The 487,587-nt window shown below is 42.9% G+C and overlaps 3 protein-coding genes, 12 long non-coding RNA genes, 2 other non-coding genes and 7 pseudogenes across 53 annotated transcripts, besides 21 other annotated features; 9 read left to right on the top strand and 15 right to left on the bottom strand.

Moving 5' to 3' along the window:
* Positions 1-18,562: 18,562 nt before the first annotated feature.
* LOC105373554 (uncharacterized) lies at positions 18,563-33,137 on the bottom strand. 2 transcript variants are annotated; one of them, XR_007087178.1, is made up of 2 exons: positions 29,340-33,137; positions 18,563-18,830 (listed from the first exon to the last, which is right to left on the bottom strand). It is a non-coding gene; the product is annotated as an uncharacterized LOC105373554 (long non-coding RNA). The 2 variants fall into 2 exon arrangements; XR_923189.4 differs by having other exon boundaries at positions 32,752-33,137.
* Positions 21,323-21,617: a silencer, noted in NCBI's record as "tiled region #12654; HepG2 Repressive non-DNase unmatched - State 7:EnhWF". NCBI's record gives its function as "represses a minimal TATA promoter and a strong SV40 promoter by Sharpr-MPRA in HepG2 cells {active_cell/tissue: HepG2}" and the evidence as "EXISTENCE:reporter gene assay evidence [ECO:0000049][PMID:27701403]".
* Positions 21,924-22,895: an enhancer, noted in NCBI's record as "OCT4-NANOG-H3K27ac-H3K4me1 hESC enhancer chr2:111446031-111447002 (GRCh37/hg19 assembly coordinates)". NCBI's record gives its function as "activates a minimal SCP1, AML or CMV promoter by ChIP-STARR-seq in naive H9 embryonic stem cells {active_cell/tissue: H9 hESC(naive)}" and the evidence as "EXISTENCE:reporter gene assay evidence [ECO:0000049][PMID:30033119]".
* Positions 22,896-23,867: an enhancer, noted in NCBI's record as "OCT4-NANOG-H3K27ac-H3K4me1 hESC enhancer chr2:111445059-111446030 (GRCh37/hg19 assembly coordinates)". NCBI's record gives its function as "activates a minimal SCP1, AML or CMV promoter by ChIP-STARR-seq in naive and primed H9 embryonic stem cells {active_cell/tissue: H9 hESC(naive and primed)}" and the evidence as "EXISTENCE:reporter gene assay evidence [ECO:0000049][PMID:30033119]".
* Positions 32,189-33,109: an enhancer, noted in NCBI's record as "H3K27ac hESC enhancer chr2:111435817-111436737 (GRCh37/hg19 assembly coordinates)". NCBI's record gives its function as "activates a minimal SCP1, AML or CMV promoter by ChIP-STARR-seq in primed H9 embryonic stem cells {active_cell/tissue: H9 hESC(primed)}" and the evidence as "EXISTENCE:reporter gene assay evidence [ECO:0000049][PMID:30033119]".
* Positions 32,267-32,356: an enhancer, noted in NCBI's record as "active region_16373". NCBI's record gives its function as "activates an Ori minimal core promoter by ATAC-STARR-seq in GM12878 lymphoblastoid cells {active_cell/tissue: GM12878}" and the evidence as "EXISTENCE:reporter gene assay evidence [ECO:0000049][PMID:35858748]".
* Positions 32,617-32,676: an enhancer, noted in NCBI's record as "active region_16372". NCBI's record gives its function as "activates an Ori minimal core promoter by ATAC-STARR-seq in GM12878 lymphoblastoid cells {active_cell/tissue: GM12878}" and the evidence as "EXISTENCE:reporter gene assay evidence [ECO:0000049][PMID:35858748]".
* Positions 33,110-34,030: an enhancer, noted in NCBI's record as "H3K27ac hESC enhancer chr2:111434896-111435816 (GRCh37/hg19 assembly coordinates)". NCBI's record gives its function as "activates a minimal SCP1, AML or CMV promoter by ChIP-STARR-seq in primed H9 embryonic stem cells {active_cell/tissue: H9 hESC(primed)}" and the evidence as "EXISTENCE:reporter gene assay evidence [ECO:0000049][PMID:30033119]".
* Positions 33,187-33,586: a silencer, noted in NCBI's record as "silent region_11864". NCBI's record gives its function as "represses an Ori minimal core promoter by ATAC-STARR-seq in GM12878 lymphoblastoid cells {active_cell/tissue: GM12878}" and the evidence as "EXISTENCE:reporter gene assay evidence [ECO:0000049][PMID:35858748]".
* On the top strand, positions 33,286-73,821 carry BUB1 (BUB1 mitotic checkpoint serine/threonine kinase). Of its 4 annotated transcripts, NM_004336.5 has the most exons (25): positions 33,286-33,379; positions 36,984-37,043; positions 37,125-37,263; positions 38,492-38,688; positions 40,781-40,824; positions 41,796-41,896; positions 43,500-43,552; positions 43,644-43,828; positions 44,935-45,086; positions 49,508-49,767; positions 51,313-51,371; positions 52,607-52,735; positions 52,829-52,939; positions 53,704-53,803; positions 54,232-54,313; positions 55,433-55,610; positions 57,826-57,913; positions 60,565-60,803; positions 61,972-62,115; positions 69,115-69,230; positions 69,546-69,707; positions 69,885-70,042; positions 70,144-70,315; positions 71,501-71,607; positions 73,190-73,821. In NM_004336.5, the coding sequence occupies exons 1-25, from the start codon at positions 33,354-33,356 to the stop codon at positions 73,383-73,385; spliced, it is 3,258 nt and encodes a 1,085-aa protein (NP_004327.1). In that variant the 5' UTR covers positions 33,286-33,353; the 3' UTR covers positions 73,386-73,821. The 4 variants fall into 4 exon arrangements, with proteins under 4 accessions (NP_004327.1, NP_001265545.1, NP_001265546.1 ...); NM_001278616.2 differs by lacking the exon at positions 36,984-37,043; NM_001278617.2 differs by lacking the exon at positions 69,885-70,042 and having other exon boundaries at positions 70,157-70,315.
* Positions 36,102-36,321: an enhancer, noted in NCBI's record as "active region_16371". NCBI's record gives its function as "activates an Ori minimal core promoter by ATAC-STARR-seq in GM12878 lymphoblastoid cells {active_cell/tissue: GM12878}" and the evidence as "EXISTENCE:reporter gene assay evidence [ECO:0000049][PMID:35858748]".
* SNORD132 (small nucleolar RNA, C/D box 132) lies at positions 53,100-53,199 on the top strand. The gene has a single exon (NR_132975.1). It is a non-coding gene; the product is annotated as a small nucleolar RNA, C/D box 132 (small nucleolar RNA).
* RPL22P12 (ribosomal protein L22 pseudogene 12) lies at positions 76,734-77,423 on the bottom strand (annotated as a pseudogene).
* Positions 98,654-100,223, bottom strand: LOC105373553 (uncharacterized). Its single transcript, NR_135529.1, has 2 exons — positions 100,154-100,223; positions 98,654-99,411 (listed from the first exon to the last, which is right to left on the bottom strand). It is a non-coding gene; the product is annotated as an uncharacterized LOC105373553 (long non-coding RNA).
* Positions 100,224-100,292: 69 nt separating this feature from the next.
* Positions 100,293-197,547, top strand: RGPD6 (RANBP2 like and GRIP domain containing 6). Of its 19 annotated transcripts, none has more exons than NM_001384362.1 (23): positions 100,293-100,367; positions 100,506-100,634; positions 141,625-141,692; positions 143,274-143,385; positions 143,821-143,973; positions 148,016-148,246; positions 153,302-153,497; positions 159,538-159,625; positions 161,747-161,956; positions 164,064-164,245; positions 164,329-164,504; positions 164,672-164,795; positions 165,718-165,876; positions 166,143-166,280; positions 166,543-166,689; positions 167,634-167,813; positions 167,907-167,990; positions 171,159-171,294; positions 174,839-174,933; positions 175,661-177,884; positions 184,945-185,084; positions 187,652-187,853; positions 195,704-197,547. In NM_001384362.1, the coding sequence occupies exons 7-23, from the start codon at positions 153,375-153,377 to the stop codon at positions 195,736-195,738; spliced, it is 4,443 nt and encodes a 1,480-aa protein (NP_001371291.1). In that variant the 5' UTR covers positions 100,293-100,367; positions 100,506-100,634; positions 141,625-141,692; positions 143,274-143,385; positions 143,821-143,973; positions 148,016-148,246; positions 153,302-153,374; the 3' UTR covers positions 195,739-197,547. The 19 variants fall into 19 exon arrangements, with proteins under 19 accessions (NP_001371291.1, XP_047301687.1, XP_011510071.2 ...); NM_001384363.1 differs by lacking the exon at positions 100,293-100,367 and adding an exon at positions 148,592-148,737 and having other exon boundaries at positions 100,509-100,634; NM_001386145.1 differs by lacking the exons at positions 100,293-100,367; positions 100,506-100,634 and adding exons at positions 134,127-134,396; positions 148,592-148,737 and having other exon boundaries at positions 141,628-141,692.
* Positions 100,609-101,181: an enhancer, noted in NCBI's record as "H3K4me1 hESC enhancer chr2:111367745-111368317 (GRCh37/hg19 assembly coordinates)". NCBI's record gives its function as "activates a minimal SCP1, AML or CMV promoter by ChIP-STARR-seq in naive H9 embryonic stem cells {active_cell/tissue: H9 hESC(naive)}" and the evidence as "EXISTENCE:reporter gene assay evidence [ECO:0000049][PMID:30033119]".
* Positions 129,151-129,651: an enhancer, noted in NCBI's record as "H3K4me1 hESC enhancer chr2:111339275-111339775 (GRCh37/hg19 assembly coordinates)". NCBI's record gives its function as "activates a minimal SCP1, AML or CMV promoter by ChIP-STARR-seq in primed H9 embryonic stem cells {active_cell/tissue: H9 hESC(primed)}" and the evidence as "EXISTENCE:reporter gene assay evidence [ECO:0000049][PMID:30033119]".
* Positions 197,548-198,554: 1,007 nt separating the features above from the next.
* Positions 198,555-216,880, bottom strand: LOC102724875 (uncharacterized). The gene is made up of 3 exons (XR_427156.5): positions 216,714-216,880; positions 211,111-211,246; positions 198,555-200,048 (listed from the first exon to the last, which is right to left on the bottom strand). It is a non-coding gene; the product is annotated as an uncharacterized LOC102724875 (long non-coding RNA).
* Positions 216,881-238,273: 21,393 nt separating this feature from the next.
* On the top strand, positions 238,274-352,222 carry LIMS4 (LIM zinc finger domain containing 4). Of its 8 annotated transcripts, XR_007068194.1 has the most exons (12): positions 238,274-238,752; positions 243,095-243,254; positions 254,253-254,319; positions 255,794-255,914; positions 256,349-256,498; positions 259,335-259,485; positions 260,096-260,188; positions 261,482-261,530; positions 264,189-264,264; positions 320,505-320,589; positions 321,570-322,642; positions 323,952-324,016. XR_007068194.1 is itself a non-coding variant. In XM_017003103.3 (11 exons), exons 1-11 carry the CDS (start codon positions 238,571-238,573, stop codon positions 321,597-321,599), a joined length of 1,164 nt encoding a protein of 387 aa, XP_016858592.1. In that variant the 5' UTR covers positions 238,274-238,570; the 3' UTR covers positions 321,600-323,942. The 8 variants fall into 8 exon arrangements, 6 of the variants coding, with proteins under 6 accessions (XP_016858592.1, XP_016858593.1, XP_016858594.1 ...); XM_017003103.3 differs by lacking the exon at positions 323,952-324,016 and having other exon boundaries at positions 321,570-323,942; XM_017003104.3 differs by lacking the exon at positions 323,952-324,016 and having other exon boundaries at positions 322,460-323,937.
* Positions 258,702-262,548, bottom strand: LOC105373552 (uncharacterized). 4 transcript variants are annotated; one of them, XR_923186.2, is made up of 4 exons: positions 262,199-262,548; positions 260,817-260,994; positions 260,366-260,423; positions 258,702-258,739 (listed from the first exon to the last, which is right to left on the bottom strand). It is a non-coding gene; the product is annotated as an uncharacterized LOC105373552 (long non-coding RNA). The 4 variants fall into 4 exon arrangements; XR_001739119.2 differs by having other exon boundaries at positions 260,366-260,994; XR_923185.3 differs by lacking the exon at positions 258,702-258,739 and having other exon boundaries at positions 260,107-260,423.
* LOC124906063 (uncharacterized) lies at positions 276,382-287,213 on the bottom strand. Its single transcript, XR_007087174.1, has 2 exons — positions 286,883-287,213; positions 276,382-277,148 (listed from the first exon to the last, which is right to left on the bottom strand). It is a non-coding gene; the product is annotated as an uncharacterized LOC124906063 (long non-coding RNA).
* On the top strand, positions 287,533-308,432 carry LOC100288570 (glycosylphosphatidylinositol anchor attachment protein 1 homolog (yeast) pseudogene; annotated as a pseudogene). The gene is made up of 4 exons (NR_037627.1): positions 287,533-287,688; positions 303,330-303,411; positions 304,547-304,661; positions 307,928-308,432. The product of NR_037627.1 is annotated as a glycosylphosphatidylinositol anchor attachment protein 1 homolog (yeast) pseudogene (transcript).
* Positions 323,913-324,936, top strand: GPAA1P2 (glycosylphosphatidylinositol anchor attachment 1 pseudogene 2; annotated as a pseudogene).
* ZBTB45P2 (zinc finger and BTB domain containing 45 pseudogene 2) lies at positions 326,306-328,306 on the bottom strand (annotated as a pseudogene).
* Positions 326,813-336,240, top strand: LINC01106 (long intergenic non-protein coding RNA 1106). Its single transcript, NR_027244.1, has 2 exons — positions 326,813-327,034; positions 334,281-336,240. It is a non-coding gene; the product is annotated as a long intergenic non-protein coding RNA 1106 (long non-coding RNA).
* Positions 336,996-337,729: an enhancer, noted in NCBI's record as "H3K4me1 hESC enhancer chr2:111131197-111131930 (GRCh37/hg19 assembly coordinates)". NCBI's record gives its function as "activates a minimal SCP1, AML or CMV promoter by ChIP-STARR-seq in naive H9 embryonic stem cells {active_cell/tissue: H9 hESC(naive)}" and the evidence as "EXISTENCE:reporter gene assay evidence [ECO:0000049][PMID:30033119]".
* Positions 337,730-338,465: an enhancer, noted in NCBI's record as "H3K27ac-H3K4me1 hESC enhancer chr2:111130461-111131196 (GRCh37/hg19 assembly coordinates)". NCBI's record gives its function as "activates a minimal SCP1, AML or CMV promoter by ChIP-STARR-seq in primed H9 embryonic stem cells {active_cell/tissue: H9 hESC(primed)}" and the evidence as "EXISTENCE:reporter gene assay evidence [ECO:0000049][PMID:30033119]".
* Positions 338,466-339,199: an enhancer, noted in NCBI's record as "H3K27ac-H3K4me1 hESC enhancer chr2:111129727-111130460 (GRCh37/hg19 assembly coordinates)". NCBI's record gives its function as "activates a minimal SCP1, AML or CMV promoter by ChIP-STARR-seq in primed H9 embryonic stem cells {active_cell/tissue: H9 hESC(primed)}" and the evidence as "EXISTENCE:reporter gene assay evidence [ECO:0000049][PMID:30033119]".
* Positions 347,615-350,940, top strand: LOC442041 (zinc finger protein 532 pseudogene; annotated as a pseudogene).
* Positions 364,219-364,902: an enhancer, noted in NCBI's record as "H3K4me1 hESC enhancer chr2:111104024-111104707 (GRCh37/hg19 assembly coordinates)". NCBI's record gives its function as "activates a minimal SCP1, AML or CMV promoter by ChIP-STARR-seq in naive H9 embryonic stem cells {active_cell/tissue: H9 hESC(naive)}" and the evidence as "EXISTENCE:reporter gene assay evidence [ECO:0000049][PMID:30033119]".
* On the bottom strand, positions 364,607-365,447 carry LOC105375809 (uncharacterized). Its single transcript, XR_007087173.1, has 3 exons — positions 365,361-365,447; positions 365,029-365,253; positions 364,607-364,690 (listed from the first exon to the last, which is right to left on the bottom strand). It is a non-coding gene; the product is annotated as an uncharacterized LOC105375809 (long non-coding RNA).
* A 1,947-nt stretch (positions 365,448-367,394) lies between these two features.
* LOC124906061 (uncharacterized) lies at positions 367,395-368,700 on the bottom strand. The gene is made up of 3 exons (XR_007087172.1): positions 368,470-368,700; positions 367,673-367,822; positions 367,395-367,479 (listed from the first exon to the last, which is right to left on the bottom strand). It is a non-coding gene; the product is annotated as an uncharacterized LOC124906061 (long non-coding RNA).
* Positions 369,014-369,699: an enhancer, noted in NCBI's record as "H3K27ac-H3K4me1 hESC enhancer chr2:111099227-111099912 (GRCh37/hg19 assembly coordinates)". NCBI's record gives its function as "activates a minimal SCP1, AML or CMV promoter by ChIP-STARR-seq in primed H9 embryonic stem cells {active_cell/tissue: H9 hESC(primed)}" and the evidence as "EXISTENCE:reporter gene assay evidence [ECO:0000049][PMID:30033119]".
* On the bottom strand, positions 372,051-374,372 carry LOC107985776 (uncharacterized). Its single transcript, XR_001739122.2, has 3 exons — positions 373,765-374,372; positions 372,900-373,016; positions 372,051-372,813 (listed from the first exon to the last, which is right to left on the bottom strand). It is a non-coding gene; the product is annotated as an uncharacterized LOC107985776 (long non-coding RNA).
* Positions 374,373-375,672: 1,300 nt separating this feature from the next.
* Positions 375,673-384,711, bottom strand: LOC105373551 (uncharacterized). The gene is made up of 7 exons (XR_007087171.1): positions 383,754-384,711; positions 382,934-383,113; positions 381,969-382,771; positions 380,095-381,412; positions 379,492-379,632; positions 377,369-377,492; positions 375,673-375,824 (listed from the first exon to the last, which is right to left on the bottom strand). It is a non-coding gene; the product is annotated as an uncharacterized LOC105373551 (long non-coding RNA).
* On the bottom strand, positions 386,723-391,847 carry LOC124906060 (uncharacterized). The gene is made up of 6 exons (XR_007088648.1): positions 391,793-391,847; positions 390,866-390,936; positions 388,274-388,391; positions 387,818-387,917; positions 387,423-387,510; positions 386,723-386,993 (listed from the first exon to the last, which is right to left on the bottom strand). It is a non-coding gene; the product is annotated as an uncharacterized LOC124906060 (long non-coding RNA).
* Positions 386,760-387,336: an enhancer, noted in NCBI's record as "H3K27ac-H3K4me1 hESC enhancer chr2:111081590-111082166 (GRCh37/hg19 assembly coordinates)". NCBI's record gives its function as "activates a minimal SCP1, AML or CMV promoter by ChIP-STARR-seq in primed H9 embryonic stem cells {active_cell/tissue: H9 hESC(primed)}" and the evidence as "EXISTENCE:reporter gene assay evidence [ECO:0000049][PMID:30033119]".
* Positions 390,427-391,280: an enhancer, noted in NCBI's record as "H3K27ac-H3K4me1 hESC enhancer chr2:111077646-111078499 (GRCh37/hg19 assembly coordinates)". NCBI's record gives its function as "activates a minimal SCP1, AML or CMV promoter by ChIP-STARR-seq in naive H9 embryonic stem cells {active_cell/tissue: H9 hESC(naive)}" and the evidence as "EXISTENCE:reporter gene assay evidence [ECO:0000049][PMID:30033119]".
* Positions 396,080-396,683: an enhancer, noted in NCBI's record as "NANOG-H3K27ac hESC enhancer chr2:111072243-111072846 (GRCh37/hg19 assembly coordinates)". NCBI's record gives its function as "activates a minimal SCP1, AML or CMV promoter by ChIP-STARR-seq in naive H9 embryonic stem cells {active_cell/tissue: H9 hESC(naive)}" and the evidence as "EXISTENCE:reporter gene assay evidence [ECO:0000049][PMID:30033119]".
* Positions 396,684-397,287: an enhancer, noted in NCBI's record as "H3K27ac hESC enhancer chr2:111071639-111072242 (GRCh37/hg19 assembly coordinates)". NCBI's record gives its function as "activates a minimal SCP1, AML or CMV promoter by ChIP-STARR-seq in naive H9 embryonic stem cells {active_cell/tissue: H9 hESC(naive)}" and the evidence as "EXISTENCE:reporter gene assay evidence [ECO:0000049][PMID:30033119]".
* Positions 410,999-411,739: an enhancer, noted in NCBI's record as "H3K4me1 hESC enhancer chr2:111057187-111057927 (GRCh37/hg19 assembly coordinates)". NCBI's record gives its function as "activates a minimal SCP1, AML or CMV promoter by ChIP-STARR-seq in naive H9 embryonic stem cells {active_cell/tissue: H9 hESC(naive)}" and the evidence as "EXISTENCE:reporter gene assay evidence [ECO:0000049][PMID:30033119]".
* LOC128966597 (MAL-like protein) lies at positions 423,843-431,743 on the bottom strand (annotated as a pseudogene). 2 transcript variants are annotated; one of them, NR_189744.1, is made up of 3 exons: positions 431,576-431,743; positions 427,545-427,670; positions 423,843-425,730 (listed from the first exon to the last, which is right to left on the bottom strand). The product of NR_189744.1 is annotated as an MAL-like protein, transcript variant 4 (transcript). The 2 variants fall into 2 exon arrangements; NR_189745.1 differs by lacking the exon at positions 427,545-427,670.
* On the bottom strand, positions 426,406-426,496 carry MIR4436B2 (microRNA 4436b-2). The gene has a single exon (NR_049830.1). It is a non-coding gene; the product is annotated as a microRNA 4436b-2 (primary transcript).
* Positions 431,744-444,789: 13,046 nt separating the features above from the next.
* On the bottom strand, positions 444,790-465,711 carry LOC100507334 (two pore channel 3 pseudogene; annotated as a pseudogene). Its single transcript, NR_037626.1, has 4 exons — positions 465,556-465,711; positions 449,836-449,917; positions 448,584-448,698; positions 444,790-445,318 (listed from the first exon to the last, which is right to left on the bottom strand). The product of NR_037626.1 is annotated as a two pore channel 3 pseudogene (transcript).
* Positions 465,712-466,030: 319 nt separating this feature from the next.
* Positions 466,031-476,863, top strand: LOC124906059 (uncharacterized). The gene is made up of 2 exons (XR_007087175.1): positions 466,031-466,361; positions 476,097-476,863. It is a non-coding gene; the product is annotated as an uncharacterized LOC124906059 (long non-coding RNA).
* Positions 476,864-487,587: the final 10,724 nt, after the last annotated feature.

The raw sequence follows: 487,587 nt of genomic DNA, 5'->3' as shown, positions 1-487,587 counted from the left end.
ACACCATTTAAAGCAAACATGAACCTCTATGATGTACACCTGGTGCCTGGTTTGAGGCTCACAACACGAGTGCTTGCGTAGCAGGTATGCACCAGAACTGTGCCTGAGTTCTCTGCTCTTCAAAGCTGGAAAGAAAACATGTGTGTGTGTAAGCCATGCAGAAGGACAAAAGCCTGTTCCTGAGCATTTTAGCCTTCACCTGTACGTGTATTTTTTTTTTTCTGTTCTGGCACTGTATCTTTTGCAATAAACCTTAGCGGTGAGTAGAATCTGATGCTGAGTTATGCAGGTTCTTCTAGTGAATTACTGAACCAGTGAGTAGTCATAGGCCCCCAGAACCTGCCTAATTTTCAAAGTAAAATTTTTAATTACTTGGAATGAAGTTCAATCCTAGATACTACCTAGGAACAGCAACCTCAAATATCTCATTACAGCTTTGCTGCTTTTAGAGTAAATAATCACAGAAACTTTTACCTCCCAGAGCCTATTAATTCCCCTCTCCACTTCTATTCTTCTTAATAACAATCACATATATACTGATAGGAATCACTGGTTATTTTGAAGACATATAAGTGGTAAGGAACCCAGTTCCACCTCCTCCCACAGTAACAAAATAAAGGAGGAAGCAAAGATATATAGGAGCAAAAGTTTCGTGCACTATCAAGAATAAATTGAGGCTGGGTGCGGTGGCTCACACCTGCAATCCCAGCACTTTGGGAGGCTCAGGCAGGCAGACCACTTGATGTCAGGAGTTCAAGACCAGCCTGGCCAACATGGTGAAACTCTGTCCCTACCAAAAAATACAAAAATTAGCCAAGCATGGTGGCACGCACCTGTAGTACCAGCTACTCGCCCAGCTGAGGTGGGAGAATTGCTTGAACCCAGGAAGCGGAGGCTTCAGTGAGCCACGATCGCACCACTGCACTCCAGTCAAGACCCTGTCTCAAAAAATTTGTAAAAAAGGAAAAATTGATATTAATTTCATCCAGATTGTTATAAATTATGTTAGTCGTAACCCCCAGGGCAAACACTAAGAAAATGACTAAAAATATATAGTAAAAGAAATGAAAATGGAATCAAAATGGTACTGTAAAAAATATCTTTCTGTGTACACTGACAGACAACACCAAAAAAAGAAATAAAATATATTTTTAATACAAAAGAAGGGAATAACAGGAACTGAGGAACAAAAAATATGTAAGACATTTAGAAAACAAAAATAAAATGCAGAAGTAATGATCAGTAATCACGTTAAATAAAAATAGATTAAACTCTTCATTTAAAAACCAGATATTGGCAGAATGGGTGAACATTTCCCAATTATACCCCAGCTACAAGATACTCATTTTTGTTTCAAGTCACACATAGGTTGAAAATGAGAGGACACAAAAAGATATTCCATGAAAATAGTAACCCAAAGAGAGCTGGAGTGGCTACTAATGTCAGACAAAATAGACTTTAAGACAAAAATTGTTACAAGAGGCAAGGAGGGCATTTATATAATGATAAAAGGGTCAATTTATTAAGATATATAACAGGTATAAACATATGCACTCAATAACAGAGTCTCAAAATATATGAAGCAAAAACTAACAGAATTGAAGTGAGAAATAGACAGTTAAATAATAAAAGTTGAAAAATTCAACACCCTCCTTTCAATAATGAATAGAACAACTAACCATGGCCAGGTGCAGTGGCTCACACCTGTAATCCCAGCACTTTGGGAGGCCGAGGTGGGTGGATCACTTAAGGTCAGGAGTTTGAGACCAGCCTGGCCAACATGGTGAAACCCCGTCTCAACTAAAAATACAGAAATTAGTCGGGTGTGGGGGCGGGTGCCCATAATCCCAGCTACTCGGGAGGCTGAGGCAAGAGAATCGCTTGAACCCGAGAGGCAGAAGTTGCAGTGAGCCGAGATTGCATCACTGCACTTCAGCCTGGGTGACGTGACAAAGCAAGACTCCATCTAAAAAAAAAAAAAAAAAGAAGAACAGCTAAAGAAATGATAAACAAGGAAACAGAAGACTTGAACAACACTTTAAACCAACTGAATTGAACAGACATATATATAGCATTTCACTAAACAACAGCAAAACATACATTATTTTCAAGTGCTAATGGAACAACTTCCAGGATGACCATAGGTTAATCCACAAATGAAGCCTCAATAAGTGTAAAACAAGTGAAGGCATACAAAGTATCTTCTTTGACACAATGGAATAAACTTAGAAATCAATAGCAGAAGGAAATTTAGAAAATTCAGAAATTTGTGGAAATTAAATGGCACACTCTTAAATAACTGATGGATCAAAAAGAAATAACAAGAGAAAATTGAAAATACTTTCAGAAAAACAAAACATTCCCAAACCTATGAGATGCAGCAAAGGCAGCAGGCAGAGAGAAATGTATGGCTGTAAGTGCCCACATTGAAAAGAAAAAAGATTCAAATCAACTGAACTTCAACCTTAAGGAACTAGAAAAAGGAAAGCAATTAAACCCAAAGAGCAGAAGGGGAAAAAATAACAAAGACTGGAGCAGGGATAAATGAAATAGAAGACAGAAAAATGATGGAAAGAATCAACAAAACCAAACGTTTATTCTTGGAAAAGATTGATAAAATAGGCAAATTTGGCTGGCAAAATGTGGTGGCTCACAACTGCATTCCCAGAACTTTGGGTGGCTGAGGTAGGAGGATTGCTTGAGGCCAGGAGTTTGACACCAGACTGGGCAACATAGTGAGACCCCATCTCTACTTTAAAAAATGAAGACAAACTTTTAGCTAGACTGATTAAAAGAGAGAGAGAGTGAGAGACAGAGAGAGAGAGAGAGAAGAAAAAAATCAAGAATTAAAGTGGAGACTTTACTACCATCCTAACAGAAATCAAAAGAATTACAAGAGAGTGCTATGAACAATTGCATGCCAACAAAATAGATAACAGATGAAATTGACAAATTCCTAGAAACACACAAAACTAGTCAAACTGACAGAAGAAAAAAAAATAAGCAATCTGAATACAACAGATGAAGAGACTGAATTGGTAATTTAAAAAATCTTCCAACAAAGAAAAGCCCAAGGCCAGATTGCTTCATAGCAGATTTCTACCAAACATTTATAGAGGAATTGATGCCAATCCATCTCAAATTCTTCCAAAATTTGGAAGAAAAAAGACCACTTCTTCATTCTATGAGGCAAGTATTTCCCTGATACCAAAGCCAGACAAAGACATCACAAAGATGAAAACTGGCAACCAATATCCCTTATGAATACAGAGGCAAAAATCCTCAATAAAATACAAATAATCTGAATCCAGCAGCATATTAAAAAATTGTATATGAGATATATCCCTTGAGTGCAAGAGTGAGTCAACATATGAAAATCAGTCAATATAATACATCGTTTTAATAGAATGAAGAAAAAACTCCACATGATCATCCCAACTCAACAGATATAGGAAAAAAGCATTTGATGAAATCCATCCTGCTTTCATAATAAGAAACAAAACAAAATACTCAACAAACTAGGGAACTTTCTCAACCCAATAAAGGGAAGCCATGAAAAACCCACAGCTAACATCATTCTTAATAGTGAATACCTGAAAGCTTTCACCCTAATATCAGGAACATGACATGGATGTCTGCTCACATTACTGTTATTTAACATTTTATTGAACTGTCTAGCCAGGACAATTAGGCAAGAAAAAGAAATAAAAGTCACCCAACTTGTAAAGAGAGAAGTAAAACTATAACTATTTGCAGATGATACCATTTTTTTTTTCTTTTTGAGGCAGAGTCTCATTCTATTGCCCAAGCTGGAGTGCAGTTGCAGTGGTGTAGTCACAGATCACTATAACCTCAAACTCCTGGGCTCAAGTGATCCTCCTGCCTCAGCCTTCTGAGTAGCTAGGACTATAGGTACATATCACCTTCCCCAGCTAATTTTTAATTTTTTGTAGCAATGGGGTCTTGCTATGTTGCCCCAGCTTGATGTAATATTATATATAGGAAATATTAATCAGTCACAAAACTATTAGAGCTAATAAATAAATTCAGCAAAGCAGCAGGTTACAAAATCAATATACAAAATCTACTGTATTTTATATACCATTCCAAAAATGAAATTTAAGAAAACAATTCAATTTATAAAACCATCAAAAAGAATAAGATACTTTTATGAATAAATCTAACCAAAAAGCAAGACTTGTGCACTGAAAACTACAAAACATTGTTGAAAGAAATCAAATACCTAAATAAATGAAACAAATCCTGTGCTACTAATTTGGAAGGCTTAATATTGTTACGATGGCAATATTCCTCAAATTGATATACACATTTAATGCAATCACTACTAAAATTATGGCAGCATTTTTTTTTTTGCAGAAATGGACAAGCTGATCCAAAATTCATATGGAATTGCAAGGGAACAAGAATAGCTAAAATAATATTGAAAAAGAACAAAGTTAAAGGACTCACTTCCTGATTTCAAAACTTCCTATAAACAACTAATCAAAACAGTGTGGTATTGGCATAACGATAGACATATAGATCAATGGGATGCAATTGAGAGTCCAGAAATAAACCCACATATTTATAGTCAATTGATTGTTGACACAGAAAATTAAAGTGAGAAAAGTTCATCTTTTAACAAATAGTACTGGGATAATTGGATAACCACATACCAGAGAATGGAGTTGAACCCTTAATTCATGCCATATACAAAAATTAACTCAAAATAGATCAAAGACCTAAAAATTATAAAGCTCCTGGAAGAAAACATAGGCTAAATCTTCATTAACTTGGATGTGGCAATGGATTCTTAGAAATGACACCGAAAGTATGAGCAACAAAAGAAAAAAATAAATTGGACTTTATCAATATTAAAACTTTTTACAGCAAAAGACATTATCAAGAAAGTGAAACACAGCCCAAGGAATGGGAGAAAATATTTGTAAATCATATATATCTAAACATTCACAATATATAAAATACTCTTACGATTCAATAACAAAAGACAAACAACTTGATTGATTAATGGGCAAAGGACTTGAATAGACATTTCTCCAAAGTAGATAAATGGACACTAAGAACATGAAAGGAGCCTCAACATTATTAGCCATTAGGGAAATGCAAATCAAAGCCACAATCACTTCATGTCTACTAAAATGGCTACAATTTTTTAAAAAGAGTGAGGGGAGATAACAGGTATTAGTGAGGCTGTGGAGAAATTGAAATCCTAATACATTGCTTACAGGAATGTAAAATGGCACAGCCACTGTGGAGAAGAGTTTGCTAGTTCTTCAAAAAATTAAATATGGAATTACGTCATTACCTAGTAATTCCACTCCTTGGTGTAAAACCCAAAGGAATTGAAAACATGTGTTAAAATGTGAACTTGTACACAAATGTTCATAAGCAGTATTATTGATTATAGCCAAAAAGTAGAAATAACCCAAATAACTGTTAACTAATGAGTAAATATACAAAATGTGGTATACCTACACAATGGAATATTATTCAGTCATACAAAATGGAGTATTCTTCAATACGTCAGTCACAATGAAGTACTAACACATGCCACAATATGAATGAACTTTGAAAACACTGTGCTGCGTGGAGAAGCCTGACACAAAATGCCATGTATTATATGATCCCATTTATATTAAATGTGAGAATCTGGACAATCCCACATTGTCTCTCCTTCAGGTTTAGCTAAAGGAAGACCAAATGGGAGTACTGAGGATTAATTGTTTATTTTTCATATTCAAAACAGGGAAAGACTTTTCTTTGGCCAGAGTCCCAAGTTATAAATAAGAAATCACCGCTGATTAGTGGTAACTTAAAATTAGTACAGGTGCTCTGAAAATTAGCCAATCAGTGACAGCCTCCCTCCAGTAGCCAAGCTCGTGAACATTGGCAAATCAAGGACAGCTGAAGTATCTGATAGTCGGCCAATGCTAAATCCCCCAGACTTGAAAATTAGCCCGTCACTGACAGCCTCACGCTTCTAGAAAATGGCCAGTCAGCAAGCCACTTCACTCCAGTGACCATGCTTCTGAAAGTCAGTGGTTCAATAGCATCCTTATTCTCATGTCCAGGCTCAGATATCTGAAAGTCTGGCAATCCCTAAACACTCCCACTTCTGAAATTCCACCAGTCCCTAAATATCAGCCTGCCCAATACCTTATATAAAAACACCTGTCTCTGTTGGGGGAGAGTCTACCCTACAGTTCTCCTTTTCAGGCAAATGCAAAGTTTATCCTTTTTTGGTATGAGACAGAGTTTGATTTATTGTTAGTTTGGTACCCTACAACCCTTAAAGTTTAGGTTCAGACTTGTGAGAGATGCACTGATACAGTCTTGAGATCATCAAACTCAATATGTTCAAATCCAGTAGTGGTCCTGAGTGTCAACTTTTTTATTTGTATACAGATGCTCTTTGACTTATGATGGGGTTACGTCCCAATACACCCATCATAAGTTAAAAATATGCACTTAATACTCTTAGCGTACCAAACAGCATAGCTTAGCCTAGCCTACCTCAAACACACTCAAAATACTTACATATTAGCCTATAGTTGGGCAATCATCTAACACAAAGCCCATTTTATAATAAAGTGTTGAATATCTCATGTAATTTACTGAATGCTGTACTGAAGTCAAAGACAGAATGTTTGTATGGACATTTGAGGTATGATTTATAATGAAGGCATATTGTTTTTACACCATAATAAAGTCGAAAAATCATCCAGTCATCTTAAGTCAGGACTGTCTGTATATTTAAACCCCAAAATGCCAAAATGCATGTGTAAATTTTGAGATAAATTTTCTGAATAATGAACATGTATTCAGCGAGGAATAAGTTATTTTGAAGCTCCTTGTGCATATTTCAATTGGTCATTCAACATCAAGAATAGCAGAACATCAACGGGAACAACAGTGACTTTATTTTAAAAGCTAATCTGCTATGTAACTTCTAACGCTGAGTCCAGGAATGCCTCCAAAATGTCTAGTTTATGTATGACTCTTTATTAGGAACATCTATTCACTGTAAGTTTCCTCTAAAACAATCCTTGATGCTGTTGCAGAAATCATAGGCTGTGATGCCGGTAACCACCTACACATTCCTTCTAGAGCACATATGCTTTCCCCAAGGTAAAGCCCTGGCTCTGGGGGGTTGCAGTGCAGAGACCTACCTGCTTTGTGGCTGCCCAAGACCACACTTCTGGCTATAAGTTTCCCAAATAAATCACCCCAAATCTACAAACTGAATTTGTCTGCCTCCTACTTTAGTTTCTAGGCACCTTCAGCATTTGCATATATGGCCCTTTTACACAACAAAATCCTGTATAAACTAGCGAAGCAAAGCTAAAGGCTAAACAGAGATGTATGATTCCTAGGACAAATGAAAGTGATAAGCAACAAAAATTTTATTAAGAGAAATTTAGACAAAGAAGATAAAATAATTACAACAGAAGTTGGAATGGCTTCCCACACTGAATGTCATCAGTAGTCTTGCTGTTTAAATGATGGTGTGAACATACTACTGAAGTGTTTTCCAAAACTGTAAGCAAACTTACTAGTGCTAGGACAAACTCTACTGCAATAGTTAAAAAAAGTATTAGTTCGATTTGTAATTACAGAGACTATTATCAAAGATCTAAGTGCCTCGTCTCTTTACAGCATGGCCATAAACACAAAGTTTTCATAATATAGACAACATTTTCCCTTTTTCTCATGAAAAAGACTGCTTGTAAGTTTATTACCAGAAAAATCCTTGCAAATAAGAGTTTGGAAACAATAGCAAAAAAATTACTGCTTTTGGTGGAGATAATAAAATAAAAATTTGGTGGATCTTTGTGTAGGGGTGCAAACAATGTTTACTCAAAGTGGAAACAAAGCACGGATGAGGCAATGGAGGGTCTTGCGTGTCCTGCTCATGTTGTGTGTAATGCTGCTTACAAAGCTGCCAATGTCTTCCTATTGGTATTAAAGTTGTCATAAAATTGTTCTCTTCTGTATTTACACTATCCAAACTGAGTGATTAAAGATTTTTTGTGATTTTGTTGGCATTCAGTTTTCTTCAACTCTTTTGCATTCGAAAAGCTATTGGTTCTTTTTTAAAAATGTAGCTGAGAGAATTCTTTATTTGAAGCATTGAAGTCATACTTCAATTCTAAAGAAAAGGCCTCACAAATCCTTGATATTTTAAGTAATTCATCCAGTGAAACCTACTTCTTTCTTGTTGATAGTTTCAATATCTCTTTAGCAATAGGATTGTGCAAATTAAAGGATTATGCAAATTAAAAAGAAAACCGTGTTACTGAAGCACTTAGTTAAAGGAACTTCAGTACATTAAAGAAAGAAGTGTTGAAAGTGTTAACTCTTTAAGAGTCAAGTCTGTTCTTAAATGAAATATTACTTAGGAAAAGGAAAAGAAACTATGACTTAAAAGTGACACTTGCCATGACTATCTTTTGAAATGGATTTTATACCTTAAAGAATTTGTTTTACATCAATGTTACTAAGTACTCTTCCAGCATGGAAATCAGTGAACCAATCATGTGTAGTGTTGATGAAGGGAATAAAAAATTGAGATCAATGCTCATTTTAAAAAGCTGTTGATCAAGAGAGATGATGTAATCCAAAGGAATGGGAAAGCAAGTTAGCCATAAATGATTTTATGCATTTAAATCAGATTTAAGGAGTGATTCCCAGTGTTAACCTTCTGCCAGTACATGTTCTGTATATTGGCTCATAATGCTAATGGTGAGCATGTTTTCTCATTAATAATAATAATGTTCAATGAACAAAAAACACAAAATAAGTTGCATGTGATTCTTGCAGAAGCTAAGTGTAAATGGAACATAGATTAACTGTAAAGAATTTTGTAAGCAAATCCTGCAGAAGAAGGAATTGTTAAGGAGCCAAATCATCAGAGAAACAGAATTAAAGAGAGAGGTATGTAATTTAGGTATTTATTCTTTATTTCAGCATATTTTTATTTTATTTCAGGGTATTTTTTAGCATAACTATATCTCATGCAGTATTTTTCTTTTATCTGAATCACACATGCATAGGCAATTAGAAACAATTCAAATGTAACCGGGAATCCTGTATTTTTATTTGCTAAATCTGGCAACCCTGTGCCAGAGGGACTCTGCAATGGTCTGGTTTCCCCTGGCAGAGATGAAAGGCCACTTATTCCCACAGCCTGTCCAAGGCTGGAGGCCCCTTAACAACTCCTCTGCCAGGGAGTTTGTTAGGCTATGAGTAGACACTTCCCATCCCAAAGAACCTCCACAAGATAAAGGTCCAGAAAACAGCTTTTCTATTATAATTTTTCTTGCAGTTTCACTTTCTAGCTATGTCTTTTATATTCCACTCTCGGGAAACAACACAGAGCTCTTCATGAAAACAGCCACTCAATTTATTATATATACAAAATAGAATTATTGTTTTAAACTGGAATTATTTTAAAAAATAATTCCAATTTGTATATATAACTGGAATTGAGACTATAGAATATAGGCAACAAAATATACCAGCAAACCTTAGAAAACAATAGTAGTAAAATCCTGATTAATGTTTAGCAGTTCAACTATGAAAAATATTGGTTATTTTATCTGGATGCTATTTGGAAGGTATGTTACACTGTAATAAAAGCAAAATATTAATATTCAAGCTAAGAGTCAATACATAGATATTACTATTTCCAGGGCCTGTGGGTGTGTATTTAAGTGACATGTTTTGTGTGTGTGTGTGTTTTGTACTGATGAACAGAACTTGTTATTTACCCAATTCTATTATCTATCTCTATTATAATAGTAACTTAGCTACTATAATAGACAAAAGTATGACTCTCAGTTAAATAAAAGAGATTTTTTAAAAGTCTTGTTACAAAAGAAAAAAATCAAAAAGAGGATTAAGTACTTTTACTACTGGGCCAAAGATTAGAATCATTGATAATACTTTCACACATCACTTCATTTAATCTTCACAACTCCTGAGAAATGGACATTGTCTCCTACCATATAAATGAAGAAACCCTCAAATTGGTTAATACATTTTATGATAACCAGTCATAATTCATCTTCATGGATGTTTCCGGACTTTACTTTGGGGTGATTTCTATTAATATCTGCCCTCATAACAGTTTTCTAAGGGTGCTACCCAGCTGGTTTCATCTCCTAGGGGCCCTCCTGGTGCTCTGCAGTGCAGGGTCTGGGTGGTCCCAGGGACTTCTCAGTACCCTGCGTTCTAGCACTCAGCACCCACATCAAGATGGTTCATGCTCCCTCTCACTAGCCTGTGAGAGTCTGGAAAAATGGGACTCTCTTTTTTCTGTGATCTCTGGATCCCAGCACACCGCCTGGCAAATAGTGGTCATCGCAAAAGGGGATGTTGTTCCCCAAGCTCCTGCTCTAGGCCAGATCTGGCTTGGTGCCGACTATGGAGAACACAGATGACTCAGGCATGGGTCCTAGGGATCTTCTGTTCCACGTGCAGTGTTGGCACCAGGGGAAAAGAGTGCCCATGTTAGCCCCTAGGTGCCTTCCACCCGATGGAGAGGTAGGAGGCCCATTCTCAGTCTCTGTTCCATTGCAGACCAGACTTGCTGATATGACCACAAGGGAGTTCCTGGAACCCCTTGCAGCCAGCATAGGGCCATTTTCCCCAGCCTGCTGACCCAGAGTCAAGGATGGAGAGGAGTTTGCAGGCAGAGAGATGCTGGCCTTTCACCCTGCCATCCCATCCCAACCCCAGCCAACTAGGCTTCATATGTGTCTTATACTTGGAGTCACAGGGGCCAAAGGCCTGAGACCCCACCCTACCCCAAACTGGCTAAGACAGCTCTCAATTCCTGGCTCCCCAACTTGGTCTCTGACCTGAGGCGGGGCACTGGACTCTGGGCTGTTTCTCCATATGCAAAGTGGGCACATCTTTCTAATGAGTTAATTGTCAACGGTGTCCCCAAGGATAGTGATGGTTTACATGGAAACCCTCACTCCTGGAGACCCCAGACCATTCTCAAGTTTACAGCCACAGCAAGAAGGAGCCTGATACTCTGATTCTGTGACATAAGCCCCACCAATTGTTAATGCAAGTTTTTATTTGACTGTATACACAATTTAAGCTATCAAAATTTGTACAGTATTTGAAAATTAATCATCTGAAACGGAGTAAAAAAATTGGGGTGGAGGGGATGTTGATTGCTTCTGAGACCAAACTGCTCCTACTCATTTCCAAAGTGAACCCTCCACCAGGGCCCAGGAGCCCATTTGTCCTGCTCTGGGGATTGGGCATGCTTGGTTTCCACCTTTGCGCTGCTCTCCTGACCTATTAACCATGCTAAAAAGTTTTCCCTCACTTACTCCTCACTGCCCAATTCCCCTCACACACACGCCCACCCCATTTTCCACTTCCTGGCAATCCAGAAAAGATAGCTTATCTATTCAAGAGCTTCCCAAATTGGTGTTCTTGAGTTAGGAGAAGGAGAGGAATTCGTGATGGGGAGGACAACACTGCAAGGAGAAAGAGGAATGTATTCTCCGGAAAAAAGTCATTCCCTGAGCAAAACATTTGTATAACTTAAAGTTGCATAGTTGTTAACCAAGGAGCTCCTCAGGCCTTTAGTATGTTAACACGTTGGGGACTCTCCAAGATGGCAAATTAGTGGGCTCTGTTTCCTGGCTTAATTTCAATACATAGCCCCAGTAAAATCCCCAGGACACAACTAACTCTTCGTTCCCCCCATTGCTATCTGACTGGCTCCAGCCTGCTCAGAGCCCTCCATCTTCCAGTGGAAAAAGCACCACTGTCTTCATTGTCACCAGATCCAGCTGCTTTGTATTTGGAGGTAGTTTCCATCTTGCCTGACCATATTGTGTTTATACCCTTAGATAACTTCCCTCCTCCCCGAGTCAATTTAAATCTTTATCCCACCTCAAAAACAGCCCAGATTGACCCCTGGGAACATCCAGGAAAGCAATGAAGAGAGGGGTGAAATGCTCTAGGCCAAGAACTCCCAGCCTGCAGGCCTCAAAACCCTTGGAGGCTGCAGTTTTGGTCACATCCGTGAGTCTTTTTGAGAGTACGCTGCTCCTGATACTTGGACCGCTGCACTCCAAATGACCCCACAGCCAACCCCATGCTTTATGACAATGGCAGTGGAGGAGGAGAACAGACCACTTGATTCTCCTGATGGAGATTTTCTCTTTTCTCCCCATCAAGTCTGGATTTTCATCTCCAGGGTAACAAGGTACAGGAAGAGCAATCAATTGCTGCTGCAGCCAGTAATAACCAACCCAAGCCAGTTTATGGAAGCCCACAGGAAGCTTCTCTGAGCAGTATAGGTAAATCAATGTAGACCCACAACAGTGTTTTCCCCACTGGACCTGGTGATGCCACTTGGAGGGAAAACAGGTGGGCCCAGCCCGAACTCAAACACTGTCTGCCCTGAACCCTCAGCAATCCACACCTAAGTGGCTGAAGTCAGGGGACTTCATGCTGCTAATGTCAGGGGACTTCATGCTGCTCAGATCAGTGGCTCTCAAGTCGACCTCCACTCTGAACATGGCATTGGCAAGGGGTCTCTCTGCCAAATCGGCTCCTGCTGTATATTTGGGAGTCACACAGACACATCTACTACCTCTAGCGTCCCTCAAGAGTTTGCTGCTGCACAAATACAAAATCAAGTCGTCCTGGTTTCTCGGTGTCTTTCCTGATGCTGTTTTAGATGAGTAATGCCTGCTTGCTTTGCCTAGGCTCAGGGCACTGTGCTCCTAGGACTAGTGGCCACAACCTTGTCCTGCTGAAGGCCCGCAGGAAGCCCTTGGGACACGAGCACTTCCACTGTCTGGTGCTCTTGAACTGGTTATTTTAGGGAGATAGGGTGTGTCCAGCTATGGGCTGGTCTCTGTGGGGCTGTGACAATTCAAAGTGACAGTAAACGGACGCAGTGTTAAAAGGTTCTCTGTGCCAGGGGTGCCTGGTGGCAGAGGCTGAGATGGATGGGTCCCAACCCATCAGCCCTGCCTTACCTGTGCTCTCTAGCTACGCCCTCATCCATCTGAAGCATGTGGGTTGAAGGGGGAGGCAAGTAAGGCTATCCATGCACAAGGCTGCCCCACCCTGTGGTCTGTCAGTAGTGCATGTCTCTTTATTTTTATTTCTTTTTAAGCTCTGGGATACCTGTGCAGAATGTGCAGGTTTGTTACATAGGTATATATGTGCCATGGTGGTTTACTGCACCCATCAACCCGTCATCTAGGTTTTAAGCCCCGAATGCATAAGGTATTTCTCCTAATGCTATCCCTCCCCTTACCCCCACTCCCCGACAGGCCCCAGTGTGGATGTTCCCCTCCCTAGGTCCGTGTGTTCTCATTGTTCAACTCCCACTTATGAGCGAGAGCATGCAGTGATTGGTTTTCTGTTCCTGTGTTAGTTTGCTGAGAATGATGGTTTCCAGCTTCATCCATGTCCCTACAAAGGACATGAACTCATCCTTTTTTATGGCTGCATAGTATTCCATGGTGTATTTGTGCCACATTTTCTTAATCCAGTCTATCACTGATGGACATTTGGGTTGGTTCCAAGTCTTTGCTATTGTGAATAGTGCCACAGTAAACATACGTGTGCATGTGTCCTTATGGTAGCATGATTTATAATCCTTTGGGTATATACCCAGGAATGGGATTGCTGGGTCAAATGGTATTTCTAGTTCTAGATCCTTGAGGAATCGCCACACTGTCTTCCACAATGGTTGAACTAATTTACACTCCCATCAACGTGTAAAAGCATTCCTATTTCTCCACATCCTCTCCAGCATCTGTTTCCTGCTGTAGACACTCGAGGGAATCTCCTGGTGTGTGGGTTGCAAAAACTGTGAGAAAAGCGTAGTATCTGGGCTGGATAGTACCGTCCCTCATGGCACAGTCCCTCGTGGCTTCCCTTGGCTAGGGGAGGGAGTTCCCCAGCCCCTTGCGCTTCCCTGGTGAGGTAACGCCCCACCCTGCTTCTAATCACCCTCGGTGGGCTGCACCCACTGTCTAACCAGTCCCAGTGAGATGAACCAAGTACCTCAGTTGGAAATACAGAAATCACTCACCTTCTGCATTGGACTTGCTGGGAGCTGCAGACTGGAGCTGTTCCTATTCAGCCATCTTGCCAGATCCCCTTTATTTCTATTTCTATTTCTATTTCTTTTTTTCTTGCCCACTCTCTTGTCTCCTTTATCTGGCACTCCACTTGCCACAAAAGAACCATGCCTTCTCCACGCGATCCTAGTAGAAATATCTCTCAGTGTCTCACCTGCCCTAAACACATCGTCTTTTCAATATAAACATAGGAAAGAGAATCTCTCTTTCTCTTTCTGGGCTCCTGTACTCAAAGGCTCACGAATTCCACCATCTCCTTGAAACTAAGCAGAGCTGGGGCTAGGAGGAGACACAGTGCTGCAGTGCTAGTGGCATTGTTTAAAGCCCTGAGGTCCAGCTGAGTTGCAAGCCAGCTGATCCCTTGGGAAGTCTAGCTGTATGAATCAATAAATGTTCCATTTTTACTTCAAAGAAAAGAGTTGACAGAGGGAGAATGAAAGGAAACAGGCCCTTTATAACAGTACAACCATCACTATGTAGAGACTACAATCCTCTAAAGAAGTCCTGCCTTAGGGGGCCCAGTCTAGGGACCTTTTGCCACTCATCAATCCAGAGGGAGCTGACTGAGTGACAGCTCTCCAGTGGGAGCAGGGTTGGGGGTGCTGACTGGGACCACAGTGGGGGCCTGGCAGCATGATGAAGCAAGAAAGCAAAGCTGGGCTCTAGTACCAAATCCACGTCCTAGGAAGGAACTCCACTTCTGGGACTAATGGCAGAAGCTCAGACTAAGACGTAATACGTGTTTGTCCAGAGTTGACAGCAGACTCCAAACAAGTTATCAGAAATGTGGAAGTAGGAAAGTATAGTTGAAGATGATGAAGGATTAGGATGCTCCCCTACCCATAAATGCATCAAGACCCCGAAAGCAGAATCCAGGGAAGGGTACTTGGAAAGAATGGCAGCCACAAGCTCTGCTTCCAGGGACCACAGCTCTGGGTTAGGAATTAGAACAGGATTCTGGGTCCATAAAGGTAAGCATCTAAGAGCAAGAAAGGGTTCCATGCTTTGGAGAAAGACCTGGGAATGAGAAAGGATGCAATATAGAAACAGCAAGTGGAGACCAAAGCAGGAGTCCAGTTCTGAATCTGGCACCACTGGGAGAAGAGTGACTTGACTCTGCAAGTGGGGTCCAGTTCAGATAAAGAATGAGGGTGGTTCACTCCAAGAGCAGAGACACTTTGGAAATCGCATGCCAGGACCACTCAGGTCGGGTTTAAAATATGAGTTTGTCCGGGTCAGCCTTGCTCCTTTTAGCTGGCTTAACATACCCCCTCTCTGGCCAGCACACCACTGAGCTGCCAGCCCGACTCTGTCAATGACATCACTCAACAGAGCCTTCTTGACTTGCTCCCCAAATGCTCCTATGTCAGTTTAGTTCCCACCCCATTGCTGCTTCCTGGTTCCATCCCCTATCCTGAACAATTCAAGATTTGCTCTTTCCTCCATGAAGCCCTGGCCCCTTGGCTGCTTCCTTGACTTGGATCTTCTCTTCCATTTCTCTCTGCACCAAGTGTTTCCTGTGGTGACTAAACACACAGATGTGGGAGGTGTGATAATTAAAGAAAGAGGAAAGAAACACGAAGGGTGGCTTGATGGTTAACAAGGACAGGTTTATTTTAGAAAACAAACCTAGGAGGGGGTTTTGGCCAAGTTAGGTTAGAGCCCCACTTTCTTACAGGCTAAGAGTTTTTAAGGATTCAGGGTGGGAGAGTTTACTAGAGGCTTGGACTGTTTTTGTGTCTCTTTGTTGTGCTTGTTTGGGAGGGAGAGTTGTGTGTTTTCATAGACCTTTCTGCAACTGCAGGCAGACCCCCGAGTCTGCTTTTAGCTTCCCTATCTTAGTGGACTTGAAGGGAAAGGAATGTGCTTATTAAGGCCTACTGTTTTACTGGGGCCCATTGTATGACAGTGAAGTTTGGCAGTTACCCAAGAGAATTTCCCCCCACCTCCCTCTGTGCCCGAGCTGTTTTATCTGTGTTTTACCGTCTGCTCTTTCTGGCTGCTTGTAGTTAGAAGAGAAGTGATTCCCTTGAGATGCATGAGGCTAGAAAGGGAGCTAGAACTTAAAGCGGTGGTGTTTGTCCAAGATGACAGTGTTCCTGCTCTGTCAGGGGGATCAATGGGCCCAGACTTATCGGGGGGGGTGTTGGAAGGCAGAGAATGGGATGTAGCAGGGTCTGAAGAGTTCCTTCCACTATGCGGCCATTCTCCTGGCTTAGGGATTCCCGGGTACTGTTGGGAAGGGGAAACATTGAAGGAAGTAAGGTTTCTAAACTTGTCATCGGGATAGAACTAGGGAAATACTCTCTCCTGACTGATCTTTCTTGGTTATGTAGGCTGCCCTACAAATTTGTATACAGTTAAACACAAAGGATGCACAGGGAGTGGGTTCTGATAGCATATCTCTGATTTTTCCTAAGGAAGTGGTGCTCTTAGTAGTGAGTCTGAAGGAATAGTTTAGGTAGGATTATTTTCTGTGTTCCCTGCTGCCAAGGTGCTACCTGGAGGTTTTCTCTTTTGCTTGGAGACCTTTATTGCTGAGTTCTTCTCCACCCCACTCCCACTTTTCCTCTTCCTCTTGCTTCTAATTCTGCATTTGCTCAAAAAGTTTAATAACTATTAAAATGTTTACTCCGCCCTGTTTTTCATACTTCCTCCTTTACCCACCTCTGCCTTCTCCCAAGCAAACCAACCAGTGTTAAAATAATAATAATAATCTTTCTTATCTTCCTCCTAATCACATGGAAATGTGAATTTTTGACCTTTGTTTTTACAGTGTTGGGATTATTTTTTCACTTCCGCCTCTTGCTTTTCACATGTAATTGAACAGAGGAGAAGTGCTTCCAAGTCATTGCTGTAAACCAGACTCAATTTTTTAATGTGTAAAATATTTTGGGGTAAGAGTGTTTCAGAACTTCACTGCTGCCTGCTTGTTTGAGCGCACGCTTTGTTTCCCACATGGAGTCACTGCCCGGGGGTGGCAGAACACCCTTTGCACACCCCTCGCCTGCCATTGAGCTTCATTGCTTGGATTCTGTCCCTGGGAGAGGGCTGGCTGAGTTTGTTTTTGTTTGGTTTTGTAGATAGATACGGACATTACTTTCCAAAACAGCTGTAGCAATTGTCAATCCCAGCGGCAACATTTGGGAGTATAATTTTTTCCCAGATGGGACCATGAGCCTAGTTTTGCAGCACTTGGGTTGATGGGGCCTGATAAAAATGGGTTACACAAAAATGGCTCGTTCATTAGGATTTCACAGAAAACCCTAAAGGGCATCCAGAATGCCGTTTAAACCAACCCATACCAGCATTACCTTGGGAATAAGGCGTTAAGCACATTCTTGACCTATTCGTAGGTGGGAGGATCGCATTCATTCCACTCGCATAAGCAGCTAAATAAACTCACTATACAGTTAAACTTTACCCTTAAACAACTCTTATCATAACTTATAGCTATTTTTTTTTCTTTTTTTTTTTTTAGAGACAAGGTCTCACTCTGACACCCAGGCTGGAGTGCAGTGGTGTGTTCATAGCTCACTATAACCTCGACAGTGAGATCCTGAGCTCGAGTGATCGTCTCCCCTCAGCCTCCCAAAGTGATGGAATTATAGGCGTGAGCTACTGTACCCGGCCACTGTTGCTGTTTTGAAAGGGAGCCCTCCTCTCCCCTACCACATTCTATATTAAGAAATTCCAAATTAAATGAAGAGATAAAAAATTCAAGGTTAATAAGTTAGTAACTGTTCATGTAATGATAATGAAAATAAGAGTCAATGTTGTAAGAGGTGTATTAAACCGTATAAATTGTCCTGGCTGAAGTGTGGGGGGCGAGGGTACCCCATTGACTGATGTATATGTAAAATAAAGTCAAAACTCTTGTTAATGTCTCAAAGACAACTACGAACAGAGTTAGGGTTCATTGGCTCACTGCCTCAAGGGAGCCAGCATGCTATGGGAAGCACGTCTCCCTGAGAAAGCACTAGAAGGACTGGTTGTAGGATTCGGGTTTGTGTTAGGTCATTATATGGGCCAGGGTGTGGGGGTTCCGAGAAGCAGGCATTTGTTGTGGATTGGGTGCTGTCAGGAAGCAGGTATAAATTTGTGAGTGGCCTTGTTTCATGAGAACATTCTGTGAAGTTGTTTATGTTCAACAAGACACGACCGCAGCCTAGTGACAGGCCAACTCTTGACTGTGAGGAGTTGCATTTCTCTTTCTCCCATGGAAGAAATTGAGTTCATAGAGGACAGATGATTTGACCAGCAGACCTGCGTCCCCCTCAACAGCTGGGTAACTCCCATTAGGTGTCCTGCCCTGTCAGACCCTCTTCACCCACCTTGAATGGTTGGTGTCAAGAAAACAACTGGCACTTAGAAATTAGTCCCTAGAGGTAAGGGAAATATGGCCAAACTGAAGAGTTATTTGGGACCTGTATTCATTGGCTAGGGCCACCATAAGAAATTACCCCAAACTGAGGGGCTTAAACAACAAAAATTTCTTTTTTCACAGCTCTGGAGGCTGAAGTCTGAGCTCAAGGTGTTGACAGGGTGGCCTCCTTCTGAGGGCCATGAAGTAAGAGTGTGTTCCAGGCCTCTCTCCTTGGCTTGCAGGTGGCCATCTTCTCCTTGCCTCTCCACATTGTCTTCCCTCATACGTGCCTGTGTCCAGGTTTCCTTTTCCTGTAAGGACACGAGTCGTATTGAATTAGGGCCCACCCTAATCACCTCATTTTAACTTAATTACTTCTTTAAATACTCCATCTCCAAAATAAGGTTACATCCTGAGGTATTGGGGTTAGGACTTCAATATATATGAATTTGAGGGGAGGGACAAAATTTAGCCCATCAGAGGATCTACCTCTGTGAAGATGGAGGCTTCCCTCCCACCAGGAGCGAAACTGCAAGAAAAGCTCATAGAAATACAACAGGTCATTATTGTCAAGCGCGTCCGTGTGAAGAGACCACCAAAACAGGCTTTGTGTGACCAAGAAGGCTGTTGGGTACTAGTGGGCTGAATCTGAAAAGAGAGTCAGAGAAGGGAGATAGGAGAGGGGCAGCTTTACGGGACTGGGGTAGGCAGTGGAAAGTTACCAGTTAGAGGTGGTTATCTATTGTTCGCAGGGGAGAGGGTCACAAGGTGCATGGTGGAGAGATCGTAAGACTCATCGTCCAGAAGAACAATGTCATAAGGTCGACTGATCAGTTGGGGCAGGGCAGGAACAAGTCATAATGGTAGAATGTCATAAGGTGGGTTAATTAGTTAAGGCAGGTTTTTCGGCTGCTCCAGACTTCTTGGCTCCTGCAGGCCATCTGGACATATATGTGCAGGCCACAGGGGTTACAAATGGCTGAGCTTTGGCTCAGAGGCCTGACAATTATGCTTTCTGCAACTAATTCTTTTCTTTTTTGTTTTCGAATGCCATGAAAGTGCAGTGACCACACGAGAAACAAGATGGCACCCATGACTGGTGCATCTGGTAGTCATTCCAGCCTTGTCTCTGTTGGGCTTACAGGTAGGCCTGTTCTTTTTGTCATTCTTCTAAAAATGAGTCACAAGGAGGTTGTTCTTGGAAAGAACTAAAGAGGAATCACCAGTTAGTGACTGAAGCAGTTGAGGGTCAGTAGTCTGCAGTCTGCTAGAGTCACCCATTTATTTTCAGTGGTTTTTAAGTTTTCTTTTCAAAGTGACAGAGAACTATGCTAAGAACTTACTGCACGGTTACCTTGTTGGTTGCCTCCCCAGGACATACTCCCCATTTTACTTCCCAAAGCCCCTGATTTCCTTAGGTCATATGCCCATGTGATTCCGAGAAGCCTTTAGAGGAAGGCAAGAAACTTAACCAGTTTAGAGTGACACAGTGCATTTGAGACTGTGGAGAAAACAGATGAGACCAAGAACTGCTGTAACCGTTTTGCTACCATGAAGAAAATCGGCATAAGGGCAAAGTGAATAGAGATAGCAGAGTTGAGGGAACGGCAGACAAAGGGAGCTAGAGTCTCAATCAAACTGTACCTGAAACCCACCTACCTCTGGGCTTTTCAGTTAAATGAACCATTAAATTCACTTTATTGTTTAAACTAGCTTGACTTGAGTTTTTTGTTGACTGCAACTCAAAATATCTGGATAGATTTATTAGCCTCCCTGAAATGTTACCAGTGTTCTTCCAAGTATGTACCAATGACTATATCATGACATATTAATTAATGTCCAGGATGAGAGATACTGATGAAGATGTACCTTGAATTTTAGAAAAATGAAGGAGACTATCATGTGGGAATAAAGGAAGGAAAATAGATTTCTGTGGGATTTGAATTGATTTCAAATTTTCAATGTCATCAAAATCCTTACCAAGCCAACTGGGTCTAGGCAGGCATAGCATACGTTCAATAAACATAGTATATATTCGATGATATGGAAGCAACTAAAGAATGAGAAAATGCTGACAATGGCAGAAGCAGCTAGAATGCAAGTCTGCTTTGAAGCTTTTAAGTGACTACTATAGAAAATATTTAATGTGAATATAGAAAACAATCTCCACTGTTTCTTGGAGAGTTGATCTTCCTACCTCTTATTTCATTTGACCCCCAAATATGTGAACCAAATAACAAGTCCCTCCCACAATGCTGGTTGCAAAGTCCAAGTGGACACTGAGGTCCAAAGGTCAGAGATGATCAGAAAGATAAACTGGTCAAGGGAAGTTAATGGTTCAAATTGATTATCCATCAAGAAGTCAAAATGGGCAATAGGTCCAAAAACAGAAGCCCAAGAAGTCAGAAAACCAGAAGCCCAAAGGCCTATCCAAAAGAGAAGCAGAAATAGAGAAACATTGCCCAGTGAACCAAGTATCCCAGGGAAACAGCCCTGTGCAGACTAATGCAGCACATGAATTGCAAAGAGCAACAAATGCAAAGACAATCTCATATTCAAAAGCGTCATGTCATGCACTAATATGCAAAAGGAAGGGGACTGCAAAGATTAACCAATGAAAGATGAAAATTTCAGAATACTAGCAGCAGCAGTAATTGCAACAGCAGCAGCAGGCAAGGCAGAAAGTCCTGTCTAATAGAAAGGCAACTTACGTAAATGCTGACTGAGGCTGAGCAACCATTTTAAAGTAATGTACTTCATGTACGTCTGCTAACATTACTTCTGGATAAGACAACTCTCCGGCAGGGAAATTATAGACAGGAAGGCACAAAAGACTGGGATTGAAATGAACCAAGGCTATTACAACGTTGCCTCTAGTTACCTGTGGCTAGAAGCTTTTGTCATTCCCTGGAGGAAGAGAAATCAGCAGTTAAACATGAAGCACATCTGTGTAGTAGATATGATGATTAACCATATGAATGCCCAAACTAAGCATCTGATAAACTAGTCTACAGGTAACTTATAGTCTCACTTCAGTTTTCCTCGTTATGACTTTGCTTCCAAAAAGACAAGCTAAAGAATGTTATTTAGACTTTGATACACACACAAGAAGTATATTAGTGCCCAGCTGTATAAACATCTGTGAGGGGCCGGGTGTGGTGGCTCATGCCTATAATTCCAGCACTTTGAGAAGCCAAGGTGAGGGGATTGCTCAAGCCCAGGAGTTCAAGACCAGCCTGGCCAACACAGGGAGACCCCATCTCTACAAATAATTTAAAAATTAGTGGGGTATGGTGGTACCTGCTTGTGGTCCAAGCTACTTGGGAAGCTGAGGTAGGAGGATCACCTGAGCCTCAGAGGTCGAGGCTGCAATGAACCATGATCAAGCTACTGCACTCCAGCCTGGGCCACAGAGCAAGACTTCGTCTCAAAAAATAATAATAAAATAAACTTCCATCAGGACTATCCCTGAGATTGGATGTTTTTAAGTAAACAGGTCTGAGACTTGCTCACCTCTCTTTTTCCAGATTAGTAAGTGTCCAGCTCTTTGAAGGGCCAGAAGCCAATACAAGCTGAGCAAGAATGATGATTACTTTCCAACTTGGTAAGAGGACAAGGTTGCTGTCCTGAGAATATGATTTTATAAAAGTAGAGATGCTGTTAAAGCTCATGAAATTGTAAGCTTATGTTCAAACATGCAGATCACCTCTGTGGTATAATAAAAAAAAAAAAAAACTGCTGGTCATTTTCCTGGGTTCCTGGTTCAGAGCTTCAAAAACCCTTGGAATTTCCTGAGTCATAGGAGTGCCTTTGTTATGCTAATGAGGTGACCCCATCTGATGACTGGAGAAACACCATGATCCTTTGTCTCCCGCTGATTAGATAAACGACATGGATACAAGTGGGGTGGTTTTAAGGAGCGGGAAGTTTAATAGGCAAGAAAGAAGGAACACACTCCCCCATAGAGAGACAGAGGGAGAGGGGCTCCTAACAGAGAGAAAAACCCCTGTGTGGCAGAAAAGTCATCAGTTATATTGGGAGGCTGGAGGAGGTGGTGTCTTATTTGCCTAGGGCCCAGGGGATTGGTTTGACCAGGTGTATCATTTATGTAGCCCACAAAAAGCCTGGTCCTCCTACCCTAGCCTTTTAACATGCAAATGCAGGTCGCCATGATGTCCTGCACAGGTGGTGTTATCTGTAGGTGGCCATGACACTGTTGTACCCACTAGCGAGTTAAGAAAACGCCACACTTTGAGACGAATTAAGAGTCCTCTATTAAGCCGGCGGCCAAAGAGACAGCTAATGCTCAAAATTCTCTCGGCCACGAGGAAGGGGCTCGATTAACTTTTATACCTAGGTTTAGGAAGGGGAGGGGGACTCAAATGTAATAATTTTACAGAAGTAAAAACATGCAAGAATCAAAAGAAACAAAATGGTTACAGAGTGATAAACAACTTAAAAGACAAATGGTTACAAGAAGAGCAAGGGTACCAGGAGCAAGGTTCTAAATCTTTCATTATAATTAGATATAGGGTCTATGCCGGACACGAACTCAAGGTTTTATGTTGTCATCTCTCGGAGAAAAATCCTGGGAACTTCATACATTGTTGGTGTTAGTACCTTATCAGTTAATTGGGCTCCTTTGAAATGCTGAGGATCTGTTTACCCAGGCCAACTCCTTACGAAAGGGGGTTGGGTGAGGAGCCCTTAGTGTCTTGTAAATTAAGGGGTCAGTTGGAGTTTGTCCGGCCTTCCTAGCTAGAGAGAGTCTTATTTACATGAGAAGCAAGGCTAGGTGATTAAAGAGACAAGCAAGACAAAATTCAAAGTAACGAGTTAAAGTGAAAACAAGGTTAGGCATTTCAACACCTGGCACACATGGTGACAAAGAGAAGAGGGGAGGAATTGCCAATTGGATGGACCTAGTTTCTAATCGCTTCCATTTGCATATCAATACTTGCCGGCCTGGCTTTCCAAGCTGCTTTTCTATTAGGAAAGAAACGTTTTGGGAGTTGCTTTTATTAAAAGAAATTTCCACTGAGAACCCTCACCCTTTCTGCCTACCTAAAAATTATTTCTTAGTAAATCCTGTATTACCATGGTGGGGCCCCTAGACAGCTTCAGGATGGAAGCTGCTCAGCAGAAAGACCAAGCACCTGATAATAGTGTTGATTGAGGCTTTGAGCCCTGTGAGATCGGCTTGTTCTCCAGACCTCCAATATGCTGAAGACTGATTTCGATCAAGTAGCTAAGTATTTATTCAATCATGTTTATGTAATGAGACCTCAATAAAACCTCTGAACACCAAAGCTCAGTGGAGCTTTGTGGTTGGCGAACACATTGATGTGACAGCAGAGTGACATACCAAATTTCCCAGGGAGGGGGGCATGAAAGTTCCATGTCTAGGACCCTCCCAGACCTCATCTTAGATGTATTCTTTATAATAAAATTATAATAATAAGCTTAGGGCTTTCCTGAGCTCTGTGAGCCATTCTAGTGAATTAGTGAACCTGAGGGGGTCATGGAAACTCCCAATTTAGTGGCCAGTTGGTCAGAAGTGCAGGTGGCCTGAGAACCCCTGAACTTGCAGCTGGCATCTGAAGTAAGAGTAGTCTTACTGGGGACTATGCTCTTAAACCTGCAGAGTCTGATGCTAACTATGGGCAGTTAGTGTCAGAATTGAATTGCAGTACATCCAGGTGGAGTGGAAACAGAACACATTCTATCAGAATCAAGAAAGGGATTGGCCAGTCACCTCTCAAGAGCGATGTGGTCAGCTGTCACTGCCTACATGCCCAAACCACCAGCTTTAAGATAAATCTGGCCAGGGCCTAGTGGCAGGTGGCTCTCTTTCCTCAGAGCTCAACACTTCCCTGACATGTGATTTGATTTTTTTTTTTTTTTTTTTTTTGAGATGGAGTCTCAATCTGTCACCCAGGCTGGAGTGCAGTGGCGCGGTCTCAGCTAACTGCAACTTCCGCCTCCCGGATTGAAGCGATTCTCTTGCCTCAGCTTCCTGAGTAGCTGGGATTACAGGCGCCCAACACCACACCCAGCTAATTTTTGTATTTTTAGTAGAGACGGGGTTTCACTGTGTTGGCCAGGCTGATCTCAAACTCCTGACCTTGTGACCCGCCCGCCTTGGCCTCCCAAAGTGCTGGGATTACAAGCATGAGCCACCATGCCTGGCCACCTGACATATGATTTGAATGGTGATTCTTCCAGAGAAGCCAGAACTCCTCCCTTCTTTCCCAATAAAGGTGATTTGTTATGCTTAGAACTAAATGTGATTTAACTGTTGTAAGCATGTGTAAAATAAATTCCCAAATAAGAAAAAAATATATTTGTGGTCTCAGGGTGTTTTGGTTCTGAGGCCAGTTATGCAGTCTAACAGTTGTCCATCCTGACAGGCCATCTCTCTACTGAAAGTGAGCACAGAGCAATTCTTTCATGGAGGAAACAAATGATAAAGTAAGATTCATCATCAGTTAGCAGAAGAGATAGAAAAGACTTCGGAAAACATATAAAGGAAAAAGCACAAAATATAGATTAACCGACATCTCCTGAACTCTACAAAACATTTTAAATATATCCATTTTGGCAAACTTTCAAGATAAAAGCCTCTGTTTTTCAGGAATCCAAAGGAAAAATGGTGGGATCTGAAGAGACTATTCTCATCCATCCTATTTTGTGAGTAAGTCATAAGAGATCGAAAAGGTGACAGCAGCTGTGAAGAAGACAGGAAAACAACCTTTGTCTTCAATGCCTGAAGGCAGAGGAAGGCTTGGGAAAGCTGTTGGTCTCTGGCATTGCCCATAGAGATCATCCCACTAAACTAGGATTTAGGAGCCTAATTGGAGGGGATTGAGACTACAGATTTAGAATAATGCCCTTAAAGAAGAAAGTGACATGTTGCATGTGTGCTTTCAGTTCCAAGACTAAAGTTTGCTGCATCCAGTTTCCTAAGTATTAGGACAGTCTGCCCCAGAATCCAAGTCAGCACAACTTACACAGCAATGAAAAAATCCAAAGTTCAAGAACAGAAGCTAAGGAACCCTGTAGCTGACAAGAGGGAGGAAGTCTGAAGAAGTGCACAAAGTTAAGGTGGGCCAGTTTGGAGGAAATACAGGCAGCCATATATCAGTGCTCAGGATTCAAGGCTTAGCTTCTGAACAATCAAATTGCCTCCAATAGGAAAGGGAAAGAAATATGGCCTCTGGTCTCTATTACTGATACGGTTTGCATCTGTGTTCCCACCCAGATCTCATGTCAAATTGTAATCCCCAGTGTTGGAGGTGGGACCTGGTGGGAGGTGATTGGATCGTGGGGACGGATCCTTGGTGAATGGTTTAGCACCTCCCCTCGGTGCTGTTCTCATGATACAGTTCTTATGAGATCTGGCTGTTTGAAAGTGTGTAGCACCACCCCTCTCTCACTCTCTTCCTCCTGCTCCAGCCATGTAAGACATGCCTGCTGTCTCTTCAATTTCCACCGTGATTGTCAGTTTCCTGAGGGCCCCCCAGAAGCAGAAGCCACTCTGCTTCCTATACAGCCTGCAGAACCATGAGCCAATTAAACCTTTTCTTTATAAATTACCCAGTCTCACGTATTTCTTTATAGCAGTACAAGAATGGACTAATACGATTACCACACCTAGAATGGAATTAACATTTAGGGATCACTTGAGCCCTTCATATAAATACCAGGATGATGTGCTGAACTGCACAATCTATCAAAGATTACTGGGGAGGGTTCTTGAGGGAGTTGGGTTCCCATTCCCCTATCTCCCCTCCATCTTTCCTCCCAGTCTGCAGTGATACAGGGTAGACTCAGGGCTTTGGTTCCATAGATACCCTCCAAAATCACAACACACACACACACACACACACACACACACACACACACACACGAAAAATGTCTAAGATGGAGCTATACATCTCCTTTTCTGCATGTCGACTTTATTCTTAATATTCTATAGTCTCCTAAATCACTCCTTTGTTTTCTGAAACTATTCTAATTATAAATCTCCAACCTTATATAATGTTTCAGGGCACTATGTGCTAGCCACACATCTAGTACTACTACTTTGAATGTCTCTAAATTTCTCAGGGAAAAGAAGAGATACAAGTATCTGTGACTATTTGCTTAGATCAAATCTGCAGAACCTAGAGAAAATCATTTTCCTCTGTGAAACACAGCACTAACTTTGATATTATGTGGCAATCCAAGATATGTTAGGAATTAAGTGGAAAATCTTATGAGGTTACTGGATAGTGGAAGACAAAGGACCATTAAGAAGACAAAGGGACAGGTTTCTTCATTCATTTCACAGATCAGGAAGCTGATACCCAGATTGAGAGTTTAGATCCTTTGCCCCACTTACTGCTTCTTAGGAAAATCAAGGTTGGATCTTAGATACACTGATGTGGCCTGATTTTCCTTCTCCATTAAGTTTGGAATTATGATGTTGGAATCACAAGACCTTGAAAGCCCATATACAAATGCAGATATTTTATCTATTGGCCTTCATCATAGAGAAATTTATCAGAGTCATTTTTAGATAGATGGACATTTAGTATTAAAATTATAAGTGGAATTGGAGTTGGAAAGGAAGACAGACTTAACAGCTGCACATTTCTGCATCAGATGCAAGAAAGGCATATATTTAGACATAGCTGGATCTGCTGCTCTGAGCCAGACCAAAGCACACCTCTCCTCTCACACTCTGGGGTAGGTTTGAGGAGACAAGGCGACAGAAACACTAAAGCAAAAGTAAGAGGGAGGGACAAATTAATGAAGCAACAATTATCATTTAATAGACTTTCAGATATTCTATGCCAACTGCTGCACTCTCAGCTCAGGCCTGAGACAAAATGGCAGAGGAAGAAGATTAAAGAAGACAAGGGTGAGAACAGAGAAATCAGAGTGCTATCAGTGGCACGAGCTTCCAGTTGGTGAATTTTTTACAAATGAGCAACACATTTGCCCGCCCTTTGGTATTTTCTGCTTATATTGATACATATAAATTGCCAGTGTGTATTTCTTTGAGGTTTACAGATTTTCTTTATCAAAGTATCAAAATATTCAGAGGTTCTTCATTTATCCCTGGCATGTAGAGATAATGTGAAGCTCTTAGGAAACAAAAAAATCATTCTAGGCTTAGGAAGTGGAACCTGAAACTTCTTTCAATAAGCTTCTGAATCCTGTGAACCGTAGTTGTCTGTTCTTTCACGGGGCCTATTGTGTAGAAAAAAAAGGCCTGGTAACCCTCCCAACTCAACGTACTAAAACCAAAGTAGCAGCCTTCCCAGCACCAATGGCCTGTTTCTATTAATTCTCCTAGGCTCTCAAATTATCTTGGATTCTTTTCTTTTTCCTATATATTAAGGACATCATTGTGTTCTGAGAATTGGCCTTCCATGTGATCTGATTCTCTCCTTCATCTTCCATTCTCTCTGCCTGCAACACCAGTTCGAAGTTTGCAAATTACTTTTCTCTGCCTTTTCTGCCCATCTCTCTCCCTGTCTCCAGTAAATCCTGAACACTACCAGGTTCAGGATTGAGACTCTTTAGATTTTTATGTTAATTAGCCTAATAGGGATATTAAGATGAACACATTGTGTAGGCAGATCACTTTAATTCTTCCTCTAAGAATAATGGCAGAGGGGGACTGCCATAAGTGAGAATAAAGGAAAGCCATTGAGTAAGGCAGGACATTATTCCTAGGAAAATGTCAGTTTCTAATTACTGCTGACAATGCTAGTATTTTATTTCTATTACTCCTGGATATACCTGCGGTGATTGGCATTGGAGTTTGACAAGGGGTTAGTGTGCCTTTTTTAAGGGCAGTGTAGAAGAGTATCTCTAATACCTCACCCATAAACAAGTGTGGTGGGAGAGGAACCCCTAGTAACAGAAATGAAGGAGGGTAGACAGTCTCTATGGCTTTTAGAAAACAGGGTAGAGCTAAGTGTAACTATCATGAGGTCCTTATGATCACATGCTTATTTGCTTCAAAAAGACCATTAATTACTAAAGTGATGAAGTACAAACTTCTTAGTCGCATTCAAGATTTAACATCAAAACAGCAAACCAGTCTTTCGAAAAAGAACCTCTAATGCTCATGAATCCTCAAGAGTGATTTCCTTCTAAAATCTTGATTTACACGTGGAATGACCTCCCCAAGGCTCTGCCAGACCCATATCCATCCCCCCTCCCTTCAAGGCCCAATTCAAGCCCCACCTTCCCTATGAAGCTTTGTCTGACCAACAGGTCCGCATGACCTCTTCCTCCTCTGAATACCCCTAGCACAGGGGTCCCCAATCCCAGGCCATGGGCTAGTACCTGTTCATGGCCTGTTAGGAACTGGGCCGCACAGCAGAAGGTAATTGGCGGGTGACCGTCTGAGCTCAACTTTCTGTCGGATAAGCGGGGCATTAGATTCTCATAGGAGTGCAAACCCTATTGTGAACTGCCGCATGCGAGGGATCTAGGGTGCGAGCTCCTTATGAGAATCTAATGCCTGATGATCTGAGATGGAACATTTTCATCCTGAAACCATCCCACCCACTGCCCACCCCAACCCCTTGCCCCCACCCCCACCCCACCATGAAAAATTGTCTTCCATGAAACCTGTCCCTGGTGTCAAATAGGCTGGGGACTGCTGGCCTAGCAGATACAGTCTGAACTCATTTGGCTCTTAATATACATATATACCACCTTTAAACAATTCTTTATTTCTGTGTCCTCATTTCCCAGACTAAATCACTAACCCCTTCAGGACAGGCTCTGTTTGAGTTAGACAAGGTTATAATTTGCACCTAGCTCGTGATGGCTTCTCCATCAACATTTCCTGTTGATTACTGATTGAGCCACTATCAGAAGCAGATGAAAACTTGAGTTGATGGAACCAAAAGTGTCCTAGTTCCTGTGATGGTTAGCGGAATCCAGCGCTTATCTAAAGACCTCAGAGTTTATTACCCTTTGAGTAATAAACCCCACAAATTGGAGACTCAGGTAGATTCAAAGCCATCAACACACTGGAAGAAATTTCCGCACTCAGTGAGCGTCGGGATTTCCACAAGCTAAATTTTTGTTTAGGTTTTTGGTTTTTTGTTTTTCTTTTTTCTCTCTTTCTCTTTCTTTCTTTCTTCCTTTTCTTTCTTTCTTTCTTTCTTTCTTTCTTTCTTTCTTTCTTTCTCTCTCTCTCTCTCTCTCTCTCTCTTTCTGACAGAATCTCGCTCTGTCGCTCAGGCTGGAGTGAAGTGTTGCGATCGGCGCACTGCAACCTCTGCCTCCCGGGTTCAAGTGATTCTCCTGCCTCAGCCTCCTGAGTAGCTGGGATTATAGGCGCGTGCCACCACGCCCGGCTATTTTTTGTATTTTTAGTAGAGACGGGGTTTCACTATGTTGGTCAGGCTGGCCTCAAACTCCTGACCTCTTGACCCACCCGCCTCAGCCTCCCAAAGTGCTGGGATTACAGGCGTGAGCCACCGCGCATGTCTTTTTTCTTTTTTTGGGAGGGACTCCCTCTCTGTCGCTGGAGTGCAGTGGCACGATCTCAGCTCACTGTAACCTCTGCCTCCCTGGGTTCAAGCGATTCTCCTGCCTCAGCCTCCAGAATAGCTGGGATTACAGGCGCGCACCACCACACCCAGCTAATTTTTGTGTTTTTTAGTAGAGACAGGACCTGGCTAATTTTTGTATTTTTAGTAGAGACGGGGTTTCACTATGTTGGCCAGGCTGGCCTCCAACTCCTAGCCTCAGGTGATCTGTCCACCTCGGCCTCCCCAAGTGCTGGAATTACAGGCGTGAGCCACCGTGCCCAGCCTTATTTTTTTAGGTGTTTAACTCAAGAGGCCAAGGAAGCAGAAACATCCACCCAACCTCCTTCTAGCGTGAACAGCTCTTTATTCTGTATCGTCAAGTGGCTCTTGAAACACTTTTGAGATGTGGAGTAAAAAGTTATTAAAGACCAGGGGGCAGAGAAGACTAGGCTAACTCTTTCCCAGCTCACTCTTAAGAAACATCAGCGACAGAGGAGCCCCTGGAAGACAGCAACAAAGGCTCAGCTGAGGATGCTCCCCAGCATTCGAAGGCCACCTGGGCAGACCAGGAGAATGGAAGCTCTGAGGACAACAACTTTTCTGAAACCCAGAATGACAAAGACTCTGCAAGTGCCGGAGACGCTCCAGCTTCTGGAGCAGATATGGAAGAGCCCAAGTGTGCAGACGACCGTCAGCATATGCCAACAAGTCCTCTCCCGGCACCTGCGCAAAAAGCAATAGACACAAACCCTGAAGAGGCAGAAGAAATAAAACCTAGCGAGCTCAAGGAGGATTAGGATGCTGAAGAGCCTGACCTGATCTGTTGTGGCCTTTGTATTTCATGGTGGAAATCTCTAAGGGCAAGTGAAGGAGCCCTGAGAATATCCTCCAGGGAACAGACACCCTCTCCATAGCAGCCCCTGAGCCCACTGGGCTGAGCCCTCCATAGGCTGCTTTAATGAGGGAGGGGCTGAGGTGCCGGTCAGGCTACCACATGCAGGATTCCGAGGGCCATGCAGCGCGTTCTTGTCCGCAGTGCCACTTAAGCTCATTTGAGGGGATCCAGCCCTGCCCTCCATGTCCCCAGAAGACAACAGGGAGGGAGCTTCACCAGTTCAACATGAGCAGCCACCGGGGTTGATCATGAATCCCCGTTTCATGCCTCCTGGGAAAGGTGTGAGAAGGAGGGAGGCACCCCGAGGCTTCTTGCCACACAAGCAGCACCCGCAGCCCAGCATTGCACACCTGCGAGCACTCAGTAGGTCCTGGCATCAAGAAGGGGAAAGGCCAGGATCCAAGACCCGCTGGGATGTGCCCAGTCCCACGGACCCCCCAGCCTCCATGGAGCCCTCGGTGTCTGGGGTGGCCTCATGGCCCCGTTTCTCAAGATGAGGTTGGAGGCTTCTGTGTGTAGAGAGCACTGGCTTGGGCATCAGTGGTTCTGTGTCTGTGTCAGACACCAACAAGAAACCCTTGATATACATATTGTAGCAGGACGAGCCGCAGACAAAACTCCTGACACTGGATTAAAGAAGGAAGAAGTTTATTCGGCCGAGAGCGTTGGCAGACTCGCATCTTAAAAGCCGAGCTCCCCAAAAAAGAAATTCCTAGCCCTTTTAAGGGCTTACAACTTGAAGGGGGGGGTCCATGTGAAACGGTTGTGATAGATGGAGCAAGCGTGGGGAACGTGACTGGGGGCTACATGCATCGGCTAACAGAACAAAAAGTTTTACAGCGCTTTCTCATACAATGTCTGGAACTTACAGATAACACAAGTAGTTTTGGTCAGGGGTTAACATTATTATTATTATTTTAACCACCAAGGCCGGGTGGTGGCGCCAAGGTCGTCTAGCTATTTATCTTACTTCTGTTTCTTTCTAACTTTTTGCTGTCTCACTTTTCTCCTGTCTTATAAACTAGGGAAAAGGGGAGGTGGTGGAGAAGAAGCTGGGAGGGACAACAGGAGAAGTGGTGGTCTCATTCCATAGTATAAGCACATTTTTTCCAATAAGTCAACCTTAGCTTACTGTAACTTTTTCACTTTATAAACTTAGTATTTTAACTTTTCAAAAAACAAACAAACAAAAAACAAAAGAAACATCAGCCTATTACATATTTCCTCTTTAGACATCTGGACTCCTCTACAAAGAGGTGTCTATTTTTGATTTTATGGTGTCTAAGAACTTGGTCTCCCAGAGTGCCCTGTCCCCCAAAAGATGTTCAAAGCTGGCATTCTATAATCTACCCAAACTCTTCTGCTTTTGTGTTAATTACAGCTGGCTGCAGAGAGAGTCCAGTCCCGTGAGCCCCATCTTCCGCTTGAAGCTGTTTGACAGGTCCCCTGTGTGGCTCAGGGCCCAGCCTTTCAGATCAGTTCAATAAAACCCAGGGGTCTACTCCAAGGACACTAACCCATCACTTTCCAGTGCCTCGTATAATTACGCAGCCGACCCTAGAACGCCCTCCCCGCCTCCACGTCCCCTCTACATGAAGGCGCTAAGCCCAAAACTCCTCAGGTTTTTCCACAGGCCGTCGTCACTCCCTCTTTGCCACGGCGTTTGAGATTCTGGGCTAAGACTATTGGTTTCAGCATCTGGGATGTTTTCTCACAGCCGAGGACGCTGAATAGAAAACTGCCAGAAAGCGGGAGGGGTCCCCGGCAGCAGGTCCCGTTTTTTCTCCCCACCTGCCTCCCGGGTGCTGCGGCTTCCGCCACGACAGTCTCGACCCTGCACACGGATTTTTTTCCTCCGTTCCATGAACCAAACATAATGATTCTGGTTTACATATTTAAGCGAAGGGGAGAAGAAACGCGACTCTCAGGACCCAAGGGCTGAGGCAGGGTTTTTCTGTCTCAAAGACCTCCAGTTAAGACATTTTTCTCCTGCAAAGCCTTTCCTACAATGATGGCTTAATCGTGTAATTATGTAAACCAGTCACAACCTGGATAGCTAAAACAAAAAAACCAATTCCCTACGCCCGAGCCAAGCCTGCTCCCCCTCGCCGTGCCGCATCCCAAACACCCCGCGCTCGCTCAGCCAACGGCCAGGTTTCGGTTCAACCGAAAACCACGGGAAGTGGGAGGAGCTACTGGCTCAAGGGAGGGAGGTGGGACTTGACCTCCGAGCAACGGCCCCGGTGATTGGCCAACCTTCTGCCGCCGCCACCAATGGGCAGGCGCCCTGAAACGTTCGGCGAGCCGACTGCGGCTGCGCGGGGTATTCGAATCGGCGGCGGCTTCTAGTTTGCGGTTCAGGTTTGGCCGCTGCCGGCCAGCGTCCTCTGGCCATGGACACCCCGGAAAATGTCCTTCAGTAAGTGTCCGTCTGGTGGGGTGGGGAAGCCCAGGGGGCTGGGGCGCCTGGGGTTCGGGCCCGGCCCGCCCCAGACCTGCCTTCTTTTGCCCCCTTCGCCCCCTTCCTGGGTTTGGAATGTGTCCCACCCAGCAAGGCCGTGGGCTGCTTGAGAGCCGGGGAGGGCTCCGGCACCTTGGGTTCCGCTGAGGCCCGGCGCTTGTCCGCCCATCTGCGCCGCGGTGGCCGTTTGGAGCAATCTGGATAATTCGTTAGGCCCTCAGAGCTCTCGTTTATTCTTTGTAAGGAATCCCCTCCTGACAGTTCAACCTAACAAAAATCCTGAACCTTGTGTTTAGATTTTGTGATACGTTTTCAAAGTCACGTATTTAACAATTCGACTACAGTAGGGAACGAATTTAAAGTTGCTCTCCTATCCATAATCTCACTGCTATTTTTTAAAAGTCTTTGAATACAGGGTACTTTAAGAAAAAAAAATTGAAAAAAAATAGCTTTGCTCATTATTGAGTGATGTGTGCCAACCTGCTAACATCACTCACTTTTTACTTAAAGTTCCCACGCCTTTGTTTTATGACTTAGATGATTTACCCAGACTGTTACTTAAAGGCATTTAAAACAATTAAGTCATAGGTTCAGGAAGTAAAACTGGTCCGTTTTATCAGTTCTTTGCGATCAGAAGACCGAGATTGTTAAATGCAGTCAAAACAAAAATCCATTTGCTCTAAGACTTTTTCTGTAACCTTCAACCTAGCCAGCAAATTATTTTCTTTCAGAAGTCCCCCGCCCCTTTTTTAAAGGTAAAGCAGATATTCCTGGTCCTGTTTTGACTTACTAAAGATTAATGTGCTTTAATGAACTGGATGTTTTACTATTACAGTGCATTTAGGTCATTTTACTAGAGAAATGTGGTTGGTGTTAGAATATGAAATGTTTACCTTGGGCGAGCCTACTAGACATATTTTGGAAGAAAGGTTCTGAAATAGGGATTTGTCCCTCTGCTATAAGACATGAGAGACATTCAAACTTCAGAATTATTATTTTTTTTAGTTTTAAAAATAAGCAATGCGTTTATATGACTAAAAGAAGATTTAGAACAGTATTTACCGAGAACTCCTGTACCTGACTACTGTCCCACTCTGTCACATGTAACCGTTTTTCTAGTTTCTTTTTGGAAATATAAATATTTACATTATTATAATATATTAAATGTCTGCACGTTTGTATACATTTTTTGCCTTTACCACACATAAAATATAACAGTATATATATACGCTGCTCTTTTGCCTAACAATATCCCTGGAGATCTCTACCAATACATAAAGTTCTTTCTTATTCTTTTTTTACAGCTGTGTAATACTTCATGTACCCTAATTGATCTAAGCAGTCAACACAGGTTGTTGACAATCTGTTTCAAATAGTGGCACGGTGAAAAATCTTGTACATAACATTTTGCGGATACACATGTGTATGTGTCTTCTAGATCTGCAGAAGCGGTTTGTTGGATCAAAAGCAAATCAGTCCAGTTTTGGTAGATAATTCCCTTGGCAGGAATTGAGCACATGCCCACCTACAAGCAAGATGCGACAGAGAGCCTGTTTCTTATTGCTGCACCTACACAATCTTTTCACATGTTTTTTAGTTTTGCCAATCTGATGAGTGAAGAATTGTTTCTCAGCGAAGTGAATTTCTGTTATGAGAGACTGAACATTTTTCATGTTTGTGAGCCATGTATCTTTTTCTGTGAAATAATTTATTATGCCCTTTGCTCATTAAAAAAAAATAGGTTAATAGTTTTTTTCTCAGCTTCTAAAAGCTCATTGTTTTTCCAGTTTATCATTTCTCTTTTGACTATTTTGTGGTTTTTTTGTTTGTTTTGGTTATTTGCCATGGAGAAGTTTTTATTTATATATAGTTGTCTTTATTTAGCTTTTCTTTTGTGGCTTCTGGATTTTGAGTCATAAGAAACATTGATTTCATTCATATACCGAGGTGATAGCTAGAAGTAAATATTGCTTTTTAGGCAGGACATGGTGGCTCATGCCTGTAATTCTAACACTTTGGGAGACCAAGGTGAGAGAGTCACTTGAGGCCAGGAGTTCAAGACCAGCCTGCGAAATATAGTGATACCTCATCTCGGCAAAAAATAAAAAATTAGCCAGACATGGTGGCATGTGCCTGTAGCCTCAGCTACTCAGGAGGCTGAGGCAGGAGGATCTCTTGAACACAAGAGTTCGAGGTTACAGCGAGCCATGATTGCACTGTTGCACTCCAGCGTGGGCAACAGAGCAAGATTCCATCTCTAAAAAAATAAAAATAAAAATACATATTGCTTTTTACATCGTTTTTTCAAAAAAAAAAAAAATCTTATAGTGTCTCAGATAGAAAACCTCGGAGTCTTCCTGACTGGTTTCCCACTTCGATTCTCACCTCTACCTCCTTCACACAGAGGGACATTAAAATGCAAATTAGGTCTTGTCACCCCCACCTTTTCCTGCTCATCACACTTGAACCACACTGGCTTGCTTTCTGTTCTTGAAGTTCTCTCAGCCTTGACCATTTCCCCCTCAGATAGCTACGTGGCTGTCTGGCACTGATCACATGTCACCGCCTCTGAGAGGCAGGGCTTCCTTGACCAGCCTATCTAAAAATAGTAACTCATCACATTCTCACCCTTTCTCCTATTATATGTTATTTTGTTTGTTCTTCTGAGTACTTAATGTAACCTGACATTACTTTGCATGTTTCTTTTTGTTTAGCCCTTCTAGCTCTCCCCAAGGGGAATTTTGCTTTGCCTGGCTGCTTTTTTTCAGCTGTAGTTGAGTATATGGAAGTGGGGGATGCAGAGTTCTCTGGGAGCTCTGTGGCTGATTTCTGAGCACTGTTATCATCTGCTCTTCCTCAGGGACTTTGTTACTTTGAAGCAATGAAAACAAACTGTGTCTGGGAACTCTACTTTGTGGTACTCTGGGCTGCCTCACACCCGTTTACAATCCCTCTTTGACTCGTTCCAGCCGTGTCTCAGCCATGCTCCTGGGAAGCAAAGGCAGGTGTCTGAGTCAGTGCCATGCCTGGATCCCACTGGAAGGGCAGGTGTCTCAGTCAGTGCCATGCCTAGATCCCACTGGAAGGGCAGAGGTCTGAGTCAGTGCCATGCCTGGATCCCACTGGAAGGGCAGAGGTCTGAGTCAGTGCCATGCCTGGATCCTGCTGGAAGGGCAGGAGTCTGAGTCAGTGCCATGCTTGGATCCTCTTGTTAGGAGGAGGAGCAAACTTCTGGCAACTGCCCCTCATGGTGGTAGTGACATTGGGGTTCCGTGAGAGGAGAAGGAGACTCTTGGGGATAGAGCTGGGACTTATGGAAAAACACTGGCTGCTTCTGAGTTTTCTGACTATGTCTGAGCGAATGCTTCTTAAAATTTTAAATACTATTTGGATCGATATTTAAGATTTTCATTTTAATGCATATAAATGGTGTATATATAAAATGATTGATATTTAAGATTTTTGTTTTAATGCACATAAATGGTATATATAAAATGAAGTATATCTTTTGCTTGTAGAAATTATCCCTAATATCCCATGTGCATACCTTTCTCTCTTCTAGGATGCTTGAAGCCCACATGCAGAGCTACAAGGGCAATGACCCTCTTGGTGAATGGGAAAGGTCAGCATTTAGTTATTTTATTTCCCTTAAACAAACTATACACTGCCCCATGGAAAATTAACATTATCCATATTTTTCTAGATACATACAGTGGGTAGAAGAGAATTTTCCTGAGAATAAAGAATACTTGATAACTTTACTAGAACATTTAATGAAGGAATTTTTAGATAAGAAGAAATACCACAATGACCCAAGATTCATCAGTTATTGTTTAAAATTTGTAAGTATACTTAAGATGTATAATCAAATCTATAATCATGTTGTACTTTTGCTTTTTAAACTTAGATTGTAAGATCATTTTAGGCTTTTAATTCCTTGTTTCTAGTTCTGAAGATACAGAGAGGAAAATCTGTTCATTCTCTGATTCAACAGACTTCTGTGCCACTAGTGATTAAAAAGTATGTAGGGGCTGGGCGCAGTGGCTCACACCTGTAATCCCAGCACTTTGGGAGGCCAAGGCAGGTCGATCACTTTAGTTCAGGAGTTCGAGACCAGCCTGGCCAACGTGGTAAAATCCTGTCTCTACTAAAAATACAAAAATTAACTGGGCATGGTGGCAGGCACCTGTAATCCCAGCTACTCGGGGGGCTATGGCAGGAGAATTGCTCGAGCCTGGGAGGTGGAGGTTGCCATGAGCCGAGATCAGATCATGTCACTGCACTCCAGCCTGGGTGACAGAGTGAGACTCTGTCCCCACCCCCCGCTCCCCCACCAAAAAAAAAGTATGTGCGGACTTCTCTCTACCAGCAACCAGTCAATCAACTCTGTAGTTGTGTCTCCAATTCAATTCCAGCACTACCTGAAAATAACTTCAGATTCCACAGCTTAAGGGTTCTGTTCCACAAGACTGCCTCTCACTTACAATGCCAGTTGCAAGCCACAGGTTGTTTTACCTGTGCTTCTGCCTGACTGGCTACAAAGCAGAGTTCGCACAACCCTCTCCCTGGGTCTGAGTTCGATCAGTTTGCATGAGTGGCTCACAGAACTCAAGGAAACACCTACGGTTAATGTTTTATTATAAAGGATATTATTAAGAATACTGATGAACACCAGATGAAGAGATGTTTAGGGCAAGGTATTGGGGAAGGTGTGTGGAGCTTCCTTGCCCTTTCCAGGTGTGACACCCTCCAGGAACCTCCATGTATTTAGCTCTCCAGAAGCTTGTCTAAGCTCTATCGTTTTGGGTTTTTATGGAGGTGCCTTACACAGACATGATTGATTAAATCATTGGCCATTGGTGATTGGCTTAAACTTCAGTCCCTCTTCCCTCCCTGGAGGTTCAGCAGTGGGGCTGAAAAGTCCAACCCTCTAAACCTGCCTTGGTTTTGCTGATGACCAGCTCCCATCCGAAGCTACCTAGGGGCTCCCAGCTTAGCTGGCTAACTCCTCACCAGACATAGACTAGCAGTTCCATTATTCTTATGTCTTTTTGTTTTGGGTTCGTGTAGGCTGAGTACAACAGTGACCTCCATCAATTTTTTGAGTTTCTGTACAACCATGGGATTGGAACCCTGTCATCCCCTCTGTACATTGCCTGGGCGGGGCATCTGGAAGCCCAAGGAGAGCTGCAGCATGCCAGTGCTGTCCTTCAGAGAGGAATTCAAAACCAGGCTGAACCCAGAGAGTTCCTGCAACAACAATACAGGTAGTTACAAAGTCAAACTCTCTGTGATGATTCTGACTTTGAAAAGTAATGTTTGCTGTTAAAAATTGTATCATTAGCAATTTGTACAGGGAAATCCTTCTAGTTTTGGACAATGTGGATAATACAGGATAGTGTAAAGAAAAAAACTGCTCAGAAATATTACTGTTAACAATAACTGGCACATTTCCTTCTAGTATCTTTTCCTGTACCTGTGTGGGTATCTTTGTGTTTATATATTTTAACAGCAAATCATATTGTATGTCTAGTTATACATACAAAGAAATACTTAAGAAATTATGAGCTTTTAAACTACTTCTATAGTAGTTGTGAAATCTGTCACAGTGTTGTGTCATAATCCACTCTCCAATTGGACATTGAAGTTGTTTACATTTTGATTTTTATAAACAGCACCATGATAAATACTTTTTTTTTTTGAGATGGAGTCTCACTCTGTCGCCCAGGCTGGAGTGCGATGGTGTAATCTCAGCTCACTGCAACCTGCCACTTCTGGGCTCAAGAGATTCTCCTGCCTCAGCCTCTTGACTAGCTGGGACTATAGGGACGTGCCACCATGCCCAGCTAATTTTTGTATTTTTAGTAGAGACGAGGTTTCGCCATGTTGGCCAGACTGGTCTTGAACCCCTGACCTCAAGTGATCTTCCTGCCTCACTCGGCCTCCCAAAGTGCTGGGATTACAGGTGTGAGCCACTGCGCCTGGCCTGTGATGAATATATTTCTTAATAACATTGTTCACATTTTTAAAACTTTTTCTATGATTAAACATATCTCACTTAGGGAATTGTGAAAATACAGAAAACGAAAGAAAACCTTTTGGCATTTTCCTTGGCGCTTTTTTCTCTTCTTGTTACAGGATTGCATGCATGCTTTATGTACATATACAGCTTTGCGTCAAGGTCTTTTTCCTTCATCATAAAATTATTTTTTAGTATATTTCCTATTTTTACTTAGTTTCTTTTCATAGATTCTCAGAATTGAAACTATTGAGTCAAAGAGTATATGAAGAGTTTTTACACTTGTGGTGCATGTAACCAAACTACCTACTTGAAGGTTATACCAATTGTTTACTCTTCCCCTCTCATTAGTAGAATTTGAGACCTATTATCTACTGCACCCCTTGCCAGCCTTTAATATACTCATCTTTTCAGTTTTTCTGTAGTACTCATGCTTTTTTAAAACGTCATTGAGATTTTTCAAACACACATAAAAAAGAAAAAATTAGTATAATAAACTTCCATTTATCTATCACCAACTTTTAATAATTAACATTTTGTGTTTCTCAATGCTGACAAATTTTAAAGCCGATCCATAACAGCAAAATATTTTTCCCCAAACCCTATTGTAAACATCTCTAAAATCTTATTTCTTACAGAGCCTTATTCGATAATCATACCTAAGAAAACTAACAATAATTATTTAATATGTAATTTTCAGTCTTTCCTCATCACGTAAAATGGCTTCTTAACCATTGGTTTGTTTGACTTAAGAGCCAACAAGGGTTACCACTTGGTTGCTTTATAGTGTGCACTTTGGCTCGCATCGCTCAGAAATGTCAGGCATGGGAATTGCACATTACCCGACAGGTAGAGTTGAAAATGAAATATGCCATGAAATGACATATTTGAGAACTTCTCACAGAGTATGAACAATGATGTCTGCCTTTTGAAGCAGTAATCTAAGTACTTTTGTACTTTCACTTCTTTCTTCCAAATATATTCATTATGTTCCAAATGTATAAAGAACCTAAAGTAGGAGGTCAAACATCCTGTGTTAGAACATTTGCAGACTTGACACGTGGAGAAGAGGGTGCATTTTTATATGAATTTGAGAAATACTAACATAAACTAAGCAAAAGGAGGAATTTTTGTAATACAGATAATGTATTGGATATAAAAATATTTCCAGAATTTTATTTTTTAATTTCGAAGCAACTCTAAAATGCAACTGTACATTCTCTCTTGACGTCAGACTTTACTAGCTTATAATAAGTTGTCTATGGTATTTAGTTTTCACTCTAACAGCTATGTACTGTAAGTTTATAATCTACATTGATGCCTTTTCTGCTGTCATTTAGGTTATTTCAGACACGCCTCACTGAAACCCATTTGCCAGCTCAAGGTAAAATCAGGCTTTCTAAAATGCCTGTTGTTGTCCATTTAGTCTTGGATTTGTACTAGTATTTTCTTTTCTTTAAAAAACAAACCCGGCTGGGCATGGTGGCTCACACCTGTAATCCCAGCACTTTGGGAGGCCAAGATGGGTGCATCACCTGGGGTCAGGAGTTCGAGACCAGCCTGGCCAACATGGTGAAACCCCATCTCTACTAAAATACAAAAATTAGCCAGGTGTGGTGGTGGGCATCTGTAGTCCTGGCTACTCAGGAGGCTGAGGCAGGAGAATTGCTTGAGCCCGGGAGGCAGAGGTTGCAGTGAGCTGAAATCATGCCACTTCATTCCAGCCCGGGCGACAGAGTGAGACTCCGTCTCCACAAAAAAAAAAAAAAAAAAAAAAAAAAACCCATCCAATTTTTAATGAAAACCAAATTGCACTCTCAGGTAACAGAGAAAGCATTCTGATCATCATAATGCCCACTAAATAGCCCCAAAGAGCAGAGGCTTTGTCTTAGCATTTTAAAAGCTCAAACCTGCAAAAAAAAAATTGATAATTTCACTGTATTTGTAGGATTTTTTTTTAATTCAAAATTGACCAAAATACTTAATCTGGACTCCATCTATTTTGAATGGAATCAAATGTGTTTAATGCAACTTTTAAAGAAATACAGCCATTTCTTTTTCTTAGAACTAAGTATCACATTTCAGCAATAAGCATTGCCTATCCTATCTGGTTGTTTAAAATTATTAGTTAGGTTTTACATTTCTTTTGGGTACTTCCTGGCATGTTGAGTTGATCAGAAAATTGTATAATACTTATTTTAAAAACGTTTTAGTTGAAATTTCTGAGACAGTGTGAATGAGTTGATTTACTTCTTATGATTCCTACTGGAAGGATCAGGGGAATTTATTATGTGATAATTTTACTTACGGTTTTACCCTTAATTTCTCCGTATTTTATCCTCTTTTCCCTCATAGCTAGAACCTCAGAACCTCTGCATAATGTTCAGGTTTTAAATCAAATGATAACATCAAAATCAAATCCAGGAAATAACATGGCCTGCATTTCTAAGAATCAGGTAATAATGACATTTGTAGCTTGTGTGGAAACTGGGAATGGTATTGAATGGCCAGCCTGGCTGCCTTCTACATCCACTTTGACATCTCATTTCTTTGATCTTTCTCTTCATGGCTCTGAGCTCCATGTCAGCCACCTGCTCCTGTGGCAACTTCCTGGGCCTGTTATTCTCCCACACAGCTCACCTCAAATACAATTTGTTGTCTAACCCAGAGGCCCTCACCACACGGCCTCCTGTCTTTACTCTCCCCACCAGCTTTTCCCTTACCAATGTCCTTTCCTCTGTTCTGCTGGCCTCTGCATAGGCTCTGGAAATCCCTACTGGGAATGGATCCACCTGGGGGCTTCTGAGCCTGGCTTTCAAAACTCAGAGCCTCAAAGATTGCTGCCTGTTACCTCAAGTAACAGGGAGGTCTCATACTCCCAGGCAATGGGTCATACTCCCAGGCAATGGGACATGCTTCCAGTGTCTGATTCACTCTTTATGTTTTGTGTATCTCTTATGTTTCCAGGTTCACTCTAGCGCCAAACTATAGTGATTTTAGACTTCTTTTCAGTCTCTTCAAACTTGGGACCTCGCTACCTCTAGCCTCTCTCTCAGGAACTTCAAAAATACTATTTCAACAGATAGCAGATGCCATCAAGTGACATCTATCAGTTTTCTGCCACCAACCAATAAATGTAACTGCATCCTTCCCTGTGAGAAAAGGTGGCCTTCTATCTGTGCTTGTCCTTATCCTCATCAAGGTTTTTGCCCTGTGGAGATCTCTTCTGCCTCCATGGTGTATCAACATGGGAAAATGCTCAAGTCTCTCTTCTTCCCTCAGCCTCATGTTTCCCAACTATGTTTCCCATGTTACCCTCCACAGTACAACTTTCTTTCAAAGTTCATCAAGGACCTCCTTGAAGCAAAAGCCAATGGAAACGCCTGTGTGCTTAGGGTGTATGTACAGGTTTCATTAATGTAATACATTCTTAGAAGTAGAATATGCGCTCCTGACTTTGACAGGTAGTGCAGCTTGTCCCAATTTACATTTTACGTCCTACACATGCTTGCCACCCTCCTGACCACCTATTGTCCTGTCTAAGCTCCAGACAGTAGAGATGGGTCTTGATTGCAGTCACATTTCCCAGACCTAGCTCAGAGTGTGACATGGAGGTGTCTGGCAAATATTTGTTTAGTGAAGGAATTTGAGAACTCTTGAGGGCAGAGTAGTACCTGAGGAAAATTTTAATTAAAAAAAAAATTAGCAGCAGTTGGGAATGTCAATCCCATAATGTTCAGACACTATACTCTAGCTACTAGACTATGAATTGAAGGGAAATCAGCTATGGTTCTTCTCTACTGCTGAGTAGGACTTTATTAAAAACAAAACAACAACCAAAAAAACCTCTTTCTTTGATTAGATTAAGTTACAATAGTTATTGTAAGGTTGTTGATACAAACAATCTTTTGATATTAATCATAATTTAAAATTACATAAATCTACTTGGGATTAAGGTCCCTCTTCCCCTCAAGCATTTTCATATTGTTTTGTGAAGTAATTTGGGTGAAGCTTTCTTCTCAGATAAGTGAATGCTCATGTTTGTTTTCTGTTTTTTAGGGTTCAGAGCTTTCTGGAGTGATATCTTCAGCTTGTGATAAAGAGTCAAATATGCAAGTATAATCAGTGCATTAATCTATTATTAGTTTCCTTTAAGTGCTCTTAGGTACATTGTTGTAAATAATGTATTTTCCCCCATTGTAGGGAACGAAGAGTGATCACGATTTCTAAATCAGAATATTCTGTGCACTCATCTTTGGCATCCAAAGTTGATGTTGAGCAGGTTGTTATGTATTGCAAGGAGAAGCTTATTCGTGGGGAATCAGAATTTTCCTTTGAAGAATTGAGAGCCCAGAAATACAATCAACGGAGAAAGCATGAGCAATGGGGTACTTGCAATCTTGTATTTTTAGTTATTCTTATGTCACATAAAAAAATCCTCATCTCTGAGTAATTACTTTTTTAAAGAATAATTGACTATGTTGAAAGACTGCAAGAAAGTCTTCATCTCATCCTATCAGAAGCCCAGAAATCATTATTAACCCATTTTGCGTTTGCCCCGAGAAAACTGCGCTGGCAGCAAGCTGCACTTTTTTTTTCTGAATTGGAAATTGCTTAACCACTAGTGTAGCAGCCAAGTTAGTCCAAGGACTAAATTGATGTCTTGGCAGCAAACTCATAGTTGAAAGAGTACTAAATTAGATATCCATACCAGTGTCATCTTAGCTTTAGTGAAATAAATATTTAAAAATTTTTCAGTATTATCTGTATATAGTAATTCTAAACCTCTAGGTCAGTTATTTGAACCTTTATTCCACTCAGGACTTTTATACTATCTAAGTTATTTGGGCTATAGCCATTCTGGGCCTTTCTTTTCTGTTCATTACTTTTCATACTCGGTTGACAACAGAGAAGACAAGTCAGTTAACACAGAGGACTCATTTTGTGCTGGGCATAGATGTGTTTTTCTTTCACATGCTGTGACCAGAAGTTTTAAGCCAGACTCTTTGACTTGCCTGTGGCATGACTCTGTTAACCAGTTGTTGGAAATGGGACTGACCACAGCATGCTTGAAGCCCTGATCATTTAGTGCAGTTCACTTCTACTTAGAAAGTCTCTAGAAATTTTTATCTTATAAAAACAAATAAAAATTTATTTTAAAATGATTTGCACAATCATGATTGTTTACAAGAACAGTCATGTATATGATGGCTACAAAAATCTTTACTATTATACTGTGCTATTATTATTATTTTTGATCAGCATGTAGTTTTTTTTTTTTTTTAGTAATTTACATGTCCTAAACATGTAGTAGCCAAGCTGTGGGCAGGTAAAAATTAAAAGGTAATACAAGTTTCACTTCTAAAACCAAATATGAGAAAGACTAATAAAAAAATCGGCCCCCTAAAATATAACCCTTTCCTCATTTTGCATGTATTCCTATGATGACCTGGATTTAAATTTTGCATGCAAACCATTTCTATCTTTCCTAAAGTAAATGAAGACAGACATTATATGAAAAGGAAAGAAGCAAATGCTTTTGAAGAACAGCTATTAAAACAGAAAATGGATGAACTTCATAAGAAGTTGCATCAGGTGGTGGAGACATCCCATGAGGATCTGCCCGCTTCCCAGGAAAGGTCCGAGGTATGTTGTGCTCCTCATGACACATCCTGTGCCCAGCAGCAGGAATGGCAGTTTGATTTGTTCCTTTCTATGTGCTGTTTTAGAGTTAATTCTGATGTTAATTTAGCTAGTAACTTTCTGAAAGTCTAAAATAATTTGACATAGACGTTCACAATGTAGAGTGAGAGTGGAAAGTTACAAAACAGAATGGTAGTATGTTTTACATGTTTGTGTATGTGTACATGTCTATATATTCATGTATTTATATATAGACCTTTTTCTGGTTTTTGTACAGTGACTATTGTGTAATGAAAATTGGAGTATAGTACTCTCAATAATTTATCATTTAGATATATTTTTTGTTTGCCATTATTTCATCTTGGAAAAGCAGAGAAGTGATGAGTGTGTTAGAGCCACATATATTTTCTTAAAATTAGTAGTGAATGAAGGAGATTGGAAATAAACTCATTTAAACTGTATAATGGTTGCTTAATCTTTCATATTATATGTTTGTCTATGACATAGGATACGATGAAGATAAAATACTTTATTTTCTTACATATTTGGAAAGTATAAAAATATGTGACTAGATGGTTTTTTAAAATATCACATGAAAGGTGTGTATATATGTATATATGAAGGAGAGCATTCATTTGTATATATGTATGTATGTATGCATACACACACACACACACACACACACACACACACAAACATTCTTTTTCTTTTTTTTTTAATTTTTAGACGGGGTCTTGCTCTGTCACCCATGCTAGAGTGCAGTGGTATGATAACTGTTCATTGTATCCTCCTTAGTAGCTGCAACCACAGGCATGTGCCACCACACCCACCTAATTTTTTATTTTATTTTTATAGAGATGGGGTCTCGCCATGTTGCCCAGCCTGGTGTCAAACTCCTGGGCTCAAGCGATCCTCTTGCCTCAGCCTCCCAAAGTGTTGTGATTACAGGTGTGAGCCACCACGTCTGGTCTGAATGTTCTCCTTTATTGCTAACTGCTATAGTTTGTATTTTTCCAGACTTATTGTGTATGAAAACACATAAATATGAATACAATAGAACGTTCTACATAAATAAGACTTATTTTCTGCTTTTTCTACCTAACACCTCTGATAGATCTTTCACTGCTATTGCATAGATATCTAACTAATTCTACTTGCAGCATAGTCTTCTGTCATACCTTATAAAAGGGAGTGTATCATGTAGAAACTGTTAGAAATCATGCTACCTTTCAAGTGTATGTACCTAAAATGCTGTCAGTCTGCCCTCTATAAACTTCGGACTGTGCACTCACATTAACAGTGTGTAAAAGGACTTGTTTCTTGTACACATTTGGCTAACATTAACTATACTAAATCTTTTCAAGCACCTGATGTAGTTTCTTTAATTATAGGTAGATTTGGACATTTTTTGGATACATTTCGTGGCTGTTTAACTTCTTTCCTTTAAATTGACTGAATGGCTTTGTCCATTTTTCTATTGAGTCATTTCATTTTTTTTCTGATTTGTTTGGATTTCTTTTTGTATAATTTATATTTTCCCTGGATAGTTGCAAGAAATTGTTAATAAATTGTTCTCCCTGGCTCCTTTCCTGTGGTATATCCCTGGTTCCCATGTCGTTATCTCTCCTTACTGTCCTCATTTCGAAGGCACACTTTCTCCAGTAGCTTATTTAAAAAAAAAAAAAAAAAAGGCAACAGCAGCATGTTTGAGGGGTTAGTTTTTGAGGTCTCTTGCATGTCTAAAAGCATCTTTATTTTACCGTCACATTTGGTTGATAATTTGGTTGGGCACAATGTTCTAGGAGGGAACTTACATTCCCTCAGAGTTTTTAAAGACACTCCTTCATTGTTTTTTGGCTTGCGCTATTGGTGTGGAAAAACCCAGAGTCCTTCTGATTGTTGGTTCTTTGATGTGATGTTTGTTTTTCTCTAGAGGGGTGTAGAATCATTTTTCCCTGCTGTATTGTGACATAGTGATGTATCTGGTATTTATCTTTTCATCCATTATACTTAGTGCTTAAATGTTCTAGTTTTGCAATTCTGGGGAATTTTCTTGATATATATTTTCAGAGGTGGATATTTTTTCCTCATACTCTCTGTTAGGCTATCCTGGACTGGTCATTTAATTTTCTTAAATTTCACCATTTTCTATCTTTGTCCTTTTTTCCCCCTAATTTTCTTTGAGATTGCCTTAATTTTTATGGCCATCTTATTAAATTCTTTTTTTTTTTTTTTTTTTGAGATGGAGTCTCACTGTCTCCCAGGCTGGAGGGCAGTGGCATGGTCTCAACTCACTGCAAGCTCCGCCTCCCGGGTTCACGCCATTCTCCTGCCTCAGCCTCCTGAGTAGCTGGGACTACAGGCGCCTGCCACCATGCCTGGCTAATTTTTTTTGTATTTTTAGTAGAGACAGGGTTTCACCGTGTTACCAGGATGGTCTTGATCTCCTGACCTCGTGATCCGCCCACCTTGGCCCCCCAAAGTGTTGGGATTACAGGCTTGAGCCACAGTGCCCGGCCAGCATCTGCTTTTAAACAGAATTTTACAATGTTCCTATCTTCACCTCCACCTTCACTTCCATTCTGAGGTGTAGCTAGCATTGTAGATTTCTGAACTTGTCTAGCAATTAGGGACACACCGCTCCTAGCCTCCTTCAACAGCTATGTGAAGTGTTAGAATTCCTTCACTGTCATGTTGGTGAGATTTTTGGAGTATATCAAGCCACTGTCTTTAACTAGAAGCCTCCCTTTTTCAAACTTCTCTGTATGAATAGCATCAGGATATATTTTCCAAGTAGATTGCCTGTTGTCTGTAAATCATTTATTGATCTGCTCAGCCTTTCCCCATTGATTTAAAATATCTTTACCATGTACTAAATTTTCATATATACAAGATCCAATTCTAAAATATCTATACCTTTGCTTTAGTCAGTAGATCTCTTCTTGATCATTTCATAGGTGTATTTACTACAACTTTCTTTTTTTTTGAGACGGAATCTCCCACTATCGCCCAGGCTGGAGTGCAGTGGTGCAATCTCCGCTCACTGCAACCTCCGCTTCCTGGGTTCAAGTAATTCTCCTGCCTCAGCCTCCTGAGCAGCTGGGATTACAGGCGCCCGCCACCATGCCCAGCTAATTTTTTCTATTTTTAATAAAGATGAGGTTTCACTATGTTGGCCAGGCTGATCGTGAACTCCTGACCTTGTGATCCACCTACCTCGGCCTCCAACTTTCTTATGTGTTTTGGTGTCTGGTGGAGAAAATCTCTGGTATTGTTCAGAATATTTCTTCAGAATTGAATATTATGATGATTTTTAATCTTTACTAATTTGGTAGGTGAGAAAATGGTGTAGGTTATCATTTTTGCTGACGAATGAGGATGAGGTTTTTATATTTTTTTCCATTAGTCTGTAAAATAACTATTCTTGCCCTAGACATTTGGTAGTGTGTGTTTGTTTGTGTTTTGAGGCAGGGGCTCACTCTGTCATCTAGGCTGGAATGCAGTGGTGCAATCTCAGCTCACTGCAGCCTCCTCCTCCCAGGCTCAAGTGATCCTCCCACCTCAGCTTCCTGAGTAGCTGGGACTACAGACACATGCTTCCATGTCCAGCTAATTTCTTGTATTTTTTTGTAGAGACAGGGTTTTGCCATGTTGCCTAGCCTGGTCTCAAACTCTTGAGCTCAAGCAAACCACCAGCCTCGGTCTCCCAAAGTTCTGGGATTGATTACAGGCTTGAGCCACCCATGCCTGGCTGGTGTTTTTCTTAACAATTTATAAGCATACTTTTATATGGTGAGAAATTAACTCATCTAACTTTGTAACACTAAAGCATACAATTACAGTCTTACACTGATGTGAGTAGCAAAGCAAAGATTTTAAATTTAGAGCTTGTTATGCTTCCTGTTGTGAGACAGGCTTTTGTGGCAGTTATTATTGCAATTTATATTTGTGTTTCCTATTCTTCAAAGTGAAAACGGCTATGAAAAGTATTTTATTTATTTATTTTTTTCCCTTTTTCAAGCCCTATCTCATATACCAATCTAAGGGTATTTTAATGGGAGGAAAACCGTAATGAGCTTTTGATAACACTGATTTGTCGACCTTTTCCCAAAATTAAGTAAAGAGAAATAAGATAATACTTAAATGCTGATACAACTATAGAGACTTGTTATTTCAGTGGTTAGAAATTATAAGCTGCTGATGGTGTCTGTGGTTCAGAAGCTACAAAGCATCCATTTTGTAGAGTGGTCTTTTTGTTGTTGACTGTACATTTCAGAATGCTTGAAGAAGGAGTATGGGGAAACTTCAAGGAAAAAGGAATCCATTGAAGACAGATGCCATGCTTTGAGAAGATGTAATGCCTGATTAGTAGTATTCTGGACTTCATGGTTTTGTTTTTGTTGTTTGTTTGTTTAATATGAAAGGTTAATCCAGCACGTATGGGGCCAAGTGTAGGCTCCCAGCAGGAACTGAGAGCGCCATGTCTTCCAGTAACCTATCAGCAGACACCAGTGAACATGGAAAAGAACCCAAGAGAGGCACCTCCTGTTGTTCCTCCTTTGGCAAATGCTATTTCTGCAGCTTTGGTGTCCCCAGCCACCAGCCAGAGCATTGCTCCTCCTGTTCCTTTGAAAGCCCAGACAGTAACAGACTCCATGTTTGCAGTGGCCAGCAAAGATGCTGGGTAAGCTGAAGGTAGTCCTAGAGATCACAGTGATGTGAGTGGCACCTGTCACCTTCTTTACATGACCTGCATTATCAGGAACAGTATGTAAAAGATGAATGATGTCTGCCTTTTATTTTTAGATAGGTATGTTGTTGAAAAAGCAAGTGGCAAAACATTGCTCCCAATCCTTTAGGCTTACTTATTCCATGCTTCTTTTAGAATATTTATTTTATACTTTCGTGAATTAAAAATTTTCAGTACCTGAAAGTCAACAGTCACTTTGTAACTGAAGAATATACAGCTGTTAGGCTAAAATTCCCTTTGCTCACTGGCTTTGATTGAATACCTACAGGGATCATAACTGTCTAGACAATTACTTGACATGTGTTCTCATATTCCTTCTGTCTTCCCATAGAGAGCAGTTTGGGATTAATACACATGATTCTGTCTCTCAAAATGTACCTCTGCACTGGAAGTTTTTACCCCAATTTTGAGGGATTTTTCCAGATTTCAGAAATTATAGTTAATGTCATATCACTCGTTTAAGTTACATTTTTACCTCCAGTCATTTTGGCTCTCTTTTAGCTCGTTTTTATAGGGATTTGTAAAATTAAAAATGCTTTGCATGTTTTACTTTATACCTTAACAGGGTTTATTAAGGGAACTCCAGCAATGTTAAATAGACATGTTAGATCCACTACCCCAAGTGCACTTAAAGTGTGATATAAATGGCTTGTGTGTCATTTTTTTCTTTCTTGATAACCATTACTTTTAAATGCTAGAGGACATTGCACTGTGGCTGCTGGCTTATCACAGCAAAGGTATCCTGCACAGCTGAGGCGCACCAGTGCTTCTCCACGTCCTGACTCTGGTTAGCTGCCTGGAGCCGGGCTCAACTCTTTAACCTCTGTAATGAATGGGATCATTTGAATAGTCATAGGACTCTACCACATATAGAGATGGTTCTTATCCCTGTAATCCCTGTGTCACACAAATGTTTAGTACCTGGTCTTTTCTGTAAGAATTCTTTTCCTGAAATGGAACTGAAAGGAAAAAAAAAACAGTTTATTTACTAACACTGTAGACCCTAAGTAGTTCCATCTGTATTTTAACAGGCTTGTAATTATTGACTGATTCTTTTTTCTTTCTACTATTATTTCTTGAGAGTCAGTTAAAAATTCTAATAGATCAAGCATTTTTTTGTTTTGTTTTTTTTTTGTTTTGAGATGGAGTCTCGCTCTTGTTGCCCAGGCTGGAGTGCAATGGTGCGATCTTGGCTCACTGCAACCTCTGCCTCCTGGGTTCAAGTGATTCTCCTGCCTCAGCCTCCCAAGTAGCTGGGATTACAGGTGCCTGCCAGCACACCCCGCTAATGTTTTTTTGTATTTTTAGTAGAGAAGGGGTTTCACCATATTGGCCAGGCTGGTCTCGAACTTCTGACCTCAGGTGATCCTCCCGCCTCGGCCTCCCAAAGTGCTGGGATTACAGGCGTGAGCCACCACCGCACCCAGCCTAGATCAAGCATTTTATTCTCTAGTGTGTCTCAAGAGTTTTCTCTTCCAGATGTGTGAATAAGAGTACTCATGAATTCAAGCCACAGAGTGGAGCAGAGATCAAAGAAGGTAATGTTTAATTATAATAAATGTGTTTCTGTCCAGATTCCTCTGTATCACTCAGAGGTGTATTTTGTGGCTGTGGTTTATGAAGGCTTCAGGCCTTAATGAACCTGAGTGTTAGATTTCCTATTCTTAGAGTATAGGTTATTTATCCCTGAACCATTTCAAATAAATGTAGAAATCCACTTGTTAGTCTCATCTTCTTTAACATTCTTTGGAAATGTAATTTGTGAATACATTTCTAGTAAATTTCTCAGGAAATTAATCCAAAACAGAGTCATCTTTAGTATGTTAGGTAGGAAAGGTTATCAAAAGTTTAATTAGGAGTGTTACACTGTTATTCGGTACTACTTTGTTAGAGGCATTTGCATAGGAGATAAGTCTTATAAATAATAAGATGCACAGGTTGGGCTTTCACTTCTCCGCTGTGTGACTGGGACATTTTTTTTCTGGACAGTTTGGTGAGGAGGAGGGCTGTTTGAAATAGCTGGAGGTTCATTAACTGAACCAAGACTTACTGAGCCTGCTCTGTAGGTGCCAGGCACTGTTATACATAGTTAGGGATGAAGTCATGAACAAAAAATCTCCACCCACACAGAGGGGGAAAGAAATGTACTATTGGAGTTATGGGGTTGAAATTTCAGTCAAGGTGATATTTGGGTAAAGGGCTAAAGTTAGGGAGCTACCATGCCATTAGCTTGGGCAACTTTTCAGACAGAGGGAATATTAAGTGCTAAGCCCTCAAGCAGGAAAATCTCTGATATATTCTAAGCACAGCAAAGGGACCAATGTGGGGAGGTAAGCAGGGAGAGGAGGAAGGTGAGGCCTGACCAAACAGGACCCAGGCTGTGCAGGGCCTTGTATTCTATGCCTGACTGCAGTGGAATGAGATGGGAAGCCAATCTTAAGATTTACATTGTGACTATGAACTTGGGATACAGTGGCACTAAGGGTATAATTTATGACAAAGTTGCTAATCTGGTATAATCCAGACCAACCACTCAATCTCTCTCAGCCTTCATTTCCTTTTCTGTAAAAGGATAATTTTCACCTCATTTACTTCATAGGACTATTATAAAGATAAAAATGAAATATATGAAAGCACTATAATACTGGAAATTCTTAGTGATAATTTTTAACAATGACAAACTGTTTTAATTGTAACTTACTTAAATTGTGTGTCTTTTAAGTTATTCTGATTTCCCTACTGATACCACATTTTGTCTCCATTTCTTTGCTAGGGTGTGAAACACATAAGGTTGCCAACACAAGTTCTTTTCACACAACTCCAAACACATCACTGGGAATGGTTCAGGCAACGCCATCCAAAGTGCAGCCATCACCCACCGTGCACACAAAAGAAGCATTAGGTAAAGTATTTTATCTGAGTGTGTAGCACCTGATGACAAGTTAATGAAAGCTCTTTTGCAACCTGTTTACAATTATTCTTTTTGTTCTTTAAGGTTTCATCATGAATATGTTTCAGGCTCCTACACTTCCTGATATTTCTGATGACAAAGATGAATGGCAATCTCTAGATCAAAATGAAGATGCATTTGAAGCCCAGTTTCAAAGTAATAACTATTTAAAAGCTACTAAGTGCATAGCATTATAGGTGGTTATCACAGAAAATATCAAGAATTATTTAAGAGGTGACCCTGCCCTTGATTAGCTTGTCACATAAAGGCAGGGAATGCATGAAATAAAAATAAGACAGTTCTTGACAAGGTACTCAATGTGTGTGATAGATTTGCTTGATTAAAGGGAAAAAAAAAAAAAGAATAGTGCTAAAGAAGGACAAAACCCCCATGGATAAGAAGGGCTGAGTACTCAAGGTGTGACTTGAGCCTTCACTGGTAGAGGAATGGCTGGGGCAGAGTATTAGAGGAGGCTGGCAGCTAGCCCACATTTGTCTAGAGTCAGGGGATTCATGCTAGAAGCCAGAGATCATGATAAAGATAAGTAGAAGCCAATTAGACTCAGGAGGACTTGAAATGTAAAGCTAAGAGCTTAATTCTTTCTTGAAGGAAATGGAAAACGAAACCCTGAGAGCGTTTATTGAGTGAGTCAGGTGACAATAGTACTGATTTAGGAGAATGATTAACACCTTGCTGATATGTGGCAGGGACTCGTGACCTGGGACTTGAGTACAAAACCCTGTTACCATAGTTAAGTCACTTCATCTCACTATAGTGACTTACTGCCTAGTATTTGAAAAGCTGATATTAGTTCTTTTCTGTCAGCTGTTAGTCCTTTTTCTTATTTGTAGTTGAAGTTTAATATAAAGGATGTTTTTTCCTAGTACAATAATTAGATGCTATTTTTTATTCTGTTGCAGAAAATGTAAGGTCATCTGGGGCTTGGGGAGTCAATAAGATCATCTCTTCTTTGTCATCTGCTTTTCATGTGTTTGAAGATGGAAACAAAGAAAATTATGGGTAAAAAAATACCATCTAGTTAATGGGATGCTGCCGAGTTTTCTCTGGGACCAGAGGTGGTGGGGTGGTGAGGAGAGAATGTGAACTGCCAATCACATGGTCAAATGAGCCTTTTGACCACACAACCAGGGGGGTGTTGCCAAAGTTCTCCAGATTTACAGTACTGCAGGAATTCATTTTTGGCTTCTAAAAGTTATGTGACAGAAATTTCTGTACTTCCCACCCTCAAGTAATGATAGGTCTACTTTTATAAGTCATGTTAATTTGATTACACTCAGTTTTGCTAGAACTGCTATAAAAGCAAGGAATATCTATATAAAGATTAACTCATTAAATAGGATAAGTAGAGAACTTTTCTAATGGTCAAGTGATAGCATTTATTTCCTTAGCATATTTTACTATTTATAATTTAGCAAATCTTTCCTTAGATTACCACAGCCTAAAAATAAACCCACAGGAGCCAGGACCTTTGGAGAACGCTCTGTCAGCAGACTTCCTTCAAAACCAAAGGTAAACAAACCTGTTTTATCTATGAAATGGGTCCTACAACCCATCCGCTTTATTCTACCAAATGATTATGCCAGTCAGAGGATATTGTGTATGTGAAACTATGCTAAAAACTATGAAACATAGGAAGAATATGTTTCTTTTAGGACATTATTTAATAATTATTCAAGAAGAAACAGGGTATGTGCATATTTTCCAAGTGTCCTACCAAAATTATTTATTAATATTCATTACTGTGGTGGTTTCACATTTATCCACAAATTCTTTGAATTTTTTTCCTCCAGTTTAATTCATCTCCTTTTGAGTGTGGCTAGATTTGGTGACTTGCTTCAGACAAAAAGCAAAGGGAAAGGGAAAATTAGATTACAGTAGGGAAACATGGGAGATTCTGCCTAATCAAGTGATTGGGTTAACCAGGAATAAGTCATGTTGACAGCAGATATCCCCTAATATGATGTAATGAGAAGAACATTTCACCTCTGATATCCTTCCCAAAAATCTGTAACCCCAGTCTAATCATGAGAAAACATCAAATAAGCCCAAACTGTGTAGGGACATTCTACGGAGTTTCTGACTAGTGTTCAAAAGTGTCAGTACAAAAAAGACTCGGAAAGGCCAATAGACAATGACAGACTCAAGGAGGCTAAGAACACTTGAGAACTAAAGGTGACATGGGATCCTGGATTGGATCCCTGAACAGAGGAGGCACATTAGTGGGAAAAAAAAGGTGAAATCCAAACTACAGTTAATAGTACTATTTCATTTTTACAAATGTGCCACAGTTCTATAAGAAGTTGACATTAGAGGAAGCTTGGTGAGGAGGGTATGTGGAAATTCTGTGCTATCTTTGTAACTCTTCTGTAAATCACAACTTTTTCAAATTAAAAAATATATATATAATTTGAAAACAAAAATGTGGCTCTTGCTGTAATGTAACTCCACTGATTTTCCAGTTCTGGGGAAAAGAACTGAACCATGATATTGTGGGCTGTATTAGCCAGGGGTTGACATCTGTTTCTTCTTTAATCCTCATTTCTTTGGATCTTAAAGTGTTATTGAATAAGGTTTCATGGACTAAAGAGGGAGATTGCTGCTTTTTTTTCATTTCATCTTCTGTTATAGGAGGAAGTGCCTCATGCTGAAGAGTTTTTGGATGACTCAACTGTATGGGGTATTCGCTGCAACAAAACCCTGGCACCCAGTCCTAAGAGCCCAGGAGACTTCACATCTGCTGCACAACTTGCGTCTACACCATTCCACAAGCTTCCAGTGGAGTCAGTGCACATTTTAGAAGATAAAGGTGTGTGTTACACTGTTTTAGTGTCTGTCTTCTGCCAACTTTGATTCTTTCAGTTTTCTTCATGAAGTTTGATTCTTGTAGTTTTCTTCATGGAAATTCCACATGGGAACTTTGAAAATCATAAAGAAGAAACTTAAAATCTGTTCATTGTATTTTTGTTCATAGGTTTTTTTTTCCTTTGGCATATTGTCTTCCTAAAGTCTATGTATTTTTAAAATATAATAGCTTAGATTATAGGTAGAATGGGAGAAAATCTATAGAAGCATTTAAAGGAAATAAGGTCCAACCCATTTGTATAGATAGAGCATGTTTATTTTGTTTCATAGCAAACAAAACAGCCACTACAGACATTAAATTATTTGAATGCTAAAAATAATGAACATTTATATTTTCTAATTTAATAAGAGTAACAGCCAATTTTAGTCCTAGATGTGTGTCTACACACATATATGTCAACTTTATTAGACATAGCCAAGTACGATAGTCAGAAAGTCTTATTTTTCCTACTTTTAGTGATCTGACTTTAAGAAAGTAATGATAAAACTCACAAGTAGTCCTTATTTCTACCGTTTCAAATCTATCACCCTATATATTTAAAAATTCATCATATATCTGAATTGAATCCTAACATATGACATTGTCATTGAGCACAGATAATTGTTAACTATTAAGTACCAACCTACAAACTAGACAGTCCTCTTGGTATCCACAGAGGATTGGTTCCAGGAACCCCTGCAGATACCAAAATCCAGGTGGATGCTCAAGTTCCATAGTTGACCCTGCAGAACTTGTGGATATGGAACCTGTGAATACAGAGGGCTGACTGTATACTAACTATCATTGCTCACGCTTTTAAAATATAGCAATTGTTTACCAAAGCAATAATAGAAGAGCTGCCAAAGAATTTCACTTCATTGGATGAAAGCATATTTTAATGTGGGTTCTGAGCCTATAGACCTAAACATTTTTGACCAAGGATTTCTTAGAGTGCTAATCCAATATAATAAATTTCTTTTCTGAATCTTAAAGGAGAGGTCAGTTGAAACTTTGACAATTGCCAAGCACCATCACAAGCTTGCTTTTAATTAAAAAAAAAAAAAAAAAAGATTAAAGCCTTTTCCATCCAGGAAAAGTAGTTTAATGAGTCTAAAGAATCCTTCAAAAAGTCAATATTGGCTATTCTTAAGAGTATTTGGCACTTTGGCTCGATAAACAAAAACTAATGTTCTAGTGCTAAAAAGTAGTAACACCTGTTCAGTGAAGGAGTATCTGATAAAATGTAATCCAATATACTTGGCTGTGTGCAGTATTATAATCACTTGGTAGAAATTTATTCTGTATTTCTGTTCTTCCTAGTTTACCTATCTATAGATAGATTTTTTTTTTAATTATGGAGAGTAATAAATATTGCCAGGTTGCTTTCTGATTTAAACACAAAATCGTTTCAATAAATTAAATGCTAATTTAGTCAATCAACTAATTGACTACAACATGTTAAAGTGAAAAACCCAAAATCTCTGCCCTCCAGAAGCATTGTAGCCTTTTACTCTCCATGTTCTTGTCTTCAGGTTCTCCTGAAGCTGGGTGTAGCCCTGCCATCCGTACCAGTAACTTCCCATGGTCTGGTCATCCTGCCCACAATGGACTTGCCACTCTCTCGACCCCTTTTTTCTTGAAGGATTATAGGAATTAGATGTAGAGTTGAAATGCTCACATATATTAGTAGTAGATTTTATTTGTTTGTTTGTTTTTAAGAGATACGGTCTTGCTATGTTGCCCAGGCTGAGTGCAGTGCAGCCTCAAACTCCTGGGCTCAAGTGATCCTCCTACCTCAGCCTCTTGAGTAGCTAGGGCTACAGGCTCCTACCACCACATCTGGTTAATTTTAAAAAGTTATTTTAGGGATAGGGTCTCACTATGTTGCTCAGCCTTGCCTCAAACTACTGGCCTCAAGTGATCCTCCCACCTCAGCCTCCCAAAGCACTGGGATATAGGCATGAGCCACTGTGCCTGGCCAGTAGTGGATTTTTTTAAAGTGATTTTTTCCTCCCATTTTTTTAATCTTATTATACATTTTACAATGGAACACTATTTTGAAATCATAATGCAAGTCAGTGTCAAAAGAAATCCTAGACTTTGTAACCATATCAAATGGTGTGTGTTGTGCACACATGTGCATCTAACATATCTTGTCTCTAATTTTTGAATCTTTCAGAAAATGTGGTAGCAAAACAGTGTACCCAGGCGACTTTGGATTCTTGTGAGGAAAACATGGTGGTGCCTTCAAGGGATGGAAAATTCAGGTATTGTGAGGGTTTATTTGGTTCTGCCATTCTCTTCATTTTCATTCTAACATTGTTTACCATTTTCATTCTAGCTTTGCCTTTTAGGCTGTAATAGAATACCTAATTTTAGCCTTAAAGGCCAATAAAGATTTTATGGACTAGTAGCTTTAAGTCAGAAGGTACTCTCCGTGAATATACATACAACAGTGAACCTAAGCACTTGATACATCAGGCCGGTGCTTGATGAGAAAACATCAGAGAAACCCAAATTGAAGGACATTCTCCAGAATACCTGGCCAGTACTCCTCAAAACTGTCAAGGTCTTGGGAAACTAAGAAAGACTAAGAAACTGTCACAGATGAAAGAAGAGTAAAGAGACATAGCAACTAAATGCAACCTGGTACCCAGGACTAGATCCTGAAGCAGAAGTTCCTTAGTGAAAAGAGTGGTGAAATTGAATGATGTCTACAGTTTAGTTAATAGTAATGGAACAAATGTTGGTTTATTAGTTTTGACAAAGGTACCATTGTAATAGGAAAGGATAATCTTAGCAGAAATTGAGTGAGGAGTATACAGGAATTCTCTATTATCTTTGCAACATTTCTTTATACCTAAAATTATTACAAAGAAAGTATAGTTGAAAAAAGTTTACAACGGAAAAATGTGACAAGTGAAAATAGCAGTGTATGAAATTGCATGTATAAATTTATTTGTATAAAAATACATACTTCAGTATGTTTAGGTAGATATTGATTGGGGGTGTATGTGGAGATATATGTGCAGTCAGTTCTCATTATTCACTATAATTCTATAGAGTCACCACAAACACTGAATTAGTGAATACCGAATATTCTTAAGGGGAATACAGACAGCATCCTTCAAGCCTCTAATAACAACATTTTGTTAAAAAACACCTTATTTATTATATATTGTCAATTCATTAACATTGAATTTATGTCCAGCAACACTGACTTACATCTAAATAAAGCTTATCTAATACACATATTTTCACAGGTTTCTAGTGCTTAGGAACATTAGAGAGCACTTCAGCACTATACTTTGGGACCATTTTCAATACCAAAATCACCAAGAAAAAGCACAAAGACACAAAAATTGTGACACTAAGTACAGCTCGAAAAGGATACTTGTTTGCAGTATGAGAGCTGGAACCGGAAGGCTGAGTGTCACCTTGTTCAACCTTAGCTCAGAACATGTATGTTAGGTGGCTCAATTTTTCATCACTCTGCGTTCTGTAAATGACTGAAAAATCACTATGAGTATTGATTTGAAGCTTACAAATAAATTTTAGCATGCAGGTGAATTCACAAATATGAAATCCATTAATAATAAGGATCAACTGTATACTGTGTGTGTGTGTGTGTGTGTGTGTGTGTATGGATGTATATGTATACATATACTTCCATGTACAGTCATGCAGTTGCTTAACAACTGGGATACTTTCTGAGAAATGTGTCTTTAGGCAGTTTCATTGTTACATGAACATCAGAGTGTATTTACATGAACTTAGATGGTTTGATTAGTTTACTACACACCTAGGCTATATGGTATAACCTGTGGCTCATAGGCTAAAAACATGTACAGCATGTTATTGTATTGAATACTATAGGCAATGGCAACAGAGTGGTGTAAGAATTTGTGTATGTAAACATAGAGAAGATATAGTAAAAATACAGTGTAAAAGATAAAAAATGGTGTTCTGTATAGGGCACTTCCCATGAATGGAGCTTGCAGGACTGAAGTTGCTCTGGGTGGGTCAGTGAGTGAGTGAGTGGTGAGTGAACGTGAGGGCCTAGGACATTACTGTGCACTGCTGTAGACTTCAGAAACACTATAGTTAGGTTACACTAAACTTATAAGAAAAATTTTTCTTCAGTAATAAATTAGCCTTAGCTTACTGTGAGCTTTTTACTTTATAAACTTAAAAAGTTTTATCTTTTTGACTTTTGTAACAACACTTAGCTTAAAAAACAAACACATTGTACAACTATACAAAAATATTTTTTCTTTATATCATTCTATAAGCATTAAAAAAATTTTTTTTTTCACTTTTTAAACTTTTTTGTTAAAAACGACCACACAAACATACACATTAGCTGAGGCCTACACACCCAGGGTCAGGATCATCAGACATCACTAGGAGACTGGAGGTTTTCGGCTCCATTATGATCCTATGGGGCCACCATTGCATATGCTGTCCTCTGAATTGTTGTTATGCAGCACATGACTATATATATGGAAGTGTACTGGAGTGTTGTATTGTGATTGACATTTTCTGTTTGTTTCAATGTTATAAAAGCAGCCATTTTTGGAATAAAGTTAAATATTCAGTCTTGATGATAGTAGTGTCGCATAGATGCAGCTTGGAGAAATAAACCCACTCCTGACATTTCCTACTAAAGAATATCCCATGTATTACCTCACCTATTTATCTAATATAACCATATCTTGATTTTATTATTTCTGTTCATATTGTACTAGCTGTATATTTTCATAGATTTGTTTGTCTAAAAATGCTTTAATCAACTTTTAGTCTGTGAGGCTATTGTGAAATGTCATTTCTAGAATGAGAAGGGAATTTCATGTGACTGAATCCAACAGATTTCTAATCATGTGGTGTTTTGGTTTCTTTATTCCTTTCACACGTCCAGTCCAATTCAAGAGAAAAGCCCAAAACAGGCCTTGTCGTCTCACATGTATTCAGCATCCTTACTTCGTCTGAGCCAGCCTGCTGCAGGTGGGGTACTTACCTGTGAGGCAGAGTTGGGCGTTGAGGCTTGCAGACTCACAGACACTGACGCTGCCATTGCAGAAGATCCACCAGATGCTATTGCTGGGCTCCAAGCAGAATGGATGCAGATGAGTTCACTTGGGACTGTTGATGCTCCAAGTACGAACACTCACTCTTTGTTATGCCCTTGAATCAGGACAGGAGCATGGGGAAAGCTGTCCCATGAAAGAAACCCACAGTGGGACTTGAATGTCACTGAGTAGAACAGATGTCAGTGAGTTCAGATGAAACTTGCATAATGCATCACAATGGAGTAACAGTAGCATACTTGAAGGGCAAATCAATTTTAATTTTAGAAGGTATCAAAATAACTACTGTTGGAAGAGGGAATTAGAATTTGACAGCCTACTACGTGCCAGGCTTTTAATCTAATACTATTATATTTTACATTTTACAGAAGTAAACTGAGGCTGAAGGTTAAAGAGACACCCCCCCCCGCCCACCCCCTTGTTACACATAAACAGTCTGGCATAGTGGTTAAGAGCACAGAGTCTGGAGATGGACTGACTATGTTCTAATCCTAGCTCCCTCACCTAAGTAGTCACGTGATCTTGACCAAGATCATTTCAATTTTCCATATCCCTCTTTTCTGTAGAGTTGAGCTGATGCTAGTACCTACCTTAGAGGCTTATTGTAAGAACCAAGTAAATTAATAAAGCACTGAGAACAGTGTTCTGCATGTGCTTAGCGCTGAGTGAGTGTTAACCATGTTGGATTAGTATTTGATAACTGCCACTAATATAATTTTTTGTAACATTCCAGGTTGGAGAGAAAGCTTTTTCTTACTTTTAGAAATTATTTCTCTTTTGTGGACCCAAAGTATATCTCATATATGCAAATTGCACATAGGTAGTATAAGTTTTGTGGATATAAGTGGAAAAGAAATTAAATAATATGTGTCTATCTGCGCACATTAGAAGTAACTAATGTCCACATCTGCCCTTAAGACATGTATCCCTAATTGTGTTAAAGATAGAATCTAGCCGTTCCAGTTGAGTGGAGCAAATGCACCTAGAGTTGATTCCCTTTGTCACAACTAAATATTGATCCAAATTTGTAGATCTAAAATGGCAAATAATAAACTGTGCAGAGCTACCAATTTTGACTTTTAAAAATAGTTCTTTTTTATTTTGAATTAATACTCTTATAAGGCTTTGAAAGCTTACTTAGTAAATATCTCTACTCACTTTGTCTATAATTTATTTGGTAAAGTTCTTGAGTACTCAATTCATGTTCCCTTTTTTTTTTTTTTTCTCATTCCTTTAAGACTTCATTGTTGGGAACCCATGGGATGATAAGCTGATTTTCAAACTTTTATCTGGGCTTTCTAAACCAGTGAGTTCCTATCCAAATACTTTTGAATGGCAATGTAAACTTCCAGCCATCAAGCCCAAGACTGAATTTCAATTGGGTAAGAATTATTTGGATAATATAACTTTAAATTCTTGTTTCTCTATGAGAAGTTGATGGTAACGTGTGTGTGTGTGTGTGTGTGTGATTCTCCTATTTGCCCCCCAACCTCCAATAGGGAGTTGTATCTGTAATACTAAACTGATCATTTTGTTAAGCCATGATTGTAGGATTGTGCTTGCTGTTGGGACTATAACTCCTATAACTCATAGAGGGCAATTTGCCAATATCTATTAAAATTAAAAATGCATTTACTTTTAAAGCCAGCTATCCACTTTTAAGGATTTCCTATAGATATTATTATATACTTCTATAGTAAAATACTATAGTAACATTGGCAACAGAACAAGAAAGCTCACTCTGTACTGATAGGGAATGAGCTCCAAAACATACCATACTGTTAAAAGGGCAGAGCCGTATGTATTATATGCCACAATTAAAACAGTTAGCTGTAGGTGGGAGTGGGAAACAATGGTAGCAAGACTTCACAATATTCCCTTTTAAGTTTTTTAATGAATAGACTTTATTTTTAAGAGAAGTTTTAAGCTTACAGAAAAATTCAGCATAAAGTACATATTCCTACCTCCCCATATATACACACACAGATTTTCGTGTTACTAACATCTTGCATGAGTGTGGTACATTTGTTAAAATTAAGCCAATGTTGATGCATTATTAATTGAAGTGCTAGTTTACATTAGGGTTCACTCTTTGGGTTGTATATCCTGTGGGGTTTTTTACGAATGTAGTACAGTGACATGTATCCATCATTACAGTATCATACAGAATCATTTCCTCACCCTAAAAATCCCCTGTGCCTCACCTATTCATCCCTTCCTCCTTGTCCCCCAACGCCTGGCAACCACTGATTGTTTTGCTGTCTGTGTAGTTTTGCCTTTTCCATAATGTCATATAGTTGGAATCATATAGTATATAGCCTTTTCAACTGGCATCTTTTACTTAGCAATATGCATTTAAGGTTCCCTTGTGTCATTTCATGATTTGATAGCTTTTTTTTTTTTATCACTGAATAATGTTTAGTGCATGAATGTACCACACCGTTAAACCTTTCCACTCATCTAATGAAAGAGATCTTGGTTACTTCCAAGTTTTGGCAATTATGAATAAAGTTGCTGTAAACATCTGTGTGCAAGTTTTTGTGTGGACATAAGTTTTCAACTCATAATTTGGGTAAATACCAAGGAGTGTAATTGCAGGGTTATATGATGAGAGTATGTTTACTTTTGTAAGAAACTTCCAAAGTGACTGTACCATTTAGCATTCCCACCAACAGTGAATAAGAATTCCTGTTCCCCAGTCTTGCCCTCATTAGGTGGTTGTCAGCGTTTTGGGTTTTAGCCATTCTGATACGTGAACAGTGATATCTCAATCTTGTTTGAAGTTTCAATTACCTGAAGACATACTGTGTTGAATATTTTTTCATATGCTTATTTGCCATCAGTATATCTTCAGTGAGATGTCTATCCAGATCTTTTGTCCATTTTCTAATTGGTTGGTTGGTTTCTTATCATTGCCTTGTTCCTGATCTTAGGGGGAAAGCATCTACATAGTTTATTACCTATAAGTATGATTTTAGCTGTAGGTTTTTTGTAAATGTTCTTTGTCAAGTTAAGAAAGTATCTCTCTATTCCTAGTTTGCTGAGAGGGTTTTTTTTTTAATCATAAGTGGGTGTTGGATTTTATTTATCGTGCTCCTTTCAATATTTTCTGCATTTATTGATATGATTATATGATTCTTTGTTGATGTGATGGATTTCATTAATTGAAATTAATTAATTAAGTGTTGAACTAGCCTTGTATACCTGGGATAAATTGCACTTGGTTGTTATAGTGTATAATTCTTTTTCTACATTGTTGGATTGGATTTACTTATAATTCTTTTTACACATTGTTGGATTGGATTTACTAATATTTTGCTGAAGATGTTTGTATCCGTGTTCATGAGAGGTACTGGTCTATAGTTTTCCTTTCTTGTAATATCTTTATCTGGTCTTGGTGTCAGGGAAATGCTGGCCCCTTAGAGCCCCTTAGGATGAGATAGGAAGTATTCCCTCTGCTTCTTTCATCTGCGAGAGATTGTTGAGAATGGATATAATTTGTTCCTCAAATGTTTGACAGAATTCACTAGTGAACCCATCTGAGCCTAGTGCTTCCCGTTTTGGAAGGTTATCAATTACTGATTCCATTTCTTTAACAGATATAGGACTGTTCAGATTATCTATTTCTCTTTTGTGGGCTTTGGTAGATTGCGTCTTTCAAGGAATTTGTTCATTTCATCTCAATTCTCATTTGTGGATATGGCATTCCACTATTGATTTCTACTGTAATGTTTATTTCTTTTATTCTGCTTACTTTAGTTTTAATTTGCTCTTTTTTCTAGTTTCTTAAGGTAGAATCTCATTGATTTTTAGATCTTCTTTTCTAATATATGTATTTAGTGCTACAAATTTTCCTTTACTGCGTCCCACAAATTTTGGTAAATTGTATTTCCATTTTCATTTGGTTCAAAATATTTTTAAATTTCTCTTGAGACTTCTTTGACCAATGTGGTATTCAGAAGTATGTTTAATCTCCAAGTATTTGGGGGACTTTACCTTTCATACTGTGTATGATTTCTGTTCTTTTAAATTTGGTAAAATGTTTTATGGCCCAGAATGTTGTCTATTTTGGTGAATATTCCATGTGAGCTTGAGAAGAATGTATATTCTGCTGTTATTCGATGAAGTATTCCATAAATGTCAATTAGATCCAATTGATTGATGCTACCATTCAGTTCAACCATGTTTTTACTGCTGATTTCCTGCCTGCTTTATCTGCCCCTTCCCGTCCCTCCCTGTCCCGCCCCTCCCCTCCCCTCCCCTTCTTTTCTTTCTGTGTTGAAACAGGGTATCACTCTGTCATCCAGACTAGGGTGCAGTGGCACAATCTTGGCTCACTGCAACCTCAAAATCCTGGATTCAAGCAATCCTTTGGCCCCAGCTTCCTGAGTAGTTAGGACTACAGTCATGCACCACAACATGCAGCTTTTTTTTTTTTTTTTTTTTTTGGGTAGAGATAGGGTTCTCGCTATGTTGCCCAGGTCTCGAACTTCTGACCTCAATCCATCTTTCTGTCTTGGCCTCCCAAAGTGCTGGGATTACAGGTGTGAGCCACCACACCCAGTTGATCTGTCCATTTCTGATGGAAGGGTGTTGAAGTCTCCAACTATAATAGTGAATTCATCTTTTTCTCCTTGTAGTTGTATTAGTTTTCGGTAACTTTTGACTCACATATTTTGACACTCTCTTGTTAGGCTTATACACATTATGTCTTCTTGGAGAATTAATCCCTTTAACATTATATAATGCAGGCCAGGCACAGTTACTCACACCTGTAATCCAGCACTTTGGGAGCCAAGGCAATAGGATCAGCTGAGGCCAGGAGTTTGAGACAAGTCTGGACAATGCATTGAGGCCTTGTCTCTACAAATATTTTTTTAAAAAAATTAACCAGGCATGGCAACACGTGCCTGTAAGTCCCAGCTACTTGGGAGGCTGAGGCTGGAGGATCACTTATGCAGAGGAGTTCAGATTAGCCAGGGAACATAGCAAGACCTTGTCTTACACACACACACACACACACACACACATACACGTAACGCCATTTTCTATGCTGATAATTGTTTTGCTCTGAAGTCTGCTCTGTCAGAAATGAATATAGCTATTATTACATTTTCTTTTATTAGTGTTAGCATGGTATGTCTTTTTCTATCCCTTTACTTTTTTTTTTTTTTGAGAAGGAGTCTCGCTCTATCACCCAGGCTGGAGTGTAGTGCCGTAGTACTATGATCTTGGCTCATTGCCACCTCCGCCTCCCAGGTTCAAGTGATTTTCCTGTCTCAGCCTCCTGAGTAGCTGGGACTACAGGCGCACACCACCACGCCCAGCTAATTTTTGTATTTTTTTTGGAGACAGGGTTTCACCATATTGGTCAGGCTGGTCTCAAACTCCTGACCTCAGGTGATCCGCCTTCCTTGGCCTCCCAAAGTGCTGAGATTACAAGTGTGAGCCACCGCACCTGGGCTTATCCCTTTACTTTTCATCTGTCTTGGTATTTAAAGTATGTCTTTGTTTTGATTGGTATATTTAGACCACTGATATTTAAAGTGATTATTGATATAATTGGATTGTCACTATATTTGTTTTCTACTCCTTGCCCTTGTTCTTTCTTTGTCTGCTATTCTCTTTCTTCCTTCTCTGATTTTGAGTTCTTTCATAATTCCATTTTGTCTCCTCTCAGTGTATTAATTATACTTCTTTTAAAATTTTTTTAAGTGGTTAACCTAGTGTTTGCAATATACATCACAACTAATCTTTTTTGCTTGTGTAAGAAAATTTTTATTCTTCACATTTGAAGGATAATTTTACTGGATACAGAATTCTAGATTGGTGGATTCCAAATTTCTAAGTACTTTAGATATTTCACTCCACTCTCTTCTTGCTTGCATGGTTTCTGAGAAGTCCTGTGTAATTCTTATCTTTGCTCCTCTATAGGTAAGATGGTTTTGTCTTGCTTCTTTGAATATTTTCTCTGTGTCTTTTTCTGCAGTTTGAATATGATATGCCTAGATGTTGATTTTTCAGTATTTATCCTGCTTGGTGCTCTCTAAGCTTCCTGGATCTGTGGTTTGGTGTCTATCATTAATTTTGGAAAATTCTCTGCTATTATTACTTCAATTTTTTTTTTTTTTTTTTTTGAGACGGGGTTTTGCTCTTTTTTGCCCAGGCTACAGTGCAGTGGCACAATCTTGGTGCACTGCAACCTCCGCCTCCAGGGTTTAAGCAATTCTACTGCCTCAGCTTCCCGAGTAGCTGGGACTACAGATGCCCACCACCATACCCGGCTAATTTTTTGTATTTTTTGTAGAGATGGGGTTTCATCATGTTGGCCTTGAACTCCTGACCTCAAGTGATCCGCCCATCATGGCCTCCCAAAGTGCTGGGATTACAGGTGTGAGCCGCTGCACCCGGCCTCAGATATTTTTGTCTGTTCCTTTCTCCCTTCTTCCTTCTGGTATTCCCATTCTACATCTGTTATACATTTTGTAGTTGTCCCACATTCCTTAAATACTCTATTCTATCTATTTCTTTCTATTTTTTTTTTTTTTTTTTTTTTTGCATTTCAGTTTTGGAAGTTTTTATTGGCCTATCTTCAAGCTCACTGATTCTTTTCCCTGCCATGTATAGTCTATTGGTGAGTCAATCAAAGGCATTCTTTATTTCTGTTACAGTGGGTTTTTATTTCTAGCACCTTTTTTTGCTTCTCAGTTTCTCTCTGCCTGTATTACCCATTTCTTCTTGCACACTGTCTACCTTTTTCATTAGAACCCTTAGCATGTCAATTAGAATTAAAAAAAAAATTTCTAGTGTGGGCCTGGCATGGTAGCTCATTCCTATAATCCCACCACTTTGGGAGGCTGAGGTAGGATGATCACTTGAGCCCAGGAGTTTGAGGCTGTAGTGAGCTATGTTCATGCTACTGCACTCTAGCCTGGGTGACAGAGTGAGAACCTATCTCTAAAAACACAAACAACAAAATCCTAGTCTGATAATTCTAAAATCTCTGCCATATGTGTGTCTGTTTCTGATGCTTACTCTGGCTCTTCAGGCTGTGATTTTTGTCTTTTACTATGCCTTGTGAGTTTTTGTTAAGAGCCAGACCTAATATATGAGCTAAAAGGAAATGGGATTAAATAGACCTTTAGTGTGAGCTTTCATGCTTAATCTGCCTATGGGTTAGGCTGTGTTTACTGTTTGCTGTCACTACATAAGAGGCTATAATTGCCCTATGTGTCCTTATTTTTTTGTTTCCCCTGTTATCTTTGGGTTTCCCTACGGACTTTTTAAATAAGGTCTCAGATGTGCAGTTCTTTACATTATAACTCCCCCAGTACTGGTTCCAGCAGTGGTTTCTGTTCCTGGGCTTCTAGTTTGGCAAGCTGTGATTCTCTGCGTCCACTTGTCTGTCTCTAATTTTGGAGGAAGCAGATTGTCCTTTGACCTCAGTTCTCTAATGGATCTCAGAAGCGTCGTTGATTTTCAGCCATTTGGCTTACTGTGAGGGTGGAGTGATGACTCCAAGCTCCTCATATGCTGGACCAGGAACCAGAAATCTACTACTTTACATCTGATTTTGAACATGTGAATTCTTGTTTTTAATTTAATTTAAAAATCTACTAGTACAGTCTAGGTGTGTTAGCTCACTCCTGTAATCCCAACACTTTGGGAGGCCAAGGCAGGAGGATCACTTGAAGCCAGGAATTTGAGACAAGCCTGGGCAACATGGTAAGACCCCATCTCTACAAAAAATTTAAGAATTAGCTGGGCATGGTGGTGCACGCCTGTGGTCCTGGCTTCTCAGGAGCCTGAGGTGGGAGGATCACTTGGGCCCAGGAGGTCAAAGCTGGAGTGAGCTATTACCTTGCCACAGCAACCCAGACTGGGCAACAGCAAGACCCTGTCTCTAAAGAACAAACAAAAAACTACTACAACTTCACCTCTGTGGTCTTCCCCCCAAAATCCAATAACTCCAAAGTAACCACAAGAAATGTATCAAACAAACCCAATTTGAGGGCCATTCTACAACATACCTGACTAGTACTCTTTGGAACTGTCAAGGTCATCAAAAACAAGGAACATCTGAGAAACTGTCACAGTCCAGAAGTGGCTAAGTGGACATGATGACTAAACATAAAGTATCCTAGAACACAGGCAAAAACTAGTGAAAGTGAGTAAGATGTAGAGCTTAGTTAATAGGAGCATACTACTTTGGTTGATTGATTATTTGTGACAAATATACCATGGTTATGTAAGAGTTAACAACTGCAGACAGTGGATGCGAAGTATACAGAAAACTCTATGTCTTTGTAACTTCTTTGTAAATTGAAAACTATTTAAAATAAAAGGCGTACATAAATTAAAATTTTCAATTATCTTCTAAGGTTCTAAGCTGGTCTATGTCCATCACCTTCTTGGAGAAGGAGCCTTTGCCCAGGTGTACGAAGCTACCCAGGGAGATCTGAATGATGCTAAAAATAAACAGAAATTTGTTTTAAAGGTAAATGACCTGAGTTGTCTTTTGTATGATATAGAAATGAATTTTAGAACTTGAGTTTGCCAAGAAATTTTTTTTCTTTAAGATAGTGGTGTTTTTATTTATATCTACAGTTGGCAATTAAAAAACAAAAACTACAAAAGATTTAGAATTTTTTTCCCACTAAAATTGTCTTGGAGCAAGCCCCACATTGCAGCAACAGTTCATAGCTTGTCATCACTATCAACACCACATCTTTTATTGGGATAGAGGTTGCTTTATTGCTATCATTTTTCAGAATACGAGATTGGATATGAATTTCACATACCTGATTTGCAGGTCCAAAAGCCTGCCAACCCCTGGGAATTCTACATTGGGACCCAGTTGATGGAAAGACTAAAGCCATCTATGCAGCACATGTTTATGAAGTTCTATTCTGCCCACTTATTCCAGAATGGCAGTGTATTAGTAGGAGAGCTCTACAGCTATGGAACATTATTAGTAAGTATTCATTTTTATGATGAGCACATGAATTTAAAATGGATTTTTGGCTTGTACCTTGCACGTACTTTTGTGGTTGGGGCTTTTGTGGAGTGGTGGGCAGGGGCAAAGCTCTCAATTTGAAATTTTATTAATCTTGTGCAACTAACTCAGGATTCCACTTTCCATTGTTCCTAGAATGCCATTAACCTCTATAAAAATACCCCTGAAAAAGTGATGCCTCAAGGTCTTGTCATCTCTTTTGCTATGAGAATGCTTTACATGATTGAGCAAGTGCATGACTGTGAAATCATTCATGGAGACATTAAACCAGACAATTTCATACTTGGAAACGGGCAAGTGTTATGCTTTTAACAGGGTTCTTCTCTTCCTATTTCCATAGCAGCCTTTCATCATTTGTGCTCATGCAGCCTGGCTTTGTTTGTGTTTAATATAGATTTTTGGAACAGGATGATGAAGATGATTTATCTGCTGGCTTGGCACTGATTGACCTGGGTCAGAGTATAGATATGAAACTTTTTCCAAAAGGAACTATATTCACAGCAAAGTGTGAAACATCTGGTTTTCAGTGTGTTGAGATGCTCAGCAACAAACCATGGAACTACCAGGTATAAAACTAAAGTGAGGGACTTGGAAATATTTTTCTGTGTTGCGCTTATCAGATTTTCAAAATGAATTTGGGGATCTAGGTAGTTTGAGGTGGTCTTTTGAGGAGCAGTTGAAGGAGAGATGAGCCTAAGGCCAACATGGCAGGGATAGAATTCTATTCCTGAAGAATACTCTGCTTTCTTATTAGTCCATTATAGATCCTGTTATCAGGAAAGGGGGGCAGATATATTCTGTGAGTTTGATCATAGGGAAGAGTATTTAATGATTAGTGAACCCTTCAGAAAGGAAGTCATGCAGCAAAGAGACAGCTTGGTTTATTGAGATCAAGGTAGGCCAGCCCAATTTCCTAAATCAGGGATAACAGGGAGACCTGCATGCCCACTCCAGGCAGAGTTGAGCACATGTTGGATATACCTGGGATGCTCTCAGGCAGGATGGTGGGTTTGACTGTAATAGATGGTACAGCCAGATTCCTAACTGGCCAGATCAAGAAATGGATCATTATTATTCTAATGGAAGACTGCTGAATTTTCAACCAACTAGAATATTAGGTGACCAGGGAGGAGAATGCTAATTGGGATAAATGAAATATTTTGAACCTGGGTTTAACAAAACCAACTGCCAAGTTCCCTGGTGAGAGCTATGTCTTTCCAGGAGCCCATGGTAAAAGGGGCAAAGATTTGGTGGGGGTGGGGAGGGGTCTTGTTTCTGGTATGTTGTCACTGCTAGTGAGGCCTTAGGAGATGGTCATCTTCTATCCTGTGGATGTGGATGGGGCTGGAGTGTTCTTTTCAATTATGAACATATCACACAACAAGAGGCCATGGGGGCGAGTTAGAGAACTACGACCAGAGTCCCAGGGGAGTGAGCTGGGAGGACTTCCAAGCTGTCTATGTGGAAGAGGGCTTAGAGTGTTGTGTTTGTCCTCTGTGTGACAGAATGAAGGACTTGAGAGGGACATGGTAGCTCAGGAGGGCAGAGCTTTTCAAGAGACTGGAAGCCTGTGGCAAAGCCTAGATATTCAGTAAGACATGTTAGTGGGGCGATTGAACAAATGCCTTCCAAAATGTTTTAAAAGTAAAATCCTGTGAGTATTTAACTTGCTGCCTAAGTTAGACAGGCATCTTGATATAGTCATGTGTAAATTACTATTTAAGTCATATATACCTCTATCTTCTTCATAGATCGATTACTTTGGGGTTGCTGCAACAGTATATTGCATGCTCTTTGGCACTTACATGAAAGTGAAAAATGAAGGAGGAGAGTGTAAGCCTGAAGGTCTTTTTAGAAGGTGAGTATTAGCATTGGTGCTGTAGTGAAAAGAGAATAACTAAAGTAGAATGTTGGGTTCCATCTGGCAAAAAAAAAAAAAGGATCTCTGCCACCGCATGGAAATCCTATGCCTTGGGCAATATGGTGACAGGACAGTCCTGGGCACTGGGCACAGGGAGCAAGCTGCATAGCTTTACCACTTCTCTCTCCCCACTGGGGCAGCTGATGTCCTCACTGAAAGCTCCTGGCCAAATGGTTGACATCCTGTACACACGCAAATGTTTCCACCCCTAATCACCTAATGTCACTGGACCTCAGGTTCTCACTGGTTTTTTCTTTTTTCTTTTTTTTCTTTTTTTTTTTTTTGGTCTATGGAAATACTGATCCTATTTTTGTCAGATATTTGTAAGAAGCGAAGGAAATAGTGTATGTGAAAGTGCTTCATAAATTATAAAGTAATATGAATAGCTCTCTCTCACAGGACAGTCCTAGCCCTGTGTTTCTTGGGCTTCTCAAAGATTTTTTTTTATCTATAAATCACAGTGAAAATTCATGATTAGGCAAGAGCTCTTCCTGTCAACATGGATGGCTCTCCTAACACAATGTGTGAACAAACTGTTGGAATGTTTTGTTTAAGCTGAGTATTTGGTACCTGCATATTCATTATATCACTTATACTTTCTTTTTTGAGGCATAAAAACATGCAGAAAAGTACACTCATCTTAAGTGTACAGCCTAATGGACTTTTACATATGTTTATATCTTCTTGAGAAAACGTAAGAGTAGGAACCTCATCTGTGAACCTCATCTCCCCCAGCCCCCACAAAAAAAAAAGAAAAATGGCAATAATTTTATGAAATGTCATATACTGTACATAAGTAAGGTTAGGTTCAGGCCCTGGAGGAAAGCTTATAACAACTATTCTTTATTCTGCATAATGAGCCCTCATGTTTAGTAAATACTTTATTCCATCTTTGGCTCAAAATTGAAGGAACAGATAGTTTCATCTCTGACCACCAGTGTGAAGAAGAGCTGGAAGTTAACCCTCAGCAGGCCTGATGGCATTTCCTATGTGGAGCACAATTCCTTTGCATTCTACTTTCTCTCCAACACCTTATCTCCATGTTCTGGAGTTTCTGCAGTTAATTTTAACAATTATAGTAGTTGGAACTCTTAACTCTTGAGCTCTCTCCTGGGCAGTCCAACCTGTCTACTTGGTCCTGGTGCATATGCAGTTAGGCTTGACAGAAGCATTTGTCCAGATTATCCAATTCTAGCAGTATTGTATGTATGGCTAGCCAGAAGCAGATAGTTTGGGTTTTTATTTAAAGGGAGAGAGAGAAAATTTTTTGACTTGCAGTATTGCTAAAAGATTACTTATCTTATTTTTTGGAACAAGATGTATAAGACAGTTAATTGGGTCTTTAATCTCTCTCATGTATAATAGATATAGTGTTTCCATACTTGCTGCATTGTATTGTGTTTAGGTGAGAGTTGTTATACTAAACTGTCCAAGCCTGTGGAAGTCAGATGCAGGGGTGGGGTTATCCTGCATATTGAAGGCTACATTTTAGCCATTATTTATGCTTTGTCTTTTTCAGGCTTCCTCATTTGGATATGTGGAATGAATTTTTTCATGTTATGTTGAATATTCCAGATTGTCATCATCTTCCATCTTTGGATTTGTTAAGGCAAAAGCTGAAGAAAGTATTTCAACAACACTATACTAACAAGATTAGGGCCCTACGTAATAGGCTAATTGTACTGCTCTTAGAATGTAAGCGTTCACGAAAATAAAATTTGGATATAGACAGTCCTTAAAAATCACACTGTAAATATGAATCTGCTCACTTTAAACCTGTTTTTTTTTCATTTATTGTTTATGTAAATGTTTGTTAAAAATAAATCCCATGGAATATTTCCATGTAACTTAGTTGTTATAAATATTTCAACAAAATATACAACCCCATAAGGTCCCTATATAGCAGGCTGATTGGGCTGCTTCTGGGATGCAAGCATTTGTGAGAATAATTCAGACATGAGCATTCTCTAGAAATCACTTTTTAAACACTGACCTGTTTAAGCCAAAAAAGGGCCAAGACAGCTATTTTCCAAATTTGAAGTTTGGTGTCTGTGTAAACACACACACACACACACACACACACACACACACACTTCCCTAACATTTCCAAGGGACTTCAAGTTTTTATGAATAAAGCTTGCCTGTCCTTTATTGTACCTGTTCTTCATTGCTCTCTACGAAGTACAAATCCTAAGCCTGTTTATTTTTTAAAAGTACCAAAGGAAAATCTCTGATCTTAAAGTCTTTCTTATAAGCTATATAGATCATTAACTAACCATCTCTAAAATTATAGCAGACAACTTGGCATTTGTTGACTTTCAGAGCTGGAAGGGCCTTCTAGCCTGGACTGACCTTCCTTCCTCCATCCCTCCTTCCCTTGTTCCCTTAGCATTACAATGAAAACAAATCCCAGGTTATGCACAGTTCAGGACAGAGTGAATTGCTTCCTCCTACCATTATCAGCCATCGTGTTGCCCATTCCAGAGGCAATCACACCCCATTTTTTATGAATCTTTCCAAAAAGAATGTAATGCATATTTCTATATACTGTATTTTTGAAGCAACTAGCATAATTCTGCTTTTTTTACTTAATGTGTGGCAACAGAGAATATAACTACATATGGAATGACCTCATGCTTTTCAACAGTCGCGTATTAGTTGGTTATGTGATATATCTGTCATACAAATGCCTAGAAGTGAAATTGCTGGGTCAAAGGTGAGTGCGTTTAAAATTTTGTATTAATATCTGCAAATAGCCTCCCATGGGAGTTGTATCAGCCATCTATAAGTGTCTTTGTTCTCCACGCTCTCATTAGGACAGATCAGGCTCTCTTTGACTTTTGCCAATCTGATTGATGAAAAAATATGTCTTTTTTTAAAAAATTATACTTTAAGTTCTAGGGTACATGTGCACAACGTGCAGGTTTGTTACGTATGTATACATGTGCCACGTTGGTGTGCTGCACCTGTTAACTCGTCATTTACATTAGGTATATCTCCTAACGCTATTCCTCCCCCCTCCTCCCACCCCACGGCAGGCCCCAGTGTGTGGTATTTCCCACCCTGTGTCCAAGTGTTCTCATTGTTCAATTCCCACCTATGAGTGAGAACATGCGGTGTTTGGTTTTCTGTCCTTGCAATAGTTTGCTCAGAATGATGGTTTCCAGCTTCATCCATGTCCCTGCAAAGGACATGAACTCATCCCTTTTTATGGCTCCATAGTATTCCATGGTGTATATGTGCCACATTTTCTTAATCCAGTCTACCATTGATGGACATTTGGCTTGGTTCCAAGTCTTTGCTATTGTGAATAATGCCACAATAAACATACGTGTGCATGTGTCTTTATAGCAGCATGATTTATAATCCTTTGGGTATATACCCAGTAATGGGATGGCTGGGTCAAATGTTATTTCTAGTTCTAGATCCTTGAGGAATCGCCACACTGTCTTCTGCAATGGTTGAACTAGTTTACAGTCCCACCAACAGTGTAAAAGTGTTCCTATTTCTTCACATCTTCTCCAGCACCTGTTGGTTCCTGACTTTTTAATGATCACCATTCTAACTGGTGTGAGATGGTATCTCACTGTGGTTTTGATTTGCATTTCTCTGATGGCCAGTGATGATGAGCATTTTTTCATGTGTCTGTTGGCTGCATAAATGTCTTCTTTTGAGAAGCGTCTGTTCATATCCTTTGCCCACTTTTTGATGGGGTGGTTTGATTTTTTTCTAGTAAATTTGTTTAAGTTCTTTGTAGATTCTAGATATTATCCCTTTGTCAGATGAGTAGATTGCAAAATTTTTCTCCCATTCTGTAGGTTGCCTGTTTACTCTGATGGTAGTTTCCTTTGCTGTGCAGAAGCTCTTTAGTTTAATTAGATCCCATTTGTCAATTTTGGCTTTTGTTGCCATTGCTTTTGGCGTTTTAGACATGAAACCTTGCCCATGCCTGTGTCCTGAATGGTATTGCCTAGGTTTTCTAGGGTTTTTATGGTTTTAGGTCTAACATTTAAATCTGTAATCCATCTTGAATTAATTTTTGTATAAGGTGTAAGGAAGGGATCAAGTTTCAGCTTTCTACATATGGCTAGCCAGTTTTCCCAGCACCATTTATTAAATAGGGAATCCTTTCCCCATTGCTTGTTTTTGTCTTTATTGTCTTAATTTGCATTTCTGTCATGAATTAGGCCAAATATACTTTGTAAGAGCTATGTGTGTTTTCCTTGCCTGTGAACTCTACCCTTTGTCCATTTTTCATTTGGATTGTTCTTTTTCTTGCCCCCGACACAGACAGTGATGCCCCGGATAGCACCCCAACCCACTCCCCACCACGGGCAGTGCAGCCCCAGATAGTGCACCTACCCCACAGCCTTTCTACCACTCTGGCCGTGCTGCAGTCTCCGTCGTCGTCACCACCAACCGCAGCGAGGCGAGCCACGGTGCCACACCCAGCTAATTTTTGTATTTTTAGTGGAGACAGAGTTTCACTATGTTGGCCAGGCTGGTCTCAAACTCCTGACTTTGTGATCCACCCGCCTCAGCCTCCCAAAGTGCTGGGATTACAGGCATGAGCCACCACGCCCAGCCGAGAGATTTTTAAAAGAATCTTTGCTAAATATTCATAAAAGCTCTTTCTGGATGGTAACATTTAAGGTGAGTTTAAATTCATATTATTGTTTGAATTTCTATAATGTATGCATCATTTCTACAGAAATCTAGCGATGGCATTTTGCTACAAAGTGAAAAAACCTTGTTCAATGGGAAGGATGGGTGAAAATCAAAAGGTATTAGAAAAGGAATAAATGTAATTAGGGCTGCCCAGCAACAGAACACAGCAGTCTGCTTTACAAAGGTTGATCCACTGGCTTTGGAAGTATCCCGGCAGAAGAGGATGAAGGGCTGTCTCTGCAGAGATTTCACCCTGTGCCTCCAGCCTTGAGTCCATACATCTGAAGCCATGACTGTGCTGCAGTTGGCTACTGTCCAGCCACATTTGGGAGGTACTGGTCTCAAAATGTTTAAAAGGGAAAACAGAATGAAGGGCACTTCTCTCCCCACTGGGGCAGCCCACACCTCCACACCCTCAAGTGCCTGCCCAATGGCTGTCAGTTCCGTCAAGTCACCTTCTCCTACTCTAGTATTACCACAAGAATTGACATTTTCAAGCTGAAAAAAAAAAAAGAAGTCATGTTACAAATAAGTGAGTGGAGGCCCAAAGGAAGCCCTTTGACTATGATTTCCAATTTTCTCTTCAATCAATACTGCAGAGATACAAGGATAAACCACCATTTTGGTTCCCAAGTTTTATTCAAGAACGCATACAAAATATTCCAGACAAACGAAATTTAATCCTCGTCTTCCTCCTCTTCTTCGTCCTGGTTAATTTGGAAGGAACGTAATTTGTAACTCTCTTTGCTGTTAGCAACTATGCACAAACCAATCATGAAGATTATTCTTCTTCAAATATTTTTTGGTGAGATATTTCAAATACCTTTTGGAAAAATGCACCTTGGATGTCACGGTGATCTTGCTCTTGCTCCTTTTGACGGTCACCACCCCTTCGCCAAGGTTCCCAGCTTTTCCGTTCACTTTGATCCTTTCTTGCAAAAACTGCTCAAAATTGGCAGCATCCACGATTCCATCTTCTATGGGGTGGGTGCAACCAAGAGTGAACCTCAGAACCTGCTTTTTTTTTTGCCCACCTTCTCCACAAGCTTTCTCACGGGCACCATGGCAGCAGCGGAGGCAGAAAGCCAGATATCTCTTTAACGTACTGATTTTCTTTTCTTTGGATGTATATCCAGTGATGGGATTGCTGGATCATATGGTAGTTTAATTTTTAGTTTTTTGAGGAACCTCCATACTGTTTTCCACAGTCGCTGTACTAATTTACATATCCACCAACAGTGTAAAAGAATTCCCTTTAATCTGCAGCCTCTCCAGTATTTGTTATTTTTTTGTGTTTTTGGTAATAGCTATCTTAACTGGGGTGAAATGAAGTCTCATTGCAGTTTAGATTTGCATTTCCCTGATGGTTAGTGATATTAAGCATTTTTTCTTATACTTGTTGGCCATTTGTAGATCTTTTGAGAAATGTCTACTTCGATCATTTGCCCATTTGAAAACATTGGGTTATTTGTTGTTGTGTTTTATTTGTTGTTATTTGAGTTCTTTGTTTATTCTGGATATTAATCCCTTGTCAAATGAGTAGTTTGTAAACAGTTTCTCCCATTCTGCAAGTTGACTCTTTACTCTGTTGATTGTTTCCTTTGCTGTGCAGAGGTTTTTTAGTTTGATATAATCCCATTTGTCTATTTTTGTTTTGTTGCCTGTGTTTTTGTGGTCTCATCTGTAAAATCTTTGCCCAGCTCAATGACCTAAGCATTTTCCTTATGTTTTCTTCTAGTAGTTTTGTAGTTTTGCATTTAAGTTTGTAATCCATTTTGAGTTTATTTTTGTATATGGTGAGAGATAGGGGTCTAGTTTTATTCTTCTGCATATGGATATCCAGTTTTCTCAGTACCATTTATTTATTGTTTTTTTATTTATTTTGAGATGGAGTTTCGCTCTTGTTGCCCAGGCTGGAGTGCAATGGCGCGATCTCAGCTCACCGCAACCTCTGCCTCCCAGGTTCAAGTGATTCTCCTGCCTCAGCCTCCCGAGTAGCTGGGATTACAGGCATGTGCCACCATGCTAATTTTTGTATTTTTAGTAGAGACAGGGTTTCTCCCTGTTGGTCAGGCTGGTCTCGAACTCCCAACCTCAGGTGATCTGCCCACCTCAGCCTCTGAAAGTGCTGGGATTACAGGTGTGAGTCACTGCGCCCAGCCTATTCATTGTATTTCTGTGGTATCACTTGTAATGTTGTCTCCTTTTTCACTTCTGATTTTATTTATTTGGGTTTTCTGTCTCTTTTTGTTTGTTGATAGTTTCCTTTGCTGGGTAGAAGCTTTTTAACTTGATGTGATCACATTTGTCCATTTTTGCTCTGGTTGTCTGTGCTTATGGCATATTACTCAAGAAATTTTTGAGTAATGTCATGTCCAATGCCCTGGAGAGTTTGCCCAGTGTTTTCTTGTAGCAGTTTCATAGTTTAAGGTCTTAAATTTAAGTCTTTAATCTATTTTGGTTTAATTTTTGTTTAAAGTGAGAGATAGGAATCAAGTTTCATTCTTTTGCATATAGATATCCAACTTTTCCAGCACCATTTATTGAAGAAACTGTTTTCTCCCCAATGCCTGTTCTTGGCACTTCTGTCGAAAATGAGTTCACTGTAGGCATGTAGATTTGTTTCTGGGTTTTCTGTTCTGTTCCATTGGTCTATGTACATGGTTTTATCCAGTACTATGCTGTTTTGGTTACTATAGCTCTGTACAGGTAATGTAATTCCTCCAGTTTTGTTCTTTTTGCTTAGGATAGCTTTGGTAATTCTGGGTCTTTTGTGATTTCATATGAATTTTATGATTGTTTTTTCTATTTATGTGAAGAATGTCTTTGGTATTTTGATAGGGATTGCATTGAACCTGTAGATTGCTTTGGGTAGTATGGACATTTTAACAATATTAATTCTTCTAATCCATAAATGTGGAATATCTTTCCATTTTTTGTGTGTCCTCTTCAATTTCTTGCATGAGTTTTCATTGTAGAGATCACTTCTTTGGTTAATTCCTAGGCATTTAATTTTATGTGTGGCTATTGTGAATGGGATTACTTTTTAAATTTCTTTTTCAAATTATTTACTGCTGCCATATAGAAATGCTACTGATTTTTGTTTTTTGATCTCGTATCCTACAAATTTACTGGATTTGTTTGTCAGTTCTATTAGATTTTTGGTGGAGTCTTAAGGTTTTTCCAAATATGAGATCATATCACCTGCAAACAAGGATAATTTGACGTCTTCCTTTCCAATTTTGATGTCCTTTATCTTTTTGTCTTGATTGCTCTAGCTAAGACTTCCAATACTATGTTAAATAACAGTGGTAAAACTGGGCATCCTTGTCATCTTCCAGATTTAAGATAAAAGGCTTTTAGTTTTTCCTTATACAGTACAATACTAGCTGTGAGTCTGTCATATATGGCTTTTATTACCTTGAGGTATGTTTCTTCTATACCCAGTTTTTTTTTTGTTATAAAATGTAATTTTATTTTATGTTACTCTGTTACTCTGCTGTTATATGGGGCATAACATTTTCTTTTCTTTTCTTTTTTATTTTGAGATGGAGTCTCACTCTGTCGCCAGGCTGGAGTGCAGTGGCATGATCTCGGCTCACTGCAGTCTCCGCCTTCTGAGTTCAAGCCTCAGCCTCCCAAGTAGCTCCGGGACTACAGGCGCAGGCCACCATGCCCAGCTAATTTCTGTATTTTTAGTAGAGACAGGTTTTCACCATGTTGGCCAGGATGGTCTCAATCTCTTGACCTCATGATCCGCCTGCCTCGGCCTCCCAAAGTGCTGTGATTACAGGCGTGAGCCACTGCGCCCGGCCAAGAAGACACAACAGTCTTTAATGTGTATTTGAGTAACAACAAAGCATCAAAATATAACTGCAAGTGGAAGTAGATGAATCAATTATAACATGTGGAGGCTTCAACACCCCTCTCAGAAATGAACAGATTCAGCAGGCATAAAATCATAAGGATATAGTTAAACTTAACAGAACCATCAATTACATGAATCTAATTGACATCTAGAGACTACTTCATCCAAGAGCAGGTTACATATTCTCCAGCTCACATGAAATATTCCCCAAGGTAGACCACATTCTGGGCCATAAAACATACTTCCACAAGTATAAAAGAATAGAAAAAGTAGAAATCATACAAAGCATGTAGCATTTTCATTAAAGATATTAGTAAAATTGATAAACCTTTAGTCAGGCTAATCAAGAAAAAAGAATAAAGACACAAATTACTAATATTAGAATAAAAGAAGAGTGATCAATATTGACCCCAGGGATGTTTAAATGAAATTTAAAGAGTAATAAAGGAATATTTTAAACAACTCTATGCCTATAAATTGGATAACCTAGGTAAAATGGACTAATTTATTGAAAGAATCATGCAAGGATGATCTGAGAAGGTCTACATCTGTTTTAAAAATTGAATCCCTAATTAATAACCTTCCAGAACAGAAAGTACCAGGTGCAGTTGGTGTCACTGTTAAATTCTATCAAATATTTAAGAAAAAATTGTACCAATTCTCCATAGTCTCGTCCAGAAAATAGAAGCAGGAAACACTTCCTAACTCATTCTATGAGGCCAACATTACCGTAATACCAAAAACAGATAAAGGCATTACATGAAAAGATAACAACAAACTAATATCTTTCATGAATATAGAAGTAAAAATCCTCAACAAAATGGTAGTAACTCAAGCCTAACAAAGTTAAAAGAAGAAATATACACCATGACCAAGTGGGACTTATTCCAGATATGCAAGCCTGTGTTAACATTTGGAAATCAGTTAATCTAACCAATTATGTCAACAGAATAACAATAAAAGTCATGATTATATGAATAGTTGCAGAAAAGATACTTGACAAAATTCAGTACCCATTTATGATAGCTGTCGGCAAATCAGGATTGGGGGAGAACATGGTCAACTTGGTAAAAAGCATCTATAAAAACCCTAAAGATGGTCGGGCTCGGTGCCCCACGCCTGTAATCCCAGCATTTCAGGAGGCCGAGGCCGGCAGATCACTTGAGGTCAGGAGCTCAAGACCAGCCTGGCCAACGTGGCAAAACCCCATCTCTACTAAAACTACAAAAAATTAGCTAGGAGTAGTGGTGGGCACCTGTAATCCCAACTACTTGGGAGGCTGAGGCTGGAGAGTCACTTGAACCCAGGAGGCAGAGGTTGCAGTGAGCTGAGATCACGCCACTGCACTCCAGCCTGGGCGACAGAGAAAACTCTGTCTCAAAAAACTAAAAAATAAAAAACTCTAAAGCTATCATCATACTTGATGAGAGACTAGACGCTTTCACCCTAAGATTAGAACAAAGGAAATGTATCTCCTCTCCCCACTACTATTCAGCATTGTATTGGAAGTTTTAGCTAGAAGAATAAGATAAGAAGAGGAAGTAAAGGTGTATTGATTAACAAAAACAAAACACTTGTCTCTTTACAGATGACATGATTGTCTATGTAGAAAATCCCAGAGTCTTGACAAAAGTACTTCTGGAACTGTTAAGTGATTACAGTAAGGATGCAGATTACAAGGTTATATACAAAAGTCAATTGCTTTCTATATACCACCAATGAACAATTGGAATTTAAAATTTAAAACACAATTCCACAAAAAGGAAGTACTTAAAAATCTTAAAAAATATACAAGATATAGGCCAGGGGAGGTGGCTCACACCTGTAATCCCAGCACTTTGGGAGGCCGGGATGGGCGGATCACCTGAGGTCAGGAATTTGAGACCAGCCTGGCCAACATGGTGAAATCCCGTCTCTACGAAAAATAGAAAATTAGCCGGGCATGGTGGCAGGTGCCTGTAATCCCAGCTATTTGCGAGGCTGAGGCACAAGAATTGCTTGTACCTGGGAGGCGGAGGTTGCAGTGAGCCGAGACCGTGCCATTGCACTCCAGCCTGGGTGACAAGAGGGAAACTCCTTCTCAAAAAAACAAAAACAAAAACAAACAAACAAACTATATATGTATGAATGATATATATGGGGAAGACTACAAAACTCTGATAAAAAATAAAGATTTGAATAAACAGAGAAGTATTCCATGTTCATGAATAGGAAGATCCAATATTGTTAGGATGTCAGTTATTCCCAACTTAATCTGTAGATCCAATACAATCCTAATAAAAATCTCAGCAAGTTGTTTTGTGGAATTAACAAATTGATTCTAAAGTTTATATAAAGAGGCAAAAGACCCAGAATAGTCAACATGGTATTAAAGGAGAATGAAGTCAGAGTACTGACACCATCTGATTTCAAGACTTACTCACTTATCTCACTTATAAGTGAGAACATAACGCTAGAACAATCAGGACAATGTGGTATTAGCAGAACATTAGATGAATAGGTCAATGGAATAGAATTGAAAGCCCAAAAATAGATGCCAACAGGTATAGTCAACTGATATTTGCAAAGGAGCAAAGACAATTTAATACAGAAATAAATGATGCTGAAATGATTGGACATCTACATTAAAAAAAATCTAGCCAGGCATGGTGGCTCACACCTGTAATCCCAATGCTTTGGGAGGCGGAGATGGGAGAATCACTTGAGCTCAGGAGGTCAAGACCAGCCTGTGCAACATAGAGAGACCCCCTGTCTACAAAAAATTTAAAAATTAGCTGAGTGTGGTGGCTAGTGCCTGTAGTCTCAGCTACTCGGGAAGCTGAGGTGGGAGGATGGCTTGAACCTGGGAGGCTGACGCTGCAGTAAGCCATGATGGCATCACTGCACTACAGCCTGGGTGGCAGAGCAAGACCCCATCTCAAAAAATAATAAAAATCTAGACATAGACCTTACACGTTTCACAAAAATTAACTCAAAGTGTATCAATGACTTCAATGTAAAATGCAAAATGATAAAACTTTAAAAATATAACATTGAAGAAAATCTAGGTAATCATGGGTTTGGCTGACTTTTTAGGTATGAAACCAAAAGCAATATCCATAAAAGAAAAATCGACAATTGGACTTTGCTAAAAATAACAATTGCTGTTCTGTGAAAGACACTATTAAGAGAATGAGAAGACAAGCCACAGGTTGAAAGAAAATATTTGCAAAGATATATCTGATAAAGGACTGTTATCCAAAATATACAAAGAACTCTTTTTTTCTATTTTTCTTTTTGCAACTTTTAGTTTTGATTCAGCGGATATTTGTGCAGATTTGCTACCTGGGTATATTGTGTGATGCTGATGTTTGGGGTATGAATGATCCTGTCACTCAGGTGTCAAGCATAGTACCCAATAGTTTTTCAACCCTTGCCACCTCCCATCCCCCTCATTTACTAGTCCCCAGTGTCTATTGCCATCTTTACGTCCATGAGTACCCAATGTTTAGCTCCCACTTATAAGTGAGAATATGTGGCAGTAGATTTTCTGTTCCTGGGTTTATTCACTTAGGATGATGGACTGCAGTTGCATCCATGCTGTTGCAGAGCATAGGATTTTGTTCCTTTTTATGGCTGCATAGTATTCCATGGTATATATGTACCATGTATTCTTTATCAAATCCACCATTGATGGGCACCTAAGTTGATTCTATGTCTTTGCTTTTGTGAATAGTGCTATGATGAACATGTGAGTGCAAGTGTCTTTTTGGTAGAACAATTTTTCTTTTGGATATATATCCAATAATGGGATTTCTGGGTTGAATGGTAGTTCTAAGTTCTTTGAGAAATCTCCAAACTGCTTTCCACAGTGGCTGAGCTAATTTACATTCCCAACAATACTGTATAAGCATTCTCTTTTCTCTGCAGTCTTGTCAGCATCTGTTGTTTTTTGACTTTGTAATAATAGCCATTCTTACTAGCGTGAGATGTTTTCTCATTGTGGTTTTGATTTGCATTTCTTTGATGAATTAGTGATGTTGAGCATCTTTTCATATATTTCTTAGGCACTTATATGTTTTCTTTTGAGAAATTTTTTTTTTTTTTTGCTTGTTGATTTGTTTACATTCCTTATAGATTCTGGATGTAGACCTTTGTCAGACGTGTAGTTTGCGAATAGTTTCTCCCATTCTGTGGCTGTTTACTCCAAATTATACAAAGAATTCTTAATAGCCAATAATAATAAAATAAATGATCTAATTAACAAGTAAGTAAGAGATCTGAATAGATATCTCACCAAAGTAGATATACAAATGGCAAATAATTAATTGTATGAAAAGATGCTCAACATCATATGTCACCAGGGAACTGGAAATTAAAACAACAATTACATATCACTAAACACCGATTAGAATGGCTAAAATCCAGAACACTGATAACATCGAATGCTGGTGAGAATGTGGAGCAACAGGAATTCTCACTCATTGCTGGTGGAAAAGCAAAGCAGCACCATTACTTTGGAAGACTTTGGCTGTTTCTTACAAAACTAAACATACTCTTACTATACAATCTACTAATCAAGCTCTTTGATATTTATCCAAAGAAGTTGTAAATTTATGTCCCCACCAAAAATGCACATGAGTGCGTATAGCAGCTTTATTCACAATTGTCTCAAACTGGAAGCAGTAGGTGAATGGATAAACAATCTGTGGTATATCTATATCATGGAATATTATTCAGCAATAAAAGGATGTGAACTATATATATTTTTTCCGTTTTGTTTGTTTGTTTTTGTTTTTGTTTTTTGAGACAAGGTCTGGTTCTATTGCCCGGGCTGGAGTGTGGTGGTGTGATCTTGGCTCACTGCAATCTTTGCCTCCCAGGCTGAAGTTTTTCTCCCACCTCAGCCTCCCAAGTACCTGGTACTACAGGCATGTACTATTATGCCCAGTTAATTTTTTAAAATTTTTTATAGAGGTAGGATTTTGCCATGTTGCCCAGGCTGGTCTTAAACTTGTGAGCTCAAGTGATCTGCTCACCTCAGCCTCCCAAAGTGCTGAGGTTACAAGCATGAGCCACCACGCTGTCCAGGACATGAACTGTTAAGCCATGCAAAATCATGGAGAAACTTTAAATGTATGTTGCAAGGTGAAGGAAGCCTGTCAGAAAAGGCTACACACTGTAAGATTCCAACCATTTGGCATTCTGGAAAAGGCAAAACTATAGAGACAGTAAAATGATCAGTAGTTGGTGGGGGATGGGAGCCAGGAATAAATAGGTGGAGCACAGCAGATTTTTAGGGCAGTAAAACTATTTTTTATGATTCTGTGATGATGGACATATGCCATTGTGCATTTGTCAGAAGCCCTAGAAGTACAAAACATAAAGGCATAGCCCGGCGGGGGATGGTGGCTCACGCCTTTAATCCCAGCACTTTGGGAGGCTGAGGCGGGTGGATCACCTGAGGTCAGGAGTTCAAGACCAGCCTGGGCAACATGGTGAATCCCCATCTCTGCAAAAATACAAAAATTAGCCAGGCATGGTGGTGTGTGCCTGTAATCCCAGCTACTCGGGAAGCTGAGGCGGGAGAATCGCTTGAATCCGGGAGGCAAAGGTTGCAGTCAGCCTAGATTGCACCATTGCACTCAAGCATGGGCAATAGAGTAAGATTCCATCTAAAAAAAAAAAAAAGGTAGTCCTAATTAAAATTAAGGATTCAGTGAATAATAATGCATCATTATTGGTTAATCAGTTGTAGCAAATGTACTACAGTGAAGTTAATGATAGAGGAAACTGGAAGAGGGGAGATGAGGAGAAAGTGGGGGAGGAAGTAAAGGAGACACTGTATTTTCTGCTTGGTTTTTCTGTAAAACCAAGCTCTAAACATAGTGTATTAGTTTTTAAAAAGGTAATGAAATGCTTGAAAAAAAGGTAAAGATATTGAGAAAAAGTTCTGGCTTCAATAGTTGAGTAATGAGCACAGCACATTTGATTGACAATTCTGAAATCTACATTAAACATACCAGCTAATTAGTTTCTATTACATTCCAATAAATGTATAAAGAATTAGAACAAATGAACTAATTTTCCAAAACTCTCCTGTAAACATGTAGAAAGATCTAAAGAGATACTAAATCAAACCACTGTTATAGGTGGTGACACTGTATTTGGAAAATGTTTATAAATGTGCCAATCCAAAATTATAAAAAAGTCATTTCGACTTCTAGGAATGGCAAGGTATTTGTGAAATCTCGCATAGACTTAAGTGATGTTTCCACAAATATTCTTCATTTTTTTTTTTTGTTATACACAACAGATGATGCTATGGTTTAGATGTTGGCCCCTGAACCTCATGTTAAAATTTAATACCCAGTGTTGGAGGTGGGGCCTAATGGGAGGTGTTTGGATCATGGGGTTGGCTCCCTCATGAGTAGATTAATGCCCTCCCTGGCGGGGGATTTATGAGTGAATTCTTGCTCTGTTAGTTCCCATGAGAGCTGGTTGTTAAAGGAGCCTGGTACCTCCTCCTCTCTCTCTTGCTTCCTCTCTCGCCATGCGATTTCTGCATGCCAACTCCCCTTTGTCTTTCTCCATGAGTGGAGGCAGCCAGAGGCCCTCACCACATGCCCAATCTTTCAGCCAACAGAATTGTGAGCCAAATAAATCATTTTTCTTTATAAACTATCTAGTCTCAGGTATTCTTTTATGGCAACCCAGATGGGCTGAGACAGATGATATCCATTCTTAGTAACATAGCGCAAATAATATATCTATATGCCTTTCTTATCCTTGATTTCTTTATATATGAAACATGATTCATATAGCACCATGATCTTCCCAATATTACTGAACATTTATTAAGAAAATATTCATTATCTTATCAGCATATGAGGTAATAAAAAATACCAGCTTTAGTAGTTAAGTGAATCTAATAGGTACAAAAATGAATATTTTATTACACTGAGCAAGATCCCCAGATTTAGAAAACAGACATTTATGACTATAAAATAATTATGACTAGACATAATCTAAATTCGTTTTGAGGTATAAAATTAGTTTTCCTTTCAAAATGATTCAAATCAACGACTCTAAAAAGTGTTTTTTTAAATATGCCTGATGTTCAAGGACGACTTTGCCCTATAAGATCATTAACAGGCTTAACGCCTGTAATCCCAGCACTTTGCGGGGCCGAGGTGGGCAGATCTCCTGAGGTCAGGAGTTCGAGCCTGGCCAGCCTGGTGAAATCCCGTCTCTACTAAAAATATAAAATTAGCTGGGCGTGATGATGGGTGCCTGTAATTCCAGTTACTCCGGAGGCTGAGGCAGGAGAACTGGGGTGGCGGAGGTTGCAGTGAGCCAAGATTGCGCCATTGCACTTGATTGAGCCTGGGCAAAAAGAGCAAAACCCTGTCTCAAAAAAAAAAAAATCATTAATAATACCTACACACTAAACTTTTGGTTCAGTTTGGTAGTAATTTGAATGTACTGTCTAAGGTAAACTAACTTTTGTTCCTGTCATTCTCAACCCAGTTGTTTAACATCAAGGTTAGAATGCCATGGTCTTGCATTTCCATCAAACTACTTCTTACAGGGTCCTAAATTTCCATTAAACTTAAGTTGAAGGAGATTGTCGGAAAAAAATATTAAGCTAAAGGAATTTTAAATTTTTTAACATTTATACCTTTTTTTTTTTTTTTTTTTTTTTGAGGCGGAGTCTCGCTCTGTCGCCAGGCTGGAGTGCAATGGCGTGATCTTGGCTCACTGCAACCTCCACCTCTCGGGTTCAAGCAATTCTCCTGCCTCAGCCTCCTGAGTAGCTGGGACTACAGGCGCACATCATCACACCCAGCTAATTTTTCTATTTTTAACAGAGACGGGGTTTCACCACATTGGCCAGGTGATCCACCCACCTCAGCCTCCCGAAGCGTTGGGATTACAGGCGTGAGCCACCGCACCTGGCCTAACATTTATACCTCTTTAAGAGGATCTGTCTCACAAATTCTTATCCTCTAAGTCTAAGCCAAATAAACAACACTAACCAATATACTTTCAGTGGACTGATTACAAGTTACCTTTCCATGGAAAATAAAACATTTTGGTTTTTCATTTTCTAGGTGTAAAAATTGCTTAGCCCGCCTTACCTTTAAAAGAGTATTTATATTGTAACCCCCAGTACTATTGCATAACTCTTCAATTTTCTGTACAACAGAGAATGAGACACAATTAGAATTCTATATTCCCCATTTAAAAAACTGGCTTAGGCCGGGCGCAGTGGCTCACGCCTGTAATCCCAGCAGTTTGGGAGGCCGAGGCGGGCGGATTACCTGAGGTCAGGCGTTCAAAACCAGCCTGGCCAACATGGCAAAACCCCATCTCTACGAAAAACACAAAAATTAGCTGGGCATGGTGGCATATGCCTCTAATCCCAGCTACTTGGGAGACTGAGGCAGGAGAATCGCTTGAACCCAGGAGGCGGAGGTTGCAGTGAGCCAAGATTGTGCCACTGCATTCTGGCCTGGGTGACAGAGAGAGACTCCATCTCAATAAATAAATAAATAAATAAATAAATAAATAAATAAATAAAGACTAGCTTAAAATAAACATGTATAAAAAATGAATTTACCCTTAGTAATAGAAAGGAAACCATATACTGCCTGAAATATCCCTACAATTTAGCATTTGTGAAACCTTTAGCATTTTATTCATATGTCTATGAATTGCATTATGACTTCTCTTTACTACACAACTCAGATGATTTGTTCCAAAGAAGTATAGAAACCTAACTTTGGAATGAACACCCAGCTGAGTTTCTTTCAGTGGAGAGCAGAGAGAGGTATATTTGGTATGACCAGCGTTCAGAGCAACTGAATCGAACCTCCACGGTGGAAACACTGATACTCTTGCTAGCTGATGTGTGCGGCTTCATCGGAGGATGAGTGTGTCTTTAGTGTCAGCTGAAACAGGGAAGATCACTTTGTTAAAGTTATCAAGTATTTGCAAGAAATACTTTCCAGTGATGGTAAAAGCCATGTGTATTGTCCTGAAAAGTCTCTAAGATGCTTTAATATAAGGTAATAAACCCATAGACAAATAGAGGAGTAGAGGCATCCTTTAAGAACTGTTCTGAGGCGGGCGCAGTGGCTCACACCTGTAATCCCGGCACTTTGGGAGGCTGAGGTGGGTGGATCACCTGAGGTCAGGAGTTTGAGACCAGTCTGGCCTTGTCAGGCATGGTGAAACATGGCAAAACACTGTCTCTACTAAAAATACAAAAAATTAGTTGGGCATGGTGGCAGGCACCTATAATCCCAGCTACTTGAAAGGCTGAGGCAGGAGAATTGCTTGAAGCCAGAAGGCAGAGGTTACAGTGAGCTGAGATCATGCCACTGCACTCCAGCCTGGGTGACAGAGTGAGACTCCATCTAAAAAAAAAAAAAGAAAACAAAAAACACTTCTAATAGGTGCAAGATTAGAAAGTTTGAGAAATAATTACAATTATTATTTAATATGATACAATTGTTTTTAAGAAATTTAGCCTAATGAATGTTAGGGTTGGATGGAACTTGACTTGATTTTTAACTACTGACAAGGTCACATAATGTGGTATGTTTTATGGACAACACATATGCTTTGCTGAATATATATTTCTTCCCTTAACAATAAAACCTGTTTCATAGCATGTCACACCATTTGTTAGCTTATCTCCAGAAAAAACTGATGTCATACAAGAGTCCCTTTAAAACCTGTTTGGATAATAATGAGTATTACAGTCATTCAAAACTTAATTAAAATGACAAACTCAAATATATGAAAAGTTCTCAATGCCAGCTCACTTCTTTTCTGAGCCTCTAAAGCATTTTATAGATTTATGAATTTTGAATTTTCAGTATGATAGATGTTTGACTGTGTTTAAATCATATATAGCCAGAAATGTACAATTCTCTAAAGTACATCACAGGCTGGTGGTGTTGAAGATGTGCTAAGTTAACACTGTGACAACATGAAAGGCTGCTGTGAACTGAATTCTGGTCACAGCACAAGAGTAGTGCATACAAGCACAACCATAGGAGATTGTGTGGGTCAAGGATACTTTTGCTGAGTTCATAGAAAATAGAGGAAACATCTAGGTGTTCTGGGTTATGCTAATGGTTGAAAACAGCAGCAGGGAGCTTTGTAACCCCCAAGCTTAACATATCTGGGCCTGAGATTCCTCACAACTGAATGAGGTTGAACTAAATGGTTGATTCTCACCTAGCTACCCTGCCCTTCTCTCTTGTCCACATGAGGCTATTGTAAAAATTTGATAAGATCAAGGACTTCGCATGGTAGCTGGCATCTACTTAGTGCTGAACAGGTAAAAAGAATCACTACTATAATAATAATAATAATAATAATAATTTTTTTTTTTCGAGTCAGAGTCTTGTTCTGTCACCCAGGCTGGAGTGCACTGGCGTGATCTCGTCTCACTGCAACCTCCACCTCCCGAATTCAAGTGATTCTTCTGCCTCAGCCTACTGAGTAGCTGGGATTACAGGCGTGCACCACTATGCCCTACTAATTTTGGTACTTTTAGTAGAGACGGGGTTTCACCATGTTAGCCAGGCTTGTCTCGAACTCCTGACCTCGTGATCTGCCCTCCTCGGCCTCCCAAAGTGCTGGGATTATTGGAGTGAGCCACTGCACCCGGCCCCACTACTATAATTATTAACCCTATTTATAAAACCAAATTAATCTACCTTAGGTGTCAGTCAGGTCCCTACATTGGGATTGTTTAGGAACAGGCTGGATGATCCTTTGTTGACAAGGATTTAGTAACTGGTTAAAACTAGGACTAGGATCCAGGGAACAGGGCAGAGGAGTCTAGATACCTCTGTTAGTTCTATTTATGTGAAACAAATGACTGGAAACCTCAAATTACCAATTGATTTATGTTGAGTGTTAGGAATGTCTCTCAGACTTCCTTCATTTCTGACCCATAGACTCTCTTCAAAAGGACTCTTCTAATTAGACAAAATATACCTCTTGATTATATCACAGTCAGAATACTATAGACCTTAAATATATCTGCAACCACCCCCCACCCCTGCCACCTCCAGCATTGCCATGTAAGGTTATCTAATTAGGGAAATGACATCCCAATATATTCAGAAGTCCAGGCCCCCCTCAATGGGAGGAGATTGTACAGGAGTGGACTCCAGGGGACAGAATCTGGGGGACTGTCTTAGAATTGTGTCTACCAAAATAGCCTTTCAGTCCCCTTCCAACTTAGAAAGTTGGAGGTTCTAATTTACAAGGAGGAGCAGCTCAAGGTTTATCAGAAAGAACTGGGAGAGATGAGAGAGGGAAACAACAGGAACTGAGCTCCCGCTGTTCAGCAGAGAGAGTGCTCTGTATGCTTCAGCTGATCTGATTCTCACAAGAATTGGTAGCACCCTCATGAGGAGGCGTGAGCTTCCCAGGACAACACACCCACATCTTCATTGCATTTCCTCTCCTCTGTGGCTGTGATGCTCTCGATACTAAACCTCACCGCCTCATTTGCCCCATCAGTGCCTTGCCTGTGCAGCCCTCTTCCTTCTTTCTGCTCCTACTGCCCTTCATCCCCCGCCACCAGTCCATCCTTGCCCCAGTACGGCTGGGGACACTCACCCGCATACTGCATGCTCCTGCGGCGTCTCCTTCTGCCTGTTTCCTCCCTCCTAGCCTCCTCTCCCTGCCCTCTCCTGCTTGTCAAGGTGAGGAATAACCATGGCAGTGTAGGTGGGAAAGTATGAACAGGTTTGACATTTTAAAGGAGGAATTATATTAACATCAGACTTCATTCATAAATTATGCATTATTTATCCATGTTCATATAAATATTTGCCATGTGTATGAACACATAATACTAATATAATGGTTAAGATGCATAATTTTGTGTCTCTCAGTTCATTTTCAGTCATTTTCTGATGGATCCAAATTTCTACTAATAAAATTATGTTTAGAGCTGCATAAAAAGCTAGAAACTGACCAACATATGGTATTTTTCAGCAACTTTGGCTGCATATGTATTGAAAAGTATCAATCTATTGAAAAGTATTTAATCTGTAACCTCATCACTTATTACTTGTCACAAAATTTTGCATTCAATAACCCAAATAATATCACAATTCCTATTTTTATCTTACTTTTAAAAATTGAGTCACATGGCAAAATTCTGAGTTCTTAAATGAATTGTGGGCTAAAGGGTTCTTTTTAGAAATTTTTTAATTTTATTTTTGTGGGCATGTAGTAGGTACATATTCATGGAGTATGTGAGATGTTTTGATTCAGGCATGCCCTGCATAATAATCACATCAGGGTAAATGGGGTATCCATCCCCTCAAGCATTTATACTTTTTTTGCATTACAAACAACCCAATTATACTTTTTTAGTTATTCTAAAATGTACAATACATCACTGTTGACTATAGTCACTCTGTTATGCTATCAAATACTAGATATTATTCATTCTATCTAACTATATTTTTGTACCCATTAATCACCCCTATTTCCCCTCACCCTCCACTTCCCTTTCCAGCCTCTGGTCACCATCCTTCTGCTCTCTGTCTCCATGAATTCAGTTGTTTTGATTTTTAGCTCCCACAAATAAGTGAGAATATGGGAAATTTGTTTTTCTGTGCCTGGTTTATTTCACTTAACACTATGACCTCGAGTTCCATCCATGTTGTTGTAAATGACAGGATCCCATTCCTTTTTTACAGCTGAATAGTACTCCGTAGGGTATATGCACCACATTTTCTTGATGCATTTGTCTGTTGATGGATACTTGGGCTGCTTCCAAATCTTGGCTATTGTGAATACTGCTGCAATAAACATGGGAGTGCAGATATCCCTTCAATACACTGATTTTCTTTCTTTTAGGTATATACCTAGCAGTGGGGTTGCTGGATCATTTGGTAGTTCTATTTTTCATTTTCTGAGAAACCCCCCAAACTGTTCTCCATAGTGGTTGAACTAATTTACATTCCCACCAACAGTGAACATGGATTCTCTTTTCTCCATATTGTTGCCAGTATTTGTTATTGGTTGTCTTTTGCATAAAAGCCATTCCAACTAAGGTGGGATGATATCTCATTGTAGTTTTGATTTGCATTTCTCTGCTGACTGATGATGTTGAGCACCTTTTTATACGCCTGTTTGCCATTTATATGTCTTCTTTGGAGAAATGTCTACTCAGAATTTTTGTCCATTTTTTAATCACATTATTCGATTTTTTTCCTATAGAGTTGTTTGAGCTCCTTATGTATTCTAGTTATTAATCCATTGTCAGATGAGCAGTTTGCAAATATTTTCTCCCATTCTGTGGGTTGTCTCTTTACTTGTTGATTGTTTCCTTTGCTGTGTATAAGCTTTTAAACAAGTGACCCATTTGTCCATTTTTGCTTTGGTTGCCCATGCCTGTGGGGTATTACTCAAAAAATCTTTATCTAGGCCAATGTCCTGGAGGGTTTCCCCAATGTTTTTGTGGAGTAGTTTCATAGTTTGAGGACTTGGATTTAAGTCTTTAACCCATTTTGATTTGATTTTTGTATGTGGCAAGAGACAGGGGTCTAGTTTCATTCTTCTGCCTTTGCATACCCAGTTTTCCCAGCACCATTTATTGAAGAGCCCATCCTTTCCCCAATGTCTGTTCTCGGCACTTTGTTAAAACTGAGTTCACTGCAGGAGTATGGGTTTGTTTCTGGATCCTCTGTTCTGTTCCGTTGGTCTATGTGTCTGTTTTTATGCCAGTACAATGCTGTTTTGATTACTATAGCTCTGTAGTATAATTTGAAGTCAGGTAATGTGATTCTTCCAGTTTTGTTCTTTTTGTTTAGGATAGCTTTGGCTATTCTGGGTCTTGTGTGGTTCCATGAAAATTTTAGGATTTTTTTTCTATGTCTGTGAATGTCTTCGGTATTTTGTTAGGGATTGCATTGAACCTGTAGATTGCTTTGAGTAGTATGGACGTTTTAACAATATTGACTCTTCCAATCCATGAACATGGAATATCTTTCCATTTCTTTGTGTCCTCTTCAATTCTTTCAACAGTGTTTCACAGTTTTCATTGTAGAGATCATTCATTTCTTTGGTTAAGTTTATTTCTAGATATTTTATTTTATTTGTAGCTATTGTAGATGGGATTATTTCCTTGATTTCTTTTTCAGATTGTTTACTGTTGGCATATAGAAATGCTACTGATTTTTGTATGTTAATTTTGTATTCTGCAACTTTACTGAATTTATCAGTTCTAATAGTTTTTTGGTGGAGTCTTTAGGTTTTTCCAAATTTAAGATCATGTCATATATAAGAATAATTTGACTTCTTCCTTTCCAATTTGGATGCCATTTATTTCTTTCTTTTGTCTGATTGCTCTAGCTAGGACTTCCTAAAGGGTTCTTGATAGAGTTTTTTCCTGGTTTGAGTTTTCTGATGAATTCCAGCAGATAGTTTTTCCACTTTGACTTTAGGATTAGTATTGCCCCGCTGTGAGAACTGTAATACTGACTGAGGAATGAGTGATCACTGGGCCCTGTCCCTCATTAGTTACACTGAAATTGTTCTGTACTACGTGAATCCTTGTGTGTCCTACAAGAGTTGCTCTGTGAGTAAAGGGTTTCTTTCTTTTTTTTTTTTTTTTTTGTAAAGGGTTTCTTATGTTTATTTCACTTCCTTCTCCAGTATACATTATCTGATGTTCCCCTATTCCATTTTAACCACACCAGGGGTATATGGAAATCCAATTCTGACACTAACTATCAAGAGTTAGCATCAGACTTCACATATTTAAAGGCTCATTCCCACAAAGCTGTTCTTAAGATTTCAGATGCTAGGCACACCTTGGGGGGGGGGGCCCAAGCCACTTGTACTTCTACACAACTGGCTATAAAATCAGAGGTTTTCATTTCATTTCCCCTCAGATTCAATAATTCACTGAAATAACTCATAGAGCTCAAGAGTAAGCAATAATTATGATTACAGGTTTATTATAAAACATACAACTTGGTAACAACTACATGAAGGGATGTATAGGGTGAGGTCTAGAGGGAATGCAGAGCTGTGTGCCCTCTCCCCATGGAGTCACTGCTGGTTACCCTCCTGGTCAGCAAAGTGTTCACCAACCTAGAAGCTCCCCTGAACCTCAGTGTCTAGAGAGCTTTCTGAGGTTTCATTATGTAGGCTTGGTTGATTAAATCATTGACCACATAATCAAACTCAATCTCCTGCTCCTCCCACCCCCAGGTTGGGCTGGGTCAAAGTATCAACCCTGTAATTGCATAGTTGATCTTTCTGGTGACCTGTCCCCATCCTGAAGCTATCTAGGGGCTCATCACAGTCACCTCACTAGCATCTCTAAGACACTGCTGTCACTCAGAAAACTCCAAGGGTTTTTGAAGCTCACCTGGATTTGGGCTCTGGAGAAATCCTTCCTTCCCTCCACAGCATTGCTTCTTGCTTCAACTGGGAAATCATGAATGACTTGCAGAGCTGATGCTCTCTGGGCAAAGTTGCATGGATTTTGAATTCTGTGTGAGAACTGTGTGTGATCTTCAGATCTAAGGCAGGCTCCCAACAAGACAAGGCGAGCATGGAAGGGCACCCGGGGAAGAGCACCTTGAACACCAAGGACATTGAGGGCCCTTCCCTGGAGCAGGAAGGAAAACCCCTGACACCAAGCCCCTGAGTCTCAGCAGCAGTGAAGATTTAAATGTTTCCACAGTGGGTTGTGGAATTTATTCTCATAATTAATGCAATAAAATTAAGATCCATTGGAACAATCTAGGTTCTATTTGGAAAAGAAAATGGCTATATTTTTATTACTATGGTCTCAAACCCTAGCTTAGTGCTTAAAACAGTATTGTCACTTAGTAAAAAATTTAATCCATTTATTTATTCAAAAAAATAGTCATTGAGTTCCCAGCACTGTTCTCAATGTTGGAGATGGAGTAGTAATAAAGACACAAAACTGTGGTCAGGAAGACGTGTTCTAGTGGTTGATAAACTAGATTTAAGTAAATAAACAATGTTCAGGCAGTTGTAAGTGCTGTGAAAGAAAACAGATGAGGAAAGAGACAAAGTGGCGTATGTGGAAGCTGCCTGGCCTGACGGGCTGAGCACCTGATGAAACACCTACCTCCATACCCGACCTTCAGCACCTGCTGTCACACATCCCTGTTACCTGTGGTCACCACACACCTAAGACCCCTGCAACCACTGACATGGTTAATTGAGTGAGTCATTTCCCTAACACAGCATTGGATGGATGAGAAAAAGACAGCCCTTCACTTATGTTCCCTGAAAGGACATCCTCAACGGAGAATGAAAAAATTAATGTACATGTTGGGAAGGACATGATCTCATGATGAGTTCTTGATCTGCCATGAGCATTCCAGAGTTCTGGAGAAACAGAACTTGCATGAACACTTCCCGGACACCCTTACTAATAGAAGATCCAGGCCAAGAGGAGAAATGTGCTCGTCTGCTGGCAAAGGGTAATCAACTCAGGAGAAAGAGCAAGTCCCCACGCACCCGTGGGTTCCTTGTCAGGAACTCGGCTGCCACCTGTCTTCCTCCACATTCTCCTTCAGGATGGTCTGAAAACTAAGCAGACAAAGCTGAAGAAGGATAAAGAAACCATGAGACCCTGGTCTTATTCACCCCTTCATGGACCTCCAAGCCTTCATCTGGGAGTGAGTGACACCAGCTCCAACCCACATGTACCTGCAGGGTGATCTAAGACAAACAGGAGGAACCCTTTTTTCCCAGATCACAAGGAAGAAGGCTTTGGCTACAGCAACTCATAAGGAACATGTGAAAATCCTCATTTTATAGAAAAATAAGAGGACAATTATAGTGTTGTATGCTTTGCTTAGACCTGGTTTTCAGGGATATCATATAATTCCCTCCCTGATGGCAACTCCTAGGAGGACCTGACTCATGTCACATGGTGATTCTTCTTTGCACAACCAAGAACAAAACTTTGTGACTTAATACTTCTTGGTTAGGTGCATTAGCATTCTTTCCCTAACACTCACCCAGCCCTGCAGAACAACCACCTCCCTGCTGTGCCCTGCCCTCACCCTCCCTGTCCTGTCCCACCCTACCCCCTTCCTCTCCATCCTGCCCTGTCCCCCACCCCCACGCTCCCCCCACCCCCACCCTCCAATGCACTTGCCCTCAATCATCTTGACTCCCCAGCATGTGGGTTCAGGCAGCACCAGAGCCTCAATCCCAGCTCCATGCCCCAGGGCCTGAATGTGCAGCCAAGCACATTTGGAATCTGTTTAACAGTGGACATAACAATTCAAAGCCTCATCCCCTGTTGGAGGGTTCAGTGGTTCACTCTGCTAGTTTAGCAACAAAACCCCTTTTACCAAAAAGAAGCGGGAGTGAGCCCTTTCTAATGCCACTGCTGTGTCTCACAGTCATCCTACGGCAGTGGAGCTCATAGAATACAGAAGGAAAGAGCTTAGTTTTGGGGGATATTTGACTCCTTTGGAAATCTTAGTAAAATGGTAGCTGGAGTTCTGCCTTAGTAATTATCATTGGCAGGAACATCTCAGCATTTCATAATTTATGTTTTTGAAGCATTTGCCAACAGTAGACTACTTTCCAGAACAACGTTAATAATTGGATGTATTGCATGGACAGATAGTGATAATGAGTCATGAACAGGGTGGGAAGACAACTCCTTGAGTGAAGTCCCCAAAAGAGAAAAAAATCCCCATAGCATTAATTGAGGCTCTGTGAATCAGTTACTTGAGATTGCTTATGTAATCCACCTTGTTTACTCCTCTGGGTGAGGTGACTCACTTTTGGAGGCCAAAGATAGATCATGAGGTCAGGAGTTTGAGACCAGCCTGGCCAACACGGTGAAACCCTGTCTCTACTAAAAATACAAAAACTAGCTGGGCGTGGTGGTGCATGCCTGTAATCCCAGCTACTGGGAAGACTGAGGCAGGAGGATGGCTTGAACCCAGGAGGTGGAGGTTGCAGTGAGCCGAAATCATGCCACTGCACTCCAGCCTGGGTGACAGAGCAGGATTCCATCTCAAAAAAAAAAAAAAAAAAAAATCCTCACAATAAGTGTGCTATTTGTGGATCAGCTGTCCATATAACAAGTGACATGAAGTAAGTTCTAAAAGCTTTATGAATGTGACCAAGTCTCATGCTACAAAATGACAGAGCTAGAATTTAAACCAAGCTCTGCCTATCTCTATCTCAAATTTCTACATGTGTTTGTCTTGAGAGAGGTGGACACCAGAGTCAGGTTTTACTGGAATATGTCTCCTGTCTGACCAGCGAGAAGAGGCTTTTCCTTGTTATCAGAGCCTTTTCTTTTCAGTCTGAACACACAGTCACTACCCTACCCCAAGCCCAGGTTCTACTCTATGCTCCCACGTCTCCTTATTTTTACTCTAAACCAAAAAGTGCCTGAGACAGATCTTCGTTGATTAGAGGTTTATTTTGCCCAGGTTGAGAATGTACCCAGGAAAAAGAAATGCAAGTTATAATAGGATCTGTGACCTATGCTTTTTCCAAAGAGGGTTTTGGGAACTTCATTATTTAAAGGGAAAAGAGCAAGCAGGAGGGGAAGAAAAAAGAGGAGGGAGGGTAGGCAGCAAGGCAAGTGCTTTCATTCTTGTGGGGCTCTGATTAGCACTCAATGAATCCACATTTCACATAACGCAAGCATGTGAAATTACAGCCATCTATTTGGGAACAAAAGGAAGGCAGTTTTTGCCTGACTCAGTCTCCCACGCTTAACTTTCCCTTTGGCATAGTGAGTTTGGGGTCCCAAGATTCTACTTTTCCTTCACATTACTCATCCTTACTCATTGCAACACATATGTACCAAAGACCAACAGTTCTCATGTCCACCTGACATTTCGCATCTATTGATCAAGAGTCCAATCCCAGATGATTCCAAATGTCACCTTTTCCCTGGCAGTATTTGCCCTAACAGATAGGTGCTATGTCAAAGCCACCCTTTGACTGACTACAATCACCAAGGATCTTCCTGTTCATAAATCTTGGTAAGATCACAGTTATCGCCCTGTAATTAAATTCCATGGAGTGTTTCTCAGCATTTGGGTTGGAACTAAAGCAGAATTGGAACGTAACCTCTTTTTCTCAACAGATTCAGAGTCCTTGAAACTTGCATGAATGGCCAGGGCACATCTTGAAGACGCATGACAAAGAACCTGTGGGGATATTAAGATTTAAGTCAGGATGATTGGTTCTTGTTACCAGCATCAAAGGATCTTCTCATATCACAAAATAATGAGATTATCCCCCAACATTGGTCAGCATGGCATAAAATACATGATCTGTGATAGGAGATGCTTTTCTGATCCGCTTTTATGAAAAGTAAATGTCCTTCCTGCCTGCATTTTCAACTTTAGTATGTGTGCCTGCCTTTTTCTTTTTAAAATGTAGTAAGCTTCACCCACCAGCCTTTAGTACCGGCTGTATAAGGAGCAACTAACACCAAGACATACATGCTTATGCCCCATCCACTTTATTTTAAAGCACTCTTCAATTTGTCAATACTTTAATTCTCTAAGCAGTGTTATAGTGGCTGACCACTTTTGAAATTATCTTTGTTTTGTTTGGTACTTGAAGGGCATGAAAAACTTCCCTCCACTTCCTTCCCCTCTCCCGGGGCTCATTTTCCCCTCTCTTTTCTCTGCCCTGCTTGCCCTCTGACCCTGCCGAGCTCTGCTGTTTCCACAGACTTCTGAATCTAATTAATGTCATAGTGACTATATAAGTGAATTATGTAGGCAGGAGGATGCGGGAAACTTTGGGGAAGGTGCATTCCTTAGGGAAAAACCTGGTTTTGTTAAAAAAAAAAAAAAAAAGGAAAGAAATGCACATTCCCAGGAACACTCATTCCCAGGGGGTAGAATGTCAGTGAAGCATAAAACCTCAGCAACTACTTACATTCAATAAATATCTGTTGTCTGATGAGCAGACGGAACCCTAGGAGCGGCGGCGGCGGCGGCGCAGGGCCGGGGGCGGGGCCGGGGGCCAGGCGGGGCGGGGGCGGCGGCGGCGGCGGCGGCGGCGGCGGCGCAGGGCCGGGGGCGGTGGCGGCGGCGGCGCGGCGAGCTCGCTGCTCTCTCTTGAGTGTGCCTGCGCGCAAGCCGGGGAGCGGGTGAGTGCGCCGGCCGCTGCAGCCAGCCCGGCCGGCCCGGAGTCGGGGGCGGGGGGCGTCGGGAGCCCCGACCTGGGGGCGGGCGGCGGCCGCTCTGGCGCGGCTGGGATGCACCTTGAGCGGCGCCTTTCGTCGCAGCGCGCGGGCGGCCCGAGCTTCGGCGGCGGCGGCGGCAGCGGCGGCAGCGGCGGCGGCGACGCTGACACCTCCCACCATGGACAGCTTCGACTTAGCCCTGCTCCAGGAATGGGACCTCGAGTCACTGTGGTAAGTCCCCGTGCCGGCCGCTTCGGGCGGGCGGGAGCGGCGAGGGGCGGCCGCGGCGGCCCGCGCGTCCTCACCTGGGCCGGGGGCTCCGGGCGGCCGGCCGCCGTGGGGGTGGGGTGGGTCGGGGGCGCCTGCCTCGCCAGCCCTTTTCTGCCTCCCCGGGTGGGATGCGTGGCCGCCTGCCCGTCTGTTTCCCCCTCTCCTGTTCGCCTCCCTCGCGGCGGCCCGCCCCAGCCCAGGGACTGGTGATCTAGGTAGCCAGGGGCAGAGCGCAGCCGTGGGGAGGAAAAGAAGCGATTTGAAGACTGCGTCACTAATGCCTGGGGATCCACCCGTCGGCCCCCTGCTCCTCTCACTTCCTTTCCCTCCGACTGCGCCCCCTCCCTCCTCCGGCTGGCACCACCGACCCCCTGGAGTTGGTGCTGCTGCGAAGTGCCCTTAGAGGATGCTCCAGCCTCCCCGCCTGCGCCCGGTCTCGGCTGCATCCTTTCTGTCTCTCCCACCCACTTCCACCGAGATGGAAAAGTGAACATCCAGGGCGGGAAACGAGGGTTTCTCCGTGCCAGTATTCCAGAGGCCTTAGCCCAGGGAGACTCCTTTCCTCGGGGTTCACAGTTCCTCTGGGCCCTTTCTTCACACCTCGTCACAGTTGCACTCCTCCTCCCCACCCCACCCGGGCGCCCCGGGTATCCCTTTGTGCCACGCTCACAGCTCGCAGCCCGGGGGGCACTCCAGGTTCCGTTTCTCGGGGATCTCACACTGGGGAGCTGCTGTAGGTAAATCGCCGCTGGAAGCAGTTTAATTCCAGTTGCGGGTGTCTTAAAAATCCCATTGGCTGCTTTAGTATCTGTCTTATTCCCCCTTCTTTCTCTGCTCCCCCCAACCCCCCACTATCTCTTAAATGTTTCCAACCAGCACTATTCAGGTGGTAAAATTACTGCCTGCATATTCCTGGAGGAACTTGTGTTATGTTTAATATTTACGGGGATGAACATCTGCTGGAACAAGCATATTAACTGCACTCTGTTCTGCCTCTGGTAATCGCTTATTGTAGAGCTGAGCTTGTTTTTTTTTTCCTTTTGCTTTAATTCAGTAAAGAGTTCACATGTGTCTAAAACTGCATGTGATGTGCACATGAATATGCAATGTACAATTTTAAAGCTAAACTGCTTTATGATTTATAACTCATATAGATGATATGTGGATCTGTGTGTATTTTCTGTGATTTAGGTTTCCAGTGACTTTTATTTTCCTAAAGACAGGTGTAACAAAATAAACTGGACACAAAGCTAGCACATTATCGAACGGTTTCTTATAAAAGATCCTATGATGAGTAAGTACAGCTTGCTCTGCATAATGTTGGTGCCTGTAAAACACACAAGGACGGGCCCTAATGTAATAAAACTTTTACGTATTGCACTGGAAACTTCAAAGAGCCAGGGCAGAAAGAATATGAAACATGTTATGACTGTGTAAAAGTTGCTAATTACTGTGTTGCTGCTCCTGGGGTTATTTCAGCCTTTCATTTACAGATACCTATTATTTTATAGGTTTACATTTAGAAATGTTGGTTTCTGGCGCAAATTCAATAGCTTTCCAGATAGCAACTGTACTTTTAAAATGCTGTTTGCTTTTAAAAGGCAGTTTTTCAGTCAAAGGGAAGAACTTACTGTTTCGGTATATTTTTATGCTGCTTGTCTGCTTGCTGACTCAAAGCGAACCCCCTTATGACTTTCATAAGTAATATTTTGAGATTATCAGCGTAATTTGTGGGGTCTTCCTGCACAGAACCTGAGCTCTGTTTCCTTTTGCATCCTTAGTTCCCAGCTGAATTACCCTGGAGCAGTGTCACAGAATAAATATCTGTTGAATTGACTTGAAATTTACATTAGCAGTACATTTATTACTTTTAAAAAAACAAAAACTTACACGTTTTTTAAAAAGTTGATGTACGTGCAATCACATTTTAATGAGTGCATCGAGTTTTGGCTTATGAAGGCATGTAGACTTTCTTGATCACAATATACTAGGACAGTTTGGCTTGACCGGGAGGGTTTCTAGTTTTGCAGATGTAGAATTACATTTTACAAAAGCTTATATGTTTCTGATAAGTTAAAGAAAAACCAAGCTTGAGTATGCATTTCTAATATGTTTAGACATTTTCTCACAGATGAATTTTTGGATGCTATGTTCTCAGTTTTATGGTTTACGTAAATTTTTAAGTTTATGGTTACTTTTAAGCTTATAGATGGTTCAAAATAACTAATATTTGAGAACTTTCTGTGTGTCCAGTACTTTCATATCCATTGTTTTCTTATTTGAATCTCTTAATCCTGGAAAGGGTAAGTAAGTGGTAGTAGTTCCATTTTATAGATGAGGAAATAGAAGCTTTGAACTGTTAAATGACTTTACTGAGGTCATAAAACAGATGACAGCAGACTTTTTAAAACTAACATTTGCTGAACACGTATTATTTATCAGACACTGTTCTGGGTACATTACATGTTTTAGCTCATTTAATTATAAAGCAAGTACTGTTATTAGTTCCATTTTAAAGATAGGAAAATTGAAGATGGGAAGATAGGGTAACCTGCCCAGAGTCACACATCTAAAAATGGGGCAGCCATATTTCAACCAGAAATTAGCTTCAAAGCCCAGTGATCTGACTTCAAATCCAGTCAGACAATTGCCATTTTCTAGAGTACTTCAAATATCTCTCAGCTTATAAGGACAGCTCTGAAATTAATTACAAAACAAAACCTCGATGGACTGGAAGTTAAGGTCCTACTAAAATAACAAAGAGAGAGAGCCCTAAATGGTATTAAAATTAAAAATTTGAAAATAAACTACCATAGTTAGGAAAGTATACCTGTTAATTATGAATTATTGTATTAGAGCAATATACATTTTAAAGACCATTGAAAACTTCTTCCTTTGATTGATCATAGAAAAACTTTTTTGAAGGAGGAAGGAGGAGGTACAGATTAATGGCAAAAGAGAATCTTAATCCCTAAGAACTTTTTCTAATTGATGGACATCATTTTCCAATTGAACAAATTGGAATTTATTAGTGGTGACTGTGGCTTTGAATCTGAGCTAGTTTATTCTTGCAGTCACAGAGAGTGTCCTCAAATGACTGTATAGAAAATATAAAGGGAAAAGCTCAGTTCTGTTGAATATAATCAATATACACAATCAATTGATAATTCACAACTACCTCCTTTGCCTTCTTGCACGCTCTTCCTGCCACTCAGAAACATCCATACTTACTCTTCAGGATGGGTTTTTTGAGCCTGAATTATCCAGATGGCTGTTTCAACTTTTTCAGCCATACCTTAAAGTTGAAAAGGATGGCCCTAATTTCCACCTCTAATTCCACTTCCAATTTCTGGTTTGAAGCAAGACTGGAGAACTTGGAAAAAGGTGAAGGTGTTCATTCAGCACCCGACACTGTAGCTTTGTTCTGTAGAGTCTTGAAGAGTTGGGCATTCCGTGAGTTTACAGGGGCAGCAGATATGCAGAGGCGCAAGGCTGCCCCCTCCACTCCCTGGTCTTCCTTCTGTGGTCCACCAGCTTTTGATTAGGTGCTAGACATATAAGCCATTCCTCAGGGCCTTTAAAATAATGACCATCCCTTTTAACAGGCTAACTGTTGCTTTCATTTAATTCGTTTAACAAATATTTATTGATCATCTCTTAAGTAGAAGACCTTGTGCTGGTTTCTGTGGGAGATGCAAGGATGAGTAAGGTGTAGGTTGTACATATTAGTGTTATTGTCAAGTGAGGAAATTAAGACAAGAACACACATGAAAAAGGAAGTTTTCAACACTGGTGATTCAGAAAAGAGACCATATTTGGGACTTGGGTGGAGGATGGAAAGAGGAAAAATTGAGTTAAAAAACGAAAAAAGGCTTCCATGAAATAGGTGGCCTTTGAACTAAGTCTTGGAAGACAGATGGTGTGGGTGGGGGTATTGAGAGTACATGGAGACATCTTGGGCAAAGAAAACTTGAACAAGGGCTTTCATGGTGTCTCTAAAAGATCATTTTATGCATCATGGTGGAATTACCTATACTGTCTCTTTTAAAGATGCAGAACTTTGTAGTCATGAGGTAGTTTCAGTGAATGAGAAAAGTTTTCCAAAATGAACTTGTATTTCATCTTCCTTAAATGTTAACACATTTTAATCATTGGAGAGAAAGTCTATCAACATACAACAGTATAATAAATATTCTGATCTTCCCTACCACTCACCCCATTCCTCCACAGCTTCATATAAGCCAGAATCCACACACTTTTGTTCAGATAGGCATTATTCTTTATATTCCTTTAAGTTGGAGCCTTTGAAGTTATAATACATGGATCATTTCATACTCATCAACCTGTTCAATTCAATAAGCATTCACAGAATATTAGACAGAGGAGAGGTACCATCAGGGCAGTGACTTTCAAATGCTTCAGACCATGACCCCCAGTAACAAATACACGTTTAACACTGCCACCCACCACCCCTTGAACATGCATACACGTAAGTGAAACAAGAGCATCATGAAATAACGCTTATTACTATGTGTGATACACTTCGATATTTCCTATCCTCTTTCTTTCTCTTTTTTCTTTTTTTTAGAATTTCCCATTCATAGGCTGAAACCTGCAGTTTAGGAAACCCTGCTGTACAGGGGTCAAAGGACAGTGTGTTTTTTGGGAACTTAATAGAAGAATAAGCCATACCCATAAATACCTGCAATCCAAGGCTGACACTGCCTGCTTGAGGGGGCATGGGCACATCCTGTTGAAAGTAAGATATTCATGGTGGGGTGGCATTTGAAATGGGTCCTGGAGTAGAATTTCAGGAGGAAATGGAAAGGAGGAAAACCACGTGGTGGGAAGACTGTGAATAGAAACATGGAGGGAATAAAGTGTGGATCTTGTTTGGTGAAGGTAGGCTAACAGGCAGGGAGGGATGCAGAGGCACTAGCAGTTTAGTCTCCCTAAGGATGCTGCCCAGTAGTGCCCGCTGATGCTTTTGCTTGTCTTCAAATCAACTGCCAGGGGACATGCGCAGGCCAGTGGGCGGCTTCCTCCAGGCCTTTTTAGACTTTACTTCATAGTGCCAGAAAATGCTACAGATCCCTGATCTTGACCTTCAGGTGCCTCTACCCTTTCCTCCAGCTGCAGTAAAGCAAACATTTTAAGGCCTATTCCTATCCTTTTGGTCAGTCCTTATGGGTCAAAACAGAGTACAAAGAAAGGGCAGAAGGAGAGTGCACCTGTCTGAGCCCCAGGTGTCCTGGAGCTGATTGGTAGACAGCAGCTCTGCAGAGCTGCGTGTACTCACACTGGCCGAAGGTCACCGTGTAGTTGACTGCGTGGCTCTCATTGGCCCTCAGCATGGGCCTGGAGGGGCCTCGGCAGGTACGAGGAGGCAAAGCCTTCTCAGTAGAGTGGCTTCCAGGGCTAGGGCTGTGGGCAGCAGTGGGGAAGGGGCTGCTCATCAGCCTGGAGGAGGCAGGGGCCCTCGATGGGAAGCAGTGGAGTGTTGCATCCGCTGTGGAGGAGCTCAGCCCTCGTGTGGGGCGTGTTTTGGAGAAAGCTGGGTGGAGAGACTGGTTAGTTCAGGGCGCCGAGAACTTGGGGACTCCAGCTGGGCTGGGGCCCCAGAGGATACCAGGGAGGAGGAACCCAGGGAGTGTGCACCTTAATGTGTGGATAGGTTTTTAACCAAATGTATCTGGATGACGATGAAGATGAGTATTGTGTGTGGGGAAATGATTCCTTCCTGTGTTCCAGATTCTCTTTTGTGAAAATGTAGGAGGGTTTTAAAATGCTAAGAATCTATTTTGGGAGAATGTCCTTGTTAACTACAATGGGTCTAATCAATGACACTTGAGCAACTTGAACGAAGACCTTTGGCTTAATACAGATTAATAGGCAAATTAAGAAAAAAAAACCTCTCAATATGGAATGCAAGATTTTGTGTGTAAGTGGAATTTTTAACCTGGAATAGATTTGCCTGTTTGATTTTTTTTTTTATTTTAATTTTTGGGAATAAAGTCTTGGTGGCAAAATCGAGGCCCCATAAAAGACGATTTTAATATCATTTAATGGTAACATAATTTTTTTGTTGTTTTATTTCAAAGTGAAATCCATAAAACTTATTTTCAATGTTGGCTGTTCCCTTTTGTCTTGGAATTTAATTGAGGTTTCTGAATTCAGCTGGCCCCAACCTTGCTTTCTGTTTGGCCCTGGGCAGCTCATGATTTTTCTCATTTCCTATTCTCAGTCTTGGTTTAATCACTTATAAAATGACAGCACTTAGACTGGCCTACCTCATAAGGTTGTGACGTTAAGTAATAAAAGTGTCAATTGCTCTGAATGCCAAATGTAGCTCTTCTATACCCTTTGCTTTCTTAAAAATGTCTCTTTTTCATAAACAAGGAAGAATACAGAAAGGCCGCATAAGGTCAGATTCAGCAGTCCATGCGGTGCAGCGTTCTGTCCCTGGCAACAGGACCCTGGGACGGTTTTGAGTAGAGGTTGGTAGCTTTTCTTAGTCGTGCATCATAGTCCAGCAGACAAATATGCTCTTACTTACGGTGGTACTACTCACATATGTAGATCTATTAACCATTACATAATCTTTTATGTTTCACTGAGAATGTATTGCATTACCAACCATTACATCGAATGACTTCATTTGGCACTGTGGGTCTCATTAAATTATGTCAGGCTAATCATAATTTAGTTTCACTGGAAACAAAATACACAGTGTTTATGTCAGAGTAAGAGGACACCACCCAATCCAAGGAACTAAATGGGTTGAATCTAAGGAAACTACCACCCGGGATATGATAGGGGCCTTAAGTGTTTGAAGGCATTTAGCTGGGAAGTGGGAATAGAGTTGTTCTGGGTTGCTCAAGGGCACGAGTAAGATCAGTGGGTGTGAGAGCATTTAACAGTGATGTGATGTGGGCTGTCTCAAAGGGTAACAATTACCTGACTTTGTAGAAAGACATTCCTGGGTAGGCAGAGCGGCAGCAATAGGCTATCTCCGAGATTCCTTCCAGCTTCAAAATTCTATGATCATTCCCCTCACAGGGTAGCAGGAATCAAAGAGTGCAGAAGTCATTAATTGTATTCACTTGTGTATTTTTCCTCTGCAATTTCCCCACTCACCTGTGGAGAAAGGCATAGAGGGTACTTAAACTTCTTCACATAATTTCTTCCCAGGAGGCTCATTGTTAGCGGAGGTAAACAAAAATGACTGTAATTTGGAGACCACTTTAACATAGCAACTCCATTTAGAGAGTTATGTGCTTAACTTGATACTGGAAATAATTTTATTTTTCCTTTTATATGGGCAGGAAATTAGTTTCGAAAATCCCCTAGAGGACCATGATGTGAGTCTGTTGGTCTTAAATTTTTCTTCTCATATCTGTACTGTTTACCTGCGTTATGAAGTGACAGAACAGAATTTCAGCCAGTGTTCATTGACATGTTAATTAGTTACCTGGCAATTTAGATAGGAAGAGGCTTTACTGTAGTGGATCACCACCAGTTCTGGGAAATAATCTGTTTTTGTTTTAAAATTTCAAAATATATTTGTTTTCACGTAGAATGCTTGTAGAAGAAGAAAAGACCCAGGGTGTAGAAAATAGTTTTGAGAGCATAGGTCAGTATGCTTAGCTCTCACTCGGGGAATGCTTCTCAAACTTCCATGTGCATCCAAATAATCTAGAGGCCTTGTTAAAATACACATTCTAATCTAATAGAACCAGGAGTCCGCATTTCTAACTGGCTCCCAAGTATTAGTTTTGGTCCACAGACCAAACTTTGACTTGTAAGGACTAAATGGACAAAAATTTCCTTTGAAAAGAAGCCCTTTCAAAATTTGCATTTCCTTCTCCCTGTTTTGGGGACACCTTTGTGTAATAACAGTCCAGTTCCATAAAGCTTGACGGTTGCGTTTAGATGCAGTATTTATTTTATTTTTGTGAGTCTTTCTAATACAATTCTGATGAGTGAGGGGGTGGTTAATTGTATTCTGGTGGAGATATGGTGGGAAGTAAACATAAAAACCTAAGTAAACACAATTTGTAATAAATAGGCTAATCACTTTTTATAGCCTCTCAGTTCTCATCATTCCTTCAAAGCCCGGGACCTTCTGTTGTATCGGGCTCGAATGCTGAGAGTAACTGGATAGTCTTACAGACACTTTTGGATTTGTGGAGAATCTCTCAGTAACCCCTGTGGATGCCCAGGATTCAGACCAAATGTCCCCATTCTCTCCTAGCCATTCTGTCTTTGGGAGGGCTGGGGTTGGGGGGATAGGAGTGTTGGGGGTGGGGTCAGCTATTTGCAGAATTATTGCACTACCCCGTGGCCATAGCTGCAAATTGCAACTTTCCTAGTGTCCTACGAGAAATCACAACTGAAGACTCTACGTGGAACCCATAGTAGGTTTCAGATACTTCAGTTGGGGACCTTGCATCCCCGCTCGGCCAACCTTCTTCTCTCTGCGCCATTACCGGAGTACCCTGAGTCCATTAGGTGGCCAAACCTAGCTGCGGTTTCCATGTGTAATTTCCAGTTCTATTTCATTAGAATGTTTGCATATAGGATGGATAATGCAAGGAAATATTGCACAATTGACTTTGCATGTTCTGTGATACTGACAGGAAGTTTATTGACTTTATCTTTCTAAGGAGGGTGTGTGCGTGCACATAAGCACATGAGTGCACATACACACATTTTCATTCTCTGAAGTAGGCGTTGAAGACTGCTACTGACAAGAGAAACCCAGACTGGATTTAAACAATGGGGGGTATTCCAGATTTGGAAAAGAAAGGTGAATTTTCACGAATAGTAGGGCAAATTTAAATCTTGCAGTCTTGAGACACGTGAACTGGTGGATGAAGTTCTTGCAACAGTGTTTAGCATTATTTGGGGCCATAGTTGGTATCTATACTCCTGGTAGCCGTGATACTGCCTTAATACGTCATAGTCCATTATATGATCTGACTAATTGTGTTTAACCATTTCTTGTAATATGCAACATTACTTTCCACTGTTCTAACTCTTCCTTCAGATTGTGGGGGAGGAGAGAGGAAAACAGTTGCCCTCAAGCGTGAAGGTAGGTCAGGCCCATAGTAAGATAAGCAAGTATTTGATTATTGCTTCAGTACTAGTGTCATCAAATTAATACAGTTTCTTTTACATTTAAGAAAATACAGTTTACTATCAATAAATAGTACAAATAACAGGTGATTCAGACAACCCGCCCCCCACCACACACCAAAAAAAAAAGACTGTCAGACTCAGAGGTTTACTCTGTTGGGTCCCAAGAAGCGACATTCAGGAGTTCCTTAAGAATAGAAAAAGCTACTGATGATGGTCAGGTAGGTTCTGACCTTTAGATGCATTGTCTGGGCTTTTGCCCTGGGACCCTGCCTTGGTTGAGAAGATAGGTTGCCCACATGGCCCACTTGCTTCTTGTCCCACCAATCATATTCCATGGCAGGGAGGCTTCTGGTGTCCTTTCTCAGAACTGCTGAGGTAGAAACTACAGTTGGAGGCCGAGGACTTTATCTCAGGCTGTGAAGTAGGTATCTTCACTGGCCATAGACTCTGTAGTTTACTAAAATAGAAGCTCAGAGCATCCTGGGAAGAAGCAGGTAGACTTTCCTTGCCAGGCCTTCTCAGTGTGCTAAAGATTCAAATGTTTACTTCCTTCCACTTTCTGAAACATCCTGCCAGGCCCCTCTTCTGTTAAGGAGTGCAGGGGTCCCCAGCCCCCGGGCTGTGGATCAATATTGGTCCGGGGCCTGTTAGGACCTGGGCTGCAGAGTGGGAGGTGAGTGGAGGGCGAGCAAGAGAAGCTTCATCTGTATTTACAGCTGCTCCCCATTGCTAACATTACTGCCTGATCTCCGCCTCCCGTCAGATTAGCACCGGCATTATATTCTCACAGAAGCATGAACCCTATTGTGAACCGAGCATGTGTGGGATCTAGGTTTCTCCTTATGAGAATCTAATGCCTGATGATCTGTAACTGTCTCCCATCACCCCCAGATGGGACTCTCTAGTTGCAGGAAAACAAACTCAGGGCTCCCACTGATTCTACATTATGGTGAGTTGTATAATTATTTTATTATAGATTACAATGTAATAATAGAAATAAAGTCTACAATAAATGTAATGCACTTGAACCATCCTGAAACCATCTCTCCACCCCTGGTCCATGGAAAAAAAGTCGTCTACAAAACTGGTCCCTGGTGCCAAAGAGGTTGAGGACCACTTCTGTTGTGGGAGTAGAAATGAAGATTCACCTTAAAGGAGGATACAGCTCTAGCAACCCTTTGAGCAAAATATATGAGCTGTCTGTCATCTCGAGGAAATAGATGGCAACATCAGAAATGGGAAGACCACACTACTCCAACTCACATCTATGTCTATGTGCAGTAGGCCCTCTGTTTTGATGGATAATCAGATGGTCTCACGTTTTTACCATGGTGTGCCACCTGTGGCCCTAGCTGTGTGACTGTCTAGGATGAAGTCTGGACTCAGGTTACAGTGATGTGGATAAAGTCCGTTCTGCCTGAGCACCAGTGATCATCACGTGCGGCGGCATACTGTAGAGCCCAGGACAGAGTTTGACTTGGAGCCTGCTGAGTTTTTCGCAGAAGCATGTCTACGTGCAGGAGAGGACAGCTCAGCGGGTAACACCAGGACTCTCTTATTTGTGTTCCTTTCATTGAAGGTAGTTCCTTCCCCAGAACATGGCATAGCTGCTTTTGAGAACCAATCCTTGTAAGTGACTTCCTTTAATTTTTTTCAATAAGTAGAGTTTAATCTTTGAATATGAACGGAACACCTGAGAAAATTCTTTGGAGTCTGAAAGGAAGTAGGGTATGTTGGTTTCTAATAGTTAGGTAAATAATTAGTTACATAAATTGATTTCTTTTCCTTACTTTTATTCCTCAGCAGGACAAAAGTAATATTTTAGACAAGGCATGGTGGTACAGGCTGATCACACCTGTAATCCCAGCATTTTGGGAGGCCGAGGAAGGAGGATGACTTGAGCCTAGGAGTTTGAGACCAGCCTGGGCAACATAGGGAGACCCCATCTCTACAGAAATATTAGCTGGCCATCGTGGTGCATGCCTGTGGTTCCAGCTACTTGGGAGGCTGATGTGGGAGGATTGCTTGAGCCTGGAAGGTCAAGGCTGCAATGAGCCATGATTGCACCACTGCACTCCAGTCTGGATGGCAGAGAGAGACCTTGTCTCAGAAAGAAAAAAAAAGTAATGTTTTAGAGCCCTAAAATATATAATAATGTAACGCAATCCATCTACAGTATAGAGGGCTTGAAGCTGCTCTTTGTAACTTTCTTCCTCTGGATTTCTAGGTGTCTGGGTTGAGATGAGCATCCTTTTATTGAGCCAGACACAGAAGTGAAGAGACCACATTTCTAGCCCTTGATATGTTTATATTTTAGCCTGATAATAAGAACAGATTATTTCGTTAGTCTAAGTAGACTTTTTACCTGCCCCACATCCTGTGGAGTATGTACGGGGGTACCCTACTCAGCATGGTATTTTAGGGATGATTTCCTAGAGAAAGTGACATCTGATTGCAGTCTTAAAGGAAGGATAAGAGTTAGCCAGGCTGGGAGCGGGGTAGGGATATGGCAGGTACGATAATGTAAGGAAAGGCAAAGAGGTGAAAATTAGCAAGTTGTGAACAGTAGCAGTGACCAGTGCAGGTCAGTTTCAGGTCCCTGGCATTCATGTTGGGAATGGCAGGATGGGAGGTTGGGCAGTGGAGCTGGGAGCAGCTCTCAGAGGGCCTTGCATGGCTTTCTAAGGAGCTCAAACATTTTCCAGTAGGTGATGGCCTGCATGAGGGCTTTAAGCAGGGCAGCAAAATGGTCACGTTTGCATTTTTTTATTATTTCTAGAAGGCACTATAGATGGATGAGTCTGGTGGCTGTGAGAGGCCATGTCTGAAGGTCAGGAGGTCAGTGAGGAGTGAGGGCTGACTAGCCTGGGCCGGTGAGGATGGAGAGGAGGAGAGGGAGTAGAGAGCTGTTGGGGGCATGACACAGACAGTATTCACTCATTTTCTGGGTAGAAGGGGATGAGGGTGCTTTGAGGCTATCTAGCTTGTGTGATGAGATAGGGAAAGTAGGAGGAAGAGCAAGCTGAGTGGGGAAAGAGGAACCCTTTGGATTTAAATGTATTGCATGTAAATGCCCTTGGACCATGGAGATAAAATTGTCTCTAGGAAGTTTACTAAAGATCCTGACATTTAGGTAAAAGGTCAGGATGGAAATAAGTGGGCGTTATCAGCATACAGGTGCTGGTGAAAGCCTTGAGATTGGACAAGATTGTCTAGGACGGAGGAGGAGAGAATGAGAAGTAGGCTGCGGGCACCACGGTGTAGTGGGAGGGAAAGCAGCCAGTGAAGAGGGTTGAAAAGGAAAGATCAGCCAGGGCGAGGCCATGAGCCAGTGGGGTCTGTGACCAGCTGCTTTTTGGAGTTGGCAGTGAGGGTGAAAGAATGGATGGGAGGTGGGAGGGCGGCTATGCGTGTTCCCACTCTTGAGGGGAAAGATGGGCAAACTGATGGAGGAAGGCCTCAGAGGAGATGTGGGCAGGCCAGGCCCAGAATCAGAGGAAGAACGCGAGGGTGGAATCTGTGTAGATACTTTGGGATAAACCTTGTGGGTAGGGGTGATATTTAACAAAATACCTATGAGAAATGGAAGTTTCACAGAATGGAACTACAAAGAAGAGGGTAATATGAAACATCAGATTGTAAAGGGAAACTAGTAGGTTCTTCCTAGTTATTTTTGAATATATGACTTAAAAGTCCGCATAAGCCCCTTTGGCATACATCTATGTCATACTATCTGTAATTTAAAGTAATTTTGATTGAGAAGTAATTTGGTGAAGGTACATAGCCAGGAAAAATTAGTGAGCTTGTCTAATTGTGGGCTGTTTTAAATGGATTTTTAAAAACTATTTTCAAATAGAAAAGACAGGAGTCCCACGATGTTGTCCTAACATTTGATGGCAGATTTTCCTTGGAAAGGCATCTAGGCCAGCTGGCCTCAGGGTATTGTGTTTCTTACACATAAGAAGTGTCCTGAGCCTTTCACAGGTATGTATTATCTCTTTTAATCTTCATTACCTGTAGGGTGGATTCTACTATTCCCCATTTTATAGAGAAGGAAACAAAGGCACAAGGTAACTTGCCCAAGGTCCCATAGTTAGTAAGGCAGAGCTGGGAATTTAATGCAGGTAGCCTGGCTCCAGAGCCCCTACACATCACCACTATCCTGTAATATGTATCTCTTAATGACAGAATCAGAGGGCATGAGTACTGAGGTCCCATGTGACCTTAAAATATATGTGATATAGGCTGGGCGTGGTGGCTCACGCCTGTAATCCCAGCACTTTGGGAGGCCGAGGTGGGTGGATCACCTGAGGTCAGGAGTTCCAGACCAGCCTGGCCAATGTGGTGAAACCCTGCCTACTAAAAATACAAAATTTAAAAATACAAAAATTAGCTAGGCGTGGTGGTGGACACCTGTAATCCCAGCTCATCGGGATGCTGAGGCAGGAGAATCACTTGAACCTGGGAGGCAGAGGTTGCAGTGAGCCTAGATTGCGCCATTGCATTCCAGCCTGGGTGTCACCGCGAGACTCCTTCTCAAAAACAAACATATATATATATACATAATATATATTATATATATTATATATATAAAATATATATAATATATATATATATGTATGTAAATGGTCTCCAGCAGGTACAGTGAGGTATATATGGAAAAACATCTTGAGATTTATTCTGAACTTTCAAACTCAGAATGAATAGTATATTGTGTTCAAGCTATTACAGGTTTTAGACTAGTGGAATTCTAATTAAACAGGCTTCACTGTGCATGGATTGTCTGTAGTTCACTGTCATTAAGTCCTGCTCTTTTTGTTAGTATTTAAAATGTTAAAAATACACTGCCTATATATTTTCTTGCAATTAGTTGTATACTCCATAAAACCTCTAATTTGACAAATTTTATGGATGAAGACTATGGTAACAACTGTTTGCCACATCTGGTCAAATCTACCATAACACCTAAATGTAACTTCATTAATAACAATAATGATGGTACAGCAATACAATTTATAAAACCACTTCATGAAAGTCATCTGAAATTGTAAGGTGATTTTTTTTTTCATGTAGATCATTTTGCTGTTTCTTCTTAGAAATGGAACTACACATGGTGTACAAATGGTCTGTACAAAGTCAGACCATCTCTTCTAGTTGTATGACTCTAATTCTAGAAAGAAGCATTGCTTCAGTGACCTGGAAAGAGTAAACAGGCTTAATTTATATCACGAGATAGTTGGGTAAAGTAAAAATGATAGATTCTTAGCTTAAGGGATTGGGACATATTAAAACAGATGACAAAAATAACTTTAAATGTTTTTTTAAAAAATCTTAGAGAATAAGACGTTAAATAACGTTAGTTATTTTTGAATATTTTAAGTTAGGTTAAAAAAAATCCACTTGGCTGGCAAAATTCCAGAAAGGCACGAATTAATGTTGGGAAGGGCAAAGGGTTCAGAGCCATCCAGCAATGGGTTCAGATTCTGACATGCCATTTACTAGCTGTGCCATCTTTAGTAACTCAGCATCTCTGAGCTTCAGGTTCCTTATATATAAATGAGATAATACTGTCACTGATTTGTTATGGGGATTAAATTAGATAATGTTCTTTTGTACTATCAAAGATCTGTGCCTTACTGTGTGGTTTTCTTTTTACTGGAATTTATTATCTCGTGAATTTTTATGGCAAAAAAGGGGGACTGATGAAGAAAGTCAGTGAAATGTTTCCATCCAAAGGGCTAAAGTTTTCATGTGATAGGTTTAAAATATTAGGGAAATTGTCTTTGAAAGTGTTTGCCTTCACCATGTAGAGAGTAAGGTATACTTATATGTCTTGATTCTTTAATTAATAATTCGACTTTGCTTGCCACTTAAAAATTAGAATCAAATTCTGAATGGAGAGTAAAGCCCACATATATATTGGAAGGGAACCAGGCAATAAACTATCTGATTTACAGAAAACAAAGTGTTTCATGAATGCTTTCCTTAACCCAAGCTTTACTTGTAACTTGAGCCAGGTTTTAATTTTTGAAAAAATTTAAATGGCAAAAATATGTGAACCTACAAATAAATAGGGAGTGATAATCGACTGTTGAGGCCAGTGAGTGAACATGTATTTGATGTGGCCCTGAGATAGAGGCTGTGAAAGGAGTTTCCTGGAACTTATCAGGAGCCCCCAGAGCATAGGTTCACACTTTATACCTCGTGACTTTTAGAGCAGGCAGGGTCTGTATTCAGGCCTGCAGAAAAATAAGTGTAACACTTTTTTGAACTGTATAAAAACAATGCTTCTTTCTATTTGTGTTTGGTTTATATTACCTAAGAAGCATGTTCTGTATTATTAGGGTAGATACCACTTCTGTGTTTATTCTAATGAAAATGAAGAAGGAAACAGTCCCCACCAATATTGTGAAGTACTTAATGGTTTTTAAAATCTCTACGAGACTGGCCAAAGTAAAAATATAAATGAAATAAATGGAAATGTAGCCGTTACTTTCCAGTTTATGTGAGTATCACGATGCAATATTTGGAACTGATTGCAACTGCTGTAAAGTACTTTGAGGAAACCCATTAGAAGAGAATTAAAACTTGAACAGATTAGCTGATCTCTAATGGCCCTAGGAGAAGATCTTGTATTGCTTCAAAATCTTTTCTGATTCTCATCACTCAACCTTCTTGGCTATGTAAACAAAGGAAGCTTTCCTTTTGTTTTCCAGACGTTTGGAAAACAAAATTTTCCAGAGCTGTGCATCTGCCAGGAAATGTTTCTTTTAACCTGATATCATAGATAGTTTTAAAAGCTAAAGTAAACTCTGGATTTTAGATTTCTATATCCCAGGTTGAGAGTAATAAAACTAAAAGAGGAAGCTTTTTAGGTGCTAGTGATTATTTAGTGATGGTAACAGGGATCACTGATATTTTTACTTTCTTTTTTGTATGTTGATTTTGTATCCTGTGACCTCGCTGAGTGTATTCATGAGTTCTAATAGTTGTGTGTGTATTTCTTAGGATTTTATATATATACACATGATTATGTCATCTGTGAATAGAGATAGTTTTGCTTTTTCCTTTCCAATCTGGTTGCTTTTAATTTTTTTTTCTTGCCCGATTGGCCTGGCTAGGACCTCCAGGAGAATGTTAAATAGTAGTGGAGTGAGTAGACATCTTTGGTTTGTTTCTCATCTTGAAAGGAAAGCTTTGTCATTCACTGTTGAGTATGATATTATCTGTTGGTTTTTCATAGATGCCCTTTATCAGGTTAAGGAAGTTTCCTTCTGTTCCTAGTTTGTTGAGTGTTTTTAAGCACAAAAGGATGTGTGATTTTTGTCAAAGTCTTTTCTACATGTATTGAGATGGTCATATGGGTTTTAATCTATTAATACTTTAATATACTTTAATCTATTAATATACTTTTATATACTTTAATACATTGACTGATTTTTATATGTTGAACCAACCTTGCATTCCTGGACTATGTCACTTGGTTATGGTATATAATCCTTTTATATATCACTGGATTTGTTTTGCTAGTATTTTGTTGAATGACTTCCTTTTTCAGAAACAGTTGCCTATTTTCTTCTTTGATAATGAAAGTTCATGAACACTTGAGATAAAAATAAAGGAATATGACTTTCTCAGGACATGCCCATGGAAACATGAAAGCATTGTTTCTGCATATTCTCTGAATGATAGTCCTGTAAGTAAGAATAATCAAATCTCAAAAGAGATTTGAGTACTTGAGTACTCAAGTTCAGAAACTTTTATGTAATGATTTTCTGAAGAATTTTAACTTGACACCTGCTTAAGAAATTCTCACATAATGTAATTTCTTATGTGACACATTTAGATTTTAGGTCCTGATCTTGTGCAAGTCATTCAATTTTTTTAGCTTAGTCCTCTAATGAGTAAACAGGATTATAAGGAAGAAATAAAATATGCAGTGAATATGCTCATAAGATGTTACATGATGGGAAGATATAATTATTTATATAAGTATGTAAGTATAATTATTTAGCACAGGGGTCAAAAATTCAAATACCTTCAGGGCCAAGTAGACCAAATAAATGTCTGAAACAGTATCACAGTTGGATGTGATGGGGCTTGTGGTCCATTTGAAGCTCTACTACCTTGCTTCAATACATTCAGATGAAAAGCAAAACAAGCAAAATACAGTAAACAACACACACCCACACCTGTACTTTCTTGGCCAGACATCATACAGCTGCCTCTATAGAATCCCTCATTCAGGGGGTCACTGATGAAGTGTAAGGCCCTAGGGTTGAGCTTCAGCTCCACTGTGGGGTAGGTTTTTACCTTCTCCAAAGCTTCATTTTCTCATTTGTAAAATGCAGATGATGTGTGTCTTGCCTAACTCTAAGGGCTGTTGTAAGAGATTTAAATGGCATAACAGATAGAAATGATTCAAGCTATTAAGTCCTTTATAAATGTGTGGAATGTTGTTTCTCCGTATAAATCTTAGCTTTTCTATTATCTCAACAAAGGTGATTTTCTTGTTAAGAACGTTTAGTAGCCAGGCATTGGACAACTCCAGAAGACCAGCTAGAAACATCTTTTTTCAACAGTAGAATAACCTTGGTAATAGTTTCAAGCCCATTTAATATACTTCCTGGACTTGAATTGTTACCTGGATCACCCCACTGTCATTCCAGCAAAAAGATCCATGATACGTTCTTCTCACCATTAGGTTCTCTTAGATATGGGAATTCTTTTTTTCTTTTCTCTCTCTCTCTTTTTTGAGATGGAGTCTCACTCTGTCGCCAGGCTGGAGTTTAGTGGTGTGATCTTGGCTCACTGCAACCTCTGCCTCCCAGGTTCAAGTGATTCTCCTGCCTCAGCCTCCCAAGTAGCTGGGATTACAGGCTTGTGCCACCACACCCAGCTAATTTTTGTATATTTAGTAGAGACTGGGTTTCACCTTGTTGGCCAGGATGGTCTCAGTCTCCTGACCTTGTGATCTGCCCACCTCGGCCTCCCAAAGTGCTGGGATTACAGGCATGAGCCATGGCGCCCTGCCAGATATGGGAATTCTTATGACACTATGGCAGTATGCATCATAATTCTTACAAACCAGATACATTATCTCTGAGGGCTTTCTGTGGTTTCCTTAACATATAAACAGAAAGTCAGAACTTGTTGTATTTTGGTATACTAGAATTTGAAAGAGTTTGATTTCTACAGTTTTCTGACCACAGTAAATCCAGTGTTGACATCTTGATGCCTTTGTGGGAGGTTCCTTTGGAGCAAGATGTAACTCAGTGTCTGCACAAGATCTGCCAAGTAGCCCTGCCACAGCAGTGCCAGGCTCAGCTTACTAGTTACCCTCAGTCAGCGGGCACAGTCATAGAAACCCACGAGTCACAAGTTTATTGAGCTCCTTCTATGCATAACACACCATGCTGGCTTGGGGACAGTGAAAAAGTAATGTGGCCCCTGCTCTGAAGAAGCATGGAGTCTGTGTGGAGAGAAACCAGTATCTGTGAAATAGCTATAGAGTCTGGGCTCTTAGACTGTTAGATCTGTCTGGAAGGAACCTTAGAGATCATCTTTCCAGCCCACCTCCCTCAATGTACAGCAGAGAAAGTGATGCCTATAACTAAATGCTTATTTCTGTGGTGTAGTCCAGGGCTTATCAAATTTAGCTGCTTCCCAGAATCAGCTGGGGATCCAGAGTGCCTGGGGTAGGGACCCAGGTATTTATTTTGGAGTTCATAAGTCCTATAGTTTGCTTATTGGATTTGGGAATGGTAACAGGCTGAGAGTGGTTTTGGAATCTAGGATTTTGGGAGCTCAGTGAAAGACCAAGAAAGAGCCTCAGGGAGGAAATGATGTTGCATAAAGGGGAGGTAAGATTGAGGGAGACTGGAGCCTTTGGGGACAGGGGTGCAGTTAGGTGAGCATATGGAATTGGGAACTGGTGTGGCCGAGGTGATGAGGAAGATGTTTTACGTCATGTGACTCTCTTGGACAGCAAGGGGCTGTAGGAGATTTTGTACATTTGCTTTGAAAAAGAGCTGTGAGTATATTTCTGCTAAAGACATTTTGATAGTCAATTTGACTTTTTTTTTTTTAGTTTTAAGAAAGTATGTAATTGCATCACAATTAACTCTTCAATTCCAAATTGATTATATTCGACAAAGCGTGATATTTTTCTTTAGTTTATCATCAAATCATAGTTAGTCTGTTCACTGCCATCTCAAAATAGTTGAGACAGAAACTGATAATTTCATATACTCAGTTTCCGAATTTCTTGGTAATAAAGTAATTTATATGCAATATGCTAATATATTTGGATAAAGAGGTGTACTATGGACAACCAATGAAAACACTTAACATCTATAAGCTATTCTTTTTGAAAATAATTTTATTCTCAAAGTGAATTCTCTTTATGGAACTTTTGATATTATAAAGATACACGAAATTGGACAATCTATATAAATCCTTCATAATAAATTTTATTTCTCCAATGTGTATAATAAGACATCAAACAGAATTCCCCTTTTATGGAAAAACTATTTTATACCTATGCATATTTTATGGTTGTGTTCATTTTCTTTTTCTAAGAAATTTAACTCTATGATTTAACTTATTTTTAAACGATGCATAATACGTGCACATTTTTATAGGGTACGTATAATATAATATTTTGTTACATGCATACGACGTGTAATGATCAAGTCTGGTTGTGTTCATTTCACTGTCGAACTGTCAAACACAAGCAGTGCTTTTTGGTACTGTTACATTTCTCCTCGTTGTGTGGGTTGGTTGAAGGCAGGAACCGTAATGATTAAGAACACAGACTGTGAACCAGATAGTCTGAGTTCTGATCCCCTGCTCTGCCACCAGCTAGCTGTGGATAGCTCTATTTTGTCTATTGTGAATAGTGGAAAAGAAAGAATAATACCTACCTCAAAGGATTAATGTGAGGATTAAATGAGCTAATATGCGTAAAGTGTTTAGTACAGTTAAGTGCACAATGTGTTTAGCTATGATTACTTTTTAAGTTGTTATTAATTGTACCTGGCATATGACCTGACACATAGCATGTGGTCGCTGAGTGTTTATTGACTAAATGAGGGACTGTACCGATTACTGTAAAGTTTTGTTAAATAGAATACTTTTTTTTCTAAGCTATTTCCATCCTGTATATGCCCAAAGGCATCAACAATTTGTAGTAGAATAGTTTAATCAATGAGAGAGAATATTTGGTCAGAAAGATTGGTGTGGTCACGTGGAATAGCTAATGGCACTGTGGGCAAGGGAGCGTTTTTGATGAAGTCATAGAACTTTGTGGCTTTCACTGGGAATCTCGAGCCTGAGCCAGAACCCATACCGTCTGATTCCAGGCTGAGACAAGGGCAGCACTTTGTTCAGTGGCTGGTCCCTGGAGCTGGCTCACTCCGTACTCCCTTCTCTCCCTCTCTGCCTCTCCTTCCACCACCCCCTCCATTCTTCCTCCCTTAGCCTTGTAAAGCTGAGGATCCTTAACCTGGAGGTCAGGGAATCCCTCTCATCGTCTCTGCATTTCTGTTCCTTTCTTTCATTTTTGTCTTTCCTGAGAAGAGAGCCTACAGCTTTCTTCAGACTCCCAAAGGCAGCCGTGACCCCGCTTCCGTGAGGGTGGAAGTGGCTCTGGCAGCAGCCGTTTTCCATTATGAGCAGACGCTGAGGTGGAGCTCAGAGAACTGTAAGAACTCTATTCCTTTGTGAGTGTTTCTAGCAGCAGAGGAAACGGTGGGCACGAAGAGGGTAGCTTGGCAAAGCCGTTGTGCCAAGCAGAAGTGCGGTGATTGTGAAGACACTGTGGAGTCCCTTCTTGACTGCCTGGACCAGCAGGGGCTTGCGGTGACCTGGCCAGGTCATAAGCACAATGCAGGCCATGGTTTGGAAGGTACTCCAGGAAAACCTCAGTGCCTGTAGGGCGTTCTCTTGTCTGTCATTTCCTCATGGCACAGTGGAGTCAGGTAGCTTAGATTTGCCTGAACTGCAAACCGGCTGATTGACATAGACTTTCTCGTAGCAAGGCACAACTGCTAAATGAAAAATACCGTTGTTCTTAGCTTAAAATAAAATTAAGGGGGCAATGTTGTATATAAATACTTAGGAATTCAAATGCATTATTTTAAGAGCCGTTTTATTTCATTTTATTTTATTTTATCCTTTTTTTGAGACGGAGTTTTGCTCTTGTTGCCCAGGCTGGAGTGCAGTGGCACAATCTGGCACGATCTTGGCTCACCACAACCTCCGCCTCCCGGGTTCAAGTGATTCTCCTGCCTTAGCCTCCTGAGTAGCTGGAATTACAGGGATGCATCACCATGCCCAGCTAATTTTGTATTTTTAGTAGAGATGGGGTTTTTCCATGTTGGTCAGGCTGGTCTTGAACTCCCAACCACAGGTGATCTGCCTGCCTTGGCCTCCCAAAGTTCTAGGAATACAGGCATGAGCCACCAAGCCCAGCCAAGAGCCATTTTATAAGAATGCATATCACACTATGTCCCAAGGGCTTTTCAAGTATTAATTGGAATTTGAGTTGTCTAGGTCACTACTCCATGACAAAATCATGACTAAATAGCTTCACATATCCCTTTTATAGCTGTAGTGTAAGTCCTTGATTTTTTCCCCTCCATTATGCAATATTCAAATTTATCACACAACAGCTTTAACGTAACTGTTGGCAGTGCACTTTTTGTTGCTGAGGCAGGATGAAGGACTTTTTAATATAGTCTGGCTAGACACCAAGAGTACAGAAGTGATCCATTTTCCCCTGGCAGCTAGGTGGAAGACAGTCCATGTTGGGACATTTACTTAAGCATGGCCAGACAGGAGGGCTTTATCAGGATAACATTCTTTTGCCAAGTATGTGTGATAAAGCCAGAGTTAGACTTTGGGAATTTGGACCTTGTCTATATTTAGCATCCAGAAACCACTATGGGGCTGTCATTGGTTAGGTGTTTCCAGTCCCAGTTCTTGCTGCAGTTAGATAGTTTGTTCTGAAGTTTGTCCATTCATTCATTCGTTTGTTCGTATTTCAACATATCTCACTTTTTCCTGACATTGTTTACTTATAGGACGTTTTTAGAACTATCTGAATTATTTTTGATGAGAAAATCTCATAATGAGAATTAAAATTAAGAAAAACTAGAAATGCTTATGTAATTTGGCAGATCCTCTTAAAAAGCTTTTCAAGAAACCAGATATTAAAAAAAATCCCTAAATCAAGGGAAGAACTATCAATACAAATTTTTCTTTAAAGGAATTTAAAAAACACACAAGAGCTTTCTGTGAGATTACATCTCAGTTTTATCCCTAAGAGACATAATTCCTCTACAGAGGCTGCCTACTGAGAACTGTTGATCAACCAGAGGCCAAATGTGAGTTTACTTCTGACCATGCCACTCACTTGAATCTGATTTTTTTATTTTCATGTCTATAAAGTGAGGATGGGGACACTATCCTGTCTAACGCATGGGGTTGTGTGAGAATTAAGTGAATTTTCACAGCTAACCTATGACAGTACCTTATACTCAACCCTCAATAAATCAGAAGAGTTTTCCCCCAATGGTTCTGTGTGTCAGAAAGTGTGACAGGTGAATCAGAGTTAATTATAGAGGCCCTGTGATCCTAATCCACAGTCTCCCTATTCTTTTGTCTGTGAATATAGAACATGGGTGGGTCAGAGGCCAAATGGTTCCTAAGCCAGATGATGAGGGGGTGCAGGTCAGGGGACGTTCAGGAAGGCCAGATGCAGGGTGGAGGCTCAACAGAAGGTCTTCTGTTGGAGGAAGTGCCTGGGTGAGCAGGTGGTCACTGACATGGTGGCGATTTTCTCGCTTGCCCAGCTCTGCTTGGGTTGGCTGCCCAGAGGCATCCTCTTCTGTCTCCAGATCTGAGTGAAGGAGAGAGAGGTGCTTTTAGAAAGAATTGACTTGTAGTTTGGAAACTCCTTCCTGGTTAGAGAAAATGGGCCTCTGTATCAAGACTTTTTCTTTTTTAAAATATTTGTATAAATGTATGGAGTACAAGTGTAATTTTGTAACTTGCTTAGATTGCATAGTGGTGAAGTCAGGGATTTTAGGGTTTCCGTCACCTGAGTGACAGACATTGTACCCAGTGAGTAATTCCTAACCCTTGTCGTCCTACTTCCTGAGGACAGTGACCTGATTCCACTTGTGGACTGTGGGCTTGGCTTACCTTGTGGATGGCTCCAGCCCCCAGCAGAAAACTTAGAAGCATCAGATCTTAGTGTTGCTGTGGCTTTCTGCCTGTGGTTCAGGCTGCATTGCTGGTTTCCGAACCTTGCTTTTCCTTGACCTCTGTGTGTATCCCAGATCTCTACTGTGATCTGACTTTGTAGCCTCTTCCTTGATCCTGATTGCCAGCTACTGGGTACAACTTAGTCTGCTCCCAGCCCAATAAAGACCCCACCTCTGGTTCCAACCTTTTCCTGGCTGTCATCCTAGGTTTCCACCTTCTTGAGAGCCATCTTTTTTAGAGAAGTGCAGAGTTCACTATCCAGGTCCTTTGGCAGCATCCTGGCCGGGGGTGGGGGCAACATACAGATCATTTCCCTCAAGTAAAACATTGAGGCACACTGGTTAGTGCTTGGTTCATGCCTGTGTTTTTTCTTTTTCTGGAGTCTTGCCTTAATATATATATATATATTTTTTTTTTTTTTGCTAATACACAGACTGTCCTTCACGGCTGCGCCTATGCGTCACTGAAATTCAGTGTACAGATTATGCCACGCGGTAATTTTGGAAATTCAAACTGAAATGGAGCCGGCTATTCCGTATCTTGATCGGAATGGATGCATATAAGAATCAAAGTAACAGGGCAATAATACAAGTTAATTGATTTCCTACATGTCAGTAAACAACAATTGAAATCTGATTTGAAATGAAAGAAAAATCATTTACAATAGCACCCCCAAAATTGAGTCCTTGTATAAACCTAACAAAATATGTACAAATGTGCATTCAGAAAACTTTGAAACACAGTTGGAAAAAAAATTAGACAAAAGCTAAATAAATAATTCCTCCAAACTTGATCTATAGACCCAGTGCAATTCCAATCAAAATCCCAGCAAAGACACCAATAAAATGTTTCTAAACCTAAAATAGACAATATAAGACTGAGGAGGAACAAAGATGAAGAATTCACACATCCAGATTCCAAGACTTATAAATCTCTGAAGAGAGTGTAACATTGGGGAAGAAATGGTCACACAGACAAATGGAACAATACAGAGAGCCCCTAAATAGACCAACATAAATATAGCCAACTGATTCTGTCAAAGAGCAAAGCTGCTCAGTGGAGAAAAGAGTCTTTTCCATAAATGGTGATGAAACAGCCAGATTACCTTGTGGGATAAAACGAATGTACAAACAAACTTTACAACGTACACAAAAATACATACAAAATTATTCATAGACTTATAATTTAAAGTAGAAAACTGTAAAAATTCTAGGATAGAACATAGAAGAAAATCTACCTGACCTTGCATTTGGTGATGAGGTTTTATACACAGCACCAAAAGCCAATCCAGGAAAGGAAAACATGATAATGTAGACCTTATTAAAACTGAAAATGTCTACTCCATAAAAGACCCCATTAGGAGAATGAAAAGGCAAGGCACATACTGGGAGAAAATATTTGGAAAACATCTACTAAAAAAGGACTGTTATTCAAAGTATACCAAGAAAGTAAAACTCAACCAGAAGGAAACAAACCATCCAAGTAAAAATGGGTGATGATCTGAACAGACACCTCACCAAGAATATATAAAGATGGCAAATAAGCATTACCAAAAGCAGCTCAATAGCATATGTCATCAGGGGATTGCAAGTTACAACAACAGTGAGGTAGCTGTGTGGCTGTGAGGGTGTTTCTGGAAGAGATGAGCACTGAATGGGTAGACTGAGGATGGGCCATGCTCACCAGTGTGAGTGAGTGCCATCCGATGCACTGGGGGCCCAAATAGAACAATGCAGTCTCTCTCTCCTTGAGTTGCAGCTTTCGTCTTCTGTCCTTCCTGGTTCTCAAGCCTTTGGACTCTGAGACTGCACCAGTGGCTCCCCACTTGACTATCAGGTCTTCAGGCTTGTGTGTTATACCACTGGTGTTCCTGGTTCTCCAGCTTGCAGGCAGTATACTGTGGGACTTCTTGGCCTCTATAATCATGGGAGTCAATTCCCATAATAAATCTCTCTCTTTTTTTTTTTTTTTCTGAGACAGGGTCTGGCTCTGTTGCCCAGGCTGTTGTGCAGCAGCGCCATCTCGGCTCATTGTAGCCTTGACTTCCTGGGCTTAAGCAATCTTCCCACCTCACCTCCCCGAGGGGCTAGGACCACAAGTGTGCACCACCACGCTGGCTAATTTTTTGTAGAGACGCTGTTTCACCATGTTGTCCAGGCTGGTCTCGAACTCCTGAGCGATCCACCCATCTCTGCCTCTCAAAGCGTTGGGATTACAGGCGTGGGCCACTGCACTGGGCACAAATATCTCTCTCTATATAGAGATATGTGTGTATATATATGTAAATATATATAAGTATATAAATATAAAATTCCTATTGGTTCTCTTAGAACAACTCAAATATAAAAAAATGACAATAGCAATTGCTATGGAGGATTAGGAACAACAGGAGCTTATCACTGCGGGTGGAAGGCATAATGGTACAGCCACTGGCAGTGCCAATGGTAGTTTTGTCTCAAAGCTAAACATAGTTTCACCATATGGTCTAAGAAAGCAGCTGTGCTCCTGGGTCATCAACTGCTTTGAAAACTTATGTCCAAACAAAAAAACATGCAGTTATGTACAGCACCCTCTATTCAGATATTTAAGTTTCCAGACACTTTAAATCAGGATGTCCTTCAATAGGTGAATAAAAAACAAGCTGAAGCACATTCACACAATGGAATACTACTCATCGATGAAAAGGAATGAGCTGTCAAGTCGCTCAAAGGCAGGAGTGAGCCTTCAATGTATATGACCAAGTGAGAGTGGTGGAGAGAAGAGGCTGCACTATTCTATTTAGATGCCCTTCTGGAAAGGTGAAGGTAGAGACACAAGGAGATCTGGGCTTGCTAGTGGTTTGTGAGGAGGCTGTTGAATAGGGGAATGGGGAATGGCAGGAGGTCCCTGGGGCCAGGGGGCCATGGGCTTCCTCTGGCTGTCAGCCATGGGGAGCATTTGCGGAGAAGCTTAGCTGGCTTACCAGCGTGAGCGCGGCTACTTTTCCCTAGGAAGGGATCCCATCGCAAGTGGATCTCTTTGGGGGCATTCTGGGGAGGATATTTTACCCACACTTTGTGATTTCTCAGGACCACGTGGAGACCCATCCTTGGGCGCAGGCCCAGCTCTTCGTTTTAGCCAGGTGAAGACGCACAGATGGGAACAACTTCATTCTCTGGGACTCAGTTTTTCCTCTGCAGTGAAATCAAGCTCCAGTATTTCATTCTCTGTTTTAAATTCAATTCCTTTTATCTTGTCCTTCCATTCAATGGGTCTTAAGAAATGTTTTCTAGAACCTCAAGGGGTGGACGGGACACTTTCTTTAGGGAAAGGTTTTGTCACGTACATGGCATGTTCCTTGGTCCCTGCAGAGGCTCAGGCCTCAGGGCAGCTGCCTCGCTAGGCTTCAGGACCTCGCAGGTGTCCAGGGGGCCACAGGGGTCTGCATGCGAGGGCAGGGGCAGCAGGTGGGTGCATCACAATGGGGCGTTGGTGACAGTGATGTCCTGCGGGTCCCCCACCTGCCACCTCCGTTCAGGGAGGTTTCCTTGGGCCCACCCCAGCCGGAGAGACCTTGCCCGAAGTCACCCTCTTCCATGCTATGTGCCCTGTAGCTGCAGTTTACTGGTGAGCTTGGTAGGGCACAGAGAGGATGGCACTACCAGCTGGAGGGGGACAGGCCCCAACCATGAGCCCAGGATGCAGAGAGCGGCAGGGATCACCGGAGCCCCCCCGGCTCTGGTGTCTTGGCTCTTCCTGCACACGGTCTCCACATGACGCCCAGCAAGCCGGATCTCAATTTGTTCACCCATCCTTTATTTTCTGTATTTATGACTAGTATTTCTCCAGTTTGTCTTTTGTTGGCCTTAGTGACAGTGAGTTTTCCTGTTGAGTTTCTATTCTGTTGGATCTTTATTTTAGCAGCGGATAGGCAAATTTTGGGTGATGTTTATTAATGCAAAATGGAAGGTGATGATATGTCACACACATCCTTCTGCTTCCTGCAGCAGTTTCGCTGTGTGCTGTGTCAAAACAAAAACAACAACATCAAAAAGGAAACAAAAAACCAGTAAAGAGTGATGGGGAGGACACTTCTTGGAATAATTCCCTTGGATGCCCGTTGCGGGTTAAGTCAGAGATGAACTGACTTGGGAAAGGAGCTGAGGAAGAAATCCAAGAATTCAAGAAAGGAGGTGCTGGAACTCAGGCTGTATTTCCGCAGGTGCATGGAATCTCGCCTGTTTCACTCTGGTAAATTACTCATACTAGCTCCTACTACCATGAGGAAACACAGTCTTCAGAAGTTGACAATTAGCAAATTAGAGAATTGCAAAGCCTGTTTTACCCTGAGAACCTGAACCCTTTCTTATTCCTGAAGGGCTTTCCATCAAGGAGTCTGTGTGGTGGGCAAGAGACTGGATCAATTGAAAATAACAGAAATTGTCACAGTGTTCTTCTAGCAACTGTCACTCACCATAACTATCCCACCCGAGGCTTAACCAGAACCCTCCCTTCCAAGAGCTGAAGTCGCCCTGAGAAAGAATGAACCCGATACCTGTCCACCCCCACAGGGGCCATCAGGTTGCCATGGAGCTGGGCTGTCTGAGTCTTGGTCCAGCCTGTTCCTGGCCCTCATCTGGGGCCCTAATGTATGTCTTAAACGCTACCTCTCTCACCATCTAAATATGAAGAGGAAGAAAAGAGAAGCTGATTCCTGGGGCTAAGGCATTTTAGTGTGGAAGCCAAGTAAAGGCCTCAGAGTCACTCTTGTCTTCTGTCTTTGCTGTTTCACTCCAGTCTCAAAAGCAATCCTGGTCTTAGGTCTTAGAATCACAGACTGCCGAATGACAGCACCTGCCCTCAGTTCATTTTGCCGCACTTCTTACTTTGACGGTGCCATTTGTGGGATTCCTGTTTGCCCATCTTCCTTTCGTGCCGAGGAGGCAAGTGCATCCCTTCACCAGGCCACCACTGCAGGTGTGTGTGTCAGACTGAGGAACAGCAGGGAGAGGAGAACAGCATATGGTAGGCAGCCCAGGGGAAGCATGCTGGGCCCTTAACCCAGAAGGAGGGTCTCAGTGTGTCCAGTTGCTCATTTCCTTGAAAGAAAACCCAGATGTCCTCTGAGGTGAACCTAGTGATAGTTTTCCCTTGTAGTTTTAAATGTGCTCATTCAAATTAGAATGCTTAGCCATCCGTCCCATATTCCGGCATTTTTCCTTTAATCTATGTTTGCAGGGTTGTGAGTTGTGCTGAATAGTATGAAATGTGTTATTAGTGGACGCACCACTGTTGACCTCAGAGCATGTGACTAGACAGTGCAGGAGGAGATGTTGTCATGTTACTTTGGATATAAAACGTCCCTAGGTGACCTTGTGGGCCTGATCCACGGTGAAAGGTGGGGAGAGGGTACTGGAGCAGGGCAGAGGGACTGGATGAGCCTGCATGGGGAGGAAGGCGTGACTGAGGGAAGACAGCTCAGCCCCCCAGGGGAAACCTGAGTTCAGTGTTGGGGAATGTGAGGACACAATGGCGGGGCAGGATGGCCCTGGCACCAGCGGTGCTGGGGACCGTAGGGGGCCATGCTTTGTGAGAGGCAAACTTGGCTCCAAGGATGTGAGGCTGGGAGCATGGAGGTGAAAAGGCCGAGAGACAGAGGGGAGCTGAGGCAGGCAGGGCAGAGACGGGGGGCCCAGCAGGGCCTGGGGCAAGAAATTAAGGATGGGGCAGGGTACCTCCAGCAACTTAGTCACACTGAGGGGATGGGAGGGGTAGCAAGGGACTGGGTGGGGACAAAGTGACAAGATGGGGAGTAGGGAAGTGGGCACTAGTTTGTGTGTTAATAGGTCAGCAAGTCTTTTAGAGTCCTGGGAAGTAAAATAAAAATTAAAACAACAAAAACAAGCCGGACAGGGCAGCACATTCCTGTAGTCTCAGCCACTAGGTAGGCTGAGGTGGGAGGATCACTTGAGCCCAGGAGGTTGTGTCTGAGCCTCCCAGCTACTCGGGAGGCTGAGGCAGGAGAATCGCTTGAACTCAGGAGGCGGAGGTTGCAGTGAGTCAAGATTGTGCCATTGCACCCCAGCCTAGGCAATAAGGTGAGACTCCATCTCAAAAAAAGATAATAATAATAAGGGGAAAACTCAGAGATGGAATTACATGCACCAGGTGTAGTGTGAGCAAAGGATTAACTTCCTGATACATTCTTGTTTCCCATATATATAGCTATCAAGGTCATCTTTTAGTAATGAGTTAAGTTCTTTCTTTTCCAACTCAAAATTTGTCTGCATCTTTACCCAAATATCCAGATCTGATACTCTAGGCTTGGGCTAATATAGTGGGGTGGAGGAGGCTTGGGTTAAGGTTTAAAGTTCCAAGGGCTGAACCGGAATAAATGGTGTATTTATCAAGGGAAGAGCAAGGCAAAACCAGCAAGTCCAAACCATGGAGGCCTCAACCGAGGTGAGGGGAAAAGTTAGGGAGCCTTAGGAAAGCTCTGAGGAGGGACCCCAATTAGGGGGACCGTAGTTAGGGTATGAGGTTTGTGAGATCAGGACTGGAATTGCTGCAAGAGACCCTATGATTGGGTGGCAGCAGCATGTTGTGGAGATGAGCCTGCTTCCTCAGCCTCTTCCTCTTGTCAGAACCCTTTGCCTCTCCCTACACACGCACACACACATGCATGCACCATGCTACAGAAACCTTTCTCAGTCTTGCCATTCTCTCAAATTATGCGTTGGTCTTCCCTTCATCTTCAGATTCTTTAAAGAGTAATCAAAGTTCCCACTTCTAGCATGATGAAGTGAGGAGGTCAACAAATCTTTCCAAAATGTAACTGTATAGCTGGACAAACCATTTAGCATTCTGCAATTTTACCAAAGGCACGGCACAAATGGGGATGTGTTTAAGAATGAAAGCTGGCCAGGCGCGGTGGCTCACGCCTGTAACCCCAGCACTTTGGGAGGCTGAAGCAGAAGGACCACTTGAGCTCAGGAGTTCAAAAACAGCCTGGGCAACTTGGTGAGACCCCCGTCTGTACAAAAAAAAAATCAAAAAAGGCATGGTGGTGCACACTTGTGGTCCCAGCTACATGGGAGGCTAAGGCGGGAGAATCATTTGAGCCCAGGAGATTGAGGCTGCAGTGAGCTGTGATCACACCACTGCACTCCAACCTGGGCAACAGAGTGAGACAGACCCTGTCCCTAAAGAAAAAAAAGAAGAATTAAAGTGAGCCTTGGATAAGACCAGCCTGTGTCCGTGGCATCTTTGCCCAGGCTGCTACCCCCATTTACCCCAGCTGTTGATAACACACACAGCGGCCCCCAGCAGGGCAGCCTGTGGAGATAAGCTCCCCTGCCACCTCGCTGCAGGGGCTGGAGGCAAGAGTGAGGAAGGTTTTGATTTGCAGCATGGCTAGTTAAGGTGGTGATATCAGTGACCAGGAGGAAGAAAGGCCACTGACTCCTAGCCTGAGGCTCTGGGCCTTTGGAGACGAGCAAACGACCTGCAGATTAGTCATGGATGTAAGAGGGAGCTCCGGGAGGTCGGAGAGCCAGAGGGAGCTTAGTAAACTCTTCACACTACCCAAATGGACTGAAGGCTCATAGCTGGCAGAGATTAGAGCAAGCCCAAGCCATGTCCATATGCCCAGGGCACACAGCCTGTGTGTGTGCCGGTGCCAGTGTTAGGAAGTAAAAGCCGGAACACCCTTGCAAATGGCCCGGGGCGTGCCTCCTCCCCATTGCACATAGATCCAGCAGCAGATGGTGGAAACCATATTGGCTTTAACTGATGTTTGACTGACGAACTATGCAAACAAGAAGCGACCTCTAGGGAGTCAGTCTGAAAAATTAAAGCAAACAAATGCCAACAATAAAACTTAGCAATGACCTGAGTGAGTGCACACTGTGGAGGAGACAGGCTTCCTGCATGGAGTCCAGCCAGGAGACAGTACAGAATGCATGGAGCAGCTATTGGAAGACATTGAAAACTAAATAGTTGCAGGCAGCTTTCCCAAGAAGACCAGAACTTGAAGTACCACCAAACCGGTGGTGAGATAACCATGTTTCCCCTATGGCATCCCGTGACTAACCTGGCAGTGGGCACCAGGGTGCAGATAGAAAGAGCTCCAGAAGATGCCCTCTATTTCTGGCTCAAGTAACGGGAAAAGGGTCTCCTAACATTCCGAGGGAATCCAGAAGTTCGTTCCTCCCCATTTTTCTTTTCCCTGTTCTCTCATACCTCAGCCCACAAGCAGTCCCACAGTGGCACTGGCACCAGCCCCAAGAGGAGCCCAGGAGCCAAGACGCAGGAGGGAACCTTCTCCAACTGACAGAGCTGTGGTCCCAAGAGGGCAGAAACAATCCATGTTGCTTCTCTTCCAATTCAGTCCTCCCACTGCTTGGCTTCAGATGTAGAAATGCATGGTAGAGCCAGATACCGAAAGCCTGTTTTCTGCTTGGAAGACTAAAAAGAGAAGCCTCAGCAAATGAAAGCAACAGGGTAATTGCTGAGAGAGAGTTAATCAGTGAAGCAACCCCATTAACCTGTCTATAAACCCCAGGGCTCATTCTTGAGCTGCTCCTGCATAGATCTCGTCCTGTTCAACACACCAAAGATTGACAGCTGAACTGAGAGACCATCACCCACAGACACAACTGGCCACTGGGTGGTGCACAAGTCAGACAGAACTGAATAGTCCTGTGAAGACTCTGGACACTGAACTGACTTTGGAACCAGACTGCAGAATGGAGGGGTGGGAACTTGTGGCTTGAACCTAATCAGGTAGATTGCCTGGCCAAAATGAAAATACCTATCATCTCCATAGGATTTAATTTCATTCAATGATTTTTTTTTTTTTAGTAAATTTGCAATGTTTTACAGCCTTCCCCAAAATCTAATTCCAAAATATCTCTATCACCCCAACGAGAGACTCCATTCACGTTGGCAGTCACATGCACTCCCAGATTTCCCCTCCACCCAGCCCTTGGCAATCACTAGTCTACTTTCTGTGTCTTTGAGTTTGCCTACTCTGGATATTTCATATAAATGAAATGATATATGAGGTTTTGTGATTGGCACCTTTAATTTAGAATAATGTTTTCAAGGCTGATTCATGTTGTAGTATGCATTGGTACTTCATTATTTTTTATGCAAAAGTAATATTCTATTGTATGGCTATACCACATTTTTCTTTGAGACAGAGATCTCACTATGTCGCCCAGGCTGGAGTTTAGTGGCTCTTCACAGGCCTGATCACAGCTCCTGCATGGATCAAGGAGCATCACTGCAGCTGCAAACTGCAGCTTCAAACTCTCCGGCTCAAGCGACCCTCCTGCCTCAACCTCCCCAGTAGCTGGGCCTACAGGCACGTGTGTCTGTGCCCAATAATACCACATTTTAAAAATCCATCTTCAGTAGATGGAAATTTGGATTGTTTCCACCTTTTACTAATAAAAATAGTACTGCTATAAACATTCATGTATAGGTTTTCTTTTGTTTTTGTTTTTTCTTTTTTGTAGAGATGGGGGTCTCGCTGTGTTGCCCAGGCTGGTCTCAAATTCCTGGACTCAAGTGATCCTCCCATCAAAAACTCCCAAAGTGCTGGGATTACAGGCGTGAGCCACTATGCCTGGCCTGTATACAAGTTTTTGTGTAGACATGTTTACATCCAATTAATGAACACAGGATGTCTTTCCATTGATTTAGCTCCTCTTTAATTTCCTTCAACAGTGTTCTGTAGTTTCCAGTCTACAAGTCTTACACTTTTGGGTTAAATTTATTCATAATTATTTTATTATTTTTGATAATATTATAAATGGAATTGTTTACTTAATTTTACTTGAATTGTTCCTTGCTGGTGTATAAGTAGACATCTCATTTTTTTAGTTGACCTCGTATGGTACAATCTCTTTGAACTCATTTATTATCACTGATAGTTTAGGTCTTTTTTTTTCGAGGTTTCATTAAGGTTTTCTATAGATAAGATCATGTCAAGACACCCTCAGACCACAGGGCGGCGCCACGAGCCCGGCCGAGTGCAGCTGGAGCGCCGACGTCGCCGAGGATACACAGTGCTGAGGCAGAACGCAGGTTCGTCACAGTGGGCCTCCGTGGGCGGCGCCGCACGCTCGTCACAGTGGGCCTCCGCCGGCTACGCCGCTGCTTCAGTGGCTTGCAGGCACTTTCCTCTTGGAAGTGGCGACTGCTGCGGGGCTGAGCGGTGCTCGCACGCGTCTCGGGAGCCAGGTTGGCGGCGCGATGAGGCGCAGCAAGGCCGATGTGGAGCGGTACGTCGCCTCGGTGCTGGGTCTCACCCCGTCGCCTCGACAGGTGAGTGGGTCTCGAAGAGAGCGACGGCGGCCTCGACCCGGCCGGGGGGGGAGGGGGGGGGCGGCGGCGGCGGCCGCCTCGATGGCTCAGGCGTCATGTCTCCCGAGGGGCGCTGCTCCGTGGCGCGCTCTGTTGAGGCGCCGGCCGGCTGGCGCAGTCCTGTGGGCGGCGTGGCGCTTGCAAGCGCAGGAAGAGTCCTGGGGGGACCGCGGCGGGCGGGAGACCGTTGGCGCCGGCGCTTCCTCTTAATCCCGGCTTGTTCCCGACGCTTGTTCCCGACGGTGCTCGCTCCTGGGCCCGTCCTGGCCCGGGCTTTCTGGCCGATCGCGCACCCCGTAGTACCCGCGCGGCCTAGTTCTCGGGGGCTTGGGCACCCGGGTGCTGTATCGGCGGGTTTCTTCCCATCTCCTGGACATTTACTTTATATGCTGCGGCGGAGGTCGTACCTCCTTGGCCTGGAGGAACCCAGTGGGGACTGACGCAGCTCCGGGTGAGCTTTGGCGGCTGCGTCGAGTGACAAGGTAGGCATCTCAGCGCGGACATTTGCAATGGCCCGACGGCGCAAATGACACGGAAAGTCCCCTTGTTTTGAGTATGAGGTGTTTGTCGCTGTCCCTTTGTAAGGGTCCAGCTCCACTCCACTCCTCATACTCACCTCCCTCGCCCCCCTCCCCGCCCGGAACACTTTGGTAGCTGCCTTTGCTTAAAAAAAAAAAATTCTAAAGTTCTTACAAATCGTTAGTATGGCTTGCAATTTTTAACCTTTTCCACAGATGTTTTAAGGGTATTTTTCCTCTTTACATGTAAATAATGCTGAGATTACAGGTGTGAGCCACTCTGCTCAGCCTGATTTTTTTTTTTTTAAACAAGCTTAAAAAAAAAAAAAGCAAGTTTGGAGCCTTTCTGAGATTCTTAGTGGGGACCTTGGCTTCCAAAAGATTAAAAACCACTGGTCTAGACAGAAGTTAGAATGTTCTTTCAACTACATAACTTCTCCATTAAATAAAGTGGAGTGGTGGCAGAATTTTGACGATTGGTTATTATGACACCTCTCTTACATTTAGAGTCTTTTTTTTCCCCCAAATTTAAAGTCATTTACATTAGAACCTGGGGATTTCAGCGGAATATGGATTAACTAGTGAGTAACTGGAACATGTGAAGCTATTCTGTGAAGTTAGGTTTGAGTGAAATGACAAAACAGGGTGCTTTGGATAGAAGGTAAAGAATGGAGGGAGAAGAGGCAGTGGCTGTGAAGAATATGAAGAGGTTAGTATTCTCCCCCAGTTTGGCAGAGGCTGGCCATCTGTGAACTGCCCATGCTTTCTAGAATGTCGGAGTTTTGGAGTGTGATGATGCGTCTGTATATCATATCTTTCTAGTCTTCCATTGCGCTTTCATTTGTTAGTCTCCTCTTGTTTTGCCATTTTTCTACTCCCTCACATGTGCTTTTGCCCTTCTTAAAAATATTCTTCGTCTGTAATCCGAGCATTTTGGGAGGCCGAGAGACCAGCCTGACCAATATGGTGAAAATCCGTCTCTATTAAAAATACAAAAATGAGCCGGGCGTGGTGGCAGCGCCTGTAGTCCCACCTACTCGGTAGGCTGAGACAGGAGAATTGCTTGAACCCTGGAGGCAGAGGTTGTGGTGAGCAGAGATTGCGCCACTGCACTCCAGCCTGTGTGACAGAGCGAGACTCTGTCTCCAAAAAAGAAAAAAAGAAAAAAAATATAATTCTTTCTCTAGTTTTTCTTTTTCCAGATGGCTTCTGTTTAGTTTTTCTATGTTCTGTCAAGTCGGTTTCTTATTCTGCAGCTGATTCCTACTTCTCAAAGTCTACTTGACAGCTCTTATTTTTATTTGTATTTTTTTTAGAATAGGGTCTTGCTGTGTTGCCCATCAAATTTTTGGGCATAAATGATCCTCCTACCTCTGTCTGCTGAGTACTTAGGACTACAGGCAGGCACCTTTGACAGCTGTTAGTTGTTTTTTCTGCCCTTTACATCTATACTTCATACTTCTGAGTAACACACATATATACTTTTGTTATTTTTAATTCCCTTTCTCCCATTTTAGACATTTTCTTTTCTTTTCTTTTCTTTTTTTTTTTGAGACGGAGTCTCGCTCTATCGTCCAGGCTGGAGTGCAGTGTCGCGATCTCGGCTCACTGCAAACTCTGCCTCCGGGGTTCACGCCATTCTCCTGCCCCAGCCTGTAGCTGGGACTACAGGCACCCGCCACAACACTCGGCTAATTTTTTAGCATTTTTAGTAGAGACGGGGTTTCACCGTGTTAGCCAGGATAGTCTCGATCTCCTGACCTCATGATCCGCCCGCCTCAGCCTCCCAAAGTGCTGGGATTACAGGCGTGAGCCACCGCGCCCGGCCCCATTTTAGACATTCTGTACTGGCTATTATGCTCCTCCAAAACTGTCCTCAGACACTTTGGTTTGCCCCTCATTCTTTCAGTACTGTTACTGCAGTTTTTGTTTAAATGAATAGTTAACATTTATATAAATAGAAGGTAAATATTTTTGCATTTGAATTGCCCTTGTTGTGCAGTTTTTTGTTGTTTTTTTTTTATTATACTTTAAGTTTTAGGGTACATGTGCACATTGTGCAGGTTAGTTACATATGTATACATGTGCCATGCTGGTGTGCTGCACCCACGTTTTCCTGGACTGAATAATTGCTTTATTTTTTGGTTTGCTTGTATGTTGTGTTACTACTTGCTTACTTAAACTCAGCAATTTAAACCCTCAAATGTGGTCAAACTGGTCAGATAATCCCATCAATTTCAGCTTAAAACACTGATTGATTGATTGATTGTCTGTCTACCTGGAATACCCTTACTAACCAACTTCTCCAACCCGGATTGGTTTTTCTTCCTCTTTGCTACACAGCTGTGCTCTTGGGACTTCCCTTTATCACCAGTTTGAGAATTCCCTTCATCTTTTTTCTGAGTTAGACCCTTTGTTTCTTGTATCTCATGTCCTCTTCATTTACTTTCTTTGTTTTGGTGTAGCATAGTCTCACTTGCTTTGAGGAAAAGTGGATGAGAGGTTTTTTTGTTTGTTTTTGTTATGGGACAGAGTCTTGCTCTGTTGCCCAGGCTGGAGTGCAGTGGCATGGTCTCAGCTCACCGCAACCTCCGCCTCCCAGGTTCAAGTGATTCTCCTGCCTCAGCCTCCCGAGTAGCGGGATTACAGGTGTGCGCCAGCATGCCCGGCTAATTTTTTCTATTTTTAGTAGAGATGGGATTTCACCATACTGGTCAGGCTGGTCTAGAAACTAATGGTATGTCTTTAAAACATCTTTACTTAATTTAGTTGATCATTTGGTTATCGAATTCTGAGTTTCAAATAATTTTTTTCGCAATTTTGAAAGCATTGCTTCATTTTCTAGAAGTTCTGTTGTTAGGAGTCCCATGAGATTCTTGTTCTTGGTAACTTAAAGGTTTTCTGGAAGTGTCCTTTCAATTGGGAAACTCATTTCTTTCAGTTCTGTAGCATTTCTTGTATTATTTCTTTAACCATTTCTTACCCTTTTTTTTAATGATGTTTACCTGAAAGCTGGAGTTTCTCTAATTTTTCTCTTATTCTCCTCTTTTGTTTGTTCTGCCTTTTGAGAGATTTCCTTACCCTTATGTTCCAGGGGAAGAAGATTGGGGAACTCATGGTTCAGTATCTAGACTTTTCCTCATTGTCCTGTATAATCACGGCCTTCACCCTTGTTGGGACTCCACAGATTTGGAGCTGATCAGATGGGTTTGTTGAGAACAGCAGCTTTTTTGGAGGATTTTAGGGGGAGGGAGATTCATTTGATTGTGCAAGATGGGCGACAGGGTGAGACTCCGTTTGAATTAAAAAAAAAAGAGAGAGAAATTTAGAACTGCATAATGAAAAAGTAGGCCACAAATATTAAGTTTTGGACAATTACAATTACATCTCTATCTTACTGTGCAAGATAGCGATGATGTGGCATCTCTTAGGGTCTTACTGTTCCTGTTTTCAGCCCTGCATCAGTTCTTGATATTTGACAGCTTAAGTGAATTCAGGTATTTGCTTATAGTGACATCTGCTGTCATGTAAAGAAGTACTGCTTGCATCAGATATTGTCCTGTTTACATAACATGGGCTGTGCTCCTTTCTAGCTGTATATCTTTAAACAAGGCATTTGCCTGCTTGAGCTTCAGTTCCCTTGTAAAGTGAGCAGGTTAGAGGCAAAAGATCATATAGAAGAATAATTTGTAAAGTTGTTTAATTATCTTAAGATTGTCTACTTTAATAACATAGTTGGAAGCAAAGAAGGTAATGGAATTATTTTTCTATTATGTTTTAACATAGTTGGAAGCAAAGAAGGTAATGGAATTATTTTTCTATTATGTTTTGGCATTGTACCTTGAATCTATTTCTTCATTTTGAAAAGGGGGAACTGGCGGGCTCGGTGGCTGATGCCTGTAATCCCAGCACTTTGGGAGGCGGAAGAAGTCAGATCACAAGGTCGAGAGATCGACACCATCTTGGCCAACATGGTGAAACCCCATCTCTACTGAAAATACAAAAATTAGCTGGGCATGGTGGCATGCGCCTGTAGTCCCAGCTTGTACCCGGGACGCAGAGGTTGCAGTGAGCTGAGATCGAGCCACCGCACTCCAGCCTGGCGACAGAGCAAGACTCCATCTCAAAAAAAAAAAAAAAAAAAGGAAGGGGGGAACAGGCCTTGTTCCTTTATGTGCTGTCCTGACTGTTGTGTATTATTTTTGTTAAGATTGCTATAGTTCTTTTTTTTTTTTGAGACGGAGTCTTGCTCTGTCGCCAGTGCTGGGATTGCAGGTGTTAGCCTGGCATTGAGCAAGGTTTTGTAATTTAAGCATACAAGTCTCTCACCTCCTTGTTTACATTTATTCCCAGGCATTTTTTTCTTTTAGATGCGATTGTAAATGGAATTGCTTTCTTAATTTCATTTTCTGATTGTTCGTTGCTGGTACAGTAGTCCCTTCTTATCCACAGTATTGCCTTACGTGGTTTTACTTACCTGCGTCACCCGTGGTCCAAAAATATTGAATGGAAGATTATATAAATAAACATTTCATGAGTTTTAAATTGCAAACAGGTCTGAATAACATGATAAAAATCTCACGGCCTCCTGCTCCGTCCTACCCAGGACACGAATCATCCCTTTGTCCAACATATTCATGCTGTATGTGCTCCCCACCCGCTAGTTACATACTAGCCATCTCAGTTATCAGATCAGTTGTTGGAGTATTGCAGTGCTTGTGTTCAAGTAACCTTTATTTTATTTAAAATGGCACCAAAGAGCAAGAATAGTGATGCTGGCAGTTCACATATGCCAGAGAGAAGCCATATAGTGCTTCCTTTAAGTGAAGAGGTGAGTTTTTGACTTAGGAAAGAAAAAAGATCATATACTGGGGTTGCTGAGATCTATGGTAAGAACAAATCTTTTGTCCATGAAATTGTGAAGAAGGAAAAAGAAATTTGTGCTAGTTTTGTTGTGACACCCCAAACTGCAAAAGTTACAGCCACAGTGTGTGATAAGTGCTTAGTTGAGATGGACAAGACATTAAATTTGTGGGTGGAGGACACAAACAGGAAGCATGTTTCGATTGATGGCAACCTGGTTTGGTACTATTCATCGTTTTTGGACATTCACTGGGGTCTTGGAATTTCAAAAATAAGATGTTTGAGTAGCTGTATACTCTATCACATGGATGGAACATACTCTGGTTGTATCAGCATTTTTTTTTTTTTTTGAGATGGAATCATTCTGTTGCCCAGGTTGGAGTGCAGTGGTGCGATCTTGGCCCACTGCAGCCTCTGCCTCCCGGGTTCAAGCGATTCTTTGCCTCAGCCTCCCAAGCAGCGGGGATTACAGGCGTGTGCCACCATGCCCAGCTAATTTTTGTATTTTTAGTAGAAAGGAGGTTTCTGTATGTTGGCCAGGCTGGTCTCGAACTCTTGGCTTCAAGTGATCCACCCGCCTCAGTCTCCGAAAGTGCTGGGATTACAGATGTGAGCCACCGCACCCAGCCTGGTGTGCATCAGCATTTTGGACTTTGGAGTTTATGTAACCAAGGATCCAGGCTGTGGACCTCGTTTATTACTTGAAGAATTCAATATTTATTTCTGCCTTTTTGACTCCTTGACTGTAAAATACTGATCTGATCTGTAGAGAGAACAGTACATGGACCCGGGAATCCTCAGTGCCTTAATAGATCCTAAGTACTTACTTATTCTTTCCCATAGAGGCTTACACATGGTAGGAGAAGAGATTTCTGGAATACCTTTCCTCCCCAAAGAAAGCTGGTTTCTTTTGTTTGTTAAGTGAGAGAGTGGTACCACAGGGTTTCCAAGATTTCCAAGGCTGATGAAAATTCTTAACTTCTGTTGTCTGCTTGTCTTGCTTTCTTGAATTTATTTTTTGTATGTTATGTATTTATTATTTAGAGAGAGGATCTCCCTGTGTCACCCAGGCTGGAGTGCAGTGTTACAGTCATAACTCACGGCAGTGTCAACCTCCTGGGCTCAAGTGATTCTCCTTCCTTGGCCTCCTGAGTAGCTAGGAACACAGGCATGCTCCACTATGCCTGGCTATTTTTTTCCCCCTGGAGACAGGATCTTGTTGTGTTGCACAGGCTGGTTTCAAACTCTTGGCCTCAAAGCTAGCCTCCCACCTTGGTCTCTGAAAGTGCTAGAATTAAATAGAATTAAAGGTGTGACCAACTGCACCCAGCTTATTTATGATGATGATGATGATGATGATGATGATGATGATGATGATGTTTGGGAGATGGAGTCTCTGTCGCCCAGGCTGGAGTGCAATGGCACGATCTCAGCTGACTGCAACCTCTGGCTCACTGCAACCTCCACCTCCTGGGTTCAACTGATTTTTGTGCCTTAGCCTCCTGAGTAGCTGGGATTACAGGCACCCGCCATCATGCCTGGCTAATTTTTCTATTTTTGTAGAGACGGGGTTTCACCATGTTAGCCAGGCTGGTCTCAAACTCCTGACCTCAGGTGATCCGCCCACTTCGGCCTCCCAAAGTGCTGGGATTACAGGCATGAGCTGCTGCACCCAGCTCTATTTTTTGTTTTGTGGTAGGAAATTATAAAACATGGAATTATGCATTTGTCAGGCTTTAACTACTTTTGAAAAAATGTTGGAAAATATTTCTGTATGAAACGTAAAACAACTTTTAATTTTTTTTTAGAAGTCAATGAAAGGATTCTATTTTGCAAAGCTGTATTATGAAGCTAAAGAATATGATCTTGCTAAAAAGTAAGTACAAACCGTAACATGTATTCTTTTTTTTAAAATCAATGCCTTTTCTCATTTTCTTCTTTGAAATAGGTAAAAATATGTCCTTAGTAGTTCTTCCTAAGTGTATTCTGGAATAAGGGATTTATCACTCAGACTGATGCTAAGGACCAGCCTAGATTCCATTGAGATTGAAACTGTAATTAGTGTTTTCTGCATGCTGCTGCTTTATACCAAGGGCAAGAAATTGTTTGGCTTAAAACACTTTTTCTAAAAATTGTCTTCTGTTGGAGTAAAAGAGGACCATGCCTATATCTTAATTTGTTTTTGGTTAGATATCTGATACCTTAATCAGATGGAAAATAGCAATGAATAAAAAATTAAACTGTAATTGTAAGGCAGGAGAATAGCTTGTATAAAAGATCTTTAACTGACACAATATGTGATGCTCTAAGGCTCTATCCTAGGGATGAGAAGCTTGGTGATTCTGATTTCCTGGCTGGGAGTGGATTAAAGCAGGAAATTAAGAGGGAGGCAGGCTTTTTTTTTTTTTTTAGGCAGTATCTGTCTCTCTTGCTCCGGCTGGAGTGCAGCAGCTGGCTCCATCTTTGCTCACTGTAACCTCTGCCTTCTGGGCTCAAGCGATCTTCCCACCTCAGCGCCCCAAGTAGCTGGGGATACAGATGCGCACCACCACGTGGACCTGGCTAAGGTTTGCATTTTTTGGTAGAGACAGGTGTCACTATGTTGCCCAGGCTAGTCTTGAACTTCTGAGCACAGCAGTCTGCCTGCCTCGGCCTCCCATAGTGTTGGGACTACAGGTGTGTGTTACTGCTCCCAGCTGGGAGGCAGGCTTTTAAAGGCATCCAAAGGAAGATGGAAATGCTGGTAAGAAAGGAAAATGGTGGTACATAAATTATGTAACTAGCAGCACTGTGACTGTTAACTCTTGTACCTTTTTACTGTGAGACTTTAATCCCTTAGTTTAGGTCTGGCCTAATTTCTCTGATCGTAATACTGTCAAGGAACCTAGAGGATATTTACTTATTTTAGTTGTTACTTGATTTGAGAAATGGAAATTTCCTGTATTTGGTACTGTAATTAGTAATTTTTCTTCTGTTCGATTTTAGCTGGATATAGTACTGTTAGAAATTACTTTCTTGCTTAAAGGGTAAATGTATTTCCCTTTGTTGTTTGGGAAATTGTTGCTGTTTAGTATTTTGCATTATGATAACTTTAAAAATGTTTATTATAATCACTTCTAATTTATTGGCAAAACTGTTAGTGCTTTATTAAAATGTGATCAGGAAGAAAAAGCAATCTATATGTTCATTTCTTATGTGTGGTTAACACTGGAGAAAAATTTGGTAAATGTGACATTTAATGGTAAAATGAGTATGTGGTCAACTCTATGTACGTGTTTTTAAGTATTACCCATTTCTTTCTATGAATACTTTTGAGTTATCTGCATAAATAGTGGTAGTTTTGAGTAACAATATAAACGAGTTTAGTGGTTGCTTTGGTTTAAGATGTATTCTTCGGTTAGCATTTAAAAGTACAGTTCTAAGTTTAATTTACTTTTGTATTACTTTTAAAAAACAGATACATATGTACTTACATTAATGTGCAAGAGAGGGATCCCAAAGCTCACAGATTTCTGGGTCTTCTTTATGAATTGGAAGAAAACACAGAGAAAGCCGTTGAATGTTACAGGGTAAGTTATAAGATTCAAATATAGCCTTTGCGTAGCCAAACACATGATGCCCAGAGAAATTTATATAAGTAAGTCAAATATATTTTATGAATATCATAAAACAGGCATTGGTATCATAGTACAATTATGTGATACAGCTTGGAACAGATTTAGAATTGTTTAACACCTATAAATTGTAAGTCTAACACGGTCAGAAATGGTGTTCTTTTGTGTTTTTTGCATTCAAATGACACAAATATAATTTTTATTTGATTCATTTCTAGAAAATTCCAAGACACTTTTATTTTAACACCTTTAAAGTAACATGTTTTCTCTAGAAGTAGAATTTTTTAAGGGTTGGAGTGATAATTTTTAACCTTTATGTATAAGTATATATACTCCTACATACATACATACAATTTATTTACTAATCTTTAATTTCTTTTCTGATATTAGCGTTCAGTGGAATTAAACCCAACACAAAAAGATCTTGTGTTGAAGATTGCAGAATTGCTTTGTAAAAATGATGTTACTGATGGAAGAGCAAAATACTGGGTCGAAAGAGCAGCAAAACTTTTCCCAGGAAGTCCTGCAATTTATAAACTAAAGGTAAACAAACAAAACATAAAGGGAGAAAACTTAAGACATAACCATTTCTAATATTTGGAGTTTAAATTACTTTTCAATAGCAAACCTTAAGCTCAGGTGTTTGTGTTTCCTTTAACATTTTTCTTTTAAAAAGTGTATTAAAACCTTTCTGAGCATCTACTGTCTTATTAGGCATTGTTATACTTTATAAGTGACATCTCATTTACCCTTCTGGAATAATTAATATTTTAGGGATTTTACAGTTTAGTAGCTGTAAACTAAGTAGAGCTAAGATTTACATTAAGTTCTGTCTGATATACAATTTTTGCTTCATTAAGTGAAAATTACCTACAGGATGACAATTTAGGGATATTTTAAAGAAGAGTTTTCTGATAACTATTGTCTGAAAGTAGAAGGGATTGTATTTTGAGATAGTAAGGTTTTCAAGCAAAAGATAAAAGGTGGTTTCTGTAGTATATAAGACGTAATTACTAAAAATGGTAGGAAGTTCTTGCTAGTGTGTTGACTGGTCCTGATATTCTTTATAGAGTAAAATATAGTTTACTAAGTAACTGTTCTGGAGAAATCTACACAAATATGTTTGGCAAACATTTAAAATGTATATTGTAATGTTTTATATATTAATGTATACTTTATTGTGTGTGTACAATATAAAATTATAAATGTATATTTGCCTTTAGCTTCCTCCTACCCCCATCATATATGTTTCTGATAGAAATTTAAAAAATTTTAATTTTGAAATAATTATAGATTTTTTTGCACAGGAAGTTGCAAAGTTTGCACAGAAAGATCCTATATGCTACTTCATTTTTCCCCAATGCTTATACAGGTTGAGCATTTAAAATCCGAAATCCTAAATGCTCCAAAATCTGAAATTTTTTGAGCACTGACATGATGCTCAAAGAAATGCTCATTGGAAAATTTTGGATTTCAGATTTTCAGATTTGGGATGCTCTATCTGCTAAGTATCCTGCAAATATTCTAAAGTCTGAAAAAGTTCAAAATCTGAAATACTTCTGGTCTCAAGCATTTTGGATAAGGGATACTCAACCTGTTTAACCTGACCAAAGCACAGTATCAAAATCAGGAATTTTGACATTGGTACAATGTGTATGTATAGTTTTCTTTCATTTTATCACGTGTAGATTCATACCACCACTGCCGTCAAGATACAGAACTACTCTGTTACCACAGAGATCTTCCTCATGCTGCCCCTTTTGTAGTCATGCTATTTACTTCTCTTCACTATGCCTGACCTCTGGCAACCATTAATCTGTTCTCCATCTTTATACTTTGGTGATTTCAAAATGTTATGTAAATGTCATCATGAAATGTGTGACTTTTTTTTTCTTTTTTCATTGTTTTTGAGACGGAGTCTCGCTCTGTTGCCCAGGTTGGAGTTCACTGGCGCAATCTCGGCTCACTGCCACCTCCGCCTCCCAGGTTCAAGCGATTCTCCTGCCTCGGCCTTCCGGGTAGCTGGGACTACAGGCACATGTTACCATGTCCCGCTTATTTTTGTATTTTTAGTAGAAACTGGCTGGTCTCGAACTCCTGACCTCCTGTGATCTGCCCACCCCAGCCTCCCAAAGTGCTAGGATTACAGGCGTGAGCCACCGCGGCCAGCCAAGCATGTGACCTTTTGAGGTTGGCTTGTTCAGTCAGCATAATACCATTTGTGATCCATATTAAGTTTTGTATATCCATAGTTGGTTCCTTTACTTCTGAGTAGTATTTCATGGTCCACAATTTAACCATTCACTTTTTTTTTTTTTTTTTTTTTTTTGAGACAGAGTCTTGCTCTGTTGCCCATGCTGGAGTGCAGTGGTGCTACCTCGGCTCACTGCAACTTCTGCCTCCCGGGTTCTCAGGTGATCCACCCACTTTGGCCTCCCAAAGTGCTGGGATTACAGGTGTGAGCCACTGTGCCCAGCCTTAACCATTCACTTTTGAGGGGCATTTTGGTTATTTCTAGGTTTTGGCTATTGTTCAACTGCTATGAACAATCATGTACAGATTTTTGAAGCTGAAAAAGCATTGAAGATGCTTCCAAAGATAAATATTACTGATAAGTTTTTCTCCCCAGTAATAAGCAGCTGGATTTTAAATGTTAGTCTAAAGCGTGAGGTCTAATTGTGCAGATTTCTTTACTCTCTTAGGTGTTATGCCTCAAACATAACTCCCATATTGGGCGTGGCAATCCAGTTAATCTGGTGTCAGTAGTGTTAAAGAACATATGTAATGGCAGGAGATTCTTTTCTTGCAGTGTAACAAGTTAGATACTTTGAAGCACTCTTTAAAGATTTTCTTTAATAACTTGAAGGCACTGTTACACCTTTCCTGTATCAGATTTTTTTTTTTTTGGAATTGAAATCCATGAGATTTATAACTGTCATGCAAAGTAATTCCATTTCTCCTAAAATTTAAGGCTTGCTAAGGTAAACAGTTTCTGACATTTGTTTAATGAATGAGAGTATTACTGTTGAGAAGGCTTTTTCTCTCAAGTATGAGATAGAACTTTTTAAAAGCACTCATAGTGGTTTTTAAAAAAATGTTTAACATAGAGTCAAAGACTAGGGCTTTTGCAATAGGGAGAGGCCAGGGTTTCATCCATCTCATCCAGAAGAGGAGAAATTGATAAAGGAGAGAGGGGAATGAAATACAGAGTACTAATGGGCGGCTTGGTCTTGAGAGTTGGGGAAAGACGAGTTTAAGTAGGTAAGGTAAAATGGAATTTATATGTGATAGCATCAGGTTTCTCAGTGAAGGATGAATCTAGGTTATAAGTTGAAAGTGAGGGTCAAAGGAAGGTATGGGGAAGTTGAGGAAATAGGAGGAGGTGTGAAGTGTCAGGGAGTGGAGAAAGTGAGTCTGTTAGTACTAAAATGGTATTTTGTTTTAGGCAGCACCAGTTTGATGGTTGAGATAATGCAAATGAAATCAGTTAGCTTGGGGTTATGATTTCCCAAATCTAAGCACACAGAAACCAGTTGGGAGGGTTCTTCTGAGGAAAAGAGGGAATTAGTTGAAGGGATCTGTAAGCAAACAGTAATTATGGATATAAGGGATTATAGCATTTTTTGCCTGACAGAAGAAAGTGTGTGTATTTATATGTGTTTACAGGTGTTTAAAACTTGATGATGTTATTGTCTTGAAGGGAACTTGTCATATGGTGGAGAAGTATATTTCTGAAAGTAAGGGTATGTAGGCCCTCAGTGAGGTGGAAGAATAAGAAGGGTGGTATGGTGGTTTCGGTGGTATGACCAAAATGCAGATTTTGAAGACCTGTGTCAGTGGCAAGTGGATGGTTGAGGTTGGAGTAGAGGATAACATCACTGGAGATGAGGTGATTAAGGAACTGAGTAGTCAGCCTGGGCAACACGGCAAGACCCCATCTCTACAGAACGTTAAAAAAAAATTAGCCGGGCATGGTGGTGCATGCCTATGGTCCTAGCTTCTTGAGAGGCTGATGGAAGAGCATCGCAAATGAGAAGCGAGTGGCCACAAACCCTACTTCCTCTCCTCGTATGTAAGTTCAGAGAGAAAAAGCCATCATGGTAGTGGGGGTTATCCTGAGATGATACTGTCTTCATTTAAGGTCAGGAGGTGATGACAGTGCTTTGAGATGATGATAAAGGTAACAGAACAGTGGGAGGAGAGGGGATGCAGGATTGAATCAGATTTAAGGAGATACAGAGCAGTTTGAACATAAGGACCTTGTTGCTGAGGATTGACTGGGGAGGTCTAGGCTTCTGGTGGTGACTCAGATGGACAGGAATGTGTGGCATTAGTCCTGGTAGTCTCTGAAGAGAGTATGAGCTACTGCAGTAATCACAGATGCTTTTCTTCACATACAGTTCTTGAGGCTTAGTTTCTGGGTTGTAAGCAACTCTCAGAAGGGACGAATAAGGTATTTAGGATGGTGTTTTTGGTGGCATCATCATAAAACTAGACATAGTGGAATGGTGCTTTTTGGGAGCATGACTTGTTTAAAGTTGCACAAGTGTTACTCTAATAATTTTTCTTTTTCCTCTCTAAATAGGAACAGCTTCTAGATTGTGAAGGTGAAGATGGATGGAATAAACTTTTTGACTTGATTCAGTCAGAACTTTATGTAAGACCTGATGACGTCCATGTGAACATCCGGCTAGTGGAGTTGTATCGCTCAACTAAAAGATTGAAGGATGCTGTGGCCCACTGCCATGAGGCAGAGAGGAACATAGCTTTGCGTTCAAGTTTAGAGTGGAATTCGTGTGTTGTACAGACCCTTAAGGTAGATAAAAGCTATTGAGTCTTTACATTTCTATGTAGGCAATTAGCATACATCTTTTTGTACTAAAGCAGCAGTGCCCCGCAGGACTTAAATTTCTTTTATTTATGTAGAACAGTTATAAAATGAAATTTTTACCAGGATCAGTTAAATTTATAATGGGAAGATTGGGGAGATAACTATGATAAATGTATATATTTTTGGTGTTTTCATTTATAAGGTTGATGTAAAAATCAATGTAGTTTCACAAATGTGGTTGGAGTGAGAAAAGGAATTTGTAGGCATAAAATGGTTAATTACTTAACACTTGATTAAGTTTTGTAACTTACTATTCATTCCACAAAATAGGAATATCTGGAGTCTTTACAGTGTTTGGAGTCTGATAAAAGTGACTGGCAAGCAACCAATACAGACTTACTGCTGGCCTATGCTAATCTTATGCTTCTTACGCTTTCCACTAGAGATGTGCAGGAAAATAGAGAATTACTGGAAAGGTGCGTAGACTTTGAGGAGAATGCTTTAGTACAAATTGCAGTTTTTCTTTTTGCAGTAAGTTCATTGCTCTAAATTTCTTCACTGAATCATTATTTCTATAATGTACCTAGGAGTTATAGTTAATACAGTGAACCACTAGGAGGCAATCTTATTTTTCTTCTTTTACAGGGAAGTTCTAATTGGTTTTATATGACTTTCCTTTTTAGAGAACTCTTATAGTTCAAGCTTGATTAAAATTAGCCTTATGGTTACTCAGTTTTGTCATAGTCAAGCTTAAAATGAATGTTCTAACTGCTATTTCATATTTTATTTTTTTATAATAGTATAATCTTTAGTGAAAATTAAAGTTCATCTGTCATCAGATGGCTAGGTTCACATGTACTAGTATAAGCACTTAGCATCACTGGTATTTCAGAAAATACTGTTTTAGCTAAGAAACAAAATAACTCAACTATGTGATTTACCTTTTTTCCTAAATTTTGATTTTGAAAACCAGTGTCTCCATTTTGAAAATAAATTCCATTGAACAAAAACATCACTTGGATTTGTATAAAGATGTTAGTTTAGAGCAGGGGTTGATTAGAACTTGTGGGCCAAATATGGCCCCTGCCTAATTTTGTTAATATTTATTGGAATGCAGCTTGCCTCTGTTTATGTATTGTCTGTGGCTGCTTACATACTACAGGGTTGGAGTTGAGTGGTTGCAGCAGAGATTGTATGCCTGTAAAGCCAGATTAGTAATCTCCTCCTTTTGTAGAAAAAGTTTACTGATTGCTAATTTAGGCTGTCCATTTGTTTGGAAGTTAATTTATTTCCCCATCTGGTATAAGGAAAGAAGTTCATTTCACTGAGTGCAGGGAGTAGGTAATTTTCTTGAAAAAGTACATAGTGTCCTAAATTGGTAGGGTAAGAGCAGTACCTAAAAGAACTAACATAACTTTATTTTAGAAAACATGTAGGATGTTTTATTTTGTGTTCTTTGTATACTCAAATTTTTTGGTCACAAGTTCCTTTTACATTTTTCTTAAGGACATCAAAGATCTTTGTATGTGGGTTCCTTTTTTTCTTTCTTTCTTTTTTTTTTTTTTTTTTTTTTTGAGATGGAGTCTTGCTCTGTCACCAGGCTGGAGTGCAGTGGCACGACCTTGGCTCACTGTAACCTCCGCCTCCCGGGTTCAGGCGATTCTCCTGCCTCAGCCTCCCAAGTAGCTGGGACCACGGGCACACACCACTACGCCCAGCTAATTTTTGTATTTTTAGTAGAGACGGGGTTCAGGATGGTCTCAATCTCTCTTTTTTTTTTTTGAGACTGAGTCTTGCTCTCGCCAGGTTGGCATGCAGTGGTGCAGTCTCGGCTCACTGCAACCTCTGCCTCCTGGGTTCAAGTGATTCTCTTGTCTCTGCCTCCTGAATAGGTGGGACTACATGTGCCCGACACCACACCTGGCTAATTTTTTTTTTTTTTTTTTGAGACAGAGTCTTGCTCTGTCACCCAGCCTGGAGTACAGTGGCACAATCTCGGCTCACTGCAAGCTTCACAATTTCCTCTCAATGCTCTGAATAAGAGCTTATCCTCCTGCCTCAGGTTGTTCCCCACCAGGAAGCCCCAGGAGGGCCCTGAGGACAGCCCTTGGCCCTCAGAGGGGGAGGCTCAGGAGGGGAAATGACCATGGGGATGGAGTCACTCAGGGGAGAATCTGGACCATGATGGGGTGACTTGGGGGCCTGAGGGGAGGACCCTGAGGAAGATAAAAAGCTGGTGCCACCCTAGGCAGTTTCACAGTGTGGCTTAGGGCTGTGGGTGACAGATGGTTTGTCAGATCAGTTAATCAGGCCTCATGGGCCCTTTGTTACCCGCCTTGTGAACCTCCCAGGTTCACGCCATTCTTCTGCCTCAGCCTCCTGAGTAGCTGGGACTACCTACAGGCGCCCACCACCACGCTCGGCTAATTTTTTTTGTATTTTTAGTAGAGACGGAGTGTCACCGTGTTAGCCAGGATGGTCTCGATCTCCTGACCTCGTGATCTGCCCTCCTCGGCCTCCCGAAGTGTTGGGATTACAGGCGTGAGCCACCGCGCCCAGCCCACACCTGGCTAGTTTTTGTATTTTTAGTAGAAACAGGGTTTCATCATGTTGGCCAGGATGGTCTCGATCTTTTTTTTTTTTTGAGATGGAGTCTCGCTCTGTTGCCCAGGCTGGAGTGCAGTGGCGCCATCTCGGCTCACTGCAAGCTCTGTCTCCAGGGTTCATGCCATTCTCCTGCCTCAGCCTCCCGAGTAGCTGGGCCTACAGGTGCCCGCCACCACACCCAGCTAATTTTTTGTATTTTTAGTAGAGATGGGGTTTCACCGTGTTAGCCAGGATGGTCTTGATATCCTGACCTTGTGATCCGCCTGCCTCAGCCTCCCAAAGTGCTGGGATTACAGGCATGAGCCACCACGCCCGGCTGGTCTCGGTCTCTTGACCTCTTGATCCGTCTACCTTGGCCTCCCAAAGTACTGGAAGGTCTCAATCTCTTGACCTCGTGATCCGCCTGCCTTGGCCTTCCAAAGTGCTGGGATTGCAGGTCTGAGCCACTGCATCCGGCCGTATGTGGGTTATTTCTGTCAGTGTTTATTACATTAGAAATTAAAACAAAAAATGTAATCCATTAAAAATGTAATAAGCCCTATTGTGTGTTAATAATAATAGCTTTTTTTTTTTTTTTTTTGAGACGGAGTTTTGCTCTTGTTGCCCAGGCTAGAGTGCAACAGTGTGATCTCGGATCACTGCAACCTCTGCTTCCCAGGTTCAAGCGATTCTCCTGCCTCAGCCTCCCAAGTAGCTGGAATTACAGGTGCCCACCACCACGCCTGGCTAATTTTTTGTATTTTTAGTAGAGATGGGGTTTCACCATGTTGGCTAGGCTGGTCTTGAACTCCTGACCTCAGGTGATCCACCCGCCTCGGCCTCCCAAAGTGCTGGAATTACATGTGTGAGCCACCGCGCAGGGCCAATAATAGCATTTTTTATGAAAAATAACTATTTCCCAACAGCAAAAAAGTAGTCAGAAAAGTGTCATTGTTTTTGCATTTTTGTAAATCTTTTTAATGTCTCGCTTAATAGAACATAGCTAGATTCTCATTTACTTCCTCTTTCAGTCTGTAAAACTATTACATGTCATGAAGCCTCTAGAAAACTCAGCTCAGCGGGGCGCGGTGGCTCAGGCCTGTAATCCCAGCACTTTGGGAGGCCGAGGCGGGTGGATCACGAAGTCAGGAGATCGAGACCATCCCAGCTAACAATGGTGAAACCTTGTCTCTACTAAAAATACAAAAAATTAGCCGGGCATGTTGGTACACGCCTATAGTCCCAGCTGCTCGGGAGGCTGAGGCAGAAGAATCGCTTGAACCTGGGAGTCAGAGGTTGCAGTAAGCCAAGATTGTGCCACTGCACTCCAGCCTTGTGACAGAGTGAGATTCTGTCTCCAAAAACAAAAACAAAAAAAGTCAGCTCTACATACATGAGAAAATGAGTATGTAATATATAAATTTTTTTTGGTATTATTGTAAAAGTAATTTTAACTTCATGGATCCCCTGAAGGGGTTTTTGAGCACCCTCAGAGATCTTTAGACCTCACTTGCTCTGGTTGCTTTATTGTAAGCCACTTTAAAATCATGCTTCACGTTTAAGTGTTTGCTTTTTGCTTTTACTTTTCTTCCAAAGTGAGGATTTGGAGAAACATTAGGATTTAGAAGAACTAATTTAGAATATAGATTACAAATAGTAGGCCAGACATAGTGGCTCATGCCTGTAATCCCAGCACATTGGTAAACTGAGGCGGGCGGATCGTGAGGTCAGGAGTTCGAGACCAGCCTGGCCAACATAGTGAAACCCTGTCTCTACTAAAAATATAAAAAAAGTTTAGCGGGGCATGGTGGCAGGTGCCTGTAATCCCAGCTACTCAGGAGGCTGAGTCGGGAGAATCACTTGAACCTGGGAGGTGGAGGTTGCAGTGAGCTTAGATCGTGCCATTGCACTCCAGCCCAGGCGATAGTGAGAGACTCCGTCTCAAAAAAAAAAAAAAAAGACAATTTATTTAACGCTGTAATGATCTATATAGTAAAAAGAGCAATTGCTGTATTGATACTCAAATACCTGTCAGTTATTTACTTATAATTTGGAAATGGTATGTCTAATTTGAGAAATTACAACTGTTAATTAAATAATGAAATTATATGATCAGGAAGAAACTACAAAATAGTCTCCCAACTTTATCCTGGTTTATTTTGAAATGTGCACCTATAATCACTAATCTTATATTTATTCTGTGATTGGAGGGCTGGAAATAACTGGGAATAAGACATCATTTGAGAGGTTAAGCATGAAGTATAGGAAGTATGCAGGATAAAAATAAGCATTAGATGATTCATAATTTATAACATGGGGAATAAGAATTATTAGAAGTTGAATGTGGAAGATGAAGCTTGAAATAAAATTTTTATTTTGTTTTGAATTAAATCAACCATGATTATTCACAGTGCAGTAAGTGTGTATCATCTGTTTGATATTTTCATATTACAGTTTTGATAGTGCTCTTCAGTCTGCGAAATCTTCTTTGGGTGGAAATGATGAACTGTCAGCTACTTTCTTAGAAATGAAAGGACATTTCTATATGTATGCTGGTTCTCTGCTCTTGAAGATGGGTCAGCATGGTAATAATGTTCAATGGCGAGCTCTTTCTGAGCTGGCTGCATTGTGCTATCTCATAGCATTTCAGGTAAGTCTTCCACTTGTAGGAGCAATTGACATTTCACGGAGTCTTGATGTGTTTTAAATGAAGGTGTGCTCTGGTATGTAATGACAATATGTGAACAAACCTGTGGAATTAAAGTTAAAATGAAATAGTCAATTTGATACAGTGGAAAATAACTAAGCATACACAATACTGGTGAGGCTGGTGAAACAGGGATGTTGAATGCACTCTTGTCGAAAGCCTGCATTGCCATGATTTGTTTGTAGACAAATTTGAAGAGTTTGATCTTTTTACTCTGCCATTTTTGGGAACATGATAAAGATGTAATCTCGTATTATGGGTAAAGCTTGATTCAAAAAGATGTGTTACTTGGACAAAATCCTAATAAGTAGACGTAGGGCAATGGCTTTATAGCCTATGATAGAAGAATATGATTGCAATTTAACATGTTAATTGAAACACATGTATATAACATTTATGACTGTATTGTGTATATGTAACAGTATATCTATTAATCTTTGAAAACATAAAACCTTTTCTTATTTTTTATTTTTTTATTTTTTTTGAGACCAAGTCTCTCTCTGTCGCCAGGCTGGAGTGCAGTGGCGTGATCTCGGCTCACTGCAGCCTCCACCTCCTGGGTTCGAGTGATTCTCCTGCCTCAGCCTCCCGAGTAGCTGGGACTACAGGCCCATGCTACCAAGCCCAGCTAATTTTTTGTATTTTTAATAGAGATGGGGTTTCACCATGTTGGCCAGGATGGTCGCAATCTCTTGACCTCTTGATCTACCTGCCTTGGTCTCCCAAAGTGCTGGGATTACAGGCGCGAGGCACTGCGCCTGGCGCGCCTGGCTTTTTTTTTTTTTTTTTTTTTTTTTTGAGACGCAGTCTCGCTCTGTCGCCCAGGCTGGAGTGCAGTGGCACGATCTCGGCTCACTGCAAGCTCCACCTCCCGAGTTCACGCCATTTTCCTGCCTCAGCCTCCTGAGTAGCTGGGACTACAGGCACCCGCCACCATGCCTGGCTAATTTTTTTTTGTACTTTTAGTAGAGACGGGGTTTCACCGTGGTAGCCAGGATGGTCTCAATCTCCTGACCTAGTCATCCACCTGCCTCGGCCTCCCAAAGTGCTGGGATTTACAGACATGAGCCACCATGCCTGGCCTTTTTTTTTTTTTTTTTTTTTAATGAGCTTGCATAACTTTCGAAAGGAAAAGAAATAAGCAGTCTTCCAAAAAAACATTAAACCAGGCTTAGAAAGATGATTAATTTTAGAGAAGGATTTTTTGCTTGGGGAGGGAGAAAAAAGATTCATTACTTTTAGAGAAGGCCCCTCCTTCTAATATAAATCTTTTTTTCTTTTTGAGACGGAGTTTTGCTCTTGTTGCCCAGGCTGGAGTGCAATGGCGCCATCTGGCTCACTGCAACCTCCGCCTCCCGGGTTCAAGCGATTGTCCTGCTTCAGCCTCCCGAGTAGCTGGGATTACAGGCACATGCCACCACGCCCATCTAATTTTGTATTTTTAGTAGAGACGAAGTTTCTCTATGTTGGTCAGGCTGGTCTTGAGCTCCTGAACTCAGGTGATCTGCGCGTCTCGGCCTCTCAAAGTGCTGGGATTACAGGCAGTGAGCCAGCATGCCCTGCCTAATATAAATCTTTTTATTTTTATTTGAGACGGAGTCTCGCTCTGTCACAAGGCTGGAGTGCAGTGGCGCAATCTCAGCTCACTGCAACCTGTGTCTCCTGGGTTCAAGTGATTCTCTTGCTTCAGCCTGTCACGTATCTGGGATTACAGGCACACACCACCATGCCTGGCTAATTTTTTGTATTTTTTAATAGAGATGGGGTTTCACCATGTTAGCCAGGATGGTCTCGATCTTCTGACCTCGTGATCCACCCGACTCGGCCTCTCAAAGTGCTGGGATTACAGGCATGAGCCATTGAGCCCGGCCTGTAAATCTTTTAAAAACACCGTTGATAGACAGTTCACATGTTAAGTGCTAATATTTGCTCAGTAGAAACTTCTGTGTTCATAAGGAATGGATTAGTGAAAATTAATGGATTTAGTGAGGTTCACTAGGTAATACAAACATTAAAAGGTTCTTATAGAAATTCTCAAGTAACTGATAGTTCTTATTTTTATTTATTTTATTTTTTTTTGAGATGGAGTCTCACTCTGTCGCCCAGGCTGGAGCACAGTGGCACGACCTCGGCTCACTGCAAGCTCCGCCTCCTGGGTTCACGCCATTCTCCTGCCTCAGCCTCCCGAGTAGCTGGGACTACAGGCACCCACCACCACGCCTGGCTAATTTTTTTGTATTTTCAGTAGAGATGGGGTTTCACCGTGTTAGCCAGGATGGTCTCGATCTCCTGACCTCATGATCCGCCCACCTTGGCCTCCCAAAGTGCTGGCATTACAGGTGTGAGCCACCGCACCCTGCCAATAGTTCTTATTTTTAATGGAAACTTTAAAATTTATCTGTCTGTGTGTCTATTAGAGTCTTGCTGTGTCACCCAGGCTGGAGTGCAGTTGCGTAATCGTAGCTCACCGTAACATTGAACTGGGCTCGAGCTTCCCAGAGTGCTGGGATTATAGGTGTGAGCTACTGCGCACAGCCTACAATTTTTTGATATGTAGTTTTGGGAGGCAGAGTCTCACTCTTGCTCTGGCTGGAGTGCAGTGGCATGATCATAACTCACTGCATCCTCGAACTCCTGGGCTCAAGTGATCCTCTCCTGCTTCAGCCTCAGCTCAGTAGCTGGGACTACAGGTGCCTGCCACCATGCCTGGCTACATTGTTAAATTTTTTGTAAAGACAAGGTCTTGCTATGTTTGCCAGGCTGGTTGGTCTTGAACTCCTGGCTTCAAGTGATCCTTCTGCCTTGCCCTCCCAAAGTGCTGAGATTACAGGTATGAGCCACCACACCTGACTGTGAACTTTTAATCATAATAAGTTAGTTTCCCTCTTAATCCATTCACTCAGGTCTCCTTTCCTAGATGACAGCTACTGTTAGGAGTTTCTTGGGTGTTCAGAAATATTTTTTGCATATGCAAATGTGCAATACATTCTTTCTCTGCTTTTAAAAAATATTGTGCCTCAGTGTGGGTGTGCTTTACCTATTGCCAGATGCCTTGCTTTTCTAAATGTTTCTTCATTGTTCCACTTCAGCACAGAGATACCTACCTCAGTCTTTATTAACTACCACATATTTCTGTAGAATGAATATATAATAGAAACATCTTAGATGCTTGTATTTTATTTGATCAGTTTATTTTAAAGCTTAATGAACAAATGATTATAAGCATAAAATGTAGGTTATGTGCTGGCATTTGGGTATTTAAGAATTGGCTAACTTTTATGGCAAGATTTTCAGACTCTTAATCAGAGGAATACTGTGGTTCTAGTAAGTGCATCTGCATTGCAGCTAGGTAGTTAACAAAGTATCTTGAAACCTTTTAGTTAAGATGAGGAAATAGCCAGGCGTGGTGGCTCACACCTATAATCTTAGCACTTTGGGAGGCTGAGGCGGGCGGATCGCTTAAGGTCAGGAGTTTGAGACCATCCTGACCAACATGGTCAAACCCCATCTCTAGTAACAATACAAAAATTAGCCACGCATGGTGGCGGGTGCCTGTAGTCCCAGCTACTTGAGAGGCCGAGACAGGAGAATTGCTTGAAACCAGGAGGCGGAGGTTGCAGTGAGCCGAGATCGTGCCACTGCAGCACTCCAGCCTGGCGACAGAGCGAGACTCCATCTCAAAAAAAAAAAAAAAGGAAATAGTGAATTGAGATGATTTGATTGAGTGGATTCACAACTAATTAACTGGTCACAGATTCAACTGTTGAATAATTTTGTAAAAGAGGCCGGGTTTATGAATTGAGGTCAGTTTGAAAACAAAAAGAATGATGTCAACATTTTGTTTCTTACTTTGTGTGCTCTTTTCAACATATAGATGACAAACTTTGACATGATGTTTAGAAAACTTGTGAGTAAAAGGATAGGCGATACGAATATTTCTAAAATTCAAAATCAGAAGCTTTTAGGTTCATAAATCATATATTTTGAAAAATGAGCATGTTTGGAAAGAATTATATATACATGGTTTAAAATTCTGGCGGCTCTTAAGAATATGCTATGAAGACTCCTTTCTGTTCCCTAGTTATTTACTTTCTCCACCCCCAAAGAAACTAATGTTATTGCTTTCTTGTGTGTTCTTCAGGAAATGTTTTATGCATCTCCAAGTAAACACACATATATCCCCTGTCTTTAAAAGAAGGAGGAAAACATTTGAACATTGCATTTACTTTATTTCCATTAACTGTATCTTGGAGATGTTTCCATGTCAGTATATATAAAGGGCATTCTCATTAGTTTGGATGCTTGCATATTATTCCATTGTATGGATGTACTGTAGTTTTGGAGTTTTTAAAACCAGGGTCCTAAAACCAGGACATTAGCTTGCTTTTACTTTTGTTTTAAATGCTACTTCAAGTAATTTAGCAATGATTAACTTGTGCCATGAATTCCTGAAAGAATTGCAGTATCAAAGTATATCTGTGCATTTATAATTTTTAGAGCTGTTGCCAAATATCTAACCCTAAAGAGGTTGTATCAAATTACATTTCCACCACCAATTAAGAAAGTGGTGATAGAATTAAAAGCCGATGCTCTAGTCACCCATATAGTTACTTTTGGCATGTTTCTAGTAAGCGGGCATTGCCTATGACTGGACGTTTTCAGTGATGGACATTCATTACTTTTCAAGATAGCCCAGTGCATCTTTAGGTGGTTTGGCTCTTGGTACTTCCTTATATAGAATAAAAATATTCTTCAAGCCTTCTACCTGTTGGTCTTGTTTCTTCTTTTGATGATTTCTTTTATAAAATAATTTTAATATTTGAAGGCAGCTGTCACGTCTTCCCTTCGCCATTCTATTCATCATGCTTTTTTTTTCTTCCATAGGTTATTGCATGAGGATCTCTTTAATTTCCTGGTTGTCCCATTTATTCTAGTGCTATCCCCTATTATCCATACTCTGAAAATGTGTTATCTACAATGTGGCATTTCCAAGTGTCATTTCACCTGTGCTTTTTAAAGTAGGGTGTCATATCTACTCAAATAGGACAACATCTGCTGTTGTCCTATTTATGCAGGGTAGAAAAGTAATGTAATTAAATTTTCCATTTCTCTGAATGTAACATGAATGTGCTTTTAGTAGAAACTAATTTCTCAGAGCTGCTCTGTGTATGCTTTTTTTTTTTTTTTCTTTTTTTGGAGATAGGGTCTCACACTGTCGCCCAAGCTGGAGCACAGTGGCATGATCATGGCTCACTGCAGCCTTGACCTCCTGGATTTAAGTGATCCTCCTGCCTCAGCCTCCTGAGTAGCTGGGACCACAGGTGTGTGCCACCACGCCTGGCTAATTAAAAAAAAACTTTTTTTAGAGATAGGGTCTCACCGTGTTGTTCAGGCTGGTCTTGAACTCTGGGCTCAAGTGATCCCCCCACCTCGGCCTCCCAAAGTGCTGGGATTACAGGTGTGAACCAACATGTCTGGCCCCTCTTTTTTTTTTTTTTTTTTGCGATGGAGTCTCGCTCTTTCACCCAGGCTGGAGTGCAATGGCGCAGTCTCGGCGCACTACAACCTCTGCCTCCCAGGTTCAAGCTATCCTTGTGCCTCAGCCTCCCGTGTAGCTGGAATTAATAGGTGTGTGCCACCACGCCTGGCTCTTTGTTTTTTTTTTTATTATTTTTAGTAGAGACTGGGTTTCACCATGTTGGCCAGGCTGGTCTCGAACTCCTGACCTCAAGTGATCAGCCCACCTTGGCCTCCCAGAGTGTTGGGATTACAGGTGTGAGCCACCACGCCTGTACCTGGCCTATCTTTCATAGGTTATATAAATTCCTTGGTTCCCAGTTTTTGCAGTCTTTTCCAATTCAGTTTAATTAATGGTTAACTGTTTATTCATTATCAAAAAAAGTACAGTGTAATAGATAAGACCATGTTACTATTAGAAGTATGGGTATCATCAAATTAAGATTTTTGATTCTAAAATTATTAGGTTCCAAGACCAAAGATTAAATTAAGAGAAGGTAAAGCTGGACAAAATCTGCTGGAAATGATGGCCTGTGACCGACTGAGCCAATCAGGTAATAGTAATATTAAACTAATTTAATTTAAAAAGAAAAAGGAATTTCTGTTAAGGCATATCTTATGATAAAATCTTCATCTGTCCAGGAGATAATTTGTCAAAATTATTTCTTTTTGCCGTATCAGTTAAGAGCAATAGGTATGGAAGAGATGCGAAGAAATAGCACATTCTTTTAAAAAAATGAATATTTGATATTGTTTGTTCCTATGTGGAGAGGATTTCTTAACTCTTTCTTCATCTGGCTGCTAGAGCCTCTATCCTGAATATTTAGTCACTTCCTGAACTAAGTATAATTATTGATTTGCCAACCATTTAACACCAGCTGATTCTAAAAACACTGCTGTGGGGATATAAAGATGAAGAAGATACGGATCTGTCTTAAAGAGCTGAGAGCATAGTGAGGAAGATAGAAGATATATACTTACCTTATATTAGGCTCTTGGAATTTGTGGATTTTTTCCCCCATTTTTGGCTTGGGATGAATCCTAAAGGTCTGTTGCATATTACCTGTGATTTTGCTAAGATACAAACTTTAAGGTAGTTAGATGGCCATTGAATCAAGCAGTGAACTGAAGAAACATAATGCTTTCTATAAGGAGCAGTTTTGATATAAAATTGGATGAATTTTGTAAAGAGCAAGATGTAATATTAAATCAAAGTTATTATAAGCTTTGGTGTATAGTTAGGCTGTTGGCCAGAGCTCACATTGCTCTTTTATTCCATAGCCCACTTTTTTTGTGGGAGTTAGGCTTTCAGTCCTTAAAGTGACTTTCTACTTTTTCCCTTTTCTCTTTTCCTTCTACCCTTGCAGGGCTCTCATAAGTGCCTTTGCATGGTGTCACAGTTAGATAAAAATTGCCTGTATCTTTTTTTTATGTCTTTGATCTGGGCATTCCGAGGGTGCCTCTGTAAGTGTGCTGAGACACAACTGTGTAGTGGTAACCAAACCTAATTGCCCAGCAGAATTAACTCGAAGGAGGGTTTTTAAAAAAAGTTCAATTGAAATATAATTCGTATACCATACGCTTCACCCATTTAAAGTGTACAGTTCAGTGGCTTTTACTATGTTCATAGAGTATTACCACTGTCACCACAGTCAGTTTTAGAAGATTTTCATCACTCCGTGAGGAATTCCTTACCTATTAGCAGTTACTCCCCATTTTACCCAAACCTCTCAGCCTTGGCAACCGCTAATCTGTCTCTGTAGGTTTGCCTCTTCTGAACATTTCACATAAATGGAATCATAGTATGTGGTCTTTTGTGACTGGCTTCTTTGATTTAGCAAGGTTTTCAAGGTTCATCTGTGTTGTAGCATGTATCAGTACTTTATCCGAGGACTATGATTTTTTGATTGCTTACTGTAAACCTATGGCATAAAAATCTCTGGGAACAAGGCCTGGAAATAATTCTTTTTTTTTTTTTTTTTTCCTGAGACAGTCTTACTCTGTCGCCCAGGCTGGAGTGCAGTGGCGTGATCTCGGCTCACTGCAAGCTCCGCCTCCCGGGTTCACGCCATTCTCCTCCCTCAGCCTCCCCAGTAGCTGGGACTACAGGCACCCGCCACCAGGGCCGGCTAATTTTTTTTTTTTTTTTTGTATTTTTAGTAGAGATGGGGTTTCACTGTGTTAGCCAGGATGGTCTTGATCTCCTGACCTCATTATCCACCCAGCTTGGCCTCCCAAAGTGCTGGGATTACAGGCATGAGCCACCGTGCCCAGCTGGAAATAATTCTTAAAAGCTGTTTAAAGGAGGATTCTGATCAGCCAGGTTCAGAAATCAGTGTATCAGATCAGAGAATAAGAGCTTGTCCCTGTTCTCCTATGGCCACTTAAATCCAGACCTTTTCATCTAAAGTGCAAATATGTTTGGCATTTTTCATACACATTCCTGTCTTTTTTCCCCGTTCTGCTGTCTTATGTAGATACTGAGAATATTAAACCTGTACTCTTTTCATTTGCTACATAAGCACCCATTTTGTTGTCCAGCTGTATTTTTTGGGTTGGAGGGTTAGGTTTGCAATAATCATGTTATTTCCCCTTTGGGTATACAAATGAGACAACGTGAGCAAATACAATCTGTATTTTTAAAGTGATGGAAATAACTTAAATTTTTTTTTCAGGGCACATGTTGCTAAGCTTAAGTCGTGGCAAGCAAGATTTCTTAAAAGAGGTTGTTGAAACTTTTGCCAACAAAATTGGGCAGTCTGCGTTATATGATGCTCTGTTTTCTAGTCAGTCACCTAAGGATACATCTTTTCTTGGTAGCGATGATATTGGAAAAATTGATGTACAAGAACCAGAGCTTGAAGATTTGGCTAGATACGATGTTGGTAAGTTATATGTTTCAGAGGAAATGGTCTCCGTCTTAATTCTTATAAATTGCCCATAATCTTATTACCCAGAAATAACGACTTAATATTTTCCTGTATTCCTTTTGTGTGTGGGTTGGGCTGGGGGGAGTTTGAATGTGGTGCTGTGGGGGTGGCATGTATTTTTTGTTGTTGTTGTTGTTGTTTTTGAGACCAAGTTTTGCTCTTGGCGCCCATGCTGGAGTGCAGTGGTGCGATCTCGGCTCACTGTAACCTCTGCCTCCCTGGTTCAAGTGATTCTGCTGCCTCAGTCTCCCAAGTAGCGGGATTACAAATGCCCGCCACCACGCCCGGCTAATTTTTTGTATTTTTAGTAGAGACGGGGTTTCATCATGTTGGTCAGGCTGGTCTCAAACTCCTGACCTCAGGTGATCCACCTGCCTTGGCCTCCCAAAGTGCTGGGATTACAGGTGTGAGCCACTGCGACCAGCCTTGTTGTATTTTGAGACAGGGTCTCGCTGTGTCACCTGGGCTGCAGTGTAGTGGCATGATCGTAGGTCACTGGTGCCTTGAACTTCTGGGCTCAAGGGATTCTCTTGCCTCAGCCTCCTGAGTAGCTGGTACCATAGGCACATGCCACTCGGCCCAGATAATTTTTTTTTTAATTGGCAGAGACAGGGTCTCCCTTTGTTGCCCAGGCTAGTCTCCAACTCCTAGGCTCAAGTGATCCTCCTGCTTAAGCCCCCCAAAATGTTGGGATTAGGCCCGGCACAGTGGCTCATATCTGTAATCCCAGCACTTTGGGAGGCCGAGGCGGGCAGATCACCTGAGATCAGGAGTTCGAGACCATCCTGGCCAACATGGTGAAACCCCGTCTCTACTAAAAATACAAAAATTATCCGGGGGTGGTGGCATGTGCCTGTAGTCCCTACTCAGGAGGCTGAGGCAGGAGAGTCCTTCAACCCGGGAGGTGGAGGTTGCAGTGAGCCAAGATCACACTGCTGCACTACAGCCTGGGCGACAGAGCGAGACTTCGTCTCAAAAACAAAAAGTGTTGGAATTATAGGCATGAGCCACTGCATCTGGCCATATTTTTCATCTAAATGGTTGTTTATGTATGATTTATCTTGCTTCCTTCATGAATTCTCTCCCATAGTCTGTGTATTAAAACTATAAATATCACTTTTATTGGCAATATAATCTTTTTTATGAAGTAGTCATAATTTGCTTGCTACTTTCTGTTATTGGGCATCCAAGTTTTCTCAACTTTTCCACTGTTAATAATCATACTCTGATAAAAACTTCAACAAAAAGTGTCTTCATTGCAAGTTATTTCCATAGAGATACCTAAAAACAGAATTACTGAGACAAAGGACATGAACATCTTTAAGTCTTGCAAATTGCCAAAATGACAGAAAGATTATACCTCTTCATGCTTCCAGAAGCGCATAACCTTTTCTTTTCTTTTCTTTTCTTTTCTTGTTTTTGAGACAGAGTCTCGCTCTGTCACCCAGGCTGGAGCGCAGTGGCGCAATCTCGGCTGCCAGGTTCAAGCAATTGTCTTGCCTCGGCCTCCCAAGTAGCTGGGACTATAGGCATGTGACACCGTGCTCGGCTAATTTTTTGTATTTTTAGTAGAGACGGAGTTTCACCATGCTGGCCAGGCTGGTCTCGAACTCCTGACTGCGCATAACATTTTCAATATTGACTTTCTTGTAGAAAAACAGATTTCTTTACTGTACCGATGGATTAATATAGTGGTGTTCCATTGCTTTAATGACTTAAAGCAAAACCCATTGTTTTGGGGTTTCTTATTAGGTTAGGTGTTCTTTATTTGGCTTTTGTCAGTTGATTTTGGTTTATTGAGTTCTAGTCAGTGTCATTTTTTAAGATGGACTTAAACATTCTTCATCACTACTATTTTTATTAAAATTTCTAGAAATAATCAAGTGAGAATGCATTTAATAAGAACATGAGATTTTGCCTAACATAGAATTCCCTCCAGCTTTGATATAGAAAAGCAGTTATATAATTAAGATATATATAATGTGAATTGTTTATGTTGGCAAAACTAATGGCACAAAGAAAAATTTCAAACCCTTAAGCCAATTTTTAAATTTTATTTCAGGTGCTATTCGAGCACATAATGGTAGTCTTCAGCATCTTACTTGGCTTGGCTTACAGTGGAATTCATTGCCTGCTTTACCTGGAATCCGAAAATGGCTAAAACAGCTTTTCCATCGTTTGCCCCATGAAACCTCAAGGCTTGAAACAAATGCGCCTGAATCAATATGTATTTTAGATCTTGAAGTAAGCAAAGATTTTAACAAATTAAATATTCTGAATTTTGTTTAATTTTTTTTTCTAACTTAACTTTTCCTTAAATGAAACAGGTATTTCTCCTTGGAGTAGTATATACCAGCCACTTACAATTAAAGGAGAAATGTAATTCTCACCATAGCTCCTATCAGCCGTTATGCCTGCCCTTTCCTGTGTGTAAACAGCTTTGTACAGAAAGACAAAAATCTTGGTGGGATGCGGTTTGTACTCTGATTCACAGAAAAGCAGTGTAAGTAGTAAAACAAAAATATTGCTTTCACTTAGTGCGTAGGTTTTACCGGGGATTTAATCCTCGTGTGAAGATTTAATTTGTCATGTGACCCATTAACATATATGTATGTAAGCGCTGAACTGTGTATTTAGAAAGCAATTTTAGTAAATTGAACTATTTTTTAGACCTGGAAACTTGGCAAAATTGAGACTTCTAGTTCAGCATGAAATAAACACTCTAAGAGCCCAGGAAAAACATGGCCTTCAACCTGCTCTGCTTGTACATTGGGCAAAATACCTTCAGAAAACGGTGAGTTTTAAAGTATAAGCATTTTTAATGAACATTACCTTAATTTTTTAAAATCATGAACTTTTTATTGAAAGTTTTTTTGTTCTGAAAACAGCAGCTTGGTCATATTATGACAGATGTGTTTTTTATTGCTGCAAAATAGTTAATGTAGTTAAATATAAGCACTTAGAGGAGCAATGCCTGGCACACAGTGAATGTTACATATTAGCTGAGCTGTTACTGTTATTCCTTAATAATTAAGTTCTGATAATTATTCAGCCTGAAAATTAAAAAAAAAATTAGCACAAGGCTTTGTAGGTAAGACCATTATAGATCTTTCTAAATATTTAAGGTGTGTTTTGTGTCACCATTAGGTGTAGATGGTCAGCCTTTTGAACAAACTGACACTACAGAAGAGGCAGGTTTCAGCTATCTAAAAAGGACAACTGTTAAAAAGTAGTTTGGATTGCTACGTTAGAGTGGTATCATTAGAAGCATTTAAAAGTTGAGTGTAGAGGCCGGGTGCGGTGGCTCACACCTGTAATCCCAGCACGTTAGGAGGCCGAGGCGGGCAGATCACAAGGTCAGGAGGTCGAGATCATTCCTGGCTAACACGGTGAAACCCCGTCTCTGCTAAAAATACAAAAAAAAACTCTACTAAAACTACAAAATTAGCCAGACATGGTGGCAGGTGCCTGTAATCCCAGCTACTTGGGAAGCTGAGGCAGGAGAATTGCTTGAACCTGCACGGCAGAGGTTGCAGTGAGTTCACTGGTATTAAGGTGGTTTAGTTATTACAGTATTTGGAAGTTGAACAAATGACTATTGAGGTACCATTTGGTTTTGACTTGAAATTTTAGCCAGTTCTTACAACTTGTAAATGAACTTTAGATCTAATCATGCGTGTTCCTTAAAGTTGTGTGCTTTTAACTTTCTTTTTTAGGGCAGCGGTCTTAATTCTTTTTATGGTCAACTAGAATACATAGGGAGAAGTGTTCATTATTGGAAGAAAGTTTTGCCATTGTTGAAGATAATAAAGAAGAACAGTATTCCTGAACCTATTGATCCTCTGTTTAAACATTTTCATAGTGTAGACATTCAGGTAACAGAGTTCCTTTATGAATTTATTGGAGATGGGAATTTCCAGTTTATAAACAAAGACGTGGAGCTATAAACTGCTTAAATTAATTGCCTTGTTATTTAACGGTAATCTTGTTTTCTAAATTCACTAGCTCTCACAGATAAGATATGACAGAGAAGAGTAATGAGATGTTTGTCTCTTAAGATCATATAAAATCTTTGGAAAATCATTTGGGTTTTATATTCTGAGTATAAACAATTTGACTAAAAACTATTCTATGTGTTTAGGCATCAGAAATTGTTGAATATGAAGAAGACGCACACATAACTTTTGCTATGTTGGATGCAGTAAATGGAAATATAGAAGATGCTGTGACTGCTTTTGAATCTATAAAAAGTGTTGTTTCTTATTGGAATCTTGCACTGGTAAGTAGATGCAGTACTTGAGCTAAAAGTTGTATTTATTTATTTATTATTTTTTTTAAAAGACGGGGTTTCTCTGTTGGCCAGGCTAGAGTGCAGTGGCACAATCTTGGCTCACTGCAACCTCTGCTTCCCAGGCTCAAGCGATTCTTGTGCCTCAGCTCCCGAGTTGCTGGGATTACAGGCATGAGCCACCATGCGTGGCCAAGCTGAAAGTTTTTTGTTTTAAAAAGCTAATGATTTCATGAAAGCACTATTTGTATAGATTTTTCACAGGAAGGCAGAAGACATTGAAAATGATGCCCTTTCTCCTGAAGAACAAGAAGAATGCAGAAATTATCTGACAAAGACCAGGGACTACCTAATAAAGATTATAGATGACGGTGATTCAAATCTTTCAGTGGTCAAGAAAGTAAGTAGCAGGTTGTTGTATGTACGTTCTTACTGATAACCCACTGGTCAGTGTTTTTGCGTTGGTCTTATATTTTGGTAATTTCAAAAATACTCAGTAATATGTTGTTATTAATGCACAGAAGGGATGCGTGTGTCTAAATGCTTAGATTTGCTTGCTTTGTCTTAGGTTTGGTGTGTCTTTTTAAACTTGGGAATCTAGGTATATGCTCTTAAAAAGTACTTCTTGGGGAATTAGAAAAGATTTCTAAGATAAGACATTGATTTTGTTATCTTAGCAGTGTAATCAAAACAAATATTATAACCTCAGGACTAATTCTTAATGAACTTTGCTGAAATTGAAAGTTGTTGCTGACAACTTAAGAGCATTTCTTCTCATCGTCATCAGCCATTATGAACGCCCTTGTTTTCTTGCTGTCAGCTGTTTGAGATTGTCATGATGATGTTAAATTATGTTCAGTCTTCTGAGTGTTTTGTTGATTAATTTGTGTTACTACTCTTTTATTAGGATTTATGTTGTCTGGTGTATTGTAGCATCTGTATTTCTGTCACCATTGAAAATCAGTTAGAAAACATCAGTAACTTATTTTGTTCACTTGGAAAAGCTTTCCAAGTTAACATTCCTCTACAATTATCATGGTTAACAGAAGTAATAGAAAGAGCATGGACTTTAGAATCAGAAGATGTTAGACTGTACAACACTTTTCTGTGTTCCTGAAGAAAAAAATAGAATAAAGACAAAAAAATAAAAATAATAATACAAAACAACAGAAAAACAAAGAAAAAAGATAATTAAAAAACACTTTCACGTGTATTATTATTTAAAGTGTAAAGTGCTTATTAAAGTGACAAAAATGTAAATAAGATAAAATATATCATTTTAGAGTTTTTACTTTTGGAATTTTTTGCAAATGAAAGCCCTTAATTAATGTCTTTTATTTTTAGTTGCCTGTGCCCCTGGAGTCTGTAAAACAGATGCTTAATTCAGTCATGCAGGAACTCGAAGACTATAGTGAAGGAGGTCCTCTCTATAAAAATGGTTCTTTGCGAAATGCAGATTCAGAAATAAAACATTCTACACCGTCTCCTACCAAATATTCACTATCACCAAGTAAAAGTTACAAGGTAAACAGGAAAGAATGGAATCATTTCATTGTGAAATTGTTTCTGTTCTAAGTGTTTTAAATGCTGTTTTGTTATTTTTATTTTTTTTTTCAGTATTCTCCCGAAACACCACCTCGATGGACAGAAGATCGGAATTCTTTACTGAATATGATTTGCCAACAAGTAGAGGCCATTAAGGTAAGTCACTTAATTTCTCTAGCTGTACTTTTTATTCCAAGATTCCTTCCCTGGCTACTCTCTCACTTTTTTTCTGAAGCTGGTCAGAATGTCCCCTTGCCATCCAAATAGTATGGCAAGGGGACATTTTGGTCTTTTTTTTTTTTTTTTAAGACAAGGGTCTTGTTCTGTTGTGCAGGCTGGAGTACAGTGGTATGATCACAGCTTACTGCGGCTTCAACCTCCTAGCTCAAGAGAGCCTCTTGGCTCAGCCTGCCACGAAGCCAGGACTACAGACAGTCACATGCCACCAGGCCCAGCTAATTGTTGTATTTTTTGTAGAGATGGGATTTTGCCATGTTGCCCAGGGTGGCCTTGAACTCCTGGCTCAAACAATCCTCCTGCTTCAGCCTCCCAAAGTGCTGGGATTGCAGGTGTGAGCCACTGTGCCCAGCCTACATACCTCGGTCTTGACCCTTTACCATATTTTGTTTTGTTTTGTTTTGAGATGGAGTCTCACTCTGTTGCCCAGTCTGGAGTGCAATGGTGTGATCTTGGCTCACTGCAACCTCCACCTCCCAGGTTCAAGTGACTCTCCTGCCTCAGCCTCCCGAGTAGCTGGGATTACAGGCACCCGCCACCAGGCCCAGCTAATTTTTGTATTTTTAGTAGACACAGAGTTTCACCATGTTGGCCAGGCTGGTTTTGAACTTCTGACCTCAGGTGATCTGCCCACCTTGGCCTCCCAAAGTGCTGGGATTACAGGTGTAAACCACCGCACCCAGCCCTTTACCATATTTTTGAAAGTACTTTATGTGTCTCTCTCCTCATCTTCCACAAAATTTGAGACCTTCAAAGGTAGAAACTGTTTTATTTAAAATATAAGAGTTCCTGACACAGAGAAGGTTCCCGAGTGATTGAAGTGCTACAATGTACTAATCATACTCTGGTCTATGAGTTCATTCCCAGATTAGCTGTGGATTACATGTGTTTCAAATGTATAGCTAGGAATCGAAAAGTGGTCTGAGCTTCAAAAAGTCTTACTATATTTTAATACTTCCATATGAATTTGACTTAATTATGTAAGGAAATAGTTATGTATATATATCTTATTTTAACAATAGGGTTCAAAGGAGCTTGACTTTTTTGGAATTGGAAATAAAAGTAGGTTCTTTCATGTTTATCAAGCAAGAACTAAATTACTCATACTGCTAAAGTTACATCAAGGATATGCTGATGTGTGGCGATTATTACAGTGTGATCAGCAGCATTTGCAAATTAAGAGAATACTATTTGGTGGGGAAGACATTTTTGAATTTGCACAAAAATTTTGAATGTTAATTCTGTGTAGTCGTGGCCTATGACAATTACATACAATTTTGACTTAACATACAGGTTTCAGGCTCCCAACATTGTATTCTGTGGAAGTATAGTGGAGCACTAGTCCATGAGCTTGAAAAGCTTGGTACTAGTACTGACTCTGCCATTAATTAATGATCTTGGGCCAGTCACTTCCTTTGTGACTGTTTGGCTTCTTATCTTTAAAATGAGAGAATTATTGAAGCCAGTTCTCATCACACTGAATGTTAAAAATTACAGTTACAGCAGTGATTGCAAATTCAAAGCTCTGGTGCGGATACCAACAGTGACTATAAAGTTTTCTAGGTGATTCCACTAGTTTCTTATTTCTTGGATGTGTATGTGTAGCATCTGGACTAGGCACTGTAGATGGATGAATGGGGGAAATTTTATTTAGCTTGAAAATTGAGATAGTTTTGGACCTCATGGTTAGGTCTTTCTGGGAAATTTTTAATTGAAACACTTGTAGAAACAGAAAGCAGACATGCTAGATCTGTCCCTGACCTCACTTGTTAGAACTGATCGGATTCCTGGGCTGATACAGAGAAGTTTGAAACTTTTCAAAATTTACCTGTTTTCTGATACCACTACAATTTCTTTGGAAAAAGAATTTCCTGTTAAGTGTCTGTTTTGTAAGGGGACATTTTGTAGGTTCTAGGGTGTTGGGTATGGTGCTGTCATTTAGTTTTCTTCAGCAGAGATCAAGTAGCCACATAGCTACACTAGACGGCATTGGATCTATCTGCCATCTTGTCAAGGCAGCAGAGTTGTGTTAAGAAAACATTTTTGGAGTCAGATGTGTTTCAAATTCCAGCTGTTATTCCCTGCATCCGTTTCTCTCATTTTAAGATAGGAGCTAATATTGTTTACCTAACAGTGTAGATGGTGTAAAAATTAAGAGTTTAAGTGCATTGGACGTATTATTATATACATAATAAATTCTCTGCAGCTACTACTTTTTTCCCTTTCCTGGTGGAGCATTTGAACATCACCTTGAGAATTAGTTGTATTTTGTTTGAACACAGGGTTAAGTGAAAAGCTAATTTGGGGAGGTGATTTGGAATGTCAGGTAGTCCAGGTTGCAGTGTAGAAAGAACACACTGAAAGGATGGTCAGTGTAATGTTAGAGGACTGTGAAAGTTGGGGAAAGAAGTTTAGTTTGTAGGTACTTGTTTTTTTGAGCAGGGAATTGTCTTGGCTGGAGGTGAACGTCAGAAAGGTTAATGTAGGCAAGTGTAGAATGGAAATGAAGGTGTGATCATTTAGGAGGTTATTTGTTTAGGTGAGAGAGTTAATGAATTAGGTTTTGTATTAACGAATGAAAATGGGAGCAGATAAATTTTTAACAAATTAAGAATCATATTTTAAAATCAGCACCAGGTACCTAGAACTCTTTGGCAAATAGAAACTTTCAAAAGATATAATCAGGTCCGGGCGTGGTGGGTCACACCTATAATCCCAGCACTTTGGGAGGCTGAGGTGGTGGATCACTTGAGGTCAGGAGTTCAAGACTAGCCTGGCAAACATGGTGAAACCCCATCTCTACTATTATACCAAAAATTAGCCGGGCGTGCTGGCTGACGCCTGTAATCCCAGCTACTCGGGAGGCTGAGGTGGGAGAATTGCTTGAGCCCAGGAGGTGGAGGTTGCGGTGAGCCAAGATTGTGCCATTGCACTCCAGCCTGGACGACAGATCGAGACACCATCTCAAAAAAGAAAAAAAGAAAAAATCAGTTATTTAAATTTAAAAGAGTAAGTTTCCCCAGCACTGTTTCTGGCATGATATAATTAAATGATTAAAATTATTTGATTTTTTTTTTCTTCCAATAGAAAGAAATGCAGGAGTTGAAACTAAATAGCAGTAAGTCAGCATCCCGTCATCGTTGGCCCACAGAGAATTATGGACCAGACTCGGTGCCTGATGGATATCAGGGGTCACAGACATTTCATGGGGCTCCACTAACAGGTGAGCTGGCAAGTGGATAATCGCATATTTTAGTAAAACTACTTTACTTCCCTCTTTTAAGTAGATAACGTGTGAAATCACCTTGTTTATATATGTTTGTTAATATACATGTCAACGTCTGTTTATATGTGACTTCAAAAGCTGTATTAGGTGTTACGGAGATTTTTATAATCCCAAGCAGAAAAAACGAGCCGTATGTGATCACGTGTATATAAAGGCTTAAAGAACACTTAATCCACACCTCAGATGAGCTGAGATGAGATTATTCCTTAAATTGCAAAATGTTATTGAATAGAGTTATGCACTAAGAAATGCTTAATTAAGAACCTACACCTCTGGGGAATTATTTTGATGATAATGATGAGAGGCAGGACGTTATATAGGAAATCTTACTTAATTTGAAATATTATGGTTATATAAAGAAAGAAAAGGAGTTTGGACCTGAATCATACTGGGTTTTTAAGTTCTGCTCTATCACTTACTATAATAGCTGTGTAAGTTAACCTGTCTGAAATGTGGAGATAATACTTGCCTTACATAATTACTATGAGCATTTGTGTATGTGCAGGTGGGCGTGGGTGTGTATCAGACATTTATTAGAGTATACAGTAAACAGTTAATGAACTAAGGTTACTAATAGTGTTTACTGTGGGTTGGCTGTGTGCAAAAGTGCTGTGTGAATGTAATTTGATTTAATTACAGTAACTTAGAATGGCCGGTACCATTATTAATCCCTTTTTTATAAATAAGGAAATGGATAAAGAAAGGTTAGGTAACTTACTCATTATTATACAGCTAGTTATTGATAGAGCCGAGATTCACACTCCAGTGGTGTAACTCCAAAGCACTTGCCAGTATAATACATTGCTCCCAGGCAGCCAGAAATAACAAAATTGTTCCTTTTACGTACGACAGACTTCTGAAATGGTAGTAGTAGTGCCCTTTTTTTTTTTCTCTTTTTAGCCCAGGAAAGATTTAGAAAAAAATCTAGTTTAGATGAGCACATTTGTGTGATGGTTCCTATAGTTAAGGCAACCCCACTAGCCTTTTGTGATAGTATCTTCTCAACACAAGCAAAATAACAGAAAATCTTTGTGAAGTCAAGCTTATTAAATGTCGTAAGTCATAGATAAGTATATGAAATGTCTAACGTTCAAACCTTGTTTTCTTAAAACCTTACACATCATATAGGTCCTTGTAAGAGGATAAACAAACCGGCTAGCCTTTCCTGGGGCTTTTTTAGTGATGTGTGCAGTCAGTTATTTGGTGCCTTGTGGGTCATGATTTCCATTTCTTCTGTGTACAGGCATAAAAGGTCTTCTGTTCTTATACAAGCATGTAAATCCAACATTCTCATTGTCTCATTTTATTCTTGCAATGACCCTGTGAAATGTGTAGAAGCAGCACATCGTCATTTTACAATTGAGAAACATGGAGACTCCAAATGGATTATTTACAGGTTCACAAAACAGCTTTGTGGCACTGAAAGGGCGAGAGCCAAGATCTCCTGATTTCTGTTCCTGTGTTCATAGATTCTTTTTCCTTAATAAAAGTAAACATATATCAAGATGGTCCTTGTTTTTTTAAAATAAGATGATTAAAATTAAAGATTAATGAGCTCATAGGAGATACTCAGAAGTACTGAACAGGGTGAAGAAAACTAAAAGCTAACCACCTCATTAACATTTCTTATATTTGAGAGCATTTCCTTCTGGTTCTTTCTCTATACATATAGTATTTTTTATGAGATTGTTACCATGTTACTATGTTGTGTGTAGATGAGCTAGCCTGTTTTTAAAATGTTACTTTAGTTCTGAGCATTTTTAAACTTAAATGTTTTTTGAATATTAATGAGTTCATGGTATCCCATCACATGGAAGTACTGTAAATTCTGTTCCTTTATTTATGTTGTTTCTGGTTTATGCCATTACAAATTCTAGGACACTGTCCTAGTTTTGTAGGGTATTCAAAATATTCAGTTTATGCTCTTACCGCTAGTATCTGATAGTGCCATTTTCGCACTTTTGCTAATGCTGACTTACTAGTTTATAAAATCCTTTGCCAATTTGTAGGAACAAAAGTGATATCAATTTTTAAGTTTTTTTAATACTAGTCATGCTCAACAATTCATGCAAATGGCAGTTGGTAGTTTTGCCATCTTCAACGTACCTTCCAGTTGTTTGGTTTCTTGGTAAAACTCACACAAAACAGATGGAGAAGAGTTTTTGTATATCAACATGAATGTTAATGTGATTTTTTTAAAGCCAACGAACACATTTGTGTTCCTTGTGAGATCCTGTGCGTGAATTTGTCAGGTAATTTTTTTGACCTGAACATTCTCATAATAGCTTCAATTTGCACAATGCAACCTCGTCATTTTGCAGATTTTCAAGGCTCACTTCAAAAACATGTTCCTTGAGGCCTATTAACATTTCTTTCCTAAATTGTCTATTCATATGGTGCTTTAAAAAATTAGATTACTTTTAGTAGATTTATTAGAGCCGCACAGTTTAGAGTCAGTAGTCAATTAAAGTCCCTACTTAAACTTCAGACTAAGATTTTTTTTTATTTAATATTTTATTTTTTCTTTTTGCTTTCATGCAGACAGACATCTTGCAAGACTTTAAGATTCTTGGGCCATTTCTGTCAGGTTGTTCTGTGTTCTGTGCCTGCTTCCTCCCCATAGTAATTTCAAAATAGCTATCCTCACCTCTGTAAGGTTTCCGAAATCAAACTTGGGCTTCTGGCTAGCCTTTTCTAGGTCTTGATTTTTCAGTGCTTTCCAGAGGCAATTGTTTGGAACCTCTTGGCACAGTTTCTGTTTCTCCTTCCATGTACAGGCATAAAAGGTCTTTTGGTTGTTTTCTGGTAAAACTATCATAAAACAGTTCAAGCAAATGACTATTGGTAGTTTTGTCATTAACATGGGTGCCTTCTAGTCATTTTGTTTCCTGGTAAAACAGACCAAACAGAGGGAGCAGACAGTTTGTACATCTGTATGAGTGTTGATGTGCTTTTTATTTTAAGCCAGGGAACACATTTTATGTTATTTATGACATCCTTTCCATGAATTTGTCAGGTGATTTTTGAGCTGAACATTCTGAGTAATAGCTTTAGTTTACAAAATACAACCTAGTCTTTCTGCAGATTTTCTAGGCCCACTTCAAATGCATTGACTATCAGATGGCATCTTGGTTCCTTACGTCCTTTCTGTGACTGAATGTCCATAATTCCACATCATACTGATCTTTCTTAGAAAAGGCAACAGTTACTATCTTCTTTATTCCTTTTTTAATGCTTGCGAGGTAGTTCTTGTTGATCACAGCGATGCTATTCTCTCATTCTTCATGTCATATTTAGCAATTTTTTTCTAGTTTGTCATTTGATAATCTTGATTGGTGTATTTTGATGTACAGAAATTTAAAATTTATGTAGTTAAATCTTTCTTTAACTTCTATTGCTTTTGTATTTATAGCTCTTGCCTAGATAGTCTTAACTGTAGTATAGACTTTAACAGTGTTTTCTTTTCTTTTTTTTTTTTCAGTTGCAACTACTGGCCCTTCAGTATATTATAGTCAGTCACCAGCATATAATTCCCAGTATCTTCTCAGACCAGCAGCTAATGTTACTCCCACAAAGGTAACAAAGGAATAATTTATACATTTATAATTATTTTCTTTTTAAATTGTTTAGGGTTCCTTCAAATAAATTCAAGAGAGCAGTTCACTATTAAAACTTTTATGTCCCTTAAAATGTAGATATTTTAAATTTATCTCCAAATACAGAAATTATCCTTCTTAGTCACCTTATTTTTGTGTTAGTAAGTGTGAATATTTAGAATATTTTAAAAATGGGAGTGGTGGTGGTGGATCCTTCATCGTTCTGTTTTAACAGAAATAGAACTGTAATGCCCTTGCTGACCCACTATGTGGTAAGTACTTTCAGGCCTGATACAGCTATATATATAACAATTGATTGAAGACTCAATATTACAGTGGTAGTTGAATGTGACAGCTTTGAGGACAGAGTGTTGGGGTGCATTTAGACCCTTGCTCTTCTGCTTATTTTGACCACAGGCAAGTTTCTTAACCTCTCAATGCATCAGTTGCCTCATATGTAAAATGAGGATAATAATAATACCTTAATTCATAGGGTTTTTGAGGATATTAAAATGAGATAATAATGTAAAGTGCTTAGAACAGTGCCCAGCTGGCACATTAATGAATGCTCAATAAATGTTATCATCATCATCATCATCATTATTGTTAACATCATTTGATAAATTGTTTAGGAATGAAGAAGGTATTTATTTCATGACTATTTTGGGCATGTGGATCAAGAAAATTCACCTTCATTTATGTTTCAGGGTTCTTCTAATACAGAATTTAAGTCAACCAAAGAAGGATTTTCCATCCCTGTGTCTGCTGATGGATTTAAATTTGGCATTTCGGAACCAGGAAATCAAGAAAAGAAAAGGGAAAAGCCTCTTGAAAATGATACTGGCTTCCAGGCTCAGGATATTAGTGGCCGGAAGAAGGGCCGTGGTGTGATTTTTGGCCAAACAAGTAGCACTTTTACATTTGCAGATGTTGCAAAATCAACTTCAGGAGAAGGATTTCAGTTTGGCAAAAAAGACCTCAATTTCAAGGGATTTTCAGGTGCTGGAGAAAAATTATTCTCATCACGATACGGTAAAATGGCCAATAAAGCAAACACTTCCGGTGACTTTGAGAAAGATGATGATGCCTATAAGACTGAGGACAGCGATGACATCCATTTTGAACCAGTAGTTCAAATGCCTGAAAAAGTAGAACTTGTAACAGGAGAAGAAGGTGAAAAAGTTCTGTATTCACAGGGGGTAAAACTATTTAGATTTGATGCTGAGGTAAGGCAGTGGAAAGAAAGGGGCTTGGGGAACTTAAAAATTCTCAAAAACGAGGTCAATGGCAAACTAAGAATGCTGATGCGAAGAGAACAAGTACTAAAAGTGTGTGCTAATCATTGGATAACGACTACAATGAACCTGAAGCCCCTCTCTGGATCAGATAGAGCATGGATGTGGTCAGCCAGTGATTTCTCTGACGGTGATGCCAAACTAGAGCGGTTGGCAGCAAAATTTAAAACACCAGAGCTGGCTGAAGAATTCAAGCAGAAATTTGAGGAATGCCAGCGGCTTCTGTTAGACATACCACTTCAAACTCCCCATAAACTTGTAGATACTGGCAGAGCTGCCAAGTTAATACAGAGAGCTGAAGAAATGAAGAGTGGACTGAAAGATTTCAAAACATTTTTGACAAATGATCAAACAAAAGTCACTGAGGAAGAAAATAAGGGTTCAGGTACAGGTGCGGCCGGTGCCTCAGACACAACAATAAAACCCAATGCTGAAAACACTGGGCCCACATTAGAATGGGATAACTATGACTTAAGGGAAGATGCTTTGGATGATAGTGTCAGTAGTAGCTCAGTACATGCTTCTCCATTGGCAAGTAGCCCTGTGAGAAAAAATCTTTTCCGCTTTGATGAGTCAACAACAGGATCTAACTTCAGTTTTAAATCTGCTTTGAGTCTATCTAAGTCTCCTGCCAAGTTGAATCAGAGTGGGACTTCAGTTGGCACTGATGAAGAATCTGTTGTTACTCAAGAAGAAGAGAGAGATGGACAGTACTTTGAACCTGTTGTTCCTTTACCTGATCTAGTTGAAGTATCCAGTGGTGAGGAAAATGAACAAGTTGTTTTTAGTCACAGGGCAGAAATCTACAGATATGATAAAGATGTTGGTCAATGGAAAGAAAGGGGCATTGGTGATATAAAGATTTTACAGAATTATGATAATAAGCAAGTTCGTATAGTGATGAGAAGGGACCAAGTATTAAAACTTTGTGCCAATCACAGAATAACTCCAGACATGAGTTTGCAAAATATGAAAGGGACAGAAAGAGTATGGGTGTGGACTGCATGTGATTTTGCAGATGGAGAAAGAAAAGTAGAGCATTTAGCTGTTCGTTTTAAACTACAGGATGTTGCAGACTCGTTTAAGAAAATTTTTGATGAAGCAAAAACAGCCCAGGAAAAAGATTCTTTGATAACACCTCATGTTTCTCGGTCAAGCACTCCCAGAGAGTCACCATGTGGCAAAATTGCTGTAGCTATATTAGAAGAAACCACAAGAGAGAGGACAGATGTTATTCAGGGTGATGATGTAGCAGATGCAGCTTCAGAAGTTGAAGTGTCTAGCACATCTGAAACAACAACAAAAGCAGTGGTTTCTCCTCCAAAGTTTGTATTTGTTTCAGAGTCTGTTAAAAGAATTTTTAGTAGTGAAAAATCAAAACCATTTGTATTTGGCAACAGTTCTGCCACTGGGTCTTTGTTTGGATTTAGTTTTAATGCACCTTTGAAAAGTAACAATAGTGAAACTAGTTCAGTAGCCCAGAGTGGATCTGAAAGCAAAGTGGAACCTAAAAAATGTGAACTGTCAAAGAACTCTGATATCGAACAGTCTTCAGATAGCAAAGTCAAAAATCTCTCTGCTTCCTTTCCAACGGAAGAATCTTCAATCAACTACACATTTAAAACACCAGAAAAGGGTAGGTACTTTGTTGTTAAAGTTAAGCACAATTTTTCTTTCTTTTAATGTTTAGCTTGATGCAGACTCTTTGTGGGATACTAATGTTGGGATATAAACGATGCTTTGTGAACACCCCCAAAATATTTGAGCAATTTTTTTTCTCCCTTAATAAGTTCACGGTGAGGTTTCAAAGAGCAAGAGAACTTAGTTAAAGACATTTCAGTAACTGGAAGATACTTCTATCATGCTAGGGCAGAGCAAAAGAACTTGGTACAGTGTACGGACTCATGCTTGAATCATGCGCATTAACGTGAGTCTTTTTTTAAAGTGTTCATTTTCATTTGTTCTGTTTCTTTTGTCACTCAGAAAACATGATATTGAGGCTGGGCACGGTGGCTCACTCCTAGAATGCCAGCACTTTGGGAGGTTGAGGTGGGCAGATCACTTGAGCTCAGGAGTTCGAGACCAGCCTGGCCAACATGGTGAAACCCTGTTTCTACTGAAAATACAAAAATGAGCCGGGCATGGTGGTGCGTGCCTATAATTAGCAGCTACTCAGGAGGTTGAGGCAGGAGGATCGCTTGAGCACAGGAGATGGAGGTAGCAGTGAGCTGAAATCATGCCACTGCACTCCAGCCTGACTGAGTGACTGAGTGAGACTTTGTCTCCAAAAAAAACAAAAAACAAAAAACAAAAAAAAACATGATATTGAGATGTTCTCATTTTATGTGTTGTATGTCAGTCTTGCTCATGTATTAAATGAGCAAAGAATGAAACTACAGGGATAAATGAATATGTAAGACAGTCAGATTGGTGGTATAAATTGAGGGATTCTGGCTTTTTATGTTTTAAAAGCATATTCATTTTGTTTCCTAAAATGTTAAAAAATGAAATATTCTTTATTTTCTAGGATTTAATTTTAGCCTTTTTAAATCTAATCCCATGGCCTTTTGGACTAGCACCCCTTCCTCACAGCCTGAGAGCAAAGGTATAGAACTAGCATTCTCAGTATGAGATAACAGCAGTTTTTAGCAGCTGGGTAGCCCTTAGCAAAGTATTAATTACTGTGGCTGTATGAAATGAAGTACTTACCACTACAACATGCATGTTAAAGAATGCCAGTTTAAGCAAAGTACCTTTTGACTGGTGGCATGACACCCTTGTTGGTTTGTTTTTTAAAATGTAGTGGGATGCTGATTTGTAATGTACTTCATTGCTCTGCTATTTCAGGTCTGCTCAATGAAGACCTATGTTTTATCTAATGTTTATCTTTAGCCACTAACGTCTGCCAGTATTCACATGTAGTGGCAACGGCATGTATACAGTATGGAAGAGTGTCCCTGTAGGGCTGTTCTTTTGTGCATGGTTTAGAAAAATGTTGTATTTGAAAATGGACCCCATTTTTAACAGCCAGCATTCTACAGCTTGCATATTATATATGTTGCACAGATCATTTTTAGAAGTGTGGCTACTAGAGTGGAACAAGAAGTGGGATCTGTTGAAGGCCTTCAAGAACAGGTTAGGGAAGTGAAATCTCACCCTTAGTGACCAGTAACACATCTTAGCCATGCCAAACAAGTACAATGATAAAGTAACAATCTCTGATTTTTTTTTAAGTATACCAGTTTTATTACCAGCTAAGGTAGCTCTTAATCTTTTATTTTAAAGATACGGTCTTTGAGAAATGTGAAAAGTGTTAACTTAAAAGTGGATGTATACTTGCGTACAGTTTCTGTGAGCTCTAGGTTAAGAATCCCTGAGCTAAGAACGAATGTGCCTATACACTACTGTAGAACATAGAGCCTTATTCTGTTTTGAATCTGATAATGTCATTGTCCCAAGGGACCTTAGAAATGAAGACTTTAGACATGAGTAAACTGAGGCCAAGAGAGGCTATCTGATTTACCCAAGGGGTCTTTACTGAGTAATAGCAGAAGTGGAACAAGAATCTGTATCTTATGGTGTACTGTTATTTCTCCTAGCTAGGAAATGATACTAAGTTTTTGTTTATAATGAAGGAGAGGGACAGATTTAACATTGTAAAAGGAAGGGCACTGGTTCTGCAGAGCAGTGTCATCCAATAGAAATAAAATATAACCTGTGTATGTAATTTAAAATTGTCATTTGGTGCAATGGCTGGTGCCTATAATCCCAGTTACTTGGGAGGCTGAGGCAGAGGGATCACTTGAGCCCACAAGTTCCAGGCTTCAGTGAACTATGATCACATCACTGCACTCCAGCTCTGGGTGACAAAGGTGACAAAGGAAGACCGCATCTCAAATAAATACATAAATAAATAAATTTTCTAGTAGCCATATTAAAAAGAATAAAAAGAAACAGTTAAAAAGGGAAACAGATGAAAGTAACTTTATTGATAGATTTGATTTAACTCATTATGTCCAAAATATCATTTTAACTTCTAATTAATATAAAAATTAACGATATTTTACATTATTGTTTTTCACCAAGTCTTCAAAATCCAGTGTGTGTGTTTACACTTACTGTTAGCATGTCTTGATTTGGACTAGCCACCTTGTGAGGTTTTAATAGAATGTGGCTAGGCTACCATATTGGACACCATAGCTCTCAGAATGTTTCCCTGTCACCAGTTGGTATACATGGCATGCTTCATAACTGGCTTACTTTATTAAACTCCTTTAGCCAGAAGTTCTTCTTTACATTAATAGATCAGAACAGGTTGCATATAGAAGTTTTTTCTGTTTCTAATTTTTTGCCCTTTGCATTGATGGTGGCTGGGGATGGGTTGTTTTCAGCCATATGAATGGTCTTAGATTTTATAGTATTAGCTACCCATAGAGTCACAGTTTTTATTTAATTTTATCTAGTATCATGCTTGAACACAGGCAAACTAGATGCAACTCTAGTCACCTTCCATTCTTGGCAATTGTTAACTTTCCTTACAGGAACTAATCACAGTTGGCTTTGGATTAGTTTCATATGTATACTAATACTTGCTTATGTTTTAAGATTTTTTTCAATTGCTGCAAATGCGTGGATATTTTGGTAAACTATTGTATGCTAAGTATAGTTAGGCAACACTTTAAAATTTTTAACCTTTTTAAATTCTAGAAATTTTGTAGTAATTCTTTTCAATGACTATTAAGTAAACACAAGATTTTTTTTGTTTTCTTTGGTTTTAAATAGATTCTGTGTTCACTTAGGGTTTTTGGTAGAACACTAAATCAGGATGCTAATTCTAATTCATGATTATCGTACATCTCTGCATCAAAGTATATGTGTTTTTTATCAGTATGCTGTTTTAACCTATAGATAGGTTCCATGGTTTTTATTTTCAGGTAGAGTATTAACGTCAATACTTAATACCTTATCTTTGTCAACTTTTTTGACTGGTGTTACAGCAAAAGAGAAGAAAAAACCTGAAGATTCTCCCTCAGATAGTCTCGGTCTCCTGACCTCGTGATCCACCCGCCTCGGCCTCCCAAAGTGCTGGGATTACAGGCATGAGCCACTGCGCCTGGCTGACACATGTCTTAATTCTGGTATTCACCAGATTTGTTTCGTGTTCTCCGTTGTTAGTCATCAAATTTGTCTACTTTTTAAATAGAAACATTAGCTAGAGCAAGGAACTTAGAAACACTCAAGCGGCACTGAATGTGTAGAATTGCATAACCAATATAGCTTCTTTGCTTTCACATTTACAATTAGTTGGAGTTTTAGTTCAGCCGTACCCAGTATCTTCCATTCTGCTTCCAGGAAGAAATGGAAAAATGTCAGCCATGATGATGCAGTATTTTAGTAGCAAGTTGATGGTGTTTTGGTTTCCCATGGGAAATATTGTCACTGGAGCATTAGCAGCTATCGGTCACTTATTAGGGTAAAAAAGCAACTTCAGAAGAATTTAATATATGCCAAAGAATCAACAAAGGAAGTAATCAGCCAGGGCAAAGGTCGCACAAGAGATTGTAATCTAGCAATCAGCAGTGGAATAAGCAGTCAGCTTACCAGAAACCCAGGAAAATGCTTCAGAAAGGGCAGTCAGGACTAAGGCAATTTAATGAAATGCAAAATAAATGAAATCTGAAGTTTAAATAAAAATCTAGATTACAATTCTGGTTTCTAACTCAGTTATGAGACCTTGGGCAAAGTCATTAAATTTCTCTGAACTTCAGATTTTTGGGAGTCAATAAACCAATACATGTCAAAGGGCCTGGTAAACTTTACAGTTTAGACCAGGCGTGGTGTCTCACCCCTGCAATCTGAGCACTTTGGGAGCCAAAGCAGTTGGATCACATGAGGCCAGGAGTTTGAGACCAGTCTGAACAACATGGTGAAATCCCATCTCTATTAAAAGTACAAAAATTATCTGGGCGGGATGGCATGCACCTGGAAGTCCCAGCTACTTGTGGGGCTGAGGTGGGAGGATGGCCTGAGCCTGGGAGGCAGAGGTTGCTGTGAGCCAAGATCGTGCCACTGCACTCCAACCTGTGTGACAGAGTGAGACCCTGTCTCAGAAAAAATAACACTTTACAGTTTATCAGCAAACAGGAAAGTCTTGCTAGGCAATGTAATTGATTAGTTCCGTGCCCTGGATTCTGGGCTCTTAACTGTATGAGCACTGTAGGTGTGAGCAGCAACAATTAAGAAGCTGCAGAGGTAAAGGTATAAGGGCAGTGATTGAGGATGTCTACCAAGCAGATTTCAGCAAGTGTGTTTCAAGAAGTATGCAGCAATCTGAAATACCTAATCCTGAAAAATTTCTAGAATCTAGTCTTTTAATTTTGGCCAGTATTTAGCAGTAGTTTGGCCCTCTACTCTAAATTAATAAAAAATAAGTAGTACTATATTATGAGCTGTGTTATCTAACAGTTTATCTTAGCTAGTAGCAATTAATTTATAGCTGCTATTAAAATGACTAACGTAGTTAAAAGTTTGATGAGTAAGTTTTTTTTTGTTGTTTTTTTTTTTTGAGCTGGCGTCTCGCTCTGTCGCCAGGCTGGAGTGCGGTGGCGTGATCTTGGCTCACTGCAACCTCCGCCTCCTGGTTTCCAGCAATTCTCTGCCTCAGCCTCCCCAGCAGCTGGGATTACAGGCACCTGCCACTGTGCCTGGCTAATTTTTGTATTTTTAGTAGAGATAGGGTTTCACCATCTTGGCCAGGCTGGTCTTGAACTTGCTGACCTCGTGATCCACCCACCTTAGCCTCCCAAACTGCTAGGATTACAGATTTGAGCCACCACGCCCGGCCTTGATGACTAAATTTTAAGAAATGTTTTAGCAATTCTTCATACACCTTTCACTTATAGTTACTTAATTCCTCTACTCTTATCATTTGATATTTTCATTTTATTGTGTACCTCTGTAAGGCCGAATCAATAGATTTTGAACAATCTCACACTTAACCTTTAAAAAAAATCTAATAGGCCCAGTTTCCTCTCAACAATCTTTGAAGAACCTTCGAGAAAGGAGAAACACAGACCTCCCGCTTCTAGACATGCACACTGTAACCCAGGAAGAGGGAGAAGGCATGGAGACAACTGATACGGAGTCTGTGTCTTCCGCCAGCACATACACACAGTCTTTAGAGCAGCTGCTTAATTCTCCCGAAACTAAACTTGGTCTGTTACTCTGTCTAAATATGTTCTTCTTCTTTAATTTCACTGTCTTATTTAATTACTATTACTCTAAGGTACATATGCTTTTTTGGGCTGCTCCAATAAAATTTCTTTCAATATTCCACTACCTGTTTGTATTAGGGTTCTCTAGAGGGACAGAACTAATTGGATGGTTGGATGGATGGATGGGATGGATGGATGGATGCTTATTAAGTATTACCTTACACGATCACTAGGCCATCTGCAGACTGAGGAGCAATGAGAGCCAGTCCAAGTTCCAAAACTGAAGAACTAGGAGTCTGATGTTCAAGGGCAGGAAGCATCCAGCACAGGAGAAAGATGTAGCTTGGGAGGCTAGGCCAGTCTCGCCTTTTCAGGTTTTTCTGCCTGCTTTATATTCGCTGGCAGCTGATTAGATGGCACCTACCAGATTAAGGGTGGGTCTGCCTTCCCCAGCCCACTGACTCAAATGTTAATCCCTTTGGCAACACCCTCACAGACAACACTCGGATTAATACTTTGCATCCTTTAATCCAATCAGGTTGACACCCAGTATTAACCATCACACTGTCCAAATGGAAAAATTATTAAACAAATCTTTTTTAAAATAAAATGCTAGCTCTTGCCCTAGGCTTGAACCATAAATAAGTGGTGGGAAGTTTATAGTCACAAATAGGTGGTGGGTATTAGAAAGCAGGATAAACTATCCTCTCACCCTTCCAAGAAACTGACAGTTTCAGTTTATTCCTCTTGATGAAGTAATGCTAAATTTTTGTAGTGATGTTTTGGTATATTTTATTACTTGTAATTAATATTACTGTTCAAAATTTAGGGGGAATCTGTCATCTTCCTGAAACTTCAGAATCACCTGGAGTAAGGGTCATTTGTATTCATGGTCACTGACCACGTGGGGTAGAAACTGCAAGTCATGGTTCCTTCAGGCAAAGTTAATAGTGGTGACACGGAGGCATCATGATAGAGCAGCAGACTCCAGAAGCCAATTTGACTTTGTGATTTCTGAAAAAATTACCTGTCAACTGTGAGCCTGTTTCATCATCTGTAAAGTTTGAATAATGATACCTACCCCGCCTGATAGAAGATTCTTATGAGGGAACATGATACGTGACCAGTAAATGTTAATGCTTTCCTTATACGTGAAATGACATAAAATCTTGGAATATTAATAGATGGGAAGAAGATGTGTAATAAAACTGTCTATAAACACAATTCTGACAAATTTCAGAACTGGGATTCATAGGGCTTTATTCAGTTAGATTACATGCTTTACAACAGAGATACTGTTTTATTTGTGTCACCTACAACATATAATCTGTTGATTGAGGTATGCTGAATAGATGAATGGCAAAGAAAGCAGACCTATAAAATATCACATAGTAAGATATTTATATTTAGATTTTTCTTATTTAGAATCTTCATCTGTAATGTATGATTTTGAAAATTAATTCTTGGAACAACATCTTGCAGAGCCTCCATTATGGCATGCTGAATTTACCAAAGAAGAATTGGTTCAGAAGCTCCGTTCCACCACAAAAAGTGCAGATCACTTAAACGGCCTGCTTCGGGAAATAGAGGCAACCAATGCAGTCCTTATGGAGCAAATTAAGGTGAGATCAGAAAACCTGGCCACCGTGAAAACCGCCAGTTTGGTTTTCTGGACCCTCCACACACATGCACCCAAGTTTAAAAATTCACATTGCAGATGCATCTATAACGTCTTGATCTTTATATTAGATTCCTGATGGTGAGAAATATTGCCTTTTTTTTTTTTTTTTGAGACAGTCTTGCTCTGTCACCCAGGCTGGAGTGCAGTGGCACGATCTTAGCTCACTGCAAGCTCCACCTCCCAGGTTCACGCCATTCTCCTGCCTCAGCCTCCCGAGTAGCTGGGACTACAGGTGCCCGCCAACATGCCTGGCTAATTTCTTTGCATTTTTAGTAGAGACAGGGTTTACCATGTTAGCCAGGATGGTCTCGATCTCCTGACCTCGTGATCCACCTGCCTTGGCCTCCCAAAGTGCGGGTATTACAGGTGTGAGCCACCGCATCCAGCCAAAATACTTCTTTTACACCTATTACATAAAGATTATTTCTTAATTCCTACTTTTCCTAAGAAACCGTAATAGATTTAGAAACTAGAGAGATGTTCACAAATCATTGTTCACATATGCTTAAATAAAAAATGGGTGTGAGTCTTTGAATTCTAAAGATAACCAGTGAATTTAAATTATTCAACTGATATTTATAGTACTGAACTACTAAACAGTTTTCAGGTGGAGATGGCAAAGTGGCATGGGAAGTTTTTCCTGTTTAAAGTAGACACCAGAAACATCTAGGAATGTTGCAGAACAGTTGAGGATTACTCAAATGAGGTTTTTCCACCCTGGCTCACTGATAAATCACCCCTCAGAATATAGTCATACTGCTTGTTGAGGAGTTCTTATGACCCAGGCCCTGGGCTTTACATACGTTATTTAATCTCATCACTGGTTGAGAGAAAAATTGAAGCTGGTAAATGGTGGAACAAAATTCAAACTCATAGCTGTCTGAAAAGTACATGCTTTTCCCCTGTACTTTGCTGCTCCTAATAGATCTGTCCTGCCACTGTGCAAGGCCACTAGCTATCCTTGTCAGATTATTTTAAAGCCGAATTCAGTTATTTTCAGTAAATTGTATATATCATGACATTCCACCATTAAATACTTCAGTATGCATCTCTATAAAATAACATTTTCCCACTAATAAAAACATTATCATAGCTAACAAATCACTAACTAGCCCAGTAAACCTAAATGACTTATTTAAATGTTATATTTTCTTTTTTTTTTTTTTTTTGAGACAGTCTCGCTCTGTCACCAGGTTTGGAGTGCAGTGGTGCAATCTCAGCTCACTGCAATCTCCGCCTCCCAGGTTCAAGCGATTCCCCTGCCTCAGCCTCCCGAGTAGCTGGGACTGCAGGCATGCACCACCATGCCCGGCTAATTTTTTTTATTTTACTAGAGACACAGTTTCACCATGTTGGCCAGGACAGTCTGAATCTCCTGACCTCGTGATCTGCCTGCCTCAGCCTCCCAAAGTGTTGGGATTACAGGCATGAGCCACCACGCCTGGCCAAATGTTATATTTTCATAAATTTGTACTCTCTTCATGATTTCTTCGTCTTCTTTATTGTCACTTTTTTAAATGGTCCTAGGTTTGAGGACAAAGTTCGCTAACTTTCTTGCCTAACCTAAAATGAAAATATACTAAAAGCTATGGCTTGGTTTCAACCTGGAAATCTTCCTCAAAGACTTGAACATGATATTACCTTTTTTATAGTGTTCTTTGCCTCATTTCTCTGATAGTGTTTTACATTGTCTTATATTCCTGAATTTTCACTGTGTCTGAACTTTTGTTTTGATTAAGTGCCGTTCACTGTGGACGTCTTAACTGCCTGGGACTTTAGGAACAGGGTAGGGGCAGGGGGTTAGTGGAGGCTGCCGATGTTCCCCTCAGCCCATTTTCAGAGCCCCATGCCATACTGGCTTAGTTTCTATCGAAAGTAGAAGGCAGAGGGAACATCTTGGTACCAACCCATGGCTCCAGTTAGTTGCTCCTCATGGAGACGTTCCATCAGTTCCCCAGCTTTCAACTCCATTTCCATGATACCCTGTGCTTCTGAGACAAGAACCCCAGTATTTACACAGGATGCATCCTCTCCTCTTGTCAGTGATACTTGGTAAGCTGCTGGACTGACTCATTTCCACCTCTTCATCTGTTTCTCGTGAGAATTTCTTGATGTGTCTCATCTACTTTTTCTCCTCTTGTATTAGCTTGTTGCTTTTCTACTTCGCCCCTCTTCCTTCCAACCCCAAATAGCTTAGGACAATGGAGTCCTATAGCCCAACACTTGGTTCATATGCAGCAATCCACTTTCTAGGCAAATGCAGCTTTGAAACTATCTCATAGTTGGAGTTCCGGTTTTCATGTCAAATGGATTTTATACGGTGATGTCATAAACTCCTTTGAAATGCTTCACATGCAGCTGCTGTAGTTAACTGAATTCCTTCCTTTATTGCCATATGGAGGGAAGGGGGAAATTTGGGGGGAAGAGAAGAAAAATACATGAGTTCAGTCTGCCATATTTAATCAGAAGCTCCTAAAGCCCATTTTTAACTCATTTCTCTAACACCAGCTTCTCAAAAGTGAAATAAGAAGATTGGAAAGGAATCAAGAGCGAGAGAAGTCTGCAGCTAACCTGGAATACTTGAAGAACGTCTTGCTGCAGTTCATTTTCTTGAAGCCAGGTAGTGAAAGAGAGAGACTTCTTCCTGTTATAAATACGATGTTGCAGCTCAGCCCTGAAGAAAAGGGAAAACTTGCTGCGGTTGCTCAAGGTGGGTAAAAGGAGAGTCTCAGAACTTCTGACTTCTAACTTAAACTAAACAGCCTGGTGGTTGAGAAGTTGTCTGTATGTGTAACTTTTCAATTTTGCTCATTTGAATTGGGTCTGTCATATGAGTAGGCCGTGACTAGATTTGAAAAGCTGACTTTTTAACATCTTGAGGCAACTGTAGTACATTTATATAATTTTAACGTTCAGCAAAATACAATAAGTGCTTAGCTTGATCTTCTAGCTCTTTGAAAATTGGATTTTTATCCTGGGGTTGAGTTCTGGTGTTCAGCTGAACGTGGTTTTGTTTTAAATTCTACTTTTTAAAAAACATTTATTAGCTTGTTCCTTTTCTACTTCACGCCTCTTCCTTCCTCCAACCCCAAATAGCCTAAGACAATGGAGCCATAGAGCCCAACACTTGGTCTATATACAGCAGTCCACTTTCTAGGCAAATGCAGTTTTAAAACTGTGCCATAGGCCAGGCGCCGGTGGTTCACGCCTATAATCCCACCACTTTGGGAGGCCGAGGCAGGCGGATCACAAGATCAAGATACCGAGACCATCCTGGCCAACATGGTGAAATCTCGTCTCTACTAAAAATACAAAAATTAGCTGGACGTGGTGGCATGCGCCTGTAGTCCCAGCTACTCAGGAGGCTGAGGCAGCAGAGTCGCTTGAACTCACGAGGCGGAGGTTGCAGTGATGTGTCACGCCACTGTACTCCAGCCTGATGGCAGAGCGAGACTCCATCTCAAAAAAAAAAAACAAAAAACTATGATGTAGTTAGAGTTGGTTTCCATGTCAGATGGATTTAATACTGTGATGTCATTAACTTCTTTGAAATGCTTCATATACAACTGCTATAGTTAACTGAATTCAAGCTGCATCTTAAGAATTATGGTTTCGTTTTTGTTTTAGTTTTAAATTACTTTTATTTTTGACATTTACAAGCACAAGGAAGACGCTATAATCTCTCTTGAGTTGTCACCCATCTCTAACAGTTTTCAACTCATGGACAATCTTTTGGCGTAACTAGGGGAGAGTTAGAGACTTAAATCCCACACATCATTTCTTTCCCCAGTGAATAATTCAATGTTTATTGGATTTCTCTGTCACCTATACCTAGTTTATGTTCATTTTGCCTGTGTTATTGTGAATGTCTTTTTATAGTATCCTAAATAGGGCTCATATATTGCATTTGGTTGATATTCCTTAAGCTTTATTTTGTTGTTGTGTTTTTGTTTGTTTGAGACGTAGTGTTGCTCTGTCACCCTGGCTGGAGTGCAGTGGTCCGATCATGGCTCACTGCAACCTCCGCCTCCCGGATTCAAGTGATTCTCCTGCCTCAGCCTCCCAAGTAGCTGGGACTACAGACGCACGCCAGCTAATTTTTCTATTTTTAGTAGAGACGAGGTTTCACCATGTTGGCCAGGATGGTCTCAATCTCCTGACCTTGTGATCTGCCCGCCTTGGCCTCCCAAAGTGCTGGGATTACAGGTGTGAGCCACCACACCCAGCCATTTTGTTGTTTTTTTATCTATAACAATTATATATATAAGTATATTTTTAATGTGCCACTTATTAATTGAAGAAAGTGGTCATTTATGCTATAGCAGTTCTATATTTGGGTTTTAATCATTACAGGGTAACACTGAGCTTGTTCCAATTGCCTATAAATAGGAAGATCCAGGTGCAATTGGGTGGGATGGTGGACAAAAATACATCATAGATGGTATTGTGTGCTTTCTAAGACATGAGGAGGCCCAGAATGTCCAGACAACTTACTTTTGACTGATTGACCTTATCTAGTTGGTGTTCTTTAACATGTTCCCCATCCCCTGTAAACCCTAATAACTAAACTGATAAGAGTCATCCTCAAAATTGAGCAGGCATCTGAATCATCTGGTATACTTACTAAAATTCCAATTGCTGGTCCCCAATTTCTGACCCAAGATTCTGCATTTTTAGCAATTTGTTGCTGATGCTTCTGGTCTGGGGCCCATACCTTGAGAACCCCCGGTCTAGAGGCCTGATAAGATTCAGGCTTAATTTTTTTTACAGACATACTTCATAAGTAGTATTGATAGTTTCTTTGAATCTGGTTTTTAATAATCTTTCTAATGATGAAGGAGGAATGTTCTCAATACTGACAGTAATCTCAGTTCTTCAAACTATAGGATAGGTTTCTATAGCCACAATAGTATTTTTGTCACAAGGGCCCAAATAAGAATACATCATGTATATTTTTAATACTTATTCAAATTACAAATTCACTGTCTTTAATTTATTCTAACAAAAGTAAACCTAATTTTATAGTTATAAAAAAGAAGAAATCTACTTCTAGTCACCTAAGAGTAAAACTGCCCTTATAAAAAACAAGACAGAAATCTCAAAATTATAACTAATTTTATAGTTATAAAATTAACCAGGACTTTAAGAACGTTTGCATTTTAAAATTAAAGTTTTCAATAGTTTTCAATACAACAATGATACTATCTCAAAATACTCAGCATGTCTAACAGGCCTCTTTTAAAAGCTCAGCATGTTTAATGTAGGTGTTGCTAACGTCCAGGTGGCTCCTATAAGTTAAGGGTCCATTGATTTAGAAGTTCTAAAAGAGACTAACCTAAGGGATACCAATAACAGATATTTTTAAAGAATTTCATAGAGGAGATACACATTAGAAACCCAGAACTCTAAGATGTGCATTTGCTAAGTCCTGTAAACAGACAGGAAAACACATTTACATTAGTTTGCCCTTTAAAGATTATTTCCTACTTGTCTCTTATCAATGTGAGTACATAAAAGAGACCTTATTACAATTAAAAACAATGATGGTTTAGCAGCAGATTTAGATACCTTACATTCTCTCTTTAAGAGAGAGAATGTAAGGCCTGGTGCGGTGGCTCACACCTGTAATCCAGCACTTTGGCAGGCCGAGGAGGGTAGATCACCTGAGGTCAGGAGTTCGAGACCAGCCTGGCCAACATGGTGAAACCCCGTCTCTACTCAGAATACAAAAATTAGCCGGGCGTGGTGGCGCATGCCTGTAATCCCAGCAACTTGGGAGGCTGAGGTAGGAGAACTGCTTGAACCCAGGAGGCAGAGGTTGCAGTGAGCCGAGATGGTGCCATTGCACTCCAGCCCAAGCAACAAGAGCAAAACTCCTATCTCAAAAAAAAAAAAAAAAAAAAAAAAAAATAAAAAAAAAAAAAAAGAATGTAAACTACAAGATGGTTCAAAAGAAATTACACGGAATTCAGCATGGGAGAAACAAAAAACAAGAGTGGGAAAAGACATCAAACATGTTTTTACTAATCGAAGTTCTAAAAGGAGAGACGAGAATACAGCACAGATAATATATGAAGAGAATGGCTGGAAATCTTTCAGAACTGTTGAAGGATATCTATCCACAGATTCAAAAACCCAATAAAATCTCAAGCAGTATTAAAAAAAAAAAGAAGAAATCTACTTCTAGTCACATAAGAGTAAAACTGCCCCTAAAAAAGACAGAGAGAAATCTCAAAAGCAGCCAGAGAAAGAAGACACATTGCCTCACAATAGACTTCTCAACAGCATTGGTGTAATACTATCTCATGTACTAAAAGAAATAACTGCCAACCTTTTATATTTTCCAAGATCTCTTCTGGAAAACAAAAACTTTAAGAATCTGCCTTCACTGGAAATTCTTAATGATGTACTTCAAGCAAAAAGAAAATTTCCTAGGTAAAAGGTCTAAGATGCTAGAAAGAAAGACATGCAAAGGAAACTTACCACCATATTACAGATATGGACTGTCAGTCTGACTGGTCACACTAGGGGCATTTTGTTACCAAGGCCTTGAAAATAATAACCAACACTGCATACATGAGGGATGCCAGAAGAAAGGTCTGAGAGCCACTCTTCCTGGCACTGAAGGAAACAGGGCCCATCAGAGCAAACAAGTACCTTTTGCCTCTCTCATCTCCTTGGAGGCAAATGTTTATAATCTCTGGTTTTGTGTAAAGTTTATAACAGTATTTTTCATTCAGGTTGCTACCTATTAGTGGATGGTGAAATTAATTTGGTGGATCACATTCAGGATATTTTTTTTTTAAATCAAAAGAATACAAGCTGGGCTCAATGACTCACACCTGTAAGCCCAACAGTTTGGGAAGACCAGGCAGGAGGATTGCTTGAGAACAGGAGTTCAGAATCAGCCTGGGCAACATGGCGAGACCCTATGTCTACAAAAATTTTAAAATATGCCAGATCTGGTGGCATGTGCCCATAGTCCTAGCTACTCGGGAGGCTAAGGCAGCAGGATTGTTTGTTAGAAGGAGTTCGAGGCTGCAGTCAAACTTCTGGTCGAAATCCTGGTCACGCCACTGCATTTCAGCCTGGGCAACAGAGTAAAACCCCATCTTTAAAAAAATATTAAGAAATAAAAATAATATGTGAAACGTTAGAATATGTTGAATCTGGTAAGGATAAGCAATTATTTCTTGAAACTCTACATACATACATGAGTGTTGGTAAATACCTGACTGTATCATCAGCTCTAGATATAAAATGTTTATGATGTTGGCTGTGAGTTAATGAGGAATAGTTTTCCTTTCTGTGGGTTTGGGTGTATTTGGGAAACATTAGCTTAGGAGGGTAAAGTAGGTTACCCAACTCTGAAAAGCAGCATCAAAATCTTTATAATAAACACATATTAGGGGCCCAACTTAAATTTCAAGCAGATGTCATGAGCTGCTCAGAGTAGCATGTTACAACTCTGCGTTATAAGGTAAAATGACTTAGAGTGTAGCAGTAGTCCCCAATGTCAAATAGACAGTGGTAAGTATAGATTGCTCTTCTCCTTGCATCACAAATGTTAATTCACCCTGCCCCCACACGCATTAAAACTCAGCATATTTCACAAATTGAGTGTTTCATTTCTATTTGAGATAGACTTATGGTAAGTCAGCTTTGCTCCCCAAATAAGTTAGCCATATAGTACTTCTATATGCAAAATTTGAATCTCAATTTTACTACTCAAGCTGGAAGTAAAAGTCATTTTTGTATATCTTCTTTGCTCCCAGACTGGGTTACAGTTTACAGATCTGAATATTGTCACTTGTACACCATACATACACAGAGGTCTAAAACTCTCTACAAGTAAATAAAGAAAAAAAGCCCAGCAACCCAATAGGAAAATAGGCCAAGCCTGTTATAGGCTTTTTGATCATCTCCAGACTGGCAGGAAGAGAATGCATACTCACACTGTAAGTGCCTGATTTGATTTGCAGAGGATATAGAACCTTATCAGAAAACAGCCTTCCAAGGCAAGAGCAAATGCACCCTATCTAAGCACAGCTTTTCTCCAATTCTTATTTACCTAAGGAGATGAATAGCTGCCAGGAACATTGTTTGCACAAGGGCAGGAGCCTGCCAGATCTGAGAACACAGCAAAATTTTTATTTTGTCAAAAATCTTATATTCAGCTTACACCATTCATTTCAGGTGAACATACAACAGTCTGCATTTCAGTTTAGGGAAATGTTTACAGTCGTCTGGTTCTCTTTATTCTTGGGAACAAGGTTACCTCACTTGGAACACATAACCAGTGCCAAGTTGTCCATCCCTAAGCAATATCGCTTCCTCCTACTTTCTAGAAGTTCTTCAGGTTGTGGAAGACAGACTTTTCAGAATTGTTTGCCCTCATTCCCTCCTCCAGAAATGCATGCCTTTGTATAATCTCTTCCCCTTGAGAGCCAGTAGGCTAACCTAATGAGTTATGTTTAACCAGTAGAATACAGCAAGAATGATAGATTACAAGAGATTGTGGCTTCTATCTTGCTAGCGGCCTCTCTCTGTCTTCTCTGCTTGCACACTTTGTTGAAGCAAGCTACCATCCCAGAGGCAAGGAACACAGGCCATCAGTTTAGCAGCCTTGAGGAACTAAATTCTTCCAACTACCACATAAGTTTGGAAGTAGATTCTTCTCCAGTCCAGCCTTCAGATGAGACCCCAGCCATGCCAACATCTTGATTGCAGCCCTGTGAGAGACCTTGAAATAGAACCATTTCTGATCTCCTGACCCACAGAAACTGTGAAATAAATATGTGTTAAGGTACTAAGTTTGTAGTAATTTGTTACGCAGCAGATTGTAAATAACACGCAGATAAAACCAGACAGAACAGAAAAATAAAATGACTTTAACTCTAGAAAGTTTCCCCATGTAAAATTTTGAAAATGCTACTCTGCCTAAGGTCAAACTGTCATACATATATACGTATGAAAACACAGAAAGGTGTCTGGAAGGGTAATACCAAATTAAATCTTTATCCAAGAGGAATGAAAACCAGTATTCACACAAAAACCTATGCACAAACCTTGTGAATATATTAAAAACCAGTGAATTATGCACTTTAAAAAGGTGAATTATGTGGTATATGAATTATATCTCCAAAACATTTAATTAAAAACCTGTACACAATTATTCGTAGAAACTTTCTTTAAAATTGCTAAAAACGAGGAAGATCTCAGTTATCCTTCAACTGGCAAATGAATAAACAAACTGGTACAGCCGTGCAATTGAATACTGCTCAGCAATAAAAAAGAATGCACTGCCAGTTCAGCAACATGGGTAATTCTCAAATGCATTATGCCAGTTGACAGAGGTCAGACTCAAAATACTATGTACAGTGTGATTCTACTTATATGACACTGAAAAAAGCAGAACTATAAGGACAGAAAACAGGTTAGCGGTTGCCAAGGAGTGGGAGAAGCAGCCAGGGAGAACTTTGAGGAGATGAAAATGTGCCAGGCCTTGGTCGGTGGTGGTACGTAACTGTGCATTTGTCAAGACTCAGTGCTATATGCTGAAAAGGGCAGGTTTTACTATAAGTAAGTTGTACCTCAATAAACATGATTTTTAAATGATTAAAACTTTGGTTTTTGTTTGTTGTGGTTCAGTTTTAAGGTTTCCCATAAATCTATTGGTTTTAGATTCTAAGTTGTATATAAGCTTCTGTTTTAAAAGAATTTTTTTTTAAATCCCCTTATCGTCAACAATATTTAGTTGTGCTGGAAATTTTATTTTGGAATTGTTTAATAGAGAAAGACAATAAATAATGTTCAAGAACAGACATTGATTCATAACATCAAAGTATATTGTGAGAAGATGGTATTTCAGAATAGAGGAAGAATTTCTTATGTGCTGGTAAGATTGTAGATAATCATTTCTGCATAATTTTCATAGCTGGATTGCTTTAATAAAGCCATTTAAAGGTTAAGTTCTAGATTGCTTCATGTTGCTTATCAATGTTTTAAAGCTAAAATAGAAAATTAGCTGTTAAGTTGGCTCAACCGGAAATTCAGTATATCCTTTAAAAAGAGAAATTTAGTAAGCAGTGTGTCTAAAGAATGACATATGGTTGGGTACAGTGGCTCGTGACTGCAATCCCAACACTGTGAGGCTGAAGTGGGAGGATCACTTGAGCCCAGGAATTTGAGACCAGCCTGGAAAACAGTGAGACCTGCATCTCTACAAAAAAACAAAAAATTACCCAGGCATGGTGGTACACACCTTGTGGTCCCAGTTGCTTGGGAGGCTGAGGTGGGAGAATCACTTGAGCCTGGGAGATCAAGGCTGCATTGAAGTCTCATCACGCCACTGCACTCGAGCCTGGGTGACAGAGCAAGACCCTATCTCAAAAAAAAAAAAAAAAAAAGAACCCCCCCCCCCCACCAAAAAAGGCATGTGATCAGTAAAAAAGACATTATTTGCTTATATTGTAGAGTGGTTCTAAAATATAGATTTTACATTGAGAAATTTTAATACTCTCTTTTTTCTTTTTTTTTTCTTTGTTTTACTTTCTAAAGATGAGGAAGAAAATGCTTCCCGTTCTTCTGGATGAGCATCCTATCTTCGTAGTTGGTTTGGACTTCGATAGGTTGATGGAAGGAATACTTCTATTAACCAAATAGAATCTGTTTACAAAAATGGTTCGTGTGTGTTACCATTATTCTTTTGTCAAAAAGTGTGTATATATGTTTGCATTTACATATATTTGTACATCTGTATGACAGATGTATTTTAAAAGTTTCAACTTGAAGTAAAAGTACAACAGCTTGAAGTGTTGATACCAGGCCACAGCCCTCTAACTCATGTGATCTCCCATGCATGCTGCCAGAATAAAACCACCAGGAATGAATTCACTCCCCACTTCTCTGGAACCTCAGGACCCGCCCATTTCTCGGCAGTACTGTGAATTTTGAAGTTAAACTAAATTTTGGTACCATACCAACTGGAATTTAGGCTTTAAAAATAATGTTTCAAGGCCAGGTGTGGTGATTCATGCCTGAAATCCCACTACTTTGGGAGGCTGAGGCTGGAGAATCGCTTGAGGCTAGTGAGCTGTGATTGTACCACTGCACTCCAGCTCGGGGAACAGAGCGAGACCTTGTCTCTAAAAATAATAATAGTAATAAAAATAACGTTTTATGACTATTTATTGCAAGGTCAGATTTACAGATTGTTATAAATTGTTGAGAAATTTTTGTGATTAGAATATGAAGGAAAAAGCTTTGTTGGTAAAAGTGACATGTTAAGGGGCTATGAAGTAAATATGCTGCAGTTAATTGTGCTAAGTTAAAATACAGTTTAGTTATTTGCTTTAAAATAAACTCTTCTTTTTTTCTTTAAAGTATACTACCTCAAAACTCATTATGTTGTCAGAGCCCTAGAGCTGGCTAGTGTAACACTGACTATGAGTAGGTGGGCCCACCACTTGAGTTGAGGTGATTTCATGGTGTCTTTCCAGGCTCTTGATAGGGTGTCACTGCATGCAAGCCATGAATCTGTTTTGAGAATCCTCTCCATTTTCCCAAATAAAAACCTATCCCAACAGTGACTATATCACTCAGCATTGGATCTAAATATAAAAGTGGTGCTTTCAGTGTTTTTGGCAGATAGTGTTCCATAACCTTTCCATCAGAAGGGATTTTAGACACCTTAGAGGTCCGTGCTACATCTTCACAGTTCCTCCGAATAACCTTAGGTGGTAGTGTTACTTGCCTTTGACACCTGTGCATATGTTTTAATGACTAGATCCAAACTGTGTTGTTCTTAAATCAAAAATTGGATAATTTTTAATATTTATGTATTAATCACACAGTGTGCTCTCTGAAGTTCTCTTAAGCCTTCAGTTTATACTCTTAATTTTCTTTCTGAGCTGGGGAACTGACTTTGCACTTTGGTTACACAGAACATTGGTTTCCAATTTAGTTTAACTGAAATTTGCTGCTGATATGTTGAGTTTGTTCTTTAAAAAATATCTCATATATCTCGTCTTTCCTCCTTAGAAGAACAGACCTAACTAGCGAATGTATGAATGAAAATGCATCTATTTCAGAGCCGACATGAAGAGTTTAGTTTTTTTACTTTATAAACTGTGAATATGAGTATGCCAGCTGCATTAGATGTAACTAATCATATTTAAATATATTTCACTTTGACTTTAGACCTTTTGAAGTCTGTATAAACTTGTTTTGAAATACAGTCTCCACTTACGAATGTCATAACAAAATACTTTTTTGCATGATAAAAAATTACTTTGATTACAAAAGGCATATTCTTTCATGGTTTCTGCAATGAGAGGAAGTGTAATGATTATTTTAATATTTCTATTAAAACTGTATATTTTTATGGCTGCTCTTTTATGTTACCCACTGTCTCTTTGGGGTTGTTAATTGGTTTCTGAAAGGGAACTTCAAACTCCTTTACTACTGGCCTTCCATGGTTGGTCCCTATTAGGTTGTTGTGAGAACGTCGACCAACTCTTTGATACCCGCCAGGTAGACCGTAGTACCTGCCATGTCTGACACCCTGCATCCAGCTAAAACCAGAAACAGCGCTGGGCCTCCCTGTGGACAAGACATTGATTTGACCAGAAGCAGATGTCTGGCTAAGGCTGCCAACCAAAGGGTGGCCTTAGATGAAGGGCTTTGTTCAGTTAGGGGCAGAGGTCATTAATTTTTTTTTTTTTTTTTGAGACAGAGTCTTGCTCTGTCGCCCAGGCGTGAGTGCAATGGCGCGATCTCGGCTCACTGCAAGCTCTGCCTCCCAGGTTCACGCCATTCTCCTGCCTCAGCCTCCTAAGTAGCTGGGACTACAGGCGCCGGCCACCATGCCCGGCTAATTTTTTGTATTTTTACTAGAGACAGGGTTTCACCGTGTTAGCCTGGATGGTCTCGATCTCCTGGAGGTAATTTATTTCTTTGGATGTTTGGACTAGGAGATGGGGAGAGGCAGAGCAGAAAGAGAAACACAGATGCCACAAGGAGGAGGAACAGAGCTAACCCTGGATAGGACTGGACACAGCAGCCAGACCAAGAGAGGCATCTAGTGAGAAGCAGCTCTTCAGCCCTGGGCCTGGTGCACACATCACTCCTTGGTTTCTAAGAACCAAATTTGGCCCAGCACAGTGGCTCATGCCTGTAATCCCAGCACCTTGGGAGGCCAAAGCGGGTAGATCATGAGGTCAAGAGATCAAGACCATCCTGGCCAACATGGTGAATCCCCGTCTCTACTAAAAACACACAAAAAATCAGCTGGGCATGGTGGTGTGCACCTGTAGTCCTAGCTACTTGGGAAGCTGAGGCAGGAGAATCACTTGAACCCAGGTGGCAGAGTCCAGTGAGCTGAGATCACACTACTGCACTCCAGCCTGGCGACAGAGTGAGACTCTGTCAAAAAAATAAAGCCAAATTCATACAGTCCCTGAGGAGTGGGAACTGATGCACATCTCTTGCATACAATAAGCTATGCTTGTGCTCTGAACAGTGTAAGATTGAGAATTGTATTCCTTTAAAGAAAGTTCGGCAGAACTGTAACTGAATTACTAACAAGGCACTGAGAAGGCATACCGTACTTTGTATGGTATTTGGCGAATGGCATAACACATCAAAAAATTGGTTGTATCATATGATTAAATTGCAACGTGATGATTTCAACTTGGTGGAAGACTTCTGCTTCGTCTTGGTATGTGAAAATCCCCTTTGCTTCAAACTTAATACACACCAAGGAAAACAACCTGATACAAGTTTGCAAGTGTCTTTGAGCTAATGGCTTTTCGTGGGTATTAAAAAGCATTGGGTTATTTATGTATAATTACGTAGAAAGAAAATGTTTGTTCCATTCAAGATACGGTTACACAAAAAGTCATCTAGTTGTGACCTTCAAATTATTACTTATATACCTACAGAAAATTCCTATAAATAGGCTGGGCGCGATGGCTCACACCTGTCATCCCGGCACTTAGGGAGGCCAGGGTGGGCAGATCACCTGAGGTCAGGAGTCCAAGACCAGCCTGGCCAATATGGTGAAAACTTGTCTCTACGAAAAATACAAAAATTAGCCAGGCATGTTGGCCCATGCCTGTAGTCCCAGCTACTCAGCAGGCTGAGGTAGGAGAATCGCTTGAACTCGGGAGGGGAGGCTGCAGTGAGCCAAGATCACACACCACTGCACTCCAGCCTGGGCAACAAAGTGAGACCCCCATCTCAAATAAGGAAAGAAAATTCCTATGAAGAAACACTATACCTCTGAGTTTCAATAATAGAGATGATTAACCCAGTTTCCCTGCAAGGATGTGCTCACTGTGAACAGATGTAGTGGTTACCACTCCAGATGTCTGCCTAGCATTTGAGACAACAGTCTCTGTCACCCCTGCCTCTCTCTGGGAACTTCTGCCCCACCACCATACAGAGGGGCAGTAGGCCCAGCCATAATCAACTGAAACAGACACAGAGTTATGACCTGAGCCTAGGCAATTAGGTTTTCTCAGGAATATGGATCTGGGACTAAAGAACTCAGCATCTTCCTGTGACTGGAGTTGTAGCATGTAAGTACAGAAGCTTTGGAGTGCCCAGAAAGAGCAGAGAAAGCCAAGAGAGTGCCAGGTTTAAGTTGACATAAGAGGTCAACAAAATCGTGAAGTGAGTGTTCTGGGGACCTGAGAGTCAAGGGACTGGATTCTGTACAATGTCTCTGCATCATCATAGTAAACTTCCTACACATGCTTTGAAAGTAAATATCAGATAATTTGGAGCACAGTATAATGGTAAAGTATAAACTGTGAACTTACACAAGGACACCACAATTTCTGCCTCACTGACGAATAACTTGGGGCATGTTCTTGACTGCTCTGAGCCCCCATTTCTTTATCTGTAAAAAGGAAATAAATTACATAGTTGTGAGTTATTGGATGACATAATAAAACCCAGCACAGAGGGCTGGGCGCAGTGGCTCACGCCTGTAATCCCAGCACTTTGGGAGGCCACGGTGGGCGTATCACAAGGTCAGGAGATCGGGAGCATCCTGGCTAACACGGTGAAGCCCCGTCTCTACTAAAAATACAAAAAATCAGCCAGGCATGGTGGCAGGTGCCTGTAGTCCCAGCTACTTGGGAGGCTGAGGCAGAAGAATGGCGTGAACCCAGGAGGCGGAGCTTGCAGTGAGCCGAGATTGCGCCGCTGCACTCCAGCCTGGGCGACAGAGCAAGACCCCATCTCAACAAAAAAAACAAAAAAAAAAAAACCCAGCACAGAGTAGGCATGCCAGCATTCTCTCACTTCTCAGCCTGCAAAAAGATTTACCAATTTACCTCATTTTCTTCTGTTCCTTGTTCTGACCTCAGTGCATGACCCACAGCACCAAGTGTTACTGTCGTTTATGAGTGAACAATTGTGTTAATAAGGAAATAAATTGAATGTTTTCCAGCATTTTGACCTTATTTTTTAAAACTTTGTACCTCCCAGAGCTGGGAAGAGATTCCAGATTTCCAGACTTAGTCCAGAGTCATGACTAATGCTGGACTTCGTCTATAGCTCTTATTGAAATGTCAGAAAACATTTTTTGCCCCAAAAACTATTAACTGATAAATTTATAGCATCAAACTGCATTTTTTAAAGGAGGCTTTTTGTTTTTTCTTTTTTGAGAGAGAGAGAGAGTCTTGCTCTGTCACCCAGGCTGGAGTGCCTTGGCATAGTCTCAGTTCTCTGCAATCTCTGCCTCCTGGTCTCAGGTGATTCTCCTGCCTCAGCCTCCCAAGTAGCTGGGACTACAGGTGTGCACCACCACATCTGGCTAATTTTTGTTTGTTTTTGGTAGAGACGAGGTTTTGCCATGTTACCTAGGCTGATCTTGAACTCCTGGACTCAAGTGATCCACCCACCTCGGCCTCCCAAAGTGCTGAGATTTCAGGTGTGAACCACCACACCTGGCCAAAAGAGACTTTTTTTTTTTTTTTTTTTTTTTTTTTTTTTTTGAGATGAGTGTCGCTCTGTCGCCAGGCTGGAGTACAGTGGCATGGTCTCAGCTCACTGCAACCTCCACCTCCTGGGTTCAAGTGATTCTCCTGCCTCAGCCTCCCGAGTAGCTGGGACTATAGGCACGCGCCACCACGTCCAGCTAATTTTTTGTATTTTTAGTACAGATGGAGTTTCACTGTGTTAGCCAGGATGGTCTCGATCTCCTGACCTCGTGATCTGCCCACCTTTGTCCCCCAAAGTGCTGGGATTACAGGCGTGAACCATCGCGCCCAGCCCATGCCCGGCTAATTTTTTTTTTTTTTTTTTTTTTGGATTTTAGTAGAGACAAGGTTTCACCATGTTGCCCAGGCTGGTCTTGAACTCCTGAGTGCAGGCAATCTGCCCACCTCACCCTCCCAAAGTGCTAGGATTACAGGTATTTGGTTTTTTGTTTGGTTTTCAAGCAACCTTTCTAAATTTTGCTATGCTCACTCTTTCTTCACATGTTGGTACTGGCTAGATACAGATTTTGCTTTCCTATTGGAGACTCTTTTGAGAGCTGGCTATCCCCTCTTGCTCCTTTTCTTTTTTCTCTTCCCTACTTTCAAGTTTCTTGCTCTTTTTCTTACCCCATAAGTTACCAGAAATTCATACCCCCTTGAGAGGGCTTTTTGTTTGAACTTCAGTCTTTAGTTTCGTCAACTTTTCTAAGGCAATTGATCTGTTAATGAAAGTTGGCTTGCTTGACTTCAGAATATCTGTATTATTCAGTGATGTGTTTTTCTGGTTGCTTTGTTTGAGCACAGTGTAAATATCACCCATTGCATAGCTTTGGCAGTGACATAAATCTGGCAGCGTAAGATCGAGAAAAGCTAGAAGTCTCACCACAGATTGTATTTCAGTGAAAGGGATTCTTTTTAACTGCTTATAAAACTAAAGAAAACCTATAAACATGGAAAACAATTATTAAACCCACCATATGCTCATACTGATATTAAATGGTGTGACAGATTCTAGAAAGAGTTACCTTTTGGTAAGAGCACTGCTTGTTAACTATAGTTGATTGCTTTAGATGTCTAGTGTGTACACAAAAGCATGAATTTTATTCCTTATAACCAAAGTAGAAACCTACTCTGAGCAATTTGACAAAAGGTTTACATTATTTATTTTAGTGTAGTTTAAGATTACAGTAAGATACAATTCCCAAAGAGTGAAATATAAGGCTGGGCGTGGTGGATCACGCCTGTAATCCTAACACTTTGGGAGGCTGAGGCGGGTGGATCACCTGAGGTCAGGAGTTCGAGACCAGCCTGGCCAACATGACAAAACCCCGTATCTACTAAAAATACAACAATTAGCCAGACGTGGTGGTGCGCACCTGTAATCCCAACTACTAGGGAGGCTGAGGCAGGAGAATCACTTGAACCTGGTGGGGCGGAGGCTGGAGTGAGCTGAGATCATGCCATTGCACTCCAGCCTGGGCACACTCGCAAAAAAAAAAAGTGCAATATAGCTTTTCACAAAATATGGAACTGTGGTAGTGTAGAACAATGTCTCAATATACCTCCTACACTAAGTATAATAGTAAATATCTGTATTTGGTGGCATAATATGTTCTTAGTATAAACCAAAAACACATGCTGAGCATTGGACATTGTCCAATGTTTAATTCATATGATTCATTCTGAGTTTCTGACTGAGATCATTCTTTCAGACTATGTCTATTTGTCCTGGGACCCATAAAATATGCAGCCCTAACATGATTTCATTTTTGTTTCCTTTCCTGGAAAAGGAGAAATCATTCAGATCAGCTTTCATATTGCCTTATAGACGATGACTTCAAAATAGTTTGAAAGGGACTCCTTTGTTCTAGAACTGCTCTAACACAGTAGCCACTAGCCACATGTGGCTATTGAAAGATTGAAATGTGGTTATTCCAAATCAGGATGTACAGTAAATATAAAATACACACCAGATTTCAAAGGCTTACATGAAAAAAGTAATGTGAAATATCTCACTAGTAGTTTTTATAGTGATTACATGTTGAAATTTTAACATTGTGAACATATTAGTTTAAATAAAATGTATTGTGAAAATTAATTCCATGTTTCTATTTACTTTTGATAAAAGTACTACTAGAGGCTGGGTGTGGTGGCTCACTCCTGTAGTCCCAGCACTTTGGGAGGCTGAGGTGGGAGGATCACGAGGTCAGGAGACCGAGACCATCCTGGCTAACACGGTGAAACCCCGTCTCTACTAAAAACACAGAAAATTAGCCAGGAGTGGTGGCAGGCGCCTGTAGTCCCAGCTACTAGGGAGGCTGAGGCAGGAGAATGGCGCGAACCTGGGAGGCGGAGCTTGCAGTGAGCTGAGATCGTGCCACTGCACTCCAGCCTGGGCTTCAGAGCGAGACTCCGTCTCAGAAAAAGAAACACTACTAGCACATTTTTAAATTACTTGTAGTGATCTCATTTGTACCACATTACATTTCAATCGTATACTGCTTTTCTAAAGAGTCACTGCTAAGCCCTGAAATTAACTCCAAATACCTCCCTGGAATACAGTGCCAAGGCAGGGGCTTCCTTGAACTTCAACCTCCAAAAGTAAGCAAGAATTGAGAAATATCTTCTGCTTTGAAAAATATTCACTCCCCAACCCTAATACATCAATTACATATTATTTGGGGGCTAACTAAGCTCCTGTTTTAAAATGTAAATTGAAGAAATTAGGCCAGAGTCATTCCCATCTTAGTGCCAATCATATAATCAGATAATTAGATTGCTCTTTCCCTAAAGCCTGTTTAGTTTTCTTGTTTGCTGGTTTTGTTGTTGTTGGGTTTTTTAATTTGTTTTTGTTGTTGTTGTTGTTGTTTTGAGATGGATACTCACTGTGTCACCCAGGCTAGAGTGCAGCGGCATGATCTCTGCTCAGTGCAACCTCCAACTCCTGGGTTCAAGCGATTCTCCTGCCTCAGCCTCCTGAGTAGCTGGGACTATAGGTGCATGCCACCACGCCCGTCTAATTTTTTTGTTGTTTTGTTTTTTTTTTGTTGTTTTTTTTTGTTTGTTTTGAGACAGTCTCGCTGTTTCCCAGGCTGGAGTGCAGTGGCACGATCTCGGCTCACTGCAACCTCCACTTCCGAGGTTCAAGCAATTCTCCTGCCTCAGCCTCCCAAGTGGCTGGGACTACAGGTGCATGCCATTATGCCTGGCTAATTTTTTGTATTTTTAGCAGAGATGGGGTTTCGCCATGTTGGCCAAACTGGCCTCAAACTTCTGGCCTCAGGTGATCCAGCCGTCTCAGATCAAAGTGCTGGGATTCCAGGCATGAGCCACCACTCACAGCTCGCTAAGGCCTTTTGCCAAGACAAATTAGCTCTTAGAGAACCACAGGATTCCTCTTGTAATGTATTACAAACTAAAGTCTTACCTGCTCTTGAAGAGTAGAAAACATGAAAAAGTTCTGTTAGCCCTTAGAATAATTAAAAATTCATAAGCTCTGAAATAAATACAGGTAATAAAGGTAATAAAATTATTGCCTATGACAAAACAAAAGTTTAAATTGGCGTTTGTAAACTCTGCACGAAAGCCAGGTTTCTCACTACTAGAAAAAGAAAAAAAGTTATAAATAAGCCAAGAATTCCAGAATGAATCCTGTGGTGCCAAATATATGTTAACTACAAGGAATAACAGTGACCTTACACTGGAAACACCTTAACCATGGGCCAAGGTTAAAGATATAACAGCATTCTCACACCCCTTGCACAGCTACCCCCAATGTTAACATAACTGTTAATAAATTATCAAAACTAAGAAATTAGTCTTGGTATAGTATCACTAACTACACTCCAGACCTCAGTCAGGTTTTCCCAGTCTTTCCTTCAGTGTCCTTCCTCTGTTTCAGGATTCAATCCATGATCCTTGACACTTGGTACTTTGTCAGATGTCCTGCTATATGGGTTTGTTTGATGTTTTCCCATGATTAGGGATAGACACTGCAAGACTCAGAGCTACTTTACAAAGAAGCCTCTAGGGAGCTCCCCAGAGAAGACAGGGGAGACAACACAGGGACACTAGAGGAAATTTTAGCCTCTGACATCCATGACTATATAGCAAAGAGTAAACAAAGCCTAACTCCTAGCCAGAGAAATACAAAATCTCATACTAAAGCCTTATTTAACTCAGTTCCTTTCACCCAGTACATCATATACAGCCTCAAACAAAAAATTACAAAGCATACTAAAAGACAAGAAACCCCACACTTTGAAGAGACAGAGCAAGCATCAGAACCAGACTCAGATATGAAAGAAATATTGGAAGTGTCCAACCAGGAATTTAAAATAACTAAGATTAACATGCTAGGGGCTCTAATGTAAAAACAGCATAACATGCAAGAACAGATGGGTAATGTAAGCAAAGAGATAAAAACACTAAGAAGAAATAAAAATGAAATACTAGAAATAAAAAACACCATAACAGAAATGAAGAATGCCTTTGATGGGTTCATCAAAAGAATGGATATGGCCAATGAAAGAATCAGTGAGCTTGAAGAGATGTCAATAGATACTTCAAAAGCTGACACACAATGAGAAAAAAGAATGAAAAAGAAAAAACAGAACAAGAGTCAAGAACTGTGAGACAATTACAAAAGGTGGAACATGGAGACTTTTTGGAAATACCAGAAAGAGAAGAAAAAGAGAAAGAAAGCTGGGCGTGGTGGCTTATGCCTATAATCCCCACACTTTGGGAGGCTGAGGCGGGCAGATCACAAGGTCAGGAGATCGAGACCATCCTGGCTAACACGGTGAAACCCTGTCTCTACTAAAAATACAAAAAATTAGCAGGGCATGGTGGCAGGCGCCTGTAGTCCCAGCTACTAGGGAGGCTGAGGCAGGAGAATGGCGCGAACCTGGGAGGCGGAGCTTGCAGTGAGCTGAGATCGTGCCACTGCACTCCAGCCTGGGCAACAGAGCAAGACTCCGTCTCAAAAAAAAAAAAAAGAAAGAAAGAAAGAAACAGAAGAAACATTTGAAGCAACAGTGACTGAAAATTTCCCCAAATTAATGATATATAAAGATATGGTCTGAATGTTTGTGTCTCCTCAAAAGTTATATTGAAACTTAATCCTCAATATGATAGTACTGAGGTGGGGCTTTTGGGAGTCAATCAGGTTATGAGGGCTCTATCCTCAGGACAGAGATTAGTGCACTTATGAAAGAAGCCCCAGGGAATTAGCTAGCCCCTTACACCATGTGAGGACAAAGCCAGAATGTGCCATCTATGAGGAAGGAGGGCCTCACCAGACACTGCTAGTGCCTTGGTCTTGGACATCACAGCCCCTAGAACTGTGAGAAATAAATTTCTGTTGTTTATAAACTCTCCAGTTTATGAAATTTTTGTCACAGCAGCCCAAATGAACTAAGGTAGACATAAAGGAACAGATCCAGGAAGCTCAAAAAACACCATATAGGATAAATAACAAAAATGTTACATCGAGGTATATCTTTTTTTTTTTTCCTAAGATGGAGTTTCGCTCTTGTTGCCCAGGCTAGAGTGCAATGGTGCAATCTCAGCTCACTGCAGCCTCTGCCTCCTGGGTTCAAGCGATTATCCTGCCTCAGCCTCCCAAGTAGCTGGGATTACAGACCCCCGCCACTAAGCCCAGCTAATTTTTTGTATTTTTAGTAGAGATGGGGTTTCACTATGTTGGCCAGGCTGGTCTTGAACTCCTGGCCTCAGGTGATCTGCCTGTCTTGGCCTCCCAAAGTGCTGGGATTACAGGCATGAGCCACTAGGCCTGCCTAAGTATATCTTATCTAGACACAGATCTCAATCCTTTCACAAAAATTAACTCAAAAGGGATCATAGACCTAAATGTAACATGCAACACTACAGAATTCCTAGAAGATAACATAGGAGAAAACTCAGGTGACCTTGGATTTGGTGATGACTTTTTAGATATAACATCAAAAACATGACTCATAAAAGAAAAAATTGGTAAGTTGGACTTCACTAAAATTAAATTTTTCTGCTCACACAGGACACTGTTAAGAGAATGAAAAGGTAAGCCATTAAATGGGAAAAAATCTTTGCAAAAAAATAGTTCTTTATATATGATATATAATAATATATATCATATATAATATTATATATATATATATTCTGAAAAAGGCAAAACCATAGAAACAGTAAGAAGTTCAGTGGTTGCCAGGAGTTAGGTGTTGGGGGCGGGGAGGGTGGATAAATGGTGGAGAACAGCTGATTTTTAGGGTAGTGAAACTATTCTGTTTCTGTAATGATGAATACATGTCATTATACATTTGTCAAAACCCATAGACTATACAACACCAAGAATGAACTCTAATGTAATCCACAAAGCACTATTGTTAACAAAGCTTTAATAATGGCTCATCAATTATAACAAATGTACTATAACTAATGCAAGATGTTAATAATAAGGGAAACGGGGGTGGGAGGGTTTGGGGTAAGAGGGCATATGGGAATTCTCTTCTGTTTGCTCACTTTTCTGATAAGCTGTAATTGTTCAAACAATAAAATGTATTATTAATAGTTTTCAAAAATTCACTCAATGGGCTACATAGCAGAATGCAGATGACAATGATAGGAGTTTGTGAACTTGACGACAGATTAGAAATGGTAGACCTAAATCCTACCAAATCAATAATTACATTAAATGTAAATGGTCTAAATATACCAACTGTAATGCAGAGATTGTCAGACTACATTAAACAGACAAGACCTGAGTACATGCTATTTATAAGAAAATCACTTTCAATATAAAGACTTAATTGATTAAAAGAATGGGCTGGGCTTGGTGGCTCACACCTGTAATCCCAGCACTTTGGGAGGCCAAGGCAGGCAGATCAAGAGGTCAGGAGACCGAGATCATCCTGGCTAACACGGTGAAACCCCGTCTCTACTAAAAATACAAAAAATTAGCCAGACATAATGGCACGCACCTGTAGTCCCAGCTACTTGGGAGGCTGAGGCAGGAGAATCGCTTGAACCTCAGAGGTGGAGGTTGCACTGAGCTGAGATCATGCCACTGCACTCCAGCCTGGGTGACAGAGTGAGACTTCATATCAAAAATATATATATAGAAAAATAAAATTAAAAGTGGAAAAATGCAAATACTAATCAAAGGAAATTAGGCTGGGTGTGGTAGCTTACACCTGTAATTCTAGCACTTTGGGAGGCCAAGGCAGGAAGACTTCTTGAGGCTAGGAGTTCCAGACCAGCCTGGGCAACAGAATGAGATCCCTTCTCTACAAATGAAAAAAAAAAGTTTAAATAGCCCAGCATGGTGGCATGCATGGTATAATGTACCCTAGCTACTTGGGAGGCTGAGGTGGGAGGATCGCTTGAGCTCAGTAGTTTGAGGTTACAGCAAGCTATGATCACACCACTGCACTCCAGCCTGGGCAACAGAATGAGACCCTGTATCTAAAAAAATAAGCAAAAGAAAAAGGAAATGAGAGTGTCTATATTAATATCAAAGTAGACTTCAAACAAAGATGATTACCATGAATAAAGAAGGATATTACATAATTATTAAAGGGTCAATTCAACAAGAAGACATAACAATCATAAATGTGTAAATATAATTCCATAGTAAAAGGAATCAGGAGGCTTGAGAGATGCTTATTTCAGGTCTGGGGTAAGGAATGTACAAAGTGAACCAGGACTAATGAAGTTATATTAAAACTCCAAAAGACGAAAAGAGTCATTTAAAAGACTAATGGAGTCATATGAAAAGGTCCCAGGAGCCAACAGAAAGGACTCCCCTTGGCCAAATCTGGAACATTTTGACAGTTTGAGCATCAATAAGAGTAATGAACCATAATTGACTAGAAGACATTTAAAGCATAAAAATTCTTGAGTCCATAATCATACTCAATAAAGATGAAAACAAACCATCTTAATCATCACTGATGGGGGTGGCTGTTATTCAAGTTCTTATTCTAAAACTTGGTAATTAAAGGTAAGTAAAGAATAATGTATTCTTTCTCTGCAGTGGAACTAAGTTTTAGATACAAAATAACCCCAGTGGATGAGGGAAAGTTCTTTAGAGGTAAGAATGACAGTTAATAAATGTAGAAAAAAAAAGATAATTTAATCACCATTTTGCAACTTCTAATTAAGTAACTGATCTGAGAAAGAATCATTACTGCATGCTAAAACCATTAAGGGAAAGATGTCAAAGATCTCAGTGTTCCAACCCATAGAATACTTTCCAGTGGCAAGAAGATAAATCGATAGTTAACCCTATAATCTTAGAATCTCTAATAGTGGGTACACTAGATATTATGTGAAGAAAATGGCATCAGGCTGGGCGTGGTGGCTCATACCTGTAATCCCAGCACTTTGGGAGGCAGAGGTGGGTGGATCACCTAAAGTCAGGAGTTCGAGACCAGCCTGGCCAATATGGTGAAACCCCATCTCTACTAAAAATACAAAAACTTTCAGGGCATGGTGGCGAGCACCTGTAATCCCAGCTACGTGGGAGGCTGAGGCAGGAGAATCACTTGAACCCAGGAGGCGGAGGTTGCAGTGAGCCGAGATCGTGCCACTGCACTCCAGCCTGGGTGACGAGAGTGAAACTGCATAAGAAAGAAAAGAAAAGAAAAGAAAGAAAGAAAGAAAGAAAGAAAGAAAGAAAGAAAGAAAGAAAGAAAGAAAGAAAATGATATCAATGGTGAAGAATTGTTGTCCAACATGTTTAATGTAATTGTGTTCAAGCCTAAAATTCTGCTTTACTGGAAATAAAAGAGAATACAGTTAAAGGACACCATGAGGAAACAATCAGATAAATACAGAAAGTGAGAACATTGACCCAACTTCTGTAAGTCAACTGGCTAGGTCTCTCCAATAAGTTCAAAGTCAAGAAAAAAAAGGGGGGGCCAGGTACTACACTTGATTTTTAAAAAGCTTAGAGACAAACAATGAAATGCAACCTATGCTCCTTAATTAGAACCCTATTTAAACAAACCAGCTCTCAAAGACATTTTTTGGGGTCAAAAAGGGAAAGGTGAATATAGTCTGGTTATTAGAGAACATTTAGAAAGCACTGTTACTTGTATTAGGTGTGAAAATTGTGTGATTATATTGTGAAAGAATTCCTTCTTTAAAAAAGATGCATTCTAAAGTATTTAGGGGTGAAAAGTTTAAAGTAATTTACTTCAAACTACAGTGAAAAAAATTTAAACACTGCAAAATATTAACTGCTAAATCTAGATGGTGGCTTTATAATATTCATAGATGAACATATTTCCTTTAAATTTCTATGTGCTTAAAATTTTTCATGTTAAGTAATATATGTATTACACTGGGATACATATAACTATGATTGACAGAAAATAACACTAAAAGTGCAAGATCACTGATTCTGTCTAGGAAGTAGGATTATAGGGACTTCAATTTTCAAGTTAGCTTTTTTTTTTTGAGACGGAGTCTTGCTCTATCGCCCAGGCTAGAGTGCACTGGCGCAATCTCAGCTCCCTGCAAGCTTCGCCTCCCGGGTTCACACCATTCTCCTGCCTCAGCTGGGACTACAGGCACCACCACCATACCCGGCTAATTTTTTTTGTATTTTTAGTAGACACAGGGCTTCACCGTGTTAGCCAGGATGGTCTCGATCTCCTGACCTCAGGTGATCTGCCCACCCTGGCCTCCCAAAGTGCTGGGATTACAAGCGTGAGCCACTGTGCCCAGCCAGAAAAGAATATTTTTTAAAAAAGAAAATCCATAATCGTAGTAACATTTTCTAGATGGAAAAAACAAGAAAGAAAAATAGAAAATTAGGTACAGAAGGTAAGTTCCATTCAGCTGTGCTCAATTTTGGTAACATATTAAACATGGTCAAACGCTTCCTCATATTCCATGTCCCCCTTCCCACCACATACCATGGCAGTTTTTTCAGATGAATAAAAACAAAAGCTATGGACATGAATGCATTACCGAATGTCAAACTTGCGATGACCTGGCTCAAGCAGCAGAGGGTGCTCAAGATATTTCTGGATCACGTGCACTGGGCCCTGGTTGTCTATGAAATGGAGAAGCTCTGAAGCCTCTGAGGAGATGAGAATGCCTTCACCTAACAGGGAAAAAGCAAAAGAGAAACCAATCCAATTCAAACCAAGAGCTCTCTATAAAGCCAGAAAGGAAATACGAACAGCAAAAACCCCACAAGAGGCTTTCAATGTCCTGCTCACCTTTTTCCCTCCCTTCCTTACTCCAGTCCCCCACATGCTCCCTTCTCCCCTCAAGAGCACCCAGGATTATCCTACCAACTCTTTCTCCATACAGGTGTCAACGCTATCTTGGCTGGCTACAACCATGAAACGTCAGTTTTACAGAAATTCGTAGTGCCTAAGCACTCAAAATAAATACCATTCTAGTACTAGTCACTGGCTACCACAATAAAGACTATAACAACAATAAATCCCCTTCCTTCACTATATCTTATAGAACTACCAGGAAGATAAAGGCATAAAGATGAATGTTCAAGTACGTCCCTTGCAGCATTGCAATAGAAAAAACTGGATACATTGGAATTGTCCATTAACATTAAATAATTGATATATCCTTTTTAATAGCTTGAAGTATAATTCATATACCAAAAAATTTATCCTCTTAAAGTGCACAGTTCAATGGCTTTGAGTATATTCAAGAGTTTTAAACCATTACTACAGTTTTTGTTGTTATTTCTTTGTTTGTTTGTTTGTTTTTGAGATGGAGTCTCACTCTGTCGCCCAGGATGGAGTGCAGTGGCGCAATCTCAGCTCACTGTAACCTTCGCCTCCTGGATTCAAGCAATTCTCCCACCTCAGCCTCCCAAGTAGCTGGGATTACAGGTGTGCACCACCATGCCTGGCTAATTTTTGTATTTTTAGTACATATGGGGTTTCACCATGTTGGCCAGGATGGTCTTGGTCTTCTGACCTCGTGATCTGCCTGCCTTGGCCTCCCAAAGTGCTGGGATTACAGGTGTGAGCCACCATGCCCGGCCTACTACAGTTTAATTTTAGAACGGTTTCACCACTCCCCCCAAAAAAACTCTGTACCTATTAGCAGTCACTCACTACTCCCTCCTCACCCCAGCTTCTGACAACCACTAATCTACTTTCTGTATGTATGGATGTCTCATCTGGACATTTCATATAAATGGAATCACACAGTATGTGGCCTTTTGTGTCTAATTTCACTTAGCACAAAGTTTTCAAGGCTCATCCCCATTGTAGTGTGTATTAGCATCATGTTCACTCCTTTCTATGGCTGAAGAGTCATTTTTGTTCATTTAGTCATCAATTGATGGACGTTTGCATTGGTTCCATTCTTGTCTGCCTCTTATGAATAATGCTGCTATAAGATTTGCATACAAGTTTTTGTGAACATATATTTTCAATTCTCAGGAATACTAGGTATGCAGGTGTGTGCCACCACATTGGCTAATTTTTGTATTTTTTTGTAGAGCTGGGGTCTTACTGTTTGCTCTTTTTCTAATTGGATTGTGTGTCTGTTGTTGTTTACTGTTAAGTTTTGAAAGTTGTTTACATATTCTAGATCTGAGTCCCTTGTCATATGTATGACTTAAAAATCCTTTCACCCAGTTTGTAACTCATTTTTATACTCTAATGAGGTGTTTCATAGAGCAGAAGTTTTATTTTGATGAGGTTCAATTTATCAATTTTTACTTTTATGGATTATACTTTTGGAGTCAAGCTCAAGAACTCTTTGCCAAGCCCTATCTCCTCTTTTCTGAAAAATTATTAGGTCCACGATCCATTTTGAGTTAGTTTTTGTATGAGGTGTGAAGCTTATGTTGATGTTCATTTTTCTGCCTGTTGATATCCACCTTATCTAGTACAATTTGTTGAAAAGTTTATCCTTCCTCTATTGAATGGCTTTTGCACCTTTTTCAAATATCAGATGGGCATATATGTTTTGGTCTATTTCTGAGTTCTCTATTCTCTTCCACTGATTTATGTTTCTTCTGTTTTTGAGACAGAATCTTGCTCTGTCACATAGTGGTGTGATCTCGGCTCACTGCAACCTCTGCCCCCTGGTTCAAGCAATTCTCATGCCTCAGCCTCCCGAGTAGCTGAAAGTACAGGCATGCGCCACCACACCTGGCTAATTTTTTTTGTATTCTTAGTAGAGATGGGGTTTCACCATGTTGGCCAGGCTTGTCTTGAACTCCTGACCTCAGGTGATTCACCCGCCTTGGCCTCTGCTGGGATTTCAGCCGAGAGCCACCGTGCCTGGCCCCACTGATTTATGTTTCTATTTTTTCATGAATACTACAGTGTATTAAGTACTATAGCTCTAAAATACATCTTAATATCAGGTAGCATGTTCACTTATATTCTTCTTTTTCAAGATGTTTAAGCTATTCTAGGGCTTGTGCCTTTCCATATGAATTTTTATTATTTATTTATTGATTGAGATGGAGTCTTGGTCTTGTCGCCTAGGCTGGGCCCAAGCGATTCTTCTGCCTCAGCCTCCTAAATACCTGCAATTACAGGCGCCCTCCACCATGCCTGGCTAATTTTTGTATTTTTAGTAGGGACAGGGTTTCACCATGTTGGCCAGCCTGGTCTCGAACTCCTGACCTCCGGTGATCCACCTGCCTTGGCCTCCCAAAGTGCTGGGATTATAGGCGTGAGTCACTGCACCTGGCCTCCATGTAAATTTTTTTTTTTTTTTTGAGATGGAGTCTCGCTCTGTTGCCCAGGCTGGAGTGCAGTGACATGATCTTGGCTCACTGCAACCTCCGTCTCCCGGGTTTACGCCATTCTCCTGCCTCAGCATCCCGAGTAGCTGGGACCACAGGTGCCCACCACCACGCCCGGCTAATTTTTTGTATTTTGAGGAGAGACGGGGTTTCACCATGTTAGCCAAGATGGTCTCGATCTCCTGACCTCATGATCCACCTGCCTCGGCTTCCCAAAGTACTGGGATTACAAGTGTGAGCCACCGTGCCCGGCCCCTCCATGTAAATTTTAAAAGAAGCTCCATGTCTATACAAAAATCTTGCTAACATTTTGATAAGAATTACATAAACCTATAGACCAGTTTGGGGTGAACTGACATCTTTACTATACTGTCCTGCAATCCATGAACACAGTATGTCTGTCCATTTCTTTAGGTCCTCTTTGACTTCCTTCATAATCATTTTACTATTTTTAGCATACAGAGCCTATACATGTCTTGTTAAATTTATACCCAAGCATCACATTTTCTCTAGGGTGACTGTAAGTAGTACTGTGGTTTTTTGGGGTTTTTTTAGACGGAATTTTTGCTCTCTTGCCCAGGCTGGAGTGCAATGGTGCGATCTCAGCTCACTGCAACCTCTGCCTCCTGGGTTCAAGCGATTCTCCCACCTCAGCCTCTTGAGTAACAGGGATTACAGGTGACTGCCACCAAGCCCGGCTAATTTGTGTATTTTTATAGAGACAGGGTTTCAGCAAGTCGGCCAGACTGGTCTCGAACTCCTGACCTCAGGTGATCCGCCCGCCTTGGACTCTCAAAGTGCTGGGATTACAGGTGTGAGCCACTGCGCCCAGCTAAGTAGTTTTGTGTTTTTAACTTTGGTTTCCACATGTTCATTGTTGGCATATAAAAATGTGATTAAGTTTTGTGTGTTGCTCTCATATCCCATAATATGGCTGAACTCACTCTTTAGTGAGTTGTCACCACTTCTTATTTTAACCATTTTAATAAAAGTGTAGTGACAGCTCGCTGTGGTTTCAGTTTGCTAGAATCTTCTGATCTATGCTTTAGATTTATAGCTGATTTCTACCTGGATCTCATGCTTTCTTTATAAATGAATTCAATTCAGTTCATTAATTCAATGATCCACCTTTCCCAAACGTTAACGCCCTTTTCAACTATCTTCTTCCTGTCACTTGTTCGACCATCTGGTGAGCTTCTTGAACAAGAAACTGCAAATCAACCTGGAAAAGCTCCCTTCTTCTCTTTCCCTACACACATGACTCATGCTGTTTCATCTCCCTTAGGAATCAGACTCAGATTTTTTGATACAACAGTATCAAAAATTATAAAATAAATTTGAATTTTATGTATCGTTTTATACCTATAAAATAAGAAAACAAAAATGGTGATACTTTTAGTAGAAGTTCGTCATGAACTGCTCCCTGTTAGCTCACGGCCCTTTGAAAAAGCAAGAGGATAACACAGAGCAAGAGCCATAAAGGCTTCATATCATTTGACCAAGTAATCTCATGTTTCAAACTTACTCTAATGAAATTTTTAAGAAGAAACAAGAGTCAAGGCTGGGTGTGATGGCTCATGCCTGTAATCCCAGCACTTCGGGAGGCTTGAGGTGGGAAGATCACTTGAGCTCAGGAGTTCAAGAACAGCCTGGGTAACATAGTGAGACTTCATCTCTACTAAAAATCAAAAAATTAACAGGGTGTGGTGGTGCACGGCTGTCGTCCCAGCTACTCAAGAGCTTGAGATGGGAGCGGGCCCGGGCACGGTGGCTCACGCCTGTAATCCCAGCACTTTGGGAGGCTGAGGCGGGCGGATCACGAGGTCAGGAGATCGAGACCATCCTGGCTAATGTGGTGAAACCCTGTCTCAACTAAAAATACAAAAAATTAGCCAGGTTTGGTGGTGGGTACCTGTAGTCCCAGCTACTCGGGATACTGAGGCAGGAGAATGGCCTGAACCTGGGAGGCGGAGCTTGCAGTGAGCTGAGATTGCACCACAGCACTCCAGCCTGGGCGACAGAGTGAGACTCTGTGTCAAAAAAAAAGAGGTTGAGGTGGGAGGATCGCTTGAGCCCAGGAAGTCGAGGCTGTAGTGAACTGAGATCATGCCATCTCACTCCAGCCTGGGCAACAAAGTGAGACCTTGTCTCAAACACACACACACACACACACACACACACACACATACAGACACATATATATATAAAATAAAAAATTAAAATTAAAAAAGAAACAAGGGTGATCTACAGCAAAGACATTTACTACTGTTATCTGTAATAGCGGAACAATGGGGTTGTTTCTAAACAATAATTTTCTGTTATAGATGTAGTGTGTTCCCACGCTCCAGGTGAGAGGTGAAGGTGGCTAGATTAGAGATAGGCAGTGGACATGGTAAACAGTGGCTTCATAATGGGTAGAGTTTGAAGGTTGAGCCAACTATACAAAGCATGTAGTGGGTACCAAATAAATACTTGTTTAACAAGAATAAAAGCCATTCATTCATCCTATTGATTTCATTTTATGGTTTCCAAACATAATAAATATATATCAAATATATATCTCTTCAACTCCTAAAGCAAAAAGTCTTTAGCATTTTATTCTCTCTTGACTTCCCCCTGCTGCTTGGTGTCCCTCTGAGTCTTGTCTTGGTGAGGGTCCAGGGATCACCAGGTGTCCTCACAGTGGCCATTCTGACTCCAATCCCAAACCCACCGGAGAAGGGATGTCTATTTCCTCTTCCAAATCCGTCATTTACCATTGGAACCACACTAGGGGGCAGTAGTTGAGAAAAGGTCACAAGAGGGGAGAGAGAAGTAGGTGAGATACCTGACTTGTGGCAAGAGTCCAACTCTCCCCCTTTCAGGGATACCAGTTGAGGCCTTCCTGTCTCATGGCTGGTGGAAAAGAAGGTGAGGTCCCTTCGACCCAGAACAGAAATGAGTACCAATGGCCAGATGTCTCCCAAGGCAATACAAGAAGTGAGTTCAAAGTGGAATGGTTTTTTTTTTATTTTTTGAGAAGGAGTCTTGTTCTGTCGCCCAGGCTGGAGGTGCGATCTCAGCTCACTGCAAGCTCCACTTCCCGGGTTCACGCCATTCTCCTGCCTCAGCCTCCCGAGTAGCTGGGACTACAGGCTCCCACCACCACGCCTGGCTGATTTTTGTATTTTTAGTAGAGACGGGGTTTCACCATGTTGGCCAGGCTGGTCTTGAGCTCTTGACCTCAAGCGATCTGCCCTCCTCAGCCTCCCAAAGTGCTGGGATTACAGGTGTGAGCCACTGTGCCCGGACTTTTTTTTTTTTTTTTTTTTAAAGAAAAGGTAGCATCTGTTTTCTCAGCCTGCTTCCTGCTAGAATTTTGGAGGTCCAACAATTCCTTTTTATGTTGTACTGGGTCTGCCTTTTCCACTCCAAACTGACACACAGATTTCTCAGGAAATTTGTGGGTCTTTTTGTTTGCTTGCATAATGTGTTAACTACATTAGACGAAACCCTACAAATCTCTCTGGATAAACCCTTCACTATCTTGAGCTTCTGCTGAGAGGCTGAGGAAAAATACTCTTAAGCTCCCTAGAGGTTTAATTGTTTGAGACAATCTGAGAGCAACACCCTTAATCTCTTTAAAGGGACCTTTGTGTGACTGAATATGACTGTGATCCTTTGGTCTCTCTGAGATTTTAACATTAGATTGTATATACATAGAAATAGGTAACTAATGCAGGCAGCGTTTAGCATTCTCCACTATATAGTGGATATAAACGCAATTCCCTCTCATTATTCTTTGACTTAGTGTCTTGGTGATTCTGAAGCATTTATTTTTCCATGTAATTTTTGAAATCCTTTTAGCTAGCTCAAACACATTGTGTAAGAACTGCAGCAATATCCATACATTATTAATGTTGGGAGGATTTTTATTCCTATGATAGTGAGTCTCCCCATTCAGATACGGTGTCTCTCAATGTACTTAGTTTTAACGTCCACTACAAAATTTTATTCAAGTTAAACTCATGTCCTTGATGTTATTTTTATTTCACTTTGAATTTAGTTGCTATTCAATGACATGGTTTTCCATTTCCATTTCTGATTTCTGTTCATAGAGAAAACATGTGCAACTATTTAACCAAATTTACTTATTCGTTTAAGATTGTTTTTGTTCCTTTTTTTTTTTCAAGACAGAGTCTTGCTCTGTCACCCAGGCTGGAGTGCAGTGGTGCGATCTCTGCTCACTGCAAGCTCTGCCTCCCGGGTTCACGCCATTCTCCTGCCTCAGCCTCCCGAGTAGCTGGGACTACAGGCACCCGCCACCACACCCGGCTAATTTTTTGTATTTTTAATAGAGACGGGGTTTCACCATGTTGGCTAGGATGGTCTCGGTCTCCTGACTTCATGATCTGCCCACTTCAGCCTCCCAAAGTGCTGGGATTACAGGCGTGAGCCACCGCGCCCGGCCTGTTTTTGTTTCTTTTCTAAAATATCTTGGATGGTTTTGCCTACTTTCCAACATTTAAATTGATTATTTCAATTTTTTTTTTTTTTTCTTTGAGACGGAGTCTCCCTCTGTCACCCAGGCTGGAGTGCAGTCTCGCGATCTCGGCTCACTGCAACCTCTACCTCCCGGGTTCAAGTGATTCTCCTGTCTCAGCTTCCCGAGTAGCTGGGATTACAGGTGCGCACCACCATGCCTGGCTAATTTTCTTTTTGGATTTTTAGTAGAAACGGGGTTTCACCATGTTGACCAGGCTGGTCTCGAACTCCTGACCTCAAGTGATCTGCCCACCTCGGCCTCCCAAAGTGCTGGGATTCCAGGCATGAGCCACCATGCCCGGCCCCAATTATTTCAATTTTTGATCGAATTATATTGAGTAGAATTTTGAAAAAATATGTTTAATAATGGTGGCAGCTGATATTTCAGCTTGAAACTGATGGATAAAATTGGCTCTGTGTTTTACTGTTTAGTATAAAGCTTTCTCTTGATGACGAATCATATTTAATCATTTTACTTGGAAACTTTGAAAAAAGATCAGAAACAAGCTTTTTAGTATTTATTGATTTAATCGTATTATCCTAGTTTAAATTGTTGATTTAATATATTGTGATAGTTGAATTTTTTAAAAAAATAGTCTTAACTTTTTGGACAGTTTTGTACTTACAGAAAAATTAAGAAATTCGTACAAAGAGCACCTATATGCCCTGTACTCAATTGTCTCCTATAACCAACATCTTACACGAGTATGGTGTATTTGCAACAATTACTCAACTAATATTGATTTGTTATTATTAGCTAGTGTGAATATTTTATCCAGATCTCCTTAGTTTTTGCCTAATATTATTTTCTGTTCGAGGATGTCATCCAGGACATCACATTACATTTAGTTGTCATCTGTCCTTACGCTCCGCTTGGCTGTGACAGTTTCTAAGACTTTTCTTGTTTCTGATGACCTTGACAGTTTTGGGGATACTGGTGAGATTTATTCCTGTTGATGCTGACCTTGATCACCTGGCTGAGACGGTGTCCATTACGTTTCTCCACAGAAAAGTCCCTCTTTCTTTCCCTTTCCTTACTGTACTCTTTGGAAGGAAGTCCTTATGTCAGAGGTGTTTGAACTGGAGTGACTCCATTTTGAGTGAGGGCTAGGAAAATGTGTCTGAGGCTTCCTGGGCTGCATTCCCAGAAAGTGAGGAATTCCTAGCCCCTAGATGTTTATGGTTAAGGGAACAGATTAATAATGTTTACTAAACAGATGCAGACTCGGGAGTGTCCAGATATCCCGATATCTGGAGAATAAGGGCATTCCTAATTTTGCTTTAAACATATCGATTCTTGCAAAATACAGTAATTAGGAAAATTAATGCTTTATCACAAACCCCTGTAGCAGAGCACATCTCCCCAAGATTTTTTTATCATATATATACATATGTGTGTGTATATATATATACACATATGTATGTATTTATCTCATATATACACATATGTATGTATTTATCGTGTGTGTGTGTGTGTGTATACCAACATTGTATCTACGGTGGAAGCGTTCCTCCTTTTGCTTTCAGGAACGCCCTGCTCTGTCTATGGAGTAGCTGTGCTTTCACTACTTTACTTTCTTTAATAAACTTGCTTTTGCTTTGCACTGCAGATTCATCCTGAATTCTTTCTTGTGCAAGATTCAAGAATCCTCTCTTAGGGTGTGGATCGGGATCCCGATCCCTTTCCAGCCCACACTTAAGGATTGGAGAGTTATGCTCTCCACTGTTTGAGGGTGAAATATCGACATCAATCATTTAGAATTCTTCTGCATGAGAGGTTTGTCTCCCCTATTTATTTATTTTCTCAATCATTGTTCATAGATACTTATTTCATACTTTGGATTAGAATCCAGTGTTACTTTATGGTGTTGCTCCAATCATGCCTCCTTTGGCCACTGGAAGTTCTTTCACTTGCTCCTGTGTGCCTTTGACAAACCTCCCTCAAAGTGGGTTTGGTTTTGTTTGGGAGCACTTCTTTATTTCCTGTCATTTCAAGAGATTCTGTGCTTACCTTCTCTATTCCTGCTACAGTCCTTGAATCAGCCATTTGTCCAAGGAATCCTGGTCAGTTGAGTTTGTAATGTTGAAGCACCCTCTCATTCCTCAAACCCTGATTAGTTAAGGAGTACTATTCTTTTTCCGTATCATTGGATTTCATATTCTAATAATTTGATTATAATTTTTGTGTCTGTATCCCTTTATAAAAATGGTATATACTCTAATTTTTTGATATTTCTTACTAGTTTTAAAAATTAAAGCAATGTTAGCCTTATAAGATAAACAATGAAGCTTTGCACTTTTTCCAAGTACTGAAATTGTTTAGGCATTGTAAGAATTGTTCCTTCTTTAAAGGCCAGAAAGAATTCAGGGATTAAAATCTTCTGGATCTATGACCTTTTAAAATATAGGCCTTTATTATTTCAGTCTCTCTATAGCTAATAATTCATTCAGGCTTTGTGTTTCTTCTGGGTAACTTTTGTTTATATTTTGACAAGAAATGTTTTTATTTCCCCTTCATTCCTGAAGTATAGTTCACTGGGTATAGAATTAGGATGAACAGTTCTTTTATTTTAGCCCTTGAAAATGTTAGCTATTTTCTTATTGTCCCACAAGTTCCTGGATCTCTGTTCATTTCTTTTTCAGCTATTTTCTTTTTGTCGTTCAGTTTGAGAAACTTGTAATAATCTATGTTCAAATTAATTGACTTTCCTCTGTCATCTCCATTCTGCTATTGAGCCCATTCAATGAATTTATTTTAATTATATTTTCAGTTCTAAAATTTCAAATTTTTTCCTTCTATGTCTTTTTTTTCTTGAATTGTAATTTTTAAAATTTAAGTGTGTTCAATTACTTGTTGAAGTATGTTCATGACATCTGCTTCAAAATCCTTGTCAGGGCTTTGTTGGGTATACATCATCTGAATAACACACATTTTTACCTATTAAGTAATTTCTCACCATCAACTCCCCTCCCACCCCCTCACTCTTCCAAGTCAACACTGTCTATCACTCCACACTCTATGTCCATGTGTACACATTATTTAGCTCCCACCTGTAAGTGAGAACATGCAGAATTTGTCTATGTCTGACTTTTTTCACTTAAGATAATGGCTTCCAGTTTCATTCATGTTGCTGCCAAAGACATGACTTCATTCTCTTTTTATGACTGAATAGAATTCCATTGTGTATATGTACCACATTTTCTTTATCCAATCATCTGTTGATGGATACATAGGTTAATTCCCTATCTTTTTTTTTTTTTTTTGACAGAGTCTTGTTCTGTCGCCCAGGCTGGGGTGCAATGGCGTGATCTTGGCTCACTGTAACCTCCCCCTTCTGGGTTCAAGCTATTCTTGTGCCTCAGCCATCAGAGTAGCTGGGATTACAGACATGCACCACCACGCCTGGCTGATTTTTTTTTTTTGTATGTTTAGTAGAGATGGGTTTTCACCATGTTGGCCAGGCTGGTCTCAACTCCTGGCCTCAAGTGATCCACCTGCCTCAGCCTCTCAAAGTACTGGGATTACAGGTGTAAGCCACAGCACCTGGCTGATTCCATATCTTTGCTATTGTGAATAATGCTGTGATAAACATATGAGTGCAGTTATCTTTTTGATATAATGATTTCTTTTCCTTTGGGTAGATGCCCAGTTGTGGTATTGCTAGATTGAATGGTAGTTCTATTTTCAGTTCTCCGAGAAATCTCCATACTGATTTCCATAGAGGTTGTACTAATTTACATTCTCACCAAAAGTGTATGACCTTTTCTCTGTACTCTTGCCAACATTTGTTATTTTTGTCTTTTTAATAAGTCATTCTGACTGATGTAAAATGATATCTCATTGTGGTTTTAATTAGCATTTCTCTGGTGATTTGTGATGTTAAGCATTTTTTCATATGCCTCTTGGCCATTTGTATGTCTTCTTTCAAAAGTGTCTATTCATGTCCTTTGCCTATTGTTTAATGGGATTGTTTTCTATTTTGTTGTTGTTGTTGTTGTTGCATTGTTTGAGTTCCTTGTAAATTCTGGACATTAGTCCCCTGTCATACATAGTTTGTAAATATTTTCTCCCATTCTGCAGGTTGTCTGTTCACTCTGATGATTATTTCTTTTGCTGTGCAGAAGCCTTTTAGTTTAATTAAGTCCCATTTGCCTATTTTTGTTTTTGTTGTCTGTGCTTTTGAGGTCTTTGTCATCAATTTTTTGCCTAGATCAATGTCCGGAAGAGTTTTCCCCAGATTTTCTTCTAGTGTTTTTGTAGTTTCGGGTCTTACATTTAAATCTTTAATTCATCTTGAGTTGATTTTTTTATATGGTAAAAGATGGTGGTCCAGTTTCATTCGTCTGCAGATGCCAATCCAATTATCCCAGCATCATTTATTGAAAAGGGTGTCCTTTCTCCACTGTATGTTCTTGTTGATTTTGTCAAATATCAGTTGGCTGTAATATGTGGCTTTATTTCTGGATTCTCTTTTCTATTCTATTGATCTATGTGTCTATTTTTGTACCAGTATCATACTGTTTTGGTTACTACAGCCTTGTATTATAATTTGAAGTCTGGTAATGTGACAGCTTTAGCTTTGTTGTTGTTGTTTTATAATGCTTTGGCTATTCCGGCTCTTTTTTGGTTACATGTTAATTTTAGCATGTTTTTTCTAATTCTTTGAAAAATGACATTGGTATTTTGATAGAGATCCCATTGAATATGTAGATTGCATTGGGCAGTATGATCATTTTAATGATATTAAATCTGACCAATGAGCATGGGATATCTTTCTATTTGGTTGTGTCATCTACAATTTCTTTCATCAGAGTTATGTAGTTTTCCTTGTTTAGATCTTTCACCTCCTTGGTTAGTTGGTATTTTATTTTATTTTATTTTTGAAGCTATTATATATGAGATTGCCTTCTTGATTTTGTTCTCAGCTAGATCCTCATTGGTGTATAGAAACACTACTGATTTTTATACATTGATTTTGTATTCTTAAGTGTTACTGAATTCATTTATCAAGTCTAAGAGTTTTTGGGTGGAGTCTTTAGGTTTTGCTAGATATAGAATCATATCATCAGTGAACAGGAATATTTTGACTTCTTTTACAATTTGGATGCCTTTTATTTCTTTCTCTTGCCTGATTGCTCTGGCTAGGACTTCCAGTACTAATTAATATGTTGAATAGGAGTGGTGAAAGTAGGCAACCTTGTTTTGTTTCAGTACTTAGAATGCTTTCAGCTTTTCCCCATTCAGTATGATGTTGGCAGTGGGTTTGTTATATATGGTTTTTATTAATTCAGAGTATGTTCCTTCTATACCTAGTTTATTGAAGGTTTTTATCATGAAGAGATGCTGAATTTTACCAAATGCTTTTGCTGCATTTATTGAGATGATCATATGGTTTATCGTCTCTAATTCTGTTGATAAGATGTATCAAATTTATTTATTGATTTGCAAATGTTGAAGCATCCTTTGCAACCCTGGGATGAATCCCACTTGACCATGGGGTATTACTTTTTGATGTGCTGTTAGATTTGGTTTGCTAGTATTTTTTGAAAATTTTTGCATCTATGTTGATCAGGGATATTGGTGTGGACTTTTCTTTCCTTATGTGTCATGGTCTCTCTGATTTTGGTATAAGGTATTACTGGTCTCATAGTATGAGTTAGAGAGAACTCATTTCTCCTCAAATGTTTTTTTGGAACAGTTTCAGGAGGACTTGTATTAGTTCTTCTTTGTACATTTGATAAAATTCAACTATGAATCCATCTGGTCCTGGGCTTTTCTTTCTTGGGAGATCTTTTATTACTGATTTAATCTAGCTATTCATTATTCATCTGCTTAGGTTTACTGTTTCTTCCTGGTTCAATATTGGGAGGTTGCATGTTTCTAGGAATTTATTCATTTCCTCTAAGTTTTCTGGTTTGTAAGCATATAGTTGTTCATAATAGTCTCTGATGATCTCTTGTATTTCCATGTTATCAGTTGTAATGTCTCCTTTATCTTTTCTGATTTTGTTTATTCAGATTTTCTCTTTTCTTGGTTAGTCTAGCTAGTGGCTTATCAATCTGTTTTTCTTTTTGAAAAACAAACTTTTCATTTCATTGATCCTTTGAATTTTTTTATCTGTATTTCATTTAGCTCTGCTCTGATCTTTGTTACTTCTTTTCTTCTGCTAACTTTCCATTTGGTTTGTTCTTGCTTTTATAGCTTCTTGATGTGTGATGTTAGGTTGTTAACTTGTAATCTTTCTTTTTTTTGATGTAGGCGTTTAATACTATAAACTTTACTCAGCACTGCTTTTGCTGTATCCCACAGGTTTTGGTATGTTTTGTTTTCATTTTTATTTGATTCAAAAAATTTTTAAACTTCCAGCTGGGCATGGTGGCTCATGCCTGTACTCCCCGTGGTCTGGGAGGCCGAGGCGGGTGGATCACCTGAGGTCAGGAGTTCGAGACCAGCCTGACCAACATGAAGAAACCCTGTCTCTACTAAAAATACAGAATTAGCCATTGTGATGGCACATGACTGTAATCCCAGCTGCTTGGGAGGCTGAGGCAGCGGGATTGCTTGAACCTGGAAGGCAGCAGTTGTGGTGAGCCAAGACCGTGCCATTGCACTCCATCCTGGGCAACAAGAGCAAAAATCCATCTCAAAAAAATTAAAAAAAATTTTTTTTACATTTCTATCTTAATTTCTTGATGCAATGATCATTCAGGAGTATGTAGTTTAATTTCCATGTATTTGTATAGTTTCCAAAGTTCCTCTTGGTATTTATTTCTAAGTTTTTATTCCACTGTGGTCTGAGAAGAACTTGATATGATTTTAATTTTTAAAAATTTGTTTTGGCCGGGCACTGTGGCTCACGCCTGTAATCTCTGCACTTTGGGAGTCTGAGGCAGGTGGATCACCTGTAGTCAGGAGTTTGAGACCAGCCTGGCCAACACGGTGAAACCCTGTCTCTACTAAAAATACAAAAATTAGCCAGACGTGGTGGCAGGTGCCTGTAATCCCAGCTACTCAGGAGGCTGAGGCAGGAGAATCGCTTGAACCTGGGAGGTGGAGGTTGCAGTGAGCTGAGATCGCGCCATTGCACTCCAGCCTGGGAGGCAAGAGCGAGACTTTGTCTCAAAAAAAAAAAAAAAAGAAAAATTTGTTTTGTGGCTTGATAGAGGTTTGTGTTGGAGAATATTCCACGTGCTGATGAGAAGAATGTATATTCTGCAGTTGTTTGGTAGAGTGTTCTGTAAATGTCTGTAAAGTCCTATTTAAGTTCAATGTTTCTTTGTCAATTAACCATTTCTTAAACTGCCTCTATTTCATATAGTTTGTGAGTCCATTCGCCATTGTTTGCACCTCTGAATCTATCTCATTGTGCCTTTGTCCCATTTTTTAATGTTTCTGCTAAGCCACAACCTATCCCATACTTGTGAGGTCCTAAAAATATCTCTCCCAACTTATCCCTTTGATATTTTGCAGATTTCTTTCTCATCATAGAAGTAAAATTAGATGAACATCAAGTCAAAGAGAAGTAGGTTTACATGTCAGTCAGTGTGAGTTAAACTATGTTGTAACTTCTGTTCACAGACTAAGAGAGATGGAGTCTTTCCTCTTGGATGACATCAGCTCTGTGATACAGAACAAAGGCATTGAGAGAATCATCTCACCAATGATCGTTCAGCTTTGCCATCTGCTCATCTCAATGGAGAGGAAAGAAGTGGAGAATGAAGTATTTGCCTCGTTGGAGAAGATGGCTGAGGAATTGGCGAAAGCTTGTGAAGACTTCGTGCAAGTTGTCAAAAGGTAATTCTTTCAAAGAACACAATAAATTTTCACTCTGACAAATTTGCAGAAGAAGGAAAGTGTAACTAGAGACTTAAATCTTTTTAAGTGCTTTTGGAAAGAAGTCAGATGAGAAAAAAATTAATAAAGCACAAAGACACAAAGCAAATTTATTTAATAGGTTGTTATTTATGACTTGGGGTATAATTTAAGTATGCAAACATTTGAGAATTAGTTGACTGAGTTTTCCACTGAGAACAAGTTCTACATGCCATCAGAGGGTTTCTAGATTATTATTTCATTTCACAGATGAATTATTTTCTATTATAGGGATAAGAATTTTCAGAGTAGTCGAAACACAATTTTCATGTCTGTCTTTTAGTGCATTTGAGCCTGATTCTTTATTAGTAAACCTACATGCAAATTATTTTCATAATAAGTTTCAATTCCAGGGTTAATACAAAGTAGCCTAGTTATAACAACAAAACCGAACTCTATTAATAAAAACTGAATACCACTACAAAAATGTTACTTTTTTCTTTTTTGCCCCAAACTTCATGTAGGTGTTGGAGCAAACTGCCTATGTTTGAATCTTAGCAACACCATCAATTTAGTGCAATCCTATAAAAATTCCACAAGCTTTCTTTTTTAAATGGAGCTTGAAAAGTTGATACCAAAGTCCATATGAAAAAAATTAAACATAAGAACAACTAGAAGAACCCTGGAATAAAAAGCTGTGGAGAGAGAATAGCTTGTCAGGTATTAAAAACACTTCTAGATCCTCTTTTAGGAAAGTGTATGATACTGTCATATGAAGAGACAGATTGACCACTGGAACAGAATAAAAAGCCCAGAAACACACAACTACACATGGATCTGTACACCACAAAGAGTGGACTTTAGTGCACGCAAATTTGAAAAATGAACCAGGCTGGCCGGGCGGGTGGCTCATGCCTGTAAACTCAGCATTTTGGGAGGCGGAGGCAGGTGGATCGCCTGAGGTCGGGAGTTCAAGACCAGCCTGGCCAGCATGGTGAAACCCCATCTCTACTAAAAATACAAAAATTAGCTGGGCGTGGTGGCGGGCGCCTGTAGTCCCAGCTACTCTGGAGGCTGAGGCAGGAGAATCACTTGAACCCAGGAGGTGGAGGTTGCAAGTGAGCCAAGATAGTGCCATTGCACTCCAGCCTGGTGACAGAGCAAGACTCCATCTCAAAAAAAAAAAAAAAAAAGAAATAGGCTGTTAGGAAGTCCTGTGGAGAAAGCAGGCTATAACAAATGAATCTAACAATATTACAAACGCATGATACAGCCTCACTGAAAGAGTTGCATGGAGAAGTAGCTGACCTAAGCAATTTTGGAAGACAGCCTTTTGACTGGATACTGTAAAACTAAAGAAAATTGTATATTAACACAGTATTCTAGGTAGTAAATTTGTTTCTCAGTAATTTTGAAACTACAAGTATAATAAATAGATAGATATGTTGTAGATAATGAAAGTTGGGGTCTCACTCTCAGAGAAAAAAGTTACAAATAAGCAAGGGGGGAAGTTAGAATGAGCCTTGTGGAGTAGAGTGGGAGGTATCAGTATGAATGTGTGCGTGTCTATGTATACACATGTATAATACACTAATCTGTTTAGCTATATTTTTTCACTCTGTCTTCTGAGAAGCCCTAGAAGCAGTGACACCCCAGTATTTCTGGAGAAACGCCTGAGAAATTCTAGGTCTGGAGCCAGGAATACACAAAATAAGGCTGGAACATCTTGTAGCACCAGAAGGAAAAGAAAGGATGGAGGCGTGTAAGAAGGACATGTGGTGGGCTGAATAATGGCCCCCAAATATGTCCAGATCCTACTCCCCAAAACCTGTGAATATGTTACTTACATGGCAAAGGGACTTTGCAAATATGGTTAAGAACCTTTAGATGGGAGATGATCCTGGATGATCTGGGGGCCCGAGGGAGTCACAGTCGTCCTTATAAGAGGGATGCAGGAGGATCAGAAAGAGGAGAAAGGAATGTGAGGATGGAAACAGAGGTCAGAGTAATGTGCTTTGAAGATGGAAGAACAGGCCACAAGAAGTTGCACCTATAATAAAATGTCAAATAAGATCTAGAGGCTTCAGGAGAACCTGAGGTTATCTGTGGAGGGTGGAAGGCTTATGCTGAAGTGGTCCCCTGAGAGCAAAGATCAGGAGTAAGGGATGATCCCCTTGTACTCACTTGCAGAAGTGACTTAAAGCTGCTAAAAGGATGTGTGTCAGGGCTTTGGCATTCTGCCGCAGACATAGAAAGACCTGATACTGTTTTGACTTCCTGTGTCCCTGTAGGCATTCAGCGGCCAACATTTGTATAGTACTTTATCTTTCTCAGCTTATTTCTAATTAGCGATAATTAATACTCTTAGTATTAATACGAGTTAATTTGTAATTCTTACAAAAGAGTGTGAGATAAATGAGCATGTGCTGTCTTTAATTTCCAAAGGAGGAAATGAAAGGGTCCATGGAAGATGAGCTGTAGCTGTGGAAGGAGCAGAAAAGCCAGAGGGTGGCTCAGGAGTCTGGTGTTATATATGATGACAACATTTTAAAAATAAGAGGTGAGGAAAATGGGAGCACACTTTTTGGAAGATTAACATAAATGTAAAATGATTTACAGAACAGATCAATGGAATTCAGTTAGGTCTCAGATTTTACTTTCCCCATTAGGGATGTATGTAAAGAAAGGGCATGTTGGCCGGGCATGGCACATGCCTGTAATCCTAGCACTTTGGGAGGCCAAGATGGGCAGATCACCTAAGGTCAGGAGTTTGAGACCAGCCTGATCAACATGGAGAAACCTCATCTCAACTAAAAATACAAAATTAGCCAGGTGTGGTGGTGCATGCCTGTAATCCCAGCTACTCAGGAGGCTGAAGCAGGAGAATCGTTTGAACCTGGGAGGCAGAGGTTGCTGTGAACCGAGATCACGCCATTGCACAGCCTGGACAACAAGAGCAAAACTCCATCTCAAAAAAAAAAAAACTAAACTAAACTAAAAAGGAGGGGGACATGTTGAGGCAATAGGAACTTGAAGTACTTGGGATGGTTCATTAATTTCCCTACGAAACATCTTTGGTTCATTAATTTCCCTACGAAACATCTTTTTTTTTTTTTTTTTTTTTTTTTTTTAGACAGAGTCTTGCTCTGTTGCTGGGGTGCAGTGGCATGATCTTGGTTCACTGCAACTTCCGCCTCCTGGGTTCAAATGATTCTCCTGCCTCAGCCTCCCGAGAAGCTGGGATTACAGGTGCGCACCACCACACCCAGCTGATTTTTGTATTTTTAGTAGAAGTGGAGTTTCTCCTTGTTGGCCAGGCTGATCTCGAACTCCTGACCTCAGGTGATCTGCCTGCCTCAGCCTCCAAAAGTGCTGAGATTACAGATGTGAGCCACTGTGCTTGGTCAAAACATCTTAATTTGACCTTTTTTTTTTATTCACAGACCACTTTGAGACTCAACACTTACGACATTCATAGAAGAAAATGCACAAAGGCACATGCATAGAAAGTTTTTGTATAACTTCCAGGAATTCATGCCCCCAGTCCAGCCACAGCAACACGTGATTGTAATGATGATTGCATTTCTGAAGACTTTTTAAAAGCATTTTTTTGGATAGAAGAGTTAAAATGTTGTGAATTCTTGATAAATTGAATAAGCAACAAATACACTAGCAGTCACTAGAGGGTGATGTTTTCTAGCATACAACATCAAGTTCTTTCCGGCAGGTTGTCATTGTAAGTTCCTGTGTATGTGCTTGCTTGTGTGTGTGTCTGTGTGAAAGAGACAGAGGCACACACACAGACTGTCTCTACCTGCATAACTAAAAGAATTTCTTTGTGCATGTTTCTTTTTTCTCCGTTTCACTTATCTATAATACAAGCAAAAATGCTTTTTTTTTTTTTTTTTTTTTTTTTTTTTTTTTGCGACAGATTCTTGCATGTTGCCCAGGCTGGAGTGCAATGATGCAGTCTCAGCTCACTGCAACCTCTGCCTCCTAGGTTCAAGTGATTCTCCTGCCTCAGCCTCCCGAATGGCTGGGATTACAGGCGCCCGCTGCCACACCCGGCTATTTTTTGTATTTTTTAGTAGAGACGGGGTTTCACTATGTTGGCAAGGCTGGTCTTGAACTCTTGACCTGGTGATCTGCCCGCCTCGGCCTCCCACAGTGGTGGGATTACAGGTGTGAGCCACCACACCTGGCCAGAAATGCTATTTTTTTAAAGCCTTCTCCCACCTGTTCTACAGATGAATTCTGAATGTTTTCTAATATATCCTTGTTTCTCATCATCCTAGGAATAGCTACCAATTATGAGCACCCACTGTGGTTGGCTGTGCACTGGGTGGCTTATGAACTTTACCCCTCATCCCTACAACTGCAGCGTGGGCTATTTCATAGATTAGGACATGATGTGTAAGTAGCTGGCTCAAAGCCCTCCATCTAGTAAGTTTGCCAGTATATCATCAGTTCATAGTAAACTAAAAAAATGTCTACTTTATCCAAACTTTTTTGTTTATAAATGAATTTTTGTCACCTGGTATGTCTTAGATATGATTTGAGACTTTTTGTTGTTGTTGGCATAGCTTTAATAAAATTAACATAAACTTTGACTTTGTATAGGCTAGGAGGAAGGAGAGACTGAGGAGTACTATGTTTGGAAGGAAAGTTGAAGGTAGGGCAGCCGGATGGTTAGCTTTGCAGATACCAGGCCAGTGAGAAGAAAACAGCTAGTTCAATATTTTGCTTAGGATTGAGCCCTGATGGTTGGATACTAGCCATCTGGGGGGTGGTGGGTGGGGAATCCTTTTGGGAGAACGGACGGAGTGTGGGAATGAGGCCCTGGCCAGGCAGATGTGTGCCAATCTGACACTGTTCATTTCTTCTGTTGTTTATGCCAGTTCAGGCAACACGGAAGCTGTGTCTGTTTCTCCTGTCATTGTAAATGCAGCCCTGGTCTTTCAAAAAGCTGTGGTTGTGTGGGTCTTTAAGGTATTCCTTCAGTAATTGTGGTGGCCACTATTTCATTTAAGGAGTTAGCATCTTATAAAGAAAAATCTGTTTTCTCAAGGCTCTATAGTAATGATATTTTGTTTAAGTTTGTCCAATATGGTATTTAGTTCTTCCTATTAAGGAGGAGTCTCTAAACTTCAGTCTGTGGGCCAAATCTACCTCCTGTTTCTGTTTAATTATTTTATTGGGGGGGGGTGATATTTATCCCCTCAAGCATTTATTCTTTATGTTACAAACAATCCAATTATATTATTTTAGTTATTTTTAAATGTCCAATCTAATTATTATTGACTGTAGTCACCCTGTTGTGCTATCAAATACTAGGTCTTATTCATTCTTTCTAACTAATGTTTTTGTACCCATTAACCATTCCTTTCCCATTCCCCATCTCACCACTACACTTCGCAGCCTCTGGTAACCATCCTTCTACTCTCTGTGTCCATGAGTTAAATTGTTTTGATTTTTAGATCCCAAAAATAAATGAAAACAAGCGATGTTTGTCTTTCTGTGCCTGGCTTATTTCACTTGACATAATGATCTCCAGTTCCATCCATGTTGTTGCAAATGGCTGGACCTCATTCTTTTTTATGGCTGAATAATACTCCATTGTCTATAAGTACCACATTTTTTCTTTATCCATTCGTCTGTTGATGGACATTTAGGCTGCTTCCAAATCTTGGCTATTGTGATCAGTGCTGCAGATATCTCTTCGATATACTGATTTCCTTTCTTTAGTGTATATCCCCAGCAGTGGGAGTGCTGGATCCTATGGTAGCTCTATTTTTAGTTTTTTGAAGAGCCTCCATACTGTTCTTCACAGTGATTGTACTCATTTACATTTCCACCAGCAGGGTACAAGGGTTCCCTTTTCTCCACATCCTCATCAGTATTTGTTATTGCCTGTCTTTTTGTTATAAGCCATTTTAACTGGGGCGAGATGAGATCTCATTGTACTTTTGATTTGCATTTCTCTGATGATCAGTGGTATTGAGTACCTTTTCATAGGCCTGTTTGCCATTTGTACGTTTTCTTTTGAGAAATATCTTTTCATATATTTTGCCCATTTTCTGATCAGATTATTATATTTGATTTTTTTACTATAGAGTTGTTTAAGCCCCTTATATATTCTGGTTATTAACCCCTTGTCAGATGGTTAGTTTGCAGATATCTTCTCCCATTCTGTGGTTGTCTTTTCACTTTGTTGACTGTTTTCCTTTGCTGTACAGAAGCTGTATTTGTTGTTTTTGTTGTTGTTGTTGTTGTCGTTTGAGATGGAGTCTCACTCACTGTGTCGCCAAGGCTGGAGTGCTGTGACGCAATCTCTGCTCACTGCAACCTCCGCCTTTTGGGCTCAAGCGATTCTCCTGCCCCAGCCTACCGAGTAGCTGGGGCTACAGGCACCCGCCACCACGCCCGGCTGATTTTTTGTATTTTTAGTAGAGATGGGGTTTCACCATTTTGGCCAGGCTGGTCTTGAACTCCTTACCTCAGGTGATCTGCCCACCTCGGCCTCCCAAAGTGTTGGGATTACAGGCATGAGCCACCACGCCTGGCCTTGCAGAAGCTTTTTAACTTAATGTGATCCCATTTGTGCATTTTTGCTTTGGTTGCCTGTGCTTGTGGGGTATTATTCAATAAATTTTTGCCCAGACCAATGTCTTTGAGAGTTTGCCAGACATTTCCTTGTACTAGTTTCATAGTTTAAGATCTTAGATTTAAGTCTTTAATTCATTTTGATTTGATTTTTGTTTATGGTGAGAGGTAGGGGTCTAGTTTCATTCTTCTGCATTATGGATATTCAGTTTTCCCAGCACCATTTATTGAAGAGACTGTCTTTTCCTCAGTGTACGTTCTTGGCACCTTTGTGGAAAATGACTTCACTGTAGGTGTGTGGATTTTGTTTCTGGGTTCTCTATTCTGTTCCATTGGTCTATATGTGTGTTTTTATGCCAATACCATGCTGTTTTGGTTACTATAGCTCTCCAGTATAATTGGAAATCCGGTAATGTGATTCCCCCAGTTTTGTTCTTTTTGCTTAAGATAGCTTTGGCTATTCGGGTGTTTTGTGACTCCACATAAATTTTAGAATTTTTTGTTCTTCTCTTCTCTTCTCTTTTTTCTTCACTTTTCTTTCACAGAATCTTACTCTGTCACCCAGGCTGCTCTGATGCAGTCTCTGCTCACTGCAACCTCTGCCTCCCAGGTTCAAGCGATTCTCCTGCCTCAAGCCTCCTGAATAGCTGGGATTACAGGCACCCGCCACCATGCTGTTCTGTGCGGGAGATGCCTAAGGGGGGAAGAAAAACACACACACAATACCTTTAAGGGTAAACAAGCTTTATCCCACGTAAAAGGCAATGCAGATATAATAAACAAATGATACAATAAACAAATTGCAATGAAAAGGGGAGAAGGGAAAAGATATATATATATATTTTTTTACACTCACCAAACTATGGAGGATTCATCACCAGACCGGGAAGCAACAGCCTGTGCTCCAGAGTCAGCCACTGGTCCATGCACAGCGAGGGAAGGTCTCATGAAGTTTCGGTGCAGTCTGGGACTCTAGCTGTTTTTGTAACAAGTTGTTTGGCATGAGACCCAGTCACAAGTGCCTTCGTGACTGGGCTTAAGGAACACAAAAAGGTCACAACTTGTTTTTGCGATTGTCTATTGTTTTTCAATAACTGACATGTAAGAATAGATTGAAATAGAGATTTCTCTGAAACAGCGCTGGATGAATGCCTCAAGGGGCTCACTCAACCTGTTTCAGGACTTGGTGACCATTGTTTGTGTCCATGTTCAATTGAGTTCAAATTTAATATTTAACTTTTCCTCCACACACACGCCCGGCTAATGTTTTGTGTTTTTAGTAGAGACAGGGTTTCATCATGTTGGCCAGGCTCCTGGCCAAATCTCAAACTCCTGACCTCAGGTGATCCACCCGCCTCGGCCTCCCAAAGTGCAGGGATTACAGGCGTGAGCCACTGCACCTGACCACCACCTAAACTTTCCATGGCCACACTGTTACAGATCCTTATTCACGACATACAAACAACCTTCTTCACTCAGCACTGGGCACCAAACTATGTACTGTATAGTCATAGAAGCAGAGGCTATGACTTTTATTCATTCATTCATTCATTCATTCATTCAGCAGATTGTAGTATCTTCTACTGATGGTGGGCTGGATACTTCTTAGGCACCACATTGGGCCTATTGCATCATGGGCTCATAGTAAAAGTTCCATATGTCCAGGAATGATGTAAAGCCAACAATGGAATAATGCGAGCAACTATTTTTCTAGAAGAAGTAGACTTTACCAGAATGCCAAAATGGGCTGCTAAAGGAAGGGCAGCCCATCAGTGCTGTCACCAGCTCCTGAAACCCCGGGGCCTGTTTACTCCCACCATTGCAGTGGAGGACATGTCTGAGCTTCCTGCTTGGCTTTAACCCCCACATTAGTTCCTTTGTTGTTTCAGTGTAAGTAGCTTGGGTAATGTGCAGAGAATTTCTTTGCCTTGTATTATTATGAGAATCAACTGGTTGGGTCATCAGTTCCTAGGGAGAGGCTAATGGGAAGGTGATCTATAGAGTGTGATAGAAGACAATCTAGCTTTCTTGCTGCATCTTTTCTTCGTTCAGAACATCAGCTTCTCTTTTCCCTCCCAACTCCCAGCAGGATATTCCTGATTGAAAGAAAGGCCAAGAGGAGAGAATGAGATCTAGCAAAATTGTAAACAAAGGAACAGAGCCAGAAACCTGTTTTACATTCATATAAAATGTTACATTGATTGATTAAACAGTTTAAAAATATCTTCATAGTATATGGTACCTTTGATCATAAAACCAGGTCATGTTAAGGTGACCTCTATTGAAGAGTTCTATTTAGGGTTACTGTGTGCCAACCACCCTCATTAAAATAGTCACAGATGTAAGTAGAGGAAACCAGATAAAAGGAAAGATCTCTATCTGCTTCCCCGTAGTAATCCTTACATAGCATAACTTGAGTTAAGAACAGCCAGATGGAAGAGATAATGGGGCAAGGTGTGGGGAAACAGAGCAGAGCTTCTCTCCTCTGGGAGCGCCACCCTCCCAGCACCTCCATATGTTCAGCAACCCAGAAGTTCCCCTAAACTGTCCTATTGAGTTTTTATGGAGGCTTCTTTTCATAGGCATGATTGATTTGATCATTGACCACAACTCCTCTCCCTTCCAAGGGGTTGGGGCTGGAGCTGAAAGTTGCAGCCTTCTTATTGCATGGTTGATTCTCCAGCAGCCACCCCCACACCTGTCACATTAGCCTACAAAAGACACTTACCACTTCAGAGAGTCCAAGAGTTTTAGGAGTCCTGTGCCAGGAAATGGGGGCGGAGACCAAGAATAGATTTATTATTAAAAGTCACAATATGACAGGCAGTTTCTTTAAAACCTAAGCATTCACTTACCATACAACTCAGCAATTTTACTGTTGGGCATTTATCCCAGAGAAATAAAAATATATTCAATACAGAAATTTCTATAGTTTCATTCACAGTGCCACAAATTGGAAGGAAAGTACTTAAATGCTCTTCAGCGGGTGAACAGTGAAACAAACTATGCATCCATGTCATGGAATACTACGTGGCAGTAAACAAGAGCAAACTGTGGACATGTGGAGCAACTTGGATTGGTCTCAGGGCATTGTGCTGAATGAAGATGTCACATGAACGATTCCATTTGGTAACATTCTTTAAATAACAGAATCATATAAATGAAAAACACATGAGTGGTTGCCAGAGGTTAGGAGTGTTGGAGTGTGCAGAGGTATGTGATGGTCAGAGATAACATGAAAGAGAAGTCTGTGGTGATGGAATAGTCCTGTAACTTGATAGAGGCTGTTGTTACAGGAAGCTGCCCATGTGATGAAATGACAGAGACCCGCACACATGCATTGCTGCAATGTCAGATTCCTGGTTTTGCTCCTGTACTGTAGTCACGTAAGATGTGAGCACTGGGGAGACTGTGAGGGAGAATTCTGAGCAGAAGGCTCACGTGGCTTCCTGCCTCCTACCATGCCACCCCCACCGGATGCATTAAATTTCTGGTCTGAGTCAGCCTGCCTCTGTCCTCATCCATCTGTCTGTCTGTCTCTTTCTTTCCCTCCCTCCCTGCCTCCTCACTGTTTCACATGGTCATTGTAAAAAAGAAACCTAAAAAATTAGGAAATGTAGATAAATTGAAAGGAAAAATTTTAAACCATGAGGTTGTTCCTTTCTTATTTAAATATGGTGGTTCCCTTGTTTCATCAGCCATAGGCTTTGGGCCTGGGCAGGATCTGTAGCCCACAGCCTTTGAATTCTTGACCTATCCTCTGAGATTTTTAGGATTCAAAGTAGAAAGACTTGGTCCCCTGCTTCCAGTCCTATCTGGTACCCACTCCCTCATCTTTTCTGGCTAACCATTGTGCTTCCCAGTAATTATGTTTAACATTTTCTCACATAGGGATTAACAACATAGGCTCTGGACTCAGAGTGCCTAGGTTTAAATCTTGACTCCACCACCTCCTTAGTAGTTATTCAGTCTCTTTGTGCCTCAGTTTCTTCATTTGTAACTAACACCTATCTCAGAAGCCGTGGGAAGGATTAAGGGATGTGATAGGAAGCACTCACTGACTCTTGGATATCATTATTTATGGTTGTTACTTGGTGTCTCTGGCTGCATTTTGTTTGTCGCTGCTGGTTCCGTGACTGTCCATCAGTGTGCCTTGCGCCTGTTCTGTAGATTTTATTTCACAGTCTCTTGGTTTTGGTGGGTGGCACACTGCCCTGAGAGGACGGGGACGTGAGAAAGATTCTGAGCCCTTTAGTTGTCTCTAGTGCTACATCATGATTGTCATCATTGCTGTAAACCAAAAAGTATATGAGACAAGTCTTACTCAATTTAGAACATGTATTTTGCCAAAGTTAATGACGCACCCATGACACAGCCTCAGGAGGTCCTGACAACATGCGCCCCGGGGTGGTCGGGGTACAGCTTGCTTTTATACATTTCAGGGAGACATGAGACATCAATCAATATATGTAAGATGTACATTGGTTCAGTCCAGTAAGGTGGAACAATTCGAAGTAGGGGGTTTCCAGGCCAGAAGTAGATAAGAGACAAAAAGTTGCATTCTTTTGAGTCCTTGATCAGCCTTCCGATGAATACACAATTGTGTCTGGCTCAGTGAACCTACATTTTTACGTGAACAATAGGGCAGAGGAAGCAATCAGTTATGCATTTGTCTCAGGTGAGCCTCAAAGGGATGACTTTGAGTTGTGTCTGTCCTTTTTCCGTAAGGAGTTTTCTTGCGGGCAAATGGTGAGGGAGGGATGTAGGTTGTTATCTTTGTAGCTATCTTATTTAGCAATAAAACAGGAGGCAAGTTTGCCTGACGTAGTTTCCAGCTTGACTTTTTCCTTGGCTTAGTGATTTAGTTTCCTTTCGCATTGCTAACTCAATCACAGGAGACAGGAGTGTGGACTGAATATAGCAAGAATGCCAAAGTATGTAACAGTTTCCTTAGTCATGATAGAGACTGAGAAACATCGGCTCACCTAAGCTTTGAGGTTAGCTGGAGTCCAGTAGAAGAGTTATAACTAAACACTGGCCCTTGTCTGTTTCCACTTGTGCCCATTCATTGAAGCTGAGATTGGACTGAGTACATTTGTGACTATGTACCAGTAGCAAAGGTGATAGAAGTCAAACGTAGCTCTTAGTTTTAGGGGCTCATGGCCTCCTGGGGAAGGGACCCATCAGGCATAGCTGGCAGTCATGGCCAGGGTTGTGGAAGCCCAGGTCCAGGCAGGGTTCAAATGCTCCTCAGAGTGTGCCAGCAGCCTCAGCCTCAGGGAGAGCTTGTCAGGGGGATGTTTTACAAGGTCTCCAAAAGCCTCTTATGCCCTCCAGAGTGAAAAGCACGGCATTGTTGATGAAGTCTTGTGGCAAATATGCAAGGCACGTGTGGATATTTCTTTCTCTTGGAGGCTTACAAGGTAGCCCCGGTCTCCTGGTGCAGTGTTTATAGCATAGTCCACTGGGACTGCCGCTCTGACAAAGACTGTGTCACTACTTTGTGGAATGTTATTTTAGAACTTCCAGAATGCCTCAGTAAATCCTGACTGCCATGTAACTGTGTACTGTGCTGCTGAGCTCTTAACATGAAGCAGCAGCAGTGACCCTGGCGGGCCAGGCTGACGTGCGTGGGAACAGTGGGAGTGACCCTGGCTGGGAAGCAGGGAGGCCTGGATATTGTTTCTCCTGGCTCTGTGTCCTGCCATTCTCATCCCTGTGCTCAGAGCTCTCAAGCACCCACGATGGCCTTCTCAGGCCGAGCGCGCCCCTGCATTATCCCAGAGAACGAAGAAATCCCCCGAGCAGCCCTTAACACTGTCCACGAGGCCAATGGGACCGAGGACGAGAGGGCTGTTTCCAAACTGCAGCGCAGGCACAGTGACGTGAAAGTCTACAAGGAGTTCTGTGACTTTTATGCGAAATTGTGAGTGTCTCCTCTCCTGGAGTGCCCTCTTCCAGGTCCAGCGTTCTTGGCTGTCTGTTCAGGAGCCATCCTGAGCTGGCCCATACAATTTTATTGACTGGACTTTGGGTGGGAGTTTTCCAGGGTGGTAGGGCTCCGAGGGGCTCGCAGCGCAGCATGTTTAGGGAGACAGGAGACTGCCTTGTCGGTAAGACATGCAGCGACACGCAGATGGGAGGGAGGTGCTGCCCTCACTGTGAGAGCATGGCGGCCCCGTCTTCAGTAGGTTCCTGATCACTTGGTAACTAACTGCATTTTCATCATGTCGTCCGCAAGGGAGGCTTAGTGTTGTCATTGTCAGTAATTACGTTAGAAAAATTCTGCAGTCTAAAACGGCCCAAAGATAAGGGGCAGATGGGTTGGGACAGTGAAAAAAACAAATTACAGACTGTTGGTAAAGATAAATATTTTTGTTTTGTGTAATAATCAACAATTTGAAGTAAGCTAACTGGGTTTCTTAATTGAATGAATAAATATATATATCGTATAAGTAGCAGCTCAATACACATATAGAACATACTGTTAACTCTAAAAAGCTAGGCTAATTTATATTATTAAATAGGTTTTAGCAAACACATTTTTTTAAGAAAATGCAGAGTAGCCATCAGACCAGCTCAAGATTATTGACCTCATTCAAAGTTGTGAGCTTAGAATTACTGCGTATCCCAAATTTGTCAAGTAAGAGTTAATGAGAATTTAACTGACCCGGTTCTCTACTTCCATAATCCGTGCTCTGTGGTACAGATGTCACTTATCTTCACAACTCACAGAGAGCTCTGTTTGACAGTAACTGGGGAATTGTAATAATACAGTAACCAATATTTTGACTGCTTGGTGAACTCTCAAGAAGATTTTTGGATTTATACATTGCTGCATTTTAGGACCAAACAATTTGTTTTGCATACTTGAATAATGGAAAGCAAGATATCAGTTGTGCTGTGTGAGGTTGATTTGTGGAAGTGGATCAGCTTCATCAGTCATGCCTGGCCTGACTTTTACATATAAATATCTATCTATAGATAGATAGATAGATAGATAGATAGATAGATACTCCCCCACTTACATATTTCTTGTCATCAACACTTTTTAGTGAAAATCTTTTTCTAAAAAATTAGCTAATTAATTATAACTAATCTGATGGTAGCTATAACTGTCACTAATGACTTTTTTAAAGTAATTTCTGTCATCTGTAGTATTAAATATAAAATCAACATTTAAAAAAAAAACAACAACAGGCATTGTGCCAGAGGGTCAAAGGCAAAAGAGGAAAGGGAAGCCTGACTGGTTCAGGGGGCAGCAAGGTGATTGTTCTGTTTCCTTTTTCCCCCTGCTTGTGATGAAAAGGAATACTTCTTGCAAAATATATATTATATTACCTCTAAAACTAGCGGATTTTTCCTGTGTGTGGGAAGTAACTGTGTGCTTGTTTTTATGATGTATCTACCTATTTCCTAATTCTACTTGAGTATTTGAACTTAAGTAGAAACAATCTATATTATAATGAGTTTAAACTGGTCAGTGATAATCAAACGTTTTAATCTAAGGGCCTCTTAACACTCTTAAAAACTATTAAGGTTCCCAAAGGACTTTCATTTATCAGTATTTACCATATGAGAAATTGAAACTGGGAACAATTTAAAATACTTATTAATTCATTTAAAAACAACACTAAGCTTATTACGTGTTAATAATAGTAAATGTTAATATTAATGTTGTCATGAAAAATAACTGTTTTCCAAAATGGAAGAGGCTTAGAGGAAAGGATGGCATTGCGTTACATTTTTGCAAATCTTGTTAATAAAAGTTTCTCAGATTTGTTTCTGCATTCAACCTATTACAGTCTATTGTTTTAGATGAAATATATGAAGAAAACATGGCCTCCCACAGAGATGTAGTTGGAAAAGAGGACTTTTCTGCCTCCTGAAAGGGTCATGGTGACGCTGACATTTTGAAAACGACTGATTTAGGTGATAATGATCCAGGACATTCTAGAATATTCTTTTTGGGCTTTTTTAGAGTCCCATTAAGATTGTTGAGGTTTGGTGAATCTTTTGAGAGGGTTTAGAATTAACAACAGAGCCATATATTTGAGCAGCATCTTACGGTTTCCAAATAGCTTAAAATACTTTTTCCTCAGAACAATAATGAGAACAGCACTGAGAATGACCAGGCAGATGTGGAGCTTACCGTGCTCCTTCATCCAGGAATACCTGTGGACTTTGGTCAGAAAGAGGGAAGAAGCACAAACCCCTCCAGAGTTTTGTAAAACTGCCACAATCATCTGGCTTACGGCAAAGCTGGGCGATGATGAGAATTTTACAGATTTTTTCCCCAACCTACAGTAACTTTGAAATGACAAAATGGAAATTCATTTTAACATGAGGCTTGGGCCAGGTTTACTGAGCAGTGAAGGTGCTTCCCTTTCTCCCTTCCTTCCTTTTTTTTGTGACATTTTAATTCTGCATTCAAACCTGTTAAATAAAGTTGAGCTTTGACTGGTCTGAAGTGATGAACATGGTGTGTCTGCACGCAGTTATTTATGGCAAGGCTACAAAACAGGATGACTGTTTTGTGAAACATTTTGGGGAGAAAGGCAAAGGGAAAGTTGTCTTCCAGAGGTGTGGAGGGGAGTGAAGCAAGTAAGTGGAACCACTTTTGCTAAGGAAACAGCAAAACTTGGAAACCAATAGGGGCAAGGCAGTTAGTTACTCTGTTTATAGAATGGAGACTGTCTACCTGTCTGTCTCACTAGTTGGTTGTGAAAATTCAGGAGAACATTGGTAATAACTTCATGAAGTACATTGATTAAATATCTGGAAGGTCAGAAGCTGTACCAGGGAACTAGACACACAGGTGTAGAGCTCATGCTGTGGGTAGGCCTGTGAAAATAAACTTGCCAAAAATTGAAGGACCGCTTGGCATGGGGGACCTTCTCCATTTCTAGGACTTTTAAGAAATAAATAGGTCTTCACGTGAAATCCTCATCTAATTGTATGCCTGTCAAAGCCATGTTGCTTTTCTTTTCCTTTTTCTTTTTTGAAATGGAGTTTTGTTCTTGTTGTCCAGGCTGGAGTGCAGTGGCGAGATCTTGGCTCACTGCAACCTCCGCCTCCCAGGTTCAAGTGATTCTCCTGCCTCAGCCTCCCAAGTAGCTGGGACTACAGGCATGTGCCACCACACCCGGCTAATTTTGAATTTTTACTAGAGACGAGGTTTTACCATGTTGGTCAGGCTGGTCTCGAACTCCTGACCTCAAGTAATCCACTGTCCTCAGCCTCCCAAAGTCCTGGGATTACAGGCGTGAGCCACTGCAGCCATCTGCCATGTTGCTTTCCTTCTTCCAAACTGCACAGTGGTTAGAGCCTGAGATTATTTATTGAATGCCTTCTGTGTTTTAAGGTGTAGTGAGGCTACCGATGGGGGAATTTCCCACGTCACCAGCCGCAGCAGTGGTTACTTGACAACTTGGTGTCACTTTCCTAACCTATGAAACGTGGTGGTATCCCTGTCATGTCCTTTCAAGTGTTTGAAATTCGTGGTGTAATCTGTTTTGATTGACAGTGTGATTTTATGAGCAGGGGACCTGGATTTCTAGTCCTGCACCTTCCTTTAACTAATTAGCCTTGTGATGTTGGTCTGATCCTTCCATCTCTGTGAACCTGTTTTGCCATCTGTAAAATGATCTTTATTATGTAAAATTCTGTGATTTTAAGATACATTTTATAATATTGGTAATCAGGTTCGTCTTACCGATTAGGTAACAGGACTGGGGCATCTTGGCTGGTTTTAAGGCTACTTAAGCAGTTGTTTTCTACGGGATTTAATCAAAGGGATAACCCGTGTCTAGGTTATATGACATGGCATTTAGTTGACATGCATTTTAGATTCTGTTCTCAGAAGGGAAAGAAACTGGCCTTGAGATGTTGACTTTTGGATATTTTAATTAAGCTACTTATTAAGCTATAAACCCAATTCCTTGAGAGCAGCTTGTAACTTTCATCTCTGTCTCAGGTGCCTAACACATAGTAGGCACTCACTCATAGTATATTCAGCAAGAAGAATGCCAAAAATGTTAGAAACAGAATCAAAGTGGGACACCCTTACAGAGCCTCAGATGCTACGGTAAAGAGGCTGAAGTGTCCGAGTTCAGAGCATGTAAGGAACAAGCAAGAAATTGAGCTTTTTAGATAAAATAGGGTTTTTGTGATCAGATAGAATTTGCTGCTCGGTTCTTAGTGTTGTTTGATCTTCGATCTAAGAAGTGGCTGACGGTCTGCAACCTGCTGTTCTTTGCGTGTTACAGCAACATGGCCAACGCCCTGGCCAGCGCCACTTGCGAGCGCTGCAAGGGCGGCTTTGCGCCCGCTGAGACGATCGTGAACAGTAATGGGGAGCTGTACCATGAGCAGTGTTTCGTGTGCGCTCAGTGCTTCCAGCAGTTCCCAGAAGGACTCTTCTATGAGGTGAGTTGCACTGGACAAAAGCAGGGAGGTGCCATTCCCCACCCTCCCGCTTCCTGCCCTTCTTTCCTGAGGACTCCTCCTTCATGTTCAGTTTCATGATGAAAGACTGAAGTGCCACATGCATGCCAGGTATTTGATAGCTGTGAGGTCAGAGGTGGCATCTCTATGGCCCATATGGGCAGTGGCGTGATTGGGACACCCTCACAGACCCTGCATTTGTATTGCTCAGTTCATCGTCCTATTTCAGAACCCAGAGTCCCTTATGACAGAGCCTTTCAGACCTAAGCAGCTCAGCTCCACATAGAAAATTCTTTCCGAGTCTTCAGCCACACTCAGGCCCCCCACACACCTCACCCACTCCTGTCTCTGTGTCTTTCCCCCTTCTCAGAGGACCACTGGACCTGCTCTAAAGGAGAGCGTGCGGTGTACGTCACCCCCTCCACAACTTCCCAGCCTCGAGCCAGGAGCGTCCATGCATTTATTTTCTAAGGGAAAAAAAAATAAGTATTTTAGGGAACTATACTGTCTACATTTAGCTCTCCTGGGTGTCTATGTTCTTTTCTAAATATTTGTTTTTCTTGATCCTCGGGTGTTAGCATATGGTCTGCACTTCCTTTGTAGTGTATTTGGTATTCTCAACATTACCGAAACCACTTTCTTGTTGTTTTTTATTGTTTTGTTTTGTTTGAGACAAAGTCTCATTGTATAGCCCAGGCTAGAGTGTAGTGGCATGATTATAGCTCATTGCAGCCTTGAACTGCTAAGCTCAAGTGATCCTCCAGCCTCAGCCTCCTGAGTAGCTGGGGCTACAGGCACGTGCCACCATGCCCGACTAATTTTATTTTTCATAGAAACGGAGTCTCCCTATGTTGCCCAGGCTGGTCTCAAACTCCTGGGCTCAGGTGATCCTCGGCCTCCCAAAGTGCTAGGATTACACGCATGAACCTCCATGTCTGGCCCACTGAAACTCCTGTCTCACAGTAAACATGTATTTTGGGGGATAATCTAGAGATGCTGACCCCAGGCTATAAATGACGGTGAGAGTGAGGTGTATGTGTGTGTTAGATCAAATAGGTAATTTACTTTTACCACCTTACTTCTTACATATTTGTACGTAAATGCACATCTATATATGATAATATATGTATATAGAATTATTTTATAGCTGGAGATGGCTGCTCTTTGATTTCTTCTTTTGCCTAGCAGATTTTTATGTTTCCCTGTTATATAAACCATGCTTGAGCAAGGAAAGGTAGTTGACAAAGATCATTGGTAAGTCCATTGTATGCCACTCCGGCAGCATTTTCCCATAGAAACAAACATGAGAGTGGGGTTCCCAGGCCAGCCCACAGAAAAGCTGTTTACCCCATCATGGGTACATGAAATACAGGGCTAGCAAGTATGTAATAATGTCAACTTGGAAACAGCTTTAAGGGTTTGGGTTAAGGAATGCTATTTTATTCACTAGCACACATTTTTTTAAGCTCCTATTGTGTCCCCAAAACACACATTCCCAACAACAAAAACCTTAGCAGTGGAAAGAGGTTTTCGTTTTCTCTTTTCTTCTCGTTCTTTTTTTTTTTTTTTTAAGTTTATTTCTTTAGGCCTCCAAACATGCTCTATGTATCTTCTTACAGTTCTTCCTGTTCTTCCTGACTCCTTCCCTGGGCAGTGGGAATCTTTTGGACAAGGATGATGGATTTAGGGATGGGCAAATGACAGTTGTGAAGATGGACAGGAGCAGGAGAGGCCAATGTACCACAGCAGAAGAGGGCAGGAGAGGAGCTCCAGAGGTGTGAATGGAGGCATCAGGCATAGAGACCCCCTACCGAGGCTATAGGTAGACTGTGATTAGCTGGTGAGGAGAAGGAATAGGAAATCCCTAGGTGCTGCGGCAGCAAGAAGAGAGGGCATTTGCTGGTGGTAGTGGTGGTGAGCCATGACTCAATTCAGTTAAAGGGACCTGAGGACCTGCTTCTACCTCGGCACCGTGGAGGCCTGGTGGGACTATGGCAAGGAAGGAGGTGAGACTCCCAAGGCACATTGAAGGGAATTCTGGAAAGCTGGCTTGGAGAGAGCATGGTCTTCTCACTATATGAATTCCTTCTGTATCCCTCCCTTCTTTTTTTTTTCTCCTGTAGTCCAGAGAGGTTGAAATGTCTGATAACATAGCAGGTTTGCGACATGAAAGAGATGAGAACCTAGCTGGTCTCCTAGTATCCAATACAATATTCTTTCCCTTACATATTCTTTTTAAATATAAGATATTTTTATTGAAATGGGTGATTATGACAAAGGCCTTAGGAGAGCTCGGTCCAGGGGAGCAATAGAGAAGAACTCAGAGAAAAAGACAGGCTTTGTTTTCCCAAACATTTTCCTTATATCCCTGGCTTGCTCTTTCCCCTGTGAGCACCCTGGAGCTCCAGCCCTCCGTCACCTTCTTTCTCCCATTTTGCCTGTGACTTAGGAACGAACGTGATGGTTAAGCTACCTTCATTAAGCAGCATGACCGCTTCCTGAGCTCCTGCTGCCGCATTTAGGCCCTGTCAGCTGTGAGGCCACTGGTGCTGAGTCAGAGGGAAAAGCTCAGAACAGCCTTGAGCAGCGAAGAATAAAGCATGACTCATCTCGTCCTGCCCACCCCTCACACTGGACTATAAATACCCTCCCTGGGTCTGTGTGCTGTTATTCCAAAAGATGCGATGAATACCCAGAACTAGGCTATTCATGGGCTGTTGCCCAGTTCAAGCTCTATTGGGTCCTGAGGAAGATTACTATTTTGGCTACATTGTTTATCATTAAAACCAGCCCAGGGATGTGTAAACCTGCATCTGGAGAATAAGACATTTCTTTTTGGTTAAATGATATTAGAGAAAAAAAAAACTATCCAAGGCTGCTAACAAATAATCTTCACTTTCAATTATATCCAGCAATAAGTTGTTCTCCAGAAAAGAAAGCTTGGAAACTTACCCAGTTTGCCTTCCATTTGGGACATGACTGATGTGCTTCAGTCTTTGTATAATAAATGCATCTTCGCCACTCTATATCTTTGTTATTGCTTTTGTCTCGTTATCACAACAACTTCCTTCCCTGATTTCCACAGCCTCTATTTTTTCTTTTCTCTAGAAGACTAGTTAGGAAGACTTAGAGGTGGGGTCTGTGCACTCGCTTCCCCTTGAAAATGTGATTTACTTTTATGGTATAACTTTCTGGTACTTTGAATTAAATAGGACATTCTCTTCCCTTTGGCCACAGAGGCAAGTATAGAATGAGATCCTTGTTTCCTAACCACTTACCAGAACATATATCTGAAGAAATGAGCACCAGTATTTCTGTCTCAACTACAGTTTCTCTTTTTTTTTTCTTTCTTTTCTTTTTCTTAAAACAGGGTCTTACCGTGTTACCCAGGCTGGAGTGCAGTGGCACAATCATGGCTCACTGCAGCCTTGACTTCCTGGGCTCAAGCAATCCTCCCACCTCAGCCTCCCTAGTAGCTAGGACTACAGGCACACACCACCACAGCCAGATAATTAAAAAATTTTTTTTTGCAGAAACAGGGTCTTGCCCTGTTGCCCAGGCTGGTCTCGAACTCCTGAGCTCAAGTGATTAGATGCCATTTCCCCAGGGAAATACCCTTTCAACCCAGAGGCCCTAACGCTAACTATAGTGGTTCCTAAATCTTTGTGACATCCAGCATTATCTCCAGTAAAAGAAGTATTTTAATTTTTCCCATAAGAAAATACTTTTGGGAGTGGTGGAGCCAACAGTTACAAGAGTGATTTAAGTCCAGGAAGTACTGCAGAGTGGGATGGACTGAACCAAGGACTAGGGACCAGGTGTGCAGCTGATTAACCCTGACTTAGTACATGCTCAGGGCTGGGTTCTTTGTTGGTGCTTCACATTTCTCTCTCCTTAGTTTGGATTTCACAAATGTGTCCCTTTTTTCCCATCACAAAATGCATTAACAGGAAAGACCCATTTTTTTAATTTTTTATTTTTATTTTTATTTTTTTTGAGACAGAGTTTCACTCTTGTTGCCCAGGCTGGAGTGCAAATGCGTGATCTTGGCTCACTGCAACCTCTGCCTCACGGCCTCAAGTGCTTCTCCTGCCTCAGGCTCCCAAGTAGCTGGGATTACAGGCAGGCACCACCATGCCCAGCTAATTTTGTATTTTTAGTAGAGACGGGGTTTCTCCATGTTGGTCAGGCTGGTCTCAAACTCCCGACCTCAGGTGATCCGCTCACCTCGTCCTCCTAAAGTGCTGGGATTACAGGAGTGAGCCACTACGCCTGGCCAGGAAAGACCCGTTTATGATGAGTAGTCTTGTAGCAAGATGTTTTACAAAGAGGTTTCTTCACTCATTTACTCTGATTATTCAGGAAGGCAGAAACTGAAATGGAAGACCCTTCCAACCAGCACATCTGTTTATCTGTGGATCCACTCACTTCAAGGCAGTTTATGACAAACCAGTATAAAGTACCAAATGAAGATTTGCAACTTTGCACTTGACTGGAAATGAGACTTTCAGCTGGTTTCCCGTTCTGAGCTTACTTGAAAGCAGCTCAGAATAACTGTTTCTTCCCCTAAAGGGAATATTTACAGAACTCCAAAACTTAAAACAGTTAGAGCCATTCTTGGAGCTCATCTTCCCCCACACAAAGCAACCCATTTCCACAAGCGGTGGGACCCCAGGGTTCTTAAGGCATTTTGTTTATAAATACTACTAATTTGGACCATTAATATTTCTAACAGGCTTATCGTATTCATTGTTTAAATCAGTTTGGGGATGTAATGTGTAGTTACCTAGAAAGGCTATATTTATAGAAATTTAATTCTTCCCAATTTATGATTCTTGATTTTTAAAAAATTTTATATCGTAGTTTTACTTTGGATCAACTTCTGGCCTTTCTCTCAGGCTCAAAAGTTGAGCTATACTATGTTTGATCATTTCTACACACTGTAGAAAAGAGGCAGCTCATTATAGCAGAAGTTCTCCACCTGGAATTAACAATAGTTGTGACACTGGAGAAGCATAGCCCAGAGTGCAAGAGATTTGCAGGATGAATGGTGGCAAGGAAATCTATTTCTAAGTCCTCCTATTCTGGTTTTGAAGGACTCAATTTCTGGATCCTTTTCTCTTTGCCTGAAAACATATTTATATTCACAATAGTACTTCTCTCACATTGCAAAAGAAAGAAATCTCAAATCTTACTATCATTAATTGCTCCAGGATACCCATCAAAAAGGATTAGTTAGGGAGTGCTGAAACCCATAAGGCTTAGTCTTTCCCTGCCTTATGTATTTTCTCGTTAAGGAGAAGCTTGGCTTTAGGAACTGTGTTGGATATTCTGTATTCAGGTACAGATATGCACGCCCCTTAACCACAGGGAAATGTCTGAGAAAGGTGTCATTAGGCAAGATCATTGTTGTGCAAACATCAGAGAATGTATTTAACAAACCTAAATGTCATAGCCTACAACACATCTAGTCTATATGGTATGGCCTGTCCCTCCTAGGCTACAAACCTGTACAGCATGTTACTATACAGAATACTGCAGGCAGTTGTAACACAATGGTGAGTATTGTGTATCTAAAAGTATCCAAGCAGAAAAAGTACAGTAAATATACCATATACCATGGTAGTATATATGGTCCATTGTTGACAGAAATGTTATCTGGCAGATGACTGCATATGCTGAATTTAGAGACGTAGGCAGTAGTTACAACAGCTTTCCTTTTTAATTTATTTTTATTTTTTATTTATTTATTTTTTTTGAGACAGAGTTTCGCTCTGTCACCCAGGCTGGAGTGCAGTGGTGTGATCTTGGCTCACTGCAACCTCCGCCTCCTGGATTCAAGCGATTCTCCTGCCTCAGCCTCCTCAGTAGCTAGGAATCCAGGCGCATGCCACCACGTCTGGCTAATTTTTGTATTTTTAGTAGAGACAGGTTTCACCATGTTGGTCAGGCTGGTATCGAACTCCTGATCTCATTATCTGCCCACCTCGGCCTTCCAAAGTGCTGAGATTACAGGCATGAGCCACTGCACCCAGCCAACAGCTTTCCTTTTAGGACTTAGCCTTTTTCATCCCCTGACTAATTTCAGAAGAATTTATCCATTTTAAGGGAAAGCTCTGGGAGAGCAAAGCAAAGAGCGTTGGTAAGAAATTGTGAATGAGGTGGATAGAAAACACAAACCATTTTCCCTCTGCTTGCACACCACAACAATCAACACAAGTTCTTCTGTGACCAAACGTGTGGGAACTTTTCACCACACGCCAAGCAAGCAATCAGTTCTGCAGTGGACACCAGCTGGGCGTTCTCCAATTCAATTCCCACACTATCTACCTGGAGACCACAGATTGAGGGGCAGCGCCAGGACTGTCTTCTCCTTCTGATGCCAATTGAAAGCCCCAGATTGCTTCACCTGTCCTTCTGGCTGACATGCTCTGTAAATTGGGAATCCCACAGCCTCCTCTTCTGGTTCTATTAATTTGCTAGAGCAACTCACAGAGCTCAGGGAAACACTTTTACTGGTTTATTATTAGTATTATGTTTATTTGTTTGTTTTGAGACAAAGTCAAGCTCTGTCACCTAAACTGGAGTGCAGTGGAACAATCACAGTTCACTGCAGTCTCCATCTCGTGGACTCAGGCAGTCTTCCTGCCTCAGCCTCCCCAGTAGCTGGGACTATAGGCACATGCTACCATGCCTGGCTCTACCAGTTTATTCTAAACAATATTACCAGCCAGGCACGGTAGAGCACACCTGTAATCCTAGCACTTTGAGAGACTCAGGTGGGAGGATTGCTTGAAGCCAGGAGTTCAAGAGCAGCCTGGACAACATAGTGAGATCCTGTCTCTACAAAAAATAACAAAATTAGCCAGGCATGATGGCACACACAGTCCCAGCTACTTGGGAGGCTGAGGTGGGAAGATCATTTGAGCCTAGGAGTTGGAGGCTACAGTGAGCTATAATCATGCCACTGCACTCCAGCCTGAAAAAACAGGGCAAGACCGTTTCTGAAAAAAAAAAATAATAATAATAATAATAAAATAAATTTTTAAAAAGGATATTACAAAGGATACAGCTGAAGAGATACGTAGGGTGAGGTATACAGGGGAAGGTGTTCAGAGCTTCCACACCTTCTCTGGCTGCACCACCCTCTGGGAAACTACACTGTGTTCAGCTATCCAGAAGCTGTCTGCACCCTGTCCTTTTAAATTTTTACGGAGGCTTCATTATGTAGGCATGATGAATTAAACACTTGGCCACTGGTGATCAACTTAACCTTCAGCTCCTCTCTGCCTTTCCTGAAGGCTGGAGGGTGGGGCTGAAAACCCCAACCATCCGATTCTGCCTTGGTCTTTCTGGTAACCAGTCCCATCCTAAATCTACCTAGGGGCTGCCAGTCAGGAGGCACCTCATTAACATATACAGAGACATCACTTTTAAGATTCCAAGGATTTTAGGAGCTGTATGCCAAGAAACTGGGAGGAAGACCAAATATGTATTTCACAATGTCACAGTGAGGGTATGCCATGAGCTAGAACAAACAGACCAAAGCAGTATTGCTTTTTGACTCTTGGGAGGCCCTAGAGGTTAAGCAACTTGCCCAAGACCACACAATGAGTCTTTCAGCCAGATTTTGAACACAGGCAGTCTGGATCCATGGTCAGTGTTCTTGACTCCTACTTGTCTTGTTAAAAGATGTTTCCAAATTATAGTTAATCCTAATTTTATTTTATGTATACAGTGATTATATTTTCAACCTTCTAAAAAAAATTATATATATATATATACTACTGGGCTACTTTTTAGTGTTTTTATGCAATATACATCTTTCTCTTTCATTTAATACAGAATAAAAGTTGATCATTTCTATCTAAATTAATGGAGTTATTTATGAGTTTTTACACAGTCGTCTTATGGTATCCACAGAGGATTGGTTCCAGGACACCCCCTCCACCCCACTCCCACCTCACCCTCAGAGCTTACCAAAATCTTTGAATGCTCAAGTCCCTGATATAAAATGGTATACTTACTTGCATATAACCTATGCACATCCTCCTGTATATTTTTCATTATCTCTAGATTACTTACAATAGCTAATAAAATGTAAATGCTATGTACATAGTTGTTATACTGTGTTTTTAAATTTGTATTATTTTTATTTTTCTATTGGTTTTTTTTATTGTTTGGGGTTTTTTCTTCCACATTTTTTTTTATCCTTGGTTGATCAAATTCAAGGATGCAGACCCAGCAGATACAGAAGGCTGTTTTGTGGTCATTTTGTTTTTTTGTTTCTAATTGACATAATAATTACACACATGGGGCACAGTGTGATGTTTCAATACATGTATACATTGTGTAAAAATCAAATCAGGGTATTTAACGTATCCATCACCTTGTACATTTATAATTTCTTTGTCGTAAGAATATTCAAAATACCCCTTTTCTAGCTATTTTGAAATAGCTATTTTGAAATATTTTGAAATGCAATATATTATTAACCAAAGTCACTCTACTGTGCAATAGAACACTAGAACTTATTCGTCCTAACTGTAACTTGGTACCCATTGACCATCTTCTCCCCATCCCCTCCACTCCATTCTCCCCAGCCTCCAGCAACCTCTATTTTACTCTATTTCTATGAAATCAACCTCTTTAGATGCCACATATGAGTGAGATCATGTAGTATTTGTCCTTCTGTGCTTATTTCACTTAATGTAATGTCCTACAGGTTCATCCATGTCGCCACAGATGACAGGATCTCATTCTTTTTTACGGCCAAAGAGTACTCTGCTGGGTATATGTACCGTATTTTTTTAATCCATTCATCCGCTGATGGACAGTTAGATTGCTTCCAAATCTTGGCTATTGTGAATAGTGCTGCAGTAAACATGAGAGTGCAGATATCTCTTCCACATACTGATTCCATTTCCTTTGGATATATTCCCAGTAGTGAGATTGCTGGATCATATGGTAGTTCCATTAATTACTGCTAAAAGCTAAATATCAGATTTTTATACGTATAGGTGGCATACATTCATCAGAAATATATCACGCTTCATAAATACTTGTACTTTTGGCTGCACATTATAATGTAGTATGGCATAGTATTGAGTAATAGCATATCAATTTATTCTTTCTGTTTAAAAACCAAATACATTAATCTGGACAAGGTAGTGTGTGCCTGTAATCCCAGCTACTCAAGAGGCTGATGTAGAAGGACCACTTGAGCCCAAGTGTTCAAGACGAGCCTGAACAACATAGCAAGACCTAGTCTAAAAACAAAAAGATACATTAAATATACTACATCTTATTCATTTGAATTAAAAAGTGAAAGCTGGACATAGTAGCTCACACCTGTAATCCCAGCACTTTGGGAGGCCAAAGGTGGGAGGATCACTTGAGGTCAGGAGTTCGAGACCAGCCTGGCCAACATGGTGAAACCCCATCTCTACTGAAAATACAAAAATTAGCTGGACATGGTGGCGGGTGCTTGTAATCCCAGCTACTCAGGAGGCTGAGGCAGGAGAATTGCTTGAACCCAAGAGGCAGAGGTTACAGTGAGCCAAGATTGTACCACTGCACTCCAGACTGGGCAACAGAGCGGGACTGGGAAAAAAAAAAGTTATCTTTCTAGGAGAAAATCTGCTTTGGTTGGTTCAACAGTAAGAACTGACTTTGCCAGTTAAGCTGTGGTAGATATGTTCACTAAATTGGATGCACTAAATCTATAGCCATAATTTGAGGAAATTGAGTTGACAACTGATACATTAAAAATGGATATCATTAAAAATGGATTTTAATAATCAAACAGTGTATGACTTTTGGCATATAACTTGTAAGGAGCTCAAAGACTCAAGGGGAGACATTACTATAACATTTCTCACAAGTTAGTAATGTGAAAAGGGCTTCTTAGCATTTCTATATTAAAAAAAAAAGCAACACCCAAAATAGAAAATAGACCTAGAATTAATATTGAACCTGAGTCTTCTAGTGGAAAGCCATATTGATGCATGAGATACATGAAATAATTGTGGGAGGAAAGGGCAGCCCTACTCATTTCACTATCACTAAGATATGCTTTTCAAGTAAACAGATAGTATAAAAAAATTAATGTTTATGTCTTGCTTGTCCTATACTAATCATTCTAATGATAATACAGAAGAAAATAAATGTTAACCTTTACAGCCTTATGGATTCAGAAAGCACATTTTAAAATTTCATGTTATATATATTTTTTAATTGCAGAAAAGTATGATAGGGTGATCAGTTAAAGACAAGTACAAAAATATACTAGGATAAAATTGGAGCACATAAAATGAAAACATTCAAGAAATGAAAGATGTAAAAATCTTGGCTGTTAAGAGAATGTTTTTTAATGGATTTTGGTCATTTTAAAATGTGCTAAGGCTGAGCGTACTGGCTAACGCCTGTGGTCCCAGTGCTTTGAGAGACTGAGGTGGGAGGATTGCTTTGGGCCAGGAGTCCAAGAACTAGCCTAGGCAACATAGCAAGACTCCCATTTAAAAAAATAATAAAATACAATGTGCTAGAATATTTGCCCTTTGTAAATATTTGAGGTTACAGTGAGAATTACAGATATCGACCTGAAAAATGTGGGAGGAGAGTTGTATGTATGTGCATATTTTCTGGAGGGAGAGGTTATCCATAGCTTTCATCAGATTCATTAAAGGCAGGGTATTTGAGCCAGAAAACAATTCAGCACAGTCAGAGGCCAGGTCACCAGTCCCTGTAGGTGTACTGTTCACTCTAGCCTCTACTTATTCCGTATGTCTTTCCTGTACCAACATGTAGATGTATGGGTGGTGCAAAAGAGTATCTGCTTTTTAAAATCCCAGTAGAGTTATAAATTCTTAGAGTAGAACTCTTAGTTTAGAAACATCTTTCCTGTATATCTTCATCAAATAATTATATTTCTCCTGTGATTGTTTCGTGTCTGTAAGTTGGTGGTACCCTCTCTTTCAGTTTGAAGGAAGAAAGTACTGTGAACATGACTTTCAGATGCTCTTTGCCCCTTGCTGTCATCAGTGTGGTAAGTTTTACTGCTAAATGTCAAGTAAAAAGTAAGTTTCCGGCCAGGCGCGGTGGCTCACACCTGTAATCCTAGCACTTTGGGAGGCGGAGGGAGGAGGATCACCTGAGGTCAGGAATTCGAGACCAGCCTGGCCAACGTAGGGAAACCCGGTCTCTACTAAAAATACAAAAATTAACTGGGCATGGTGGCAGGTGCCAGTAATCCCAGTTATTCAAGAGGCTGAGGCAGGAGAATCGCTTGAACCCAGGGGGCAGAGGTTGCAGTGAGCTGAGATTGCACCACTTCACTCCAGCCTGGGCAACAGCCAAACTCCATCTTGCGGGGAAAAAAAGTAAGTTTCCACATTACTTCAGTCATTTCACACTGGTGAAGTATCGATGGTAAAAATGGTTTTTAGTGCTCATTATGAATAACTGTTGGATACTTCATCACTCCTCTTCCCTATTGTTAACATAGAACAAGCTGGAGGAGTATCAAAACCTAGAGATCATTGATTTTTAAGGACATTTAAGGTAGAGGTATTTTGGGATGAACTAGGACTCCTATCGGGTGGTGTTTGGGAGTGTTCTTTTCCTGTGTTAACACAACCTTTACCTACTTGCTTTTGGTTTTGCCCGGAAAGAGGCAGGGAAGAAATCAGTGAGGTGCTTCAGAAGCTTAGGGATGCTTAAACATTGCTTGCACGGCGCATAAGTGATGGACTTGCTTGCACGTTGGCCACTTCACTGGTTGCTAATACCTCTGCCAGGTTTCCAGAGATTGAAGAAACTGGGTAGAATGTTCTAAAGGTTTAATGAAAGAATAAATTAAGTATGGGTTATAAGAAACTGTGCTGTAGATTTCAGTTGTCTATGTTGACAATGACCAGAAATAACCAAAAGGCATTCAAGAGAGCCTAGTAGCTCATTTGGAAAGGAAAGCTAGATTCAGAGATGACACAAAACAGCCCAAAAATGTGGCTGCTGAATCAAAAACAAAAATTCGGATGAAATAAAAACTTTTTTGCTAATGTGCTTACTCTGGTAGACACATAAATAAAAAGTTCTTCTACTGGCCACGTGTGGTGGCTCACGCCTATAATCCTAGCACTTTGGGAGGCCAAGACGGGCGGATCACCTGAGGTCGGGAATTTGACCAACATGGAGAAACCCCATCTCTACTGAAAATACAAAATTAGCCGGGCGTGGTGGCAGGTGCCTGTAATCCCAGCTACTTGGGAGGCTGAGGCAGGAGAATCGCTTGAACCCGGGAGGCAGAGGTTGCAGTGAGTCGAGATGGTGCCATTGCACTCCAGCCTGGACAACAAGAGCGAAACTGTCTCCAAAAAAAAAAAAAGTTCCTCTATTGAGAAAGGCTTCAACGGTTTTTTTCCTCACTGTTTTTCCTTAATTGCTCTCTCAGTAAATAAAGTGCCATGCCTGTTACTTAGGATGTTACTTAGTAACATCCTTTGTGTGTTGCTTTCCCACAGGTGAATTCATCATTGGCCGAGTTATCAAAGCCATGAATAACAGCTGGCATCCGGAGTGCTTCCGCTGTGACCTCTGCCAGGAAGTTCTGGCAGATATCGGGTTTGTCAAGAATGCTGGGAGGTAGGTGGATTTTCATCCTTGTCAGATGTGGGTGGACAATGTGACTGTGACAAGATCATGTGTATTCTCCATGTGGGATGTAAGGCAGTTCTGTAGGACACTGAATTGAGGGCATGGGAACTCAGACACTGCAGTGTGTTGACTGAGTGCTGCTGCTGGGAGTGGACCCTTGTGTTGCTGTTCACAGGGCATAACTGCTCCATGCATGGCTGAACTACCAATGGGGGATGTACCTAGATGGAGTTTCTTAAAAATCAGTCATATTAGGGTTGGAACACATTTTTCATGTGGCTTGATTCTGCCCCGTGAAGCACAGGAGTGATTTTTTTAAGAAATGGTTTGTTTAATTTCTTTTCAGAGATAAGGGAAGCATATTTCTTTTTAACCATTAGAAAGAACCTAAAATTTTAAATTTAAGTTTTGACTCTGTTTAGACACCTGTGTCGCCCCTGTCATAATCGTGAGAAAGCCAGAGGCCTTGGGAAATACATCTGCCAGAAATGCCATGCTATCATCGATGAGCAGCCTCTGATATTCAAGAACGACCCCTACCATCCAGACCATTTCAACTGCGCCAACTGCGGGTACTGGAATTGTTTCTTTTTTATTACACAAGCAGTGGGAATGAAAGATTACATTTATCTATATTTCTGTTACTCTAGCAAACCAAATTGTTTTTCTCCCATTTTTAGTCTAGAAAATTTTAAACCTATAGAAGAGTCAGGAGAATGATATAATGAAACCTGTATACCCTTAATTTCATTTCACCAGTTGACATTTTGCCATGCTTGTGTGTATACAGTCCACATTCTCGTTTCACCCTCCTATGTATGTGTGCACATGTGCCTGTATACGCATACCTCTAAAATTTCTCATGACTCCCAGTATGCATCTCCTGAGAATAAGGGCATTTTCCTATGGAACCATGATACATTTTGTAAATTTTTTTTTTCCTTGAGACAGGGTCTCGCTCTATTGCCCAGGCTGAAGTGCAGTGGGCAATCATAGCTCACTGCAGCCTCACCCTCCTGGGCTCAAGCAGTCCCCCCACTTCAGCCTCCAGAGTAGCTGAGACCACAGGCACACACCACCCTTCCTAATTTTTTTAAATTTTTTGTAGAGATGGAGCCTTGCTGCGTTGCCCAGGCTGGTCTCAAACTCCTGGGCTCAAGCAATCTACTCATCTCGGCCTCCCAAAGTGCTGGGACTATAGGCATGAGCCACTGCACCTGGCCAGAACCACAATACTCTTATTATGCCTAAGAAAATTAGCAATAATCTTATAATATCAACTATCAGTCCATATTAAAAATATTCCCAGTAGCCCCAGAAATATTTGTCATCACTATGTTTTTCCAGTCGAAGATCTAAAAACAAAAAAAGGTCTTATCTCTGTACATGCATAACTTTTACAGTTGTAATAATTAGATATTATCTTAAAAGATGTTGTTATATTTATTTAATTTGGCTTGGTTTATATCTAAAAGAAATATATTTAATTTTTTGTCTTCAATAAGTTATGATAAATTGTTAGGCTATGAATTTTTCTCAGTTTGCCACCTAGTATAAAAATTTAGTGCATAAAGATTCTTGGCCGGGCGCAGTGGCTCATGCCTGTAATCCCAGCACTTTGGGAGGCTGAGGCGGGCAAATCACGAGGACAGGAGATCGAGACCATCCTGGCTAACACGGTGAAACCCCGTCTCTACTAAAAAATACAAAAAAAATTAGCCGGGCACGGTGGCGGGCGCCTGTAGTCCCAGCTACTTGGGAGGCTGAGGCAGGAGAATGGCAGGAACCCGGGAGGTGGAGCTTGCAGTGAGCCGAGATCGCGTCACTGCACTCCAGCCTGGGAGACAGAGCGAGACTCCGTCTCAAAAAAAAATTAAAAAAATATTCTTTACTATAGTTAATGTGAACTTACTTGGTAAATTATAGTAGGGATGGAGAAGAAACAGTAGGCCAAATGCTAAGAAAACAGTTTGGGCCAGGTGCAGTGGCACACGCCTGTAATCCCAGCACTTTGGGAGGCCGAGGCGGGTGGATCATGAGGTCAGGAGATCGAGACCATCCTGGCTAACATGGTGAAACCCCATCTCTACTAAAAATAAAAAAATTAGCCAGGCGTGGTGGTGGGTGGCTGTAGTCCCAGCTACTCGGGAGGCTGAGGCAGGAGAATGGCGTGAACCTGGGAGGTGGAGCTTGCAGTGAGTGTGGATCGCGCCACTGCACTCCAGCCTGGGCAGCAAAGCAAGACTCGTCTCAAAAAAAAAAAAAAAAAAAGAAAGAAAGAAAACAGTTTGGTTGTATAAGTTCAGCCATCTCATCTTTTGTGATTGAATTATCAGTTTGTGCCTTATCTCGTTTTCTTGCCTGTCCTTCCTCTTGGGGATTCACCTCTGTCCACTTTTCATTAGCATCTCTCCTAGAGAATTACATAAAAGGGATGAAATTCAAACAAGTCCATTTGACTAATTGGGACCATCTCTGACCAAATGTTTATTGATGCAGGAGACTGAAAATAATATTTAATTTGAGTATTTGGAGAAGGAAAATTCTGGGCATTTTGTTGTTTATGAAAATAAACCTATTAACCTATAACTCTTTTCAACAGCTTGTGACAATTTAAATAATTGTTAGTAAATGGAACTAGTCTCCCAACTTCTCAGTTTGCTTGGAAAGGTCGTGTGTTAGTCTATTTTATGCGCCTGTAACAGAATACCACAAACTGGGTAATTTGTAACCAACAGAAGTTTATTTGGCTCATGGTTCTGGAGGCTGGGAAGTCCAAGATCAAGGGGCTGGCATCTGGTGAGGACCTTCTTCTGCATCATTACATAGCAGAGGGCATCACATGGTGGGGGAAGAGGAGGGGGGAAGGAAGAGAAGGAAGGAGGCTGAACTCATCCTTTTATAAGGAACCCACCCCCTCAGTAACAGTGTTAATCCATCTGTGAGGGCAGAGCCTTCATGATGTAATCACCCCTTAGAGGTCCTACCTCTCAACACCTCTGCATTGGGGATCATGAACTTTGGGGACACAGTCACACCATAGCAGGTAGTATTACTGAGTCTACCCTCAGCACTGTGATTATTCCCTGTAGCTTTTAAAGGAAGACAAATGGACTAAAATGGAATGTGATAATACAAGAAGGAAATTATGAATATGACTGGTGTGGTGGTATGTATCTGACCTAGTCTTGCATCTTATCCTTTTAAGATACAGATGTTTTGGTAGGAGTCTGAAACCTGTTCGGGCCTATTAATTCAGGTTATTCTGATCACCTCTAAAGGGGAAAAAAGAAATTTGCAGGGATTGTCATAGTAATATCTTTAAAAACCTTCTAAAAAGTGTGCTAGCCCCATCGGTTGGCCATTTTTCTCTCTTAGTATTAAGCTGGGTGTCTTTCTCACAGACAGGAAGGATCTGACTGCCGATGCACAGGAGCTGAAAGGGGAGCTATACTGCCTGCCATGCCATGATAAAATGGGGGTCCCCATCTGTGGCGCTTGCCGACGGCCCATCGAAGGGCGTGTGGTGAACGCCATGGGCAAGCAGTGGCATGTGGAGGTGAGTTCTAAATGGTAAAGGGTAACCAATCCTTTCAAATCTCCATGATTAAGGAGTAACCAATACTTTCAAATCTCCATGATTAAGGGGTAACCAATCCTTTCAAATCTCCATGATTCAGGGATAACCAGTACTTTCAAATCTTCATGATTCAGGTGTCCTGGCAAGATTAGGAGACTCTAAAGATTAAACGTGGACATTTTAAAGACAATTGACTTTGCTGACAGCTAAGAATATAGAAGGTACACTGCTTTTGTGAATGTCTCAGTAATGATACAAGATGTGCACTTTTGCTCCTAAAGCCTTCTTGAAGCAGGAAGTGCCATGGTCTGTATCCAGCAGCAGCTCCTCCTTTATAGGTGCTACTGAGATGCTCACCTCTATTCTCTTTTTGGGCTATTATAATAGGCTGTGTCTTAAAGTAACCTTCAAAGACAGACACCTGAATTACAACTGCAGAAGTATTATGTTATGGGGCCACCTATGGCCAAATGAAATGACTGTCTCAAACTTTCCTTCATCTTCTCTGAAAATAGGTTAACTCTGGTGTTTACTTTATTAGATATAAAATATGGCAATTCAAAAATGACCTATAGCAATTTTTTTTCAGCATTTTGTTTGTGCCAAGTGTGAGAAACCCTTTCTTGGACATCGCCATTATGAGAGGAAAGGCCTGGCGTATTGTGAAACTCACTATAACCAGGTATTGACCTTAGTCACTGGATGCTAGATAGACTTTTATGAACCTAAGCTTATCAGTAGTTTAGCTACAAGGAAATCTCTTGGAAGATGTACATTGTTCAGTAGAGATTTGTTTTTAACTTTTTATTTGGGAAATAATTTCAGACTCAGAAGCTAACTATAAAAATACAAAGAATACCTGTATGTCTTTCATTCAAGTCCACAGTTTGCTTTATCATTTCCCACGCTCAGTCTTCCTGTGTAAAACACATACTTACATAAATATTATATACAAGTACGATGGCTGTTTCTAAAGCATTTGCCAATAAGTTCATCATACTCCTTTACCCCTAAATACTTCAGTGTATATTTCCCAAGAATATGGGACTCTCTAACATAATTGTAGTTATCAATATTGATACCGTACTTTAACCCATTTATTCCAGTTTTATCACTTGAGTCAGTAATATCCTCACAGCATTTTTTCCACTCCCAGACTGGACCCAGCCTAGGGCTGTGATGTTTCTTTAGCTTTCTTAAATCTGGAACGTTTCCAGAGTCTTTTAAAATTTTTGATGACATTGACATTTTGGAGGGATGCAGAGGGCCCCTAACCCCTTTTTAATAGACTACTTTCCACTTGGGTTCACCTGGTGCTTCTCTGTGCTTAGATGAGGTTATACACAGCAGGTTGTGGCCTCATACAGTGGCAGGGCATCTTCTCAGAACCTTGCCCCTGGAGCATTTTATACCTCTCCTGCACTGGTGATCTCCCAGGCATGGTGCTGGCTGATAACATCACTGTGAATTACAATTTCCTTCCCTCCTCTGTAAGAAAGAAGCAATCTGTGGGCAATCATTCTATGACCATGGAAATGTCCTGTTCCTCATCAACCCGCCCTAGATTCAGCACCCCTTGATGATTCTTGTCTCTGCGCCAGCTGCAAACAATACTTCTCCAGCCCCATGCCCTCCACCCATAGTCTGGTCCTCAGCGCTCTGCCTGAGCAAGAACCCACCTCCTCTCCCGTCTATAGGTTTATTCATTTATCTATTTCTTATCCATATGGACTCACAGATTTCTATATTTTGCATCACTTATTTGGGTGTTCAAACTGTCATCCGGGAAGTTTTTCTTTTAATTGATGAGAGTGAATTACTTTCATTGTAAGAAGTAAAAACTTGTCAAAGAACTTTTACTAATTTTCTCTAGTAGTGATAAATCCTCAATTTAGATAGCCAGCTATTTTTAAATGTTCAGTGTTCTAAAAATTCTAACACATCTTGAACTTTGACCACCTTTTTTTATTTTCAGCTATTTGGTGATGTTTGCTTCCACTGCAATCGTGTTATAGAAGGTGATGGTAAGTATCTGTGTGAGTTTTAGATTGGTGCCACTTTGACACAAAAACACTTGGGGAATGTGGAAATTCAGGTTGGTGATTGCTATGGTTTGAAATGTGATCGTTATCAGTTACTTTTTCTCTATCTTTGGCGTATTTTCCAAGTAATCTGTAGCAGTAAGATGATAATATCAAAGAGTTGGATTTGTTACTGATTTATGACACTACTTTTGGCCACTGCTGTAGTGTTGTATGCCAGCAATCATGGGAACTGTCCCTGGTGGACCCTAAGACCTGTTTCTGTGTCCAGTTTCAGGAAGCTCTAGAACAACGTTTATTAGGAAGAGTTTAATCTGCTATCGTAGTTAGCAAGAGGCACTTTAACCTGCACATGCTAAAAGCTGGCAGTTATCAGCAAGCATATCTAGGACTTACCACCCTTGTACTGTGGTAATTAGGCTGGGCTGATTGATTGGAACAGAAAGGAAGCAGCTGTGTTTGCTAAGACTCGCTAACACACTTCTGCCAGAGACTTCCTGGCAAAGTTTTGAACGATACTGTTTTCAGCATGATTCATGGCTGCCTGCAGACATCACCTAATTCAGGAAATACTTTTGAAACTGTTCATGTGCAGTTTGTGAAAACAATCCAGGAAAACAATCTTTAGTGCCATTGAAAATAAAACTTACCTCCCTCCTCTGTGAAATAGATGCCAGGTGAAAGAAGCTGCAGAGGAAACTGTCTTGTTATCATCAGCTCTGGAAAAAAGACTCCTACAGAGGCAAATAAGTTAATGTCTGGATTTTTGAAAATTATTTACCTAGTTCATATTTCCTAGTTGGGCCAACAGCAGTAGGGACAGAAACAGCAAGCTCACCTAAACAACATGATGCATGGACAGTTGCCACATGTGCCCAGGCCAAGGGGGCACAGTTGCTGGTGTAAGACATGGCACACATCATTTATAACTTCACAGGATACTTAAGGATGGGGGAAGATTAAAGTCAGCCCTCCGTATCCAGGGGCTGGATCCAAACATCCGTGGATTCAACCAACTATGGATCAAAAATATTTAGAGAAAAATAACAATATAACAATACAAATAGTACAGTATAATGACTATTTACATATCATTTACATTGTACTAGGCATTATAATTAACCTAGAGATGATCTAAAGTATACGAGACGGGACCAGGCGCAGTGGCTCACACCTGTAATCCCAACACTTTGGGAGGCCGAGGCAGGCAGATCAACTGAGGTCAAGAGTTCAAGACCAGTCTGGCCAACATGGTGAAACCCCATCTCTACTAAAAATACAAAAAATTAGCTGGGTGTGGTGGTGCATGCCTATAATCCCAGCTACTCGGGAGGCTGAGGCAGGAGAATCACTTGAACCCGGGAGGCAGAGGTTGCTGTGAGCCAACATCACACCATTGCACTCCAGCCTGGGCGACAAGAGCAAAACTTCGTCTCAAAAATAAATAAATAAATGTATACAAGACAATGTACATAGGTTATATGCATTTTATATCAGGAACTTGAGCGTCTGAGATTTTGGTATCCTCACAGCATCCTAGAAATAGTATCCTGCACATATTGAGCAACAACTGTATACATAAAGGTTGAGGGCCGGGTGTGGTGGCTTACACCTGTAATCCCAGCACTTAAGGAGGCCGAGACAGGAGAATTTCTTGAGGCCAGGAGTTGGATACCAGCCTGGGCAACGTAGCAAGACCTCCATCTCTACAAAATAAAAATTAAAAATTAGCCAGATGTGGTAGCACACACCTATGGTCCCAGCTACACAGGAGAATGAGATGAGAAGATTGCTTGAGCCCAGGAGTTCGAGCTGTGATCGCACCACTGCAATACAGCCTGGACAACAGAGCGAGACCCTGTCTGAAAAACAAAAGAAAAGAAGCTCTCAAGAAAGAGGTTCTTGGCTGGGCATGGTGGCTCATGCCTATAATCTCAGCATTTTGGGAGACCGAGGCAGGCAGATTGCTTGAGCCCAGGAGTTCAAGTCCGGCCTGGGAAACATGGCAAGACCGTGTCTCTATAAAAAATACAAAAATTAGCCAGGTATAGGCTGGGCGCAGTGGCTCACACTTGTAATCCCAGCACTTTGGGAGGCCAAGACGGGCGGATCACAAGGTCAAGAGATCAAGACCATCTTGGCCAACATGGTGAAATCTCGTCTCTACTAAATACAAAAATTAGCTGGGCATGGTGGCACGCGCCTGTAGTCCCAGCTACTTGGGAAAATGAGGCAGGAGAATCGCTTGAACCCAGGAGGCGGAGGTTGCAGTGAGCTGTGATTGCGCCACTGCACTCCAGCCTGGCAACAGAGCGAGACTCTGTCTCAAAAAAAAAAAAAAAAAAAATTAGCCAGGTATAGTGGCATGCACTGTAGTCCCAGCTACTCAGGAGGCTGAGGTGGGAGGATCACTTGAGCCTGGGAGGTTGGGGCTACAGTGAGCCAAGATTGTGCCACTGTACTCCAGCCTGGGCTATAGAGCAAGACCCTGTCTCATTTTTTAAAAAAAACGTTCTTGAGAACCTCCACCAAGTGCCACAGACACAGTCGTAGTTCTGTTTTAGAGTTGAAATTCTAAGCTGCCCTGCTCCCCATACTGATGTATTTCCATGTGACCAGATCTCTTTCCTCTTTCTCCAGTGGTCTCTGCTCTTAATAAGGCCTGGTGCGTGAACTGCTTTGCCTGTTCTACCTGCAACACTAAATTAACACTCAAGTAAGTGTACGGTTTTGTCCAGTGTGAATCCTAAGACTGAAAACTTTGGGGGGACACTGAAAAAAAATCCTAGAATTTAGAAAAAGAGAATTATTTGATTTCTTATTTCCTCTTTCTGTTCAGGCCTTCTGAAAGTAAAGGTTCTTCCTTTAACTGTTCCCTGTTCTTTCTTCTATTCCTTCTTTGTCCTACTCAAAGGGATAAGTTTGTTGAAATTGACCTAAAGCCAGTCTGCAAACACTGTTATGAGAAAATGCCAGAAGAATTTAAGAGGCGACTTGCCAAACGGGAGAGAGAAGCAAAGGATAAGGACAAGCAGAAAAAGAAAAAGCCAGTCTGTTTGTAAACTTTTCTATCCCTGTGTCATCATTTTCACTACTTTCTCCTTTGGTTAGTCCTTTGGAATATGTTTTTGTTCTGTTTCTGTCTTTTGCTTTCTTCCCCCCCTGCAACTTTTGGGCGTGTATTTGTAGTCATCAGAAATTTGGGCCAAGGGGAGCGGATCACGAGGTCAGGAGATCGAGACTATCCTGGCTAACACGGTGAAACCCCATCTCTACTAAAAATACAAAAAAAACATTAGCCAGGCGTGGTGGCGGTCGCCTGTAGTCCCAGCTCCTCAGGAGGCTGAGGCAGGAGAATGGCTTGAACCCAGGAGGCGGAGCTTGCAGTGAGCCGAGACCGCGCCGCTGCACTCCAGCCTGGGTGACAGAGCAAGACTCTGTCTCAAAAAAAAAAAAAAAAAAGTGTAAGTGGATTAAAAGAGAAACTTGGTCTAGTTCATAATATTTTTAATAGGGCTTTCCCTGGCTGCTGGAAAACTTAGGCCAGTAAGCATCTCTTTGTTTAAAGTCCTACAAGACAATTTGAAATAATTCATTGTTCATGCCAAAATTCTAAGTACTGTTTTTCTTAGCAAGTGTAACATAATCAGGAACAATGGGTACGAGTAAAACATTCTTTGGATGATATTCAGAGCCTTATTAGCACTGCATCTGAATAATAGGTCATTTTGCCTCACTCATTTGCCAAAGTAGCCATTTCTAAGTTAAGGAAGTTTTTAGATAGGCTCATAGCCTTGTATTTCGTTTTAGATTGTAAGCTCAATGGTAGGGATACTATATTGGTAATTATGTTTTCATATAGCAACCACCACAGTATATTCTTGGTGCTTAATAAATGTTTATAATTGTTAACAATAACCTGTTGTATATTGTTTAATTTGAATGGTATATATATGAAATACGTATGAAAATTGAAGTATTCATGAATATATAATAGAAACAAGTAAATGAATAAAATGACCTGGTTACTATAGATAAGCCAAATTTTGAACCATCTAGAACAATGGTGTAGTCTTCCCTCTACTCAATGTAAATGCTGGGTTTTTTAATTATTATTATTCTTAAGAAAGGAGATACAGGCCAGGCACAGTGGCTCACACCTGTAATCCCAGCACGTTGGGAGGCCGAGGCCAGTGGATCACTTGAGGTCAGGAGTTTGAGACCAGCCTGGCCAACACAGTGAAACCTCATCTCTATTAAAAATACAAAAATTAGTAGGGCGTGGTGGTGTGCACCTGTAGTCCCAGCTACTTGGGAGGCTGAGGCAGTAGAATCACTTGAATCCAGGAGGCAGAGGTTGCAGTGAGCTGAGATTGCACCATTGCACTCCAGCCTGGGTGACAGAGTAAGAAAGACTCCATCTCAAAAAAAAAAAAAAAAAAAAAGAAAGGAGATATACAGCTTAATAAAAAATTCAGCAAGCCCTGAGTCACTGTGTGCAGTGTGCTGGGAAGACACCCACTACCAGGGCATTCCTCTTCCAGTGCTTGGTCTGCCCAGCTCTGCATCCACCTTAAATGTAGAGAATCCTGGGGGCTCTGTCTGAGTCTTGCATTCCATTTCCTTCCCTGTAGAGGTGAGACAGGTCATTACATCTCCCTGTGGGAAGTGTTGGATGGGGTGAGCACAGAGCATGCTAGACCATAGTGGCAGGAGCCCAGGGAGGGGAGGAGAGGGGAGGCTTCCTAGAGGAGCTGGATCTTGAGAGATGAACAGAAGTTGGCCAGGCGGGGAAGGAGGATAGGGAGTGGGCATCCCAGGCCATGGCAGAAGGACTGCTTGAGCCCAGGAGTTCCAAGACAAGCCTGGGCAACATAGCAAGACCCCAGTTCTACAAAAAATTAAAAACTAGGCAGGTGTGGTGATGAGACCCCGTCTCTACAAAAAATCAAAAAGTTAGGCATGGTGGCACATGCCTATGGCGACCAGCTACTCTGGAGACTGAGGATGGCTTGAGCCCAGGTCAAGGCTGCAGTGAGCTATGATCGCACCGCTGCACTCCAGCCTGGGGGACAGTGAGACCCTGTCTGAAAAAAAAAATTAAATTAAAAAAAATCTACTTGGGAAATACTTATAATAGTAAAAGCACGATCTAAAATACTATACATGATCATAAATATGTGCAAAATGGCCTTTTGAAAAGATGGAGGGAATACATCAAAATGTTACGGAAATGGTTTTTAAATTTTTTGTTTGGAGTTTTTTTTTTTTTTTTTGTAGAGAAAGGGGACTCTTCAGATGGTGCTTTCAGCTTGCCAAAATTCTATAATAATAGGAAATGGTAACTTTATTTTTTGAACTTGCTCTGTTAAATCAATTAAATGCATATGCTACAATATTGTTTTCATAATTTTTTGGCAAAATTTTCCCCATAGATGGAGCCATGCTGAGCTTTAGCTGCTTTTAAGCAGCTCCTGTCTTAATTATCACAAATTCTAACTTAGTAGAGTTAAAAGTAAAGCCTTCACTCTGATGAACCAGTCACGCTGCCTGGTAAAATTTTAGATCTCAGAAGCCATTTACCCTTGCAATAAAAATTAGTGACATTCTGGCCAGGCGTGATGGCTCACACCTGTAATCCCAGCACTTTGGGAGGCCAAGGCAGGCAGATCACCTGAGGTCGGGAGTTCGAGAGTAGCCTGACCAACATGGAGAAACCCTGTTTCTACTAAAAATACAAAATTAGCCGGGCATGGTGGCACATGCCTGTAATCCCAGCTACTTGGGAGGTTGAGTCAGGAGAATCGCTTCAACCCAGGAGGTGGAGATTGCAGAGAGCCGAGATCGCACCATTGCACTCCAGCCTGGGCAACAAGAGTGAAACTCTGTCTCAAAAAAAAAAAAAAAGAACAACTAGAGCAGTGGTCCCTAAGTGAAGCTTCCTCTGTATTTACATCCTCTCCTTATCACTTGCATCACCATCTGCCTCCTGTCAGATCATCGGTCACATCAGATTCTTATAGGGGCACAAACCCTATTGTGAACTGTGCATGTGAGGGATCTAGGTTGGGTGCTCCTTATGAGAATCTGATGCCTGATGATCTGTCACTGTCTCCCATCACCCTCAGATGAGACCATCTAGTTGCGGGAAAACAAGCTCAGGACCCCCACAGATTCTACCTTATAGTGAGTTGTGTAATTATCTCATTATATATTACAATGTAGTAATAGAAGTAAAGTACACAATAAATGTAATATGCTTGAATCATCCTGAAACCATCTCCAAAGTACACAATAAATGTAATATGCTTGAATCATCCTGAAACCATCTCCACCACCACCGTCTGTGGAAAAATTGCTTTCCATGAAACTGGTCCATGGTGCCAAAAAGGTCAAGGACCACAAAAAAGGTTGAGGACCACAAAAAAAAGAAGTGCATCAGAGGCCAGGCACGGTGGCTCACGCCTGTAATCCCAGCCCTTTGGAAGGCCTAGGCAGGCAGATGGCTTGAGTCCAGGAGTTCAAAACCAGCATGAGCAACACAACGAAACCCCATCTCTACTAAAAATACAAAAAATTAGCCAGGTGTGGTAGCATGCACCTGTAGTCCCAGCTACTCGGGAGGCTGAGGTGGAAGAATCCCCTGAGCTCAGGACGTCGAGGCTGCAGTGAGCCATGATCATACCACTGTACTCCAGCCTGGGCGACAAAGTGAGACCTTTCTAAAAAAAAAAAAGAAAAAGAAAAAAAAAAGCATCAGCATATAATGTGATAAGAATCAATGTTAGAAATATGAATGGGAGGCCAGGCATGGTAGCTCATGCCTGTAATCCCAGCACTTTGAGAGGCCGAGGCAGGCGGATCACCTGAGATCAGGAGTTCAAGACCAGCCTAACCAACGTGGCGAAATCCTGTCTCTACTAAAAATACAAAAATTAGCTGGGTGTGGTGGTGGGCACCTGTAGTCCCAACTACTCAGGAGGCTGAGGCAGGAGAATTGCTTGAAACCAGGAGGCAGAGGTTGCAGTGAACTGCAATTGCACCAGTGCACTCCAGCCTGGGTGACAGAGCGAGACTCCATCTCAACAACAACAACAACGACAACAACAAATATATATACACATATATATATATATATGTGTGTATATATATGTATATATATGAATGGGATACAGAGATTGCTCAGAGAGACTGGGTGATTGTAGGGCATCTGCAAAGATTTCCCAAAGGTGGTGAAGGCTGCACTGGGGTTTGAAAGACATGGAAGGAGCTTTCCAGAGGGAGAAAGGGGAAAGGGCGGAGGGCGGGGTGGGGGGTGAGTGGGCTTTTTAGGCAAAGAGACCCGCCTGTAAGAAGAGCCTGGTGTGATAAGAGAATGTTGAGAAATCCCATTTAGTTGAGGTTAAGCTCTGGTGAGAGATAGGAAGTTGGACACGGGTAGCTAACGTGGACCTATGCCTAGCACAGCACCTGACGTGGCAGAGGCAGTCAATAAATATCTGCTGATTAATTGTCAGACATTGGTTGGCTTTTGGGATACTGACAACACAGTGTCTTGTCAGCTAAGAATCAGATCCTGGATGGTGGGGGTTTCATCAAAGCCATTCTACCATACACAGTCCTGCCAAGCCTCTCCAGGCAAGAGCCCTTTATCTCACCATACTATTGCAACCACAAAAAAGGGAATAGTACAAGAAAAGATAGGCCATAATAGATGACTGATGCCAGAGGAATGGGATAGTAATGTGATAGGAACTCAAAGGATAGAAAAAGCGAACACTGTAGTAGAGTGGTCAAGGAAGTTTTCACAAAGGGGTAGGACTTGAGCTTGGCTTTGAACAATAAGGGAAAAAAGTGAAGGGAAAACCCACAGAAGGGGAGAAATTAGCTGCAAACTATCTATCTGATAAGGGATTAATAACCAAAAGATAGGGTGGGCGCAGTGGCTTACGCCTATATTCCCAGCACTTTGGGAGGCTGAGGTGGGCAGATCACGAGGTCAGGAGTTCAAGACCAGCCTGGCCAACATGGTGGAAACCTGTCTCTACTAAAATACAAAGCAAAACCAAAATGAAAACCACACAAATTTCATGTTTTTGTTTGGGATTATTGCCTGACTCTCATTCCACCTCTGAGAGATCCCTCCACCACTCCAGAAACACCAGCACAGCCAGGTGGTCATTGCACCTCTGAGAAACCCTCCTCCACTCCAGAGACACCAGCACAGTCAGGTGGTCGTCCCACCTCTGAGAGATCCTCCACCACTCCAGAAACACCAGCACAGCCAGGTGGTCATTGCACCTCTGAGAAACCCTCCACTCCAGAGACACCAGCACAGTCAGGTGGTCGTCCCACCTCTGAGACACCCCTCCCTCAGCCAGGTGGTGGTTCCTTCTCAGAATTTCAGCCCCACTTTCTATTTCTTCAATCATTAAGGTTCTGAGAACCCCAAACTCTTACCTTGGTTCCTCCAGCCTTGGGGTTGGCACAGTTTTAGATCTGTGGCATCTTTTTGTCAAATTCCCTGTATTCAAGGGAGTGGTAAGAGAGGGCATTCTTGCCTTGTGGTGGTTTGTAAAGGGAATGCTTCCAGCTTTTGCCCATTTAGTATAATCTTGGCTATGGGTTTGTCATAAATAGCTCTTATTATTTTATGTTCCATCAATACCTAGTTTATTGAGAGTTTTTAACATGAAGTGATGTTCAATTTTATCAAAGGCTTTTTCTACATCTATTGAGATAATCATGTGGTTTTTGTCATTGATTCTGTTTATGTGATGGATTACATTTATTGATTTACATATGTTGAACCAACCTTGCATCCAAGGGATGAAGCCAACTTGATCATAGTGAATAAACTTTTTAATGTGCTACTGGATTCAGTTTGCCAGTATTTTATTGAGGATTTTCACATCAATGTTCATCAGGGATATTGGCTTGAAGTTTTCTTTTTTTGTTGTGTCTCTGCCAGGTTTGGGTATCAGGATGATGCTGGCCTCACAAGATGAGTTAGGGAGGAGTCCCTCCTTTTCAATTGTTTGGAATAGTTACAGGATAAATGGTACCAGCTCCTCTTTGTACCTCTGGTAGAATTTGGCTGTGAATCCGTCTGGTCCTAGGCTTTTTTTGATTGGTAGGCTATTAATTACTGCCTTAATTTCAGAACTTGTTATTAGTGTATTCAGGGATTCGATTTCTTCCTGATTTAGTCTTGGGAGGGTGTTTGTTTCCAGGAATTTATTCATTTCTTCTAGATTTTCTAGTTTATTTGCGTAGAGGTGTTTACAGTACTTTCTGAGAGTAGTTTGTATTTCTGTGGGATCAATGGTGATATTTCCTTCATCATTTTTTATTGTGTCAATTTGGTTATTCTGTCTTTTCTTCCTTATTTGTCTAGCTAGCAGACTATCTATTTTGTTAATTTTTTCAAAAAAACAGCTCCTGGATTCATTGATTTTTTGAAGGGATTTTCATGGTCACTACATGGTGACATTTTAGCAATTTTAGAATAAATCCATAGACTAAATCACAGCATGCATATATCATTTATATCTTAATGGCTCGTTTAATTATTTTATTTTATTTTACTTTTTTTAGAGACAGGGTCTTGCTCTGTTGCCCAGGTTGATAGGCAGTGGCAATTATAAGTCACTATAGCCTTGGACTCCTGGGCTCAAGTGATCCTTCTGTCTCAGCCTCTTGGGTAGTTGAGACTACAGGTGTACACCACCACACCCTGCTAAATTTTTAGTTTTTTGTAGAGACAGGGTCATACTGTGTTGCCCAGGCTAGTCTTAAACTCCTGGCCTCAAGTGATCCTCCCCCTTTGACCTCTCAAAGCACCGGGATTATAGGCTTGAGCCACCATGCCTAGCCTTAACTGCTCATTTAAACCTGAACAAATCTTCATTAAGCATACTAGTAATTTTTTTTCTTTTACTGAGCTCTTTCGCCCAGGCTGGAGTGCAGTGGCTCCATCTCAGCTCACTGCAACCTCTGCCTCCCAGGTTCAAGCAATTATCCTGCCTCAGTCTCCCAAAAAGCTGAGACTTAAAATGAATGGTTGGGAAAGAATAAGGCTAAGCAGTATGGATTGAGATGCAGGGTGGGGCCCATAGACATCTTTGAGGGTCTGCACTGTCCCCTAAGATATGCACTATCCCCATGCCAGAGGGAAGAGGGACTGTAACATTAAATAGCAAATAAATAGCAATGTGACAAGGAGAGAGGAAGAGAAAAGGATAAAAGAGAAAAAGGAGAGAGGAGAAGTGGGGAGACTTACCTGAGGAACAACAAAATAATTTATGCTTTAATGTCACGTTTTGCCTGCTTTTTGGACAGAAGGGCTCACATTTTCACTTTGCACTTGCCCCTCTGAGGGCAGTGTCTCTCCATACTCCCTTCTCCTCCAGGCAGGAGTTGCTCCTCCCCCTTCTCCCTTGGGCCTGAGGACAGGGCTGAGAGGGTGGTGCTAGCTCTGCCTCCCCAGCCCTAGAGATTGTTCTGGACCTGCTACATTTCACCCCCCACCCCCACCTTTGTAAGTAGTCCTTTGATTAAACTCTCCTCATATCCTCCTAATTTGAGTGTCACATGTTTTTACTGCTTGAATGCAGAGCAATACATCCTCCCACCTCCACCCCCAAAGACCTGATTGTTGTCCTGTATTTCATATGAAGTTGAGCTGCATAATTTAGAGCTCTGCGTCGGTTAATTTGGCACATAAAACAACGTTGTATATTGACTGATTGATGAAAATACTGTGACCAGAGACTTGCAGGAACCCAAACCTGTATGTCCTCTAGGAGCAATGGTTCAGTATTTGCTAATTCACTGTTTGTGGTCACTTTATAACCAGAATAATGAGAATCAAATGTACTTCAACTTTTGAGTTTCAGTACACTTCTAAAAATCTAATTCCCTGCTCACCAGGGCTTTATTTTTCTAGTCTTTTTTCCCATGCTGAGGTAATGGATTTTGAAAATACCAGGTTTGAAGACTACAGCCACTGTAAGCCCCCCAAAAACCCTGGTGAATTGTTTGTAATTAGCAGTGCAGATCAGTGGCTCCCCTACTCTACCAGGAATGGAAACCACCTGTGGACTTGTTTCAAAATACAGTGCAGGGGACCCAACACCAGACCTAAGTCAGCATTTTCAGAGACAGGATTTGGGCATCTAAATTTTAAACAAGTGCTGCAAATGATTCTACCTGGCAGCCAGGTTTGGGAAACGCTGATGTAACTCTTACTTATTATGTATCCATATGTTTATGTTGTTTGTTTCTTTTTGCTCGTCTCCTTTTCTGCCTCCTGACAGCCCCATTATGGTGTCATTGGCTTTATTGTATGTCTCCTATTATTTTACCCCTCTCTCTCCAGTTTCTAGAAAATTTCTCCACAAACTGAGAGCTCCAGAATTGATGACTCAGAGTGAACCGAGGAGATCACTACTGTGCACAAGTTTGCCTCCAAACAACTGGGTGATGCCTCCAAACAGGTCAGATGTTTTTCACCATATTTTAGAGACAGGAACATGTAGCTATTGGGTACCTGATGTGTGACCATGAAAATCCCAGGAATTTTAGGGGATATCTTAAAGTAACTCTCAATATTAATGCTGCTAAATTTAAGGAGTCAAATTGGAAAGAGTTGTACATTTTAAAAATATATTATGGATAATTTAAAATATATACAAAAGTAGAAAGAAAAATATAATAAACTCTCATGCCACTGTCATACAGCTTCACACTGATTAACTCATAGTCAACCATGTTCCATTTGTATGCCCCCTCACTCCTCATCATTTTATGCATAAACATCTCTAAAAAGATATGATCATCTCTAAAAAGTAAGACTTCTTTATAAAATGTAATAACAACATCATTATCACATCTAAAAATGTAATAATCCTTTAAAATTATCAAATATCCAGTTAGTTCAATTTTCTCTGTCACATAATTTTTTTAACAATTTTTTTGTTCAAACTAGGATCCAAATTGAAATTGGCCAATTGGCCAATATGTCTTTTAAGTCTCTTTTGAGGCTGGCTCATGCTTGTAATCCAAGCACTTTGGGAGGCTGAGGCAGGAGGATTACTTGAGGCTAGGAATTCAAGACGAGCCTGGGCAACAGAGTGAAACTCCGTCTCTACAAAAAAAATTTAAAAAACTAGCCGGGCATGGTGGCACATGCCTGTAGTCCCAGCTACTCTGGAGGCTGAGGTGCGAGGATGGCTTGAGCCTAGGAGTTCGAAGTTGCAGTGAGCTATGACTGGACCATTGCACTCCATTCTGGGTGACAGAGTGAGACCCTGTCTCAAAAAATTTTTTAAAAATTTCTTTTGATCTATAGATTTCTCTCCACTCCCCTTTGTTTGTTTGTTTGTTTGTTGAAAATGGATGGTTTGTCCTCTAGAGTTTTCTGCAATCTGGATTTTATTAATTACATCCCTCTGGTGTCATTTAGCACATTCCTTGGTTGCCTGTATTCCTCAAAACTCAGCATTAGAACTGGAGACCTGGACAGATTCAAGTTCTAATTTTTGGCAAAAGTGTGTCTTAGGTGTTAGTGTGTTCTCGCATTGGGAGAAAAAGACATTTTTCTTTTTTGTGTGATGTTAGTAGTCACTGATGGTCATTGCCCATATCCACTAACTCATCAGGGATTGCTTGTGGTTATATTTTAATTGTACATTTCTTTTTCATTTCTCAGCTGGAATACTTCAATAAAGAGAAGCTTTCCATTATCTACAGTTTGGTTACTCTGAATATAGTTTGACTCAGAAAAGCAGTATCCCACCTTTCAAGATGCTTGAATCTTCCCCTCTGCTTACCAGTTTTCTAAATAATGAAGTGATTTTCTAAGCATTCTCTAGTTATATATCTGTATCATTAGAAATGCACAGACTTTTAGCATACTTAATATGTTTCAATGTTTTGCCATTATTATCCTTATTGGTGGAGAAATGGCCTTATTCTGGCTAGCAGAAGCTCTTTAATTTTGTCCCTGAGCCCTTCGGACATGCTGCTAGCCATCTCAGACAGCCTCCTTGGTTCCTGGTATGACAAGATGTTTTAGGTTTATTTGTGTATTTCCTTCTCCAGACCTGGAATCATCCATTTCTCCAAGGATCTCTGCTTCTTCTTGTAAAATAGGCTATTTAAGGACTACAATCTGAGCATTAAGGGTGAGTCCTTTTCCTCATTCTTCCAAAGATAACTTTGAAAGAAGTTTTTAGTATGTCCTGCCTTTGGTATTTTAATATAAGCAAATATGTTTATATATTCATATTCTATCTTAGATGAATAGCAATATGCTATACACATTTATCTCTACCTTGCTTTTTCACTGAATATATCCTGGCCATCACTTCATAGTATCCAGAGACAGACTCCATTTCTTTTTATGGCTGAACAGTACTCCATTATGTGAAGGTTCCACTTTTTCCCACCAGTCCCCTCTTAATGGAAACCATTCCACACCACTTACAGAAAGTCTCATTCAACAAACAGTTTTTGAAAACCTTCTGTTTTCTGGACACTATTTTAGGTGCTTGGGAAATACCTGTGCACAAATTAAAGATCTCCACCCTTGTGGAGATTGTGTTCTATCAGGAGTACACAGATAGTTAAGAATAAATGGAAGATATAAAGAATCATATCGTGTGGCAGAAGGTGATAAGGGCAATGCAAGGAAGTAAAAGATCAAGGGGGAGGGGAGCAGGAGGGCAGCGGTGGGCTGAAGAGTTCAGTAGGGTGGGGATCAGGGTCTGCCTCCCTAAGAAGGTACGATCTGAGCAAACACTTGGGTGTCTGGGGAATGCATCATCCAGGCTAAGGGAATAGCTAGAGCAAAGGCCCTGGGGAATGTTTGAGGAGCATAAAGGAAGCCATTGAGGCTGGAGTGGAGTGGAGTGAGTGAGGGGAAGGGGAAGGAGATGGAGCCAAAGACAGCAGGGCTCCTGCGTGCCCTGCCTTGTGAAGGCATTGGAGAAGGTTTGGCCTCTATTTTCAACCACCACTGTTGACTTTGCCCCTACCTCTTGATTGTCACATTGCAGTGTTTTAAAAAGAATTCCACAAAATCCTGTGGAATCTAGGGGATAACTGGCAAATAGAATTGGGTGGAATTCTCAGGCTGAATATGGACTTTGTTCATTTTCCCAGCTGAAACTACCTAGTAGCTGCAGAGTAGAGTAGAGATGCCTCTGTGCTAGTAGGTCTGGGTTTGCAATCCCAGTGCTGCCATTTTCAAGCTGTGTGACCTGAGGCAGTCTGATGCTCCTCTCTGAACCTGCATTTCCTAAGCTCTAATGTGGATGTTGTAATCAGTACTTCTTATGGGCTGAATTGTATCTCCTCAAAATTCATGTGTTGAAGTCCTAACCCCCAGTATCACAGAATATGGTAGGGTCTTTAAAGAGGTAATCCAAGTAAAATGAGGTCCTTAGAGCAGGCCCTGATCCAATAGGACTGTCCTTATTAGAAGAGGAAACTTGGACACAGATACACACAGAGGGAGCACCGTGTGAAGACACAGAGAGGAGATGGCCAGCTACCAGCCAAGCAGAGAGCCCTTACTGTAAACCAACCCTGCCGCATCCTGATCTCAGAATTTTGGCTTCCAGAACTGTAAGGAAACACATTTCTACTGTTTAAGCCACTTGGCTGGGAGTACTTGGTTATGGCAGCCTGAGCAGACTAAACCAGCACCTCAAAGAGTTGTTATAGGGTATGCTTAGTGGTAACTGGTTCCTAAAGGCCTTGCTTTCTAAGGCTGACTCCTCACCCTGCAAGGATGCATTCTCCCCACTGGCAGATATGCAACCAGGAACAGGCATTAACACGCTTTATTCCCAGAGTTTTAATATTTTCCATTGCATAAAATATTTGTTCATGAAAATGACAAAATTGCTATTAGATTCTATCACCACATCTCTGTTGATTTTACTTTCTGCAAACACATACAAGTAATGTAGGCATACAGTTAAAAATGAAACCTTATCCTGTAGTTCCAGCTACTAGGGAGGCTGAAGCAAGAGAATGGCATGAACCTGGGAGGCGGAGCTTGTCGTGAGCCCAGATCAGGCCACTACACTCCAGCCGGGGCAACAGAGCGCAACTCCGTCTCAAAACAAACAAACAAAACAAAACAAAAAAAACTTATAGACAAGTACAAAATGAGAAGAAAAAGTCCCTTTCCCTTCATGCCTCTACTTCCTGCTGTATTCTCAAAGGTAAGCACTGATTACAGTTTACTTATGGATCTTTCCAGGAAAATATTTTATGCATTTATCAGAAAATGTAAGTATATGCATCCTTTAAAATTCTGCATAAATCAAACTCTGCAGGGTACTATCTTCCCATCCTCATTTGATATTTTGTAGATCTTTTCCTATTGGCTGTACAGATCACCTCATTCTGTCTCCTGGGTCATACAATATAGCTCACATAATTCTAAGTCTGAAGGTTGGTCCAAATGGTTCCAAGAATGCAGGTACCAAAAAGTAGTCTCTTGAAGAGGCCATCAGAGACCTGGCTGTTTGTATCTTCCTCCTCTGCCATCCACAGTGTCATCTTCACCCAAGGTGGCTGGAGAAGCTGTTAGGAATATGTGGTTTTTTAAAAATTACATTCATAGGAAAAGGGGAGGGAAGAGAAGAAGAAAACCTCTCCCCCTAAGCTCATGGCTCTTTTTAGTCAGGCTGAGCCAACTAAAGTCATGTACTTCCCTTAGATAGGTAACTGTTGCCAGGAAAATGCCCTGTGTGGATTGGCCTGGACTAAGCAGGATCCTCCTCTAAAGAGAGAGATGAGATGAATGCCTGACCCAAGTCTGGGATCTTGGGTGGGAAGCGTGTGGATAGTAGGTCAGAGGTCAGCAGTGTCTGTGGTGTAGGATGTAATCCCATCTCCACAGAGCTGCATACAAGTGTGTTTAAGTGTGTGCAAGTGATTAACTTTGATTAGTAGTTTCAACTCTTTACAATGAACATATTTATCTTTTTTAAAAAATAAAGCCATTTTAAAAGATCTTGCCATAAAACAATCATTCCTTAAGTCACCACTTAGGATAGACCTAGAATATTTGTCCTTTCTCAAGAGCACCAGAGAGTTTTCTGGTAATCCACGCAATAAACAGTTATAAAAGGTAATTGTTGAGATCAGGGGAAGATGGCAGATAGGAGGCAGTGCTAATGTGTAGCTCCCACATGGATGGACAAAACACCATGTGGAGACTCACACTGTGACCCTGTTGTGCTCCAAGAACTATCATAGGAACGTACTGGGAAAACCAAAAGAATTCACGGATCCTTTGAAAGAAGACGCACACCACTGTAAATTCTGTGGAACAGGAGAAAAACTGTGAGTTCCCAAAGTGTAAGAAGGGGGAAACCTACCTTTGAACACACATCCCCACTGGGGAATCTAAAAATCCAGATCATAGGAGAAGGATTTAACCTTAACCAGAGATGAAATGAGTTTAGGGAGATGTAAGAAAAATAAAAGTATGAGAGTAGTAGTGGGAAGTGCCTTGAATGGACTCCCAGTCTCCAGCTTGAGCCCTAGGAAGCCATCCCTGACTGTATCTCACACAGCCACTCAGGGAAGGCAGCCAGTGGAACTGGAGAGGAGTTGCAGGGCAAAGGAAGCTCTCAACTGAAATTGGTAGTGGTTTTGACCGGGCACAAACTTTCTCGAGCAGAGTCTGGAGGATGAGCGGGAACTGCTGTGGATACAAGCAAGCGAGTGCAGGAGTGCAGGAGCTGCTGCTGGCAGAGTGGGCAGACAGGGAGGGGTGAGGTCCTTAAGCCACGCTTGCTTTCTCAGCAGGGTAGCTCACGGCCTGAGCAGGAGCACTGTGGGAGTGAGACCGACCTCGCCAACTGCTTGGGAACTGGGCGAGAGCTCGTATTAAGGGCTATCCAATGCTTTCCTGGCAAACTATATAACACAGCAGAGGGCCAAGATCCACTCTAGAACAGTACTCCATTAGCCTAAGAACCACTCCTTCATTCCCCCACAGTGGCTACTGCAAGCCCTGTCCAAGGAGAGTCTGACCCCAGACCCACCTAACCCTGCCCCCACTTGATGGTATTTCCCTAGCCACCCTGGTAGCCCAGCACAAAACACAGAACCTCTTGGGAGCTTTATGGCCATGCCCATCACCTGAGAAACCAAAATGCTTACCCTGGCCACCTTAGGACAAGCTTAGAGCCCCCTACTACTATGGCAGCTGGTGCTCTCTTGAAAGTGCCACCTCGTCGCTGGAGGCCAACCAACTCAAGCCATTACAGCAACTCATGACAGAATAATGCTGATCTTAGGAAGGAGAAGACAACACCTAATTCTACTGCCTGCAACATCCTGGCTAAACAGAGGTCCTGAAGATGTCCACGTGACAATTTCACTGTTATGACAACCAGCATTCAAGAAAGCCAGCACACTAAACCTATCTATAACCAAGGACTCTCACAGAGTCTACTTCACTTCCCTGCCACCTCTACCAGAGCAGGTGCTGGTATCCATGGCTTGGAGACCTGAAGACAGATCACATCACAGGAATCTTTGCAGACATCCCCCAGGACCAGTCCAGAGCCTGGTATCCTCACTGGTAGCTAGACCCAGAAGACAAATAACAATCACTGCAGTCCAGCTCTCAGGAAGCCCCATTCCTAGAAGAAAGGGGAGAGCACTACATCAAGGGGTTACCCAGTGGGACAAGAGAATCTGAACAGCAGGCCTTGACTTTCAGATCTCCCCACTGTATTAGTCTACCCAATTGAGAAGGAAGAAAAGTAATTCTGGTAATATGACAAAACAGGGTTCTAGAACACCCTCAAAAGATCATACTGGCTCGCCAGCAATGGATCCAAACCAAGAAGAAATCTTTAAATTGTCAGATAAATAATTCAGAAGGTCAATTATTAAGCTATTCAAAGAGATACTAGAGAAAGGTGAAAACGAACGTAAAGAAATTGAAGGCCAGGTGTGGTGGCTCACGCCTGTAATCCCAACACTTTTGGAGGCCGAGGCAGGTGGATCACAAGATCAGGAGATCAAGACCATCCTGGCTAACACGGTGAAACCCCGTCTCTACTAAAAATACAAAAATTAGCCGGGTGTGGTGGTGGGCACCTGTAATCCCAGCTACTCGAGAGGCTGAGGCAGGAGAATTGCTTGAATCCGGGAGGTGGAGGTTGCAGTGAGCCGAGGTTGCACCACTGCACTCCAGCCTGGGTGACAGAGTGACCCAAAATAAATAAATAAATAAATAAAATAAAGAAATAAGAAAATACAGGATATGAGTGAAAATTTATCCAGGAAAATAGATATCATAAAGAAAAAACAATCACAATTTCTGGAAATGAAAGACACCTAGAGAAACACAAAATGCAATGGAACATTTTAACTACAGACTTGAACAAGTATAAAAAAGAACTTCAGGGCTCAAAGACAAAGCTTTCAAATTAACCCAATCAGACAAAGACAAAGGAAAAATAATTTTAAAAAATGAACAAAGCCTCCATGAAACTTGGGATTATGTTAAATGGCCAAACCTAAGAATGATTGGTGTTCCTGAGGAAGAAGAGAAATCTAAAATTTTGGAAAACTAATTTGAGGGAATAATTGAGGAAAACTTCCCTAGCATTGACAGAGATCTACACATCCAAATACAAGAAGCTCAAAGAACACCTGGGAAATTCATTGCAAAAAGACCATAACCTAGGCACATAGTCATCAGGTTATCTAAAGCCAAGACAGAGGAAACAATCTTAAGAGCTGTGAGACAATAGCACCAGATAACCTATAAAGGAAAACCTATCAGATTAACAGAAGACTTCTCAGCAGAAACCTTACAACCCAGAAGAGATTGGGGTCCCACCTTTAGCCTCCTGAAACAAAATAATTGTCAGTCAAGAATTTTGTATCCAGCAAAACTAAACATCGTAAATGAAAAAGAGAAAAGTATTTTTCAGCCAAACAAATGCTGAGAGAATTTGCCACTACTAAGCCAGCACTACCAGAAATGCTAAAAGGAGTTCCAAACCTTGAAACAAGACCTTGAAATACATCAAAATAGAACCTCTTTAAAGCATAAATCTCACAGGGCCTATATAACACGATGAAAAAAATTATTAAGGCAACAACTAGCATGATGAATAGAACAGTACCTCACATCTCAATACTAATGTTGAATGTAAATGGCCTAAATGCTCCACTTAAAAGACACAGAATGGCAGAATGAATAAAAATCCACCACTAAGTGTGTGCTGTCTTTGAGAGACTCACTTAAATGTATAAGGACTCACATAAATTTAAGGTAAAGAGGTGGGAAAAGATATTCCACGCAAATGGAAACCAAAAGTGAGCAGGAGTATCTATTCTTATATCAGACAAAACACACTTCAAAGCAACAACAGTAAAAAAAAGACAATAGGCACATTATACAATGATAAAAGAAATAGTTAAATGGGAAAATATTACAATCATAAATACATATGCACCGAACACTGAAGCTCCCAAATTTATAAAATAATTACTAGTAGACCTAAGAAATGAAATAGAAGGCAACATAGTAATAGTGGGGGACTTCAATACTCCATTGACAGTGCTAGACAGGTCATCAAGACAGAAAGTCAATAAAGAAACAATGGACTTAAACTAACTCTGGATCAAATGGACTTAACAAATATTTACAGAAGATTCTACCCAACAACTGCAAAATATACACTCTTTTCTTCAGCACATAGAAAATTTTCCAAAATAGACCATATGATAGGTCACAAAGCAAGTCAGTTAACTTAAGGAAATTGAAATTATATAAAGTATTCTCTCAGACCACAGTGGAATAAAACTGGAAACGACTCCAAAAGGACCCCCTAAAACTATACAAATACATGGAAATTAAATAATTTGCTCTTGAATGATGTTTGGGTCAACAATGAAATCAGGATGGAAATTTAAAAATTCTTTGAGTTGAACAATGACAGTGAAACAACTTATCAAAACCTCTGGGATACAGCAAAAGTGGTGCTAAGAGGAAAGTTTAAAGCATTAAATGCTTACATCAAAAAGTCTGAAAGAGCACAAGTAGGCAATTTAACATCATACTTCACGGAACTAGAGAAACAAAAACAAACCAAATCCAAACTCAGCAGAAAAAAAGTAAATAACAAAGATCAGAGCAGAACTAAATGAAATTAAAATTAAAAACACAAAACATAAATGAAACAAAAAGCAGTTTCTTTGAAAAGATAAAACACAATTGATAGACCATTACTGAGATTAACCAAGAAGATAGAAGATCCAAATAAGCTCAATTAGAAATGAAACTGGAGATATTACAACCAATACCCCAGAAATACAAAAGATCATTCAAGGCTACTATGAACACTTTTATGCACACAAATTAGAAAATCTGGAAGAGATGGATAAATTCCTCCCATATTAAATCACGAAAAAATAGAAACTCTGAACAGACCAATAATTAGCAAGATTGAAACAATAATAAAAAAAATTGCCAACAAAAAAATGTCCAGAACCAGATGGACTGACAGGTGAATTCTATTAGACATTCAAAGAAGAATTGATACCAATCTTACTGAAACTATTCCAAAAGATAGAAAAAGAGGGACTCCTCCATAAATCATTCTATGAAGCCAGTATCATCCTAATTCCAAAACTGGGAAAGGACATAACAATAAAAGAAAACTACAGACTAAGATCCCTGATGAACACAGATGCAAAAATACTCAACAAAATACTAGCTAACTGAATCCAACAGCATATCAAAAAGGTAATACAATAGGATCAAGTGGGTTTCATACCAGAAATGCAAGGATGGTTTAACATTCACAAGTCAACAAATGTGACACATCACATCAACAGCATTAAAAACAAAAATCATATGATCATCTCAATCAATGCAGAAAAAGCATTTGATAAAATCCAGCAAAACTGGTATACAAGAGACATACCTCAAGGTTATAAAAGCCATCTATGACAAACCCACAGCCAACATGATACTGAATGGGGAAAAGTTGAAAGCTTTCTTCCTGAGAACTGGAACAAGACAAAGATGCCCACTTTCACAACTTTTATCCAGCGTAGTGCTGGAAGTTCTAGCCAAAGCAATCAGACAACAGAAAGAAATAAAGGGCATCTAAATTAGTAAAGAGGACGTCAAACTGTTGCTGTTCACCGATGATATAATTGTATGCCTAGAAAAGCCTAAAGACTCACCCAAAAAGCTCATAGATCTGATAAATGAATTCAATAAAGTTTTAGGATACAAAATCAATGTACACAAATCAGTAGCACTGCTGTACACCAACAACAAGACTGAGAAACAAATCAAGAACTCAATCCCTTTTACAACAGCTGCAAAAAATAAAATAAAATACTTTGGAATATACTGAACCAAGGAGGCGAAATATCTCTACAAGAAAAACTGCAAGACAGAAAGAAATCACTGATAACACAAACAAATGGAAGCACATTCCATGCTCATGGATGGGTAGACTCGATACTGTGAAAATGATCATGGTGCCAAAAGCAGTCTATGGATTCGATGCAATTCCCATCAAAATACCATCAGCATTTTTCATGGAGCTTTAAAAAGCAATCCTAAAATTCAAATGGAACCAAAAAAGACCCTACATAGCCAAAGCAAGACTAAGCAAAAAGAACACATCTGGAGGCATCACATCACCTGACTTTATACTACAAGGCTGTAGTTACCAAAACAGTATGGTACTGGTATGAAAACAGGCAAGTAGACCAATGGAACAGAATAGAGAACCCAGAAATAAAGCCAAATACTTACAGTTAACTGATCTTTGACAAAGCAAACAAAAACATAAAGTGGGGAAAGGACACCCTATTCAACAAATGGTGCAGGGATAACTGGGAAGCCACATGTAGAAGGGTAAAACTGAATCCTCATCTCTCAACTTATACAAAAATCAACTCAAGATGGATCAAAGACTTAAATCTAGGCCGAGCATGGGGGATCACAACTGTAATCCCAGCACTTTGGGAGGCCAAGGTGGCCAGATCACATGAGGTCAGGAGTTCAAGACCAGCCTTGCCAACATGGTGAAATCCTGTCTCTACCACAAATACAAAAAATTAGTCAGGCGTGGTGATGGGTGCCTGTAATCCCAGCTACTAGGGAGGCTCAGGCATGAGAACCTGAGAGTTGGGAGTTGCAGTGAGCGGAGATTGCTCTACTGCACTCCAGCCTGGGTGACAGAGTGAGATTGTCTCAAAAAAAAAAAAAAAAAAGAAAAGAAAAGAAAAGAAAAAAGACTTAAAATCTAAGACCCAAAATCATAAACATTCCAGAAGATAACATCAGTAAAACTACCCTAGACATTGGTTTAGGCAAAGAGTTCGTTAACTACCAAGAACCCAAAAGCAAATGCAACAAAAACAAAAATAAATACATTGGACCTAATTAAGTTACAAGTTTCTGCATAGCAAAAGAAATAATCAGCAGAGTAAACAGACAACCCACAGAGAGGGAGAAAATATTCTCAAACTATGCATCTCACAAAGGACTAATATTTAGAATCTACAAGGAACTCAAACAAATCAGCAAGAAAAAAACAAATAATCCCATCAAAAAGTGGGCAAAGGAAATTAATAGACAATTCTCAAAAGAAGATGTGCAAATGGCCAACACACACATGAAAAAATGCTCAGCATCACTATCAGGGAAATGCAAATTACAACCACAATGAGATACTACCTACTCTTGCAAGAATGGCCATAATTTAAAAATCAAAAAACAATAGATGTTGATGTGGATGTGGTGGAAAGGGAACACTTTTACACTGCTGTTGGGAATGTAAACTAGTACAACCACTATAGAAAACACTGTGGAGATTTTTTAAAGAGCTAAAAGTACAACTACCATTTGATCCAGTAATCCCACCACTGGGTATCTATCCAGAGGAAAAGAAGTCATTACATGAAATAGATATTGCACACTCATGTTTATAGCAGCACAACTCACAATTGCAACAATTTGGAACCAGCCTAAATGCCCATCCACCAATGAGTGGAAAAAGAAAACGTGGTGTATATGTGTACATATATATACATATACACCATGGAATACTACTCAGTGATAAGAATGAATGAAATAATGGCATTCACAGCAACCTCATGGAGTTTGAAACCATTATTCTAAGTGTAGTAACTCAGGAATGGAAAACCAAATATTGTATATTCTCACTTATAACTGGAAGCTAAGCTACGAGGATTCAAAGGCATAAGAATTACAAATTGGACTTTGGGGACACCGGAGAAATGGGGGAAGGGTGGTTAAGGATAAAAAACTACGTATTGGGCACAACGTACACTGCTCGGATGATGTGTGCACCAAAATCTCAGATATCACCACTAAAGAACTTATCTATGTAACAAAAACCACCAGTTCCCCCAAAACTACTGAATTTCTTTTTTAAAAAAGGTAATTAAGATACCTTGTAGACAAGGACCTTTGATTACACACTGGTAGAAATTTCACTTTACCATTTCAGCCACCATATGCCTGCTGTCTGCCCGGGGCTTGGGATTCAAAGACAAATGTTTCCAGTTCCCTTCCTCCCACAGGTGCTTGTGGCCTGGTGGGAAGCAGGCAACATGTGCACATAGATCAAAGGAAGCACCAAGTAGCTGTTTTCACGAAGGGTGTGGTGAGCACAGAAAGGAAGCCACCTGTTGGCCTGGAGAAGTTGAGGAAGGGCTCTCAGGGGATGTTAGAACTGAGTGGTAACAGTCAGAGGAGAGGGGTGAAGTGCCATGCCTGGCATGCCTGCCGAGAAACTGTGGCCACATGCAGTTCTCATTGCAGGCCAGCCTCCAGCTAGGACACAATTCTGGTGTTGCAATGCAGGTCAGTGTCCTGTATTAGTTTTCTATGCTGCATAACACATTGCCACATGGATTCTCTGCTCGGTGTCTCACAAGGTGGGAATAAAGGTGTCAGCAAATTGTGTTCCTTTCTGCAAGGCCCTGGGGAAGAATTCACTTTCGAGCTCATTCAAATTGTCAGCAGAACTTTAGTTCCTTGCAGTTCTCTTCATCCTCGAGGCAACAGCGTCCCATCCAGGCACGCTGAGTCTTTCATAAGCTTCAAATGTCTCCTCTCCCCTGTCTTGCTCTTTAGGGGTTAAGGGTGATTCCACCAGGCCAACCCAGATAAATCCAGGATAACCTCCCTATTTTAAAGTCAACTGATTAGAAACCTGTCCACAAGGCTCTTTTGCCTTGTAAAGTAACAGATTCATAGTCCCAGAAATTAGGGTTTGAATTCTCTTAGAGGACTATAATGCTGCCTGCCAGTCTCCCACCTGGAACTTGCCAGAAATCAGCACCTAGCACTAAGTCTTTATTTAATTTTTTATGTTTAGAGAGCAGTATTGCTGTTGCCCAGGCTGGATTACAGTGGTGCAATCACCACTCACTGCAGCCTCAACCTCCTAAGCTCAAGCCATCCTTCATCTCTGCCTAGACTAGCCCACTATAGGTTTGCCACCATGCCCAGCTCTTTTTTTTTTAAAGAGATCTGGTCTGGATATGTTGCCTAGGCAGGTATCAAACTCTTGGGCTTGAACAATCCTCTTGTGTCTGGAGTTGGTTCCTTCCGGTGGGTTCCTGGTCTTCGAGAATGAAGCCATGGACCTTGCTGGTGAGTGTTACAGCTCTTAAAGATGGCAGGGACCCTGCAGTAGCAAGGTTTATTGTGAAAACAGAAAGAATAAAGCTTCCGCAAAGCTGACCGGGACCCAAGCAGTTGTCGCTGCCGGCTGGGGTGGTGGCCAGCTTTTATTCCCTTATTGGCCCCTCCCATGTTCCGTTTCTGTCCTATCAGAGTGCCCTTTTTTCAATCCTCCCCGCAATTGGCTACTTTTAGAATACCGCTGATTGGTGCATTTTACAGAGCACTGATTGGTGCGTTTTACAATTTTCTTGTAAGACAGAAAAGTTCCTGATTGGTGCATTTTACAATCCTCTTGTAAGAAAAGTTCCCCAAGTCCCCACTGCACTCAGGGAGTCCAGCTGGCTTCACTTGTCACTCCCGCCTTGGCCTCCCAGAATGCTGGGATTACAGGCATGAGCCACTGGCTTGGCCTAGCACCAAGTCTTGATGAACCACCCAGAGGGACATCACACCTCATGCCAGGTGACAGGGATTGTCACAGTCCCTCCAGGCCTCTCCCTCCTCTGGGAGGAGTCAGTGAAGTTGGTTGGTACAGGAGCCCAGGACCACCTGCTTTGCCCGCCAGGGCTTACCTGACAGTTGGCCGGCAAGTACTTACCATTATTATTGTTTTAACTTCATGATCAACGTTTTAAAAAATCAGGAGCGGTCTCATTAAAACTCAGATTTCCGCTTTCTCTTGAAAATTCAGCAGCTCTGGCAACCCTGAGTTCCAGGTCAGGCTGGAACTGGGGGCGCCCCATGGGAAGAGGGGAGGGCGCGCGCCCCCTCTCGGGAGGTATTTGCCTCGAGAGGCCCCACTAGGAGCCCACACTACGCTCTCCTGGGGGGTCCCCTAGGACGGGGAGGGAACTAATAATTACTGGGCCCTCCCCAGCGGCAGCCGTGGCTCCTACATTAGCTGGTTTAATTCTCCAAACAGGTCTTGGAGGAAGGCATCCTTCTATTCTACTGATCAGAAAGCTGGACAAAGTCCCACTGCCAGGCTACACAGTTGGTGCCATTTGCGGAGGTGACCTTTGACCTTTAACCCACGCGGCCACCCGCCCGAGCTCTTACCCCTGCTGCCCCTCGCGCGTCCCACTCCCCGTCCCTGCCGGATCCGCTTCCCTGCGCTGGGCCCAGCGCGCCGCCAGGGAAGGGGCCGGAGCCTGGGAGCCCGCCCCGCCGTCGCCCGTCCTCCGCCCGCAGGCCCACCCGCAGCGGTCACGTGAAGGACCGAGCGCCGCGCGCCCAGGCGGGGCCTCCGGCCTGCACGAGGAGGGCAGAGTCCGTTGCGGCTGCCGCCCCGACGCCCGCGCATCCCCGCTCGCCGCGCCCGCCGCCGCGATGTCCGGGGCCGGCCTAGCCGCGGTGGTGAGCTGCCTGCGCCCGCAGCCCGGCGAGGAGCCGCAGACCCATGAGGTAAGGAGGACTTCCTGGCTGTGCTCGGAGGGCGCCCGGACGGCAGCGCCTCCTGCCCCTTCGTTGCCCTCCTGGTGCCGGGCGCCTCCGGGACTCCCAGGGAGAAAGCGAACCCGCTGGAAGCCACGGCCGGCTGCAGAGAATGAGGGCCCTTGGGGGTCAGCGGGACTAGGAACCCCTCTGCTTTCGGTCTTTCTCGGTTCCCTGCTCATTGGGCTGCTCAGCTGGGAGGCGCACCGCCAGCTAGAGCGCAGCCCGCACGTTGTAGTCAAGCGACCCGACAAGCCTCCCACTCTCCGGGGCTGAGCAGGGATCGGTGCTGGGGCTCCAGATTAGGGGCCATTCTCACTCAGTGAGGCGCGCACCCTTGTTTGGTGACCAATGCGCGTCCCCACAGAACTCCAAGGCAGCAGGAAAACGCCCGGAAAGAAGGCTGCAGGATGTGGGCCCCGGGAGTGCTGATGCAGCCCCGGGTCTTCCGATGCCTGCGGGACACAGCAGAAGGGCTGCGCAGCCGCTCAGGGTCTGTTTCGCTGCGATAGCCTGAGCTTCTTCGAAAGAGTTTGAGCTTCCAAGCGACCCTTCTTGATCTATTTTCTTGCACTGGACAAGAACTAAGACAGTGGAGAGGGAGGCAGGACTTCAATGGCAGGAGCCCCTGCTCTGATTCAGGAAATCTGAGGCCTGAATTACAATATGATGGGCCGTCAGAAGTCATGAAGACCATGGGTGACAACGTCGGTCAGGCCCTGGCACAGTGCCTGGCACAGTGCCTGGCACAGTCATGACAGCCAATCTTTAGACCCCTCAGGGTCCATGCTGCATCTCCTTTGCGTTGTGCAAGTGTGTGGGAGGTGGAGAGCGTTTTTGTTCAGTCTCCCTCTTAGTCTTGAACTGGCCCCCTTCAGCTCTGGGCTGCTGCATTATCACCCCTGCCGCTTCCCACTGGGCTCTTGAAGCCTGCTGGAGAGGGTCCACAGGGCAGGCTTGTGTGTGGAGTTGAAAAGCTCTGCCAGTCAGGGTGAGGTGGCTCAAGGCTGTAATCCTAGCTGCTCCACAGACTGAGATGGGAAGATTGCTTGAGGCCAGGAGGTTGAGGTTGCAGTGAGCTATCACTGTGCCACTGCACTCCAGCCTGGGCAAAAGAGCAAGACCCCATCTAAAAAAAAAAAAAAAAAAAAAAGCTCTGGTGCATACGTCTCCCTCTCTGGCCTGCAGGTCAGAGAGGTTTTGATGGAAAAACCTCCACACCAAAGGGGCTTGACCACATCCAACAGATGCATTCTACCATATGTCCTATCCCTCGAGAGAGCAGGTAAAGGAAAGGAGGGGGAAGTTCCTTTGTCCCCAGCTTTGGCCTTGCTTCTGCCATCTGAGATAACATCATTGATTGAGTCATTAAATCAGAGAAGGCATCTAGATCTTCTTCCCTCCCCAGGTTCTGACCTCGGGCACTCAATGGCCAATATAACTGGGTTAACCTTATTTAAGAATTAGTTTGGATTCATGTAACTAGAACCTGCCTAGTCACCTGAAATGCATTAACCCCCTCTCCTTTCAAATACTTATTTTTAAGACTCTTTTGTGATTGGAGTTTCTTTTTTTTTTGGCTACTAAGATGGCAATCTACTTCTTTGGGGGAATTTACCAACACTTTGAACTTTGAAATAGAAAGAACCCAATGCTAGTGATTCTCAATTTTGCCATTGGTTAGCATTAGCTAAGGAGCTTTTAGGACTGTATCCAGTTCAGCCTCTACCCCTGAGATTCTGATGTAATTGATATGGATGCGTCCTGGGCAGTAGTAAGTTTCAGGCTACTGAGTGATTCAAAAGTGCCACCAGGGTTGAGAGCCTGTGTCTTATGCCATTCCTTTGTGACAGTTCTATGTTAACCTCTTGATACTTTTATGTGCTTCTTTTTGAATGTTCTTGTTCTTAAACCTGTTCATGCAGATCCTGCATTACCCTGCTTTGCGGTCTTAATCCACTGGTGCTCCCTTTTAGCAATTTGCAGAGCTGTTGTTTGCAGTAACCAGGAGGGCTTGAGAAAGTGTTCCACTCAGGTGGTCCAAGGAGCAACATAAAGCCAGTGGGCTAGGTAGCAATGATTCAGTGAGGGAGAGGAGTGGGGTTTGTGATGACCTGATGGCATGTCCCCTGCCCAAAGAAGACCACAGCTACCCACCTCCAGTTGACCACGGCTATCATAGATTGCAAAAATGGCCAGAAAGTCTTCCCATCCCTGAATACATACCCTTTTTGCAATGTGCCTTTGCAACTCCTTATATCAAGAGGTGGGATCTGTTTCTCCAGCGCTTGAATCTGGGTTTGGCCATGAGACTTGCTTTGGCTGATGGGACATTAGTAGATGGGATACAGGCAGAGGTGTGAAAGGCACTCAGACATTGGTGCTTGCTCTCCTGATGCGCTTGGGAAACTTTGACCACGACCCGTGGAAGAGCCCTGGCTAGCCTGCTGCAGGACGCACATGGCCAAGATATGTGAGCAAGGCTGTTCTAGACCATCCAGTCCCAGATGACCACAGAGATCAGCTAAGTTGGCCCAGACCAGGACTGCCCAGCTGACCCACAGAATTGGGGAAAATAATAAGTGTTTATTTAGGTGACCAAGAATCAGGGTGGGTAGCAAAAACTTATTGAAATACAGCGCAGCATGGCTGAATGTTATAATCTTTTAAAGCGAAGCCAGAAGTTCAAATTTTTGTGTAAGCTCCAGCTTTTAAAAAATTGGAATGAGTAACCAGCATCTAAAAACACTCTCTGGGCCAAACAAAACACAACTTTAGGCTGCACTTGGCCTGTCAGTTGTTGGTTTGCTACTTTCTTTATAGAGGAACATAAGGTCTTTACCCTAATACCTCATTGCCACCTACTCAGTCACCCTTCTCCCACAACTGCTGTGCCCTGTCCTATCCCCCGCAGCTGTTTCTTCGTATAAAATGTCCACAATGTGTGTCAAGACCCCAGCTTTTCCAGGCAGTCTTTTTGTGTGGAAATAGAAGCTGCTGGGATTGCCAATCTTCATGGAGAAAGTGAAATTTGAGACAGGTGTCCAGTGAAGGAAAGTGGAAAAAAATACTCCTGGTTTTAAGTGAGCGTGAGATCAGGCACGGAGGTGGGTTCATAGAGGGACAGTGGACAAGTCCACCAATTTTGGCCAGAGAAAAGTGTTCCTATAGGGGAAGTGAGGGAGATTAAATTGGAGACAGGAGTAGAGGAGAGATTGTGGAGCCCCCAAATGCTAAGCCAAGGGTTTTGCACTCGATTGGACAAAGAGAAATCGCTTTAGGCAGAGAGAAATCACCTGATGCTTTTGAATGGGGGGGTCTCATGAGGAAAGCAGTAATCTATTCTATCAGTATGCAGGAAGAGCTTGTGGGAGGACACGGTGTACTGAGGGAGACAGAAGGTACAGTAGCCTCTCTTATCCATGGTTTTTTTGGTTTTGTTTTCTGCGGTTCCAGTTACTCTAGGTCAACTGCAGTCCAAAAATATCCAATAAAAATTTACAGAAATAAACAATTCATAAGTTTTCAATTGTGCACTGTTCTGAGTAGCATGGTGAAATCTCCGGATGTCCTGCTCTGTCCACCTGGGACGTGAATCATCTCTTTGTCCCACGTATCTATGCAGTAGACACTACCTGCCCACTAGTCACTTAGTAGCTGTTGGGTTATCAGATTGAAAAGACATAGTATATACAGGGTTTGGTACTATGCTCAGTTTCAGGAACTAACTGGGGGTCTTGGAACCTATTCTTCTCAATTAAGGGGGGACTACTGTGTAGTGTTTTTAGTAAGGAAAGGAGCATTGGAATTGGAAAGAAAAATGGAGAAGTGGAAGAATTTAACTTAAAATTTATGGGAACTTCTCTTTACCTTAAGTTATAGTTAATTATGTTAATGTTCTTACCTGTATAACCAAGACATATTGGCTGTTTTCAAAACACTTCTTCTTTTTCTTTTTTTTTTTTTTTTTTTTTGTTGTTGTTGTTGTTTTGAGATGGAGTCTCGCTCTGTCGCCCAGGCTGGAGGGCAGTGGCGCGATCTCGGCTCACTGCAAGCTCCGCCTCCCGGGTTCACGCCATTCTCCTGCCTCAGCCTCCCGAGTAGCTGGGACTACAGGCGCCCGCCACCACGCCCGGCTAATTTTTTGTATTTTTAGTAGAGATGGGGTTTCACTGGGTTAGCCAGGATGGTCTCGATCTCCTGAGCTCGTGATCCGCCCACTTTGGCCTCCCAAAATGCTAGGATTATAGGCGTGAGCCACCACACCTGACCTCAAAACACTTCTATCAACAACTTTGCATTTTGCCTAGGTTATTTTTGACTGACTTAAAGGTATTTGGGGGCTTACAATGGTTTATTACTACCACAGTTAATACTGAAGGAGGCGTTTGCTGGGTTCATAGAGAAGGAACTTTCTTGCTCTCTCCACTGAGAGCCTCTGGAATCTTATCTTTCCCTCCTTCCTGCATTCCTTTCACCCTCTAAGGGATTCCAAGGGATTCATCTTCCCCAGAATGAAGGCTTACTGAGTTGAGGGGTGGGGATGGAAGAGAAAACACAAAATCCTTAACAACATTTTTAAGTCTTGGGAGGAGGAAAATAAATATCACAGCTCTGAGAAGAAGAGAAAGAGAAAATCAAGAGAAGGCAATTATTGTCATGGTGCAATTAAAATAGAAAACAGGAGGGGTGCAGTGGTTGTTACCTGTGATCCCAGCACTTGGGGAGGCCAAGCTGGATGGATTGCTTGAGCCCAGGAGATTTTGAACAGCCAGGACAACATGGCAAAACCTGTCTCTACAACAAAAATTAGCTGGGCATGGTGGCGTGCACCTGTAGCTCCAGCTACTCAGGAGGCTGAGGCAGGAGAATCGCTTGAGCTTGGAGGTGGAGGCTGCAGTAAGCCATGATCATGCCACTGCACTCTAGCCTGGGCAACAGAGTAAGACCCTGCCTCAGAAAAAAAAAAAAAAAAAAAAAGAAAGGAAAGGAAAATAGAAGAAATACTAGGAAAATGGCTATATTTACATCAGTGGTTTTCAGTCTTGACTGCATGTTCAAATCATTTGTGAACTTTAAAAGATTAATCGTGGGAGGGTCCATTCCAAGATGGCCAAATAGGAACAGCTCCAGTCTGCAGCTCCCAGTGTGATCGATGCAGAAGACGGGTGATTTCTGCATTTCCAACTGAGGTACATGGTTCATCTCATTGGGACTGGTTGGACAGTGGGTGCAGCCCATGGAGGGTGAGCTGAAGCAGGGCAGGGCATCGCCTCACCTGGGAAGTGCAAGGGGTCAGGGGATTTCCCTTTCCTAGCTGAGGGAAGCTGTGAAAACTGTACCTGGAAAAACAGGACATGCCCACCCAAATACTGTGCTTTTCCAATGGTCTTAGCAAATGGCATACCAGGAGATTATATCCCGCCCCTGGCTCAGTGGGTCCCACACCCACGGAGCCTTGCTCACTGCTAGCGCAGCAGTCCAAGATCGAACTGTGAGGCTGCAGCCTGTCTGGGGGACGGGCATTCACCATTGCTGAAGCTTGAGTAGGTAAACAAAGCATCCAGGAAGCTTGAACTGGGTGGAGCCCACCACAGCTCAACAAGGCCTGCCTGCCTCTGTAGACTCCACCTCTGGGGGAAGGGCATAGCTGAACAAAAGGCAGCAGAAACTTCTGCAGATTTAAAACATCACTGTCTGAAGAGAGCAGTGGTTCTCCGAGCACAATGTTTGAGCTCTGAGAATGGACAGACTGCCTCCTCAAGTGGGTCCCTGACCCCCGTGTTGCCTAACTTGGAGACACCTCCCAGTAGGGGCCGACTGACACCTCATACAGCCAGGTGCCCCTCTGAGAGAAAGCTTCCAGAGGAAGGATCAGGCAGCAACATCTGCTGTTTTGCAATATTTGCTGTTCTGCAGCCTCCGCTGGTGATACCCAGGCAAACAGGGTCTGGAGTGGACCTCCAGCAAACTCCAACAGACCTGCAGCTGAGGGACCTGACTGTTAGAAGGAAAACTAACAAACAGAAAGAAATAGCATCAACATCAACAAAAAGGTCATCCACACCAAAAACCCATCTGTAGGTCACCATCATCAAAGACCAAGGGTAGATAAAACCACAAAGATGGGGAGAAACCAGAGCAGAAAATCTGAAAATTGTAAAATCCAGAGCACCTCTTCTCCTCCAAAGGATTGCAGCTCCTCACCAGCAACGGAACAAAGCTGGACAGAGAATGACTTTGACGAGTTGACAGAAATAGGCTTCAGAAGGTCGGTAATAACAAACTTCTCTGAGCTAAAGGAGGATGTTTGAACCCATCGCAAGGAAGCTAAAAACCTTGAAAAAAGATTAGACGAATGGCTAACTAGAATAAACGGCGTAGAGAAGACCTTAAATGACCTGATGGAGCTGAAAACCGTGGCACAATAACTATGTGACGCATGAAGAAGCTTCAGTAGCCAATTCGATCAAGTGGAAGAAAGGGTATCAGTGATTGAAAATCAAATTAATGAAATGAAGTGAGAAGAGAAGTTTAGAGAAACAAGAGTAAAAAGAAATGAACAAAGCCTCCAAGAAATATGGGACTATGTGAAAAGACCAAATCTATGTTTGATTGGTGTACCTCAAAGTTATGGGGAGAATGGAACCAAGCTGGAAAACACTTGTCAGGATGTTATCCAGAAGAACTTCCCCAACCTAGCAAGGCAGGCCAACATTCAAATTCAGGAAATACAGAGAACACCACAAAGATACTCCTCGAGAAGAGCAACCGCAAGATACATAATTGTCAGATTCACCAAAGTTGAAATGAAGGAAAAAATGTTAAGGGCAGCCAGAGAGAAAGGCCGGGTTACCCACAAAGGGAAGCCCATCAGACTAACAGCGGATCTCTCGGCAGAAACTACAAGCCAGAAGAGAGTGGGGGCCAATATTCAACATTCTTAAAGAAAAGAATTTTCAACCCAGAATTTCATATCCAGCCAAACTAAGCTTCATAAATGAAGGATAAATAAAATCCTTAACAGACAAACAAATGCTGAGAGATTTTGTCACCACCAGGCCTGCCTTACAAGAGCTCCTGAAGGAAGCACTAAACATGGAAAGGAACAACCGGTACCAGCCACTGCAAAAACATGCCAAATTGTAAAGACCGTCGATGCTAGGAAGAAACTGCATCAACTAACAGGCAAAATAACCAGCTAACATCATAATTACAGGATCAAATTCACACATAACAATATTAACCTTAAAGGTAAATGGGCTAAATGCCCCAATTAAAAGACACAGACTGGCAAATTGGATAAAGAATCAAGACCCATCAGTGTGCTGTATTCAGGATACCCATCTCACATGCAGAGACACACATAGGCTCAAAATAAAGGGATGGAGGAAGATCTGCCAAGCAAATGGAAAGCAAAAAAAAAGCAGGGGTTGCAATCCTAGTCTCTGATAAAACAGACTTTAAACCAACAAAGATCAAAAGAGAAAGAAGGCCATTACATAATGGTAAAGGGATCAATTCAACAAGAAGAGCTAACTATCCTAAATATATATGCACCCAATACAGGAGCATCCAGATTCATAAAGCAAGTCCTTAGAGACCTAGAAAGAGACTTAGACTCCCACACAATAATAATGGGAGACTTTAACAACCCCCTGTCAATTTTAGACAGATCAACGAGACAGAAGGTTAACAAGGATATCCAGGACTTGAACTCAGCTCTGCACCAAGCAGACCTAATAGACATCTACAGAACTCTCCACCCCAAATCAACAGAATCTACATTCTTCTCAGCACCACATCGCACTTACTCCAAAATTGACCACTTAGTTGGAAGTAAAGCACTCCTCAGCAAATGTAAAAGAACAGAAATTACAACAAACTGTCTCACAGACCACAGCGCAATCAAATTAGAACTCATGACTAAGAAACTCACTGAAAACCGCACAACTACATGGAAACCGAACAACCTGCTCCTGAATGACTACTGGGTAAATAACGAAATTAAGGCTGAAACAAAGATGTTCTTTGAAACCAACGAGAACAAAGACACAATGTACCAGAATCTCTGGGACACTTTTAAAGCAGCATGTGAGGGAAATTTATAGCACTAAATGCCCGCAAGAGAAAGCAGGGAAGTTCTAAAATCGACACCCTAACATCACAATTAAAAGAACTAGAGAAGCAAGAACAAACACATTCAAAAGCTAGCAGAAGACAAGAAATAACTAAGATCAGAGCCGAACTGAAGAAGATAGAGACAGAAAAAAAACCTTGAAAAAATCATTGAATCCAGGAGCTGGTTTTTTGAAAAGATTAACAAAATTGATAGACCGCTAGCAAGACTAATAAAGAAGAAAGGAGAGAAGAATCAAATAGATGCAATAAAAAATGATAAAGAGGATATCACCACCGATCCCACAGAAATACAAACTGCCATCAGAGAATGCTATCAATACTTCTACACAAGTAAACTAGAAAATCTAGAAGAAATGGATAAATTCCTGGATGCATACACCCTCCTAAGACTAAACCAGGAAGAAGTCGAATCCCTGAATAGACCAATAACAGGCTCAGAAATTGAGGCAGTAATTAATAGCCTACCAACCGAAAAAAGTCCAGGACCAGACCGATTCACAGCTGAATTCCACCAGAGGTACAAAGAGGAGCTGGTACCATTCCTTCTGAAACTATTCCAATCAATAGAAAAAGAGGCAATCCTCCATAACTCATTTTATGAGGCCAGCATCATCCTGATACCAAAGCCTGGCAGAGACACAACAAAAAAAGAGAATTTTAGACCAATATCCCTGATGAACATCGGTGCGAAAATCCTCAATAAAATACTGGCAAACTGAATCCAGCAGCACATCAAAAAGCTTATCCACCAAGATCAAGTTGGCTTCACCCCTGGGATGCAAGGCTGGTTCAACATACACAAATTAATAAATGTAATCTATCACATAAACAGAACCAAAGACAAAAAACACACAATTATCTCAATAGATGCAGAAAAGGCCTTTGACAAAATTCAACATCCCTTCATGCTAAAATCTCTCAATAAACTAGGTATTGATGAAATGTATCTCAAAATACTAAGAGCTATTTATGACAAACCCACAGCCAATATCATACTGAATGGGCAAAAACTGGAAGCATTCCCTTTGAAAACTGGCACAAGACAGGGATGTCCTCTCTCGCCACTCCTATTCAACATAGTGTTGGAAGTTCTGACCAGGGCAATCAGGCAAGAGAAAGAAATAAGGGGTATTCAATTAGGAAAAGAGGAAGTCAAATTGTCCCTGTTTGCAGATGACATGATTGTATATTTAGAAAACCCCATCATCTCAGCCCAAAATCTCTTTAAGCTGATAAGCAACTTCAGCAAAGTCTCAGGAGACAAAATCAATGTGCAAAAATCACAAGCATTTCTATACACCAATAACAGACAGAGAGCCAAATCATGAGTGAACTCCCATTCACAATTGCTACAAAGAGAAAAAAATACCTAGGAATCCAACTTACAAGGGACGTGAAGGACCTCTTCAAGGAGAACAACAAACCACTGCTCAATGAAATAAAAGAGGACACAAACAAATGGAAGAACATTCCATGCTCATGGACAGGAAGAATCAATATTGTGAAAATGGCCATACTGCCCAAGGTAATTTATAGATTCAATGCCATCCCCATCAAGCTACCAATGACTTTCTTCACAGAATTAGAAAAAACTACTTTAAAGTTCATATGGAACCAAAAAAGAGCCCTCATTGCCAAGACAATCCCAAGCAAAAAGAACAAAGCTGGAGGCATCACGCTACCTGACTTCAAACTATACTACAAGGCTACAGTAACCAAAACAGCATGGTACTGGTACCAAAACAGAGATATAGACCAATGGAACAGAACAGAGGCCTCAGAAATAACACCACACATCTACAACCATCTGATCTTTGACAAACCTGAGAAAAACAAGCAATGGGGAAAGGATTCCCTATTTAATAAATGGTGCTGGGAAAACTGGCTAGCCGTATGTAGAAAGCTGAAACTGGATCCCTTCCTTATGCCTTATACAAAAATTAATTCAAGGTGGATTAAAGGCTTAAATGTTAGACCTAAAACCATAAAAACCCTAGAAGAAAACCTAGGCAATACCATTCAGGACATAGACATGGGCAAGGACTTCATGACTAAAACACCAAAAGCAATGGCAACAAAAGCCGAAAGAGACAAATGGGATCTAATTAAACTAAAGAGTTTCTGCACAACAAAAGAAAATGCCATCAGAGTGAAAAGGCAACCTACAGAATGGGAGAAAATTTTTGCAATCTAGCCATCTGACAAAGAGCTAATGTCCAGAATCTACAAATAACTTAAACAAATTTACAAGAAAAAATCAAACAACCCCATCAAAAGGTGGGCAAAGGATATGAACAGACACTTCTCAAAAGAAGACATTTATGCAACCAACAGACACATGAAAAAATGCTCATCATCACTGGTCGTCAGAAAAATGCAAATCCAAACCACAGTGAGATTCCATCTCACACCAGTTAGAATGGCAATCATTAAAAAGTCAGGAAACAACAGGTGCTGGAGAGGATGGGGAGAATAGGAATGCTTTTACACTGTTGGTGGGAGTGTAAATTAGTTCTACCATTGTGGAAGACAGTGTGGCGATTCCTCAAGGATCTAGAACTAGAAATACCATTTGACCCAGCAATCCCATTACTGGGTATATACCCAAAGGATTATAAATCATGCTACTATAAGGACACATGCACACATATGTTTATTGTGGCACTATTCACAATAGCAAAGACTTGGAACCAACCCAAATGTCCATCAGTGATAGACTGGATTAAGAAAATGTGGCACAAATGCACAATGGAATACTATGCAGCCATAAAAAAGGATGAGTTCATGTCCTTTGTAGGGACATGGATGAAGCTGGAAACCATCATTCTGAGCAGACTATCGCAAGGACAGAGCACCAAACACCATATGTTCTCACTCATAGGTGGGAGTTGAACAATGAGAACACTTGGACACAAGACGGAGAACGTCACACACTGGGGCCTGTCATGGGTTGGGGGGATGGGGGAGGGATAGCATTAGGAGAAATACCTAATGTAAATGACGAGTTAATGAGTGCAGCAAAACAACATGGCACATGTATACATGTGTAACCTGCACGTTGTGCACATGTACCCTAGAACTTAATAATAATAATTAAAGATTAATCCTGGGTTCTACCTCCCAGAGGTTCTGATGCAGTTGGGGTCTGCATGTGACCTGGACTTCAGTAGGATCTTTAAAAGTTGTTAAGATGATTGTCATATGCTGTGGGGATTGAGAATCACCACTCCCACAGTTGCCAATGCCTCCCATAGTTGGGATGCTGTTTTGAGGTTTGCAGCCACATTTAAGCTGCATCTGGGGAAACATCTGCTATTTGGTCTTTGCTATTTTCATGGTAGATATGGACAGTGGTTCGCATGTAAACTTGAAAAGTATGTGAAGTTGTGGAATGGGGTGTCTAACATAATCCACATTCTTGGGTTGGGTAAAAACAGTTTGTTTTATGGGAAAATACAAATGGCCTTAGTTCAAATAAACATGCTTATTACAGTAAAGTCTGTCTTCTAAGAGTACCGCTTCCCACACGGAACGCAGGACACTTAGAAGTTGCGCACAAATGGGAGGGAGGAGGAGAAGGAAGGCAATTAGAACCAAAGCATAAAGGAGATGCGATTTTAAAAGGAGATAGATGTCAGAAATGTAATACCAGTTAAGAATGGGAAAGCTTTGAAACGTTAGTGTAAGGGTGAAATGGCTATTATGATAGAATCAGCAGATTTTAAAACAGCAAGGATGAGTTCAGATGGCAGTTGGTGGGGGTGATGAGGTGCTGGTCATTCAATGTCTGGGGTCTGGGATCTGTCTCATGGAGATGACCCCGAGGGCCTGACTGGCTGAGGCATTGCTGGTGAGTGTTTTTTTCCTTTCTCTACCTGGAGGGCATATGAAGGATGCATCTCAAATCCGTGAGTGTTGAACTGCTTACGTTTGTGGACAAGTGGCCTCACTGGGACTGTAAGGATGTTTGTAGCATCACTGGGGACAACAGTGGCCTTAAAAGATCTTTGCCAGCAATTTTTTTAAAAAGCCTCAATGTCAGAACTCTTCAAGTATGATCTTTTTGAGGCTTAATGGAATTTTCTTAAAGTTGGTGTGTGTTCATTAAAAAAAAAAAAATCAACTCTTGCTGATGCGAGGCATTTTCTACCTAAAATATATTTCTAAGCATGTCCTGGGAACTGTATTCTTCCTCAGTGTTAAAGATTTTCAATGAAAAAAATAATTGATATTAATGGTTTTCCTACTAGAATGTTTTTTAAATATGTAAAAGAAAAATGTTTGGCTGGGCATTGTGGGTCACGCCTGTAATCTCAGCACTTTGGGAGGCCGAGGTAGGCGGATCACTTGAGGTTAGGAGTTTGAGACCAGCCTGGCCAACATGGTGAAACACTGTCTCTACTAAAATTAGAGAAACTAGACTGGCATGGTGGTGCGTGCCTGTAATCCCAGCTACTCAGGAGGCTGAGGCAGGAGAATCGCTTGAAACCGGGAGGCAGAGTTTGCAGTGAGCCGAGATTGTGCCACTGCACTCCAGCCTGTGTGACAAAGTGAAACTCTATCTCGAAAAGGAAAAAAAAAAGAAAAATGTGTGATAAGTGTTAAACACATTTACATGGTGCTTCTTAGATTTTAATAAACTGCCTGTAAGAATTGCCATACCAACCCTGAGCATACCTGTTACTCAAAAAGCGATCGGCTCTTACGGCAGTTAATTCATCTATGAGATTATTGTTCTACATCAACTTTTTTAATCCAAGTATTTGTCTTTCATTTTGGGCATTTTAACAGCTTTTTTAGATTATAATAGACATACACTAAACTACATTTATTTGAAGTATGCAGCTTGATGAGTTTTGGTGTATGAATGCCCTTGGGATAGTAATGCCATGATAAGAATAATGAACATATCAGTCACCCCTATATGTTTTCTTATGCCTATTTGTAATCTCTCTCTCTCTCAGTTCTCTTCGTTCCACTCTTTTTTTTTTTTTTTTTTTTTTTTGAGACGGAATCTCTCTCTGTCGCCCAGGCTAGAGTGCAATGGCACAATCTCGGCTCGCTGCAACCTCCGCCTCCCGAGTTCAAGCTATTCTCCTGCCTCAGCCTCTCAAGTAGCTGGGATTACAGGTGCATGGCACCATGCCCGGCTAGTTTTTGTATTTTTAATAGAGACGGGGTTTCGTCTTGTTGGCCAGGCTAGTTTCAAACTCCCGACCTCAAGTGATCTGCCCACCTCAGCCTCCCAAAGTGCTGGGATTATAGGCATGAGCCACCATGCCCAGCCTGTTCCCATCTTCCTCCCCCTGCCAACACACGACCACTGATGCGGGTTCTGTCACTGTAGGTTAGTTTTCATTTTCCAGAATTTTATGCAGATGGAATCATACAGTGAGTACTCTTTTCGGGGGGTGGTTGGCTTCTTTCACTCGGCACAGTTATTTTGAGATTCATCCATTTTGTTACATCTATTAGTTACTCATTCCTTTTTATTGCTGAGTAGTATTCCATTGTAGAGATACAGTACACTTTGTTTATCCACTCACCTGTCTGTGGACATTTTGGTTTCTAGTTTTGGGCTGTTAAGCTGGGATGAACGTATGTGTATGTGTGCAGCTTTGGGATGAGGTGTCTAACATGAGCCACATACTTGGGGTGGATGTACTAGTCTTTGTGTGGACATATGCTGTCTTTCCTTTTGGAAAACACTTCAAAGTAGCATGGCTGGGTCATACTTTTTAACGTTTTAAGAAACTACCAAACTGTCTTCCAAAGTAAATGTGCCATTTTCTATTCCAACCAGCAACGTATGAGAGTTCCAGTTGCTCCACATCTTTGGCAAAACTTGCAAATATAAAAGGAATTTTGTGTTTTGTGTTTATATGTATATAAATATATTAGGTAGTGTAAATACACATAGTATATAATTTTGTGTTACAGATTTGTTTGTATGTATATGTATATATACAGTAATGCGTCACTTAACAACAGGGATATATTCTGAGAAATGGATCACTAGGGGATTTCATCATTGTGCAAATATCATACAATGTACTTACACAAACTTAAATGGCATAACTTACTAGACACCTAGGCTGTAGACTATTTTTCTAGGCTACAAACCTGTAGAGCATATTACTGTACTGAATATGGCAGGTAACTGTAACACAATGGTGTATTCGTGTATCTCAACATAGAAAAGGTACAGTAAAAATATGGTATAAAAGGTAAAAGATGAATAGGGCACTTCCCATGAATGGAGCTTGCGGGACTGGCAGTTGTCCTGGGTAAGTCAGTGAATGAGTGGTGAGTAAATGTGAAGGTCTAGGAATCACTGCACACTACTGTAGACTTTAGAAACACTGTACAGTTGACTACATTTATAAAAAATATTTTTCTTTCTTCAATAACAAATTAACCTTAGCTTACTATAAATTTTCTACTCTATAAACGTTTTGATTCTTTTGCAATAGCAGCTTAAAACACATTGCATAGCTATACTAAATATTTTCTTTCTTTATATCCTTATCCTATAAGCTTTTTTCTATTTTTAAACTTAAAAAATGTTAACTTCATAAACTCTTTATTAAAAACTAAGACACAAACGTATGCATTGGCCTAGGCCTACACAGGGTCAGGACCCTCAATATCACTGTCTTCCACTTCTGCATCTCATCCCACTGGAAGGTCTTCAGGGGCCATAACACTTATGGAGCTGTCACCTCCTGGAATAACAATGCCTTCTTCTGGAATCCTCCTGAAGGACTTGCCTGAGGCTGTTTTACAGTTAACTTTTTTTTTTAATAAGTAGGAGTGCAATCTAAAATAACCATAAAAAGTATAGTGTAGTAAATACATAAACCAGTAACATAATCATTTATTATCATTATCAAATATTATGTACCATACATAATTGTATGTGCTAGAATTTTATACGACTGGCCGTGGAGGTTTGTTGACACCAGCATCACCACAATTTTGTATTTTGTTGTGCTATGACCTCACTAGGTGGTAGGAATTTTTCAGCTCATTATAATCTTATGGGAACCCTGTTATATATGTGGTTCATTGTTGACCAGAATGTTATGGGGCACATGACCGTATATATATTTGTATATACATGTGTACCTAACCATATATTAATATATGTATGTATGAATATACCATTTAGGTACAAATACATGCTCTAGTCAATGCTTATTTACATTTCCTCTGAGAGCCTATATTTGAATTCAAGAAAGTGGAGTGTGTCTGGACCTGGTCCCACTGCAGGATTCTCGGTGCTCAAAGAGACATTGGAGGTGTGGAGACAACACTGTTTAGATGTTGGCTACCTCTGGGAGAGTGGGTCTGTGGAGAGGCGAAGGGGAGCTTCCTTTTATACTCAGTGCATACTTAACAAAGGAAAAAGAAAAGTATCCTCTCCTCCTCTGACTTGGTCTCCCTTACTCTGTCTCAATGGGGAACAGGACCTTCTCCTGGCAGCTGCCTATGTTTTGGATGCCCAGTACAACAGAAATGTTCCATTTGAAACTCACCTCAGGCCATCAGGTAACTAACATGTTAAACCATCATGTGGAACCACCTGTCCTTCAGCACTTGATACTCTTGAACTTGAACCCAAACTGAAGGCATTGTTTACACAGATATTTTGAGAAGTATATAGGGTACAGCACATAGATTTGGACGTAATCCAATACTTTTTTTTTTTTTTTTGAGACAGGGTCTTGCTTTGTTGCCTGGGCTGGAGTTCAGTGGTGTGATCATGGCTCACTGCAGCCTTGAACTCCTGGGCTCAAGTGATCCTCCCACCAAGGCCTGGGATTAGATATGTGAGCCACCATGCCTGGCTGAATTTTTTTTTTTTTTGAGTTATAAGAGCATGGGCCTCACACGCAGGGAAGCATTCAATAAATAGATTAAGATCAGACAAATGAGTAAAATGAGCAATACCCAGCATAGAAGCTAGGGCATTCAAGGGAAGAACTTGCCATTGTCTTTTCCTTTTATGTCATCCTCTTAGAGTTACCTCAAGTGAAAAGGCTTTTTTGTCCTGTCCATTGTTTTGTGATGCAATCCATATGTTTGCTCTTCTCATGGGAATTCAGCTTTTTCTCTGTCACCCCCTACAGGTGCTCAGCCTGTTTATCACTAGGGCTCAGCCTCAGGGCCTCCCAAGGCAGCCAATACCTCATCCCTGGATGTTGCCGAGCATGTTTGGGGTACTGTCCCCACCTGGGGAGAGACTGGCATGACCTTTTGCCAGATCTCTTCTGAGTCTATCATGTTAAGATGGGATGATGTACATTTTAAAATTGGGTTAGGCCACCATGCCACATCATAATGGGCCACTTTAACTGAGGGTTTAATCTGTGTCCGTCACTGTTCAAGTCCTCTGCAAGTATTCTCTTATTACTATCACAACAACCCCATGGGAAGGTATAATCTTAGCTTGAGACTGTTAAGAAAATGTGCTTTGAGTTATGATCATATGCTTGATTTTTTTGTGTTAGTGTTTATAGTATATGATCATTAAATACTGCCTCCTGCTCCCTAGAATTTAAAGGAAACATGACTAAGCCTTAACTTTCTTATTTTACCCAGCATTAGTTCTTTAAAGAGATGTTTGGGTGCTGTGTAGCTCCTGTTCGTTGTTTATAATCACTTTTGTCTTTTTCTCCTCCAGACGTTACTATTTTTATAACCACTAGACAACGCAGGTTGCCGCATACTTCTTTATTTGTGTAGACCTCGCTCTTGCCCTGTTTGAAGAGCCTGAGTTGCTTCCCCTGCCTTTCTTGGTAAGCAAGCCATAGCAGATGGCTAGCCAGATTTGGTCATAGATGATTGGGCCTTGTGCCTCTTCTTTTTTTCCCCTCAAATTTCAACAAATATGAATTAGATGTTATTTATTTTTTTTGCTGGGGGATTAGAGAAGTTCTGTCTACTCACCAAACACATGCTTCCTTCATAACGCATTTTAAGTGCAGTGGGAGATTTTGGTCTTCTGTGCACACACACACAAAATCAGAGATGGTTCAATGATGTTTTCAAAGCCAATTTACTTACTGCCAAGTAGATGATGTTCTCATATAGTGTAATATGCAACTTGTACATGCCACATTTTCAGCTTTTTTTCATAGTCATAAATTATTAGAGTATTTATTGGTGCTTAGGGGCTGATCACATTTGATTTTGAGTAATGTATCAAATTCACCAGCCAATCCAGAGAGGTCTAAATAGTAGACCAGTGCCCTGCCCATGTTGATTTCTGATTCGTCATTACTCTTACCTCTGTCTTAATAGCTGTCATTTGCTCCCTGCTTGCTATCTGCTGGGTGATCTCATGCTTTCTCTGTATTCTCCTTAAGCCTTACAGGGACTCAATGGGATGTGCCTGCTGTTATTATACCCATTTTAACAGATAAGGAAGCTGAGCCTAGAAAGATTGTATAACTTGTCCAAGGTTACTAGGCAACAAAGGCAGAACTAGGCTTCAAGCCTAAGCCTGATTTCAAAGCTTTTGCTTTTTAACAACCACACAGACCCTTTTTTATTCTTCCTTATTTCAGTTATCAATTGCACAAACATATTTACAAACCATCCTAAAACTCAAACACTTAAAACAAGGGTTGGGAAACCATGGCCTGTGGGACAAATTCAGCTGCTGCTTATTTTTGTACAGCCTATGAGCTAAGAATGGTGCTACAAATGGAATGTTTGTGTGTTCCCAAAATTCGTATTTCAAAACCTAGTCCCAGTGTGGAGGTATTTGGAGGTGATCAGATCATGAGGGCAGAGCCCATCTCATGAATGGGATTAGTCCCCTCATAAAAGATGCTTCAAGGAGCTCCCTTGCCCCTTCTGTCAAGTGAGAACGCCACAAAAAAAATGGCTGTCTGTGAACCAGAAAGTGGGCCCTCATCAGACACCAAATTTGACAGTGCTTTGATCTTGGACTTCCCAGCCTCCAGAGCTGTGAGAAATAAATTTCTGTTGTTTATGAGCCACCCAGTCTATGGTATTCTTTTATAGCAGCCTGATCAGACTAAGACAAATAGTTTTTACATTTTAAAATGACTAGGAAAAAGGACACTGAAGATTAATATTTTGTGACACATGGAAGTGATATGAAATACAAATTTTGCTGTCTGCAAATAATGTTTTATGGGAACATAGCCACACTTATTAATTTATGTGTTGTCTTTGGCTGCTTTGGAGCTACATCAACAGTTTAGTGGTTGTGACAGAGACTGTAAGACTTGCAAAGCTTCACATGTTTACTTTAACAGAAAGAGTTCACTAACCCCTAGCTTTAGAGAACAACAGCCTTTTATTATCTCCCATGACTCTGTGGGACATTGGCTCAGGTGGTGTGGCTGGGGTGGTAGATGTCTGGAAGCTCTTAGATCTCTGGAGGCTGGAACATCAAGGTAGCTCTCTCACGTGGCTGGCAGGAGCTGCTGGCTGTAGCTGTGGCCCCGGCCCTCTTCTATGTAGCTGCTCCACGTGGCTTAGGCTTTTCCCAGTGGGTGGCTGGGTCCAGGAAGGAGCATCCCAGTGTGCTGCACCATCAAACCTCTGCTTGCATCATACTTGCTGATGTCCTGTTGTCAATCACATGCCAAAACCTGAGTCAACTTGGGAGGCCACTGCAAAGGGGGTGAAAACTGTAAGTATGGCTCACTGGGGCTGCCCAAGTGACATCCACCAACTGTCTTACAATAAAGATCCGGCAATTAATGAATTCTCTGGATAGAAGACTTTTATCCCAATAACAGTCAACACAAACACAAAATCTGAAGAAACAGAGCTGTGCATTCACAAACCTGGACAGAGTGTTGTCTATCCCTCCTTAGCACTGGTCCACTCTGGCCAAGGTAGGAATCCCACAGAGTGGTCTTCTTAGCCATTTGCCTCTTTTCCTGAGTCCTCATCCCCTGTCTGTTATTGGTCATGTATAACTTTGGGTTGGCTGCCTGAGTTTCAGAGTGTTCCTTCAGCCAGCCCTTGTACTGTAAATCTCCAAAGTCCAGTGTGTTCTGAGGGCTTTGGCCCCCATCCAGCATTACCACGCAAGTCTTGTTTTAAGCAAGGATGTCCTGAAATTGCCTAAGGCCCTTTTGCAAAGCTGGACTTGACATTGGGTCTCTATAGCTCTTCAAGAGTCAACAGACTGAGAGCTAGAACATTTGCAAGGGGCTGCAGCCCAGTCTGTGCACAGACCCATGAGGGCTGGAACTAGGGGGCAATGATAGTGTCCCCTGCTGCTTTCAGGCCCACAGCCAGCCCCTTCCTCCTGTCTCTAGCTCTCACTCAAGACTTTTCCCTCTTTTTAGCCTAAGTCAAGTTGTCCCTTTCTCCATCTCTTCCTATCTTCCACCTGTCTCTCCCTATTGATGGAGGAACGTGCCCTTGTTAGGAAGTTGTTACTGCATCCCAACAGCCTCAGGCAAACCTTGGGCTGCAGTCATGGGCTTCAAGTCTAGCAGGTACAGGAGTCTGGAGTTGGCACCCGTAATCTACAGAGGGAGGCCCATCAGGACTTCGGTCTTGATCTCAGTGGGCTCCATCCTCGTCTCTAACCAGCCTCATATAGGCAGCAGGGCTGCAGTGGCAGTGATGTTTATGGAAGGACCCATTATTCCCAAACACATCTTTGGGGAATTACCTTACCGTTAGAGAAATGGGACTTCTAGGTGTCTGGAATTTGAACATGGGGAATTTGAGAGCATAGACGATCTCTGCCTCTGACCTCCCCCTTTTCTGGGGAAATGTGTTCTTGGTCCTCAGCCTGCTGGTGCAGCCCCTCCCAGGAATCCCTGCCAGTGTGGGTCATGGAGATTGTGACTCAGTGGCAGATTTCCCTTTCAGAGGAAGAAGCCATTCTAACCGGCAGAAAATGTTGCTGCAATTTTCAGTAAAATTAAGGGACATGACAAATTCTCAGAGGGTGCCAGGCAGGAAAGGTAGGGTAGTGGCAGGGGACAGGGGGTGGTACTGGATAACTAAAGCTGAGCCTCCCCATGGCAAGCCCTCGTGCTCAGCCTCTGTTTTCTCCTTGCAGGCCACCTCAATAGCAGAAGTACTCTGCCTGACTGCATACTTTGGCAGACTGGTACATTTTGCAAAAGTCACTCCTCAAATGGTTTTCTGGAAGGATACAAAAGACATCTGCACCATGGTAACCACAGTGGCGAGTGTTCATTGTAGTACCTGTAAGAGTTTATGACCAAAGGCAGGAGCCATGAAGAAAAAAGACTCAATAGATTTGCTTTTGATGAAACAACAACACTTCCATACAGTGAACGCCATAAGCACAACTGCAAGCAAACCGCAAACTGAAGAACAAATAGGGCAAAATGTGGCAGTGCAGACATTTCAGCATATCAAGAGCACTTCCAAATTACAGGAAAAAAAAGATATCTCAATAGATAATTTTGCTGAAGATAAGTGAAGGCAACTCATAAGGAAAAAATATGTAAAATGGCCGATAGGAAAGATGTTTAACGTCACTAATTAAAAATTATAGAATAAAACGACAATAAAATACCATGTGTTTGCCTATAAAACAATCTTAGCAAGATTGAAAACAAACTTTTTGTAATTTCAATTTTTAGTTTAGATTCAGGTGGTACATGTGCAGGTTTGTTACATGGGTATATTTCGTGATGGTGAGGTTTGGGGTACAACTGATCCCATCACTCAGGTAGTGAGCCTAGAATCCAGCAGGTAGTTTTTCAACCCTTCCCCTCCTCTGTCCCTTCCCCTCAGGAATCCCCAGTGTCTACTGTTGCCATCTTTGTGTCCATGAGTACCCAGTGTTTAGCTCCTACTTATAAGTGACAACATGCAGTATTTGGTTTTCTGTTCTCTGTTAATTCACTTAGGATGATGGCCTCTGGCTGCATCCATACTACTGCAAAGGACATAATTTCATTCTTTTTAAATGACTGCATAGTATTCCATGGTGTATATGTACCACATTTTCTTTGCCTAACCCACCATTGATGAGCACCTAAGTTGCTTCCATGTCTTTGCCATAAAACAAATGTTCTTACACCCTACAGGAGAGAGGAATAAAACTGTCTTTCTGGAAGGCTCTTTGGCAGCTCCTTTCAAAAGCCTTGAAGGTGAATATATTTTAACCCTGGACTTCCATTCCTGGGAATTTATCTGTAGGAAAGAAGGATGCATTCAGAGATTTAGCCACAAAATTGGTGGTGGCTGACGGTTTATAATATTGAAAAATTGGAAACAACCTGATTTCCAGACAAAAATTATAAGACATATGTCTTAAGTAGAATGTGATATATTCATGCAGCCTCCTGTGCTGTCCTCTCACTCCTTTGCTCCATCTGTTATTTGAAAGGCCCTGGGAATGAGACCTGCCTTTTTAGCCTGGCCTGCAAAGCCACCTTCCATAGGTCCTTATCACTTTCTGCTGCTTCCCTTTGCCGCCACTCCCAGGACCCTCTGCTTCCCAACATGCCAGCCCAGTACTTCCTCAAGAGTCCTTTTATTCTATCTTCTTGTCTAGCTCTTGACCTTCCTGAGTTTTTATTAAAGCTCTGCTGTGCTGTAGGTTACATCAAAGAGTGCCTCCTCCATGAAGCCCCTCAAATATCTTAACCCTTGGTGATCCACCTGTCCTCGCTCCCCTGGGACAGCCACACTGGTTTCCTCCAGTGCGGCAGTTGTGAACCAGCCTCATTTCTTAGCTGTTTCCCCCGCCTGTGGGCGGCAAGCCACTCAGGTGCCAAGGCAAGAGACTGAAGGCAAAAACTGTTCCAGTATAATAAAGAAAATATACAGAATAAGAATAGTTATACTAGAAATAGATTATAGATATGATTATATATGAATATCATTAATCATTAGTTTGTTAACATTACTCTTTATTCCAATATTATAATAATCTTTGTTCTACAATTATAACTTAGGAAAAACCAGGCCATACAGAGATAGGAGCTGAAGGGACACGGTGAGAAGTGACTGGAAGACAAGAGCGTGAGCCCTCTGTTACGCCTGGAAAAGGCCACTAGAGGGCTCCCTAGTCTAGCGGTAACGCCAGCACCTGGGAAGACGCCCCTTACGTAGCGGACCTCGGTCTAGCGGTAGCGTCAGTGCCAATGGAAGGCACTATGGAGTCTCCCTTTCCTTGGGGGAGTTAGAGAAGACTGCTGTACCACCTCTTGTGGAAGGCCTGACACCAGTCAGCCCCGCCCACAGCCATCTGGAGCCCGGAACGTCTCCCTGTGATGCTGTGCTTCAGCGGTCACGCTCCTGGTCCACTTTCATGTTCCACCCTGTACACCTGGCTCTGCCTTCTAGATAGCAGTAGCAGAATTAGTGAAAGTACTAAAAGTCTTTGAAATGCATAGAAGAAATAATGGCATAAGCTGTCCTCTCTCTCTGCCTTACTGCCAAACAGGGAGGGCCCCCTGTCCGGTGGACACGTGACTCATGTGACCTTATCAATCATTGGAGATCACTCACACTCCTTACCCTGCCCCTTTTGCCTTGTGTCCAGTAAATACCAACACAGCCAGGTATTTGGGGCCACTATAGGTCTCCGCGTCTAGGTGGTAGTGGTCTCCCGGGCCCAGCTGTCTTTTCTTCTCTTTGTCTTGTGTCTTTATTTCTACGATCTCTCATCTCTGCACACGAGGAGAAAAATCCACAGACCGTGTAGGGCTGGACCCTACACCCGTCCCGTGCGGCGTGCCCTTTGAGGGGAAGGAGCTCACTAGATCCTCTGTGCCTTACCACCAAAGGGGCTAAATTCAAGTTTTTTTGATGATGGTACATTGTTCTTTTCTACTTATATTTTTCTAAAATACACTAGGTTCTTCTTTTGGCCATCTTCACCTTAATCTCTTGCCCATAAACCTGACATTAATAAAGATTAATAGGGGTTGTCTGTATTCTAGATATTCTCATCTCTGTTACTAGGCTACACCTCCTTTCTTTTACATGTCAAATTGAAGAGGTCAATAGGGTGTAGTGTGGAAGGATGTCCCAGTGTGATTAATAGCAAGGGCTGAGCCCTCAGACTGTCTGGGTTCCAGTCCCAGCTCTGCCCTGGATAGCTGTGTGATCAGGGGCTACATGCTTACCCTCTCTGTGCCTCAAGCTCCTCCTCCAGGAATAGTGCCCACCTAATTGGTGTGGTGAGTCTAAAATCATCTACAAGAGGTGCTTGTTATAGTACATGGAACACAGTAAAACGTCAAACATTAGTTATTATTAATGTCGTATTACAAAAGTGGTACTATGCTGTCTATGAAACGTGCTTTTTCACATAACATTGTACCTCTCCTGGGTTGGTGAACACCCATCCACTGTCCTTGGACAGTGTAATACTGACATCTCTGGCCTGTGTCTCTCACAGCTGACCTTGATCGATCTGATTATCTGTGGGTCCCTGGAAGCTATTAACATCCACAGCATCAGATGGTCAAGGGCCTTAAGGCCGGTCTTCCTAATTAACTTCCCTGAAAGTCGTCAGGTAAGCATATGATTTAGGATACGTGATGGTTTGTTTTTGCCGAAAGTTAGCTGGTTTCTTGTAAGTAAAGTAACATTTTGTCTCCATAGATCTGCAGGGCTTTCCAAAGCCTCCAGAACACCCTGCCCAATATCCTCTATGTCTTCTATTGTTCATGTTCAGTGTGCTGATGTTCTGCCTGATGGCCTTGAAGCTTTTTGGGAATCGATGAGCACACTTCTCTGGAAGTTTCTGCCTGGGAATTCTCCCATATTTAGGTTGAGCCTGTTGGCGGCACAATCTGTCACCAAACACAATCTTCCATGTTCAAACACTGCAGGAGTGCTCTTGAAAGGGAAAAAGTGTATCAGTGTATTAATTTACGTGTGTGGTTTTCACTTTATGTTTTTGGTTCCTCTTTAGTGGTCTGAAAACAGCAGAGGGATCGCCTTAGTTTGAAAACATTCTGGAGATAGCATTTGAGCTCTACGTGCTGGTCACTACAGCGAACAGCCCTGACATCATGTCCGCGCATCCTTGATCCGTGTTCATGAACATCTTTTACCATAACAGAATTCACACTATTCAAAGCGGCTGTCTCCTGACTCTAGTAGGGCTGTGAGAGGACAAAGAGTGATTTTCTGTTTAGTCCTATTCACTGTAAAAGTTTTGAAGAATATAAAATTTTACAGCACTAGTAGCCTATCCTCTCTACTTAACACTAAATTTAAATGAATTCTTTCAAAATGGAAAGGAACAGGAGACATCTCTTGAGATACAATTCTTAATATTTGAGCCCACTTTCTATTCTGGAATCTTCTTTGAGTCTTGAATTTAAAGACATAAGCCATCTTTGTAAAGGAATCATGTCTGGTTCTCCTAAGCATTGATGCAGTTTTTTGGCTACATCAAACAGGAAATAAATGTAAACATCACTAATTGTTGGGGTGATCAGACCCAACACCAGGTTGTGGGGGTGACAAAGTCCGGCGGAGTCAAAGGATTGAGAAAAGACAGTTTGAGAGACAGAAGTGGGACCAAGGGGCCATCGCAATCATGGAGGCTGCAAAGGCCCCAAGCTCTGGGAGCCCAGTGCTATTTATTGGTAATCCAGCAAAGAAACAGGTGGTGAGAATGTGGAGGTTGAAAGGGCGCATTGCATTAAGCACATGATTTACACCTGTGATGGTTTAGCATTTGCTCTGCTACTTGAGATAATGGAGAGCATGTTCTTTTAACTCAAGATACAGTCGATCCTGGGAGAGCAAGGAGCATGGAGCCAGCAAGTGTAGACACGTTCCAGAGCCACGAGCCCTGGATTCTATCCAAGTCACGAGGGGTTTTATGCCCTGGGCTTAGATTATGGTGCATCAGGGTAGCCTTCCACCCTTTAGCACAGAGCTTGGTGTTCCAAAGGCCACAAGGGGTTTTAGACCCTGGACCCCAGACATGTTCCAAGACTCTTTTACCTTATGTCAGACTTGCAAGCCCTGCCTCAGCTTCTCCCAACACTCAGCTTTTTCCCAACAGTAATTGCCACCTTGCTTGCAAAATGCCAATTCTCCACACGTGTGGAAATTACTTAGGAGAAAAACCTCATGGAATGACTTCTTGTTATGGATTTACCTCATGCATAAGGGTAAAGTTATTAAGTGGTACTGCACAGAGTAGCTAGCTCTCCAGCTCTAGAGAGTGGGCAGAGCCTCACTGCAAACGTCAGTCCACATCTGCTCCAATAGTGACCTCAGAGAGGCAGGTTTTCTGTCATCTTGTGATGTGTAGGTTCATCAGATCAACTTGTTCTTGGTTGTTGCTCACTCTTGGGCCTGGCCTTGGCCCTGGCCCTGCTTATGTTCTCTTGGGTCTTTCCTCAGACCCCTGGCTGACAGCCTAGCCAGCACCCCTTGACGTCCCCTCCTGTAGGAAATTAAGTTTCCATTAAAGGTAGAGTGAGCACCTGTCACAACTTGCCCTTCCACAGTTATCACCGGGTACCTTTCATGCATCGTCCCCTGGGTGGTTAGAATATGATCTGGCCCCAGCCAAGGCAGTTGGGTGTTCCACACAGCAAGGATTACCTGACTTTGCAGTGCACAGCCCTCTTCCCAGCCATGCTTCTTATTCTCTTTGTAATTCCTAGCAAGTCACTGTCCTTTCTAGGCCTCAATTTTCTCATTGTGGAGGGAGAAAACTGAATTGGGAGATCACTAAGGTCCTGCCACTGTGAAAATTGGTGCCTCTGTAAGGTACTAAGAATTTCAGAAGGGCAGGTGTGAAGCAAGCTGTTCAGCATTAGGGATGGTGATGGCTCTGAGGCCCCATCACACCCTATGGGGGAGAGCGAATGTTACAGGAGGCTTTCTGGTGCCTCGTGCACATGGACTGTGCATGTGGGATTTTGCCTAAGGTCAGCCTTATATGCATTGTGGAACTAGGGTATGGAAAACCATGAAACATGATTATTTTCTTCTAGCATGCCTGTCTATGACTTCAACTGGTGGTATTCTTTGTACTTTATAATCTACATTATCATTAATACCTACATCTTCAAGTCTGTCTTTCTGGCCATGGTGTACAGCAATTATAGGAAGCATTTTCACATACTGTGTGTGTGTGTGTGTGTGTTTTGTAGTGATGAACAGAACTTGTTATTTACCCAATTCTATTATCTATCATAATAGTAAATTAGCTACTATAATAGACAAAAGTATGACTCTCAGTTAAATAAGAGATTTTTTAAAAATCTTGTTACAAAAGAAAAAAATAAAAAAAAACCATATTGTGTTTATACCCTTAGATAACTTCCCTCCTCCCCGAGTCAATTTAAATCTTTATCCCACCTCAAAAACAGCCCAGATTGACCCCTGGGAACATCCAGGAAAGCAATGAAGAGAGGGGTGAAATGCTCTAGGCCAAGAACTCCCAGCCTGCAGGCCTCAAAACCCTTGGAGGCTGCAGTTTTGGTCACATCCGTGAGTCTTTTTGAGAGTACGCTGCTCCTGATACTTGGACCGCTGCACTCCAAATGACCCCACAGCCAACCCCATGCTTTATGACAATGGCAGTGGAGGAGGAGAACAGACCACTTGATTCTCCTGATGGAGATTTTCTCTTTTCTCCCCATCAAGTCTGGATTTTCATCTCCAGGGTAACAAGGTACAGGAAGAGCAATCAATTGCTGCTGCAGCCAGTAATAACCAACCCAAGCCAGTTTATGGAAGCCCACAGGAAGCTTCTCTGAGCAGTATAGGTAAATCAATGTAGACCCACAACAGTGTTTTCCCCACTGGACCTGGTGATGCCACTTGGAGGGAAAACAGGTGGGCCCAGCCCGAACTCAAACACTGTCTGCCCTGAACCCTCAGCAATCCACACCTAAGTGGCTGAAGTCAGGGGACTTCATGCTGCTAATGTCAGGGGACTTCATGCTGCTCAGATCAGTGGCTCTCAAGTCGACCTCCACTCTGAACATGGCATTGGCAAGGGGTCTCTCTGCCAAATCGGCTCCTGCTGTATATTTGGGAGTCACACAGACACATCTACTACCTCTAGCGTCCCTCAAGAGTTTGCTGCTGCACAAATACAAAATCAAGTCGTCCTGGTTTCTCGGTGTCTTTCCTGATGCTGTTTTAGATGAGTAATGCCTGCTTGCTTTGCCTAGGCTCAGGGCACTGTGCTCCTAGGACTAGTGGCCACAACCTTGTCCTGCTGAAGGCCCGCAGGAAGCCCTTGGGACACGAGCACTTCCACTGTCTGGTGCTCTTGAACTGGTTATTTTAGGGAGATAGGGTGTGTCCAGCTATGGGCTGGTCTCTGTGGGGCTGTGACAATTCAAAGTGACAGTAAACGGACGCAGTGTTAAAAGGTTCTCTGTGCCAGGGGTGCCTGGTGGCAGAGGCTGAGATGGATGGGTCCCAACCCATCAGCCCTGCCTTACCTGTGCTCTCTAGCTACGCCCTCATCCATCTGAAGCATGTGGGTTGAAGGGGGAGGCAAGTAAGGCTATCCATGCACAAGGCTGCCCCACCCTGTGGTCTGTCAGTAGTGCATGTCTCTTTAGGACGCTGGTATGTGCCTCTGGTTTTATAGCTCTTTGCCCATGGCAGCTCCGATGTCAGGTGGCCTGGGCCCTGCACAGGTCGGTGGGAGGGTGCAGGCCCTGGGTGAGGAGATCAGGGACATGATGGCTCATTGGACCTCAAAGGTGATGGGAAAGAGAAGTGTCTTCCCTGGCTCCCCACACAGCAGTATGTTGGCCTCCAGGGCTGTTCCATCACCCATGACAGCATGGACCGCGCTGTAGCCACTCTGGAAAGCGACCCTTGGAAGGGAGCTTGTGCGGGAGATAGGAGGACTGATGTGCACCCAGCAGTGTCATGGGGACAGGGCGCTGGCCAGCTGGGTGGGACTCACCCTCCTGACACCCAGTTTCCAGGATACTCCTTCACCCCCACCCCAGGGCAGATCCCTGCCCTAGATTTTCTCCCTCTCATGTCCAGCAAATGCTGTGCCAGAGCCCTGGAATTCCATGGGGCAAGCTAGGAAGATGGAGAGCTGAAATGAGGAAGTCATCACCTTTTCCAAAGAGAAGGTAGGCCCAGTACCACCCGGGTGCCCCTTGGGCAAGCTCTCCGGGCTGGGGAACAGGAGTAGGGGCTATGTCAGGTGCAGACAGAAGCAGGGAATCTTCCAGGAGGCACTGTAGAATGTTCCATTGCAGCAGCTCATACCCTGTCAGGCTTAGACATTTAGACATTGAGACTTGGAGATCCCCGGCAATTCATATTCAAGGTCAAAGGGCCAGTGACAGAAAGAGGAAGGCCCACTGTGTCATTCACAAAGTGCATCCAAACCCATCATCCCAGGTGACCCTCACAATAACCCCGTGAGATTTGCAGGCCAGGAGCCTCCTCAAAGGAGGAGTCAGGAATGTTGGGGTTAACAACTCCTCCAAGTCAGGACCAGGAAATGCTATCTCCAGCACCAACCTAGGTTCCCTATGCTTCCTCCCACACCACAGCTTATGGGCGACTGCCACCTCATGGACAGAGCCCTTCCCTGTCCAATTTCCACCAGGCTCCTTCCTCTGATCATCCCCTCAGACACCTTGTTTTCTGAGGCCAGTCACTCTGGGAACTGTTGTCCTTGGCAAGTGGGGACCTGGGACTTTGCAGAAAGCAGATGCTAAGGTCATACTTGGCTGGGACCAGCATTGGACAGCAAACCTCACCTTTTATTTTTAAATTTTATTTATGTACTTATTTGAGACACAGTCTCATTCTTACCCAGGCTGGAGTACAGTAGTGTGATCATGGCTTGCTTCAACTTCCGCCTCCCCAGCTCAGGTGATCCTCCCATCTCAGCCTCCCTAGTAGCTGGGACTATAGGCTTGTACTGCCATGCCCAGCTAATTTTTGTATTTTTTGTAGAGACAGGGTTTGGCTATGTTGCCCAAGCTGGTCTCAAACTCTTGGGCTCAAAAGATCCTCCTGCCTCGGCCTCCCAAAGTGCTGGGATTATAGATTTGAGCCACTGCGCCTGGAGAAACCTCACCTTTTGAAACTCATGCCTTGTTTGTCCTCCTGCCAGCACATTGGTGCTGCCTCCTAAGGAAGCAGCAAACATCCATTATCAACAAATATGCTGACCTTCTAGGGTGATTTAAGATTGGTGGTCTTTGATAGTGATAGTAAAGTGATTGAAATATTTATTCCATCCTCTACAAAACTCAAGTAAAAATAGTTTTCTGCATGTGGTCCTCAATATATTCAGTCCATGGGTTCAACCAATCACAGGTGAAAAATATAAAAAAATAAAAATAAAAAAGCAATACAGCGTAACAACTATTTACATAGCATTGACACTATATTAGGTGTTATAAGGAATCTAGAGATGATTGAGAGTACACAGGAGGATATGTTCAGGTCATATGCAAATACTACACCATTTTCTATCAGAGACTTGATTGAGTCTCTGTGGATTTTGGTATCCTTGGGGATCTGGAATCAGTCCCCCACGGACCCTGAGGGCTGAGTGTGCGTCCATCCTGGGATTGATCAGTGTCTCCCCAGAGTCTCCGAGAGGCTCAGTCTTGCTCTCTCAGTGTGATTTTGTGATATTATAAGCATGTGACTGGTCTGTGTCCCCAGTCCCTGGCAGTAGAGTTCTTAAGCCCTTGCAGTTTTCTGAGACCTGTAGGGGTGACAGGAGCTTCTTTTTTTCTGAGGTGACTCTTGGTAGGCTCCTAGGAAGCTTCAGGGTGGCCCTGGTCAGAAAGACCACACACATGATGAGAGGGTTGAAACAGTCTGTGTGACCTCTGCACCCCCAGGGAGAGAAGAGGGCTGGAGATAGAGTGAGTCACCAGTGGCCAGTGATTTAATAAATCATGCCACATGATGGAACCCCCATAAAGCCCCCAGGCAACTGGGTTCTGAGAGCTCCCACGTTGGTGACCACAGGGAGGTGCTGGGAGGGTGTTGTGCCCAGAGGGTATAGGAGCTCTGTGCACCCCCTGCCACGGTGCCCTGTGCATCTCTTCCTCTTGGCTGTTCTGGAGTAGTGTCCCTTATAATAACCAGTGATAGGAAGCTGAGTGCTTTCCTGAGTTCTGTGCATCATTCCAGCTAATCATGGAGCCTGGGGATGGGGTTATGCAAACCCTCCATTGAAAGCTGGCCAGTCAGAAGTACGAGAGGCCTGGGGCTTGTGATTGGTGTCTGAAGTGAGGGCAGCCTTATGGAGCTGAGCCCTTAACCTGTGGGGTCTGCACTAACTCTGTTTAGTAAGTGTTAGAATTGAGTTGTGCATAAAAGCAGTTCGGACTAGGCTGGCCATAGAGGAGATGACAGGCCTGGTGCAGATTCACCTGGGAAGGGAAGGCAGCTGATGAACAGGGGCTGCGGGATACTCTCCTGGGCTGCCAGGAGCCAGTCTATGGCCCCAAAAGCATAGTGTGTAGGGTTTTAGCCTGGAATCCAGGAGAGACTGGGGAGAAGCCCCAGTCTGCCCTCCACCTCCTGCCCCGCCCAACCAGTTCCTCTAGACTGATGTTCTCCTCTCTCCTATGACTTTCTACCCTAGGGGGGGTCTCTGTAAGCCAATAATTGATTAGAAAAGTGAAAAGAAAGCAAATGAAACCAAGAGTCAGAGTCTTTTAGTGGGCTGGGCTTAGGGTTCCTTCATCAGATGGATGTCTCTGTCTTTCTTGCATATTGATGACTGGATGCACTGAATGCAGTTGCATTACAGGAAAAAGATGTCCACCTCACACAAATAATGGAAGAGGGTTCCAAAGCCCCAGGCTCACCAAATGCAGGAGAAGCCACCTTCTCATCATCTAAAGTGTGCTGCTGCCTCAGCAACGGGCCCAGAGAACACTCAAAACGAGTGTTAAATTCCAGGCCCGCATCACAGCGCTGGGGGAGGAAACTGCTCTGGGTCCATCGGGGCAGACCTACTCCTCCTAGCACCTAGATCCTTCCATCCTGGTCTGGGACTACCTGTTTTTCATCAAACTTACTTTACTGCAAGTTTCTTTCTTTCTTTCTTTTTTTTTTTTTGAGACGGACTCACTCTGTCGCCCAGGCTGGAGTGCAATGGCGTGATCTTGGCTCACTGCAAGCTCTGCCTCCCAGGTTCACGCCATTCTCCTGCCTCAGCCTCCCGAGTAGCTGGGACCACAGGCGCCTGCCACCGCGCCTGGCTAATTTTTTTGTATTTTTAGTAGAGACGGGGTACTGCAAGTTTCTTTACTCCACCTACAACCCAGACACTGGCACAGTTTCCCTCCCATCCTTAGAGATAGAGGGTAAAACCACATGTTTGGAGGTTTAAAGATTTCCCAGAAGTCTTTTTCTAATTTTCTGGTATTAAATTGAAAAGAAAATAGAATGCACAGATGAAACATGCAAGGTGATGAATTTTCGCAAAGTCAATGTGCTGTGCAAGTAAGACTCAGGTCAGAAAACAGATTTATCCCAAATTTATCTGATAAGAGGACCCCAAATGCTTCTCAGGCGTGCTGACTGCTCAGCCTCCTACTCCATGACATCTCCATCCGTGCAACAACACCTCCCCACAGCTCCTGTGGAAGGCCTGGATTGCTGCCATGTGAACTTGGAAATGTCAATTCTCCTTCTGGCCATGCTGGGTTGAAGTTAAATGATTTCATATATTGTCTTCCTCCGTTAATCCTTCCAGTGGCTTCTCTTTATATCCACATTAAAACCCAAGTACCTTTCTTGCCTATGTAGTAGGCAGCCTCACTAATGGCTCCCCGTGATCCACACCCCTGGGATACACATCCTTGTGCAACGCCCTCCCTTTGAGTGTGGACTAGACCCTGTTCTAATCACAGAATATGGCAAAAGTGATGGGATATCTCCTCCAAGCTTTAGTTGTTAGTAACCATGGCTGACATTTTCTCAGATCTTCTCAGCTCTCTCTTCTCCCCTCTCTCCCTCCTCTCTTTCTCCTTTCCTCTCTCTGAACCCTGGCTCTGGGGAGCAGCTGCTCTGTTAGGAGCTGCCCTAAGGGGAGGCTCCTGTGGCTTAGGACCCAGAGAGGACAACAGAGGGGAACTTGGCCCTTCAGTCCACATGGAATCCTTCCAATAGCCCCATGAATGAACTTGAAAGTAGATCCTGCCCCAGTTGAGTCTCAGAGGAGACCTCAGTCCAGCCCCCTGAGAGACCATGTGGTAGAAGCACCCTGTTGAGCTGGGCTGGGCCTGGGTGAGCGCCCATTGTTACGGGCGGTTACGGGTGGGGCAGTGTTTCCACACAGCAGTGGGGCCATCATACAGTGGACCTGGCCCAGGATCTGCTCCACCCTTCCCTCCCTCCCCTGCTCTCCCCCCAGCTCCCTCCAGCCACGCTGTCCCCCTTTCTAAGCTCCTCTCTGGACAAACTAATGTCTGTCCTAGAGCCCCTGCACAGTTCCACCTCCCCACACTGTGCTGGAAATGCCTGCAGGGCTGGCTCCCCCTTGTCATTCTGCTCATGGCATGACTGTCACCTCAGGGAGGCCTTTTCAGATCCCCCCACCATGAAGTGGCCCCCAGCCTCCCCTGCAGCAGTTGCTTTACTTCGACACAGCACTTGCTCCTTTCCCCACTTATATGTTTTGTGGCTTGGTCCCGCTCCCCCTCCAGATGGTGCGCTCCTGGAGGGCAGGGACCATACCATATCTGTCTTTTTCACTGCAGCACCCAAGCTGAACTCAGGCCCTGGAACAAGGTAAGTGCTTTGGGTATCAAGACTGAATGAGTAAATGAGAGGATCTGGAGCCCCTCACTCCCACATCCTACCACGGACCAGCTCGGACTGTGGAGATGGATGCTGACAATAGGAAATGCAGGTCAGGTTGGAGGCAGGGGAATGGCCTGAATGACCCCTGGCTCTTCCCTGGCTCAGGTGCTCCCGCAGAACACAGTGGGCACATGTCTCCCCCTGGTGGCCAGAGCTTGCACTGCATCCAAAGAAGGAAAACCACAACACAGAACTTGCAAGGCAAATCCACGCTCCCACATCCCAGGGGGCAAAAATCCAAGAGGATTGAGAGAAATATCAGAAAACCCTCTTATTCCTACTGCCAGCACTGGCCTGGGGTCCAGACACTTCCAAGGCCTCCTCACCACATCCAGGGAGGTGGCCCCGGCTCCACTTCCACAGTAGGAGGACCTGAGGCTCCCACACTGGGGTCTTTGCCCTTGTCCAGGATGCGTGGTCCATGCTCTGCTGCTCCAAGTCTCAGTGCATCAACCACCCTGCCTCTCTCTGCTCAGAAGGAACTCCAGGGGTAGAAAGCATTTTCTAAGAACCTTGGAGCACAGTGGGTCACCTATGGAGAGCTGGGGCAACGGAGGCTTTCTGAGCCTGTGGGACTCTTGGGGTGACCCACGCCAAGCACCTCAGTATGTAGGGAAGGAAACTGAGGTCTTCTTTCCTGTAGCCCCTTCAGTCTAGGGGGCTCATCCTGGTTGAAGGTGCCCACAGCAGTGGACACAGGACCCCAGGCCCTGCTTTCCCCTGACTGCCGTGGAGGTGGTACCAGACCAGGCTGACCCAGGGGACCTTAGGGATCCCCCAGCCTGGCCTCTTTGCATCTCTCCCCTTCCCATGCTATGGGCCCTGGTCATGGTTCTGGTGACTGGATGCTGCTGTCTGTAGCAGAGCTGCCTCAGCCTCTTTCTTCTTTCCCTTTGTTACCTACCCAGGATCTGCTTCTCCTCCCATCCTACCCTTAGTCACCCCCTGTGATGTCAGCTTGTGCGTGTCTGTGGGTATGCACCTTTGGGGATGCTGAGAGGAAACAGCCTCTCCTGGGAAAAGTGAGTCAGGGTCTGCAGGATTTTAGGGGCTCCGATTCCCAAAGCAACCCCATGGGATATGGTTCAGCCCTGGCCTAGGAGATGGTAACTGGACTCTGCCCATGTCCTGTGTCCTGGGCCAGCCCCTCCTCTCTCTGGGCCTGGGTTTCCCAAGTGTCTAATGAGGGGTTGGACTGGAACTGCATATGGAAGTCTCAGTGTGGACCTGTCTGGCTCCCTCCATACCTGGTGGGTGAGTGGGATGTGCTCTGGGGTAACCTTGGGCCTCCACATGAGTGGGCATGCGTGAACCTTGAAGGAGATGCCTGGGCCTCATGCCCATGGCCACACATGCACACACGGTCTGCATGGGCCCCAGGCGGCAGGTGCACCAGAGCCACACTGCACAGCACATTGCATGGCACCAGTGGTTCCTCCAGCGCGTGTCCCACGGTTCCTGTCTCCTGCAACCAGGAAGTAAGCCAACCTTACTTAACCACATGGACTTGGAGGAAGGGAGTAGTTCCCCAGGGGGAAACTGAGCCTCTGTGACTATTAGAAGTGGCCATGGATGTGGGACCGGCGAGAGCCCCAGATCTTTACAGTCATGCCGGTCACCTACACCCCTGCCTCTTGCAGGAGCGTGTGTCCCAGGGAAGGGCAGGACTGGTCCCAGCTCACAGAGATTCAGGGAAAAGTGAGTGCCTCAGCTGGGGTTAGATTTGTCTACACACAGCAGAAAGTTCAGAACAGTTGTGGCACAGACAAGAGAGAGCGCTTTCTTTCTCCTGTTAAAGAACTCTGGAGGTGGCTGTCCATGCTGACCCGGGCTGTCCCCATAGCCATCAGCCAGCACCTGTCCTGCTGTCCCAGAGTCTCAGTAGCTGACTTCTGTCCTCAATGCTGTCTCTGGACCCCAGAGGGCTGTGCTTCAGAGATAGGAAGAGGAGAGAAGGAAGGACCAAGACCTGCTCAGCTGTGTGAGTTCCAGGCAGACAGCCTCTGCGAGCCCCTCACAGTGCCTCTGCTCATGCCCAGTTAGCTTGGACTTGTTCTGGTCACCTTAGCTACAAGGTAGGTTAGTCAGGAGCGGTAGCCTTTTCGCTTGGCAAGTTGTTGCCGAGGATAAAACCGAGCCCTCTGTTCTTAAGAAACAGGGAAGTATGAAAATCCCGGGTGAAGACCAGCGTTGTCTCCCTGCACTGAACTGCAAGATGAAGGGGAGGAACTGAGTTACCCTTAGATAAATTGGGAATTTATTTGTCTAAAACAGACTCTCTTTTCTTGGTATGTATTCATTGAAGAGAGAGAAAAAGTCATGGCTCTCAGCCAGGATATGTGAGTAGGAAGGCTGCTTTCAGTGCCTAAGCAGGATGATAGGAAGTGATGTGTTGGCTTCCACCTGACTGTAATTTGTAAGGAGCTCTGAGAAAATCCTCTTCTGTTTCATCAATGGGGCAAGGCCAGCACAGGGGTTTATGGAGACTTCTAGGCAAGCAGCATGTTCCTAAAAGCTAAGACTAATTTAAATCTCTAAACTAAAAAAGTAGAATGGTTTGACCCCACCATTTTGACTAGAGATATTTCAATTCTCATAGTGAAGATTAATAATACAAATAATCCACGCAAAATGGATAACGGTTAAAACTATATGTGATACAACTTACGATGACCAAAAATTGTTGGAAGAAAAATATTTTGGAAAATATTTTGTTGTGTTTAATTTGATCCTGAAAAGTTGACTTAAAGAAATACTGATCCCTAAAGAAAACTTACGATAGCAGAATCTGTAGTCAGTTAATTTTGATGTGGCCCAAAACAGAGTCATTTAAATAAAAAAAAATCCTGATAAAATAGTTTTGGTGAATTAAAAATAAGAGTCGATGAGCTAGAGGCTGGGCATGGTGGCTCACATCTGTAATTCCAGCACTTTGGCAGGCCGAGGCAGGTGGATCACTTGAGGCCAGGAGTTCAAGACCCACCTGGCCAACATACAAAAAGTAGCCAGGCATGGGTGAGGCATGCCTGTAATACCAGCTACTCAGGAGGCTGAGGCAGGAGAATGGCTTGAACCCAGGAGGTGGAGGTTGCAGAGAGCCGAGATGATGCCACTGCACTCCAGCCTGGGTGACAGAGCAAGACTCTGTATAAAAAAATAAAAAATAAAGTGGATGAGTTAGAATTGGGTTTCTATCCTTTATTTTTATAAAATGGATCAAGGTTTTAACATGTCTGAATAAAATTTGCCATGGACAGCTGCCCAACCTTGACCTGCTCAATCTCTTCCAGACCTTCTGCCAGAAAGTGGGCCTGCTGTGCACGCTTCAGGGTAAGCTGCAGCCCCAGGACTGGACATTGTTGGACGAACTGCTGCAGGGCCTGCAAACACTGCTGCTCATGATTTTGTGGCAGGCTTCCCGTGGCCTCTTCCTGCACTACCATGTGGAGGCCCTAACCCTGCGTCGCATCAGTAGCTTCCGCCAGTACAAGTATGACCTGGTGGCAGCGGGCAAGGCTTTGGAGGGCATGTTCTGCAAGCTCAACCACCTCCTGGAACACCCGCACCAGCTGTTCTTCCTCTACCTGCTCCCCACTCTGTCCCGCTTCGTCTCCATCGGCCTCTACATGCCCGCCACCAGCTTCTTGCTCCTGGTCCTTGGTTTCAAGGCTCTGCAACTGTGGATGCAGCTGCATGAGGCCGGAGTGGGCCTTGAGGAGCTCAGGGGGGTCCCTGACCCTAGTGTCCCCGCTCCCCCAGCACAGGATGGTAAGCACACAGGTCCCAGACAGGGGCTGGATGGCTCTGAAGCTGGTAGCCCTGATCTACCTAATACTGCAGCTGGGCTGCATCGCCCTCACCAACTTCTGACTGGACTTCCTGCTGGCCGCCACTATGGTGCTGCCGCTGTGCTCGCCGAGCCTTTGGGCCCTGGACCCTCTGTGCTGCCCTGCTGGTGTTGACAAGCCCAGCAGCCACGCTCCTTGGCAGCCCATTCCTGTGGCGGGAGCTGCAGGAGGCACCACTGTCACTGGCCAAGGGCTGGCAGCTCTTCCTGGCAGCACTGGCCCAGGGTGCGCTGGAGCACCACACCTAAGGCGCCCTGCTCTTCCCACTGCTGTCCCTGGGCCTCTGCCCTTGCTGACTACTTTTCTGGAATGTGCTCTTCTGGAAGTGAGATCTGCCTGTCCGGGGCACCAGGCTGGGACAGAGACTCCCCAAGGACCCCATTCTGCCTCCTTCTGGGGAAATAAACAAGTGCCTGTTTCAGCTGCTTTAAAAAAAAATAGAAAAAAAAAATGCCCTGGAAAATACTGTGTTAGCAAAAAGATTTAAAGATTGGTATAATTCTGATTTAAATGTTTTATTTAGCACAAAATCAAACATTGCATAGGAACAAAATTTTCTGAGACAAAATGGCTGGGTTTAAATGGGTTTAAATGTCTAAAAAATACTTAGCTAACAGTGTGGTTAAATTTTTACTTATTTTATTTATTTTTGAGATGGAGTTTCATTCTTGTTGCCCAGGCTGGAGTGCAGTGGTGCGATCTCAGCTCACCGCAACCTCCACCTCCAAGGTTCAAGTGATTTTCCTGTCTCAGCCTCCTGAGTAGCTGGGATTAGAGGCGTACACCACCACACCCAGCTAATTTTTGTATTTTCAGTAGAGATGGGGTTCGCCATGTTGACCAGGCTGGCCTCGAACTCCTGACCTCAGGTGATCCACCATTCTCAGCCTCCCGAAGTGCTGGAATTACAGGCGTGGGCCACTGCCCCCGGTCAAGTGTTTTTCTTTTTTTCTTTTGAGATGGAGTCTCACTCTGTTGCCCAGGCTGGAGTGCAGTGGCACGATCGAGGGTCACTGCAACCTCCGCCTCCTGGGCTTAAGCAATTCTCCTGCCTCAGCCTCCTGAGTAGCTTGGAATACGGGCACCCACCACCCCACCTGGCTAATTTTTTGTATTTTTAGTAGAGATGGGGTTTCACCATGTTGGCCAAGCTTGTCTTGAACTCCTGACCTCAAGTGATCCGCCTGCTTTGGCCTCTCAAATTGCTGCGATTACAGGCGTGAGACACCGCGCCCGGCCCCGGCCAAGTTTTTAAGCAGATACATTAGTTACATGTGCTGAAATATCAGATGACTCCCCCAGATTTCACTGACTTCACATTATATTTTGGGCCCACCAGAAGTTGCTGGCTGGGCGTTCAGGGTAGAGGCTGCTTTCCTCTGCGTGGGCATGCAGGAACCCAGAATCTTTCCATCAGGTGCCTCCGTCATCTCTGGGACCTCCTCCCACCTGCATCTATCGGTAGAAGGGGAGAGTGTGAGAAAGGCATTGGAGGCTTTTGTGGGCCAGCTCTGGAAGTGGCTCACCTTAGTCCATTGCCTCCCTTTGGCAAAAGCTGGTCATAGGACTACACCTAACATAAGGGGACTATGAACTAGAGCTTTTATTTATTTGTTTGTTTGTTTGTTTGTTTAGGCCCCATGGGGGCTGTGAACTGGAGCTTCTATTTATTTATTTATTGTTTAGGCACCATGGCCTACACTCCTTTATTAGAGTGAGGGTCCCGAGGACCAGCCCCCATATATGATGGGTCCACTTGAGCCTCCTTAGGAGCCCCATGAGGGAGTGATGGCTTGGGTAGGGAGCCAGGGACCTTGCCCAGCCCGACACTGGAGCAGGAGAGCGGCCTCAGTCCCCACCCCAACCCCAGAAGAGGGCGGGGCGAGAACCGGAGTCAAATCTTGGGCCGGGTCCAAGGGCCTGAGCGCCTGGTTTAGGCCGGAAATGGTCTAGTTCTCAGAGGTGGTCCGATCCCTAACCAGTCCCAGGCCCAGCCCCAGCCCAGCACCACCTGGAAGGTTCAAGTACATGGAGGAGAGGAGTAAGGCGGACTTGGGCGTATGGAGAAAGGGGTGAAGGGAGAAAGAGGACTTGCGCTCAGGAGGGAGCGTGGCCTACTGGTGGGAAAGCAGGCGTGGCCGCCTGTGCGGGAGGTTGCGGATCCACAGTGGGCGAGACCAGGCCCCAGCCCCATCAGGGCGCGGGGTGCGCAGCCAGGTGGTGCTCCAGCAGCGCCCAGTGAGAGGAGACCTTGCGGTAGACGGGGGAAGGGCGCGCGCTCTGGCCGCTGAGTGCGCATGTGCATATTGAGCGAACTCTTCTGCGGGAAGGGCTTGGCGTAGACCGCGCACTGGAAGGCGTGCGCGCAGGTGTGCGTGACCATGTGCTTGAAACGGCAGTAGCGCAGCGAGAAGGATCGCCATCACACGGCGCACTGGTGCGGCTTCTCCCCCGAGTGGATGAACATGTGCTTGGTGTCGTTTTTCCTTGAGCTGAACGTCTTGCAACAGTGGCCGCACGCATAGGCAAGTGGCTCGGCACCAGGAGTGCGAGCAGTGGTGCCTGAGGGGGCCGTGGTGGGAGCAGCAGAGGGAGCCGGGGCCTCCCGCAGCTGAGTGCCGGGGGCTGCCTCGGGCTGGAGTGTGGGGTAGAAGGCGGGTGGGGGCGCAGGGGCTGGCACGGATGGTGCTGAAGGGGGTGGTGCGGGTGGTTCGGGAGCACCCAAGTGAAAGGGGAAGAGTGCGACAGGCGGCCCTGGGGTCTTCACGCCAGGCGGGCGGGGTCCAGCCAGTATGCAGTCGGGCTGGACAGGGGTCTCGGTGGGACAGCCTTCGGGGACAGCGCCATCCTTGTCGTGCCAAGCGGTTACATAGCTGTCTGGAAATACGTCCTCAGCTGCCCCAGATCCCGGAAGAAAATCTCTCCCACACCACTGTAGTCAGAGAGGCCAGTGGGTGCATGGAACTCCTCGCACGCGCTGTCAGCAGCAGCAGTGAGGAAGCCGGCAGCACAGTCTGGGAAGGAAGGAGGTGCTTGGCTCTCTCCCGGGCCGCCACCTTCGCCGTCCTCGCCATCGGTCTCATCGTCAGTTTCCTCGTCATCGTTGTCACCTCGGTCGTCAGGGGCCGCGGACAGTGAGGGGTAGGCACCAAGCCCCTCGGCTTTGGCAGGTGTCGGGGGCGCAGGCAGCTGCAAACTCGCGGGCCGGCGCTGCTTACCGCTGTGCGCGGCACCGGGGTGCCCCGGGGGTGCGCAGCCAGCAGGTGGCGCAGGCGGTGACGCAGCTGCTCAGGTGCGAGTGGCGGGGGCACAGGGGTGGGCAGGGGCGCGGGTGCAGAGGTGCTCGCGGGTGCAGAGGAGCGCGTGCGATAATCTGCGTGCATTCGTCGATAACTGTCTATGCGAAGCACCGACGCAGCCATGAGTACCTGCGGGGCTTCACTCTGTGCCACAACGAGCGAACCGCTGTACAGGAGCTCGACTAGCTGTCGCACCGTCTGCACAGGCACCACCGAAGGCACACGGATCTCAGAGGGGCCGAGCAGCAGCTTGTCTTGGAAGGAGGGCGAGCCGATTGCCAGCCCGCAGCGGTGCGCACGCAGCGAAGCTTCATGAATGCACACAGTCACGTCGCAGAAGTGCCCACCCAGCTTCTGCCCATTGAGGGTCTCAAGCAGAGAGCGTGAGAAGTTCTGCAGATGTATGTGGCGCACAGCCTCTACAGCCGCCGACTCCGACTCCTCTTCAGGCACCAGGCCTGGCCGTGGCCGCCTTCTCACCGACTCCAAGGCAGCACTTCCGGGCGCTTCTCTTTATTTTTATACAGTTTTATTGAGATATAATTTACATGCTATCCAGCCCATCTATTTCAAGTGTACCATGCAAGGGGTTTGTATATATTCACAGAGTTGTGTATCCATCACCATCGTTTTAGAACATTCATCACTCCAGAAGAAACTACTACCCATCAGCAGCCACTGCCCATTTCCCTGATCTGCCCCGCCCTAGGAAATCCGTAATCACTTTCAGTCTATGGATTTGCCTATTCTAGACCATTCATATAAATGAAGTCACACAACACTGGGTCTTATGTGACTGGCTTCTATCAAAGTTTGCAAGGTTCATTTATGTTCATGGTATGTATCAGTAGCTTGTTACTTTTTATGTTTGACTTCTATTCTGTTACTTACCTACACCGTATTTTATCTATCTCTTCTGCAGTTTATGGGATTTAGGTCGTTTCCACGTTTTGGCTGTTCTAAATAATGCTGCTCTGAGCGTTCACATACAAGCTTTTCACATGATTTCATTTCTCCAGATCTAGGAGTGCAATTGCTATATTATATGGCAACCCCGTGTTTCACTTTTTGACAAAGTGCCAGACTGCTTTTCAAAGGACAGCATCATTTTATATTCCTGCCAGCAATGTCGAGGGGTCCAGTTTCCACACATTCTCACAAACACTTATTGTTATCTGTCTCTCTAGTTATTGCCTTCCTGATGGATGTGGAGTGCTTTCTCATTGGTTTTGATTTGCATTGTTTAAATGAGTTATAAGATTGAGCATGTTTTCATGTTTATTGGCTGCTTGTATATCTTCTTTGGAGAAATGTCTATTCAGATTGTCTCCCCATTTTAAAATCGTGTTATTTTCTTTTTTACTATTGACTTGTGAATGTTCAAACATGTATATATATATATATATATATATATATATATATATATATATATATATATATATTTTTTTTTTTTTTTTTTTTTTTTTTTTTTTTTTGAGACGGAGTCTTACTCTGTTGCCAGGCTGGAGTGCAGTGGCACGATCTTGGCTCACTGCAATCTCTGCGTCACGGGTTTAAGTGATTCTCCTGCCTCAGCCTCCTGAGTAGCTGGGACTACAGGCATGCACCACCACACCCGGCTAATTTTTGTATTTTTAGTAGAGACGGGGTTTCACCATGTTGGCCAGGATGGTCTCAATCTCCTGACCTCGTAATCCACCCACGTTGTTCTCCCAAAGTGCTGGGATTACAAGGTGTGAGCCACCGCGCCCGGCCCAAACATATTCTTATACAATTCTCTTCTTAGATATAGGGTTTGCAAACATTTTATCTCACATTGTAATTATTTTTTCATTTTCTTGAAAGTCTACTTTGATACAGGAATATTTGTGAATTTTATAAAGTACAGCTTATCTATATTTTCTATTATACTTGTGGTTTTGGTATGATATCCATAAAATCATTGCCTAACCCAAGGTCACAAAGCCTCAGTCCCATATTTTCTCCTACGTGTACTAAACTTTTGGCTTTTATATTTAGGTCTTTGATCCATTTAGGGTTAACTTTTATAAATGGTGTGAGGGAGGGGACTAACTTCAGTCTGTACATGTGAACATCAATCTGTCCCAGGACATTTTTGAAAAGACTATTCACTCCCCATTGAATTGCCTTGTCTCCCTTGTCAAAGTCACAACAATTACTGTCCTCATTTTTGTATCTGGTCACATGTTCCTAGTTAGTAACTATAACTACCCTCTTCTACTACGCATTCTGTATTCCCTTAGCTTTCAGCAAGCAACTCAGTTGGTCTTGATTCTTTATATGGGGCAATGACCCAAACTTTCCTTCCTGAAGGAATTGGGCCATTGGCAGCTGTGCCCGAATTGGGTTGTTGTAGTTTTCCATTAAATTAATCACAGGGCATGGTAGTAGGTAGCACTGAAGACACCCTAGGAGATCCCATGTATTCCAGAAGTATTATTTCTTAGTTCTGTGGAGTAGAAGCAATTAACCCTTGGTAGTCAGGATCAACCACCTCTGCCAGCACGGTAACTCCCTTCTTTGCCTGTCTATTCAGAGGCATGAGGAGCTCAGAGTGGACAGGGACTATCTTAACTTCCAGTTCAGTAGAATCATTTCTTTGTATCGTGGGGGATGCATTCCTCCTTTTGGGACCAAGACTTCTAGACCAGCAGAGCATAAGATTGAGGGACAGGAAATGAAAATTTTGCTGGTGTGTCACTAGGGGTAATAGTGATGATGAGAACCAATTGGTGTGGGAGACCATGAGGTGGATAAGGCACTCTGTAAGTCCAGACAGTAGTGTGATTTTTATGAAGTACAATTTATCAGTGGTGATAGGAACATTGAGGGTAGGAGGGGAAATTCTCATACATAGTGTCTGTTTCAGTGAGAACAAGACACTGCCTCTTCTATGATGGAGGTGGTTCAGAGTCACAGCCAGGTTACCTTGGGAGTGGAAGTCCATGTTGCAGAGCCCAGGCATCACCTCCACCCCTGCCACCATGGCCACTGTATTCATGAGCCCATTGAGCAATGACAGGGGTGGCTGGGGAAAGAGGCTGAGTGGTGTCCACAGAACAGGTCATCCTATCTGCTTGATTATTGAAATCCTTCTCTGCCAAGGCCACCCTTTGGAGAGCATTTACATAGCACTCAATGCACTCTTGCTTTTGGTTTACTCTTTTACTAGGTGAAACCAGTCCTAGTGGCTCATAACTGGGTTTTCCTATCATACTTGTCCTCAGTCCGTAGGTGAAACAACAAATGTAGGGATGCTGAAAGTTGCTGAGTATGTGTCTATTCCAACCACAGGGTGGGTTCAGGGACACATTGGATCCACTGTGAAACAGACATGAGCTCACACTCCATCCACCAGCTAACCTCCATAAGTCCCTACTCTGGTGGACCACAGTGATGTTTTTGGTCTCTGGGAATTCCTGTCAAATCAGAGCCAGTGTCCAGAATTCCCCAAATATCTGAGAATTTTCTTTTCTCTAAGTCACAGTCATCCTGGTAGAAGGCTGTAGGTCCCTTTGGGGAAGACTGGGAAAAAGATTAACTATGTAAGTTTTTGGCAATGTAGCAGCGTACTTCCCCAAGATCACCCAGCCTCCCCTTCACTTAGGGGTTGTGGGCCTGTGAACTGGCTCAAGTCTGGGAATTGATTGAGGGTTTAGATCTGTGTTTCATTAATTTGAGTTAGTCTTTTATTCAGTTGACCTAGAATTCTTCATTTTTTAAAAAACAACTAAGACTTTGGTACAGCCCATTAGCTCTCCCTGTGGATACCATGGACTACACAATGCCATGGGTTTCTGTGAGTCAAACCATTCTGACTGCTGCTTTGACACTGCTTTCCACTGTAGTGACCACACCCACCTCATCTTTGGTGATTAAGGACAGCCCATGTTCCCTGCCACCCCAGGATTCAATTATCCTCATTTTATTTAAAGATCCCAGTCCAGTGGCTGCAGTTTCTGCTGTAACATTTTGCCTACTGAGAGCACGAGCTCAAAGCTCTTCCAGGATACTGGGCTCCTCTCACAATATTCTTTCTCATGATCGTTGTGAGAAGTATGTTCTGTAGACCCTCCAGTGTGAGTGAGCAGGTCTGACATAATAAATCCAGTCTCCCTGAGTTTTTGCATACCTTCCTATACACATAAACCAAGGAAGTTGTGACATCTCAACTTTATGTACTTTAGGTAAACTCTGATTCTGTTTCAGCCAACCAGCCAAGTAACAAAACAAATAAGCAAACAGCCAACCAATCAACCAACAAGCAAGCAAGCAACAAACCAACCAAACAAGCAAGCAAGCAAGCAAGCAACCAACCAACCAACCAAGTAACCGATCAAACCAACCCTTGGAGCCCTTTCTAAAACTTTGACCTACAACCCTGAATCCAGAATCTCTGTTTAGTGGGCCAACATTAATAAATTTAGCCTACTCCAACTTTGTGTTACTTCCACCATGGTGCCACACACTTAATATCCATTCCCACATATATTCTCCAGATTTCTTTCTGTATAAATTGTGTGTGTGTGTGTGTGTGTGTGTGTAGAAAGAGAGCATCAACTGAAAAATCACACAATTTTATAAATTTAGAAAAGAGAGCTTTATTTCTTATAAAGGTTTGCAGCCTGCAAGGTGGCCATTATGACAGGCTGGGAAGTGTGGCCTACAGCCAAGGCTAGAGGCAGGCCCTTCCAGGGAGGGAAGGAGAGGACAGGAATTTGAGCTGAATGAGTTGACTACATATACATACTCAATAGGATATCAGAGGAGCTATATCATTTTATGAGAATACTCATAAAAGAGGTCCTAACACATGCATATTGAATAAACATGCATGTTCATTCTGGGGTGGAGACTTGACATTTAAATGTGTTATAATTAGGCCCTACACATCAAAAAGTGAAGCAGGGAATGAAGGTACTCAGCCTCTGTAAAGGCACAGCCTCTAAAACTGGCCAGAACCAGTCCATGGAGGATGGTCTCTTATCAGGAGAAAGTTACTGAAATCAGTCCCTTGTCCAGTGAAAGCTGTCGTTAAGGTCGGTGGGGCAGGAGATCAGTTACTCAGTGTCTGTGAACTGGGTGAGTTGTAATTGTTTTAATCTTGCTTCTCTCATAGCCAGTGCTTGCTTGGCTGCTAGAGAAAAATAAAAACTATGTGGTAGTTAGAATCTAGTTTATTCTTTAAGAGTAGGGTACAAGACTTAACCCTTGCCTGGCATGGCCCTAGGTCCTGTTTATAATTTGGGGTCTTATTGCCACAAAGAGTCTGTTCTGTCAGTCTCATGATCTCTATTTTAACGTTAATGCTGTTCAGTTGTTGGGTCTAAACCATAAGAGGGAGAGAGGTACAGGGAGTTATGTCTGACCTCCTGTCCTGTCATGGCCAAGAACTGAATTTTAAGATTTATTTGAGGTTCCGTTGGCCAACAGGGGGTCTGTTAAGTCGGGTGGGGGGCTTAGGGTTTCATTTTTAGTTCTCAAGGGAGATAAAATAATTTAATCAATTGGCCCCTGTGACTATTGGACTAACATGGCTATGATCTGTCAGACAGACTTCAGGCTGGCACCCAGGCAAAATTCTATACTGTAGTAAATGCATCATGCACATTTGTAACAACATGTACATAACAATGTCACAAAATACTTTCACGGTGACACCTAGATTAGTGTTTTATTGAATAGCTGATGATATAAACTGGCTCATTTGATGCCAAGACTGACCATCACCACCATACCAAGGTCATCACTGATCAGAGGCCTAACCCAAGGAGGGGGTCATGTGCAGACCCAGCTGTGGGGAGGAAAGATGCTGCAGAGGAGACGGATGCCCACAGAGGCCCCTGAGTGGATACAATGCTCACTAAGTGGTAAGTATAGACTCAACGTAGGCTGTCAGGTCTCCCCCTGTGCAAATGGGACATCCACTTGAGAGTCAAGGGTCTGTTTGGGTGGCAGGGATAGCCACTTCTGAAGGTAGAAAGAAAAATAAGCCACCAAATTGGTATCTTTCTGTGAAATGGACATCGTGCTTAGAGTCTCCATTTTCCCCACAACCTGGAGGAATAAGTATTGTCATCTGCATTTTATAGCTGAGGAATCTGACTCAACAAAATTAAATTACTCACCTAAGCAATTAGCAATTAACCAAGTCTTTCTGATTCAGAAACCCAGCTGTTGCCTGTTCATATCCAGCCCCTGTATTGGGATCAAGATCTGCCCTATTCTCAGTGCAGCAAGATCCAGGCAGATCACACTGGACTCCCAGCACTGAATCTGGCTCAAGGGGACATGAAATTTGACTGGGTCATGGGACTCAGGAGCATCACTCTCAAAAATAGCAGTACAGGAAGAGGCGATGGCCCTAAACAGCATTTGCAGGCAGATCCCATGTTAATCATAAGGGCCAGGACTCTCTCACTGTCTGTCTCTCTCTCTGTCTCTCCTCTAGGGCTGACCCCACATTGGACACCGCTGCATCCATGTCCATCACACAACACAGCTGCCGTTTCTTCTGCCTGCTTATGGGAAAGTCCCCTCTTCTCCTCCGTTTTCTTCTCTTCCTGCCCTATCACACCGTGCACTTCTCCCTTTCCTTAAAGAACCACCATCAACTTTAGGAGGAGGGAAAGGGGTGGCTCTGGCAGGAAAAGCCAGAATCCCCTCTAGCCAGCAGAGAGAGAGAGGAATGGCTGCATGTTTTCTCCCCCAGTCCAAGGCACTGGGTCTTGGCTGGGTTGAAGGTTCCAAGCTGCTCTCCTGCTGTGTCGGTGAGTTCTGGTCAACCTGCAACCTCCTGATATGGCCATTGCAGTTCATCGAGTCTTCAGGGACTCCCCATGGCCTGGAGTACTTTGCCTTGCTTACACGGGAGAGGAGAATGGATTTATAGAGAACATCATCTAAATCCAACTTGACCATTGTGTGGCCACACTTGCTAGATTGCTATAGTCTAAATCTAGCATTGTAGAAAGACGGGGGAGCTTGGAGCTGCACAAACCCAGGTCTGGAACTGGCTCCTTACCTTGGAAGGTGAATGATCCTGCCAGGACTCTTAGCCTCCCTGGGTCTCAATTTCTTTATCTGTTTCATGGGAATGAGGATCTCTGCTGGGTGGTTGGGTGATGTGGGGGCTGTGTGAAAACAGCTTGTCAATACAAGCCAAAATAGAAATATTTCTCCACAGAGTATGAAGGTCAAATGAGAGAATACATTTAAATTAAATGGAAAATTAAAATGGTAAAAAATGCAAAGCTGTATTGAAAGTTCCGAGCTTCTCTATAAGGAGCTTTTTGACTATGTAAGAATCCTGTACTCGTTCCCCCTAAATATAAAAAAAAGTTGAAGGAGGCAGAAGGGAGAGTGATGCACGATGGGCAAGGACTTCACCTGCTGTTGCTGGCTTTGAGGATGGAGGAAGGAGGCCACAAACCTAGAAGCTGGAGCCCCTAGAAGCTAGAAAAGGCAGGGACCCGATTCTTTCCTTGAGCCTCCAGAAGGGACACAGCCCCGCCAGCACCTTGACTTTAGCCTGGTGAGATCCTCTTAGGACTTTTGGCAATCAGAACTATAAGACAGAAATGGAAGCCACTGAGTCTGTAGCTGTTTGTTGCAGCAGCAATAGAAAACTAATGCAGGGCCCAAGAAATCACTGGTGATGAGATCGGGAAAGTGGGCTCAGGAGGTCTGGATCTGTGATGAGATGGGGAAAGTGGGCTCAAGAGGTCTGGATCTGTGGTGAGATGGGGGAAGTGGGCTCAGGAGGTCTGGATCTGTGATGAGATGGGGAAAGTGGGCTCAGGAGGTCTGGATCTGTGATGAGATGGGGAAAGTGGGCTCAGGAGGTCTGGATCTGTGATGAGATGGGGGAAGTGGGCTCAGGAGGTCTGGATCTGTGATGAGATGGGGGAAGTGGGCTCAGGAGGTCTGGATCTGTGATGAGATGGGGGAAGTGGGCTCAGGAGGTCTGGATCTGTGATGAGATGGGGAAAGTGGGCTCAGGAGGTCTGGATCTGTGATGAGATGGGGGAAGTGGGCTCAGGAGGTCTGGATCTGTGATGAGATGGGGAAAGTGGGCTCAGGAGGTCTGGATCTGTGATGAGATCGGGAAAGTGGGCTCAAGAGGTCTGGATCTGTGGTGAGATGGGGGAAGTGGGCTCAGGAGGTCTGGATCTGTGATGAGATGGGGAAAGTGGGCTCAGGAGGTCTGGATCTGTGATGAGATGGGGAAAGTGGGCTCAGGAGGTCTGGATCTGGGGTGGGGATCTGGAGTGGAAGGGGAATTCATTTGTTCATTGTCTATCCTTTTGTATTGATTGAATTTTTTATATATATATGTGAATTTTCACAATAAAATTTTTTTCCAAAATAAAATAAACAAAAGGGGCTTTTTGCAACCCAATTCCTATCTATGTCTGAGTCCACTTGTATTGCATGGGTCTTTCTGCTAACGTCCTTATATTTGGGTGACAATCTGAATGTCAGCGACCAATCAGAGCAGAGGCAGACTTTGGAGTGGGCAGGGCATCCTGAGGGCCCTGATTCCTGCCATGAGACGTAACCCTTTAGGTGCCAGACCATGGGGAGGTCCAGGGGTTGCAGGGGAGGGCTGTGCATCTGCAATGGCTCTCAGGGGGGCTCCCGGTGGTGGCAATCGGTGAATCTGCACAGTGGTGCTTCAATATTATCACAACCCTGCTGTCTCTCATGCTCTCAAAAAGCGTTTCTCTTACCTGTGACAGACTTCCTATACCTAACAGCTTGCAAAAATGTTTCAGGTTAATGAGAATAATCTCTTGGAGCCATACCTCCCTGCTTGGGGTCTCAGTTTCCCCAGCTGTCTCCAGACAAGTTAGGCTAGAAGGCCCCTGAGCCTCAGCCCCTCTATCCCCCTCCTGTCACCCAGACCTGATCTGGGTCTTGCACCCTGGGTGCAGCATGACAGGGGTGGGCAGGGGCTGGCTCTGGGCCAGAGGACCCTTTCTGATGGACTTCAGCTGTTGGCCTTCCAGGGGAGACTGATCAACCTCACAAGAGTCATAAGGTGAGTAGCGGTGGGCAAATCCATCCCCCTCATCTTAGATTTATGGGGATACAGAGAGAAAGAGGAGACACTCCAGGAAGACGTGCAGGTGGGAGTACCAGGTTGAAACCAAGGACACCTTCCTGGAGGAGTTGCTGTTTGAGCCAGCTCTGAGAACAGGTGGGGACAGGACTGGAGAGGAGGAGGGGGTGCCCTATGAGCAAAGACTGGCCACCACCCCATCTAACACCCCCACAGGGCCCCTGTGGCATCCCTGTCCAGTCCCTGTCACCACCCACTTTTTCCCTCTGGACCCAGGAATTCAAAGTAAGCAAGGAGGTCCGCTGCTCCAGTTGGCTGCAAATAATTACAACCTTGAGCCCAAGCAGCACTTTGGGTCCTGGTTTGGGACGATGAAGCAGCTCGGTGAGACTGAGAGGTAAGGCCAGGGCAGGAATTGGGACACTAGGATTGAACTCTCCCTGGGGGCCAGCCTCAGAAAGCCTGTGGCCATGGCCTCTTGGCCAACATCAGATCCTGTGGTCTGGCAATGCCTGGGGTACCCAGACCTCACTCTGCACAGGCCCTGGGAGGGGGCCCTGGTGAGATTCCTGGCAGCCTCACAGCCACTCTTCTGTCCATAGCTACAACCTGTCATGCCAGCTGGAGGCTCCATCCCAGTTGGCTGGGAGCACAAAGGCCAGGAAGGTAGACATCACCCACCACAGGGGCCAGTCGGGGCCTGAACCAGGGCGGGCAGAGATTGGCTGCCTTGGGCTATGGGTGGGCTCAGGGAGTCAGAGAGCAAGGGACTAGCCTCCCATCCTACTGCTGACCAGCCCTGTGACTGGGGAGAGTCACCTTACTTCTCTGGGCCTCAGTTTCCCCCTCTGTGGAGTGACACTAAATGCTCTCTCTGGAGACTGGGATCAATGGGGCACTGGTGATTGACCAGGCACTCAGCACATGCCTGGAGCACACAGTGCAGGGCTGTGGTGGGGAGGTGGCCTGGGTCCCTGGGGAGGCACCCATGTGTGCCTGCCCTTCCGACCAGCCACCAGGCCCTCAGGGCAGAGCCCACTACCAGCAGCAGCTCACACCCCGAGACCAGCTCAGAGGCGGCCCCTACCTCAGCAGCAGGGACATCACGGACACTTTGAGCTGGTACTAGGGCAGCTTCTCCGGCTCCCACCTGGAGAGGGGTCCCAGCTGAGTCCCACTCACGTGAAGTCTCATGCCCCTGAAAGTGCCATTCACCACTGGCCAGGCTCATGAGGCCACATGAGGGGGGGGGTGTCACTGGGGAGGAGATATGGGGGGAACAGAGGGGTGGTTGAATTTTTGTATAATAGGCAGTGCAAGTGTTTACCGTTTGGGAGGGGAAAGGTTTGTTATTATTAGCAGTGCTACACTTGAATATTATACTAAAATCCAGTTTCTCTATAACCTGGGAGTTGCTCTTTTGTTCTTTCTTTTCCTGTCTTAATTAAAATGAGATGCAGGTTCTCACGGTCCACAGTCGATTAAGAAATCTTGCAGGGCCATCAGTTATGTCTTGGAGAGCAGGGTTTCAGTACCATCAGCCTGGCAAGGAGCTGGGCCTGCCCCTCAGAGCTCCCGGGACTGCGAGATTTGGCACATTCACAGGGCACTGTCACAGCCTCTGAAACGCTGTCTTTAAAGACATCTGCAGGCTGGACGCGGTGGCTCACTCCTGTAATCCCAGCACTTTGAGAGGCAGAAGCAGGTGGCTCACTTGAGGTCAGGAGTTTGAGACCAACATGGCCAACATGGCAAAACCCCATCTCTACTAAAAATACAAAAATCAGCCAGGTGTGGTGGCAGGTGCCTGTAATTCCAGCTACTTGGGAGGCTGAGGTAGGAGAATTGCTTGAACCCAGGAGGCGGAGGTTGCAGTGAGCAGAGATCGCACTACTGCACTCCAGTCTGGGCAACAAGAGCAAAACTTCATCTCAAAATAAAAAAAATAAAAAACATAAAAAAGACATTTGCAAGGACCATGTCCTCACCCAGAATGGTGCCTGCCTTTCTACAGTTTTTCAGGAAGAGGAAACATTTTCTGCTTCTCTCGCTGAGGTTTTTTTTAACCACCCATTAGGAACCTATAGATTTCAGGATCAAACACTGGGATTCCCTCAGCACTAAAGGAGGAAAATTGCAAACAGAGCTGAAAGTGCAATGTGGAAAGGTCAGGCTGAGGAAGGTTCTTAGCCAGTAGACCAATGGCAGGAAGGACACTGCCTCCTCAGTCTCCCACTAGGGAACTTGTGGTTCTTGTCCCCTGACCTCAGAATTCCTTGTCATGTTTGTTTTGTCTCCAAGGGAAGGGTTTGCATTACAGAATTTAAGGCTAGAGTGGGCCTCGTGCAGTTAACATTAACCCTCTCTCTCCTTTGCTGGCTGAGGTGAAGTCTGGGACCATATAGTTCTGACGTCCACTCTCTCGGGGGATCACCAGTTCACCCACCTCACCTGGCAAGCTGGGCCCTAGTTTGGCGACAGGCATCTTCCACCCACCTGGGAGGCAGGGTTCAACACTCTGCCTCTGACCTTGTTTCCTTCCTCTGCCACCTGCTTAGGCAGCCAGAAGGGGTTGTCTAGCCAGCCTGGGCTTTGGTGCTCCTCAGGCAGGTGGAGGAAGTTTCAGGCACCTGGCTCCTCAGGTGTCTGCCATTCAGGTGCTCTTCAGGCCTGCCCAGCAGGGCTCTCTTGATCCAGCTAGAACTGGCCAGAACTGACTCACTCAGGAATGTGTAGACTTTGGCATCAGGGGCTGCTTTAATTTGCACAATTTCCAAATACCTCTTTTTTCTTCTTTTTCTGATGAGTCATCTCCCTAGACTTGCATTTTAAAGAGACAGATAGTTATCAGGTTCCAGAGAAGACATGGTAGAATGTTTATATCTCAAAGGCACAGTGTTGAGACTTCAGGTTTAGATACTATCATTTGCCTAAACCAAAAAGGAGCGTGTAGGTAAAGTTCTAGTCAAGACAGGATGGCCAGGAAAAACACCTTAAACCAAGGGACGGCTTGCTTTGCTGATTTAAGCCAATGGCTTCTTTATCATAAGACTTCCCAGTAATTTAGTCCTTCCTCTCTTCCAGTGCACAGAGACATACCCCTCCTTACAAATAAAAATTTTCTTTATAGATGTAAATTTATTTTACAAAAATGTTTCAAAATAACCAGATGAAAATCATCATTATGCCAGAAAGACTTGTTTTTTTTTTTTTTTTTTCTCATTAATAGAAACGAAACAGTAAGTATTTGTTGTATTGACGTACTTAGGCTCAGACCTATGTTTAACAAGAAAGCCTAATAATAGCACTGTGGTTAGACTCTAGCCATCATTTAATTATTTAGGAAATAAAGGATCAAATACCTTTCATTCATCTGATATGATTCTTTAAAACACATTCCACTAATAAGTCCCATTTGGAACAGCTGAAAATCTTTTAGTAAAAGCTTTTTAAAGATGAGCTCGTGGCTTAGTGTAAATTTCACAAGCTTAATTAGGTCAAATGGAAGGAACTCAGATGAGTAGTTGCCCAATCAGAGCCCATTATTTGTAAGTCATCAACCCCCTTCATGACCTAAAAACTCTACTCTGACCTAGTTATTGCAAACCTATATACAACAAAGTGAAAGGATTAATTTTCATTCATCAACCTCTCAATCCTAGATTTTCAAAGAAAAAACCTATCTAAGGAATACTTACAAAAATCAGACAGGAAAATTAGAGCCTGCATACTTAAGAGTCAAATTTGTTCCACTACAGCCAGGTCGCATACAATTACATCATTTGGTTCTTCGTACACGCTAGAACTGACCAGGACAGAGTTTAGCGTAGAAAAACTGTAAGAAATAGGTTCCTACACATAGGAATTGCAAAGTTCAAAAGGGTATGAAGAAAACTAATATAAATGAGAGACTCCCCTCCGTTTTAAAGAAATACACGCTCTCTAAAAATATACGCAATTTTTACAAATACATTTATAAGTTGTTTTTATCTTAAAAATTGGGGATATTTCACATTTATAACTAATTATTGAGACTTAAGTTTTCTTGGCCATTTCTAGGCTAATAAACTAAGAATCATTTAAACTAAGCCAAAGTAGAATAGATATAAAAGTCCTGAACACTTCAACTTCCTACTCTTCAAGAAGTATACCCGGCAAAGCTCATTTGAGAGAGGAAATGCTTTCCTCCACCCTCTGTTTTACAGCGCTGAGGCTTCTTATCACAGTTCTATGACTTGTAGCTTAAATCCATGTTACATGGTCACTGACATTGTTGGTGCTTCTCTTTTAACACTGTAGGAATTAATTCGGTGGCATATTTAATTAATTTTATCACTAGCCTGGCTGCTGGCCACCCTTCTCAACAAGGAAATTAAGTCAGAAAGGCTTATTTTCACTAAGTAAGACTTCGGGAACATGGCAAAGTTCATGACAATAAGAAAGAAGTGGCAGCAAGGGTTGGAAAAGAGTGGTTTCAGTCAACTGAGAGGTTCCCATGGGAGAAGCAGGATCAAAGAGAGAGAGAGAGAAAACAGGGAGGGCTGATTAGATTAGTCGATAGTTGTCCCAAGAGTGATGCCTTTGAGGGCTTCCCTTAGTGGGGAAACAGTCCAGGCCAAAGGGATGACCCGTGAGATGGCTGCTGTAAAAGTGGACAATTCTTTTTCCAGTGGCCTGGCTATTTGCAAAAAAGGCAGACATCTTAGGGCACAGGGGTGTTTAGTTTGCATGCACAAGTACAAGTACTCTCAATCCCTGCAGTTGTTGTAACTGGGAAGACACGCACCTATTTACCTTTGTAAGGGTTTCCCCACTGTCACCACTGTAACTCTAGGTTATCTTGAGGGAGGCCAAACTTATCTATCTACTGAACCCAGTCCAGTTTCCATCTGATCATCAGACTGAGTGGCCTCCTACCTCGATCCAATGCAGTTCACAATCAAATCCAATTTGATGCTGGACTCAGTCAAGTTTTTGCCAATGACTCGTCAGCTACCCAAACCTCAAAAGGCCGTATATTATCTCACAGCAGAAACTGGCCATTGGCACCCATCCCAAGATAATTTGCCCTCTCACAGCACAAAACCCTGGATTTGAAACCCAAAAGGATCAAGGTTCAATGCAAAAAGAACAGAGTCTGGCCTAAGAGGAATGTACAACCTCAGAAGGAGGGCAAAGGGGCCAGCAGTGTCTTTCCTGCTTTCCTCAAGGGGTCTTGGGAGGTGGATCCCATTCAGCTTGCCAGAACTCTCAAAAGACAAAATTACAACAAATTTAGTTTAAAGATCTTATTTAGCTTTTATTTATTATTTCAGAATCAACTTTGAAACCCAGTCTGGATAAAAAAATTGGCTTAAACAAATGCATAGCTCAAAACACAAATTCTTGGAGCTTCAAAATTTGAGAGAGAACTTGCCCAGGACCCCTGCTGCTGTGAGAGATCTGTGTGCACAATGGGCCTGGTGGGTCGCTGTGCTTGGCCACTCCATGCTTCTGGGGTTTGATGGAAGTTCTACTTCAGATTGCATTTCCTACACGAATCTGTTAAAAAAAAAAAAAAAAACCTTTACATACATTAAATTTAGCAGAGTTTATTTGAGCAAAGAAACAATTTAGGAATCAGGCATCAGTTTGCACCAAAAATGGCTCAGAACACTCCATGCCACCGTATGTGCAGGTTATATTTACAGCTAGAGAAAAAGAAGTGCACGGAAACAGCCTGATTGGCTGCTGTTGGCATTTACCTTATATAGTCATGTTTTGGCAGCTTTCAGCCTCTGATTGGCTGAAGGCTCAGCTGTTTTCATTGGCTGAGACATAGTTACATGTTATAAGACTACAGTCTTGGGTTAAGTTAGTTATTTTTACACATTAAGTTAGGTTTCAACTAGCTATGTATAGAGAACTCATTAGGCCAAACTTAAAATAAGTATGGAGGCAGCTTTAGGACAAAGATAATTCAATTTAACAATACCCTTATGTATATTTTACGCTTTTTATGTATTTCTATATATATTAATAAATATAAGTAGTTGTATGTACATATATAAAAACATACCTATGTGTGTGCATACACATGTATGTGAGTATATATGTTTGCTTCTACCTTGTATGAGCAAAGTATGCCAGAGTGGCAGAGTGCTACATATATATGTGTAAATTTCTATATTAAATATATTTATGTATGTTACCTATATATTTATATGCTCATAAATATATGTTTCCTTGAATAGTCACCTATGTTCTATATTTCTAAATTTATAAATATGCATATTTATGTGTGTGTATATGTACATATATTTATATTTAATTTTTATGTGTTGCTTCTGCCTTATTTGTTAAGGTAGCCCAAAATGGCAGAGAGATTACATATGTATGCTATAAATGTTTATACTATATATATTATGTTTATGTATATATTTATATATGTTACGTAGTTCTTTTTTTCAAGAATTTGAAAAAGTTTCTAAATTGAGGAAAAATTTACATAAGATTAAGCACTTTAAAGTGTATCATTTGGTGACATTTAGGACATTCTTAACACTCTCTAGTTCCAGAATTTTTTTTCTTTTTTGAGAGGGGTCTCATTCTGTCCCTTATGCTGGAGTGTGGTGATGAGATTTTGACTCACTGCAATCTCCACCTCCCAGGCTCAAACAATCTTCCCACCTCAGCCTTCTGAATAGCTGGGACCACAGGCACGTGTGCCACCACGCCCAGCTAATTCTTCGTATTTTTTTTGGTAAACGTGGGGTTTCACCATGTTGCCCAGGCTGGTCTTGAACTCCTTAGCTCAGGTGATCCACCTGCCTTGGCCTCCCAAAGTGCTGGGAGTTTTTATAGTTCGAAGTCTTACATTTAAGTCTTTAATCCCTCTTGAGTTAATTTTTGTATATGGTGATAAGTAGGGGTCTAGTTTCATTCTGGCATCTAGATAGCCAGTTATCCTGGAATCATTTATTGAATAGGAAGCCCTTTTCCTATTGCTTATTTTTGTCACCTTTGCCAAAGATCAGTTAGTTGTAGACGTGTGGCTTCATTTCTGGGTTCTTTATCCTTTTCTAATGGTCTATGTGTCTGTTTTTGTACCAATACCATGCTGTTTTGGTTACTGTAGCCTTGTAGTATAGTTTGAAGTGAGGTAGTGTGATGCCTCCCGCTTTGTTCTTTTTGCTTAGGATTGCTTTGGTGATTTGTGCTCCTTTTTAGTTCCTTATAAATTTTAGAATAGGTTTTTTTTCTAATTCTGTGAAAAATGACATTGGTAGTTTGATAGGAATAACATTGAATCTAGAGATTGCTTTTGATAGTATGTGGCAATTTTAACAATATTGATTCTTTCTATCCTTGAGCATGGAGTGTTTTTCGATTTGTTTGGGTCAGCTCTGATTTCTTTCAGCAGTGCTTTGTAATTCTTGTTTTCTTGTTGTAGAGATCTTTCACCTCCCTGGTTCCCTTTATTCCTTGGTATTTGTGTGTGTGTGTGTGTGTGTGTGTGTGTGTGTGTGTGTCTATTGTGAATTAAATGGCATTCTTGATTTGGCACTCAGCTTGGATATTGTTGGTGTATAGAAATACTGCTGATTTGTGTACCTTGATTTTGTATCCTGAAACTTTGCTGAAGTTGTTTATTAGATCTAGGAGCTTTTAGGCAGAGACTATGGGGTTTTCTAGGTATAAAATCATGTTATCTGCAAACAGAGATAGTTTGACTTCCTGTCTTCCTATTTGGATGCCTTTACTTCTTTCTCTTGCCTGATTGTCCTGGCTAGGATTTCTAGTACTGTGTTAAATAGGAGTGATGGGAGTGGGTATCCTTGTCTTGTTCCACTTCTCAAGGGGAATGATCCCAGCTTCTGCCTGTTCAGTGTGATGTTGGCCGTGGGTTTGTCATAAATGGCTCTCATTATTTTGAGGTATGTTCCCTCAATACCTAGTTTATTAAGGGTTTTTAACATAAAGGGATGTTGAATTTTATCAAAAGTCTTTTTTGCATCTATTGAGATGATTATGTGGTTTTTGTTTTCAGTTCTGTTTATGTGATAAGTCACATTTATTGATTTGCATATGTTGAACCAACCTTGCATCCCAGGCATAAACCCTGCTTGATTATGGTGGATTAGCTTTTTGATGTGCTGGTAGATTCAGTTTGCTAGTATTTTGTTGAGGATTTTTGCATCTGTGTTCATCAAGGATATTGGCCTGTAGTTTTTTCTTTGCTGTGTCTCTGCCAGGCTTTGGTATCAGAATGATGCTTGCCTCATAGAATGAGTTAGTGAGGAGTCTCTGGTCCTCAATTGTTTGGAATAGTTTCAAGCAGGGATGGTAGCAGCTCTTCTTTATACGTCTGGTAGAATTTGGCTGTGAATTCATCTGATCCTGGGCTTTTTCTTGCTCAAAATCATAAAATTAGATGGAAATTATTTTATTACTGATTCAATTTCAAAACTCATTATTAGTCTGTTCAGGGTTTCAGTTTCTTCCTGGTTCAATTTTGGGGAGTTGTGTTTTCAGGAATTTTTCCACATTTTGTAGGTTTTCTAGTTTGTGTGCCTAGAGGTGTTCATAATGGTCTCAGAGTTTTTGTATTTCTGTAGGGTCATTGATAATGTCTCCTTTGTCAATTTTGATTGTGTTTATTTGGATTTTCTCTTTCTTCTGCTGTTAGTCTAGTTAGCGTTCTAGCTATCTTATTTAGTCTTTAAAAAAAACTTCTGGTTTTATTGATCTTTTGTATGTTTTTTCATGCATCACTTTATTTCAGTTCGGCTCTGATTTCAGTTATTTCTTGTCTTCTTCTAGTTTTAGGGTTGGTTTGATCTTGTTTTTCTAGTTCTTCTAGGTGTGATGCTATGTTGTTAATTGGAGATCTTTCTAACTTTTTGACATGAGCATTTAATGCTATAAACTTTCCTCTTAACAGTGCTTTAGCTGTGTCACACAGATTCTGGTATGTCTTATCTTTTTTTTCTTTGGTTTTGAAGCTTTATTTCTGCCTTAATTTCATAATTTACCTAGCAGTCATTCAAGAGCAGGTTGTTCAATTTCCATGTAATTTTATGGTTTTGAGCAATCTTCTTAGTATTTGCTTCTATTTTTATTGTGCTGTGGTTTGAGAGTGTAATTGGTATGATTTCAATTTTTAAAAATTTTTTGAGAATTGTTTTTTGTCTGATTGTGTGGTCAGTTTTAGAGTATGCACCACGTGGTGATGAGAATAATATATATTCTGTTGTTTTGGGGTGGGGAATTCTGTAGATGTCTGTTAGTTCCATTTGGTCAAGTGTTGAGTTCAGGTCATATATTTTTTAGTTTTCTGCCTTGATGATCTGTCTAATACTGTCAGTGGAGGGTTGAAGTCTCCCACTATGATTGTGTGGAAATTTAAGTCTCCTCACAGGTCTCTAAGAACTTGTTTTTATGAATCTGGGTGCTCCCTGGGTGCACACATAATTCTTGTGTTGGATGCATATATATTTAGAAGAGTTAAGTCTTCTTGTTGAATTGAACACTTTACCATTATGTAATGCCCTTCTTTGTATTTTTTGATTGTTGTTGACTTAAAGTCTGTTTTGTCTGAAATTAGAATAGCAGCCCCTGCTAATTTTTTGTTTGTTTGTTTTGTTTTTGTTTTCTGTTTACTTGGTAGATTTTCCTCCATCCCGTTACTTTGAGCCTATCTGTGTCATTGCATGTGTGAGATGGGTCTCTTGAAGATGGCATACAGTTGGGTCTTGTTTGTTTGTTTGTTTGTTTTTAATTTTTTGAGACCGTTCTGTCTCTTTCACCCATGCTGGAATGCAGTGGCACAATTATGGCTTACTGAAGCCTCAATCTCCTGAGTTCAGGTGATCTTTACACTTCAACTTCTGGAGTAGCTGGGACTACAAGTGCAGGCCACCGTGCCTAACTAATTTTATATTTTTTATAGAGATGAGTTTTTCCCATGTTGCCCAGGCTGGTCTCGAACACCTGGGCTTAAGCGATCTGCCCACCTTGGTCTCCCAAAGTGCTGGGATTACAGACATGAGCCATTGCACCCAAGTGGGTCTCGCTTCTTTATTCAACTTGCCACTCTGTGCATTTCAATTGGGGCATTTAGCCCACTTACATTCAAAGTTAATAATTCTATGTATGGAATTGATCCTGTCCTTATATATATATATTTTTAGCTGGTTATTATGCAGACTAGACTTGATTTTGTAGTTGCTTTGTAGCATTAATGGTCTATGTATTTAAGTGTGTTTTTGTGATGACTGGTAATGGTCTTTTGTTTTCATATTTATTTTATTTTATTTTGAGACAGGATCTCACTCTGCTGCCCAGGCAGAGTGCAATGGTATGATCTGGGCTCACTGCAACCTCTGCTTCCTGGGCTCAAGCCATCCTCCTGCCTTAGTCTCCTGAGTGGTTGGGACCACAGGCGCATACCACCATTCCTAGCTGATTTTTATATTTTTTTGTAGAGACAGGGTTTCACCATGTTGCCCAGTCTGGTTTTGAACTCCTGGGCTCAAGTGATCCGCCTGCCTCAGCCTCCTGAAGTGCTAGGATTACAGGCGTGAGCCACTGCGCCTGGCTTGTTTCTATATTTAACACTCCCTTAGAGACCTCTTTTAAGGCAGGTCTGGTGGTGATAAATTCCCTTAACATTTGCTTGTCTGAAAAGTATCTTCTCCTTTGCTTATGAAGTTTGTTTGACTGTATATGAAATTTTTGGGCTCCCCGGCATTGCGCCATCAAAAACAAAGTCGTTCTCCAACTTCTTGTCCTGCATCACTGCCATCGCAGCTCTCAGCACTAAAAAGGTGGCATCAGACTCCTCCAAAGAACAAGTGGCCAATTCGAGGGAATCCTCCTCGTTATCAAAAGAAGTAAACGACAGTCCGAGAGCCGCCGACAAGTCTCCTGAATCCCAGAATCTCATCGACGGGACCAAAAAAACATCCCTAAAGCAACTGGATAGTCCCAGAAACATCTCAAGTGAGAACAGCATCAAAGGAACCCCGGCTTCTCCCGCAGGGTCCACACCACCAATCCCCAAAGTCCGCATAAAAACCACTAAGACGTCTTCTGGGGAAATCAAGAGAACAGTGACCAGGGTATTGCCAGAAGTGGATCTTGACTCTGGGAAGAAACCTTCCGAGCAGACGGTGTCTGTGATGGCCTCTGTGACATCCCTTCTGTCGTCTCCCGCATCAGCTGCCACCCTTTCCTCTCCCGCCAGGGTGCCTCTCCAGTCTGCAGTGGTGACCAATGCAGTTTCCTCTGCAGAGCCCACCCCTAAACAGGTCACAATCAAGCCTGTGGCTACTGCTTTCCTCCCAGTGTCTGCTGTGAAGACAGCAGGATCCCAAGTCATTAATTTGAAGCTCGCTAACAACACCACGGTGAAAGCCACGGTCGTACCTGCTGCCTCTGTCCAGAGTGCCAGCAGCACCATCATTAAAGCTGCCAATGCCATCCAGCAGCAAACTGTCATGATGCCAGCATCCAGCCTGGCCAATGCCAAACTTGTGCCAAAGACTGCATCTTGCCAACCTTAACCTTCTGCCTCAGGTTGCCCAGGCCACCTCTGAACTCTGCCAAGTGTCAATCAAAACTCAGCAACAGATAAAGAAGGCAATAATTAATGCAGCAGCCTCACAAGCCCCCAGAAAGGTGTCTCGAGTCCGGGTGGTGTCGTCCTTGCAGAGTTCTGTGGTGGAAACTTTCAACAAGGTGCTGAGCAGTGTCAATCCAGTCCATTTACATCCCAAACCTCAGTCCTCCTGCCAATGCAGGGATCACATTACTGATGCCTTGGTACAAGTGCTTGGAGTGTAGGGACTCCTTTGAACTTGAAAAGAGTCTGACCCAGCACTATGACAGATGGAGCGTGTGCATCGAAGTAACATGCAACCTTTGTACAAAGAACCTCGTTTTTTTACAACAAATGCAGCCTCCTTTCCCATGCCCGTGGGCATAAGGAGAAAGGGGTGGTAATGCAATGTTCCTACTCAATTTTAAAGCCAGTCCCAGCAGGTCAAACGATAGTTTCTCCATCAACCAATACTTCTTCTTCATCAGAGGAAAAATCCACTCTTCAGAGCCCTGTGGGAGCTGGCATACACACTGTCACAAAAATTCAGTCTGGCATAACTGGGACAGTCATATCGGCTCCTTCAAGAACTCCCAGCACTACAGCCATGCCCCTAGATGAAGACCCCTCCAAGCTGTGTAGACATAATCTAAAATGTTTGGAGTGTAATGAAATCTTCCAGGACAAGACATCGCTGGCTACACATTTCCAGCAGGCTGCAGATATGAGTGGACAAAAGACTTGTACTATCTGCCAGATGCTGCTTCCTAACCAGTGCAGAGAATCCATCAGCACAAATCTCCTTAAACCTGCCCTGAGTGCAGGGCCATCTGCAGGTTGGTGCACTTCCAGACCCACGTCACCAAGAACTGTCTGCACTACACAAGGAGAGTTGGTTTTTGATGTGTACGTTGCAATGTTGTGTACTCTGATGTGGCTGCTCTGAAGTCTCGCCTTCAAGGTTCTCACTGTGAAGTCTTCTACAAGTGTCCTATTTGTCCAATGACGTTTAAGTCTGCCCCAAGCACACATTCCCACACCTACACACAGCATCCTAGCATCAAGATAGGAGAATCAAAAATAATATATAAGTGTTCCATGTGCAACACTGTGTTCACCCTGCAAACCTTGCTGTATCGCCACTTTGACCAACACATTGAAAACCAGAAGGTGTCTGTTCTCAGGTGTCCAGACTGTTCTCTTTTATATGCACAGAAGCAACTTATGGTGGACCATATCAAGTCTATGCATGGGACATTGCAAAGCATTGAAGGGCCAACTTGGGTGTAAACTTGCCTTTGAGCATTAAGCCTGCAACTTATAATTCAGCATATCAGAACAAAGAGGACAGCAAATCCATGAATGGGAAAGAGAAATTGGAAAAGAAATCTCCATCTCCTTTGAAAAAAATCAGTGGAAACCAAGAAAGTGGCCAGTCCTGGGTGGACATGTTGGGAGTGTGACCGCCTGTTCATGCAGAGAGATGTGTACATATCCCACGTCAGGAAGGAGCATGGGAAACAAATGAAGAAACAACCCTGCTGCCAGCGTGACAAGCCTTTCAGCTCGTCCCACAGCCTGTGCTGGCACAACCGGATCAAGCACAAAGTCATCAGGAAAGTGTACACCTGTTCACACTGCTCAGACTCTAGAGGTACCTTTACCAAACAGTTGATGTTGGAGAAGCATGTCCAGCTGACGCATGGCATCAAGGACCCTGACCTGAAAGAAATGATAGACGCCATCAATGAGGAGGAAACAGAAATAAAAGAAGACCCCAAGGTCCCCAGTCCCAAGTGGAAGTTGAAAGAACCGGTTCTGGAGTTCAGGCCTCCCAGAGGAGCAATCACTCAACCAAAGCTGGAAATCAATGTTTTTAAGGTTCACAAGTGTGCCGTGTGTGGCTTCACCACCGAAAACCTGCTGCAGTTCCACGAACACATCCCTCAGCACAAATCGGATGGTTCTTTCTACCAGTGCCGGGAGTGTGGCCTCTGCTACATGTCACGTCTCTCTGTCCAGGCACCTCTTTGTTGTACACAAGTTAAAGGAACCTCAGCCAGTGTCCAAGCAAAACGGGGCTGGGGAAGATAACCAACAGGAGAACAAACCCAGTCACGAGGATGAATCTCCCAATGGCGCCATGTCAGACAGAAAGTGCAAAGTGTGCGCAAAAACTTTTGAAACTGAAGCTGCCTTAAAAACTCACATGCAGACACATGGTATGGCCTTCATCAAATCCAAAAGGATGAGCTCAGACGAGAAATAGCCACAGACGCTCCATGAGGAAAATCCCTGTCCACATTGGCATAAGACACTTTTGTTACACAAAGTTTGCAGTATAATAGAGTTAACAATACTGTCTAGGCTGTTGCAATATATTCTCTTTCAACGTGCCTTCCTTCTTCATCTTGTCATATATATCCTCATTAAGTATTAAAACAGATTTTGAGTTTAAAAGAGTTTGTATATATTTAAATGAATAACTTTTTATACTCTTTGTTACATGTTTGTATCAGTATTCAGTGGAAAACGTTTTGAGTTGTTTTGGGTTAGAATTTTTCTTTTTGTGCTGTTTCTTTAAAACAGAGTTCTTAGTAACAGGGGCAGTTCCTGAATTCAAATAAATCATTTTGTATGTTTCGAATTTGAATGGGTTAACTAATTACAGGCTAAAATAATGCCTTTTTTAGTGTTTTTAATTGTTAGAATTCACTACATAAATTGGAAGTAATCGTGGGTCTCAAAAACACTAGGAACTTTTAAATGTCTTAGCACCTCCTCCATGTGCCTGCCCTGAGGGAGCGAGTACACGTTTGAGACAACTGCACTCCAGTGTGGGCATGTCTTTGTCTTCAGGCCACGCCGAAGGGTGTCTAAAGCAGCCTTGCAGGTCGCTCCTTTCCCAGCCGTGGATAAAAACTGAAGCCAGGAATCTAATAAGGAATGCTGATTTCCTCAATTCCATTTTGAGGAATGGGGAAGGCTATTCTAAAGAAGAAAAAAAATGGGACAGGTTTTCTGGGTAGATCTGCAAGTCTGGCTTTAAGAGCACAAGGAGGAAAAGTAACAAAAGGGCTGGACTACTGTAAAAGTTACAAATACGTAGTTAGACCAATAGATCTATATAGTCAGGTTTTTGTCATGTAATTTATTAACTATTACAGAAACACAACTAAGAATATCAAGTATTTCTCTGGCTCTTGATAGAAAAAAAAATCAGCTGACTTAATCCTTTACTGTCAAAAGAGTTGGCGTTTCCTGTTCTGGGTGCTACTGCCAAACGTTCTGGTGCTTAGAGGTGGGATGCACGACGTCAACCACCGACTTATCAATGCAGCCGGCTGTGTGTCACAATTGGCCGTTACCTTAAGCACTGAGCCACACGGGATTAGTTCAGCCATTTCAAGAGGTACATTTAACGTCGGCAGTTCTGCTTTACTAAAATGCAGTAGAGGTACTCTTCTGTCCCTTCCGTTTATAGTTCTCTGAGAGAGTTATATTTTTTGGTTTTGTTTTGTGTTTTCTTTTGAATTTTATATCTTGTATTTATCCCTGAACATGTTTTGTACTTTTTTTTTTAAGAAAAGGAATTATTTTGTGTATATATAGACACTTGCATGATATACTGTAGTCAATGTTCGGTTCCTCGAAAGGTCTTGCTGCTGTCAGGTGTTATACACTCCATCCATCATAACTGTATGAAACACATTTCATATGTAAATAAACGTGGGACATTTGAAAAAAATATTTTGTTCTATGTAGTTGAAAATCATTGGCTAAGTTCATTATAACCTCCTTTCTGCATCTTACCCTCATCCACACCCTTACAGCCTTTCATTAATTGTAAATTCTTATGTCTGTATTTTCCATATCTACTTAGTACTACTTTTTGGAATGAATCTTTTATGCCCTGCTCTGGTCAATAATCTTGGGTGAAATGAGAACACAAAGCCAGAGAGACCAGGTTTCTGTAGTTCTCTAACATCGGATGCTAATACAAATTCTGCTGTGCAGTGCCCAGGCATTGCCACCCCTCTGGAGAGAATTCTATGGCTACATCCCTGAATGTCAACAGTTCCATTTCTAGGCTTGCAGCAGGTTCTGGTGTCTTAGCTATGGATCTCCCAATACCTGCTGGTCCATAGAGACTGGGCTTCTAGGAACAGAAGACACAGAGCAGTGAACAGGAGCCAGTTTCATTCTGCCTATGGATAGGCAGTTATCCCAGCACTATTTATTGAATACGGAGTCCTTTCCCTATTGCTTATTTTTGTCAGCTTCACGGATGTTCACTTGGTTGTAGGTGTGTGACTTTATTTCTAGGTTCTCTATTCTGTCCCACTGGTCTATGTATCTGTTTTTGTACCAGTACTGTAGTGTTTTGGTTATGTAGCCTTCTAATATAGTTTAAAGTTGGATAGTGTGATGTCTCTGGCTTTTTTCTTTTTTCTTCTTTTTTTTTTTTTTTTTGGCTTAGGATTGCTTTGGTGATTCCTGCTCTTTTTTTCATTCCATATGGATTTTAGAGTAGTGTTTTTCCTAATTCTGTGAAAAACAACATTGGTAATTTAATAGGAATAGTGTTAAATCTAGAGATTGCTTTGGGCAGTACGGCCGTTTTAATGACACTCATTCTTCCCATCCATGAACATGGAATGTTTTTCCATTTGTTTGTGTCATCTGTGATTTTATTCAGCAGAAATTTTTGTTATTCTTGTGGAGTTCTTTCACCTCCTTGGTTAGATATATTCCTAGGTATTTTTTTGTGTGGCCATAATAAATGGGATAGCATTCTTGATTTGGCTCTCAGCTTGGATGTTATTGGTGTATACAACTGCTGCTGACTTTTGTACATTGATTATATATTCTGAAATTTTACTGAAGTTATTTATCAGTTGTTTGAATTTTTGGTAGTCTTTTAAGGTTTTATAGGTATTGAGTAATATCATCTATGAAGAGAGATAATTTGACTTATTCTTTTCCTGTTTGAATTTCCTGTTTTTCTTTCTCTTGCATAACTGCTCTGCTACGACTACCAGTACTATGTTGAGTCAGAATAGTGAGAATGGGCAACATTGTCTTGTTCTGATGCTTAAGGGGAATGAATCCAGCTTTTGCCAGTTCAGCATGAGCTTGGCTGCGGGTTTGTCATAGGTAACTCATTATTTTGAGGTATACTCCTTTGATGTCTAATTTGTTGAGGGTTTTTATCATGAAGAGATGTTGGGTTTCATTTAAAACTTTTTCTGCATCTGTTGATGATCATGAAGTTTTTACTTGTGTTCATGTTTTTTGTAAATTTTATTTGGTGAATCACATTTATTTATTTGCATATGTTGAACCAACCTTGCCTCCCATGAATAAAGCCTATTCAATCATGGTGAATTAACTTTTTGATGTGTCGCTGGATTCAGTTTGCTAGTATTTTGTTGAGGATTTTTGTGTCTGTTCATCAGGAATATTGGCCTGTAGTTTCCTTTTTTTGTTGTGCCTGTGTCAGATTTTGGTATCAGGATGATGCTGGTTTTATAGAATGAGTTAGGGAGGAGTTCCTTCTCCTCAATTTTTGGGGAATGTTTCAGTGGGATTGGCACCAGCTCTTCTTTGCATGTCTGGCAGAATTTGGCTGTGAACTAATTGGTCTAGGACATTTCTTGGTTAGTAGGTTTTTTATTACTGGTTTATATTTTTCGAACTTGCTGTTGATCTGTTCAGGATCTCAATTTCTTCCTAATTCTCCCTTGGGAGGTTTTGTGTTTCTAGGAATTTATTCATTTCCTCTAGATTTCTAGTTTGTGTGCACAGAGGTGTTCATAATAGTCTCTGAGGCTTTTTTGTATTTCCGTGGGTATCAGTTCTGATTGTATTTATTTGAATCTTCTTTCTTTGTTAGTCTACCTAGCATTCTATCAATCTCACGTATTCTTTGAAAGAACCAAATTTTAATTTCATTGATCTTTTATATGGCTTTTTGGGTCTCAATTTTATTTCTGCTGTGATTTTTGTTATTTATTTTATTCTGGTAGCTTTGGATTAGTTTGTTCTTGTTTTTTTAGGTCCTTTAGGTGTGATGTTAGATTGATAATTTGGTATCATTCTAGCTTTTTGAGGTAGGCAAACCACTTAAGCACTATAAACTTTCTTCTTAATACTGCTTTTTCTACATTCCAGAGATTTTGGTAAATTGTGTCTCTGTTTTCATTTATTTTAAATAATTATTTGATTTCTGCTTTAATTTTGTTAACTCAAAAGTTATTAAGAAACAAGTTCTTTAGTTTCCATTTTATTGTGTGATTTTGAAGTATCTTCTTGATATTGCCTTCTATTTTTATTCTCCGTGGTCCAAAAATATGCTTGGTGTTGTTTCTTCATTAAAAAAAGTTATTGAGACTTGCTTTATGGCCAAATATGTGATTGATCTTAGAGTATATGCCACGTGCAAATGAAAAGAATGTATCTTCTGTGGTTGTTGGGTGGAACATTTTGTCAATTTTTATTAGGTCCAATTGGTGAAGTGTTGAATTTAAGTCAGAATTTCCTTGTTAGTTTTCTGCCTCACTCATCTATTTTTCTAATTAGTATGATTCAGTTTTTTTTCTGACATTGCAGTTTTCTGCACCTATCACAACACTTCAAGAAGACTATTACAAGAATACTACAAATTTTACACAAAATATCATCAAAGTAGTGACACGTTGGAGAAAAATCATGATAAATATTCAACAAAACTAGAACATACATTTGTATATTCTTTCATTAATTGTATTAGTTTTTTCCTCTTTTTGTGCCCGTACTTATTAGAATCTTTTTCATAAAAAAGAAGTTTTCTTTCTTTATTTTTTTGAGACAGGATCTTGTTCTGCAACCCAGGCTGGTGTGCAGTAGTGTGATTATGGCTCATTGCAGCCTTGAATTCCTAGGCTGAAGCAAATCCTCCCACCTCAGCCTCCCAAGTATCTGGAACCACAAGTTTGTGCCACTAGACCCAACTAATTTTATTTTATTTTTGTAGAGTCAGGGTCTTGGTATATTGCCCAGGCTGGTCTTAAACTCCTGGGTTCAAGTGATCATCCCACCTTGGCCCCCCAAAGTGCTGGGATTATAGGTGTTAGCCACCACACACCGCAGCAATTTTTGACTAGAGCTGATTGCAAATGTTTGTAGAGAAGAATTGAGAATGGTAACACTGGATGACCAAAATTTGGTGTAGCTATGGTTAAGATTTGATGAAAGTTCCCAATAGACAAGGAAATTTTGTTATTTCTATTATTTGCAGCATTTTAAGATAACAACCAGAATCATTATGACAGTGTCATGTTAGAGACATCAGGCTTTCATAAATTTTATATCATCTTTAGAATATTCACATTAATAACATACCCCTACAAATATAACTTAAGATTTAATATAGTAATCAAAGTTATGACTGATAACAAATTAGCTTTTTGTAAATTTATATAAGTTTTGGAACATTTATGTCAATAATGTACCCATAATTGTAACAGAAAGATCTAGTATCAATTATCATTTGATAATACTTTACAAAGAATCTGCCAAATAAGTCTAATTATTTAATACAAAAAGACTTAATTTAGGATTTTCATCCTGAGGGAACATGACAAAGATGTCAAAAGTTTCAAAAAACTAGATCAAAATAAAACCATAGGTCACTGGAAAATAAAAGTTATTCACACAAGTAGAGTGGTAATCAAAATACTTCAAAAGAAATACAGAAATTTTTATGAATGTAAAATCCTTACCCCTTTTAAATTTCAGTTTTCCTAAGTAATATGAAACCTAATAAGAATAGTGCAGAAATTGTTTTAATAAAACATAAAATCTCTTCTTTTTAGACCAGCTACTGTAAAGGTAAACAAACAAATAAACAAAAATCCCCACAAAACCTCCTATAGTGTTGATTTAGTTTGGATGTGTGTCCCCTCCAAATCTCATGTTGAAATGTTACCTCTAGTGTTGGAGATGGCCTAGTAGGAGGTGTTTGGGCCATAGAGGCAGATACTTTATGAATGACTCATTGCCATCCCCATGGCAATGTGTGAGTTCTTGCTCTGGTAGTTCATGCGAGAGCTGGTTGTTTAAAGGAGCTTGACACCTCCTCCTCTCTCTTGCTCCCTCTCTTGCCATGTGACATGCCTGCTCCTCATTCACCTTCCACCATAAATGTAATTGTAATCTTCCTGAGGCCCTCACCAGAATCAGACGCTGGCACTGTTCTTCTTGTACAGTCTGCAGAACTGTGAGCCAAAATAAATGTCTTTATCATTTACCCAGTCTCAGGTATTTCTTTATAGCACTGCAAAATGGACTAACACAAATATGACTAATTCTCCTTATGGGAAGCCCATTTAGATATCCCGGAAGTCAAGCCTGATAAAAAGGGTAGTTGAGCTTAATCAGATGTAAGAACAGCGTGTTCAGGGTTATATGTGTACACGATAGTATAAAGGAATGTAAACAAGAAAACTCATACCTTGAGCACAGAAATACATGGCTCTCAGCAACAGCATGAGAATTCCCCTCTACTGAAGAAAAGCCAAGACTACAGAATCAAATTATTCTAGAGGAAAACACTGCTATTCTAGACCTTCAAGATAAACATTTTAGTGTCCAGCCACAACATCAGAGGTAGAGTAGAAGAAAATAATTATGGGAGTTAATAAAAATATTGAAGAAGAGACTTATCCCAGGTAAGCAAACAGATTTACCTTTTAAGGGAATAAAGAACAGAAGGCAATGATATATAAACTGCAAATCACATTTAGTGAGAGAGAGCAGAATTTGAACTTCTGAGACATAAATTTGAGAAATTTCAAAAAGAAACAGATAAAACCTCTTGTAATTTTATTAAGAACAAATAAATACTTTCAGAAAATCTTATTCTAACACAGGGGACCAATTTTTAGTTTTGTATTAGTGTATTTTTAATATCAAAGCTCCATATTTAGAGAGATAAATATTTGTGTTACAGCAAACTTAATCACACACAAACTTCCTTTAATAAACTCTCTTTTTCATTTTAGACCAATATCCTTGATGAATATTGATGCAAAAATCCTCAATAAAATACTGGCAAACCGAATCCAGCAGTACATCAAAAAGCTTATCCACCATGATCAAGTGGGCTTCATCCCTGGGATGCAAGGCTGGTTCAATATATGCAAATCAATAAATGTAATCCAGCATATAAACAGAACCAAAGACAAAAACCACATGATTATCTCAATAGATGCAGAAAAGGCCTTTGACAAAATTCAACAACGCTTCATGCTAAAAACTCTCAAGAAATTAGGTACTGATGGGACGTATCTCAAAATAATAAGAGCTATCTATGACAAACCCACAGCCAATATCATACTGAATGGGCAAAAACTGGAAGCATTCCCTTTGAAAACTGGCACAAGACAGGGATGCCCTCTCTCACCACTCCTATTCAACATAGTGTTGGAAGTTCTGGCCAGGGCAATTAGGCAGGAGAAGGAAATAAAGGGTATTCAATTAGGAAAAGAGGAAGTCAAGTTGTCCCTGTTTGCAGATGACATGATTATATATCTAGAAAACCCCATTGTCTCAGCCCAAAATCTCCTTAAGCTGATAAGCAACTTCAGCAAAGTCTCAGGATACAAAATCAATGTACAAAAATGACAAGCATTCTTATACACCAATAACAGACAAACAGAGAGCCAAATCATCAGTGAACTCCCATTCACAATTGCTTCAAAGAGAATAAAATACCTAGGAATCCAACTTACAAGGGACGTGAAGGACCTCTTCAAGGAGAACTACAAACCACTGCTCAGTGAAATAAAAGAGGATACAAAGAAATGGAAGAACATTCCATGTTCATGGGTAGGAAGAACCAATATTGTGAAAATGGCCATACTGCCCAAGGTAATTTATAGATTCAATGCCACCCCCATCAAGCTACCAATGACTTTCTTCACAGAATTGGAAAAAACTGCTTTAAAGTTCATATGGAACCAAAAAAGAGCCCGCATCACCAAGTCAATCCTAAGCCAAAAGAACAAAGCTGGAGGCATCACGCTACCTGACTTCAAACTATACTACAAGGCTACAGTAACCAAATCAGTATGGTACTGGTACCAAAACAGAGACATAGATCAATGGAACAGAACAGAGCCCTCAGAAATAACGCCGCATATCTACAACTATCTGATCTTTGACAAACCTGAGAAAAACAAGCAATGGGGAAAGGATTCCCTATTTAATAAATGGTGCTGGGAAAACTGGCTAGCCATATGTAGAAAGCTGAAACTGGATCCCTTCCTTACACATTATACAAAAATTAATTCAAGATGGATTAAAGACTTAAATGTTAGACCTAAAACCATAAAAACCCTAGAAGAAAACCTAGGCATTACCATTCAGGACATAGGCATGGGCAAGGACTTCATGTCTAAAACACCAAAAGCAATGGCAACAAAAGCCAAAATTGACAAATGGGATCTAATTAAACTAAAGAGCTTTTGCACAGCAAAAGAAACTACCATGAGAGTGAACAGGCAACCTACAAAATGGGAGAAAATTTTTGCAACCTACTCATCTGACAAAGGGCTAATATCCAGAATCTACAAAGAACTCAAACAAATTTACAAGAAAAAAACAAACAACCCCATCAAAAAGTGGGCAAAGGACATGAACAGACACTTCTCAAAAGAAGACATTTATGCAGCCAAAAGACACATGAAAAAATGCTCATCATCGCTGGCCATCAGAGAAATGCAAATGAAAACCACAATGAGATACCATCTCACACCAGTTAGAATGGCAATCATTAAAAAGTCAGGAAACAACAGGTGCTGGAGAGGATGTGGAGAAATAGGAACACTTTTACACTGTTGGTGGGACTGTAAACTAGTTCAACCATTGTGGAAGTCAGTGTGGTGATTCCTCAGGGATCTAGAACTAGAAATACCATTTGACCCAGTCATCCCATTACTGGGTATATACCCAAAGGACTATAAATATGCTGCTATAAAGACACATGCACACGTATGTTTATTGCGGCACTATTCACAATAGCAAAGACTTGGAACCAACCCAAATGTCCAACAATGATAGACTGGATTAAGAAAATGTGGCACATATACACCACGGAATACTATGCAGCCATAAAAAAATGATGAGTTCATGTCCTTTGTAGGGACATAGATGAAACTGCAAATCATCATTCTCAGTAAACTATCGCAAGGACAAAAAACCAAACACCGCATATTCTCACTCATAGGTGGGAATTGAACAATGAGAACACATGGACACAGGAAGGGGAACATCAAACTCTGGGGACTGTTGTGGGGTGGGGGGAGGGGGGAGGGATAGCATTAGGAGATATACCTAATGCTAAATGAGGAGTTAATGGGTGCAGCACACCAGCATGGCACATGTATACATATGTAACTAACCTGCACATTGTGCACATGTACCCTAAAACTTAAAGTATAATAATAATAAAAAAAAGAATAAAGCTGAAAAAACACACCTTTCAGACAAACAAAACATTACTAGATAAAGATTTAAAAACCTAATAGCATTTACAACATAAAACGTCCAATAATAAATCTAACGAGATACACACCATCTCTACCCCCCCAAAAAACCCACAAAAATCTGTTTAGAAAAATAAAAGAAGACATAAATAAATGGGAGGATAAGCCATGTTCAAGAACTAGAAGACTCAACATAGTAATAATGTCATTTCTCTGCCAATGGATCAATTGTTTCTATGAAATCCCAATAGAAATCCTAGCAGGTTCCTTTGTAGATGCTAATAATCTGATTATATGGAAATGCAAGGACCACAAATAGCCATTGTTGTTGAAAAGAACAAAGTTGCAAGACAGACTACTCATTTAAGACTTATGTAGCTACAGTGATTAGGACAGGGTGATATCTATACAAGAATAGAGTACAACACCTGTGGAACAGACATGAGATTCCCAAACAGACCTGCATGTTTATGAAATGTTTGATTAATGACAAACCTGGGTAATAATTCATGTTAGGTTCCATGCCAATTGGATATCTATTTGGGAAAAATTTATTTTGAACCTTAACTCATAACCTGTATATATAACAAATCAACAAAATTTGCAGGAAATAAAAAAGGAGAGTATATCAACTGGAGCGGGACTTACCGTAGACGCAAAGAAGCATAATTGGGACACAGCCTGAGGAGAACATTGTTTGTTCCGGTGCTGAGCCCAGAGGCGATTAGGGTCCCCGTTTTGGGCTGAATTGTGTTTCCTTAGATTCACACACAGAAGCCCTATCCCCCAGTACCTCAGAATGTGACAGTCTCTGGAGGTGGGGCCTCTTGAGAGATAACTGGGTCAAAATGAAGATGTGGGAGGGGGCTCTACTCCAATGTGACTGTTGCCCTTATTAGAAGAGGACATTTGGACACACACAGAGACACCAGATGGAGGCACAGAGAAAAGAACATGTGGGAACACAGGGAGAAGGTGACCAGCTGCAAGCCAAGGAGAGAGGCCTTGGGAGAAACCAACCCTGCTGACACCTCGATCTTGGACTTGTAGCCTCTAGAACTCTGAGGAGGTAAGTTTCTGTTGTTCAAGCCCCGCCATCTGTGGGATTAAGCTATGGCAGACAGAGCAGACAAACACAGACTGGAGAGTTCCATGTCACAGAGAATGGCTGCAATAATATTAGCCTGGAAAAGGTTTTAGTGTTATCTAAGGGTCATTTCACTACCAATATTACGATCACATGTCCAACCCAGTTAAAAATATACCCCTCAATAACGGAAAAGCACACAAATGCCTGTACGTGATTGTTACGAACCCACCAGTGAAATGTAATTTGGACACAACCACCTCTGGGACCCACTTTACTCAGCCCCTGGTCTCCAGGTATATGGGTGGGGGGTCACAAGATTCAGGGGTTGGTCACCTCAGAGGCAGAATACCTCAGCTGGAAGATAAGAAACGATGGCAGATCCCTGGGCACCTCAAATCACACCATCTGAAGGTGTCATGGTGTGGCGGTTGACAGCAGGAACCTGGGAGTCAGCCAGACTGGGTTCAAATCCTGGTTCTGCCATCACTAACCGTCTGATGTGGGCAAGTTATTTAAAGTCTCTGTGCCTCAGTTTACATACTCATAACACAGGGATAATAATAACTGTGTCTGGTTCATAGAGTTGTCATGAGGATCACATAAGCTGACATTAGATAGCATTAGAACATGCCTGGCATGTGGTAAGCACTCCCATTGCTTTAAGAGAGGAAGCTTGCCAACACCATCAGCAGAGATCTGGGGTCAGCCCTCAGTTGGAGCCCCCACTGAGGCTAACTATGTATGACGCATGTAACTTTTGGATTATCTATCGCAAGATTATCTGGTTACTTCCGTTTGTACAGTGGACTGCCTGCAAATGGGTGCCACAACAAAGACCATGAGAAGACCACACCTCAAAATGGGGAGAAGTGGAGACATCAGCAGCACTGTTGGCTCAAAGCCGGGAGCTGCACTTGCAGCTCTGCCCTTGACCCTATGACCAGGGACTGACTTGGGTGAGCAGAACGAGGGTGTTCCCCGGAGGGCGATGCAGCATTGCAGCCTGTTAGACGGCCTCAGAGCGGTGCTGGCCCCATCCATCGAGCCACCTTGAGCAAGTGGCTGAGGCTGGTCTGAGCTGGTTCCCTCACACCCACTCCTTTGCCTGCTGGAGTCCTTGCATACACACTTGCTCCATCCACACACCCGACCCAGTGCGTGGGAGTCACCGAGAGACTCCTGCCCTCACCTGCAGCTTTCCTAGAACAGCTCCACTCAGCCATAGGTGGCTGTTTCCTGAAACCTTACATCTTGGGCCCTCAAAGCTGCAGGCCCCAGACAGGGCATTTGGAGCAGGCAGACCTGACACTCGCCTGGTGGAGAGAAAGCGGCGCTCTGGCAGGTGAGGCAGCCCATCTGTCCAGGCAGGGCACTGAAGGTGTCCGCAGGGCAGAGCCGGCAGTCTTCAGCTGCCCTGGCCCTGCTGCTGCTTCTGAAGGTCCCTGCTGGGCAGGGCCTTGGGCTGCGAGTCCCTGCAGGGCAGTAGTGGCCCACCGGGCAGGAATGGCCCTGGTAGCTCTCTGACCCTGGAGGAACACAGAGGGGAAATTCTGCCCCAGCCGAGGCAGGGACTGAGAGTGGACTGGGGGTGTCCAGGGTAGGGATATGCCTGCTGAGGGAGGGGGGAAACAATGCAGTAAATGGGGGAAGAATCTAGATTGTGGGGGCAGTAGAGGGCTCTGTGCCCTGTAACCCCTCACCCTCCCCGCCAGCCCCTTGGTCTCCCTCTCAGTCAGGTGCGGGGCGCTGGGCAGTGGCTTTCCTTCTCTCCAGAGTGCCTGGGCCACTGGCTCCGACACATCTGTGTGCATGCTGCTCTGCCCTGTGTCTAGAGGACTTTTAAACCTGACACGGAGGCAGCTGACACTCACCTGCTCTGTGTCCCCATCCTCCACATGTTCTTGGGTCTGTGTCTTGGGCTGCTCCAGGCCTCTTGGGCTGTCCCCAGGCTCTGAGGGGCCCTCCCTGCCTGCGCCTCCACCCGCCTCACTGATCTCCACTCTGGGTCACCTCCAGTCCCGGTCCCCCTGCTCCTGCCCAGGCCTCCCAGGGACTCACCCTGGGGGCAGCTGAATCCAGGCGGGCAGGGCTGTAAGGGTAGAGCATCCAGGGCCCGGCTGCGGTAGGTGCCCGCTTCACAGAGGCGGCAGGCAGCATATCTCCTCAGAGACCCTGAGGCTGGTCCCATTCAGGGCTTCGGAGCCCCCAGGGCAGGCACGAGGTTGGGCACTGCCCGGGGGGCAGTAATGGGGAAAGACACAGCTGCAGAGACAGAGCCCGGCTGGTTCATGCTGCCGGAACCTGTGTGTGCGGTGGGTTCTCTCGCTAGCGGGGGCCGACTTTCCCTGGCCTGGGGCCTCAGCTGCTAGCGGACGGGGACTCTGCTACTGTCCCAGTCAGGGGTCCTGGGGTTGCCTTGTGTCTGGTGGGGCCACGGCACCAAGCTGCCTTTCTGGTGGTGGATGAGCCATGCCCAGTTAACCAGGCCGGCACTGCCTGCCCATTCCACCCTGGGCAGAGGGGTGTTGTGGAGTGGATCTGATGTCAGGGTGTTAGTCCCAGACACGGGATGGGGCTTACCAGATGAAATACTCCATGCCCAGTCCTATTCAAATTTCAAATAAACAATGAGAATGATTTTAGTAGAAGTGCACCCCCAATATTGCATGGGCCATACTTACAGTAAAAATGCATTGTCCTTTACCGGCAATTCAAATGTAACTAGGCGTGCTGTATTTTTGTGAGCTCCATCTGGCTGCCCCACCAGGATGAGCCTGCACTCTGATGGGGCATCCCAGGGCAATGTGCTTCCTCACCCCACCTTCCCTGGGGCAGAGGCAGGGGCTGGCCCTAGCTGGGAAGCCCAGGCAGAGGGTCACCAGGGCTTGCTTTTGGGCCCTGCCCTTTGGCTGGATTTCTGAGGCACACATGCTTGTCATGGTGGGGCCTCACATAGGGTGCTGACAGCAGTTCCAGGGCTGGGGTTGGGGCTCAGACCCTTGGGGGGGTAGGGGGAAGGAACTCACCGCTGCCCCAGGCCACTGTAGGTGGAGGAGCTGACAGGGCAGGCATAGCCCCCCGGGGCAGAGTGGGGGCAGCCCCGTCTGAGGCCCACAGTAGGAGCCGGGCCTACAGGGGACCTCAGCCACAGCACCTGAAGAGACAGGGCCAGGGATGCGGGAGAACAGGCCACAATGTGGGCATGGTTTGGAGGACACCCCAAGTCCCTTCTTCACCCATCAATGGCACTTGGAAGCCAGGAGAGGTCCAGAGCCGGAGGAGAACTCAGGAGGGTCCCCAGGCTCCCCAGGTGAGGCCTGGGCAGGGAGGACAGCAGTAGGGTGAGGCCTCTGAGGTGGTGGGGAACAGTGTGGAAACCAGGAAGGAGTGCGGAGCTTGCAGGTGAAGGGAGATCTCGTGTGGTCAGGGAGGGTGACTCGTGCGGGTGGTGGTGTCATGAACCGAGATCAATGGCAGGAAGTTCCCGTGTCTTTGTGCAGCCAGCCGCCGCGGTGGGGAAGGAGGATGCATTTCATGAGGTGGAGGTGGGAGCTCTGATGAGGACGCACAGGGCAGTGGCACTGAGGCCACAGCTCACCTGAGGGCAGCCAACAGGAGGGTGCTTTTGGTTGTGCCTTGAGGTGTGGCAGGTACTGGACACTTTGTAGGGGGCATGCTATTTCTAGTTAAACCTCTGGCCGGCCTCCTCCTTGACCCAGATGGGGAGGAAGAGGTGACTTGAAGGCACCTTGGTCTGGGGACATCCAGGTGGTGTGGATGCCACCAGAGACTGGGTGTGCCTTGTGGGGGCTGGTCAGGTGTGGCTGTGCCACATCTGTGGCCTGAGCTCAATCAGGGCTTTCTGCAGAGCTCAGGCATGAGCCTCAGGGATGAGGGAAGGGATGGGAAGGGGCTGGGGTCATCCTGCAGCCTCACCTGCTGGGCACTCAGATCCAGCTGGGCAGGGGATGGCAAACACATTTGCATGACCCTGAAGCTCAGGGTCTGGGCAGTGGTAGCCAGGAGGGCAGAGCTCACAGTCTTCCTGTGCTGATGCCCCTGGCTCTGACCTAAAGGTGCCAGGTGGGCAGAAAAAGGCACCCTGGTCACCTAGACACCAGTGGCCCGGAGGACATGGGTGGTCTTCAAAGGAAGAGAGACCTGGGGGCAAAAGCATCAGGCTAAGAAGGGTTGCCTGAGGGGCTCCTGACAGCCTCTTCCCTCTCCTCCCCAAGGCCCCCACATCCAGCCTGCAGACAGGCTCTTACCTGGCCATGGGCAGTGGTACCCAGCAGGGCAGGGGAGGCACTCCGCCTGACTATGGCCTCCATCTGTTGCCAGGTAGGTATGCTCAGGGCAGGCCTGGGGAGCTCCCGAGTGGGTCTCACTTCCTCCAGGGCAGTAGTGGCCAGAGGGGCAGGCCTGGGTGGCCGGGGTGCCTGCAGAGCAAGGGCTGCCCTCACTTTTCTCCCCAGATGTGGGGCTGGAAGGTTCCAATCTCACAGGTCCTTGGCTGGGGTGATCCCTCAGCCAAGGTGATCCCTCAGCCATCCCCACCAAACAACTCAAGCCACAGCAAATGCCCAAAATGTACTTTAACCACAACCACAACCCTCTGCAAGCCTTCTTGCCTCAGGCCTGACTCTAGCGGGGCACCTCTCCTCTGGCTTCCTCCCACCTGCTCAGGGGCACAGGTGCAAGCCGGAGGAATCAGATCTGTCTGCAGTCCTGGGACAGGAGGGCGAGTTGGGCTGAGAGCGGAGCCCAAGGATACAGTCACGGCAGAAGGATCCCAGGGGGCAGGGAGCCCCTGTCACCCTGTCCTTTGGAGAAGGGGATGATGCACCTTCTGCACAGAAGTAGCCAGGCTGGCAGGGCCCGCTGGGGGTGGAGAGGCCTGGAGGTGGAGGGGAACTGGGTTAAATGCTGAGTAGACTCACTATAAAAGACGTTGGCCTTTGGAGCCAACTGGGATCCCTGTGGGCATCAGTCCTCGGAGGACTCGGGGTGTGACTAGAGTACTCAGCTAGAACTGAGAGTTATACTAGTGGTCATGCCTTTGCTGGGCCTGCATTGAGCCTGTGTTGAGCCTCTGCTGAGTCTGTGCTGAGTCTTTGCTGAGCCCTGTGCTGAGCCTGTGCCGAGTCTGTGCTGAGTATATGCTGAGCCTGGCCTGAGTCCTTGTCCTGAGCTTGCATTGAGCGTGTGCTGATCCTGTGCTGGTTGTGTCCTGAGCCTGGGCTGAGCCTCTGCTGAGTCTGTGCTAAGCCCTGTGCTGGGCCTGTGCTGAGCGTAGGCTGAGTTGTGCTGAGCCCTGAGGCTGAGTTGTGCTGAGCCCTGAGGCTGAGGCTGTGCTGAGCCCTGAGGCTGAGTTGTGCTGAGCCCTGAGGCTGAGGCTGTGCTGAGCGTAGGCTGAGTTGTGCTGAGCGTAGGCTGAGTTGTGCTGAGCCCTGAGGCTGAGTTGTGCTGAGCCCTGAGGCTGAGTTGTGCTGAGCGTAGGCTGAGTTGTGCTGAGCCCTGAGGCTGAGGCTGAGCTGAGTCTGTGCTAAGCCCTGTGCTGAGACCTGAGACTGAGTTTGGGCTGAGTCTGTGCTGCACCTTTGTGGAGCCTGTACTGATCCTGGGCTGAGCCTGTGCTGAGCCTGAGCTAAGTGTGCCATCTGCTCCTGCCCAACCCTGTGACATGGGTACTACTCTCATTCACAAAGAGCCTCAGGTCATCATCAGTAAGGTGCAGAGCTGACATTAGAGTACAAGTTTAGCCAACGCAGCCTAAGGTCTTGACCTCAGGGGCTGTAGAGCTGAGAGCCTCCCAAGGCAGAAGGAGCCTGGTGCATGCCTGGGTGCTCGGTGCCCAGCAGGGTTGTCCACAGCAGGTGCTTGGGAAGTGCAGGCAATCAGACATGGGGAGTACAGAGAGGGATCAGGGAGGTGCCACTGAGCCCCTCCCTGGGCATAGAGACCTGCTGGCCTGGCCACTCCTCCCTACCTTGCTGTTCTGTGGTGGCTGGCCTGCGTTCACCCAGAGTGACAGCAACAGTGACAGTTTATGAAGCACAGTCCTGCCAGGAAGCATGCCAGGCACAGCCCCCTGAGGTAGGCAGGCAGTGCTTCTCATTGGACAGGGAAAGATGGCGGTTACATGTTCACCCTCACATTGGTTCTCCCACCAGCCACAGCCTAGGCCACAGCACGATAGGTCCTTACCAGAGGTGCCACAGAAAGAGCCTGGTGGGCAGGGCATGGGCTCTGGGCTGCCCTCTGGACAGTAGGAGCCAGCAGGGCACTTTTCCCCTGTGGCTGTGGCTGGGCACAGGCAATTGGTGCTGGTGTAGTTGTCCAGGTTGAAGGGGCGGGCGGTCCATGCCACAGACACACAGAACCATCCTGGGGTAGAAACCAGTGGGGAGGGGTGGGTGGTGGGCCAAGGAGTCCAAGGCCAGGCTTACCAGGCTGCAGGCCCACCCATCCCTCCCAGTAGCTGCTCCAGGAGATAGTCTGGATGACCCCAGGTCCAGGGGCAGAAATGGGAAGTGCAGAGATGGACAGGGGGCTTCTTAGGGCAAGGCAGGAGACTCACCTGCCGCACAAGGCCCAGAGGCCCGGGTCAGGTTCTCCTACCCGCAGCAGTGGCCTGGGGGACAGGGCAGGCAGCTGTCCAGGCTCTGGGTCAGTGGGTCTGGGTCGTAGTAGCTCCGAGGGCAGGGGAACTGGGTGGCGTACTTCGTGCCTGAGAAGCAAAGTTCAGAGGAGGGGAGCCCAGCTTGCTGGTTCCTGAAGGCGCCCTCTGCTCCAGGGCCTGGGGCAGGGGAGGCTCAATGTGGCCAGCTGCTCCCTGTACCCCTCCTCCTGCAGGGCTGGTCCTTGGCAGACTCCCCACCCTCAACCCCACAACTCACTCACTCCTGGCCTTCCAGGCCGGAGAGTTCAGCCCCTGGGCTGGGTGGCCCTAGACCCAGGCTCCACAAAGCCACAGCATGTGCACTACTCCCCTTCCTGGTGCTCAACTTCACTGAAAGGCACGGGACCCAAACTTTCTACATTTTGCTAAAGTAATTTCACATATTTGTTTTTTAGCCAACACGGATATGCTATGGAATACAATGTAAAACCTTCGGGCATTTTAAAACACAGCTGGAGACTTGGATGGAACTCATACTTGTCACCAGCTGCTTAGAGCTCATCCTTGGAGTGCCCTCATATCCCTGGCCTTCAGGACGGGTGGTGGGAAAGCCCGGAAGCAGAGGACACACCTATGCATGTGTCTGTTGCCACAGAGTTTGCATTGCTGTGAGCCCCCAAGTCCCCAGCTGAGCCTAGAGCAGCTGTACAACTCTGCCCAGCCTCGCCCCGGGAAGTTGTGGCCTAGGCGCTCACCTCGGGGCAGTAGAAGCCAGCGGGACAGGGGTGCCTGCTGTAGTTGGTGACGTTCTCGGGGCAGTAGTAGCCAGTGGGGCAAGGGAAGCAGGAGGCCTGGCCAGTCAGGTAGCTGTAGGAGCCAGCAGGGCAGGGCTGTGGGAGGCTGGTTCCCCTGGGGCAGAAGTGGCCTCGGGGACAGGGGCCCCCCTGCCCTGAGTGGCCTGAGGGGAGGAAGGAAGCTAAGTGAGGAGTGCACACCCCAGTCCCAGCAGAGAGTGCCAGAGCTGGGGGAGGCTTGTGCCCCGGCACCAGAACCAAATGTGGACTCCAGTTTAGGTCAGAGGTTTGTTTTTGAGAGGAGCCGTGCTTGTGACTGGCATTTGTACCACACCTTACAGATCAAAAAGCATGTGTTTTACACAAACGTCACATTATTCGGGCCTCAGAAAAATCCCTGTTTGGTAGGTGGACAAGAGCAATGATTGGTTTTTACTGAGGATGAAGTCCTAAGACGTTAGCGGGCGAGCCAGGATCTCCCTGGACTCTGCCTTGGCTCAGAGCTGGTTTTCCAGACATCCCTCCCAGTGCTCTTTCTAGGACACACCATGATTGTGCACTTTTCAGTAAAACAGGCTGACAGACCAGGGCTTTCCCACTGAGTTGTACTAAGCCAGGCCAGCTGCTTCTGTTTTGGTCTTTTGTCCAGGTTCAGCAGCCTGAACGGGGGCTTGGCTCTGGCTCTCCAGTCCTCATCCATGATGCCCCAGAACTCAACCTTCCATCTGAGAGCTGAACTCGCTCCTCCAATGTTCTCTGAATAATGGAAGTGTCAGAGCAGAGGGATTCAAGGATCCTGGCCAAGGATCAGCTGCCCTATCTGCCTTCACATGTTCCTGAGGACCCAGAGACTCCAGGCTGCCCCCTGACCACTGGAGATGGCTGCAAAGGGGGCGTCCTCTGGAAGATGGTCAGCAGCCTCTAGAGGAAGCAGACATCCTGGACGCTGACCTCCAGGGCCTAATGCTCTGCCCCCTCTCCTGACCTGCACCTCGAGGGGGATGTGTAGAGGGTCTGCTCTGGGAGTCTTGGCTGTGGCCCCCACCTACCCAAGAAAGCCAATGCCCACGATCAGCTCAGCTTCTGGGTGGCCCATGGGGCACCATTCGGTGTCCACTGACTGCAACCCCCTCCCCCCAACACCCGTCCTCTCTGTCCACCTCCCGGCAAACCTGTGGTGGATTCAGCAGGTCTGAGTGAGACAGAGGTGGGCTGGGAGGCCGCAGGTGTGACCGTAAATGGGCAGGGCAGCCAGACCACAGCACGCCTCAGCCATCTGACTCCAGCCCCTCTTACATACGTCCCCTCCATCCTCAAACCACCCACAGCCCATCGGTGCCAAACCATGAGAGCCCCCACCTCAGGGCGTTGGGTGGTACAGGGCTCACCCGCTCCCAGGGGGCTCCACACCTGTCGGGGTTGGGGAGGAGGCTCCTGCCAGACAGAAGTAGCCGGGGGAGCAGGGGCCAGAGGGCGCAGCCAGGCCAGAGGCACCACAGAAATGGCCAGGGGGACAGGACAGGCCCTCAGAGACCATGGAGAGAAACATTCTGGGGAGACAGAAAGAAACCCAGGAGATGAGCCAGGGAGGGGAGCAGGCGGGAGGAAGGGGCTGTGGGACCAGGCCTCTCTGAAAGGGTGGACCCAGGCGCACCCTGGCAGAGACCACCTTTCCGCGATTTCCTTTTCATCTCTCCTCTCTCAGGCTCCCTGTGACTCCTGCCTACACTGGCTCCAGGTAGCATTTCCGGCAGGTGCCTGAGGGAAAGTGTGGCAGGGCTCTTCTCTCTGTCTCTCTTTCCCCTCTGAGATATGCACCTGGTTATAATTCTTCTCTGTCTTAATCCCAATTCAAGCTCAGGCCGTCCAGGGCCACAGACCTCTGTGATCTGGCAGCTACAATCAGAACATCTAACAGTGCCCCACACTACCCCCCGCCCTCCCCTGAGCCATCAGCTCCACGACTGGCCCTTGCTTTGGGCTGTCTTCTCTTGGGAGCTGGGAGGGTCCTAAAGATGAGGAGATGGGTCTGGTCTCAAAAGAGATATCGGCAGACACAAATTCTTAATGGCTTTGCTTTCTTGAGTATGACGTGTTCTCAAGCCCCTCAAAGCCCGCATGGCCTGCCCTCGATCTGGCCCCTCCAACCGACACTCCCCAAGGCTTTCTGCCCTCGCAGCCCAGGTGGAAGTCCGGCTCTCCAAGCCTCACACTCTCCCATGGCTGGGGGATGTTGTTGGTCAGCTGTTAAGTGGAAAGGAGGACCGAGAGGAGGTCTGGGCTCAGCCCCTGGGACCAGGGCAGTGGCACTCATACTCACTAACCTGAGAAGGTGCCCATAGGGCAGGGCAGGGCCACCCCTGTGCCCACTGGACAGAAGTGACCTAGAGGGCAGGGCCCTCCCGCAGTCACATGGATGCCTTTATTGGGATGAGTGACCTCAGCTCTTGCCCAGAGAATCAGAAGTGGCTGAGATTGCAGAGCAGCCCTCCCTGGCCCCCACTCAGGCTCTCGACCACCCCCAGCTCACACACCCCTGCAGTGGGACATTTCCCAGAATAAGGGAGCAGAGCTCGCGAGCTGGAGTGACAGTGCCCTCCACTGCCAGGGTGGCTCTCAAGCCCAGGGACGGCAGTGGGCCCTGAGATGCGGCCCCTTCTGAATTAATTCTTGGCTATCTGTGCCAGACCCTGCTTAGGAGCCCAAAGCTGGGGAGAAAGCATGGGGGTTCCAGGACTTGCCCATCCTGTGGAAAGGTGGGTGTGGTGCCTTCAGCCCCACTCTTGGTGTGGAGGGCACTGCAAGGCACTGAAGAGTTGGGGCTCCAGACCCCACTCAGGGAGCCTCCAGATGAGTGTTCTAGAAACCTGCTTCCACTCCAGCTAAGCTTGTTTTCATTTACATATTCATTATGTCATCACTTATGGTTTGCTCAAACCCTTTCTGAATGAGATGGACCTAATTTAATAAAAATTACACTGACAAGTACTCTAAGGAGAAGGGGCCCTTATATTTCTATGGGAAGAGAAAAGAAACAGTAATGTGTGACTGTCCCTAAAGCCAACGGCTTTGTGTGAAGACATGTCTTATATGGGAGGGTGGGGACACCCGTGGAAGACGACACCTCACCCTCCCCACACAGGTGGCCAAAGGTGCAAAAAGAAGGTGGAGGAGCTCAGGTGAAAGCACTGGTGGCCTCACAGCATGCATGAAAGTTATCTCCACAACCACCAGCCCTCAGGTGACTCGGTAGGGGGAGAGGTCACCTCACCTCATGAGCTGTCTCAGGGAGAGGGAGGGTGGGGCTGGGGTTCAGGCCAGGGGTGGTTTTATTAGCCTCTCCACCCTGAGGTGTCCCTGGACCCTGTCCTGGAGCCACTGCCTGTGAAGCCAAAGTGCCACTTGGCTTGCTGGGTGGATGTTAATCCCACAACATAGTCCTCAGAGCCCTGCCTGTGGGCTGGGGGCCACCAAGGTCATGCTGGGACTATGCCAGGGTTGAAGGCTGGGCCTGCCACTCAAGGGCCTCGGGGAACACAGGTCCAGGCTGCCTCTTGTGGCTGCAAGGACATGTGGGAAGTCCTGCTCCTAAAGCTCCTCCAGCCCAGCACCCTCCAATTGACCTTTTTATGATCCTCCTTCTTTAGCTCAGCCCTTAACTTCTCCAGGAAAGCTGTCCTGATGCTGCTCTCATCTTTTGGGCAGCGTGGAAGCCTTGGCCAGGCACCAGCAGAGATGGGACATTTCCTGCATGTCAGAGACCCTGCAGAGACTGGATCCTACCTTTCTCTGTTATGCCCTCCGTCCCTGCCGCTCGCCTGCCCTGCGGGAGGGGCCATCGTGGCGGTGGGGTCCACGTCCAGCCCTGCCTCTCCTCAGGCTTATTCTGCTCTGCAGCCTCCTCCAGGACAGGTGTTTCTTTACTGCCCTTCCTGAGCTCAGTCTTATTTAATGCTCATCTCAGCTCTCATCTGAGGGGAGAACTCAGGATTCCCGAGTTAAGGGATTTCCCACAGTCAGGAAGTGGGTTCTGACTCCGCCCAAAGGCCCTGCCCTCTACCTCGCATCACAGACCTCTGGGCCCTGGGACAGCAAAAGAGGTTTTCCAGGAGCTGAGTCCCTTGGGCCCCACCGCACAGCCTTGCCCCCCCTCCTCACCTGCAGGACATGGCGGGCAGCTGTGGGCCTGGCTTCGGTCCTCCCAGGGACTGGACACGCCTGGAGGACAGGGCCTAGGGAGGTGGCTAGTGCCCTGGGGGCAGTAATGACCTGGGGAGCAGGTCCTCCCCTGGTGGGTCTCTCAGCCTGGAAAAAGGTGACCTCAGTCATCCCAAGGCCTCGCCCGTCCAGTGTGTAGGTGTCCTACTGTGCTTTCTGAGCAGGCCGAGTACCTGTGCCGTAGCTGTGCTCCCCGTCTTGCCGAGGTGTGGCCGCCAGGGAGCCCTCGAAGTGTCCCCACAGCCCACCAAGGGGTGTCGGGGTCTGCGCCCCTCCTGGGCAGTGGAAACCTGGAGGAGGGAAGCACCAGGCCGGCCTGCTCTCTGGAGAGGCCTGGCTCCCGCCTTCCCATGCACGAGGCTCCGGCTGTACCCGTGACTGCTGTGGTGGGATCGGGCTCTGGAGGTGCCCCAGTAAGCTCATAACGTAGGACCCTCTCAAATCCACATCTTCAAATCTGTGTCTCCCACATGGCCGAGTGAAGGTGGCAGTGTGGGCAGCAGCATAGTGGAGGACGGTGCCCGCCTCTCGTCTGTCTGGACCCAAACTTCGCCCCTCACTAAACCCATGGATAGCCTGCTGTGCATGGGGACCCCAAGCGCAGAGGCTCTTGAGGAACCTTCAGCCCATTTCTCAGAGGCTGGTCCAAGTGTTGTCCCAGGGACAGATGGGCAGTGCTCTCTGGAGAGGTGGCAGGCCTCCCTGGGCCAAGCAGAAAGAACCCTCCCCTCACCCTCCAGGACACTTCCCCCATCCCCTTCGCCTCCCGCAACACCCGGGCCTCAAGCTGGGAGGATGTGAGCAGCTTGGGAGCAGCTGGATGCTGCCGTCTGAGACCCCGCCCCACCATGTTCAGTATCCGCCTCTGCCCAGTCTCCAGCCTGCCTCCTCCTCATTCACACAAGCCTGGCCACACCGCCCAGGCACACCTGCCCTGGGCTCTCTCCAGCGTGCCTCTCCCCCAGGCACTGAGGCTCCCAGGGTGGCAGGTCCCAGCCGTGCTCTGCTTCATGCTCAGAGGGATGTAGGAGTCCTTACCTGGTGCATACGGGCCCCCAGGGGCAGCCTGGCCTGTGGTGGCACAGAAGAGCCCAGGTGGGCGAGGCAGGCACCAGCTTATGTCCTGTGCCCCTCTCTCTGCATTCCAGGTGCCAGCCGGGCAGAGCCACTGCCTGGGGTCCTTGGTGCCAGCAGGGCAGAAATGACCCGGGGGACAGAGGTCACCAAAGGGGAGTCCCTTCTAGAGGAAGAGGGGTCTGTTGAGGTTTACAAGCTGAGAGCAAGTGGGTTCTCTCCACTGGCTTCCCTCCTCTTCCTCCCTGAGCCCCTCTCTAGGGAAGCCTGCCCAGCTCAGCCCAGCCACACCTGTTCTGCACCGCCAGGAACCCTCTGGGAAACACTCAGGAATTTAACTTCAGAAAAAGAAAGTAAATTTTGATTGTTAAGTTGTTAAATAACCTAACCAATTCCAACTCTCTGCTAATATCACCAACACACAGCTTTAATTGTGATGAGGTGCAACTATCATCTATCAATTAATCAATCTATATTTATCATTTCTCAAATAATCAATCAATTATCTATCATCTATCAATCATCTATGCATCAAACGATGTACTTACAACAATTATTAATGCTTACCTAGTATCCCTCTAGGTTGATAAGCTATATCTCTGTCTAGATTTTTTTTTATTATTGGGCCTTTATGGTGTTTTGTTGTTGCTTTGAACGTTTTTTCACAAATGACTTTTTTCCCATTTCAGATTCTTTCCCACATTGGAATTACTGGATCAATTCCAATAATTCCAAGCTGCCCTAGGCTCTCGTTAGGTATTGCAAGACTGCAGCAGCCCCTGGGCCCAGGCTGCAGCGGAGAGCATGAGAGCATGGACTCTCCCACACGGACGTCTTATGAGGCCTTCAGCACTTGCTTTACTATCAGTAGTTAGTAGATGCGTCGGGTACTGAAGTGGCATTGCTTCATGTGCCCTTAATGTCAGCCCACTGAGCCTTTTCCTGGCTGAAGACATATTTGTATTTGGTGCCTTTTGCAGTGGGTACTGGATGCTAGCCTCTTGGGCCCTTCCTCACTGGTTACATGTTTTCACGGGCCATGTATAATGGCTGCAGTTCTACCCGCTCTGCAGTGATTTCATTCTATCTTCTCAGGGCTACTCTGCCCCTCACGGGGCAGGCAGGTGCTGGGCCTTTGCCCTGTGGTGTCCCTGACCCCTGCCCTGGGAAGGCCTGATAGGGCCTGCACTCACCAGGGACGAGGTGTTGGAGCCAGGCCCGCAGTGATGCCCAGGGTGGCACAGGCCCTGGGGCTCAGCCAGGCCAGCTTTGCCACAGAATGCCCCCAGGTGGCATGGCTGGCAGTATTCCACACGGGCAGCCCCAGGGGCCTTTCGGAAAGTGCCCTGGGCAGATAGAGGGATGTCACCAGGGTCAAGGTTCTGGAAGCCACAGTGGGGCCAGGGAGGAAGCAGAGCAGGGCCCTCCACCCTCTCTCCTTGGGCACACAGAACCAGGGAGAAGACAATCTGTCCTCACCAAGGACAGAGCCCTCAGGACCCATCCACTAGTGTGTGGGATTGAGGTTTCCATAGATTGAAGTCTGGCTGCAAAACAGAGGGGAGGCTGCCCCCACGGGGAGTACCACCTGCACCTAACTCCCCAGCTCCCTCCCCCCTCCCTCCTCCTCCCCACCTCCTGCTCCCTGGGCCTGGGTTACTCCATCCCTCGTGACCTTCTGGTCTGGCACCGTAGGGAAACTAGCCGTGGGAATGTGAGCAGCCCAGCCCTTATCTGAGTGGTGGGGGAGGCAGGGGCTGGGTATGGCCATGTCATGCTGAAGGGACGTTGTCCCTCTCAACCACCAGTATGGGGCCAATGGCTCCAGAGCCTTCCCATGCCGAACCAGAAACACCAGCTGGGGATCCCAGGGGAGAGGCTCACCATGGGGCAGGGGATGGATAGCAGGCCCTGGGCTGGGCAGTAGTGCCCAGGGCGACACGTCATGGCCCAGGGCCAAGCAGCTTTGTCTGGTTGCAGAGTTTTCCTCCTGAGCACTCCTGGCACCAGAGATGACCTGGACCCTGGAAAGGGGTGTGGACAATAAGGTCGAGGTTCCATCCACACCTGGAATGCATAGGTGGGCCTGGTGCACGACAGGTACTGAGGAAAGGTATGTGGGGCTGCTGCTGGCCAGGCCTGGCTCAGTGCGTACCTCCCCTATGAGGAAGGCGGATGCCACAGAACCAGGGAGCTCTCCAAGCACATGGCTGCAGGATTGGCAATGCCCGGAGGAGGAGGGCCCAGGCTGGAGGCTCCTTCTGTCTTCTCAGGGCTACTGATCCTCCGGGAGGCCTCTGCATGAGTCAGGAGAGGCCAATGTGGCCCTGCAGGGCTGCACTCATGAGTGGTCTGGGCAGGGCCGTCACGATGGCTGCACAGTGGGCCATACTGTGGGTTCTGGGTCACCCACCCTGCCACCTCCCCATGCCTGCCAGCGCTCTCGAGGTGTCCACATAGAGGCCTGGGCTCACTGGGAAGACTCAGGGCAGAAGGTTGGGGGCTGCCATGCCAGGTGAGTATTGGTGCTGGAGCCCTGCTGGGTTTGCCTCCCAGCTGTGCCATCTGCAGACCCCTCCTCATCTTGAAGGGGAAAGCTATGCTGGGGGTGTGGGTATCCCTGAGCTGACACAGTGAGTGCTGTGTAGATGGTAGAGCTCCAGGTAACTGAAAGGGGGGATGATGGTGCTTCCTGAGAAGGAGGGAAAGATTGTGTCTGAAACACAATTTGCTGTAGATGGTAGAGCTCCAGGTAACTGTAAGGGGCGATGACGGTGCTTCCTGAGAAGGAGGGGAAGATTTTGTGTCCGAAACACAATTTGGGCTCTTTGGGCTGCAGTGACTGGCCACAGTTGCCCTGTGTGGAAAGCTGCGAGATACTGAATAAACTGCACATTCTTTGACTGCACAACTCCCCAGGGCCACCTGTGGCTTCCCTAAGCTTGACATCATTTCTTGGAATAATCACCAAGCTTCACTGAAGAAGCCTGCAAAGATGGCATTAGCAGAGCAGTGAGGGACTCGTGCAATGGCACCCCCTTCCTGACACTTGAGTGCACATGGCAGGCAGTGGGGAGGAGGGTGCCGATAGCTCCTCTGGGTCTGGAAGGCCAATGTCATGCAATGTCCCAGGCTCCTGCTCATTGCTTACCTGGGTGGTGGGGGAAGAGGAGGTAAAATGGAAGTGTGCTGCCTTCATCACCCATAGCTCCCTGTAGAGGGAACTAAATGCAGACACCTACCCCAGTGGGCTCAGGGCAATGACTCTGTTCCCCCATCTCCCTCCCTCTGCTTCTTCCCCTTCCCCTTCCCCAATAGGCGCCAGGCTGGCCCATGGAGCAAGGGCCCAGGCCTGCCCCCTCTGCCCTAGAAGAAGCACCTGGAGGCCTGCCCAGCTCCCAAGCCCACATTGGAGCAAAGGATTCTCCCTGTAGTTGCGTGTTTCCCTTGCCTGAGCGGAGCTCTGGGGAGTCACCATCGGGGCAGGCTGGGGCAGGCACCTCCCAATTTTAGGATCCCCCACTCTTCAGAGCCCTCTGAGGATGGAGTCTGTTCTGGGAACACTTACAGAGAAGCTGCCAGTGCTGCATGGTCGTGGCGTGGTGGTGCCTCTCTCAGGGCAGTGGTGACTGGCAGGGCGAGGCACACAGGCCACAGCCAGCTTGGCTGCTGGACCTTGGCAGTACGTTCCTCTAGAGGGGGTGGAGAGAGCTAAAGGTGGATGCCCATGGCCTTCCTGGGGAAGAGTCCCCACCCATGAAGTCGCCATTTCTCCAAGGCCAGATCCCTCCACTGTCCCCCAGCTTCCCCTCAGAGTGTAAGGGCAGAACTCCCAGCCCGCCTGAGCCTTAGGAGGCCCCGTAGGGGAGGCTGAGGGTGTGGCCTCAGCTGGAGAAGGCAGGGCAGGAGATTTAAAAACCAGGCTAATTGTGCTTCTTTCTAAAGTTGTCTGTGAGATGCACCGGGGCCCCTCTTAGGATCCTGCTACCCCTGACCCTCCCAGCATGGAAATAAAGACAAATCTTGAGTTCCTTCAAGGGAAAGTCCAGCACCTCACTAGCCCTGAGGAGTAAATGAGCAGCCCGATAAGCAAGAAGGTAACTGCAGCTTTGAACAGTGGCCAAGGAAGTCAGAGCCACGAGAGGCTTGGTTTTCTCTGGAAGCTAAAGATGCCATCTTAGCATATGTCCCTGATTGCTTTTCAGAAACCAGGACCCCCAGCAAATGGACCCGCTGGCAGGCAGACCTCAGATAAGGGGGGAGTGAGGACTGAACTCTGACTGCCTCAGTGCTTTGTTCTAAATTTCTGCCTGGGGGCTCCTGGCACGCCCGCAGGCCAGACCTTAACATCCCTTTCTGCTGACCCTAAGAGTTTAGACACAGCTTCAATTCCTTAACCAAACGGGGAATCTTTGACTCCACCTATGACGCGGAAGTGCCTGCTTCAAGACAGACTGCCCTTTTAGGCCAATGTGTAAACTTCATGTCTTGATTTACAATTTTGCCTGTATAAGGGTAAATTTCTCTCCTGAAATTTACCCCTGCCTCTATAAACCCTTGCTTGTAAGCTGCCAGGGAGGTTGGCTCATTTTTTTTTTTTTTTTTTTTTTGAGACGGAGTTTCACTTTTGTTGCCCAGGCTTAGATTTTCCACATTCTCTCAAGTTTTATAAATATCTATTTATGCTTTGTGATTTTGTGATTTTGGCTTTTTAAAATTAAAATCTGCATTTGATCTGAAATTTGTTTTGATCAATGTCATTTCCACTTTTTACCTGAAGAATGTGTATTGCTTGTTTTTAGTAAGACAAACCCTAAGTTTTCTTTTTGACCAGAGGAATAAAAGGCACATTTTAATAAAACAGTAAAATCCACAGATAATCCCACAGCTTGGGCCAAATGATCTCTGCTGAGATCTCTGCAGCAATTAGCTTTAGGAGGGGTTTGGCCTTTAGAGTGGGCAGCTCTGAAACAGCTTCTTTTTTCAGGATGGTGGGCTGGTACGCGGCTGCTTCAGCAGGGATACCTTCACATCCCTCCTTGGACTCTGCTCATCTTTTAAATAAATTTTTTATAATTTTAGAGATGAGGTCTTGCTCTGTAGCCCAGGCTGGGGTACCATGGCATGATCATAGCTCACTGCATCCTGGAACTTTTGGGCTCAAGTGATCTTCCCGTCTCAGCTTCCTGAGTAGCTGGGACTACAGGCTACCATGCCTGGCTAATTCTTATATTTTTTTAGAGACGGGGTTTCACCATGTTGCCCAGGCTGGTCTCAAACTCCTGGCCCCAAGTAATCTTCCTGCCTCAGCACACACTCCTCGCTCATGGTCAATCCAGGCCAGTTACTCCAGTCAGTACAGATACAAGCCATCATGCCCGGCACTCTGCCCATCTTTTGAGGCTGAATCGAGTCACCACAAGCTGATGGCTTCTCCACTGACTGTAACCCAGAGTGATTCTCTCTTGTTCAACTTCCTGGCTGTAGGGGTGCCCCTGACCTGGGGCACCTATAGCCCTGGGTCCAGCTCATCCTGTTCCTGTGTGTCCTGTTTCAACAAGGTGGCCAGGTCCTGAGGGCAGGCTGGGCCCTCCTCTCCCTTGGTACCAGTGTCCAGTGCTGGGCTCCAGCAGGCACACAATGAACGTGGCGATTTGGCCTCAATAACAACCACACATGCGGCCTCCTTACCGTTGGCAGAGCTCCGGCTCAGGGACCCCACTGGGGCAGAAGGCCCCGGGGGGTAGGGCAGACAGTCCTCGAGCTGGCCGTTGCCTGCCTGGGAGCTGCAGGTGCCTGCTGGGCAGGGGAACTGTGTCCTCCACTTCGCCCCTGTTTCAGAGAGAAGAGGGGTTCAGAGGAAGAAAGAGGGGTCGGACCTGTGTCATCACTGGCACACCAGCTCCTCACCTGCTGCCTGGAGACAGTTCCCAGGGGAGGCCACTGGGGATGGGGCAGGGGGAGGGGGTGTCACTCTCCAGGACACAGTCTTTAGGAAGCTGTGCTTTGGGCTGAGACACCTGGGAACCCCCATTTAGGAGGCTCTGAGGCTTATCAATCCCTTCCAGCCCCCAGCCTGCTGGTGGCTTCTGTCCCCACAGCCTCCCCGAGTTTCCTGCTCCTCCCAGCCCTCCTCTCAGGAAGGTGGTCCTGAAATGGAAGCTTCCCCTCTCCCGTTGCACACCAGGCTTCTCCTGCTGCATCTGCTCCAGAGGAGGTGCACAGGCCAGCCCATGGCACCCTCTCCTGGCACTTGCCTGCAACCTTGCCAGGGCAGAGTCTGGCCCCACTCACCTCATGGGCAGTAATGCCCGGCCCTGCATGTCCCTGAGGGCACCTGAGCTCCACTGACACAGAACCAGCCCCTGGGGCAGGGCATACACTCCTCGCTCATGGTCAATCCAGTCTGGTTACTCCAGATGCCGGGAGGACACTGGAACTGGGTTGGCTTTTTGGTGCCGGGAGGGCAATAATGGCCAGCTGAGCAGGGGATGGGGGGCCAGTCTGGGCCCCCGGTTCCTGCAAACACAGTACTGAACTAGACCTGAAGGGCTGCTGCCCCTCTCCAGCCACAACCCCTGGCAGGCGTCAGAGACACGGGCTGGGGCCTTGCCTCGGGGCAGGGGGTATCTGGATTAACAACCTCCAAGGCCACCGTACCCGAGGCAGCAGGGTCGGGACTCAGGCTGCTTTTAATTGCCCAATCCTTTGGGCTCCCCATGGAGGGGTGGGCAATGCTCTTTGTGAGGAACAAAGGGGCTATGGGTCAGGGTCTATTGTCCTGGCCTCCCTGTCCCGGGGTGGAACTGGTTTTTCACCCAAAGGCAGGGTCCTGAGGTGGTGAGGCCACTGTCCCCCTCCTCACTTACCCCCAGGACAGGCTAGTCCCTCGGGGCAGACCTCACACTGCGATGGGTGGGAGAGGTCATTGCGGTTGCTAAAGGTCCCAGGAGGGCAGGCATGGGAGGGAGCGTGGGGACTGGAGGAGCCTGAAGGGCACACGTACCTACAGCAGCAGGGGAGTTGGCACCTGGTGCCCACCACGCAGAGCCCGGCATCTTGGAGAGTCATGGCCAGATCCCGCCGTGCCCCTGGCCTGCTCTGTGAGTCTGCATGGTAACCTGGCCTCTCTGAGCTACTTTCTCCATGGACAAAGCCAGGAAGACAGCTCCCTAGACGCCTCCTGAGCATGGATGGACCTGAGACAGTGCTGGGCCTCGGTGCTCGGGGGCAAGTCCTGGAGCCCTGGGCTGGCTGAGACAGAGCTTTGATCTGAAGGCGCAGCCCTCTCCGAACCCTGAGAGGGTCAGAGGCTGGGAGAAGTCTGGCCTTGACCTGGGACTGATTCTCTAAGGGTGTTAGGGGGATGGCTCTGGCCCCCATCGGGACACTCATCATTGAGAAATGGCGGGCACTTACCCCGGTGAGCACGCTGCGTCGGGGTGTGTCAGCCCAGCCTGGGTACAGGCCCTGCCTGCTGGGCAAGGGGTGCAGTCTGTGGCTTCATCCTGGCCTAAGCGGGGGCCAAATGTACCCGGCTGGCATGGGATGGGGCGGGTGGCTCTGTTGGGGCAGAAGTGTCCCGCAGGGCACCGAAGACACAGGCTGAGAACTGGGGAGACAGCAGTTTTCTCTCTCAAGGGAAGCAGTGACAAGAAAAGCAACCAAAGCTCTACAGGCCTTGGCCACACCTGACCCTCCCATGGGCCTGGGAGTGCAGGAGCTGCCACCATCCCTGGTTACCAGGAAAGGGGTATCACTGCCTCTAGTGTAAAGATGAGGCTCAGAGAGGTGAAGCACCTTGCTGATATCACACAGCCTGTGCATAGCAGATCTGGGCCATCCCTGGCCTGGCATTTTCTAGGCCCAGTCTTTTGTCCGCTCCCAAGAAAGGCCTCCTATGTACCTACTGACACTCTCACTTTTTACTTTAAAACTTCTCATTTCTTTTTCTCCTGTCCTCAGCACTGGTGATTCCCAGTCCCGTCAACCCTCTGTCTTTACTGGCAGCTCTGGGTTGAACAATCCAGGCTGCCTTGGAACTTTCTATACAGGTCCTGATTTCCCCAGCTGAACCCAGAGAACATGGAGTTCCCAGAGCTGGAGCCTGATGAGGCCTGGCTGCACCCCGGGTGTGGCTTTCCTGGGGCTCACCCGTTGACTGGTACCTGGACTCGCTGCCCGGGCTGCTGTCAGTCCCTTAACATCAGCTTCTGTTAGCGTTTGATAAGCACCAATCAGCAAGGTCAGAGTCAAGGCCACTCTTCCTGTCTTGCAAGCAGAAGGCAGAATCCAGAACTGACCTGCTGAGCAGAAGCTGGTGTCCTGGTGGGGCACCTCTCTCCTGTCCTTGAAGTTTCCGGCATGGCGTGGCACAAAGGCAGCACCATATGGGTGGAAGTAGCCTGTGAGGGGGGCCTCATGGGGTGGGTCCCACCAGGGCTTGGGGTCCTCATCCCCTGGGGAGTCTGCTGGCTGTGGAGGGTGAGCTGGAAGCCTGGCACCTGGAGTGGCTTCTGGGGGGTCTGCACCATGCAGGGTGAGGCTGGGTCTCACCCCGGGCCCATGTGCCATCACTGCCAGGGAGCAGGGTAGAGCAGCACAGGCTCTACTCTCTGCTTCTGCACAGTGCTGCTTCCTCTGTGGGGAGCTCTCCCAGCCTGGAAGAAGCCTCCTGGGCTCCTCCCTGAGCAGACAGACTCTCAGGGGTGCCTCGTCTGAGCCTCAAGGGCCCTGTCTCCACCCTGATTCAATACTTCCCAGGTCGCAGCTTTAGGGAAGCTCTGGCGTCTGCCTCTCCCCTGGATGGGGAGCACCTGGACCCTCAGCGCTGCCCCAGGGCCTGGCACATGAGACAGAAGTGGGGGTGCACAGAGGGCCGGAAGGATGCTGGGACCCCTGTCAGCTCTGCCTCTCTTCCCCTTCTGCCCCTTCAGCCCCTCCTTGTCACTGCAGTGTAACCTGTGGTCCCCTGCAAGACCACCAGACACTTAGCTGAGGCCCCCACTTCTTATTGACAGGCAAAGCAGCACCAGGGCCTGTTCTTTCCCATGGAGCAGCTCTGTAGCCCATGCCCCCTCCTCTCCAGGGGCCCCCTCCCAGCCCTGGCACCTGGCCTGTCCCCAACACACACCAGAGTGGGTGGGCAAAGGGAAAGCCGAGGGCCTCAAGGTGGGGGCGGTAATGCCTTGCAGAAGTGGAGGTGAGTTGATGAGAGAACCTTGATCACATGGTGTCTGAGCCGCTTCCCTCCTGCCCTCCTGTGCTGGGCTCCCCTCCGTGCCTTCGCCGCTGCTGCCCTGTGGCCAGAGCACTGGGAATGAATGACACATTTCATTTCCACCCTGAACAAAACTGAGGAGGTAAATCTTTTGCCTTTGTGGGGGTGTTGGGGGGGATCCTACACAGTCTTAAAGTTAACAATAATGAAAATAACGAATGTTTTGAGATGCCCTTCCCCTCCCCCACCCTTCCTAATCCTCAGGATCTGGAAGGATTTTCTCCATGGCTCACATCCTCAGAGCTAGTGATTTCCAGCCACATCGTTCCTCTGTCTTGGCTAAAACTCTAAGTTGAATAATCCAGGCTGCCTTTAAACTTGTACGGGTCCTGATTTTCCTAGCTGAGCCCAGAGAACATGGAATTCCTAGGGCTGGGGCCTGCCAGACCCTGGCTGCACCCCTGAGTGTGACTTTCCTGGCATTCAGCAGCACTGCTGATGCCCAGCTCCTGGGCTCCTCTCTTCCAGCCACCCCTCTGAGCCTGGGGAGCCCTGGTTATTAGAACCCGGCAGTCTCAGGTGTCCGCATTTTCTCCATAACATCGCCTCCCACAGGCTTCAGTGTCCCCCATGGTCCTTGTCACTGCACACCCAGCTCTGCACAGCAATGCTGTCGTCTGTGCACCTCTGGGTGGGCTGGGATGCCCAAAATCCTCCCTGAGAAGGTGCTTACTTCACATCCACGGTGGCTGGTGAGGCGACCACTCATCTTTCCTGCCTGTCATCTGTGGGTTGGGAATGAAGACTGACCCAACCTGGCCTCTCCCCAGCTTGCTGCTGTCTGGGTTACCTGCACCCACTTCTAAGAACACAGGCAACGGTGGGGCCGTGGAACACTCAGGAGCTGGAGAGGTGGGAAGAACAGGGGCTGCATGTGTTGGGGGCTGCAGGGTCGGCCAAGGGGCTCCTTACCTATGAGAAATGACAAAGCTCTTGTCTCCGAGGTGAGGTGTTCCATGCCTGTTATTTTCTTTAGACGCAGAGGTCCAGCCCCAACTGGGAGCTCTGCATTTAAATTGGTAGCTACTAACCAGTCTGGCTCTAACTGCAGTAGCTACCATTTACTGAGTGTTGACTTTGAGCTTTCTATGTAGGACTTCACCTAATAGAAGCATTCAGGCACTGTTATGATCAATTCCACTTTAGAGATAAGGAAAGGGAGGCCTGAGGAGAGTTAAATACCTTCCAAACTCACACAGTTTGCCATAAGGAAAGTCTTGATAAATTTCAAGAGATTGAAATATTAGAGAGTATGTTTTCTGATCATAATAGAGTTCAGTTAGAAATCAAAGACACCCAGAAAAGCCCCAAACACTTAGAAATTAAACAACACACACTAAAACAATCCATTAGACAAAAAATCACAGGGAAATTAGAAGCATTTTAACTCAAAGGGTAATAATAGAAACACACCATCATAAAGTGTGTGGGATATAACTAAAGCAGTGCATAGATTCAAATTTACAGGATTCAATGTCTAATCAGAAAACAAAGAAGATGTAAAATCAGCTATCTACTTTCACCTTGGGAAGCTGAAAAGAGGAGAGCAAATGTAAATCAGGATTAATAAAACAGAAAAATCAATAAGGACAATCAATAAAACCAAAAGCTAGTTCTTTGAAAAGATAAATAACATTGATAAAGCCCTAACTAGACTAATAAAGAGAAAAAGAGAAAAAAATGTACCAATATCAGGTATGAAAAAGAGCTCTCACTGCAGATGACACACTGAAAGGGCAGTAAACATGTGGCCTGAACCACTCTCTGACAATCAACCTTATACCTAACAGAAAATGAACAGATTCCTTGAAAGACACAAATTCCCAAACTGTTGCAAGAAGAAATAGAAAATCTGAATAGCCTTAAACGTGTCAAAGACATTTAATTCGTAAAGATCTTTGCACCAAGAAATCTCTAAGCCCTATGGCTTTACTAAGCTCTATACAATACTCAAGAGAGAACTCATACCAGACAGACATGAACTCCTCCAGAAAAAGAGAAGAGCAGGGACTACTTTGCAACTAATTTCCTGGGAAAATTAGTTGAGCCAGTGTTGCTTTGATACCAAAGAGACTAGAAAAAACTACAGAACAATATCTCTCATACACATAAGATTAAAAGAAACTTACAAAAATGTTAGCAAATCAAATTCAATGATATGTAAAAATGATAACATCATAACCACATGAAGTCCAGGAATGCAAGATTGGTTTAACATCCAAAAAACAATGATACTCACCATCTTATCAGAGCAAAGGAGAGAAAATCCATATGCTTACCCCTATAGGTTCAGGAAAACACAGGACAAAATTAAATATCTATCCCTGATAAAACTCAGCAAGAAATAGAAGAGAATGTCCTCAACCTGATTAAAGGCACCCGTAAACTACAGCTAACAGCAACGTTGTGATTAGAGACTGAATGCTTTTTCCCTAAGATCAGGAAGAAGCCAAGGATGTTCATTTCTATTCAAAACAGTAGTGGAGTCCCTAGACAGTATAATAAGGCAAGGAAAAGTAACAAAATGTGAATGGATTGAAAAAGTAGAAGTTGGTCAGGCGTGGTGGCTCACGCCTGTAATCCCAAGACTTTGGGAGGCTGAGGTGGGCAAATCACCTGAGGTCAGGAGTTCGGGACCAGCCTGACTACATGGAGAAGCCCCATCTCTACTAAAAATACAAAATTAGCCAAACATGGTGGCGCATGCCTGTAATCCCAGCTACTCAGGAAGCTGAGGCAGGAGAATCGCTTGAACTTGGGAAGCAGAGGTTGCGGTGCGGTGAGCTGGGATTGCACCATTGCACTCTAGCCTGGGCGACAAGAGTGAAACTCCGTCTCAAAAAAAAAAAAAAAAAAAAAAAAGGGAAAAGTAGAATTTAAATCATCTTTATTCACAGATAACATGATTACCGGCAGAGAAGACCCTTAAAAATCTACACAAAAACTACCATAACAAATAAATGAAGTAAGCAAGGTTGAGGGATACAAGGTCAATACACACAAATCACTACCAGCAATGAACAACTGGAAATGGAAATAAAAAATACAGTTCCACTTACAACATCATCCAGAAACATGAACTACTTGGGGATAAATTTAACAGGACCTGTACACTGAGAACTGCAACAGTCTGCCAAGATTACACCCTAGCCAGGAGCAGAACAGGACTCCAGCCATCCTCCAATGCCCCGTTCCCCAACACTCTGCATACTTCTTTCTTCTGCATCATCTCATTTCATTTGTGCCACTTCCTGTGTTGATAGTTCTTTGTGTGTTTGGGCCCAGGGCTAGCTGGGCTCTACCCCTCAGAGGCCACCTGGGCTCCTGGGGTATGGACAGGCTAGTCCAAACACAGGAGACCCAAGGACCCTCCCAGCTCACTCCAGGGTCTGGTGCCTCCCGAATGTCATTGGGGAAGCCCAGTCACACCTACCTGAGGGGCAGGGCAGTGCTGGCAGCTGGGGCTTCTGCCTGTGAAGTAGTGCAGAGAGCACAAAATGCAGCTGGAGCACTGTGGGCCTGGCTCCTGTTCAGGTGGGCACTGCTGAGGGACAACAGGGCCCGGGGTGAGAAGGCAGCGGGATGGTGACTGATACCCAAACCTGCACATAGCTGAGTCAGGGCCTCAGCTTAGGTGTTCACTCTGCCGAGACTCTTTGTGGATCCCCCAAGCTCTCTGTCCCTCCAACTTCCTCTGAAAAAGAAAATTCCCTGCACATGGAAGTGAGCAGGAATTAGTCCACGTGGTCTGTGGAGCTTTGGGGCTAAGGAAAGGCTCTCACCTTCTCCTCCAACTCTCTGTGGCTCTGCAGTCCCAACAGTTGCAGCTGTTCTAGGACACCGCAGGGGCATAGCCAGCTCCCAGGGGGCCTGCCTCGTCCTCCTCTGCACCTGTACTGCACACACGGGGCACCTGGCAACACATGGCATGTGTGGGAATGGCTGGGTCACGAGGCGGCTGCCACGAGTGTGCATATCACTGTGCACCCCACATCTCCATGGCTTCTCTCCTGAGTGTTGTGTGGGCATGGTCGCTCTGAGCCTCTTCACACTTCCCTGTGCATCTTCCCATTCCATCCCCACAGCAGCCCTGGAGGTGGGTTAAGCTCATTTCCAGGTTAGGCAAGTCCCGCGGTACAAGGTCAGAATGGGCAGGAGGTGTTGACTGCTCCCCAAGGACAGCATGGACACCTCATGCATACCTCATAAATGAGGCATGGAGAATGAGGCTTAGTTCTGATCCCCAGAGATTTAGCCTCTTCTGGGGACTTCCCCATAACCTCCTTGCTTCTCTCCCCAGCAAAGAATGGTTGAGACAGAGCTGCCCTCCCACTGGGGTCACCTGGCAGTCCTCGCTGTCTGTGAGTTCTGGGAGCCGACTGCAGGTGCTGTTGGGGCCCAGCCACAAAGCCATCACTCCATTCCAGCAGCTGCAGAGACCAGAGAAAACAAAGTGGCTGAGGAGAAGCCTTGTGTGCCGAGGAGGTGCCCAGCCAGGGCAGCAAAGATGGCATGGAGGCCCGTCACATAAACCGGCATGTACAGTTGCCTGCCCCACTGCCTGGCTGAATGTTTGCCTGTCCCAACTGGATGGGCTGAGATGGAGAAAGAAGGGTGTCCCCAACTGGATGACTCAGAGCTGGTGTCAATGCCGAAAGGCCTGAGGACAGGGTCTTTCCACACAGACCTTGGGGTGTCAGTGCAGGCTCCAGACCAGTGTGATCAATCTGGACTCACCATGGGGGCCCAGGTGGAGGGGTCGGAGCAGTGGGGTCATGGGCAGAGGGATGAACTCCTTCATCTGGTCCAAGGGTGGAGGCCACAGCAGCAGGAACTGCTGATGGTGAGTGGGGAGAGAATGTCCTTTGGAAGCGGCACCTCTGACCGCCAGCCCCACTTCCCAGGTGAGGAGTCGCCCAGGTCACAGGACAGGTGAGAGGCAGAGCCAGGCCACAGCTCACTTCTGGCATAGCACCCACCCTCCATCAAGGTCAAAAGTCTCAGGGGCTATATCCTGGGGTGGGCCCTGGTGGCTCTGGGCACCAGACTCCTGGCACGCATCTCCAGGCAGTGTTCATCCCCCTGGGAGCCCTTTGCACTCAGGTCCATTGTGGAACGAACCTGCCTAGGCAGTGTTGCCCTTCCCTCCCTCCCCTCCTATCTTCCTGGAACACCGGGATGTCTGCTCCTTACTAAAAGCCCAGGGGGCACTGCAGGTTGCTCCCAGCCATGGAGTGCTGGCCTGCCGGGCAGACAACAAGGCACAGGCAGTGGCTGTCAGCTCCACCTTGGGGGAAGGGGATAGCCGTTCCTGCAAAGAGTGAAGAGCCTGTATGAGAGCCCTGCTTCCCGTTCATCTCTGCAGATGGCCCCTCTGAGCTGGCCATCTCCATTGGTGTGACTTCAGCCCAACACTGCAATTCGTGACAGCTGTAACAGCAAGCCTGCGCTGAGGACACGGGACGTGGTGGCTGGTGCCGAGGTCGGCTGCTCAGGACACAGCTGGCATGAATTGCAGGGAGAGAAAAGCAGAGAGGTCATGTAACACAGGCCACAGGCTGGCTGTGAGGCCCAGGAGCCTGGTAACCTAAGCTGGGAGGAAGCCACAGGGGCTCAGTTATCATCATCACCTCCTAGAGTTTCCAGGAGCTCAGGGCGCCTTGCAATCAACATCATAGAATAGTGGAGCTGACATTTCATCTCCTGGCACAGAAACACTCTCATTTACAGCTGGGGAGGCTGAGACCCAAAGCAGTTGAGTGACCTCACAAAGCTACCCTGAAGCCCTGGAGGGAGGGCTGGCCTGGGTGCGGGTGCAGTGCATCCAAGCCCCTGTCTGTGGCCTTGGCAAGTCAGGAAGCTTGGTGTGGGCTCCTGCCTCATCCTCAGCCACTCACGCAAACCAAACCTGTGCTGGGCACGAAGGCAGCTTGTGGCCTCCTTCGGGACTGAAGACCAAGCGAGGGCTGACTGAGCTTTATCTTGAAACTGCTCAGCAAATCCTTCTGGAGGCCTTGAGAGGCTCCAGGTTCCAGTGGGGAAGCCGCAGGCTTTGGGGACAGACAGACAGATCTGGCTGAAATCCCAGCTCTACCACCCACTTGCAGTGTGACCTTGGGCAAGTTAGCAACTTCTCTCAGACTGATTTATCACTTGCAAAATTGGGACACGATATCTACCTCTGAATTATAGGCAATAAGTGGAAAATACTATATATATATATATACACACACACACACACACACACACATAAATCATATGCATTCCTTTGACAAAGCAAAATCCTAGTACTTGTGTCATGTGAAGCCCAGCCTTGCTCCCTCCCAAGGAAAGGAGACAGACAATTCACAGAGAAAAGCTAACATCCATTAGGGCATCAGGAACCTCTTGAGGCTGCATGGGATTCAGGGGCTCCAGAAAAGGTTCAGAGTGGGTGGAGGGAGGGCGCCATCCCTGAGAGCCCCGGAAGGGAGGAAAGCTGTGTGGGAAATGCCTCCCTTGGGTCAGGGATGAGAGCTGAAGCCTGAAGACGAGGAACAGAGGGTGGGTCAGAGAAACCCAGAAAGGGGAGGCTGGTGAGCATGTGCCCCCTCCCGCCCCATCCTCAGGCACCTCCCCAGCAGCAGTGAAGGCTATGTCTTGGTTTCCTACCTGGACCTGATCCTTACTGGAGGCATGCCCTCAGCCAAGCAATTTACCTCTCTCAGCCTTGCGTCCTCACTGCATAGAGCTGATGAGGCTGACAGAACGCAGGTGTAGGCTCTAGGCCCTGTGCAGGGTGTTACTGTGTTGTCTCGCTGTTGACTCACCTGCAGTGGCGGCAACCAGGAGAGGGACCAGGCCCACCCAGAGCCCAGGCTGTGACATGCTACAGTGGTGGCCAGGAAGGGCCGGGCCAGTGGATGGGCCAGATCCTGGGCCTGTCTGGGCTGGAGCAGGTGACCTGTGCTGCTGTAATCTGACCCAGGATTCTCCCAGGGCCCCAGGGAAATGTGACCTCCCTGAGAGCATCAGAAGAGAGAGGGGAGACGTGTTCTGTGTTCTGCTCTCCTGCCCTGTCCTTCCAGAAGAGCCAGACTGCCAGGCTCCAGTCCCCTGGGAACTTGCCGGCTATGGGGTCTGGGAAATAACTTACTGTTTTGCTGTCTCAATTTCCTTGCCTGGCAAGCAGCGGTGCTGGGACAGCCCACCTGCTAGACTGTGGGAGGGCTAAAGGAGGAGTCCTCTGAGTGGGGCCCGCCTGCACAGGCACACTCAGCATCATTACTCATTCACCTTTCAATGCCCTGGGCATTTATTGGGCACCTGCTGTTTGCCTGCAGAATAGAGGGGCTGTGAGGGGGAGGCAGAGATGCCAAAGTCTGACTCATGTCCCTAAGGGCTTGACTTAAAGGTCCCGGACTAGCCCCCAGGAAGCAATGATGAACACCTGTATCCCGGCCAAGTTACCTGTCAGAACCTCAAAGCCAGGGGCGGTTTCAGGCCCGTTTCTGAAACTCAGACCTGACCTGATACTCAGACCTCTCCCAGATTCCAAGGGAGGGCAGCTAGGGCTGCAGGCGAGCAATTATGTGGCCCCACTGTGGGCCAGGCCCTGTTCTTGGCCTCTTCCCACGTGCAACCCTGCCTAGCGGTGTCCTCTTTGTGAATGCAGGGAGAACAGTGACCTGCATGAGGTGCCCCTGCGAGCCAGTGGTGGAAGCTGGTCTGTGTGGGGTTGAGTTGAGCCCATGCTGACTCAACACACTTCCAGTGGTGGGGTGAAGACTATGGTTCAATGCTCACTGTGGCCCGCTCCCCAGGGACCTTCCGGACTCGAATGTAGAGGCCCCTGCATTTGCCCAGAGATGGCCGCTCTGAGACACAGGGACACTGGTGGCTGGACCTCAGCTGTGGGACTCTCCCTCATCCCATGGCCAACCATAACACTGCCCCTCTGCTCCTCACCCACTAAGGACCATCTCAGAGTTCTGCTTAAGTGTCTACCACGTTGTTTTAATTCTCCACTTGCACTCAGTCCCACCATTATTCATCTTATTTGTTTGTTTACAGATTGTCCGTCTTTCTCCACTGGACTCCAAGCCCAGGAGGGAAGGGACCGGGTTGGTCTGTCCTCTGTGGCCCCAGTGCCTAGCATGGTGCCTGGCATATGGTAGGAACCTAGTGAGTTCTCAGGGAAGGGGTGAGAGATGCCCCAGCACAACAACTCTGTTAGCCGCAGAAGTTTATTTTTCAGGTTGATATAGACTCCTCGTAAACAAAGCAGATCTGAGTGGAGCAGCTCTGTTTGGCTTGAAGGCATGTGGGGGCCCAGGGACCCCTGCTGTGCTGAACTTCCTCCATAAGCAGCCCCTGCAAGTCCCATTCACAGCCCCCAGGGTTCAAAGAACACAGTTTGAGGAACCACTGGTCTGGGACAAGCTCCTCATTTTCCAGTGGATAAATAGAGGCAGAGAGGTAAGGTCATGTGCTCCAGGTCACGCAGTGAGAGACATGCTGAGAAGAGTACAGGGTCCCCTATTCTTGCTGTCACCCACGTGGGTGTTTAATCAGCTGTCAGGCCCAGGACCCTCTTTGGACTGGCCATCCCAACACCTGCCCCGGTCTCCCGGCTCTCAGATGGAGGCCGGAAGTGAGCCCCAGACCTAGCCTCCCCGCTGGAATGCACTCCAAAAGGCATCCTGGTAAAGAACGAAGGGGCAGGAGAAATACCGTCTCTGTGCTGTGCATCCCACAAAGGCCTGGCCTCTGCCTTGCCAATCAGCATGGCCGCATCTGCTGCACTGCATCAAGTAAGTTTACCATCCCAAAAAGAACCCAGGTGTATCTATTTTTATCTACTTGGTAAAAAAATTCCTGGGAATTCATGTAATTGTTCTTAATAATAGATAAGAATTGCCAATTAAAACTCAATTTGTAGTGTGGAAAGGGAGGCTGGGAGCCAAGTCTGCCTGGCTAAGGCAGGTCTGTGGAGCAGGGGGCTCACCAACACAAGGCCTCAAGAGAAGAAGACCCGGCCAAGTTACCTGTCAGAACCTCAAAGCCAAGGGCAGTTTCAGGCCCATTTATAAAACTCAGACCTGACCTGATACTCAGACCTCTCCCAGATTCCAAGGGAGGGCAGCTAGGGCTGCAGGCGGCTGTCTGGCTGCATTTCCTACTTCCCTTTTAATCACTCCTAGGTGCGGCTTCCGTGTTAGCACTGATAAAATCTGGTTCCCACTCCACACATAAAGCAAAAACTGGTGAGCTTATGGCAGATGTCCAGTGGATGGATGGCTTTTTGTTAAGGCAACTGCTCCAACAAATTAAGGATGTCTGAATCTAATGGGCTTGGGAAGCAGGAACTGTTTTTTGTTTTTGTTTTTGTTTTTTTAGCTTTTGATGTGTGAGCCCTGACTTCAGAAGGGGACAGTGAGAATCAGGGAAGGACCCTGGCCATTTCAAGTCATACGGTCATTGTGGTGGTGATGATGTTGGATGATGGTGATGATATTGGTGATGGTGATTGGTGATGATGACATGATGGTGATGATGAAGATAATGGTGATGGTGGTGGTGGTGGTGATGATGGTGTTGATGATCATGTTGCTGATATGATGGTGATGGTGATGAAGGTGATAACAGCAATGATGATAATGGTGATGGTCATGACGATGTTGTAGGACTTTTTCCTTAGTTCAGCTAAGAGCCAGGCTGTTGTCACAAGGTCATGAGAGATTAGGCTTGCAGACACTTTGAAGAGTGAGAAAAAAGGAGCTTATTGGACAAAAAGGGGAAAAATGGGAAACAGAGACCCTCCACAAAGCTGGAGTCCCTGCTGGTGCGCTTCCTGCCTTGCAGATCGAATCCCAGTTTCCACCCAGGAAGAGGAGGGGCCAGGCTCCTCCCCGCTGCAAACAGTGCGAACTTCTGTAACTCCACCCCAGTGTGCAGGCAGGTTGGAGTTTCTCTGCGGACCCCTTCCCACCTGGCTGTCTCAATGACAATCATTTCTTGGGGGCTTGCTTTCTTCCAGACATCATATGAACAGTACTTCCTCTGCTCCATCAATCATTCTGTGAAGTATCTGTTATTATGAACTCCATGTTATGGATGAAGAGATTGCATCATTTCCCTAAATCACTTTTCTATTGTGAGGCCAAGATGTAACCAAATTCAGGCCTGTCTGTCTTTAAAGCCTGTGATTTTAAACACACGGACGAGATTATTATCCTTGGATATACATTTGAATCCCCTTGGAAACTTCTTAAAAATCCAGATATCCAACCCCACGAATCCCCACTAGTTAAGCACGTCAGCGCTGTGCCCCATCACCTTATCCATACCTTCAAGGTCCCTGTTCCTTCTGAACTGGTTCCAGCTTTGGTTTCAGGAATTTGCAGTATCCTGGGGCAGTTGCTGCTGTGCCAAACAGAATGCGAAACTTCTCTTCCCACAGAGAAGAGGTTATCTCAAAAAATAAAAAACAAAACAAAACAAAACATAGCTTTGCAAAATCAGCAGAAATAAATCTGAAATTAGTATACCCATTAAACCCATCTTTCTTCTGTGTCCTTACCGTCACTAACTGCCGCCAGGAAATGAGTTGATTTGAAGATAAACCCACCCTCCAGCTTGATTTCTGCACAGAGCCACAATTCTGGTCAGAAGAGGTGACATTTCACCGATTCAGTATTGTCTCACCCTTTCTGAGGTCTTGCATAGGTTACACACTAGGGTGAATTAGCAGCCCTCATCATGAACGTCTGGAAGCCCTCTTCTTTGGAAAACAATAGTTGTGGTTCTCATCTGCACACTGACAAACCAGATAAACTGTTGTGGTTTATATGAAGCGTGATCTGTATCTGCATTCTAAGTGTTGAAAATTACTCTAAAGAGGGCAAATTTGTGGTCTGGGATGCTTTCAGATTCTGCTATTTTGAATATTCTTTCAAAATTTAAAAACCATTATCCGATTCAGCAAAAAAGTTGCTCATGTTATGGATGGATGAGTAAAGTTGTGACATATGTATGCATTGTTTTTCTTTAAAGGAAAATATCAACTATCATTTATATTGGAACTATTCTTATTTGTCAATTGTACCCATAGGTTGGCTACAGAAACAATAATTTGTCAAGAATTAACAAAAGCGTTCTTTGAGAATCAAATGGCAATATGGAATTTACAACTAAGAGTATTGTCTACTTTATTATTATTTGTAAGTAGTGTGGCATACATTCCTCATATCAAAAATGTTTTACAATGAATGTATGCATATATATGTATATACAATTGTTTTTGGAGAGCTGGTTGTTACACATACACCAGCACATCACTGTGTGAATCTCAAATGAGTTTCAACAGGCCCCTTAATCTTTGAGATCAATAATGGAGGATCAACTGAGCTATCTCAAGGTGCTCTGTGAACAAAAGTGTGGAGGAAGGAAAATGACAGTGGTTTGGTAAAGGCACCTAAAATGGAGCAGGAAGGCCATTTCAGCTGAGCCACAGGCATGCCTTAAGGGAAGAATGCATGACGGCCAGAACTCCAGCTGCCTGCCTTCTGCTGAGCTAGGAGGTCCCTGACTACAGACCGCCTTTTTCACTGACAAGCAATACCCTGACTTCCGAGACTGCTCTAGAGATGATCACACCAACTGGAATGGCTGAAAAACAACTTTTGTAATTGAGCCCTCTCCTGATTTGTCATATATTTTTTTGTTTCCAAAGCCTCAGCCTCTCTTTTGTTCTCTGGAACACTTCCCAAGTTAACTTGGAAGTATTTCCCAGGCGATAGCATTTAAATTTGGCTCAAATGAATTATTCATTGTATAAGCCCTGCCTCAGTTTTTTTCCAGGCTACAGTGTGATGCTGGACTGGCACACGTAAGGTGCTGCCGTCAAGACGGTGCCTCATGATGAGGTTTCTCTTCAAATAATCTGATCAATCTTTTATTCTTTAATTCATAGTACCCCTCCCCCAACCTTTTTTCCTTTTTGCCTTTGTTAGATGCCCAGGCACGCCACAGTACCAGGCGTTATCAGTACCAGCTCACATTCCTTTCCTTATTTGGAAAGAGGACTAACTTTCTAGTTCATTACAGACACCCCTTCCCCTTCCTCTCCACTTTCTTTTATGTGCCCATCTTATCTAAAAAAAATTCAAATGTTTAGCCAACTGGGATTAGTTTAGATTGTATGACCGGACCCTGGCCAGTGGGGAAAGGGTACAGGGGCAGGACTTGCATCAGGAATAAAGGCTCTCGTGCCCTTTGTTCAGGTGTGCTGCCATGGCAACTGGCCAAGGAGGCACCCCTCTGCACGGAGGTAAAATTGCTTTGCTAAGAATCCTTTGTTCGAGTGTTCAATTTCTTTAGGATTTTGAGCGTTATTCCTAACAATAGGGTGTGAACCATGTACTCAGGAGAGCAAAAAAATCTGACATATTTTGCTTTATGAAATCACTCTAATTTTGCCATTCAACTCCATCCTGCTGCACTGGTTTAAAAAAAAAAAAAAAAAAAAAAAACCTAACCTCAGACATTTGTGTGTTTCAAGTCATTTTTATGGCCAAGTCCCCATAGTTGGATCAACCTAAAAGGCAAAACACACATAAGAAGACCGTTTATTTGGGCCAAGCTTGAGGACTGCTATACTGGAGTATAGATTCAAGTTGCCCCGAATATGCATTTCAATGAGCAGCAGTTACTAGTGGGTTTTTAAAGGAAAAAAGAGGGACAGGAAGTGGCTGATAAAAGCTGTTTGTTAGGAATTCTCACTGGATTATAGAAATAACACGGATTAGTGATTTGCTATATATTGTGAAGCTATAGCACGTGGTTGCAGTGTCTGGCATGGTATTATTAGGCTAATTTACAACTACTCGTGGTGTGGGGAAAAAGAAAGAGAGATCAGACTGTTACTGTGTCTGTGTAGAAAGAAGTAGACATAAGAGACTCCATTTCGTTCTGTACTAAGAAAAATTCTTCTGCCTTGAGATGCTGTTAATCTGTAACCCTAGCGCCAACCCTGTGCTCGCAGAGGCATGTGCTGTGTTGACTCAAGGTTTAATGGATTTAGGGCTATGCAGGATGTGCTTTGTTAAACAAGTGCTTGAAGGCAGTATGCTTGTTAAAAGTCATCACCACTCACTAATCTCAAGTACCCAGGGACACAGTACACTGAGGAAGGCCGCAGGGACCTCTGCCTAGGAAAGCCAGGTATTGTCCAAGGTTTCTCCCCATGTGATAGCCTGAGATATGGCCTCGTGGGAAGGGAAAGACCTGACCGTCCCCCAGCCCGACACCCGTAAAGGGTCTGTGCTGAGGAGGATTAGTAAAAGAGGAAGGCCTCTTTGCAGTTGAGATAAGAGGAAGGCATCTGTCTCCTGCTCGTCCCTGGGCAATGGAATGTCTCAGTGTAAAACCCGATTGTAAGTTCCATTTACTGAGATAGGAGAAAACCACCTTACGGCTGGAGGTGAGACATGCTGGTGGCAATACTGCTCTTTAATGCACCGAGATGTTTATGTATGTGCACATCAAGGCACAGCACCTTTCTTAACCTTGTTTCTGACACAGAGACCTTTGTTCACATGTTTTCCTGCTGACCGTCTCCCCACTATTACCCTATTGTCCTGCCGCATCCCCCTCTCCAAGATGGTAGAGATAATGATCAATAAATACTGAGGGAACTCAGAGACCAGTGCTGGTGCGGGTCCTCCGTATGCTGTGCGCCGGTCCCCTGGGCCCGCTTTTCTTTCTCTATACTTTGTCTCTGTCTCTTATTTCTTTTCTCAGTCTCTTGTTCCACCTGATGAGAAACACCCACAGGTCCACGTGGAGGAGCTGGTCCCCTTTATCGTGGCAACAGCAAGAAGTTTCAAGGGGTGAACACGTAGCTCAAGGGGAACGCCAGAGGTGATTGCTCTCTCATTTTAATGTCCCTTTTGGCCTGATAATTTTAAAAAACTCACATTCTTCAGATAAAAGTTCTTCTCTCAGTTCTTTTGTTGCACCAAAGCCCCGGGGAGGCCCTTCTTCTCTCTGCAGATACATCAGCCATCTTAAGCACGTGGCCTCTTCTGGTCTGGAGGCTCTAAGGGTGGGTGTCCAGTCTGGACCTGGGATCTTTGTCAGGCTGGGAATGCTGGTGTTACAGGCTGGTCTTTGATTTTAGAGCTCCCAAGATGGCGGCAGGCCGCTCCCAAGATGGCGGCAAGCCTTTTGTTCTCTGACCTGGGGTTCTTGGCCTCACGGATTCCAAGGAATGGAACCTTGGGCCATGCGGTGAGTGTTATAGCTCTATTAGAAGCCATGGGTCAGGGCAGAGAACCATGGAACCCAGCGAGTAGTATTCAGCTTGATTAGAACGAATCCGGGCACTTAGCTGTGCAGGAACAACAGTGAGCCTCTAGCCCAATCGGGAGCAGCAGTGGGCGCCTCACTGGATCAGAAGCGCAGCAAACACCCTGCCAGATCGACAGGGGTGGAAGTCAACAGTGGGTCTGCAATGGCGACGATCAGCATCGGGAGCGGCAGTGGGCGCCTCACTGGACCAGAAGCGCAGCGAACACCCTGCCAGATCGACAGGGGTGGAAGTCAATGGTGGGTCTGCAATGGGGACGATCCGCAGTGGCCGACGGTGAGCGAAAGCTCAGCTCAAGCAGGAACAAACACAGACCAGAAGAGTGTGCAGTTGCAAGATTTAATAGAGTGAAGACAGAGCTCCCATAGAAGGGGAGAGGACCCAAAGGGGGTTGCCGCCACCGGCCTGAATGCCTGGGTTTATATCCTGATCATTGTCCCTCCCGCTGTGCTCTCAGGCAATAAATGATTTGATTATTTCTTTACCTCCTGCTTTTAGCCTAAGTGGTATTTTAGTGAGCTCTCTTTACTACCTGATTGGTTGGGTGTGAACTGAGTTACAAGCCCCATGTTTAAAGGTGGGTGTAGTCACCTTCCCCAGCTAGGCTTAGGAATTCTTAGTTGGCCTAGGAAATCCAGCTAGTCCTGTCTCTCACTGGTGCTGAGGGGTTGGGCTTCTTTTCAACCCCTGGGGCACACCCAGAAAGACTGGAGGGAGCCATCATGACCACAGTGCTCCTTGCCTCTCTCCCTAGCCTCAGTCCTGGGGCATTTCCCCCTTCTCTCTTGCTCTCTCAAATCTCTGGCTCTCCCTATCCCTCCTGGACATCTGTATTTCTGTGATAGGCCTGAGCTTCCACAATGGGCAGAAATTGCCTCTGGCTTTCTCTTTGCCTTACATTTAGAGGGGGACAATTAGCATGGACATACATGCATCAGGGATATTGTGACTCCCGTTGATATTATCTCAGATCCTTAAAGCCAATTTGGTAAAGCAGCTAGGCAAATTTTAGGGGTAGCTAGCTGTTGCTAGCACTGAATTCCTAATTCTGCTGCTATTGCCAAACCACTGTATGCTTTCTCCCCACATGCCAGTCAAGAGCCCATCCTCTGGTCCTTAGAGGCATTAACTTCCTTTGAAGCCTTGAAGTTAGCATTGTCTACACCCCTGCCCGCCCCACCCCAGGCTTACCTAATTTTGATAAACCTTTTCACCTATATTGTCATGAAGATAATGGGATTACTGCAAGTTTTCTAGGCCAGCCTTTTGCCTCTCAGATATGCCCTGTAGCATATTTCTCATGCCAAGTGGATCCTGTGGCAGCAGCCATGCTCCCATGCCCACGTGCAGTGTCAGCAGCTGCCCCCTAATTGCTAAAGCCACCACGTTTACATTAGGCTCCCCCATTTGCCTCTGTGTTCCCCACACTCTCTCTGCTCTTACAAGTTCCTAAGGCACAGCACCTCTCTACACGAAGACACACTACATATGAATAGTCCTATTAATCAATCCCTCTATTATCTTACATCTTCGTAGCACCTTAAATCCCTTAAATCCTGCTATGCTCCTACCCTCCCTGATGACGGACATCTTCATCCCATTCCACAGGATTGCCTAGCAGCTATAGAAATGGCTTCAAAGCCACAAGAGGGTCTCTCAGACACTCCTTTAGACAACATGTTAGCAGTGGCAGAGATCCGAGTTATCCCGAGTTAGCCGTGGCATATCTGTATGGGTCCATAGCAACTTCAGTCCTTGCCTCCTCAGAAGAAAGAATTTGACTGAGGGGCATAAAGCAGAAAAAGAGACCAAGGCAAGTTTCACAGCAGGAATGGAAGTTTACTAAACAGGCTTTAGAACAGGAAAGAAAGGAAAGAACCCTTGGAAGAGATCCTAGTGGGCGCCTGAAAGTCAAAGAGAGAAAAGGAGAGCAAAAAATGCATTTAACATTGATCTTTGGACTCTATAGGCTTGTGTCTCTCCCATGATTCTTCCCGTAGGGCGAGTTTCCTGCATGCTCAGTGCTCTCTGTACCCTTTGGAATTGAACAGCTCGTTGTGTTTAGGAGGTTATACACATGCCCATCTGAGGCTTTCTTCCTTTTCTCGTGGAGTGTACCCAGAAGATACTTTGCCATTTTTGTCTCTTAATGTGCATGCCCAGGAAGTTTCTTCTCACTGGGGCCTACACTCAATTAATATTTTGATTTCAGCAGGTGTAGACTATGAAGAAATGGCCTCTCCCTGGCTGCCAAATTATCACTGTTAGAGAGGAAGTGTGATAATCATTGAACAATCACCTGACATTTCTAGTGGGTGGGGGGAGAGCCCTCTCCTGCCCCACTCGTTGCCTTATCTAACTACCTGTAACAAACCCAGATTTCTATTTTATGATGGCTCTCATAAATGAAATTTTAAGGGGAACAGCATAAATGGCTATGCCATAGTTTCCCTGCATGCAGCCCTAGAGACATACCCTTTGCCTTGAATCTGGCCAATCTGCTGAATTTAAAGCTTTTACTAGAGCTTGCACACTGACAAAAAATAAAAACTGCCATTATTTATACTGACTCCAGATACACTTTCAGAGTCTGTCATGCTGCCAGCAAAATCTAGGAAGCCTGTAGATTCTTAACCTCCACTGGCACTCCTATTGCCAATGAATGTGTAATTGCTGCCTGTAATAAACATGCTATTCATCTTCCTATTAAATTGCTATTGCTCATTTTCTGGCCCACACTAAGGAGACTAATACTATATCTTTAGGGAATGATAGGGAACACAAGGCTGCCAAGTACACAGCCCAAAATGAACCCCTGTATTCATTTTCCACACAATTTATTAAGTTGCCTTTATCCCTGACTAATATTATTAATAAGCATATGCTCCAAAGATAGACCTTCCATGGCCCATTTCTTTTAACCTGTTGGTTTGCAGAGGGGCGTCAGTTAAGGAACTAAACAATAATTGTTTTTTCTCTAAGATTTACAAAATTTCTGACCAAATTATTTCCCAATGCATTACTTGCAAATCTCACCAAAGCTCTGGAGGAAAGCACCCTTCTTCAGGAAGGCCCACACTTTCCCTTGCAGCAGTCCAAGTGGATTCCATAGGTTGACCTCCAGCTTTAGGCTATTCTCAGTTTGGCTATTGTCTATGTTTAGTGAATGGACTGAATGCTGTCCCACTTCCTGTTCTGATGCCACAGTGTGGTGCAAACATTCATAACAGATTCTTCATTGCTTTGGCTTCCTTTTATGGATTGTCAGATCAAGGAAATCTTTTTTTTTTTTTTTTTTTTAATGAGATGGAGCCTCGCTGTGTCTCCCAGGCTGGAGTGTAGCAGTGCCATCTCGGCTCACTGCAATCTCTGCCTCCTAGGTTCAAGTGATTCTCCTGCCTCAGCCTCCCAAGTAGAAGGGGTTAAAGGTGCCTGCCACCACACCTGGCTAATTTTTGTATTTTTAGTAGAGATGGGGTTTCGCCCTGTTGGCCAGGCTGGTCTTGAACTCCTGGCCTCAGGTGATCTGCCTGTCTTGGCCTCCCAAAGTGCTGGGATTACAGGTGTGAGCCACCACGCCCAGCCAGGAACTCATTTTACAGCATAAACGACTTGCCTGCAACCACTCTAGGGTACTCCAAATTTCATAACCCATACCATTCCCGATCCCCAGGGCAAGTGGAGCATAAAAATTTAAACATTAAATGGAATTTGAGAAAAGTCTGTCTAGACACCAGAATTAAAGGGCCAGAAGCATTACCTCTGGCCCTTATAGAAATTTAGAATACTCGGAATAAAAGACATGGATTACCCCTTTTGAAATAGTGTTTGGGTGGCATCTCTAAATCTTCCATTCCTGGGTTGAATGAGCACTATGGGGACCTGTGAACAATTTGATGCTATGACTAGCTATATACGGGCACTAATATATTTGGAGCTTATCATCAACAGATAAAAAGGGTGTGATCTCCACCAACTGACAAGACTTGCCATGCTTTTTGACCAGGAGATGATGTGTACACAAAGGTTTTTAAAAGAAGGCAAGCACTGTCACCTCACTGGAAGGTCCATGTGAAGTACTGCTGACTACTTACACTACCATCAAAGTAAAATAAAACAACTCCTCGTTCATGCAAGTCACACCAAGCCAGATCCTGCTAAGCACTCTCAAGAGAATTGGAAAATCACCCCTACAGGTGACCTTTAGATGGTATTTCTTCAAAGTAGACACTTTTCCCAAGATCACAGATCAAGAAAGTTTACTTCCACCTATGTTGTCCCTGTTTTAGGACTCTGTATTACTCTACCTTTAAAAACTTTTTTTTTTTTTCTTAAAAAACCTCTTCTTTTTTTGGTTGACAATTTTTTTTCCTGTCTGTTGATGGCCTGTTAAAAAGCTGACTAGGGACTTTCTCAGTCTATTCTATTCTCTCTCTAACCCTCCACTATAAATGCTTTTTTTCAAATTGTATCTTGCTCTAATTAACACTTACCAACAGGTTGGACACAGACCTGGCACCGTTTTACATTAGCCTTTCAAACCCTCACTATGATAATTAATCAATCTGATCACTGGTTAAGCAACATCTAGGTTATTCAAAAGAACGTGAACGTGTTTCTGCCATTATAATTGTCTGGTAGATAAAGTCCAGAAAATAGACGTATGACAAGAGAAAACAGTGTCATGCTATTGTCCTTTAGGTAAATCAATTAGACACAGAGAAATCTTTATGAGAGCTCCAGGACTGTCTCTGCTCTGATAAAGTCATTAAAATATTTTTTCCTTCTACATTAAAGCAGAAATTATGCTGGACTTTTTCTTAGGTAACACACCAATGAGGTATTGCAATCAAACCCTGTGCTTTGATTCCATCATTGACATTCACAAATGTCACAAATCTCACAAAGGTCAAAAACAGTCCTGATCTGACTCTCATGATATAAACATTTGCCAAATCACCAGATCTTACAAAGGGCTCCCAAGTCAGAAGAAGCTTCCTTCCTTCCTTTATGAGGCCAGCAGATGCCAAAGATCACATGTGGATAGATTAGAATTCTGGACTAACTTGGCCAGGTTACAAAATTAAGTCCTATAACTGCCAAAACAAAACTAAAGGCCTTCTCTATCAGATTTAGCAACCCGTTCTGTTCCTATGGACTGAGAGAGACGCGTGGAGGATAAAGATGCACAGATGCCGCTATGACGGAAGACAAGGCACAGCAACAAACCCCAACCTGGGAATCACAAGTTCCACTCTGACCTTGTTTATAAACAATTCTGGTCCTTTTATCTTTGGTGATAAGGTGTATAAAAGAGCCCCACCTAGATGACTGGAGCAATGTGGATGCAGATACCTAACACCTCTGTCATCTGGTACTCTAAATGCTAGAGCAGTCACTGCACTCCAGCCTGGGCAACACAGTGAGATCCCCATTTCTTTAAAAAAAAAAAAAGGTAAGAAAAAGAAAAGATGTAGAACATCTCCTTCCCCACAGGGATCCCTCACACTGCCCTTTTTGGCCAAACCCACTTCTCTCCTGTTCCTCCTCTCCTTAACCCGTGGCCCACTAATCTGTTTTTTATTTCTAAAATTTTGTCACTTCAAGAGTACTATTTAAATTGAATCACACCATATATAACATTTTAGGACTAGATTTTTTTTTTTTTTTGAGATGGAGTCTCATTCTGTCACCCAGGCTGGAGTGCAATGGTGCAATCTCAGCTCGCTGCAACCTCCACCTCCTCCTGGGTTCAAGAGATTCTCCTGCCTCAGCCTCCTAAGTAGCTGGGATTACAGGCACATGCCACCGTGCCCGGCTAATTTTTTATTTATTTATTTATTTACTTATTTTATTTTATTTTTTTAGTATTTATTGATCATTCTTGGGTGTTTCTCGGAGAGGGGGATTTGGCAGGGTCACAGGACAATAGTGGAGGGAAGGTCAGCAGATAAACATGTGAACAAGGGTCTCTGGTTTTCCTAGGCAGAGGACCCTGCGGCCTTCCGCAGTGTTTGTGTCCCTGGGTACTTGAGATTAGGGAGTGGTGATGACTCTTAAGGAGCTTGCTGCCTTCAAGCATCTGTTTAACAAAGCACATCTTGCACCGCCCTTAATCCATTTAACCCTGAGTGGACACAGCACATGTTTCAGAGAGCACGGGGTTGGGGGTAAGGTTACAGATTAACAGCATCCCAAGGCAGAAGAATTTTTCTTAGCACAGAACAAAATGGAGTCTCCTATGTCTACTTCTTTCTACACAGACACTGTAACAATCTGATCTCTCTTTCTTTTCCCATTTCCCCCTTTTTCTATTTGACAAAACCGCCAACGTCATCATGGCCCGTTCTCAATGAGCTGTTGGGCACACCTCCCAGACGGGGTGGCGGCCGGGCAGAGGGGCTCCTCACTTCTCAGACGGGGCGGCCGGTTAGAGACGCTCCTCGCTTCCTAGACGGGATGGCGGCCGGGAAGAGGCTCTCCTCACATCCCAGACGATGGGCGGCCCGGCAGAGGCGCTCCCCACATCTCAGACGACGGGTGGCCGGGCAGAGACGCTCCTCACTTCCCAGATGGGATGGCGGCCAGGAAGAGGCACTCCTCACTTCCCAGACTGGGCGGCTGGGCAGAGGGGCTCCTCACATCCCAGATGATGGGCGGCCAGGCAGAGACTCTCCTCACTGCCCAGATGGGATGGCGGCCGGGAAGAGGCACTCCTCACTTCCCAGACTGGGCAGCCGGGCAGAGGGGCTCCTCACATCCCAGACGATGGGCGGCCAGGCAGAGACGCTCCTCACTTCCCAGACGGGGTGGCGGCCGGGCAGAGGCTGCAATCTCGGCACTTTGGGAGGCCAAGGCAGGCGGCTGGGAGGTGGAGGTTGTAGGGAGCCGAGATCACGCCACTGCACTCCAGCCTGGGCACCATTGAGCACTGAGTGAGGGAGACTCCGTCTGCAATCCCGGCACCTGGGGAGGCCGAGGCTGGCGGATCACTCGCGGTCAGGAGCTGGAGACCAGTCCGGCCAACACGGCGAAACCCCGTCTCCACCAAAAAATACAAAAACCAGTCAGGCGTGGCGGCGCGCGCCTGCAATCCCAGGCACTCGGCAGGCTGAGGCAGGAGAATCAGGCAGGGAGGTTGCAGTGAGCCGAGATGGCGGCAGCACAGTCCAGCCTCGGCTCGGCATCAGAGGGAGACCGTGCAAAGAGGGAGACGGGAGAGGGGGAGGGGGAGGGGGAAGGCTTTTTTTTTTTTTTTTTTTTTTTTTTGGTGTCTTTAGTAGAGACGGGGTTTCACAGTGTTAGCCAGGATGGTCTCTGTCTCCTGACCTCGTGATCCACCTGCCTCGGCCTCCTAAAGTGCTGGGATTACAGGCGTGAGCCACCGTGCCCAGCCTAGGATTAGATTTTTAAACTCTGCATACTCTGTGAAAATTTGTCCAAGGTGTATATATCAGGAGTTCATTCCTCTGTTATTGAGTACTATTCTATGGGATGGATGTGCCACAGTGTGTTTAACCAGACACCTGTCAAAGGACGTTTGGGTTGTTTCTAGACTGGGGCTATTACAAATAAAGCTGCTATGAACATTTGTGTACAGGTTTTTGTGTGAATGTAAGTTTTTGTTTCTCTGAAATAAATAAGTGCCCAGGAGCACGATTGCTAGTTATCAGCTTTTTTTATTTTAGTCATTCTAATAGGTGTGTGGGATATCTCTTTGTGTTAATTTTCATTTCCCTGCTGGCAAACAAAGTTCAATATTTATGAATGTGGCTCTTGGCTATTTGTGTGTGTGTATATATACATATATATATATTCACCATTCAGAACCTTCATCTACTTTTTAATGGAATTTTTGTCTTTTTATTATTGAGTTGTAAGAGTTCTTTCTGTATTCTAGATACAAATCCCTCATCAGATACGTGCTTTTCTCCATTTTATGGGTTATCATTTCACTTTTCTTGATGATCTCATTGAAGCAAAAAAGTTTTTAATTTTGATGAAGTATATTTTTTCTTCTCTGCCATCTGTGTTTTAAGGCAAGGTCCAATTTATTTTTTTCTTCTGTTGCTGATACTTTTGGCATTACACCTAAGAAACCTCCGCCTAATCCAAGATCATGGACATTTACTCCTGTGTTTTCTTCTAAGAGTTTAGTGGTTTTAACTCTTACGTTTTATGTCTTTTATACATTTTGAGTTAGTTTTTGTATATGGAGTGAAGTAGGGGTCCACCTTCATTCTTTTGCTTGTGGATATCCAGTTGTTCCAGCACCATTTGCTGAAAACACTATTCTTTTTTTTTTTTTTTTTTGAGACGGAGTCTCGCTCTGTCGCCCAGGCTGGAGTGCAGTGGCACGATCTCTGCTCACTGCAAGCTCCACCTCCCAGGTTCACGCCATTCTCCTGCCTCAGCCTCCTGAGTAGCTGGGACTACAGGCACCCGCCACCATGCCTGGCTAATTTTTTGTATTTTTAGTCGAGATGGGGTTTCACCGTGTTAGCCAGGATGGTCTCGATCTCCTGACCTTGTGATCTGCCCACCTTGGCCTCCCAAAGTGCTGGGATTACAGGCATGAGCCACCACACCTGGCCTAAGACTATTCTTTCTCCATTGGATTGTTCTTGCATCTGATATGGTCTGGCTGTGTCCCCATCCAAATCGCATCTTGAATTGTAGCTCCTGTAATCTGCACGTGTTGTGGGAGGGACCCAGTGGGAGATGACTGAATCATGGGGTGGTTTCCCCCATACTGTTCTCATGGTAGTGAATAAGTGTCACAAGAGCTGATGGTTTTATAAAGCAAAGGCCCTCTCGCTTGGCTGTCATTCTCTCTTTTGCCTGCCACCAATGTAATATGTGCCTTTCTGCTTCCGCCATGATCCACGTGAAACTCTGAGTCAATTAAACCTCTTTTTCTTTATAATTTACCCAGTCTTGGGTATGTCTTTATCAGCAGTGTGAAAACAGATTAATACAGCATCCTTGTCAAAAATCAATTGACTGTGAATATGGCGAGTTGTTTCTGGACTCTTAATTATATTCTGTTGTTGTGATGTCTACACTTTTGCTAATACCACTTTTACTGTATTGATTACTGTAGCTTTGTACTAAGTTTTGAAAGTAGGAAATGTGAGCTCTCTACTTTTGTCCTTCTTTTTCAAGATCTAAATCATTTGGGCCATTCTGGGTCCTTTGCATGTCCACTTGAATTTTAGGGTCAGGTCGTGAATTTCTCCAAAATTGCCATTTCCCATTGGGGTTTGCTAGGGATTGCATTCCTCTGTAGATAAATTTGAGAAATATAGCATTCTTAATATTAGGTTTTCCAATCCATAACCATGGATTCCTTTCTATCTATTTAGGAGTTTTTAAATTTCTTTCAACAGTGTTTTGTAGTTTTCAGTGTACAAATCTTGCAGTTTTTAATTGAATTTACTCCTATGTTTTTCTTTTTGATGTTATGTACATGAAATTGTTTTTCTTAATTGTACTTTTGGATTGTTTACTACTAATATTTAGCCAGCAATCACTTTTAATAGGCCTTTGATGAAAATCATTTGCTTTTTTTTTTTTCTGACAGGGTCTCACTGCCACCCAGGCTGGAGTGCAGTGGTATAGTCACAGCTTACTGCAGCCTTGACTTCTTGGGTTCAAGCAGTCCTCCCACCTCAGCTCCCAGAATAGATGGGAATATAGGCATGTGCCATGATGCTCAGCTAATTTTTTAATTTTTTGTAGAGATGGGGGTCTCACTATATTGCCCAAGCTGGTCTCAAACTCCTGGCCTCAAGCAATCCTCCTGCCTCGGCCTCTCAAAGTTCTGGGATTACAGGCTTGAACCACTACACCTTGCCAACATTTGGTGCAATTGCAAATTTAATTAAGGAGATATCTTCCAACATTCTAAACTGCCTTTATAAGTTTAATATACTCATTTTCCTTTTTAATTATGTCAGTGATCTGACAATAAATTGGTTTTCAGTCTCTTAAATGAGCCTTTGTATCAGTAAGTTAAATTTGAAATATGATGAACTTTATATTCTCTTAAATGTTCCAACAGTTTGTTAACTTAGATTTCAACCTGAAACCACAAGTCTAAAGTAACTATGCAATTACACACCAGAGTCTAGGTCCCAAATCTCTAATGTATTATCTGCAGAAAATTCCAAATGTGCAGACTTCTTAACACTGAGACATTAACACCTAAATTTTCCTGAACCCATGCAAATCCTTCTGAGATTGGCATGTGTGTGCCTACCGGGAAGGGCAGTTGCTATCCCAGTTGCCTGCAGAACTTGTTGGCAGTTTCACTCACCTAAGGAATAATCTAAAAGTCTTAATCAGTAATTGTAGCTGGTTCAAGCAAATGGACTTACACAAAAAAGTATTTACATAAATGCAAGCCCAAGTTTCTCATTATGTTTTTTAAAAAGCCTTTATTTTGATGTTTCATATCAATTTCACCTTTAATGCCTCCCAATACCTTTAAAATTATTTTTATCATAGTTAAATGTATACAGAAAGGTAATGTGATGATTTTTTTCACTAAGTCCGTACTTTATTCCATTGTGCAAAAAAAAAAATTATTATTTTCTATGCATTCCATGATGTGTAAAAAGATTGGGAAGTAAAATATAAGAAGGTTCTACTGTGCCAGGCTCTTGGTCCACATTTCCTTATTTAATTCTCACAACAGAAGGCAAAAAGGTGAGTGAATGGCCCAGGACAAGTCTCTGACTCCTAACCAGCTGGCTCTCAAGAGATACTTGCCAAAGGAAGAAATGGCCTATGTATACCATTCACACTTTAGTATGAATTTATTCCTACAGTATTATTTCCACTCTGCATCTGAAATGAAAGACAAGTGTTTCATGTAAGCTGCACCAGTAAGAGATGCCTAAGAAGCTGGCTGGTTTTTGCTGTGCAAGTGGTTCGACCTGGGGCTGCAGAATACTCTGGCCTAATTCAGAGCTGAGAACACAGACACCGTGGGCCCAGGAGTCCACCTGCCTTGAGTGTTGTGACTGCACTTGGGCAGGAGTGGAGCCAAAAAATAAAAACAGAAGCAGCCTTGGCACATAGTAGAACCTTCTTATATTTTATTTACTTCCCAACCTTTTACATGTCATGAAATGCATAGAATACAATACAATTTTTTTTTTTTTTTTTTTTTTTTTTTTTGGCAGAGAGTGGTTCCCCAAGGTGGATGCTATTCGGGGAAATCTTGCTGATCTTGCCCTCTTCCCAAATGCATGGGAAATATTACCCATTTGTCACACAAGCTGTCTGAGGACGCAGTAGCCTGTGAGGTCAGGGGAAGAGCCCTGGCTCCTCTGAACCTTCCTCTTGGTAGCACAGGCCATGGCACTTCGGCATGTCAGATCTAAGCCAGAATGCAACCTCCTCAGTCACCCACCCTGTGAGCTGTGGGCTGGCAGCCTGACCTCTCTGAGCCCAGGCGGGTGAGGAACCCTGCCCAGGTCCGTGGGGGGGTGGAAGGACCAGATGTCACGTGCCTGGCACATCCTGAGTCCCACTTCATGTCCTTTCCCTCACCCTCCGTGTTCCCTCAGCTGAGCTGGGCCCAAATCTTCATCCCAGGGAAATGGGACCCAGTGACCAACTGGGCTGTGCTACTGCAGGCACCTTTGAAATGAGCCCAGGGGAAGCAGTAAGAAAGCAGCAGGCTATGCTTGGAGAAGCGCCCGTCCTGTCCACCATCGCTCCACCTTTCTCCATCACTCCTTACCTGACCTACCCCAACACAGGTGGCCAGAGGCAGGAGGGCTCCCCAACAGCTCCTACAGGTGTTCCCTGCAGCTTCCAGCCAATTCTCACAGAGCGACAGCTGTTCTTCTGGCCTTTGCTTGGGGTCTGAGCCCAAGCACATGTATCCACATGTGCGAGTTCAGGCTGAGCTCCCACGGTGGGCAGCACCTTTTGTGTGTGTGCCTGTGCATGTGTGCACACATATGTGTGAACTGTGCAGGCTGTAATTTCCAAAACCAAATTTGGCTTTTTTTGATTTGTAAGTTATTTACATCAACGAATTTTAAAGAAGCATAAAATGAAATTAAGTTAAAGTTTTAGTGGATCACCTCTGAAAAAGAAAAACTTTCATTCTGTGAAATTGGATTTCTAGAAAATTCCAGGATTCCCCACAGTTAAAGGCACAAGGCAGGGACAAATTCTGGCCATGTCACATGCAGGGGGCATGGGTAGTAAGAGTGGGAAATGGGGTTCGGGGCTCAGTTCCCCAGCACCTTGCTCTTCCTTTTTCTGACTCTCCTGGTTTGTCTTTTCTGGTGTCTGTGAGCCCCTCAAGGGCAGAGGCCATTTCTCATTCATCCTAGCATCCAGTACCCAGGGCCCAGCCTGTCATGAGGAGGTGCCCAGCAATCTGAGCGTATTTAAGACTGGGTCCTGATTCTGTCTTTTGTCCCCTCCTTGGGTTCCCAAACTCTCTGTATTCTGCTCCTTCACATTTAAATTGACCCCCAAACAGGATCTCCCAGCCTCCTTGGAGATGTGGGCTTCATGCAGGGATGACAGAGGCTGGGGTCTGGAGCCTTCCCCCAGTGCCACCGAGCTGGAGCCTGCTGAGTTTGCAAGTCATCACGGAGAATCCTCGGATCCTTCGGAGATACCACCCCTGGGCCTACTCTGGGTTCTGAGATGGCAGCCCTAGTGCCAACCTCATCCAGAAGTCATCACTCCCTGGGGGACTGTGAGGGTGTCATCGAATATCTGCCAATCTGCTGACAAGTAGACATCCCAATGGCCATGGAGAAAACATCCGTGCAAGGGCTTTGATCCTCCGAGGCTCCATGAGAACACTGCTATTATAATAGTTACTAAGCCTAATAAAAAGTATAATGATAGAATATATATCACGATGTTGACCCAAAATGGCAATGTTTAGTTCTTAGGGAATTCAAAGTACACAAAGTCCTTGAGAAGGACACAGCTCTCAAAGAGACTCAGGTCACCTCCCTGCAGTCGTCACCCTCCCCGGTAGCCAGTGCAGGCACAAGGATCTGCCACTCCCTGCTTAAACCCTACCCCCTTCCAGAGCTCCCCATTCCCTGTGGGAAGTCACAGGAACACCCAATCCTTGTGAGCCAGACCTTGGCCCAGACTCTCGCCAGTCACCAGCCAGCTGGCTGCTGCTGTTCCGGTGCCCTTCCTCATGCTGTTCCCAGCGGACTCTCCCCACAGGCTGCCCTTCATCCTCCAGAGCTCCACCAGGGTGATCGTAGACCAGAAGGGTCCAGGTGCTTGACCAGCAATCATTCTAGTAACTTTTGGGAGGTCACACTTTCTAGGAGGCCTCTAGTAAGTCCCTCCCCTCCACTTCCAGCTGGGGCCGGTGACCCCTCACCCTAAGACGTGAGGCCTCTAGATCTGTCTTATTCTGCTCCCAGCCTTCCAGGTTCTGGAGAGCAGGAGGCCCTGGCCCAGGAACAGGCACCCAGCAGATGCTCAGCAGCCATGTGTGCAACAGAACTAAATCTTCCAGCTTTGGCTGAAAGCAAACATCATGGCTGTCTCAGCAGGCACGTGCTCCCAGGGTTGTGTCCTTCCTGGAAGATCTCAGCTTCTCCCACATCTGTGTCTCCTGAATCCACACCAAAGGAGCCTCGTTCAGAAGGGACCCCAGGACAGGGCACGGACACCTGTAATCCCAGCACTTTGAGTGGCCAAGGCAGGCAGATGGTTGAGCCCAGGAGTTTGAGACTAGCCTGGGCAACATGGCCAAATCTGTCTCCACAAAAAACGAAAAATTAGCAAGGTGGGTGGTGCACACCTGTAGTCCCAACTACTTGGGAGGCTGAGGTGGGAGGATCGCTTGAGCCTCACAGGCCAAGGCTGCAGTGAGCTATGATCTAGCCACTGCACACCAGCCGCTGCAACAGAGTGAGACCCTGTCTGAAAAAATAAATAAATAAAAAATAAAAGGAAGGAGCCCTGGGTTTGATTCGGGCCTCACGATGTGCCCTCTCACTGCACGAAAGTGGCCCAGGGGCACACTCTGCCCCTCTCTAGGAGGTGGTAGTGACCTGGGAGGGCCTTGGAGCGGATCTTTGTGTCCCTCAGTACATGGAGAAGTAAACTGAGGCACAGAGAGACGGGCATGTGTCCCAGATGGTGGGAGCCAGTGCTCGCTGGGGCAGCCCCTCCTTGGACCCAGCGGCAGAATTTCAGCAGCAGGTGGGGCCAAATAATCGGGTCCAGGGTGAGAGAAACACCTGTGTAAATTTGTCTTATAGGGCCCTGGAGAGGAAGGGTAGGAGCTGGGGCAGGTCAAGGTGCCCCTGGAAGCTTCTAGAGACCTGGATACACACCAGACAGCAGCGGCTGATGAAGGAAACAGGTGGGCTTTTAACAAAGTGTGGACAGTCACGATTCTTTCCCTGTAGCCCTGGGACCCCAATGTCCTTAGCCACGGTCCCTCAGCTGCCCCGGGAGCCGCCAGCATGAGCCGGTGTCCCGTTTTAGCGCAGGCGTGCCCTGGGACACTGCGGGCGCCCAGTGACCCGACTGAGCAAAAAGGGGCTTCAAGTGGAAGCCCCTCTTCCAGGCACCTCCGTGTCACTCCTGCGCCTGCATAGGGTGCCTTCCCGGTAAGATCCTGAGAGCTTGCACGGGCCGGTCCGGGCTCCCGGCTCTGCCCACCTGATGTCACTCGAGGACTGCCCCTCCCGGCCTTCGCGCGGAGCGCGGGCGCCACCCAGTGGTGCATTCGAGTAACCGAACCCAGCTCTCAGCCAGATCCCCGCCTCCAGCGGGCTCCCCAGTTATTTTCTCTTAAAAAGGGCCTTAACTCTATGTTGAATAGGAGTGGTGAGAGAGGGCATCCCTGTCTTGTGCCAGTTTTCAAAGGGAATGCTTCCAGTTTTTGCCCATTCAGTATGATATTGGCTGTGGGTTTGTCATAGATAGCTCTTATTATTTTGAGATACGTCCCATCAATACCTAATTTATTGAGCGTTTTTAGCATGAAGGGATGTTGAATTTTGTCAAAGGCCTTTTCTGCATCTATTGAGATAATCATATCTCAATATGGTTTTTGTCTTTGGTTCTGTTTGTATGCTGGATTACATTTATTGATTTGCGTATACTGAACCAGCCTTGCTTCCCAGGGACGAAGCCCACTTGATCATGGTGGATAAGCTTTTTGATGTACTGCTGGATTCGGTTTGCCAGTATTTTATTGAGGATTTTTGCATCAATGTTCATCAAGGATATTGGTCTAAAATTCTCTTTTTTGGTTGTGTCTCTGCCCGCCTTTGGTATCAGGATGATGCTGGCCTCATAAAATGAGTTAGAGAGGATTCCCTCTTTTTCTATTGATTGGAATAGTTTCAGAAGGAATGGTACCAGTTCCTCTTTGTACCTCTGGTAGAATTCGGCTGTGAATCTGTCTGGTCCTGGACTCTTTTTGGTTGGTAAGCTATTGATTATTGCCTCAATTTCAGAGCCTGTTATTGGTCTATTCAGAGATTCAACTTCTTCCTGGTTTAGTCTTGGGAGGGTGTATGTGTCGAGGAATTTATCCATTTCTTCTAGATTTTCTAGTTTATTTGCGTAGAGGTGTTTGTAGTATTCTCTTATGGTAGTTTGTATTTCTGTGGGATCAGTGGTGATGTCCCCTTTATCATTTTTTATTGCATCTATTTGATTCTTCTCTCTTTTCTTCTTTATTAGTCTTGCTAGTGGTCTATCAATTTTGTTGATCCTTTCAAAAAACCAGCTCCTGGATTCATTAATTTTTTGAAGGGTTGTGTCTCTATTTCCTTCAGTTCTGCTCTGATTTTAGTTATTTCTTGCCTTCTGCTAGCTTTTGAATGTGTTTGCTCTTGCTTTTCTAGTTCTTTTAATTGTGAAGTTAGGGTGTCAATTTTGGATCTTTCCTGCTTTCTCTTGTGGGCATTTAGTGCTATAAATTTCCCTCTACACACTGCTTTGAATGTGTCCCAGAGATTCTGGTATGTTGTGTCTTTGTTCTCATTGGTTTCAAAGAACATCTTTATTTCTGCCTTCATTTCGTTACTTACCCAGTAGTCATTCAGGAGCAGGTTGTTCAGTTGCCATGTAGTTGAGCGGTTTTGAGTGAGATTCTTAATCCTGAGTTCTAGTTTGATTGCACTGTGGTCTGAGAGACAGTTTGTTATAATTTCTGTTCTTTTACATTTGCTGAGGAGAGCTTTACTTCCAACTATGTGGTCAATTTTGGAATAGGTGTGGTGTGGTGCTGAAAAAAATGTATATTCTGTTGATTTGGGGTGGAGAGTTCTGTAGATGTCTATTAGGTCCACTTGGTGCAGAGCTGAGTTCAATTCCTGGGTATCCTTGTGAACTTTCTGTCTCATTGATCTGTCTAATGTTGACAGTGGGGTGTTAAAGTCTCCCATTATTATTGTGTGGGAGGCTAAGTCTCTTTGTAGGCCACTCAGGACTTGCTTTATGAATCTGGGTGGAAGTTCTGGCCAGGGAAATTAGGCAGGAGAAGGAAATAAAGGGTATTCAATTAGGAAAAGAGGAAGTCAAGTTGTCCCTGTTTGCAGATGACATGATTGTATATCTAGAAAACCCCATTGTCTCAGTCCAAAATCTCCTTAAGCTGATAAGCAACTTCAGCAAAGTCTCAGGATACAAAATCAATGTACAAAAATCACAAGCATTCTTATACACCAATAACAGACAAACAGAGAGCCAAATCATGAGTAAACTCCCATTCACAATTGCTTCAAAGAGAATAAAATACCTAGGAATCCAACTTACAAGGGACGTGAAGGACCTCTTCAAGGAGAACTACAAACCACTGCTCAGTGAAATAAAAGAGGATACAAACAAATGGAAGAACATTCCATGCTCATGGGTAGGAAGAATCAATATTGTGAAAATTTATAGATTCAATGCCATCCCCATCAAGCTACCAATGACTTTCTTCACAGAATTGGAAAAAACTACTTTAAAGTTCATATGGAACCAAAAAAGAGCCCGCATCGCCAAGTCAATCCTAAGCCAAAAGAACAAAGCTGGAGGCATCATGCTACGTGACTTCAAACTATACTACAAGGCTACAGTAACCAAAACAGCATGGTACTGGTACCAAAACAGAGATATAGATCAATGGAATAGAACAGAGCCCTCAGAAATAACGCCACATATCTACAACTATCTGATCTTTGACAAACCTGAGAAAAACAAGCAATGGGGAAAGGATTCCCTATTTAATAAATGGTGCTGGGAAAACTGGCTAGCCATATGTAGAAAGCTGAAACTGGATCCCTTCCTTACACCTTATACAAAAATTAATTCAAGATGGTTTAAAGACTTAAATGTTAGACCTAAAACCATAAAAACCCTAGAAGATAACCTAGGCATTACCATTCAGGACATAGGCATGGGCAAGGACTTCATGTCTAAAACACCAAAAGCAATGGCAACAAAAGCCAAAATTGACAAATGGGATCTAATTAAACTAAAGAGCTTCTGCACAGCAAAAGAAACTACCATCAGAGTGAACAGGCGACCTACAAAATGGGAGAAAATTTTCGCAACCTACTCATCTGACAAAGGGCTAATATCCAGAATCTACAGTGAACTCAAACAAATTTACAAGAAAAAAACAAACAACCCCATCAAAAAGTGGGCAAAGGACATGAACAGACACTTCTCAAAAGAAGACATTTATGCAGCCAAAAGACACATGAAAAAATGCTCACCATCACTGGCCATCAGAGAAATGCAAATCAAAACCACAATGAGATATCATCTCACACCAGTTAGAATGGCAATCATTAAAAAGTCAGGAAACAACAGGTGCTGGAGAGGATGTGGAGAAATAGGAACACTTTTACACTGTTGGTGGGACTGTAAACTAGTTCAACCATTGTGGAAGTCAGTGTGGTGATTCCTCAGGGATCTAGAACTAGAAATACCATTTGACCCAGCCATCCCATTACTGAGTATATACCCAAAGGACTATAAATCATGCTGCTATAAAGACACATGCACACGTATGTTTATTGCAGCTCTATTCACAATAGCAAAGACTTGGAACCAATCCAAATGTCCAACAATGATAGACTGGATTAAGAAAATGTGGCATGTATACACCATGGAATACTATGCAACCATGAAAAATGATGAGTTCATGTCCTTTGTAGGGACATGGATGAAATTGGAAATCATCATTCTCAGTAAACTATCACAAGAACAAAAAACCAAACACTGCATATTCTCACTCATAGGTGGGAACTGAACAATGAGAACACATGGACACAGGAAGGGGAACATCACACTCTGGGGACTGTTGTGGGGTGGGGGAAGGGGGAGGGATTGCATTAGGAGATATACCTAATGCTAAATGAGGAGTTAATGGGTGCAGCACACCAGCATGGCACATGTATACATATGTAACTAACCTGCACATTGTGCACATGTACCCTAAAACTTAAAGTACAATAATAATAAAATTTAAAAAAAGGGCCTTAACTCTGCAGTGAGTAATAGCTCCACGATCTTAATGTAAAAGCGGCAGGATTGTTTCCTCTCATGGCTGAGGGAATGTCACCGGGTAGGTTCCTGCCAGGTGTGATGATGCAAATCAGTAATGATCCTTCATAGGCTTTCAAACCTACTTCAGGCACACTTGCACATGTACCTCTCACCTGCACCTTGGCATAACCTTACCGTCTTGGACAGCTTGGGCCATCATAACAAAACACCAGATGACTTAAACAACAACATTTTATTTCTCACAGTTCTGCAGGCTAGAAGTCCAGGATCAAAGTGCCAGGGGATTCCATTCCTGGTGAGGGCTCTGTCCCTGGCTTGCAGGTGGCAGCCTTGTCACTGTGTCCTCACATGGCAGAGAGTGCGAGTTCTCTTCCTTTTCTTTTAAGGACACTGGCCCTATTGAATGAGGGTCCCATCATTATGACCTCACTTAAACTTAATTGTCTCCTAAAAACTCTGTCTCCAAATACAGTTGCATTGGGGGTTAGGGCTTCAACATATGAATTTGGGGGCTGGCGGCGGGGACACAATTCGGTCCATAACCCCCACCTTGACATAACTACAACTTAACATGATGGCGCCTTGACATAACTACCTCTTGCCATATCTAAACCTTGAAGTGAATGCACCTTGATGTTGCTACACCTTGTTGTAATTACACCTAACCTAACTGCACCTTGACTTAACCTAACCTTGGAATAACCCCTTGACAGGATGGCATTAGCCACCCTGATGTAACTACACCTTGACATACGGTGTAGGAATCCTTACGCATCCCAATTTATGAACAAAGATTTGAGTCTTTCAGCAGTGGCATGACTTTCCTGAGTTGGCAAAGCCAGAAAGAAGCAGAAGGGGCCTCCTTCATGTTCTCCTTCCTGCTTCCCTGATCTCTAAATTTGGAGCCTGGGTCAGGTAGCTTGTGGGAGTTGACCCTGAGAGAGTCATTCCCCATGCTCCCTTCTTCCTAAAAGTGACAGCATGTTTCTGAGATGTAAATCCTGTCTCCTTCCTACTGCTGTTCTCAATGCTTCACTTCTGATACCAGAAGTGCGGGCATTTTCCCCACACCAACCACTTCTCCAATTCTTGGAACACCAATTAGGTGTCCTATAATTTAACTCAGTTCTGATACTATCTACCTGGAGTTAGCATCAGATCCCACACATTACAGGCTCAGTCCCACAAGACCACTCCCATTTCAGATGCCAAATTCTAGTCCAGGTTGGCACCTGTGCTTCTGACCAACTATAAACTTGAGGTTTCCACAACCCCCTCTTTATACTGGATAGTTTGCTAGAATGGCCCAGAGAACTCATGGGAACAGTTTAGTTATAAATGATACAACTCAGGGATGCAAAGACATAAGAATGACGGGTGCATCAAAATCTCAGAACTCACCGCTATAGCACTTGTCCACGCATCCAAATGCTGCCTGCTCCCCCTAGACTACTGACATAATAATAATAAAAAGGATAAAACTCAGGGACAGCCAGTGGAAGAGATGTATGGAGCCAGGTATGGGGAAGGGGCATGGAGCTTGCATGCCCTCTCCAGACACACCACCTTCCCATCACCTCCACATGTTCACCAACCCGGAAGCTCTCCCAACACCATCACTTTGGAGGTGTTCATCATGTTGGCATTTTTCAATGGAGGCTTCATTTTGTAGGCATGATTGATTAAATCACTGGCCACTGGTGATTAACTCCATCCCCAGCTCCTCTCCCAAACCAGAAGTCGGCAGTCAGTAGGGCTGAGTATTTCAACCGTCTAATCACACAGTTGGTTTCCCTCACAACCAGCACCATCCCGAGGCCACCCAGGAGCCCCCACCCTCCTAGTCATCTCGTTAGTTACAAAAAGCCATATATCACTTTGGAGATCCCAAGGGTTTTAGGAGCTCCATTTCTTATTATATGTCACAATGTCAGTCTTCACATAAGAAGCAAAGGCAGAGGAAGGAGATGCCCTGAGCAGAGCTGCTCCAGCCAGCTCCAGCTTCCTCCAGGGGGAAAGTGAAGACCCCTGCTCCATCTCACTCAAAGGCCACAGTTGCTACTCCTGGCCCCCAAATCCTGCTGCTTCTCCAGTTCAGCTCTGGCATTTTTAAAGCCATTGTTCTAGCAGTTCCCTCAGAACAGGTCCTCACACACAGGTCCTTGGGGCTCTGGGGGCACTTAACACATTTTTATCAGCACTATGAAGAAAGAAAAGAACTTCTACCTGAGGTATGAGAGTCCATTTAAATTATCAGGCCCAGAGAGACAATAAAATGAGATAGTAATCAACCTTGAGCTACGTATTCAGCTCTTGAAACTGCTTGCCAAGGATAAGGAGCCATAAATTAACCTAATAAAGCCACACCAGGCACTAAACCACGCAGTATGGCCTCACAATGTAGAGCCAATCATGAATCAATGTTATTTCTTTCTTTTTTTTTTTTTTTGCGGTGGAGTTTCACTCTTTCACCCAGGCTGGAGTGCAGTGGCGCAATCTTGGCTTACTGCAACCTCTGCCTCCCTGGTTCAAGTGATTCTCCTGCCTCAGCCTCCTGAGTAGCTGGGAAAGGCACCACCACCACGCCCTGCTAATTTTTTGTAGTTTTAGTAGAGACAGGATTTCGGCATGTTGGCCAGGCTGGTCTCAAACTCCTGACCTCAAGTGATCCGCCCGACTCGGCCTCCCAAAGTGCTGGCATTACAGGTGTGAGCCACCGTACTCAGCCTCAAGGTTATTTCTATAAACTAATGAGAATTCCTGATGGATTTATATCGGCCCACTTGTTGTCCCCGCTTTTGCCTTTAAAAAACTTCTTATAACAAAGACCCAATGAAGCTCATTTCCAAGCTTACTTGGGTCTGAGTCTTCCAGGCAGCTGTCCTTACTTTGGCTCAAGTAAACTCTTTATATTTTACGCCTCAAACTCTTCCTTTTAAGTCAACACCTACTAGTGCTGGGCCCAGAGCCAGGGGTGGCCTGGAATCAAGCTGGGCCCTTCGTCAGCTGGCCAGCCTTCCCTACAGCCAAGACATCCTTGGCTGTGCATGATTCATGGCCCTGTAGGGCCACCAAAGCTGGACCGGGTCCTGGCAGTGGCAGGCCAGTCTCTTCCTCTTTGTACAGATGGGAAGCTAGAGTGAAAGAAACTAATTCACCATAGTGCAGGCCAAGGAGAAAAGGAAAGAAGCAGAGAACATCCCTTTTCCCCTGAGATGTAGACCGTGGGTTGGGGGTGAGGACTAGGAGGGCTTAAGAGCCAGCCATGTCATCCGTCCCTGTAGCCCGGCTGTGGCTCTTGCAAGTCCCCATTCCTGTGAACAGTGTGAGCAGAGCACTCAGAGCTGAGGTTGGTGGGGTCAGGGGTGGGTGCTGGGCATAGGGAAGGGCAAAGATGATAAAAACATCCAAGAACCAAATTCCTGCTCATGGAATCTCATAGTCTTGTGAGGGAGACCAGCACTGCATGAGTGGGTAACGCAGCACAGCACAGCACAGCACAGCACAGCACGCAACCCGGGTGCAGAGGTGTCCAAGGAGCCAATGATTGATTAACTGCACAGAAGGGCTGGGGGCGTTGAGGAAGACTTTGAGATTAAAAGATAACAAGAGTTTCTCATATAGACAAGAAGAGGGCTTCATGTTCCCAGGGAGAGGGAATAGAATGTCCACCGTGTGCACGGACGCAACAGCAGGGCTGAGCTGGCTGCAGCTGCCATGCTGACACTGGACCATCAGGGCTGGGCGATGCGGGTAGCAAGAGCTGCAGCTGGACATAAGGCAAGGTCATACCTGTCATTAAGGCATGGGAGGTCATTTTCCAAAAGGTTCGAACTTTATCCTGAGGGCAGGGAAGAATTGGGGGCCAGAGATGGGCAGAATCTGACCATGGCTGAGAGACTGGCCCAAGTCTTTGGAGATGCTGCCTGACTCTGGGATGTAGGTTCTGCAGTATCCAGTGGTGAAGGTGTGGGCAGGCTGGGAGGTAGGAGGAAGAAGACCAATTCCAGGTCCATTCTGGAGGTAGAGTCTCTGGATCAGGCCTGAGGGAGGACCATGCTTTGGAGGGAAGGCCCTGGTGGGCCTTTGGAGGAAGCGGAAGGTGGGAAAGAGTACTTCTACCAGGCTGCAGTGCATTCAGCTGCATGTATCGTGAGCTGACCACGGTGGGAAACGGATTTTGTCATCTTGGACTTCTTACAAAGTTCAAGCAAAGAGGTGGCTGGTGTTGGTCGAACAGCTGCCAGCATCTGGGATTCTATTTTTGCCATCTCTTTGGCCATGAAGTCCTTGTCCAAGGCAGGAAGAGGAGGTGGCAGTGTAGTGGATGTGGTGGTATCCTGCCCAGGTCACCTGTTCAAGCCAAGGCATTCCCTACAGCTGCTGGGGAGAGCAGCTGCTACAGATGCCTTCACCCCTGCCTGGGAACTACCTACCGGCTGACGTGAGAGACAAAGGCTCTGCCCACTTTACTCAAGGCAGGGCAGCTGCAGGGCCAACCAGCTCCAGAACTCCCTGCAGTGTCAGCCACAGCCTCAGTTGCAACCTCATTGCCAGCCAGCTTTTCCCACTGCCCCCTCATTTGTCCCAGGTGCATCTTCCAAAAGCCCCCGCAGTAAACTTCCTGCATGCACAGGGCTCTCCGTCTCAGACTTTCTGTCCCCAGAAAGTCAGTCTAAGCCCCGTATCAGGAAAGCAACCCCAGCCCTGGAGCAGACCTTGGCTTCTGTCTCAGTGGCCAGAATTGAGCCCTGGCTGCCAGGGAGCCCAGGCACAGTATAATCTCAGGAGTGTGCTAGCAAAGGAGAAGGCAGGAATGGGTGTCCGGGGCACTGACTGTCACAGAAGTTTCAGACACTTAAAACCACACATTTAATTTATCAAATCACCTGAGAAGACAGAATGCACCGGGACAGTTAATGTTCCTGGGATGATGTTTTGCATGTTCCGATAAGCTGGGTCTGTCCTTTAAAAACTTCTTATGGCTAAAGGTTGAGATGAGGAAGAAAAGGTGGAGAAATACAGAGGTTGGCATTTAAGAAGGCATAATCTAAGTGTTGACTGCCATGTGTTCTGGATGTGAAATCTGGACTGTTTCCTCATCTGTCAGTTGAGGACATGATGCCTCTAAGGAGTCGCCATGACCCAGCAAGGGAGGCCCTTCAGGGGATGGAGATCCTAGATGTGGACTCAGAAACCAGTGTGTTTCCTGGACCCTCCTGGCAGGTAAGTTAGAACAGAAGAGGCATCTACGTGGTGCCTTGACTGACCCCAGGTATTTTGCCACTAATTCCAACATTCCTTCTCTGAGAACACAAACATACATAGGAGATGGAGGGGTTTACAATCCCATTTCATACCTATACACAGAGTCCTGGGCCACTGAATTAGTAAAAGTTCATGGTGATTAAGCCTCTGCACGGGGGTGGTCCAGTATCACCATGGAAACATCACACCCTTCTCCCAGCCCAGGAAGTGATGGAGGGTGATGGGTAGGCACGGTGTCAGGAATCAGGCTTGGACACAGGCACATGCAGCACTGGAGATGACTGATGGAGGGAGAGAGGCTCTGGAGCAAGGGAGTTTATCACCTGCTGGTGTGCCAAGGAGGACCAGATCCAACTGAGTGAATCTAGCAGCACAAATTGGGATCTGAGCTCTGCAGATTTGGGGGAGGAAGTGGCAATGCTCCCTCACAGTCCCTCCCTTTGAACAGGAGCTGGCCTTTGACTCTCAAGTCCAGCATCTAGTTATTACTGAGATGTGCTTCCCTGCAGATTCCTTCTGGGGAGGCAAGTAGGGCTGCCAGTTTCACTGGGGCCAACCCTAGAGATCAGGATATCATTTGTTTTTCAAATTTTAACATTTTATTGTGCTTTTCCCTCTATCTTTTAAAGATCATGGCCCAGTTATTGGCCAAAGCAGAGGCTCTGGCTGTCTTGGGACAAAGCTGCCAGTCAGAGCTGCTTGCTCAGTGTGGGGCATCTGGTGTGGCTGGTGGGACCCTGTGTCTCAAGGTACTGCACCCCAGTGCCCAGCACATGCTGGGGCCTCAGGAGTTGGTTGTGTCTGGGTCTAAGTTTCCCCATAGCCAGCCAGCCCTGAGACAAGATGGGTGCAGGATCCTGGGAAACCCAGGGGAAAAGACGAGTGAAGAACCTGGAAAGGAGAAAGCCTGTGAAGCTCACGCCAGAGCCCACTGTTATGGGAAGTCAGGGACCCCAAATGGAGGGACCAGCTGAAGCCATGGCAGAACGTGGATTGTGAAGATTTCATGGACATTTATTAGTTCCCCAAATTAATACTTTTATAATTTCTTATGCCTGTCTTTACTGCAATCTCTAAACATAAATTGTGAAGATTTCATGGACACTTACCACTTCCCCAATCAACACCCTTGTGATTTCCTATGCCTGTCTTTACTTTAATCTCTTAATCCTGTCATCTCATAAACCGAGGAGGACGTATGTCGCCTCAGGACCGTGTCATAATTTCGTTAACTGCACAAATTGTAGAGCATGTGTGTTTGAACAATATGAAATCTGGGCACCTTGAAAAAAGAACAGGATAACAGCAATGTTTAGGGAACAAGAGAGATAACCTTAAACTCTGACCACTGGTGAGCCAGGCAGAACAGAGCCATATTTCTTTTCTTTCAAAAGCAAATGGGAGAAATATCGCTGAATTCTTTTTCTCAGTAAGGAACATCCCTGGGAAAGAGAATACGCACCTGGGGGGTAGGTCTATAGAAGGCCCCCCTGGGCGTGGCTGTCTTCTATGGTCGAGGCTGTAGGGGTGAAATAGACTCCAGTCTCCCACAGCGCTCCCAGGCTTATTAGGAAGAGGAAATTCCTGCCTAATAAATTTTGGTCAGACCGGTTGCTCTCAAAACCCCGTCTCCTGATAAGATGTTATCAATGACAATGGTGCCCGAAACCTCATTAGCAATTTTAATTTTGCCTCCATCCTGTGGTCCTGTGATCTCGCCCTGCCTCCATTTGCCTTCTGATATTCTATTTACCTTGTGAAGCACGTGATCTCTGTGACCCACACCTATTCGCACACTCCCTCCCCTTTTGAAACTCCCTAATAAAAACTTGCTGGTTTTACGGCTTGTGGGGCATCACGGAACCTACTGACATGTGGTGTCTCCCCTGGATGCCCAGCTTTAAAATTTTTCTTTTGTACTCTGTCCCTTTATTTCTCAAGCCAGCCGACACTTAGGAAAAATAGAAAAGAACCTACATGACTATCGGGGCAGGTTCCCTGATAGCCCACTCCTGCTGGGGCCTCTGAGAAGCCTGCCAAGAGCCTCGGGGTGTTCCCTCCAGAAGACAAGAGCCTGGGGAGACCCCTACGCTGAGAGGAGGGCTGCCCCTCAAGGCAGAAAGCAGCACTGCAACAGCTGTGGGTGGATGGACTTTGGGGGTCCAGGCTGAGCCTCTAGTGTCTGCACGTGGGATGGGAGGCCGGTGTTTGTTGAGACTTGGACAAGTCTTGCAGTGTGGCAAGAGACGATGGCCAGTGTGCAGCAGAGAGCCATGCGGGGGTCAGCTCTCCTCCTACTGAGCCCTCTTCACCTCTCCCAGCCCCTACTGGTGCACTCCCATTTTTGCCTAAGCTGTATGAGTTTGGTTTCCGGAACTTGCACCCAAACTGTCCTTACTGAAGTACAAATGACATTATAAACCCGAAGCCCTGGAGACAAATGTGACCTCCCTTCGCTCTTGCTCTAGAAGCAAGGCCGGGTGGGCTGGGATCCCACCCTCAGAGAACTTAGGTTGTGAAATGCTCCAAGGGGTGCTTTTCTTGAAATTACTGACAACACCTAGTACCTGATGGCCAGTTCCAGATGCTAACAAGATGAAGTCGACCAACTGCTCCTTTTTACCAAACAACTTTTATTTGCATGTGGCTACTTAGTAAATAGTAATCAGTGATCATCCTAGACAGCTGCCAGGCAACAAAAGGAGAGACACATAGAAGCTTTTCAAGGTATCAGGTTGCAAAAAAAAAAAAAAAAAAAAAAGTATCAGAGTGATCAGAAAGTGAGCAGTGAGCAGTAGTGAAGCCAGAATTTTCTTTCCCATGACTCCTGTAGTTCTGTCCCTGTCCCCGCAAACCCCAGGAGGGGAAAAATGTAGATACAAAACTGTAAGGCCTCAAACCAGTTAGGACAAGTCCCTTTCTCGTAATAATTTATTTCATTCCCAATGACAGAAGGCACGTGCAGTTACAGGGCTGTGCCCTATTCGTCTGGGTCAACAGAAGAGCACAGCTTTCTTTAGAAAAACATTTACTTTAAAACCAAGCACCTTGATTTGATATTTTAGTGTGCACAACTTTGCCCGTTGAGGTCCTGGTGAGCCCTTGCCCAACCCCGTGGGCACCACCATTCCGCCAGGCCTCGGAGGGCCACCGGGTGCTTAAGAGAATGTGAGGGGGGTGAGTGCAGGTGGCGCAGCGCGGTTCCTGGGACATGGGTCCTTCACTCCTCGCTGAGATGTTGCGGCAGCCTTTTCTTCCAATGCGGTTGTGGCAGGAGAATCCACGGATGTAATGTTTTCACCTTTTTCCCTGAGGGTGCTTTCTGAGGAACCAGTCCTTAAGAGGTGGGGTCTTGGATTCCTGACCCAGGCGTCCGGCAGCTGCTCAGTTTCCGAGATGTCAGACTCATGGAGGAGCAGGCTATGCCCTTCCCTCCCCATTCCCCACCCCTCAAGCCCCAGGTCTTACTGTATAATGATTTATTTTCCCCACACGTCTACCCTCAAAATTGGCTTCATGCAAATTTCCCTTGAATCCTAATGCTGGAGAGGAAAGGGGAGGGGAAGTGGGAGGGTGGTGGGCAGGGTGGCTTGACCCTGTCAGCCTCCCAGGGAACTCGGGACCACGGCTCCCCAGCACAGGCTGAACAAGTACCAGGAACAAGGTCTATGCATCTGCGTTAGATCTGAAGGCCTTGGCAGCACCTCTTCAATTTTAAGAGAATCAGGCCGGGCGCGGTGGCTCACGCCTGTAATCCCAGCACTTTGGGAGGCCGAGGCGGGCGGATCACGAGGTCAGGAGATCGAGACCATCCTGGCTAATACGGTGAAACCCCATCTCTACTAAAAATACAACTAAATTAGCCGGGCACGGTGGTGGGCGCCTGTAGTCCCGGCTACTCGGGAGGCTGAGGCAGGAGAATGGCGGGAACCCGGGAGGCGGAGCCTGCAGTGAGTGGAGATCGCGTCACTGCACTCCAGCCTTGGAGGAAGAGCGAGACTCCGTCTCAAAAAAAACAAAATAAAACAAACAAAAAAAAGATCAGACTGAGTATTCCCCTAGACCTACTCTAGGGAAGCCCATAGCTGAGGCAAAATCCCCAAACAGACTTGGCATTAGTGGGGCTAGGATTCTCCATTAGTGGAGTGAGGGCTTTGATGTGAGTTGTCTAGAAGAGCAAGTTCATGGTCAGATAATTCCAAGAGACAGTTGTTTTCCCAGGAAAAAGAAAAGCTTCCTCCTATTCAGCAGAGTGAATTTAAATGTCCAAACAAAGTGTGGTGTCATCGCTCAGTCTGCAAGGACGTTCTGTTAATCCCGTGGACGTTTTAGTGGATCTTCCGTTTGTCATCCAGATGGCAAACGTTGGAAGCTGCTTTTGGGGACCAATAATTGGAGCTTTCAAAGAGCATTTCCCCCTTGGCCTGGCGCCTGTGCATCAGTGGTAATAGATGCTGAAGGCATGGAGAATGTAGAGCAGCGTGGCGATGAAGGCGAAGAACTGGAAGGAGGTGGAGAGTGACTGTTAGAGACAGCAGCGCCAGCTCCTGCCCACCCCTCAGGTACCCTCAGCCCCACTGCCCAGGAGGCCACGCATGACCCTGCCTCCTCGCCTCCTGCGTGGCCTGAGGGCAGCAACCCCTGGCCAACAACTCCCTCTTCTGGAAACTCTCCATCAGGGCCTCCCTGGGGCCGTCCTGGTGTCCTGCCCCGACTGCAGTCTCCACCTCATCTGCACCTGGCTGTGAAGCAGGCTCACCTCCACCACAGCTCTGGGCCCATATCCCACGCTGACCTCCTGCCCGAGGCCCGCTCTCCTCTGCCCACCTCCAGCAAATCTGTGTTCTGAACACTCCTACAGCTCCCCTCGCTGGCCCAGAACTCTGCCCTGAGCGGCTGCTTATCAGCTCCTCGTGAATGTTCAGACATCCTCCAGCTCTTCCTGGCTCACACTGAGCCCCTGACGTTTCCTCACAAGCCTGACAAGCCCAGTGGGCCCCAGGGTCCTCCTCTCGCCCCACTCCCTGAGCCTGACCCCTGTGGCCCCTGGCTCCTCCTGCCTCCCTTGCCAGCCATATGCAAAGCCACCCCAAAGGCTACTGATTTCCCTGCCTAGCTCTTGGGACATTCATTTTTCCCTTGTCTCAGCCACCGGCATCCCTCGGCAGGACTCCTCATGGCCTCACTTGTCCACTTCTTCCTGCCCTGCCCCTCGAATCTGCTCCACCATTTGGGCAGGGCAGGCAGAAGTGGACAAGTGAGGACACTTCTCACTCATGGGGAGAACACAATCCCGTTGCCCCACGTTGAAGCTGTATGATGGCTCTGCTCTTTTCTCAGGGTAGGGCCGTCACCTTCAATACCTTTCAGGCCCTGCCAAACATCCCAGCCCCACTCTGCCCCACTGTCCACTCACACGCTCCTCATTCAGTCAGTCAGTCAACAAATATCTTTTAAGGACCTGCTTTCCTTCAAGAGCAACTGTGGGTATAACAGTGAAGAAAATATTCAAAAATTCCTGCCCTCATGGAGCTTACATTTGAGAGATAAGAAGCAGATAGCAGCAAGATAGATGAGTAGCACATACATGGGTTAGATGGAGGTAAATGCCACCCACTGTGGAGTGCACTGTGACCCTCTGGGGTGGCCACAAGATATTTCAGCTGCCTTCTGGCCTGTCTGCCTCCCTTCCCTCCTCATCAGGTGAGTTTAACTTCCTAAACTTGCAAGACCAGCAACGGCCCCTGCAATCCTCCATGGCCAGCTGTCCCAGCTACACCACCCTCCTGGCTGCCCTTGAGCACACAGAGGGTCCTTGGCAGGGGTAACTGCCTGGTGGGACCTTAGCAGGGGTAACTGCCTGGTGGCCCCTGCCTCCTTCTGTCCTCTTGACAGGGCCTTCCCTGATGCCTCCTCCCCTGAGACCTCGACATTCCACTTTCCCCTTCCCTGCTTCATCTCTCAATAGTTCAGCCATGCCGAGGGATGCGGGCCCCATTCCAAAGGCAGTGGGTGCCATTGAAGGATTTTCAGTAGGAGAGAGACATCTGTTCCAATTTGTGTTTTGGAAAAAGAAAATTCTGCAGACAGCGTGGGGGGTGTCTAAGAGAGAGGAAAGCTGGAGTGGGAACAATAGAAGGTAAAAGAGGACCCCTGAACGTGGGTGCACATGTTTACAGGGACACACATCCCTATCCCCTGCCCCCATGGCTCCTTCCACTTGAGGGCTCAGGGTCTATACAGCACAAGCAAAGTTAGGCCTCCTGCACGAAACATCCTCCAGGCAAGACTGCTGTCCTTGGCCAGCCCACTCACCGAGGCTGCCGAATTAATGTAGTAAATTCTTGGGTCCAGCAGTTTCTCAGAAACAATCGTGGCATGTACTTGTAGGACGGCAGCGCTCATGTACAGGATGCCAGTGGTCCCGTGGTACAGGCTGTCCTGGAAATGCAGAGCAGAGCCACGCATGGCCACATCAATCAGGTGAACATTTTCCTCTCTGGCTACATAGCAGTAAAGAATGAGCAAATGAGGCAGGCCAGCCCCCTAGAGTCCTGCCTTTTTTTTTTTTTTTTGCAGTGTGATTTGGTTTGGCTCTGTGTCCCTGCCCAAATCTCATCTCGAATTGTAATCCCCACATGTTGGGGGAGGGACCTGGTGGGAGATGACTGGATTATGGGGGCAGTTTCCCCATGCTGTTCTCGTGATAGTGAGGGAGTTCTCATAAGATCTGATGGTTTAAAAGTGTGACACTTCCCTCTCTCACTCCTGCTGCCATGTAAGGTGTGCCTTGCTTCCCCTTCGCCTTCCACCATGATTGTAAGATTCCTGAGACCTCCCTAGCCATGCAGAACTGTGAGCCAATTAAACCTCTTTTCCTTATAAATTACCCAGCCTCAGGTAGTTCTTTACAGCAGTGTGAGAACAGACTAATACAGAAAATTGGTACCAGGAGTCAGGCACTGCTATAAAGATACCTGAAAATGTGGAAGCAACTTTGGAACTGGATAATGGGCAAAGGTTGGAACAGTTTGGGGTACCCAGAAGAAGACAGGAAGATGTAGGAAAGTTTGGAACTTTCTAGAGACTTGTTGAATGATTCTGACCAAAATGCTGATGGTGATATGGACAATGAAATCCAGGCTGAGGTGGTCTCAGATGGAGATGAGGAACTTATTGGGAACTGGAATAAAGGTCACTCTTGCTATGCTTTAGCAAAGAGACTGGTGGCATTTTACCCCTGTCCTAGAGATCTGTGGCACTCTGAACTTAAAAGAGATGATTTGGGGTATCTGGCAGAAGAAATTTCTAAGCATTGAAGCATTCAAGATGTGACCTGACTTTTCCTGAAAGTGTACAATCATATGCATTCACAAAGAGATGGTCCAAAATTGGAACTTATGTTTAAAAGGGAAGCAGAACATAAAAGTTTGGAAAATTTGCAGCCTGATCATGTGTTAGAAAAGAAAAACATATTTTCTGGGGAGAAATTCAAGCTGTCAGCTGCAGAAATTTTCATGAGTAATGAGGGTCCCCAAGACAAAGGGGACGATATCTCCAGGGCATTTCAGAGATCTTCACAGTAGCCCCTCCCATCACAGGCTCAGAGACCTAGGAGGGAAAAATGGTTTTGTGGGCCAGGCTCAGGGCCCTGTTGCTCTGCACAGTCCTGGAACACAGCACTCTGCAACCCGGCTGCCCCAGCTCCAGCAGCTGGGGGCCAAGGTACAGCTTGGGCCATTGCTTCAGAGTGTGTAAGCCTCAAGCCTTGGCAGCTTACACATGGTGTTGGACCTACAGGCATGCAGAAGGCAAGAATTGAGGTTTAGGAACCTCTGCCATGATTTCAGAGGATGTATGGAAATGACTGGATGTACAGGCAGAGTCTGCTGCAGGGGTGGAGCCCTTATGAAGAACCTCTACTAGGGCAGTGCAGAAGGGACATGTGGGGTCAGACCCCCCACAGAGAGTCCCCACTGTGACACTGGCTAGTACAGCTGTGAGAAGAGCTGTCCTGTAGACCCCAGAATGGTAGGTTCACTGACAGTTTGCACTGGTCACCTTGAAAAAGCACAGACACTCAATGCCAGTTTGTGAAAGCAGCTGCAGGGGCTGTACTGTGAAGAGCCACAGAGGTGGAGCTGCCCAAGGTCTTGGGTGCCCACCCTTTGTAACAGGGTGACTTGAATCTGAGACATGAAGTCAAAGGAGATTTTGGAATGTCGACATTTAATGGCTGCCCAGCTGGGTTTAGGACTTGCATGGGGCCTGTAGCCCCTTTGTTTTGACCAATTTCTCCCATTTGGAATGGGAGCATTTACCCAATGCCTGTACCCTTATTGTGTCTTGGAAGTAACTAACTTGCTTTTTGATTTTACAGGCTCATAGGCAGAAGAGACTTCTCTTGTCTTAGATGAGACTTTGGACTTAAACTTTTGGGTTAATGCTGGAATAAGTTGAAACTTTGGGGGACTGTTGAGAAGGCATGATTGTATTTTTAAATGTGAGAAGGATGAGATTTGGGAGGGGCCAGTGGTATAATGATATGGTTTGGCTCTTTGTCCCCACCCAAATCTCATCTCCTATTGTAATCCACATGTATCAAGGGAGGGACCTGGTGGGAGGTGATTGGATCATGGGGGCAGTTTCCCCTATGCTGTTCTCATGATAGTGAATGAGTTCTCATGGGATCTGATGGTTTAAAAGTATGGCACTTCCCCCTCCCCCATCTCTCCTGCTGCCATGCAAGGCATGCCTTGCTTAGCCTTCACCTTCCACCATGATTGTAAGTTTCCTGAGGCCTCCCTAACCATGAGGAACTAGTCAATTCAACCTCTTTTCTTTATAATTTACCCAGTCTCTGGTTGTTTATAGCAATGTGAGAATAGACTAATACACAGTGTTTTTAATGTAATATCTATGTCGTAAGCAATGGCAGATTAATAAAGATCAGTATATTTCAGTTACGCAAAGTCAATCTTGGTCTGAAATATTAAATGAAAAATTCCAGAAATTAACAATTAAATGTGTGCCTTTCTGAGTACAATGATGAAATCTTGCACTGTCCCGCCCTGTTCCACCTGGGATGTGAATCAGACATTTGTCTAGCATGTCTACACTGTCTGTGCCACCCATGTTAGTCGCTTTGTACTCATCTGGGCTATCAGATCAACTGTTGTGGCACTGCAGTGCTTGCATTCAAAGAATCCTTATTTTACTTCATAATGGCCCCAAATTGCAAGAGTAGTGATGCTGGCAATTTGGATATGCCAAAGAGAAGTCATAGGGTGCTTTCTTTAAGTTAAAAAGTATAAGTTTTCAGCTTAATAAGGAAAGGAAAAAAATATGCTGAGGTTGTTAAGATCTACAGTAAGAATGAATTGTCTATCTGTGAAATTGTGAAGAAGAAAAAAGAAGTGCATGCATAGCAAATTCGGAGTTCAGTACTCTCTGAGGATTCAGGCATCCCCTAGGGGTCTTGGGACTTATCCTCCGGAGATGGGGGACCACTGTATACTGTCTTAGGTATGCTGAGGAATTGTTTACTTCGTATACATGTGATAATGTGAGAAAGTTTGCGGAGTTTTTTTGGAAACATACTGAAGTGTGTGGAATAGAATGGCATGATGTTTGGTGTTTGCTTTAAAATTCCTTAGTGGGGACAAAGGCTAGATGAAACAAATGTGGTAAGGTCTTGATAATGCTGGAATCTGGGTTATGGCTACATGAGGGCCTATAATACAATATTCTGTACTTTTAAATATGTCTTCAATTGTTCAGTGTGGAACAGTTTTAAATGGTTTTTTGAGATGACGTGATAAATAAAAATTAGTGATGTAATATTAAATGAAAGCATCTACATCCAAAATTATTTGTAGAGTACAATTAAAGTATATATATACATATATATACATATATACATATGTATATACGTATATATGTATATATACTTTGCATATAATTCATGTGGGATATGGAAGAAATACCCTGTCGCAGGGATTGTGTTAGGGCCTTGAGAATGGAGTGATTTTTTTCCTACTAGCTTTTTCTTCAGTGTTGCTCCAAGGATTTTACCAGGAAGAAAATTTAGGGGAAACACATCAGAATATGCTTGATCACAGGTCATTGTGTATTCTCCTAACAGGGAAGCCAGTGAAGGGGAATACCAGGAATTATTTACGCTTGCAGATAAATGTCTTCATTTTAGCGTGGTAGTAAAAATGGTAAGATAAAAAGTCTTGGTTCCATAGGAGCCTAGCCCAGGATCCCTCCCTGCCCAGAAAGGCCAATTGTCCTCACCCAACCCAGAACGTCCACCCAGGAAGAGCCATGCTGCTGGTTCTTACCAGAACTCTCCAGGATTCAAATCTTTTGTAAAATCCAAACAAGTAAGACAACAGGAACATCAAGGAGATGAGAAACGAGGTGAGTGAGACATACATCACCCATCCTTGCAGCAAGGGGTATACTATGTGGGTGGCGGCTACCATGGTCCAGACCAAGAACCCAAATATCTGGAAGATAAAAGCATAAAAGAAGGGGCTTCATTAACTAGTGTGGAGTATGTTTCCCTTTGCAGGGTGTCTCTTTTCTGTCTCTAGTTACAAGTTCAGGTGAAGTTAGGAGGGAACCAAGAGGAAAATGGGGAAGGAAGGCTGGCCCCGCTGAGTCACGGTAAAGTCAGGTCCGATTGTTAGAAAATTCAAGGGGTTAATGCAGAGGTCATGAACAGAGGGACTCTCAGCCAAATCTAGCTTGTGAATGTGTCTTTTGGCTCAAGCAGTATTGGCATATACACTTTTTAAACAATTCTGAATAAGTTCCCAATATTCAAAACAGGATATTTCACATGGAAAATCCAGATTTGGGACATTTCTTTAGAAATCCATGGTTCTGGCCACAGTGTACCCATTTCTCAGGCCAGAGTAGGCTGAAATGAGTAGTGACTATCTCTTTAAAAAGGGCCTGGAGTCCTCAGTGGACCACATCCCCTCACCCCACTAACCTCACACCATGCTGTGGGACATTCCCTGTTGCTCACTGACACTGTGTAATTGTTTACTAATGAGATACAGCTTATTTTTATATATTTGTTAGCCATTAATATTTCCTCCTCTGTAAAGTTTTTTATTTTTTAATCAGTTAAATATTTTAAAATTGATTTTTCTTTTTCTTATTGATTCATAGGAATTCTTGCTAATGGTGTGGATTTCATGGACTGCCATAAACATTGCAAATATATTCTGCTAGCATTCACATATTTTCTGGTTTCCTTTGATTAACTAAGCCCGCAATTTTAATGCAGTTGAATATGTCAATCTTTTCCTCTATTGACTATGTTTTTTATCAAGTTTAAGAAATTCTTCTCACGCACACCAACATGGCACATGTATACATATGTAACAAACATGCACATTGTGCACATGTACCCTAAAACTTAAAGTATAATAATAATAATAATAATAATAAAGAAATGCTTCTCTATTTTGAGTCATGAAGATATTCTTGCATTCCAGATTTTCCTCCTGAGATAATTTTCCTTCTTCCTGGAGTGCAACCTTTAGTAGTCTCTTTAGTGAAGGTCAGAGGGTAGTAGTCTGTTTGATTTATTAGAAAACGTCCTTAAATTTCCCCTGACAATTATTTTCTCTCCGCACTTCCAAGATATGTTTCCACTGTGTTGTATATTTTTCCATAATATTCTGTTGTATTCTGGCTTCCATTGTTGCCATTGAAAGGTCAGCTGTCAGTTGAACTCTTGCTTTGTAGGAATCTGTCTTCCTTATTTGGCTATATTTAGTCTTCACTCTGTCTTCGGCATTCTGCAGTTTGTGAAACAGTGATACCATGTGTCGAGATGTGGATATCTTTTTATTACTCCTGCTTAGTATTCATTCTACATTTTAATATCTGAAAATTCCATTCACTTGGCCTTAATAGCTTGATTCTGCAGTTTGTGGCTTCCATTAACTTCTATTCTTGTTCACTTGTTTCCTCTTATGTTTAGTGAATTTTGATTGGAAGCTCATGTCCGTGGAGGTAGCTCAGTTCTGAATGATGTATTAGAAACTTTCTAGACCAAACAACTTCACTCACTTTTTTTTTTCTTGAGAGAGTCTCTCTCTGTCACTCAGGCTGGAGTGCAGAGGTGCAATCATGGCTCACTGCAGCCTCCAACTCCTGAGATCAAATGATCCTCCCACCTCAGCCTCCTAAGTAGCTAGGACTACAGGTACATACTACCACACCTGGCCAATTTTTATTTTATTTTTTGTAGAGACAGGGTCTTGCTGTGTTGCCCAGGTTGGTCTTAAACCCTTGGCCTCAAGCAATCCTCCTAGCTTGGCCTCCCAAAGTGCTGAGATTACAGGCAAGAGCCACTGTGCCCTGCCTTCACACCCTTCTGTATAGCTCAGCCAAAAGATATACAACTTCAGTTCTGCTTTCCGAACTATATCCTTAGCTTTCTGGGACCAGCAGTTCTTATCTTACAACTGGCCAATACATAGACATAGATATGTCACCCTTTCCCTTCTGAGGTTTCCACATGCTGTTGTCTGGCAGTTGTCTTTGGATTTATGGAATATTCACAGTCTTTTAAGGAGAAAAAAGAAAAGGGAGATGAGAAGCCAGAAGAGAACAGGAAGTTGACCACAAGGCAGAGACTCCTCAGCAAGGAGCACAATCATAGCTTTATGGGGTGGGAAAACAACTCCAGCAGCGTGGCCACCTCTTAAAGCACCAGTTCTGGTAGCAAATTCCTCCTTAACAATCAACATCCAAGTGAATTTTGGAAGTCCTAGGCTGGTCTGAGACTGCCGGAGAATGAGTCAAAGCCGGCTTGTCCTAGGGAGGGGGTGGTGAGGAACGGAAGCCGCTGTCCTCTGGCTCCCCCACAACTGTGCTGCTGAGTGTCAATCCCAGTGACAAGGGCTGCTGATGCTTCAGAAAGGTACCAGGCCTCAGCTTTAAGGCGCTTGCCAAGAAGCCATGAGAAGTGCATTAAGATGCTGGCATATGAACAGCACCCAAACAATGCTGGTTATTAGTGGTTCACCAGGTACTTTACAGTTGATAAAATGCATTCACTCAGACTGCCTCATTTAGACCACACAACAATTCTAACTCCCTTGGAAAGACCAGAGAACTACCATTCGACACCTTCCACTGCTTACTGCCAGCTCACCTGTGCCAGGCATGGGGACAGCAAGGGAACCTCAGCCCCATCTTGCCAGTCAGTGCCTGCAGTGGGGTCCCGGTGCCCCTCTTGCCATCAGAAGCTTCCCTGGCCAGACACAGCCATATGCACGTTACTTACATTTGCACATTTAATCTTTGCCACAGTCCATGAGGTAATACTGTACCGGAGGGGATTAGGGCCTGAGGTCACACAGGCAGTGCGTGGTGGGACTCAGACATGGTGTAGGACAGTTGTGGTTCTTGCCCTAAAAACCAGGTTTCAAGGCCAAGGGCAGGGCCAGGTAGAGGCTCCTAGAATATGCCAGAGGGTGGCCTGCTACAGTCCCAGCCAAGGTCTGCCTGGGGCATTAGAGGCCTTGATGGGGACATCACACCTGGAGTCTCAGGGAGCCCATCAGCGGCCTCCTCTCTCTGGGTTCCAGCTATAGCTTAGGGATCCTTGTCCTACCTTTCACAACAGGCCAGGGGCCTCTGAGCATTTGGGAATCTGCTCAAACGTCATGGGAACCTTCCTGCAATGGCTTCAGTGTTGCAGAATCAATGTTCTGCAGAAGAAAGTCACTCACTTCTTATTTCCACACCCCTCTACCTCCTAAACAGGAGGAGGGACCAGAGCCAAGGGCTGCAGGTGGATTGAAACCCAGTAGAGTTCGTGATCTCATTTCTGTCTCAAGTAGTCTAGGTTGGATTCCTTACAGTTGTGAAAACTGTATATATTGTGGGGCTGAAAACAGTATATATAGCACTATATAGTGGGGCTCTAACCTAACTTGGCCAAAACCCCCTCCTAGGTTTGTTTTCTAAAATAAACCTGTCCTTGTTAACCATCAAGCCACCCTTCGTGTTTCTTTCCTCTTTCTTTAATTATCACACCTCCCACATCTGTGTGTTTAGTCACCACAGGAAACACTTGGTGCAGAGAGAAATGGAAGAAAAGATCCAAGTCAAGGAAGCAGCCAAGGGGCCAGGGCTTCATGGAGGAAAGAGCAAATCTTGAATTGTTCAGGATAGGGGATGGAACCAGGAAGCAGCATTGGGGTGGGAACTAAACTGACATAGGAGCATTTGGGGAGCAAGTCAAGAAGGCTCTGTTGAGTGATGTCATTGACAGAGTCGGGCTGGCAGCTCAGTGGTGTGCTGGCCAGAGAGGGGGTATGTTAAGCCAGCTAAAAGGAGCAAGTCTGACCCGGACAAACTCATATTTTAAACCCGACCTGAGTGGTCCTGGCATGCGATTTCCAAAGTGTCTCTGCTCTTGGAGTGAACCACCCTCATTCTTTATCTGAACTGGACCCCACTTGCAGAGTCAAGTCACTCTTCTCCCAGTGGTGCCAGATTCAGAACTGGACTCCTGCTTTGGTCTCCACTTGCTGTTTCTATATTGCATCCTTTCTCATTCCCAGGTCTTTCTCCAAAGCATGGAACCCTTTCTTGCTCTTAGATGCTTACCTTTATGGACCCAGAATCCTGTTCTAATTCCTAACCCAGAGCTGTGGTCCCTGGAAGCAGAGCTTGTGGCTGCCATTCTTTCCAAGTACCCTTCCCTGGATTCTGCTTTCGGGGTCTTGATGCATTTATGGGTAGGGGAGCATCCTAATCCTTCATCATCTTCAACTATACTTTCCTACTTCCACATTTCTGATAACTTGTTTGGAGTCTGCTGTCAACTCTGGACAAACACGTATTACGTCTTAGTCTGAGCTTCTGCCATTAGTCCCAGAAGTGGAGTTCCTTCCTAGGACGTGGATTTGGTACTAGAGCCCAGCTTTGCTTTCTTGCTTCATCATGCTGCCAGGCCCCCACTGTGGTCCCAGTCAGCACCCCCAACCCTGCTCCCACTGGAGAGCTGTCACTCAGTCAGCTCCCTCTGGATTGATGAGTGGCAAAAGGTCCCTAGACCGGGCCCCCTAAGGCAGGACTTCTTTAGAGGATTGTAGTCTCTACATAGTGATGGTTGTACTGTTATAAAGGGCCTGTTTCCTTTCATTCTCCCTCTGTCAACTCTTTTCTTTGAAGTAAAAACGGAACATTTATTGATTCATACAGCTAGACTTCCCAAGGGATCAGCTGGCTTGCAACTCAGCTGGACCTCAGGGCTTTAAACAATGCCACTAGCACTGCAGCACTGTGTCTCCTCCTAGCCCCAGCTCTGCTTAGTTTCAAGGAGATGGTGGAATTCGTGAGCCTTTGAGTACAGGAGCCCAGAAAGAGAAAGAGAGATTCTCTTTCCTATGTTTATATTGAAAAGACGATGTGTTTAGGGCAGGTGAGACACTGAGAGATATTTCTACTAGGATCGCGTGGAGAAGGCATGGTTCTTTTGTGGCAAGTGGAGTGCCAGATAAAGGAGACAAGAGAGTGGGCAAGAAAAAAAGAAATAGAAATAGAAATAAAGGGGATCTGGCAAGATGGCTGAATAGGAACAGCTCCAGTCTGCAGCTCCCAGCAAGTCCAATGCAGAAGGTGAGTGATTTCTGTATTTCCAACTGAGGTACTTGGTTCATCTCACTGGGACTGGTTAGACAGTGGGTGCAGCCCACGGAGGGTGATTAGAAGCAGGGTGGGGTGTTACCTCACCAGGGAAGCGCAAGGGGCTGGGGAACTCCCTCCCCTACCCAAGGGAAGCCACGAGGGACTGTGCCATGAGGGACGGTACTATCCAGCCCAGATACTACGCTTTTCTCACAGTTTTTGCAACCCACACACCAGGAGATTCCCTCGAGTGTCTACAGCAGGAAACAGATGCTGGAGAGGATGTGGAGAAACAGGAATGCTTTTACACGTTGATGGGAGTGTAAATTAGTTCAACCATTGTGGAAGACAGTGTGGCGATTCCTCAAGGATCTAGAACTAGAAATACCATTTGACCCAGCAATCCCATTCCTGGGTATATACCCAAAGGATTATAAATCATGCTACCATAAGGACACATGCACACGTATGTTTATTGTGGCACTATTCACAATAGCAAAGACTTGGAACCAACCCAAATGTCCATCAGTGATAGACTGGATTAAGAAAATGTGGCACAAATACACCATGGAATACTATGCAGCCATAAAAAAGGATGAGTTCATGTCCTTTGTAGGGACATGGATGAAGCTGGAAACCATCATTCTCAGCAAACTAACACAGGAACAGAAAACCAATCACTGCATGCTCTCGCTCATAAGTGGGAGTTGAACAATGAGAACACACGGACCTAGGGAGGGGAACATCCACACTGGGGCCTGTCGGGGAGTGGGGGTAAGGGGAGGGATAGCATTAGGAGAAATACCTTATGCATTCGGGGCTTAAAACCTAGATGACGGGTTGATGGGTGCAGTAAACCACCATGGCACATATATACCTATGTAACAAACCTGCACATTCTGCACAGGTATCCCAGAGCTTAAAAAGAAATAAAAATAAAGAGACATGCACTACTGCCAGACCACAGGGTGGGGCAGCCTTGTGCATGGATAGCCTTACTTGCCTCCCCCTTCAACCCACATGCTTCAGATGGATGAGGGCGTAGCTAGAGAGCACAGGTAAGGCAGGGCTGATGGGTTGGGACCCATCCATCTCAGCCTCTGCCACCAGGCACCCCTGGCACAGAGAACCTTTTAACACTGAGTCCCTTTACTGTCACTTTGAATTGTCACAGCCCCACAGAGACCAGCCCATAGCTGGACACACCCTATCTCCCTAAAATAACCAGTTCAAGAGCACCAGACAGTGGAAGTGCTCATGTCCCAAGGGCTTCCTGCGGGCCTTCAGCAGGACAAGGTTGTGGCCACTAGTCCTAGGAGCACAGTGCCCTGAGCCTAGGCAAAGCAAGCAGGCATTACTCATCTAAAACAGCATCAGGAAAGACACTGAGAAACCAGGACGACTTGATTTTGTATTTGTGCGCAGCAAACTCTTGAGGGACGCTAGAGGTAGTAGATGTGTCTGTGTGACTCCCAAATATACAGCAGGAGCCGATTTGGCAGAGAGACCCCTTGCCAATGCCATGTTCAGAGTGGAGGTCGACTTGAGAGCCACTGATCTGAGCAGCATGAAGTCCCCTGACATTAGCAGCATGAAGTCCCCTGACTTCAGCCACTTAGGTGTGGATTGCTGAGGGTTCAGGGCAGACAGTGTTTGAGTTCGGGCTGGGCCCACCTGTTTTCCCTCCAAGTGGCATCACCAGGTCCAGTGGGGAAAACACTGTTGTGGGTCTACATTGATTTACCTATACTGCTCAGAGAAGCTTCCTGTGGGCTTCCATAAACTGGCTTGGGTTGGTTATTACTGGCTGCAGCAGCAATTGATTGCTCTTCCTGTACCTTGTTACCCTGGAGATGAAAATCCAGACTTGATGGGGAGAAAAGAGAAAATCTCCATCAGGAGAATCAAGTGGTCTGTTCTCCTCCTCCACTGCCATTGTCATAAAGCATGGGGTTGGCTGTGGGGTCATTTGGAGTGCAGCGGTCCAAGTATCAGGAGCAGCGTACTCTCAAAAAGACTCACGGATGTGACCAAAACTGCAGCCTCCAAGGGTTTTGAGGCCTGCAGGCTGGGAGTTCTTGGCCTAGAGCATTTCACCCCTCTCTTCATTGCTTTCCTGGATGTTCCCAGGGGTCAATCTGGGCTGTTTTTGAGGTGGGATAAAGATTTAAATTGACTCGGGGAGGAGGGAAGTTATCTAAGGGTATAAACACAATATGGTTTTTTTTTATTTTTTTCTTTTGTAACAAGATTTTTAAAAAATCTCTTATTTAACTGAGAGTCATACTTTTGTCTATTATAGTAGCTAATTTACTATTATGATAGATAATAGAATTGGGTAAATAACAAGTTCTGTTCATCACTACAAAACACACACACACACACAGAGTATGTGAAAATGCTTCCTATAATTGCTGTACACCATGGCCAGAAAGACAGACTTGAAGATGTAGGTATTAATGATAATGTAGATTATAAAGTACAAAGAATACCACCAGTTGAAGTCATAGACAGGCATGCTAGAAGAAAATAATCATGTTTCATGGTTTTCCATACCCTAGTTCCACAATGCATATAAGGCTGACCTTAGGCAAAATCCCACATGCACAGTCCATGTGCATGAGGCACCAGAAAGCCTCCTGTAACATTCGCTCTCCCCCATAGGGTGTGATGGGGCCTCAGAGCCATCACCATCCCTAATGCTGAACAGCTTGCTTCACACCTGCCCTTCTGAAATTCTTAGTACCTTACAGAGGCACCAATTTTCACAGTGGCAGGACCTTAGTGATCTCCCAATTCAGTTTTCTCCCTCCACAATGAGAAAATTGAGGCCTAGAAAGGACAGTGACTTGCTAGGAATTACAAAGAGAATAAGAAGCATGGCTGGGAAGAGGGCTGTGCACTGCAAAGTCAGGTAATCCTTGCTGTGTGGAACACCCAACTGCCTTGGCTGGGGCCAGATCATATTCTAACCACCCAGGGGACGATGCATGAAAGGTACCCGGTGATAACTGTGGAAGGGCAAGTTGTGACAGGTGCTCACTCTACCTTTAATGGAAACTTAATTTCCTACAGGAGGGGACGTCAAGGGGTGCTGGCTAGGCTGTCAGCCAGGGGTCTGAGGAAAGACCCAAGAGAACATAAGCAGGGCCAGGGCCAAGGCCAGGCCCAAGAGTGAGCAACAACCAAGAACAAGTTGATCTGATGAACCTACACATCACAAGATGACAGAAAACCTGCCTCTCTGAGGTCACTATTGGAGCAGATGTGGACTGACGTTTGCAGTGAGGCTCTGCCCACTCTCTAGAGCTGGAGAGCTAGCTACTCTGTGCAGTACCACTTAATAACTTTACCCTTATGCATGAGGTAAATCCATAACAAGAAGTCATTCCATGAGGTTTTTCTCCTAAGTAATTTCCACACGTGTGGAGAATTGGCATTTTGCAAGCAAGGTGGCAATTACTGTTGGGAAAAAGCTGAGTGTTGGGAGAAGCTGAGGCAGGGCTTGCAAGTCTGACATAAGGTAAAAGAGTCTTGGAACATGTCTGGGGTCCAGGGTCTAAAACCCCTTGTGGCCTTTGGAACACCAAGCTCTGTGCTAAAGGGTGGAAGGCTACCCTGATGCACCATAATCTAAGCCCAGGGCATAAAACCCCTCGTGACTTGGATAGAATCCAGGGCTCGTGGCTCTGGAACGTGTCTACACTTGCTGGCTCCATGCTCCTTGCTCTCCCAGGATCGACTGTATCTTGAGTTAAAAGAACATGCTCTCCATTATCTCAAGTAGCAGAGCAAATGCTAAACCATCACAGGTGTAAATCATGTGATTAATGCAATGCGCCCTTTCAACCTCCACATTCTCACCACCTGTTTCTTTGCTGGATTACCAATAAATAGCACTGGGCTCCCAGAGCTTGGGGCCTTTGCAGCCTCCATGATTGCGATGGCCCCTTGGTCCCACTTCTGTCTCTCAAACTGTCTTTTCTCAATCCTTTGACTCCGCCGGACTTTGTCACCCCCACAACCTGGTGTTGGGTCTGATCACCCCAACAATTAGTGATGTTTACATTTATTTCCTGTTTGATGTAGCCAAAAAACTGCATCAATGCTTAGGAGAACCAGACATGATTCCTTTACAAAGATGGCTTATGTCTTTAAATTCAAGACTCAAAGAAGATTCCAGAATAGAAAGTGGGCTCAAATATTAAGAATTGTATCTCAAGAGATGTCTCCTGTTCCTTTCCATTTTGAAAGAATTCATTTAAATTTAGTGTTAAGTAGAGAGGATAGGCTACTAGTGGTGTAAAATTTTATATTCTTCAAAACTTTTACAGTGAATAGGACTAAACAGAAAATCACTCTTTGTCCTCTCACAGCCCTACTAGAGTCAGGAGACAGCCGCTTTGAATAGTGTGAATTCTGTTATGGTAAAAGATGTTCATGAACACGGATCAAGGATGCGAGGACATGATGTCAGGGCTGTTCGCTGTAGTGACCAGCACGTAGAGCTCAAATGCTATCTCCAGAATGTTTTCAAACTAAGGCGATCCCTCTGCTGTTTTCAGACCACTAAAGAGGAACCAAAAACATAAAGTGAAAACCACACACGTAAATTAATACACTGATACACTTTTTCCCTTTCAAGAGCACTCCTGCAGTGTTTGAACATGGAAGATTGTGTTTGGTGACAGACTGTGCCGCCAACAGGCTCAACCTAAATATGGGAGAATTCCCAGGCAGAAACTTCCAGAGAAGTGTGCTCATCGATTCCCAAAAAGCTTCAAGGCCATCAGGCAGAACATCAGCACACTGAACATGAACAATAGAAGACATAGAGGATATTGGGCAGGGTGTTCTGGAGGCTTTGGAAAGCCCTGCAGATCTATGGAGACAAAATGTTACTTTACTTACAAGAAACCAGCTAACTTTCGGCAAAAACAAACCATCACGTATCCTAAATCATATGCTTACCTGACGACTTTCAGGGAAGTTAATTAGGAAGACCGGCCTTAAGGCCCTTGACCATCTGATGCTGTGGATGTTAATAGCTTCCAGGGACCCACAGATAATCAGATCGATCAAGGTCAGCTGTGAGAGACACAGGCCAGAGATGTCAGTATTACACTGTCCAAGGACAGTGGATGGGTGTTCACCAACCCAGGAGAGGTACAATGTTATGTGAAAAAGCACGTTTCATAGACAGCATAGTACCACTTTTGTAATACGACATTAATAATAACTAATGTTTGACGTTTTACTGTGTTCCATGTACTATAACAAGCACCTCTTGTAGATGATTTTAGACTCACCACACCAATTAGGTGGGCACTATTCCTGGAGGAGGAGCTTGAGGCACAGAGAGGGTAAGCATGTAGCCCCTGATCACACAGCTATCCAGGGCAGAGCTGGGACTGGAACCCAGACAGTCTGAGGGCTCAGCCCTTGCTATTAATCACACTGGGACATCCTTCCACACTACACCCTATTGACCTTCTCTTCAATTTGACATGTAAAAGAAAGGAGGTGTAGCCTAGTAACAGAGATGAGAATATCTAGAATACAGACAACCCCTATTAATCTTTATTAATGTCAGGTTTATGGGCAAGAGATTAAGGTGAAGATGGCCAAAAGAAGAACCTAGTGTATTTTAGAAAAATATAAGTAGAAAAGAACAATGTACCATCATCAAAAAAACTTGAATTTAGCCCCTTTGGTGGTAAGGCACAGAGGATCTAGTGAGCTCCTTCCCCTCAAAGGGCACGCCGCACGGGGCGGGTGTAGGGTCCAGCCCTACACGGTCTGTGGATTTTTCTCCTCGTGTGCAGAGATGAGAGATCGTAGAAATAAAGACACAAGACAAAGAGAAGAAAAGACAGCTAGGCCCGGGAGACCACTACCACCTAGACGCGGAGACCTATAGTGGCCCCAAATACCTGGCTGTGCTGGTATTTACTGGACACAAGGCAAAAGGGGCAGGGTAAGGAGTGTGAGTGATCTCCAATGATTGATAAGGTCACATGAGTCACGTGTCCACCGGACAGGGGGCCCTCCCTGTTTGGCAGTAAGGCGGAGAGAGAGGACAGCTTATGCCATTATTTCTTCTATGCATTTCAAAGACTTTTAGTACTTTCACTAATTCTGCTACTGCTATCTAGAAGGCAGAGCCAGGTGTACAGGGTGGAACATGAAAGTGGACCAGGAGCGTGACCGCTGAAGCACAGCATCACAGGGAGACGTTCCGGGCTCCAGATGGCTGTGGGCGGGGCTGACTGATGTCAGGCCTTCCACAAGAGGTGGTACAGCAGTCTTCTCTAACTCCCCCAAGGAAAGGGAGACTCCATAGTGCCTTCCATTGGCACTGACGCTACCGCTAGACCGAGGTCCGCTACGTAAGGGGCGTCTTCCCAGGTGCTGGCGTTACCGCTAGACTAGGGAGCCCTCTAGTGGCCTTTTCCAGGCGTAACAGAGGGCTCACGCTCTTGTCTTCCAGTCACTTCTCACCGTGTCCCTTCAGCTCCTATCTCTGTATGGCCTGGCTTTTCCTAAGTTATAATTGTAGAACAAAGATTATTATAATATTGGAATAAAGAGTAATGTTAACAAACTAATGATTAATGATATTCATATATAATCATATCTATAATCTATTTCTAGTATAACTATTCTTATTCTGTATATTTTCTTTATTATACTGGAACAGTTTTTGCCTTCAGTCTCTTGCCTTGGCACCTGAGTGGCTTGCCGCCCACAGGCGGGGGAAACAGCTAAGAAATGAGGCTGGTTCACAACTGCCGCACTGGAGGAAACCAGTGTGGCTGTCCCAGGGGAGCGAGGACAGGTGGATCACCAAGGGTTAAGATATTTGAGGGGCTTCATGGAGGAGGCACTCTTTGATGTAACCTACAGCACAGCAGAGCTTTAATAAAAACTCAGGAAGGTCAAGAGCTAGACAAGAAGATAGAATAAAAGGACTCTTGAGGAAGTACTGGGCTGGCATGTTGGGAAGCAGAGGGTCCTGGGAGTGGTGGCAAAGGGAAGCAGCAGAAAGTGATAAGGACCTATGGAAGGTGGCTTTGCAGGCCAGGCTAAAAAGGCAGGTCTCATTCCCAGGGCCTTTCAAATAACAGATGGAGCAAAGGAGTGAGAGGACAGCACAGGAGGCTGCATGAATATATCACATTCTACTTAAGACATATGTCTTATAATTTTTGTCTGGAAATCAGGTTGTTTCCAATTTTTCAATATTATAAACCGTCAGCCACCACCAATTTTGTGGCTAAATCTCTGAATGCATCCTTCTTTCCTACAGATAAATTCCCAGGAATGGAAGTCCAGGGTTAAAATATATTCACCTTCAAGGCTTTTGAAAGGAGCTGCCAAAGAGCCTTCCAGAAAGACAGTTTTATTCCTCTCTCTTGTAGGGTGTAAGAACATTTGTTTTATGGCAAAGACATGGAAGCAACTTAGGTGCTCATCAATGGTGGGTTAGGCAAAGAAAATGTGGTACATATACACCATGGAATACTATGCAGTCATTTAAAAAGAATGAAATTATGTCCTTTGCAGTAGTATGGATGCAGCCAGAGGCCATCATCCTAAGTGAATTAACAGAGAACAGAAAACCAAATACTGCATGTTGTCACTTATAAGTAGGAGCTAAACACTGGGTACTCATGGACACAAAGATGGCAACAGTAGACACTGGGGATTCCTGAGGGGAAGGGACAGAGGAGGGGAAGGGTTGAAAAACTACCTGCTGGATTCTAGGCTCACTACCTGAGTGATGGGATCAGTTGTACCCCAAACCTCACCATCACGAAATATACCCATGTAACAAACCTGCACATGTACCACCTGAATCTAAACTAAAAATTGAAATTACAAAAAGTTTGTTTTCAATCTTGCTAAGATTTTTTATAGGCAAACACATGGTATTTTATTGTCGTTTTATTCTATAATTTTTAATTAGTGACGTTAAACATCTTTCCTATCGGCCATTTTACATATTTTTTCCTTATGAGTTGCCTTCACTTATCTTCAGCAAAATTATCTATTGAGATATCTTTTTTTTCCTGTAATTTGGAAGTGCTCTTGATATGCTGAAATGTCTGCACTGCCACATTTTGCCCTATTTGTTCTTCAGTTTGGGGTTTGCTTGCAGTTGTGCTTATGGCGTTCACTGTATGGAAGTGTTGTTGTTTCATCAAAAGCAAATCTATTGAGTCTTTTTTCTTCATGGCTCCTGCCTTCGGTCATAAACTCTTACAGGTACTACAATGAACACTCGCCACTGTGGTTACCATGGTGCAGATGTCTTTTGTATCCTTCCAGAAAACCATTTGAGGAGTGACTTTTGCAAAATGTACCAGTCTGCCAAAGTATGCAGTCAGGCAGAGTACTTCTGCTATTGAGGTGGCCTGCAAGGAGAAAACAGAGGCTGAGCACGAGGGCTTGCCATGGGGAGGCTCAGCTTTAGTTATCCAGTACCACCCCCTGTCCCCTGCCACTACCCTACCTTTCCTGCCTGGCACCCTCTGAGAATTTGCCATGTCCCTTAATTTTACTGAAAATTGCAGCAACATTTTCTGCCGGTTAGAATGGCTTTTTCCTCTGAAAGGGAAATCTGCCACTGAGTCACAATCTCCATGACCCACACTGGCAGGGATTCCTGGGAGGGGCTGCACCAGCAGGCTGAGGACCAAGAACACATTTCCCCAGAAAAGGGGGAGGTCAGAGGCAGAGATCGTCTATGCTCTCAAATTCCCCATGTTCAAATTCCAGACACCTAGAAGTCCCATTTCTCTAACGGTAAGGTAATTCCCCAAAGATGTGTTTGGGAATAATGGGTCCTTCCATAAACATCACTGCCACTGCAGCCCTGCTGCCTATATGAGGCTGGTTAGAGACGAGGATGGAGCCCACTGAGATCAAGACCGAAGTCCTGATGGGCCTCCCTCTGTAGATTACGGGTGCCAACTCCAGACTCCTGTACCTGCTAGACTTGAAGCCCATGACTGCAGCCCAAGGTTTGCCTGAGGCTGTTGGGATGCAGTAACAACTTCCTAACAAGGGCACGTTCCTCCATCAATAGGGAGAGACAGGTGGAAGATAGGAAGAGATGGAGAAAGGGACAACTTGACTTAGGCTAAAAAGAGGGAAAAGTCTTGAGTGAGAGCTAGAGACAGGAGGAAGGGGCTGGCTGTGGGCCTGAAAGCAGCAGGGGACACTATCATTGCCCCCTAGTTCCAGCCCTCATGGGTCTGTGCACAGACTGGGCTGCAGCCCCTTGCAAATGTTCTAGCTCTCAGTCTGTTGACTCTTGAAGAGCTATAGAGACCCAATGTCAAGTCCAGCTTTGCAAAAGGGCCTTAGGCAATTTCAGGACATCCTTGCTTAAAACAAGACTTGCGTGGTAATGCTGGATGGGGGCCAAAGCCCTCAGAACACACTGGACTTTGGAGATTTACAGTACAAGGGCTGGCTGAAGGAACACTCTGAAACTCAGGCAGCCAACCCAAAGTTATACATGACCAATAACAGACAGGGGATGAGGACTCAGGAAAAGAGGCAAATGGCTAAGAAGACCACTCTGTGGGATTCCTACCTTGGCCAGAGTGGACCAGTGCTAAGGAGGGATAGACAACACTCTGTCCAGGTTTGTGAATGCACAGCTCTGTTTCTTCAGATTTTGTGTTTGTGTTGACTGTTATTGGGATAAAAGTCTTCTATCCAGAGAATTCATTAATTGCCGGATCTTTATTGTAAGACAGTTGGTGGATGTCACTTGGGCAGCCCCAGTGAGCCATACTTACAGTTTTCACCCCCTTTGCAGTGGCCTCCCAAGTTGACTCAGGTTTTGGCATGTGATTGACAACAGGACATCAGCAAGTGTGATGCAAGCAGAGGTTTGATGGTGCAGCACACTGGGATGCTCCTTCCTGGACCCAGCCACCCACTGGGAAAAGCCTAAGCCACGTGGAGCAGCTACATAGAAGAGGGCCGGGGCCACAGCTACAGCCAGCAGCTCCTGCCAGCCACGTGAGAGAGCTACCTTGATGTTCCAGCCTCCAGAGATCTAAGAGCTTCCAGACATCTACCACCCCAGCCACACCACCTGAGCCAATGTCCCACAGAGTCATGGGAGATAATAAAAGGCTGTTGTTCTCTAAAGCTAGGGGTTAGTGAACTCTTTCTGTTAAAGTAAACATGTGAAGCTTTGCAAGTCTTACAGTCTCTGTCACAACCACTAAACTGTTGATGTAGCTCCAAAGCAGCCAAAGACAACACATAAATTAATAAGTGTGGCTATGTTCCCATAAAACATTATTTGCAGACAGCAAAATTTGTATTTCATATCACTTCCATGTGTCACAAAATATTAATCTTCAGTGTCCTTTTTCCTAGTCATTTTAAAATGTAAAAACTATTTGTCTTAGTCTGATCAGGCTGCTATAAAAGAATACCATAGACTGGGTGGCTCATAAACAACAGAAATTTATTTCTCACAGCTCTGGAGGCTGGGAAGTCCAAGATCAAAGCACTGTCAAATTTGGTGTCTGATGAGGGCCCACTTTCTGGTTCACAGACAGCCATTTTTTTGTGGCGTTCTCACTTGACAGAAGGGGCAAGGGAGCTCCTTGAAGCATCTTTTATGAGGGGACTAATCCCATTCATGAGATGGGCTCTGCCCTCATGATCTGATCACCTCCAAATACCTCCACACTGGGACTAGGTTTTGAAATACGAATTTTGGGAACACACAAACATTCCATTTGTAGCACCATTCTTAGCTCATAGGCTGTACAAAAATAAGCAGCAGCTGAATTTGTCCCACAGGCCATGGTTTCCCAACCCTTGTTTTAAGTGTTTGAGTTTTAGGATGGTTTGTAAATATGTTTGTGCAATTGATAACTGAAATAAGGTAGAATAAAAAAGGGTCTGTGTGGTTGTTAAAAAGCAAAAGCTTTGAAATCAGGCTTAGGCTTGAAGCCTAGTTCTGCCTTTGTTGCCTAGTAACCTTGGACAAGTTATACAATCTTTCTAGGCTCAGCTTCCTTATCTGTTAAAATGGGTATAATAACAGCAGGCACATCCCATTGAGTCCCTGTAAGGCTTAAGGAGAATACAGAGAAAGCATGAGATCACCCAGCAGATAGCAAGCAGGGAGCAAATGACAGCTATTAAGACAGAGGTAAGAGTAATGACGAATCAGAAATCAACATGGGCAGGGCACTGGTCTACTATTTAGACCTCTCTGGATTGGCTGGTGAATTTGATACATTACTCAAAATCAAATGTGATCAGCCCCTAAGCACCAATAAATACTCTAATAATTTATGACTATGAAAAAAAGCTGAAAATGTGGCATGTACAAGTTGCATATTACACTATATGAGAACATCATCTACTTGGCAGTAAGTAAATTGGCTTTGAAAACATCATTGAACCATCTCTGATTTTGTGTGTGTGTGCACAGAAGACCAAAATCTCCCACTGCACTTAAAATGCGTTATGAAGGAAGCATGTGTTTGGTGAGTAGACAGAACTTCTCTAATCCCCCAGCAAAAAAAATAAATAACATCTAATTCATATTTGTTGAAATTTGAGGGGAAAAAAAGAAGAGGCACAAGGCCCAATCATCTATGACCAAATCTGGCTAGCCATCTGCTATGGCTTGCTTACCAAGAAAGGCAGGGGAAGCAACTCAGACTCTTCAAACAGGGCAAGAGCGAGGTCTACACAAATAAAGAAGTATGCGGCAACCTGCGTTGTCTAGTGGTTATAAAAATAGTAACGTCTGGAGGAGAAAAAGACAAAAGTGATTATAAACAACGAACAGGAGCTACACAGCACCCAAACATCTCTTTAAAGAACTAATGCTGGGTAAAATAAGAAAGTTAAGGCTTAGTCATGTTTCCTTTAAATTCTAGGGAGCAGGAGGCAGTATTTAATGATCATATACTATAAACACTAACACAAAAAAATCAAGCATATGATCATAACTCAAAGCACATTTTCTTAACAGTCTCAAGCTAAGATTATACCTTCCCATGGGGTTGTTGTGATAGTAATAAGAGAATACTTGCAGAGGACTTGAACAGTGACGGACACAGATTAAACCCTCAGTTAAAGTGGCCTATTATGATGTGGCATGGTGGCCTAACCCAATTTTAAAATGTACATCATCCCATCTTAACATGATAGACTCAGAAGAGATCTGGCAAAAGGTCATGCCAGTCTCTCCCCAGGTGGGGACAGTACCCCAAACATGCTCGGCAACATCCAGGGATGAGGTATTGGCTGCCTTGGGAGGCCCTGAGGCTGAGCCCTAGTGATAAACAGGCTGAGCACCTGTAGGGGGTGACAGAGAAAAAGCTGAATTCCCATGAGAAGAGCAAACATATGGATTGCATCACAAAACAATGGACAGGACAAAAAAGCCTTTTCACTTGAGGTAACTCTAAGAGGATGACATAAAAGGAAAAGACAATGGCAAGTTCTTCCCTTGAATGCCCTAGCTTCTATGCTGGGTATTGCTCATTTTACTCATTTGTCTGATCTTAATCTATTTATTGAATGCTTCCCTGCGTGTGAGGCCCATGCTCTTATAACTCAAAAAAAAAAAAAAATTCAGCCAGGCATGGTGGCTCACATATCTAATCCCAGGCCTTGGTGGGAGGATCACTTGAGCCCAGGAGTTCAAGGCTGCAGTGAGCCATGATCACACCACTGAACTCCAGCCCAGGCAACAAAGCAAGACCCTGTCTCAAAAAAAAAAAAAAAAAGTATTGGATTACGTCCAAATCTATGTGCTGTACCCTATATACTTCTCAAAATATCTGTGTAAACAATGCCTTCAGTTTGGGTTCAAGTTCAAGAGTATCAAGTGCTGAAGGACAGGTGGTTCCACATGATGGTTTAACATGTTAGTTACCTGATGGCCTGAGGTGAGTTTCAAATGGAACATTTCTGTTGTACTGGGCATCCAAAACATAGGCAGCTGCCAGGAGAAGGTCCTGTTCCCCATTGAGACAGAGTAAGGGAGACCAAGTCAGAGGAGGAGAGGATACTTTTCTTTTTCCTTTGTTAAGTATGCACTGAGTATAAAAGGAAGCTCCCCTTCGCCTCTCCACAGACCCACTCTCCCAGAGGTAGCCAACATCTAAACAGTGTTGTCTCCACACCTCCAATGTCTCTTTGAGCACCGAGAATCCTGCAGTGGGACCAGGTCCAGACACACTCCACTTTCTTGAATTCAAATATAGGCTCTCAGAGGAAATGTAAATAAGCATTGACTAGAGCATGTATTTGTACCTAAATGGTATATTCATACATACATATATTAATATATGGTTAGGTACACATGTATATACAAATATATATACGGTCATGTGCCCCATAACATTCTGGTCAACAATGAACCACATATATAACAGGGTTCCCATAAGATTATAATGAGCTGAAAAATTCCTACCACCTAGTGAGGTCATAGCACAACAAAATACAAAATTGTGGTGATGCTGGTGTCAACAAACCTCCACGGCCAGTCGTATAAAATTCTAGCACATACAATTATGTATGGTACATAATATTTGATAATGATAATAAATGATTATGTTACTGGTTTATGTATTTACTACACTATGCTTTTTATGGTTATTTTAGATTGCACTCCTACTTATTAAAAAAAAAAGTTAACTGTAAAACAGCCTCAGGCAAGTCCTTCAGGAGGATTCCAGAAGAAGGCATTGTTATTCCAGGAGGTGACAGCTCCATAAGTGTTATGGCCCCTGAAGACCTTCCAGTGGGACGAGATGCAGAAGTGGAAGACAGTGATATTGAGGGTCCTGACCCTGTGTAGGCCTAGGCCAATGCATACGTTTGTGTCTTAGTTTTTAATAAAGAGTTTATGAAGTTAACATTTTTTAAGTTTAAAAATAGAAAAAAGCTTATAGGATAAGGATATAAAGAAAGAAAATATTTAGTATAGCTATGCAATGTGTTTTAAGCTGCTATTGCAAAAGAATCAAAACGTTTATAGAGTAGAAAATTTATAGTAAGCTAAGGTTAATTTGTTATTGAAGAAAGAAAAATATTTTTTATAAATGTAGTCAACTGTACAGTGTTTCTAAAGTCTACAGTAGTGTGCAGTGATTCCTAGACCTTCACATTTACTCACCACTCATTCACTGACTTACCCAGGACAACTGCCAGTCCCGCAAGCTCCATTCATGGGAAGTGCCCTATTCATCTTTTACCTTTTATACCATATTTTTACTGTACCTTTTCTATGTTGAGATACACGAATACACAATTGTGTTACAGTTACCTGCCATATTCAGTACAGTAATATGCTCTACAGGTTTGTAGCCTAGAAAAATAGTCTACAGCCTAGGTGTCTAGTAAGTTATGCCATTTAAGTTTGTGTAAGTACATTGTATGATATTTGCACAATGATGAAATCCCCTAGTGATCCATTTCTCAGAATATATCCCTGTTGTTAAGTGACGCATTACTGTATATATACATATACATACAAACAAATCTGTAACACAAAATTATATACTATGTGTATTTACACTACATTATATATTTATATACATATAAACACAAAACACAAAATTCCTTTTATATTTGCAAGTTTTGCCAAAGATGTGGAGCAACTGGAACTCTCATACGTTGCTGGTTGGAATAGAAAATGGCACATTTACTTTGGAAGACAGTTTGGTAGTTTCTTAAAACGTTAAAAAGTATGACCCAGCCATGCTACTTTGAAGTGTTTTCCAAAAGGAAAGACAGCATATGTCCACACAAAGACTAGTACATCCACCCCAAGTATGTGGCTCATGTTAGACACCTCATCCCAAAGCTGCACACATACACATACGTTCATCCCAGCTTAACAGCCCAAAACTAGAAACCAAAATGTCCACAGACAGGTGAGTGGATAAACAAAGTGTACTGTATCTCTACAATGGAATACTACTCAGCAATAAAAAGGAATGAGTAACTAATAGATGTAACAAAATGGATGAATCTCAAAATAACTGTGCCGAGTGAAAGAAGCCAACCACCCCCCGAAAAGAGTACTCACTGTATGATTCCATCTGCATAAAATTCTGGAAAATGAAAACTAACCTACAGTGACAGAACCCGCATCAGTGGTCGTGTGTTGGCAGGAGGAGGAAGATGGGAACAGGCTGGGCATGGTGGCTCATGCCTATAATCCCAGCACTTTGGGAGGCTGAGGTGGGCAGATCACTTGAGGTCGGGAGTTTGAAACTAGCCTGGCCAACAAGACGAAACCCCGTCTCTATTAAAAATACAAAAACTAGCCGGGCATGGTGCCATGCACCTGTAATCCCAGCTACTTGAGAGGCTGAGGCAGGAGAATAGCTTGAACTCGGGAGGCGGAGGTTGCAGCGAGCCGAGATTGTGCCATTGCACTCTAGCCTGGGCGACAGAGAGAGATTCCGTCTCAAAAAAAAAAAAAAAAAAAAAGAGTGGAACGAAGAGAACTGAGAGAGAGAGAGATTACAAATAGGCATAAGAAAACATATAGGGGTGACTGATATGTTCATTATTCTTATCATGGCATTACTATCCCAAGGGCATTCATACACCAAAACTCATCAAGCTGCATACTTCAAATAAATGTAGTTTAGTGTATGTCTATTATAATCTAAAAAAGCTGTTAAAATGCCCAAAATGAAAGACAAATACTTGGATTAAAAAAGTTGATGTAGAACAATAATCTCATAGATGAATTAACTACCGTAAGAGCCGATCGCTTTTTGAGTAACAGGTATGCTCAGGGTTGGTATGGCAATTCTTACAGGCAGTTTATTAAAATCTAAGAAGCACCATGTAAATGTGTTTAACACTTATCACACATTTTTCTTTTTTTTTTCCTTTTCGAGATAGAGTTTCACTTTGTCACACAGGCTGGAGTGCAGTGGCACAATCTCGGCTCACTGCAAACTCTGCCTCCCGGTTTCAAGCGATTCTCCTGCCTCAGCCTCCTGAGTAGCTGGGATTACAGGCACGCACCACCATGCCAGTCTAGTTTCTCTAATTTTAGTAGAGACAGTGTTTCACCATGTTGGCCAGGCTGGTCTCAAACTCCTAACCTCAAGTGATCCGCCTACCTCGGCCTCCCAAAGTGCTGAGATTACAGGCGTGACCCACAATGCCCAGCCAAACATTTTTCTTTTACATATTTAAAAAACATTCTAGTAGGAAAACCATTAATATCAATTATTTTTTTCATTGAAAATCTTTAACACTGAGGAAGAATACAGTTCCCAGGACATGCTTAGAAATATATTTTAGGTAGAAAATGCCTCGCATCAGCAAGAGTTGATTTTTTTTTTTTAATGAACACACACCAACTTTAAGAAAATTCCATTAAGCCTCAAAAAGATCATACTTGAAGAGTTCTGACATTGAGGCTTTTTAAAAAAATTTCTGGCAAAGATCTTTTAAGGCCACTGTTGTCCCCAGTGATGCTACAAACATCCTTACAGTCCCAGTGAGGCCATTTGTCCACAAACATAAGCAGTTCAACACTCACGGATTTGAGATGCATCCTTCATATGCCCTCCAGGTAGAGAAAGGAAAAAAACACTCACCAGCAATGCCTCAGCCAGTCAGGCCCTCGGGGTCATCTCCATGAGACAGATCCCAGACCCCAGACATTGAATGACCAGCACCTCATCACCCCCACCAACTGCCATCTGAACTCATCCTTGCTGTTTTAAAATCTGCTGATTCTATCATAATAGCCATTTCACCCTTACACTAACGTTTCAAAGCTTTCCCATTCTTAACTGGTATTACATTTCTGACATCTATCTCCTTTTAAAATCGCATCTCCTTTATGCTTTGGTTCTAATTGCCTTCCTTCTCCTCCTCCCTCCCATTTGTGCGCAACTTCTAAGTGTCCTGCGTTCCGTGTGGGAAGCGGTACTCTTAGAAGACAGACTTTACTGTAATAAGCATGTTTATTTGAACTAAGGCCATTTGTATTTTCCCATAAAACAAACTGTTTTTACCCAACCCAAGAATGTGGATTATGTTAGACACCCAATTCCACAACTTCACATACTTTTCAAGTTTACATGCGAACCACTGTCCATATCTACCATGAAAATAGCAAAGACCAAATAGCAGATGTTTCCCCAGATGCAGCTTAAATGTGGCTGCAAACCTCAAAACAGCATCCCAACTATGGGAGGCATTGGCAACTGTGGGAGTGGTGATTCTCAATCCCCACAGCATATGACAATCATCTTAACAACTTTTAAAGATCCTACTGAAGTCCAGGTCACATGCAGACCCCAACTGCATCAGAACCTCTGGGAGGTAGAACCCAGGATTAATCTTTAATTATTATTATTAAGTTCTAGGGTACATGTGCACAACGTGCAGGTTACACATGTATACATGTGCCATGTTGTTTTGCTGCACTCATTAACTCGTCATTTACATTAGGTATTTCTCCTAATGCTATCCCTCCCCCATCCCCCCAACCCATGACAGGCCCCAGTGTGTGACGTTCTCCGTCTTGTGTCCAAGTGTTCTCATTGTTCAACTCCCACCTATGAGTGAGAACATATGGTGTTTGGTGCTCTGTCCTTGCGATAGTTTGCTCAGAATGATGGTTTCCAGCTTCATCCATGTCCCTACAAAGGACATGAACTCATCCTTTTTTATGGCTGCATAGTATTCCATTGTGCATTTGTGCCACATTTTCTTAATCCAGTCTATCACTGATGGACATTTGGGTTGGTTCCAAGTCTTTGCTATTGTGAATAGTGCCACAATAAACATATGTGTGCATGTGTCCTTATAGTAGCATGATTTATAATCCTTTGGGTATATACCCAGTAATGGGATTGCTGGGTCAAATGGTATTTCTAGTTCTAGATCCTTGAGGAATCGCCACACTGTCTTCCACAATGGTAGAACTAATTTACACTCCCACCAACAGTGTAAAAGCATTCCTATTCTCCCCATCCTCTCCAGCACCTGTTGTTTCCTGACTTTTTAATGATTGCCATTCTAACTGGTGTGAGATGGAATCTCACTGTGGTTTGGATTTGCATTTTTCTGACGACCAGTGATGATGAGCATTTTTTCATGTGTCTGTTGGTTGCATAAATGTCTTCTTTTGAGAAGTGTCTGTTCATATCCTTTGCCCACCTTTTGATGGGGTTGTTTGATTTTTTCTTGTAAATTTGTTTAAGTTATTTGTAGATTCTGGACATTAGCTCTTTGTCAGATGGCTAGATTGCAAAAATTTTCTCCCATTCTGTAGGTTGCCTTTTCACTCTGATGGCATTTTCTTTTGTTGTGCAGAAACTCTTTAGTTTAATTAGATCCCATTTGTCTCTTTCGGCTTTTGTTGCCATTGCTTTTGGTGTTTTAGTCATGAAGTCCTTGCCCATGTCTATGTCCTGAATGGTATTGCCTAGGTTTTCTTCTAGGGTTTTTATGGTTTTAGGTCTAACATTTAAGCCTTTAATCCACCTTGAATTAATTTTTGTATAAGGCATAAGGAAGGGATCCAGTTTCAGCTTTCTACATACGGCTAGCCAGTTTTCCCAGCACCATTTATTAAATAGGGAATCCTTTCCCCATTGCTTGTTTTTCTCAGGTTTGTCAAAGATCAGATGGTTGTAGATGTGTGGTGTTATTTCTGAGGCCTCTGTTCTGTTCCATTGGTCTATATCTCTGTTTTGGTACCAGTACCATGCTGTTTTGGTTACTGTAGCCTTGTAGTATAGTTTGAAGTCAGGTAGCGTGATGCCTCCAGCTTTGTTCTTTTTGCTTGGGATTGTCTTGGCAATGAGGGCTCTTTTTTGGTTCCATATGAACTTTAAAGTAGTTTTTTCTAATTCTGTGAAGAAAGTCATTGGTAGCTTGATGGGGATGGCATTGAATCTATAAATTACCTTGGGCAGTATGGCCATTTTCACAATATTGATTCTTCCTGTCCATGAGCATGGAATGTTCTTCCATTTGTTTGTGTCCTCTTTTATTTCATTGAGCAGTGGTTTGTTGTTCTCCTTGAAGAGGTCCTTCACGTCCCTTGTAAGTTGGATTCCTAGGTATTTTTTTCTCTTTGTAGCAATTGTGAATGGGAGTTCAGTCATGATTTGGCTCTCTGTCTGTTATTGGTGTATAGAAATGCTTGTGATTTTTGCACATTGATTTTGTTTCCTGAGACTTTGCTGAAGTTGCTTATCAGCTTAAAGAGATTTTGGGCTGAGATGATGGGGTTTTCTAAATATACAATCATGTCATCTGCAAACAGGGACAATTTGACTTCCTCTTTTCCTAATTGAATACCCCTTATTTCTTTCTCTTGCCTGATTGCCCTGGTCAGAACTTCCAACACTATGTTGAATAGGAGTGGCGAGAGAGGACATCCCTGTCTTGTGCCAGTTTTCAAAGGGAATGCTTCCAGTTTTTGCCCATTCAGTATGATATTGGCTGTGGGTTTGTCATAAATAGCTCTTAGTATTTTGAGATACATTTCATCAATACCTAGTTTATTGAGAGATTTTAGCATGAAGGGATGTTGAATTTTGTCAAAGGCCTTTTCTGCATCTATTGAGATAATTGTGTGTTTTTTGTCTTTGGTTCTGTTTATGTGATAGATTACATTTATTAATTTGTGTATGTTGAACCAGCCTTGCATCCCAGGGGTGAAGCCAACTTGATCTTGGTGGATAAGCTTTTTGATGTGCTGCTGGATTCAGTTTGCCAGTATTTTATTGAGGATTTTCGCACCGATGTTCATCAGGGATATTGGTCTAAAATTCTCTTTTTTTGTTGTGTCTCTGCCAGGCTTTGGTATCAGGATGATGCTGGCCTCATAAAATGAGTTATGGAGGATTGCCTCTTTTTCTATTGATTGGAATAGTTTCAGAAGGAATGGTACCAGCTCCTCTTTGTACCTCTGGTGGAATTCAGCTGTGAATCGGTCTGGTCCTGGACTTTTTTTGGTTGGTAGGCTATTAATTACTGCCTCAATTTCTGAGCCTGTTATTGGTCTATTCAGGGATTCGACTTCTTCCTGGTTTAGTCTTAGGAGGGTGTATGCATCCAGGAATTTATCCATTTCTTCTAGATTTTCTAGTTTACTTGTGTAGAAGTATTGATAGTATTCTCTGATGGCAGTTTGTATTTCTGTGGGATCGGTGGTGATATCCTCTTTATCATTTTTTATTGCATCTATTTGATTCTTCTCTCTTTTCTTCTTTATTAGTCTTGCTAGCGGTCTATCAATTTTGTTAATCTTTTCAAAAAACCAGCTCCTGGATTCAATGATTTTTTCAAGGTTTTTTTTTCTGTCTCTATCTTCCTCAGTTCGGCTCTGATCTTAGTTATTTCTTGTCTTCTGCTAGCTTTTGAATGTGTTTGTTCTTGCTTCTCTAGTTCTTTTAATTGTGATGTTAGGGTGTCGATTTTAGAACTTCCCTGCTTTCTCTTGCGGGCATTTAGTGCTATAAATTTCCCTCACATGCTGCTTTAAAAGTGTCCCAGAGATTCTGGTACATTGTGTCTTTGTTCTCGTTGGTTTCAAGGAACATCTTTGTTTCAGCCTTAATTTCGTTATTTACCCAGTAGTCATTCAGGAGCAGGTTGTTCGGTTTCCATGTAGTTGTGCGGTTTTCAGTGAGTTTCTTAGTCATGAGTTCTAATTTGATTGCGCTGTGGTCTGTGAGACAGTTTGTTGTAATTTCTGTTCTTTTACATTTGCTGAGGAGTGCTTTACTTCCAACTAAGTGGTCAATTTTGGAGTAAGTGCGATGTGGTGCTGAGAAGAATGTAGATTCTGTTGATTTGGGGTGGAGAGTTCTGTAGATGTCTATTAGGTCTGCTTGGTGCAGAGCTGAGTTCAAGTCCTGGATATCCTTGTTAACCTTCTGTCTCGTTGATCTGTCTAAAATTGACAGGGGGTTGTTAAAGTCTCCCATTATTATTGTGTGGGAGTCTAAGTCTCTTTCTAGGTCTCTAAGGACTTGCTTTATGAATCTGGATGCTCCTGTATTGGGTGCATATATATTTAGGATAGTTAGCTCTTCTTGTTGAATTGATCCCTTTACCATTATGTAATGGCCTTCTTTCTCTTTTGATCTTTGTTGGTTTAAAGTCTGTTTTATCAGAGACTAGGATTGCAACCCCTGCTTTTTTTTTGCTTTCCATTTGCTTGGCAGATCTTCCTCCATCCCTTTATTTTGAGCCTATGTGTGTCTCTGCATGTGAGATGGGTATCCTGAATACAGCACACTGATGGGTCTTGATTCTTTATCCAATTTGCCAGTCTGTGTCTTTTAATTGGGGCATTTAGCCCATTTACCTTTAAGGTTAATATTGTTATGTGTGAATTTGATCCTGTAATTATGATGTTAGCTGGTTATTTTGCCTGTTAGTTGATGCAGTTTCTTCCTAGCATCGACGGTCTTTACAATTTGGCATGTTTTTGCAGTGGCTGGTACCGGTTGTTCCTTTCCATGTTTAGTGCTTCCTTCAGGAGCTCTTGTAAGGCAGGCCTGGTGGTGACAAAATCTCTCAGCATTTGTTTGTCTGTTAAGGATTTTATTTATCCTTCATTTATGAAGCTTAGTTTGGCTGGATATGAAATTCTGGGTTGAAAATTCTTTTCTTTAAGAATGTTGAATATTGGCCCCCACTCTCTTCTGGCTTGTAGTTTCTGCCGAGAGATCCGCTGTTAGTCTGATGGGCTTCCCTTTGTGGGTAACCCGGCCTTTCTCTCTGGCTGCCCTTAACATTTTTTCCTTCATTTCAACTTTGGTGAATCTGACAATTATGTATCTTGCGGTTGCTCTTCTCGAGGAGTATCTTTGTGGTGTTCTCTGTATTTCCTGAATTTGAATGTTGGCCTGCCTTGCTAGGTTGGGGAAGTTCTTCTGGATAACATCCTGACAAGTGTTTTCCAGCTTGGTTCCATTCTCCCCATAACTTTGAGGTACACCAATCAAACATAGATTTGGTCTTTTCACATAGTCCCATATTTCTTGGAGGCTTTGTTCATTTCTTTTTACTCTTGTTTCTCTAAACTTCTCTTCTCACTTCATTTCATTAATTTGATTTTCAATCACTGATACCCTTTCTTCCACTTGATCGAATTGGCTACTGAAGCTTCTTCATGCGTCACATAGTTATTGTGCCATGGTTTTCAGCTCCATCAGGTCATTTAAGGTCTTCTCTATGCCGTTTATTCTAGTTAGCCATTCGTCTAATCTTTTTTCAAGGTTTTTAGCTTCCTTGCGATGGGTTCAAACATCCTCCTTTAGCTCAGAGAAGTTTGTTATTACCGACCTTCTGAAGCCTATTTCTGTCAACTCGTCAAAGTCATTCTCTGTCCAGCTTTGTTCCGTTGCTGGTGAGGAGCTGCAATCCTTTGGAGGAGAAGAGGTGCTCTGGATTTTACAATTTTCAGATTTTCTGCTCTGGTTTCTCCCCATCTTTGTGGTTTTATCTACCCTTGGTCTTTGATGATGGTGACCTACAGATGGGTTTTTGGTGTGGATGACCTTTTTGTTGATGTTGATGCTATTTCTTTCTGTTTGTTAGTTTTCCTTCTAACAGTCAGGTCCCTCAGCTGCAGGTCTGTTGGAGTTTGCTGGAGGTCCACTCCAGACCCTGTTTGCCTGGGTATCACCAGCAAAGGCTGCAGAACAGCAAATATTGCAAAACAGCAGATGTTGCTGCCTGATCCTTCCTCTGGAAGCTTTCTCTCAGAGGGGCACCTGGCTGTATGAGGTGTCAGTCGGCCCCTACTGGGAGGTGTCTCCAAGTTAGGCAACACGGGGGTCAGGGACCCACTTGAGGAGGCAGTCTGTCCATTCTCAGAGCTCAAACATTGTGCTCGGAGAACCACTGCTCTCTTCAGACAGTGATGTTTTAAATCTGCAGAAGTTTCTGCTGCCTTTTGTTCAGCTATGCCCTTCCCCCAGAGGTGGAGTCTACAGAGGCAGGCAGGCCTTGTTGAGCTGTGGTGGGCTCCACCCAGTTCAAGCTTCCTGGATGCTTTGTTTACCTACTCAAGCTTCAGCAATGGTGAATGCCCGTCCCCCAGACAGGCTGCAGCCTCACAGTTCGATCTTGGACTGCTGCGCTAGCAGTGAGCAAGGCTCCGTGGGTGTGGGACCCACTGAGCCAGGGGCGGGATATAATCTCCTGGTATGCCATTTGCTAAGACCATTGGAAAAGCACAGTATTTGGGTGGGCATGTCCTGTTTTTCCAGGTACAGTTTTCACAGCTTCCCTCAGCTAGGAAAGGGAAATCCCCTGACCCCTTGCACTTCCCAGGTGAGGCGATGCCCTGCCCTGCTTCAGCTCGCCCTCCATGGGCTGCACCCACTGTCCAACCAGTCCCAATGAGATGAACCATGTACCTCAGTTGGAAATGCAGAAATCACCCGTCTTCTGCATCGATCACACTGGGAGCTGCAGACTGGAGCTGTTCCTATTTGGCCATCTTGGAATGGACCCTCCCACGATTAATCTTTTAAAGTTCACAAATGATTTGAACATGCAGTCAAGACTGAAAACCACTGATGTAAATATAGCCATTTTCCTAGTATTTCTTCTATTTTCCTTTCCTTTCTTTTTTTTTTTTTTTTTCTGAGGCAGGGTCTTACTCTGTTGCCCAGGCTAGAGTGCAGTGGCATGATCATGGCTTACTGCAGCCTCCACCTCCAAGCTCAAGCGATTCTCCTGCCTCAGCCTCCTGAGTAGCTGGAGCTACAGGTGCACGCCACCATGCCCAGCTAATTTTTGTTGTAGAGACAGGTTTTGCCATGTTGTCCTGGCTGTTCAAAATCTCCTGGGCTCAAGCAATCCATCCAGCTTGGCCTCCCCAAGTGCTGGGATCACAGGTAACAACCACTGCACCCCTCCTGTTTTCTATTTTAATTGCACCATGACAATAATTGCCTTCTCTTGATTTTCTCTTTCTCTTCTTCTCAGAGCTGTGATATTTATTTTCCTCCTCCCAAGACTTAAAAATGTTGTTAAGGATTTTGTGTTTTCTCTTCCATCCCCACCCCTCAACTCAGTAAGCCTTCATTCTGGGGAAGATGAATCCCTTGGAATCCCTTAGAGGGTGAAAAGAATGCAGGAAGGAGGGAAAGATAAGATTCCAGAGGCTCTCAGTGGAGAGAGCCAGAAAGTTCCTTCTCTATGAACCCAGCAAATGTCTCCTTCAGTATTAACTGTGGTAGTAATAAACCATTGTAAGCCCCCAAATACCTTTAAGTCAGTCAAAAATAACCTAGGCAAAATGCAAAGTTGTTGATAGAAGTGTTTTGAGGTCAGGTGTGGTGGCTCACGCCTATAATCCTAGCATTTTGGGAGGCCAAAGTGGGCGGATCACGAGCTCAGGAGATCGAGACCATCCTGGCTAACCCAGTGAAACCCCATCTCTACTAAAAATACAAAAAATTAGCCAGGCGTGGTGGCGGGCGCCTGTAGTCCCAGCTACTCGGGAGGCTGAGGCAGGAGAATGGCGTGAACCCGGGAGGCGGAGCTTGCAGTGAGCCGAGATCGCGCCACTGCCCTCCAGCCTGGGCGACAGAGCAAGACTCCATCTCAAAACAACAACAACAACAACAACAAAAAAAAAAAAAAAAAAAGAAAAAGAAGAAGTGTTTTGAAAACAGCCAATATGTCTTGGTTATACAGGTAAGAACATTAACATAATTAACTATAACTTAAGGTAAAGAGAAGTTCCCATAAATTTTAAGTTAAATTCTTCCACTTCTCCATTTTTCTTTCCAATTCCAATGCTCCTTTCCTTACTAAAAACACTACACAGTAGTCCCCCCTTAATTGAGAAGAATAGGTTCCAAGACCCCCAGTTAGTTCCTGAAACTGAGCATAGTACCAAACCCTGTATATACTATGTCTTTTCAATCTGATAACCCAACAGCTACTAAGTGACTAGTGGGCAGGTAGTGTCTACTGCATAGATACGTGGGACAAAGAGATGATTCACGTCCCAGGTGGACAGAGCAGGACATCCGGAGATTTCACCATGCTACTCAGAACAGTGCACAATTGAAAACTTATGAATTGTTTATTTCTGTAAATTTTTATTGGATATTTTTGGACTGCAGTTGACCTAGAGTAACTGGAACCGCAGAAAACAAAACCAAAAAAACCATGGATAAGAGAGGCTACTGTACCTTCTGTCTCCCTCAGTACACCGTGTCCTCCCACAAGCTCTTCCTGCATACTGATAGAATAGATTACTGCTTTCCTCATGAGACCCCCCCATTCAAAAGCATCAGGTGATTTCTCTCTGCCTAAAGCGATTTCTCTTTGTCCAATCGAGTGCAAAACCCTTGGCTTAGCATTTGGGGGCTCCACAATCTCTCCTCTACTCCTGTCTCCAATTTAATCTCCCTCACTTCCCCTATAGGAACACTTTTCTCTGGCCAAAATTGGTGGACTTGTCCACTGTCCCTCTATGAACCCACCTCCGTGCCTGATCTCACGCTCACTTAAAACCAGGAGTAATTTTTTCCACTTTCCTTCACTGGACACCTGTCTCAAATTTCACTTTCTCCATGAAGATTGGCAATCCCAGCAGCTTCTATTTCCACACAAAAAGACTGCCTGGAAAAGCTGGGGTCTTGACACACATTGTGGACATTTTATACGAAGAAACAGCTGCGGGGGATAGGACAGGGCACAGCAGTTGTGGGAGAAGGGTGACTGAGTAGGTGGCAATGAGGTGTTAGGGTAAAGACCTTATGTTCCTCTATAAAGAAAGTAGCAAACCAACAACTGACAGGCCAAGTGCAGCCTAAAGTTGTGTTTTGTTTGGCCCAGAGAGTGTTTTTAGATGCTGGTTACTCATTCCAATTTTTTAAAAGCTGGAGCTTACACAAAAATTTGAACTTCTGGCTTCTCTTTAAAAGATTATAACATTCAGCCATGCTGCGCTGTATTTCAATAAGTTTTTGCTACCCACCCTGATTCTTGGTCACCTAAATAAACACTTATTATTTTCCCCAATTCTGTGGGTCAGCTGGGCAGTCCTGGTCTGGGCCAACTTAGCTGATCTCTGTGGTCATCTGGGACTGGATGGTCTAGAACAGCCTTGCTCACATATCTTGGCCATGTGCATCCTGCAGCAGGCTAGCCAGGGCTCTTCCACCGGTCGTGGTCAAAGTTTCCCAAGCGCATCAGGAGAGCAAGCACCAATGTCTGAGTGCCTTTCACACCTCTGCCTGTATCCCATCTACTAATGTCCCATCAGCCAAAGCAAGTCTCATGGCCAAACCCAGATTCAAGCGCTGGAGAAACAGATCCCACCTCTTGATATAAGGAGTTGCAAAGGCACATTGCAAAAAGGGTATGTATTCAGGGATGGGAAGACTTTCTGGCCATTTTTGCAATCTATGATAGCCGTGGTCAACTGGAGGTGGGTAGCTGTGGTCTTCTTTGGGCAGGGGACATGCCATCAGGTCATCACAAACCCCACTCCTCTCCCTCACTGAATCATTGCTACCTAGCCCACTGGCTTTATGTTGCTCCTTGGACCACCTGAGTGGAACACTTTCTCAAGCCCTCCTGGTTACTGCAAACAACAGCTCTGCAAATTGCTAAAAGGGAGCACCAGTGGATTAAGACCGCAAAGCAGGGTAATGCAGGATCTGCACGAACAGGTTTAAGAACAAGAACATTCAAAAAGAAGCACATAAAAGTATCAAGAGGTTAACATAGAACTGTCACAAAGGAATGGCATAAGACACAGGCTCTCAACCCTGGTGGCACTTTTGAATCACTCAGTAGCCTGAAACTTACTACTGCCCAGGACGCATCCATATCAATTACATCAGAATCTCAGGGGTAGAGGCTGAACTGGATACAGTCCTAAAAGCTCCTTAGCTAATGCTAACCAATGGCAAAATTGAGAATCACTAGCATTGGGTTCTTTCTATTTCAAAGTTCAAAGTGTTGGTAAATTCCCCCAAAGAAGTAGATTGCCATCTTAGTAGCCAAAAAAAAAGAAACTCCAATCACAAAAGAGTCTTAAAAATAAGTATTTGAAAGGAGAGGGGGTTAATGCATTTCAGGTGACTAGGCAGGTTCTAGTTACATGAATCCAAACTAATTCTTAAATAAGGTTAACCCAGTTATATTGGCCATTGAGTGCCCGAGGTCAGAACCTGGGGAGGGAAGAAGATCTAGATGCCTTCTCTGATTTAATGACTCAATCAATGATGTTATCTCAGATGGCAGAAGCAAGGCCAAAGCTGGGGACAAAGGAACTTCCCCCTCCTTTCCTTTACCTGCTCTCTCGAGGGATAGGACATATGGTAGAATGCATCTGTTGGATGTGGTCAAGCCCCTTTGGTGTGGAGGTTTTTCCATCAAAACCTCTCTGACCTGCAGGCCAGAGAGGGAGACGTATGCACCAGAGCTTTTTTTTTTTTTTTTTTTTTTTAGATGGGGTCTTGCTCTTTTGCCCAGGCTGGAGTGCAGTGGCACAGTGATAGCTCACTGCAACCTCAACCTCCTGGCCTCAAGCAATCTTCCCATCTCAGTCTGTGGAGCAGCTAGGATTACAGCCTTGAGCCACCTCACCCTGACTGGCAGAGCTTTTCAACTCCACACACAAGCCTGCCCTGTGGACCCTCTCCAGCAGGCTTCAAGAGCCCAGTGGGAAGCGGCAGGGGTGATAATGCAGCAGCCCAGAGCTGAAGGGGGCCAGTTCAAGACTAAGAGGGAGACTGAACAAAAACGCTCTCCACCTCCCACACACTTGCACAACGCAAAGGAGATGCAGCATGGACCCTGAGGGGTCTAAAGATTGGCTGTCATGACTGTGCCAGGCACTGTGCCAGGCACTGTGCCAGGGCCTGACCGACGTTGTCACCCATGGTCTTCATGACTTCTGACGGCCCATCATATTGTAATTCAGGCCTCAGATTTCCTGAATCAGAGCAGGGGCTCCTGCCATTGAAGTCCTGCCTCCCTCTCCACTGTCTTACTTCTTGTCCAGTGCAAGAAAATAGATCAAGAAGGGTCGCTTGGAAGCTCAAACTCTTTCGAAGAAGCTCAGGCTATCGCAGCGAAACAGACCCTGAGCGGCTGCGCAGCCCTTCTGCTGTGTCCCGCAGGCATCGGAAGACCCGGGGCTGCATCAGCACTCCCGGGGCCCACATCCTGCAGCCTTCTTTCCGGGCGTTTTCCTGCTGCCTTGGAGTTCTGTGGGGACGCGCATTGGTCACCAAACAAGGGTGCGCGCCTCACTGAGTGAGAATGGCCCCTAATCTGGAGCCCCAGCACCGATCCCTGCTCAGCCCCGGAGAGTGGGAGGCTTGTCGGGTCGCTTGACTACAACGTGCGGGCTGCGCTCTAGCTGGCGGTGCGCCTCCCAGCTGAGCAGCCCAATGAGCAGGGAACCGAGAAAGACCGAAAGCAGAGGGGTTCCTAGTCCCGCTGACCCCCAAGGGCCCTCATTCTCTGCAGCCGGCCGTGGCTTCCAGCGGGTTCGCTTTCTCCCTGGGAGTCCCGGAGGCGCCCGGCACCAGGAGGGCAACGAAGGGGCAGGAGGCGCTGCCGTCCGGGCGCCCTCCGAGCACAGCCAGGAAGTCCTCCTTACCTCATGGGTCTGCGGCTCCTCGCCGGGCTGCGGGCGCAGGCAGCTCACCACCGCGGCTAGGCCGGCCCCGGACATCGCGGCGGCGGGCGCGGCGAGCGGGGATGCGCGGGCGTCGGGGCGGCAGCCGCAACGGACTCTGCCCTCCTCGTGCAGGCCGGAGGCCCCGCCTGGGCGCGCGGCGCTCGGTCCTTCACGTGACCGCTGCGGGTGGGCCTGCGGGCGGAGGACGGGCGACGGCGGGGCGGGCTCCCAGGCTCCGGCCCCTTCCCTGGCGGCGCGCTGGGCCCAGCGCAGGGAAGCGGATCCGGCAGGGACGGGGAGTGGGACGCGCGAGGGGCAGCAGGGGTAAGAGCTCGGGCGGGTGGCCGCGTGGGTTAAAGGTCAAAGGTCACCTCCGCAAATGGCACCAACTGTGTAGCCTGGCAGTGGGACTTTGTCCAGCTTTCTGATCAGTAGAATAGAAGGATGCCTTCCTCCAAGACCTGTTTGGAGAATTAAACCAGCTAATGTAGGAGCCACGGCTGCCGCTGGGGAGGGCCCAGTAATTATTAGTTCCCTCCCCGTCCTAGGGGACCCCCCAGGAGAGCGTAGTGTGGGCTCCTAGTGGGGCCTCTCGAGGCAAATACCTCCCGAGAGGGGGCGCGCGCCCTCCCCTCTTCCCATGGGGCGCCCCCAGTTCCAGCCTGACCTGGAACTCAGGGTTGCCAGAGCTGCTGAATTTTCAAGAGAAAGCGGAAATCTGAGTTTTAATGAGACCGCTCCTGATTTTTTAAAACGTTGATCATGAAGTTAAAACAATAATAATGGTAAGTACTTGCCGGCCAACTGTCAGGTAAGCCCTGGCGGGCAAAGCAGGTGGTCCTGGGCTCCTGTACCAACCAACTTCACTGACTCCTCCCAGAGGAGGGAGAAGCCTGGCGGGACTGTGACAATCCCTGTCACCTGGCATGAGGTGTGATGTCCCTCTGGGTGGTTCATCAAGACTTGGTGCTAGGCCAAGCCAGTGGCTCATGCCTGTAATCCCAGCATTCTGGGAGGCCAAGGCGGGAGTGACAAGTGAAGCCAGCTGGACTTCCTGAGTGCAGTGGGGACTTGGGGAACTTTTCTTACAAGAGGATTGTAAAATGCACCAATCAGGAACTTTTCTGTCTTACAAGAAAATTGTAAAACGCACCAATCAGTGCTCTGTAAAATGCACCAATCAGCGGTATTCTAAAAGTAGCCAATTGCGGGGAGGATTGAAAAAAGGGCACTCTGATAGGACAGAAACGGAACATGGGAGGGGCCAATAAGGGAATAAAAGCTGGCCACCACCGCAGCCGGCAGCGACAACTGCTTGGGTCCCGGTCAGCTTTGCGGAAGCTTTATTCTTTCTGTTTTCACAATAAACCTTGCTACTGCAGGGTCCCTGCCATCTTTAAGAGCTGTAACACTCACCAGCAAGGTCCATGGCTTCATTCTTGAAGACCAGGAACCCACCGGAAGGAACCAACTCCAGACACAAGAGGATTGTCCAAGCCCAAGAGTTTGATACCTGCGTAGGCAACATATCCAGACCAGATCTCTTTAAAAAAAAAAAGAGCTGGGCATGGTGGCAAACCTATAGTTGGCTAGTCTAGGCAGAGATGAAGGATGGCTTGAGCTTAGGAGGTTGAGGCTGCAGTGAGTGGTGATTGCACCACTGTAATCCAGCCTGGGCAACAGCAATACTGCTCTCTAAACATAAAAAATTAAATAAAGACTTAGTGCTAGGTGCTGATTTCTGGCAAGTTCCAGGTGGGAGACTGGCAGGCAGCATTATAGTCCTCTAAGAGAATTCAAACCCTAATTTCTGGGACTATGAATCTGTTACTTTACAAGGCAAAAGAGCCTTGTGGACAGGTTTCTAATCAGTTGACTTTAAAATAGGGAGGTTATCCTGGATTTATCTGGGTTGGCCTGGTGGAATCACCCTTAAACCCTAAAGAGCAAGACAGGGGAGAGGAGACATTTGAAGCTTATGAAAGACTCAGTGTGCCTGGATGGGACGCTGTTGCCTCGAGGATGAAGGGAACTGCAAGGAACTAAAGTTCTGCTGACAATTTGAATGAGCTCGAAAGTGAATTCTTCCCCAGGGCCTTGCAGAAAGGAACACAATTTGCTGACACCTTTATTCCCACCTTGTGAGACACCGAGCAGAGAATCCATGTGGCAATGTGTTATGCAGCATAGAAAAGTAATACAGGACACTGACCTGCATTGCAACACCAGAATTGTGTCCTAGCTGGAGGCTGGCCTGCAATGAGAACTGCATGTGGCCACAGTTTCTCGGCAGGCATGCCAGGCATGGCACTTCACCCCTCTCCTCTGACTGTTACCACTCAGTTCTAACATCCCCTGAGAGCCCTTCCTCAACTTCTCCAGGCCAACAGGTGGCTTCCTTTCTGTGCTCACCACACCCTTCGTGAAAACAGCTACTTGGTGCTTCCTTTGATCTATGTGCACATGTTGCCTGCTTCCCACCAGGCCACAAGCACCTGTGGGAGGAAGGGAACTGGAAACATTTGTCTTTGAATCCCAAGCCCCGGGCAGACAGCAGGCATATGGTGGCTGAAATGGTAAAGTGAAATTTCTACCAGTGTGTAATCAAAGGTCCTTGTCTACAAGGTATCTTAATTACCTTTTTTAAAAAAGAAATTCAGTAGTTTTGGGGGAACTGGTGGTTTTTGTTACATAGATAAGTTCTTTAGTGGTGATATCTGAGATTTTGGTGCACACATCATCCGAGCAGTGTACATTGTGCCCAATACGTAGTTTTTTATCCTTAACCACCCTTCCCCCATTTCTCCGGTGTCCCCAAAGTCCAATTTGTAATTCTTATGCCTTTGAATCCTCGTAGCTTAGCTTCCAGTTATAAGTGAGAATATACAATATTTGGTTTTCCATTCCTGAGTTACTACACTTAGAATAATGGTTTCAAACTCCATGAGGTTGCTGTGAATGCCATTATTTCATTCATTCTTATCACTGAGTAGTATTCCATGGTGTATATGTATATATATGTACACATATACACCACGTTTTCTTTTTCCACTCATTGGTGGATGGGCATTTAGGCTGGTTCCAAATTGTTGCAATTGTGAGTTGTGCTGCTATAAACATGAGTGTGCAATATCTATTTCATATAATGACTTCTTTTCCTCTGGATAGATACCCAGTGGTGGGATTACTGGATCAAATGGTAGTTGTACTTTTAGCTCTTTAAAAAATCTCCACAGTGTTTTCTATAGTGGTTGTACTAGTTTACATTCCCAACAGCAGTGTAAAAGTGTTCCCTTTCCACCACATCCACATCAACATCTATTGTTTTTTGATTTTTAAATTATGGCCATTCTTGCAAGAGTAGGTAGTATCTCATTGTGGTTGTAATTTGCATTTCCCTGATAGTGATGCTGAGCATTTTTTCATGTGTGTGTTGGCCATTTGTACATCTTCTTTTGAGAATTGTCTATTAATTTCCTTTGCCCACTTTTTGATGGGATTATTTGTTTTTTTCTTGCTGATTTGTTTGAGTTCCTTGTAGATTCTAAATATTAGTCCTTTGTGAGATGCATAGTTTGAGAATATTTTCTCCCTCTCTGTGGGTTGTCTGTTTACTCTGCTGATTATTTCTTTTGCTATGCAGAAACTTGTAACTTAATTAGGTCCAATGTATTTATTTTTGTTTTTGTTGCATTTGCTTTTGGGTTCTTGGTAGTTAACGAACTCTTTGCCTAAACCAATGTCTAGGGTAGTTTTACTGATGTTATCTTCTGGAATGTTTATGATTTTGGGTCTTAGATTTTAAGTCTTTTTTCTTTTCTTTTCTTTTCTTTTTTTTTTTTTTTTTTGAGACAATCTCACTCTGTCACCCAGGCTGGAGTGCAGTAGAGCAATCTCCGCTCACTGCAACTCCCAACTCTCAGGTTCTCATGCCTGAGCCTCCCTAGTAGCTGGGATTACAGGCACCCATCACCACGCCTGACTAATTTTTTGTATTTGTGGTAGAGACAGGATTTCACCATGTTGGCCAGGCTGGTCTTGAACTCCTGACCTCATGTGATCTGGCCACCTTGGCCTCCCAAAGTGCTGGGATTACAGTTGTGATCCCCCATGCTCGGCCTAGATTTAAGTCTTTGATCCATCTTGAGTTGATTTTTGTATAAGTTGAGAGATGAGGATTCAGTTTTACCCTTCTACATGTGGCTTCCCAGTTATCCCTGCACCATTTGTTGAATAGGGTGTCCTTTCCCCACTTTATGTTTTTGTTTGCTTTGTCAAAGATCAGTTAACTGTAAGTATTTGGCTTTATTTCTGGGTTCTCTATTCTGTTCCATTGGTCTACTTGCCTGTTTTCATACCAGTACCATACTGTTTTGGTAACTACAGCCTTGTAGTATAAAGTCAGGTGATGTGATGCCTCCAGATGTGTTCTTTTTGCTTAGTCTTGCTTTGGCTATGTAGGGTCTTTTTTGGTTCCATTTGAATTTTAGGATTGCTTTTTAAAGCTCCATGAAAAATGCTGATGGTATTTTGATGGGAATTGCATCGAATCCATAGACTGCTTTTGGCACCATGATCATTTTCACAGTATCGAGTCTACCCATCCATGAGCATGGAATGTGCTTCCATTTGTTTGTGTTATCAGTGATTTCTTTCTGTCTTGCAGTTTTTCTTGTAGAGATATTTCGCCTCCTTGGTTCAGTATATTCCAAAGTATTTTATTTTATTTTTTGCAGCTGTTGTAAAAGGGATTGAGTTCTTGATTTGTTTCTCAGTCTTGTTGTTGGTGTACAGCAGTGCTACTGATTTGTGTACATTGATTTTGTATCCTAAAACTTTATTGAATTCATTTATCAGATCTATGAGCTTTTTGGGTGAGTCTTTAGGCTTTTCTAGGCATACAATTATATCATCGGTGAACAGCAACAGTTTGACGTCCTCTTTACTAATTTAGATGCCCTTTATTTCTTTCTGTTGTCTGATTGCTTTGGCTAGAACTTCCAGCACTACGCTGGATAAAAGTTGTGAAAGTGGGCATCTTTGTCTTGTTCCAGTTCTCAGGAAGAAAGCTTTCAACTTTTCCCCATTCAGTATCATGTTGGCTGTGGGTTTGTCATAGATGGCTTTTATAACCTTGAGGTATGTCTCTTGTATACCAGTTTTGCTGGATTTTATCAAATGCTTTTTCTGCATTGATTGAGATGATCATATGATTTTTGTTTTTAATGCTGTTGATGTGATGTGTCACATTTGTTGACTTGTGAATGTTAAACCATCCTTGCATTTCTGGTATGAAACCCACTTGATCCTATTGTATTACCTTTTTGATATGCTGTTGGATTCAGTTAGCTAGTATTTTGTTGAGTATTTTTGCATCTGTGTTCATCAGGGATCTTAGTCTGTAGTTTTCTTTTATTGTTATGTCCTTTCCCAGTTTTGGAATTAGGATGATACTGGCTTCATAGAATGATTTATGGAGGAGTCCCTCTTTTTCTATCTTTTGGAATAGTTTCAGTAAGATTGGTATCAATTCTTCTTTGAATGTCTAATAGAATTCACCTGTCAGTCCATCTGGTTCTGGACATTTTTTTGTTGGCAATTTTTTTTATTATTGTTTCAATCTTGCTAATTATTGGTCTGTTCAGAGTTTCTATTTTTTCGTGATTTAATATGGGAGGAATTTATCCATCTCTTCCAGATTTTCTAATTTGTGTGCATAAAAGTGTTCATAGTAGCCTTGAATGATCTTTTGTATTTCTGGGGTATTGGTTGTAATATCTCCAGTTTCATTTCTAATTGAGCTTATTTGGATCTTCTATCTTCTTGGTTAATCTCAGTAATGGTCTATCAATTGTGTTTTATCTTTTCAAAGAAACTGCTTTTTGTTTCATTTATGTTTTGTGTTTTTAATTTTAATTTCATTTAGTTCTGCTCTGATCTTTGTTATTTACTTTTTTTCTGCTGAGTTTGGATTTGGTTTGTTTTTGTTTCTCTAGTTCCGTGAAGTATGATGTTAAATTGCCTACTTGTGCTCTTTCAGACTTTTTGATGTAAGCATTTAATGCTTTAAACTTTCCTCTTAGCACCACTTTTGCTGTATCCCAGAGGTTTTGATAAGTTGTTTCACTGTCATTGTTCAACTCAAAGAATTTTTAAATTTCCATCCTGATTTCATTGTTGACCCAAACATCATTCAAGAGCAAATTATTTAATTTCCATGTATTTGTATAGTTTTAGGGGGTCCTTTTGGAGTCGTTTCCAGTTTTATTCCACTGTGGTCTGAGAGAATACTTTATATAATTTCAATTTCCTTAAGTTAACTGACTTGCTTTGTGACCTATCATATGGTCTATTTTGGAAAATTTTCTATGTGCTGAAGAAAAGAGTGTATATTTTGCAGTTGTTGGGTAGAATCTTCTGTAAATATTTGTTAAGTCCATTTGATCCAGAGTTAGTTTAAGTCCATTGTTTCTTTATTGACTTTCTGTCTTGATGACCTGTCTAGCACTGTCAATGGAGTATTGAAGTCCCCCACTATTACTATGTTGCCTTCTATTTCATTTCTTAGGTCTACTAGTAATTATTTTATAAATTTGGGAGCTTCAGTGTTCGGTGCATATGTATTTATGATTGTAATATTTTCCCATTTAACTATTTCTTTTATCATTGTATAATGTGCCTATTGTCTTTTTTTTACTGTTGTTGCTTTGAAGTGTGTTTTGTCTGATATAAGAATAGATACTCCTGCTCACTTTTGGTTTCCATTTGCGTGGAATATCTTTTCCCACCTCTTTACCTTAAATTTATGTGAGTCCTTATACATTTAAGTGAGTCTCTCAAAGACAGCACACACTTAGTGGTGGATTTTTATTCATTCTGCCATTCTGTGTCTTTTAAGTGGAGCATTTAGGCCATTTACATTCAACATTAGTATTGAGATGTGAGGTACTGTTCTATTCATCATGCTAGTTGTTGCCTTAATAATTTTTTTCATCGTGTTATATAGGCCCTGTGAGATTTATGCTTTAAAGAGGTTCTATTTTGATGTATTTCAAGGTCTTGTTTCAAGGTTTGGAACTCCTTTTAGCATTTCTGGTAGTGCTGGCTTAGTAGTGGCAAATTCTCTCAGCATTTGTTTGGCTGAAAAATACTTTTCTCTTTTTCATTTACGATGTTTAGTTTTGCTGGATACAAAATTCTTGACTGACAATTATTTTGTTTCAGGAGGCTAAAGGTGGGACCCCAATCTCTTCTGGGTTGTAAGGTTTCTGCTGAGAAGTCTTCTGTTAATCTGATAGGTTTTCCTTTATAGGTTATCTGGTGCTATTGTCTCACAGCTCTTAAGATTGTTTCCTCTGTCTTGGCTTTAGATAACCTGATGACTATGTGCCTAGGTTATGGTCTTTTTGCAATGAATTTCCCAGGTGTTCTTTGAGCTTCTTGTATTTGGATGTGTAGATCTCTGTCAATGCTAGGGAAGTTTTCCTCAATTATTCCCTCAAATTAGTTTTCCAAAATTTTAGATTTCTCTTCTTCCTCAGGAACACCAATCATTCTTAGGTTTGGCCATTTAACATAATCTCAAGTTTCATGGAGGCTTTGTTCATTTTTTAAAATTATTTTTCCTTTGTCTTTGTCTGATTGGGTTAATTTGAAAGCTTTGTCTTTGAGCCCTGAAGTTCTTTTTTATACTTGTTCAAGTCTATAGTTAAAATGTTCCATTGCATTTTGTGTTTCTCTAGGTGTCTTTCATTTCCAGAAATTGTGATTGTTTTTTCTTTATGATATCTATTTTTCTGGATAAATTTTCATTCATATCCTGTATTTTTTTATTTCTTTATTTTATTTATTTATTTATTTATTTTGGGTCACTCTGTCACCCAGGCTGGAGTGCAGTGGTGCAACCTCGGCTCACTGCAACCTCCACCTCCCGGATTCAAGCAATTCTCCTGCCTCAGCCTCTCAAGTAGCTGGGATTACAGGTGCCCACCACCACACCCAGCTAATTTTTGTATTTTTAGTAGAGACGGGGTTTCACCGTGTTAGCCAGGATGGTCTTGATCTCCTGATCTTGTGATCCACCCGCCTCGGCCTCCAAAAGTGTTGGGATTACAGGCGTGAGCCACCACACCTGGCCTTCAATTTCTTTACGTTCGTTTTCACCTTTCTCTAGTATCTCTTTGAATAGCTTAATAATTGACCTTCTGAATTATTTATCTGACAATTTAAAGATTTCTTCTTGGTTTGGATCCATTGCTGGCGAGCCAGTATGATCTTTTGAGGGTGTTCTAGAACCCTGTTTTGTCATATTACCAGAATTACTTTTCTTCCTTCTCAATTGGGTAGACTAATACAGTGGGGAGATCTGAAAGTCAAGGCCTGCTGTTCAGATTCTCTTGTCCCACTGGGTAACCCCTTGATGTAGTGCTCTCCCCTTTCTTCTAGGAATGGGGCTTCCTGAGAGCTGGACTGCAGTGATTGTTATTTGTCTTCTGGGTCTAGCTACCAGTGAGGATACCAGGCTCTGGACTGGTCCTGGGGGATGTCTGCAAAGATTCCTGTGATGTGATCTGTCTTCAGGTCTCCAAGCCATGGATACCAGCACCTGCTCTGGTAGAGGTGGCAGGGAAGTGAAGTAGACTCTGTGAGAGTCCTTGGTTATAGATAGGTTTAGTGTGCTGGCTTTCTTGAATGCTGGTTGTCATAACAGTGAAATTGTCACGTGGACATCTTCAGGACCTCTGTTTAGCCAGGATGTTGCAGGCAGTAGAATTAGGTGTTGTCTTCTCCTTCCTAAGATCAGCATTATTCTGTCATGAGTTGCTGTAATGGCTTGAGTTGGTTGGCCTCCAGCGACGAGGTGGCACTTTCAAGAGAGCACCAGCTGCCATAGTAGTAGGGGGCTCTAAGCTTGTCCTAAGGTGGCCAGGGTAAGCATTTTGGTTTCTCAGGTGATGGGCATGGCCATAAAGCTCCCAAGAGGTTCTGTGTTTTGTGCTGGGCTACCAGGGTGGCTAGGGAAATACCATCAAGTGGGGGCAGGGTTAGGTGGGTCTGGGGTCAGACTCTCCTTGGACAGGGCTTGCAGTAGCCACTGTGGGGGAATGAAGGAGTGGTTCTTAGGCTAATGGAGTACTGTTCTAGAGTGGATCTTGGCCCTCTGCTGTGTTATATAGTTTTCCAGGAAAGCATTGGATAGCCCTTAATACGAGCTCTCGCCCAGTTCCCAAGCAGTTGGCGAGGTCGGTCTCACTCCCACAGTGCTCCTGCTCAGGCCGTGAGCTACCCTGCTGAGAAAGCAAGCGTGGCTTAAGGACCTCACCCCTCCCTGTCTGCCCACTCTGCCAGCAGCAGCTCCTGCACTCCTGCACTCGCTTGCTTGTATCCACAGCAGTTCCCGCTCATCCTCCAGACTCTGCTCGAGAAAGTTTGTGCCCGGTCAAAACCACTACCAATTTCAGTTGAGAGCTTCCTTTGCCCTGCAACTCCTCTCCAGTTCCACTGGCTGCCTTCCCTGAGTGGCTGTGTGAGATACAGTCAGGGATGGCTTCCTAGGGCTCAAGCTGGAGACTGGGAGTCCATTCAAGGCACTTCCCACTACTACTCTCATACTTTTATTTTTCTTACATCTCCCTAAACTCATTTCATCTCTGGTTAAGATTAAATCCTTCTCCTATGATCTGGATTTTTAGATTCCCCAGTGGGGATGTGTGTTCAAAGGTAGGTTTCCCCCTTCTTACACTTTGGGAACTCACAGTTTTTCTCCTGTTCCACAGAATTTACAGTGGTGTGCGTCTTCTTTCAAAGGATCCGTGAATTCTTTTGGTTTTCCCAGTATGTTCCTATGATAGTTCTTGGAGCACAACAGGGTCACAGTGTGAGTCTCCACATGGTGTTTTGTCCATCCATGTGGGAGCTACACATTAGCACTGCCTCCTATCTGCCATCTTCCCCTGATCTCAACAATTACCTTTTATAACTGTTTATTGCGTGGATTACCAGAAAACTCTCTGGTGCTCTTGAGAAAGGACAAATATTCTAGGTCTATCCTAAGTGGTGACTTAAGGAATGATTGTTTTATGGCAAGATCTTTTAAAATGGCTTTATTTTTTAAAAAAGATAAATATGTTCATTGTAAAGAGTTGAAACTACTAATCAAAGTTAATCACTTGCACACACTTAAACACACTTGTATGCAGCTCTGTGGAGATGGGATTACATCCTACACCACAGACACTGCTGACCTCTGACCTACTATCCACACGCTTCCCACCCAAGATCCCAGACTTGGGTCAGGCATTCATCTCATCTCTCTCTTTAAAGGAGGATCCTGCTTAGTCCAGGCCAATCCACACAGGGCATTTTCCTGGCAACAGTTACCTATCTAAGGGAAGTACATGACTTTAGTTGGCTCAGCCTGACTAAAAAGAGCCATGAGCTTAGGGGGAGAGGTTTTCTTCTTCTCTTCCCTCCCCTTTTCCTATGAATGTAATTTTTAAAAAACCACATATTCCTAACAGCTTCTCCAGCCACCTTGGGTGAAGATGACACTGTGGATGGCAGAGGAGGAAGATACAAACAGCCAGGTCTCTGATGGCCTCTTCAAGAGACTACTTTTTGGTACCTGCATTCTTGGAACCATTTGGACCAACCTTCAGACTTAGAATTATGTGAGCTATATTGTATGACCCAGGAGACAGAATGAGGTGATCTGTACAGCCAATAGGAAAAGATCTACAAAATATCAAATGAGGATGGGAAGATAGTACCCTGCAGAGTTTGATTTATGCAGAATTTTAAAGGATGCATATACTTACATTTTCTGATAAATGCATAAAATATTTTCCTGGAAAGATCCATAAGTAAACTGTAATCAGTGCTTACCTTTGAGAATACAGCAGGAAGTAGAGGCATGAAGGGAAAGGGACTTTTTCTTCTCATTTTGTACTTGTCTATAAGTTTTTTTTGTTTTGTTTTGTTTGTTTGTTTTGAGACGGAGTTGCGCTCTGTTGCCCCGGCTGGAGTGCAGTGGCCTGATCTGGGCTCACGACAAGCTCCGCCTCCCAGGTTCATGCCATTCTCTTGCTTCAGCCTCCCTAGTAGCTGGAACTACAGGATAAGGTTTCATTTTTAACTGTATGCCTACATTACTTGTATGTGTTTGCAGAAAGTAAAATCAACAGAGATGTGGTGATAGAATCTAATAGCAATTTTGTCATTTTCATGAACAAATATTTTATGCAATGGAAAATATTAAAACTCTGGGAATAAAGCGTGTTAATGCCTGTTCCTGGTTGCATATCTGCCAGTGGGGAGAATGCATCCTTGCAGGGTGAGGAGTCAGCCTTAGAAAGCAAGGCCTTTAGGAACCAGTTACCACTAAGCATACCCTATAACAACTCTTTGAGGTGCTGGTTTAGTCTGCTCAGGCTGCCATAACCAAGTACTCCCAGCCAAGTGGCTTAAACAGTAGAAATGTGTTTCCTTACAGTTCTGGAAGCCAAAATTCTGAGATCAGGATGCGGCAGGGTTGGTTTACAGTAAGGGCTCTCTGCTTGGCTGGTAGCTGGCCATCTCCTCTCTGTGTCTTCACACGGTGCTCCCTCTGTGTGTATCTGTGTCCAAGTTTCCTCTTCTAATAAGGACAGTCCTATTGGATCAGGGCCTGCTCTAAGGACCTCATTTTACTTGGATTACCTCTTTAAAGACCCTACCATATTCTGTGATACTGGGGGTTAGGACTTCAACACATGAATTTTGAGGAGATACAATTCAGCCCATAAGAAGTACTGATTACAACATCCACATTAGAGCTTAGGAAATGCAGGTTCAGAGAGGAGCATCAGACTGCCTCAGGTCACACAGCTTGAAAATGGCAGCACTGGGATTGCAAACCCAGACCTACTAGCACAGAGGCATCTCTACTCTACTCTGCAGCTACTAGGTAGTTTCAGCTGGGAAAATGAACAAAGTCCATATTCAGCCTGAGAATTCCACCCAATTCTATTTGCCAGTTATCCCCTAGATTCCACAGGATTTTGTGGAATTCTTTTTAAAACACTGCAATGTGACAATCAAGAGGTAGGGGCAAAGTCAACAGTGGTGGTTGAAAATAGAGGCCAAACCTTCTCCAATGCCTTCACAAGGCAGGGCACGCAGGAGCCCTGCTGTCTTTGGCTCCATCTCCTTCCCCTTCCCCTCACTCACTCCACTCCACTCCAGCCTCAATGGCTTCCTTTATGCTCCTCAAACATTCCCCAGGGCCTTTGCTCTAGCTATTCCCTTAGCCTGGATGATGCATTCCCCAGACACCCAAGTGTTTGCTCAGATCGTACCTTCTTAGGGAGGCAGACCCTGATCCCCACCCTACTGAACTCTTCAGCCCACCGCTGCCCTCCTGCTCCCCTCCCCCTTGATCTTTTACTTCCTTGCATTGCCCTTATCACCTTCTGCCACACGATATGATTCTTTATATCTTCCATTTATTCTTAACTATCTGTGTACTCCTGATAGAACACAATCTCCACAAGGGTGGAGATCTTTAATTTGTGCACAGGTATTTCCCAAGCACCTAAAATAGTGTCCAGAAAACAGAAGGTTTTCAAAAACTGTTTGTTGAATGAGACTTTCTGTAAGTGGTGTGGAATGGTTTCCATTAAGAGGGGACTGGTGGGAAAAAGTGGAACCTTCACATAATGGAGTACTGTTCAGCCATAAAAAGAAATGGAGTCTGTCTCTGGATACTATGAAGTGATGGCCAGGATATATTCAGTGAAAAAGCAAGGTAGAGATAAATGTGTATAGCATATTGCTATTCATCTAAGATAGAATATGAATATATAAACATATTTGCTTATATTAAAATACCAAAGGCAGGACATACTAAAAACTTCTTTCAAAGTTATCTTTGGAAGAATGAGGAAAAGGACTCACCCTTAATGCTCAGATTGTAGTCCTTAAATAGCCTATTTTACAAGAAGAAGCAGAGATCCTTGGAGAAATGGATGATTCCAGGTCTGGAGAAGGAAATACACAAATAAACCTAAAACATCTTGTCATACCAGGAACCAAGGAGGCTGTCTGAGATGGCTAGCAGCATGTCCGAAGGGCTCAGGGACAAAATTAAAGAGCTTCTGCTAGCCAGAATAAGGCCATTTCTCCACCAATAAGGATAATAATGGCAAAACATTGAAACATATTAAGTATGCTAAAAGTCTGTGCATTTCTAATGATACAGATATATAACTAGAGAATGCTTAGAAAATCACTTCATTATTTAGAAAACTGGTAAGCAGAGGGGAAGATTCAAGCATCTTGAAAGGTGGGATACTGCTTTTCTGAGTCAAACTATATTCAGAGTAACCAAACTGTAGATAATGGAAAGCTTCTCTTTATTGAAGTATTCCAGCTGAGAAATGAAAAAGAAATGTACAATTAAAATATAACCACAAGCAATCCCTGATGAGTTAGTGGATATGGGCAATGACCATCAGTGACTACTAACATCACACAAAAAAGAAAAATGTCTTTTTCTCCCAATGCGAGAACACACTAACACCTAAGACACACTTTTGCCAAAAATTAGAACTTGAATCTGTCCAGGTCTCCAGTTCTAATGCTGAGTTTTGAGGAATACAGGCAACCAAGGAATGTGCTAAATGACACCAGAGGGATGTAATTAATAAAATCCAGATTGCAGAAAACTCTAGAGGACAAACCATCCATTTTCAACAAACAAACAAACAAACAAAGGGGAGTGGAGAGAAATCTATAGATCAAAAGAAATTTTTAAAAAATTTTTTGAGACAGGGTCTCACTCTGTCACCCAGAATGGAGTGCAATGGTCCAGTCATAGCTCACTGCAACTTCGAACTCCTAGGCTCAAGCCATCCTCGCACCTCAGCCTCCAGAGTAGCTGGGACTACAGGCATGTGCCACCATGCCCGGCTAGTTTTTTAAATTTTTTTTGTAGAGACGGAGTTTCACTCTGTTGCCCAGGCTCGTCTTGAATTCCTAGCCTCAAGTAATCCTCCTGCCTCAGCCTCCCAAAGTGCTTGGATTACAAGCATGAGCCAGCCTCAAAAGAGACTTAAAAGACATATTGGCCAATTGGCCAATTTCAATTTGGATCCTAGTTTGAACAAAAAAATTGTTAAAAAAATTATGTGACAGAGAAAATTGAACTAACTGGATATTTGATAATTTTAAAGGATTATTACATTTTTAGATGTGATAATGATGTTGTTATTACATTTTATAAAGAAGTCTTACTTTTTAGAGATGATCATATCTTTTTAGAGATGTTTATACATAAAATGATGAGGAGTGAGGGGGCATACAAATGGAACATGGTTGACTATGAGTTAATCAGTGTGAAGCTGTATGACAGTGGCATGAGAGTTTATTATATTTTTCTTTCTACTTTTGTATATATTTTAAATTATCCATAATATATTTTTAAAATGTACAACTCTTTCCAATTTGACTCCTTAAATTTAGCAGCATTAATATTGAGAGTTACTTTAAGATATCCCCTAAAATTCCTGGGATTTTCATGGTCACACATCAGGTACCCAATAGCTACATGTTCCTGTCTCTAAAATATGGTGAAAAACATCTGACCTGTTTGGAGGCATCACCCAGTTGTTTGGAGGCAAACTTGTGCACAGTAGTGATCTCCTCGGTTCACTCTGAGTCATCAATTCTGGAGCTCTCAGTTTGTGGAGAAATTTTCTAGAAACTGGAGAGAGAGGGGTAAAATAATAGGAGACATACAATAAAGCCAATGACACCATAATGGGGCTGTCAGGAGGCAGAAAAGGAGACGAGCAAAAAGAAACAAACAACATAAACATATGGATACATAATAAGTAAGAGTTACATCAGCGTTTCCCAAACCTGGCTGCCAGGTAGAATCATTTGCAGCACTTGTTTAAAATTTAGATGCCCAAATCCTGTCTCTGAAAATGCTGACTTAGGTCTGGTGTTGGGTCCCCTGCACTGTATTTTGAAACAAGTCCACAGGTGGTTTCCATTCCTGGTAGAGTAGGGGAGCCACTGATCTGCACTGCTAATTACAAACAATTCACCAGGGTTTTTGGGGGGCTTACAGTGGCTGTAGTCTTCAAACCTGGTATTTTCAAAATCCATTACCTCAGCATGGGAAAAAAGACTAGAAAAATAAAGCCCTGGTGAGCAGGGAATTAGATTTTTAGAAGTGTATTGAAACTCAAAAGTTGAAGTACATTTGATTCTCATTATTCTGGTTATAAAGTGACCACAAACAGTGAATTAGCAAATACTGAACCATTGCTCCTAGAGGACATACAGGTTTGGGTTCCTGCAAGTCTCTGGTCACAGTATTTTCATCAATCAGTCAATATACAACGTTGTTTTATGTGCCAAATTAACCGACGCAGAGCTCTAAATTATGCAGCTCAACTTCATATGAAATGCAGGACAACAATCAGGTCTTTGGGGGTGGAGGTGGGAGGATGTATTGCTCTGCATTCAAGCAGTAAAAACATGTGACACTCAAATTAGGAGGATATGAGGAGAGTTTAATCAAAGGACTACTTACAAAGGTGGGGGTGGGGGGTGAAATGTAGCAGGTCCAGAACAATCTCTAGGGCTGGGGAGGCAGAGCTAGCACCACCCTCTCAGCCCTGTCCTCAGGCCCAAGGGAGAAGGGGGAGGAGCAACTCCTGCCTGGAGGAGAAGGGAGTATGGAGAGACACTGCCCTCAGAGGGGCAAGTGCAAAGTGAAAATGTGAGCCCTTCTGTCCAAAAAGCAGGCAAAACGTGACATTAAAGCATAAATTATTTTGTTGTTCCTCAGGTAAGTCTCCCCACTTCTCCTCTCTCCTTTTTCTCTTTTATCCTTTTCTCTTCCTCTCTCCTTGTCACATTGCTATTTATTTGCTATTTAATGTTACAGTCCCTCTTCCCTCTGGCATGGGGATAGTGCATATCTTAGGGGACAGTGCAGACCCTCAAAGATGTCTATGGGCCCCACCCTGCATCTCAATCCATACTGCTTAGCCTTATTCTTTCCCAACCATTCATTTTAAGTCTCAGCTTTTTGGGAGACTGAGGCAGGATAATTGCTTGAACCTGGGAGGCAGAGGTTGCAGTGAGCTGAGATGGAGCCACTGCACTCCAGCCTGGGCGAAAGAGCTCAGTAAAAGAAAAAAAATTACTAGTATGCTTAATGAAGATTTGTTCAGGTTTAAATGAGCAGTTAAGGCTAGGCATGGTGGCTCAAGCCTATAATCCCGGTGCTTTGAGAGGTCAAAGGGGGAGGATCACTTGAGGCCAGGAGTTTAAGACTAGCCTGGGCAACACAGTATGACCCTGTCTCTACAAAAAACTAAAAATTTAGCAGGGTGTGGTGGTGTACACCTGTAGTCTCAACTACCCAAGAGGCTGAGACAGAAGGATCACTTGAGCCCAGGAGTCCAAGGCTATAGTGACTTATAATTGCCACTGCCTATCAACCTGGGCAACAGAGCAAGACCCTGTCTCTAAAAAAAGTAAAATAAAATAAAATAATTAAACGAGCCATTAAGATATAAATGATATATGCATGCTGTGATTTAGTCTATGGATTTATTCTAAAATTGCTAAAATGTCACCATGTAGTGACCATGAAAAACCCTTCAAAAAATCAATGAATCCAGGAGCTGTTTTTTTGAAAAAATTAACAAAATAGATAGTCTGCTAGCTAGACAAATAAGGAAGAAAAGACAGAATAACCAAATTGACACAATAAAAAATGATGAAGGAGATATCACCATTGATCCCACAGAAATACAAACTACTCTCAGAAAATACTGTAAACACCTCTACGCAAATAAACTAGAAAATCTAGAAGAAATGAATAAATTCCTGGAAACAAACACCCTCCCAAGACTAAATCAGGAAGAAATTGAATCCCTGAATACACTAATAACAAGTTCTGAAATTAAGGCAGTAATTAATAGCCTACCAATCAAAAAAAGCCTAGGACCAGACGGATTCACAGCCAAATTCTACCAGAGGTACAAAGAGGAGCTGGTACCATTTATCCTGTAACTATTCCAAACAATTGAAAAGGAGGGACTCCTCCCTAACTCATCTTGTGAGGCCAGCATCATCCTGATACCCAAACCTGGCAGAGACACAACAAAAAAAGAAAACTTCAAGCCAATATCCCTGATGAACATTGATGTGAAAATCCTCAATAAAATACTGGCAAACTGAATCCAGTAGCACATTAAAAAGTTTATTCACTATGATCAAGTTGGCTTCATCCCTTGGATGCAAGGTTGGTTCAACATATGTAAATCAATAAATGTAATCCATCACATAAACAGAATCAATGACAAAAACCACATGATTATCTCAATAGATGTAGAAAAAGCCTTTGATAAAATTGAACATCACTTCATGTTAAAAACTCTCAATAAACTAGGTATTGATGGAACATATCTCAAAATAATAAGAGCTATTTATGACAAACCCATAGCCAATATTATACTAAATGGGCAAAAGCTGGAAGCATTCCCTTTACAAACCACCACAAGGCAAGGATGCCCTCTCTTACCACTCCTATTCAACATAGTATTGGAAGTTCTGGCCAGGGCAATCAGGCAAGAGAAAGAAATAAAGGGTATTCACATAGAAAGAGAAGAAGTCAGATTGTCTCCATTTGCAGATGACATGATTCTATATATAGAAAACTCCATCGTCTCAGCCCCAAAACTCCTTAAGCTGATAAGCAAGTTCAGCAAAGTCTGATGATACAAAATCAATGTCCAAAAATCACAAGCATTCCTACACACCAACAATAGACAAGCAGAGAGCCAAATTATGAATGAATTCCCATTAACAACTGCTGCAAAGGGAATAAAATACCTAGGAATACAGCTTACAAGGGACCTGAAGGACCTTTTCAAGGAGAAATACAAACCACTGCTCAAGGAAATAAGAGAGAACACAAACAAATGGAAAAACATTTCACGCTCATGGATAGGAAGAATTAATATTGTGAAAATGGCCATACTGCCCAAAGTAATTTATAGATTCAATGCTATTCCCATCAAGCTACCATTGACTTTCTTCACAGAATTAGAAAAACATGACTTTAAATTTCATATGGAACCAAAAAAGAGCCCTTATAGCCAAGACAATCCTAAACAAAAAGAACAAAGCTGGAGGCATCATGCTACCTGACTTCAAACTATACTACAAGGCTGCAGTAACCAAAACAGCATAATACTGGTACCCAAAACAGGCATATAGACCAATGGAACAGAACAGAGAACTCAGAAGTAGCACCACGCATCTACAACCATCTGATCTTTGACAAACCTGACAAAAACAATCAATGAGGAAAAGATTCCCTATTTGATAAATGGTGCTGGGAAAACTGGCTAGCCATATGCAGAAAACTGAAACTGGATCCCTTCCTTAAACTTATACAAAAATTAGCTCAAGATAGATTAAAGACTTAAATGTAAAATCCACAACCATAAAAACCCTTAAAGAAAACCTAGGCTATACCATTCAGGACATAGGCATGGTCAAAGGCTTCATGATGAAAACACCAAAAGCAGTGGCAACAAAAGCCTAAATTGACAAATGGGATCTAATTAAACTAAAGAGCTTCTGCACAGCATAAAAAAAGAAACTACCATCAGAGTGAACAGGCAACCTACAGAACGGGAGAAAAATTTTGAAATCTACCCATCTGACAAAGGTCTAATATCCAGAATCTACAAACATTCTTAAATTTACAAGAAAAAAACAACCCCATCAGAAAGTTGGCAAAGGATGTGAACACTTCTCAGAAGACATTTATGCAGCCGACAAACATATGAAAAAAAAACTCGTCATCACTGATCATTAGAGAAATGCAAATCAAAACCACAATGAGATAACATCTCATGCCAGTCAGAATGGCAATTATTAAAAAGTCAAGAAACAATAGATGCTGGCGAGGCTGTGGAAAAATAGGAATGCTTTTACACTGTTGGTGGAAATGTAAATTAGTTTAACCATTGTGGAAGACGTTGTGGTGATTCCTCAAGGATCTAGAACCAGAAATACCATTTGACCCAGCAATCCCATTACTGGGTGTAAACCCAAAGGAATATAAATCATTCTACTATAAAGACACATGCATACGTATGTTTATTGTAGCATTATTTACAATAGCAAAGACATGGAACCAACTCAAATGCCCATCAGTGATAGACTGGATAAAGAAAATATGGTACATATACACCATGGAATACTATGCAGCCATAAAAAGAATGAGTTCTTGTCTTTTGCAGAGACATGGATGAAGCTGGAAACCATCATCCTTAGCAAACTAACACAGGAATGGAAAATCAAACACCACATGTTCTCACTCATAAGTGGGAGTTGAACAATGAGAACACATGGACACAGGGAGGAGAACATCACACACCAGGGCCTGTCGAGGGGTGGAGGGCAAGAGGAGGGAAAGTATTAGGACAAATACATAATGCATGCACGGCTTAAAACCTAGATGACAGGTTGATAGGTACAGCAAACCACCATGGCATATGTATACCTATGTAACAAACCTGCACATTCTGCACATGTATCTGGAACTTAAAGTAAAATAAAATAAAAAGATTTTTTAAAAATTGCTAAAATACACCATGTCATCATGCAGTGTCAGAATATATACACACACACACACAATCACACTATATATATTATACTACATATATACACACACAGTATATATACTATACTATATGTAGTTTGTGTACACATAGATAAATATACATAAATATATATGTTGAGTGTGTGTAGATATATATACACACACAGCACAAATATACATGATTGTAATATGTAATAAGAATGAGGTAGTATTACATGATTCCTAATAACAGAGATAATGCTTTTAAGTGTCAGTAAAGAGTAATATTGCTCTCTTCAGTTAATGGCCCTTTTATTTTGAGGACCAGGCTTTTCTTTTCCCTGATGTTTCTATTTAATATTCTTTTTTTCTCTCAAGAAATATTCTTTCTTCCTTTACTGTCCCTAACAGACCAAATACTATCTCCCTGCCATAGACATGTACTGTCAATGCATGCTATAATTTGACATCCTGAATTACAGACACATGGTATTTAAAGTGTATGTATACTTTATAAAGAGAGTAGATGTTACTCAAAACTTTCTACATTACTTATTTCAAAAAACTGTACTTTAGTCCAAATTTAGAACTATTTAGTAATTAAAATTTTCAATCCAGTTAATAGGAATAATTCTGTGGTTTTATCTTTCTGTAATTAACTGAAAGACTAAATAGGTCATATTCTAGTATTTTCTGAAATATTTAAGACTGATCTCAAAACTAATTTCTAAGATGATTCTCCTTGTTACTAAATAAGTAAAAGTTTACATTTACTTATTTTGTATGTATTTTTGAAGCCAACTACTGTAGAAAATCAGCAATCTATTAGAAAATTTCATTATTTTATTTGCTAATGAACTTATTTGAAAATTTCACTTTTTGAATAAATAATATTTAATTTTTAATTTCTTTATTTTTTATTTTTTAAATACTAGAATTGACATTCTGAACGTATTTTTAATTCTTTTCTTTATTTTCTAAAATATTAGCATAAATGACTTAAAAATTAGTATTTTGTGCAACCATAAAAATTACAATCATTTGCTTCTAAATAGTCAAATTTTTCAGATTAGTAAAAATTATTTGAAAACAAATTTGTGGATAATAAAGATTAGCTAGAACTGTGACTGTATGGTGTAGTTACCACACAGTTTATTATGCAGCAAAAATGTATGCTTGAGATTTCTGAACTTTGCTAATTTTTCTGCTGTTTTCCAACTGACCAAAATGATGTTAGGAATGCAACTTTGTAAATGGGTGCTAATTGATAATGGGAATAATTTTGTAATGGACTATAAAGGATGTTAATAATGAAGCCATATGTTTATGTCTGGATTGAAAACTTTTAAACTATTATTTGCTAAGTCATTTTGCTTTACCTTGAAGAACATAAACTGTTGTTTCAGTTATTCAAACTAACAAGATCTTATTTACGGCAAGAAATAGTTCATTAAGATGTTGTGCTGTAATACGGGAAAATGTAAATCCTTTTCACAGTTTATTTCAATGTGAAATAAAATTTAATTCTGATAAAAAAGGGAAAAAGTGTAATGCTTTCCCCCTAAGATTGAGAACAAGGCAAGGATTTCCACTCACTCCACATTGTACTGGAGGCTTAGCAAGTGCGATAAGGTGAGAGAGGAAAACATTTTACAGATTAGAAAGGAAGAAACAAAACTGTCTTTATTCATAGACAACATGATTGTCTACATAGAATGCTCCAAAGAATCTAGAGAAACAATACCAGAAGATTAGCAATATCAGAGTATATAAAAGCAATATACAAAAATTAAATGTATTTCTATATGCTAGCAATAAAAATTATAAATTACAAATTACAATGTAAAAAACACTACCATTTATGGTGGCATCAAAAATCATTACATATTTAGAGAAAATCTAAGTGAAAATTTTTTATGAAGAAAACTACAGAACATTAATGAAGAAAAATAAGTAAATAAATATAGAAAGATACTTTGTTTATGGATCAGAACACTCAGTATCATTACGATATCAATTCTCCCCCAATTTATCTGTAAATTCAATACAATTATAATCAAAATCTCAGCAGGCTTTTTGAAATAGAAATTGATGATTTAATAAATAATTCTAAAGCTTATACATAAAAGCAAAGGATCTAGAGTAGCTAAAACAATTATGGAAAAGAAGACTGAGGTTGAGGAATCATGGTATCTAATTTCAACTTACTACAAAGCTGCTCCAATCAGGGCAGTATGCTATTGGTGTAAAGACAGACATAATGGTCAACTTACTTTTGACAAGGCTGCCAAAACCCATCCAATGGTGAAAGGATAGTCTTTTCAACAAATGGTGCTGGGACAACTAAGAGAAAA

This window comes from Homo sapiens, chromosome 2, assembly GCF_000001405.40.
Source record: "Homo sapiens chromosome 2, GRCh38.p14 Primary Assembly".
In the NCBI taxonomy this organism is placed as follows: Eukaryota; Metazoa; Chordata; class Mammalia; order Primates; family Hominidae; genus Homo; species Homo sapiens.
This window is presented reverse-complemented; position numbering and strand designations above follow the sequence as displayed.

What these genes read in the sequence shown, in the direction of transcription:
- BUB1 (NM_004336.5), top strand. Translation starts at nt 33,354, where the DNA reads ATGGACACCCCGGAAAATGTCCTTCA. An exon ending in GCACACAAAAGAAGCATTAG is followed by an intron (nt 52,736 to 52,828) that starts GTAAAGTATTTT and finishes TTGTTCTTTAAG; the next exon opens with GTTTCATCATGAATATGTTT. An exon ending in TCAAGGGATGGAAAATTCAG is followed by an intron (nt 57,914 to 60,564) that starts GTATTGTGAGGG and finishes TCACACGTCCAG; the next exon opens with TCCAATTCAAGAGAAAAGCC.
- RGPD6 (NM_001123363.4), top strand. Translation starts at nt 134,325, where the DNA reads ATGAGGCGCAGCAAGGCCGATGTGGAGCGGTACGTCGCCTCGGTGCTG. An exon ending in TCACCCCGTCGCCTCGACAG is followed by an intron (nt 134,397 to 141,624) that starts GTGAGTGGGTCT and finishes ATTTTTTTTTAG; the next exon opens with AAGTCAATGAAAGGATTCTA. An exon ending in CTAATGTTACTCCCACAAAG is followed by an intron (nt 174,934 to 175,660) that starts GTAACAAAGGAA and finishes TTTATGTTTCAG; the next exon opens with GGTTCTTCTAATACAGAATT.
- LIMS4 (NM_001371340.3), top strand. Translation starts at nt 238,571, where the DNA reads ATGGCCTTCTCAGGCCGAGCGCGCCCCTGCATTATCCCAGAGAACGAA. An exon ending in TGTGACTTTTATGCGAAATT is followed by an intron (nt 238,753 to 243,094) that starts GTGAGTGTCTCC and finishes TGCGTGTTACAG; the next exon opens with CAACATGGCCAACGCCCTGG. An exon ending in CCCTTGCTGTCATCAGTGTG is followed by an intron (nt 254,320 to 255,793) that starts GTAAGTTTTACT and finishes GCTTTCCCACAG; the next exon opens with GTGAATTCATCATTGGCCGA.